This window comes from Mixophyes fleayi, chromosome 12, assembly GCF_038048845.1.
Source record: "Mixophyes fleayi isolate aMixFle1 chromosome 12, aMixFle1.hap1, whole genome shotgun sequence".
Taxonomy (NCBI): domain Eukaryota; kingdom Metazoa; phylum Chordata; class Amphibia; order Anura; family Limnodynastidae; genus Mixophyes; species Mixophyes fleayi.
Genome location: NC_134413.1, coordinates 67,239,269 through 67,736,376, shown reverse-complemented (window position 1 = coordinate 67,736,376; position 497,108 = coordinate 67,239,269). Strand labels below are relative to the sequence as shown.

The window sequence follows — 497,108 nt, the reverse complement described above, 5'->3', positions numbered from 1 at the left end:
AGGATCTGTACTTGGCCCAGTGCGTATCAATAACTTTATTGGTGACATTGGAAATGGAATTAAAGGGAAAGTATGCCGTGTGCAGATGACACAAAGATTTGCAAGAGGGTAGACACACTAGGAGGGGTAAAACAAATGATTGATGACCTAGGTAGACTAGAACAATGGTCAAGAGAGTGACAACTACAGTTTAATGCCAAAAAATGCAAAATCATGCACTTGGGTCTAAAAACCCAAAGGCTAAATATAGTATTAATGGAACTATAATGGAAAATGCTGAGCAGGGAAGGGATCTAGGAGTCACTATTTCAGGTGACTTAAAGGCAGGTAAGTAATGTAACAAAGCAATGAGGAAGGCAAGTCAGATGGTTGGTTGTAAAGGGAGAGGAATCAGTAGCAGAAAGAAAGAAGTAATAATACCACTGTATAGGTCATTGGTACGGCCTCATCTAGAATACTGTGTTCATTTCTGGAGGCCGTATCTCCAGAAGGATATAAATACATTAAAGACTGTACAAAGAAAGGCAACTAAAATGTTGCATGGCCTACATCACAAAACTTACCCGGAAAGACTAAAAGATCTTAATATGTATAGTTTGGAGCAGAGAAGGGAAAGGGGGACATGATAAAAACTTTCAAATATATCAAGGATTATAACAAGGTGCAGGAGGGAAACATTCTTCAAAGGAAGAGAAGTATTAGAACATGAGGACATGTACTGACACTGGAGGGAAGAGAAGTATTAGAACATGAGGACATGCACTGACACTGGGGGAAGTAGGTTCAGAGGAAATTTGAGGAAAACTACTTCACAGAAAGGGTAGTGGATAAGTGGAATTGCTTCCCATCAGAGGTGGTAGAGGCTAATACAGCAGAGCAATTTAAGCATGCTTGGGATAAATATAAGGATATCCTTATAAAGAATAAATGATTAAATAGGGATTGAGGGTACCACAGGTTAATAAAAAAAATGGACAGACTAGATGGGCCAAGCGGTTCTTATCTGCCGTCGAATTCTATATTTCTATGTAAGTGGAGTCCAGAGTGAAAACACCCTTTGTCGCCTCTCTCTCCCAAAAATACTATCTGTACTAGCAGCATCACAGGATATGGATGATGGTGAGAATCTACCATTGTCCTATGGAATCATTTTCCCTCTCTTACTGTAATGCTTAATAATGCTTCAACCTTTTCAAGAATTTTTTTTTTTAATAGCAGAAGTAGATAGAAAGGATTGTATGCTTATGATATAAGGAGAACAATTACTGCTGTCTCCGTGACTAGTTGTGTAAATAAAGATAAAGGAGTAGGGAGGCAAAAATAATAATAAAAATAAAAATAAAAAAGAAGCGCATAATAACTATCACCGTCCAAAACAGTACATAAGATTAAAAAATATTTTTTAATAAAACATTACATAGAAAATCAGCATTCAAAATTTAAAAATGATCATATATCAATCATTCTTAACACCTGAACTATATACTTATAATATGAAATAGATGGTGCACTCATCAATGTCATTAGTAACTCTTGTGCTTATTGTAGCGGTACAATGATCTTATCTATACATGCAATTTAACTGTTGCAATAACTTTTATCAGATTTTTCTCATGAGAGTCTGTAAGATATTATATCACTATTCCGTGGTAGCTTTCACAATATATCAGACTCCTTTCTATTTAATCTGTTTATCTTAAAATTCTTTTTTGTGCCATTGATGGAATTTTGGACAGAGGGTTAAAATTATATTTTTGATTTCGACCCAAAAACTTTTCAATTTTGGGCCAATTATGTTAAAAAAAATCCAAGCCAACCTGTGAATTTTGAAGAATTAGACATAATTGAACAAGTTTCCGGCCTAACACAATGGGTCTCACCTATTGTAGTAATACCTAAATCAAATTAACCAGATGCTATGATAACTGGTGTTGATATGTGACATCCAAATGAACATACAGGTGCATAGTTCTTTTCAAAATTGAAACTTAATAAAGGTTATCACTAGCTAGAGCTTGATGAGGGGTCACATCAAATAATCACATTTTCAACTTGTCGTGGATTATGAAGATACAAATGTCTGTCACATGGAATTTCCTCTCCTGCAGCAGTATTTCAAAATGCAATTTGGCAGGTTTTGTAGTCAGTACAATGAATAGAGCATAAATTGGCCTACATGTAGACATGAAACATTCCTATAAAATATGGATTATTTGGGCCAATACTTCATTGCTACATATTTATTTTTAAGATGATCTCGACATATTTGATGTATCTATTCATCCTAATTCTATAAATATATAGTGGATATCTCATCTTGAATCTGAATTATAACAATGATGCTTTGATGTACATTTTATTAAATCAAATCATGATTACTGGACTTATAATGATCACAGCACTGTCCCTTTTGAAGTCCCCATTTCTTGTCAGCCTTTAGCCTTTTTCTTGACATGTTGATTTAATCATTATGCTGAGGTGACGCAGAGTTTATAGTTAGGGTAGGGCTTCTCCTAGAACAGTTTTAAATTTCAGTGTTAAAGTAAACCGATCAAGTATTTTTGTGTTACATGAAAAAACGGGTTGGGTACAGTTTAACGGCTATGATTATTCCGACAACGAGTATAGCTACAAAATAAATCCAATTTCCAAAATGCCTATACAAATAAAAAGTAGACTTACGATAAAAATGACAATATATATGCCCGACATCTTTCTGTTATATACCGATTGATGTAAATCACGGCACAGTCAATTTACGTCACTTATCACACCTAGAGTGATATCTTGGGATTTAAAGCTGCAATGTCAGGTCCGTGTGTAACATAAAAGTGTTGATGGTGTTTGTAATTTTAACCCTAATCCTAACCCTAACCCTAACTCTACTCCTAATCCTAACCCTAATCCTAACCCTAACCCTAATCCTACCCTACCCCTAACACTAACCCTAACTTTTAAATTAGCTAATTAAGTCGTCCAGGCATTGCCACTTTAAATCCTGAAATATCACTGTAGGTCTGATAAGTGACATAAATTGACAGTACCGTGATGTACATCAAATGGTATATAACAGAAGGATGTCGGGTATGTAGATTGTCATTTTTATGGTAAGTCTGATTTTTATTTCTATAGGCATGGTGGGAATCAGATTTATTTTGCAGATATACTCATTGACAGCATATTGACTGCAGTTAACATGACTACCACCAGTAAAAACAGCCAGTATTTAATTTATGTGCAAAATAATAAACTAATTGCCACCCCTTGCATTGTAACATGGTTTATCCAGGAGAAAATTTACTTCTTTTTTGCTTTACTTTCTGTAATAAATCAGGCCTCTTGTGTCTACACAGAATAATACAGTCACTAAAAATGACCGATTTGCCAGAGAATAACTTTTATGGACCAATATAAATAACATGGCAAACGCATATTAATAGTTTTGGATGAGTATACCCCATATCCATTTTTTTTTAAATAACATCATAAACCTCAGTTGCATCTGTCTTACCAGCACTGAATACAGTTTGTACTACTTATAGAATCCCTGAAAAGATAAAGATGGATAATAAGTCACCATTTCAAGTAGCGACTTCAGCAAATTCTGCAATTTTTGGGAATTCAACCTCAGAGAATACCTCCATTGTGGCCACGGACTAATGGGCTTGATTAACGTTTTATTCACTATTTAGAGAAACAGACAAAGATTTGAAAGTCTCACAAATTCCACTTCAATAGTTGTTAATTCAGTTTCTCAAAAAATATAGGTCAGTGTCATAATCTATGAAAAAAGTTTCTCCTGAGACAATAATGTTCAAAGAAAGTTAATTAGGTCCACGCGTCCGGAAATTAAGTTGATTTCCACAGAAACAGGTACTCAAATTGAAAAACAAACAGGCTCTAAACTTAGCAGAGAGAGGGAACATTTCTGACATACAAGAAGGTTCCTGTAAATCAACCAGTAGTATGTAAAGACATGATTACCTTCCATGAGTCCAAGGATTGTAGAAAAGAGGAAAGGTTGTTACTTGAAATGAGATTCATAATGTGACAACAAATGGTTCACATTTCAAGAAAATAATTGACATTCTAATTGTGGAGGATTTCACCGCACCATCATCAACACCGAGAGACCACAACAATGCCACATGCCCTATAAGGAAGGTATAGAATAAAAGGAGGTCACATTATAAAGCCTCAAGAGAGGTTTATTGAGAAAATATGATGTGTCTGTTGCAAACACTATTGTGTTGTCTGTATTTTGTATAGTTAATGAAAAGAAGAAAGTGAAAGAAAGGTTTTCCGAAATAGACATTGAGGGCGATGTGGAGGGAGCTAAAATAAATCTTTCTTTGGGCATAATCCCAAATATATGAACAAAGAGATAAGACTGGATGTGATTTAATGGATAATGGACATTGGTGTTTTCATGACCAAATAAGGGAAGATGGGGTTTGGAGGCTGGCGGGACTCACTTTCATAGTCAACCAAACCTTAGAGTTAGTGGGAGAGTGCCACTGAAGACACTGATCGAGCTTGGGTGCATATGTGCCCACATGAAATGGGTAATATAAATGTTAAGCAGTTTAAAGATCTGGGGGAGAACTGATTGGTAAGGGGTGAAAGAGATAGAACAACCTAGAAAGTATTTTCATTTTAACTGCATTAATGGACCCTATCCACACGATTAATAGCTTATTCCAGGTAGCTAGATCAGTTGTAATAATTGATATAAGTGCAGGATAGCTTGCTTGGAAAATCTAATTGTAAGTTTTTGTAATATAAACACTAATTTTATGTTATGCCATTTAAAATTGAAATTTAATTCTAAGGGGTTTTTTTTAAGATTAGGGAAAAATTCAATATAAGACTTTGGTTTTATCATGATTCATTTTGTAACCTGACAGTTTACTATTCTGCTCTATCTCCTCAAAGAGATTGTGCAGCGAAGTGAAAGGTTTGGTAAGTGTGAGACAGATGTCCTCTTTATGTAGCGTGATTTTGTCTTCAGAGGTTGTGGAGCTGATGTCTGTGATATTGGTATTAAGTATTACCTTATTGGCTAAGGGTTCAATTATTAAGGGGGATATAAGTGGAAAAAGAGGGCATATTTTCTAGCCACATTTAACATTTTAATGAATGGGAAGGTTTGGTTATCAGCCGAGACAATGGCAGAGGGATTGTGGTAGAGAGCAGACACACCTTTTAGAAAGTTATTATTATTATTATCGTTTATTTGTAAGGCACCACCAGGTTTCCGCAGCGCCATACACAGCACAAACAGTAAACATTACAGGGTAAAGCAGTACAGAACAAAAGCTGAGTAAACCAAGACTCCAGAAACTCCAGACATAGCAATTACAGAGAAGCTGGAGCAGAAGAAATGGTGTAAAGACAGGAGGGAGGAGGGCTCTGCTCGTAAGAGCTTACATCCTAAAGGGAGGGCAAACAGACAGCAGGTACAGAGGGAGTCAGAAGAGGGATCAAGTGCCGGAGGAGCAAGTAGGGCCGGGAGGAGAGAGGTGATGAGAATGAGCATGGAGAGAGGATTAGGTGGAAGGCTGGTAGGCTTTGAGGAAGAGGTGAGTGTTAATTGCCCGTTTGATGGAGCACAAGTTAGGGGACAGTCGGATGGAGAGTGGGAGGTCATTCCAGTGGAGAGAGGCAGTTCGAGAGAAATCTTGGATTCGTGAGTAGGCAGAGGTGATCAAGGTGGAGGAGAGGCGGCGGTCGTTGGCCGAGTGCAGGTAACTGAGAGAAGCACTAAATCTAGGAGGAATGAAACCACCTAGTGATCTGACCATGACTGGGGTGTGATATTAGTTGAGTTTATCTTTTGTATAAGAATTGAAACAAGAATAATATGTGTGTGGGAATAGGTCTGATGCGGGAAGGAGTAACGGGTATAATCCCTAATTGAATAATTAATAACCCGCCAAGTATCATGTATATGATATAGTTTAGGAAGGGCCCTCAGTTTTTTGGAGGCACTATTTAGCATGGGTGGGGAAGACGAAGGCTGCAAAGAAGATCTAACCAGTTTAGGATCATTGACCAAGTTGAAGTTGCCCCCAAAAATTATGTGACCTTTTGCAGCTCTACCTATTTTTATTGGTTCAGGTTAAGGGTTGTACAAACGGACAAGTATGACGAAAACTGAATGCAATGTACCAGTAACTATAAGATACCTGCCTTCCTGATCTGCATCAATGCTCTTATTGAAAAAGGGGACCCGCCAGTATAGAACAATTAGTCTCTCAGGACTTCGATCAGGCGCTAATGAAATGGAAAATAATTATGTTTCTACAAGATAGAGAAATGTGTCATAAGCAGCTCCTATTATCGTATTTTCCTGGATAAAATTCTCAGTTTTCAAAGGCATAGATCAAAAAGCACAAAAAATAAAATAAAAATAGAAATAAAGAAGCGCATAAACAGTATTACCATCCAAAACAGTACATAAGAATAAAAGGTCATTTTATTAAAACATGGCATAGAAAATCTGCATTCAATAGTTCAAAATTATCCTAAATCAATTCTGATCATCTCAACAATATACTTATAATATGAAATAAATACTTCACTCATCAATTTTATTAGTAACTCTTGTGTGGCGGTACAATGATTTAATCTATACATGCAATTTAACTGTTGCAATAACTTTTATCAGATTTTTCTCATGAGAGTCTTTAAGATATTATAATCCTACTCCATGGTAGCTTTCACAATTTATCAGACTCCTTTCTATTAAATCCGCTTATCTTAAAATTATTTTTGTTGCTATTAACAAAATTTTGGACAGAGGGGTACATCTAATTGAATAATGGTTGAAATTACATTTTTGAGTGTGACCTAAAAACTTTTCAATTTTGGGCATTTCCACCAAATATGTAAAAAAAAAAAACGAGCCATCCTGTGAACCTAGAAGAACGATGGTCATTCCAAAGCACATTGTATCATTTCATTTGATTTTTAAACTGAAGTAAAAATCTTGTTCAACAATGGAACGACGTCCTTCCAAACCTGCAGTGTGTATGAACTCGCGACCAATTGCCCTGACAGTGTGGTGATAGTGACTCCAACAGCGATGCCTTTCTGGACGTCTATATTTAAATTTATGATGTTGTCTCTACGCCTCCCACGTGGTGCGGTGTCAAAACGTCTAGCAAGTGGGGATAGTGCTCTTTCAGTGATATCTAGTTAGTGCATCCAAAAAAATATATAGAACATCTTAATCTTCATCTAGTAAATAAAATATTTTAAACTTCTGCAGTACTTATGATTATTTTAACTGTTCCATTACTTTCTCATACATGTGAAACAGCTACATGTAATTTTTCTCCAATTTGTAAACCTTTTTCTTCCCATCATTGATGTTAGCACTCAATTCTTTCAAATATTCGTTCAGCTTTTCCATCTTCTCGGCCCACCTTTTCCATCACTGGAAGTTATAGCAATATTTGTGCTTGGGCCCTCCTTCCAAACTTTTATCATGTAGATGGTATCTACATGAAGAAAGAAAAATTAACATTGTCTTCAACAGTGGGACCACTACCATTTGCTCAGCTTGGACAACTACTTGAAATTATTTTTTTATTTTTTTTATTTTTTGTAAAATAACTTTTTTTTGAAAGCCACTCATGTAGCATACAAAACGAAATCATAACAATAAGAGGAAAACCTTCAAAAAGTCATCACTTTCAATGATAAGAGAACATCATGTAAACTAGTCTATAAAGATTGAATATTACTTAAAAGTCTGGAATAAATAACTCAACTTTGATAACAATTTCTTATCACTCATTAGAGTGAGCCCCAGTGAACTCCAGGTATTGAAAATAATTCAAAGTTGGTTACAGTTAGATATCTACTATCTACCATAAATGCTAAGTGCATGTGGGCATACATAAGTTGGGGTAAAACATAAGGAAAGAGGGAAGAAGATATTAATTTGGTAGGGATAGCTCCGGATCCGAGGCCATAGCAGCTCAATCCTTGGGTTTAACATAGTCAGATCTAAATACATTTAATAGTCAAACAATTTAAGATAAATAGGTTGTATGGACTTATACAGCTCAGAGTCAGTGAAGTTCAACCAACTGCACCATGTAGTACAATAATGATCAATTTTGTCATTTGAGGAGAGAATGATTTCATCCATGCTTCGATAATATTATATTCTTGTGAACATTTCCTTTATCGTTGGAGACTTAGGGATTCCCAGTAAATTGGGATTACAGCTGTGGCAGCACAGTTTAGCTTAATTACAAGAGATTTTTTTATATTGGGAAATTGGGATTTCAGTCTTTTGTAAGAGCCAAGAAGATGGAAAGTCTGGGATTACTCCTCCCAATATAGTTTTAGTGTGAGTAAAAACACTGCTCCAAAAGTCAAGTAATTTAGGACATTCCCACCAGATATGATTAGTTGTACCGATCGCTACACCACACCTCCAACACAAGTTAGGAATCCCAGGATAGAATTGAGCCAAAAGATTTGGACATCGATACCATCTAGTCAAAACTATATTAAATTTCTACAACCAAAACAGTTGTTGAGGATACTTGGGTGGCACAGAAGATATTTGACCAGTCATTTTCCTCAGTCATCCCCTCTAGATTCTCGTTCTTCATAAATTTCAGGGGAGCTTTAAGCAAATTCTCCATTAGCAATTTATAAATCTGGAATAATGAGTGAGAAGGGCATGTAGTGGACTTGAATATAGATTTGAAAAATGTGAGCACCCTACCAACATTCGTACAGGTATCTGCAGACATCAGAAAATGTTTCAATTGGAGATAGCACAAAGTTTGGCAACTGCCACTTAGCTTGAATATTATCAAATGAGGATACACCTGATGAAAACACCAGCTGGCCAGCATGCAGGATCCCCACCTGTTTCCATTGTAGGAAACTTTGCTCTGGGAGCCCCGGAGGGATGTCAGGATTTGCAAACAAAAGTGTCAGGGGCAAGACTGGGGAAGAGGTGAAATCCAACTTCCGCAATCTGCCCCAACTAATCAATGTTGTGCTTATAGTAGGATGTTGTAAGATGGGAAAATTGCGGAGCCAAGGGAATTTTTCAATGGGGAACCGAAGGAATCCGCCCTCAATAGCCATTTTAGTCCATTCTACAATTCTACCAAGCATAATGGCATCACAGTATGTTGTGAAATGGGGGAGTTGGAGTCCTCCCAGATACTTGGGTCTATAGAGAGTATTGTGATGAAAGTGGGGCTTCCCTCCACGCCAAATGAAGTCTTTTATAATTCGGTGTACAGTTGAGAACCAGGACTTTGGAATATGGATGGGCAGAGTTTGAAGAAAGTACAGTATTCATGGAAGAATATTCATTTTAATATTGTTAATCCTCCCATTCACCAATTTCAGAAGAACAAAGATCGGATTAGTAACCACCGCAAGAAGATCATCAGCAAAGAGCCAATTTGTGATATACCTCCCCAACTCCCGAAATATTAGAGTCCTCCAATCAATCCTATCAAAGGCCTTTTTCGGCATCCGTAGAAAGGAGTATGGAGGGAATATTGGAAAGTGAAGCTATATGAATCAAATATATGACTTTTTGGTGGTATTCTCCCGGGCCTCACAACCAGAGACAAACCTGACATGGTCTGAGTGGATCAGATTAGGAAGTGGAGTTTTCAGTCTATTTGCAATCAGTTTTGCATACAACTTCACATCCACTTTAAGTAAAGAGATTGGGCAGTAACAAGGACATAGGGATATGTCCTTCCCCTCTTTAGGTATAACTGTGATAAAAGATTGTTTAGAAAAATGAGTATCCTCTGAAATGGCATTAAAGGCTCGCACCATTAGAGGGACAAGTAAATCCTTAAACGTTTTGTAATATGTGATGGTAAATCCACCCGGACCAGGGCTCTTCCTGTTCGGGGAGGATCTGAAAGCTTCTACTATTTCTTCAGATGAGAAGGGCTGCTCTAAGATAGATCAATCAGCCTCAAAAAGGGTAGAGAATTTAATCTTCGTTAGGTAAGCGGCCATCACATATTGTCTAAGTGTAACCGCCTCCATTGGGAGGTATCGAGAAAGGTTGTATAATTTGGTGCAATAAGAGTTAAAACCAGCCGCAGTGTCAATAATCATACAACTCTCTCTGCCTTGCTCGTCTTTGATAGAACTAATATAAGTCGTAGCTCTTGGAGCCCTCAGTGCTCTGGCAAGGAGTGTGCCTGGTTTATTTCCCCACTGAAAAAACAACGGCTGCGACGATAATCTAATTTAACTCTGTCGTTGTGGGGTGTTTGTTTAAAGCTGTCCTGATCTCTGTCAGTTCTGTCAAGGTGGTCCCGAAGAGGAAGAACTTATGTCTAGTCTCTAAATCTTTACGTTTTTGTAAAAGATTTTCAATATAATCATTTGCATTAAGGAGCCTAACTGAGTCAGCTTGCCCCTGAGGACACATTTGTGAGGCTCCCAAACTGAGACCTTAAGATACCTCTGGAGTGTTATTGAGAGCTATATATTCCTCTATCGTCTCGACCAACTGAGTTTTATAATATGAGTCCTGCAGGAGAAGTTCATTTGGTCTCCAGAAGCAATGCCTAACAGCATGGTTAACTTGAATAGTCAGTGAAACAGGGAAGTGATCTGACCAGGTGGTATTGCCTATTGTAGAATCTAGCACCAGATGAAGGAATAGGCAGGAAATAAATAGTCTAATCTGGAATAAGTTCCGTGTGGATGTGAAAAAAATGTATAGTCACGATCCACCGGATCGTTGAGACGCCTTTGAAATTATTTTATGCTGATGTCCCTCCTGGGTCTGGCCAGGCCTGCTGCCGTGTTGATCCATACCAACTGAAATATAGAAGCCTTTTTTAATAGAACGATAAAGGTCACACCTTACGTTTATTTGCCTTTTTAACAATGTTTAATTACATTCTTTCAGTTCCTCTTTTATTTTTAGAAATTTCTGTGTCACTGCATTATTTTTTTTATAGTCTCTACAGCTTCTGCTTCCATTTGTAATATTTGTGTAGCTACCTAGCACATTTCATTGCGCTGTGTTCTTTCTGTAAATAGATGTCGAAGTTTTACTAATCTATGTCTGATATATTGTGAAAGTTACCATGGAGTAGTGTTATAATATCTTACAGACTCTCATGAGAAAAACCTGATAAGAGTTATTGCAACAGTTAAACTGCTTGTATAGATAAGATCATTGTACCGCAATATTAAGCACAAGAGTTACTAATGAAATTGATGAGTGCACCATCTATTTGATAGTTTTTATGCGCTTATTTTTTTAATTTTATTTAAATTTTTTTGTGCTTTTTGAAATATGTCTTTGAAAATTGAGGATTTTATCCACAAAAATACGATAATAGGAGCTGATAAGGACACATTTCTCTATCTTGTAGAAACGTAATTATTTTCTATTTCACTAGCACCTGATCGAAGTCCTGAGAAACTAATTGTTCTATAATAGCAGGGTCCCCTTTTTCCTATCAGAGCATTCATACAGATCTGGAAGGCAGGTATCTTATAGTTACTGGTTCTTTGCATTTAGTTTTCATCACACTTGTCCGTTTGTACAACCCTTAAACTGAACCAATAAAACAATGGAGAGCTGCAAAATGTCACATAAATCTTTGGGGTAACTTCAACTTGGTCATTGATCCTAAACTGGTTAGTTCTTCCTCACAAACTTCCTCTTCCCCACCCATGCTAAATAGTGCCTCCCAAAAATTGAGTGCCCTTTTCAAACTACATCATTTATATGATACTTGGCGAGCTAGGGATTGTACCCCTCACTCCTTCCCGCATCAGACCTATTCCCGTGTACACATGCTTTTTCTTGATTCAATTATACAGAAAAGAGCACAAGAGTTACTAATGAAATTGATAAATGCACTATCTATTTTATATTATAAGTACATTGTTGAGGTGTTCAGAATGGATTGATACATGATAATTTTGAATTATTGAATGCTGATTTTTTATGCTATGTTTTAATAAAATAACTTTTTATACTCATGTACTGTTTTGGATAGTAGTAATTTTATGCGCTTCTTTTATTAATTTTTTTTTTGTATTTTTAAATTTTGTGCTTTTTGATGTATGACTCTGTTATTAATTAGGATTGCTACTAATTGTTTCTACTGTGAACACATTCTTTTAAAAACTTGTATTTATTTTTATTTACTACACCATAGTTTTCCCTGCAAATAATAGCTTGTATAATTCATCATCATCATCATCATCATTTATTTTATGTAGCATTTGTCTGCTGGTTTTATAATCAAACTTTCATTATCTCTCATTTCATTTAAACCTTGTAATTCTTTCTTTGATAGGTTTTACAAAATATATTGCTTATTATTCAATGATGTTGAATAATCATTGTCCAATTGTTGAACAGTGGCTATAAAATGAAAAAAGTATTATTACCGTTTATATAGCGCCATCAAGTTATGCAATGCTGAACAGAGAACATGAGTCATTTACATTATTCCCTTCAACAGATGAGCTTACAATGTGATTCCCTACCACACACTGAGATGCCAGCAGCCAATTACCCTACCAGTATGTTTTGATACTGTGGGAGGAAGCCATTGTCCCTGGAGGAAACCCACGCAAACACAAGGAGAACATACAAACTTCACATTGATAGGGCTCTGGTTGGACCTCATGACCCCAGCATTGTGGGGTAGTAATGCTAATTACTTTGCCCTCTTGCTGCAGTAAAATTGGCTGGTTGGTTTTTTTTTTTGTTTGTTTAACACAACTTTATTTCTACAAATGTGTGTAGATCTGTATTTGCTCCAAATGTGTCCAAGGACTTATGGAGAGAAATTTTGCAAACCCTTATTCAAAACATTAATGTGGTGCTTTTCAAAGAGAAATAAAAATATCTTCAGGTTTTACTTCCTTATTAGCAATTTAAAAAAAACCTTAATATAATGTTGTCCAATAAATATTAAGTACTATAAGACTCCAATTCAGCAGCTATATCCTTGTATATTTATATTTACTCATCTCCTGAATCTACTCAACTCTATGAATTAAACCTGAAACTTGTTTTTGGTACTAGTTTTGCATAACCACCAAAGCTTTTTTGCATGATGTGGCAGCTACCATTATCCTTTTCAGCATTAGCTCTTGCACCATTCCTAAAATCTCTACCTTTCGATGGAAAAATTCTATATTGATTTTTTGGACTACCCTTATTGTTTCCATTCCCAGAATTGGAATCAATAAGGATAGGACACACTGCCTTGGTCACTCCCTTGACCTTGTCTTCTCCTACCTATGTGGTCACTCTGACTTCTCCATCTCTCCCTTCCCACTATCTGATCATCTCTCCGACTCTCCTCGCCTCCTGCACCCCTCCCCACGCCCAAATCGACTCATTCTAGATGCAACCCCGACGCCCTTGATCTCCTCTCTCCCTTATACACCCAGAAATGCCCCAATCAGGCGGTCTCCCTCTACAACCACACCCTCACCCCTCACCTTCACTCTTGATGTTTGCGCACCTGCCCATTCTCTCCACCTTTGCTGCTCCAAGCCCCAACCGTGGCACTCCAAGTTTACCTGCTTCATCCAAAAATGTTCTCGTATCGCTTAACGCCACTGGAGAATATCTCATTCCCTGGCTGATTTTCTCCACTTCAAGTTAGTTTGTCCTTTCATATTTCAGTTCCATCCTCTCACTTGCTAAACAGTTTTTCTTTAAATCCCTCATCTCCTCACAGTTGTTACAACCAGAGTTGATATCTGAAGCTGTGCTGATCCTAATTAGCGCTAGCAAAGCAAGGGTGCGGAATGTAATGAGTATTCACCAAGAACCGCTGCAAGGCAGGATGGACTTTGCTGCTGAGAACTTTTAGGTCGCTGTCCCCTGTAATGCCTTAGGTGGCAGCACCACGGAGCTGAGGAATGGACGGAAGTAGCCAGAAGAGAACACTGACCCCAGCAGGGTTGAACAGATTCCAGCAGACTGTAGTTGGACAGGCAGGATTTGGTACACGGAAGCTCCAGCAGAGCGTAGTCAGACAGGCATGGTTTGGTACACGGAAGATCCAGCAGAGCGTAGTCAGACAGGCAGGGTTTGGTACACGGAAGATCCAGCAGACCATAGTCAGACAAGCAGGGTTTGGTACACGAAAGATACAACAGAACGTAGTCAGACAAGCAGGGTTTTGTACACAGAAGATCCAGTAGAAGGCACTCACAGGGAGAACAGCGATACAGATACAAGGAACTGCAGGGAGACGCACGGCAACTAAGTTGCTCTGACACACTATCAGTGTCAGAGGGAGGTTTAAGTAGAGGAGTAGATTTGAATTACCAACCCCGACAGTCAGGTCATGTGACCCGCCACCCAGAAGCGACGATCACAACGCTGGCAAAGAGCGGCACTGGAACCCGGAGAGGTGAGTCTCTAACAACAGTCCTCTAACCCGGAGAGGTGAGTCTCTAACAACAGTCCTCTAAACCACGCCGCCTCTTTTCCACCTTCAACACACTCCTGCCCTCCCTTCCCCTCCCCCTCCCATCCTCCCTCACGGCCACTGACCTTTTTCTCCTCTAAAATTGAGGCCATCAGACTTGAATTCTCCTCCTCCATTCACTCTTCCGCCACCCTCCCCCACTCAACCCTCCTCTCCCCACAGCCACCAACTCCTATACTCCTTCCACCCTACCTCGGGTGAGGAAGTCCACTCTCTCATTTCATCTTCCCCCCCTTCAACCTGCCCCCTGGATCCTATCCCTTCTCATCTCTTTCGCTCCCTTTCCCCCACGCCTGCTCCCACCTCGCTCATCTCTTTAATCTGTCCATCTCCACTGGAATCGTCCCCTCTACTTTTAAACATGCTCTCATCTCACCCATTCTAAACAAACCCAATCTTGACCCCACTTCACTCTCTAACTATCGCCCCATTTCTCTTCTCCCCTTTGCCTCCAAAATACTTGAGAGGCTTGTCTGAATCCATCTGACCACTTACCTTTCTGATCACTCCCTCCTTGATCCTCTCCAATCAGGTTTCCGCCCCCTCCACTCCACTGAAACTGCCCTGGCTAAAGTCACCAACGATTTCCTATCGGCTAAAGCCAAGGGCCATTTCTCTCTTTCTCCCTTACTATGTTAACCAATTATTTTTCCGATTACAGAGGAGGCACAGTTAGGAGGGAGAGGTCTTGTAGTCAGCAACTAATGCATATAGTACTATCACTGATTGGCCGAATGTTACTGCCCCCTTCGAAGCACCCTGGTTCTTGGTTACCTTGTGTGGGGACACTTTGACCTGCATTGTAAGGCACGTCATCGTGAGCCCAAAAGGGGAGTAGTCATAATAACGCCAGATTTAGCACCGGCCAATCATAAAGGACTATGTCCCGATTCCAGTGGTAGTGGCTGTGGCCGTACACTGTTTGGTTCAGCTATCAGTTGTTAGCTGAATTGCAATTTGTTCTCGCCGCCACCAAGTTTATATAATAATTAATAAAACTGTGACCTATTTCAGCCAAATCAGAAGTTGTCAGTGTGTTTATTTCATTAGAGGTTAAGAGAATTTTGATGATGACTGTTGAGAGGTTTTGTGCGTGGAAGAAGTGAGTCTGCAGTATGAAGTTTATTAGGCAGCTGTGTCCATGCTGTCTACAGCAAAGCTGTGTATTGTATAGCTGTGTACTGCATAGATGTGTATTGTATAGCTGTGTATTGTATAGCTGTGTATTGTATAGCTGTGTATTGTAAAGATGTATATTGTATAGCTATGTATTGTATAGATGTGTATTGTGTAGCTGTGTACTGTATAGCTGTGTATTGTAAAGATGTATATTGTATTGCTATGTATATTGTATTGCCATAGACCATACATGTATATTGAACATGCTAATTGGTTTTACCTTTATTTCAAGTCTATGTTTCTTGCTAGTGCATCAAATAAACCACTCAGTTTGTATTAATAGCATTAATTTTCTACAATATCCATAACAATGGATGAAGAAAGAAGAAATAGCATAAATTCTTAATCCAGTAAATATTTAACAATTAACCTGGCTACTGCATTCTGACATTGCTTTCTCATATACTTGTAACAATTCCAGGAAATTTTTCTACAGTTTCTTGAATTTTTTTCTTACCATTATTGATGTTCACCCTTAATTCTGTAAATTATTCGCTCAGCTTTTCCATCTTCTCGACCACATGTTGCCATCACTGGAAGGACCACAAATATTACTGCATTTTGCATCCTTTTCTTTCGTCAGATATGACGACGGTTTGTATATGAGGGAAGGAAACACATTTTTATTATCTTGAATGACGAAACACAAGTTCGTTTCTACCAGAGGGCCAACTACCATTTTCTCACCTTGGACACTGCTTGAAATCACTTTATTTTGGGGTCCCTCTTGGGTTTTGTCATGTATGCTGCTGTGCTGGTCCATAGGCGCCATTTTTTTTTATAACGGAACAGGGTGCTCCTTATGTTGTACAAGGATTTATAATTACCATCTTTGCGCTCCACTTTAATTTCTCCAATTTCTAACTCATTTAACCAATTTTGACTACGCAGCACACATCATCGTGCCTTCTTCTTTCTGTAAATAGATGTAAAAGATTTAATAATCATACTAATCGTGTTTTAAACATTTATAATGACCACTTTTAATACTCACTTTAATTTAAATGTTTTTTGGGATTCTCAAAAGTCTCCCCTGTTCTTTATTTTTTAAGTCGGACCAGCGGTTTTGGATTTGGAATTTTGGTCTTTTTTTCCTGAGTTTATCTATGATCTGAGTTAGGAGTTTCTGCCTAATCACTTCTTTTCTGTAATTAACTTTTTTCAGTATTTCCCCATCCACCTCCACTCCTCCATCACTTCTGTCACTCACTTCCACCATCTTCCTCATACCACCACCGCCAGACTGGCTTCTTTCTAATTTTGTAGACGCAGACAATTTTGCATTATGAACAGCTGTGAACCCCTTAATTGGTTTTATTGCATTGCACAGTTTTTATACAATCTGTAAACTTTCTATTTTAATAAAATAATATTTGTTAAAAACACCCATATTTCTTTTACCAATCTTTACATACGGTCCATGCAGAACTTGGACTACTGCATCAGATGTCTCAGTTATGATCAAACCTAGAGCTTGAGGTGAAATTGCTGTTCTGTATTTCAGATCAGCCAGTGTCCTTCCTGTGGCCAAATATTTCAGGGTAACGACCAGTGATTGCTTTGCATACAGTATATGCAGGGCCGCCGAGATTGGGCGGGAGCGGGTACTAATTACCCGGGCACGGGCATGCCAGGTGGCCCGGCCCGGGCCCTCGCGCCGACGTTTTTTTTTTGTTTGTTTGTTTTTTTTCAAAACTATTTTTTTGTTGTTTTTTTTTTTTGTTTTTTTTTTGCGGAAGGGGGGGCTCGGTCGTTGGTGGGGGGAGCAGGGTAGTAAAAAAAAAAATATTCATACTCACGTTATCGCGGCGTCGGCGTCCCTCCTCTCTGCTGCTCTGTGCTCCATTCAGACTGTCTGACTGCCGGTTGTGATGTCATCATGTCATACCCAGCATTCAGTCAGTCTGGAGCAATGGAGCACAGAGCAGCAGAGAAGACCAAGAGAGAAGAAAAGGTAAGTAAAGGGAGGAAAATGGGGGGAGAGGGGGGGCTGTCACAGAGGGGTTAAAAAACAAGGGGGGGCTTGTCATAGGGGGGTTAAAAAACGAGGGGGGGGCCTGTCATAGAGGGATTAAAAAACAAGGGGGGGCCTGTCATAGAGGGGTTAAAAAACAAGGGGGGGGCCTGTCATGGAGGGTTTAAAAAATGAGGGGGGGGGCCTGTTATAGAGGGGTTAAAAAACGAGGGGGGGCCTGTCATAGAGGGGTTAAAAAATGAGGGGGGGCCTGTCATAGAGGGGTTAAAAAAACAAGGGGGGGCTGTCATAGAGGGGTTAAAAAAAGCCTATTGATTTTGATGTGTTAGCCACGCCCCAATGGCGCATTTGCCATGCCCCCAAATGCATGACCACACATCCGAAAAATAGCGGCGGCGCAATTTTTTTTACCATACTCGACTATAAGGGGGCCCCATTAATTTGTTGTACTGGGGCCATGAATTCCTCTTGGCAGCCCTGAGTATATGGGTCTCCTTAAATGTGTGTCCTTCTTCTGGATGAGGGGGGTGTTCAGTTCCTAGAACGTGGGTTTATTCATCCTTAGGAAATTCCTAAAGTCATCGGGATTGTTGTCCCATATCTCCTGTAGCAGGGGCATATGAGAAAATGAGTCTCTTCTCTGGAACCATTCTTTGGTCCAACAAGATTAATTGTTTTTATTTATTACCTTCCAGGTCTGTGCTTGCAGTTTTCTTGCCATAGCAAGTAGTAAAAGACCACAAGCTTGCTGTAGTTCAACAGTATCCATTATATTAAATAAAATTGTTAATATGCAGTTGCGAGTGAACAAACATACACTATACACAAAGATGTGCTATAGAATGAATGACGATGATGTATTTCCTTTTCCTGAGTCTAAGTTTGTGGGAGTTTTTGCTGGTGATGTTAAGCCCGTTTATTTAAATTTATTTGGCATATCGCTGCAGGGAGGCTATATATATCGTTTTAGTGTGTATGGAATCACAATGATTTGCGACAATGTTATGCCTGTCCAAAATCGCTGCCCGGTCGATTGGTCGTGCAAAAATTGTTTAAAACGTGTATAGTGTGTACACATGGGTCGAACGATCGATCGGACCCTCGGTCATAGGTACATTAGTGTTAGATAACATATTGGTCAGAAAATTCTTCATTGTGTACCTAGCCATGATGTGTCTATTGTTACTTCACTAATCTGGTCTGTAGCTGGTTGAAGAGGTGCAGTGGAAATCAAGTGCACCACTTACATTCTCCACTCAGGTTCACTTCGCATATTATACTCTGTCAGGATGAAGGCATAAAATATGATATGATGAAATAGAATATTGAATGTCAAGGCCCAAATAAAATATTACATTGATAAATAGAAGTGAACATGATTATCCCCTCATATAAGTTTGTTTCCTTTTTAAAACATTTGGTCAAGTAGCCTAGTGGGAGGTAATTAAGTTCAGAGGACACTCTGGGAAGAAACTAACTTAAGATATGCAGATAACAGACATCCATTGCTTTTGATCATGTATTCCACTTCCTAATTGACTTCCTTTCAATAGGTATTGTAAACACAAAATAGCCACTAGGTGTGAATCAGGGAGAGCTATATGCCTAGGTGAGAATCTTGGAGACAGAAGGCAAAACCTAAAGGCTCTCTAGGCAGCTATTTAGAAATAGTGACTTCAAAGAAATGTAGTCATATTTCATATTTTAGGAAATCCATGTGCCACTCTGTACTGAGGGGAAAAACCACACAAGGGTTATAAAACATAAATACCAACTATACAGGAAACAGCCAATGTCACACCTATTTCAGAATGATATTGTTGTAATCCCATCATATTTGGTATTTAAATGTGCGGGAAGTTATTACCGGTTTATTGAAGGGAAAGTTATGTCTCAAGGATATATCTGAGAAAAGTTACCAAAGCTATAAACTTTAGGAATTGTTTTGAACAAACCCTATGTGACACCCAGGGGACATTTCCGCCCCCTGCATTAGCATCCACACTGCCATGTGAATGCCGTCCCATTTCATTTTGCTTAAAAACCTGTGTTGTGAAGGGACAAATTGTCAGTTTCTTGGGGATCAATCTAATTGAAGGACTGTCCATCTTTTCTGCCTACCCCCAGGAATACAGATTATTATACGTAAATATGCTCTGTACTTTCATCCCATTTGTTTTTATAACTGTTTGCAATTTTTTATTTGTAGGTCAAATCTTTATCTAATTGTTTTTTATTATCTGTAAGCATTGTACTTTTTATATATTAAATCTAACAATTTAATAGTTCTGTCCTTATTGCTCTTAACGAATCCATTGCCTGTTTAGAAGAGTCAGATTGCTTGGCTGGATTAACTCTTTAGAAACCAGTGTGTGAAAGATTAACTGTTTAGCTACCAGAGTACAGAGCATGCACAATTGGGTGATTAAGTCATAGGTTTGCTACGGGCCTTATACGTAGCTGGTGGCAGTTGCTGAGAGGTGTGAAGCGTGTGTCGGTGTTGGGATAGGGACAGCGAAATCTGTAGCCTGAAAGAGAGCTGAGTGTGAGGTTTAGGCTGGAATCCTGTGTGTGCCCTTACAGTAAGCTTCCAAGTCACAAGTGCGCAGAGGGCGGTTTGTGACAGATAAAGGGGATCAGGAGCGGTTTCCTTTTAAAATAGAGGTGATATATTGTACGACTGTTGGACTATATGAAAAGATATTAAATCAGGGATTAGCTAGAGAGGGGCTTATTCTTGACATACTCCTTCATATTTCTCAAGTCCTCCAAATATTTCTCAAGTCCTTCACATTTTCTTCACATGCAACCTTAAGTTGCATTTCAGATTTGTGGATCATTGATGGTGGACTTCATTGCTTTTGTTGTACGTTTTCCCTGCTGAGAGAATGTTTGTACTCTAAACTACAACAGTCACAGTTAAAGTCTACTTGATTCTGTGCTTGGGAAGGCTGTCCATAAGGGAATTACTGACTTCTAGGTTCAGTCCACTCTTCATCTTGTGGATATTACCACCACCACTAAAATCTGTTCTTTTAGGAGCAAGTTTGCTTCCTCCAACAAGTAACTATTTGGAACCACAATGGCTGGTGGCTATTGCTACCAATTACAGATTTAACAAGAGGATGGGCCCTCTAGTGGTAATGATACTGTATAACAAATAAATAGTACAAGCAGTCTTGTACATGGAGATCAGTTCAGTGGTTTGCAGCCATTGTGATCATGCAGTTAATACCAGTGCAGGATTTCTGGATAGTGGGCACTGGGGAAACCTGCTGAGCAATGGTTAGAACATAGGCCAGAGCCTGATATGCACATAAAGAAGCAGAAAAGAAGATATTAGCATCCTGATTCAATATATAAAATAATAATTCAGCAGCACGCAGGGCCAAACTAGCTTCTTAGGAATCAGACAAACAGAAAACAAACTTTACACTAACGTCTTGCACTCAGATAATGACTGGCAGCTGTTATATTCCAGAGACAGAGTTTGATGTATAGAGGAGGAATAAACAATGAATAAACTGCAGCAGACGTCCGTTATCCAATAAAATATAGCAGTGGTCATGTTCATGACTAAAGAGCAGCAATTAGGAATTGCAGCCAAAGACTGAGACACATAAGATACAGCAAAGTCCGGCACCTAAGTACTGTAAAGTCAGCCGTCTGAATCTCGGCCAATATCAGTTCAAAGCCAAAGTCTGATAATCAGGAGACAGAGAAATAGTAATCAAGGTCACAGCTAAAATCCAGTTTTTGAGCAAGGAATAATCAGTGGTTATATTCACTGCTAGAAAAGCCAGGGTCTGATACACAAGAGATGAAGAAGCAATAGTCAACTTCACAGCCAAGTTGTGGTACACAAATGCAAGGTAGCTCTCTGTCAACCTGTCCCAACCTGGAAGCTAGTGTAGCAAAGGAACAAACCTTCTGGACAGTTTTCTGTAGGAACTGGTTCTAACAGCAACCCTATGTAGTTGTACACACACAAGTGATACTAGTACCATGGTTGGTGGTACCTGTCTCATGCGCCGAACCTGGAGTCCAGTGCTTACTTACCAGATTCGGGGTCTGTCACACTGACATCACTAACCCACCTGATTCGAGTTTGCTGCACTACTTAAGCTGACACAAAGAACAATAGGATGACAGAGAGCAAGGTTGTCTTTGCACCAATGCTCTCTGTGTTTGTTCTTGTGAATTCTACAGTGTTTCTGCAGTAATAAAAAATAGATTTGTGATTGTAAGGTAAGATGTGGATTAATTATTGAGGCGCAATGCTTGTCTTGGTAGAATATATTGTATATATTTTGTATACTGTACACTGTATATTATATAATTGCTTAATATGTCATCAAGTAGTGTTGCATTGCCATACCATCAAAATATTATTTTGGTTGAAGGAACACTTACAAGAATGCGATTGGCTAATAGTTCTCATGTTAGGATATTTAAGTTTGTTTTTGAATTACATGCTTCACCTCTAATGAAACTGCCCAACAAATAGCCAGAGAAACGCATCAGGTAACGCTTACATGTGCAGACTTCCTTATCAATGTTTAGCCCAACATAGAATCCAGGATAACAACAGTCGTTTGGAAACAGCGTGTCTTCAGAAGTTCCATAGGAATTTGAGGAAAGACTGCTTCACAGAAAGAGTAGTGGATAAGTGGAATAGCCTCCCATCAGAGGTGGTGAGGCTAATAGAGTACAGCAGTTTAAACATGCTTGGGATAGATGTGAGGATATCCTTGCAAAGAATAAAGGATGAAATAGGGTTTAAGGTTACCATAGGTTAAAAAATGGGCAGACTAGGTGGCGAAGCGGTTCTTATCTGCAGTGAAATTCTAACTCTAATCTCCAATATACCATTCCAACTACTTACTTTATCTCAGAAGCCCAACACAAATACAATTTAAAATGCGGAAAATATTCTGACCTTTCATCTTCAACATCAGTGATAATAAAAATGGATAAAAGCCAAGAGTGCCAGAATCTCATCTTAAGTATAAGGAGAACATATAGAAGCCTAAGAAAAATGATCCCTTTGTGGTATTCAGTGCCTGAATTCTGAGCCAGGTCCAAGTGTGTGAGAGAAGTCCCTTATTGTAGGAAGCTGTATTCCAAGTATTATATATACCCATATTATATGATGGGTGCGTTAACATTAAACAGAATGTACCTATTATAACATTGGACAGGTCAGGTGACATATTATAGATAATCAAGTAATTTCTACTTACTTCTTTTCCTTTATGCACAATCAAATGTAATTGCATTGAGATCAGTGATCGAAGTGGAAATTTAGAAGTGGCAGTATGAAAATGTAATGGGAATGCAAGTGAATGGCATATGATAATGTTACAATGAAGGCAGTAGGAGAGATGGCGGTATCACATACCACTGTATACACCCCACTTCCACCACTGATTCAGATCTTATCATACCAAAGGGACCCACGTACATTAGCTGTCAGACTAAAAAGTTATCACAAGGTTTTTTTTTGCTATTTTATTGAGAATCACAGGACAAGAATTAAAAACATGAAAATTACATTTAAAAAATTTAGAATTTAAAAAAAGAGAATTTGAAAGCATTACAAAGTTTTACTTTAGGGAGAAATGTTTTATTTGTGGAGTGGGAACCTGCATGTGCCAAAATGTCCTGCAAAATATTTGTGATTGTGTGTGTACACTTGTATCAGGTGTGACTCAGATAATGCAGAGAAAGAACTCCGACAAGAGCAAAGTAATCAAAAAGGCGACATAAGTGGACTGGTCTCGGCAGTCAAGTCGGCTTGATGTACTTCCAGGACAGGTCACATGAGAGGGTAGCTGGCGTCACTCGCAATTCCACAGGCATTGTCTTTATCTCTGGCCATTAGGATGTAGCCTTTATCCCCCCAGTCCTCACCCCAGCTGTGAAGAGAAAGCAGAAACAGTTATATTATGGTCATCAAATAATCATGGTTCATAGATGATGATGATGATACATGGAATCTATTGATAGAATTGCATATTAAACAGGGTGAGAAAAGGAATTAACTCTCCAGATAATAATTTATCTTTAGACCTTTCCTCTCAGACAAGGTAGACCATTCTTACTGTTACAATTCCGGCAGTGTCTGGATATAGCTCTTTCTTGGTTTGTATTGGAACAGGTTGAGTCTTGCATTATTTGGTGTTACGTTTATTTTATATTTTTGACCCATCGATTATTAAAGACAAGCTTTGGAGAGTTTCTTGTCTTGTTCACAGTTACAGAATATAAAGATAATAAGGTAACAGTAAGAAAATGTTTGCTGGAAGAGTGTAGACAACACAGGAGACGAGGAGAGCAGTATAGGGTCAGCAAAATAATGGGTTTGGGGCGACAGTGGTCATAATAATTAATAGTCATTTAGGAATCCCCAAAATGTGGCATAGAAAACCATTTTGTAAAATGTATTTATATTTACGTTTTCTTTCTACTTCCTTTCTAAGCTTTTTTTTAAAATAATTTTTGTAATTATAGGTAACTGCATAAATAACACTGTTGAGGTACAGCAATGGGTCTCTCCGATTGCTGTCATAATCGTTTATTTGTAAAATGCTACAAAACTCTGTAGCACATGTCAGTTGGTATAACAAAGCATACATAAATTGAATCATACATAAATAAATCATGCATAAAAAACAAAACAAATTCATTCAAGGTTGATGGTGCAGACACAAGACACAGGATAGTGTCTTGTAAATTCAGAGTTGACTGATTCTAGTAGTATCTTACTTATCATGTTCTTACCCTTTATTTATGTTGGTGAGCAGATGAGACCAGACCCAGAGATGACTTTCCTGGGTTTCTCCCTTTGCCAGCACTGAAATATTCTAAAGTACCTAGCTTCAATAGTAACTGAAATTAAGTTATCGTTCAGGTACTAGTGGTCTTGTGCAGAGGGACATGGATGAGTCAAGAGACAACTTGAGTCAATTCCTCTTGTAATCCTGAGTATTACAGTTCTGTTATGTTACTAATTACACTAGACTTTAAAGGTATAGACCCCCACAGTTGGGTCCAGTCTCTGTATGTGGTGCAGTTTTGTTCATATAGGTAGTCTCTCCTTGGCTAGTTTGTGTAATCTGATAATATTTTCACTGGGCCATGACCTATATGTACAATTGATGATCTTTGGTAAGGCTAATGTAAAAGTCTTTGTGTGTTGTCAATCATCTTTATGGGTGGTATAAATTATCCCTCTTCTTCAGGTACTAGATCAGTTTCATGTGACACCTCGATCCTGTTGTATCTCTCTGTAGAGGTTCTCTTAACATCTCTCACAGACCCCTGTCAGCTCTCTTTAGTTCTCTCCAGCTAATGTTGTTAGCACACTTTCCTTGTGTCCAGCTAAATGCTGACAGCTCTCTTTATTTCTCTACAGCTGATTCCTGTCAGCTTTTTCTCCATCTTCAACTATAATCTCTGCTCTACTGATTATCAGATGTTGGCAACGCACACAAACTATACAATTTTTTTAACAAAACATTTAAATTGATGATCTGAGATGTCTAGTAGATTAAAGTCAAATACTAATACAATATATACCATTCCTATGTAATTCTATATTTTTCATTCTAACATCCTTATATCACTAAAACATTTTTTTGTCAGTCCACCACACTACAGCAATAATATGAATACTAAAAATAAGAAGAATTCACCAAGATGTACATATGGTGAGTGTGTGAGCAAGTATGAGAGAGTTTATTAAACACTGATCATTATCTGTTCTGCATTTATTCTTAAAAACATTATTCCAATTTATTAGAGATGAGTGAAATTTTCAAAGCTGTTCCAACGAATATTTGCCTAATTCATCGTTTAGACACATTTTTCTGTTGACATCTGGCTTTAAATGATCCACATGGAATCCCCTCTATTATTTTTTGTTCCAACCTGAATTTTCCTAACATTTTTGTTCAACCCAGTTCAGAACAAAGTGACGCTGTCTTCAGCCCAGCTGTATTTATAGCCTATCAATTGCACAGAACACTATATTTCAAATGGTATAAAGGATGCTAATCCACGCAATGGCAAAGCAAATGTCGAACAAGATTGTATCGCTGAAACTTTGTACCTGTGACATATGACCTGTCCGCTGTGAAACTCAAAGAGGGAGATTCAGTTCAGCAATGTGGTACACGGACATCGCGCCGAGCACATTGCTGGCAATTATGGTAGAAATCTCTGCTCATTTTTCCTCAAACCTCTAAGGGGTGCATGCGCGGAGGTTTCTGTTAAATCTATTCTGCAACGTGTCGTGCGAACGTTCCGGAGACACTTCGCGGCTGTTAAATCTCCCCCAATGCGTGCTAATTTTCACTGCAACTTAGCTTATCTCTTCATATTATACATCACTATAAAGTCTTAACAGATGCTTCAATACCTGTTCTTAATAATCCAGTACTTGGATTCGTTTTGTTCTCCATATCCCACAGCCAGGACGGCGTGGTCTAATTCTTCTGTATTACAGTGTTTGTCATAGTATACACCTGAAAAATATACACAATAATGTAACTAGGTAAAACAAAAAAAGAATATATAGAGGGCAGGACTAACCTGGGCTAAGAATCACAAATGACCATGCCCGCTGCCCCTTCAGAAATAAAAACTTAAAGAGGGACAAGAATTCAAAGCAGGTCGGCATACACGGTTGTTCATTAATGTGGCGTAACAATGTTACTCCAGCAGGGCTTCGCAGTGAATCTCTGCACAAGGAAAGAAAGGAGGCGGGAATATATTGATGGTGATGGGGGTGACTTAAAAAAGTGTTTGGAAAGGGTTTGCTGGTTCTATCATCTTAGTCATGTCCATTTTACATCCTTAACAATTACCTTTCAACTTCCAGGGTGTTAAAATAACTTTACGATATTAAAGTGGAGGGTGTGGCTGTCAACAATATCTGTAGATATGAGCCCATTTTAGGAGGTCTAAGACCTAAAGCTGGGTACACACTACAGGGTTTTTGTCCAATAATCGGCTCAACCAGCTGACATACGACCGCTCCTTTGAAAGTCGGGTCAGTGTGTGTAGTGAAACGATGGTCGAAAATATGCCCAAATAGACGATTGTCGCCTCATTTTGTTGGTCGTACCATTGAATATTTTCGTTACAATCTCCTTTCTGTTGTGTAGTGTGTATAAGTTTCCAACCGATCCACGGCAGTGAGTATGAAATTACAATCATTGCCCATGACAACATGGCTGTAAAAAGTCGCTAAAGGGACGTCCGCTCTTCCCTTTATCGTCTAAAACAAGGCTAGTGTGTATGCAGTCCATGGACCGAGCGATCGGACCATCGATCGCATGTAAAATCGCTCGGCATAAAAAGTTGGTGGGAAATTCTGTAGTGTGTACCCAGCTTAATCCACTGAACAAGTACCAGGGCTAGTCTCTACCATTAAATCTCATTACATTCATTTTTTTAAAAAAAAAACACAATACAGCTTTGCACAACTTTATGCGATTAATCTCATGAGAACATGCTTTCCCTGTCCTAGAATGAACTAGAAAGATTTCAAGAATGAGCAATTAATCGCTCATTCCATTTAATCCTATGGAGAAAATCAATCGCCCGAAGCTCATGCAAGACAATTATATTGTGGGATTGCACAACTAAAGGACATTATAACATAACAAAATATCTTGTGTAGCAAATAACTTTGAAAACAAGTGATCTTTGTTGAAAAAATGTATCTCTTAACAGAGATATCTGAGATAACCCAACTAACAGTCACCCGTGTATTCTAGTCCTAAGAGATATTTTCTTTTCTAACAGTCTTGTTAAATGAACTGCTAATGCAAGCACACAATGTCTCACCTAAGGCTGGGTACAAACTACCGTTTTTTCAGCCGATTTACTTGCCAATCACACGACACATGACTGTTCGGCCTGATATCGCACTGGTGTGTACACTCCAATGATTAACGATTATCGTTCCAAAGCACATCGTATCGTTTCATTTGATTTTTTGAATCGGACTAAAAATCTTGTTCAACAATAGATGTTGTTCCCATTCTGCAGTGTGTACACACTCAGGACCGGCAGTGTCCATAGATCTCTATGGAGTGTGCAGAGTCACCATCTTTTCAGCAGATGGTTATAACAGATGAAGAGCACAGATCTGACCATAAATCATGTAAAACCTGTATAGCGTGTGCACATCATCATCAACACCATTTATTTATATAGCGCCAATGATTCCGCAGTGCTGTACAGCTAACTCACTCACATCAGCCCCTGCCCTATTGAAGCTTACAGTCTAAATTCCCTAACATACACACACACAGACAACAGAGAGAGAGAGAGAGAGACTAGGGTCAATTTTGATAGCAGCCAATTAACCTACTAGTATGTTTTTGAAGTGTGGGAGGAAACCGGAGCACCCGGAGGAAACCCACGCAAACACGGGGAGAACATACAAACTCCACACAGATAAGGCCATGGTTAAAATCATCACTGATATGGCAGCGGGAGAAATATTCTGTAGTGTGTACCCAGCCTTACGCTTTAGGGTCTATTGACAACAGCTCCTGCCTGTGTGAATTAGCATAAGGGCTGTTAGAGGTTTGGGACCTAGCAGATTAGTAATACGCTGCATCTTTATGTTCTTAGTGAAGTTCCTCTGTAAACAAATGAGCACTCTGTGCCAATAACAATAATAATAAGATATATTTCTACTGGTCTCCAGTTCTCGAAACCAGTCTTCACTTTGCATGATATTTTAAATATACTAATATAAAATTTTTAATTTAATTACTACTAATATTGTCATGTTGTGCACCTTTAAAAGAAAACCATGTTTTATTGGTCCTCCTCTTTCGTCAGTTGCCTTTGTTTAGACATATATGAAATCTCTTGGTAGTAAGCAGCAACAACCTGTAGGTTATAAACAGTCCTTAATTTGTAGACTAAGTAAAGATGTGATAACCCTATGAATATTCCCTCAGGGTAAATAGTGTGTGCCCCTGCTAAGAGTTGGCACAGTCAGCCCACAGAGAGGAAGCGATTGGATTGATCGTAATAATATCCAATATTCTACAAAATATTAAATGTTGTCTTGATAACAAAAAAAAACCAATAACAGAAATAAACAGTTGCCCTCTAAAATAAAAAATTCTGGCTTGGTCATAACAGGGGAAGCCTCCAGTCGAAGAGTGCTTCATTTTTACACAGTAATGTAATAAAATGTCATATTCACAAGAGATAATAGAGTCTTGACAGTGTTTTTAATAAAGTCACATTTTCTATATCAGATATAAATACAAACACCCCACATATGACACTAACCAATTTATAAAAATCCTATGAGAATCTTCTTTCCTGCAGCGGTCCAAATGGATACAACAAATAAAAAAATCTGAATAGACAGCCACAACTTGACAGAATATAATATAGCATAGACGCTAATGAATTAAGTACTGGAGCGGTCAATATGCAAGTAGCCAATCACTAGATAGCGCTGCTGGTGTCATCTTTCATCAAGTATCTTTACACCAGGCCTCCAGTAACCACAACAGATTTGCCTCCTAAGAAGGGTATCTGAGGATGTGTAAAGTCACAGTCTCCAGGCCTAACGGGCTGCAAGTGTGAGGTTAACACAAATCTAATACAGACACATTTTGCAACACATACGCAGTCTTACCTCCAAGTGCAATTGTGGTTCATTGTGTTCAATAATAATTTTCCTTTAACAACCTTACATTTTGTACATTATAGATACACTGTACAGTTTCAGTGGGATTATTCTTTTATACCTAATATATAAATACGATGGCAGAATACCTGTGGTTAGCGGACAGTATTTATACATACCTGATTTATAAAATCGGAAGGTTTTGAGTCTGGAATTAATCCCCACAGACACGGGCCCGATCGTCCCCACTGCTTTCTGCAATGCTGTCTCGTTGCCTCTTTGCACTTCCTTATATGATTTACATTTGGCTGCTTTCCCATCAGTATCGTACTTACAGGTCTGACCCTATTACAGAACACACATGCATGTTAAATAACAACAAAATCCAGAGCTATTTTGTGTGATATAACCATACAAAATGTACTAAAACTCTACTCTAGCTAATGTCACAGCCACTCTCTAGAACTGTTCCAAAACAGAACAATACCCAAGACTGCAACTTACTAACTTACATTCAATAGCTGCTGAATCTGACTGCTGCCAAACTCTGTTAGAGTCAAGAAGAAAGAAAAAAGTGTGTTTTATATATTAATAAAATTTAAGTTTTAATTCCAGACCATGTGAGTGCCTCGTTGTTTAAACACACTTTTTTCTTTCTTCTTGTCTCTAACATTGATTCTAGTATAGTGTGTGAGTGCACCCTCTAATACAGGTGATATAAAATGTACCCATTATATATTATACATGAGCATTAATGGTGTAAAATAATCATTCCGCTGCCAAACTCTATACACAGCAGGATTAATTGGGCCCTTCAGAGAACTCGAGCAGTTCTCTGAGCTGCTATAGTTAAGTCTGATGCTTTGATGTGATAATATATATATCTGGCTTCAGAATTTACACATTTTAACAAGACATGACCAACTTGTATGAAACATAGATGTTTTTGAGCTCAGTTTTTAGGACAAAGGGGAGAAGCTTGAGGGCAAAGACCATCTCATCAGAACACTGCACCTAATCTACATAAAGATAAGAGCTGTTGAACATTCAGATGTAATGTGCCAAATTTCATCCACTCATATCACTTAGAAAAGTTTATCAGAAGAGGGTATAAAAAATAAATATTGAAAACATATACTGTAAAAAAATACCTGTATTTTTTTTTTGGGGGGGATCTAGTCCCTGGCCCCTTTTTCACTTCTAGCAGTAGTGTACTGGTCTGTGTTGGCAGATAGAGACTGGCAGAAAATATATTTTTGTCAGAACAATGATTGAAACTTATTATGACAGCTTGGTTTTATATATTTGATAAAATGTACTAATATAAACAAATGAACCTGTGGCTGAGGTGGTTACTGAACTACCTAGAGAACTGAAGGCTGTGAATTTGAGTCCTGAACGAGAGGAGCTCACAAAGAAAGAAATAAGATTATTAATTATATTTTTCATGTATATATTTTTTATGATAAATTAAAGATTGAATTTTTAAAGTTAGAAATTGTAATTAGAATAATGAGATGTTTTTCTTGTCATAAATACCACCACAAATCAAAAAAAATAATCTAGGAGGAAACCACACTGCATGTGGAGAAACGCGTAAAGTCCTACTATTTTATTGCAAATATAAGGACCATCATAACACTCTGGCAGAATGACAACTGGAAGAAGTCTGCAAATATCTAAACTGTGGACTTGACTAATCCGACTCTGAAATTGGGAACAAAGACTACTGTGTGTGAGTACAAGAAACCGCAAGGTAATCGGAGGCATACTGCACCCGACGGGGAACTAACCGCCTTCACAGCCTGCCAGGTCCAACGGTCAATTTCTTCCCCGGGAAAGAAAATACTTGTTTCTGGGTACCAGCAGTGGTTTACTTCCCATACAAGGTGGAGACTATATTATCCTCCTTATTTGACTGTGTGTCCACTATCGTTTGGCGCCAGCAAATGTAAATTACATAGATGGAAGCTTCTCACTACAAGTGCACTGTAGGATGAGTTAATAGACTATCAGTAAATCCATATTGGGTCCTTATTAATTGCAATTCTGTTGAATATTTTAATCTTAATCTTATCATTTTTTTATTCTTATTTATTGTCTACAGCCATGCCACCTTAAACAGACCCAATTGTATCTGATCTTGGAAGCTATGCAGGGTTGGGTCTGGGTAGCACCTGGATAGGAGACCACCTGGGAATACTAGGTGCTGTAGGCCAGTGTATATATATATATATATATATATATATATATATATATATATTTATTTATTTATTTTTTATTTATTTTTTTATTATTGGTATAGTTTGTTATATTAACTATGTATTTAATAAAGTGATTTATGTGATGTTATAGATTGTAAGCTTTCGAGCAGGGTTCTCTTACCTCTCTGTCTGTATGTATTACCCAGTATTGTCTTATTAATGTTTGTTCCCAATTGTAAAGCGCTACGGAATTTGCTGGCGCTATATAAATAAATGATGATGATGATGTTATTATTTGGTTCTGTGGTGGTATGAACACTTGGTATGAGATTTTTGCACTTTTCATAGTTGTTGGTTTTCTCTTTTGTAAGTATTTGGGGTTTTATACACAAGAATCCCCTAGTCGAGCAGAAATTATCATCACCAAGTTTATTGATTTTGAACTGTTTTATATATATTTTAAAACTATTATAATAAATTATAAACTATTATAATAAATTATAAATTAATTCCCCCTATTGGGATTCCTCAGTAGCGCCCAATATTATCCATCCTTTTCTATAGGATAAAAAAACTGTTTTAGGCTGGCAGAGAATGCTGCCCGGCCACTCTGATTGTGTTTTAAATGCCCCCGATTGCCCCGTCGTTCTCCCTTCCGCCTTGGATTGCAACTAGTAAAAAAATGGACCAACCAAGCATGGCTGCAAATTATTTGAAAATAAGTCATGGTATTTGAAGCAACGTCCATGGAGGTGGTAGAGTGGTGGATGAGATGGTAGCGAAAATATTCTGAGGGTCTATATATGTTTAGATAGTAAATGTGGTAAATAATATATTGTAAAATGTTATTATATTCACGTATTTTAAAGAAACCCCTGAAGCACTAGGCGAGAGTGTCTATACAGAAAAGAGAGCTAGAGGGGACTGGGGTGTAGAGGGAACTAAGGGGGTGTCTTATATGTAATCTAGCCACAATTCCCAAAAATGTGACCCAGATTGAAACTGGAAAATTTGTTTTAAACAATCATGGATCCACATATAGAGACCTATTAGTCTTCAGGGTCAAGACCGTGCTTCAATTACAATTCACCGTAGCTGTGATAACCAAGAATATGTATCTGTATATTGGGCTGATTAGGCAGAGGAGCAATCTCCTGCTTGGACCATTAGACACACCTTGAGTCTCACAAAATGACTGGAACTTTGTATTTTATTTAGGTCTTATACTACTTAGCCTGTATGGAATTTAGATGGTGTTAAAAGCAACAAACACTAACCATTTCTAAAATCCAGTCATTGGGGGTTGTCTTGTAGGTATTCTGGGGCTCCAAAAAAAAAATCATCCTTCATGGACTAGGTGATTATCCATATATACACAACAACATCTTTAGCACCACAATACTTGTGTTAGAAGAACTTACCTTTCCAACATAAGGATACGCTGCTTCAGAGTCAATGCCTTTATTATCTCGCACATAATCAAATGCGATGGTAATGTAGCCTCCTTTACATCCATTATTCTTCTTGACACAGTCAACCAGGTTCTGAGGGCTAAGTACCACTAGTTCTCCAGTTGTTTTCTTGAGCTGTCCCTCCAGAGCTCCCACAGAACTAAAAGCCCAACAAGACCCACACAAACCCTTAACCGGGAAATCAGGAAAGAAAAGTAATACAGTTGGGTTATTATCCCTGTATGTAATAATAACATTTCAAACTATACGAAGGGTCTGATTTAGAGTTATGAGTAAATCCAGCTAGAAAGTGCATTTTGCTGTTTTGGAAAAACAATATTGTGCTGCAGGAGAGGCAATGCAAAATGTATGGACAGATTTGAAGTTAGGGGTGGGTTATGTCCTTGTTAAACTCTAAATCAGAGGATTAAAACATACATGTATACAAAGCATGAGGATGCATGTGTAAATACCATTTTGCAGATATTGTACATGCCTGTAATCTGCAGACAACAAGTTAGTGTCTACAAATGTCATTTTGTTGAAGTTCATTGGATATTTGCAAGTTCAAAGGCAACCTAATGTACATTTACTACTGCTGAGTGCAAATGAGACACATCTTTTTCTCTCTCTGCATTTAAGTTTGAGTAATGGATGTCCACTGGTCTTCATGTTGCGCTCTCAATATGGACACTGTTCCTCACTATTTATTGGCATCTTATACTGAAGCAGAACATGACTATAGTGCCCATACAACAGATTACTCCCTATATTGACCTTGTGAGAGCTACATTGTGTCATGACCACTCTGGTGGGGACTTTCAGGCGCCGTCCCCGCAGTTCTAGGTGTCAATGACGGATGCCTGTCTGTTCTCAATGACGGCACCCCGCTGCCTAGCAATGGGACGCTCTTCCTGGTTCCGGGTAACTACGCTGCGCACGCATGCGCAAAGCATCGCATAGCGACTAGAGATTCTCTTTACCTACTTTGAGGTCGGTTGCATTTTGACTGCCGAAAACCACAGCACCAATCAAGGAGTACTTCCTTCTATTTAAACCTCCTTCTGGCTGTATCTGGCGCCAGAGTATTTGTTCACCAGCTCCAGCCTTTTGTTCCTGTTTCATCATTGTGTTTTGGCTCTGACCTTTGGCTTGATCTCCGGATTACTCGCTCGTGTTATCCCTGGTACTGTTCCCGTCTATTTGGTTCTGACATGTGGCGTTCCTCTGACCATTGTCTGCATTATCTTTGAGTACTTCACTCCTGTTTGTCTTCTGACCCGGACTGTTTGACTATTCCTGTTTCACACTACCACACTGGTGACTAACGTGAAGAACCGCGACCAGCGCACCTCGCGCAGCCAAGTCCATACCTCCTTGCGGGGGTCCCTGGTGAATAACGGTGGTGCGTTAGACTCGGCACCTCCTTGTTTAGTTGTGTCCCTGCAGTTCCACTGTGACAGAGGCCATGTTGTCCATATTGGACAATTGACCCGATAAAGCCATGCCTATGTCTCCTAAACTGATAATAACCAGATCATGTTTAATAAGAACAAAAAGACTGTTGCTTTACATTGCATGTTGAAAACAGAAACATAGCCAGGAATATTTGAGGTGCAAAGACAATGGAGAAGTGGAGTCAATAAGCAGAGAGCCTAAGAAGGAGGTGCGGAGTGAAGCTGGTAAACAAAAGTTACAGGTAATTAGAACAGAAAGGAAGAGAGCTCTGATCACTAGAGCTCACAATCTAAAGGGAAAGGGGTAGACAAACGGTTGACAAATGCGGGTGAGCCAATGTAAGGGGATGAGTGGGAGAGATGGAGGATGAAAGAGCCTGAGGTATACTACATGGTGACATGGTTAAGTGGAGGACTGGTAGGCTTTTCTAAACAGGCGGGTTTTCAATGACCTTTTGAAGTTAAACAGGTTAGTGGATAGTCTGAGAGAACAAAGGAGATCGTTCCAGTGGTGGGAGCAGCATGGGAGAAATCTTGGAAAAGGCGACGGTCACTGGTCGACCGGAGAGGGCGGGTGGGAGTATGTATGGGAATGAGGTTGGAGATGTAGGGAGCAGTGAAGTTGGAGAGGGTCTTGTACATAAGGGTGAGGTGTTTGAAGAGGATTCTGTAGTGGAAGGGGTGGAAGGGGATGCAATGTAAGGTTTGGCAGAGAGGGGAGGCAGAATGGTGTTATCCTGTGAATTTAATCATGTGACAATACATTTTCTCAAACTTATTGTGACCTTTCAGACTTAATAGTTTCCCAAACTATGTTTCTGCACTTTAGATGCCAAGTCACCACAAGAGAAGAATATCTATTGGAACAGGTCAATCTGCTAAACTCTATTAAATCTAGAATGTTAATATTATTCCTAATATATTTCACCTGAGCTATCAGCAAATCCAGAGGCATCACAAAGCACAACACAGTGATATAAATATACTGTATTTTAAATAAAGTTGCCTTTGCCATATTACCTGGTTCCTGACTGGTGTGACATAGCCTTGTTCCCTATAGTCAATAGAGTCTGGGATAGTAACCTCTTCCTCATCTTCCTGAGACGTGATCCTGGCTCTATCTTGTGTTGGAACTGTGAGTCCAGTCATTGTCCTCACAACTTCTTCACTGGTCTGGAAATTAAAGAAACTGGGGATAAAGCTTGGAGCTGTAACATAACAATTTATAGAGTAGTACTCCATTTATATAAACAGTTCAAAAGAAAATCATGTATCCTACTTTCCACCTGTTAAATGAAAACCTAGGTGTTGCTTAGTGCCTACAATGACATCCATATGTACAGTATGCTCTGGTGCAAATGGGAATAGGATAATTCTGCAAAAATGAAGCCTTTCTAGACTGGGTACACACTACAGAAAATGTCTCCCGATGCGATATCTTTAATGATTTTACCAACGACTGAAAGTCCCGATCAGTGTTAGGAACTCCCAAGTCAGTACAGTGAAACTCGGGAACTACTCAGAAGGCCAGGTGTTCGCTGGAGCCCCTAGTGGTGGGGACAGACTGGGCTGCGGGCCGACCGAGGGTCGAGAAACGTATACTGACTTAAAGGAGTTCCCAGGAGTGGAGTGATTGGTGGACAGTAGTATAAGAAGAATCCTAAGTCAAAAGGTCACAGGCACAGATGCAATATCCAAAGGCAAGCGAAGAGTCAAACTCACAGGCAGAGAAGCAAAATCCGAATTCCAGGCAAAAGGTCAAGGTCAGAAGAGAAGGGTCACAGGTCCAGTAACAAGCAGGGGTCAAAACACGGGTAGTCACATCCAAGGTAGCAGGAACCAAAATGGATAGCACAAGCAGGCAGCAGAACTGAGGACAGAACGCTATAACCGGCAGTGAGGCTGCAGACCTCACTGCCCTAAATACCACAAACCACCAATCAGGGCCTAGCTCTGAGTCTCACACAGCCCCCATGATAATTGCATTAATCAGCCCACAGGCTGTGTTAAATTACGCGCATACGCCCGGCCACTAGTACCGCCGGGACGCAGCACTATATTATCAGCGTCGGACCGTTGCCTTGGCAACGGCCGACCAGGAAGCGGAAGTGACGTCCCGGTCGTCAAGGTGACGGCCGGGACACTAGCAGGACCAGGAGACAAGCCGCGGCGGCTCGTAACAATCAGTATGATGATGATTCATGTGTACACACCTACACAATTTTACACAATTTACCTTCAGATCTGTGCTCTTCATCTGTCATAACTATCTCATGAAAAGATTGTGCCCTGCCCTGGAGGGATCCGAAGATTCTTCTCCTGTGATTTTCTCTCCCCATAGGATAGAATGACCAACGCCCCTGTTGGGGTCAAGCTCACAATTTCAGAGCTTGATAAATAAGCCATTTTGTAATACCCATAGACAACTATGGGGACTGCACTTGGGATTGAAGAAGCTGGGACTGCAGCAGATATCGGAGATCCTCTAACAATAAATAGCCTTTACTTTAAAATGCAGATTTAAACCTCTTCGGAGATTCATAAACAGGACCCTATATCTGTTTGAGATCTCTTTATAAAATACGTTTACCATGAATCAATTGGATTTTTTTGTGACAATGCGCTGCTGTACCCATTTACATATTTCTCCCAAGTGTGCCTTCCTTTAAAACATTTTCAATAATATAAATAAGAATTATAAAAATTTCAGGGGTATAGCCTGTGCAAATTATAATACCTGAAAGGCTGACCTTCCTTTGCCCATAACACTATAGCAGGTATACTCAGAGCATGACTGACATTTCCATTCATTTAAAGATATATAGCAATTATATACAACATTTTGGGGGCAGAAGGGGTGAAAGGGACACATTGTACTTTACCCGTCCCCTCTTTATGACAGTAACTCACCATGTCTCCTAGGTGGTTCATAGCCAAGTCATAGGTGTGCAGCCCCTGGGAATACTCTAGATTATGGGTGGAGATTAATTTGTAGTTTTTTTCCCAAATCAGACGTTTCAAGAGTTCATCATGCTGTGAAAGAGGAGAGAATAGAATTGGATCAAATCATCAGGTCAAATGCTTTCTAGTGTCTGTAAAATATCTGGTAATAAAATAGATGTTCTGCATTTCAGAGGCTACGTATATCTCTGCTGCTCCTGTTTATGTGTCTGCTACACCTCATCCTGACCCTTATGTATACCTCCCTTGCCCTGACCCTTTCAATGTCTGATCCAACCGTGATACACCCATTTCTAGTTATTTTCTTGTAGGCCACACCTCATTGACCAGTGGAAATCAGGAATGTCCTACGAAAATCTGGACTATTGGGAGGTGTGCCTCAGGAAAGTTTATTTCTCAATCTTTGTCACTCCTGGAGCTTATTTAATTATGAACATCTGCTTTACAAATGCTGGACATTTCTGGAATTCCTAAACTCCGAATATCCTTACAGCTGCCACAGTTGTTCAATATGCAGCGTGCAGAGCAGAGAGATTTTCAGATATGATCATAGAGATAAGCATATAACCTCACTTATCTCCTGTCTGTCTCTTCTGTTACATTCCACAGATTGTTGTGAAATTAAATTGTTCCTGTCACCTACACACAGTGGACATTAAGGAGGCATGAGGTCAAATACGTCAGTATTTCTACCGTCGGAAATATGACTACCACCGGGCATGAGGGACAGCCTTTGTGATGTTGCTTGTTCCTAGTGAAAGTGACATGCAGAATATTGGTGGGGCTGACAAATGGTTGCCTCCCAGGTGTAATTTAAGTCTCAATAATTAGTGCAGTCATAACTATGATATAATTATTTGTTAAATCAATTGTACTTTCTTTAAATTACTGTACATATCATAGGCACTGTGATGGGGTGTGCCGAAATGGCGACACATCCAACACCATATGTTATTGATTTATGTTACATTTAACACAACTTATACTAGTTTTTAGTTTATTTTTATTTTTTTGAAACATGTACTTTTTTGTATTTAACAAACTATGTATATATTTTAGAGTTGGGTGACACTGCTTCCTCTAGCAACCAGGGGAATGGTCTCTCCAGTATAGAGGGGACCAAAGTTACTCAGGGACCCAGGCAGATTGTGGTGGTAGGGGATTCAATCATTAGGAAGGTAAATAGGGTAATCTTAACGGGACTGTGCATGCCGAACAATGTGTCCCAGGTGCTCAGGCTCGGCATATTGCGGATCAGGTGGACAGATTGTTAGGAGGGGCTGGGAATGACCCAGCGGTTTTGGTGCATGTTGGCACCAATGACCGAGTTAGAGGAAGAAGGGGTGTCCTAAAGAATGATTTCAAGGACATTGGTCGCAAACTTAAGGCAAGGACATCCAAGGTAGTATTTTTGGACAAACTACCAGTGCCACGCGCTAGTCCAGGGAGGCAGTGTGAGATTAGGGAGGTTAATACGTGGCTGAAAGATTGGTGTAGGAAGGAGGGATTTGGATTCTTAGAGCAGTGGGCTGATTCATCGGTCAGTGGCCATCTTTATTGTCGAGATGGATTGCACCTGAGTGAGGAAGGGGCTGCTGTGCTAGAGGAGAGGATGGTTAGAAGGTTGGAGGAGATTGTAAACTAGGCTTCGGCAGGGCCATCTTTTCCATTGGGCCCGATGGGCAGCTGCCCGGGGGCCCCACGGGCAAGGGGGCCCCATAGGCACGGCTCTTAATGAGAATAAATAATCTTGCAAAAGAAAAAAACCTGAAAAAAAAACCTACAAGGGTCACTGAGCAAGTACATCTATCTATCTCTATCTCTATATATCTATATCTATATCTGTATCTGTATACATCTATATATCTATATCTATATCTAGGGGCCCCAGAGCACTGCTTTGCCCGGGGGCCCATAAAGTTGTTAAGATGGCCCTGGGCTTCGGGGGGGGGGGGGGGCAAGCAACTATTTATTGGATAGACATTGGGAGTAGTAAGGAGGAATTTAACAAGAGTCAAGGGGCTGGATAGGGGGGAAAGGGAAGCATAGCCGATAGGGAGAGGCCCTTTTTAAAGCAAAAAGAAATACCTAAGGGAGGCAATAGACTTAAGTGTATGCTTGCAAATGCAAGAAGCCTGACAGGTAAAATGGGGGAGTTAGAACTGGTAGCAATGAATGAGCAGTATGATTTCTTAAGCTTTGGCCTACTTCTCACTGATATCTACCATCACTTTCACACATTGTCCCAGATATAATTTGATTTGCATTACCTGTGTGTATGTGTTTTTGTTTGTGTTTTTGCATATTTTGTTTTTTCTGTATCATGTTGTGTCATGGGTCACTGTTTTCTGTATATGTCATGTACGGCGCTGCGGACCCTTTGTGGCGCCTTATAAATTAAAGATAATAATAATATTAAATAATAATATGATATTATAGGTTTTACGGAGACCTGGTGGCTATTCTCTCTTCAGAAGGGATAGGGTAAATAAAAGGGGAGGAGGAGTATGTCTTTATATTAAGCCAGAGTTAAAACAAATTTTCAGGAAGTTATTTACGAGAATATTGGTGATAATATAGAGGCATTGTGGGTGGAAATATCCAGTGGAGGAAAAAGTTCAGAGAAGTTGCTGATAGGGATATGCTATAAACCACCAGATATTTACAGCTATATTTACCAACTTCTACAGCAAATTGAAAAGGCTACACAACTAAGTCAAATTTTAATTATGGGAAATTTTAATTATCCGGACTTTGATTGGAGTACTGAGACCTGCGGTACAGCTAGAGGAAATAGGTTTCTGAGCACGTTAAAGACCATTACATGTCCCAAGTAGTAGAGGAACCAACTAGGAACCGGACTATACTGGATCTAGTAATAACAAATAATGTATACGTAATATCAAATATTCAAGTAAGGGAACACTTTGGAAACAGTGATCATAATATGGTCTTATTTGAAATTAGTTTCCAGAAGCAACGGTATAAGGGATCAACTAGGACTTTAAACTTTAGAAAGGCAAATTTTAATATGCTAAAGGAGTCTATAAAGTGCATAGACTGGGACAGTTTTTGAAGGAAAAAATACAGAAGAAATGTGGGCTGTCTTTAAAATGTTGTTGGAAACATACACGTATAAGTTCATTCCTATGGGAAACAAATGTAAAAGAATTAAGTCTAAACCAATGTAGCTAAATAAAAAGGGAAGGGAAGAATGCAAAGGAAGAAGCGTGCATTTAAATTGTTTAAGTCTGAAGGGTCAGAGAAGTCCTTCCTTAAGTACAAGGAATGTAATAAAACATGCAAAAAGGAATTTAGATTGGCTAAATTAGCAAATGAAAAGCAAGATGTAAAAGAAAGTAAGACAAACACCAAAGCGTTTTTAAGTATATAAATGGCAAAAGGATGAAAAAAGATAATATAGGACCCCTAAGAAGTGAGATGGGTGAATTGATAAATGATATTAAGGAAAAATCAGAGGTATTAAACACTTTCTTTTCTTCAGTATTTAATAGAGAGGAACAAATGGTAGGAATAATACATAAAAATGGAAATGAGACCATACCATTAATTAATACTTGGTTGACAGAGGAAGAAGCCCAAAGGCGACTGAAGAATATTAAGATAAATAAAGCTCCAGGTCCAGATGGCATACACCCACGGGTGTATGCCTTATGGAGCTAAACTCAGAAATAGCTAGACCGCTATTCTTAATTTTCATAGATTCATTCTCATCAGGCTAAGTACCAAGGGATTGGCGAATAGCAGATGTGGTGCCGTTGTTTAAAAAGGGGATGAGATCACAACCAGGGAATTATGGACCTGTAAGCAAAACATAAATAGTGGGGAAACTACTGGAAGGTATATTAAGGGATAGTATTCAGGATTACTTGGTGCACAATAAGATTATTAGTGGGAATCAACATGTATTTGTGAGGGATAGGTCATGTCAAGCTAATCTAATTGGTTTCTACGAGGAAGTTAGTGGGAACTTAGACCAGGGCAGCACAGTAGATGTGGTCTACTTAGATTTTGCAAAGGCCTTTGATACAGTGCCACACAAGAGGTTGGTTTACAAAATAAGGGAATTGGGTCTAGGAAACAACATTTGTACTTGGATCGAAAACTGGTTAGAGAATAGGGAACAGAGATTTGTGATAAATGAAACATTTTTTAATTGGTCAAAAGTTTTAAGTGGAGTACCTCAAGGTTCCGTGCTGGGACCACTCCTTTTTAATATATTTATTAATGATGTTGGTGATGAATTAGAGAGTAAAGTGTTAGGAACTCCTTCAGTCAGCACGACAGAACCCGGAATCTGCTCCGATGTCTGGTGTTCACTGGAGCCCCTAGTGGTGGGGACAGACTTGGCTGCAGACAAACGGAGGGTCGTGTAGTGTGCACTGACTGGGGAGAACCCAGAGGCAGCGTGGTAGAACACAGCGATGTGAGGTCCAGGCAAAAGGTCAAGGGCCGGCAGCAGACAGGGATATCAGAAAACAAGCCGTAGTCAGGGGTCACAGGCAATACAACGAAGTCCAAAAACAAGCCAGGGGTCATACACAGGAAATCCAATAATAGAGTAAACACAGGAGCAGGGAAACAGGAACAGGAGCCTAGCTAAACAGGAAGCTATAACTGGCAATGAGGCTCTGTCCTCACTGCCTTAAGTAGCAAGGGGAGCCAATAGGAGTGAGTGCCAGTGAGACCCCTCCCTACTGCACTAATCTCAGAGAATAGGCCATACAGAAATAGGAGAACAGAATAATCAATTCTATCAGAGCCAGGTATGGTAACTTCCTAGCCAAGACTCCAACACAGAATCTATACACAAAAAACAAAACAAGAAGTTACCTTTTTCTGCGCGCATGCGCCCGGGTGTCAGACCGCTGGCCGGGCGCTGCGGCCTCCGGATTACAGCGTCCCGGTTGTTGCCTAGGCAACCGGGACGTCAGAGGCGGAAGTGAGACCCCGGTCGTCATGGAGACGGCCGGGGCGTCTGAGAGAGCCGGAAGCGAGCCGCGGCGGCCCGTCGGGGAGCCGCGGCTCGTAACATAAAGTTTCTATTTTTGCAGATGACACTAAACTCTGTAAGGTAATAAAATCAGAGCAAGATGTAGCTTCTCTACAGATGGACTTAAATAAACTGGAGGATTGGGCAGCCAAATGGAATATGAGGTTTAACATAGATAAATGTAAGGTTATGCATTTAGGGATCAAAAACAAGAATGCAATCTATAAATTAAATGGAATTAATTTAGAAGAATCTATAATGGAAAAAGGATTTGGGAGTGTTCGTAGACAGTAGACTTAGCAATAGTGCTCAATGTCAAGCAGCAGCTGCAAGGGCAAACAAAGTATTGGCATGCATAAAAAGGGGCATAGATGCAAGGGAAGAAAGTGTAATTTTGCCACTGTATAAATCATTGGTAAGACTTCATCTTGAATATGCAGTACAGTTCTGGGCACCACTCTATAAAAAAGATCATTTGGAACTAGAAAGGGTTCAGAGAAGGGTGACAAAATTGATAAAGGGTATGGAGTCATTAAGTTATGAGGAAAGGTTAGCCAGTTTAGGCATGTTTATTTTAGAAAAGAGGCGTCTAAGAGGAGATATGATTACTATGTACAAATACATTAAGGGTCAATACAGAGAACTTTCATGGGAACTTTTTACCCCAAGGACACGCGGTCTCCCCCTAAGGTTAGAGGAGAGCAAATTTCACAACCAGCAAAGGAAGGTGTTCTTTACAGTAAGGGCAGTTAAGATATGGAATTCATTGCCAGGGAAGGTTGTGATGGCAGATTCAATAGATATGTTTAAGAAAGGGTTAGACAAATTTTAAGCGGAAAAGTGTATCCAGGGATACGACCGTTAATTAACTTGAAAGATAGTAGTGGCTATAGGGTAAAAATAGGACTGCAATATTGGGTTTGGGGGGGGATCTTCACAATTGAAACAGATTGGCGGTTGCTTACTCTGAATCAATTTCAAATATAAGTGCAGGATCGCAGGAGATCCAAAATAGGTTGAACTTGATGGACTGGTGTCTTTTTTCAACCTCATCAACTATGTTTTTATGTTACTATGTTATATAATGGTAAGGTTAATGCTGTTTAATTAGATCAAGGGTTGATAGGGCATAAAAAGGATGTCCACTTTTAGACAATCACATTTATTTAGGTAGCACTTCCCATGCATTAGTGGGCCTGGTTGAGAGAGTCACCCCACAACCCCCCACCCCCTGGGTGTTTTATTCTATGCAGCAGCTGATTGGATGGGAGTCACTGATCTCCTGCTACATACAATGAACATGAGAGTCCTAGCTACTTGATTGGCTAGTCCATAATCACTCACAACCATCTTATCTGCAGCAGTTTTGGGGGTAACCCTTACAGCAGCCCTACACTCAATGACTGCCTATATAGCAATTGTTGTCCAAAATTGGCTCACTCAACTAAGGACTCAATCCATGACTGGTGACACAATCACAAATAATTATTTTCAATGGCCAAATCCAGTTAACCCTACTGTGATGCCTCTGGCAAAAGGTGAATCCTGCTTCTGCAATATAATTAATGTGGCTATTGTCCATTTGGTTGCAGTTAAAGACTCAGATCTCTTAAGTTTAATTTTGCCATTTGTAGTTGAAAAATGGCATTTGATTGTCGCTGGTAATGTACTGATACATGACAGATGCATCGCTATGGGCAATCTTCTTATGATGGAGAAATGTTTTCTACTGCTAAATAAGACATTACCTTCCCATTGTATTGCTTCTGATACGTTCTCTTCCATTGCCCCCACTCAGCATTCAGTGTATCATCCCAATCATGATCGGCTTTCACCAGTGGAAGAACAAGGAGCAGGAGGTAGAAAATCATTTTACTGCAGAAAGATAAGAATAATGAGATCTTCGTGAAATTGAAGAATTAATTGAATTGAATTACACATACAGCCATAATTATACATGTATATGAAATACATATATAACAGTTAGTTTTATTTGAGGGGGGGGGGAGCTGCATAATAAGAAATAGAAAAAACCTTTTACTCATGTATATTTCATGCATATACATAAATATGGTTTACATATGTATTTATATATTCATGTACAGGTTTAGAGAAATAGATTCCCCTAAGGATGAAATGAGGTTATCTCATACTTACCAATTTTGTATTCTTTGCCTCTGGGAGACTCAGGATGGGTCTAATTAATAGTATAAATCTAAAGCTGGGTACACACTACAGAAAATGTCTCTTGATGTGATATCTTTAACGAGTTTACCAACTTTTGAAAGTCCCAATCAGCATCCCGATTCATGTGTGCACACTATACACGATTTACCGTCAGATCTGTGCTCTTCATCTGTCATAACCATCGGCTGAAAAGATGGTGACTCTGCACACTCCATAGAGATCTATGGACACTGTCAGTCCCTGAGTGCTTACACACTGCAGGATTGGCACAACATTGGCACAGAAATTTGTAGTCAGTTTGTAAAATCAAATGAAAAAATACGAAGTGATTTGGAACGATAAAACATGATTGTTGGAGTGTACACACTAATGCGATATCGGACCTAACGGTCGTTTATCGCATACTTGGTCTAATAGTTGGTTGAAAAATCTGTAGTGTGTACCCAGCCATATTCATCAAAAACAAAAACGTTACCCTTGCAGCTGACTCCTAGACATTCCCTGCAGATGAGGGGACCAAACACAAAAAACGTGTCTTTATGTTACCTAGTGAATAGAGTGATGTGCTGGTATTAACTTAAATTAGACAATAAGTAATATACCACATGCTTACAAAACACTCTAATCATTTCCCATGGGGAGAATAACAAATACAATGTTTTTTCTTTTTTAGTTAGCTAATTAGGAAGAAGTTAAAGAAAACTACTGTCATGTACTTATCACATAAGTCACTTATGAGACTGTGCTTACTTCAGCTTTGTGTTGAAAATCATCTTTCTCTACATAATGTGCTTCATATGTTATATATTATGTTATATCCATAAAAACACACACAATATATATCTTACCCAGTTTAGTTAGGAGTGAAAACTGAAAAGAATTTCAAGAGGCCCTGCAAGGGATCAGATAGAAAGCAGATTGTACCTAGAGAATGAGAGAACTGATTCCTCTTCTGTCTGTGTCCTCCCTCTAACTGAGCCTGCATCAGCTATAGGTGTTTTATACTAAATATTGTGGGCTGATCCTTTCCAGGACGTCCTATTGGGGAATTCTGGGTGGCCAAAGAAAATAGAAAATTAGTTATAAAGTCACGGAGCAAAAACGTAAAAACAAATACATGTGACTAAAGTAATAGATCAAGGGGGGGCCGTAGATGTACCTTATCTGGATTTTATTAAGGCTTTTGACACTGTCCCACATCGAAGACTGTTAAATAAACTTGAAAGCTTGGGATTGGATTCTAAGATGGTTGAATGGATAAGATCTTGGTTGCAGGATAGTAAACAGAGAGTTATAGTAAATGGAGCATATTCACTGGAAGGAAAGGTTACCAGTGGAGAACCCCAAGGATCTGTACTTGGACCAGTGATTTTTAATATCTGTTGGTGACATTACAAATGGAATTGAAGGGAAAGTATGGTGTTTGCAGATGACACAAAGATATGCAACAGAGTAGATACACCAGTTTAATGCCAAAAAATGCAAAATCATGCACTTGGGTCTCAAAACCCAAAGGCTAAATATATTATTAATGGCACTATAATAAAAACTACTGAGGAGGAAAGGGATCTAGAAGTCACTATTTCAGGTGACATAAAGGCAGGTAAGCAATGTAACAAAGCAATGAGAAAGGCAAGTCAGATGCTTGGTTGCATAGGGAGAGGAATCCGTTGCAGAAAGAAAGAAGTAATAATGGCACAGTATAGGTCATTGGTATGGCCTTATGTAGAATACTGTGTTCAGTTCTGGAGGCCGTATCTCCAGAAGAATGTAAATACATTAGAGACTTGCAAAGAAGGGCAACTATAATGGTGCATGGCCTACAGCACAAAACTTACCCGGAAAGACTAAAAGATCTTAATATGTATAGTTTGGAGCAGAGAAGGGAACGGGGGGACATGATAGAAAGGTTCACATATATCAAGGGTTATAACAAGGTGCAGGAGGGAAACATTCTACAAAGGAAGAGAAGTATTAGAATACGAGGACATGTACTGACACTGGGGGAAGTAGGTTCAGAGGAAATGTGAGGTAATATTACTTCACAGAAAGGGTAGTGGATAAGTGGAATACCCTCTCATCAGAGGTGGTAGAGGCTAATAGAGTAGAACAATTTAAACATGCTTAATGGACAAACTTAATGGACCAAGCGGTTCTTATCTGCCGTCAAATTCTATGTTTCCATGTAAGTGGAGCCCAGGGACGAAAACACCCTTTGTTGTCTCCATCCCAAAAATACAACTATCTGTACTAGCAGCATCACAGGATATAGATGATGATGATGAACTACAATTGTCCTGTGGAATCATTTTCCCTCTCTGGCTGTAATGCTTAATAATGCTTCAACCTTTTCAAGAAATGATTTGCTAATAGCAGAAGTAGATAGAAAGGATTGTATGCTTATGATATAAGGAGAACAATCAGTGTTGTCTGCGTGTACAGTCATGGGAATAAAGATAAAAGAGGCAAAAAGCACAAAAAAATAAAAATAAAAAAAGAAGCGCATAAAAACTATCACCAACCAAAACAGTACATAAGATTAAAAATGTATTTTATTAAAACATGGCATAGAAAATCAGAATTCAATATTTCAAAATTATTATGTATCAATCCATTCTTAACTCCTGAACAATATACTTATAATATGAAATAGATGGTGCACTCATCAATGTCATTAGTAACTCTTGTGCTTAATGTGACAGTACAATGATCTTCTCTATACATGCAATTTACTGTTGCAATAACTCTTAGCAGAATTTTCTCATGAATGTCTGCAAGATATTATAACACCACGAGTAGAAAATATGGATAAAACACAACTTCTAATCTCAAAGAAAAAAGAGGATATAAGCAAGTGCAATAGTGATTTGGCGATTATTTTTGTCACACAGTATAGTACATATTTCATAGATGTAGAGAAAATTACTAGACGCCATTGGCCTATTTTGATCAAAGATCCTGCATTATATGGAATCATTGAGGATCATCCTAACTTTATTTATAGGAGGGCACCAACTTTGAAAAATCATTTAAGTAAAAGTTGCCTCACAAAACCTAGGCAGAAACCAACAAGTCCCAAGGTTTTTATAGATATGGTTCCTGTTTAGTTTGTCAGAGAATAAAGGGGGATGCACTGGGGACATGAGTTTGATTCCCGACCATGGCCTTATCTGTGTGGAGTTTGTATGATCTCCCTGTGTTTGCCTGGGTTTCCTCCAGGTGCTCCGGTTTCCTCCCATACTCCAAAAACATACTAGTTGGTTAATTGGCTGCTATCAAAATTGACCCTAGTCTCTCCATGTCTGTCTGTGTATGTGTTTATGTGTGTGTGTGTCTATATTAGGGAATTTAGACTGTAAGCTCCAATGAGGCAGGGACTGATGTGAATGAGTTCTCTGAACAGCGCTGCGGAATTAGTGGTGCTTTATAAATAAATGATGATGATGTTAATAAGCAAAGCAGAAGAGTTAAAATCTTCTGTAACTGGTTACACTCACAGAATTAAAGATTTCACCCCTTGCAATTCCACCAATTGTGTTTATGTAGTAGAATATGTATGCAATAAGCAGTATATAGTAAGGACCTCCAGAACATGGAGAGAGAGATGGAGTGAACACATTAGAAACATAAGAAAGGGCAGCACGGTGGCTCAGTGGTTAGCACTTCTGCCTCACAGCACTGAGGTCATGAGTTTGATTCCTGACCATGGCCTTATCTGTGTGGAGTTTGTATGTTCTCCCTGTGTTTGCGTGGGTTTCCTCCCACACTCCAAAAACTTACTAGTTTAGTATAGTATTGACCTTAGTCTCTCTCGGTCAGTGTGTGTGTGTGTTAGGGAATTTAGACTGTAAGCTCCAATGGGGCAGGGACTGATGTGAGTGAGTTCTTTGTACAGCGCTGCAGAATTAGTGGCGCTATATAAATACCTAATGATGATGAAAGGGCTATGAATTGCCTTCGTTATCAGCGCATTTTAAAGAATGTCACAATTGTGATGAGAAAGGAATCAAGTTCTTTCGTGGTATACAGAAAATACAAGGTGAATGGAGAAAAACTGATTCTGGCAGAGAATTAGAACAAGCTCATATACCTAAGCTGGTTACTCTAGTTCCGAGAGGTCTCAACAAGGATGTTGAGACCAAAGGGTATATTTACTAAACTGCGGGTTTGAAAAGGTGGAGATGTTGCCTATAGCAACCAATCAGATTCTAGCTGTCATTTTGTAGAATGCACTAAATGAAAGCTAGAATCTGATTGGTTGCCATAGGCAACATCTCCACCTTTCCAAACCGGCAATTTAGTAAATCTAGCCCAAGTGGTTCCTGGTGTCATTTTGTCTTGATCACCTAGGTGTGGTCTATTTGAATTTTTCCATCATCATCATAGTATTATGAGTGTTTGCTGCAATAGATTATTTCTTGGTTGTTCCTTTCACTAGGGGTAACTATTGCACATTTCTTTTACATAGTGAGAGAGATGAAAAGAGTAATATGAGTATGTATTCTTGAGATTTGGCTGGTATAGACCAGCAGTGTGATTCATACACACTGAAATGTGGGATATGAAAGGGTTAAAGAGCAGCCCTGGAGGTGAATAGACAGACAAGTTCAAACCGTGAGTGTGTTGCTGAAATATAAAATGTGTTCCTGTATAATATTTGCTATTATGTATCTGTTGTATTGAATACTTCTTTATTCACAATTGCTTGATTAGAGAGATCCATGTAAGTCAAACATATTTCTGGAAGTATTTTATATCGAGAGCGATAAAAAGAAATAAGGGGATAGATATTCCCGAGATTCGGCTGTTTGTGCTTGAAAGAGATTAGGGGCTAGATTTACTAAACTGCGGGTTTGAAAAAGTGGAGATGTTGCCTATAGCAACCAATTGGATTCTAGCTGTCATTTTGTAGAATGCACTAAATAAATGATAGCTAGAATCTGATTGGTTGCTATAGGCAACATCTCCACTTTTTCAAACCCGCAGTTTAGTAAATATACCTCTAGGTCTGGTCTGTTAAACAATGCGGGCTATGAAAGGGTTAAAGAGTAGCTGTGCAGGTTTATATGTATTTGTTCCTAAAATACAGTGTGTGTATTGTTTGCTGCAATACATCTCCGGGAGGACCTTATTTTTTTAGGGACAAGGAGAAGTTAGAGCACATATATTCCCGAGATTTGGCCGCGCATTTAGAAATAGAATAATGAATATGGTTACGGATCAGCAATATAGTTTGCATACCCTTTATCAGTAGTATGATTTGTATATTTTGGGAAATATAAAAAGATGCGGGATTAAAAGAGGATATTACTGTTAAAGGAAAATTATTGTGCTTTTGTTACAACTGACCGAGGGGAGATTGAAGGAGATCAAACTTACCTATGAGAGTGTAGTAATTTGTAAGCTCTTTTGAATAAGATTATCATCATTGCTATTAGATCTTTTTGATTTTTGGATAATTTATGTTACCTGTTTGACTGTGCCATGCTGGTTTCGGGTTCATCGAGAAATATATATCCATTTAAATGTGAGTAGCGCATTTGTACCAATATGTTATGTAAGGTGATTGTCACACGCTGCTCACCCACGGCTGCCACCCAGTAACCTAAGTATCATTAATTCCTCATTCCCTACTTCTTCCCCGGCTGTCAGGCCAACAATCGGCGCAGGTAATCATCTCACCTGTGTTCACCTGTCCCGTTCATCCATTGGTTACCTCTCGTTTATAAGGCTCCTCCCAGCTCCTCATGGTGCTGGTTCTTCTCATCAGACTCCTGGCCTGGAAGCAGCTCATGCCCTCTGCTGCAATCTCCTACTACCTGCTCCACTCGTTAGTGATAACTACTGCAGATCATCGCTGTCATCTCTACAATCGTGCTGCTGCAATCATCTATTACCTGCCCACTCGTTAGTGGTAACTACTACAGATCATCGCTGTCATCTCTCCAATCGTGCTGCTGCAATCACCTATTACCTGCCCACTCGTTAGTGGTAACTACTGCAGATCATCGCTGTCATCTCTCCAATCGTGCTGCTGCAATCATCTATTACCTGCCCACTCGTTAGTGGTAACTACTGCAGATCATCGCTGTCATCTCTACAATCGTGCTGCTGCAATCATCTATTACCTGCCCACTCGTTAGTGGTAACTACTACAGATCATCGCTGTCATCTCTCCAATCGTGCTGCTGCAATCACCTATTACCTGCCCACTCGTTAGTGGTAACTACTGCAGATCATCGCTGTCATCTCTACAATCGTGCTGCTGCAATCACCTATTACCTGCCCACTCGTTAGTGGTAACTACTGCAGATCATCGCTGTCATCTCTCTGAGCGTGCCATCTCCTTGTTGTGGCTCCTGATTCTGCACTCACCATGTACAGACGGGGGTGCAAGAGGGGGTTGCCCACATTGTATAGACAAGAAAACAGGGATACTCTGCACTCTACAAACACATAATTAATGCTGTACCAAGTACTGTTCTAAATTAAAAACAGGGAATGTTAGTTCCACATATTGCAATATATGTTAAGCTGACCAACTCACGCCAAAGTCTTCCCATTCTGGTCAGTCCTAACATGATCAAATGCTATGCTATTTTATCTGGGCTTAAGGCTTACCTGCACACAGCTTTTAAAGGCAAGTCTTTCCCTAGCACTAGCAGCCAAGGGAGACCTGGGACTCACCTGACACAAGTTGGAATTAATTAATGTAAAGAATGGGGTGCAAGAGTCATGGGACTTACATTGTATAAACAAAAACAGACATAGATCCTCTGCACTCACCATGTACAGACTGGGGTGCAAGAGGGGGTTGCCCACATTGTATAGACAAGAAAACAGGGATACTCTGCACTCTCCAAACACATAAATAATGCTGTACCAAGTACTGTTCTATATTAAAAACAGGGAATGTTAGTTCCACATATTGCAAAAAATGTTTTGTCTGTTGCAAACACTATCACGTTGTATGTATATTGTATAGTTAATGAAAAGAAGAAAGTGAAAGAAGGGTTTTCCGATATAGACATTGAGGGCAATGTGGAGGTAGCTAAAAAAAATCTTTTGTTTGGGCATAATCCCAAATATATGAAGAAAGAGATAAGACTGGATGGGATTTAAAGGAAAAGGGACATTGGTGTTTTGATGCCCAAAAAGGGAGTTTGGAGGCTGGCGGCACTCGCTTTTATAGTCAACCAAACCTTAGAGTTAGTGGGAGAGTGCCACTGAAGACACTGATCGAGCTGTGAGTGGATGGTCTTTGTAATATGCATGATTTATTCTGGGGCGCATATGTGCCCAAATGAAAAGGGTAATATACATTTTAAGAAGTTTAAAGATCTAGGTGGGGGACTGATTGGTAAAGGTTGAAATAGATAAAACAACCTAGGTAGTATAATCATTTTAACTGCATTAATGGACCCTATCCACAAGATTAATAGCTTAGTCCAGGTAGATAGATCAGTTGTAATAATGGATATCAGTGCAGGATAACTTGCTTGGAAAAGTTAATTGTAAATTTTTGTAATATAAACAATAAGGGCCTGATTCATTAAGGAACTTAAATTAAGAAGTTTCTTATTTCAGTCTCCTGGACAAAACCATGTTACAATCCAAGGGGTGCAAATTAGTTTTCTGTTTTGCACATAAGTTAAATACTGATGTGAATGAGTTCTCTTTACAGCACTGCGTAATTAGTGGCGCTATATAAATAACATGATGATGATGATGATACGGACTGTTTTTTTATGTATCACACAAATACTTGATAGCTTATTTATACACTGAAATTTAATGTTGGTATTTGTTTGCTAAATGAAAAAACAGTCAGTATTTAACTTATGTGCAAAACAGAAAACTAATTTTCACCCCTTGCATTGTAACATGGTTTTGTCCAGGAGACTGAAATAAGAAACTTCTTAATTTAAGTTCCTTAATGAATCAGGCCCTAAGTATTTTATGTTCTGAGATTGCCATTTAAAGTTTTGTCTGTAAGCTATATTGTTCTGTTTTGTCTGTTGGCACGCTGGTCGTAAAAAGGACATGTATTGATAATAATATCTGGTATTGAAGGACGAAAAGTATAATGCCATACCAGGGACAGTACACATTAAGCTAATATGTTCATATGTCGCATTCCTCCATGATTGAGTAAACACCTTGGTCTCGTGTTTACCTGGATTAGAAAGGGAGGGGGTCTATCGGTGGGTGTTTACAGGAGAGTTGTGAGTTCTTGGGGTTGAGGTGGATCAAAACGCACCCTGATGTTACTATTGGGCTGGTGTAGTTTTTAGGTGATTAATTGGTCAGGCTACAAATGTTGGTTGAGGTTAGTTGTCTACAGTACCGAATGTTCCCTTGTTCTTCCGAACAAGGTATTGGTCCAGCCCACTCTGCATCGCTTCCAAGTGCGGATGGAGTTGGACATTACCAGGGTGGTATGACAATAGACTACAGAAACCTCTGCACTAGCCATCCAGGTTTGGTGACCACTGCACACAGCTCTTAATATCAAAATCAATATCTAGTCCTCCTGGGGTTACGGTCTTTAGTTCATAAATACACCTTAGCTAGCTCTTCTTTGCTGATCCATTTGATGACGTCCCCACCCCTCCAATTCCTCAGCACTTTTCTTATCGCTAGTAATTTTGATGATGGGGGATCACTGCCATGTGCTATTTTGAAATGCTGTGATACATTATGAGACTCTAGTCCTGTCGTAATTTTTCGTACATGCTCTGCTAATCTTGTATTATTATTATTACCATTTATTTATATAGTGCCACTAATTCTGCAGCGCTATACAGAGAACTCACTCCATCGGAGCTTACAGTCTAAATTCCCTAACACAGATAGACACAGAATAGGGTCAATTTGTTAGCAGCCAATTAACCTACTAGTATGTTTTAGAAGTGTGGTAGGAAACCGGAGTACCCGGAGGAATCCCACGCAAACACAGGGAGAACATACAAACTCCTCACAGATCAGGCCATGGTCGGGAATTGAACTCATGACCCCCGTGCTGTAAGGCAGAAGTGCCTCCACTAAGCCACCAAGCTGCCCGTGTACTTGTACCTAGTGTTCTTGTTGTACGCCCAACATATTGCTGTTGGCACCAGCATTCTAGGAGATATATGACATCTTTTGAGTCACATGATAGAAAGTCTTTAATCTTATATTCCTGTCTTGTCTTTGTAGAATGGAAAGCTAGATTCAGTTTGGTGCTCATATTTTTACACGTGCTGCAGGCAATGCATCTCCCAATGAGCGAAAGAAGCCACGCGGCTTTTCTGCAAATGTGAGTACTCCCTGCCAATACTGTACCAGCCTTAGCCTCACCAGCATTTTATTTCATTCATTGGAAGTTTTTCTAATCTTTTCACATCTAGATCAGAGATTGCCCTCATTAACAAGTGGTTTCTGACTCTCTTCCGTTATTGAAAATATAGTTTCCAAATCAATGGCTTTATCACTTCTAGCCGTGAACACGGCATTTTGTAAAAGGAGCTTAGTGAGATAGGATAATTGATACAAAATCTATGGGACATATATAACACAGTCCGCATTACATCACAAGAAAATCATTAATAAAGTATAATTGTAAAAATGCTGCTGAAAAACAGGTATCCCAATCTGGGAGCCAAGTATAACAATGTGATATTTCAGAACAAAAACACAGAAATAAAGATACTGTAATAAGTTCCAACCTGAATGAGTATACTCAAGTAACAACTACATTGAATTAATATAGTTTGTCAGGCGCCGTCTCCGCACTGGCACTTGGTGCAGGAGACGGTCGCCTGCACCTTCTCGCATTCGCGTCCTGTTGCCTAGCAGCGTGATGCTTTCTCTGCCTTCCTGTCTGCAGTCTGACCGCCAAAATCTCCCTAACCCAATCAGGATGCACCTTATGCATCCTTACTATAAAGCACCCTCTGACACATGTCTAGTGCTATAGTATTGGTTCACTTCTGCTCCACCGTTTCCTGTACTTCTGATCCTGTGTACTTCAGTTCTGACTCGGCTTCCTGTGACTATTTTCCTGTGTTTCGTTTTGGTACCTCGCTGCCCGGCTGGTTTGACTATTTGGCTTGACCTGACTTCTCTCTGGGTCCTCCCTGTGTACTGCACCGCTCGGTTGGCTCTGACCTGGATTGCCTGAATACGCCTGTCTACTACTGTCACTACACCGGTGACTGTCTTGGAGAACCGCGACCTGCGTACCCTCTGCAGCTAAGCCCAAACCCCCTTGCAGGGGTCCCTGGTGAATACCGGCAGTACGTTAGACTCCGCGCCTCCCTGTTCAGTTGTGCCAATACCGGTTAGCGGCCGTCTCTGCAATTCCGTGACATAGTTGTTACTACAGTATACTCAAGTAACAACTATATTGAATTAATAGGTAGTGTAAAAATTGCTACATAAACTATCTTTATTTTTATTAGATAGATGAAGACAATGAAAAAAGGTTACTATTGATTTCTTATAAGTTCACATATAAAATTCCTTATCGGTGCTGAAACTATCTACATTATTCAGATATAGGATGAATGTCCGAATATAAACTAAAATAGTTGATATATTGCAATATTGATAACTGAATACTTCCTAATACTGTCATCCTTTGAACTAAATCTTAGTGGATAAAATGTTATGTTTTTAATAATAATTTGATAGAGATGGATTGTGGTTGGGGAGAGGGGGGGGTTACTCTTTTTTAGGTTGTATTTTGATTAACCCTGTTACACCCACATGTCGGACACATCCAGGTGGGTCTTGTTGTGACACCTTGATTTAATTACCTTACTGTAGCTTTGTTCTTCTTGCCTCTGGCTCTCTCTGTTTTACTTGCCCTCTTATGCTCTTTGCAGAAGCAATTTCTGCTTTGGAAGCCAGTGCTTTGAATTAGTGCCATTAAGGTTCACATCGGGACCTATTATCGACATATATGACATTGACCTAGCACCTAAGTCAAACCCTATAGAAATTATAGTAAATACCCATAGGAAAAAAAAGCTTAATAATTTTTAATGTAAATGTGAAACTCGTCTGACAGGGATATCATTCAGTTTACTGAAACAGAAAATCAGATAAACTTGGCATTGAGGTTCCTGAAGTTTCAACAAATTCAGATTCATATATTATATAGAGGAAACCTTACTCCATGAAGACTGCCTAAATTTAGACTGGAACAGACCCCAAATATGGGGATTCCTGTGGCTCGTTTTGGCAACTCATATGGCAGTGCCCATAAATTAAGCATTTTTTTAGACCAGAGTCATTAAATATATCAGTAAATCTGGGATTAGAGTCCTGTTGTATTCTCCAGGCATCTGTCTCTTTGGCCTGTAATTGAAGGATATGGTAAATAATGTGACTAGACCAGTGGTTCCCAAACTGTGCACCTTGGCTCCCTGGGGTGATCTCACAGGGGTGCCTCGGCCAGGGTCAGTAGTAAGGAAGGTGGGGACTACTTGGTAATTATTTTGGCTTAGGGGTGCCTTGAAAAAATTATGAAGACCCTAAGTGTGCCTTGAACTGAGGAAGTTTGGGATCCACTGGACTAGACAATATCTTATTAATGTGCTTATGGTGGCCAAGGTCTGTATAGCTAGATTGTGGATGACACCCATTGACCTGTCTATCGGGGACTGGATTAACCTAGTTAATACTGTGGTGGGTCACAAATGTTTTGTCTATACCAGCAGAAAATGCCACTTAAAGTATGAAAACCTTTGGAGATGTCGGCTAAACTCCAATTTTGCCTTGCCTTCTATGGCAAGACACTCCATACTGGACTAGACCCCTGGGCACCCTTTCGACGCGCTTGTTATTATTATTATTATTATTAATTTTTATTTATAGGGCGCCACAAGGTGTCCGTGGCGCCGTACAGGGACAAAACGAATTACAATACGAGGTGAGACAGCACAGTACAGTAAACAGTAAGCACAGTAACTCAGTAAGCTCAATGCACAGCTAGAGAGGGCGGGGAAAGGGGGAGGGAGGATCGGCAAACAACGGAGCCCAAGAAGGAGGGCGCGGAAGACAGGGAGACCCCCAGAGGGGACGGGGGGAGGAGGGTTCTCGAGGAGGAGGGCAAAGTAGCTGGAGAGCAGAGTTAGAAGTGGTGGAAACAGGAGGAGAGATGGCCCTGCTCAGAGGAGCGTACTATCTAAGTTATGAATATTGCCGTCTCTTTGTACTGTTCTGCCTGCTCTTCTGACCATATGGGTTTCCAAGTTGCAGTGGATCCAGGGGACTTTCTGGATTTTTCATGCACATTCATTGTTATTATATGTCAATTGGACCTCAAAGCCTCCTTAAATTAGTCAGGTTGCTGCCTGTATCCTGCCCATCTCGGCTCAGGGTGCACTGCCTCTGCTACTCAGTGCGGTTATACTGATATGTTTTTCGGATATAATGTGATGCTTGTTTGTTTGTTGCCAGTTGCTCTTATACACCAAACAAAATAAGGCCAATAAACTAGGAAATTCTAGACAGTAGGAATAGTCAAGTACACAAAAGAGTCATTTGCAAACATTTTACCAAATTTGTTTATGTGTTTTGTGTGTGTATTTATAAAGGTGAGGAGCAGCGTTAGCCTTTTATATATATAAATTGTAGCATATAGTTACATCAAATGCATTTCAGTACAGTTGTCTGTTGTTATAGCTCTTTACTGCCACCTAGTGATTCACCACACACATGTACCATTATCTGTTGTGTTATAGCTCTTTACTGCCACCTAGTGTTTCACCACAAACATATAAAGGTGAGGAGCAGCGTTATCCTTTTATATATATAGATGGTAGCACATAGACATAAAATATTTGCATGGTATGCTGGCTATTGATATTAAATCCACACCTTTTTTGCTATGTGATGACTAAACTGACTCTTTTGATTCTTAGGATATCCAAGTAAAGTTTATATTTTTCTTCCTTTTTATGGATTTCTTTTGTAAAGCATGAAAGCTTTGTTAACCAGCGGCTGAAAGCTGCTAACACTGGCAAAGTCTGTAGCAGCGTAGCTGGGCCTCTCTGCACAGGACAAACTGGCTTCTCCTGTAAAGAATGGAATTTTAAAATGGAGGTAGAATTTACGTTGAGTTTAAACAAGTAAACAAAAAATGCACAAAACTGTACATATCCTTAAGTGGGCAGCACGGTGGCGTAGTGGTTAGCACTTCTGCCTTACAGCACTGGGGTCATGAGTTCAATTCCCGACCATGGCCTTATCTGTGAGGAGTTTGTATGTTCTCTCCGTCATTGCGTGGGTTTCCTCCGGGTGCTCCGGTTTCCCCCCACACTCCAAAAACATACCGGTAGGTTATTTGGCTGCTAACAAATTCTCTCTGTTGGGATGAGATTGTGCTTTAAATACCTGCCAGTATTCTGCCTCCTTCACAGACATATCCCCATCTTAGTGTTTGTAAGCAGCATGCAGGTGATTGTCAGAGGAGATAGAGACTGTACAATGGGAGATATTTCCTTCTATTGTACCTCCTCTACTTCTTCCTCCTCCTGATGAGTACAGGACTGGAGGATTCTGGGAGATAGATCATACTTGCCCACTCTCCCAGAATTCTGGGCAGGTCTCCCAGACTCCCAGGAGAACAAGCTATTCTCCAGTATCCTGTCTGCTGCCTAGTGAAGTGGAGAGGATGGGAGCCTCCATGTCGCAAATTTGGGGTGAATTGTGTCATTTTTGGCCGCCGGCCCCCTTGGCAAAATGACCCTTTGTGTTATTGTCTTGTGGGGACGGGGGGCAATAATAACGCCATTCGATGCGCCCCACCCCCATCAATCCTCACACTTCTCAAGATGTAACAAGTTGGTAAGTATGAGATTGATGCCTGGTCAGTTAAAAGTTTTGTAGGGCAGTGTTTCAAGTGCAGACCCTCTAAACTGACCACTTTCACAGACTACCAAATGTTCAGCTTCTGAACTTCCCACTTGCTTTAGTAGCGCAGTTACCTGCGCTGAATTCAGTACTTGATGTGAAGACTCTTTGATTTAAGCTTACACCAGCTGATGGGACGCATTGGACAAGGTGATGGCATTCCTTGTAAAGTATGGAGTGGGTGCAATGTTGTAAAGCTGTGCAAAAACAAGATTTTCTTTTGCAGAGCGAGATTCATGATAAGATATATAGGGTGTAGAGGGAACAGTCTAAGTGATGTTCCTTGGTGTGTGGAGCCATGTTATCCTTTTAATGTGACACATTTTGCGCCTCTTTTTTGTACTTTGACTGTGAAACGCATTTTGTTGCAAACTCTGAACAACGTGATAAAAAGATTAACACACAAAATTTCCATATCTAATATGTATAAAACATACTTGCTAACTTTCCTCCTCTACCCTCTGTGAGATCCATCGAGGGGTAAGTGAGGAATTGGGAGATGTGGTGCAGTCATTTGTGTCATATTGGCCACGCAATTGCATCAAGTTCCCTATTCCACCCACATCACTAAGAAGTAGGGATGTGCACCGGCGACTTTTGAGGTCTCGTGTTTTGTGTTTTGGATCCGGATTTTCGTTATTTTTGGGGTTCGGATTTGTCTCGCAAAACACTTGACGAAAGGTCTCGGTTCGGATTTAAGGTTTTGGATTCGGATTTTTTTTGAAAAAAACATAAAAAGTTTAAAAATCAAGTTTTTGGGCTTATTTTCACTCCTAGGCTATTATTAACCTCAATAACATTCAATAACAAGCATTTCCACTAATTTACAGTGTATTCTGAACACCTCACAATATAGTTATTAGTCCAAAACGTTGCAACAAGGTATCTTTCTGGACTGCGTAGAGGAGTGGGTCACCACAATATATATTAAAAACCCTGAACTTTTATGATTCGCACCAATAAATGTACCTGGACTGCGTAGAGGAGTGGGTCACCACAATATATATTAAAAACCCTGAACTTTTATGAATCGCACCAATAAATGTACCTGGACTGCGTAGAGGAGTGGGTCACCACAATATATATTAAAAACCCTGAACTTTTATGAATCGCACCAATAAATGTACCTGGACTGCGTAGAGGAGTGGGTCACCACAATATATATTAAAAACCCTGAACTTTTTATGAATCGCACCAATAAATGTACCTGGACTGCGTAGAGGAGTGGGTCACCACAATATATATAATAAGAAAACCATCAACTTGTTTGATTCGCACCAATAAATGTACCTGGACTGCGTAGAGGAGTGGGTCACCACAATATATTAAAAACCCTGAACTTTTATGAATCGCACCAATAAATGTACCTAGACTGCGTAGAGGAGTGGGTCACCACAATATATATTAAAAACCCTGAACTTTTATGATTCGCACCAATAAATGTACCTGGACTGCGTAGAGGAGTGGGTCACCACAATATATATTAAAAACCCTGAACTTTTATGAATCGCACCAATAAATGTACCTGGACTGCGTAGAGGAGTGGGTCACCACAATATATATTAAAAACCCTGAACTTTTATGAATCGCACCAATAAATGTACCTGGACTGCGTAGAGGAGTGGGTCACCACAATATATATTAAAAACCCTGAACTTTTATGAATCGCACCAATAAATGTACCTGGACTGCGTAGAGGAGTGGGTCACCACAATATATATAATAAGAAAACCATCAACTTGTTTGATTCGCACCAATAAATGTACCTGGACTGCGTAGAGGAGTGGGTCACCACAATATATTAAAAACCCTGAACTTTTATGAATCGCACCAATAAATGTACCTGGACTGCGTAGAGGAGTGGGTCACCACAATATATATTAAAAACCCTGAACTTTTATGATTCGCACCAATAAATGTACCTGGACTGCGTAGAGGAGTGGGTCACCACAATATATATTAAAAACCCTGAACTTTTATGAATCGCACCAATAAATGTACCTGGACTGCGTAGAGGAGTGGGTCACCACAATATATATTAAAAACCCTGAACTTTTATGAATCGCACCAATAAATGTACCTGGACTGCGTAGAGGAGTGGGTCACCACAATATATATAATAAGAAAACCATCAACTTGTTTGATTCGCACCAATAAATGTACCTGGACTGCGTAGAGGAGTGGGTCACCACAATATATATTAAAAACCCTGAACTTTTATGAATCGCACCAATAAATGTACCTGGACTGCGTAGAGGAGTGGGTCACCACAATATATTAAAAACCCTGAACTTTTATGAATCGCACCAATAAATGTACCTGGACTGCGTAGAGGAGTGGGTCACCACAATATATATTAAAAACCCTGAACTTTTATGAATCGCACCAATAAATGTACCTGGACTGCGTAGAGGAGTGGGTCACCACAATATATTAAAAACCCTGAACTTTTATGAATCGCACCAATAAATGTACCTGGACTGCGTAGAGGAGTGGGTCACCACAATATATATTAAAAACCCTGAACTTTTATGAATCGCACCAATAAATGTACCTGGACTGCGTAGAGGAGTGGGTCACCACAATATATATAATAAGAAAACCATCAACTTGTTTGATTCGCACCAATAAATGTACCTGGACTGCGTAGAGGAGTGGGTCACCACAATATATTAAAAACCCTGAAATTTTATGAATCGCACCAATAAATGTACCTGGACTGCGTAGAGGAGTGGGTCACCACAATATATATTAAAAACCCTGAACTTTTATGAATCGCACCAATAAATGTACCTGGACTGCGTAGAGGAGTGGGTCACCACAATATATATAATAAGAAAACCATCAACTTGTTTGATTCGCACCAATAAATGTATCTGGACTGCGTAGAGGAGTGGGCACTGGGCACCACAATAAAATATATAAAAAACCTTCAACGGGTCTGCATTACACTACACATACGGCTGCTCCTCCATCCTCTCCATCATATACATGTTGGAGTTTTAGCGTGTGACAACCTCTTGTTTTTGATAATGTCAGTGCATTTTGAATATTTTTCAATTTGCCCCACACCACTGAATGTACTTTATCTATGATACGCATCTATCTATCTTGACTGCGTAGTGTGGTGGCCCCGGTACACAATTTGGTACCGAGGCCACAATATAATTAAAAAACCCTCCACGTGTCAGAATTCCACCAAACAAGTATCTGGACTGCGTAGTGGGGTGGCCCCGGTACCCAATTTGATACCGGGGCCACAATACCTCCTCCAAACATGGTACAGACAATTCGTCATTGAGATCCCATCAAGTATGTTAAAGACAGACAGGGTCCAAGTGTTATTGGTTGACTTTGTAAACCAAAAAACTGTCCCTGTTGCACATAGTCGTGCAATGAAGACTGACTTTTTCATTTAAAGGCACCATCTTTCAAGTGTAGTGTTTGTAAGTCTAAGTCATATTATACTTTTGGTAAAATTGGTTTATTTTGTTCCTCTTTATGGTAATTAGTAATAGAATTAAAGTATTAAATAGAATTAAAGTATGAAATAGAATTAAAGTATTAAATAGAATTAAAGTATGAAATAGAATTAAAGTATTAAATAGAATTAAAGTATGAAATAGAGTGGTATAGAGTTGTAGTGTGGTATAGATAGAGTGGTCCCCACAATATAATAATAAAACCCTCAACTGGTCTGAATTCCACCAAACAAGTATCTGGACTGCGTAGTGTGGTGGCCCCGGTACACAATTTGGTACCGAGGCCACAATATAATTAAAAAATTGGGCATCAACTGTCACCGTTGTTTAATATCTGATACACCTAAATATGGACTGCACAGTGGAGTGGCCCCGGTAGTAAATTTGGTGCCGGGGCCACAATACCTCCTCCAACTTCCAAGTGTAGTGTTTATAAAGACAGACAGCGTCGAAGTGTTATCAGTTGGCTTTCTTAACCCTAAAATTGTCCCTGTTGCAAATATTCGTGCAATGGACAGTTACTTTTTTATTGAAAGACTCAAGCTTTCAAGTGTAGTGTTTATAAAATATAAACAACAATACAGTAGTTTTAGAGCACGTCAAAATCTCTTGTTTTAAATTATGACACGGCATTTTACTTTTGGTTTAATTTCTTGAATTTTTTAAAATTTGGTTTTACTTTTTGAACATGGCAAACGACTGTTGATTGGTCATATAATGCCAAAAAAAGAAGTTCCAAGATGGAATTGTCCTTGGGCCCTCACACCCACCCTTATGTTGTTGAAATAGGACATGCACACTTTAACAAACCAATCATTTCAGCGACAGGGCCTACCAAACAACTTTGGCTGAAATGATTGGTTTGTTTGGGCCCCCACACCAAAAAAGCTATTCATCTCTCCCTGTACAGACTAAACAGGCTCTACTGAGGCAAGATGTCGTCCTCATCCTCAACCTCTGATTCCTCTCCCCCTACAGTGTGTACTTCCTCCTCATCACACATTATCAATTCGTCCCCGCTGGACTCCACAACCACAGGTCCCTCTGTAGTATCTGGAGGGCAGTGCTGTACTTCATTGAGGAATTGATTATTCATTTTTATAAACATCATTTTTTCAACGTTGTGAGGAAGCAACCTCCTTCGCCGCTCACTGACCAGGTTCCCCGCTGCACTAAAAACTCTTTCCGAGTACACACTGGAGGGGGGACAACTCAGGTAAAATAGAGCCAGTTTGTACAGGGGCTTCCAAACTGCCTTTTTTTCCTGCCAGTAACAATATGGACTGTCTGACATGTCTACTTGGATGGTGTCAGCAAAGTAATCATCCACAATTTTTTCTATTGTGACAGCATCCAATGCAGCGAGAGTAGACATGTCTGCAATGGTTGGCAGGTCCTTCAGTCCGGACCAGATGTTATCAGCATCCCCGCCAGTGCCTCTTTTGGGAAAACTGAGCTTTTTCCTCGCAGCCATAGATGTGGAAGAAAATGAGGGTGGAGCTGTTGGCATGTCACGGTCCTCTTCAGAGGACAATCTCCTGACCAGCAGGTCTTTGCACCGCTGTAGACTTGTGGTCCGCCGGAAACAGAGACACAACATACGCTTTAAACCGAGGATCGAGCACGGTGGCCAGAATGTATTCCTCTGACTTTAAAAGAGTGACCACCCTCGGATCCTGGCAAAGCATACGAAGGGCTACATCCACAAGAGCTACATGCTTGGTGTAATCGCAATGGCTTACCAGCTCCTCCCTCACTTTCTCCAGCTGCTTCTGCAACAGCCTGATCAGGGGAATGACCTGACTCAAGCTGGCAGTGTCGGAACTGACTTCTCGTGTGGCAAGTTCAAATGGCTGCAGAACCTTGCACAACACGGAAATCAGTCTCCACTGCGCTTGACTGAGGCGCATCCCCACTCCTTTGCCTATGTCGTAGGTGGCTGTGTAGGCCTGAATGGCCTTTTGCTGCTCCTCCATCCTCTGCAGCATATAGAGGGTGGAGTTCCAGCGCGTCACAACCTCTTGTTTGAGGTGATGGCAGGGCAGGTTCATGCTTTTTTGATGTGCCTCTAGTCTGCGGTAGGCACTGGCTGAATGCCGAAAGTGTCCAGCAATTTTGCGCGCCACCGCAAGCATCTCCTGCACACCCCTGTCACTCTTGAGGTAATGCTGCACCACCAAATTGATGGTGTGGGCAAAACATGGGACGTGCTGGAAATTGCCCATATTTAATGCCCGCACAATGTTACTGGCATTGTCTGACACCACAAATCCCCATGAGAGTCTAAGTGGGGTAAGCCACTGGGAGATAATTTCCCTCATTTTCTCTAATATGTTGTCAGCGTTGTGCCTCTTATTAAAGCCTGTAATACACAATGTTGCCTGCCTTTGCATGAGCAGCCATTTTGTAGATGCTGCTACTGATGCAGCTGTTGCTGTTGCTGCGGAAGGGGATGCATCTACCCAGTGGGCTGTCACAGTCATATAGTCCTTCGTTTGCCCAGAACCACTTGTCCACATGTCCGTGGTTAAGTGGACAGTGGGTACAACCGCATTTTTAAGAGCACTGAGGACACTTGATCGTACTTCTCTGTACATTTTTGGTATCGCCTGCCTAGTGAAGTGGAATCTCGAGGGGATTTGGTACCGGGGACACAATACCTCCATCAACCCTCTAAATCCCACTCCACTGATGGCGGACACCGGGCGCACGTCTAACACCAACATTGCAGTTACAGCCGCAGTTATACGCTTTGCAATAGGGTGACTACTATCGTATTTTGTGGTCATGGCAAACGACTGTTGGACGGTCAATTGTTTTGTGAAAGACTTAGCGGTCTTACGACTTCCCCTCTGGGAAGATGACCGACTAACAGCAGCAACAGCAGCAGTGGCAGTAGTAGGCGTACCGCTGCAGGATTCCTCGGATGAATCCCGTATTGAGGAGGACTCAGTCTGGCTGCTGACTTGGGCTGCAGGACTGAATCTGATGGAGATTGTGGAGGAAGTTGACGAGGAGGGTGTTGCTGGTGTGTATCCAACTGGACCACGGGATTTAGGTGTCCCTGTACCGATGAGGGTCCTAGCCCCAGTTCCTGAACTAACCACTGAACTATGAAGGTTATTCAGGTGACGTATAAGGGAGGATGTTCCTAGGTGGGCAAGATCCTTACCCCTGCTTATTTGAGCTTTACATAAGCTACATATGGCCATACATTGGTTGTCTGGATTTGGATAAAAATAACTCCAGACCGAAGAGGTGCATTTTTTGGTCTTCTGACCAGGCATGACGATGGGCTTTTTCATCCCATGGACATCAGCTGTTTCCCCCCCTGGTGCCTCATTTACAATAACCACATCACCATCCTCATCATCAAGTTCCTCCACAGCGCCAGCTACATCATCAATAGCCTCCTCCCGAGCCACCTCTTCCCGTACAGTGATGGGAAGGTCAGGCTTGACAACCACCAACATCCTTGGACTCGCCTTGAGGATTTGTGATAATTTCTCTTTAGAAGGCAGAGTTGTTTGCTGTTTTGTTGCTGACAGCATAACTCTCTTCAATTTTTTGTAGGGGGGGGGAGAAGGAGGAGGGCTAAGATCCGTGGGTGAAGCTGAACCACTAGTCATGAACACGGGCCAGGGCCTAAGCCGTTCCTTGCCACTCCGTGTCGTAAATGGCATATTGGCAACTTTACGTTTCTCCTCAGATGATTTTAAGTTTCTCTTTTTGCTACTTTTTCTTAACTTGGGCTTTTTGGATTTTACATGCCCGGTACTACGAGATTGGGCATCGGGCTTGGAAGACGACGTTGATGGCATTTCATCGTCTATGTCATGACTAGTGGCAGCAGCTTCAGCATTAGGAGGAAGTGGGTCTTGATCTTTCCCTACTTTATCCTCCAAATTTTTGGTCTCCATTATATGTAGCACAAGATACTGCAGAATGTGTGAACTTGGTAATATTGCAGTACCAATGGACTTATACTGCTGGATTGGTTTTGCAAATTTGGTTATAATTATAATATATTTTATTTTTTTAAAATTTTTTATTTTTTTTTACTTTTTTTTATTTTTTAAAAACTTGGGAATAATGGGGAAATAACTATGCCCTTAGAAGCACAGAGCACAGGACACAGCACCACTGGACTGAACAGGACACGGCACAGGACCCAGCAGCACTACGGACCTCAGCAGGACAGAGCACAGGACACAGCACCACTGGACTGATACTGCAGAATGTGTGAACTTTGTAATATTGCAGTACCAATGGACTTATACTGCTGGATTGGTTTTGCAAATTTGGTTATAATTATTATATATTTTTTTTTTTTTTTAAATTTTTTATTTTTTTTTACTTTTTTTTTATTTTTTAAAAACTTGGGAATAATGGGGAAATAACTATGCCCTTAGAAGCACAGAGCACAGGACACAGCACCACTGGACTGAACAGGACACGGCACAGGACCCAGCAGCACTACGGACCTCAGCAGGACAGAGCACAGGACACAGCACCACTGGACTGATACTGCAGAATGTGTGAACTTTGTAATATTGCAGTACCAATGGACTTATACTGCTGGATTGGTTTTGCAAATTTGGTTATAATTATTATATATTTTTTTTTTTTTTTTTAATTTTTTATTTTTTTTTTACTTTTTTTTTATTTTTTAAAAACTTGGGAATAATGGGGAAATAACTATGCCCTTAGTAGCACAGAGCACAGGACACAGCACCACTGGACTGAACAGGACACGGCACAGGACCCAGCAGCACTACGGAACTCAGCAGGACAGAGCACAGGACACAGCACCACTGGACTGATACTGCAGAATGTGTAAACTTTGTAATATTGCAGTACCACTGGACTTTTACTGCTGAATGTGTGAACTTGGTAATATTGCAGTACCAATGGGCTTATACTGCAGGATTGGTTGTGCAAATTTTGTGGTAATTAAAAAAAATTAAAGTAGTTTTTGGTATTTTTTAAAAAAACTTTTTTTTATTTTTTTAAACACAGGGGAATATTGGGGAAATAACTATGCCCTTAGAAGCACAGAGCACAGGACACAGCACCACTGGACTGAACAGGACACAGCACAGGACCCAGCAGCACCACTGACCTCAGAAGGACAGAGCACAGCACACAGCACCACTGGACTGATACTGCAGAACACAGCACAGCACAGCACAGCACAGCACAGCACAGAACTAAACAGCACAGCACGAGATCTACCAGGACAGAGGACCACCTAACACACCCTCCCTCTACCCTGATCAATGCCCGAGTGAAGATGGCGGCGACTAGCGGGGAATTTATAGGATCCGAGTATCGCGAGATCCAACAACGGGATTATGAGTCAGAGCCTCAGTTTCACATTTGAATTTGGCGCCAATACCCGGATCTGTCTCGGATCCGACTCGGATCCGCAACGTTCGGGTGGGCTCGGATTTCATAAATCCGAGTGCGCTCATCCCTACTAAGAAGTGGGCAGAATGCTCTCCTGGGGGTGCAGGCGAACTACCCAAGTTCAGGAGTCTACCGGACATTCTGGAAGAATAGACAAGTATGGTATAAAACACTTATGGTTACAGAGGGTAGACGTGCAACATGCAAGCATAACAATGTTTACATTCACACAGTATGCTTCTAATTAGTGAAATCCCACAGACACACAAGATATGATGTGACATTTCCATTTTTTAATGCACATTACATTTATGTACGTTAGCCATGAACTGAAATTTCCATTTGCAACGCTTCTCTCTTAAAAGTATCACATAAGAAAACAAAGCAAACATACAGATATATAACCATTGTTGGAAATTAGTCCCTGAAAGATTGTGGCAGTGTTTTCTACTAGCCAAACAAAAACAGGGATTAACAACAAATCAAGGATCCTTACATGGATATATTTTCATGTGAAAGAGCCCTAATAGGCAATTAATGGACTATTGGACTATTCTAGGGGGTGTGATGCTGTGATATCCTGTTTCTAATCAATTGACTGCATTTTAAATGCTGTGCTTTGGCCATGTGATATTTACTCACATTGACCACAAAGTGAACACTCTCACTAAATATCACAAACACAGGTTGAGAGAGATATGAATTATTGGATTTACATGGCAACCTCGTGAAAATCACTTGGGGTAAATTTAACAAGCTGAAAGTTTCTGGTGGGTTTGAAAAGTGGAGATGATGCCTATAGCAACCAATCAGATTCTAGTTATCATTTATTTAGTACATTCTACAAAATGACAGCTAGAATCTGATTGGTTGCAATAGGCAACATCTCCACTTTTTCAAACCCACAGATTAGTAAATATACCCCCAAATGTTACAAAACTTATAGAAGTTATTACTGCAAACAACATTTTGTCCTTGTTTATGGAGTCAGCTATTGGCCATGAAGGTAGGGTAGGAGAGCATCATGATGTGAAGACATGAAACTTTGCAGGAAGGATGCTGCCCTCTTGTATGAAATATGGCTCGGCTGCTCACATGACCGGGAAACTGGCAAGGTTAGCAATGCCACAGGCGTTTTTCCTGTCTCGGGCCAGTAGGACGTAGCCTTTCCTACCCCACTGCTCTCCCCAGCTGAAGGGAAACAAAGCAAAAATGGTTGGTACATCTTAGGAACAGAAGATGTTTATCATGTTTACATGTCTATTGGGTTATCATATATACAGATCGCACATCACACAAATATAATGTTATTTGGCTGCATTTAATGAACTCCATTAGTCATAAAAACAATGTATACTAAACGAACCAACATAGTACTGATACTCTGGTGCTGCATTAGATCCAGGAGTCTGTAAGTAGAATCCTATTGTAAGTTTGTCGATGCAGCTGATTGGACAAGCCACCGGAACTCCATCAACATCCTTCCATCCAGCTTACTACCAAACCTTGCCCACCTGTTAGCCTGAGAGAAGTGTCTAGATCAGAGCCAACAGGGTTCCGTATTGTATCAGGACAACTGCTTGGGTCCTGTGCGTTAGGGCAATGGTCAGCCAATGGAAATACCTCTGAAGTTTAATTCTTCCAGCCAACCTTGCCTGCTGAGCAGTGTATCATGGTATTGAGTGTTAATTATGAAATAATCCATTTAGTAGAATACAATGAAACCTCAATAAATGGAAGTTAAAAAAATTTACATTGAGTGTAGTGTTAAGAACAGTGCCATTTACCTGTTCTTGATGATCCAATGTTTCGTCCCCTTCACATTTCCATAGCCCACAGCCAGGACAGCATGATTGATGCCCTCAGGGTCACAGTTTTTATCATAATAGACTCCTGAGGAGACAACACACATATGGTAGAGTGGATCAGATGCTCACACCGTGCCATCATCCTTAGTGGTAGAATAATCAAACCGTCTAAAAAGGAAAGGTGGAGAATAGACTAGATGAATGATAGCTAGAATCTGATTGGTGGCTACGGCAAAACCTTCGCTTGTCCTGTTTAAAAAGTTTGAACCGCTCCTTTAGTGTTTCTACCTCTGTCACATCCTCCCCTCCACTCCCAGTATCTTTTGGGGTCCCACAAGGCTCTGTTCTTGGCCCTTTACTTTTTCCATCGTACACCTCTTCTCTTTGGGCATTCATTTGCTCATTCTGCCTCCAATACCACCTCTACACTGATGACACCCAAATCTATATCTCATTCCCTGACCTCTCCCCTTCTCTACTATATCGTGTAACCAACTGTATTTTTGGTATCTCCACATGGATGTCCCAACACTAATGCTCAACATGTCCAAAACAGAGCTTATTATGTTCCCTCCTGCCAGAATCACCACCTACCCTCAAATCTCTCTCACTGTCAATAACACCAGTTTCCTCAGTCTCCCAAGCCCGCTGCCTGGGTGTCACACTTGGACTCCGCCCTCTGCTTTATTCCTCAAATCCAGACTCCACCTTAAAAACATTGCCAGAATATGCTCTTTTTTACTCAACATGCTACCAAAACTATTATCCATTCTCTCATCATCTCCTGTCTTGACTATTACAACCTCCTGTTATCTGGCATTTCTGACGCACATATATCCACACTTCAATCCATCCTAAATGCTGCTGAAAGACTGATCTTCCTTTCTCAGCGCTCCACATCTGCTGCACCACTTTGCAAATCCCTACACTGGCTCCCTGGGTCCTCCAGAATCAAATTCAAATTACTCACCCTTACCTACAAAGCCCTCAACTACACCACCCCTGCATACATTTCAAATCTCGTATCAAAACAGTCTCCCTGACGATCTTTTAGAGCTACCTCTGACCTTCGCCTTATCTCGTCTCTGGTAACCTCCTCTCACTCCTGCCTACAAGACTTCTCCCGTGCTGCTCCCCACTTATAGAATTCCCTACCACGCTCAATCAGACTTTCCCACAGCCTTCAAATCTTTAGAAGCTCTTTGAAAACCCATCTCTTTTTAGAGGTGACCTTATACTTGATATCACTATTCACATTGATGCACCCTCACAGAATGTAAGCTCTCTACTGAGTAGGGTCCTCCATATACTTGGTTTTCATGTCTGCATTTGTTTTGTCTACCTTGTATGTCCCTGTTTTATATATGTATGTTTTCCATACTGCACGGCGCTGCAGAGCACTGTGGCCCTGCTCACTAGAGCTTACAATCTAAAGAGACAGGGGCAGACAAACGATTGATACAGGAGGCTATTATTATTGGTTATTAGATCAGTAATTTTTTGTTAATCAAGATTTGGAAAGGGAGCTCTTTGTTCCCTACTGCCCATCTCCCTGAATCCCATCTCCCCAATAGTGCAACGCAGAATGTTCTCTTTAAGAACACATATACTGTTTGGGCAAACATAAACAGGAAATTAAAACTCTCTCAACTTGCCACTAAATATACTAAGTTCTGGGGCAACCCTCTGGTTATTGCAGGTCTGGAGAACAAAAAATGTTTGACCTGGAGAGATAGGCGCTTAGCATGCATCAATGACGTTTTTGATCCAGGATGAACACTCTACTACTTTCAGCAACCAAAAGATAAATCATTCCTGAGTAACTACCAATTTTACAAGTACCTGCAGCTTTGTTACTACATAATGCCAATAACAGAATAAACAATCCTGGCCAACTTCAGATAATTTAGAAAGTTTACTACAGTTCCTTAAGCAATAAATATAGAATTAGACACTTATACAGTGAGCTTCATCAAGGGGAGAGATTTAGGAGTGGTGAAGTGTCTAGTAGATCTTATAAAGGTGCAACCCTAAAACAATTATTACTCTGGATTGATGTTTTTAATGTAACTGTTATTACAAATAATAACTGTAATAAGACATTTCAAAAGAATATTAGAACATCAGGCACCTAGTTCATTTATTTGCTACATTAAAAACTACACCAGAATTCCGCCATAAGATGTGTAAACTCATTCTCAGTCAGAGGAGGCTCTGCCTAGGAACATTCGGCAACTAAGAACTCTGCATAGAGACAACGGAGGAAAGCATTGCTCACCTTTACTGTAGAAGTGGAAGGAGGCCAGGCTGGCATCGATGCTGACGGACACAGGACCAACCTGGGCCACTGCTCTTCTCAGGGCCTTCTCGTCCCCTCTGGGTATCTCTTTGAAACCGTTACAGCCTGCAGCTCTTCCGGATGAGTTGTAGAGACAGCCCTCGTCCTGGTAAGATTAAAATAATAATGGCTTGAAACTGTTGAGATAGATAGATGCTGTCTTCAGTGACTGGGTACCGCATCCGTAGGGCCGTTCGGTCCGTCATCACACCCGACATTCAGTGACAAGCGGCAGGAGAGAGGAGGATGCTGGGTCCCGGGTGCCGCCGGATTGGTAAGTTTTTTTTCTTTTCTCTTTCTGGCCACGGCACCCCTGTGACAGCTCCGTGGCGCCCCTGGGAGCCACGGCACACACTTTGGGAACCGCTGGCTTACACTCTTCTAGTTTTGTGTTTTACTTTTCTCCTAATGTATGTATTCTGTTTTAGTTTTGAAAATGAAAGTGGCAGCGAGAGATTTAAGAATAAGCCCTAGCGAGCAATGTAAGCACACCAGTCCAAATTTATGTGGGCACACAATGTAAACTTGAAGTTCTAATTTGACAAAAATCAACAGCCAGGTGCACATAACTTGTACTGGGAAAGGTGAAATTAGGAAGCAGTCAGCCGTACTAAGCTACAACACAATCCATCATCTTCATCATTTATATAGCGCCACCAATTATGCAGCACTGTACAGAGAATATTTGTCGCTCACATCTCATTGGAGCTTACACTCTAAATTTCCTAAAAATAAAGAGACTAGGGTCAATTTAGCAGCCAATTATCCTACTAGTATAGGTTGGAGCATAGGAAGAAACCCACACAAACACGGGAAGAACATACAAACTCCACACAGATAAGGCCGTGGTTGGGAATCAAACTCATGACCCCAGTGCTGTGAGGCAGAAGTGCTAACCACTGAGCCGCCAAGCTGCCCAAGTCCTGTACAAAATTGTCTCTCACAATGAACAAATTAATTATACCATATTCCTCTTTACATTGACTGAGGTCTAAGCTCAGTAGACCAGTTCAGCTGAAACTCACCTGTCCAATATACGGATAAAAAGCGTCTGAGTCTATCCCTTTATTATCCCTCACGTATCCAAATGCGTTGGTCATGTATCCTCCCTGACATCCGTAGTTATCCAAGTCACAGTCCACAAGGTTCTGGGGACTCAAGGAGACCAGGGTTCCAGTCTTCTTCATGAGTTGACCCTCCAGTGCACCTACTGAACTGAAAGCCCAACATGATCCGCAGGCACCCTGATAGGAAGAGAGAGGTTGTTGTAAAACTAAATGTGAAGTAAACATTCTTACCATGTGAAAGATAAGTCTGTAACACAAATTTCAAGGGCCTGGTTTATATACGGACGTAACACGCATGAAACGAAAATCAAGATGTTCTTAATACGTGCTGTACATAAAATGTTTTTTATGGTCTATACTACTTTAATAGACATGTTCTGTGCTAGCTAGTAGCACACATACGTGTAGTTATTAAAACAATGGCCATGCAGTGTCAATCATCACTATCAGTCTGCATTTACAGCTGCCCTGAAGGGTGAATTGTGAAGAGTTCCATGGTGTCTGGAATCTGTACAAGTCGTTGGCAACATCTAATTGGAGATCTGTCAGGTAACACTGACTTTTGAGTTGGTTTTCACACATATCTCAAGGAGCATGAGTTGAAAAGAATCATAAGTTTCTATGCCAGGACCCGTCTTCTCTGACAGTACCAGGTTTATTATGCAACCAGTAACTGAAATAATAAATTTTCTTTTTCACTAAAGAAAATATACAAAAAAAAAATCCTTATCTGGTCGGCGCAGCTTAGGCTCACTAGTACTAGGCTGACTTCATCAATTTGTACTCAGCACATTTCTAAGTCTGTCTTTGAACTTTTGCTTGTTTATTGACTTCTACCTCTGCCTGCTGACATCGTACTGTATTGACTGATAGTTTTACCCAGCTTGCCTGACTACTCTCACCCTTGTGTTGGCCATTAGCGGAAGCCATTGTGGTCAGCGACTATAGTTGACTATAATTGCTTGGGGGCAACTGTGTGTTGGTGAACATAAAAAAAAAATGGGGGGGTCACTTAATATAAAGACCACAACTAACCTGACTATAGTTGCTGACCTAATGGTGTCACTAGTGGAAATTACAATTGTGGATAATTGTGGACAATTTTACTTATACATGGAGGCAATTCTAGCACCTCTCAACCAATTGCCATTGGCCACTTGCTTCACATGGACCAGTGAGCCAATATTTTGACTGGTCCCGACGTATTCGATTTAACATGTTTTATTTTAATGGAGTTTTCACACATTTTTAATTCCCTTAACTACCCAGTACTGTCAACAATGAAGTTCTCTTGTGTGAAATCTGATTGGATGCCTTGGTGTTCAATTTGTTTACCTGATTTTGGACTGGGGTGACATAACCCTTCTTCCTGTAGTCAATATACTTTGGGATTCGTGCTGTCCAATCCGGCTTGTACGTGTTGTTAGGCAGGTGATGGGACGGTACCTTTAATCCAGTTATCGTCTGAACAATTTCCTCACTGGTCTGTCATTGGAACAAAATGACATGCAGTCCATGTGTAAACAGAAAAAACAGTATTTGGCCTCATATTGGGCCTGAGTCATTAAGGAAAGTAAGGCAAAAATAAAAGGTGTAAATGTTCTCCGGGACAAACCATGTTACAATGCAAGGGGTGCAAATTAGTCTATTATTTTGCACATAAGTTACATACTGGCTGTTTTTTCATCTAGCACACAAATACTTGATAGCTTTATTATTACATTGAAATTTAAGGTTGATCTAGGCCATGTCCTGCCCCAACTATAAATCTGTCCCCACATTGTATATATACCTCCCCCTCCAATACAACATGGTCTTGCCCAGGTGCAAAGTTACTCCTTTTCTATGCTTTGCTCTCCTTAATAATGCAGGACCATTATGTTCATGACTTTGTGCCTAAGACTGTCATTGTATTTTTGTGTGCGTGCATGTAAAGAAAAAGAAATCTTAGGTATTGTAAGTCTTATATAAATATATGCCCTTCCCTCCTAATGGAGACTAACCAAACCTTTTAAAGCAACAAATGAAAATGGAACAAACCTTCCTATTGAACAATAAATACTTTATAGAAAACATGTTTAGAAAAAAAACCAAAAAGCTCAAATTTGTAATTTTCAAATATAAACAATGTATGGAAAATCTACACAGTGTACTCTGCAAAACAAGTCTGCAAAGCTGTCAGCCACTCTGTGTCTGCACAGTTAATAACACAGCTCCCTCTTAACGAAGAACCTAGAAAGTATAGCGGACTTATTTAGTTAAGTATTAAAATCCCAGTTATCTAATGTATGATAATTAGCTCAGAAATGCATAGCCTTTTATATAGATTATAAATATACAGTAGATAGAGAAAATTGTGCAGTGGATTTTTATCATCATCTATTGTTATCAAGTGACTAAAACAGTGCCAGGAATAAATATTTCATTACTTGATTACTTGGACTTTCAGATGACAACAAATTGGGCTTATAAATAATAGCATTCACAATTTTGGTGGCCACAAAACTTCACAGGAACTTTACGTAGAAAGTCATCTGTGCAGGTGAATTGAGGAACACTGTACACTTGTAAAATAAATTTTCACAGGATAAACGCTCCGAACATGAGTTATTGCGCAGTCCATAGCCTCAATGACACAAGGAGTTTACATGTAGCGCATGTGGTATTTAGTCACTGTCTCTCACCATGTCTCCCAGGTGATTCATGGCCAGATCGTACGTGTGTTTCCCCTCCACGTACTCTTTGTTGTGGTTGATGATCATTTTCAGATTTTTCTTCCAGATCTGACTTCTCTTAACCTCATCCAGCTGAGGACAGGAATGAATACAGTAAAGTTATGTGGGTGAGTGGCCCAGTTACATATCAAAACTCACATCCAACATATACCTACACAATCCTTTAGTAGTTATTCTAAACCACTTTTGAAATATTTTTTCTTTAGACAGACATCAAGCTCACCCTAAGTGAAGTACTATATACAATAAGACCCTCATCCCACGAGTATTGATATACATAGAAAGCCCCTCTCCTTAGTCCAAGTGCATTAATATACACAATAAGCCTATAACTATTACTATACACAGCAAGTGCCTCATCCCCTCAAATGTAACATTAAAAAAAAGGAACATTGTTCAGTTAATTTATATACTAGCAAAAGGTGCAAGTTAATGACGGAGGATGGAGGGATTAATAATAAAGGAGTTAGTGTCAGAAGATGACGGGTTAATGAGGGAGGGTTAATAATAATGGAGGGTGAAGGCTCGGAGTTAATGATGATGCAGGAAAGAACGGTTAATGATGACTGAATATGGGGGGTTAATAAGGATGAGGGGGTTAATGATGACTATGTGAATGTGGCTGTTATCTATTATAATTACAATGATAAAAGGAATTTGATGGGGGAAGGGTGATGATGATGAGGGGAACAGGATGGCAATAGTAAAGAAAGGGACATGTTAATATAAGGATTATGAAGAGAGGACAATGACAATGGGATTAAGAAGGGAATTGAGTGGAGAGAGATGGTGTTGGTGGTGGGATGACGATGGTGATAGTGGAGGGATGGAGATGGTGATGGTGGAGGGATGGTGATGGTGGAAGGATGAGGATGGTGATGGTGGAGGGAAGGAGATGGTGATGGGGGAGGTAAGGTGATGGGGGAGAGATGGAGATGGTGATGGTGGAGAGATGGAGATGGTTTTGGTGGAGGGATGAAGATGGTGATGATGGAGGGATGGTGATGGGGGAGGGATGGTGATGGTGGAGGGTTTGTGATGGTGGAGCGATGGAGCTGGTTTTGATGGAGGAATGGAGATGGTGATGGTGATGGTGATGGTGGAGGGATGGAGATGGTTTTGGTGGAGGGATGGAGATGGTGTTGTTGGAGGGATGGAGCTGGTGTTGGTAGAGGGATGGAGTTAGGTGTTGGTGGAGATGGTGATGGTGGAGGGAAGTAGTTGATGTTTGTGGATTGGGAGAGATAGAGTTTTTAGGAGGAGAGAAGGAAAAGGGGAGCCAGTAAGGCAGAAAAGACAAAGGAAGGGGAAAAGGGGGGAGGGAAAAAAGGATGAAACAAAGAGGGGCCAATGGAGATGGAAGGGCCGTGGCGAGGAGGAAAACGTTGAAAAAGGGATAGCAAAGTGGAGAGAAGCCCACAGAAAGGATAAGTTACTTAAATTTCTGCAGTATCACATACACCGTGATCGAAGTGCTTACTTGGCTGTTATACTGTTTCCCATGAGTCTTCTTCCACAGCATCCACTCAGACTCCAGCGTATCATCCTGATACGGGCTGGTCCTCGCCAAAGGAAGCAGAGCAGCCAGGAGACAAAGCCACAACATTGCACTGGAGCTAAATAAAGCAGTTTATATATAATTACAGAATCAGCTACTGTACATGTAGAATATCTGGGATATTGCAATCCACGTTGTAAATTATCGGGATAAGATAAGCCGAAGGAGAATTCTGTAAGCATAAAGGCAGAATACTGTAGCACTCAAAGAAAGGTGACTTGTTATATCCCTTTAGTTTACAGTAGGGAGTGATTTATACTATCTGTAATAATTTACAGTAGTGGGTGAAGCACACATAATAACTCACTGATTATCAGCAATTACAATAGAACACTGTTAATACAGACATTATTTACAGGAATTTGTACATATATATCAACTTCACTTGTGTATTACACGAGGAATGACTTCACCACTCACGATGGTTACGGCTGAGTTGATGGAGGCTCATGAAGGACATTGCTTCACTTCTAATGTGACAACTAATGCAACATTTATTTTTAACATATTTCTGTTACACTGAGGGCAGCCACAAAGGTTTTGTACTTCCTCTGCGCTAAGGGGAGGCCGGTGCTACTGCTAACAACAGATAACTTGCATACCTTAAAGAATAAATAGCACCTTTTCGGTGAACCTTCTTATTCCCCTAAGATTAATGTTGGCAGGGGCAAACGCAGGATTTGTAGAGGGGGGTTTCCATCCCACGCCACCAGTGGGCGTGACCAGCATGCATGGGGGCGTAGCTATAATTTTAGACAGTGCTTGGCTGCTCTCAAACTCTTCCTATCCCCATAATACACATGGGCAATGCTGTCTGCACTACTGATAGGTGCACGCAGCTCTCCCTTTTCAAGCAGAGCTGTGTAAAGCAGGAGCAGGGTCCAGCCACCTCAATTATACAGTTCCCCAGGCTTGAACAGGGGTTTACATGCACTAGGAAACCCCTGCCCCCCTCGGTTTGTCTATGGTTGGTTCCCACATTCGGGACCCCATTGTCTAGAGGTCCCTGAAGATATAGGGCCCTCATAAAGAAGGGCTTAATTTGGAAAAGTCATCAGCAGAGTGCTATGTCGTTTCTGCCTCCTGCCCCAGTTAACACACTGATATGGTCACCAGAGGTCACTACAACAGGGACTTGAAGCAGAACGATTATGGGGACTGGAGGCGGTTCTGCTGAGACTTACGCTTACATCATGTTGAGCTCCCTCCAATCAGTGACCAATGGGCCAGTAAGTGGATGACTTCATACCCCCTGATACCCCCTGAGGAAGACTGCCTAAAAGAGACATTTCCTGTGCCGCTAACTTAAAGCTGCGTTATCACCTAGCCGGAATCCTCCACCATGTCTTTCATAAATCTGGCCATAATTGGTTCTGCGCCTCCGCAGCCATTTAATGATGATCAACAAAATTCATTGGCTGGTACATTATCAGAGAACTGTTAAAGCCCCGTCGATCCGGCTATGTGGGGTGCACCTTAGGAAAAATTATTCCAAGTGGTAATGCAGTTTAAAGGCTCCATGGATAGGAGCAAAATTGACCTAAATAGTAGGTACAGACAGATAATAATATTTTCCCATAACTTACATTTTAGATGAGCTGCTTTCTTGCTAGTTTAGTTCTATCCAGATCTGTATTGCTGACTTGTATGTGACTTTGATCCAACATTTTATATAGTCCTGTATGGGGAAGTTTTCATGGAAAACTTTGATACAGGAGGTCTCGAGATTGCTGACTCATGATAGGAACAAGGGCTGCCTTTTTCAATAGCTCTCTTATTGTTAATATTATTATAATTATTATAGCTGTATTTAGGGTAAAACTAACACATTCTTCCTTTTGTCATTTTCAAATACTTTGTTTAAATAGTTTTTGCCAGTATTAGGTGGATTGTAGCTTTGTGGTTGTCCTAAAACTACAAACATGCTCTGCCAATGTACGGTTGCTTACATTCACGTGCCGCCTTTAATGTGCCATGTGCTTTCATTTTTAAGCTTCGCAAGTGTCAGTGGGTCTCTGTTGCATAGCTTCTAAAATATTAAATGACCAAAGAGACACACCAGGATTTATTATAAAAAAAAACATTTTGCATGTGTTGCAAGGGAGATTACAGGTGACTGGAATCCCCCTCTAAACTAGGGATGAGCGCACTCGGATTTATGAAATCCGAGCCCACCCGAACGTTGCCGATCCGAGTCGGATCCGAGATAGATCCGGGTATTGGCGCCAAATTCAAATCTGAAACTGAGGCTCTGACTCATAATCCCGTTGTCGGATCTCGCGATACTCGGATCCTATAAATTCCCCGCTAGTCGCCGCCATCTTCACTCGGGCATTGATCAGGGTAGAGGGAGGGTGTGTTAGGTGGTCCTCTGTCCTGGTAGATCTCGTGCTGTGCTGTTTAGTTCTGTGCTGTGCTGTGCTGTGCTGTGCTGTGCTGTGCTGTGTTCTGCAGTATCAGTCCAGTGGTGCTGTGTGCTGTGCTCTGTCCTTCTGAGGTCAGTGGTGCTGCTGGGTCCAGTGCTGTGTCCTGTTCAGTCCAGTGGTGCTGTGTCCTGTGCTCTGTGCTTCTAAGGGCATAGTTATTTCCCCAATATTCCCCTGTGTTTAAAAAAATAAAAAAAAGTTATTTAAAAAAATACCAAAAACTAATTTAATTTTTTTTAATTACCACAAAATTTGCACAACCAATCCTGCAGTGTAAGCCCATTGGTACTGCAATATTACCAAGTTCACACATTCAGCAGTATAAGTCCATTGGTACTGCAATATTACAAAGTTTACACATTCTGCAGTATCAGTCCAGTGGTGCTGTGTCCTGTGCTCTGTCCTGCTGAGTTCCGTAGTGCTGCTGGGTCCTGTGCCGTGTCCTGTTCAGTCCAGTGGTGCTGTGTCCTGTGCTCTGTGCTTCTAAGGGCATAGTTATTTCCCCATTATTCCCAAGTTTTTAAAAAATAAAAAAAAAGTAAAAAAAAAATTACAATTAAAAATTAAAAACAATATATATAATTATAACCAAATTTGCAAAACCAATCCAGCAGTATAAGTCCATTGGTACTGCAATATTACAAAGTTCACACATTCTGCAGTATCAGTCCAGTGGTGCTGTGTCCTGTGCTCTGTCCTGCTGAGTTCCGTAGTGCTGCTGGGTCCTGTGCCGTGTCCTGTTCAGTCCAGTGGTGCTGTGTCCTGTGCTCTGTGCTTCTAAGGGCATAGTTATTTCCCCATTATTCCCAAGTTTTTAAAAAATAAAAAAAAAGTAAAAAAAAAATTACAATTAAAAATTAAAAAAAAAATATATATAATTATAACCAAATTTGCAAAACCAATCCAGCAGTATAAGTCCATTGGTACTGCAATATTACAAAGTTCACACATTCTGCAGTATCAGTCCAGTGGTGCTGTGTCCTGTGCTCTGTCCTGCTGAGTTCCGTAGTGCTGCTGGGTCCTGTGCCGTGTCCTGTTCAGTCCAGTGGTGCTGTGTCCTGTGCTCTGTGCTTCTAAGGGCATAGTTATTTCCCCATTATTCCCAAGTTTTTAAAAAATAAAAAAAAAGTAAAAAAAAAAAATTAAAAAAAAAAAAAAAAATATAATAATTATAACCAAATTTGCAAAACCAATCCAGCAGTATAAGTCCATTGGTACTGCAATATTACAAAGTTCACACATTCTGCAGTATCAGTCCAGTGGTGCTGTGTCCTGTGCTCTGTCCTGCTGAGTTCCGTAGTGCTGCTGGGTCCTGTGCCGTGTCCTGTTCAGTCCAGTGGTGCTGTGTCCTGTGCTCTGTGCTTCTAAGGGCATAGTTATTTCCCCACTATTCCCAAGTTTTTTAAAAATAAAAAAAAAGTAAAAAAAAATAAAAAATTTAAAAAAAAAAAAATATATAATAATTATAACCAAATTTGCAAAACCAATCCAGCAGTATAAGTCCATTGGTACTGCAATATTACCAAGTTCACACATTCTGCAGTATCTTGTGCTACATATAATGGAGACCAAAAATTTGGAGGATAAAGTAGGGAAAGATCAAGACCCACTTCCTCCTAATGCTGAAGCTGCTGCCACTAGTCATGACATAGACGATGAAATGCCATCAACGTCGTCTTCCAAGCCCGATGCCCAATCTCGTAGTACCGGGCATGTAAAATCCAAAAAGCCCAAGTTAAGAAAAAGTAGCAAAAAGAGAAACTTAAAATCATCTGAGGAGAAACGTAAAGTTGCCAATATGCCATTTACGACACGGAGTGGCAAGGAACGGCTTAGGCCCTGGCCCGTGTTCATGACTAGTGGTTCAGCTTCACCCACGGATCTTAGCCCTCCTCCTCCTCCCCCCCCTACAAAAAATTGAAGAGAGTTATGCTGTCAGCAACAAAACAGCAAACAACTCTGCCTTCTAAAGAGAAATTATCACAAATCCACAAGGCGAGTCCAAGGATGTTGGTGGTTGTCAAGCCTGACCTTCCCATCACTGTACGGGAAGAGGTGGCTCGGGAGGAGGCTATTGATGATGTAGCTGGCGCTGTGGAGGAACTTGATGATGAGGATGGTGATGTGGTTATTGTAAATGAGGCACCAGGGGGGGAAACAGCTGATGTCCATGGGATGAAAAAGCCCATCGTCATGCCTGGTCAGAAGACCAAAAAATGCACCTCTTCGGTCTGGAGTTATTTTTATCCAAATCCAGACAACCAATGTATGGCCATATGTAGCTTATGTAAAGCTCAAATAAGCAGGGGTAAGGCTCTTGCCCACCTAGGAACATCCTCCCTTATACGTCACCTGAATAACCTTCATAGTTCAGTGGTTAGTTCAGGAACTGGGGCTAGGACCCTCATCGGTACAGGGACACCTAAATCCCGTGGTCCAGTTGGATACACACCAGCAACACCCTCCTCGTCAACTTCCTCCACAATCTCCATCAGATTCAGTCCTGCAGCCCAAGTCAGCAGCCAGACTGAGTCCTCCTCAATACGGGATTCATCCGAGGAATCCTGCAGCGGTACGCCTACTACTGCCACTGCTGCTGTTGCTGCTGTTAGTCGGTCATCTTCCCAGAGGGGAATGTTACGGACTTACCTTATCCCCGCCGCTCCGTCCAGCCGCACTTCCGCATTCAGGACCATGTGACCGCACCCGGAGGCGGTCACATGACCACAACCTAGAGGCGGGGATTTTGAATCCCCTTCTGTATAAAAACCTCACTCTGACACTCGCTGAGTGTCAGAGCAACACTTACCTGTTCCTGGCTCCTGCTCTTCGTGGATTGCAGTGTCTTCCTGTTCCTGTGTCTCCTGTGTGCTGATCTCTGCCTGTTTGACTTCCCTGGCTCTATATTCCCTGTGTACCGACCCGGCTTGCTGACCATTCTCCTATTCTTGTGACCCGTGTACCGAACCTGGCTTGTTGACTCCGAGTTGCCTTCTGATTCTGCCTGACTCCATTCCTGTGTACCGAACCGGCTCGTTGACTCCGCTACCACCGCTTCACTCCGCTGTACTACATCTTGAGGCAAACCTGGGGACCGCGACCTGCGACTCCTGGCAGCGAAGCCCACCCCGCCTTGCGGCGGTTCTTGGTGAACACCGGGGAGATCGTTAGACTCCGCACCTCAGGTAAGCCAGCGCTAATCAAGATTAGTAATATAGTATCCAGAATCTGTTACAGTTTGCTCTGACCATGGATACCACAGCTAAAGATCTGTTGGAGCATTTAGTAGGAAGGATGGATAAACAAGAAGCTAACCAAGAGCAACTTTTAAAATTCCTCAATAGTCTATCCACTCGCTTGGATGTTGTCCAGAACACCCTAGTGGCTGGTGGATCACCTGGGCCGGCAGTGGCCCCTGTACCTCAGGCCGCAGCAGCAGCTTCTTCCTCGCAGCTACGGTTGCCTAACCCACCTAAGTTCGATGGAGACCCTAAAAATTGCAGAGGTTTTTTAAATCAATGCTCCATACAATTCGAGCTTCTACCTGGGAACTTCCCCGCCGAAAAAACGAAAGTGGCCTATGTGATTTCGTTATTGTCCGGTCAAGCTTTAGCATGGGCTTCCCCCTTGTGGGAGAGGGACGACCCCATTCTACATAACTTCAACCTCTTCTTGTCCACCTTCAAGAAAATATTTGATGAGCCAGGAAGGGTGTCCAATGCCGCTTCCGGCTTACTACGTCTCCGCCAGGGAAACCAGTCTGTGGGGCAGTATGCGGTCCTCTTCAGAACCATGGCCTCTGAACTTCGCTGGAACGATGAGGCTCTAGTAGCTACATTCTGGCAGGGCCTTTCAGACCGAATCAAAGACGAGTTGGTATCCCAGGAACTCCCTACGTCTTTGGACGACATTATCTCCCTCTGTGTCAAAGTTGATTTGCGTTTCAAGGAAGGTAATTCTGAGAAGGAACAGTCGCGGCGTAGCATGATTCGCTTGGCCCCCAACTTCCAAACCCCTGTTCTTCCCCCTGAAGAGCCCATGCAACTTGGGAGGACCCGCTTATCAGCCGAAGAGAGGGAGAGGAGATTTCGGAACAAGCTGTGTTTATATTGTGGAGAGAGTGGCCATCTTCTGAGTTCTTGTCCCAAACGCTCGGGAAACGACAGGGCCTAACGAGTTCTGGAGCTGTGTCGTTGGGCCTCTTTTCTCAGTGTCAGTCAGTTCCCAATAGTAATGATTGCCTGTCTATTCCCATTTCCCTTCAGTTAGGACAAAAGACCTTCCCGCAGTCGGCTCTTCTAGATTCCGGAGCCGCAGGAAATTTCATTTCCGCCACAGTAGTTAAACAATTCGCTATTCCCACACAAGCCTTGGAACAACCCATCTCTCTGATGGCCATTGATGGGGGAAGAATCCCTGAGGGGTCCATCCTGGTACGCACTATTCCTCTTCTACTTCAGATAGGAGCACTTCATCGGGAGAAGATTTCTTTTTTAGTAATACAAAGATCTACCAACCCAGTCATCCTAGGACTTCCTTGGTTTCGTGCCCACTCTCCCACCTTGGACTGGAAATCTGGTCACATATTGTCCTGGGGACAGTCCTGCTTCTCTCGCTGCCTACAGAGAGTGGTTCCCCCGAATAGTCCCAGACGTACCCAAGAATTTCCTGTGACTCTCCTGCCTGAGCCATACCAAACCTTCTCTGATGTTTTCTGTCAACAAGAGGCCACTAGACTTCCTCCTCACAGAATCTGGGACTGTGGCATTGATCTGATACCTGGTAAACCCATTCCCAGGGGCCGTGTTTACCCCCTTTCCCTCCCGGAATCTAAGGCTATGGAGGAGTACATCCAAGAAAATCTAAACAGGGGCTTCATCCGCAAGTCTGCCTCCCCAGCTGGGGCTGGCTTCTTCTTCGTAAAAAAGAAAGATGGGGGCCTCCGCCCTTGCATTGATTACAGAGGCCTGAATGCCATTACCGTTAAAAATCGGTATCCACTGCCACTGATTTCTGAACTATTCGACCGGATCAAGGGTGCCACCATCTTTTCTAAACTTGACCTCAGAGGAGCGTATAACCTTATACGCATTAAGGAGGGGGATGAATGGAAGACGGCGTTTAACACCCGAGACGGCCACTTTGAATATCTGGTCATGCCTTTCGGGCTATGCAATGCCCCAGCCATATTTCAGAGCTTTATGAATGAGCTGTTTCAAGACCTCTTGTACCAATCTGTAGTCATCTACTTGGACGACATTCTCATCTTTTCTCATGATCTAGCATCTCATCGTACTCATGTATTGGAGGTCCTCTCTCGTATCCGAAGAAATCAGTTATTTTGCAAATTGGAGAAATGCACCTTCGAGCAGAGACAAATTCCCTTCCTGGGATATATTATTTCGGGCACCGGTCTACAGATGGATCCCACAAAATTGAAAGCCATACTTGACTGGCCCCAACCTTCAGGCCTTAAAGCCACTCAACGCTTCCTAGGATTCTCCAACTATTATCGTCAATTTATCAAGGGGTACTCCTCTCTCGTGGCTCCCATCACAGCATTGACCCGCAAATCTGCTGATGCTGGTATTTGGTCCTCTGAGGCTATCCAAGCCTTTATATTATTAAAGTCTCTCTTTTCATCCGCACCCATTCTTCAACAGCCAGATTGTTCTCGTCCCTTTGTCCTGGAGGTAGACGCCTCTTCTGTTGGCACAGGAGCCGTACTATCACAGCGAGATCCTTCTGGAAAACTTCATCCCTGCGGATTCTTTTCCCGTCGCTTTTTACCTGCTGAGAGGAATTATGGGATTGGCGACAAAGAGCTCCTGGCCATCAAATTGGCTCTCTCCGAATGGAGACATTTACTAGAAGGAGCGCAATTCCCTATCACCATATATACCGACCATAAGAATTTGCTTTACTTACGCACTGCCCGATGTCTAAATCCTCGTCAAGCAAGGTGGTCCTTATTCTTCTCACGCTTTGATTTCAACATCACTTTTCACTCAGGATCTAAGAACACGAAGGCAGACGCCTTATCTCGCTCTTTTGATCCAGCTGACATGGAATCCTCGGAAGATAAGAAACTCATTGTAAATCCATGTCAAGTATTGGCAGCTACACATCTGAAAAAGGGTTGTCCTCCAGGCAAAACATTCATCTTGCCACATCTACGCACCCGGCTCCTTCACTGGGCTCATCACTCACTCTTCTCTGGGCATGCTGGCATTCGCAAGACCTGGGACTTATTGTCCCGAAGCTACTGGTGGCCTTCCTTGCTGGAGGATGTGAAGAGATTTGTTGCTGCTTGTTCCAAATGTGCTCAACACAAGACCTCTAGGAAGAAGCCTTATGGATGCTTGCTCCCATTACCCATTCCTGATTACCCTTGGTCACAGATCTCCATGGATTTTATCACGGACCTTCCCCCTTCCAAATCCTGTACTGTAGTGCTTGTGGTCACGGATCGCTTCTCTAAAACAGCCCACTTTATTGCTCTCAAAGGCCTTCCTTCTTCCTCCTCCTTAGCCGATATTTTTATTAAAGAAATATTTCGCCTCCATGGCTGTCCTCAACATATTGTCTCCGATAGGGGATCACAATTCATATCAAAATTTTGGCGGTCTTTTTGCAATAAATCCGGGATCAAGCTTGACTTCTCTTCCGCATATCATCCCCAGTCCAATGGGGCTACTGAGAGAACCAACCAAGAATTAGAGAAGTTTCTAAGAATATTTATCTCTAGTAACCAAGACAACTGGGTGGACCTTCTCCCTTGGGCCGAGTTCGCCCATAACAACCATTTTCATGAGGCCATCTCTAACTCCCCCTTTTTTGTTCTGTATGGCTGCCATCCTAGACTACCCACCTTCTCTCAAGTCTCATCTTCTGAAGTTCCAGCAGTGGACTCTCTGGTTCGTAACTTCTCTGATATTTGGGAACAAACCAAGACAAACTTAAAACAAGCAACTACTCGTTCCAAAAAATTCTACGATAAAAGGAGAAGAATGACTCCAAGTTTTGCAGTTGGTGACAGGGTATGGCTATCCACCCAGAACATTCGTTTAAAGGTTCCCAGTAAAAAATTTGCTCCCAAGTTTATTGGCCCATTTGCTATATCTGAGATTATTAATCCCGTAGCCTTTAGATTGAGTCTGCCTCCCTCCTTACGCATACCCAATGTCTTCCATGTCTCCTTGTTAAAACCGATGGTAACCAACAGATTCTCCACCTCATCCAGAACTCCTCCTCCTGCTGTGGATCGGGATCAAGTGGAATACGAGATTAAAACTATCCTAGATTCTCGTAAAGTTCAAGGTGCCATACAGTTCTTGGTGGATTGGAAGGGTTACGGCCCTGAGGAGCGCTCATGGGTAAGAGCCATTGACCTACATGCTCCCCGTCTACTTAAATCCTTCCATAAAAAATTTCCTTTGAAACCCTATTAGGTGTTCGGAGTCCACCTTTATGGCAGGGGGTACTGTTACGGACTTACCTTATCCCCGCCGCTCCGTCCAGCCGCACTTCCGCATTCAGGACCATGTGACCGCACCCGGAGGCGGTCACATGACCACAACCTAGAGGCGGGGATTTTGAATCCCCTTCTGTATAAAAACCTCACTCTGACACTCGCTGAGTGTCAGAGCAACACTTACCTGTTCCTGGCTCCTGCTCTTCGTGGATTGCAGTGTCTTCCTGTTCCTGTGTCTCCTGTGTGCTGATCTCTGCCTGTTTGACTTCCCTGGCTCTATATTCCCTGTGTACCGACCCGGCTTGCTGACCATTCTCCTATTCTTGTGACCCGTGTACCGAACCTGGCTTGTTGACTCCGAGTTGCCTTCTGATTCTGCCTGACTCCATTCCTGTGTACCGAACCGGCTCGTTGACTCCGCTACCACCGCTTCACTCCGCTGTACTACATCTTGAGGCGAACCTGGGGACCGCGACCTGCGACTCCTGGCAGCGAAGCCCACCCCGCCTTGCGGCGGTTCTTGGTGAACACCGGGGAGATCGTTAGACTCCGCACCTCAGGTAAGCCAGCGCTAATCAAGATTAGTAATATAGTATCCAGAATCTGTTACAGGGAAGTCGTAAGACCGCTAAGTCTTTCACAAAACAATTGACCGTCCAACAGTCGTTTGCCATGACCACAAAATACGATAGTAGTCACCCTATTGCAAAGCGTATAACTGCGGCTGTAACTGCAATGTTGGTGTTAGACGTGCGCCCGGTGTCCGCCATCAGTGGAGTGGGATTTAGAGGGTTGATGGAGGTATTGTGTCCCCGGTACCAAATCCCGTCGAGATTCCACTTCACTAGGCAGGCGATACCAAAAATGTACAGAGAAGTACGATCAAGTGTCCTCAGTGCTCTAAAAAATGCGGTTGTACCCACTGTCCACTTAACCACGGACATGTGGACAAGTGGTTCTGGGCAAACGAAGGACTATATGACTGTGACAGCCCACTGGGTAGATGCATCCCCTTCCGCAGCAACAGCAACAGCTGCATCAGTAGCAGCAACTACAAAATGGCGGCTCGTGCAAAGGCAGGCAACATTGTGTATTACAGGCTTTAATAAGAGGCACAACGCTGACAACATATTAGAGAAAATGAGGGAAATTATCTCCCAGTGGCTTACCCCACTTAGACTCTCATGGGGATTTGTGGTGTCAGACAATGCCAGTAACATTGTGCGGGCATTAAATATGGGCAATTTCCAGCACGTCCCATGTTTTGCCCACACCATTAATTTGGTGGTGCAGCATTACCTCAAGAGTGACAGGGGTGTGCAGGAGATGCTTGCGGTGGCGCGCAAAATTGCTGGACACTTTCGGCATTCAGCCAGTGCCTACCGCAGACTAGAGGCACATCAAAAAAGCATGAACCTGCCCTGCCATCACCTCAAACAAGAGGTTGTGACGCGCTGGAACTCCACCCTCTATATGCTGCAGAGGATGGAGGAGCAGCAAAAGGCCATTCAGGCCTACACAGCCACCTACGACATAGGCAAAGGAGTGGGGATGCGCCTCAGTCAAGCGCAGTGGAGACTGATTTCCGTGTTGTGCAAGGTTCTGCAGCCATTTGAACTTGCCACACGAGAAGTCAGTTCCGACACTGCCAGCTTGAGTCAGGTCATTCCCCTGATCAGGCTGTTGCAGAAGCAGCTGGAGAAAGTGAGGGAGGAGCTGGTAAGCCATTGCGATTACACCAAGCATGTAGCTCTTGTGGATGTAGCCCTTCGTACGCTTTGCCAGGATCCGAGGGTGGTCACTCTTTTAAAGTCAGAGGAATACATTCTGGCCACCGTGCTCGATCCTCGGTTTAAAGCGTATGTTGTGTCTCTGTTTCCGGCGGACACAAGTCTACAGCGGTGCAAAGACCTGCTGGTCAGGAGATTGTCCTCTGAAGAGGACCGTGACATGCCAACAGCTCCACCCTCATTTTCTTCCACATCTATGGCTGCGAGGAAAAAGCTCAGTTTTCCCAAAAGAGGCACTGGCGGGGATGCTGATAACATCTGGTCCGGATTGAAGGACCTGCCAACCATTGCAGACATGTCTACTCTCGCTGCATTGGATGCTGTCACAATAGAAAAAATTGTGGATGATTACTTTGCTGACACCATCCAAGTAGACATGTCAGACAGTCCATATTGTTACTGGCAGGAAAAAAAGGCAGTTTGGAAGCCCCTGTACAAACTGGCTCTATTTTACCTGAGTTGTCCCCCCTCCAGTGTGTACTCGGAAAGAGTTTTTAGTGCAGCGGGGAACCTGGTCAGTGAGCGGCGAAGGAGGTTGCTTCCTCACAACGTTGAAAAAATGATGTTTATAAAAATGAATAATCAATTCCTCAATGAAGTACAGCACTGCCCTCCAGATACTACAGAGGGACCTGTGGTTGTGGAGTCCAGCGGGGACGAATTGATAATGTGTGATGAGGAGGAAGTACACACTGTAGGGGGAGAGGAATCAGAGGTTGAGGATGAGGACGACATCTTGCCTCAGTAGAGCCTGTTTAGTCTGTACAGGGAGAGATGAATAGCTTTTTTGGTGTGGGGGCCCAAACAAACCAATCATTTCAGCCAAAGTTGTTTGGTAGGCCCTGTCGCTGAAATGATTGGTTTGTTAAAGTGTGCATGTCCACTCCTATTTCAACAACATAAGGGTGGGTGTGAGGGCCCAAGGACAATTCCATCTTGGACCTTTTTTTTTGCATTATATGACCAATCAACAGTCGTTTGCCATGTTCAAAAAGTAAAACCAAATTTAAAAAAATTCAAGAAATTAAACCAAAAGTAAAATGCCGTGTCATAATTTAAAACAAGAGGTATTGACGTGCTCTAAAACTACTGTATTGTTGTTTATATTTTATAAACACTACACTTGAAAGCTTGAGTCTTTCAATAAAAAAGTAACTGTCCATTGCACGAATATTTGCAACAGGGACAATTTTAGGGTTAAGAAAGTCAACTAATAACACTTCGACGCTGTCTGTCTTTATAAACACTACACTTGGAAGTTGGAGGAGGTATTGTGGCCCCGGCACCAAATTTACTACCGGGGCCACTCCACTATGCAGTCCATATTTAGGTGTATCAGATATTAAACAACGGTGACAGTTGATGCCCAATTTTTTAATTATATTGTGGCCTCTGTACCAAATTGTGTACCGGGGCCACCACACTACGCAGTCCAGATACTTGTTTGGTGGAATTCAGACCAGTTGAGGGTTTTATTATTATATTGTGGGGACCACTCTATCTATACCACACTACAACTCTATACCACTCTATTTAATACTTTAATTCTATTTAATACTTTAATTCTATTTCATACTTTAATTCTATTTCATACTTTAATTCTATTTAATACTTTAATTCTATTACTAATTACCATAAAGAGGAACTGCCGCTTCTATTTAATACTTTAATTCTATTAGTAGTTACCATAAAGAGGAACAAAATAAACCAATTTTACCAAAAGTATAATATGACTTAGACTTACAAACACTACACTTGAAAGATGGTGCCTTTAAATGAAAAAGTCAGTCTTCATTGCACGACTATGTGCAACAGGGACAGTTTTTGGGTTTACAAAGTCAACCAATAACACTTCGACCCTGTCTGTCTTTAACATACTTGATGGGATCTCAATGACGAATTGTCTGTACCATGTTTGGAGGAGGTATTGTGGCCCCGGTATCAAATTGGGTACCGGGGCCACCCCACTATGCAGTCCAGATACTTGTTTGGTGGAATTCTGACACGTGGAGGGTTTTTTAATTATATTGTGGCCTCGGTACCAAATTGTGTACCGGGGCCACCACACTACGCAGTCCAGATACTTGTTTGGTGGAATTCAGACCAGTTGAGGGTTTTATTATTATATTGTGGGGACCACTCTATCTATACCACACTACAACTCTATACCACTCTATTTAATACTTTAATTCTATTTAATACTTTAATTCTATTTCATACTTTAATTCTATTTCATACTTTAATTCTATTACTAATTACCATAAAGAGGAACTGCCGCTTCTATTTAATACTTTAATTCTATTAGTAGTTACCATAAAGAGGAACAAAATAAACCAATTTTACCAAAAGTATAATATGACTTAGACTTACAAACACTACACTTGAAAGATGGTGCCTTTAAATGAAAAAGTCAGTCTTCATTGCACGACTATGTGCAACAGGGACAGTTTTTGGGTTTACAAAGTCAACCAATAACACTTCGACCCTGTCTGTCTTTAACATACTTGATGGGATCTCAATGACGAATTGTCTGTACCATGTTTGGAGGAGGTATTGTGGCCCCGGTACCAAATTGGGTACCGGGGCCACTCCACTATGCAGTCCAGATAGAGGTGTATCAGATATTAAACAACGTTGACTGTTGATGCCCAATTTTTTAATTATATTGTGGCCTCGGTACCAAATTGTGTACCGGGGCCACCACACTACGCAGTCCATACCCTTTTTTGGTGGAATTCTGACACGTGGAGGGTTTTTTAATTATATTGTGGCCTCGGTACCAAATTGTGTACCGGGGCCACCACACTACGCAGTCAAGATAGATAGATGCGTATCATAGATAAAGTACATTCAGTGGTGTGGGGCAAATTGAAAAATATTCAAAATGCACTGACATTATCAAAAACAAGAGGTTGTCACACGCTAAAACTCCAACATGTATATGATGGAGAGGATGGAGGAGCAGCCGTATGTGTAGTGTAATGCAGACCTGTTGAAGGTTTTTTATATATTTTATTGTGGTGCCCAGTGCCCACTCCTCTAGGCAGTCCAGGTACATTTATTGGTGCGAATCATAAAAGTTCAGGGTTTTTAATATATATTGTGGTGACCCACTCCTCTACGCAGTCCAGGTACATTTATTGGTGCGATTCATAAAAGTTCAGGGTTTTTAAGATATTGTGGTGACCCACTCCTCTACGCAGTCCAGGTACATTTATTGGTGCGAATCATAAAAGTTCAGGGTTTTTAATATATCTTGTGGTGACCCACTCCTCTACGCAGTCCAGGTACATTTATTGGTGCGATTCATAAAAGTTCTGGGTTTTTAAGATATTGTGGTGACCCACTCCTCTACGCAGTCCAGGTACATTTATTGGTGCGAATCATAAAAGTTCAGGGTTTTTAATATATCTTGTGGTGACCCACTCCTCTAGGCAGTCCAGGTACATTTATTGGTGCGAATCATAAAAGTTCAGGGTTTTTAATATATCTTGTGGTGACCCACTCCTCTACGCAGTCCAGGTACATTTATTGGTGCGATTCATAAAAGTTCTGGGTTTTTAAGATATTGTGGTGACCCACTCCTCTACGCAGTCCAGGTACATTTATTGGTGCGAATCATAAAAGTTCAGGGTTTTTAATATATATTGTGGTGACCCACTCCTCTACGCAGTCCAGGTACATTTATTGGTGCGATTCATAAAAGTTCAGGGTTTTTAATATATATTGTGGTGACCCACTCCTCTACGCAGTCCAGGTACATTTATTGGTGCGATTCATAAAAGTTCAGGGTTTTTAAGATATTGTGGTGACCCACTCCTCTACGCAGTCCAGGTACATTTATTGGTGCGAATCATAAAAGTTCAGGGTTTTTAATATATCTTGTGGTGACCCACTCCTCTACGCAGTCCAGGTACATTTATTGGTGCGATTCATAAAAGTTCTGGGTTTTTAAGATATTGTGGTGACCCACTCCTCTACGCAGTCCAGGTACATTTATTGGTGCGAATCATAAAAGTTCAGGGTTTTTAATATATATTGTGGTGACCCACTCCTCTACGCAGTCCAGGTACATTTATTGGTGCGATTCATAAAAGTTCAGGGTTTTTAAGATATTGTGGTGACCCACTCCTCTACGCAGTCCAGGTACATTTATTGGTGCGATTCATAAAAGTTCAGGGTTTTTAAGATATTGTGGTGACCCACTCCTCTACGCAGTCCAGGTACATTTATTGGTGCGAATCATAAAAGTTCAGGGTTTTTAATATATATTGTGGTGACCCACTCCTCTACGCAGTCCAGGTACATTTATTGGTGCGATTCATAAAAGTTCAGGGTTTTTAAGATATTGTGGTGACCCACTCCTCTACGCAGTCCAGGTACATTTATTGGTGCGAATCATAAAAGGTCAGGGTTTTTAATATATATTGTGGTGACCCACTCCTCTACGCAGTCCAGGTACATTTATTGGTGCGATTCATAAAAGTTCAGGGTTTTTAATATATATTGTGGTGACCCACTCCTCTACGCAGTCCAGGTACATTTATTGGTGCGATTCATAAAAGTTCAGGGTTTTTAAGATATTGTGGTGACCCACTCCTCTACGCAGTCCAGGTACATTTATTGGTGCGAATCATAAAAGTTCAGGGTTTTTAATATATATTGTGGTGACCCACTCCTCTACGCAGTCCAGGTACATTTATTGGTGCGATTCATAAAAGTTCAGGGTTTTTAATATATATTGTGGTGACCCACTCCTCTACGCAGTCCAGGTACATTTATTGGTGCGATTCATAAAAGTTCAGGGTTTTTAATATATTGTGGTGACCCACTCCTCTACGCAGTCCAGGTACATTTATTGGTGCGAATCATAAAAGTTCAGGGTTTTTAATATATATTGTGGTGACCCACTCCTCTACGCAGTCCATGTACATTTATTGGTGCGATTCATAAAAGTTCAGGGTTTTTAATATATATTGTGGTGACCCACTCCTCTACGCAGTCCAGAAAGATACCTTGTTGCAACGTTTTGGACTAATAACTATATTGTGAGGTATTCAGAATACACTGTAAATTAGTGGAAATGCTTGTTATTGAATGTTATTGAGGTTAATAATAGCCTAGGAGTGAAAATAAGCCCAAAAACTTGATTTTTAAACTTTTTATGTTTTTTTCAAAAAAAATCCGAATCCAAAACCTTAAATCCGAACCGAGACCTTTCGTCAAGTGTTTTGCGAGACAAATCCGAACCCCAAAAATAACGAAAATCCGGATCCAAAACACAAAACACGAGACCTCAAAAGTCGCCGGTGCACATCCCTACTCTAAACCCGTCTTGCTATTGAAAATATGAAGAAAAGCTATTGCACTACTATTTCTAGTACTCCACAAGCATTCTAACATGTATACAAACTGCAAGACAGTGTGGTTCATAGAGATGAGGAAGTTGCAGCTAAGAGTTGCGCCAACCTAGTTTTGCAGCTCAACATGTTGTTCGGCAGATTTGGGCAAAATTTTCAAGTGTTCCGTAATGGCAGAATGAATTGACTGCCTTCATCCCAGCTTTATTGATAAACTATCAATTTTACAAAGTGCAAATTTATAAATACAGTGCAGAATTGCATTGCTCTGAAAAGTGAAGCCAAAGCAAATTTTATTGTTTGGATAGAAGGTCACATCTCCATTAATAAGCGCCTTTGGATTTCAGCATCATCTCAAATGATACCTGTGGCTGGATCACTTAGAAATCACTTATTGCGTAAAATTATTTAAATTAGTGGTGAAGCGCGGCGCTGTATGTCACTGTAAATGTACTGATTTTTGTATTGGATATGTATTGATTTCTGTGACAGTATGACATGTTGGAGGAAATTTGTTTTTATAACTTTTATAAAGGAAGTCCCATGCTAATTAGACCTTTTCAACATGGCCTTATCTGTGTGGAGTTTGCATGTTCTCCCCGTGTTTGTGTGGGTTTCCTCCGGGTGCTCTGGTTTCCTCCCACACTCCAAAAACATACTAGTAGGTTAATTGGCTGCTATCAAAATTGACCCTAGTCTGTGTGTCTGTCTGTCTGAGTGTGTATGTTAGGAAATTTAGACTGTAATCTCCAATGGGGCAGGGACTGATGTGAATGAGTTCTCTGTACAGCGCTGCAGAATTAGTGGCGCTATATAAATAAATGATGATGATGATGAGTGACCAACACATATTTTTGGCTTGAATGTACATGAGGGGGTTGCTAGCCTTTAATCCTGTGTCTTGGAGAGATAAGAAACCTATCTGAATAATGTAACAGCAAGTAACTTAGGAAATCACTGGTGTGAATTTTGTTAAGCTTAAATTGCAAGTTTAGAGAACATATTACATCCTGATGATAAACATTGAATGTAATATCTCAAACTTTGTGGTGTCAGGTAGAAAAGGGGGCTGGTTTACCCTCTGCCAACATGTGTGTCAGAAACAGTATATAAAGCTGTAATATTCCATCTGAACTTTTGGAGATCACTAGTACCTCTATCTAGTGTGCCAAGGAACTTGTCAGGACCCTTGAGCAATAAACGTCACTGCTTGAAGACTCTGCCTGACGCCTATTGCCTGCTGTATCCTGTGACCAACAGATAAGAGCTCACACTCTAATCCGTTCCCTGATTGTCCTGTGTTGAACCCAGCATCTCTGTTTCAACACTCTGCCTGCTACCCAGCAGTCCTGATCAATAGTCTGGAGGTACCATCCAACCCACAGCAAAGAGGTGCTGTAGCAGCTATACTGGTTACCCAGAAGTAAGTGGTTTTAGGAGCTGTGAAGGAGCCTAGTGGTGGCAACGAGATTCTCATACAACTATTGTGCAGTTGGCATTCGCGTCTGGTGGCAAGGTGACACCAGTAGGAGAGGTTAGTAACAGTTGGTTACGGATGGTGAGAAAGAAACCCAGATAAACATTTACCCCCACAGACCGAGGGGCAAGGTATGCCCATCCGGTCACAATACCCAAATTAATTTATCTTCTCTGGATCTCTCACCACCAGTGTTGGCCTGAATTACTGAGTGTCTTTCTGTCATTTCATCTTGGCTGTCCTCTTACCACTTCAAACTCAATAAATCCAAAACTGAGCTAATAATATTCCCACTAGTAGAAGCAGCTAAGTGTCATTCTTGACCCAGAACAGCCCTTTGTTACTCACATTAATTCACTCGCTCATTATTTTCTGCATTGACTAGTACAGTCACTGCCCTTCCTCTAACTAGACACTCACCACTACAATCTATTTTGCACGCAGCGGCTGATAGACTGATTTTCCTTGCAAAATATTCCTCAACAACTGTTCCTCTTTGTCACTCCATATATTGGTTGCCTGTATTCTACCAAATCAAACATAAAATACTTCTAACCTACAAAACCACTAGCAAAACTGCACCAACATGCATCCCTTCCTTTGTCTCAAAATATCTCCAACTTGACCCCTCCACTCTGTGCCGCTCATCCACACTTATTACCGGCTACCAATCCGGATTACAGGACTTTTTTCGGGGGTCCCTCGTACTTTCCCCTAGCCTCCAAATTTTCAACACTTGCCTGAAATCTTATCTCTTCAGGCAAGCTTATAAAATTCTCGAAACCATCTTCTTAACCTCCCTAAGCTATTATACCCAATTACCTCTACTAGGGCCGGTGTTGACATCACCTCTAGCACACAGTGTTGGAGTTTGCACATTGTTCAGAGTGGGGTCTCGGATGTTAAGGGGGCAAGCGTCCGCATAAAAAATAAAATAAGAAAATGTCAGTGCAGACTGGCTGGTAGGGTGCCCCTGTAAGAGCGGTGCCCTTCTACCATGGCTATTAGGCTTAACATTTTCCACTGTCCTTGATCTCCACTCTACTCAGATTACTCAAACTTACATTTATTCTTGTCCCACATTCAAAAACCCTCTGACTGTCTCTTCCTTTTAAACTCTGGTTTTATCCCCTTATTTTAATATAATATTTACATTCATTCTGACTAAGTGCTTTTTCCTTTGTTATCTGGCTGAACCAATATGCAATACGTGGCACTTAACCTCATGTATCAAACTCCTATTTCCCTATAGATTTTAAGCTTGCGAGCAGGGCCCTCCTACTGCTTTGTCTGGCTATAAATACTTAGGGTTATATTTACTAAAGTGCGGGTTTCAAAAAGTGGAGATGTTGCCTATAGCAACCAATCAGATTCTAACTTTCATTCATTTAGTGCATTCTACAAAATGACAGCTAGAATCTGATTGGTTGCTTTTGTAAAGACAAAGTTGAAATTCCACCTGCCAAATCCTTGAACTTGTGTCCGATTTAGCTTGATTAGTGTTGTCCCCTATTCAATTTTTACCCAGTCCTGTTTTGCATTTTCTCCTATTTCCCTTTATAAACAAAAGAGATACAACATCATTGATCCATTCAGGCCACATCCAGTATCCTGCTGCTAAGCACCTGGAGGAAACCCACGCAAACACGGGGAGAACATACAAACTCCACCCTGGTTGTGAATCAAACTCATGACTCCAGCGCTGTGAGAAGGAAGTGTCTAACCACTGAGCCACGTTCTGTATGTATCTATGAAGTGCGTTGTGTCTGGTCCTACATCAGTATTGCCCTTTGTGGGGCTCAACAATAAGCCAAAATGAGAAGGCATGCAAATGAATTAACTCATACTTGCCAACTCTCCCGGAATGTCCGGGAGACTCCCGAAATTCGGTTCAGTCTCCCGGGCTCCCGGGCTCGTTGGCATTTCTCCCGCATCCTGGATTTCACCGAGAATCGCGTCAAATGACGCGATTCTCGGTGATTGACGCCATTTTGGAGGGCGGGAGGGGGCGGAACGAGGCCAATTGCGTCATTTTGGCCCCGCCCCCCGCGACGTAAATTACGTTTTCGCGGGGGGCGGGACCAAAATGACACGTTTGGTCTCGTCCCGCCCCCTCCTGCCCTCCAGTCACGCCCCCTCTCCTGGAAACTTGTTTCCGAGAGTTGGCAAGTATGAATTAACTACTGTGACTCCATATATGGTAGGCTACCAGGCTAGGTACACTAAGCGTGTACAATGTTAATAAAATACCATACAGTAAAACACTCCATGTGATTTGGTGTTTACCTTCTGATGTTGGTAGTGGGGTGGTTGCCAGCAGAGAGGATGCCAGGGAAGATGGTGCCATGAGACATGGAGAAGGTCCAAGGCAGAGAATGTCAGAGAACAGTGTATCAGTGGATAAGACAGGGTGCCAGCAGAATGATGCCAGGGGACAAGTAGAGGGTCCCAGGGGTGTGGCCACCAGGGGATGAGACACAGGACAGAATACCACAGGACGAGACAGGATGCCAGGAGACAGGTAAGGTTGTCAGGGGACGGGTGGAACGGTGGAGCCAGTGGAACAGACTTGATGCCAGGAGAGGGACGGGTGCAAGGGCATAGGAAACTGTTCCCAAGGGATATGGTTCCAGGGGAGAGAAGATAGTTTGCCAAAGGGCAGGATCCCAGGGGAGGGAACAGAGGGAAGGGAGTCAGGGGACAGGATGTGTCTCCTATAATGGCAAAGTGCTTCTGGTTTCTATGTAAAAATATGATTCAGTGGTGGACAGGGGCTAGCTAAAGTGCTAGCGGAGGTTGCTAAAGACCCCTAAATTCTGTGGGGGACCCTGACCAGCAGCAGAATTCATTTTTTTTACGTTTTAAACCAAAAAAAGAAAATACCTAATTATAATATATGTTTAAATAAAAAATGGGATGTAATATTAATATGCCATAAACTTAAATGACTTTACAACACAAAGTAAATCAATAATAAAGAAGTTGATAAAGATTAAGGAAACCCCAAACGTTTAATTGATCCTTCTATTGTGTAATGCCAATTGTAAACTAAGAATCTGAAAGAGAATAGCAGGAAGCTCTCCTATTACTTTGCATTTACTGGAGCGAAGTTTGTAGATCATGTGACTTCATCAACAGTGTATCACATGACCAGAATGTGTAATCTGCCGCTTGGTTTGGAACAACATCTGTTTTCCATTGTGGAAATCACATGATTTCCTGTCAGCAGACACCAACCTGGATATAGCAATAAATAACTATGACACATGTTATTCTAAACAAAAACAAAAATCCAGAAAGAAAATTAAATATGTTAAGCCTTCTATATAAGGTTTCTCAAACAGAATATTTCCAAGCTCTGTTGTGTATGTTCTACACTTTCATGTAGTATATCAAGCATAAAATGTTCAGAGCTAACACCTTTTATCATTGCACTTATACCTTAATGATTGAACACTTAATACCTTCTTATCTAAAATAACGACACGGACACCAGATATAAGTTTGGCAAGAAAAGGGCGTATTTATTTAGTGGAGGAATTTTATTTTAAAACTCTGAATGGTGACGAGAGCGAAGCAGTCAGCGAACGACTAAACTTTAAACCAATACAGCGTAAGGTGAAACTCAATACCGCTGTACCAAGACTTTACGGATCCCAAGTCTTTACGATTGGTCGGTACTAAACTTGGCGTCATCGTGACTGCCCCCTTCTGGACTCACATTGTCGCATGCGACAGGATATCCTCCGCCCCAGAGGCCAAGAGTCAGGTTACTGCAAAAGGGGCAGTGACGTGCGGCCAATTAAACGGTAGTACCTTCGATTAGTCGCTGACTGCATTGCTCTCCTACCCACTGCGCCTTGTCATAAGACAAGGACCTAAATTTAATATAACCAGCTTATGCCGGGCGGAAGGTATCTGACATCCAGGGACTAAGAGAGCCAGCCCACAGCTCCAAGCTAATTTATGTCCTCTTGGAAAACCACTCCCCCCGGGAGTGATAGGCTGGCTGCCACAAAATGTTTAACCCCTAATGTCAGTGCAGATGAAGTATAGCACGAAATTTTAATTGCCCTCAGCTTAGGGCTTCACTTAAACGAGTTACTATATGAGAGACGCTCATTTATCAGAGTCCCTCTAGTATGTGCATCAATTCAATGGTATTTTGCTAAAGGTAGGGGGTGGCCTACCGCTTCGGAAGCACAAGCTATGCCCCTGGTTGCATGACTATGCCCTTTGTGATGTGGGCATGTCTCTTACTCGATGCGCCATGCCAACTTTCAAAGGAAGTGTGGCCGTGTCTCGCTTTAGAATTCTTAAATATTAAGAGGTATGGAATATGCATTCTGCATGCATGCAGTTTTTACAATAGAAGTGTCACGGGCACTAGGAGTCTTTGCCCAGGATATCACCAGATGATGTTCTTACCAGAGTAATATAGCTGGTACTATGGTCCTCTGGTAGCAGGGTAACAACGGAACAGGAGAATCAGCAGATGGTGAGAGAATGCTCAAGGAAAGTCTATGACTAGCAGCAACTGGTAATGACTTAGATGTATGTACACAAGGAACCAGATGGACAAGTAAACGTAAGGAGAGTCAGTGGTCTGCGTACAGCAAGTTGTACCACTGCTATAGTGAGGAGCAGGGCCGGACTGGCCATCGGGCACTTCTGGCAAATGCCAGAAGGGCCGATGGCTAGTTGGGCCGGTCCAGCGGGGCAGGATGTCCGTCCGAGCAGCGCAGCTCACTGCGCGCTGATCGGCGGACAGTGTCAATGTGAAGTGCGGCCATGTGATTTTGGCAATTGTGTGTGTATCAGTACATTGTGTGGAGTCTGGATATATATATATATATATATATATATATATATATATATATATATATATATATTAATATTAGTGTGTGTGTGTGTGTGTGTGGCCATGTATATATTAGTGTGTGTGTGTGTATGTGTGTGTGGGGGGCCATGTATATATTAGTGTGTGTGTGTGTATGTGTGTGTGGGGGGCCATGTATATATTAGTGTGTGTGTGTGTGTGGGGCCATGTATATATTAGTGCAGTATTTTAATATAATATGTGAGGGAAGGGAGGATCTTAATATAGTGTGGGAGGTAGGCTATTTAATGGTGGAGTGTAGGTGGGGGCTAATTATTTAAGGTGCCTTTAATTTCATGCTCGGGTGGTTTAGGGCTATCAATTGAATATGGTGCTGATTTTGGGGTGGAGGACTATTTATTAAATGTGAATATTAATTATTTATTGCTGGCGATGGTTGTGGAAAATGGCTATATTTAAACTTTAATGCTATTTAATTTATTGCTTGGACTGTCTGCAAGGAGGGAAATATGTTTTGAGTAAATGGGTATATTGTTAATTTAATGTTGGGGCTGGTTGAAGGGAAATAGGTCTACTTGTTAAATGTGAATATTATTATTGTGGGGACTGGAGGGAGGCCTAATTATAAAACGTGAGTTGGAGTTTTCTAAATCTCATGTACCCCATTTTTTTCAGAATTGGGCATCCAATATTCCAGGATAAAGACAAGAAAGAACTGAGCTAAAGAAACCAGCTGCTACAAGAGGTGAAAGTGACCAAGACAGGTAGGAGAGAGCAGTACAGTCTGCCAACTGTCCTGAATCTGGTGGGGCAGTCCTGAATTTGGGTGACTGTCTCACTTAGTCAGGATTTGGTTTGACTGCAAGCACAGTTGGGAGGTATGTCCCGCTTCACACTGTACTGCTTGTGAAGGCAAAGCTGTGTGCTTCTAACAGTAGTGCACACAGTATTGCCTGTGTATTTTTCTAAAATGATAACCATGTTACATAATAGGGGCCCTGCTGTCTTAAATACCTCAGGCCCCCTTAGCCTTAATGCAGCATGTTAGGGGGAAGGGAACCGATAGCTGCTCTCAGTTCCCGGACAGGACACAGCCTGCAGAGGAAGCCGAGGAGCTCCAAGTATCACAAGATTAGGTAATCTCGTGAGACAAAGAGCTTCGCTGCTCACTCTACTGGAAGTTCCCACCCTTATGGATGTCAGCAGCACCAGAAGCATCCCCAGTGGGCTGGGGATGGCGTGATGTGGCTGGGAGGGAGTGATAAATGTAATGTTTTATTATAATATATGTATCAATGCCACATGTTGGCCACACCCACAAAACAATGTGGTCACGCCCTTTTCGGCGCCGTCGCTGCGCGGCGTCAAACTGTTTCTTTTATGCTGGTACTGAGGTGGGCCTGTGTACTTTAAATGCCAGGGCTGATTTTTAGTCCCAGTCCGGCCCTGGTGAGGAGGAATGTCCAGGAGTAGAGAGGAGGTAGTGAAAGTCAGTGGTCTGCATATAGCAAGTGGTACCACTGTCTATAGTGAAGGAATGGATTCCAGGTGCAAGTAGGTAACGGGGAAGTCAGTGGTCTGCGTACAGCAAGTTGTACCACTGCTTATGTGAGAGGATACTTGAAACAGGTGTCAATGGGAAACAGGAGTCAGTGGTCTGCGTGCAGCAAGTTGTACCACTGCTATATATATGTGAGGAGGGACACGAGGAGATAAATGGAATGCAGAGGATACACGGGGCACACGGAACTTGATCCCACGATAATAACCACAATGCAATAATAACTGACAAGCGCTGCTTTGAAGTATACAAAGTCACTATAGAGATCCAGGTAATAGGAAACAAAGTCAATAGTAACAATAGCTTCAGTAGATGGAAGACTCCGGAGATGAAGACAACACAGTCCAGACGGATATGCAATACAATAGCAAAGTCAATGGAAAGTATGCATACCGCGGTTCAGGAGAGCAGGCTGTCAAGGAGACGTGCAGGGATACCTGAACGGCTGAACGCCGGCAGGAGGAGAGACCACTGGAAGATGGAAGCGGTAATCAGGTTGGTGCAGCGCACGGAAGGTAACCGGTAATCAACGGAGCAATACTCAGGAAGCAGTAGTAAGTAAAACTGGAAACATGATGAACACGGGAGAGTTGAGGCTGGCTGATATCCGGCAGTAGTAGCGGAGGCAACGGAGGGAAGGCACGCTGAACACGGGAGAGTAGAGGTGGTCTGGAATCCGCCAGAAGTAACGGAGGCAGCGGAGAGCAGACACGCTGAACACAGGAGAGTAGAGACGGTCTGGAATCCGGCAGTAGTAACGGAGGCAGCGGAGAGCAGACACGCTGAACACAGGAGAGTTGAGGCGGACAGGAATCCGGCAGTAGTAGCAGATAGGAATCAGCTGAGTGCAGACACGATGAACACAGGAGAGTTGAAGTGGTCTGGAAACCACAAACGAAGTAAACAGGGATCAGCTGGAGCTGAATACACGAGGAAACACAGGAACACCTTCAGAGGCTCATGGGGAATGAGACTCTAAGATCAGGCAACCAGGTACTGATCACAGGTGGTTTAAATAGGAAGGGTTGCCTGATCATCCAATCAATTAAAAGCAACAGGTACTGAAGGTTTCATAAGGGCTGCACATGCGCAGACCCTCAGAATGGCGGATGGCCACGGTTCCTGAACACAGGAGAAATGGCACTCACAGTCCGGTGAGTGACAAGAAGCATGTGACATATATCCTGAAGCCCGCCAAGGCAACCAATCAGCAATTACCATCCTTCAATCTAATGCATGTTAGACAATCATCACCATCCTTTATTTATATAGCGCCACTATTTCCGCAGCGATGTACAGAGAACTCACTCACATCAGTCCCTGCCCGATTTCTACCTTACAGTCTAAATTATAGTCTAAATTCCCGCTATATAAATGTTGGTGATGATGATGATCATATATATATTTTAACGGTAGCACAGGCAAAATAACTATACACACAGGTAGATAAAACAGACTAAGAAATTTACACAGTAAATAAATGAGACCATATATTTGTACATGTGTTTACAATTTATGTTGTGTACACTTGTAAATAGGAATAAATCGATGACATATAGAGCGTTTATTATTGATTCGCTAAGACACTACAGGGCACTGTATTTCCACGTGTACACAACAGAGCACATAGGAGACAACCTCATAGATTTAAAGATGCACGCCCACAAAGGCGTCACTGTTAGAGGAACTATCGGAACAATTCTTTTACAGACGGTCGTGAGTACATACACAAGTTTCCATAATTGATAGTGATTTTTAGTCCGTTTATAAAACCAAATCAAATGATACGATGTGCCTTGGTATGATAAAACATGATCGTGGGAGCGTACACACTGTTGCGATATTGGACCTAACAGTCATTTATTGTGGCATAGGCAAACCGAGGGGGGGGGGGGGGTTCCTAGTGCCTGGAAACTCCCCTCCAAGCCTGGGGCACTGTATAATTGAGGCGACTGGACTCTGCCCCTGCTTCACACAGCTCTGCTTGAAAAGGGAGAGACCTAACAGTAGTGCACGCAGCATTGCCCATGTATATTATGGGGATAGGAAGAGTTAAAGAGCAGCCAAGCACTGTCGCTGAATTGTCAGATTTGTTTGTTATAACCTGGAACACTTGTTTAAAATACAGTAAAATATTTGCTGATTTGTTATTACAGTAAGCATGTCCCATGTAAAATAGTATGCTACATACATAGTAACATAGTTGATGAGGTTGAAAAAAGACACCAGTCCATCAAGTTCAACCTATTTTGGATCTCCTGCGATCCCTCACTTATATTTGAAATTGATCCAGAGTAAGCCACCGCCAATCTGCTTCAAATATGAAAATCCCCCCAGACCCAATATTGCAGTCCTATTTTTACCCTATATCCACTACTATCCTTCATTTTAATTAATGGTCGTATCCCTGGATACAATTTTTCCCCCAAAAATTTGTCTAACCCTTTCTTAAACATATCTATTGAATCTGCCATCACAACCGTCCCTGGCAATGAATTCCATATCTTGACTGCCCTTACTGTAAAGAACCCCTTCCTTTGCTGGTTGTGAAATTTCCTCTCCTCTAACCTTAGGGGGTGACCGCGTGTCCTGTGTATAGTCCTTGGGTTAAAAAGTTCCCATGAAAGTTCTCTGTATCGACCCTTAATGCATTTGTACATAGTAATCATATTTCCTCTTTGCGCCTCTTTTCTAAAGTAAACATGCCTAATCTGGCTAACCTTTCCTCATAACTAAATGACTCCATACCCTTTATCAATTTTTTCGCCCTTCTCTGAACCCTTTCTAGTTCCAAACTATCTATTTTATAGAGTGGTACCCAGAACTGTACTGCATATTCAAGATGAAGTCTTACCAACGATTTATACAGTGGCAAAATTACACTTTCTTCCCTTGCATCTATGCCCCTTTTTATGCATGCCAATACTTTGTTTGCCCTTGCAGCTGCTGCTGGACATTGAGCACTATTGCTAAGGCTACTGTCTACGAGCACTCACAAATCCTTTTCCATTATAGATTCTCCTAAATTAATTCCATTTAATGTATAGATTGCGTTCTTGTTTTTGATCCCTAAATGCATAACCTTACATTTATCTATGTTAAACCTCATATTCCATTTGGCCGCCCAATCCTCCAGTTTATTTAAGTCCCTCTGTAGAGAAGCTACATCTTGCTCTGATTTTAATACCTTACAGAGTTTAGTGTCATCTGCAAAAATAGAATCTTTACTCTCTAAACCATCACCAAGGTCATTAATAAATATATTAAAAAGGAGTGGTCCCAGCACGGAACCTTGAGGTACTCCACTTAAGACTTTTGACCAATTAAAAAATGTTCCATTTATCACAACTCTCTGTTCCCTATTCTCTAACCAGTTTTCGATTCAAGTACAAATGTTGATTCCTGGACCCAGTTCCCTTATTTTGTAAACCAACCTCTTGTGTGGCACTGTATCAAAGGCCTTTGCAAAATCTAAGTAGACCACATCTATTGTCCTGCCCTGGTCTAAGTTCCCACCAACTTCCTCGTAGAAACTAATTAGATTAGTTTGACATGACCTATCCCTCACAAATCCATGCTGATTCACACTAATAATCTTATTGCGCACCAAATAATCATAAATACTATCCCTTAATATACCTTCCAGTAGTTCCCCACTATTGATGTCAGGCTAGACCTGTGTCTATGCTGTGAGTTGTAGGTCTACAATGGCTGAAGAGGCATATGTTGTCTAATCTGGCAATGCATTTGTAACTTTACTTAATCTCAAATGGACATTTTGCTTGCTCTTTTGGGGATTCATCTATTCTGTCCAGTTTGGCGACATTCTCTTTGCTGCAGTTGAACATAGTAGTGCTGAAATTGTAAATACATCAGCTGTGTTTACCGCCATGTGCTTATCTCAATATTTGCATATAACTAAAAAACCTATTTTCACAATGATCTTATTTTAGTGATTCTATGGTGTACCGATACTGATCCTTCTCCATTTTTTATCTGCACCACCTACTCCCCTACCTCCCTCTTCCCTTCCCCCACAAGGCTCCGTCCTCAGCCCCCTGCTGTCGTCACTCTACACCTCCTCTCTTGGGGAGTTAATTAGCTTCTATGGTGCCAACTATACGCCAGTGATACCCATCTCTTCCTGTCCTCCACGGATCTCTAACCCCCATCCCTCCTCAGTTGGATTTCCAATGGTCTATCCACCATCTTCTATTAGATATCATAATGCATTCTCAAGCTAAATATGGCTAAATCCAAACTCATTGTCTTCCCTCCTTAGTGAGTCAAAACCTCTCAACATTGCCAATACTATCTCCAGGGGTGTGGTGTGTGTGCTGGGCCGGGGAGTAGGGGTACACATGCCCCCCGGGCCGGACAGAAAAGTCTATTTTTGGCTGTTAATAGTGTGTGTGCGTTGCTATGTTAATAGTGTGTGAATAAGGGCCACTATGTTAATACAATGTGCGTGAGTGGGGACCACAATGTTAATACAGTGTGCGTGAGTGGGGACCACTATGTTAATACAGTGTGCGTGAGTGGGGACCACTATGTTAATACAATGTGCGTGAGTGGGGACCACTATGTTAATACAATGTGCGTGAGTGGGGACCACAATGTTAATACAGTGTGCGTGAGTGGGGGCCACTATGTTAATATATTGTGTTTATGAGTGGGGATAACTATGTTATTATAGTGTATGAGGGAAGGGGGAGGCGTCCTTAATATAGTGTGGGAGGTTATTTCATGGTGAAGTGCATGTGGGGGGGGTAATTATTTAATGGATGCTATTTTATTTGTGGGGCTATTTAATTTAAAATAGTCTTAGGGTAGCTCTAATTTAAGGTAAGCGTTCCATCTCAGATAATGAGGGACAAAGTACACATGAAGCCTCTATAAACAGAACTTTTTGACTCTGCCAAGGCGTAACTCATTTTTGCCATCAATGTGAAGAGAAGTTAACAAAAAGGAGGAGGAAACACCTCTCATTTTTAAGTAACAATTTTTTTTTTTTGCCAAGGCAAGACATTCTTGCAAATTTACAAGCAAAAATATACAAACACAGTGCGCCTGACGGTAGCGCAGCCTTTTATACTGCTATTTCGGGTGTAATCGTGCAATCGCGTCATTAAGCCCTGCCAACCCCATATTCAACGCCGTGAATTTCGCCTTTTTTTCCATAGTACGGGGTGGGGCTATGGTGGCGCCACGGCATCACTATGCCCCCATACACTTGTCACATGACCTGTCCTCCATTGATCTCCCGGAGGACAGGTTTTAAAAGTTGGCAAGTATGTTATAAGTGGATCAAAATGGTGAAGTATATCTGAGGAAATGACTTTGAAGCTTTATTCCTGGTGAGAAGGAAAAGTCACAATCAACCTGGATGATGCTTGCAAAGTCCACTGCACCTCACTTCTTTTAAATACGTGGGATACAGTACTTTGTGGTGGAGAAACTCAGTGGTAACACCATTTAAACAACTAGACTCCTAATGTTGGGTCCCCTTTCCCACATTTGCCAACCTTGGAGAGTGGGATGCGGTGAATCTCGTCATTTTGGCCCTGCCCCCGCGACAAAATGCTGTTTTTGTCACAGCGGGCGGGGCCAACATGAAGCGATTCACTGCGAATTACGTCATTTTCACAGCAAGTTGCGGTGTGCGGGGTACTTGACTGCTCTCCCGGGAGTCTGGGAGACCTAGCCGAATTTCAGGAGTCTCCCGGTATGTCCTTTCCTGGTGTGCCCAATGCAGTTTTATTTAAGGTAAATATTTTTATTTTGCAAGCCTTCCTTTTATTACTAGGGATTGAGAAACCGTAACAGCCGTTATCTGATAATATCCCATGCTCAACACGCTTATTGTCGGCACACGTCTACCAGATATATAGGGATCTACAGACTTCAACCGTAAAGCACTAAACAAAGGGAATATTTCAAATCTACTAAACACCCAGCTTACATATAATAAGTTTGTTGTACTTAGCGCAAATCACCTTGGAAGCTGCAGGTTTGAAAAAGTGGAGATGTTGCCTATAGCAACCAGTCAGATTCTAGTTATTTTTTATTTAGTACATTCTACAAAATGACAGCTAGAATCTGATTGGTTCCATCGTGTCTCTGTACTGGCTCAATCTTCCTAGTAGTCAGGGGGAGACCGCAGCCAGCCGGCCAAACAGGAAGAGACTGGGGCTTGTGCTAACAGCGGCTCCCGGATAAGGCACAATGCTGCACTGGTGCAGATCCTGGGTCTCTGATCTGTGCAGCCAATCAGGTGACCCTTCTCTGGGAGCAATCATTGGAGAAGTTTGGAAACGGCAAGGAAGTGCAAGAAGCGCTCGCGACGTTCTCTTGCAGCTGTGTTCTCCACTATTGCCAAAATACAAAATTATTTGTAAAATATAAAAAAAAAAAAAAAAAGTGTCCTACTTCTAGGTGCTAAAATGAAAACCGATTGATCTCCATAAAGGGGGCATAGAGGGGGAGGAGCAGGCCAGACAACTCTTTAGTTACAGTAGCTCCTTACTATCAGCACAGCACCCTCTATACCCCATGGTAAGCAGCATCTCCCAATTGGCACGACAGAGAAATTCCTTTTAGGAGTGTAGATCGTATGTGGTGGCCATTCCCACGACCATGTGATCTACGCGCTTCCTGTGCTGTGTGAGGTGTCTCATTGGCAGTCGTTTCAATGCCACAGCATAAGGCCACAGAGGGCAGGCTTACTATACTGCCCCTTTTTCCTGTCTCTTGCAGGATTATTGTGCCCTATTTCCCCCTTTGTTCCCGAAATCAAGCATTCTGAAAACCTCCTCCTTGCCCCTGAGCACCCCTGATTTATTCAGATTAGTGTTTCCCAAACCCAGTCCTCAGGGACCTCCACCAGTGCAGGTTTCCCAGGTCACAAGTCAAATAATTATACCATCTGTGGATCGGTCAGTCATTAATGAATACACATGTGCTCCAGCCAGGAGATATGGAAAACATGCAGAAGGGTCCCTGACGACAGGGTCTGAGAAACTGATTTACCTGGTGTCCTCTATGCCCCATGATTTCTTCCTTAGAAAATTGCTTGCTCCTCACTTTTGATCCTGGCCCATAGTTGGCAGACAAACATATCCATTGTTAGAAGATGCTTCTGGTACTATAGTGAGAATGAATGGATCAGACAATAACTGCGGTGTCATTGTTCTGTGTTCAAGCCCAAAAAAAGAGCTTAATAAAAGAAAAAAAGGCAGCACGTCAGCTGAGTAGGGAATCCATCATTATATTTTATGGTGTGTATAGAGCAGGCTGAGGGTCTGTGGGGACGTGCTGGAGCTGCCATTAATCACTCTCTAAGTTTTCAATCTGCAGGCTGCAGTCCTAGCACTTGAAAAATGAAATCCATAGAATATACATAATAGTATGTAAATAATTTCTTATACATGTTTTGACTTTTTCGTTTATAACAAAATGGAGAACATTTGCTTTCGCTATGGTGTGTAAAAAAGCTAATATCCAAACCTCGTATCTCCGCAGTTATGCAATTTGTCTTGTTTCATAATCTAATGTGTACACACAAAGGTGCTGTAACCATGGCAACCAAACGTTTACTTCCATTTTCTAAAAAAAATATAAGAAAAATGACACCATCCGATTGGGTGCTCAGGACCATGTTATTGAATAAGCCCTATGATTATGTATTATATATGAGAACATACTGAATACTAGATTGGTTTCGGTGTTCTGTCTCATCCATTTCACCACCATCTGAATTCAAGTCTGCTTTACTTATTCATTTAAGACATCCCCGTCTTCGCTTGCCCCCAATAAAAGGGCCTGACGGGCAACTGCCGCTCCCATGCTGTCTGGCCGGGGAGAGGTGCCGATGTGACATCAAGGCGACAAGTGGGCACTGACCCAACTTGGCAGCACAACTGCAAGTATCCCGAGACCTCTGATGCTTTGAGTCCTGCATCAGTCATTCCTGTGGACCACTATGACTGGGGGTTGGCCTGGTGGTCAGCAGTGGAGTGGGAGGTGCAAAGTGCACACAGCTGTTATATACAAAGGATAGATACCTTAAGGTGCTTGATATGGCCAAGGACCCTGTTCACAATTTGCAAGAGGTCTGCCACCTCTAAACTAAGGTAAATAAGAAAATATGCAATCGTGAAAGTTATCACAAAACAGCTGTAAGCATAGATAATCTACCACTATTAAGTTGATAAAAAAATAGAAATAACAAATATAAAAAAGCACTTTAACTTTAACAAATTACGAGATATTGAATACGGTATAAAGTGCAACACAATGTGAAAAAGTCCCATGAAAAAATAATGCTAAAACTGGACTCAAGAATCCTTATCATAAATCAAGGAATCGGTCCATCACTGAGAGCCGCACAGTACATGGGTCATCATCATCTATTTATATAGCGCCACTAATTCTGCAGCACTGTACAGAGAACTCATTCACATCAGTCCCTGCCCCATTGGAGCTTACAATCTAAATCCCCTAATTTACACACACACACAAACCGAGAGAGACTAAGGGCAATTTAATAGCAGCCAATTAACCTACCTGTATGTTTTTGAAGTGTGGGAAGAAACCGGAGCTCCCGGAGGAAACCAACGCAAACACGGGAACATACAAACTCCACACAGATAAGATGGATCACAAAGTATCCAGTCTCCCAAGTATCAGACTGGATACCTTGTGACCCATGTACTGTGTAATTATATACTCCAGCAGGACATTCTACAGGAATTTGGTAATACACCAGCATCCTTTGAGTCCAAAGCGGCCTTTATCTTATATCATGTTGGGCCAGCGGACTCAGAATATCTGGATCACTGTTGTGACTGTATTATTTGGGACAATGATTCTATATTCAAGTATATATCCATTACAGACTAAATTATCTTGCACCATGCGGATTATCTGAGAGGTGTGCGCTCGTCTAGACTAATTATTTTTATATATTGGAATCAGTGATTTATAAATTGGACTCGGTGATGGACCGATGCCTTGATTTATTATATGAATTTGTAAATCCAGTTTTATCATTATTTTTTCATGGGACTTTTTCACATGCACTTTATACAGTATTCAATATCATGTTATTTGTTTAAAGTATCGATTTTTTTTATATTCGTTATGTATATTGTTTTTTTTATCAGCCAATAAATAGTGGTAAATTGTCTATGCTTACAGCTGTTTTGTGGTCACTGTTTCATGGTTGAGTATTTTCCTATGATAGATGGTCTGTAGGCTTCCATTAGACTGGTAGAGTATACAATCATGTGGGTACTTCTATTGACTCAAAGGATAACAGGGAATAGTGGAAGTAAAGTCTGCAAACATATTTTCTAGACTTTAAAAACTCCCAAAAGATTTTTACAATGCTTGTTGGTAATTGTTTAATCAAATATGGACATATCCATTTATAACCATTTGGAAAAAGATATTTTGGATTTGTTAAGAGTCCTAATTATTTGACAAACCTTTGTCTAGTTTGATCCTGTGGACCATGGGGAGGGGTCATAGGATGGGTGGAAGTGAAAGCAAAAACAAATGGCCTAGATAACATGGAAACGGGTAACAGAGCGGCTTATAGAAGTGTGAAAACGTGAAGGTGCATATGATATGGCCTCCTCATTGACTAAACATAAGATGGGCAGAACGAGCCGCTATAACACTGGTTTTGCTAGTTTGCTCCTGATGTATGTTTCAGTCATCCATAGGCGTTTCTCTTACTGTGGCCAACATCTATCCATAGAACACCGAGTAGGACCCCCCGGAGTGTTGGTGTTCCGGCTGCAGGACAACCACCAGTCCATAAATATACAGAGCCTTTACAGTCTTTATTGCTTGTGATGTAGTGCTAGAGCAACAACCGACACCAACACCACCTTTAAAGGGAATGTCAACACCACCTTACGTTCTGCTCCTCATGTAGTAAAGAGGTGGATACCACCTGAAGTCATGGACTGGGTGGCTTCTAAGAACGTCACCACGGCAGTTTACAGAATAGGAAGCTGCATTTGCCAAATGCTTTCACTTCATCATCTATTTATATAGCGCCACTAATTCCTCAGCGCTGTACAGAAAACTCACTCACATCAGTCCCTGCCCCATTAGAGATTACAATCCAAATCCCCTAACATACTCACACACAGACAGAGAGAGACTAAGAGCAATTTAATAGCAGCCAATTAACCTACCAGTATGCTTTTGGAGTGTGGGAGGAAACCAGAGCACCCGGAGGAAACCCACGCAAACACGGGGAGAACATACAAACTCCACACAGATAAGGCCATGGTCGGGAATCGTACTCATGACCCCAGTGCTGAGAGACAGAAGTGCTAACCACTGAGCCACGTGCTAACCACTTCCTCATTCATTGTCAGGTTTAGTGAACCGGCATCGAGACCCCCGACGCTGTACACTGAAGAGGCTGCCTTCTTATAAGTGGTACCGCTGGATATACTCTGTGATAATACATACAAGGGCAGGGGGGGGGGATGGTCTAAAAGTATACAACCCCTTTAAAAAGATGCTAGATCATTTTATTATAAAATTATATATTGCAATGGGTACTTTAATTCCTTGAAATCTGAGTGAAATTGCAGCTAGTACATATCTGTAAAAACAAACAGAAGTAAACGGACATTTTCCAGGAACAAGTAAAAATTCTCATAAAATTATATTATTTCATATAGTATACACATAAAACACTTTGCACCATAAAATGTTTTTAAGTAGGGGAGAGGCAGGAAGAAAGAAAAAAAAAAAAAAGTGTGTAACATAATAAAAGACATACAATCTGCATTAATCCTGACAACAGCACAGGATTATCAACTTCCATTTCACAAATAATATAGCATGTCATTTATACAGGTCAAATGCTGGATGTCTTATTATTCGAACGATCGATCGATGGACAAGTGAGAAATGTCCGCCGACCTGTAAAGAGTTCTGACAGAAAACAGATCTACACCGGCATGTGTTAATGCACAACATAACTGTCCCAAAGCTTGAAAACTACACTTGTATTCCATTCATATAAGAGCTATGTTCTTCCAATGGTAAACTCGATTTTACCTCAGATTTAACCAAAATTGCTGAGAACATCCCAAAATTATTATGAAGATTGAAGTTATATACATATTATAAAACTCCAAGAACACTGCCTATAACTAAAGTTTGAAGTTATATCCGTATTACGTTATAAAACTCCAAGAACGACTGCGGGGTGATCGTCTCTAGGAAGTGTTTAGGAGGCCATTGTGAGGTCTATAAAAACAAGGCGGCCATCTTGCAATTCCTAAAAGGTCGAATCCCAGATTTTTAAATAATCTAGCAAGAAAAGGACCTGCATCTTTATCAAATTAAAAATGGGCAATTATAACAGGACCCCCTGTTTTTCTTATAAGGGGGTGTTTATATAGCCTGACTGGGGTAATGTAAGATTGGGTAAATGATTGTCTTCACCTATGCTGTGTTCTCCACGCGGGTTTGGAGATCATGAGGATTGTCAAGAAATCTTGGATACAAATCATCAATATTTTCTTTGCTGGATGAATAATTCGGTACAAAAACAATGAAATATTCACTTGTTTTAAGGCAAAGCATTATTAAAATAATAAGCAGAATATGATGGACATCTTAAGTGTCTCGCCTGTGTAGAGTAATTACCGAAGCATGATTAGATAATTGTAAAGATATCGCCAAGTCTTTACTGGAGAGAACGCAAACTTCTGAGGATTCATTTCCTGTCCTGACATTATAAAAAGGCACCAACTATATTTGTGATTATCCTACGCAAAAAGTTATCCCTGATAGAGCCTAAAATGATACCTTTTAGGGTCGTTTTATAGTCAATATAAAAAGAGTGAAATGTTTTTTTGGGGTGACTTCATAATTCACGTGTGCTTTTTTTGTCATCTGATCGATGGAATTTTTGGTTGAGGGAGGCAGATTTCTCTAGAGGAAAAAAATAAAAAAGGGGGAATCAATTGGTGGCACAATGTGGGGTTTAAAGCTGGTGAGGTCTGGAGAGTCTACGCGGTCACGTCTCTCCTTGGTTCTCAAAGAAGGCAGTTCTATGGTGTCCCTGTGATGGGTCCTCCCATCTTCTGGAGTCAATGTCCTTCTCATTTCTTCCACTGCCCTTACCACAAATGGTTTTCTCGTCTCCACTGCCCTTGGGGGAGATTAAGAGAAGTGAATGAGCTAGGGGAGGAGCCGAGATCATGCTCATTTCTAGACATCTAGATTCCATGTTGTGCGCTGCCACCACCATTTTTACTCGGCAAAAGACTGGAACATGGCGAGGTCGGTATACTCTTCATTGTTGTAGCTCGAGGTCTGCTCTCCCAGCATGGACAGCATGTCCTAGGGAGAGACAACAAACATTCGTCAACGCAAAGACGTTTTCTCACGGAATCAATGTCAACTGTTGTAATACAGGAACAAATTCAGCAATTACGAAAAATGCTGCTAATCCCGACATAATTGTGAAATACAAACCAGGGGGAGAAGATAAAATATGAAAAAAAAACCTGTAATAGTCAGAGTAATCCAGCAAATAAATGATACTGGACCAGTATATAACCGGTTGGCTGTTTTATACAACCAGTTTAGAGGGTTCACCGAAAATACTTTAATCCAGAACTTGTTCTTGTCTACTTTTTAGTTTTGCCAAGTTTTTCTGGTGCTACGTTAGAATTGCTCCTAAATATCCCAAATTCAGTTTAAAGGACTGTTATATTGGCCACAAAATGCAGCGTGGAAGTATCTAAAAAGATTATGGATGTTGAAAAGGACGGTGGATAAATCCAGTCAATGTCTGCACCCCCCCTTCCCCGACCATTTATAAACGCACTCAATTCTACTCCACAAGTACATACTGTACATTTAGGGCTATAGTTCTTCGACTGCACTGATTGTATGATAGGAGAGAATCATAGATAAGTGTAGTTTTTTTTTTTACATGTTCTTTACTGTATTATCTTGAGAATTCTATGAGAAACAAATATATATTGTGTACATATTATTACTATATATTTACATATCATTATTTATATAGCGCCACTAATTCCGCAGCGCTGTACAGAGAACTCGCTCACATCAGTCCCTGCCCCATTGGAGCTTACAGTCTAAATCCCCTAATATATACAGACAGACTAGCGTCAATTTAATAGCAGCCAGTTAACCTACTAGTATGTTTTTGGAGCATGAGAAGAAACCGGAGCACCCACGCAAACACGGGGAGAACATACAAACTCCACACAGATAAGGCCATGGTCGGGAATTGAACTCATGACCACATCATACACTGCGGTATCATTGGGAACACAGTAATAAAACAGACAGACAAATAGGTGAGAGAGCCCTGCTTGAAGCTTACAAACTGTAGACATAAGAGAACAGGAAACATTTAGATGTTCTTATGAAGCAGCGACTTACCGGAAACACCTCTGACTGACCAGCTTGTGGCTGGACATGTGTGTCTGCAGCGCCCTGGCTGTGATGCGGATTCTGCCACTGTGGCCACACACCTACTGCCTCCGCTGTCCGCGTCTGGAATGGAACGCGCGGCTGTCCTACTTCAGTGGCTGCAAAGACACGTCCAGGAATGTCAATACAGAGACAGACTTGCTTTGTTTCTTTGTATGTAGCAAGAATGTTACAGAAGGGGCTGGCAGTATGTCCCTAAACTCTATCTGGCACTCTGATATATAGAATTTATGCAGAAGTTGTTGAGGATTTAGGCAATGGCCTACACTAATCATCTGTCCCCTCATTCTAGAGGCTAAAGTCTCCTAACCTTTGTGGGTTAACAAATGGCTGCACAGCTAAACTTCTATCTCCGTCTCTTAAACAAGCTCTCCCCAGAAATATTGTAACTCAACCTATAAGTCATACGGCAAACAATCAAAATGCACTAAATCCAGCCTGCAAAATCTGTAGGACAATAAAAGCATAAGAAGCAATTTTTACCGAAGCTGTTGGTCCTGCCGGTCAGATTGGGGTAAGGGGCACCGGCGGGAGAAGAGGTGGAACTCTGGGAGGACAGTGGACTGAAGTTGGTGGGTGTTGTCTGGAAGTTGCCCATTCCGAACGGAGGAGACTGGGTCTTTGCCGCCTGCCAAAAAACAGATTGGTACTTGAGAAGGTGGTGACTACACTCACACGTCTAGTACAGGCCTTCTTACATGGTTTCAATACTCCATATTATAAAATATACATGTGTATAGATCTACGTTTTGCCAGAATATTCTGTATATAGCTTTAATTAACGATCTATTGAAAAGATCAATGACACATTTACTGCTGTAACTAAAATACAAAGTTCTCCCACTCAAACACGGGAAGAACATACAAACTCCTCACAGATAAGTCCATGGTCAGGAATTGAATTCATGACCCCAGTGCTGTAAGGCAGAAGTGCTACCTACCAAGCCACCGCGTGCTGCCCAATTAGTTAATTACTAGTGCTGCCCTTTAAACAGTTTTTAAATTGGAAGCTTTATTGTCCATTCTCTCTGGATGACAAAGACACTCTTTGAGAAGTTTGAGAAGATAGTGGGTCTTTCAGAGGAATTCTGGGGCACTAACAGATATGGGCTCAGACACCAGTCAAACCCACCTTAAAAATGACAGGTAGCATCGGATCGGTTGCTATGTTGCGACTTTGTTTTCTGCACGACAATTTTTTTAAAAAAACATCCCATCTTGAATTTAATGTCAGTTTATTGTTGTCGCTCAATGTCTTTACGATAAGATTATTAAAGTACATACCTGAGCTGTGAAGGATGGACGTGTGCCGGAGCTCCAGTTGGTTCCGGTGACTTGAGTAGGGCTGGTGTGCCGAGATATCTGGGCCAAGATCTGCCCTGCAGAAACAGGCTGCTGGATAATGTTGGCTGGAGACACCATCCCACCGCTCCTGGAATAGACATAAAACGAATGTTACACTTTTACACTGCCCCCTGGTGGACATCAAAAGGTCTAGCTTTACATCGTAAAAACTAGGCAAAAGCTACACCAGGACAAATCGGACATCTGTGCACCTCCAAAACGTTCATTAATGTGCAGCATGTTTACTTCCATGCTGTAAGACAGTCTGATAATGTATGACGACGACGCATGTTAAGATCCAGAGAATTCTCTGCAATCAAATGATTTTATATTTTCAGTATCGCCCGCCTAGTTGCACATCCAAAAAACACAGCATGAGCAGGTGCTGGGTCCCATTCGCTTACCTGAAACTGTCCACTTGACGGGGGGCAGGGGTGAAGGTGCTGGCTTGTTGGAAGAGCTGCTGGCTGCCCGGGACTCCGCTGGGAATAAGTGCTTTGCTCTGGTCTGGTATGAGAGGGAAACAGGTGTGAGTTCAGGGAACACAGGTCTGGGCCAATCAAAACACAACACTCACGTAAGGCAAGACTGGCCAGAAGCAGTACACCGCTCATTAAGGGGCCCTCAATCAAACAAGAACATGCTGGTGCACAGGGGGGAAAAAAAAGGTAGTGCTTTGTTTCCTAAACTACAACAAAAAAAAAATTACAGCATCTGATTGGTTGCTACTGGCAATACCACCTTTTACCTTTGCGCCAAGGAAATCATTTCATAATGCTTTATGGCGGCCTACCCAATGGAATACGGACGTTATCAGCGGATTACAGACAGGAAAACGAACGCCCTGAGGGTATACAGTGCGGCTCCGACTCAATTCTGAATGCAGGATATTGTACTCTAACACTGACCCACCTGAATTAATGCCACTGTAGATCTCCTCAAACCTGGTATCTCTCTCCTGTCCGTAGAGGCTTTCTGGCTTGTCCCGGGATTTGCTGTGATTGGGAACTGCTGCAGCCACTGACTGAACGGGGACCTGTCCGTGGTACACAGAAAAGAACCGCTAGTTTTTGGTGGGTTTTTTAAGTGTGGACCAAACATCACAATACAAGGAGAATGTACAAAGTCCAGGACATCTTAACTGTTCCTTGCACAGCAAGTGGTGACATTTCTGAACATACTGTTGTAAGACAGAGTCAAACGCGTTGTTGATTGCAGAGGAACCCTGAAATAACGGTTTCCTATAAAGCTACGTTTGAAACCCCCATCTTTACCAGTCAGTACGATAGGATCACTAATCTGTGCTGTTTGGAGACCCAGCGCCTTCCATTACCCAACTCTCAGTTTGTAACTTTCCGCTTCCCTCCACATCGTGACAATGCCCCAGTCACGTACGCTGGTTCTAGAAAGTTGGTGAACCCTTTAGAAATTTCTGAATAAATGTGACCTTAACTGTGTTCAGATCTTCGTCTAAGTAAAATAACCAAAATAAATCAAATAATTTGCAAAATTATAAACTTTTTCATTCATTTATTGAGCAAAATGATTCAACATTAAAAATCTCCAGGGTTCACCAAACTTTCTAACATGACTGTATAGCCCTGGCTTCACTAACATAGTCATGAGTGAAAAAGACCATCAGCCGCATCTCCTGAAACACTCTGTGCTGACGTGCAGTCTGACGATTGGCTTCTAAACTGGAAGAACAGGAGAGACTGAATACAATATGGCGCTCTCAGCCTAGACAAAACCGTGCCTTTAAATTTATTACTTAGAATGTATGTAGTATAGTAGTTTTAAAAGTCTGACCCAAGAGCTTTTTATACCACTTTTCATTTTACTCCACTTTTGAAAACATGGTCCTTAAATCACTATGTCTCAAAAACTGCTGACAACTATTTTCTAACCTCTTCTATGCGCATACTGAACAGTTAGTTATAATACGGGTTAGCTGCCTGCCTTCGTGAACTACAACTGAAATAAAAATGGCAACTTGGGTATAGACTACAGTGACATCAAGAAACAAGTGGCAGAAAGTTTTTCATAACCATTATAAATGGTTTAAGACCCTACGGTAACAGTGGCTCAGTGGTTAGCACTTCTGTCTCACAGTGCTGGGGTTTTGAGTTCAATTCCCGACCATGGCCATATCGGTGTGGAGTTTTTATGTTTTCCCCGTGTTTGCATGGGTTTCCTCCGGGTGCTCTGGTTTCCTCCCACACTCCAAAAAGATACTGGTAGGTTAATTGGCTGCTATCAAAAATGAACCCTAGTGTGTGTGTGTGTATTAGGTAATTTAGACTGTAAGCCCCAATGGGGCAGGGACTGATGTAAATGAGTTCTCTGTACAGCGCTGCGGAATCAGTGGTGCTATATAAATAAACGATGATGAAACTGGTTCGGTCTGCAATAAATTCTAATTTGCCTCCCATTTTCCCTCATGTTGGATCAGCGCACGCTAAAACTAAAGAAGTCGCCTTCACAGACGCCAATTTGTCTTCAGAATACAATAAAAGTGATCCCTCGAGTATTCAAATAGGATACAAGACAGACCAGTAACACTCGGCTGCCACAAGTTAGCCGACAGACATTAAATGTTATTAGCAGGTTTGTCCTATAGAGGGCGACTGACCTGTGCATGGTTGTACGTGGCTAAATTATCTCTGCTGGGTACAACATCCAGTTCTGTTGGTGGAGGGGGCTGCTGCCTGTACAGAAGATAAAGAATCATTAGGACGCAACATTTTTCTGACATCGCAACACTTTAACACTAGGTGGCAGCAGAGAGCAAAGTTTACTTTAGCCCTTTTTGATGCCAGTGATCTGTGTCAAACATGCAAAGTTAATTCAACCAATAAAATACCCCTTGCAGACTCTTTGGTCTTAAAATGTTGTTCTGTTGCCTGTAGCTACAAATGTGTGAAGTCATTTTGCTGCTAGAAGCAGGACAACAAAAAGCAACTATTACTTACAACTAAAAGACAATGTTGCCAACTCCAACATGTTTTGCATATTAGCAATTTTTTTAGAAGTTTGCTGGACAACACAGACACTTATTTTTAGGCAATATAAATAAACACGAAAACATGAAATTGTAAGAAACTTAAAGGGGCTGGAAAACCCAGTTGTGTGGTGCCTAGGATGTGCAGATGAGTAAAGTGTGTATTGTGTAATGTGACTGATCACTAGACGTTGTCACTGCCCCACACAACAAGTCACATTACAACACACCTGGCAGTCAGCTGACCGGGGCCCATCTCCAGAGTGTGTGCGATACTCTGGCCTAGCGGCGGCCTCTGCATAGAGCTGGTCAAGGCTGGTCGAGACTCTTGGTTGGAGTTCCTATAGAAGGGAGAAGATATGAATTACAGGCAACACACAAACAATTAACTTTCGTATCTTTACTGCAGCAGTGGTCTCTCCCCTTGGACCTCGTTCACCTGTGCTGGAAAGGGGAGGAGGCCACTAAATGAAATGATGTCTCCACAATGGAAGATCTGATTGGCAGAGCAGGCCACAAAGTTGGCCAAACTAATGACACTGGCAAGCTGAACGACAGGCCTGAATATACGCTCCCCTGCGGCAAGCTCTGCAAATCAGGTCCTCGTTGCTGGCATAGTAGGAAGCAGCAGGAGAGGGTCTCCTACCTTTCAAGTAAGGAGGGTGGACTTTAATTTTTAACACCAATTTTTAGAAAGCTGAATCATCCATTAAAGTGGGCAGGAATTTGCTTTAGTTCAGTATTTGTAAAGTGTTTTTAAGAGAAAATAAAGCTCTGTAGCAGAAGTCTCTGTGTACGAGTTTCCTCGGTTCTGGTGCCTTACACAGGTAACATGAATCAAGTCACTAAAGAGAGAGATTAGCGAGAGGAACGCGGTTTCGGCAGAGCAGCGCTACGTACTTCACGTTGGTGTTGGTGCAGATGATGTACTCAATCTCGTCAGAGTATGGGTTCTGGAAGGTGAAGGAGCTGGTCCTCATCACCAGCCACTCACGGCTTTTGGACTGGAAGCGGAACATAACGGACAACACCTGACCTTTTAATTTCACCACCTGGAGGGAAGAAGGTTGTGTGATCACACCGTCTCCTCGTCGCTAGTAGTATAACAATCCACAGACAAGTAGATGCCTTTGACAGCTAAATACTCAGACAAAACATGACTATTGTCCCAGTGCGCACATATGTATGTGTATTTATATATAAACTATTCATTAGTTAGTCCAAAACAGATTTTTTTTTTTCAGCGTAAGCTACTGTGGTTCTTTAAGTGCTTAAGCCTGTAAGTCTTGTACAGGATACCTGATAAAGGTCCCCTTAGAACACCCATTTAAATTTAAACAGCATCAGAAGGTATCTAGCTAGGCTATACAACCTCCCCTCTGCCTATGGGTAGGCTGTAAGACTCCACCCCCCCCCCCCCCTTCCGCCTGTGCACAGGCTGTAAGACTCCACCCCCCCCCCCCCTTCCGCCTGTGCACAGGCTGTAAGACTCCACTCCCCCCCCTTCCGCCTGTGCACAGGCTGTAAGACTCCACCCCCTCTTCCACCTGTGCACAGGCTGTAGAATTGTGTGTTGTACATTAAAGTATTCACATGCTGCGTAAATCTCACACCCTGCAGAACTGCAGATAGCTGAAAACTAATAACTCCAATTGCATCTACTATGAATTGCTCTCGGCAGCATCCATTAATAGGACTCTCTCCCCCACAGGAGTGCACAGGAGAATCTGCCTCTCTACGGAATACATAGTACATTTGCAAATATTTGACCAGGTCTGTAAACCTATATAGTTTATGTATGTCTATAAATATTCAGGTTACCTGCTGAAAACTGTCTCTTAGAAGCTGCTGGTCTTCAGGATGGGCAAAGTCCACAATATCCTTTCCTAAGAGATCCTAAATGGGCAGAACAACAATTTTAAACCTGGTAACAATTCTGTAACCACCAAGACAGGGGGCAGCAAACTGCAACATTAACCTGAGACAGGTCTGATTCTCTCCTACATAAACTCTGCATTCCAGAAAATGAAATGTACAATTGGAGCAGAGTGGGATTCAGGGATTCAAAAAGGAAGGGATCTTACCATGGCAACGGTATTATATAGGATTTTTTATATTTATTTAACCACTAAGGTTTTAATCTGGCATCAAACGTTAGGGGACCTAGCAAGTTTTCTGCATACTTGTCTACTCTCCCGGAACGTCCGGGAGACTCCTGAAGTCCGGGTAGGTCTCCTGGACTCCCAAGAGGCCAGGAAAGTCTCCCGCATACTGCCCCAGACGGGCCTCAATGACGAGATTCATGGCAAATTGCCAATTTTGCCGCGTGGGACGTGGCCAACATAACGCAATTCGCCATGTCCTGCTCCCTTCTATTCTCCCACCACACCCCTCTATTGTACCTCATGCATTAAGTCTGGTGTGCCAAACCACGCATCACAGAGACCAGCGCACTACAGCCACACATCCGCTTCGTACTCACCTGCGGCTGGTAGCCCACGGTGGCGGCACACCGGTGGTCCACAAATGTAAACATGCCGTTCACGCTGTGCCGAGAGATGAATTCTATTGGCTGGCAGATACTGTTCAGGTCTGTGCAGTTTGGGGAGCTGGTCACCTTAAATAAGAGTAATAATGTCATATCTTATGCGAGAGTGGACATCTACTCCTAGAGATGCTCACACAACATTTAGATTGTGCTAGATACCTCCATACACTCTGCAAATCTACTCCAAACACACATCAGTCGATACAACAGTCTATGTCCCCCAATGTCACAACCTAAAGCCGATAGGGTTTTTTTTTTAAAAGCACTGCAAAAAAAACACACTCACAACTTACTTGTAACCTGCCAATGGCCACTAGACAGAACTTGCTGCTTTGTCCGGCGTCCTGGTCATCATCTGGTAAAGTGACACCTGAAAGAGGAACTTAACTCAATAACCTGGATCGTTTAACATTATAGGGTCCAAGCCACTATAGCAGCAATATCATTCAATGCTTCGGTGATGTCAATGGTTCCTGGTGAATTGATAGGCTGCCTTCTAAAGAAAATGGGTGCATGTAACTGAAAGGTGTGTGCTTCACTGTCTAATTACCACAGAAGGACAAACAGGGGAGGGGACGAAAGTCTTCATGTACAGTTCTATTCAGTTCCATTTCTGAATAGAACTGTACATGAACTGTAGAACAGAACTGTACATGGAATGGAAATGTTCCATTTCCATTCCATTATCCATTTGCAGATGAACAAAGTCCTTCTTGAATCTGTCCAGTGTACTATTGGTCCCATCCCTTTGCTGAAAGCGGACACATTTAATAAGGAAGCAGTAGGTGGAGCTTTTCTAACACTAACTGGACTCTGGAGATGGAAGAAGGTTCATAGATGCATACAAGTGGTTCGCAGACTGCCTAGATAACAATTGCTGTGTACAAATTCAAACATGTATAGTCAGTGGTGCTGCCGGCAGTTTAACTGGAAGATATGAGTTTTGCAATAAGTCGGCAGCCTTTTAATCACAAACTACCGACAATGGGTTGTTGATTCTGCCATATACGATGAGAGGAAACATTAAGTACTCTATGACCCGGATGCTTCAATTGTTAAAACTCAGATTTTTGGATTTAGCGGTGCTTTAAGACTCACCTGCGGGTGGCCATGCTTTGATGTAGCCCGTGCAGTGTACAACCACAAACTGTGGCTCCCCGTCTTTAGGGTGACCTAGGCCATTCCTACAAAGCAACATGAACAAGAAGGTAAGACACAAAAAGCGGCATCAACTCCCCCGATGCGGCTGGGTTTAGAGAGACTACTGGCGGAGTCAAGACGGAAGACAGAGATGTCCTACAAGGATGGACTTACCTGCATCTGTTCCTCATGAAGCTGAGTCTGTTCATGGAAGCCGGGTCCACAGCTGTGTTCCCGCACCTGAAGGAAATAATACAGCTCAACAATGACCTCAATTACGATCTAACTCATCACCTAAAGCCCACCCTTAATAGTTATACAGAGGTTAGGTCTCTTTACCTCATTCTACAGATGAATGACCTCCGGGACCCCATGCACATTCTCATGGAAGACTGTTGCCCCTCTTTCTTCACTGTGCCCGTTTTCAAATCTAGGATACGACCTGCAGGTCAGGGGAAAGCAGTGTTACAGCGAGTCTAGGAAATACGGTGGTCCACACGACTACGGGAGGTCCGGATCTCACCGGTCATGGCGTTCTCAGCTGTAGAAAGCTGCTCCCGAAGCTTGTCCACATCATCTGGATGAACCTGGTCGTACAACGTAGTCCCAAACCACTCGGACTGTGGCTGGTTGAGGACAGGAGTCACCGAGTCGGACACATACACGATTCTCCCCGTCTCACAGGACACCACAAACAAAAAACCATCAGCCGCCTCCAAAATCAGGTGCTTCAGCTCCTGCGCAAAATAATCAGCTCAAATTAACACATTTCCCAATGCAGTCTATGTAACATAACTAAACACTCACACAATATCTGATAAAATGGGGTTTGGAGAAAAATTTTGGGACGGTAACATGCATCGTAATTGACTATTTTATGTATACTAAACAGGACACAACCTAAAGAAGATAACAAAATTAGACATTACATTGTAGAGCTCTACAAATTGTGGCTCAGTGGTTAGCACTCCTGCCTCACAGCACTGGGGTCATGAGTTTGATTCCCGACCATGGCCTTATCTGTGTGGAGTGTGTATGTTCTCCCTGTGTTTGTGTGGGTTTCCTCCGGGTGCTCCGGTTTCCGTCCCACACTCCAAAAACATACTGGTAGGTTAATTGGCTGCTACTAAATTGCCCTTAGTCTCTCTCTGTCTGTGTGTATGTTAGGGAATTTAGACTGTAAGCTCCAATGGGGCAGGGACTGATGTGAGTGAGGTCTCTGTACAGCGCTGCAGAATTAGTGGCGCTATATAAATAAATAGATGATGATGAGAAATTAATAACAGAGTAGCTTCCGCATTGTTCACTGATTGATAATGGGAATAGGTAAGCGGTTTGACTTTAGAGTCCTAACTTTGGCTAAACGTTGGTGGTAAAACATTTTTTTAGGGGGGGATACAAAAAAAAAAAAAAAAAAATGCCCATTAATTCTACAAAATTAGATTGTGGCCTATTTTATGGGTCATCATTACCTACATGGGACAAAACTATATAGAAGCAACATCTATTTATTGGTTAGACCAAAAGCAAGAATAATGGATTAAAAAACAAAAACACACACACACTTAAATAGCACTTCTTTAAAAAACAATGAATAAAATAAGGAAGGGTTTTTTTTATTTTATAAATGTCCCCCAGTGATTTTATTCTGTGTCATCCACTTTCAAAAAGGGCCACGCATTACCCATAATTTCAAGAATGTAAAATACAAAACAAAAAACAGAGAGCAGGAAGCAACCTTGGCACGTCCATATCACTCATCACAAAACGTTCCTACACGCCCTCACTTGCACCACAATAGTCCAACGTGCCTTCAGGCCTCCACTTAACACGAAATGCACCAACAAGCTATCAGATTGCGCATGTAACTTCAAAACACCCCCACATGCCACTCAAACCTCCCCCCCAAGCTCCCCTTACATCACCCCCCCCCCCCACACACACAATCACATCTCCAGACGAAGGAGCGCGCGCGCGCACTGCAGGTCATGTGATGTGGAAGTCGCCGCTCCCTTTCAGTTTTCTGGTAAGGGCCCACGGGTCGTAGCCCACCGCTAGTTTAGACTGTAAATCAAATTGGTAACTAACAGGACACAAATTGCCGCAGCCAGAGGTCTGCTTGTAGTTTAATAGTGTTTATAAGGAAAATGTGGCCATTTAATTCCTAAATCGCTTGTAAACATTGTGCATATTCCTCCGCTCACCACCACTAAATGGTAACCGCCAAGTGACATGTAAAGGCAGAGTGTGTATGTTATCTACAGATAGAAATCACTTATTGTGTAAGTGGAGGAAGGAATTTATTGATGTGTCAGCATTGACCAAGACTCTGTGAGAGTTAACATGAGATAACAGAGACAGACAACATTATATGTGACCCCCACTTACCAGCAGTAATAGATAAATCAGCTTTCACAATATATAGAGAGCGAGCAGTTCTATGGGTTTATAGGCGGAACAAATATTCAGAAGGAAAGAGCTCGTCGTGGATGTTGATTTAAATTTAAAAAAAATGGCTGCGTCCACGGTGCGTAGGGAAAGGTGCACACAAAAAAGCCCTTTACTTCTGTGAAAATAATGGTTTAATGTACTAGGGTGGGGTCCTGTATATTATTAAAGTACAAGCGTGAGTGTCGAGGCAATTGGAACAAGACAAGGACATTCAGAAAAGGGAATAATTTTAATATTTTAAACAGATAGAAACATGTGCAAAATTACTAGAGATGCTCAGGCTCGGTTCCTCGAGAACCGAACACACCCGAACTTAGGGGAACCGAGTACCGAGCCGAGCCAGCTCGGTACGGTCGTGCGCCCTTGGAATCGAAAATGAGGCAAAACGTCATTGTTAGGTCGTCAGATCTCGCGAGTTTTGAATTCCTTTTTAAGATCCAAAAGAACGGTGAGTGGACCCCCATTTTTCTTTTCTGCCACTGCTGTGTGCCAATGTGTCCTAGATGTGGTAGGAACTGCCGTGTGTTTGTGCCATTGCTCTGTCGCTTACCATCCAGCCAGGTCGCTGCAGTATTTGTCCGAAAGTGTATGAAAATAATATTGTGATCTGTGAGGTGGTCAAAATTGACTGCAAATTACTTGAAATTACTGTTATTGAGGTTAATAATAATGTAGGAACAAAAAAAAAAAAAAGGAGCAAAAATATGTGATTTTAGAATATTTGGGGATTTTTCCTAAAAAATCCAAAACCAGAACACACGAGGGCGGTTTTGCCAAAAACAAAACATGAAGCTAATCCAGATCCAAAACCAAAACCAGTTCACGGGGGTCAGTGAGCATCTCAAAGAATTACACTTAAACTTCCCCCCACCCAGGGACATTGCCGTATTAAACATCTACAATTAAAGAAGTAGGTACGACTTTATTCTGTTTGCTAGACTGCATTTACGGAACAAAAGTGTTGTGTTCCTGACGGGCGTGTGAACAGGCTTCACCTGCAGAGCTGTGATTCGGGGCTATGTATCCACTAAAACATTCCAGCATCATTTTTTAAAACCCTGTCTGGGATTTACAAAGTCCCTCTCACAAATAACTCTTAGGTACCCAAGTAGTATTTACTGCACCCCTAACTCTTAAATATACCTGGTCTGTCAAGAATGACGGCTTGTAGGTGCCATCTGTGGGCGTGTTTCCTGTGCCCCGCAAGGACTTCATATGAGACACTGCCATGCGCAGAATGGTGAGCTTGTCGGGCTTGCGAGCCAGGGCGCTGCAGGTGGGCACCATATCGGACAGCTCTGTGATGTAAGCCGTCATTTTGTTCCTCCTCCTCCGTTCGATCTCGCTGTGATTCTCCCTGTGGCACAATCCAAAACAAAAAACCCCCATAAATGACAGGTAGATAAACAAAACAAGGATAATACGTGAGGAGACCGTACCAAGGTGCCAGCCATGGTTACAAGGGTTAAATACTAGGCCTCAACACACCATTAGTCAGATAGAAAACAGTCGGTCTGGGCAAACATGGCTTCTCGTCAACTCTGTGGGTAGAGCTCTGTGAGAAACCCCATGGCAACTGACTAATGTACAACAATCCAAAGCCCCATCTTAGAGTTTTTCGCAGTGGAGGCAGCCATTTTGGATCCGGAACAAATATTCAGAAAAATGCAGCCTGCGACCACCAAATGGCTGCCTCCGCGGTGTACAGATGAGTACATTTTACAGAGAAAATAAACAAAAACAAATGAAAAGCAGATTGCAATTGATACAACAACATACAGGAGCTGGCAATAGACACCAGTTGTAGCAGCCAGTGAAGCTGCTAACTGGGCAGTTTGTCTACCCAGTGACTCAATCACAGGATCCATTGACAATCTAAAAGACAGAGACGGGTCACACAAGGCCACCAAAAGACCGTCTACACAGTCTGCCAGAGTTCACCTCCCAAAAGTTGAGCATGCAAGAAAATTATCTGACTAGACCAGTGTTGGCTAACCTGTGACAGTCCAGGTGTTGTAAACAAGTCCCAGCATACCCTTCCAGCAATAAGCTGCTATATATTGGCAAGGCATGATGGGACTTGTAGTTTCACAGGTTAGCCAACACTGGACTAGACCATTTTTGGCTAAGCCAATAGTCCTGGGGCCCCACAGCGATATCAGGACAACCTGCCTATATGAAATATAAAATGAATGTATACGTTTGTAAATCATAGCTCTATATCTCACTGCGGCTGTATAATTATACCTACAATGTGTCATCGAAAGCTGTGTAGGTTGTAATGCATCGTAGGGCAACACATTACTGAATACAAACCTTTAATAAAGAAATACAAGAGAAAGTCATCAGGTCAGAATTGAAGTACGAGACTCGGATCTAAAACGTGCCGTGGGTTTAATGTGGAGAGAACCGCTTCTGCTACATTTCATCTAACGAGATAAGACACGGCGCTGTGTGTGATGAATAGCTGCAAGCACAGGAGCGGAGAGCCACATGTCTGACAAAACCTGCTGACTCTGCGCTTTCTGCAGGGAGGATGAGGCTGACAGTTCTCAGGGCAATCAGCAGGACATTCACAACTCCATCATTCCCACTATACCTTAACCGTAGGACACAGTCACTGTGCAATCATTTCCATTTGGTTTGCGTTCAGTTATAGAACCTTTCAATCGGCCGCTGCTGGGAAACCACATCTCCCAGTGCGCTCCCCTGTTGACTACTAGAACCAACGCTGGTCAGCAGTACGTATGAATGTAAAATAAACAGATGGCTAGAACACGTATGCATTGGACAGAGCCATACTTCTTTTAGTATGTGCGATCAGTCCTTATAATGTTGTGCCGTCATGTACGCATCTTCAAGTCGGTCTAGCCTCAAGATAGATATTTAAAGTTATTTAAAAGACACCAACTTCAAACATTTTCTATGCCTAGCACACATTTTAAGGCTATTCCAAAACAAACTTACTACTGGACCGATTAGAGAAGTTCTTCTTCCTTGGCCACTTGAAACATTGAGAGTTTCATATTTTAATGTGGGAAGCACATACAAGTGATGCAAACAATTATGTGGTTTTTAGCCTATCATCATCACCATTTATATCATTTCTTATTATCACTCACATCAGTCCCTGCCCCATTGGAGCTTACAATCTAAATTACCTAACACACACACACACACACACACAGAAACAGACAGAAACAGACAGAAACAGACAGAAACAGACAGAAACAGACAGAAACAGACAGACTAGGGTCAATTTGTTAGCAGCCAATTAACCTACCAGTATGTTTTTGGAGTGTGGGAGGAAACCAGAGCACCCGGAGGAAACCCACGCAAACACGGGGAGAACATACAAACGCCACACAGATAAGGCCATGGTTGGGAATTGAACTCATGACCCCAGTGCTGTGAGGCAGAAGTGCTAACCACTGAGCCACTGTGCTTTCCACGCCAACAGATCTGTAATACCACTTTCATACTGCCGCCCCGGCAATATCCCGGGTTGTTAACCCGGGATATTGCCGGGGCACAGGGCAGTATAGATAACAAGATTCCCGGGTCGGGCGGGTTCATACTGCACCTGTCCGACCCGGGTTTTAGAAAAAAAAAAAAAAAAAAAAGTGTTGAAAAAGATTTTAATAAAAAAAAAAGAAATACATAACAAATGTTTACTTAACTTATTTTCAGCCAGCGGTGTCTCCGGTGCGTTGCCGGCTGTCAGGGGGACCTCTGGGTACTAAAATTACGTCATTTCTAGTCCATTAGACAGCCGGCAACGCACCGGAGACACCACTGGCTGAAAATAAGTTAAGTAAACATTTGTTATGTATTTTTTATTAATTAAAATCTTTTTTTTTTTACTTCACAATTTTTTTTTTTTTTACAGTATGAATGGTGAGACCCGGGAATTACACGTGTTGCACCATTCATAGTGCAGGCTAGCGGGGTCCAACACGGGAATTACCCCTCGCAAAATCCCGGGTCTAAGTCCCGGGATTTTGTGATTGGACTATTCATACTGCACCAAGACCCCGGTTTTTCAGCGTGCCTCTGCAAAAACCCGGGTTTTTGGTGCAGTATGAATGGGGTATAAGTGTACACCCAATTACTATGCAATAGTAAATGTAAGGTAAACAATGTGATCATCTTACAGACAGAGTAATAGACTGTTACATTGCAGGGAACCACATCTACATTTGAACCAGCATAGTTATCATCCCCCACTTATAATGTCAGCTCTCTAATGAGCAGGGTCATTTATACCCTTTGTTTTCATGTCTGCGTTTATTTTATCATCCTTGTCTGTCACTGTTTTATGTATGTCCCTGTTTTCCCTACTGTACGGGGCTGTGGAGCACTGCGGTGCCTTACAAATCTACGATAATAATAATAATAATAGTATAATCCACAAGCTCTTTTAAATCTCACTAAAGCTTAGAAACGGCAAATGACTCCCTCCGGGTATACAAACATAAGCGTTAAAGCTCTAGGAGACACCTGAGACCTACACACAGTAGGGGCAGCCATTTTGAGAATGCAGTCTATCAATACAACCATTAACTGCGTGTGCGCATTACCTTATACTGCACAGTTTGTTATATATATATATATATATATATATATATATATATATATATATATATATATATATATATATTTATTATTATTATTATTATTATCATTTATTTGTTAGGCGCCACAAGATTTCCGCAGCGCCGTACACAGTACAAACAGTAGACTGTACAGGGCGAAACAGTACAGAACAATAAACAAAAATACCAATACTTCAGAACTTCAGGCAGGAGGGAAGAGGTCCCTGCTCATGTGAGCTTACATCCTACAGGAGGGTAGACAGAATCAGGCACAAGGGGAGCCAGAAGGGAGAGTAAGTGGTGGAGATGAGGGGTTAAGTGGATGGTTGGTAGGCTATGCGGAAGAGGTGAGTTTTCAGTGCACGTTTGAAGCAGCACAGAGTAGGAGAGAGACGGATGGAACGAGGGAGGTCGTTCCAGTGAAGTGGGGCTGCACGGGAAAAGTCTTGGATTCTGGAGTGGGAAGAAGTGATAAGAGTGGAGGAGAGGCGGCGATCATTGGCTGAGCGCAGGGAGCGGGCCGGAGTGTGTATGGAAAGGAGGTTAGAGATGTAGGGGGCAGTAGAGTGGGAGAAAGCCTTGTAAGTGGTGGTGAGGAGCTTCAAGAGGATTCTATAGGGGAAGGGAAGCCAGTGTAGGACGAGGCAGAGGAGCGGCGCGAGAGGAAGATGAGTCTTGCAGCCGCGTTGAGTATAGAGCGGAGGGGAGAGAGATGGGAGTGGGGGAGGCCAGTGAGGAGAAGGTTGCAATAATCCAGGCGGGAGATAATGAGTGCGTGGATGATAGTTTTGGTGGCATCCTGAGAGAGGAAGGGACGGATGCGGGCGATGTTGCATAGTTGGAAGCGACAGGACTGGGCAAGGGAATGAATGTGGGGGGCAAAAGAGAGAGAGAAGTCTAGGGTGACACCCAGGCAGCGGATTTGGGTGACAGAGGAGATGGTGGTGTTGTTGACGACAATAGAGAGGTCATGGTGGGATGGGAGTCTGGGCGGAGGAAAGACAAGGATAGAGAGATATATATATATGCGGGACAGGAAGAAAGTTGGAAGCGGAGGCTTGTCATGCCTCTACCTTGCCAGTTTTTCCTTATCCGCTAAATTCTGCTCATCGTCTGACCTGGAAACAAAACGAAGCAACCAGCTCAGGTGAGGGGAGATCTAGGAGCAGGGAACCAGAAGCCTGTTTACCTCACACTTAGCAGTAGGACACTATTAACATATTTCTATGTGTTGAAAGCTTAAAAAAAAGTATATATAAAAAAAAAAAAAAAGTATGTCAAGGTTGAATGTTTTTTCTTTTTCAATGAGACCTAATCACTGTGCAAATCATCATTCACTGAAAATAGATAACAACTGTATCACACTTAGATCCCTTTAAAAATACAAACTATGCACAAATTTGTCCATTTAACTTAGAACTCAAGATAAATTTATAACACAGGCGTACTTTTAAAAGCCGTTATGTGGTGGATAAATAAAAAAGGCAGACAGAAGTCCATCAGAAAACTGCCCCAGAGGTAAGACACTAAAACCTCTACCGCTGCCGTTATTCAAAGTGTTACCAGGTAAACCCAGAGATATGTTGCAAATAAAAAGGGTCCAGGAGCAGTGGTTCCCAAAGCTCAGTTGGGTCCACCCTCCGTAATTTTTTCAAGGCACCCCCTAAGCCAAAATTACTACCAAGGAGTCCCCCCGCCTTGGTTACCAAAGGCCCTGATCGCGGTACCAGAGATCGCAGAGGTACCCCAGGGAGCCGTGGCGCCGATAGTGACATGAAAGGAGAACTTTAATAATCTACCTCAATGGGCCAGGTGCAGAGTTGAATGTGCACCCATTTCCATAGCATAATTTTTCGAGATACAAAAATGGCCAAAAAAACCCCTAAAAGAGGCATGACGGGGGAGGGAAAAGCCGAGATGTGTGTGTTGGAGGAGATGCGAGCCGATAGAGGCCTGAATGGCGGTACGCCTTTTAAAGCCATATTATATACACCAGCCTAAGGCTGGTACACATACATGCTGATGGTAGTAGTGATAACTGTCAGCACTAACCGCTTCTGATCGGCTGATTGCGAACTCACCTCTGAAATGCTGGGCGCATTTTGAGATGTGTACAACTATTGGGTGAAATATGCTAGTTAAGCCTACGCATTTTTGGGCCATCAACTCTACCCATGTTGCGTTTAAATCTGCCTCAGGCCCATTGTCATTACAAACCTCTAGTATGTAAAACTTTACATACCTTGACAGATTGTGGTGTTTTTTTAAATGATGTTTGCATCTTCTGCATAGCTGTCAGTATGGTACGATTCTCTGTTATCAGCCATTCTCTGACAAAGGGGGCCAACTGCAGTGTCCTTCACTGGTATTACTTGTAGGAAAGTACCTCCTTCCCCAACTATGTCTCAGATACCTTCAAATGGCGTTTGTATGTTCTCCCCATGTTCACATGGGTTTCCTCCCACACTCCAAAAACATACTGGTACGTTAATTGGCTGCTATTAAATTGACCCAGTGTGTGTGTGTGTGTGTGTGGAATTAGTGGCGTTATATAAATAAATGATGATGATGAGGAGGAGGAGGAGGAGGAGGAGGAGGATGATGATCATTATCAACACGACACTTCCCATATTAACCTTAAGGATCTCTGTGCTTTCCACAATTGTCTACAAGTAACAGGCAGTGTAAGCGCCCTGTTTGCGTCACACCAGGACAGATACGCAGATTCATGTGTTGTGTGACGGGAACTTGGTGCTTTCCCTGCATTGACTAAATATTAGTGCTCACACAGCGATATTAGCTTCCATGTTCATGAAAGAGTTAATAAGTCATATTATCATACCAGCAGAGGAAAAGACTGGGTCTCAGCCTTTGCAGAGTCTTGATGTAAGAGTTGACACATGCGCTTCATTCCATACGAATTAATAAGCCACTTAACTAGGAACTGTAAACAAACGTCTTACAAAACTGAGCGGTCAGTAGCGTTTGGTTGACCCCACATGCAGGACTCCAGATATTTCACAACGTCATAGCTGAATAAAGATGTGCACATTACATATGCAACAGATTAGACTGGCCAGCTATGTGCGTCAGCTGCGACCAGAGCAGAAATACCAAATATCTCTCCAACCACAAACAGCCATCGCGGGAGAGTCCTCAGGCAAGAGACAGTCTGCACTCCGCGCTACAGACCAACTTCTAGGACACTGGCCCATCGCCAAGCAACCAATCAGGTTATTGCAGATTGGTGAACTCTTTCCACCAGGATAAAAAAAAACAATACATAAAACACTACGGGCCTCATTCATTAAGGAAAGTTAAGCAAAAAATTGAGTAAGTTTTTTTACTCAAGTTTTCTGGACAAAACCATGTTACAATGCAAGGGGTGCAAATTAGTTTATTATTTTGCACATAAGTTAAATACTGACCGTTTTGTCATGTAGCACACAAATACTTGATAGATTTGTACACTGAAATGTAAAGTTGATCTAGGACATGTCCTACCCCAAATATAAATCTGCCATCACATTTTAAATTGACCTCCCCTCTAATGCAACATGGTTTAGCTTTACTTACTTTTGCTTAACTCTCCTTAATGAATCAGGCCCTACATCACTACTAACTGCTTGTACATACACTGCACTATACATACTAGTCTTATAGTAGTATCACAGCTGCTTAGACGTGTTGTAATACAGACACTGAAGATCTTTCACTGCTGGAGAGCTTGGGGAAAAAAGCAGCCACCCTTATTAGCACCGAGTGCATTAAACACATTTGTGTTTCTAGCCTGAGGGCGGGGGGATGACATAAAGGCTGTGTTCTGTGTGGCTATTGTGTGCCATGGATGCTTTCATGGAAACTCCAAGTAGAGTCACTTTGCCTATATCCTGGGGGAAAGCGGGCAGATAATCCACTGTATACAAAACAGATCCTGTAATCAAGGGACTGGACTATCCAGCTGCCCGCCTGCCAAAATCTCATTGTTAGATTTCATATTTCTGGGTGGTGGTGCAGGGACCTCCTTGTCAGCACTAGCAGCACAAACACAAATTCGTCACCTGACATGTTAAAAAAAACAACAACTCTGTTTCTTTGGATATTGTCCCTTTGCACAAGACAAAATGTACATTAAAGCCACACGAACAATGGGTGCAGTAAGCATCAAAGCAAAAACAAAAAAAAGCAGTCAGTCTGTAGCAAATACTGCTCATTATCAAATGCAATTACCTCTGACAAGTCTCATTAACCTTTTTATATAGCACCAACATATAATGTAGCACTTTACAATCAGAGAATGTTCATTCACAACAGGCCCTACCCCAGAGGAGCTTACAATCTAATTTACCACCCACAGACAGACAAACGCACTGAGGACAATTTAGTTGGAGCCACGTAACCCCCTGGCACGTTTTTGGACTGTGGGAGGGGATCCAGGTAAACACCTGGGGGTATATTTACTAAACCCCGGGTTTGAACGAGTGAAGATGTTGCCTATAGCAACCAATCAGATTCTAGCTGTCATTTTGTAGAATGTACTAAATAAATGATAACTAGAATCTGATTGGTCGCTATAGGCAACATCTCCACTTTTACACGCCTCTATATCTGTGTTATGTACTATGATATGCAGAAAGCAAGCAAAATTCCACGAGAAGAGAGATCCTCTGCGCCAAGTGTATATTTTATATACTATCTAACATGTAAGCCTCAATTAAACTAATATGTTACTTCATTAAACAGAGCTGTTTTTACAAAGAGGAAACACCAAGACAACCCAATCCATCCTTTCTACAAGATACCCACAGACCTGCAGGATTGGCTACTAATAAATTGACCCTAGTGTCTGTCTGTGTGTGTGTATGTAAGGGAATGTAGACTGTAAGCCCCAATGGGGCAGGGACTGATGTGGGCGAGTTCTCTGTACAGCGCTGCGGAATTAGTGGCGCTATATAAATAGATGATGATGGTTACGCCCTTTAATTCCTTTCCGCTACGCATCTTTTGGAAATCAGATAGCGGAGATGGCTTGACATTACCTTTTACTCTCTTTTTTTAACATATACCCCCATGTGGTGGCAATTGTTTACCTCTAACCCTAAATTGTGGTTGTGTATACTAAATACCCCCTAGCATGTGTAAATTTCTACAACTACCTCCTAATGTGAGTATATGGATATACTAAGCCCCTCCTTGTGCATTTTAAGGGGCGAATTCAATTCCCCGCGTTGTTCTACAATAATTTTACAGTGGATTCTTGCTCGCGGCTCACACAGCTGGTGGCCCGCGTTGTTCTTTAGGGGAACTGGATCTGCCACTGGCTGACTTCCAATACCCAGACTAACTTACAGTAGGATGCATTAATCCTCATTATTAAGAAATCCTGTGTATTATAAACACCAAAGTGACATCATTACTCTGCTATTATACCGATATTATTCACAGACGTTTTTACATGTATTAGCATGATTTGTGGATTGGAAGATACATCTACCTATTCAATACACTCTCCTCCGAACCCAGACTCTACAGCCCTATCTAGTCCGACAAGCTGCTATTGAATATACGTGGGAGAGCCGTGAAGACCTCCCTGGCTCAGTGGTTACAGGTGCACAAAACACTGCAACGTACCTTGCAAACCTCTCCTTGTCATTAGGGAGCTGGTCATCGTCACACCTGTAATTCACAAGGAAAACAAACTAATCAGGGAGATTAAATACACTGCCTCAGATTTCCAGACCTACTCCTCCTGTCCTTGTCAAAACAAACCAGCATTTGTCACGCACGCTGCCCTGCAGCAACGAACGTCCTCAGTTTTGGTGATCAGACAGTAATAACGTACAGTCTTCGGCAAACGCAACGTGACACTAAACACAGCTCAAAGCTTCGGAGTAAAAGGCTGTGTAGCAATAGATTTAGTGAACCACTAAGTCCCACGCTGCGTTGACCTCATAATCTATTAATTATCCAAAGACTATTTCAGTAGTCAACTTATGACAAAATCATGGCTTATAGCAAATATGTCGCCTAACATCATTGCAGGGTGCAAAGTTGGTATAGATTTGTAAAACAGATATTGGTTAGCGATTCTAAACAATTAACTTCACTTCTCTGCCTATTTTGATTTACTAATGAGTGTGAGCTGAATATTTAGACCAATTACATCACACCCAAACTCACCGCACCCCAAACGGTTATATTGGGAGAGGATTAACATGCATGAATTACAGTACAAATATAACGGCTTGTGATTGGTCTGTCCATCCATAAACCCACCCCCTCCCTTATGCCGTCATTTTCGGTTGGACAACAGATTTTATTTTGCCGGTTCTGTCTTCACTACAGCCTTTTTCCCCTGGCGCTGGCTGGGATCGAGAGGGCTGCCTGGGAACCTTGCATAGCCAGCCAAGGTTTACCAAACGTATAGTTTTTTTAAATAAGTCCTATTTCACTGGCTTCCTGCAGTAAGAACAGGCAACATTCTCCGACTGATAGACCTGAAGACCTACACTCTGAAGTCTACAGTGACTGGGGATCTCTCTGAAGGGGTCTGTGGAAGGTACCATAGTCAAACAAAAAGGGGCTATCAAAATGTGACAAACTTACCTGAGAAATTTATTGCCAGAGTCGTCATCGTCGTCAAAATCCAACCTAAAAACAAACAAAAAAAACATTCCATTAATAAAGCGGAAGACTGTTCAAAGAAACAATATTACCACCTGTAGTCCAACAATCTAACCAGGAAGCTGAACACTGTAATCTTCTACAACAACTCACTACTCTAAGCTGGGGCTGGTTTCTGTTTGTATCAATGATGAACAACAAGGATCCACTATCTTCACTACAGTCGTGCACATCAGTTGCATATTAAAATTAAACTAAACAACTATGTCAACATGTTGGAGAAGGTAAACTGCATCATGTCACGTTTCCTTCAAAAGCTAGCAGAGCTGTTTATTTGGAAACCACAGATGACAATCACCGCACACTGCCAAATTTCTGTGAAAGTCCCTCTCACACATTACCGGCAGGGTATGACGCATCACGTTTTTCCTTATATACAGCATAGTATCGGCTATTTGAAGAAACAACGTTGTGGCAGTAACCGATCAGCCAAAAGTAGAGGTTGTAGAACATTTTTGAGACAAAATAAAAATCACTTTTATTCATTTCATGTATTTGTCTTTGGAGTTTTTAAATAAAGCTTCGATTTCCTATCATTATAATTGCATAGTAGAGTTCTCTGCAGCTACAGTACAATATTATCCGTCAGCGTATAAAGAGCTTACCCTGCGTGCCGCTTATTGGCTCTCTGTACCACGGAGCCTCCGGCCTGTGTACTTGAACCCGGATTTCCTGAGGACGCGGCGACTCCTAGAGCTGGGACATCTGCCGCCATCTCTATAGCAGAAAGGGGACAAAAGACAAATAGAATAAGGAACTTAATGTTCTGTACTTTTTAAGCCGACAACTGGAATAAGTTTGAAAGTAAACAGCATTTATTAGAGAGAAGTCAATGAAGCCGATTGGGCCGTCATGGCCTGACAATACCCTGAGCCACATGAGTCCGGGAAAAGGGACCTTTACAGCTGTACTTGTGAAGGGGGGACGTGTTCATGAATAAATACTACATTTGGGTGAAGAGCTCGTCAAAAAGGATCAAGACCAGCAATCAATGTAAAATGAAATGTCACGTTAGCGTTTTTCTGTTGAATATGAAATAATGATGTGCAGACCGAGGGGTATATTTACTAAACTGCGGGATTAAAACAGTAGAGATGTTGTCTATAGCAACCAATCAGATTCCAGCTGTCATTTTGTAGAATGCTCTAAATAAATGACAGCTAGAATCTGATTGGTTGCTATAGGCAACATCTCCACTTTTTCAAACCCGCAGTTTAGTAAATTTACCCCTAGTGTGTCTATACCAGAGCCTTGCACAACAGTCGTATCCGGCGATCTAACACGCTCCATTCACTCAAGGGGCCCGCTGTAGACTGAGCTCTAGGCAACACTTTTGGGAAATTAGGAATAATAATGCTACAAATGCACCACAATCTCCTCCCCCCTACAGTGTTGCACAGCCTGGTTTGCACACGAGGCTATGAGACAAACCACAGAGCCCCCCGGAAAAACTGCTGTAGTGAGCATCCCCTGGGGCACCATGGAGGGGGAGAGAGCACAGTAGTGGTGATCTAGCGTTAAGTAGCAGCCAATTAACCTACCAGTATGTTTTTGGAGTGTGGGAGGAAACCGGAGCACCAGGAGGAAACCCACGCAAACACGGGGAGAACATACAAACTCCACACAGATAAGGCCATGGTCGGGAATTGAACTCATGACCCCTGTGCTGTGAGGCAGAAGTTCTAACCACTGAGCCACCGTGCTGCCCATTAAACAGACTAACTCCACAATCCTGCAGCTCTGATCATACACCTTTACCAGAACTCTCCTGAGCTTCAAATTGTCTGGAGTGGGAAATGTTTATAGCTTGTTTTGCAGTTTTGGTCTATAGCTCTATTGCCTTGTTTATAGCTCTAGTGCCGTGTATACTGGGGTGATCGTAGGGGTACTCAGAGTAAGTAGCTCTTGGGGATGTGGCGGACAGGGGGGGGTTAAATTGCCCTGTTTGAAGCTTTGGGTTTGAAGCTTTGCAGAAAATCTGCTAATTGGTATTTATGCTTGCTTGTCTATAGAACTAAAATGTACGGCTGATGGGTGAAGTAGCGGTGCAAGCTTTAACGTAATTATAGATATAAATTTGGTTAGATTCCCTTTAAGGGATTGGATGTGGTGAAAAACTGCAAAACAAGCTATAAACATTTCCCACTCCAGAAGAGCCACCAGACTGGCCGTTATCGTGTATACTGTCTCGCCTGTTCTCTCCCCCCCTATCTTATCTCCTCACAGGTTGCGCCACGGAAGAAACAAGGAAACAACCAACAAAAACCGGAACTGGAACATCCGTCACGGCAGCACCAACCCTCAAAACAGAGCGCAGACGTCCCAGTTAAGCCCTCCCAAAAGGGTCTCTACCACCCACTTCACAACCTGCTTTTTTTTAAGATACTTGCAGGTGTCTTTAACCCTTCAAATAGTGATAAACCAAACCTGAATCCCCCAAACTTACTGACGTTTATATTGAAGTAAAAGCACTTCCCGACGATAAAAGAAAAAAACCAAAAAAACACTATCAACAAAATCTGTCTTAAACGCCCTTCTTTAGTAGAATTATTTTTGTTTATTTTTTATAATGACAAAGTAAAACCTGTGATGTGTTGTCACATGAGATTGGGTTTATCAATTTTAGGATTTGGTGAGGGTGAGATGATTTCTAATTATATCCAGATATGTAAAAACCCAGATGTGAAAGGGGGTATATTTTCTTTTTTCACATTAGCCGTGGCAATGCCACGTCTCCTTACTGTTCATTCCTCATCTCCAGGTACTCTCCCAAAGGGAAACTCCAATGCTTTGTTCTCCTACTCCGATTACCTCTAATCACTCACGCCTTGTCTGTTTGTTCCTTTTAGGATAACCCCTCCCTTTCATGCACCTGATATAGCCTATAAATTGATTTGAGCAACTTCCATTTTCTTTATTTGTCTGAGAGGCATGTTGGTGTCAGTAGCTGAGGGGGAGTGCTGACATTGGATTGCTGTTTGGAGGCTTCTGGGGTACCTCTTTGGTAAGTTAGCGCTCAATTTAAAAACACATATGTATGGCCCAAATATATGGAACTCTCATTGTTTAGAGTAGGACAACCCTATTAGCAAAATCACTGTGGAGAGGCGGGTGGCTTCAACATACATTTGCAAATGTGTGCAACTAAGACTTTTGCAATTTTTATCTACAGTAGAAATAGCAGATCTGTTGCTGGCTATAGCAGTGTGCTGGGGGTATTTGTCTGTGTTTGTTCCTTTTAGGATAACCCCACCCTTTCATGCACCTGATATAGCCTATAAATTGATTTGAGCAACTTCCATTTTCTTTATATATAGAAAGCAGCAAATGATAGGATATGCCCTAAATAAAATACACAAAACTTTGTTTTTAACCTGCTAACAACCAAGACTTCCACTGCCCAAGTGGGCAGTTCCAACAGACAAAGCGTGTGACCTTCCCTGCAATGGGCCTGGTTTGGGCACATTAGGGACGTGGGCAAGGATGTCCCAATTTTGTCATCTGGACTGCTGGCAGCTATTATCCACTTTGTCAACGTTTACCAAATGCACCATAAATAATAAACATATATTTCTTATTCTCCTGACTTCATATATTAAGATTTCTTTAGCAACTATTTCAAAATGAAAAGAAAGTTGCAGTCAAATGCAGTAAACGTGACATTATAGGTCAGATGGGTGCTGGCTGGGCTGGGGGCTACATTCCCCCCTTTGCCAGTCCCATATTGGGCCAATTTGGGCTGGGTCACTGGAGTACCTGCATTTTTTTTCCTTTAAAATGTTCCTAATAGTCTGCTGAGCTGAGTCCCGCCCCCCTGGGCTAAAATTTAGCAGACAGACCATGGTGGGAGGTATTGCCACTCAGTATTACTCAAAAACACACATATAGGTTGTCTGCTAAGCAGTAGCAGCAGCAATGGACAGTGATGTGGAAATACATTTATATTGCACAAACTGGTTTCCTTATTGCAGACAATGTCATCATATCCTGGTATTCCAGCAGCCTTCACACCCTTGTAGCTGTCTTATGAGAATAAACCTCACAAAAGTGAAACAACACAATCACACTTCTTAGGCTGTGCACACACTACAGGGTTTTCTGCCAATCAGGCGATAAACGATCGTTCAGCCTGATATCGCATTAGTGTGTACGCTCCAACGATGAACGACTATCGTTCCAAAGCTCATCGTATCGTTTCATTTGATTCCATAAATAATCTCGTTCAACGATGGAACGATAACGTTCCAGTCCTGCAGTGTGTATGCACTCAGGACCGGCAGTGTCCATAGATCTGATTTAAACACAATCAGAGCGGCCGGGCAGCACACTCCCCCTGCCTATCTCTGCCGAACGGACCTGCACATAGTATGCAGTCGCCAGCAGCAAGCCCCTGCAATCTCCGCACACTCTTATACAGTGGCAGCGGCGGGATCCGAGGGGGTGGTTTAGCGATTGCAGGAGCTTATACATGGGGAAATACGGTATACTATATAGGGCTGCCGAGACATGCAAAGATGCATTTATATGGGATGATACAGAGCGGGACGTACGCCAGTTTGCATTGCGTGAATTCACTCTGCGCATGCCCAGAAAGTGGGCGCACACGTATGTATCATCCTGCACTTACGCCCGACATGACTGGGGGGGGGGGGGGGGGGGGAGAGGGAAGATGCCCTCTAATGTTGACCGAGTGCAGTAAAGGTGTGATTACTCATGCAGACCAGTAGGGGGGCATATCCTTTGCACCTACTACAGGTCAGATGCAAATAGACGCGGATGATGACTTATTGCCAACCAGAAGCGTATGCTGCTGAACTATACAAATACTGGGCAGCTTTTTAATTAAAACTTCGATTCACTCCCAAATCTAAAATCAGTCGCATTTTGAAATGAACCCCCCCCCCCCCCCCCCCCCCCTCACACACACACACACACCTGCAGTGAATCATGCGGATATCCAAGGTACAAAATTGCACCTTCTATCTGGATTTACTCCAAACTCTAAATCAGGTCCTTAGCGCCCTGAACCACTTAGGGAAGATAAAACAATCTGCAGGTCAATGCCAATGTTTTAACTCTAATTGAAAGCATCTCTTGTTTACAGATCTCATCCCTAGGACAGGAAAATGGTCATGTTAACAGAATTGTCCATTTCCTGACTCCTCTCCCTTAATTTTACCCCCATGGAGAAATTTTTGTTGCTCCTCCAGGAAAACGCCATTAGTCGGGTGCCGTATTGTGTGTGGCTACAGGCAAAAGAGAGGGCGATTGGGGACGGGAGATCGGAATGGACTACAAGCCTATTTGCTACGTAGGGGGTAGGTACAAATTAAACCTTTAAAGAGGAGATAATCTACTCAACTGTGGTCATGACGACCAAACTAGAGAACGTTCCCATCGACATAGAAACATAGTATTTGACGGCAAATAAGAACCACTTGGCCCATGTAGTTTGTCAATTTTTTAACCTATGGTGACCTCAAACCCTATTTGATCTTTAGTTATTTGTAAGGATATCCTTATGTCTATCCCAAGCATGTTTAATTGCTCTACTGTATTAGCCTCTACCACCTCTGATGGGAGGCTATTCCACTTATCCACTACCCTTTCTGTGAAGGAACGTTTCCTCTGAACCTACTTCCCCCCAGTGTCAGTACATGTCCTCGTGTTCTAATACGTCTTTTCCTTTGTAGAATGTTTCCCTCCTGTACCTTGTTTAAACCCTTGATCTATTCAAAATAAAAACCTTGATACATGATATAAACCCATTCCCTGCAATTCTTCCACTGACTCTGATTAGCAAGATATACAACTTACATATGTGACAATTTAAACAGATCACTCGCTCTGTGACCAAAGAAACGATGGTCCAGTCTGATCACAATCTCATCCCGCTGGACAGAAAAATACTGATCGTAACAGTCTGTATGTGACATCACATGAAGGACTAGCTAGTGCCCGGGTTTAATGAGCACCATCATTAATGAACACTCAGCCTGTTAATGTAAATCTAAAGGTCAAACAGAGAAAATCATTTTAATATCTCTTAATAAATATTAAAAAAAACAACTGTTTTTTACTTTGCTATTTCTCTGCAATGATCCCTATGCTTGCCGAAAAACGCTCTCTATTCAAGCTATATATATGCTGCATGGGAGAAGGAAACAAACTGGAAGTAAACAAAATAAATCCGAATGCAAAAATCTGCAGATATTTACTTATAATGACTTGCATAATTAATCACAGCCAACTAAATACCAAATAGCAATTTTGATGATATCTATGTTACTAAACACTAATAGTTTGGGTGTAGCGCTCCATTGAATCTCCTTTATGGCTGGAAAACGTTCTGTGCGTGACAGCAGAATGGAACAATTGGAAGGGAATGTTACAGAGACAATGAACTGATCCTGTCCGTTCAGGTGTTAAATGATTCAATGACAGATGATTTAAAAGCCGCATGTACGACGTACACAGTCTAAGAACCAAAACCAGAGGTTGCGCGAGGACGTGGATTAACTAGACTCCACAACAAAGCACTTCCTCACAATAAAGGAGACATCTTGCATTCATTTCCCAATTTCCTTGTTAAGACGGCCCATCAGCCCGTAGCATACTATAGTAAAAGCTATTTAACGGCCCCTGAGAGTGTTGCAAGGCTCACGCAACGCAGACCTGCTCATATTTTCCCATTGAATCCAGTTTTCCTCTCTCCACCAGCTGACACAATACATCCGTCTTCTTCATTAAAGAAACTTCTAACATCTTGACTGTCAAAATGCAGCGCTGGTGCACCAGAGCAATATGGACAGTTGTGTTTACAGGAATGAAAAATGTATAATAAAGAAGTTATGAGATTTCTTATTGCCAAAGTCCAAAGTTGATGTGCTCAACATATGTGCACATGCTTGCTGTAATCATGCAGATCTGTCTGGACTTTTCAGTATGTTACCGTTAAACAAAATCACCAAAAATAATGATTACATTCATGTTAGTTTCCAGGCACACCTGTAAACATTTAAGATCATGATTGGTTGTGTGTGGATTACACTATACCCCCAACATGACCTGACCACTGGACATGATCATAATACAATTCTATTACACTCTATACAGACATAGGACACTACACCCCCAACATGACCTGACCACTGGACATGATCATAATACAATTCTATTACACTCTATACAGACATAGGACACTACACCCCCAACATGACCTGACCACTGGACATGATCATAATACAATTTCACTCTATACACACAAAGGATACTACACCTACCCAACATGACCATTAGACAAACCATAATATTATTTGCAAACTCAAGATTTACAACTAAAATTTTCAGTACGAAAAAAGACTGCACAGAGCGCCTGTTCCATTTGAGCCTATGTGCAAAGTTAAAACACCAATAAAATATAAAAAAAAAAAACTTATTCTAGTGCTGGGGTAGGTTAGTTTTCAGGGAAAACTTTGCACCACAGCAAACAGTCATGGCTGCTGGTCACGTTAATATATTATCCACGTGAATCTGGAGGTGCATATGTATATAGAATGCGACAGCCACGTCCTTTAATCTTACTAATAAAAAATGTTTTGTTTTAGTTGAACGATCTGCGCACAGATACACATCCCTCTTGGCTCTCAATGGTAAAGCAACAGAAAATATTCAATGACAAGATACATTCTTTAAACCAGAGGTTCTTAAAGTGTTCCTGTTTCCTACACATATTAGAAGCATGCCGATTCATGTGTACACACCTACACGATTTACCTTCAAATCTGTGCTCTTTATCTGTCTGTGCACTCTATGGAGATCTGCCTAAACTGCTGGTCGAGAGTGTGTACACACTTCCACGTTTGCCCGACATCGAAGACAGGTTACCTGTTTTTTACATGGTACATAAGCCCCAAAGTACTCTCCATCTGTAAAAACTGTAAGTGCACAGATCTCTATTTTTAGCTATGTTTTCACACTTGTTCTATTGGTGGACCTGGTGATTCCCCTTCCAGATACCCTGCATGCAGAACAAGGGGACAAGTTACTCAGAGAGGAGAAGGAACTGTCACAGTGCCCAGGTTCTGCACAATTCCACTCTTCATCCAAAACAGGGGAGCAAGTTACCTAAAGAGGCGGAGGGACTGCCACAGTGCCCAACGTCTGCTTGATTTAGCCCAATTGCAAGTGCATACACTTTATGATTGTATAGATCTTAATGCATTTGATCTAATGTGGCTTTCTTTGGTGATTTTCTCATAGTGCCTATGCCTCCATTTTGATACGACAACCATGTGGTGTTGATCCTTCGTCTATTTGGGACAAAGCAGGTGGAATTCTGTATTTGTTATTTATCAATTTGACATTGTTGTATAGTTTGCAATAATTAAATGTATTTCAATCTCAGTATTGTCTTGTTATACAACATTTACTATAATATATATATATTTGCGTTGTCACCCATCCCCTATAAATTGTGAATGTGATTTGTTTTTAGGCGCAATCCACAGTACCCCAACAACACATAACACTTATAACAGTAGGTAGCATTTTAGAAGTATACCCCCCCCCCCATCCCATCATATCAGACTCTGAATTTGATGTGTACAACTTTGCATTTATAAATTATAAATGATAAAGATTAGAAAGGAAGATTGGATACAAGAATTGCATTCAGCATATAGTAAATAAGAAGATATTGCGCAAGGGGAGCTTTTTCAGGAACAACCCTTTAAATGCCGGGACAGTCCCTAGAAAGTAAGGACAGCTGGCAGTTATAGGGTGTACACACGCTTTATACCCCGCTGTAAAGTTATACAGAGCACTAGGGGGGGGGTGTTACACACTATACCTTAGTAGCCCCAGCTCTGGCCTCCCCGCTGGGCTTACCTGGATGAGCCGCCGCCGCTGCCATCCCCGCTCCTCTATCCGCCTACCAGTCAGTGCCGCGCTCCCTCCTCCCGGTGCCCGGTAACAAGATGGCCGCAGCGGTCACACCTTATCTTTTTTTTTTTTTTCTTATCTCACTCCCTAACTAAACGGGAATATGGAACGCGAAACTCAACCTATCTTGCCAGTGTGTGGGCAGGACCTGTGAAAATGATAGACAACGCGTCCAGCCAATAGGAGTCATTTTGCAGGCGCCTAGAACCATCGGGACGAGACTAACAGGTTAGGTTGCATCGTGACGCGGAGAGCTATTGCGTAAGAGCGCTCGGATTCGTGAGTGAACGGCGAAATCGGGCGCAGAGATTGGTTGCTGCCAGGATCAGGTTCTGATTGGACGTTTGGTTAGAGGAGGCTGGGTCTATGTTGTGTGGAGAGAGAGAGCTGTCAATCTATATAGTATGAGTAGCTTGGTGTCTGTGGCTCTACAGCAGTGTTGTCTAACCTGTGCCTATAAGTCCCAGCATTCCCTTCTAGCAACAATATAGAAGCATTCCCTTCTATATATATATATATATATATATTGGCAAAGCATGCTGGGACTTGTAGTTTCACAACACCTGGAGTGTCACAGGTTAGCCAACACTGATCTACAGGCTCTCACTGCCAGTGCCCACTGGGGCTCTCACTGCCAGCCTTAATACAGCTGTACAAACCATAGGTTGCCTGATACTTGTCAGGGATACATTATTCTCAGTGATAGTTCCAGGTTTTTAAGATTTGTCCCTAACAATATCCCTACTTCCCAATACTAACTAAATGCACAATACAATTTCCATTACTTTACATATTGGACACAATTCTTTGTTTTTACTTTCTAGGCTTTAAATTAATATTTAATTAAGTGGAGTTTAAATTGCTAAATAATAACAATAAATTCATGTTCAATAAACATGGCATTTGGCAAAATAAGAAGGTTCAACCAAATGCAGCCAAACACGACGTGTTTGATCTGTTGGCATAGCGGTCAATTGTCCCTGGAAATTATGTTAATACGTTGGCATCTATGTGATCTACCCTTCATGTTATGTAATATGATACCAGCATTATTAAATATATAATTTTGTTGTCACCTTTTATGTATTTTACTTGTTTTCTTACCCATACAATCCGTTTTTGGAATGTTCTGTTGTTCATGAATATAAATAATTGAAAGGAACTAATCGTTAGTTAGGTATGTTATCTATTACAGTGTATGTAACGGTTTATCTATCCATTGTCAGTTTACAATGGATGCCTTGGGACTGATTCAATAATTGATGTTGAGGCTTTGTATACATTGGCATTTAAGATCTGCCTGAGGTTTGTAGTTTTTACTTTATTTTGTGAACTCAGCTTGAATGGCTATAAACATAGCAGTCATTGATCCTTAGAGTAGACACTGACACCACAAGGTTCGACTGTAATGTCAAATAATACCAAATCTGGTGTATTAGCTAACAGGCAGGTGATGTCTAGTATTAGAGTACCCTCCGCTTTAATCCTCCTCTGGTTGAAAACAACAATGGGGCTCATTTAGAGGGGAACGTATATGTGCTCAAAACATAATGAAAAGACGCTTGAAAGAAAAGTGTATTTACTGTACATGCATATGTGCAGTCACCACATCTCAAGATGCATCCAGCTCAAAAGCGTTAGCACTTACGCCAGGAGTATATCAGGCCTACAAGTGTGTTTACTTACACCCCACTATAGCTTAGAGATAGCATAGAGACATTTGGCTTGACAGTGTTAGTAGTGAATGCTAAAGTTGCTTACCTTCTCAGCCCGACTCCCCGCACCGTTTCAGTCTAGGAAGAAACCACAGCATGGAACAGAGTCTAAGGAAGGGGGTGTACGAGATGACGGCCAGGAGTAGAAACCCTGCACTCTACCCTTATCGCCAACACCTCAATTTGTTCTGGGCCTGGGCGGGAGACTATGGATATTTGGGACAGAGAAGTATCCACACTTGCAAACTCTCCAGGAATGTCCGGGAGACTCCCGAATTTCGGGTAGATCTCCTGGACTCCTGGGAGAGCAGGCAAATATCCCGCAAACGGCCTCTTGCTGTCAAAATGACGCGATTCACCGCCCCCGCCCCTCCCCTCCAACCACCGCCCCCCTCCCCCCCCCCCCAGAAAAAACTCAAAAAAGGTTGGCAAGTATGGAAGTATTTTGCCAGACTATATACCGATGAGGGCCCCCGCCAAGAGAGAGAGACAAAACGGAAAGATGATACTCACGGGTGACCACCGCCTCTTCTTGATAATTGTGTGTCCTCTTGATTATTGATTAACTTGCCAATATGCCATTTACGACAGGGAGTGGCAAGGAACGGCTTAGGCCCTGGCCCGTGTTCATGACTAGTGGTTCAGCTTCACACAACGATCTAAGCCCTCCTACTCCCCCCCCCTCTAGAAAATTTAAGAGAGTTAAGCTGTCATCAAAAACACAGCAAACAACTCTGCCTTCTAAAGAGATGGCTTCACAAATCCCCAAGGAGAGTCCAAGGGTGTTGGTGGTTGCGATGCCTGACCCTCCCATCACTGTACGGGAAGAGGTGGCTCCTTCCACCATTTGCAGCACGCCCTCTGCATATGCTGGAAGGATCACCCACAGTGCAGTTCCAGATGTTGATAATGAAGGTGTCAATGTTGTACACCAGGAGGAGAATATTGATGTAGCTGGCGCTGAGGAGGAAGTTGACGAGGAGGATGCTGATGTGGTTTTCTTAAATGAGGCACCAGGGGGGGGAAACAGTTGTTGTCCATGGGATGAAAAAGCCCATCGTCATGCCTGGGCAGAAGACCAATAAATCCACCTCTTCGGTCTGGAATTATTTCTATCCCAATCCGGACAACAAATGTATGGCCATATGTAGCTTATGTAAAGCTGCAATAAGCAGGGGTAAGGATCTTGGCCACCTAGGGACATCCTCCCTTATACGTCACCTGAAGACCCTTCATAATTCTGTGTTTAGTTCAGGAACTGTGGCTAGGACCGTCAGCAGTCCAGGGACACCTAAATCCCTTGGTCCTGTTGTATCCACACCAGCAACACCTCTCCTCGTCAATTTCCTCCTCGATCGGGATCGGAGGGAGTCCTGCAGGCCATGTCACCGGCATGACTGAGTCCTCTTCAATCCGGGATTCTTCCGGAGGATCCTGCAGCGCTACGCCTACTACTGCCGCTGCTGCTGTTGCTGCTGGGAGTCGGTCATCTTCCCAGAGGGGAAGTAGTAAGACCGCTACATCTTTCACTAAGCAATTGACCGTACAACAGTCGTTTGCCATGAGGACAAACTATGACAGCAGTCATCTTATGGCAAAGCGGATAACTGCGGCCTTGTGATGTTATTGCATTAGATATGCTTAATGTTTGTAGACACTCCCTTATATGTTTAAGCTTGAATCTTTAGTGATGGTCCCTAAGACCATGGGGAATGCTGGGAAGTGGGTGTGGCCAGTGTGCAATGGACCCAGAGTCTGCAAATGGCTGAATAAAGAGCTCAGCAGTGCCCACCCATGCTTCAGTGTCCTGATGAACTGATTTACAAGTATATTAACAAAACATGGTGTCAGAAGAAGTTTTAACTGGACTGCTAGAGCTCAGAGTGTGAAAGGATCCTGCAGAAGTCTGTAAAGCTGTGACACGCAGTGTCTGAATATCTGCCTTGTGCTCTGGTCACATCAAACAGGGAGTAACTATGGATAGGCTGTCTCCTCCAGCAGGCATGCTCATGTCTGGCAACTTGTCTGAAAACTGGAAAAGATTTAAACAAAGGTTTAATATATATCTTGCTGCATGTGGAGCTGATGCAATGGAGGATAAAACAAAGTCATCCATCTTCCTCTATGTGATAGGAGAGGATGTCCTGGACATTTATAACAGTTTTCAGTTTGCTGAAGGGCAGAATATGGTGCTATCTTCTATAATGCAAAAGTTTGAAGATTACTTTGTGCCAAGGAAAAATGTGACATATGAAAGATATAAGTTTTTCACCTGTGATCAGAAGTCTGGAGAAGGATTTGATCAGTATGTTACAGAACTGCAATCACTCAGCAAAACCTGTGAGTTTGGTGATTTAAAGGACTCACTGATTAGAGATCGTATTGTCTGTGGAATACCTGATAATGGACTCAGAGAAAGATTGCTGAGAGAGCAAGACCTAGAACTAGACAAGGCAATGACTATGTGCAGATCTGCAGAAATGACCAGACTGCAAGCCAAACAGTTACACAAGGAATCTGATACTACTGTACATGTGGTGAAGAAAACAGAGCCAAGCAAACCACCATTCTCTAAAATGAAGCAGTCTAAAATGCAATCTAATAGGAAAATCTGCAGTAGATGTGGACAAACTCACAATCCTAAAATGTGCCCTGCTTATGGTAAAACCTGCATGAAATGTGGTGGACTTAATCACTTTGCCAAATGCTGTAGAACCAATAGTGAAACAAACAAAGTGCATGCCGTTGAACAAGCTACGTCTGAAGATTTTTTTGTGAATTGTATTGAACTTTGCAGTACAGACAAGAAAGAATGGATTGTTCCTTTAACAGTGAACGAGATTGTCATTCCCTTTAAGCTTGATACTGGTGCGCAGGTGAATTTGATATCGTTTCAAGACTATAAGACTTTTAGTGTAAAACCTAAAATTCATCCAGCCAATGTGAAAGTTACAGGCTACACTGGGGAGGAAATTCCTGTGAAAGGTACATGCCTAGTGACCCTGAGCTACAAAGGACAAAAGTTCAAAACATCTCTACTGATTGTGGATAAAGATGTACAACCGATTCTAGGATTAAGTTCATGTGAGAAGCTTAACTTGATAAAGAAAGTTTTCATGGTGACATCACAAGTAGAAGATGAATGCAAATCAGTGTTTACAGAATACAGAGACATGTTTGAAGGTTTAGGTTGTCTGCCTGGCGAGCATAAGATAAATCTAGACACGCAAGTTCCTCCAGTGATACACCCCTGTAAAAAAGTGCCATTTGCGCTGAGAGAAAAACTAAAACAGGAGTTAAACCGCATGGAAGCTTTGGGTGTGATACAGAAAGTTGATGAGCCTACTGAATGGGTGAGCTCCTTAGTAATTGTTGAAAAGAAAAATGGACAACTCAGAATATGTCTGGATCCAAGAGATTTAAATAAGGCTATTAAAAGAGAACATTTCAAACTACCAACCAGAGATGAAATCATGTCACAGTTTGCGGGAGCAAAATGGTTCAGTAAATTGGATGCATCTTCAGGATTCTGGCAAATGAAGCTAGATGAAGCCAGCTCAATGCTGTGTACATTTAATACCCCAGAAGGTCGATACAGATTCCTTCGACTACCATATGGGATATTGTCTGCTCCAGAAGTATATCACAAAAGGATACACATGATTTTTGAACATATTCCAGGTGTTGAAACAATGATGGAAGACATTATTGTCTGGGGATCTACAAAAGAAGAACATGATTCTAGACTGAGACAAGTAATGGAACTTCTCAAGAAGGTGAATCTAAAGCTGAACAAGGACAAATGTGAATTTGGTGTGAAAACACTTACCTTTATGGGTGACGTGGTCTCGGAGGAAGGTGTGAAGCCTGACCCGAGGAAAATATCAGCCATAATAAACATGGAACGTCCTAACAACAAAGACGACGTGAGAAGATTCCTAGGAATGATTACTTACTTAGGAAAGTTTATTTCTCAACTCTCCGAACAAACAGCACCTCTAAGATGGTTGTTGGACAAAAATAATGAGTGGATGTGGTCACATGAACAAGAAGAAAGTTGGCAAAACTTGAAATGGACCATCACAGAGCAACCGGTACTAAGATTCTTTGATCCTACAAAAAGTATAAGAATTTCAGCAGATGCCTCGCAATTTGGCCTAGGCTCAGTGTTGTTACAAGAACATGAGGATACATGGCAACCGGTAATCTATGCATCAAGAGCATTGACAAGTGCTGAAACAAGATATGCTCGGATAGAAAAAGAACTTCTAGCAATCACATATGCATGTGAGCGATTTCATCAATTTGTGTATGGTCAAGCGTTTACAGTGGAAACTGACCACAAGCCATTGGTAGCTATCATGGCTAAATCGTTACATGACTGTCCCATGAGAATTCAACAAATGCTTATAAGACTACAGAAATATGATGTCCAATTGCTGTACTGTCCTGGTAAATACATGTACATTGCTGACACACTTTCCCGTGCTGTGAACAAAAGTGAAGGTTCCGAAAGTCTGATGGATAAAGAGATAGACGCATATGTTAATTTGATTGTAGCTTCTCTACCTGTGTCTCTTGCAAGACAAGAACAGATAAGAAAAGAAACAGAGACAGACATCACAATGAAAGTGTTACAAGACATCATTCTGAAAGGATGGCCAGCAGAAAAAAATGCGTGCCCACTGTCTATTCATGATTATTGGATGTACCGCACTGACCTTACGGTTGTCAATGGTATTATTTACAAAGGCAATAGAATTATTATACCTGCACGACTAAGAAAAATTATGCTGTGCAAGATACATGAAGGCCACTTAGGAGAAGAGAAATGTAAACGGAGGGCGCGTGAAGTGATGTATTGGCCAAGAATAAACCAGGACATAGCACAGACAACAGCTACATGTGAACTGTGTCTTACGTACAGACCAAAGCAACAAGTCGAGCCGCTGAGTCCTCATGCAGTGCCAGAGAGACCATACCAGAAGGTAGGTGCAGATTTGTTTGATTGTATTGGAAAAACGCACATTGTCGTGACTGATTATTATTCTAATTACCCTGAGGTGCAGACTCTACTTACAACTACTAGTAAAGCCGTAATCAGTTGCATGAAGTCAATCTTTGCAAGGCATGGTGTTCCTATGGAAGTGTTCACTGACAATGGACCTCAGTTTTCCAGCGCTGAATTTAGACAGTTTGCTGAAGAGTGGGAATTTGTCCATGCAACATCGAGTCCCCACTATCCACAGTCAAATGGGTTGGTGGAAAGTTCAGTAAAAACTGTAAAGAGTCTAATGAAAAAAGCACAAGACGGCAAAGAAGATTTCTACAAAAGTCTTTTAATCTACCGCAGTACACCTCTACAGAATGGACTCTCTCCTGCACAAATGCTGATGGGAAGGAGGATTAGAGCAAATCTTCCGATAAGTGATGAACTGCTTAATACGCATAACTCAGCATTGGTGAGACTGAGTAAGGTACGTCAACAGGAGAAACAGAAACTGTGCCATGATAGGCGAGCAAAAAGCTTATCTGATCTAAGATCAGGTGACCAAGTCCGTCTCCGAGATCATGAGAAAGGCATTTGGATGCAGAAAGGTATTGTGCAAGCACAAGTAGCACCAAGATCTTATATTGTACGTACAGATCGTGGAACAGAAGTAAGAAGAAATCGGGTCGATTTAAGATCTCAACCCAACCATAGTGATGGCAACACGACTGAAGAATACCCTTCATCTGACATGTATGATGGACTTGATAATGGTGAACAAACCATGATGGAAGAAAGGTCCAACATGGTTGACGATACACAGACTTTGTGTGAAAGACCCATAAGAGAAATACGCAGACCTGAGAGACAAATTGTTATACTGAAGAATACAGGGCTTATCTTTAAAGAAAAGAAGATGTGATGTTATTGCATTAGATATGCTTAATGTTTGTAGACACTCCCTTATGTGTTTAAGCTTGAATCTTTAGTGATGGTCCCTAAGACCATGGGGAATGCTGGGAAGTGGGTGTGGCCAATGTGCAATGGACCCAGAGTCTGCAAATGGCTGAATAAAGAGCTCAGCAGTGCCCACCCATGCTTCAGTGTCCTGATGAACTGATTTACAAGTATATTAACAAAACAGGCCTTGACAGCTATGTTGGTGTTAGACGTGCGTCCGGTGTCCGCCATCAGTGGAGTGGGATTTAGACGGTTGATGGAGGTATTGTGTCCCCGGTACCAAATCCCGTCTAGATTCCACGTCACTAGGCAGGCGATACCCGGGATGTACAGAGAAGTACGAAAAAATGTCTCAGTGCTCTGAAAAATGCGGTTGTACCCACTGTCCACTTAACCACGGACATGTGGACAAGTGGTTCAGGGCAAACTAAGGAATATATGACTGTGACAGCCCACTTGGTAGATGCATCGCCTTCCGCAGCAACAGCAGCAGCAGCATCAGTAGCAGCATCTCCGAAACGCCTGCTCGTTCCAAGGCAGGCAACGTTGTGTATCACCGGTTTCAGTAAGAGGCACAACGCCGACAACCTCTTAGAGAAACTGAGGGAAATCATCTCGCAGTGGCTTACCCCACTTAGACTCTCCTGGGGATTTGTGGTGTCAGACAACGCCAGTAACATTGTGCGGACATTACATATGGGCAATTTCCAGCATGTGCCATGTTTTGCTCACACAATAAATTTGGTGGTGCAGCATTATCTTAAAAGTGACAGGGGTGTGCAGGATATGCTTGCGGTGGCCCGCAAAATTGCGGGACACTTTCGCCATTCTGCCACTGCCTACTGAAGACTGGAGCACCATCAAAAACGCCTGAACCTGCCCTGCCATCACCTCAAACAAGAGGTTGTGACGCGCTGGAACTCCACCCTCTATATGCTGCAGAGGATGGAGAAGCAGCAAAAGGCCATTCAAGCCTTCACAGCCACCTACGACATAGGCAAAGCAGTGGGGATGCGCCTCAGTCAAGCGCAGTGGAGACTGATTTCCGTGTTGTGCAAGGTTCTCCAGCCGTTTGAACTTGCCACACGAGAAGTCAGTTCCGACACTGCCAGCTTGAGTCAGGTCATTCCCCTGATCAGGCTGTTGCAGAAGCAGCTGGAGAAAGTGAGGGAGGAGCTGGTAAAGCATTGCGATTCCACAAAGCATGTAGCTCTTGTGGATGAAGCCCTTCGTATGCTTTGCCAGGATCCGAGGGTGGTCACTCTTTTAAAGTCAGAGGAATACATTCTGGCCACCGTGCTCGATCCTCGGTTTAAAGCGTATGTTGTGTCTCTGTTTCCGCCGGACACAAGTCTACAGCGGTGCAAAGACCTGCTGATCAGGAGATTGTCATCTGAAGAGGACCGTGACATGGCAACAGCTCCTCCTTCATTTTCTTCCACACCTGTGGCTGCGAGGAAACAGCTGAGATTTCCTAAACGACCCGCTGGCGGGGATGCAGAACAGGCAGGAGCGAATTTTAACATCTGGTCCGGACTGAAGGACCTGCCAACGATTGCTGACATGTCTACTGTCGCTGCATTGGATGCTGTCACCATTGAAAAAATGGTGGAGGATTACTTTGGTGACAGCATCCAAGTAGACATGTCAGACAGTCCTTTCTTGTACTGGCAGGAAAAAAAGGCAGTTTGGAAGCCCCTGTACAAACTGGCTCTATTTTACCTGAGTTGTCCCCCCTCCAGTGTGTACTCCGAAAGAGTTTTTAGTGCAGCGGGCAACCTGGTCAGTGAGCGGCGAAGGAGGTTGCTTCCGCAAAATGTGGAGAAGATGATGTTCATCAAAATTAATTATCAATTCTTCAATGAAGACCAGCAATGGCCTCCAGAGACTACAGAGGGACCTGTGATTGTGGAGTCCAGCGGGGACGAATTGATAATGTGTGAGGATGAGGGAGTACACACTGAAGGGGGCGAGGATTCAGAGGATGAGGATGAGGACGACATCTTGCCTCAGTAGAGCCAGTTTACTTTGTACAGGGAGACATGAATTGCTTTTTTTGTGTGGGGGCCCAAACAAACCAATCATTTCAGCCACAGTAGTTTGGTAGGCCCTGTCGCTGAAATGATTGGTTTGTTAAAGTGTGCATGTTCTTTTTCCGCAACATAAGGGTGGGTGGGAGGTCCAAGGACAATTCCATCTTGCACCTCTTTTTTTTTCTTTGCCAGCTCGTTTTGTGGGGGTCCAAACGAACCAATCATTTCAGCCACAGTTTTGTAGGCCCTGTCGCTGAAATGATTGGTTTGTTAAAGTGCGCATGTCCTATTTCCCCAACATAAGGGTGGGTGGGAGGGGCCAAGGACAATTCCATCTTGCACCTCTTTTTTTGGCAATATGTCCTCTTTGGGGCCTAGTTTTTCAAACTGCCATCCTGTCTGCCACTGCAGTGCCACTCCTAGATGGGCCACGTGTTTGTGCCGCCCACTTGTGTCGCTTAGCTTAGTCATCCAGCTACCTCGGTGCAACCTTTTGGCCTAAAAACAATATTGTGAGGTGTGAGGTGTTCAGAATAGACTGGAAATGAGTGGAAATGAATGTTATTGAGGTTAATAATAGTGTAGCAGTGGAAAAAAAAACAAAAATCTGGATTTTAGCAGTTTTTATCCTTTTTAAAAAAAAAATCAGAACCCAAAACCTTGAGGGGGTGTTTTGGCAAAACCCATTAGAACCCAAAACCTGAAGGTAATCAGAACCCAAAACCCAAAACACGAAAAGTGGCCGGTGCACATCCCTATTTTAAACCTTTTGTTTTCTGTTCCAGAGTGAATGGTTAGTTAATGCCAGAGAACTATGAAGAGAAAGGGAGACGGGCATTGAAGTCTAAAGCCCATGGTTCACAGCTTGGTAAAGGATTTAGAGGAGTTATGTAGGTAGGTGGTTATGAACCCCATTCGGTAGGTATGCCAGATTCTATTGAGAATAGTTTGCCTGCAGGAGCAGTAAGCTCTTTCCAGGGGCAGTAGCCTGCTTCCAGTCTGCCACCAGCTGACACGTTGCTATTGGTATAATATCCATATATTAATAGCATAAGTACGACTTCTAAGAGTGACTTATTTCTGTGATGCCATAATCCTGTTCAGCTGCTCGAATTGTGTTTTAACACAGTCAGCGCAGCCGAGCAGCATTATCTGCCTGCCTGTCAGCCGCCGAGAATATAAATATAGTGAGCTACCGTTGGAAGCCCACTGCTTCTGTCAGCAAAGAAGGGGAATCGCCCACCCTAAAAATAAATTCTAGGTCAGGCCCTGGCACATCATATAGCAAATTAAAGGTCTTGGTCTGTAGATTTGCAGAAAAATATTGCATTGTTGCGCAGTCATTTTTCAAAGCGTCCACCCGCCATTTCCAACCATGCATTACCATTGTCCTCTGGAAAATGTGATAGTTGGCAATACACCTGTGCACCTGCTGGTTGCTCTGGAAACTGTGACAGTTAGTAAACTCTCCCTGTGCATCTGCTGGGTGACCTGGAACATGTGACCTGCTGAATGGTCTGTAGACTGTGACAAATATTTGCAGCCCTGTTGGGTGACTTGGAGCATGTGACCTGTTTGGGTGGTCTGGAAACTGTGACAGTTATTTGCAGCCACATTTATCAGCGCGTCTTGCGGGGACGTCAATCACAGACTGTTGCCCTATTTCAATATTCACTTATTCCCGCTTTGTTTACAAAAAACAAGAGGCCTTCTTCAAGGATGTTGATGTGGTGGAACCCTTAGAGGTCACCCAGAATGTGCAGTTGAAAAACAGAAGCATCTGTCAAAATTAAAGTTGACCATGCCCAGCAATGTAACATTGATGAAAGAACTTATACATATAATGTAGTGTATAAAGAAATTCTTTAGTTCCTTTAATAAAGAGATATATTATATAGTTATTTATTCATTATACTCCATTGTTAACATAGCTATATGTACTGTACTGTATAAAAAAAGTTATTGAATACTGTTAATAAAGTAGTTTAATCATTCAATTTAATTTAAGGCAGATTTCCCTAGTGTTATATTAATTTGTTCTGATGGTAAGAAGCAGATGGAACCCTGAGTCGGAGGAGTAAGAACCTGGGAGAGAGGGGGACATCTAACTGTAATACTCTCAGGACCGGTGCTAGGGTTCTAGGCGCCCTAGGCAAAAATTCAACGCCCCCCCCCCCCCCTGCCCCGCCGCCCCCGCCGAAAACACTAAATAAATAAATAAATAAATAATTAGATTTTATTTACCTCGCTCTTTTTTCTCCTGAAGCCTCATCAGTAGATGCAGGGGGGCTTTTTCAAACCTCTTCTCTTTTCTTCTCTTTTCTTCACTTCTCTTCTTTTCTTTTCTTTCTTTCCTATGGCTGCTCCTCGCCATCTTCACACAGGAGGCGGAGCGATGCATGCTGGGAGGGGAAGGGAGGGGGAAAGAACTTTATTCACACTGTCTGTCACTACACAGCACAGCACAGCACAGGCGCCGCCGGGTAAAGACTTGTCACCTGATCACTGATGTCAGTGATCAGGTGAGCGATGCGCCGGGCAGCCCGGGCGCATCGAAATTAATTGCAAGTGGCGGCGGAAGTTGAAAAAACAGCGGCGGCACCCCGCCGCCGCTGCACCTCTCTCCCGCTTCCCTCTGCTGACTAGATTTTCAAATCTAGTCAGCGGCAGCGGCGCCCTGCAGGTCCCGGCGCCCTAGAAAACTGCCTAAGGTTGCCTAATGGGAGCGCCGGGCCTGAATACTGTATTTATAAAATTTGGAATATCTCTCCGGAGCTTAAGGTAATGTCACTGTAAGTAGCTTGTAGGCATTCTGTTTTATTCTTACACATATAGAGTTGGATGCTGTATTCTTCCCAGACCTCATTGTCCAGAGTCTCCCCAGGTCTGTCTTCCAGGCCACCTCACGTGAATCTCTTGGAGACTTAGCTTCTCCCAAATAGTTAGGAGTTTGTAGCCCCTTATTGTGCTATGGAAGTGCCTAGATCCTGTCAATCAAGATTGTGGCAGCAAACAACAGACCAGCTCCGTTTTCAATACAGTGGAGAACCTTTGCAGACGAGTTTGCCTTCTCTTCCAGACAAGGTGCAATGTGTGTGCAATCTTCTTTGTTGATAAGGTCATCTCCATTTGGGTTGGAATCCCAACAGTGCCATCAATTGAGTATTTTTATTTTCACAAACTGAATTCCACCAGGAATTCCGTATTATATATTCGAGTGGACATAATATAATATATGTAATATTCATCATCATCAACATTTATTTATATAGCACCAGCAGATTCTGCAGCGCTTTAATGTTAATATTTATGTGGCTGCCATTTTGGACCAATGTTATACCCTGCAGATCACAGGTATATTACTGCATGCACTCATTCAGGAAACCACTTCTCCCAGAGTGCCTCTGGGAAGTTCATTACAAATGGTGTTGGCCATTTTGGGGTAGACAAACTGCAAACTAGAGCTTAGACTGCACGCTAGAGCCCCAGACTGCCCTAGAAGTATGCAAGAAAAAGTATAACTGCAACAAGTTGCAAAAAGCCAAATGAAAATGGGCATTTGGCACCAGAATGTACTAGAAGGCTCCAGGTAAAAAAGGGAGGAGCGTAAAAAACGGACTGCTTGAGGCTACTGTGTGATTGCTGCGAGTTGTGCTGTGTTACTGCTGCCTGGGATAATGAAGGATCTTCCCACAGGGAGTCACGGAATGCTGCTGCTGGACTATTGCTTTGAGGAATATTTCCAGCTAAAGTTACAGCTTTGATTGGGAGAAAGAGAGCCATATTTGGAGTAATGGATAAGACCCAGCCCTTACACTGCCCATCCTATGCCAGCAGGACTCAAATGAGGACAGATAAATTTATGGGTTTTAAAGGAAATGCAACACATAGGAAAAAAAAAACAGCCGAGCAAACATGAAAAAAAATCTACTGTATATAAAGTTTATCTGCAAGAGGTGTGCTAGGGACATAGAGAGAATAATTTGTCTGTACTTCATCAGACAATGGTTGCTTAGGAGAAAACTGCAAATTTTTTAACTCTACAGTTGCCGGTAGAGATTTGTTTATTCCACTAGACGGATTACTAAGTGAAAATTGTGTTCCTTACACTGGAAATCATTTATTGTGCAGAATTACTGTTTCTTACACTGTGCTCAGGAGACACGTATGCTTCAAATTGATTAGTGATTTAATTTTTACAAGTTATTATGATTCATGTGTCTAACTGAAACTTTGCTTTAACCTTCTTTTGTCTACCTTGTATGTCCCTGTATTATGTATGTACTGTTTTTCCTACTGTATGGCGCTGTGGAGCACTGTGGCGCCTTACAAATTTATGGTAATAAAAATAATAATAACCTGCAGATTATACATTTACCCCTGGGGCTTCTGTCTATTGTAAAGTGACCCTAGTCTACAGTTATTTCTTTTAAAACATCCACACTGATCAAATTGGATTAACCCTTGTTGCTTCCCTACTGATTTTTGTGTGATGAGTGTAATCTGTATAATTGCACTACAAGTCTATTGTGATTGACTTGTTTAGATAATCTGCTGCAGCAGCATTCGCATTATTGTTTAATTAACCATTTAGCAACCTGTTATCTATCAAAGGTATTTATCCAATGAAACCCATTTCACTGAAGCACTAGTGCATGACTTCCCAGTGAGATACATTTATTCAGTGACCTATGTGGTGTCGTGCATTAGTCCTGTGTCTCTTCATTCCAACACTACCAGGGCAAACTTTGCCTCTCTACCATTCCATCGGGCCTGTATAATCCTTTCTACAATACTTCTGAGGTGCCAACCATCTGCCCTGTAACACCACTAATCCACCTTTCTATCCATGACTGTTTCTAATTAGCACTGTTACCGTATGTAGACCCTACCAGCATTATTTGTCTGTGGAGGCAAATCACTGCAGAGCTTTTACTAAATCTCCGCTCAAATGAGTGCGATTTTTGCACCATGTTGGCCAGCAGTGTGTGCAGTCGGACATCAAGTCGATGTCCGTCGGCGCCACACGGCCAATTGCACCCCCTGCCTCTTAGAGTATTTAGTATATCTAGCTGTCTATCTCATACCTATCCAACAATCCATCTCACATCTGTTCACATCTATAAAGGTATGATATAAAGAAACCATGGGACAGTATTATTTTCTGATATCATAAAATCATCAGCTAATAAGGCTATATTCTAGATTATTGTGCCCTTGTAGTATAACATTTACATGCTACATGAAATGTATTATTTCCGACCATACAGTAGGCCTCTTTAAATGAATCTAGTATGGGTTCTTTAAGCCAAAAAGCTTGAGACTTGTGGGTTTCCAGATAAGGGTTTTTCCCCATCATTTGGAGCACCATACATAATATATAACTATATACTTTACATCTAGAAATTCTCCATCTTTCCCAACACTGCATCCCCTCCTCATTGCATCATTTAGCAGTGCTTCTCACAGTGACGGTAGGAGGAAACCATAGTCATGTCCGTGTATGACATCATAGAGCAGCAACAATAATTTACTCTTTTCCTTTCAGGTATTAGCATCACCATGTGGATAAGATAGTGATACTACTATATATATATATACATATATATATATATATATATATATATATATATATATATATATATATATATATATATAAAAAAGGTGAGTTCTGATGTCACGGCTTAAATGTTCACAAGCAGACTTCTGTATCATAAGCTGTACCGTGTCCCTTGCTGTAAATGATTGAGTCTATTAGAAATCACCTTGGATTTCTACAACCTGTAAAGAAGCACTCGGCCTACAGCGTTGTGACTTTTTATATAGTCACAGACCCCCGAGTGACTTCTAATACCCACCACACACACATTTTCATTGTAAAATAAAACAAACAAAAAAAAAATAATGTATACTATGCTCCTTTTTATTCTGCAATCATATCCTTGTAAATAACCCCCCCTGGCCCTCCCTGAGTTTAAAACTATCCAATTAGGTTAATTGCTGCTTGTGTAATGAAAAACGACCCATTGTCATCTGTATGCCGTTTAGGAAGCAGGATGTGGGACAGATTTACTACGGTACATATAGTATCTCCCTCCTTGTCCTGGATAGCCTGCAGTATAGGATTCTCTTGTAACCCTACTCTGGTGCATTCCCACCTAAAAGATTCATGAAATGGTCCGGCTAAGACAGTCTGCATCACAAGCAGCACCGGCGAGCACTGCAGAATAAGCACAGTCAGGATATCCCCCTCTGTTCATGGAAATTAGTCACACAAACTGCAGGCACAAATGACAGGATTAACAGGTAAAAATCTTCTTTTTTTATATATATATATATTGTTCAGACTAATCCAATTCTGTAAAGTCACTGTACCATGGCACTGTCACACACACCATAAATTTCTGCACTGCTTTGCTCATCTGCATGTACAAACTAAGCACTTCATTAAGAGTCACAAACAGGATACACATCATAAACCAACACAAAAATAATTGAAAGCAAAATAAACTTTCTACTAACGCATTGTCTCTTAAAAGAATCTAGTAATTATATCTATATATCCAAATGTGCTTTGTAAGAAATCCTCGTGTTTGATTATTTGGAAGTGTAGATTTATTTTAGACAGATTTTTGTGAAATATTTCACTTTGCTCGAAACCTCATCGCCTTACATAGGTAATGTTTAATTACCTTGCCGATTAAGAACGCCTAATTAGTGCTGTAGTTGCTGTGTGCAACTACGCATAATTTTATGAGATTTTGCATGCTGCAAAATTATATCTATAGTTATGCAATCTAATGGTTTTTGTTATCTGGATGCTAGAATTTAACTATATTTTTACCCACGGGCTTTGTTATTTTCTAAGATGTGTTGCTCTTGTGTATGCCTATAGGGGTATACAAGCCATCCAACTTTGGAATACAATGCAATTCAAAATGAATTGAAATGTTTTCTTATGATAAAATGTTTTTGTTTGGTTACATTATTTTTTTAAAAAAAAAGTTATTTTGCAGGAATACCAGTCTATTGTACATATTATACAACAATTCTCAACTTCCTACTAGAAAGAGAAAATCTGACACATTTATTAGTTAAGTATTGATGATTAGAACAAAGAAAACGAGATAAAATGACAGTGTCTAGCACAGTACAATAGAACACAATATTAAGGATTAATTATCGTCATAATGTACTCATAATAATAAAAATTATCCCCAAATTTGGCATTAGATCCTTTTATTTAAGTATGTGTTTTTTTTGTGTTTTGTTTTTTTTAACATACATGTTCTATTAGATTTTTCAATAGCAGTGGTAATGAGGGAGTGAGGGGCATGGGTACTGAAGAGAGAAAAAGGGAAGGGGATCCAGTCTGACTTGGACAATAATACATAAGACTTAAGGAGACATAACAAGATTATACTTTACTGTATACAAATAATTAAACTAGAGAATATTAAAACAATTTGAAGAGGAATTCAATCTGAAGGACAGAGATGACAGAGGGAGGGTCCCAGGGGACTGAGGGAAGACACTGGACCAAAGACTTGAGGAGGACATGTGATATGGAGGCTGATCTTTACACAGAGGGAGATGACCTATTATCATAGTGTGCGGTCCAGGCAAACCAAGTACTGGAAACTTTAATGGGGTGATCGTGCATTATACTGGTGATGTGCTCCAGTTTGTGTATCTACCAGGTTTGGTTGACGAACACTTGTACATTGGGAGGGTCCTCTTTTTCCCAGTTAAGGGCTTTGAGCCACCTAGCTGCCATGAGAATATGTCCTTAGCAATTCCCTTGTGAATTTGAGACTAGTCCTCTAGGCTCAGGGTTTCGTTCATGTCTTCCTCCATGAAGCTTCTTGGGTCGTTGACCGTGTTGAGCAAAATGAGAATTGAAAGTAGAGATAAAGCCTCTGTAGGTAGACTTGCTCAGGCAAATGTCGTCTAGCACGGATGGGAGATGGAGACTGCTGCTTAATTTTCTTATTGTAGGCTTGGCAGGTATTGGTAAAATACATTCGTTGGTAACCGAAAGCGATTGTTAAGTTTAGAGAATTCAGGGAAGAAATTCAGGGCCACTATGTCATGGAAAAATTTGGTCCAGAGTATGAAAAATTAAGATCATGGAGTATATTTATTAAACCGCGGGTTTGAAAAAGTGGAGATGTTGCCTATAGCAACCAATCAGATTCTAGTTCTCATTTATTTAGTACATTCTACTAAATGACAGCTTGAATTTGATTAGCTGCATCTCCACTTTTTCAAACCCATAGTTTAGTAAATCTAGCAACTAGTCCTGGGGAAAATTCAGGTTTGTTCCTAAGGGCAGTGACAGATCCAGAGGGGGGCAATTGGGGCAATCTAGCAGGGGGTGGTCTGCCTGCCACCTCACACACTATATGCATGTGCCTGTTGGCTGAGAGGCAGACAGAGGATTCTGCACGGCGGCTCTGATTGTGTTTTAAACACAAATAAAGTGACCAGGCAGTAGACTCTACTTGCCTTCCAGTCGGCGGTTGTTGTCAACGTCCAGATCCACGTGGAGTTGGGCATACGTCCAATTTGTTATTTAATAAACTACTGTACTGTGCGTGTGCACCAAAGATGCATTCTGCATACATCTGTATGCAGATACAGCCGCATCTTATATACCGATCCTTACACTTAGAGAATCAGGAAAGGTAATTGGCAACCAAGTACAGTAAGAGCATGCGTTATGTAATTGCAATTAAATCAGCGGTGGACACACCCGCAGTTATGCCTGTCAACACAGGGATATCTCTTGATGATCATCAGCATGGACCCTTGCAGTATTGTGACCGGATGGGCTTACTTTGCCAGCCGGTCTGCGGGGGGAAGTGGAGAAGGCGTGTTACCCAGTTTATCTGGATTGCTTTCTCACCGTCCGCAATCAACTGGTAGTGACCACTGATACTGGTGTCACCTTGCCACCAGACACTCGCCAACTTGCAAATGCAAACTGCGCAATAGTCGTAGTAAGATTTGGCTATCGCCACCAAGCTCCTTCACAGGCACCTGGAAACGGTTACTACTGGGTAGCTGGTATAGCTGCTGCAGAGCCTCTTTGCTATGGGCTGGCTGGCACCTCCTGATTACTTACGATGGATCATGGCTGATGACGATGACTGGCATCTCCAGTATGCAGCCGCATCAAGATATACTTAGGACCTGATTTGTTAAGGCGCGTAAATGGCGATTTTGTGCGTATAATCCTCACAATTACTCTGCACCTGGCCAAAACCAGACAATATGCCACAGATCGCAGCCATGTTCAATTCATCTTTGAGCGCAAAGCACACTTACTACAGCCTATGATTTCAGGGAGTGAAAAAGGCGGGGAAGGGGGGTTTGCCCGTATTCACGCATTTTATTTGTACTTTTTGGATGCAATGTGTCAAACTCTACATGGGGTGCTGAATGAGCGGGCGCTTGATGACACAATCTTCAGCATGATATGCCGTGCACCGCCCACTTGCAAATAGCGCCCTCAAGCCACGCCCACATCTTCCTTTCATACCTCCACCCTGAAAGAAACTACTTGACAGGTAGTTAAAAGTTCTGAAAAACTTATATGTACTGTACATCTAAAAAGCAGAAGTGTCACTTTGAAAAGATCTGGCAAATTTCCTAGAAAGGCCTGTCAAATATCTGTAATGGGATCTGTGGCAAAAGTATATAGAGAGAGACAACTTTAGTATATTTGGCAACTGTCCCTATCTCCCGGGGACAGCCCAAAGTTTTGTCCTTCGAAATATCCCTATATTTCCGTTCTGACCAACTACACAGTACAATTCTTTTTATTTTGTACATTTGATGCAATTCTCAGTATCTGTACTTGTTCCCTGTGCTTTATAAGTTTATAGTTGTTGCCGGGTAGTGTTTAAAATACAATTTCTGGTGTTTGTGGTTTTCTGGGCATTGTAGTTCCCCTACGTTCACATAGACAGCTCCAAACGTGATATGCTTAGGTGCATTTGCCCAGTAGCAAAACTTCCCTGCAGATTATATTGTGGCATTGTCAACTAAGCTTTATACTAAATTCCGTTTAGTTTGTAGTCCTTTGAGGCAGCTATATAAACGTTATGGTCAAACTAAATTCAATGTGTATAATCACAATTATAAATTCTTTTCATGTGTCAGTTTCCATTATGTTCTATCATCTTTTTAGTTTGTTGCTTGGAAATATTGTTTAGGTGGTTTGGCCGTCGCTTGTCCTTTCAGCTGTTCCAGGACTAGCTTTCATTTCTACATGAAAAAATCGATTGCACCTTTTTGTGCAACTTGGGCCTGAGTCATTAAGGAAAGTAAGGCTAAAAAGGAAGTAAGTTTTCTTCTGGACAAAACCATGTTACAATGCAAGGGGTGCAAATTAGTTTATTATTTTGCACATAAGATAAATACTGGTTGTTTTGTCATGTAGCACATAAATACTTGATAGCTTTATTTGTACACTGACATTTAAAGTTGGTCTAGAACATGTCATACCCAGGGCCGCCGAGAGGGGGGGGGGCGGGTACTAATTACCCGGGCCTGGGCATGTCAGGGGGCCTGGCCCGGGCCCTAGTGCCAAGAGAGAACAAAAGGTAAGTGAAGGGAGGAAAACGGGGGGGGGGGGGGGGAAGGGACAGAGGGGTTAAAAAACGAGGGGGGGCTCAGTTGGGTTAAAAAATGAGGGGGGCTCAGAAGGGTTAAAAAACAAGGGTGGGCTCAGATGGGTTAAAAAACGAGGGGGGCTCAGATGGGTTAAAAAATGAGGGGGGCTCAGAGGGGTTAAAAAATTAGGGGGGCTCAGAGGGGTTAAAAAACGAGGGGGGGCTCAGATGGGTTAAAAAACGAGGGGGGGCTCAGAGGGGTTAAAAAACGAGGGGGGCACAGAGGGGTTAAAAAACGAGGGACAAGCAGCATGGCACAGGGGGTTAAAGAAAAGAGGGACAAGCAGCATGGCACAGGGGGTTAAAGAAAGGAGGGACAAGCAGCATGGCACAGGGGGTTAAAGAAAGGAGGGACAAGCAGCATGGCACAGAGGGTTAAAGAAAGGAGGGACAAGCAGCATGGCACAGGGGGTTAAAGAAAGGAGGGACAAGCAGCATGGCACAGGGCGTTAAAGAAAAGAGGGACAAGCAGCATGGCACAGGGCGTTAAAGAAAAGAGGGACAAGCAGCATGGCACAGGGGGATGATGAAAGGAGGGGGCAAAGGCAGCATGGCACAGAGGGATGAAGAAAGGGGCAAAGGCAGCATGGAGGGCGCAGTGTGATCATAAGGGGGCATAGCGTGGTGATGATAAAGGGGCACAGTAATGTGTGTGTGATGGCACAGAGCTTTTGGCAATGTAGTGTGTGTGAGGTAGATGGTGGCTAATTAATGGCTGCTATTTTGTTTGCGGGGTAATGGGAATACTATTTTAATGTTGGGGCTGGAGGAAGGCCTAATTATTAATCATTGATTGCTATTGATTTAACGGTGGGGCTGGCTGTAATTTTCTAAATGTAGCCATTTTATTTTCCAAATAGGTCCTCCAACATACCAGGATCCAGACAAGCCGCAACTAAAGAAACCAGCAGCCACAGGTGGTAAAAGTGAGAAGAACAGGTAGGACAGAGCAGCATAGTGTGTGAAATGTTGTGATTCTAGTAGGGACAATGCCAATCTTTGGTGAGTGTTTGGTGAGCCCAGTGGGTGCAGGCCAAGACTAAACTCTTTGTGTACACACTGCAGTCTTCCTATACTACACAAGGGTGCTAGATGTCCTGAAAGTCAGGAGTGCTTGGACAAATGTCACGCTCCGGGGAATTCAGGACCTAGTGATTTTGTTGTGCTAGCCACACCCCAATGGAGCATTGCCACGCCCCCAATTGTGTGACCACACCCCTGATTTTTTTTTGCTTACTCAACTATAAGGGGGGGCCCCATCAATTTGTTGTACCGGGGCCCTGAATTCCTCTTGGCAGCCCTGGTCATACCCCAACTATAAATCTGCTATCACATTTTAAATTTACCACCCCCTCCAATGCAATATGGTTTTGCCAAGGTGCAAAGTTACTCATTTTTTTTGCTTTACTTTCCTTAATGAATCAGGCCCCTTGTGTCAGTCATAAGAAAAAATATTGCTTGATTTTTTTAATGACTAGAACTTTTGCATATAATTTAGCATATGATTATGTGTAACTACATAGTTAAAGTATTTTTATTATTTTTATCTGTAGGATGAGCATCACGACTCGTGTTTTTCTTTCCATGGCACATGATAGCCATTGATCTGTGTTCAATTTGCCTACATATTTTAGTATCAAAATTGGACAGATCTGGTCATCAGCCAAGATAATTTCCAGGGAGGAAAGATTAAAATGCATATGGAGTACCTTGTGCCAGGCAGCATCCCCAGGGGGTGGCAGTGGGGGTGTCTGTTACTCTACCATTTTTAACGGCTACCCTATGTCTCTTGCATTTGTGTAAGAATGGACATGACCTGGCAAAATGTAATGTTTTGTTTATTTTTAAACCGAGGGACAATTAATTGCGCGTGTGGTGGTAGCGGTGGCCAGGCGATGGGGACAAGCGAGTATCACCTCGATTGGCATTTGGGCAAGGAATTGGCGATTTTCATAAGCCTTCAGTAAATATCATCATATGGGGCCACACAGTGGCCTAGTGGTTAGCGCTTCTGCCTCACATCACTGGGGTCATGAGTTCAATTCCCAACCATGGCCTTATCTGTGTGGAGTTTGTATGTTCTCTCTGTGTTTGCGTGGGTTTCCTCCGGGTGCTCGGGTTTCCTCCCACACTCCAAAAACATACTGGTAGGTTAATTGGCTGCTATTAAAATCGACCCTAGTCTCTGTGTGTGTGTGTGTGTGTGTGTGTGTGTGTGTGTGTGTATATGTTAGGGAATTTAGACTGTAAGCTCCAATGGGGCAGGGACCGATGTGAGTGAGTTCTCTGTACAACGCTGCGGAATTAGTGGCGCTATATAAATAAATGATGATGATGATATGTGTTACTGGATAATCCCTTTATTGGCCAATAGTTGTGATGTAGTATATTTTAAAAGCCGATTGCATACACACTTATTGCATATTTACCCCCATCCCCCGAATGTCCGGGAGACTCCTGAAATCCGGGTAGGTCTCTCGCACTCTCGGGAGAGTAGGGCATTCTCTCGTATCTGCCCACTAATAAGTGTCATATACATAAAGCATTGTCTTGATAGTGTTATTAATACATGTTAAAGTAACATTTTCCACATGGAATATAATTAAATACAAACGCAAATACAATGTAAAATAAGATGAACATAAACATCTGTTGTTTTCCCCTTTAAAAATGAAGGGGGGATTCTTCTTTCCTGCAGTATCCAAATGGAAACACCAATTAAGTTAATGATTTAAGTACTACCAGCTGAATGAGTCAATATGCAATCAGACAATCAGAAGCGGGTCGATATTGCTCGATATCCACAAGAGATATGCCAGCTAAAAGGCTTATCCTCAGATGCTTCCATGTTTAATTGTTACAATTATGTAAACTTGCTCTTACTGTAATCGCCCTTCGCTTGCCCACCATTGTCCACCCCCTTTCGCCCCCTCTCCGAGCTTAGAGAGACACAAAAACATACCAGAAAGTGTCTATATAAAAGTCTGCACAAGAATTTTTGCTGCACATGCTCAGTACAGAGGTCTGTATATTATGCAAAAACAAAAAACATAAAAAAACAACTACATACATAAATGCATACAACTCTAAATGAACGCCTTATTGACATTGCCTATTATTGTGTTGGGTGAAGAGACTAAAACTAATTGGCATCTATAACAGGCCTGGCCAACCTGTGGCTCTCCAGGTGTTGTAAAACTACAAGCCCCAGCATGCTTTGCCAGTCGATAGCCAGCTAATAGCCAGCAGGGTATGCTGGGACTTGTAGTTTCACAACACCTGGAGAGCCACAGATTGGCCAGGCCAGTCCAGGCCTAATCTATAAAGTAATGAATTAATGGGGCAGCACAGTGGCTCAGTGGTTAGCACTTCTGCCTCACAGCGCTGGGGTCATGAGTTCAATTCCCAACCATGGCCTTATCTGTGTGGAGTTTGTATGTTCTCCCTGTGTTTGCGTGGGTTTCTTCCGGGTGCTCCGGTTTCCCCCCACACTCCAAAAACCTACTGGTAGGTTAATTGGCTGCTATCAAAATTGACCCTAGTCTCTCTCTGTCCGTCTGTCTGTCTGTGTGTGTGTGTATGTTAGGGAATTTAGACTGTGAGCTCCAATGGGGCAGGGACTGATGTGAGTGAGTTCTCTGTACAGCGCTGCGGAATTAGTGGCGCTATATAAATAAATGGTGATGATGATGATGATAAATGTACAAAAAAACAAACAAACTCTGAACTATTTTCTCCTTGGTTGTCAGAGTGTAATCTTCTGTTTAAAAACATTCCTGGCTTCCTTCTGTGGTTTTTTTTTTCTGATAAAGCTTTAATATCATTTTGGCATATCTCAGCATTGTACAATCAGGGAACTTTATTCAGAAACATCATCTCCGGCTCCACTGGAGCTTGCAATCTAATTTCCCTATCCCAGACGTACAAACACACACATACCAGGGCTAGTTTTGCCATTGGCCAATTAACCTACCAGTATGTCTTCGGTCATGCAAGCCACAAGGAAAAACCATATCCCATACTTGCCAACTCTCCCTGAATGTCAGGGAGACTCCCTGAACTAGGGGTGATCTCCCTCACTCCCTGAAGAGTCTGGCATTCTCCCTGATACTGAGCCAGTACAAGACGTGGTTGGCTTCGCCATCTGTGACATGATGACACAGTTCAGAAATTGTGTCCTATGTCCATGTATTGATTCCTATGGAGGTGGCCATTTTCATGGAGACCAAGATTTAATCAAAGACTGACAGGTAAGACAACATGACTTCAGTAATGGAGACAGAAATGTAAAAGACACTTCAGTCTCTAGAGATTCATTAGCTGCTTTTCTTTAACGCATAGTTGCCTACTCTTCCGGAATGTCCGGGAGACTCCCACATTTCTGGGAGACCTCCAGGGCTCCCGGGAGAGCAGGGCAACCTCCCGGTTCTCGCCCCCACAATAGAAAAGTGGCAAGAGCTTAATGACGCAAATATTGCGTCATGTTAGCCACGCCCCCTGCTGTAATTGGCCAAAATTGTGACAATCGTTTAGGGGGCGGGGGCAAAATGATGTGATTCACCAAGCCCCGCCCCTGCACACCCACCTCCCCCGGGATCTCCCTGAAACCGAAGAGGAAAAGGTGGCAAGTATGCCATACACATACGGTCTGAGTCATGAAGACACGCATACTGAGCACACTGCGCGTTTATTTTAAACCGCGCGTAAATCGGCTCAGCGCACTCCGGAAGTCAACAAGGAACGGATCTAAAGATACGTGTGGTGATGACTACAAGTGTAGGTTCACTCTGCCCTACTAGACCAGACACTGCAGGATACGTACAATACCTAGGTGTCACTTAAAATCTAAAAAGAACGCACAGAAAAAACTATTAAGCAATTAATAGCACTTGTTAATATTATAGTCATTTATGATTATACATGGAACTTTAAAAAAATTGGGGTTTTTTTTCCTGCATGGAAAAACATTAGTCTGTCCTTACTGTACATAACAGACATTTTTACAGTTGCTCCTAATTGCAAACACATGTTGTAGCATTCATACGATACTGACATCACTAGTAATCAGGACTTAGACTAGCCCTGTAGCTGGTGCAAGAGATATGGCAGAAAAACAAGCACCTTTGAGACGCCCAGAGCAGGGCCATCTTAACAACATTATGGGCCCCCGGACAAAGCAGTGCACCGGGGCCCCTAGATATAGATATAGATATAGATATATAGATGTATACAGATACAGATATAGATATAGATATATAGAGATAAAGATAGATAGATGTACTTGCTCAGTGACCCTTGTAGGTTTTTTTGCAGGTTTTTTTCTTTTGCATGATTATTTATTCTCATTAAGAGCTGTGCCTATGGGGCCCCCTTGCCCGTGGGGCCCCCGGGCAGCTGCCCATCGTGCCCAATGGAAAAGATGGCCCTGGCCCAGAGTTTTATTCGGACGTGGCTGCGTGTGCTCGATCTTGGCACGCCCTTACTGTAAATTGCATTTTATTTTGGGAGCGTGGTTGTGTTTTCTTTTTTATATTTCGGACCTGAGTCTTAACAAAGGGCATATGTTTTCCTATGCCTATTGTCGCTGTGTAATGGCAAGGTGGAGATGTCTATGTAATGATTCAGTTCGGGTTAGGGGGGGCCCCCACATTTAAATTTTGCACTGGGGCCAAGGTATTCCACTGAGCATAACAGACATGCATCCTCAATAGCCTATAATCACATCAAACAACGCTGCAAAGGCTGCATATTTCCTGCCAAATCCTCTAGAATCATGTGTCTGTCTAGTGTGTTTGCTGCAAGGGCACCTTATAATAGGATTCTGCAGTCCTGAACCGTGAAGGTCATTAGAAGATCAGCTCTCAGATTCTGTGCCAGTAAAGGTTATTAATCTGACTGCTGTCTCCTTTATCTTAGTGAGAGTTGCCTAGTGATGTCTATACACAGGACAGAACTCATACAACATGAAGACTTAACAGCACAGCTGGGAACTTCCTCAATAAGCTGGGCATGCCATAATGATAAATATGAGACCTTCAACAGAAATAATGATCTTAAGAAAAATTGATATATACTTAAGATAAGAATTATTATTATTATTATTATTATTATTATTATTATCTTGTATTTATTAGGCTGCACAAATGGTCTGCAGCAATTCATAATAATATCATCATCACCATCAACATTTATTTATTTAGAGCCAGCAAATTCCGTAGCGCTTTACAATTTAGATATAATATGACTGAATTAAATATATACAGGTAAATTAAACATTTTGTGGGGCTTATTACATTCCAACAGTTGGGTGGACGGCACCAGGACAAGGGGCGCGTCCACTTCATGATGGGGCGCGATCATGTCATGACATGGGTGTGGCCACACCCAGAACCATGCCTAGCGCTTTTAAAGCGCCAGGCTGCCAAGTTCTCCCCTCCCCTCCAAACAATTTTCCTGCCTTGTGCACCCGTGCACACGGCTCCCGTTCCCCATTGCTCTGCCATACAGAGAATACTTCCCAACTTTCTCACCATCATAGCTCTCACATCAGGACTGTCCCACCTATATCAGGACGGTTAGGAGGTATGTTATTAGTTTGAAAACAAACATAATAAGGGATTTAACAATTGACAACAATTATAACTTTAGAACTAACAAATTATGCTAAAATAGAATTAAAACATTATTTATTTAATGCCTAATGTATAGTTTTACTATGCGTTTACTACATGTACATTCTCCAACTGTAATATAAAGCAATTTAGAGGTAGATTTATCAAACATTCTAAAAAAGAAAGTGCAGCTGTTGCCCATAGCAACCAGCTTCTAGCTATCATTTATCTAGTATATTCTAGAAAATGAAAGCGAGAATTTGATTGGTTGCTAAGAGCAACACCTCCACTTTACTTTTTAGATTGTTTGATAAATCTACCCCTTAGGCTGTTGTCCTGGCAAGTGTTAGTGAGGGCAATTCTATATGGATTTGACACCAATAAGTTGGACTAATACAGTGAGATAAGATCGCATCATACGCTGCTGGTATAGTCACCTCGGGTAATGCTATTATACTCCCGTTATAATCAATATGGCGGCAATGTTGGTAAAATTCCCATGTCAATACTGGTAGAATACTTACTACAGGGGCACTACTATATTCGTAATTATGGAAGGACCACTTATATACCCAACTTGGAGGGCAGTGCTGGTATTATTAATATGTTTGCAATATTGGCATAATCATGTGTGGTATCAAAATGGAGGGATAGGCGGTAGGAGAAAACATTCAAGATCTATAAAATTCTAAAGTATATGTATTTCATCATCATTAGCTATTTATATAGCGCCACTAATTCCGCAGCGCTGTACAGAGAACTCACTCACATCAGTAGCTGCCCCATTGGAGCTTACAGTCTAAATTTCCTAACACACACACAGATTAAGGTCAATTTAATAGCAGCCAATTAACCAACCAGTATGTTTTTTGGAGTGTGGGAGGATACCAGAGCACCTGGAAGAAACATACGCAAACACGGGGAGAACATACAAACTACACACAGATAAGGCCATGGTCAGAAATCAAACTCATGACCCCAGTGCTGTGAAGCAGAAGTGCTAACCCCATATCTAATTGTGCAAATGTAACGCCTGCGGGAAACGACAGACGCGCACAGATGACCTACCTTGTTCACGATTGGGCCACCCACCGTCCACACGGACCAACCAGAACGGCTTCCAACACCACCGCAGTCTAGGGAGGAAATCAGATAGATTACTGGAAGGCAGGGGTACAGTTGGAAAGAGAGGGAGTGTACGAGGTGACGGCCAGGAGTAGAGACTCTTCACTCTTAGAGCTAGATTTACTAAGCTGCGGGTTTGAAAAAGTGGGGATGTTGCCTATAGCAACTAATCAGATTTAAGCTTTCATTTATTTAGTACCTTCTACAAAATGATAGCTAGAATCTGATTGGTTGCTATAGGCAACATCCCCACTTTTTCAAACCCGCAGCTTAGTAAATCTAGCCCCTAGTCTTAGCTCTGACAAGAGCTCCCTGTCGCTGCCACTGTTATCTTCTTCCCTCTTCTTCTTCCCTCTTTTCAGATGTCCCACGATGTCATCCTCTTCTACCGCCGCTGAACTTCTTTTCTTCATCCTGCAGCTTCTTTTCTTCTCTTGATCACAGCATCTTCTTTCCAGCAATCTTCTCAGCTTGACCCGGCGTATTCTTTCGGCTGGTATTTTCAACTTGCCTTTCGCCGGCGAGCGCTTGATGTCCCCTGCCATCCTCTCCCTTCTGCTCCGTCGTTGGACTATATACAATTGTGCCGGTCACAGTCATACGGTGATGCTGGCTCGCTGTGGTGCCAAAAATTTGAACGATCGGAGGTGAGCCCTGATTGCCTCACATTACTGGCCTCCAATTGGCTGACAGCGAATCACTGCTGATTAGTCGTTGCCAGTGCTGGGATCTGGAATGGAAAAGAAGAGAGACCTAACTGCACTGGATCCAAGGCTGGGTATGTCCAATCTTCTTTTCTTCTTGTCTCTTCCTGTGTTCGTCCTCTTCACGGGCTCCACAGCCAGGCACCCTCTCACACAAAATCAAGGAGACTCTGGGCACTTTGACAGTCCCCTTGCTGCTTCAGATAACTTTTCCCCTTCTCCGTAACGCAGGTGTCCTAAGGCAAGCTCATGGAGGACAGAAACCTCCCATGGAGCAGAATGGCAATGATTCTGAATGGAATCACCAGGACCAGCAATAGGTCAAGTGAGAAAACACATAGGGGTCTATTTATCAAGACGCCTTTTTAATGAAGACTTTCTATTGTTGGTTACCTTAGCTATAGGATATCTTCCATAAAAATGTCACAGGGGCAGCTGAGCAGTGCTCAGTTCCCCGGTGACACTGGCCAACACCGGTAAGAATAGACTTAAAGCTCACCAAGCCAATCTGCACATCCATACAGGAACTGGTACTGGATTACCAGATTTACTTATGATTGTACAAACTACCTAAAACTGAATTTTCAGTTTGGGGTGGAATTATGATTTAAAGTCTATGTTCTATTTCAGGACATCTAGGTCTGGAGTCTGCTGCACATCTGTAACTTCTAGTGTGTAGAATGTTAGAGGATACGCTGTCTCATCTACTCTGCAGAGCCCCTGCTGAGAACACATCAGAACAATGACAGAATGTCAGAGGTCAGACACTGCATTGCTAACATACTTCCAAGCACAATGACACTCTGCCCGATGCCAGTGAATTGTACACATACCACAAAGACTTCCACGATTAATTGTCTGGCCCTAGCAATGTGTTATGGCAGGACATCAGTCAAATGTGTGCTCACTATTTACATGCTAAATATTGTCTCATCCACAATAAATGTACTTTCCACTTGTGTGTGGGACATTCAATCGTCATTCTGGGCCAGCTGCTGGTCAGTGGAATGTGTGGACCAGGGGACCTATTAGTGGTGAATTTCTGATTGTAAACTTGCAGGCAAGGCCTTCTTACCTCTCTGTCTGTATTACCCAGTATTGTTTTATTACTGTGTTTGCTCCCAATTGTAGAGCGCTGTGGAATTTTCTGGCTCTATATAAATAACTTGATGATATTAATGATGGTAGGATCGGGTTACTTAGTACATACATGCCAACTCTCCCGGAAAGTCCGGGAGACTCCGGAAATTCGGGTCAGTCTCCCGGGCAAGCTGGCAATTCTCCCGCATCCCAATCTCACTGAGAATCGCGTCATTTGACGCGATTCTGTGAATCACGCCATTTTGGAGGGCGGGAGGGGGCGGGACGAGGCCAATCGCGTCATTTTGGCCCCGCCCCCCACAACGTGAATTATGTTTTCGCGGGGCGAGGCCAAAATGACTCGATTGGCCTCGTCCCGCCCCCTCCCGCCCTCCAGTCACGCCCCCTCTCCCGGAGACAAGTTTCCGGGAGTTGGTAAGTATGACTTAGTATCTAAATGACTTTAAAGGGGGTTTCCGCCTTCTGACAATTGGATTCTTGCATTACATCTTGCAGCTTTTTTTAATACATAACATGAGTCTGTCCTTTTACTTCTGTGTTTTTCACCAAGGCCAATGTATGACCTAGGTAATTTTGTTGCCCTTGGATGTGACACAGAAGTGTTCAGTGAATATAGATGTACGCAATGCACAAAGCAGAGCTGATCTGTGTCATATCAAGGGCAACAAACATAAACATTTGCCTGGAAAATATAAATGGTTAAATAGGTAATAGGTATAAATGGTAATAGGTTTACAGTGGCGATTTTCTGGGAGGAATTCAATTCCCCCCAGAATACTGCCATGGTAAACCTATTACCGTTAATATGGTACTTTTAACACAGAGCCGCGAGCAGAATGCCAGCGTTGAAATTACCGTATCAGCAGTAGTTACGTGCACTATTACTGTAATATTGGTAATAGTGCAGTAAATGAGCCGCAAGAAGAAATCTGTGTTAAAAGTATCGTATTAATGGTTATAGGTTTACAGCGCTGGTATTCTGGGGGGAATTCAATTCCCCTTAGAATACTGCCGCGGTAAACCTATTACCATTAATAAGGTACTTTTAACATAGATTTCTGCTCGAAAGCCGTCGTTGAAATGACCATATTAATAGTAATTTCGCGCACTTTTATCATAATATTGGTAATAGTGTGCAGGCTACGCTTCTTTTTACAGTAACGCGGCCATTTGAATTTCCCTAAGTATAGCATAATTTTATCTTTCGAGGTGAACGCCACTGAAGATTTTTTTTGCTTAAGTTAAGTCACTATTGATATGTTCCTTACAGAATCATATGATGCTAATTATGTAACATTACTGATGACTGGAATTAACCGTGAAGTACATTGCTATGCTTTCCTGTCTCTTTCAGGTATTTGCCCCTTGAAGCAGGTGAGAAGAAGACACGGGACTTCACGATGGATGATCCCACCTTATTACCCCTTGTGGATGTGGATAAAGGATTTGCCATTGCCTTGTTCCTGCTCCTGTGCGTATTCCTGGCCATGATGATCGTGCGTTGCGCCAGACTCATAATGGATCCCTACAAGGATATCCCAAATTCCATGTGGGAGGACCAATAGGAAGTTCTTGCCAGACCAAGGAGTATTCTTGGGACATTAATTCCAGCCCTGTGCTTGTAAGGCCCTGGAATAAAGGGGGCTACCGAGGCAGCAGGTAAAATGGCTCATGTCAGGCAGAACAATATTGTAGAAAATAGAAACCACTGCCAATACCTGGAAGAAACTGTGAAGGATTGTGGGAAAAGAAACCGCCATATCAGCATTTGCTTGACACAATTACTTTCTTTAAATTCATTAGCTAAATGAGCTGGTTTCCAATGCACGTTTGTTGACATCCATCTCCAAGAAAATCACAGTTTCTGTCAAGCAGTTAATTTAGCACTGCTGCACCCGATATAAGAAACCAATATGATTCTCCTGCCTGCAAATGGTTTAACCGCTTCCGATAACAAGTAGCTTAAGAGATGTCCATTTTACAACTAAACGTTATCAGGGTTATTTTTACCATATAGGACAACTGAGAACATTTTTCTTCAAGTAGTTTCCAAATTACACATATATATCTATACATTAGCCTTATTGAGACCTACACCAATGTAATACACAAGTGATGGTTATAGGTGGATAAACTTCTGTAAATAATCTGTATAAACAGTTCCGATGTCATCGCTTTTAATTAATGAGTTCCGATGCCATCATGTCAGTGTTCATTAGGAAACGTTTGTATTATAACAAATAACAGATTCTCTACTGTAATTCATTACATGCATTACAAAGGACCTCAGATTTCCATGACCTCTATAAAAGCTTTATGTGATTACAAAACTACTCAGTGTCTTATAATATCCTTATATTTCATAGTAGGGGGGTAGATGAGCCCATATATAACCATAAGTGCTTTATCACATATTTTCTTCCAACCTATTTGTTTATAAAGAGAAACATTTATTTTATTGAGGGATTTTTATTTACAGTCAAGATGCTTAAATTTGGTCTATTACAAGCAGGATGGTCCAATTGGTGTCCCGCAGGCCCGTTGGATTAAATCATTTTTTGATCAGTATCTGTCCTGAGAACATCGGGTTAGAGCAGAAATGCTAAGCCAGCACTGCATTCAGTGTACTATTGTGCTTTCATTTCTGAAGGGAAAAATCACCTTTCTTTCCATTGGTAAATATCCTGAGGTCTCCCACTGACTGATCCCATTGTTTCAAAAAACATCATACCGATTATTTAAGAAGCGTTTGGGTGCATTGCATTTTTCCGAACGCATCTTGTTCCAGTCATGGGGAAACCTTCAATGGCCTCTAATAACCACAAAATTTTAGTAACATGCTCATGTCAAACATATTGGCGTTTGACATGCCTTCTTACGTGCAAAAAGAGGCCAGGGAGTATAGTTACTAAACTGCGGGTTTGAAAAAGTGGAGATGCTGCCTATAGCAACCAATCAGATTCTAGTTATCATTTATTTAGTACATTCTACAAAATGACAGCTAGAATCTGATTGGTTGCTATAGGCAACATCTCCACTTTTTCAAACCCGCAGCTTAGTAAATATACCCCCAGGAGTAGGAGGCCTGATCCTAGCATAAAGAGGTCATTACTTCTACAATAAGGAGGTCATTACTGCTAGAATAAGGAGGTCATTACTAGAATAAGGAGGTCATTACTTCTAGAATAAGGAGGTCATTACTAGAATAAGGAGGTCATTACTTTTATAATATGGAGGTCATTCATCCTAGCATAAAGAGGTCATTACTAGAATAAGGTGGTAATTACTGCTAGAATAAGGAGGTTGTTACTTCTAGAATAAGGTGGTCATTACGCATATAATAAGGAGCTCATTATTTCTAGAATAAAGAGGTAACTACTACTAGAATTAGGAGGTCATTATTTCTAGAATAAGGAGGTCATTACTGCTAGAATAAGGAGGTCATTACTGCTAGAATAAGGAGGTCATCGCTTCTAGATTAAGGAGGTCATTACTCGTATAATAAGGAGCTCATTACTTCTAGAACAAGGTGCTCATGGCTTCTAGAATAAGGAGGTCATTACCCCTAGAATGAGGATGTTATTACCGCTAGAATAAAGAGGTCATTAGAGAATTTCCTATAGTGAACCTAAAATTGAAATGAACCACCCTGATACCAAAATTAATCTAAAGCATTCCAATTTAATCTAAGACCCAATTCAGTTTAAATTTAAAGGGGGGACCACCCTTCAGAGAATTCTATTCTTCTGGCAGATTTGTTTATTTTCGCTGCCATTAAATACAATAAGATTTGCTGTGCAGATTCAACTATATCCAATGCACATACCTGAACTTACCTGTAGTCTGATCCAAAGGTAACAAAAAATATACAAATTTGCCTGGAATTTAATTATAATACAAGAGTTAGGAATAATTGGAATTTACCTTACACTCCTGAAGTCTTCCTTGTTGAATGTTCCAGATTCCTGAAATAATCAATTGTTCCCAACCCATCTAGTGGTGTAACATCCCGTCTTCCATCCCGGTTTCTAAATGTTCTCAACTCTGCAATCTGTGTGTACTCAGCCCTTACACTAAAACTAACATATGGAAGCTGACAATTAGCAAATATAATGTTATTGACTAATCAGGATCCAGACCCGGGGGAGAAGAGTTACTAAACTGCGGGTTTGAAAAAGTGGAGATGTTGCCTATAGCAACCGATCAGACTCTAGCTGTCATTTTGTAGCATGCACTAAATAAATGATAGCTAGAATCTGATTGGTTGCTATAGGCAACATCTCCACTTTTTCAAACCCGCCGTTTAGCTCCTTATTTCTGAGCACAATTCAAGCAGAGCTATAACTGATAGCAACCAATGAGAAATTAGCTTTGATCTGCCTGGTGCAGCAAATAATGCAAGCAAATAACTAATTGGTTGCAGCTCATATGTCATTTTCATTGACCTCAGATTCTCATGAATTCACTCCTGTTACAGCAGAGAATGTAATTGGAAACATCAACAGCCATGTAAAACCTCTATAACCTGACTCAAGAGCACAAGACGCAGTACAGCATCTACAAGAGGCCGTTATGGGTTTAACTGCTATTCCGTAAAGACCTTTGGAAGAAGCCTCAATATGTACTATAAAACAAGGGGTAAAAGTCAAATTTGAAATTGATTGTAGAAATGATCCGTTTGTTTTATTAAATAATTTAACCTTTCAATTGATGTTATAGAAGTTTCAAGCACTGTGAAGATAGGGGGTGCATTACTTTTTCATACCTGCAAATGTTTTAGTATGGCGAGATGGCTGTTAAAGAGTGGTGAGCATTCATCACTTTAAATCGGATGCAAAAAGTGTGAGACAGGAGGACCAATCAGAAGGTACACTGTCCACGACTGGAGCCTACCATTGGTGCTACCGCTCATCCCCCACAACCTTCCAAAGCAACACACTGCCCCAGTTTTCAGACGGGCATGTGAGACAGAGTCTCGGGAAAGACAGCTGCATGGAGCAGCGGGCTTAGGGGAGGGCATGGGGTCATAATGCTTAGGTGGTAGTGGAACTGTCACCAACACATAATGGAGACAGTCATTCATGAATATGCAGTCTATCAGTTGCCTAGGAACTAGAGATATATGGTACAACATTTGTAGTAAATTCATACCTTCCAACTTTGCCAGTCTTTGAATGGATGATGGGATGGTGTCCATGCCATGATAGGAGTATGGATGGGCACAACAAGGGCATGGGTATGCAGAGCAGCAGTGAACGGGACATACCTTCCAATTTTCTGACCTGCGAGATAAAGGCGTGTGGGACAGAAACCCGAAATCGGGACTGTCCCGGCTAAATTAGGACATTTGGAAGCTATGGTGAACTGGTAGCCTGCATGCTCATGAATTGCTTCAGCACACACAACATCTGCCTCTACTGTAGGAAACGCGATTTAATATCAGTATGTAGCGAGATTTATGAATGACCTAACTGCAATTTTTAACCAGGGAAAACTCAATCGAGAGATAGGTACTTTAGATTGGATTCCACCAACGTTTCCTTTTCCAGACACAAATTGTAAATGCTATAACTTGAGAATTTAGATAACTATGCATTAAATTGTTGGTCATTATGTACATAATAAGATATGGATAAAAGCACAAAATAGATTTCTATGGCATTAATTTGTTACTGTATTCATTTTTCTGTGAACAGGCTGTACCTAAAACATGTATACAAATTATTTATACTGGGTATTTAAAAATAAATGCATTCTGAAATACTGTTGGTTCATCTTTCTATTTCACTAGATACTATAAGCTCTTATTTGTTTCAAAATACCCCTCCTCCTCCTAGATAGAGGGGCATCTACCCTCATTGCAGCTGTACTGAAGAGCTGATAAAGAGAAAGGGCCTACAGCAAAAATACTAGTACTTGCTTCTCCCTTCCCATAATTACTATGTGGTGGTTCTCTTCTCCCAGCTATGAGATAAGGCAACAAAAACCCAAAAGTATGTTGCTGCTGGTTATGAAGCCGATTTCCTGCACTACTCCTGCAGACAGTGCTTCTTCTACTACTATTACACATTAACCTATATGTCCTTGTAACTGGCACTAAGTGCACATTTCCCAACAGAAATAAAGACCAAGGGGTAAATGTATCAAGCTGCGGGTTTGAAAAAGTGGAGATGTTGACTAAAGCAACCAATCAGAATCTAGCTATCATTTTGTAGAATGTACTAAATAAATGATAACTATAATCTGATTGGTTGCTATAGCCAACATCTCAAGTTTTCAAACCCGCCGGAAACTCGCAGCTTGATAAATTTACCCCCAAGACACATAACTATGCACTAATCTGCATATATGTTTTTTACCCTTGGGTAGTTTATTGGAGTTTTACAAAATGTAGCTATGGGGTCCACAAAGGTCTAGTTACGCATCTGCATGAAGCTGACATGTTGTAATATTGCTTCATCTTCCTATCCAGGGGCGGGCTGGCATATTTAGGCCAGTGCAACATTCGGCTTAGCAGCCTATTAAATACAGGTAGCCCAATGACTCAGCCCAAGTAGCCCAGTATGGGACTGGTCTGGGGGGCAAATGTCCCACCTGGCTTTTTCAGATGTAAGTGGAGGCGGTGGTGAAACTAGGAGCCAGGACCACAATATATCCCAGAGCTGTTGGGTCTATAGATATGCTTCTACTGTACTGTATTACCTGTGGTATAATAGTGGGGAAAAATATAGACATGTTCGTTAAATACCCCGTAGCCCTGTCTTAAATTTCAAACTTGAGCAGAGGGTAGAAAAATTGTGCACTTCATATGTGTTCTGTTGTGTGTTTTTTAATATTTTGTCTATATATTGTCCATCTGGCAAAGGATCTTAAGAAAAAGCCTATCAGGCCAGGTAGAAGTCCAGAGTGGCAAACGCAGAATTTAAGTAGGGGGTTTCCAAATGCTTGGTTTTCTGAAAAACTGCTTGGTTTTCTGGAGATCACTCTGTCATGCTGATTGAGTTAGAATAACAGACTGGAAGCTTTAAAAGGACGGTGGTGCTTGACATCATTGTTCTTCATCTGTTAATCATAGTTAACTGCAAGGAAACACGTGCAGTCATCATTGCTTTGCACAAAAAGGCTTCACAGGCAAGGATATTGCTGCTAGTAAGATTGCACCTAAATCAACCAATTATCGGATCATCAAGAACTTCAAGGAGAGAAGTTCAATAGTTGTGATGAAGGCTTCAAGGCAAGGGCGCACCCAGGGGGGGATTCCTAGTTCCCAGAAACTCCTGTCCTCCCTGGGGTGCCAGACGTTTGCAGTGACAGGCCCCTGGATTGCTTCCCCTGCTGTGTGTATACAGCACTCTCTGACCTGCAGTCTGGCCTCATCCCTTCCTCCCACCCGGCCGGCATGTGTGTGATGCAGGAGGCAGAAGAAGGGAAGAGAGTCTGTGTGTTTGATCCTGTGTGTGTTTGTGTGAGTCTGTGTATGTGACAGTTTGCATGTCTGTGTGTTTGACCCTGTGTGTTTGTGTATGTGTGACTCTGTGCTTATCTCTGTATGTGAAAATTTACATGTCTGTGTGTTTGACACTGTGTGTGTATGTGTGACTGTACTATGTCTGTGTGTTTGTGTATGTGTGACTCTGTGCTTGTCCATCTCCTTAGCAGTCAGTGAGTATGTTAGCAGAATGCCTGGAGACATCCTTATCTTGGTACTGGTACAAAACTCCCTCAACTTTTCCGACGCATCTTCAAGTCATAGTTGTGATTACTTTATGATACAGCAATCAACTGCACAAATCCATTTTCACAGCCTAACAAAATTCAAAGTGGCAACAAATGAAAGGAGGAAATTACTTCCAGGTATGGCTAATTGTAGCAGTTATATTATAGGAGCCAGCATTAGAATTTGTAATCTCTGTGCCAGGTGGGCTAAATATTAAAGTTAGAGATAGTAACAGCAAGGTGAGGAGCAATAATATAAAATATTTGGTAATATTGGCAAACTCCATAGCATAGTCCAGCTAAGAGATGGCTTAAGTCCTTTCTACATTTGCAATTTCAGGTACTCTCAAGCGGCATAAAGCCAAATACATTAGCACCATTGCATGTTTCCATAAACTGTACATAACACTGATATTTCATATTAACAAAGGGTTGTCCTACCCTGATATGATACCCTACATATAAATGACTTACTGCCACTGGCTCACTGGTGACTAGTCTGGCCCTCTACTACTATTTATCAACTCAATGACCTTCGACAAAACTAACTGCTAATTTTTTGTGTTCTTTTTGCATCAGCTAAATGACTAACCATGTAGCTGCCAGGCTAATCCCTCTGCTTCTCTAAAAGTTAATCCACTGTTCCATATTTCACTCCTGAAACTCATTACCCCCAGCCTTTTCTGAAGTCAAATTGCCCCAATTGTAGCTGATTTTCTTGAATTCGAAGGACAAAGACACACTGGTCTTCAGTGTCTGGTCTATTGGTTGGGCTGTGGACCAAAAGAAAACTCCAGAATGTTGGAGTTGTCCATGAATTCGTTGTATACCCTTCCAGACTTGGAGCTGTCCATTTTGTTGCGTTTACAGAAGCCATTTCAACTTCTGCGTTAGATCATCCTTTTCTGGAAAACCTTATTCTTAAACAAATTACTTTCATGCAAGAGGCTTTGACGTTCCATGGCAACCCCTTCATCATTACCTATATAGCATCACTACTTCTGAAGACAACAAGAGGTTGACTTTCAGAAGACAGGAGGTAAAGTCTACAGCTAGAAAAGGTTGGTTACCACAGGCTCTTGTTCTCAGAATATTGAGCTCCTGACTAACATGACCGTGCATCTGACTCTGCCTGTTTACTCGAGTTTGCCCTTCTCTCCAATTCATTGACCTGGGTTGGGTAAGGCCTGGTGGTACACACTACAGGGTTTTCAGATGATTATCGGGCCAATCACATGATAAACGGCCGTTCGGCCGGATATCACATTAGTGTTTTTGCTCCAACTATGAACGATTATCGCTCCAAAGCACATCGTATTGTATCATTTGATTTTTAAACCGGACTAAAAATCTCATTCAATGATGGAACAATGTTGTTCCAATCCTGCAGTGTGTGTGCACTCAGGACCGGCAGTGTCCATAGATCTCTATGGAGTGTGCAGAGTCACGATCTCTTCAGCCAACGGTTATGACAGATGAAGGGCACAGATCTGACGGTAAATAGTGTAAAACGTGTATAGTGTGTACACATGAATTGGCTGCTGATCGGGACTTTTTTTTTCCAGCCGTTGGTAAAATCATTATAGATAGTGCAACAGGAGAAATGTAATGTAGTGTGTACCCAGCCTAATTCTGTATTCTATTTTGTGTTTTGCACACGTTCAGGATCTAGGGCCTGATTCATTAAGGATCTTAACTTGAGAAACTTCTTATTTCAGTCTCCTGGACAAAACCATGTTACAATGCAAGGGGTGCAAATTAGTATTCTGTTTTGCACATAAGTTAAATACTGACTGTTTTTTCATGTAGCACACAAATATCAACTTTACATTTCAGTGTACAAATAAGCTATCAAGTATTTGTGTGCTACATGAAAAACACATCGGTTGAAAACCACTAGTAAAATTTTGTTTGGCAAGACGATTTTTATGGGGTGATCATAGACATCCAATCTCTTTTCATTTATTGAGCTCACTTAAGGAATAGTAGCGTCCAAAATATTTATATGGAATAATAATTAAAAGGCAAACAAATGTTGTCATGATTGTAGCCGTAATTATAAAAATAATATGTTAATGTTTTCATGGTCTACCATAATACACTGTCTGTGCCACGGTCTATATAAGACTAGGATGGTTATGTCACGGGCACTAGGAGTCTTTACCCAGGGATCACCAGGTGATAGGCTTACCAGAGCAGTATAGGTGGTAATATGGTACTCTGGTAGCAGGGTGATCACGGAACAGGAAATAGCAGATGATGAGATGCTCAGGAAAGTCTATGACTAGCAGCACTGGCAATATGGAGGTAGTAATACACGAGGAACTGTATGGACAAAGGACACGTGAAGGTAGTCAGTGGTCTGCGGTAGCAAGTTGTACCACTGCTATAGTGAGGAGGAATGTCCAACAGAAACGAGGAGGTGATGAGGATCAGCGGTCTGCGGATAGCAAGTTGTACCGCTGTCTGAGTGAAGGAATGGAATCCAAGTGGAGGTATCCAGGGAGTCAGTGGTCTGCGTTAGCAAGTTGTACCACTGCTATGTGAGAGGATACTGGAGCAGGTGAAACTGGAAACAGGGGTCAGTGGTCTGCCACTAGCAAGTTGTACCACTGAATATATATGTGAGGAGGTGCACGGGGAGAGACTGCAACACAATATATACACGGGCACCTTGACTTTGATCCACAGTAATATGCACAATATAAATGTATAAATGACTGAACAACACTGCCAATATAGAAAGTCTCTTGAAGTAATCCAGCATGAGATAACACAGTCAATGATGGCAATAGACTCAGCGGATAGTACACTCCAGAGGAGAACCAACACAGTCCAGCAAGGTATGCAATACACAGCACAGTCAATGGGAAGTATGCATACCGTGGTTCAGGAGAAGGCAGTCAGACAGAAGTGCAGAGATACCTGAACGGCAGGAGGCCGGCAGGATGCAAAGTCCCTGGATGGGTGAAGCGGTGGTCTAGCAGGTGCAGCGCACAGGTAGGTAGACCAGCAGGGAACCCAGGAAGGCGTGGAGAGCGGATCAGCAGTAGATGGATGCGTAGCACTGAGAAGTAACAGCAGCGGGTCTCTGCGGGAACACGGAGGTAGCCAATAGCAACCAGCAGGTGCAGTAACGATGGGACACCAGAGCAGAGTTGAACTGGAACAGTTGATCACGGAGAGTAGCGGGTAGCAATAGTGGCAGCAGACTCAAGGAAACACGGGAGAGTTGACAAGGACTGAAGACTGAAGCGCACAGAGGCGGCGGATAGGAATCAGCTAAACAGTCACGATGAAACACAGACGGGTTGCAGGTTGAAGACTGTAGTGCACGGAGGCAGCGGATAGGAATCAGCTAGCAGTCACGATGATGAAACACAGACGAGTTGCAGGTTGAAGCCTGTAGTGCACGGAGGCAGCGGATAGGAATCAGCTGGCAGTCACAATCATGAACAGGTGAGTGGATGTGAATGAAAGACTGTAGTGCACGGAGGCAGCGGATAGGCATCAGCTAACAGTCCCAATGATACAAGGTAGAGTTGAAGTGGTTAGAAGACTGTAGTGCACGGAGGCAGCGGATAGGAATCAGCTCACAGTCACGATGATACAGTAGATGGTAGAAGTGGTATGGGAACCACAGTAGTAGAAGTGGTTTGGAAACCACAGAGGTAGAAGTGGTTTGGAAACCACAGGAATCAGCTGGGCTGAATAAACGAGGAAACACAGGAACACCTTCAGAGACTCATGGGGAATGAGACTCCAAGATCAGGCAACGTGGTGTTGACCACAGGTGCTTAATATAGGGAGGTTGCCTGATCTGCCAATAGAGTTAAAGGGACATACACTGAAGTATAGGAAAGGGCTGCGCATGCGCAGACCCTCAGGATGGAGGACGGCCACGGTTCCTAAATGTCCGGGAAGAAGCACTCACAGTCCGGTGAGTGACAGTACCCCCCCTTTTAAAGGTGGGCACAGAACGCCTGGAACCGGGCTTGTCCGGATTTTTGGAATAAAACTTCTTCAGAAGGGCAGGAGCATTAAGATCTTCAGCTTTGATCCATGAACGCTCTTCAGGACCAAAGCCCTTCCAATGAACGAGGAAACGGAGGACTCCTCGCGAAATTTTTGCATCCAATACCTCAGTAATCTCGAAATCCTCCTCCTGATGAACTTGAACTGGCTGCGGTGCTGAGGGAGGAGTCGAGAAACGGTTGATGATGAGAGGTTTGAGCAAGGACACATGGAAGGCATTGGAAATCCGAAGATTCTTAGGAAGAAGAAGTTTAACACATACTGGATTGATAACTTGAATGATCCTATATGGACCAATAAAACGAGGGGCTAATTTCATAGATGGAACCTTCAAACGAATATTTTTGGTAGATAACCAGACACGATCTCCAATTTTTAGTGGTGGAATAGCCCGCCTCTTCTTATCTGCGAAAGACTTATATTTATTAGATGTCTTCTTTAAACAGGTTTTGACCTGAGACCAGATATTTTTGAAGGTTTGACAAGCAGTCTCCACAGCAGGAACTTGGGTGGGCGGGAGGGCAGGAAATTCCGGAAAAGACGGATGGTGACCGTAGACCACAAAGAATGGAGTTTTGGATGATGACTCATGGTACATGTTGTTATGGGCGAATTCAGCCCAAGGGAGCAATTCTACCCAGTTGTCTTGGTTGGCTGAAGAGAACATCCTAATAAAAGTCTCAAGATCTTGATTGACTCGTTCCGTTTGTCCGTTAGATTGCGGATGGTAAGACGATGAGAGTGCTAATCGTATGCCCAAGGTTTTACAAAGGGCCCGCCAGAATCTGGAAACGAATTGTACTCCTCTATCCGACACAATCTCAGACGGACATCCATGGATGCGGAAGATTTCTTTAATGAAATGTTCAGCCAGAGTAGACGAGGAAGGTAAACCGGACAGAGGGACGAAATGGGCCATCTTCGAAAATCTGTCTACCACTACCCAAATAGTATTGTGATTCTTACTTGGTGGCAAATCAGTAACGAAATCCATACTAATATGGGTCCAAGGCTTGGACGGAATGGGTAGTGGTCGCAGCAACCCTGCTGGAGTTCTGCGGGAGGATTTGAACTGAGAACATAAATCACAGGAAGCAATAAACTCTTTGACGTCTCTCCTCATTGAAGGCCACCAGTAACTACGAGAGAGAATCTCAAAGGTCTTGTGTTCACCGGCGTGTCCAGAAAAACGAGAGGCATGGAACCACGAAAGGATTTTCCTCCTCAGAGTAGGAGGCACAAGGGTCTTCCCAAATGGTAGCATTTTGGTGGATGAAGCAGCCAGAGAAATACATTTGGGGTCTAGAATAGCATGGTTGGGAACCTCTTCTACATCAGAGGACGTCACAAAAGCTCGAGATAGAGCGTCAGCTTTCTTGTTCTTAGCGGCTGGTTTGAAGGTTATAATTAATTCAAAACGGGAAAAGAAAAGAGACCATCTTGCTTGACGAGGGTTCAAGCATTGAGCAGATTGCAAATATGACAAGTTCTTATGATCCGTGAAGATCGTCACCGGATGGCGAGCTCCTTCCAACAAGTATCTCCATTCCTCTAATGCAGCTTTGATGGCCAGCAACTCCTTGTCCCCGATAGTATAATTTTTCTCTGCGGGCAGAAGACCCCGAGAGTAGAAGGCACAAGGATGTAATTTTTGTTGCTCCGAGCGTTGGGAGAGAATAGCTCCTAAGCCCACATTAGAGGCATCTACTTCTAGGAAGAAGGGGAGTGTCACATCAGGCTGTCGCAGAATGGGAGCAGACGAGAAGGCCTCTTTGAGGATTTGAAAGGCTTGGAGAGCCTCAGATGACCATTGCTTAGTATTAGCCCCTTTCCGAGTTAGGGCCACAATGGGAGATGCAATGGATGAAAAGTCTTGAATGAAGCGTCTATAGTAATTGGCAAAACCTAAAAAACGCTGGATGGCACGAAGAGTAGTTGGCTGAGGCCAATGTAGTACAGCATTTACTTTGTCTGGATCCATCTTCAGGCCAACTCCGGAAACTATATACCCCAAGAATGGAATCTGGGGTAACTCGAATGAACATTTTTCCAATTTACAGAACAACGAGTTTTTCCGTAGTCTGGAGAGGACCTCTGCCACATGTTGGTGATGAGAAGGCAGGTCCTGTGAGAAGATCAATATGTCGTCAAGGTAGACAACGACACATACATATAATAAGTCCCGAAAGATCTCATTGATGAAACCCTGGAAAACAGCGGGGGCATTACACAGCCCGAAGGGCATTACTAAATATTCGTAATGCCCATCTCTGGTGTTAAACGCGGTCTTCCATTCGTCACCGGAACGGATTCTAATTAAATTGTAGGCACCACGAAGATCCAACTTAGTAAATATCCGAGCTCCCTTGATGCGATCAAATAGCTCAGTGATCAGCGGAATGGGATACCGATTCTTGATAGTAATGGCGTTGAGTCCACGAAAATCTATACAAGGGCGTAATGATCCATCCTTCTTTTTGACGAAGAAGAACCCAGCTCCAGCGGGAGAGGTGGAAGGTCGAATGAACCCACGCTGGAGATTCTCCTGTATGTACTCAGATGTGGCTTGAGTTTCAGGTAACGAGAGAGGATAGACCCGACCCCTGGGAGGAGTCTTGCCAGGTAGAAGGTCGATCGGACAATCCCAAGAACGATGAGGAGGAAGACGTTCAGACTGAGCTTTATCAAACACATCGGCAAATGAAGCATACTGAGGAGGGAGTCCCGGGGAGGAAGATGAGATGGAAGATCGCTGTACTTTAAGAGGAATAACTTGAGAGAGACAACGATGGTGACATTCAGACCCCCAAGACGTAACTTGAGGGGTGCGCCAGTCAATCTGGGGAGAGTGACACTGAAGCCATGGAAGGCCTAAGACAATCGGACTTGTCGTAACTGGAAGAATCAAAAACGAAATTTCCTCATGGTGTAGTACACCAATCTGAAGGGTTACTGGAGACGTACTCTGGGTGATGAGACCATTGATGAGGCGTGATCCATCTATAGCCGTCACAGTAATGGGTGTTTTTAAAGTGATCACTGGTAGGGACCATTGATTCACTAGTGATTTAGAAATGAAATTTCCTGCCGCTCCGGAATCAATCAATGCCTGTGACTCAAAGGATTTGGTAGCAAAGAAAATCGTAACATCAAAAGCGCAGACTTTAGATTTCATAGACAATGGAGAGGACTCCAGGGACCCTAACTTCACCTCTCCAGAACTAGTTAGGGCCTGGCATTTCCCGATCTCTTAGGGCAAGAGCTGAGCATATGCGTGGAATCAGCACAATAGATACAGAGTCTATTCTTTACTCTTCGTTTCCTTTCCTCTGAAGATAATTTGGAACGTCCTTGTCACTCACCGGACCGTGAGTGCCTCTTCCCGGACATTTAGGAACCGTGGCCGTCCACCTTCCTGAGGGTCTGCGCATGCGCAGCCCTTTTCTATACTTCAGTGTATACCCCTTTAACTTAATTGGCAGATCAGGCAACCTCCCTATATTAAGCACCTGTGGTCACTACCACGTTGCCTGATCTTGGAGTCTCATTCCTCATGAGTCTCTGAAGGTGTTCCTGTATTCTTGTGTATTCAGTGCTGCTGATTCCTGTGGTTTCCAAACCACTTCTACTACTGTGGTTCCATACCACTTCTACCATCAACTGTATCATCATGACTGTTTGCTGATTCCTATCCGCTGCCTCCGTGCACTACAGTCTTCTACACCACTTCAACGTTATTTTATATCAATGTGACTGTTTACTCATTGCTATCCGCTGCCTCCGTGCACTCCAGCTTTTACCTCACTCACCTGCTTCTCATCAAGTCTGTTTGCTGATTTCTATCCGCTGCCTCCGTGCACTACAGTCTCCTGCTTGCAACTCGCCTGTGTTCAACATCGTGACTGCCAGCTGACTACTATCCGCTGCCTCTGTGCACTACAGTCTCCTGCTTGCAACTCGCCTGTGTTCAACATCGTGACTGCCAGCTGACTACTATCCGCTGCCTCTGTGCACTACAGTCTCCTGCTTGCAACTCGCCTGTGTTCAACATCGTGACTGCCAGCTGATTACTATCCGCTGCCTCCGTGCACTACACTCTCATCTCATCTTTGCTGTGACTTCCTCGAGACTGCCGCTTTTCATTACCATCTGCTACACTTCGTGATCTACAGCTCCTGCCCTGCGCTGCACTCCTGTTTCCCATCGCTGTTGGTTCCTGTGGTTGCTACTGGTTACCTCCGTGTGCCGCTGAGTCCTGCCGCTGTGGTCAGCGCTATCGTCCATCTCCTGCTGATCCACTCTCCACGCCTTCACGTGTTCCACTGGCCTCTACCCTCCTGTCAGCATTGGATTTGTATCTCTTCTACTACCCTCTGCTGGATCATCTCCATTCTCCTGGGTTTCCTATGAGTCCAGTTCCACGTGTTGCTGACTCCTGTGGATTCGTGTCCCTGTCGGTCTACTCACCTGTGCGCTGCACCTGCTAGACCGCTGCTTCTCCTATCCAGGGACTTCCTATCCAGTCGGTCTCCAGCCGCTCAGGTACCGCTGCAATCCCATCTGACTGCTACTGCTGAACCACGGTATGCATACTTCTCATTGACTGTGCTGTGTATTGCATATCTTGCTGGACTGTGTTTGGTTCTCTCTGGAGTCTGCTATCCGCTGAGTCTATTGCCATCATTGACTGTGTTATCATTGTGCTTGACTATTTCAAGAGACTTTCTAGATTGCAGACCTAATCAGTCATTTACATATATATATATCTATATTGTGCATATTACTGTGGATCGTGTATAAGGTGCCTGTGTATATCCTGTGTTGCAGTCTTCCCCCGTGCACCTCCTCACATATATATTCAGTGGTACAACTTGCTGATGTCAGACCACTGATCCCTGTTTCCGGTATCACCTGTTCCATTATCCTCTCACATAGCAGTGGTACAACTTGCTACCGCAGACCACTGACTACCTGGATACCTCCACTTGGATTCCATTCCTTCACTCAGACAACGGTACAACTTGCTACCCGCAGACCGCTGACTCTCATCACCTCCTTGTTTCTGTTGGACATTCCTCCTCACTATAGCAGTGGTACAACTTGCTATCGCAGACCACTGACTACCTTCACGTGTCCTTGTCCATACAGTTCCTTGTGTATCTTTACCTCATTATTACCAGTGTTGCTAGTCATAGACTTTCCTGAGCATCTCATCGGCCATCATTTCATGTTCCGTGATCACCCAGCTACCAGAGTACCCTATTACCATCTACATTGCTCTGGTAAGCCTACCATCTGGTGATCCCTGGGTAAAGACTCCTAGTGCCCGTGACAGTAAGATCAGGCCATGACAGACCCAGATGTGGAACCTACCGCCAAAGAGATGCTGCAACATCTGGTTAGCCGTGTGGAGCAACAGGATGCCCGCCAACAGCTGTTACTTCAGTGTTATCAGTCATTAACCTCCCAAGGAACATCTGGACAGACTGTGACAGCTACTACTGAAGCTCCTGTGCTTTCCTCCGTTTCCCCATTGCCATCCCAGGTGTCTATAGCTTCCACGCTTCACCTGCCTACTCCGTCAAAGTACGATGGAGACCCCAAAACTTGTAGGGGTTTCCTTAACCAATGTTCAGTCCATTTTGAGCTCCAACCTCAAAATTTTTCTACCCATCGTTCCAGAGTGGCCTATCTTATCTCTTTGTTTTCAGGACAAGCCCTGGCTTGGGCCTCCCCTCTGTGGGAGAGGAACGATCCAATATTACAAGATAGTGCCAAATTCATTTCTACATTCCGAAGTGTGTTCGATGAACCAGGTCGTGTGACCTCCGCTGCTTCCAGCATCCTCCGTCTGCGACAAGGATCTCATACTGTAGGCCAGTACGTCATTCAATTTAGGATCTTAGCCTCTGAACTTCAGTGGAACACTGAAGCCTTAGTTGCCGCCTTCTGGCAGGGGCTTTCCAATAAAATTAAAGATGCACTGACTACCCAAGAGCTTCCTTCGTCACTTGAAGATTTGATCTCTCTATGCCATCGTGTTGATATGAGATTTCGTGAAAGAGAGGCTGAGAAAACGACTTCTGCTAAAGCACCTTTTCGCTCTAACCCTCAATTTCGTCCAGTGTCACCCGCTGTGATTCCCATGGAGATTGGACGTTCCAAGTTATCTTCTGAGGAGAGGAAACGAAGAGTCAAGAATAGACTCTGTATCTATTGTGCTGATTCCACTCATGTCCTCAGCTCCTGCCCTAAGAGATCGGGAAATGCCAGGCCCTAACTAGTTCTGGAGAGGTGAAGTTAGGGTCCCTGGAGTCCTCTCCATCGTCTATGAAATCTAAAGTCTGCGCTTTTGATGTGACTATTTCCTTTGCTACCAAGACCTTTGAGTCACAGGCATTGATTGATTCCGGAGCAGCAGGAAATTTTATTTCCAAATCGTTAGTTAATCAATGGTCTCTACCAATGATTACCTTAAAAACTCCCATTACTGTGACGGCTATCGATGGATCACGTCTCATCAACGGTCTCATCACCCAGAGTACGTCTCCAGTAACCCTTCAGATTGGTGCTCTGCATCATGAAGAGATATCGTTTTTAATTCTTCCTGTTACGACAAGTCCGATTGTCCTAGGCCTTCCATGGCTTCAGTGTCACTCTCCCCAGATTGACTGGCGCACCCCTCAAGTCACGTCTTGGGGGCCTGAATGTCACCATCATTGCCTTTCCCAAGTCATTCCTCTCAAGGTACAGCAAGCTTCCATTTCAGCTATTTCACCGGGACTCCCTCCTCAATATGCTTCATTTACCGATGTTTTTGATAAAGCTCAGTCTGAACGTCTTCCTCCTCATCGTTCTTGGGATTGTCCGATTGATCTTCTTCCTGGCAAGACTCCTCCCAGAGGCCGGGTCTATCCACTCTCGTTACCTGAAACTCAAGCTACATCTGAATATATACGGGAGAACCTCCAGCGTGGGTTCATTCGACCTTCCACCTCGCCCGCTGGAGCTGGGTTCTTCTTTGTCAAAAAGAAGGATGGATCATTACGCCCTTGTATAGATTTTCGTGGACTCAATGCCATTACTATCAAGAACCGGTATCCCATTCCGTTGATCACTGAGCTATTTGACCGCATTAAGGGAGCCCGTATTTTTACTAAGTTGGATCTTCGTGGTGCTTACAATTTAATCAGAATCCGTTCCGGTGACGAATGGAAGACGGCGTTTAACACCAGAGACGGGCATTACGAATATCTGGTAATGCCTTTCGGGCTATGTAATGCCCCCGCTGTTTTTCAGGGCTTCATCAATGAGATTTTTCGGGACTTATTATATGTATGTGTCGTCGTCTACCTGGACGACATATTGATTTTTTCACAGGACCTGCCTTCTCACCACCAACATGTGGCAGAAGTCCTCTCCAGGCTACGGAAAAATTCATTGTTCTGTAAATTAGAAAAATGTTCATTCGAATTACCCCAGATTCCATTCTTGGGGTATATTGTTTCCGGAGTTGGTCTGAAGATGGATCCTGACAAAGTAAATGCTGTACTACATTGGCCCCAGCCAACTACTCTTCGTGCCATCCAGCGTTTTTTAGGTTTTGCCAATTACTATAGACGCTTCATTCAAGACTTTTCTTCCATTGCATCTCCTATTGTGGCCCTGACTCGTAAAGGGGCTAATCCTAAGCAATGGTCTACTGAGGCTATTCAAGCCTTTCAAACATTAAAAGAGTCCTTCTCTTCGGCTCCAATCCTTCGTCAGCCTGATGTGACACTCCCTTTTTTCCTAGAAGTAGATGCCTCTAATGTGGGCTTAGGAGCTATTCTCTCCCAACGCTCGGAACAGCAAAAATTCCACCCTTGTGCCTTCTATTCTCGGGGTCTCCTACCCGCAGAGAAGAATTATACCATCGGAGACAAGGAATTACTGGCTATCAAAGCCGCATTAGAGGAATGGAGATACTTGTTGGAGGGAGCTCGCCATCCGGTGACGATCTTCACGGATCATAAGAACTTGTCATATCTCCAGTCTGCCCAATGCTTGAACCCTCGTCAAGCAAGATGGTCTCTTTTCTTTTCCCGTTTTGAATTAATAATTACCTTCAAACCAGCTGCCAAGAACAAAAAAGCTGATGCCTTATCTAGAGCCTTTGCTACGTCCTCTGATATAGAAGAGGTTTCCAACCATACCATTCTAGACCCCAAATGTATCTCACTGGCTGCTTCATCCACCAAAACGCTACCATTTGGGAAGACCCTCGTGCCTCCTACTCTAAGGAGGAAAATCCTTTCGTGGTTCCATGCCTCTCGTTTTTCTGGACACGCCGGTGAACACAAGACTTTTGAGATCCTCTCTCGAAGTTACTGGTGGCCTTCAATGAGGAGAGACGTCAAAGAGTTCATTGCTTCCTGTGAATTATGTTCGCAATTCAAATCCTCCCGCAGAACCCCAGCAGGGTTGCTGCGACCACTACCCATTCCGTCCAAACCATGGACCCATATTAGTATGGATTTCGTTACTGACTTACCACCTAGTAAGAACCATAACACTATTTGGGTGGTAGTGGACAGATTTTCGAAGATGGCTCATTTCATCCCTCTGTCTGGTTTGCCTTCCTCGTCTATCCTGGCTGAACATTTCATTAAAGAGATCTTCCGTATCCATGGATGTCCATCTGAGATTGTGTCTGATAGAGGAGTACAATTCGTGTCCAGATTCTGGCGAGCCCTTTGTAAAACCTTGGGCATACGATTAGCACTCTCATCTTCTTACCATCCACAATCCAATGGACAAACCGAACGTGTCAATCAAGATCTTGAGACTTTTATAAGGATATTTTCATCAGCCAATCAAGACAACTGGGTAGAGTTACTCCCTTGGGCTGAGTTCGCCCATAACAACATGTACCATGAGTCATCATCCAAAACTCCATTCTTTGTGGTCTACGGTCACCATCCGTCTTTTCCGGAATTTCCTGCCCTCCCGCCCACCCAAGTTCCTGCGGTGGAGACTGTTTGTCAGACCTTTAAAAATATCTGGTCTCAGGTTAGAACCTGTTTGAAGAAGACATCTGTCAAATATAAATCTTTCGCTGATAAGAAGAGGCGGGCTATTCCACCACTAAAAATTGGAGATCGTGTCTGGTTATCCACAAAAAATATTCGTTTGAAGGTTCCATCCATGAAATTCGCCCCTCGTTTTATTGGTCCATATAGGATCATTCAAGTTATCAATCCAGTATGTGTGAAACTCCTTCTTCCTAAGAGTCTTCGGATTTCTAATGCCTTCCATGTATCTTTGCTCAAACCTCTTATTATCAACCGTTTTTCAACTCCTCCCTCAGCTCCGCAGCCAGTTCAAGTTCATCAGGAGGAGGATTTTGAGATTACCGAGGTACTAGATGCAAAAATTTCGAGAGGAGTCCTCCACTTCCTCGTTCATTGGAAGGGCTTTGGTCCTGAGGAGCGCTCTTGGATCAAAGCTGAAGATCTTAATGCTCCTGCCCTTTTGAAGAAGTTTTACTCCAAAAATCCGGACAAGCCCGGTTCCAGGCGTTCTGTGCCCACCTTTAAAAGGGGGGGTACTGTCACTCACCGGACCGTGAGTGCCTCTTCCCGGACATTTAGGAACCGTGGCCGTCCACCTTCCTGAGGGTCTGCGCATGCGCAGCCCTTTTCTATACTTCAGTGTATACCCCTTTAACTTAATTGGCAGATCAGGCAACCTCCCTATATTAAGCACCTGTGGTCACTACCACGTTGCCTGATCTTGGAGTCTCATTCCTCATGAGTCTCTGAAGGTGTTCCTGTATTCTTGTGTATTCAGTGCTGCTGATTCCTGTGGTTTCCAAACCACTTCTACTACTGTGGTTCCATACCACTTCTACCATCAACTGTATCATCATGACTGTTTGCTGATTCCTATCCGCTGCCTCCGTGCACTACAGTCTTCTACACCACTTCAACGTTATTTTATATCAATGTGACTGTTTACTCATTGCTATCCGCTGCCTCCGTGCACTCCAGCTTTTACCTCACTCACCTGCTTCTCATCAAGTCTGTTTGCTGATTTCTATCCGCTGCCTCCGTGCACTACAGTCTCCTGCTTGCAACTCGCCTGTGTTCAACATCGTGACTGCCAGCTGACTACTATCCGCTGCCTCTGTGCACTACAGTCTCCTGCTTGCAACTCGCCTGTGTTCAACATCGTGACTGCCAGCTGACTACTATCCGCTGCCTCTGTGCACTACAGTCTCCTGCTTGCAACTCGCCTGTGTTCAACATCGTGACTGCCAGCTGATTACTATCCGCTGCCTCCGTGCACTACACTCTCATCTCATCTTTGCTGTGACTTCCTCGAGACTGCCGCTTTTCATTACCATCTGCTACACTTCGTGATCTACAGCTCCTGCCCTGCGCTGCACTCCTGTTTCCCATCGCTGTTGGTTCCTGTGGTTGCTACTGGTTACCTCCGTGTGCCGCTGAGTCCTGCCGCTGTGGTCAGCGCTATCGTCCATCTCCTGCTGATCCACTCTCCACGCCTTCACGTGTTCCACTGGCCTCTACCCTCCTGTCAGCATTGGATTTGTATCTCTTCTACTACCCTCTGCTGGATCATCTCCATTCTCCTGGGTTTCCTATGAGTCCAGTTCCACGTGTTGCTGACTCCTGTGGATTCGTGTCCCTGTCGGTCTACTCACCTGTGCGCTGCACCTGCTAGACCGCTGCTTCTCCTATCCAGGGACTTCCTATCCAGTCGGTCTCCAGCCGCTCAGGTACCGCTGCAATCCCATCTGACTGCTACTGCTGAACCACGGTATGCATACTTCTCATTGACTGTGCTGTGTATTGCATATCTTGCTGGACTGTGTTTGGTTCTCTCTGGAGTCTGCTATCCGCTGAGTCTATTGCCATCATTGACTGTGTTATCATTGTGCTTGACTATTTCAAGAGACTTTCTAGATTGCAGACCTAATCAGTCATTTACATATATATATATCTATATTGTGCATATTACTGTGGATCGTGTATAAGGTGCCTGTGTATATCCTGTGTTGCAGTCTTCCCCCGTGCACCTCCTCACATATATATTCAGTGGTACAACTTGCTGATGTCAGACCACTGATCCCTGTTTCCGGTATCACCTGTTCCATTATCCTCTCACATAGCAGTGGTACAACTTGCTACCGCAGACCACTGACTACCTGGATACCTCCACTTGGATTCCATTCCTTCACTCAGACAACGGTACAACTTGCTACCCGCAGACCGCTGACTCTCATCACCTCCTTGTTTCTGTTGGACATTCCTCCTCACTATAGCAGTGGTACAACTTGCTATCGCAGACCACTGACTACCTTCACGTGTCCTTGTCCATACAGTTCCTTGTGTATCTTTACCTCATTATTACCAGTGTTGCTAGTCATAGACTTTCCTGAGCATCTCATCGGCCATCATTTCATGTTCCGTGATCACCCAGCTACCAGAGTACCCTATTACCATCTACATTGCTCTGGTAAGCCTACCATCTGGTGATCCCTGGGTAAAGACTCCTAGTGCCCGTGACAGTCCTATCTCCATGGGAATCACAGAGGATGGAGCTGGACGAAATTGAGGGTTTAAACGAAGAGGTGCTTTGACAGCTGTTGTTTTCTCAGACTCTCTTTCACGAAATCTCATATCTACACGATGGCAAAGAGAGATCAAATCTTCTAGTGACGAAGGAAGCTCTTGGGTAGTCAGTGCATCTTTAATTTTATCGGAGAGCCCCTGCCAGAAGGCGGCAACTAATGCTTCAGTGTTCCACTGAAGTTCAGAGGCTAAGATCCTAAATTGAATGACATACTGTCCTACTGTATGGGAGCCTTGTCGCAAACGAAGAATGCTGGAAGCAGCGGAGGTCACACGACCTGGTTCATCGAACACACTTCGGAACGTGGAAATGAATTTGGCACTATCTTGTAGAATTGGATCGTTTCTTTCCCACAGGGGGAGGCCCAAGCCAGGGCTTGTCCCGAAAACAATGAGATAAGATAGGCCACTCTGGAACGATGGGTAGAAAAATTTTGAGGTTGGAGTTCAAAATGGACTGAACATTGGTTAAGGAAACCTCTACAAGTTTTGGGGTCCCCGTCATATTTTGACGGAGTAGGCAGGTGAAGCGTAGGAGCTGTAGACACCTGGGATGGCACTGGGGAAACGGAGGAAAGCACAGGAGCTTCAATATTAGCTGTAACAGTCTGTCCAGATGTTCCTTGGGAGGTTAATGATTGGTAACATTGAAGTAACAGCTGTTGGCGAGCATCCTGTTGCTCCACACGGCTGACCAGATGCTGCAGCATCTCTTTAGCGGTAGGTTCCGTATCTGGGTCTGTCATGGCCTGATCTTACTGTCACGGGCACTAGGAGTCTTTACCCAGGGATCACCAGGTGATAGGCTTACCAGAGCAGTATAGGTGGTAATATGGTACTCTGGTAGCAGGGTGATCACGGAACAGGAAATAGCAGATGATGAGATGCTCAGGAAAGTCTATGACTAGCAGCACTGGCAATATGGAGGTAGTAATACACGAGGAACTGTATGGACAAAGGACACGTGAAGGTAGTCAGTGGTCTGCGGTAGCAAGTTGTACCACTGCTATAGTGAGGAGGAATGTCCAACAGAAACGAGGAGGTGATGAGGATCAGCGGTCTGCGGATAGCAAGTTGTACCGCTGTCTGAGTGAAGGAATGGAATCCAAGTGGAGGTATCCAGGGAGTCAGTGGTCTGCGTTAGCAAGTTGTACCACTGCTATGTGAGAGGATACTGGAGCAGGTGAAACTGGAAACAGGGGTCAGTGGTCTGCCACTAGCAAGTTGTACCACTGAATATATATGTGAGGAGGTGCACGGGGAGAGACTGCAACACAATATATACACGGGCACCTTGACTTTGATCCACAGTAATATGCACAATATAAATGTATAAATGACTGAACAACACTGCCAATATAGAAAGTCTCTTGAAGTAATCCAGCATGAGATAACACAGTCAATGATGGCAATAGACTCAGCGGATAGTACACTCCAGAGGAGAACCAACACAGTCCAGCAAGGTATGCAATACACAGCACAGTCAATGGGAAGTATGCATACCGTGGTTCAGGAGAAGGCAGTCAGACAGAAGTGCAGAGATACCTGAACGGCAGGAGGCCGGCAGGATGCAAAGTCCCTGGATGGGTGAAGCGGTGGTCTAGCAGGTGCAGCGCACAGGTAGGTAGACCAGCAGGGAACCCAGGAAGGCGTGGAGAGCGGATCAGCAGTAGATGGATGCGTAGCACTGAGAAGTAACAGCAGCGGGTCTCTGCGGGAACACGGAGGTAGCCAATAGCAACCAGCAGGTGCAGTAACGATGGGACACCAGAGCAGAGTTGAACTGGAACAGTTGATCACGGAGAGTAGCGGGTAGCAATAGTGGCAGCAGACTCAAGGAAACACGGGAGAGTTGACAAGGACTGAAGACTGAAGCGCACAGAGGCGGCGGATAGGAATCAGCTAAACAGTCACGATGAAACACAGACGGGTTGCAGGTTGAAGACTGTAGTGCACGGAGGCAGCGGATAGGAATCAGCTAGCAGTCACGATGATGAAACACAGACGAGTTGCAGGTTGAAGCCTGTAGTGCACGGAGGCAGCGGATAGGAATCAGCTGGCAGTCACAATCATGAACAGGTGAGTGGATGTGAATGAAAGACTGTAGTGCACGGAGGCAGCGGATAGGCATCAGCTAACAGTCCCAATGATACAAGGTAGAGTTGAAGTGGTTAGAAGACTGTAGTGCACGGAGGCAGCGGATAGGAATCAGCTCACAGTCACGATGATACAGTAGATGGTAGAAGTGGTATGGGAACCACAGTAGTAGAAGTGGTTTGGAAACCACAGAGGTAGAAGTGGTTTGGAAACCACAGGAATCAGCTGGGCTGAATAAACGAGGAAACACAGGAACACCTTCAGAGACTCATGGGGAATGAGACTCCAAGATCAGGCAACGTGGTGTTGACCACAGGTGCTTAATATAGGGAGGTTGCCTGATCTGCCAATAGAGTTAAAGGGACATACACTGAAGTATAGGAAAGGGCTGCGCATGCGCAGACCCTCAGGATGGAGGACGGCCACGGTTCCTAAATGTCCGGGAAGAAGCACTCACAGTCCGGTGAGTGACAGGTTACTTGCTGACATTGGCTCAACCTAGCAGAGAGTTGCGGAGTCTAACGCGCCTCTGGTGTTCGCCAGAGACTCTTGCAGGTGAGTTTGGGTTTCACTGCGAGAGACGTTCAGGTCGCGGTCCTCAAAGAGAGTTATCAGCGAAGCAACTAGAAGGTATAAGATGGTCAGGCGATCTGGGTTGAAACTGTGCGAACAGTACACAAGGGTGATCCAACAGAGAGGTCAGGCAAGCCGAATCATATCCCTGCAGATGTGAAAATACAGAAGGGGAATCCGAAAGAGCAGCCAAAGTCAGACAGGGGATCAAATAACCAAGCCAATAGGGATTACCAGGAAAGACGTCAGGAGGAAACCAAGGTCGTAAACAGTAATCAGACTGGATGCTGAGAAGCAATACTAGGGAGCGCTGGAGCAAAGTGACCCATGACCCATTACTCTGGCACCCTAACCTGCCAGAGCTGCCTATAAATAGAGACATAGGGGCTGCGTAATTACCGGTGACGATGACTTACACAGCCGCTGTAGAGATGTGCCCGGTGCCCGTGAAGAGGGCGAAGACTTCCGGCGTCGCTGCGCCCCTGGAGGGGCTGAAGATGTTTCTGTTCCCTGTGCCCAGCAAAAGGGTGAAGAAAGAAGAAGGAGGTTACTCACCCGTCCATCGATCCAGCGGTATCGTGGCTTCTTTCCTGCAGGTCCCGTCCGCGGAGGAAGGATGAGCCAATCAGTACTCATCTTTCCCCACTGGCCAATCAGCGGCCGGATACGCAAGCCAATCGCGGCTTGCACCCGGCCATTTAAAAGATTGGCGCCGACGCGAGCCATTCAGCGCTCGCGCCGGCTAATGACGTCACGCCGGCGACTATATAAGTCGCCGGGTGGCGCCATTTTGGCAGAAAGAGTCCGGCGGTGGAGAGACAAGGACGTCGTGGGACGTCCAGAGCGGCGAGTCAAGAATAGAAGCCGGCGGAGCGGAGATCTTCGGCGGGGAGCCCTTGTAAGGGCTGAGAGCGCCCCCGCCTCCAAAGAAGACAGAAGTCCCGCGCCGAACCGGAGAAGAGGCGCCGCAGGCTGGAGGGTGTGGAAGACCCGGAGAAAGAAGGCAGAAGACGGCGTGGCAAGTTGAGATTCCTGCGCAGAGCAGGTAAGTAGTCTCAACGTTAAATTCGGGCACTAGGCCCGGGGCCACGGACGGGCACAAGGCCCGTGGGGACGGAAAATTAAGGGCGCAAGGCCCAGGGACTTGGGCACTAGGCCCCATGAGTTAGTGGGCCAGTAGGCCACAATACTTTTGATAAAGGGGACAAGCCCCTGTTAGTTAGTTAGGCAGGGGGCGTGAGAGCCCCAGGTGCAAGGGCACAAGGCCCTTAGGTAGTTAGTGGCCTAGAGGCCATAGGAAGGCCACAGGGCCTGTGTAGGGGGCTGGTAGCCCGTAGGCTATAAAGGGCACAAGGCCCTCAGCTAGATAGGAAGGCCACAGGCCTCAGTAGGCAGGGGCTAGTGCCCCTAGGTAGCAGGGCACAAGGCCCTAGTTAGTGGGCTCAGAGCCCAGAGTTAGAGAGGGTTCTGAGGCCCATTAATCAGAGCACAAGGCTCTGTGTGCAACTGGGCAAGAGGCCCATGGTGTGAAGGGCAGACGGCCCTGGTGGTGTGGTAGAGGTGTGAGAGCCTCGTGAGTGTAGGCGCGGTCCTGTGTAAGGTGAGCACACAGAGTTAGGAGGTACAGTAGAGCGGAGGCTCCTGTGGGTGCTGTAGCAACCGGCTGGTTGGCTAGCAGCGGTGTGCTCTGGTAAGTAGCGTGCAAAGTACTGTATACTGCATTTATTTTGTCTGTGCGGCGAGTATTGTTTGTATTACGGTATTTTGGGGTGTGCTACATAACTGTGTTCAGGGGCAAGACGTCAGGCCCCCATTAAAGGTAGGCTCTTGTTCCTGTGGTTTCCTGTGCTAACCCGTGCTGTGGGGACAAGTGTAGTTACCAGCATACACATAGTCAGGGGAGAACACACGTAGTTTTCCTGTCCCTTAGGTCCCACTGGTACCCAGAGGGGGTGGCTAAGTGAGTTGGTGGCAGTGCAGCACACCTTAAGGCAGTTCCAGGGGCGGCCCGTGGTTCTGGTTGAGGGTCCCCAAGGCCGGTTCCGTGCAGGTGGACCTGTGGCTCCGGACGTAAGGACACGTGTGAGATACCCGAGTACAGGCAGTCGGGCGGTTCAGTTTCGATCGGCTGTTCCGTGCGGCAGTCGGCCCGCGGGTTAGTGGGCTGTTCCACTGAGCCTTAGCCGGGCTTGAAGCAACCGGTCCTTAGGGTCTGTGGGTGACCCCATAGCAAGAAGGCAGCTTCTTGGTACGACCTGGGTGAGGGGGTTAGGAACCGCCCTCCGGTTTAGTCCGTGAACACCGGCTGGTGTTCCCCGTAGTGGTAAGTGAGCAGTTCCGTTAGTGCACCACACCTAGTTAGTCATAGTTGTTTGACTTAGTTGCGTTGCCGACCATAAGAGTGTTGTTAGGGTCGGGTCGCTGTTGCAGTCAGTTTAGTTTTGTGGGTGCCATCTTAGTCTTACTGAGAGTGAAGAGGGAGGCGGTGTGTTCTTGTCATCCGCAGGTGTCGGGAAGGTGCAGGAGAACAGGATCGTAAGTGAGAGTGTCCCGGTGAGTATCACGCTCGATTCCCCTTTCGGTTCGGCCCTCACCGGCAGGTGTGCCAGGTACTTGAGGCGAGACCAGTCCTTGTCTCAAGTGCCTGTAGTCCCCCGTGCCTTGGCAAGAGCAAAGTGAGGAGGCGGCAAGTGAGCTTGGACTGACCGTGTCCTCGTTCTTTGCCGTATTCTCGGACAGCCCTTACCTGGTAGGCACGGCCGTAATCTTTGTCTCTTTCTTAGAGGGACGTGGTTGGAGGTGACAAGGGTTGCGGCTGCGGATCTGCTGGGATCAGATCGCAGCTGGGATATCGGAGGCGGACTGGAGGTGACCATCGTTTATAAGGTAAGTTATTTTGTGTTGCGCCTGTCCTGTTTCCCCGTTGCCCTGCCGGGGATAGTGCGTCTGGTTGCCAGGCATCCAGACGCGACCGCTTCATCCGAGTTAGGCATCCGTCCCTGTGCAGAAGCAGAAACACAGCAAAGGCACCAGACAGTTTGAGCATCATTTATCCTATAACTAAATCAAGAGCATGATTTACTACACATAGGTCAATGTGTCAGTACTGCGACATGCTAAGATAAAGTGCATTCTGCATGCAACAAGTTTTTTTCTTTACAAAATTGCTGGCTCCTAACTAGCCACTGTCACTGCTGTTTTCAATACAAAGTTCCCAATTTGGGGACTCGAATAGCAGATGGAAGGATTTATAATAAACAGCACTTGCTATAGCTAAGCTCCAATCTGGCCGACTGTGACTTTTGGTTTGGGATAAATGGACGATGGAACTAAAATTCGGAAAAAATGGAATCATTTAGCAGAAGAGGTAAACCAACATGGAGCCTGACGTTAGAGAGGGTTGACCAAATAATTCCACGAAACAGCCCATTTGCATATTATCACATGACGTGTGTGAGACGCTCCTTACCTGGGAGATGATCTTTAGTTCACATATACCCAAAACACTCCAAAACCAATTCTTGGATCAGTCCCCTAGTAAGGCCGATACTGCATTAGTTTGTACATTGAAACAATGAACGACTAACGTTCCAAAGCACATCATATCGTTTCATTTGATTTTTAAACTGAACTAATAATGTCATTCGGTCATGAAACAACCTCCTTCCAATCCTGCAGTGTGTACGCACTCACAATCAGGATCTCCATAGAGTCATGGGGGAAAATTTATCAGGCTGCGGGTTTCAAAAAGTGGAGATGTTGCCTATAGCAACCAATCAGATTCTAGCTGTCATTGTGCAGAATGTACTAAATAAATGATAACTAGAATCTAATTGGTTGCTGTAGGCAACATCTCCACTTTTTTAAACCCACAGCCTGATAAATTTACCTCATGATATTTTCAGCCAATGGTTATGACAGATGAAGAGCACAGATCTGAAGGTAAAACGTGTATAGTGTATACACATGAATCGGCTTTTTTTTTTTTTTCAGTCGTTCGTAAAATCTTTATAGATAACACATTGGTCGAAAATTTTTGTAGTGTGTACCCAGCTTTAATTTAGCATAATCTTCACTCTGAGGGGGAGCTAAAGGTTGAAAATAATACATGATAGGATCTGCTCCCTTGAAATTAAATGAACAGTTACTCACCTTTGCTGACATTTTTTTCTTTAGAACATAATAACCTTATGAAGCCAGATTTAGAGTTGCACGTAAGTGCATTTGTGTGATGCAAAGCTGCACTTTGGTACAAAATTGATATACTGTGCATTTGCATAATTTGTGTTCACATTTACAATTGTATGTATTTAGCACTTGAGGCCCCTTGCACTTGGAAAGGCAAATCAGTGATTTTCACATACAAGTGTAGTACAATAATGGTGTGCAGACAAGTTATTATTCTTCTTTATTTATAAGGCGCCATAAATTGTCTGCAGCGCAGTACAGATTACAAATATAGACCATACAAGGTATGCCAGCAAAGAACAGTAAACAAAAATGAGTACCACTAAGGGGTATATTTACTTAAATGTGGGTTTGAAAAAGTGGAGATGTTGCCTATAGCAACCAATCAGATTCTAGCTGTCATTTTGTAGAGTGCACTAAATAAATGACAGCTAGAATCTGATTGGTTGCTATAGGCAACATCTCCACTTTTTCAAACCTGCAGTTTAGTAAATCTATCCCTAAAACTCCAAACGCCCCAAGCATAGTTAGTATCAGAGTAGCTGGAGCAGAAGTAATAGGTAGTGAGACAGGAGGGAAGAGGACCCTGCTCGCAAGAGCTTACAACCTAAAGGGAGGGCAAACAGCCAGCAGACACAAGGGGGAGTCAGTGGAGGGGGTCAGAGCAAGAGGAGCGCAGTGAGGGAGAGAGGATGAGAGAGGGTGAGGTAATGAAGCATAGGGAGATGGTTAGCTGGATGGCTGGTAGGCTTTTAAGAATAGGTAAATTTTCACAGCCTGTTTGAAATTGCTCAGATTAGGGGAGAGTCTGATAGAACAAGGGAGGTCAACTCAGTGGATCGGGGCAGCCTGGGAGAAGTCTTGGATTCGGGAGTAGGATGTGCTGATCAGAGGGGATGAGAGGAGATGGTCATTCACTGAATGCAGGTGTCAGGTTGAGAGCATAAATCTGATAGGCTGAAATAGAATATTGGATGTCAGGACCCAAAATAAATCTTTGCATGAATACCTAAATTAACCTGATCTTCAATTCAGATAAATGTGTGACCAACTAAGCCCACTAGGAGGTAATTGAATTAGGTAAACCCTTTGTGCAGAGACCAGCTTAAGATATGCAGATCACAGACATCCATTGTATTTGATCCTGTATTTCCCTAGCTAATTGACTTCCTTTCAATAGGGTTATAAACACAAACTAACCCCTAGGTGTAAATTGGAGAGCCAGACGCCTAGGTGAGGATCTTGGAGACTCTTGTATAAAACCTCTATGGTCTTTATGCCGGTATATAGAAATGTGCACTTGAAAGGAAATTAATTCATTTTTCATATTTTGGGAAATTTGGATGCCACTCTGTATTGAGGGGCCAAAACCACACAAGGGTCTTGAAACATAGATACCCACTACACAGGGAACAGCCATAGGCACATGTATTTCAGGATGAGATTGGATATTGTTGTAATTCCATTATGTTTGGTATTTAAATGTGCGGGAGAATATGACTGGTTTATTGAGGGGGGTGTTATTTCTCTGAGATATATCTGTGAGGAATTACCAACAGGTCAAAACTTAGGAATAGTTTGACCAAACCTGAGGTAACACCCAGGGGACATTTCCGCCCCCCGCATTAGCATTCACACTGCCCCCAAGAATGCCGTCCCATTTGAGTTTGCTTAAAAATCTGTGTTCTGAGGGGAAAAACTGTCAGACTTTTGGGGATCAATCTAATTGAAGGACTGTCCATCATTTCTGCCTGCCCCAGCCATACAGATTATTATATGTAAGTAATGCTCTGTACGTTATCTCTTTTATTTTAAACTGTTTTTGCTTGTTATGTCAAATTTATTATTTGTTTATTCATTATTTTTCTTTTTATCTGAATGCCCTGTACCTTTTGTATATTAAATCTAAAATTTAATAAATTGTGTCCTTGATACTCTAAATAATCCATAGCCTTTGTAGAGGAGATTGCTCGTCCAGGTTAACCCTTGGAATGCCAGTGTGTGATTTGTTGATACATTTGATTAACAAGCTGTGTGTGCTTGTATGTACATTTGTGTAACAGTCTGGAGGTGTGAAGAGTTAACCCTGTGTGTGCTGTTGTGGGTCTTTTTAGTTTGTGGATAACTAGAAGCCTGTGTGCCAGTGCGGGACAGTATATTGGGGTCCTATTGCCTGTACCCAATAGGTGGTGGCTAGACCTGAAGTGTCTGGGGGGGGGGGGGGTGAGAGCGCTGTGTTTGAGGGCGATTCCATAGGTCTAAGAACCTGTGTGATAGGTGAGAGAGACTGCGGGCTGAAATCGTGTGTGACCTCATACAGCAAACACCCCAACGTCACGGCAGCTGGGAGCGCGTTCGTGACAAATTGGTGGCAGCGGTGGGATTCGAACCCACGCCCCCCGAATCATCCTGACAGCAGGCGACGGGATGGAGTGTGAATAGAGAGGAGGTTGGAGATATATGGGGCAGTGGAGTAGGAGAGAGCCTTGTAGGTGAGGGTGAGGGGTTTGTAGAGGAAGGGGAGCCAGAAGAACGGAGTGACAGAAAGATAGGTCTAGCAGCCGCATTAAGTGGTCTGTGGTAGGATTTATCAACACCGGACGACTAAAAAATACCGGTACTGTCAGAGCGACAAGCTCAAAATATGGACTTACCATATTGCAGACAGTCAGTTTCTGGCAGGTTTATTTACCTCCGGAGCTAAAATGTAAGATTTACAAATATCTACAGGAAGAAACGATGTCACTTGTAGTGGCTCTAGTGAAAACGGCGCTTTTAAAGCGGCAAAGGCCGGACCCACCACCTGGATTACATTAGTCGTTCTAAACTGTGTCGGTATAGTATCGATAAAATTGCTACCACCGGCATTAAGTATAGATCGAAGGGGAGACGAAGGTTACAATAGTCCAATAGTCAAGATGGGAAATGATTAGTGAATGGATGATAGTTTTGGTGGCTCCCTGGGATAGGAAGAGCCGGATGTGATCAATATTACGTAGATGGATGCGGCAGGATTGAGCAATAGATTAAATGTGTGGGGGGCTTGCTGCCGACAGCTGCACACTGTGCAGGTCCGTTCAGCAGGGGCAGTGTGCTGCCCGGCTGCTCTGATTGTGTTTTAAACACAATCAGAGCAGCGGGACAGCACACTTTCACTGTTGAACGGACCTGCACACACTGTGCAGCTGCCGGCAGCCTTAGACCACAAAAAGGGGGCGGGGCCTAAATCCCCCCACCCCCTAAAATCGCCCCGGGTAGGGCAAATGTCTGGGTCCGCCCCTGCTGCAAGTTAGTGATATAGTTGCAAAATAGACTCTAATGGTCTATAACATTTAATTTTAAAATGAGATGTTATACAATGGTAGACTATTCCTTTAAAATATTTACTTCCTATATTCAAACCCCATATGCCTATAGACTGCAGAATATGCGGATGTAGTTTTTAATACAATCTGCTATTTTACTTTGACTACAGTACCCACCATTTCAACATGCTATCAGACCTCGGTTAGATGTCCCTGCAGTCAGGTGAAGCCTTCACTTTGTCTGAAAAACCTACTAACACTTTTTAGAGAAGTTGCCAGTTATCTGCTCGGACTCATCACCTGCGGCACCTGGCTCTTATCACCTTAGATCCACTTCAAGCCTTCTAATGGATCCAAAATTCAATAAACAATCTGGCTGCTCTACATCTGCCTACCAGGCGCCACAAGTCTGGAACAATCTATGGTAAATCTGCCTCCAGCCTGAGATATTTTAAAACATCTGTCATTTCATATTATACGCATGGGTTTAATTGTAGAGCGTAATTGTTTTTTCTGTATCCGGAGACACTGTAAATAATGTACCCAGGACATACTTGAGGTGACTCTCAATATACTTTTCCTGGAAAAACATTTAAATATGTAAAAGGACTATGGTTATATAGTAACATTTAATATGGTGTTCTGAGTGTCATTTTCTGACACATATTAGTGTACTGTTTGGGGGCGTTCTTGTGTAATACAGTAGGGGCATATAAATTGTCATTTGTACACACAATATAGCCACACAGTAATTATTATACTGGAGAACCAATAACTGTAAGGTCATTTTCAGTATGAGTTGTCCCCGGGGGCAAATGCAGGATTTGTAGAGGGGGGTTTCCACACCACGCCACCAGTGGGCGTGACCAGCATGCATGGGGGCGTGGCTATAGTATTAGACAGTGCTTGGCTGCTCTCCAACTCTTCCTATCCCTATAATATACATGGGCAATGCTGCATGCACTACTGTTAGGTGCACACAGCTCTCCCTTTTCAAGCAGAGCCGTGTGAAGCGGGGGCAGTGTTCAGCTACCTCAATTATACAGTGCCCCAGGCTTGGAGGGGGGGTTTCCAGGCACTGGACCCTCCCTCGGTTTGCCTATGGCCCCCTCCCTTATCTGCCACACTAAGTGGCTCTAGAATTTAGGGTAACTACAGAAATCTATTTCTTGATACCATGGCTACATGGATCTTATGTTTGGATTATTTATTATTGTAGGAATGCTGCCATACCTTAGTTGGGGCTGGGTATAGAGGTGGAGTTTGGGAGGATTGTTTATTTCCGAGTATATATTTTGCACGTCTTGTGTATTGTTACTGTTTCCCTTTTGCAATGTCCATATCAGACATGTGGCGGTCTGGGCACTGAGGAAACTGGGCTGGCATGCATGTTAATAATAGGGATCTCCCGATAATCCATACTTGCCAACTCTCCTCAGTGGCGCATGCAGGGGGGGGTTTCTGAGTCTCTAGAAACCCCCCCCCCTGCGCTAACTAAGTGGCCACTGTTCTATACAGCAGCCGCGGCGCTGTATTGTATACAGCACCGCCACAGACGCTTCTTAGACAGCGCCGTGGCTGCTGTTTAGGACAGTGCTGACGAAACGGAGCAGCTCTCTCTGGGTTTTTTTTTTTTTGGGTCGGAGGGGAGAAACCCCCCCCCCCCCCCCCCCCCGACAATCCTCCGTGCGCCCCTGCTCCTGGAATGTCCAGGAGACTCCCAAAATTCGGGTCAGTTTCACGGACTCCCGGGAGAGCAGGCAAGTCTCCCGTATCCCGCAACTGCCTAGCCTAAATGACGTGAGTCATTTATTGCGTCATTATTGCGTTTGGGCAGTGAATTGCATCATTGTGGCCCCGTCCCCCACGACAAACCGGCATTTACATCGAAATGTCGCATTTGGCCGCGCCCCGCCCCCTCCCTCAAGTCATGCCTCTCTGCCGGATTACACTTGCCGAAAGTAGGCAAGAATGGGATAAGCCTCTATTATGTCACACTCTAATTCTATGATGTCTGGGGATAATATGTGCACATGTCACGTGTTTAAATAATACAATAAAAAGGTCCCTTTTCCTCAAACAGATTCAAACACTCTCCATTAAAAGGAAGCATGAGAGGCTACCACCAGCGCGGGGATAGTAGTGATCTCTAAATCGGATCGGAACCCTACAGATTCTGGCAGTTATAGACCAATCTCGCTCTTACTTGACTGCCTTAAAACTCTTTGCGAAAATACATGCCACTAAACTCGGTAGGGTTCTGCCTTCGCTGGTCCACCTGGACCAAGTGGGATTTGCGCCCAATAGACAGGTCTCAGATAACACCAGAAGACTTATTGATTGAATGCATTCTGTTTCCCGTTCAGCTCTCCCTGCTCAGTCGCCGAAAAAGGCGATTGACAGAGTGGCCTGGCTGTTCATGCAGCGCACCTTAGTGAACATGGGGATTCAGGGAGCCTTCTGCAGAGGTATCGCGGCTCTGTACCATAATCCCTCAGCTGCAATCCTGGCAAACGGATTCACCTCGGCTCCATTCACCACCTATAATGGCACCCATCAGGGCTGCTCACTATCTCCCCTGCTCTTCGCCCTAATTACGGAGCCTTTATCAGCTCGCATTAGGCTGAATCCAGATATCACGGGAATCAAAACAGCTACTCGCAACCATAAAATTGCACTATACGCAGATGACATCATCTTAACCGTCACGAACCCCCACATTACCTTACCAAACCTTTTCCAAGAAATCCAAAAATATAGTGAATTGTCTAATTAAAAGATAAAGACCGATAAATCAGAAATTCTGGGCCCTAAACGTACCTCCCTCTCTCATACAGACTCTTAAGGAAAATTACTCTTTTCGATGGCAACATCGGAAACTTAAATACCTAGGAATATACCTCACTAAGACTACCCTCAGCTACACGCAGTCAACATCCCCCGCCTCATAGACTCTATCAAACAGGATTTAACCCACTGGACCAGGCACCACATCTCTTGGTTTGGGCGCATAGCCAGTGTTAAGATGAATATCCAACCGAGACTACTATGTATCTGGCAGACCCTTCCCATCCATGTCCTTGCTCATGTCCTGAGGAATCTGCAGCAATCGCTAACAAAGTTTATTTGGGTAGCGCGAAAGCCCAGAATACGCATGCGGACTCCAGACATCGGGAGGACTGGAAGTCCCTCACTTGCGGAAATTTTATGTGACTACTCACCTTTCTCAATGTGTGGCTTGGAACTCCCCAACACAGCAAAGAGGGTGGACACATATTGAATGATACTTATTGGCGTACTACTCCCCATATTCCCTCCTATGGACACCCCAAAACCAGAGGCCTAAAGCAGTCAACCACATTCCCACAGTCAAATTCTCCCTCTTCATATTGGACGTAGCCACATTCACCTAACAATTGCGCTCCGGTTACACATTGCTCGCCCCACTCTAGAACTCATCTGTGTTCCCCTCAGGACTAGAGCACCAACTTTTTCCGTTACTGGACACAACACACCCTGCTCTTTGCCAGAGACCTGGCCCCCATGCGAGTATTCCTCACTTTCACAGCCCTCTGCAATACACGGCAACAAACAGGTATTTCACCAATACCTTCAACTCCGACCCTACTTTACCTCTCTCAAACTCCCCATTTCACAGAAACTATTCTGTGAAATGTTCTCCGCTGGAGACACCCTGCTGCCGGTTCCTTTTTAACCAAGGACCTTATTTCCACCATATATCAGGTTTTGCTCCAACAAAATCAATCCCCAAAGGACCCCAATGAATTGGCGTGGAAGGGGGACGCGGAAGAGGTACTGGACCCGAAAGAATGGACCAAACTTAGGCTTAATCTGACTAAAACGTCAATATCAGTTTGAATTAAAGAGAACGCTCACAAGACTTTTGACAGATGGTAATGGGTCCCCTCCTGCATTCGTTCCGTTTTCCCCAATTTTTCGAATCTCTGTTGGCGGGCCTGTGGTCAGTGAGGCACCCTGCTGCACATATGGTGGACTTGCCCGAAAATACGCCTTTACTGGCAGGAAATCCACTGGCTCATGTTAACTATCACTCAAGTCAGCAGGCTGCCCTACACACTGTTGCCCAGGCCTATCCTTGATACCCCTTGCCGCTCACACCTTTTTCTCCCCCTGCCCCCCAGTCATCCACCCATTTTTACGTCTTTCCCCTAAAACCTTTTGCATAAAGCTATCCCTTGGTACACATTGGTTCCTCTCTTTTGTATAGACTCTGCTTATGTCTGGTTATACTGTCTTGTTGATAACCACTGTACCTGAACACCTGTTGATATATATTTGACTTTCATCTTTGTACCTCAAAATAAATCAATAAAAAAGTTTATTTAAAAAAACAAAAAACAAACAAACCATGAGTAGGTTGGTTAGATCATTGTTTACATTCATCAAGGTCAAGAGATGAATCAGTTTTAATACAGAATGTCACAAATCACCCTACAAGTTGAGTTATTAGAACCTGTTGTTGACGAGAACTTCACCTATAGCAACCCCCTTTCCCATAGAACCAGGGGCCTGATTCATTAAGGATCTTAACTTAAGAAACTTCTTATTTAAGTCTCCTGGACAAAACCATGTTACAATGCAAGGGGTGCAAATTAGGTTTCTGTTTTGCACATAAGTTAAATACTGATTGTTTTTCCATGTAGCACACAAATACTTGATAGCTTATTTGTAGACTGAAATTTAAAGTTGATATTTGTGTGTTACATGAAAGAACAATCAGTATTTAATTTATGTGCAAAACAGAATACTAATTTGCACCCCTTGCATTGTAACATGGTTTTGTCCAGGAGACTTAAAAAAGAAATTTCTTAAGTTAAGATCCTTAATGAATCAGGCCCCAGATATGTTCACTGGTACTCGGTTGTCCCCAGGACTCGAGTAGTGATAACTCAACTTTGGGAGGTAGGCACCACAGAGGACTTGACAGTGGGATGCTGAGCAGGGATACTCCTGGACCAGATAAAGCAGGAACACTGAGTTAGCAAGAGGATGCAGTACCAACCTCCACCAGTATAACAGATTGGCAGTGTGAAGAGGATGGTGTAGTACCAGCTGTGGTCTGTGTGAGATGGAGCTAGAGAGCAGCACAGTAACAGGGAAAATGCTGGAGCAAGACTGAGCAGTAAAACTGTACTGCAACAAAACACTGCTGACACAGGCGAGTTTGATGGAGTGAATAGCTGCCACCACAATCCTGCAGCAGGGAGGAGATATCTCAGATGTAAAGGCAAAGTCGGAATCCAGGCAGAGGTCAGGGCCACAAGCAAACAGACAAGTTCAGCATTCAGGCAGAGGTCAGGGTCACGATCAAAAAAGCAAGGTCGGCATCCAGGCAGAAATTAGAAGCTGGCAGATTATCATCACCATTTATTTTGCAGCGCTGTACAGAGAACTCGTTCACATCAGTCCCTGCCCCATTGGAGCTTACAGTCTAAATTTCCTAACAAACACACTCAGACAGACAGAGACACAGAGACTAGGGTCAATTTGATAGCAGCCAATTAACCTACTAGCATGTTATTGGAGTGTGGGAGGAAACCGGAGCACCCGGAGGAAACCCACGCAAACACGGGGAGAACATACAAACTCCACACAGATAAGCCCATGGTCGGGAATTGAACTCATGACCACTGTGAGGCAGAAGTGCTAACCACTAAGCCAACCGTGCTATTCACAGAACCAGGCGCACGGAGAAGCAAGTGTGTGAACGCTTTAACCAGCAAAGGGACAGTGAAGCTGACGGGTATTTAAACCAGTAGTAGCCAATCAGGGCAGGTGTCAGATAGAGCTGCAGGTGAGAGGAGTTCAGGTGATGACACCCAAGCTGAAAACAACACTGCAGCAGCCAAAAAGAAAACAACAGTTACCTGCTGTACCTGCACACGCTGGAATAGGTTCAGGCTGGACCGTTTTGTTTTCAGTTGTGTGTGGCTATATTCTTCTCCACTGGTGCTGGTACATACTAGCAATGTAGCATACTTGCCAACCTTTGAATAGTGAGTTCTGGGAGATCCCGGGCAGGAGGCGCGGTTGGAGGGCGGTGCGCGGTCAATCACATCATTTTGGCCACGAATCGCGTCATTTTGGCGAGTAAATTGCAGTATGCGGGCTACTTGCCTGCTCTCCCGGGAGACTCCCGAAATCTAGGTAGGTCTCCCGGACAATCCGGGAGAGTTGGCAAATATGCGATGTAGATTCCACTCCCACCCTCCATACTAGTTCTGTCCTGAAAGAGAGTAGTACTTAAGTGTCCCAGGATGCTGCCAAGGACTGTGGAATGGATATATCTCTGGGAGATGATGTGACATTTTGGGTTGAGCCCTTACTTCGTTAGCTGAATTAGATTGGTATAGATTGGTATAGTCTGCCCCTGCTGCAAGGGCCTGTGTGAATATATATGTTTCTTGCAGCTTTCAATTAGGTAAAGGTACGCAGCACGGTGCCCACTGTCCTCTCCATTGTTTGGTTTGTCCATTGAGCTGCTGGCTTGACTCGTTAGCAAAAATAGGTATATTTTGAAATTTTTCCTAGGGCACCGAGAACCCTAGCACCGGCCCTGGAAGTACATGTCCCTTTGCGGGGATCCCTGGTGAAGTCCCGATGTCAGTCTTAGGGGCATATTCAATTCTTCCGATTCCCCGCTGCGTTAAAACTACTACAGTTATTACGGTAATAGTAAGCTGAATTTCAGTTCGCGGCTCAGGGAGCTGCGAGCTGAAATCCAGCGAGAAAACTACCATAATAACGGTTTTTAATGTAATAACGGTAATAGTCCGCGCGCCACGAAATTTTCGGCGTTTCCGCCGACAATTGAATATGCCCCTTAGGGCTAGATTTACTAAAATGTGGGTTTGAAAAAGTGGATATGTTGCCTATAGCAACCAATCAGATTCTAGATATCATTTATTTAGTACATTCTATAAAATGACTAGAATCTGGTTGTTATAGGCAACATCTCCACTTTTTCAAACCTGCAGTTTAGTAAATACACTCCTTAGACTTTGCGCTCATGCATAGTGAAGCATACCTCTCTACAGTACCAATTTTGGCAGGTCATTCCAATTAGCGTGCTGCAAAAGGGACAGGTCATTACCAAGATGTATGCACTTGAGGGCGGCATTTGGGCAGAACATGGCGGGGGTTATTTTGTCCCAATGTCCTAAGGAGGTGAATCCCAAACTTTTTCAGTTCAAGGCACCCTTAGGGTCTCCATAATTATTTCAAGGCAGCCCTAAGTCAAAATAATTAACAAGTAGTCCCCAACTTGCTTACCACCCTTGTGAGATCGCAGAGGCAGGGCCGTCTTTCCCATTGGGCACAATGGGCAGGTGCCTGGGGGCCCTGCAGCCCAGGGGGGACCGTCGGAGGCAGCAAAAAAAAAACACTACTTACCTTGCGGTCAGCTGGCGATCTGGCTCCCTCCATGGTCTCCTCCTCCGTGCGGCGCTCGCAGTGCATGTCGGGCGTGACGTCATCATGCCCGCCCAACATCCATTGCAGAGCGCGACGGAGGAGGAGACCATGGAGGGAGCCTGATCGCCAGCTGACCGCAAGGTAAGTAGTCTTTTTTTTTTTTTTTTTCAGGTTTTTTTTTTTTTGCTGCCTCCGACGGGCCCCCCCCTGGGCTGCAGGGCCCATATATATATATATATATAATCTTTTTTTTTTATTTATATAGGGGCTCCGGTGCACTGCTGTGCCCGGGGGCCCAAGATGTTCTTAAGAGGGCCCTGCACAGAGGCACCCCAGGAAGCCTATGGCACACAGTTTGGGAACCACTGTCCTAAAGGAGCCTCACTGCACATGCGCAAACTTCTGTTCTGGTAGGGCGGGGGGGGGGTTCGTCTGCCCCGACTAGTACTAATCGCATGTGTAGGATGTAATTCTGAATATCTGTATGAGATTTATAGGAGGAAGCAATATATAAACCCCTCCTGTCTTTACCAAGAACAGTTTCTCCTTTTGATCCATATGCCCATTATAAAAGACATGAACTTAAATACATTTACATTGCACTGTGTTTCCTTACATGCTCAATGTACTAGCTGTCACCCCAACTGTCAATCATTCCTGTTGCCCCGCCCAAAACCAAGCGTCACTCTACTTCAATTTACCGGGCAGCCCCGCCCCATGCTGTATCATTTACATAACTCCGCCTCCCCTCAGACTGCCGAATCCTTTCATCTGTCTCTCAAACCCATCCCGTTTCCCAGAGCCTATCCTCGCCACGCCCACCCCTTATAATCCCGCCCTCCCCTAGGCGCGGAGTTTCTCACTGGCTCCTCCCACTCTACCAGGCGCCGAGCCCGCGCGCTGACCAGACGCAGCCGTGACGTCACTTCCGTCGGCAAACTGAGGCGGTTTGGTTTCGGTGCGAGACTTCCGACCCGTCACCCCGGCAACCGTCAGAAGAATCGGAAGTACCGGGAACATTTCTTCATTAGTCGGTACAGTGACCTCCCCTGGTATAGAGACACGTGCGCGCAGACTTCTTATTGTCTGATCGCCTGGTGGGGTTTTATTACCATCTGTGGTCCTATCACACCTATATAATTACAGCACATGGCTTATGTACAGATATATATATATATATATATATATATATATATATATATATATATATATATATATATACATATGTATATATATATATTCAGTATGTTATAGTGCACCTGCATATAAATGTATTAAACGTACAAAGTACATAAGTATAGGTGGCTTAACAGTTGTCTGATAGCCCAGGAGTAAGTAGTGGTAGCAGCAGCTGCTCAGTGTCTTGTTTCTGTGTGAGTTCCCTGTTCATTCATCCATTAGAATCTGATCCACCTGCCAGGGTTAATACAGGACACAAGATAGAAATCTCTGCTGATTTTTCAGGTGCAAGGAAAAATGAGCAGAGATTTCTGTCAAATCTCCGCCGTGAAGTGTCTCACGGATGTTCCGGAGACACTTTGGGCTAGATTTACTAAGCTGCGGGTTTGAAAAAGTGGGGATGTTGCCTATAGCAACCATTCAGATTCTAGCTGTCATTTTGTAGAAAGTGCTAAATAAATGACAGCTAGAATCTGATTGGTTGCTATAGGCAACATCCCCACTTTTTCAAACCCACAGCTAAGTAAATCTAGCCCTTTGTGGCTAATTAAATTCCCCCCTTAGGCTCATTCAAAGATTTGTACAGTATACATATAATGTGCATGTTTTGTGATAAAATACATTTTTGCTTAGGGATAATGTGTAGTTAAATTTTTCCTCCACTGTGAGATGCAGCAGCCTATCACTTATACCCCATTCAGTTTCAATGGGTCTCAGGGCATCTACCCGAGGCATTACTCAGGAATTAGACCCTGGTCTTTTGGAGGGTTATTCCCGGGTCTGACCGGTGAGACCCGAGTTGAAAAACCTGGGTTTCACCGAACATTATTGTAAGGTTAAAAAAAAATAAAAAAAAAATCATCATCACAAGAGAAGCCAATCAGAGCTCTTCTTGTGATTTTGCCATGGAGACCCGGGCAGACCCGTGTTCAGTGTGAACACGGTCTACCCTGGTATTTCCCTGGGTGTCCTCTGGCAATATCCCAGGTTCATATACCTGGGATATTGCCGGGGTGGCAATCTGAAAGTGGTATTAGTGAGCATTGATGTCTGATGGTAACTGGGGGCAGGGCAGGGCCAAATTGTCGCGAGTCGCGAAGCCCCTGCCCCTTCCACACCTTTTCCTATACCCCTCTTCAGTGATCTCCCGGAGGGAGCCAGCCAAAAGTCTGCAAGCATGTGGTAACCGTGCATTGCATTGCATTGGATAGGAAATAGACTCCCTGTTGTATGGTGTGTAGGAAAAATGAAACTTAAGTATATGAATAGTAAATAAAACACAAATACAATAACCTTTGGTACACTTGCCATTAATTTATTGCGGTTCCCACTAAACCACCATTATTACTTGCCTACTCTAGGAAACTTGTTTCTGGGAGAGGGGGCGTGACTGGGGGGCGGGGTGTTGACCCCGTCCCCGCGAAAACGTAATTTACGTCGCGAGGGGTGGGGCCAAAATGACGCAATTGGCCTCCTCCCGCCCTCCAAAATGGCGTGATTCACAGAGAATTGCGTCAAATGACGCGATTCTCTGATTTCCTGGATGCGGGAGAAATGCCAGCTCTCGCGGGAGCCCGGGAGACTGACCCGAATTTAGGGAATCTCCCGGACTTTCCGGGAGAGTTGGCATGTATGCCACTATTTGTGGTAATATTTTGTCTATATACAAGAAACAAGTCCCTCCCCCATGTTCTTGGTATACTCTCTTTTGAATATACATTCTGTGATATAGTTCGTATGTGAAGCACAGATATGCTTGTACATCATCCAGCTCATTTAGTAGTGACAGTTTTATTGTATGTTTACACTATATATAATTCCTGGCCATCTGTGGTCTGTTTCAAAGCTCTGCAGGGGACTGACTATACAGTTCCTACAATTTGAATGATGCAATTGATGAGATCTTGGTGTTGAACCTCATCTGCGTGACTTCTTAATCTTCGCAGCGAGCCTGTTACCCCCACACATCCATTTTGTGGGCAGAACTAGTTTTAAACCTGATGTGAGTGGGTTCTCTGTGCAGCACTGCGGAATTAGTGGCGCTATATAAATAAATGGTGATGATGATGATGATGAAGCCTGTTGATTTGCTAGGAAAACACTGAAGCACCGCCTGAATAATATTCGTCTGGTACTGGTTTCTAGTGAGCGCAAGGACTACTTTCTCAAGAATATTAAAACCACAAAACTGATGCCTTCACTCTGTATAGGTCCACTTTTAGGCAGGTTTGGACAGAATAATGTAGAATTCAGGAGCACATCAGACAAATCTAGAAGCCTGAAGTATCTCTTAAAGGGCAGGAAGATGCGCTTCAGTGACCTTAACAAAAGGAAATTATTCTCTCTCTTTCATCCAGTTTCGGGGACTCTTTGAGCTTCAGTGTCCTTAACAGAAATTCCTCCAAAAAGTTTGGTGCCAGAAATTATTCTTTCTTTTTAATTCAGTTTGAGGGACTCTGCTACCCTGGCTTGTATGAGGGGACTCAGGAGTTGCAACCCCTGTAGCTCCTCAGTGTTCTGTAAGTGCCCATAGGAGTTGGGCTAAATGTTGGCTGCTCTGCGGCTATTTCTGTAGGTAGGTTTTATTTTCTTTGTTTTATAAATTTATTAGTGGTTTGTTATGTGCGCAATGTTTTAGGTACACAGTGCTGACAGGTGTAGTCTGCTGAGGGAATTTAATCCCCACAAACAGGCTTAGTAGATGTACAGTAATTAAATTTTGCTGTGCCTGTTTCCTATAGTCACCGTGGCTATCACCACTGTAAACTATTATTATTAAGCTCACAAACCGGTGCTGCCATTGTTGGAATAGAGCGCCGCAATGTCAAAACGAGCAGCCATCCTTGCGGTCATACCAAGTCCCCCTCTCAAAATAGTAGTGGCGGACTCTGAAAAAAATCAGTGCCACGGTAGGACAAGACGGGCGCTAAGGAGACTAGGAGGAGCCATGTTGTGGGTTTAAAATTAGTAAGCCATCGCAGACCACATGCCAGGACAGGGCCGGATTAAGGGGGGGGCACAGGGGGCACGTGCTCCGGGCCCCCCCCCCCCTCTCAGGGGGGCCCCCCTCTCTCAGGGACCAGGTGTGCCTCTTTTTGCTGCCCCCAAATGTCGGAATACAGGGGGCAGCACAGGGTTCCGAGTTTAAGTGCTCTATCGGCACTATCAGCACAAGCATGCTTTTGCTTTTTTTTTTTTTTTTGTCTTGTGGGCTTCCGTAGCTGCCGTGTAGATGACGGTTGCGACTAAATCCCCTTCACCGTAGGTACCCGGTACCCACACTGATTGGGAAATAGCACACTCAGTGTGAGCCAGCTAAATCCCCTTCACCAAAGGTACCTTTTGGCCCCCTGCTGGCCGGGTCATGAATTGGAAGAGGATTTAGCCTGCTCAGTGTGAGCCAGCTAAACCCCCTTCACCGAAGGTACCTTTTTGGTCCCCTGCAGGCCAGGTCATGAATGGGAAGGGGATTTAGCCAGCTCAGAGTGAGCCAGCTAAATCCCCTTCACCGAAAGTACCTGGTACATTGACTGTATGGGAAATAGGATTTAGCCAGCTCTTAGCCACTCTTATATTACTGAGGTTGTTTTTGGTGATGGTAGTATCAGTACTAAATAACATGAAAATGGATAGTATAATATGTGAATTTTGTCTTGAATTTGTTTCCAGGTCACCTAAAAAAATAATAATATTTGTTTAGCCATTTATTTTTTAAAGATAAAATGTACTTATTGGGACAACCTTTTAAGAGTTAATTTCTCTTGTGGTTACTCATAAATGATCCGTATGGATGTGTAGAGATTTAAAAACAGGATCATTTTAGAGTGAGAAATAGAGAAACTGAAGATACAGGGTCATAAATTGGAAGTAACAGCAAGAAATGCAAACTGAAAGGTCAACTCAAAGTAAAGGATAATGTGTAGATATTAGCCCATGAGAAAAGTTATTTGCAATTATTATTCTATGCTTGAACCTTAATGCACATTAGCATGCATTAGAGATATATATGAAGAGCCCCCTCTCCCTCTCTATTCACAGAACTTGTTTTCACCAGCAGACAATTATAGTTGCCAACTGTATGGTGTTACTTAGTACTCTCTGGGGCATATTCAATTCAGTCTGGAGCATGCAGATTTGCTTACAGAAGTTGACTATTATACTTGTATGCTTTGTAGTGTATAAATTAGGTTATGTTTTAATCATACTTGCCCACTCCCCCGGATTGTCCGGGAGACTCCCTAATTCTGCACAGATCTCCCGCAGTAACTTGTTGGTTTTCCCGCATCCTGGCACATCTCAGTGAAGTGGTCAGGATGGGGTACTCCATGACGTGAGTCACAGCAAACTGGGTAATGTGGGCTTTGCCACCTGGGTCATATTAACACTGCTGCATAAATGTATAATTAAGGGCGGTATCAAAATGACACGATCCCCTGCCTCCCCCTCCAAGATATGTTCAGATTTTAGTGTTAACATTTTTAGTTAAAAAGTACTTGGATATACCCATGATGTATATTTTACTCAAGGGGTACTTATGTGGCATTATTAAACACAATGGGTCTGGTGACTCCCCAGTCATTGTCTCATGTACTAGGATACCTCTTCTCTATCCTAATCCTACTGGAACCATACTCAAGAAGGGCACTGGGAGTAGGTATGGCAATTATAACAAGAGCGCAGAATGGTGAACAATGTAAGTAAGGCAGACAAGAGGAGGAATGATTCTGAGGATGCCCTATCACAGTAAAATCTTTGATATATATATATCATTGGGCTGCTTGTCTGTCCAGTTATGCATTCAGACACCCCTGCACCGATTGGAATGAAACCAATGCGAGATGGTCCAGTTGGATCCTGTCCAGGTTTTAGGGAGATTAGGGTCCCAGTAGAACCTCCCGTTGGTGTACGCTGGGCAGAACTTTGACCTGGCGAGCCTGTCCTGGTCCTTCCACTAGATGGATTTCAATGACAATAAATATAAAAGCAAAAAGGACACTGGGCAGCCACCTAATGGGTGTGCTGGAAGACCTGCTAAGCTTCTAATTATTTTGAAAAGGTTGACAGTTACATCCAACTCATTGATAACTTAATAGCTTGAAGATTTAAACCCAGGCAATGACTGGTACTTCAGCTAGTAATTAATAAAACAGGATCTTTATTCTTAAGATTATTTGCATAATTGTTTTTCTTTCAATGCCACAGCTTTTGTCTCTCAGCACTTATTGCGGCGGGTACAGCGTGCAATGAAAATTAGAGTGCACCACATTTGTGCACGGCAAATTTAGAATCAGACACACACCTAACTTAAAATTACCTGGACTGAATAAAGATGTAGTTAGTGGCACACTGTCCAATTAAACACCTGTGGGATTACGATGGATCAGTTGCAAATTGCATTACAAGTAACTTCTTGCTGATATAGGTGGAAAATTAAGTTTATTATGCAGGGATCCTTCTTATAATCAGACGTGGTGTAATAGACTTCGTGCTAGATGCATCTTTTTCTAAAATTTGGACATATTTTAATCATAACAAGTGTGAATATGTAATAATTGTCAGGCTAAAAGTAATGTAGGCATTCAATAAAAAATTCTAATATGTGGCAGATGGTTCTCATAATATATTGGTAAATTATGTCATTACTTTTTTCCCCAAAAGATAAGAGAATAGATAGAAATATATATTATTTGTTTTACAATCCTTGGTTCAGCAGGTATACTTTATGCATTTATCTAATATTTGACATGCTTGTAGGACACAAGAGGAAAGTGTGAAGATCTCTTCCACACGGGTCACATATAGACATGTAACAAATATCTAACATACAGGGGGAGGAGGCGTTGGGTTGAAACTTATCTTCCAGGTCTGGTGGCTTGTAAACAAAAGAAAATGTGCTACATAAAAAGCAGTGTGTATGTCCAAGTTGTGGGTAGTGGTCCTACGTGTGTAACTTACTGTACATTGTGAATTATTGTGCACCATTTTCACAGAGAGGCTTATGGCATGGTATCAGCACTAAATAGGTTATTGAAATAATTAGATCACACACAGTGCAAGACAATGGGGTATATTTACTAAACTGCAGGTTTGAAAAAGTGGAGGTGTTACCTATAGCAACCAATGATTTTTTAGCTGTCATTTTGTAGAATGCACTAAATAAATGATAACTAGAATCTGATTGGTTGCTATAGACAACATCTCCACTCTTACAAAGCCGCAGTTTAATAAATATACCCCATGAGTGTGCTCGTCCGGTCAGCTGCCTGGATCAGTCACCCCCTCCTGGGTCCTCCATTGCTGGGAGGAGAACCTTGGTCGGCATAGCAATTACAGGTAAAGTACAGACTTGATATACTAAACATTAAGATGTTTTTGAGAAACTTTAGCAAGCAAAGAAAATAAAGATGTAGTCATTTTAATGGTGAAATAAATAACTAGTTTATTACAAATATACAAAAAAGCTGCTTTCAGTAGGTTTTGTTTACATCACATTATGTATTTCTTACGAAGTATTCAAATATACAGTATATTACAACGTTCAGCTGTCTGTAATATGTAAAAGCAGACACACAAATGTCTGATAACGTCCATTTACAATATCGGGTAATATATTCCACTTGCTGGTCCTCATCATACCAAGCTACAACATAATGATCACTCTTCGCGGTAATTTCATCAGGCATTGTCAGGTGGATAATAACATGAAGTTCGAGAGTAGAAATAAAATAATAATTTGTCTCTATTAGGTTTATTGCTTTCTCCTTCGTTAATATCGCTTGATGAACGGACACTTTAAAAAAGAAAACTCATAACAGTCCGCTCCAGAACGTGTCCTTTTCCCCTCTGGAGCACAGCTCTGGGAGAAGCAAGTCCCAAGCACTATTGGAACTGTTCGTTAAACCGGTGAGTTTTCAGCATGATCCTACAGTTAGAGACAATACTTGATAGACAGAGATTCTGTTGAAGATTTCCAGGGGCAGCATTCAAGAAGGGTCGTAGTCCTGAGAGCGGAGGTAACCTGGAAGAAGCAAATAAAAAAAGCGTCAGCGTGACCAGAGGGTTGTTATGTACAGAGACTGTGATAATAGATGTAACAAGTGGAAATGGATATGACGGCACTAAATACTTTTGTAGTGAAAATATAACTAAAATGGAAGACAGGATGATTTCAGTAGGACGACAGTAATTGATGATGGAGAGTAGAGAGGTTATTCCTGCAGCAACTATTTGATTGGATTGTAGGGGATCAAGATATCATTACAGCAACATGGAGGTTGCAGCGGTCTGGGGAGTATATAACAAAAATTGCTTTGTAGTACCAGGAAAAATGTTTTATTTTTGCAATAGTAATCAGGGAAATAAAACATAGAAGAAATTATAGGATTTTTATACATAGTCCACTGGGAAACATTGGGATATAGTGTAGGGACCAGGCATACGGACACTATTTAAGCACCTCCCTCCAGAAATGCATTGGTAGCTGTTCAAAAGGACGCACCCTCCACCAGTCCAGTGCCTAGTGGGGGCTTACATATACCCAGTATTGCCCACCTGACCCAGGCCCCTTAAGGAAACATGAAGCCTGCCCCAACTAAGAGGTATCCATTCCTGTGTTCCACATCATCTTGCTAAACCTATCTTCCAGCACTGTGGTGGGAAAAGTTAACACTCACAGTCTTGCTGTCCTACAGAGCACTGTGAAGCAGTGACTGTCATTCCAGAAATCACTGCCTGGGAACCCCTGTAGCGATTATGGCCATGTCCTGCAGAGGAATCCAGCACTGAGTGGGGGCATTAGCGTAAACACCGCGTCGTTACCTCCGTTCTTCCGCTCAGAGCATTAAACAATCATCCGCGCTGTGACACTGAAGTCGCTGACTTTGGAGACCACCCCAACAATAAAAAATATGGCCTGCCACGCTGGGCAATTAATGCAAAGTGAGGGCCTAACAGGAGAGGGGTATAGAGCAGGAGCACTGTCAGTGAACTTCCAGAATGTCTTATATTGCCCTTTCGCCTGGTCCCTACACTATTCTCCAATGGTTCCTGGTGTCCCACAATGAATGCCTGAAATATAGCAAAATTTAAAAGTTATGGATAAGTGAGAAGGCAGAAGTATGACACCTAATAAAGTGCTTAGAAAACTGGATGTATTGTTATTTTTGTGAGAAAATTGATAAGTCTTTTATGTACGGTGTTGTGAGAAAATCAATTATACTCATGGGGGTAAATGTATCAATGTCCGGATTCTTCAACTCCGGCGAGATCGGCGTCTTCAGCGCTTAAATTTAAAGCGGCACTGCCTTGTAAAGGCAGTGCCGCTTTAAATTTAAGCGCTGAAGACGCCGATCTCGCCGGAGTTGAAGAATCCGGACATTGATACATTTACCCCATGGCCTGTAATGATAATATCATCTGAGCAAAATGTGACTAAATACAGTATTTTTTAAAAAACAAAACCACAACATCTATGGCAATAACGGTCTCTGTATTATTATCACATTTGCTGGTAAGGCTGTACTCCTCTTTCAAATAAAAGATGCCTCTTCTCATTTTGAATTAAGAGAGGTGTCAAGATTGAGGCAGCGGGGCATGTGAGGTAAAAGCTGGTGGGCGACAGTGAGACACGATTGTGGGCACAGGGCCTGTGAGGGAAAAGATAATGAGCACCATGGGGAATATCAGAGAAAAGATGGAGAGTGTTGTCATGTGTAACGCCCTGCAGCGTCACACATGCACCCATCTCTGCCCTGCACCGTCACACATGCACCCATCTCTGCCCTGCACCGTCACACATGCACCCATCTCTGCCCTGCACCGTCACACATGCACCCATCTCTGCCCTGCACCGTCACACATGCACCCATCTCTGCCCTGCACCGTCACACATGCACCCATCTCTGCCCTGCACCGTCACACATGCACCCATCTCTGCCCTGCACCGTCACACATGCACCCATCTCTGCCCTGCACCGTCACACATGCACCCATCTCTGCCCTGCACCGTCACACATGCACCCATCTCTGCCCTGCACCGTCACACATGCACCCATCTCTGCCCTGCACCGTCACACATGCACCCATCTCTGCCCTGCACCGTCACACATGCACCCATCTCTGCCCTGCACCGTCACACATGCACCCATCTCTGCCCTGCACCGTCACACATGCACCCATCTCTGCCCTGCACCGTCACACATGCACCCATCTCTGCCCTGCACCGTCACACATGCACCCATCTCTGCCCTGCACCGTCACACATGCACCCATCTCTGCCCTGCACCGTCACACATGCACCCATCTCTGCCCTGCACCGTCACACATGCACCCATCTCTGCCCTGCACCGTCACACATGCACCCATCTCTGCCCTGCACCGTCACACATGCACCCATCTCTGCCCTGCACCGTCACACATGCACCCATCTCTGCCCTGCACCGTCACACATGCACCCATCTCTGCCCTGCACCGTCACACATGCACCCATCTCTGCCCTGCACCGTCACACATGCACCCATCTCTGCCCTGCACCGTCACACATGCACCCATCTCTGCCCTGCACCGTCACACATGCACCCATCTCTGCCCTGCACCGTCACACATGCACCCATCTCTGCCCTGCACCGTCACACATGCACCCATCTCTGCCCTGCACCGTCACACATGCACCCATCTCTGCCCTGCACCGTCACACATGCACCCATCTCTGCCCTGCACCGTCACACATGCACCCATCTCTGCCCTGCACCGTCACACATGCACCCATCTCTGCCCTGCACCGTCACATGCACCCATCTCTGCCCTGCATCCGTCACACTTGCCCCCCCCGTGCCAGCGCTACAACCGTCACACTTGCCCCCCCCGTGCCAGCGCTACAACCGTCACACTTGCCCCCCCCCGTGCCAGCGCTACAACCGTCACACATGCCCCTCCCCGTGCCAGCGCTACAACCGTCACACATGCCCCTCCCCGTGCCAGCGCTACAACCGTCACACATGCCCCCCCCGTGCCAGCGCTACAACCAGCACACATGCCCCCCCGTGCCAGCGCTACAACCATCACACATGCCCCCCCCGTGCCAGCGCTACATCCATCACACATGCCCCCCCCCCCCCCCCGTGCCAGCGCTACAACCATCACACATGCCCCCCCCCCCCCCCCCCCCCCCGTGCCAGCGCTACAACCATCACACACTCACACACACTTGCTCCCCTTCTACTTACCTTTTTCTACACGAATGCAGCCAGGAACTGAAAGAAATGATGGAGCTCCTGCACCGAGTACCATAGACTTTCAGCAGCCGCCTAACACTATGTACCATGTGACCGCTGCGATCACATGACCCTGTGACGTCATATTGACGTGCCAGGGTACCTACACTGAAGGGGATTCAGCCGCTACCCGCTACCTGTAGATGACAGTTTGAGGAGGAGCAGAGAAGAGCTGCCCTGCCTGTCAGGCACAAGGTAAGTTAAGATCTGGGGGGGATGTGTTTGTGAGAATGAATAAAGTATATAAATATAGTGTGTGTGTGTGTGTCTGTTAAGTTATTAGCCTGTATAACTAGGTATTATAATGTTGCTGTGCAACTGTCATGTAATATAGTAAATTTTTTACCCAACACCTGTTTTATTAAGGTACTACTGATATGATATATATAAACTAGCAAGCTAAAAAAAAAATCTATATGCAGACATTAATTTAAATATAAAACCCAGTACCAGGGAAACATCCCTATATTGAAAACAGATGGTTTAAACATGCAAGCCATTACCTGTGCAGAATTATTTTATGGATAATGGAAGACTTTAGCTCCCAGTCAACTGCAGTTGACAACAGTAATATATATATATATATATATTAGTGTGTGTGATGTGTGTGTGTGTGTATATATATATATATATATAATTTACACACACACACACACACACACACACACACACACACACGTTAACCCGTGCATGATACTCATGCATTCTAGTCAAATCAAGCTACTTAAGGTGTTAAAAAGGTTCTTATCATGCATTTGGGCCATAGCCCAGGCCTCAACCACCAACCACTCCCCACTGTCACCCCCGGCAACCACCAACCACTCCCCACTGTCACTTCTCCTTCAAGAAATATATATATATTTTTTTTAAATCTTTATAAACACTTTTAACAATTAGCAAATTAAATTAAAAAATTAAAAACATCTCATCTTAGTATACCAAATTTCAGCCCTTTCTGAATTTTTTTTCTCCACACACACTAAGAATTTAGTAGGTCAGTGTATAACTCCGCCCAGCAGGTGGCGCCGCAGCTTGTTTTTTTTTTTTGTTTTTTTACACACAGACAGACTAACACACGCCACTAGACATTTATATTATATATATATATATATATATATATATATATATATATATTGTATGTGTGTATATATATATATATATATATATATATATATATATATATATGTATGTGTATATATATGTGTGTGTGTGCGCAGTATGTTAATATATGTAAGGGAAGGGGGGTTCTTAATATAGTGTGGGAGGTAGGCTATTTAATGGTGGAGTGCAGGTGTGGGCTAATTATTTAATGAGTGCTATTTTTTTGTGGGGTGATGGTGGGGCAATTTAATTTAATATTGGGTCCTATTAATTTAAGATGAGATGGTTTGGGGCTATTAATTGAATGTGGGACTGATTTTGGGGAGGAGGGCTATTTATTAATTGTAATTGTAAATATGAATTATTTAATGCCGGTGATAGTTGTGGAAAATGGTTATATTAAACGTAAATGCTATTTAATTTATTGCCAGGCTGTTTAGTGGGGAGCGAAATAAGTTTATTAAATGTCTGCACTATTCATTTAATGTTGGGGCTGCTTGGGGAAAACAGTTCCATTATTAAATGTGAATATTATTAATTTTATTTAATTTCAAGTTTGGGGATGGTTGCAGGGAGGGAGGCCTAATTATTAAAGGGGGTGCTATTGATTTATTAACATTTTTCAAAATAGGGCCCCAACATCCCAGAATCTACACAAGCAGCAACTGAGCTTAAGACCCCAGCAGCCACAGGTGGTGAAAAGTGAGAAGAGCAGGTAGGAGAGAGCAGGACCATCTGCCAACTGTCCTCGGTATAGTGGGACAGTCCAGAATGTGGGTGACTGTCCCACTTAGTCAGAATTTGGTCTGACTACAAGGACAGTTGGGAGGTATGTCCTACTTCACACTGTTATGCTGTGATGGCAGATGCAACTAACAGTAGTTCACACAGCATTGCCTGTTTATTTGTCTAAAATGAAGACCATATTACACAATGGGGGGCCCCCCCGTCTTAAGTGCCCTGGGCCCCCCAGAACCTTAATCCAGCTCTGTGCCAGGACACCCCTACTCATCAGTAGACTTGGTACATTCCTAAGGCAGGAAACAAGCTGCTGTGTCAGCAGTTCCCTCCTGAGGTGATTATTAAGGAAAATATTCTGCTGTTGTCCTTACTGACAGGATTCTCCCCTCCTGACTGTACTTCAGCTATCCTGGAGGGATAAGTACAGTGTTGAATTCTGGTATGACTGTCTACTGGCGTAAACTGTATTTATATCACTGTATATATTCGTATATCAAACAGTATTACACATAGGTTTATATAGCTTGACAGATGTAATGACTATTACACACATATAGTGGTTGCTCCCCCTTTGCAGATTGGTTTGTTCCTTTTGGATCCAATTCAGGAGAAGTGACAGCTGAATAAAAACTCCTGAGTGGTTTTACCTCACAGACACTGCTACTGATCACAAGTATACTGTGTGTGACTGACAGGCTGCTCTCTGTCTGCTGCTACTAATCAGCAGTATACTGTGTGTGACTGACAGGCTGCTCTCTGTCTGCTGCTACTGATCACAAGTATACTGTGTGTGACTGACAGGCTGCTCTCTGTCTGCTGCTACTAATCAGCAGTATACTGTGTGTGACTGACAGGCTGCTCTCTGTCTGCTGCTACTGATCACAAGTATACTGTGTGTGACTGACAGGCTGCTCTCTGTCTGCTGCTACTAATCAGCAGTATACTGTGTGTGACTGACAGGCTGCTCTCTGTCTGCTGCTACTAATCAGCAGTATACTGTGTGGGACTGAGAAGCTGCTCTCTGCTGCTACTGATCAGTAGTATACTGTGTGTGACTGACAGGCTGCTCTCCATCATCATCATTTATTTATATAGCGCCAACATATTCCGTAGCGCTTTACAATTGGGGACAAACATAATAAACTAATAAACAAACTGGGTAAAACAGACAAAGGGACAATGGGAGATTGACACATGAGGTTAAGTCTACAGTTTGCATTTTGGCCCAGCCAGACTGCAAAGGTAAAAGTGACTCATAAACTAAATGAACCCGTCGCACAACAATGTTGGTCAGGGGGCAGCCGTTCCGCGTGAAACTGTGTAACAGGCTAAAGGTAGCGAGGTTAAGAGGGTGGCCGAGGAATATTATAAGCTTGTCTGAAGAGGTAGGTTTTCAGAGAACGCTTGAAAGTTTGTAGACCAGAGGAGAGTCTTACTGTGCGAGGGAGAGAATTCCATAGAGTGGGTGCAGCCCGAAAAAAGTCCTGTAACCGGGAATGGGAGGATGTAATGAGGGTGGATGAGAGACGCAGAACGGAGTTGCCGAGTTGGGAGATATTTTGAGACAAGAGAGGAGATGTATGTTGGTGCAGCTTTGTTGATGGCCTTGTAGGTTAGTAAAAGTATTTTATATTGGATTCGGTACAAAACAGGCAGCCAGTGTAGAGACATACAGAGTGATTCAACAGAGGAAGAACGATTTGCAAGGAAAATCAGTCTTGCCGCAGCGTGCAAAATAGATTGTAGAGGTTTGAGTCTGTTTTTTGGAAGACCAGTAAGGAGGGAATTGCACATCAGTCCCTGCCCCATTGGAGCTTACAGTCTAAATTCTCTAACACACACACACAGACGAAGTTAGACTAAGATCAATTTAACAGCAACCAATCAACCTACTAGTATGTTTTTGAAATCTGGGAGCAAGCTGGAGCACCTGAAGGAAACCTACGCAACCACGGGGAGAACGTATAAACTCCACACAGATAAGGCCATCTACTACTACTACTACTGATCACCAATGTACTGTGTGTGACTAATAGGCTGCTCTCTATCTGCAGATACTCTGCACTGGTCAACCATTTTCTTACACATATCTCTGCAAATAGATATCTGTAGAATTATTTTTACATACTTTTACCAATTCCTTCACAGTCTTACTGTTGAAATTCTTCCTATTGTGAGGATTATTCTGTTATATACAGTACATTAGCACAAAATTGTGTTGGGGAGTAAAACTGTGGGTTTATCCCTGTAGAGTTGTGAGAGATATATATACATATATAGATATATAGATAGATATATATATATATATATATATATATATATATATATATATATATATATATATATATATATATATATATATATATAATTTATACACACACACACACACACACACACACACACATTTACATCTATGTAATAAAATGAATACCATAAAAAAAATTAAGTGTAGTGTGACTGCAACTATTGAAATAGAGTTGCAGGTTACCTATGTGGATTCTGCTGGAGTGGGTGTGTCATGGGCCCCCCTCAGATAGGGGATCATCGTAAGCGACTGCATTAGGACAGTCGGCAGCGCTAGTTCAGTTGCTCGCTTTTTCTGCAGATATAACCCGCAGAGGATACGATTATCACTCCGGCTCAAAATATATCAGTGCAGACTGCTTCCCTTACGACATCTTTAAAGGTTGCAGGGGAAGGTTCTTCTGTCCTCCCAGCTCCTCTTGGTTTCGAAAGGTCAAATCTAGGCGTAAGCTTCTTGGTCCACTTCTTTGGTACAGGGCCTTGAAAAATTAAGTCGAGAACTTGGGCTTCCTGGTAATGGCATAGATGTGCTCATCCTCTTAGCGGTCTCTGATTCAGAGGCTTAGTGAAAGATGCAGAAGAGGCGTGTAGTTTGTTCCCTCTTTCTGAAGAGCTGACAAATGTCATTGATTCAGCAGGGAAACAACCAGACAGAAAATTAATTGTACCACGTAGGTTTCCTATCCTCTTTCCACTTCAGCTGGATGAGATGGCCCAGTTGAACAGGTACATAAGGTGGCTCCACCTGTAGCGAGGTTGGCACACCATACCTGTTCTTCCTCTACTTGGCCTGACTACTAGTGAAGATGGCACTGACCATAAAGTGGAAAGTTCTTTGAAGACCATGCTTAGACCCTTGCTTTCTTCTGCTTTGGTGGCTAGAGAGATGGAGACCTGGGCAGATCATCTTGCTGATGGTCTACAGGATTCTGATTTACCTTCTCTGGCACTACATCTGTAAGAAGCATCAGGATAGCTATATGAGGCAGCTCAGAATTGCATATCGCTACAGCAGCCAGGTGCCCAGGTTCTTGTCCAGGACCAGAGACCCCTTGGCATGCGCAGTGGATGTTCTGATCCGTAAAAGACATCAGACGTGGCGGAATTTCAGTGGTCCTGATTGGCGACGTCGAGTCTGTTGTGTGGACATACTAGACATGACAGTCGGCAAAGAGTGACTGCTTCCACATCAAGACAGTCTACTGCTTCGGGGCTGTTTCGGCACCATGAACCCCAGGGTTGTTGATGCCACGTTGAAGGCCAATAAACCAGTCTCTGCCCTAAATTATCATAGTGTGACGGACCAACGTCAGTTGGTGCGAACACATGATTTGTCATATGCCGGCCGTTGACTCTTCAGGTTCTTAGCTGTTTTGCAGGATGATTTGGAGATGGCCCTTCGGCTTAGTTCCCTGAAGGTGCAGGTATCCACCCCTCAATATATTTTGAAAGGGCTAACCGGTATATCGGAGGACTTTCCTTCAACACATCCAGCCTCCTTATGTACCACCTAAGGCACCTTGGGACTTGAAATTGGTGCTTGGAGCCCTTAAATCATCCCCCTTTGAACCTTTGAAGTTGACTGAACTCAAATTCCTAACTTGGAAGGTGGTTTTTCTCCTTGCCATCGCTTCTGCAAGGAGAGTTTTTGAACATGGGCCTCTCTCTTGTCGTTCACCATTATCTGGTATTTTATACAGACAGACCTGTATGATACCTACCTTCCAACAAAAACTGGTCTGGTTTTCATATTAATCAAGAGATTGCGGTCCTGGTCTTCCAGGATGTGGCTGCCTCTTTGAATCAGGGATCCTTAACTTCATTGGATGTTATCTGTGTTGCATTAATGTGAAACATTAATATAGGCTTACAGGAGTGACGAAATCCCAGGAATCAGCTAGCCATTTTATTGATGTCCTTGGATGAACAAGCTTCCTGGCTCCTTAGCATAATCTTGTTGGTTTCAGTGACTGGTCCCCCACTCTAATTGGAATATTAAAAGCACAGATATTTATATAAACATATACATAGGACAATGTGCCGCAATTAAGGGGGCCTCTAATAGCTTGGTGTCTAACTCAAGCATCGAGACTAACCATGATGGCCACCATTTGGAGGAGTTGGGGTAATTTGGTAAACTATTCTCCCTTTGTTTAGTATAGATGCAGACCCGTGTGACTGCTCTTACTAGTTAGAGTTTAGATGGTCATACTGTAGCTGGTCCTGCCACTTGACCAGACCACTAAGCAGTCCGATCTCTGTCAGATTTGTCTGTACATATACATATATAAATGAGGACAAATCCGAAGGATCCAGCCATACGGCTCCCAGGCTGACATTTCGGATCCGATGAGGTCTGACAGTTACCACCTACTTGGTTGGATGTGGTTATCTTCTGACTGAATTTACCATCCATCCTGACCAAGATTTTATCTCTTCCGATAACATGTTCTTCGGTATTGGTGGTGTTTTAGTGCTTAGATACGCCGCATTTATGCTTTGTTTGCCCGATCCACTGGCTCTCATGAAGCTTCAAACAGGCAACAGGTTAATTTATGCCCTTCCCATTCGTATTCAGTGGGAAATACACAACAACACCACATACAAAGAATCATAGTTATGTAAATGCAGAATTTTATGTTCATTTAGGAACTCTTCCCAACACTAGAGTTTCAATTTTGGGTGGTTTTCTTTATTAATGTTAAAAACCCCTTTTAAGCATTTATCATTGGTATCTGCTATCAGTTTGCTCAAAACTAGTGACGTTGTTAACGCAATGACTGATTAATATTCTTGAGTCCTGTGTATGAGGTACTTCTGCCTACTGAATTAATGGGGTACATTCCTATGAATATTCCGATACAAAATGCCGACTCCACTGCGTGTAGTGATAGGACCACTAAACCCCCAAGATGTAAACTTTCAGAAGCAAACCATGGAGGTAAACTAAATATCGTTCATTACATTGCAGTATCTCCTCCTCCACCCATTACAGGCAGCTGAAGCTGCTCCTTCATATTTAGGACATTGTCCTTATGGGGGTTCACCGTCCCTGTCTAAGTGTGAGAATTTACCAATACACACTGTACAATTCAGCAAAGCTAGTCAGTCACTAGCAGCTAGCTTCTTGTTTAGTGACTGAAGGTATGGTGGACATATCTAGTATAAACAGAGTTTTCATGTATATTATTCAGCTCCATAATATGCAGATATAGATATACATGCTCACTTCCTAGTGAAGTGGGCAGATTTGAAACCTCCATGATGCGATTCCCCTGAGATCGCATAATTTTGGGCAGCCCCCCCATGGTAAAATGATGCGTCTGTGTCATTGCGTCACGGGTGGGGCAGGCCAAAATGATGTTATTTGTCTAGCTCCGCCCCAACACGTTCACCTCCCACCCGGATCTCTCGAAAACCAACTTTAAAAAGTTGGTAAGTATGATATTTATGTTGATTAGTGGCTTTACTTAGATTTTAAATTAAATAGCTAAGTTACATTCTAAGTCTGCTGTGACAGGATGGACCGCCTATGCCACTTTGCCTGTTGTTGCTGGGAACCAGCTGGGCTTACTTTGCCACCGTTCCCTTTCGTTATCCCAAATGCGCCCTCTTGCCGCAGTAGGAGGGACTTACAAAGGCTGCCTCCACTGGACTCCTATACCAGCATCCAGAACCGGGTTTCTTCTGGATAACTGACGCTGCAAGTGTACCCCGCTACTGGTGTACCTGGACTGGTACTCCTGAGCTCTTACTATGGGTCAGGGGTGCTATGGATGGATCCCTCTGGCCAAGACTGCAGGGTAGCAGGCAGAGTGTTGGTACCGGAATAGACGTGTACAACCTCAGAAACAGCCAGAGAACGGGATTAGATTTAGGGTCTAATTTGCAGGTCACAGGAATACAGCAATATTGAAGATGTTTTCAAGCAGGTCTTTGAAGCAAGTGATGTTTATTTGCTCTCGCACTGGATGAAGGTACCAGTGCTAAGGTCAGATGAAATCAGAAGAACAAGTTTTCAATACAAGCCAGTGCCTTTTATACAGTTTAGGCACAGGCTATTTTTAGAAACAGGATGTAATGTGTTTACACAAACATGGATTTACATGCATTGCAAAGCCAACAATATTTATCTGTGAAATTCTAGAAACGCTGTGATATCCTGCATCACATGCTGTTTACAATGTTCAGAAAGGTTTTAACACTATGAAAAAAGGCAACACAGTAACGATTCCCTGCTGGGCCTCCCCATATGCCTAATTGGAGGTTTCCACTAGCAACCTTACAAAACCCCAAACAATGACACTTCCATACAAAACACATCCCAATACGCAAAATACCTACATCCACAAGAGCTCATTGTATCAAATATATACATCAGAAATAAGGCATTTGCTTAAGAAAGGTTTAAACAGAAAAATAAATTTTCTACCCTGGTCTCAGAAATAACGATTTCCTATCTCAAAATATACACAATATCAAAAACAAGTGCATGTGCAATTATATAAATAAGCGCCCTGCGCTATTTCCTTTAAATACATTTATACCAGAAGTTATTTATCAGGGATCCAGTCACATCTGCAAAAAGCAATAGTGCAATATTTATTTTTCCATCAAAGTTTCTATCTTTATTTTGTGTCCATTTATGTATTGACTAGGGTCAATTTGTTAGCAGCCAATTTACCTACTAGTGTGTTTTTGGAGTGTGGGAGGAAACCAGAGCACCCGTAGGAAACCCACGCAAACACGGGGAGAACATATAAACTCTACACAGATAAGGCCATGGTCGGGAATCAAACTCATGACCCCAGTGCTGTACGGCAGAAGTGCTAACCACTTAGTCACCTAGGCACATACAATCACAGAATTGCAAACCTGTCAATGTACAGTAACTCCTATGCTAAAGTTGGCGATCTGATTGAACTATCACAAGTATTGTAGGCATAGTATGTAACGTGTATTCTTAAAAGAGCTAGAATGAATTCCACTTCACGGAGAGGTTCAAAGGAGAAATAGTTATCCGGAATTCAGTAGAGACCTAAGGTGCCAGGAGACCAGCAGACACATACCCGTTATAGGAGGTTCTTGTAAGAATACTCTACTTTCATACCCGAGCGTTTGACAAAAAAACATTCCCTAAGCTGTTCCCTCAAGGGAATAGACAATGTATTGATATAGCTTTCCCAGTCCTCAAAGAGTTTCCGGGTGACTCTTTCTGGAGGGATGCCTCCTGCCAATCCATCCGCCGAATTTGAAAGCATCTTTTCCTTACACAGATCAAGTGTGCGGGGGGAGAACTCTGGATCCACACTTCATATCATCATTAGTAATTTCTTGCTTCCTGCAGAAGCTCTTGTGTCTGAAGGCATAATGCCCAAGATCGCCCATTCGGGTTTAATGATAAATAGTTAACTCATCCATGGCGAATCTCCACACGCGGGTCCAGAAGCCTTTAATGACAGGACAGGCCCAAGGGCAGTGGTACAGATCTGTCTGGTTCACCACACTTGGGGCAAGCTGCCTGTTTTTAAGAACTGAATCATTGCCGTTTTGACTTATGAGAATGAAATGGAAAAGCCCCTCCCCTGTGTTACAGACATTTTTCAGAAGAAGCTGTATATGATTTGGACTTTTATGCTGGTCGTTTAATATATTTAACGAGCTTGAGTGGAGGGTATATTGGTGAAGTAGCAGTAGAGCGGATTGTATCAAGATTAGTCTACATGACATTGGGTCTCCCCCTCTTTTTTCCCCATTGTGGTAGACCCAAAAAGGCTGAAAAGATGATAAATCGGGTATACTGCATTATGTTGTCCACCCCTGGTCTAGTATCATTATCCCAAAACTAGTGATGTATTTCAGGAGCCCTGGACCTAACAACATGAAGACCACATACCTTCACCTACTTCTATAGTAGTTATTTCTCTGGGTTTTGCCTATGTAACTTATTCGTGGTTGTCTTTACTTGTAGCCATGGAAGAGCCGGAGATGACGGAACTGGAGAATATGGTGGTGGAGGAGCTGGGTATTTCCATGCAAGAACTTCGCGAGTTTATAGACCAAGAGGTGGAGAAGAATCCGTTTGTGAAGCAGCGGAAAGCTCAGTTATTGGAACTGGAGAATTTGGTGAAGCAGAAGGAAGAAGAGGTGGCCCATGTGGACAATTTGTGTGACAACGCTGCAAGGTAAAGGTCATCTGTTCTCCAGACTGTACTATAGTTGGGACTGTTCTGAGTAATAGTTGCTGTGGCCCATTAGTAGAAGGGCAGAGAGCTGTGATTAGATTATTTGGTCACTATTTATAAACACGGTTTCTAATATAAAAGCAGAAAAATGTGTGATAATGATTTGCAAGTTGGAGGAAATGATCATCAATGGTGAAGTTGCTTTATTTAATAACTACTGAGCTGACCTTAAATCTTTACTAGTAGATGGAAGACGCAAGTCCATCCGGGCTCATGCTTATGGGGGGTGGTAAGTTTCCACGAGTACACCTGGAGGTACTGACAGCGCAGTCCTCATAGTGATCAATGTGTCACTGAATTGAGGCACATCTACGATACAGTCTTCTCTCGGTAAATACAGTGCAATGCAAAATATAACAACTTTTCTTTTACATTTAATTGACTAGAGCAACAGATGTCACCAGCTGAGGTCTATCTGCTTAGAGATACAGTAGATATTTACATGTATTTAAAATTTTAACAAGACAGAGAACAGAAAAACATATTTTCATTAGTCTTCCTTAAAGTATTTATTATTATTATTATTATCGTTTATTTATAAGGCCCCACAAGGTTTCCGCAGCGCCGAACCCATTACAAACAATGGACAGTACAGGGAATAACAGTACAAAACAATAAACGAGTAGTACCAAGACTTCAGAGGCTCCAGGCAAGGCAAATGTATGGAGGTTGGAGCAGAAGAGAAGGTAGCGAGACAGGAGGGAGGAGGTCCCTGCTCATACGAGCTTACATCCTATAGGGAGGGTAGACAGACGACAGGCACAGAGGATGTCGGAGGAGGGGAGCTCCCCTCTACTGAGGAGGAGTGAAGTGAGGAGAGTGAGCATGGAGAGAGGGTTAGGTGGAAGGCTGGTAGGCAATGCGGTAGAGATGAGTTTTGAGTGCCCGTTTGAAGGAGCACAGGTTAGGGGACAAACGGACGGAGCGTGGGAGGTCATTCCAGTGCAGGGGGGCAGCTCGGGAGAAGTCTTGAGTTCTGGAGTGGGATGAGGTGATCAGAGGGGAGGAGAGGCGACAGTCATTGGCCGAAAGCAGGGACCGGGCGGGAGTGTGGATGGAGAGGAGATTGGAGATGTAAGGGGCAGTGGAGTGGGAGAGAGCCTTGTATGTGAGTGTAAGAAGTTTAAAAAGGATTCTGTCTTACATCTTGTCCATTTTTTACATATGTTTACATAGACAAGAATTACATTGGCTTTAAAAGTTTTATGCTATATGTCTGTAATTGTAATGTTTTATGTACAGATGGTGCATAATGAACTATTACATTACGGTGCTTTATTAATAGTGAATGATGAGGAGTATGGGACAACAAAGGGATTATCCTTTGTGTAAACAGCATCTTAATAATATTTAGCTTGCAGTTTAAACTGGAGCATGTCACAGTTACCACGAAAGCAGAAGATCTGACAACAACATCGTAGTGGTTGTCATGTAAGCCTCACAAGTTGTCATATTGATCTGCTAGTTTATTGGACAATGATGGTGCCAGGGCTTTTAGACATTGAGACTATTTGTGTTTCAGGTCTATTGATCATTGTGAGTTGCTGGTGAAATCACTATATAGTGAGATGGGCATCACATACAAGGAGAGCAGCTCAGAGGACGAGGCGTCTTCCAAGCCGATGGAAGTCATTGAGATACAGGATGAGGACGATGATGATGTTATCAGTGTGGGATCAGGTAAGTGGTGTTATCGCACCATAGATTTCCTTTAAAAGGTCAGAGAAAAACTTTCTCCATCTACTATAGCCCCCATGCATCTCCAGTGTTAAGCTTGGTTAGCACAGTAACGCCTGTATAACTAGGACCTGCCACAGAAAACACCAGGGTGGGGTGGCCGGTTTCTCCTGGGTCAGAGCTTCTCCAAAACGGGGAGGTCTTGTGGAGTGTCATGGGCGCCCATGGTTCATTGATGCATGTGGGAAGTGAAGGCTAGCCTGTCCGGTACGATACCTTCCTAAACATCGTTGCAGGTCAAGTGCACCCCTTCTTGACAACGGTATTCCCTGATGGCAGTGGCCTCTTTCAGCAGGATAGTACGCCCTGCCACACTGCAAAAATTGTTCAGCAACGTCTTGGTGCCTGATACCACAGGACACTTTCAGAGATATTGTGCCTTGACGTGTCGGAGATGATTTGGCAGCACGAGGGGGACCTACACAGTATTAGCCAGGTGATCTTAGTGTTGTGTATATATCATGATTGTGTGTATGTTTGCTTTGCATATCATTATTAACATTTATTTAGATAGTGCCAGCAAATTCCCTAGTGCTTTACAATTAGAAACAAACACAGTAATAAAACAATACTGGGTAATACAGACAGACAGAGAGGTAAGTGGGTCCTGCTCACAGGCGTACAATCTATAGGACAATGGGAGTTTGATACATGAGGGTAAGTGCTACATATTGCATATTGGTCCAGCCAGATTGCAAAGGGAAAAGGTACTGAGCGAGCTGTATGATCCAGTCACACAGCAGTGTTGGTCAGGGGGTCAGAGGGTTGTTGTCTTGTAAAGGGTGGTAATAGGGTAACCTAGTGAGGTTAAGGGGGTGGTTGAGGAATATTGCAAGCCTGCCCTAAGAAGGGCAAAATTATTTTCTACGGCAAAGTTGTCTATAGCAAAAACTTGGATGGGTATGAAGGGACCAAATTTTCTAGGTTTAAGTTTGTAAACGAAACTTTTGGCCTAAAAAAATACATGCATATTTGTCCATTAGCTATGAAGTAAAACTTATTCAAATGTGATCTAAATGGTTAAACTCAAAGTATGCTGTCGGAGGTGTTACTGCTAGCGCTCCCTGTGGCAATGGATGCCTCCTCCCTCTCCCCTCCCTTTGTGAGTAACTCAGTTGTATTGTTGGTAATACATTGTTTATTGTATTGTTTATAACAAATAGGTTGCATCAAAATGTTTTATATAATAGACATTTAATTAAAAATAAACCGAAGCGTGAGATGGTACAGATGTGAACCCTGTTATGTCCAAGTGATTGTTCCTGAACCTTTTTTATGCTTTCCCCTCTCCCCTCCTCCCTAGTATTCTGCACTTGTCCCAAATTTGTCAGAGGATGGCATTTGTCATAAGGCCATCCATCAGAGGTTCGGGCCAGGGGACAGTGTGATGGACCATCTGTTTAAGCCCACTGAAGACTGTTCTATTGATAATGCATTTCAATAGCAGTATAGATTTGTAGTATAGATTTGTACACTTGGGAACATGAGTGTAGTGGAGGCAGGATAAGTGCTGGTGGAGGGAGATTCAGTTGTTGATGGTTAGGGTAGTCTTTCATCAGTGCTGTGAATGCTGACCAATTTGCAGTTTGCCTGGTGTTTAGTTTCGGCCTATAGTGGATCAAGTTTATAGACTATTTGAAGGGCCCGAAGAGGACCCTGTAGTCTTGGCACACATTGGTACCTGTGACAAAGTTACAAATAGGTGGATGATCTCCAAGAACACTTTTATGAAATTAGGCTGAAAATTTCAAGCAATGTCCTCCAAAGCAGTATTTTCTGATATACCACTTCTGCCACATGCAACAGCTGAATGCCAAGTGAGCTTAGGGAGCTAAATAAGCAGAACTAGGCTAGAATTCCTCTCCGCTACAGTCTTTACAGTAGAGACGGGCTCCACTTCTTCAATAGGGATGGTGAAGCTGTAATGGGGGGAGGAGGTGGTTAGAAGAGGCTATAAGGAGATGAGTAAAATTAAAAGTAACAGCAAAAATATCAAATGTATTTTAAGGAATGCTAGGAGTCTTCCAAGCAAAATAGTTCAAATGTTGTTGGAAGAGAATATATCGTGTAGGGGGCATCACCAAGACTTGGCTGATGAAAGTTACGGCTTGATAGGGAAGATGAGAAGTTTAAGAACTGTTTCAGATTATCTATGAAAATGATGACTATGTATAGTCCTTATGGGTAGATAGATAAACACGGGGAAAATACAACTAAAGCACTGATTGGACGACTTTATAAGCCACCTAGCATAAATAGCACTGATGTTCAATTGTTGTTACAAAGAGAAAGGACAGCAGAAAAAGTGGCCATCCTCATGGGTAATTTTAATTATCTAGATAAATAATTTATATCGGCTAAGTTTCTTTACAGCTCCATTGTGCTCCAAATTGTAACCTTTGACCTGTTTATAAGGAGAACTGCATGATCTTAAAAGGAAAACAATGAAGACTGTTGAGTGAACTTTGTGTAGGACGATTCTTTGTTGGGAACTAGAACAAGCGTACTCCTAACTAAAATCATAGAGGGAGATTCAATTCTAAAAAAATATCAGCAAGAGGTGTCTCCAGAACGGCTATGAGACACCTTGCGCGGATTTTTTTTTTTGCTTGCGCCCCTTAGAGCTGTGAGCAAAAATGAGCGGATATTTTTTCCGTGAAAACGTTCCTTAGCACATCATCGCGGACAATTGAACTCTCCCCCCCCCCCCCCCCATAGAGACCAAATGGGACATTTTTAAAAATATTTTGAAATAAATACTGTTGCAAGTACGCACCGTAGCGGTTACACCTAGATAGATAAAGCACCAGGGGGAGTCAACCTACCTATGCATCAGGAAATAAGTTCTGCAATTTATAGACCATTATTTGTTATATTTGTGGACTCGTATAATCGCAGCATTGATGGAAAGCAGACGCGGTATCAATCGTTTAGTGGTACAGAATTGTATTTAGGAAATTATAGATCTGTGAGCCTGACTTTTGTTGTGGATACGTGATTTGTAGGGTATCTGTTGAATGCAATTCTACAGTATATCAGAATATAATTTGATAAGTCAGCACGGTGGTGCTACCGTTCCACATAGTCTATTCCATCTTATTAGCAGGTAGAGTTTTACTGTTAGAATTCTCTAAGCACTTTTAGGATAGTTCTTATTACTATGTGCTCAATCCTAAATATATAACAGAGTTGGAATATTGCTGTTTGGGGCTTCTAGCCAGGGCCTCCGTTCGGTTCTCCCTTTTCTCAACCTGCACTGGCGGAACCCGCTTGTTCGTTTTTGCTAGGGAAGCGCTTAGACCGCTTAAATAGGTTCCTGGATTCCCCTAAAAGGCAAAGGGGTGAGCCACCTAGGGCTAATCGGCCACAATCCTCTCACCCATTGCTTCCCTGTCCGATTCAGAGGGTTCCTCTGAGGAGGAAGGAGAAGTGGTGGGGAAGACTCCACCCAGTTAGGAGGTGACAGTGACTGGGATGCAGATATAAAGAACCAGGATATTCAGGATCTGGACATGGAGGTCAGACAGTCACTGGATTTGGTTGAGACTGAGGATCAAGGATTCTCAGATCAAGGGATATTTAAAAGAAAATGTATGAAGAACTCTCGCATATCGCAGAAGTGGGAAACAGGTGCCCAGATTGGACACTACAGTAGCTATACTGGCCCATCAGACCACTTTGCAGGTACCCAGTTCGGCGGTCCTCCAGAACCCCACAGATAGAAAGATTGAGAGTTTCCTCAATGTTGAGCTTCACCTGGGCTGTCTGTCACATTACCTGACCATCAGGTCAGTAAGGCGTGCAGGCTCTGTGCGCAGCCTTCGACTTTTAAAGAGCATACGGTGTAATACAGCAGCTGCTGCTTTACAAACGGCAACACATGCCTGGGTTCGGTCTCTCTCCAATACAGTGACTGAACTTGCTCAGTTGGTGCTGTCACAGGCTGCGGTCGCTCCATCTTCTGATTCTGCTTGCACTGTAGCAACTGACATGGGTTCTAGTTCGCTAAGTCAAGGTTTTACTGTTTCTCCCTGGCGGAGTCTGTACAGCCTGCTTGGGTACAGGGAGTTGCATACTTTGTACAGGGTTTGGTTTAAGTTTCTTCCTCTTAGAGAGTATGTTACAATCTGCGCCACTGTCTTGCACACATAAGCGTAGGAGGATGGCGCCACAACTTCAGGAAAATAAGCCAGATTTGACTGTAGTTCCCAGAATGAAGGTAATTCAGCGGTGAATTCTGACATGGATGCTCCTTCGGTTGTGGAGGAGATTCATTCGGTTCGCAGAGTGTGGAGGAATTAATACAAGCTGTGTGTCAGGTACTTTCCTTTCCTAAGTAAGAGGTTTCTCATGTTACCAGGCTGGGTATACACTACAGAATTTTTTTGACCAATGTGTAAGTCTTGATCAGCATGCCGATTCCTGTGTTAGCATCCGGTTACTATTTAAGTGACATTGACTCCTACCCCGTGGATATGCCTTGAGAAAGGCTCTAGACGAGCCGAAACGCGTTGGCTGAGGGGAGAAGCGTGACGTCAGACGCTAGAAGCCGGGGATCTGTTCCTTTATCGGAGCTTGGTGTGTTATTTCTGGCAGAACGGAGATCGTTGGCGAGAATCACCCGGGACACTGCTCGCTATTTCTTTCTATCTAAGACACGTCTCTTGCCCTTCTGAGGACGGTAAGGGTCCACCTTTTCCCTACCTTCAGGTTTTCGTCTGACGCTGTGTTTTTTGTTTTATTGATGTTTGTGAATAAATTTTTATATACGTTTTTACACTATGGAGCGTCTTTTCTTCTTTTGGATTCCTTTATGATCGAGTGGAATTCCATGTTAGAAGATTGACTTTTATAAGGAGCGACATCTGTATTACAGGCTTGATTATTTATGCCATTTGGTGAGTGCGCACCCCTTAGGGGTTAAGTTTAACCCTTTACTACACATGGTGTTCCTGTCTTTTTACAAGTGCACGGATATTATAGGGGCCTTCCTCTGTTGTTTTGATATATCTGCATATTGCACTATGTTTTGGTTTTCCTCTTCTTTTTTATGATTGATCTACGAGGAATTATGAAGTTATTGGGACTCTTTCAGAAGACTCCTCTTTTTCCGATTGGAATGGAGGACTTTTGAACTTTCTGACCATCATTTACCGAATGTTTCTTGTTCCTGTATTTGTTTGTTTTTTATATCTCTTGATTGGCGCTTGTCTGCAATCTTGCTGTTTGTTTGTATACATTGCATAGGGTTTGGTGTTATCTATTGTTTACTACAAGCTGCCTCTCAGATTGCTACATTTGTTGCGCCTTGGACTTTGTCACTAAAAGAAGATCAAACAAAAAACAAAAGATGACTGAGTCTCCAAAGGTGCTTTAGACGACATATCCAAGTAGTAATCCAGACTCTACAGTTTCACGGTTGCATTCTCAACTTCAAAAAGTCCAAGTTGCTACCATCTCAGCAAATGATCTTTTTGAGTATTTTTATTTCACATCCGTCAAAACGGGTGTTCTTACCAACCAAGACAGGATTCTAGCCTTGTAGAACAGGGTAAGATCTTGGTTGGCGGCAAGGTAGCCTTTGGTACATTTCGCCATGAGCATTTTTGGCAACATGGTATCGACTTTCTAGCCGATCCACTTTGCTCAGTGTCACGCACGACAGTCCCAGTTGAATCTTCTGTTGCAATGCAACAAATAGCATCTGAATCTGGCGGCCCAGGTATTTTACCTGCCTCCGCAGACCAGTTAGTTGCTTCTTTGGTGGTTACATAAACAGATTCTCGCCAGGTGACGCAATATATCAATTTAAAATTGGACTTTAATCACAAAGGATGCCAGCCTTCGAGATTAGAGGCCTTCTGTCTTCATGCTCGGTTTCAAGGTTTTTGTACTCAAAAGGAATCCAAGCTTCCAATCAGTGATTTTGAACTGTGAGCAGTCTTCATGCTCTTATAAGCACACAACACTTGCTGCAGGGAAGGCCAGTGAAGATTGAGGTATGCCACGAACGTGGCATGGTCTGACTGAATCATCAGAGCGGTACCAAAAGTCCCTTGGCCATGCGGAAATTGTCCCTGCATCCTAAGGTGTTTTGTCAGTTGGCGGAATGGTGGCGTCACCCGAATGTCGACATGGTGGCATCTCGGATGAACCACAAGGTTCTCCTCTTCTGCTCCTATCCAAGAGATCCTATGGCTGTTGCAGTAGACACCATGTCTGTCCCTTGGAGGTATTGCTTAGTGTACCTTTTTCCACCGTAGCCATGCTTCCAAGGGTGTTAAAGGTAAAGAGAGAGGGTGTTCCATTTCTTCTGATAGCGCCGGATTGGCCGCATAGGGCCTGGTACAGCGACGAGCTCGGACCGGGCGGTTGCCGTTACGCCCAGATCTATTAACTCAAGATCCCTTTTGTCATTTATGTTTACAACGTCTGGCTTTAATGGTGTGACTGAAGCTATGATCCTAAGCGCTAAGGTGTTTCCGAACTTGTGGTGCAAACCATGCTTTGTGCTCGGAAACCAGCCTCTGCAAAGATTTCTCATCGAGTCTGGAAATCTTTTATTGACTGGTGTAAAAAGAAGGGATATCCTACTTCTTCTTTTTGCTTGGCCAGGTTACTTAGGTTCTTGCAGGACGGGTTGGATGCAGGTTTGCGCCTTAGAAAAAGCTTACCTTAAAGAGAACTGTCTTCTTTCAAAGAAAACTTGCTGTCATTCCTTATGTGCACACTTTCATTCAGGGCGTTCTCCATGTACAAACTCCATATGTTCTTCAGGTACCACCATGGGATTTGAATTTGGTGTTGAATGCTTAACAGCATCCGCCTTTTGAACCTTAGAAATTTGAATTCCACTGTATTCAATCCTAGAAAACGGTTGTGCCCATTTCTACGGCACGCACAGTTTTCAGAGCTTGCTGCTTTATCTTACAAGTCTCCTCTTCTTGTTTTTCATAAAAACAGAGCAGTTCTTCGAAATAGGACCTCTTTCCGTCCTACGGTTGAGTCTGGTTTTTATCTAAATCAACACATTGTCATTCCAGTCCTGATTGATTTTATGTATTCAGTTTAACGATATTTCCATTGGTTTTCTCAATGTTGTCTGAGTCTTCTGATATTATGTGCAGAGGTCTCAGAAGATGCGCAAGACTGACGATCTTTTGAGTCTCTATCATGCTCACAATAGAGGCTGGCTAGCTTCTAAAGTAATTATTACTAGGTGGATTACGGCTGTTATTCGTCAAGCTTATAGTAAGGCTGGGGAGCCTGTCCCAGATAAACTATGCAAGCACTCTACCGGTTCTGTAAGTGCTTCCTGGGCGGCCCGCTATGGTGCTTCCAGAGAACAGCTGTGTAAAGCGGCCACGTGGTAGCCTGTACACACATTCACTAACTTTTGCAAGTTTAATGTGTTTGCATCCAAGAATGCAAGTTTTAGAAGAAGGTGTTTCGTGCCATTTCTTCTGAGCGTTCCCTTCCGTAGGGCAGCTTTGAGATGTCCCCGGTGTCCCCCAAAGGAAGACAGAGAAAATGGGATTTTTTTATACTTACGTAAAATCCATTTCTCTTAGTCCATTGGGGGACACCGGGCGCCCACCCTTAACGCTCTAATTTCTCCTTCTTTTGGACATGTCTTGTTGTGAAGAGAATGTTGGTTTGTTAGTTTCTCTTTTCTTGTTTTTCCTCTATCTCCGCTTTCTGTGGGCTTGGTTAAACATAGACTGAGGCTTTGCCGGAGGTGGGGTATAGAGGGGGAGGAGCTAGGGCTTAGTTAAACAGAAGTTTAAAGTGCCAGTTCGCCCTGTCCCTACTCTATACCCCCAATGTCCCCGGTGTCCCCCAATGGACTAAGAGAAACGGATTTTACGTAAGTATAAAAATCCCATTTTTTTAGACCCATGTTTTTTTCAGCATGGTTCGCAAGAGCTATGGAATCTTGGGCTGACTAGTTGGCAGCCGGGCTACAAGATTCAGATAGCGTTGCACTTGAAGGAAGCTGTTTACTATATATTTGAAGCCGCCCAAAATGCGGTGTCTTATTTCTTCTGCTGTTTCAGGAGAACTCTCTGGTTTCGTTCTTGGGACGCGGACATGGAAAAGTCTCTAGAGACACTACCTTATTCCGGGTCTGTTCTATTTGGACCAGAATTGGATACCATGATTAGTCAGGTCACTGGGGGAAGGAGTTTGTTCCTTCCAGTGAATATTCCCAGAGTGTGGACTCTGAGAGTTGGCTCTTTCCGGCAGTCCTTTTGTGGGAACCCACTTCAGGGGAAACTCGCTGAATAAAGGCAGACCTCTGGTGTCCAAAGAGCAGGACCATAGAGGCAGAGGTCCCACTTCAACAGGCGTCTGTCATCCAAGAGTTCGGATAAACAGCATGAAGGGTGCCCCTCCCGGATCCTAGCAGCGCGGGAGTAGGGGGTCGCCTTCTACTGTTCCGAGATCAGTGGGCAGCGTCCTCCAGGGACCCTTGGATCCTGGGGATCATGACCAGGGGGTATGTCATAGATTTGGCAGGACCCGCTCCTCATCGGTTCTTTGCTACCTCTTTACTGCTGAATTGGGAGAAAAGGCAGCCGATGCTTCAGTCAGTCGCTTTTCTTCTTTCAGCCGTTGTGGTATGCAAGGTTCCAGAGTCTCAAAGGGGCCAGGGATTTTATTGAAATCTTTTCTTGGTTCCCAAACAGGATGGGTCTTTTCGGCCTATCCTGAATGTCAAGAGACTGAATCAGTACCTCAGAGTGGACAAGTTCCAGATGGAATCAGTCTGCTCAGTAATAAACGGTCTGGAATCCTGGGAGTTTATGGCGTTGATAGATACCAGGGACGCTTATTTACATGTCCCTATCTTGGAGGGACATCAACCCCTTCTTCGGTTTGCGGTGGGAAGCACTCATTTTCAGTTCAGAGCGTTGCCGTTCGGTCTGTCAACCGCTCCGAGAGTTTTTATAAAAATTGTGGTGGTGATGGCTGTTCTCATGGGAATAAGGAATGATGTTTACTTGGACGACCTGCTTCTCAAGGCCTCGTCAAGCGGCAGGCTGGAGCAGCATCTATTTCTGACCATTCAAATTCTGGAGAGGCACGGATGGATAATCAATTATCCCAAGTCTCAGTCGGTTCGTTGCCAAAGAATGATTTCCTTGGGTCTCCTGATAGACACCATTCATCAGAAGGTTTTCCTTCCGGTACCCAAGGCCCACTCCTTACGGGAGGCGATAAGGACAATGCTTCAACACTTTTGTCCTTCCATGCGCCTAGACATGAGGACAAGAGTCCTGGGACTCATGGTGTCAACCTTTGAAACCATTCCATATCATCAGTTTCATTCTGGTGCCTTCCAGTGGAACCTTCTTCGGCAGTGGTCAGGGTCCCCTCTCCATCTCGAATCACAAAGGATAAGACGGTCTCCAGAGATCTGCCTTTCCCTTTGTTGGATGGCTGGATCAGACACCACTAACAATGAGTCACTCCTTCGTCCATAGGTTTTGGACCTTGGTAACAACGGATGCCAGCCTTCAGGGTTTGGGAGCGGTGGTTCTACATCTGCGTCTTCAAGGTCTTTGGACGTGCAGGGGCACTTTGCTGCTGATCAACATTCTTGGACTGAAGGCGATGCTCCTGGCCCTTCAGGGGGTGCAAACATTACTTCAGGGAAGGCCAGTGCATCTTCAATCTGACAATGCACTGTCTGTGGCATACGTAAATCGGGAGGAACAAGAAGTGTGGGAGCTATGATGATAACAAACCAGATCTTTGCTTGGGTGTAGAACTTCGTTTCTCTGATGTCAGCAGTGTTTATCCCAGAAGTTGACAACTTTGAAGCGGATTGTCTCATTCAGACACAGGATGCTTCTGGGACAGTGGTTTCTGCAACCGCAGGTGTTTCAGGATCTGATTCAGAAGTGGGGCAGGCCAGATTTGGGCTCCAGGTACAACAGACAGGTATCGAGGGTTTTTTTTCAAGAACCAGGGACCCGCTGGCCTTAGCGGTGGAAGTGTTGACAATGAGCTTGGGTTTTCATCTGGGTTATCTATTTACACTGATCCCAATGATTCCAAGAGTCCTCAGACAAGTTCATCTAGGAGGACTTCCAGTCATTCTAGTGACACCAAATTGGCCCAGCTGAGTTTGGTATGCAACATTCTTCAGATGGCGGCCGGGATGGGCCCTGCCCCTTCGACCTGACCTGCTCAGGCAGGGTCCATTTCTTCATCCAAACTTGCCTCATCTAGCTTTAGTGGCTTGGCTGTTGAAGCCGGCCTCTGGCGATCCAAGGATTTCTCTCGCGGAGAAGTGGAGACGTTGATGTGGTCACGGAAGCCATCTTCAGCATGGATCTACCATGTGGTTTGGCAAGCTTATGTTTGCTGGTGTGAGAGTCGCTTGCTCAGGGCAGAATCTTTCAAGCTTTCTCTTTTTCATGTGTTCCTGAAAACCGGTTTGGAACAGGACTAAGATTGAGTTTACTGAAGGTTCAGTTATCTGCTCTCTGTGTTTTTCCAGTGTAAACTAGCTACTTTACTTGATGTTCGTACTTTTCTCCAGGCAGTATTGAGGGTTCAACCTTCTTATGTCTCACCTTTGGCTCCCTGGGACCTCAGTCTGGTTCTAGATGTTTTGCTGAATCCTCCTTTTGAACCACTTGGTTCAGCAGAACTATGCCTTTTGACGTGGAAGTTGGTTTTTCTGCTGGCCGTTGTGTCGGAGCTTGGAGCCTTCTCATGCAGATCACTGTACTTGGTGTTCCATGAAGATTGGGCGGTCCTTAGAATGGGCCCTTCCTTTCTTCCTAAGGTGGTTCCAGCCTTCAGGGAAGGGGTGTCCTCAGGGGAACTTCCTCCTCAGCTTCCTTGAATGTAATTAGAGTTCTACGAATCTATTTGGCTAGAACTTCGTCTTGTAGAAGGATGGATTCCCTTTTTGTCCTCTATGACTGTCAGAAAAGGGGCTGGCCAGCCACCAAGCAAGCTATTGCTCATTGGATTAGGGCTATGATAAAACACTCTTATGTGAGTTCGAACCATCCTGTGCCAGGAAGGATCGCTGCTCACTCCACTCGTTCAATGGGGGTCCTCTTAGGCCGCGCGCCATGGCGCTTCTGCGTATCAGCTTTGCCAGGTGGCTACCTGGTCCTCAGTTCATACATTTACCAAGTTCTAGCAATTTGATGTTTTTGCGTCTTCTGATGCAGGGTTTGGCCGCAGTGTCTTGAGGGCCGGGCTAAGAGAGCGGTCCCTCGCTTAGGGGGCAGCTTTAGAAAGTCCCCATGGTAGCAATGTCCCCCAGAGTGGATGAGTGAGAAAAGATTTATGTAATTACGTTAAATCTCTTTCTCTGAATCCATCTGGGGGACACTGCATTCCTTCCCTTCTGCTCTTCCTTGGGGCTTTAGTAGTTTACTAATGCTTGTAGGGGTTTGCAAAGGGAAGGAGTCGGCAGCAGTTTTAGTTTGTACACTATTTAAGTGCCAACTCCATGCACCCTCATAAAACCCCATAGTAGCAGTATCCCCCAGATGGATTCAGAGAAAAAGATTTAACGCAAGTACATAAATCTTCTTATTCCTATTACCAGTGGTGTCACAACAGCATATAAAAAGTTAGTACACTCAAAATAATAATTTACACACCTTTTGACTGATGCATGTCACTCGATGGGAGACTTATAAAATACCTACACTGGCGAGATATCCTGGCAGACTAAGGATAATAAGTGTCAAAAAAAGTTTTTTTGTTTTTTTAATACACATTAGTAAATGTAATCTTTTGATTCTTTTCAGGTGAAGCTGTTGGTAAGACTCCTAAAGAAAAACATCTAGTGAGTATCGAATAAATTTATCCAGTGTATATTAACAAATTTCTTAGCTGCGGATATGGACTTATGCTACATGTCGGCGGGTTGTGTTATAAACCTCAAAAAACAAGTCAACAGTGCGTTCCATGAGCTTACACATTATAGCTACAATGATTGCTGCAATTGGACATTTGAAATTGTATATATATTTGTTGCACTTGGGTGTTTTACTGTTGGTAATAAACATAACATTCTGTTGATCCAGCAATTGGTAGTCGTATTGCCATTATAGAGTAAGGAAGAATGGGACTTTTTTACAACCTAGATATCTGTTGTGTTTTGCATGTACTTATGATATTGTATCATGCATCACATACTGTATGCTGAAAGCAGCAAAATTCTAATTTAGCATCTACTGGTTTGACTGCCTTACATCTGGTTGTGTTTTCTGACAGATACCAGTGGGGTCAGTAAAAAGTACACATCCCTGCTCCTTTCATCTTCTCATTGATCATTTTTTTTGTAACCCTTTATTTAGTTGTATTTCCTATATCCATCAAAAAGGAGAAAACAGAAGCCAGTGAACTCAAACAGAACAAGAAATATGGGGTACAGACCATATTGGATATATAACACTTGTACACAGTTCTGACATAAATGTTCCAGGGGTAACACTATCTAGGAGTATACACAAATGTGAAAGCATTTAAGGGTGGGATGCTGCCCCATAGGGGAAATTTGTGCATGAAATTCAGATCTTGGGGGAAAAAAAGTAGCGTATTTTTCAGTTGGACTGTTAGAGACCCTATTACTCTGATAAAAGTAATCCTATTAGCTTTTGTATAGCACGGGACATGGAGCAGCCGTGAGTGCATCACTTACCAATCTTTGCACAGGCTTGAAGTCTTGGGATGAGTTTACCCAAACCAGAAATAAGGTGTCTGACATTAATATAAGTTGTGTGGTAAAGATGCAGATTGTATGCCCTTAATCCTCTCCCTAGTGAGGATATGGAAAATGGGAATACCGCCTAAGGTGTAAGCTCCCATAGCTCACCACTCTTAAACCACCACCATTCCGTTTCCGAACACTGATTCCTCGGTTAGCACAGAGAATTGAAGCGACTCTTAAAACCAGGCAGGGACCTCCCTTAGACCCAGTTAGGTTCGGCTTGGGTCAGTAAGGCGACGGAGAGGTGGCTTGAGCCGTTGAGCATTACAATTCGCACAGTTTCTTTGAGGGCACTTCAAATGGAACTGATTTCAAAGTGGAACAAGTCACCATCTCTTGACCAGACAGACGCTCAGACTGTCTTCACAGTTGCATTTGCACAGTTGCATTTGCACAGTTGCAGTTGCATTTGCACAGTTGCAGTTGCACAGTTGAACTTTGGTGACAATGGATTCCAGTATCTGCAGATGAGGGGCGATGTGCTTCGCCTCCGGATCCTGAGCCTTTAGATTCAGGGAGAGTCCAAGCTTCTAATAAATGTGCTGGGACTCTGGTCAGTCTGAAATGCTCCATCGCACTACAGTTAGTCAATGCCACGGCTGTGCCTCGCCTAAATCAACAGGGGGATACCAAGAGTACCATGGCCATGAAAGACACCAGCAGGGTTATGCAATGGATGGAGCAAAATTGGCCACCTTTGCGGCTCTTTTCATCCATGGGATAGTAAACTGGGAAGCAGAGTTTCTCTGCAGACAGACTCTTCAATCCAGGGATGGTCCTTTCATCCAGAGGTCTTCCAACACGTGGGACAGGTGGGGCAATCAAATGTCAACATAATGGCATCTTGATTGAACTACAAGATAGAGAGCTTCTGTTCCAGAACAAAGGATCCAAAGACGTTTCTGTTCCTTGAACGTTCCATCTGAACTGCCTGTTCCCATCAGTAACGATGCTTCTGAGGGATGCTCAAAAAGGTTTAAAGCATCGGACTGGCCCAAAATGACTTGGTACAGAGCCTTTCCAGGAATTGCCACAGGGTTTGAAAGATCTACATCTCCTAGTGTTGAATCAAAGGGTTTTCCTTCCTAATCTTTTTGCTTGAATCGGTTATTGATGTTCTGAGCTAGTGGTTTAAAAACTCAGCTCTTTGAAGGTTCGTCTCTCAGCCCTCTCGGTTTTCTTTAAAAGATAACTGGCTCTTTTGCCAGAAGTGCAAACTTTTTTGCAGAAAGTGATGCATGTGCATTCTATATATCCCCCAATAGCTCATTGTGATCTCTGTCTAGTTACCTCCTTTTAAACCAGTGGATTCTCTGCAAGACTTACCTTTCTGTTGGTGATCTTCACAGTGAAGAGTTTTGCAGTTGAATGTGCTGTCTTGTAGATCTGTTATCCATTTTTCAGGAGGACAGCTCTGTGCTTAGGACTAAACCTTCCATTCAGCCCAAGGTGATCTCCAAGTATCATCTAAATTAGGACATTGTGATTCTGGCCTTAGACTGTGAGAAGTCTCCAGAGGGAGCGGGCTCTCTTTGGTCTCTGGGTGTTTTAAGACATCAAGAGCCTTTATCCATAGGGCCTGGGAATTGCCCAGGATGGTTGACCTGTCTGTGATTTACGATGTCAACAAGAGAAGTTGGGACAGTGTCTAAACAGACCATTGCAAGGTGTATTACTTTAGTAATTTACCAGGCTTGCAATGAGGCAGGATAGCCTGTCCCTGAAAATGTGAGGGCACATGTCACTAGATTGGTTGATGAAAAAGGATACCACTGCACCAGGTGATCGCTTTAACAGAATCCAGATAATTTTAACAGTTATTAGTTACTGATATCGTGTTACTACTGGATGGTGCACTCACACACAAACATTCTGGTATCAAAGGGAAAAAAAGGGGGAAATGTGCTTATAGAGGCACTCTGCGATCTTTTTTATTGATAAAATATCCAATTCTTTATTAATATTATTTAAAATAAGATCCCTCTAATTGTAAATAGCGAAATATAAAAACAACAAAGTGAAACAAATGTGAATTAAAATAGCAAAAATAATTTGCTATGCCCCGCTACTTTGTATATCAATTGTTATGTATATCAATTATTCCTACTGTCCAATCTATAATATGATACTATACTCCTTTCTCATACTGACTTTGTTAGTGATTTGTTTACATAATTGATGGAATAATCCTGCTGTTAATAGTATCACTGTGATTGATAACTTCAGTTCATAGGTTACTCTAAATAGTAATTGGTAACCCTACATATAGACTTAATGAGATTAATCGTTGGCAATAAATTAATAGTTGCTTGGTTTAATTATACCTTAACCAAGTAATCTTGTATAATCACTTAATTTGCCAGTGGTAAAATACCTAATGTGATATTGTAACAGCTGTTGTGTCTTAGTCCTGTCTTTAATAAGATCTCACACACACACACGCTATTGTATCTCACTGTTGAGGATTGATCTAAATGTAGCTAATAATATACTGCTAGGCTGTCATAAGATTAATCCCCCGTAATAGTGGATCACATATAAAGATTAAGCTAGTCAGCTACGTTGGGATTCTTATTGTTAAATGCTGAAGGCTGCTGCCAGACCCCGACCACACATTGTCACGATCTCACACGCACACCATGCATACAGCCTATTAGAGTATGAACGCTATCTATAATCTCTTATTAATAGAGAGGAGTAAGGACATTCAGTAGCGAGGCTAGATTGGTTGATGCCTCTTGGGAGGAATAGGGCCTCCACTGAGGAGATGTGTCGGGTGGTCACCTGCTCTTTGGTCCACAACATCAAGGAGTTCTAAAGACTCAGTACTTTTGCTTCCAAATATGCCAGTTTTGGATAGAAGTCGCTGTGCACTGCAACTTGTGAGCGTACCCTTCCTCAGGAAGGTACGTTTCCAGTGTTCCCCCATGGATAAAGTAAAAAAAATATTAAAAATGGGATTATTGTATTTGCATTAAATCCTTTTCTCTGAATCTAGTGGGGGGGGGGGGGTCACTGGACGCCCTCCATTTACACTCTTTGTTTTTTCACCGTTACCTGTGTTCTGTCCTTTGTTACAAAAATAATGAGATTCTGCAGGCAGCCAATGGGGTATAGAAGGGGCGGAGCTTGGATTTATATGGTAGTACATTTAGAGATCTTCCTAGCAATCTCCCATATGTTTTGCCTTTATGGTTATAGGTATGGTAAGAATTCTAACACTAAACTCTTCCTCCTGTATAACCATGATGTAGGGAAAGTGGCTGTTACATGAGTGAGGAAAGTATGTAATATAGTAATGAGTTCACTCCTGTTTGGGCAGGAGCCCCGAGACCGAAGAACTGAAACTTTGCTCCAGGTCATAGAATGCTTTTAGTTTATGGGACCAAGATTTAAGGAACAGTTCTTTTTAAATGTTTAGTAAATGTCTGAATTTTTTTTTAAACTGGTTTTTGTTCCTCAACTTTATAGTTAAAAGAAGCAATGGCTGCCATGAAGAGATGCAAACAAGACATGCAGACGTTTGTAGATGCAATCAATAGAAACTCAGGTATAAACTGCAATTATTTCCACTCCTTCACAGACCAGGGGCTAAATGTATCATTCTGTGATTCTAGCAACTCGTCGATATTCGGCCAAGTTTTGCCTTTAAACACATTGCTGTTGTAAATTTGCCCGGCAAAGTTGCAGAATAATACATTTACCCCAGGTTTCTACTGTTATGTTATTGTGCAATTTTATTTCGCTGTCATTTAAGGTAGCCGCTTGGATCACCATGTTTTCTCCTTCATCCGGTCTGGGGGACACTGCTTACCATGGGTTGTGGAGGGGAGCTTGGGAGTTGGCACCTAACTAGTTAATTTAGTACTGCTGGCAAACCCCTCCCCTCTACAAACCCACTGCCTCTTCCTGTCCAGTTTTTTTTAGGTGCCCTGGAGTTGGGCAGCCTTATTTTTTACTGCTTAGTTTAATGTTAAAAAGTAAAGGAAAAAAATAAATTTTTAACTTTTTTAGGTGGCAGCGCTGGAGTGTGTTCTAATATAGAGAACACACTCACAGCTTGGCAGCGCAGGCATTCCCCTGTCAGCAGAGAGCCAGCGGTTCTCACTGACAGGGGCTGAAGACAAGGTGCCTGATTGAAGGGAGTGACAAGCGGTCTCATGGACCGCTGCACTCCCATAGCCTCCCCGATAACCAGCGCTGCCATTACAGGCATAGAGCGCTGGTTATCGGGTAATGAAGATGGCGGCGGCCATCTTGGATTTCGGCAGAAGCGCCGAGGAGAAGGGGCTAAACCAAGATTCCCCCCTCAGCATAGGAGGGGGGCGTCGGATACCTTCCGCTGCGGAGACCTCTGTCCTAGAGGTCTCCTTCACTCTGCCACTATTATGAGAGTTCTTTTAGAAGAAAGAAGAAGAAGACATGAGAAAAAGAACTACAGGAAGGGGGAGCTAATACATAGAGTTCCCCCCTTCCTTCAGAGAGAGAGATGGTCCTTCCCAGGTCTTTTGGCGCCAGCACAAGCCCGGGAAAAGGAACAGAGCTGAGGAGAAAGCACAGACTGCTGTCAGATCTGCTCCCCAGGGTGGCCTTTGGCTAAGTATCACCTTTATTTACACACATATCTGATGTGGTTATACTGGGCTAACAGGTTCACTATTATAGCCTCCTACTAGCCATTGATATTTATGGTGTTTACTATTTCAAGTACAACTTTTAGAATATATCAGTTGTTTACTTGGTATTGCTCTGTTTTTCATTGCTTATTTTACTCTCTCTATCTGTATATTCAGCTAGATTTTTTATTACTCTGTGTGCTTGGTGTGCCTTCCTTTATAAATATGACAGATAAGGGAAAGGGCCCTATGCCAAAATATTTCACATGTTCAAAATGTAATGTTAAATTACCTAGTGCTCAAAGGGACCCGTTGGCGCTCTGCACGACATGCGAAACAGAGGCTTCCACTGCACAGAAACCGCAGGTTTCAGACCCACCATCAGTGGAACCGGCCTGGGTTACCTCCCTTACGCAGTCGGTTAGCTCTTTAGCTCAAATGGTCCTTCAGTCTAACCAGTTGCTAACTACTGTGGCAACTTCTGTGGCTAGTAATGCAGGTTTACAGTCAGACCCCCCGGCTTCCTCAGGTTCTAGTGCTTTGAGTTTGCCGGGACCATCCTCATTACAGACTGACCCAGCCCTGGTTGCTACAGAACCGGCATGGTCCACAGCTTTTACCAGAGGGCTGAATAAGCTTAACCAGCTACTTGACCCCTCTAGTACCCCGCCTGCTAAAAGAAAGAGGCCTAAATATGTTAATCCCCTATTGACCCTTTCAGATTCTGAGGAGGAGTCTAAAGAAGAAGGGGAAATTTATTCAGACACTGACCAAGGTCATTCCTCTGAGCAGGGAGAAGTGTCTAAGGGCCAATTTGTAAACGATTTGGTTTTAGCGGTAAGACAGGCGTTGGATCTCCCGGAACCGGAAGATGTAACCCCCAGAGACAGAAGTCTCTTTAAAAAGGCCAAGAGGAAGGCCAGCCGTTTTCCTCCCTCCGCGGAACTTAGAGATATCGCTGAAGGGGCATGGAAACATCCCGATAAAAGATTTTCTATCCCCAAGAGGTTCTCTTCCCTGTATCCCTTACAGGAAGAAGAAGTGGCTCGCTGGGAAAGTATTCCCAAGGTGGACATTCCCATTGCTCGCTTAGCAAAACATACTTTACTCCCAGCCCCGGGTTCAGCGTCCCTGCCGGACGCCAATGACCGCAAGGTTGAATCACAGCTCAAATCCATATTTGCGGCTGCGTGTTCTGCCTTTAGACCCACATTTGCCTCGGCCTGGGTGGCTAGAGCCATGGAGGCATGGGCAGACCAGCTAGCTGAGGCCTTACAGGACTCCGAATTTCTTCCCCTAGCCTTACACCTAAAGGAGGCTTCGGGGTATATTTATGAAGCAGCCCAGAACTCAGCGGCAGTCTCCTCTTCCATTCAGGCGGCCTCCATTTCAGCCAGAAGGACGCTTTGGTTGAAATCCTGGGAAGGTGATGCGGAATCGAAAATGTCCGTTGAAATTATCCCCTTCTCGGCTGCAGGTTTGTTCGGCCCGGAATTAGATACCCTTATTTCCCAGGCCACGGGGGGCAAGAGCACGTCCTTGCCAGTCTATGCTAGCAGGAGCCGCGCCCCGAGGGGTAGCTCCTTTCGTCAGCCCTTTCGTGGGGCCTCTCCCCATAGGGGACAGCCCTTTAGAGGCAGGCAATCCAATTCCAGAGGCTCCTCTACCAGAGGGAGGTCCTCGTTTGCATCCAAACGCCAGGCCCCTAAATCTCAGGAGAAGCCTGCGTCCTGACGACCACCCTGTATTGCAGGGGGTGCCTGTGGGGGGACGTCTGTCTCTGTTTTACGAACAGTGGGCATCGTCTTCCCAAGATCCTTGGATTCGGGGAATTATTTCAGAAGGGTACAAAATAGACCTTTCAGGCCCGGCTCCACGCCGTTACTTCCAGGCCCCTCTTTCCCGAAATCCAGTAAAAAGACAGGCTATACAGGATTGTGTAGCTTCTCTTCTAGCTCAGAGGGTCATCGTCAAGGTTCCAGATTGCCAGATAGGAACAGGGTTTTATTCCAACCTATTCCTAGTCCCGAAGCCGGACGGCTCCTTTCGCCCTATTTTAAATCTAAAGGGCCTCAATGTTCACTTAAGGGTGGACAAGTTTCGGATGGAATCTCTAAGGTCTGTGATAAACGGCCTAGAGAAAGATCAGTTCATAGCGTCCATAGATATAAAGGACGCGTATCTCCATATTCCCATTTGGATCCACCATCAGTCCCTTCTCAGATTTTCGGTGGGATCAGTTCACTATCAGTTTCGGGCCCTCCCCTTTGGCCTATCAACAGCGCCAAGGGTCTTCACAAAGATTATGTCAGTGATGGCAGCATGTCTTCACCTGCAGGGTGTTCAGGTCGTTCCTTATTTGGACGACCTGCTAATCAAGGCTTCCTCAGAGAGTTGCCTAAGCTATCACCTATCCCTCACCCAAGCGGTTCTCGAGGGCCACGGATGGCTGATAAATTTAAGGAAATCCCAGTTGGTTCCGTGTCAGCGCATGGTGTTCCTGGGACTCATCATGGACACCAGCAAACAAAGGATATTTCTCCCAGTAGAGAAGATCACCTCTATTCAGAAGGTAACCTCCCAGGTTCTGTCTTCTCCCAGACCCTCAATGCTCTTGTGCATGAGGCTACTGGGAAAGATGGTGGCCTCCTTCGAGACCATTTCCTCATTCTCATTCTCGATGTTTCCAGTGGGACCTATTGTCGAAGTGGTCAGGTTCACACCTACGCCTAGATCTTCAAAAGATTTCTCTATCCAAGAGGGCGAGAACATCTCTTCAGTGGTGGATGTGCCAGGATCACTTGAATGTGGGCAGATCCTTCGCACCTTGGTCGTGGATCATAGCCAAGACCGACGCCAGCCTCAAAGGTTGGGGAGCGGTGGTCCTGCACCTCCGGCTCCAGGGATGTTGGTCGGTTCAGGAGTCGGCTCTCCCAATAAATGTATTGGAATTGAAGGCCATTCTTCTAGCCCTTCAGGGAGCACAATCCCTTCTTCAGGGCCACCCAGTCCGTATCCAGTCCGACAATGCCACGGCCGTGGCATATGTCAACAGACAAGGAGGAACCAGGAGCGCAGCGGCGATGGATATCGCAGCCCAAATATTGGTTTGGGCAGAGCTATATGTTCCGGCAATATCAGCAGTTTTCATTCTAGGAATAGAAAACTGGGAGGCGGACTATCTAAGTCGAAACCAGATGATGCCGGGGGAGTGGTCACTTCACCCGGAAGTCTTCCAATCTCTGGTTCACAGGTGGGGTCTTCCAGACATAGACCTCATGGCTTCCAGACACAACAAAAAGGTCCACAGGTTCTGCGCAAGGGTAAGAGATCCCCTAGCGGCGGCAGTGGACGTCCTGACGATGTCATGGGAATTCAGGATGGGATATCTGTTCCCTTCGATCCACATGCTTCCTCGCCTCCTCAGACGAGTTCGACAGGGTTCCCTACCAGTAATTCTGGTAGCCCCCTTCTGGACACGGCGTGTGTGGTTCGCAGAAATAATATCTATGGCGGAAGGTCCGAGATTCCACCTTCCGTATCGTCACGACCTTCTTCTTCAAGGTCCATTCCATCACCAGAATTTACATCAGCTCAATTTAACGGCATGGCTGTTGAAGCCTTTGGAGGGCTAGAGGGTTTTCTTCCAGTGTAATTCAGACGTTGATGCGAGCTAGGAAACCAGTGTCATCTCGCATCTATCACCGGATTTGGAAGGCATATATTAGATGGTGTGAAAGTAGGACATACCACTCGTCCTCCTTTCGCCTCCCTCGCTTGTTAGCTTTCCTTCAGCATGGCTTAGAAGCAGGCCTTAGATTAGACTCCTTAAAGGTTCAGGTTTCAGCCCTTTCGATATTTTTCCATAGGAAGTTGGCTGACTTACCAGACATTAGGACTTTTTTTCCAAGGAGTTCTCCATATACAGCCTCCTTATGTCCCTCCTACAGCTCCATGGGATCTCAATCTGGTTCTGGACATGCTCAAGGGACCCCCCTTCGAGCCTTTGAACAAGGCGGATTTGAAGTGTTTGACCTGGAAGGTCCTTTTTCTTCTGGCTATTGCCTCTGCTCGCAGAGTTTCTGAATTAGGAGCCCTGTCCTGTCGGGAACCTTATTTGGTGTTCCACGAGGACAGAGCAGTGTTAAGAACCCTTCCTTCCTTTGTGCCAAAGGTAGTTTCGGCTTTTCATCTAAACCAGGAAATAATTGTTCCGGTTTTCTCATCCACTTCTCATACGGATCAGCAATCGATGAAAAAGTTGGATGTGGTTAGAGCTCTCCGCATTTATGTTAAAAGAACTTCCCAGATTAGACGAACTGACTCACTGTTTGTTCTTTATGACGCTAATAAGAGGGGCTGGCCAGCCTCAAAACAATCCATTGCCAGATGGATTACGTCTACCATCAGGCAAGCTTATATTAATGCTTACCGCGCTGTGCCGGAGAGACTTACGGCCCATTCCACCAGATCGGTGGGGGCCTCGTGGGCAGCAAGGAATGGAGCTTCTGCGGACCAGCTTTGCAGGGCAGCCACCTGGTCCTCTGTCCACACCTTTACCAAATTTTACCAGTTTAATATATTTGCCTCTGCGGATGCAAATTTTGCTCGTAGTGCTTTACGAGCAGGGCTTTCAGAGTAGTCCCACCCTTAGGGGGCTGCTTTAGAACGTCCCCATGGTAAGCAGTGTCCCCCAGACCGGATGAAGGAGAAAAGAGGATTTATGTACTTACGTTAAATCCGTTTCTCTGATTCCGTCTGGGGGACACTGCGATCCCTCCCTTCTGTTTTCTTCTGTGTGTTCTTGTGTGACTGCCCTTTTTTATCTTGGGCTTGTTAAAACTAACTGGACAGGAAGAGGCAGGGGGTTTGTAGAGGGGAGGGGTTTGCCAGCAGTACTAAATTAACTAGTTAGGTGCCAACTCCCAAGCTCCCCTCCACAACCCATGGTAAGCAGTGTCCCCCAGACGGAATCAGAGAAACGGATTTAACGTAAGTACATAAATCCTCTTTTTATTGTGTATTTTGCTATTGCTTCTGCCCAATATCTTATAGCTGTAAAACTGTTTAACTGGTGTTTACATCAGTAGTGATGTATTGCAGAGGGGGCAAGACCTGGTGCACAGTGGGAACTATAGGCTGTTGGTGTCCTGAAGGGGACCACAGGCTGGTGTATTTGCTCACCATTTAAGCAAGTATAGCCTATGACAGGGTTTCCCAAACCCAGTCCTCAGGGCTCCCCAACAGTGCAGGTTTTCCATATCTCCTTGTTGGAGCACAGGTGTATTCATTACTGACTGACACATTGTAACAGATCCACAGGTGGTCCTAATTATGTCACATGTGATCCGGTAAACCTGCACTGTTGGGGAGCCCTGAGGACTGGGTTTGGGAAATCCTGGCCTATGACATTGTCCTGTCAGTTTGGCCTGTCATTGTTCATTACAAAACTGGTGGGTCTTACCTTGTGGTTCTGGCTCCTAATTTATTGATGCATATATCCAGGTCTTGGTGAAGGGTAAAGACAAACATGGTAGGTAGGCTGTGATATTTAGTTTGTTTTCGAGATGGGCCACAGATCCGAAATTCCTCTCATCCGTCTTCGCCCACAAGTTCTGTGACTGGATCCAACTTGGTCGGCACTGACACCAATGACATGAATAAAGACGGAGACCTTGTTGTGGGCATGCGTATCCTGGGAAAGAAGAGGACCAAGACGTGGCACAAAGGGAGTCTGATCGCCATCCAGCTGGTTGGTAAGTTCTAGAGATGGGAAGACTTGGGGGTTTACTGGAATAGACTCCCAAGAATAGGGGGCGGCTGCTGGTGTGAACCAAAATATTGGCCCTGTTCTAATACCAGTAATGACGGTGTAAATTTTCCCATGATGAAGTACAAGTTTTATGAGGTTACTCCTGAGTTGTTCTTTCTTTCTTTTGCTTAAACCGTGTTTATTGTAGGGGACACTGCGACCATGGGGTATAGTAGGCAGACTTAAACTTTTTAGTGTATTGCACCATCTCTATATAGTCCCTCATATCTGGAGCTAACCTCGGTTTTATAACAAAGCCCAACAAAAAATGAGGGCTTAACTTAACAGAAATACCTGAATGTAATCCCATGCAACCAAACAGAGCAAAGGGAAGGGATATACACCGACCATGGGGACATCCCAAATTTGAAACAGATGTGTGTAAAGTTTGAAACTGTTAGTGGTCGTTGAGTATATCAAATCGAAGTAGACACTGATGCCGTTCCCATATAGGAGTGTGTAGATAAGCATCTTTTACTCTCCTTTTTCCATGCCGGCCGATCAACTCCATCTTGAAACTCAAGACCCAAACTTATTTGTTGAGGTTCGTGAGATTCAAGAGGATGAAACGTACCGTCCGGTTTTGGTAGCCAGAAAGAGGTTTGCTTAAGACCCCAAACCTCTTTCTTGAGGTGGAACCAGAACAACCACCCCAATTGTTTAGTCCTTAGAGACCCGGAGCACTGCTGCTCCCTGCATTTGTAGAGCAGTGGCTTTAGATAAGCAGACAGGAGTATCTACTCTTGGAGAATTCCCCCATCTAACACTCTTCTGATGGTAAAGGGATTTAAACTTCCCCGACATGTAGAATTATTTTTATCAGATTTTAGGCAAGCTTCAATCTTAAAGACCTGGGGGAGATGGTGGAAAACAAGTTTTCTGCTTTCTTAGACTTACATTTGGCACAAATATAATGTTGCACAGACTTTCCAGACTTTTTTTTTTTTTTTTTTTTTTAAATGATTTTAGAGAAAGATAGCAAGCAAAAAAACCCCCCCAAAAATGGAAACCACCAATTAGGAGGTGATAATATTGCGGTAACCACTGATTGCTGTACATAATATAGACAAACAGGTCACTTAATTTGAAATATACATTCCTTGTACAAATATAACAGGACAGTGAAAAAATATCAAACAGAAACAGCGTTACAGCCTATTTTGTTACTGTTCAAATACTAACAGATGGGGGAACCAGCAGGAGTGGACAAATCAAAAGCAGTTTCTAAAAACCGGGTCTCTGCTGAGGAAGCCCGCCTTTATTTAAACAACAGGGGAGGAGATCATCCCGCCACCCCAAAGTCTCCTCCCCCTGACAGCGCTTCACCATGAAAACTGGTGCATTGTAAGGAATAAGACAAGCTCTAGTATACATTGTTTTTGATGTTACAAGTATACTGTATAAAAGCTTTAATATGGTCACTGAGCTCATTGACTTGCAGTAATCTTATAATTTACAGTACTGATCCATTATCACATATTATCTTACATATTGTGATTTATTCTTTACATTGCAGCAGCATGTTCTGTAGGAATGTACAATCAGGGTAACAGATGAATAATACAGTGACAAACGATGAAGAGAGTTCTTCTCGCTAGAGTTTACTGTCAATGAATTCATTTGATGCAATTTGTTTCTCAAATTGTTATCAATGGAATAAATATGTTGTGTTTTATGTTGTACTTGGGTGTGTTCCCCCCTATTATCTGGTTACGTGCTGTAATCTATTCTTCTTAGGGCCAGGTAAAAAATACAAAGTGAAGTTTGACAACAAAGGGAAGAGCCTGCTGTCTGGGAACCACATCGCATATGACTACCACCCGGCACCAGAAAAGCTGTTTGTAGGCAGCAGGGTGGTGGCCAGGTACAAGGATGGGAATCAAGTCTGGCTGTATGCTGGAATTGTGGCTGAGCCTCCCAGCAACAAGAATAAAATGAGGTAATGTACTTTAAATTCTTTCCATGCTTGTAAGTAACTCTCGTTCTTTTTTTCCTTTCTGGAATTAAGATATAGAACGATATAAATACAAAGCATTGAACTTATTGTACATGTGTTCTTTGCACTTTAACACGCAAGATTGTTGACATGGAACCATTACTAGGGTTTGTCACAGCAGCGGTTATTTCATATAGTGATGACTACAGTCACTCCCAGAGATGAGCACTCTACTGCTCTTCAGTGTTGTCATATTGGGAAGGATTCAGGAAAATATTTTCTACGTCCACAGATAAGTAATAATTGACACATTGCAGGTGAAACACTTTGTGCATAAATAGTATGTAACTGTAATGGTTGAACTGTTGAGAGACAGGGTTGGCCCTTGTGGCCATCCCTACTGCTGAGCTTCGGCATCTGTGGTCAGGCCAAGGGCGGGCGTTGACTTGTACACGGTTAATATGTCGACTACTGTTTCTTAGATTTCTGATATTCTTTGATGACGGCTACGCTTCATACGTCGCCCAATCAGAACTGTACCCTGTCTGCAGACCACGTGAGTTTTACGATCTTTCTGGTTACACCTTACACTGGACATAACACATCACAGCTAGAGATGGTTATCAAAGGTAAAATAGATGTTAGTAGCCAGGCCATTTTAGAGTCATGTAATCTCCTCTCTCCACCTTAAATATGAGCTCCATGTTAATAATGTTTAATCTCCTTAATGCCATAGCTTGATCTACTTTTGTTTCCTTGCATCATTTCTTAACTGCATTGCCCTGAATATTTTTATCCCGGCAGTCATGTGGTAGGTTAGTGAGTGCTCCTAAACTCTTGGCTGGTCAGTAATAGTGACTAAAAGAGGAAGTACCAGACAACCTCCCCTTTCAGTCAACATAAGACTATTAACCAGAGGACAGTACAAGTTAACTAGTTGATACAGCAAATTCACAATCATTTCAAGACAGTAGGACTTTTTTTAAAATTATAATTATATTAGTATTTTATTGTATTGCTAAGACATCCATGATGGAGGTCTCTATGGAACGTAGACTGTGTTCCCCTTGCAGTCAGACAACCTGCATGGGGCAGTTGCAGGAAGGTGTATTTTTTAGTATCCATGTTAGACTGATTATGAACTGCTCACGGTGGGTTATTGCTAATGCTTGCATGCAATGGTCACAAGTATTTTTTTCCACCTTACTCTCAGTCGGCAAAACCTGGCAGGACATTGAAGATGTTCCCTGTCGAGACTTCGTTGAGGAGTATGTCACGGCCTACCCCAACCGGCCAATGGTTCTGCTCAAAAGCGGTCAGCTGATCAAGACAGAGTGGGAGGGCACCTGGTGGAAGTCCAAGGTGGAAGAAGTAGACGGGAGCCTGGTGAAGATTTTATTCTTGGTAAGATCATTCTTTTATTAGCTTATCATGAAGAGGTCTCAGATCTGGGTGCATGTATCTTATGTCCTTATTTTTAATTTTTGCATGGCCATTAAGGGTCACTAACTGAGGCCATACCCCTGCTACTAGTGGAAAGTCCTGAATAGTCAGCACTTCACGAGTGCTAATATAAAGATATTAATGTATTATGTTTAACTATTTTTCTCTTTCATCCAGTCTGGGGGACACTGCTTACCATGGGTTGTGGAGGGGAGCTCGGGGAGTTGGCACCTAGCTAGTTAACTTTAGCACTGCTGACAGAACCCTCCCCTCTACAATCCTCCTGTCAGTTTTTTCTAGGTGCCCAAAGGAGTTGTTTAGAAACAGCTAGTGATTTATTTTAATTTATTTTTAATAACTTTAATTTTGCTTTTATTTTTAGACATAGAGTTAGATTAGGGCAGAGCTGGGAGTGTGTTCTATATATAGAGAACACACTCACAGAAACTGGGCAGCGGTGACCGGACTCTGTCAGAGAGAGCAAACTGCTCTCAATGGCAGAGCATTAGCGGTCACAGTACATAGTGATAAGCGGTCTCCCGGACCGCTGTCACTCTTGGAGGCTCCAACGATAACCGGCGCTGCCATTATAGGCATAGAGCGCCGCTTATCGCATTACCTCGCCGGCGGCCATGATGACGCCATCGGTCCGTGGAGGTGCACAGAAGGAGGAGGAGAGTCGGGGGCCATACCAATATCCCCCCTCAGGAAAATAGGAGGGGGCATCGGGGTATTCAACGCTGCAGGAGACCTCTTCAAGGGGTCTCCATAACTCTGCCAGAAATAAGGATAAGTTCCTTTTTTTATAAAAAAAAAAAAAAAAAAGAGGAGAGACAGAGAGCTGCAGAGGGGGGAACTATCACAGAGCTCCCCTGCTCTGCAGCACAAGTGGTACAGTCCGGACTTCTGGCGCCAAGAGAAGCCCGGGAAGGAACTTATCTTGGAGGGAGCAGGCACCAGGACACTGCTGTTGGACTTCTCCCCTGAGTGGCGCTTTTGGCGAAGTACCAAAACCTTTCTTTAACCATTTACAAACTGTATTTTGTGGTTACAAGAGGGAGGCTAGTAAGGATTATTGTATTTTCTTACTTGCACATATATCTTTTTATCTGTTACACACATACAAATACAGCTTTTATTACACATTAGTCTGTTACTTGTTGTATACTCTATCTCTCTCAAAATTATCTAAGTGTGTTTGGTGTGATTTCCCTTTTAAAATGTCAGAAAAGGGAAAAGGCTCTATGGCTAAATATTTTACATGTTCCAGATGTAAAGTTAAATTACCATGTGGGCAGAAAGACCCGTTGGCAGTCTGCGAAGGAGATGTCCCCTCTGCGCAAACCCAGCTCCTTCCAGCCCCACTGACGGAGGAACCAACCTGGGTGGCTTCCCTGACACAGTCTGTTTCCTCTTTAGCACAGATGATCTCCCAATCTACTCAATTGTTATCTAGTGTGGCAGCCTCTGTGACTAATAATGTTATTACACCTGTGGGGCTCCCTGCTGCCACGGTTTCTACTGAAACGGCTATAGCTGGACCTTCCTCTTTGCTTACGGACCAGCCACCTGTATCCACAGAACCGGCATGGTCCTCAGCATTTATAAAGGGTTTGGACAGACTTAACCAGTTACTTGAATCCCCAAACCTGCCCCCAGCTAAAATAAAGCGGCTTAGATCCGCTAATCCTCTCATGGTCCTTTCAGATTCGGAGGGATTTTCAGAAGAGGAAAGAGAATCAAATTTGGATTCTGACCAGGTTCAATCGTTGGAATAGGAAGAAAACACTAAATATCAGTTTATTGATGATTTGGTTTTAGCGGTGAGGCAGGCGTTGGACCTGCCAGAAATGGAGGATCCTAGTCCTAGAGACAGAAGTCTCTTTAAGAAGGCCAAAAGGAAGATTATTCGATTTCCCCCTTCTGTAGAACTCAGAGATATTGCAGAGGGAGCCTGGAAACAGCCTGATAAAAAGTTCTCTGTTCCAAAGAGGTTCTCTTCCCTGTATCCATTACAAGAGTAGGACGTGGCTCGCTGGGAGGAAATTCCGAAAGTAGATACTCCAGTAGCCCGTTTGGCCCGACACACTCTCCTTCCAGCCCCGGGCTCAGCAACTCTGCAAGATACCACTGACCGCAGAGTGGAATCTCAATTAAAATCTATATTTGTAGCAGTGGGTTCTTCCTTTAGACCAACTTTTGCTTCAGCTTGGGTTGCTAAAGCCATGGAAGCATGGGCACAGCAACTGGCAGAGTCCTTACAGGATTCAGAATTGATCACCCTAGCTTTACATTTAAAAGAGGCATCAGGGTACATTTATGAGGCGGCTCAGAGCACAGCATCTGTGTCCTCTATTCAGGCTGCGTCCGTTTCAGCTAGAAGAACGTTATGGCTGAAATCCTGGGAAGGGGATTCAGAATCAAAGAAATCTATGGAATCCATTCCTTTTACAGCAGCAGGTCTGTTTGGCGCGGAATTAGATAATAGGATTTCCCAGGCAACGGGGGGCAAAAGCACCTCTTTGCCGGTCCTCTCCGGTAGAGGCCGGGCCCCACGGTTTAGCTCCTTTCGTCAGTCCTTTCGGGGAACCTCCTTGCCCAGGGGACAGTTGTTTAAAGGTAGACAACCGAATTCTCGAGGCTCGTCTGTCAGAGGCAGGTCCTCGTTTGCAGCTAGGCGCCAGGCCTCCAAGACTCAAGAGAAGCCTGCGTCCTGACTGCCACTCTATTCTCCAAGAGATGGCGCCGGTGGGGGGACGTCTGTCTCTTTTTCAGGAACAGTGGGCAGCGTCATCCCAAGACCCTTGGATTCGGGGCATTATTTCAAGAGGGTACATGATAGATCTGCTGGGGCCGATACCACAGCGCTTCTTTGTAACCCCGCTATCCCGAGATCCACAAAGAAGACAGGCAATGCAGGCCTTTGTCGCCTCTCTTCTTTCGCAAAGAGTCATTTGCAGGGTCCTAGACAACCAGAAAAGGAAGGGATTTTATTCGAATCTTTTTCTGGTCAAGAAGCCGGACTGGTCCTTTCGACCCATTTTAAACCTAAAGAGGCTCAATGGGCACTTACGAGTGGACAAATTTCGTATGGAGTCCCTGAGGTCGGTGATAAACGGCCTAGAGAAGGATCAGTTTATTGCGTCCATAGACATAAAGGACGCATACCTCCACGTTCCCATTTGGAGCGATCATCAGTCTCTCCTGGGGTTCACAGTGGAGAACTCCCACTATCCGTTTCGGGCTCTTCCCTTCGGCCTCTCCACAGCTCCAAGGGTCTTCACGAAGATCTTGTCGGTGATGGCAGCGTGTCTTAACCTAAAGGGAGTTCAGGTCGTTCCTTATTTAGACGATCTACTCATCAAATCCTCCTCAGAGATTTGCTTACGTCAGCACTTATCACTCACCATAGCGGTTCTCGAGAGCCATGGGTGGCTGATAAACTTAAAGAAATCCCAGGTGGTTCCGTGCCAACGCATGGTCTTCCTAGGACTCATCATGGATACCAGTCAGCAGAAGGTGTTCCTGCCTACGGAGAAGATCAGTTCAATCCGAACTATAACATCTCAGGTCTTGTCCTCTCATAATCCCTCAATTCATTTGTGCATGCGGCTGCTTGGGAAGATGGTGGCCTCCTTCGAAACGATCCCCTTCGGTCGGGCTCATTCTCGATGCTTCCAGTGGGATCTGTTAACAAAATGTTCAGGATCCCACCTACGCTTGGATCTCCAGAGGATCTCGCTGTCTCCGGGGGCGAGAGAATCACTCCAGTGGTGGCTGAATCAGGATCACATGTCGGTGGGCAGGTCTTTCGCTCCATGGTCATGGATCATAGCCACAACAGACGCCAGCCTGAGAGGTTGCGGGGCGGTAATCCTGCACCTCCGGCTCCAGGGACTTTGGTCTGTTCAGGAATCAGCCTTATCAATCAACACGTTGGAATTGAAGGCAATTCTTTTAGCTCTTCAGGGGGCCAAGACCCTCCTTCAGGGCCACCCAGTCAGAGTTCAGTCCGACAATGCCACGGCTGTGGCATATGTCAACAGGCAGGGAGGAACCAGGAGTCAGATTTTTGCTTGGGCAGAACAGTATGTTCCAGCAATCTCGGCAGTGTTCATTCCGGGAATAAAGAATTGGGAAGTCGAAATCTAATGATGGCGGGGGAGTGGTCACTCCATCCTGAAGTATTTCAGTCTCTAGTTCAGAGGTGGGGTCTTCCGGATATAGATCTCATGGCCTCAAGACACAACAAAAAAGTTCACAGGTTTTGCGCAAGGGCAAGAGACCCATTAGCGGTAGCGGTGGACGTGATGACCATGTTATGGGAATTCAGGTTGGGATACTGGTTTCCCCCGATTCCCATGCTTCCTCGCGTACTCGGGCGAGTGAGGCAAGGCGGTCTGCCAGTAATTCTAATGGCTCCCTCATGGCCGCGTCGAGTGTGGTACGCGGACAAGGATATCGTCTTCCGTCACGAGACGACCTTCTTCTTCAAGGTCCCTGTCATCACCAGAATTTACCTCAGCTCAGTTTAACGGCATGGCTGTTGAAGCCAGCCTGTGGAGGGCTAGGGGTTTCTTCCCCAGTGTAGTGAACACTATGCTGCGAGCTCGAAAGCTGGTTTCGGCTCGCATCTATCATCGTATTTGGCGAGCCTATATCAGATGGTGCGAAAATAAGTACTGTCACACGTCTTCTTTTCGCCTCCCTCGCTTATTGGCCTTTCTTCAGGATGGGCTGGAAGCAGGGCTCTGTTTAGGTTCCTTAAGAGTTCAGGTATCTGCACCTTCAGTTTTCTTTCACCTGAAGTTAGTGGATTTGCCAGACGTCAAGACTTTTTTCTTCAGGGAGTCTTACATATTCCGCCTCCCTATGTTCCGCCTACAGCACCATGGGATCTTAACCTGGTACTGGATATGCTTAAAGGGTCTCCCTTTGAGCCTTTACTTGTGGCAGATTTTAGGTGTTTGACCTGGAAGGTCGTCTTTCTTTTGGCAATTGCATCGGCACGTAGGGTGTCTGAATTGGGAGCTCTGTCTTGCCGGGAACCATATCTGTTTTTCCACGAGGACAGAGCGGTATTGAGAACACTCCCTTCCTTTGTTCCAAAAGTAGTGTCCGCTTTCCATTTGAACCAGGAAATTGTAGTTCCGGTCTTTTTTCATCTACTTCTCATTCTGATCAACAATCTATGGAAAAGTTAGATGTGGTTAGGGCTCTCCGTATTTATGTCAAAAGAACTTCTCAGATTAGACGTACAGACTCTCTGTTTGTTCTTTATGATTCTAACAAAAGAGGCTGGCCAGCCTCAAAACAGTCCATTGCGAGATGGATTACGGAAACCATTAAGCAGGCTTACATAAGGGTTAACTGTCCTGTGCCGGAAAGATTTACTGCCCATTCCACCAGATCGGTAGGGGCGTCATGGGCAGCGAGAAATGGGGTTTTTGCCGACCAGCTTTGCAGGGCAGCCACCTGGTCTTCTGTCCACACATTTACCAAATTCTATCAATTTAATGTATTCGCATCCGCGGATGCAAATTTCGCTCGTAGTGCCCTGCGAGTGTGGTTTTCAGAGCGGTCCCACCCTTAGGGGGCTGCTTTAGAACGTCCCCATGGTAAGCAGTGTCCCCCAGACTGGATGAAAGAGAAAAGAGGATTTATGTACTTACGCTAAATCCGTTTCTCTGATTCCGTCTGGGGGACACTGCGATCCCTCCCTTCTGCTTTTCCTATGTATGCTCTTGGTTGATTGACCTTTCTCCTTGGGGCTTTTTAATTAACTGACAGGAAGAGGCAGGAGGATTGTAGAGGGGAGGGGTCTGTCAGCAGTGCTAAAATTTAACTAGCTAGGTGCCAACTCCCGAGCTCCCCTCCACAACCCATGGTAAGCAGTGTTGCCCAGACGGAATCAGAGAAACGCATTTAACGTAAGTACATAAATCCTCTTTTTTAGGCAAAAAGTTGCAAAGAGCCACAGAACCTCAATAAATGCATAATCTTAGGCTGTAGGGGAAAAGGTGGTCTATAGAGGTTTATATGATTGGGAAACAGACCACGGACCTCCTAAAAATAAATAGCATATTGAAAAAGGTGCTTTATTTTTATTGCATTGTTCATGCTAATTGACATGTCATTCGTCTACAGTTTTAGACTAATAGAGATTACAGAACAGCAAATGGTAAAATATATTTTTGTTAATAGGTAGTGCCCTAACTCTTAGAGGGTAACTGTACCACAATTAGTCTGTCCCCAACTGGCTTCAGATAGGTTTATTATTATGTACAAATATCCCATTCTGTGAAAAATATCTTTGCTTCTCTTCTTGTAGAGCAGTGTTGGCTAACCTGTGACACTCCAGGTGTTGTGAAACTACAAGTCCCAGCATACCCTTCCAGCAATAAGCTTGGCAAGGCATGCTGGGACTTGTAGTTTCACAACACCTGGAGTGTCACGGGTTAGCCAACACTGTTGTAGAGCATAAAATTATATGTAGAAGTGGACAGGGGGAGAGCGATCATTAAGATTTGATCGTTTGTGCCATGTCATGAACACACAGGTTTGAGTGCATTACTGTAATCTGCATTTTTCAGGATGACAAGCGTTGTGAGTGGATCTATCGAGGGTCCACCCGTTTAGAGCCCATGTTCAGCATGAAGACTTCCACAGCTTCCACCCAAGAGAAGAAGCAAGCAGGACAGCAGCGAACGCGCCCTAATGTGGGTGAGTCTTTCCCAGGAGATATTCATAAGAACTCTTTAGAAGACCTTACATCTACTAGGAGGTAGAAACAATAACCTGTACCTTTCTGTATAATTACAGGTGCAGTGCGGAGTAAAGGGCCAGTAGTACAGTACACACACGACCTAACCGGGAACGAATCTCCATTTAAACCAACAGCGCCAACTTCTCCTCAGTCAATCCCGTCACCACAACTTATCGACACAGAGTAAGTCTGTTTGCTCTCCATGAAACTAAATCTACCCAATTCTACAGGAACACCACAGATGTATGCCAAAGCTTAGACATGTATTGAATGACACACAAACAAACTCAAGGTACAATCTGAAATTTCTACTCTGTTTAATGGCCAGTTGTTGAATGTAAAAGATTGAAAAGAAATCCAATTGTGGTAAGTGTAAAAGTTTAGGTACCTTTCCAGTAGAAGGGGTAGCTGACACCGTTTCCACAAAAATAATCTGCATTGAAGATTTGTCAGAAGGAACTTCTCCTTCAACTTCTTCTTAATAATGTCTGAGATATATGAAAGAATACATTTTCTTTTGTTCCAAATTGCTGTGGACTGATGAAACAAATTTGAAACTTTTTGTCCAATACCACAATATGTGAATGTGGAGAAAAACTGGTGAAGCATTTTAGGAAAAGTGTTTTCTGGAATGTTGGGGAATTTAGACAGTAAGCCCCAATGGGACTGATGTGAGTGAGTTCTCTGTAAAGCGCTGCGGAATTAGTGACGCTATATAAATAAATGGTGATGATGGTTGTTTGGCAGCCAGAGGTACAGGATGTATAGTCCAGGTAGCAGGAAGAATGGATTTATCAAAATGTCAACAAATCCTGGAGGCTAATGAGACTCAGTTAAAAATACCCCTGACTCTGGCAAAAGCTCAATCATGAAGTATATGCCACCAAGTGGGGGAAAAAAAATCTAAAAGCACGAATAGAAAGGCTCTTGGCCATCCTCAACAAGCATTTGGAAGTTGTGATTTCTGGCAAAAAGTTGTAACTTTAACACATGACAATTTTAACCCCCACCCCCCCAGTCTTTTGAATTTAGAAAATATTAATTGTGCATTGAAATGTGAATAAATATATCCTATCTCAATGAAAAGAGGTAAACCAGACTTCTGCAGGTACAAGCTGAGAGCTTGTGTGAAACAAGGGGTGCATACATTTTGGATACAACTGTGTGTTCTTATGAGTGTTTTTGAGACCTTTTCCCAAAAACAAATAGATGAACAAATGCTCTGGATGGGGCTATGGATACTCCATACCACGAGAAAGTTGGAACCAGAGACACTACAGTAAAAAATGTTTTAAATATACATTAACTTTTATTTCTTTACCCCTAAAACTGTTCGTTCCTTGGCAGGAACTTTGGTCAGGGACAGATGCATGAAACAGTCTGTGCTGTCCAGAATAAAAATGAAAGTTCATTACCGACATTTGAATTGTCGACCTAGTGTTGTCGACTTTCTGAATATCGATCAAATGAATGTTAATTAATTAGCTGTCGACCACTTACCAGATTTTTTTTATTTTACCATTTTCCAGCCGTGTCCTTTCTCTCCATTGCCCTGTCCTATGATGACCCACACAAAAATTGATTGATTTTTTTTGTTTAGTCTTTTTTTTTTTTTTCTTTTTTTAATTTTACTAGAAATTTAGGATTTTTTTAATTAATGATAACTTTAACTACTTTTTATTATTATCCTTTGAATAGTGCTGTAGATATAATTTATGATGCTCAAGGTCCCGACTATAGATCGGTGAAACAAGGAGCAGGCTGGGCAGTGGGGTATCTGCCATATGCTCCCAGACCAGTCCCTCAGTGGGCTAGCTTGGGCTGAGTCACTGCCACCTGCATTGTTGAATTGAGTCTTACCCCCCAGGCTAAAATCTTCCAGCCCTCCCCTGGCTGGAACCCTCTTTAAGTACAGTGAGGGTTGGGTGGAAGGGAGGTTGAAGACAGTGCGCTATGTCTGCCAGCGTTTGGGGCCTCCGACCTGGCAGAACCTACCTGGGCTTTGACCAAATCTCTGGCTGAGTTTGCTCAGTTTGAACCTTGTCCAGGGTGCAGAATGAATATAATATTCCCTCTGGGTCTCTGGAAACCCTTACCCAGGCTTTCCGCCCTGATGATTTGGTGAGGGCTGTCGTACCATCGACATCCAGGACACAGAGGATCCTCTGCGTTATTCTTGTTCAAAAGAAAAGAAAAAATAGTGTTTATTTTCAATCCTCTCGGCAGTTAAATGATGTGTTGGTTGAGGCACCTGACGGCACAGATCTTTTATCCATTTTCAGTTCAAGGTAAGTAAAAGTGGGAATCTTCAACTAAAGTGGATTTCCCTATCGCTAGGTTGTCAAAGACCACAACTAATCCTATTCTGAATGTGGCCTTGCTGAATTACTGTTCAGACAGAAAATACAAAGCAATTTTAAATTGATTCTTGCTGTTGATGCCGCTCTTAAATCCATTCTGGCTTCAGTCTGGCTTAATAAAGCTGTCATTAAATGTGCTGAGCAGTTTTCTGATGGTCTTCCCAAACCCAGGGCAGCTCTGATGACCTTAGAGAATCATGTAAGGGAAGCATCTGAATATTTAGGCGAGGCAGCCTTGGATGCTGGTCTAATGTGAGCTAGTATCTTTGCTTTAGTTGTGGCAGCTAGGCGGACTCTTTGGCTCAAAATATGGGAGACTGATCCAGAATCCAAAAGAAATCTGCATTCACTTCTGTGTTCAAGTGACATGTTCTTCAGTCCTGAGTTGGAAAAATTACCAACCAGGCCACGTGGGGAAGGAGCTCTTTCCTCCACATTAATGCACCTAAACCTAAGGTGAATAGGTTTCAGTCCTTTCAACCTTCAGGGAGAACAAAAGAGGCTTATCCTAGAGGACAGTTCTCAGATCCCCATAGAGGACAGCAAATGGGAAGACAGGACTAGTCTACTAAGAGACCAACCGTGAAACAATCTGAGAAGCAGTCATCATTAGCACCCTTTGCCCACTAGGCTGGTGGGTGCTGTTCTGTTTATGGATCAGTAGTTCAAGACCACTCGGGATTCCTGTTTCGTTCAAGATGGAGTTACTGTGGTCTGTGATAAACAGCATGGAGGAAAAGGAGATTCTCATATGCATGGACATCAAGGACACTTAATAACAAGTACCGGTCTGGGAGGGACCCCGGTGTCTCCTCACATTTGTCCGATCTCGGCATTACCACTTCCGGGCCTTTCCCTTTGGCTTAGCAACCACACCAAGAATTTTTACAAAAATTATAGTGGCAATGCCAGCTCTGTTGAGAATCAGAGGAATAAATATCATTGCATATTTGGATGACTTTCTTATCAAAGCAGTTTATTTTGCAGTTCTCCAGGATCACACTGCAATGATGATTCGGATTTTAGAATTCCATGGGTGGCTCTTAAATTAACAAAAAACCAGTCTGGCTCCGGTCTAGTGAATGATTTTCCTAGGGCTTCTATATGGCACTGTTCAGCAAAGCGTATAGTAGTACTTGGCAGAGGGCAAGAAACTATTAAGATTTCTGTTCACTGACGGACTGCTCTCGATTTGACTGGACATGAGATTCTTGGGAAAAATGGTGTCAACATTCAGGGCAGTTCATTTCCATTAGTGCCACTCATGGAAGTTTCAAATAGAACTACTGACTCTCATCTGGCCAGGTCATAAAGTTTCCTCAAAGAAGCGTTTAGCTCTTCTTTGTTGGCTCAGCAAGGTCATCCTCTTCAGGAGTCAACTGTTCCTGATCTTTTGTACAGTTGTCACAATAAAGCGGTTGACTCTTAGGAAGGTTATTGCCTCTCTTCTTTCTTCAGGGGTGATCATCCCCGTCTCAGAGCTAGATAGCCAGTGTCCGTACATAACTATCATAGGGTTTGGAAGACTTATGTGGTTTGGTGCAAACGCAGAGGTTTTCACACTTCTTCCTGTAGGCTTTTGTGGCTCATTTCTTTTCTCCAAGACGGACTGGATAGTGTACTGAAACTTTTTGCCATTAAAGTTAAGATTTCGGCCTTGTACATGTATTTCCAGAGGAAAATAGGCTCAGGTCCCAGAGATCCAGAATTTTTTACAAGGGGTTTTTGCATATCTAACCTCCCTTATGTCCCTCCCATGGCCCCATGGGATCTTAATTGGGTTCTGTCAGCTCTTCAACTTTTTCCGTTTGAGCTTTTGGAGCCATCATTCACAACAGGGTCTAGTTCTTCAGATGACCAGGATCAACATTGACGTGGTCAGAGGTCTGAGACAGGACCTCAGGAGTTTGTAAGTCTGATTCCCTGCTAGTTCTCTGCGATGCACATTAGTGTGGTTGGCCAGAGTTTAAGCAGAACATAGCCAGGTTGATCAGGTACGCCATCCAACAGGCCTATTCTAATTCCGGTGAGCCTTTTTCTCACTCCACTAGGTCGGTGGGTGGCTCTTGTGTCATGGGGCTTTGGTGAAACGGCTATGTTCAGACGTTCTCCATAATTTACTGATTTCATGTTTGTGCGTTCAGAGATGCTAGCTTTGAATGATGAGTTTTCCGTTCTGCTGTGTGTGTGTGTGTGTGTGTGTGTGTGTATCCTTCCATAGGGTCAGCTTTGGAACGTCCCCAATGTAACAATATGCCACAGATAGGGTATATGAAGAAAGAGGATTTTTGTACTTGCCGTTAAATCCATCTCTCCTAATTTTTCTGGGGGACACTACGCTCCCACTCTTTATGCTCAGTGTTTAGTTTAGTATGTTGTTTGAACTGTATATTTGGTTATTTTTCTTGTAAGTTGTAAACTGAGGAATACTGGGGGAGGGGCTTCAGTCTTCAAAAGAGGTAACTCTTAAGTGCCCAGCTCCTGCACCCTCACAACAACCCCATGTAGCAGTGTCCCCCAGATGGATTAGGACAGGGTTTTCGCAAATCCAGTCCTCATGGCCCTCTAACAGTGCAAGTTTTCCATATCTCCTTGCTGAAGCACAGGTGTATTTATTACTCACTGTCTCTGCCATCATATGTTTGCCCATGGTGCCTCCTTGTCTATGAAGGCCACCACCATCCAATTATTTAAAAAGGTCTTTATATGTTTGAGTTGCAATTAAGACATAAAGTGTTTTATTGCACGCCACACTGCTCTTGCTTCCAGAATGTTTGCTCATCATCTTATTTCCTTTTGATTCCATACAATCTGTATTACTTCTCTGTTCAGATGAGCTCCCCACAGCCCTGATTTTCCGTGGGACTGCGGTGGTATAGAAGGGACGAATTTCAGACTTTAGAGCAAATTTAAAAGGCCCAAACTCCAGGGTAGGAAAGTATAGAAATGCAATTTTTTACCTTTTTATATCCTTATCCTGCATGATTAAAATCCGATTAGATTGGATTAGATCTGGCAGATGACAACTTTTATATGACCTGAAGTTGTGTTGTTTATTTCAGTTGTGTTGGCATATCAATTAAAGGTCTGGCCTTTCGTCTTTTGGACTAAACTGGGATCATCACGTGAGACTAGAATTAGGCTGCTATTAGTCAAGTTAAAATTGCTTTCTCTCACGTTGCGCTGGGGAAACACAGTACAAGGTATATATGTAGAGCGCAGCGGACTCCTTGTGGCACCGTATAAATAAAAGATATAAAAACAGAAAAAAAAACAGATATATAAATAGAAATAAAAACGGCTCATCCTACAAGATGTAGGACGCTAATAGTTCAAGCACTTTTTTAATTTTATTATTTTATTTTTTTTATAAACACGGGTTATTTATCACACTTTTACTACCATTAAAAAGATCATTGTAGGGCATTCCCAATGTGTTAACCTCCAGTAAATGCAAAAAATAGAGCAAGGTGTGTTCTGAACAAAACATTAATGCACTGTGAGCATGCCAATGTATATGGTGTGACCAGATAATAATAGTTTCCAGTGTCACACTCATTTTACTAGCTTTACAAATGCTAAATAAATACTCCAGTGGTTATGAGCACTTATACCTCTGCAGCATGCTACACAGTAACAACTAGAAACATTTGCTGTTGGTGCCAGTTAAACATGACTGGTTGGTACTACTCTCTTGCTGTGTCCTTGTATGTAAAGGGGGAGATGCTCTGCACAGGGATTAGAAGAAAACATCCACATGCAATGTATGTCAAGATATAAATCTATAGCGTGTAGCTTGTGGGGGTGCTGGTCCTGTTATATTTGGACAGAACGAATAATGAACAGAGGTTCATGTTAGAAGGACAAATTAGCACTCCTTATGTTAATTAAAATATAACTTTTAATGATTATTGTTTAATAATGACATCCTCCCGGAAAACAAGGTGAAATATATTAAAATAACTTACAAATACACACATACACACGTGTGATAAAAACAAAAACACCAACTGATAGGGATCTATTATATAAGGAAATAGTCTGGTGGATACAAAGAGTATCTTCTATAAAACCTTTTTTAGCAAACCATTTACTGGTAAGTGGTGGTTGGTAAGAAGACAAAAATGATATGAAGAATAATTGAGAACCGTGTCTCTTATTGTGTTGGTGTTACAAGCCTTCTAGTCACCACTGTAACAAATGTAGCAGGCAGATAACGGAGTAAGGTACTGGATCTTAGTGTTTTTGTTTTTATCACACGTGTGTATGTGTGTATTTGTAAGTTATTTTAATATATTTCACCTTGTTTTCCGGGAGGATGTCATTATTAAACAATAATCATTAAAAGTTATATTTTAATTAACATAAGGAGTGCTAATTTGTCCTTCTAACATGAACCTCTGTTCATTATTCGTTCTGTGTCCTTGTATGACAAGTCATCAGATCCACAGGGCAAGACCTTTTTGTGTTTTTACTGCTGTTGCTCACCAGCTACATTTGAGTATTGCTTCACAAAGATAGTTACAATGTGTGCTAAGTTTTACAAAAATGCAGATAAGAGTATGCATTGAGCGGACTGTAATATATGAATTCTGTCTGTCCCTTGTTTGCAGCTCAGACAGCCAGCAGGCACAGTCCAAGAAGCAAGTGGCAAAGAAAAGTACTTCATTCCGCCCTGGATCTGTGGGTTCCGGCCAGTCATCGCCAACACCCAGCGAGCAGCCACCTGGTTTACGTCCTATACTGCCAAACCAGCCGAACCAGACTCTCCAGCCTATTCAAACTATTCAAGGGATCCAGAGCATACAGACTATTCAGACAATACACACCATTCAACCCAATTTTAGTATTCAAGCCATACAAGTAACACAACCAAATAGGTGAGTCTCTGCTGTCTACAATGGCTGGTATGGACATTACCCAGAGCCAAATCATTGATTATTGAAATAATCCCTTCTGGAGAGAGGAGAGATATTCATAATAGAGGGGTTACATATAACGCTGATGTTAAAGTGCATGTCCGCTCTCAATTAACTTTACATCCCCCACCCCTCCCATCAAAATAGTTTATTCCTCTGAATGCCCCTCAGTCTTCCAGCTAAGACATTTCTACCGACCCCACCTGCAGTATAAGGGTCCATTTTGTGGGTTCAACTAAAAGTTCTTCATAGCAGCCCAACACTAGGTATAGGGAGGCTGAGGGAGCAATCCCTATGTACTGGACCCTGGTGGGAGGTGATTTCCCTGATGTGGCTTCCCAGTTAGACAAGCTTAACAGAAGGGACACAGTGGGCATCAACTCCTTCTCCTCCCTGTCTCCCCTCTCGGCTGCATAGTGATGAGGTTATTGGGGTGCTGTTTTCTGTGGACTTTTCTCTATCATCTGTTTTTTTGCACCACCACATACTCCTGGATTGTGCAACTGTTTCTGTCCTCTCTTTTTTTTTTTCTATGTCTGTGAAGGGATGTGTGTCCAGGGCCAAGCATGGAGGTGGGAAAGAATTTTGCTTGCAGCAGATGTCACTTCAAATTGTCTTGCACCCAGTCTGGGCAGGATGCCCTGTGCACAGTATGTGAGGTGGAAGACCATCGGTTGCGTTCTCCTGTCGCAGGTCCTAAGGAGTAGGAACAATTCCTGCTCTGCCCCTCCCGTGGCACCTCCCCTGATCCTCTCTCTCTGGGCACTTCAGCTTACATGATGAGGTGGCTTGAGTTCAGGGCTCAGTGTTAAGGTATCTTCATGCTTGGAAAGGATTCTGACACCTACAGACTATGAAATCTTCAGCTTCCCGTGGGTTCTGCTGTCTCTGGAATAGTCTGATTATCAATTTCGTCCACAGGAGAAAAGGGAATTGGCGGAAGGCTCTTATCTTGAGGTTTCCTTGTGTCCTGAGGATTCATTTAGAAAACGGAGTGTATGATTTAGTGTTTACCGTTAGATAGAAACTAGAGATTAAAGACAGATAGGAATCGGAGATTCCAGTCAGTTAAGTGTTCAGAAGTAAAAAAAAATCAGATTGTTTCTTTTCCCTCATCCACTCCGTTGAAGGACCTACTTAGCGAGGTGTGGGGTACACCTGACCATAGATTTCAGGTGTTGCACAGATTGGAGTTTCTCTATGCTCTCCCCAACGTGGATTTTAGAAAATTGGGATCCCCTCTCAGGGTGTATGCTCCCGTAACTCATCTGTCCAAAACCCCCACTGTTCCTGTTTGAAACACTGTTACATTATTGGATAGCATGGATGGGAAAATTGGATCCACCCTTTATACCGTTTACTCAGTGGATGGGGCCTCTCTTCAGTTTCAGGCTTAGCAGTTATGCCATGACGTGCCCTGTGGCTTCGGACCTGGAAAGCGTATGCAAAGTCTAAGCGTTCCCTGGAGTCTTTTCCATACTCTGGAGAGGTCCTGTTCAGTCTCAAGCTGAATGAAATAATTTATCAGGTAACATGAGAGTTCTTTTCTCCCTTGGGTTGTAGGGCCAAACACTTCAACCAGGTTTGTCTGTTCGCTACCTGGGACTGGACATTAGTGACAACCGATGTCAGTCTTTGAAGATGTGGGGCTGTTGTACTGCAGCACAGGTTCCAGTGTCTTTGAACTCTGGAGGAGTCTAAGTTTCCAATAAATGTGCTGGTACTCAGGACAGCAGTTCTTCTGAGAAAGGGTCATATCCTTTAAATAAATTTATACCATAAGTTACTTATAAGTGATCCAGTCACAACTTTAAATAATATTAAGGACCAAATTGAGCTCCCATGTAAGTTTGTACATCAAGTAAAGTAGCCAAACTAAGTTGGAAGAAAATAGAAAGCGCCGAAACCTAAACCTTTAGTGAGCTGAGCCTAAGCCCTGCATCCAAACCCTCTTGAAGAAAAGCCAAGAATTGAGACAATCTGAAAGACTTAGGGCTAGATTTACTAAACTGCGGGTTTGAAAAAGTGGAGATGTTGGCTATAGCAACCAATCAGATTCTAGCTGTCATTTATTAAGCGCATTCTACAAAATGACAGATAGAATCTGATTGGTTGCTATAGGCAACATCTCCACTTTTTCAAACCCGCAGTTTAGTAAATCTACCCCTTAGGGTTAAATGATTTTCGCTTACACCATTTTGCATAGATCTTCCACACACTATGATGCATCTTAGCCGAAACTGGTTTTCTAGCCCTCATAAGGTTCTCCACTACTCTAGAAGAGAGCCCCTTAGATCTCCAGAGTCTGGCCTCAACAGCCACGCCATTAAAGCCAACCGAGGTAGGTCCGGATGATGGAAGAGTCCATGCCTGAGAAGGTCTGAGAGGAAGAGCACATCCTGGACCCTCCGCCAGCAGTAAGATGTTGGCGAACCAACCTTCTGGGGCAATTCGGTGCCACCAGGATTGCTGGACGATCTCTCATCCTTACTCACCTGAGACCTGTGGAATCATTGGAATTGGCGGAAAGAGATATCCCAACTGGAAATCCCAGCGCATGGACATTACATTCAACGCAAGCACCAGAGGATCCCTGGTTCTTTCACAGAATCTTGGAACCTTGTGAATGTGTCTTGACGCCATCAGATCCAGTTATGAAAGGCCCCACCTTTGGACCAATTCCTGAAAACCCTGAGGGTGCAGGGACCATTCTCCTGGGCGGGTTGCAATGCCTGCTGAGGTAATCTGCTTCCCAGTTGTCCACTCCGGGATTGAAAGAAGCAGAGATTGCTGGGGCAAAGGCCCAAGATAGAATCGGCTCAGTCGCCTGCATGGCCCCTGAACTTCTTGTTCCTCCCTGACAATTTATATATGCCACTGCTGTTGCCTTGTCGGATTGGAGACGGACTGGTTTTCCTTGAAGAAGGGATTGTGTTCCCTGGAGAGCTAACATCATGGCTCTCAACTCTAGAATGTTGATCGGCAGGAGGGCTTCCCTGTCTGTCCAAAATCCCTAAAGCCGGAGATGTAAAACAACCGCTCCCCAGACTGGCATCCATTGTTACTAGAATCCAGCTTCACAGGGCAATCTGTCAATCATTAGATACTCCTGCACAAGCCACCAATCCAGAGAGACTTTCTGGATAGTCTGATCCACTGGGTTTCCAGATGGAGAGGGGATCCACCACTTTGACTTGAAAAACACGTGAGGGGAAACAACAGAAGGGAAGGGTCTCGAATGTTGACACCATCAGACCCAGGACCCTCGTGCCCACATGCATGGAAGGACATGGGTGATCCAGAAGCAAGCGAACAGAGGTTTGGATCAAACCTTCGGTTCTGGAGAAAAATCCTTCTGAAGGGTTGTGTCCATCAAAGCCTAGAAAAATCATCATTTGTGAGGGATCCAATTGGGATTTTGGATAATTGATTATCCAACCGTGCTGTTTCAGAAACCGAATAGTCAGATGCTGGGACAGGAGAGGTCCCGAAGTGGCCTTGATGAGTAAGTTGTACAGGTACAGACTATATTTACCCCCTGGGCATGCAAACCTGCCACCATTGCTGCCATATTTTTTGTGAATACCCTTGGTGCAGTGGCATGACCGAAGGGGAGCACTCGAAACTGAAAATTGGAGCTGTCCATCGTGAAGTGAAGGAGAGATTGGTTTGCTCCCAAACAGGCACATGAAGGTAAGCGTCCCATATGTCTATAGACACCAGAAATTGCTTTGGTTCTAACCCATTGATCACTGAGCTGACTGATTTCATGTGGAATTTGTCCACTCGTAGATGTTGATTGAGGCCCTTGAGGTTCAGTATCAGCCGAAATGAACTGTCCTGTTTGGCCACCAAAAATAGGTTTGAATAGAACCTCCGGTCTTTCTGAGCTTCCGGGACTCTGCAAATACCACAGCCGAAAGAAGAGAAACGACCGACTGAAGCATTGCACGTCTTTTGACTAAGTCGCGAGGTAAAGGGGTTTGAAGGAACCGCTGAGGATCGGGTCCCATAATGTCTACAATGTAACCTCTGGAAATGATTCCCAAGATCCAAATACCTCTGTTGGACTGATCTCTGAACAACTATAGGCGAGCCCGCACCCCGCAGCCGCGAGGAGAGGGAGAGACCCATCATGCGGGAGTCTCTTCTGAAGTCTTGGAGATGGGATGTTTCTTGGAAAAGGAACCTCTGGCTTTCTGAGACTGACCCCTAGTTGCAAGCGGCCTGCCTCTAATGGAGGACTGGCCCCTAGAGCTTCCATGAAAGCACTGCCGAAAGGACCCAAACCTCAGAATCCTAGGTTTAGGAGGGTTCACAGGCAGGAAGGTACTCTTGCCTCTAGTCTTCTGACTGATCATATTATGCAGTATAAGACCAAAAAGCACTGATCCGGAGAAGGGTAAGGCTTCTAAAGATTTTTTAGATTCACCATCAGCATCCCAGGAACGAAGCCAAAGTATTCTCCTAGTCATCACTGCAGACATGGATACAGAAGAGGAAATTGAAGTCACATCCTGAGCTGCCTCCTAAAGATAACCAGAAGCCTCCTTAAGGTGAAGAGCCAAAGGGAGTAATTTGGAATTCTGTAATCCCACTGCTAATTGTTCTTCCCAAGATTCCATAGCTCTGGTCACCCAAGCGGACTAAAACAAAGGTTTAAAACCTGTGCCGCACTGCAAGGTAAATGCTCTTCCGAAACCCTTCTATTTTGCGATCCGATGGGTCCTGAAGAACCCCCGAGCTAGGAACCTTATAAAATAATAAAATCTAAATAAGCAGCAGTACTGAAATAGCCCAGGTCCTTGGGCACTTAAGCAAAACTGAGGTCCTAGGGGGTGCAGAGGGGAGAAGTCAGCAGCAGGTTTAGTGGATGAAAGAGAAAAAGTAAAGAGAAGAGGGTGTCTTGGTGATCCTCATAGCACCAGACTGGCCCAAAAGGTTTTGGTGCACTGACATCCTAAGCAGTACTGAGGGCATGGTATGCCGTCTGCCTCTAAGACCAGACCTGTTAAGTTAGGGACCCTTTTTGCACCAGAGTTTCCTTGTATGGCTTTAAAAAGGTGTGGCTGTTTATGCCATGATTCTTAGAGTGAAATTTTTTTCTGACAGTGTGGTCCTCACCATGCTAAAGGCTCAGAAGCCTGTGTTAGCCAGGGATTACCACAGGGTTTGGACGATTTACATCTCCTGGTGTGAATTGAAGTGGTTTTCTTCCTCTTCTTTCTGGTTAGACAGGTTAATGCTGTTCCTGCAGGACTGTGTAGACGGGGGCTTAAAACTCAGCACCTTGAAAGTTCAAGTCTCAGACCTCCCTGTTTTCTTTCAGAGAAAACTGGTTCTTTTGCGTGAAGTGCAGACCCTCTTGCAGTATGTAATACATGTTCAGTCTCCCTAACACCCCCCCCCCCTTCCCATTGCTCTATGTTTTTTCAATTTGGTGCTGACCGCATTGCAATACCCCCTTTTCAAACTAATGGATTCGGTAGAGTTAAAATTCCTTACCTGTAAGACTTCTTTTGTGTTGACTATCTTCACAGCTTGGAGAGTTTCGGAGCCGGTGGCTCTGTGTTGTGTAGGTCTCTCTTTCTCATCTTCCATGAGACAAGGCTGTACTTAAGACCAAACCTTCTTTTCAGACCAAGGTAGTCTCCCAAGTTCCATCTGAATCAAGATATTGTGATTCCAGCCTTAGACCTGGATGGGTCTTCAGAGGAAGAGGGCTGTCTTCACTCTCTGGACCTGGTTAGGACTTCAGAAACAGGTAATTATGTAGGACGGACTACCTGTTCGCATTTTACGGTGTTCACAAGAGTGACTGGCCAGCTAGGTGGCCAGTTTCTAGGTCTAAGTAATCCGGCTAGACCATTGCTAGGAGGATTACTTTGGTTATTCATTAGGCTTACATTGGAGAAGGTCAGCCTGTCCCTGGAAATGTGAGTAAACATTCCACTCGATTGGTGGGTGTTTCTCGATGGTGCTGGATTTCCGCTGAGCAAGTGTGCCTGGTTTTAGGTGCAAACTTTCAGAAAGTTCTATAGATTGAATAGTTTACATCTTCAGATGTCCGTTTTAGACTTAAGGTGGTGCGCTCTGCGACTTCTGAGTGTACCCCCCTTTAGTGACATCTGTGGGTTAACCCTGGTGTTCCAGTGTCCCCATGGACTAATGAGTAAATGGGACACTGGATGCCCTCCCTTTTACACTATTTGTTCTGGTTCTTTGTCTTTTTACTGTTATCCTTGTTAGGATTCTTGAATAGCCCTGTTGTCCTTTGGGGCTTTGTTAGAAAAATATTGAAGTTCCAGAGGCAGCCAATAGTGTATATAGGCTGAGAAGCTTGAGGTTTTGCTGGTAAATTTAAAGTGCCCAAGCTTATATTACTCAGTGTTCAAGCGTCCCTCACTGGATAAATAGATAGGTATAGAGATAGGTATAGATAGGTATAGATATGAGAGAGGGGGGTGGACAAAAAAAATCAAGTTGATTCTTATTCTCCCTTTCTGTGGCTGGGGTGTTCTTAACATCTTACAATATAACATTAGTAATCATTTACATGACTCCTAATTTGCTTTTCTGTACAGGTTTGTGACTACTGCTCAACAGCTGCAGCTCATTCCTCCTAATCAGATGCCGGTTGAGAATAGTTACAAGGCCCCTATGGAGAAGCTCTTCTACCTACCTCACATCTGTAGCCGCTCCTGTTTGTCCTGTATCCATTCTGTTTCACACCGGGGCAAAAACCCTCTGCTGGTTCCTCTACTTTACGACTTCAGGCGTATGACGGCGCGGAGGCGTGTGAACCGCAAGATGGGATTCCACGTCATCTATAAGACTCCGTGTGGACTCAGCCTGCGCAGCATGCCGGAGATGGAACGTTTCCTCTTTGAGACAAAATGTGACATGTTGTTTTTAGAGATGTTTTGCTTAGACCCCTATGTGCTTGTTGACCGAAAATTTCAGCCACAGAAACCTTTTTACTACATCCCAGATATTACATACGGCAAGGAGGATGTACAGCTCTCCTGCGTGAATGAGATAGACAGGACACCTCCTCCACAAGTGGATTACAGCAAGGAGAGAGTTCCAGGCAGAGGGGTTTTTATTAACACCGACTTGGACTTCTTGGTTGGATGTGACTGCACTGATGGATGTCGAGACAGGTAAGAGCCAGTGATTACATATTGAGCATTTTAAGTCTTGAAGAAGCTTGTTCCACATGGGTCTCTCCAGCTCTTGTTGAAAGTACATCTTCCAGAATGCATTTGCCCTTCTTTTAAAAAGGTCAACAATCTAACCAACTGGAATTCTGTCATTCAGGAGCATGTCAAGAAGCATAGGTTATGGATCATCTTTGGTTGATAACATGACCTAATAATGTGGATAGAGCTGTCTGCTCCCCCTCCCCCCAATCTTAAAGAGCAGATAAACACTTGGGGGAGAGAGAGGGAAAGCCAACAATTGAAAAGCTATCTTATAACAGCAGATTAGCAGAGCAGTTATAAGACATATTTCTTATAAGCCTGACTGATACATAATCGTTTATCAGCTTAGTCCATAATTTGGTGGTGGACAGGCTAGGGTCCCTTCATTTTGAAAGCAGTGACCTTTCTATAATAATAACAATAGGAGATGTATCGGGGTGTTCTGAGCTTTGGTAGGGACTGTATCATCCACTAGACCTAATTCCAACATGTGACCAATAAGTGTGGTGACTAGGGTAAGCCCACATGTGGAAAAAGGTGCCTTGGTGCGAGCATTGCATGAATTATCAGTCTTTATATAGCGCCATCATATTACACAGTGCTGTGCAGAGATTGCTTAATCATTCATATCAGTCCCTGCCCCAGCGGTTGTTAATCCACTGTCCTGCCCTTTTTCCGATGCTCTGAATCTGAGGGACTCATAGCATTGAGTGTATGAGGAGGGGGGGTGCAGTGAGTCAGCAGTACCGTACAGTCCTATGACAGTGAGACATCTCACTGTTAATCTTTAATTAATTCACTGGTAATTAATTTGTGTGCTGGTGTACATGTTTTCATGGTCATATTCATAGAAGAAGTAGGCCCTGCCACCACCCATTGGCCTTTTTCTAAATGAGTAAGTGCTTCAATGAATCCAGAATCTCTACTTCAAAAGTGATCGTGGACTTCTTTTAAAGCTGCCAGTGGGCCGAAACTATTTGTGCTGCAATGATGTTGTTTTCTCTCATCACCTTGGACGTATGACATGTGCCATATATTGCATTACTGGCAATGTTTCACAGGGGAAGCTTCAAGCTGTCCTAAAAACCATGTCTGAGTGTAAACCACCCCATCCAACCCAGTCTCAATGTGGGAGTCCCTTGTCCCTTTCCAAGTGGACACTTCAGCTGCATAGGGTGAGGAGGAGATGGTTTCCCCTCTGTTTTCAGACATGACCACAGTGCATAGGCTTCTCAGGAGTTACAGAATGTTGTATGGTCGGCCCCCAGATTATAGCTACTAGGAAAGCAAGATACAAGAGGGGCAGGCTGGGCATAAGTATCCAGGGTGTGTGTTTTGAATTCTCCCACCTGAACAGTTGAGGACCTATTAAGTTGAAGTGTCCTTCAAGCACCCCTCGAACAAGGGAATGGAAGGGTTTTTGGAGAGTCTCCTTCTCCTCACCCCACAACAAGACCATCCTTCGTCACCACCTTGTTGGCAAAGGCAAGTGGATGGAACCGCTCAGTTGAATTACAAAACAGCATTTCCAGGTCAGAACTAATGCAGTGGATCTACATCATGGACGCCTTATCCTATGTAATGGAAGCAGCCTAGGATCTCCCAAGGCTCGGGAATTGATCCAGCTACAAAGTGGTGGTGCGCATAATTCACTATCTTAAATCCTGGTTGGCAGACCATACACCCAAAATGCCTGCCCTTTCCTTTTCAGTAAAGTCTCTGTTCGAGATGCAACTGGAAGATCATCAATGACACCTCGGTAGGAAAGAGTAACTTACTTCTGCACAGTAGACCTATTTGATCCAGCTTTCACCATAGCAATTCCTTTTCTTCAGGAAATAATCCTGGAACCAAAACCAAGTACTAATTCCAAACCACCTAAAAAAAACATCTTGCTTATTGGTAGGAATATAATTGTACTGATAAAGTACAGTGGTGTTCAGTACAAATATCACGGTACCTTTGTGGAAATACTGTGCTTTGTTGAATGTACATATAAAGTAATGGCAGAAATAACAGAAGCAATGTATCAGGAAGTATTCAAATAATAAGCTTTATGGTACAGTAGTTATAGCATTAATATACAACAAGACATCTGTGCATGCAAGATATAAATCTGTATTAAACTGTCTTGCCTATCGGAAGAACAATAATTGTACTGATAGAAAATAGTGAGGTTAGGTGCACATATCACAGTACCATAGACAGTAAGCATGCAGGAATACTGTTCTAGGCTCAATGTACATATAAAGCAATCAGGGTAAATACAATAAGATATGACAGAATAACATCAGCAAGGTATCGGACAGTATATGATATACAGTGCTAGTACAGGTTTTGAATATTCTAGGCTTTAGTATCTTGAAAGCATTATGTACATCAATATTTGTCCCCAGAAGTGTCAAATCCCGAAAAATAAGCTAATCTCTGTAGGAATCATAAAACAGTCATCTGCTGGCATCCATGACTGTCCTTCACCGTGTATGTCTCCCACTTTTGTGACTGCATGGCCTCTCTTGTGTCAGCTCAGAGTAGATTTGCCAGGAACCATAAGTAATTGCATTATCCTCACTGATGGACATAAAACCACATGAATCGCTTGTTCCCCATGCTGTCAGAAGTTGTGGCGGCAGCTACTGCCACGGAGATCACCAGTGGAGGAACAGAGATGGCAACATCATTGGCAGTTGAACTCACTGGGTCCAGCAGCTGAACTGGCATTCCAGTATATCGTCAAACAACCCTGTACGTGATTTGATGCTTCTTCTTGGTTCTACTATGAAAAATCCCTTTGCCTTCACATTTTTATTTGTGAGAAGATTATTATATGGGAGTTAGGGCTCATAGCAGCCATCTCTAACCGCCATCCATATGCCACTGACTCAGTTTTGGTTAATTGGGGATCATGTCTCCTATTCTTTTGGAGGAGTGAATAAAGGATATGGTTTGCCCTTTTTGTGTTTCATTCAAGAGCAAAAGATTTTCCTTTACCTGTATTTACTCACTGAGGAGATTGTGGTGGCTAAGAGCATGCCCCACAGTGTTCATATTTAAACCTAACAGGCATGTTCAACGTTAGGAGCCAGCAATTTTGTTGTGAACAATTTGCAAGTTTTGCACGTACATGTTTTGGCCGGCTGGGAGGTTTCGCATCAGTTCCTCCTGTGCCCTGCTGATCACAGGACAGTGGCCTCTTGCCATTCACACAGCCCCAGCCTCCACTGTGCCTCCCACCATCACACCAGCCCCAGTTGTTGGATGAGAGGTATGTAAGTAAAACAGCAAAGCAGTCAACTAGGTAGTTATCTTGAGTTTCCTAATTTTGATTTCACTCAGTATACTTAATGGAGCATCATAACTGCCTACAAATCTTTTTTTTTTTTTTTTTTTTGGGCTTTTTACCTTATGTTGTTTTTGATTTCTATGTGTTTGAAATTGTCAATCTGCAATGTTTGACATTTGTGCGTATACAAAGATCTAATCGGTCCAGGATTAAGATATTTTAATACGATCTAAACCATTTTGTTGATTTGGGCAGCACGGTGGCTTAGTGGTTAGCATTTCTGCCTCACAGCACTGGGGTCATGAGTTTGATTCCCGACCATGGCCTTATCTGTGTGGAGTTTGTATGTCCTCCCTGTGTTTGCGTGGGTTTCCTCCGGGTGCTCCGGTTTCCTCCCACACTCCAAAAACATACAGGTAGGTTAATTGGCTGCTATCAAAATTGACACTAGTCTCTCCCTCTCTCTCTGTCTGTCTGTGTGTTAGTGTGTGTCTATATTAGGGAATTTAGACTGTGAGCTCCAATGGGGCAGGGACTGATGTGAATGAGTTCTCTGTACAGCGCTGCAGAATAAGTGGCGCTATATAAATAAATGATGATGATGATAATTTAATAGCCTATAATTTGATATACCACATGACTATGTTTGAGAAAGTTAACATTTACATTTCCCAAAAACCATATGTGTTAAAACTAAAAAAAATAAAGACCTGAAATAGGATGGTAGAGAGAGAGGTGTAGGTGTGCAAAATTAACAACATGACATTACAGGATTTAGAAACATGAGCTGGTAATACAGTAAAGTTGATTAGAGGATAACTTGATATGCAGTAAAATTAAATGGCATAGATGTAGACTGAAGAACAACATGATGGGATGTGGTGTATAGTAAAGCTAATCATAGAGAGCATAGCATCACAGAGTGTGGTAAGGGGAAGATGTGTGCATTAATGTAGGGTAGTGTCCAATATCGTAGAGTATCCTGGGGGTCCAGATGGCCATTCTACATTCCTTTGACCAGAGAGAGAGTGAGTGGTGTTTTACCTATCCTGGATTGTACTTTTCTCTATTAGTGACGTGTGCTCTCTGTTTGATTGTGCATTTCTCTATTAGTGATGTGCTCTCTGTTTGGCTCTGCAGAAAATGTTTTAAAGGGCCACAAAACCTAAAATACGAATTTCATTATATAAAAGAGCTACTGAGAACATTCACAAATTTTTATATGTAATATCCAAATATGATGATTGTTTTGGTTTTCAGGTCCAAATGTGCTTGTCACCAATTGACGATTGATGCCACTCGCTGCACACCTGGAGCACAAGTTAACACATCAGCAGGTTACACACACAAGCGGCTGGAGGAATGTCTTCCCACTGGGTAAGGATACACTATGATACTGACTGCTCCTGTCAGTCCGTGTGGGGCATATGTATGTAGGCAAGTTTGAGGGCACGCACATTTGTCCGATTCAAGCTCTGGGCATCTCTCGGGTACGTGTGTTTAGCCGTGTCACTTACACCATCGACAGGTGTAAGTGCCGACTGATAGTGATAACGATTGCGTATGCATGCCAGAATGTGTTTGTAATTAAGAGCAACTGTAAAAATGTGTTCATATACTGTAGGCATTACTAATAAATGTATTTCATGTTTTATTTGAAAAAAAAAACACTTTTTTTCCAATATTTTTTTATTAATGTTTATATTATTAAAAGGTATTTTTTAGAATTTAAATTTCAAGCAATTTTCAAGTTTAAAAAACACAAGTTGCGTTCACTTTGCGTTTCTTTATGAATCAGGCCCTATGTGTTTCTGTGGAAAAGGTGATATAAATCTAGACATTGGTCAGGCAGTATAGTGATTGAATATTTCTGTCTTCTATCACAGGGTATACGAATGCAACAAGAGATGTAAATGCAATATCAATATGTGTAATAATCGGCTAGTACAGCATGGTCTCCAAGTGCGTCTCCAGCTCTTCAAGACCCAGAACAAGGGGTGGGGGATTCGCTGTCTTGACGACATAGCAAAGGGCTCCTTTGTCTGTATATATGCAGGTAAGACTGATGCGCTCAGGATAGATCTGTGGAATGATCCTGTATTTATATTTTGTACCCATAAGTTAGTTTCCTTGTCTTTGAAGGGACACAAGCTCTATATGTTATTTTTATTTTATAGTTGTATAATGTAAATAGTAAGGGATGATTGTATAAAGCGATTATTTGTATAAGATTTTGTCTAGTTTCAATAGTGTTGCTAGTAAGAATGGGTACACACTACAGAAAATTTCCCCTGATGCGATATTAACAATTTTACCAATGACTGAAAGTCCCGATCAGCAGCCGATTCATGTGTACTCAAAATACATGCTTTACAAGATTTACCTTCAGATCCATGCTCTTCATCTCTCATAACCATCATGACTCTGCACACTCCATAGCGATCTATGGACACTGCTGGTCGTGACTGAGCACACACTTCAGAGTTTGACCGACATTGTTCCATCGATTTTAGAGATTGTTAGCTCGTTTATAAAATCAAATCAAACGATACAATGTGCCTTGAAATGATAAAACATGAACGTTGCAGTGTAGAGGGCATAGAAAATAACTGTTTTCTTTTCTCCGTCCCCCCAACTACTAGAAATTTGGAATGGATCCAGACTTAAGCCTGATAACATATTTGAGATCCCCAGACAGTACTGACTTTACTACGCTTTTCCAGATTCGGAGGTGGGGTAATGGGAGACTCATCCGAGTATTGATGCACCCATTGTACATTTGGCAAAGTCTACTGTTTTTCCATTGCCAATTGCGGCCAGTCTAAAAGATAGTACTGACAAAAAGTGTGAAGGGATTTTAAAATCAATTTATTTAGGGTCTAGGGCGACGGTTCCCAAACTGTGCGCCGTGGCTCCCTGGGGTGCCGCGGCGCTGTCACAGGGGTGCCGCGATCGCCCTAGAAAGAAAAAAGAAAAAGCGCTGGATCCTCCTCCTCACTGACTGCCGGGCGTGACGTCATCTTGTCCGGCAGCCTCAGTGAGGAGCAGCAGCAGAGAAGACTTCAGGGAAGAAGGTAAGTAAAGGAAGTGAAGGGGGCACTGAGAGACGCTGAAGGGGGCACTGAGAGACGCTGAAGGGGGCACTGAGAGACGCTGAAGGGGGGACAGAGAGGGGCTGAAGGGGGGACAGAGAGGGGCTGAAGGGAGAGGGATAGAGAGACACAGTTTGTGAGATGGCGAAGAGGGGGACACGGGGTGATATGATAAAGGGGCACAATGTGATGGTGAAGGGGTCTAATTACATCTTACGTCATTTTGACCCAACTACTTAAAAATTATTTTTGCTTAGGGGTGCCTTGGAAAAATTATGGTGACCCTAAGGGTGCCTCGAGCTGAGAAAGTTTGGGAACCACTGGTCTAGGGTGTCCCTGTGCCCGGCTATGGTGGCGGCTTGGGTTGTTCAGGCTGTTGAAAAATGGGCTACTGCTCTTCATGAAGGCATTCAGTCGGACATGGCATATTAAAGATACTGTAGAGTTCTTAGGGGATGCTGTTCTGTATGGGAGACGAGGCTTGTCGGAAAACCTCTTGGTCACAATGTGCTCCTAGCTGCCACTGCTAAGATCTTGGGAGGCAGATGCTGATTCCAAGAGAGCTTTGGAGTCCATAACATACAATTGAGCAGCTTTTTTATTTTTTTTGATCCACCCGTGAGCAAATTTATCGCACAGGCCACAGGTGGGTCTGGAGAGAGTTTCCTTCTTCCAGTGGCTGCATTTAAAGTAAAAGGGAAGTGTTTCCGCACCTTTCGGTTTGTCGGTTGCTCCAATGGTGCCTCTTCCAGAAACCAGGCATCTGTTGCAAGTAGTGGGGGCAAAGCGGTAGACAGCCTTGGACAGGACGTCATCCTGCAACAAAGCCAGCAGACAGACAGCTTGACTTTGTGCTTCCCTCGCGGGATGCTCTGGTGATGGGAGCGCGCCTACTGCTCTTTCAGGAGCGGTGGGTCTGTTCCACCACAGACACCTGGGTAAAAGGGATAGTGTCCAGGGGCTATGTTCTGGACCTAGTGGGGGCACTTCCACGGAATATTATGGTTACAACCCTACCCAGGGAGTCAGTCAGACGAGAGGCTCTCCATGGAGCAGTATAATCACTTCCAGATTCCGGAGTGGTTTTTCCGGTCCCGCTAGGACAGAGAGGTCAGGGTTTCTACTCATCTTTTTCTCATGCAAAATCAGGATCGGTCCTTCAGGTCTATTCTAAACCGGAAGACCCTCAATACCCACTTGTGGGTACCCAGTTTTCGTATGCAATTCATTCAGTCTGTGATAAATTCCATAAACACATGCGAGTACTTGGCCTCCTTGGATATCAAGGATGCTTATCTACACATACCGATATGGGCAGGTCACCAGAATCTTCTGCGGTTTGCGGTGGGTCAGGACCATTTTCAGTTCAGTACCCTCCCCTTCGGTCTGGCCACTGCAACCCAAGTATTCACAAAGGTGATGGCTGTAATGGCAGCTCAGTTGCGTCTACAAGGGGTGACCATTTTACCTTACCTGGACGATCTCCTGCTAAAAGCGGAGTCTGTATCTCATCTCCAGTCACATCTGCGCCTGACCAGGGACATCGTGCAGGCTCACGGATGGGTGATCTACTTAAAAAAATTTAGTCTGATACCTACCCAGCATATGGTGTTCCTGGGATTGTCAGAGTTTTTCTGCCACCAGACAAAGGTACAAAAGCTTCGGCGTCAAGTGAGAAACCCGCTGTCTCTCAAGAGCATCTTGGTAGTTCTGTGTATGAAGTTATGGGTCGCATGGTGTCCGCGTTCTACTCATTTCAGTTTGTTTGCTTCTATTCGCGCAAGTTCCAACAGGAAATCCTGGCAAAGCGGTCCAGATTGGATCCTCGTTTGGAAGTACAGGTATTCAGGTTGTCTGATAACACTACTGTCTCTCCTCATTGGGTGAGGAAGGACAACCTCATTTAACGGCGTCTCATCTCGGTTTGGAACTAGACCATCGTGACCACGGATCCTAGCCTGTTGGGCTGTGGTGCAGTAACTCTTCATCTCGGCTTACAGGGAACTTGGACGCCATGGAAAGCAAGGTTACCCATAAATATCCTCAAACTGAGGGCAGTATTCATCTTCCTACTTCAGGCACCTTCAAAATCAGAATCCAATCGGACAATGGTCCGGCGGAGGCATACATCAGTCATCAAGAAAGAACAAATAGTTCTCTTGTCATGAGAGAAGTATCAAAAATTGTGAAATGGACGATATTCATTCTGGGGGCGGAAAATTGGGAGGCTGACTACTTAAGTCTGTATGCCCTTCACCCAAGGGAATGGTCTCTCCATCCGGAGGTGTTCGTACAAGTAGTCCATCCATGGGGTCAGCCAGAGATAACAATGATGGCCCTCCGGCAAAACCGGAAGATTGAAAGTACTGTGCCAGGACAAGGGACCCTCAGGCGTTCTCAGTGGAAGCCATGACGGTTTACTGGAACTACAGCTTAGTGTACCTATTCCCTCCACTTCCGATGCTACCTCGGATCTAAAAAAAAGTAAGGTGTGAAAGAGTTCCAGTAATTCTGCTGGCGCCCGACTGGCCGAGAAGAGCGTGGTACACAGATCTTCTCGGTATGTCCGTGGATCCACCTTGGCGTCTTCCTCTCAAGGAGGATCTTCTTAGCTAAGGACCATTCTTCCATCAAGACCTAGCTTGCTTTGGCTTTGACGGCTTGGAGGTTGAATCTCTGATTTTAGGGAATAAAAGCTTCTTGGAGAGTGTTGTCAAAACTATGATACAACAGCTACCATCGTGTTTGGAGGTTCTACATCGGCTCGTGTGAGAAGCACAAGGCGTTCACCTCTTCCTTTCAGTTGGCCAGTGCGTTGGCGTTCCTTCAGGATGGGCTGGACAAGGGATTGTGGCTGGCGTTCCTTAAGGTTCAGGTTTCAGCATTGTCTGTGTATTTCCAGAAACGGTTGGCTCTGTTACTGGATGTGCACACTTTTCTGTCATGGGTGCTTCATGTCCAGCAACCCGTTATTCTGTGGCTCCGTGGTACCTTTAATTTGGTCATTTTGGCACTTCAGAAGTCATCTTTTAAACCTTTTAGTGTCTGTTTCTTTCTTGGAAGGTGACCTGTTTGCTGGCCAGTTCTTCGGCTAGGCCTGTTTCGGAGTTGGCGACTCTTTTCTGTCGCCCCCTCCCCTTATGACTTTTTATGATGACCATGCGGTCCTCAGGACTAAGTCTTCTTTTCCACTGAAGGTGGTTTCAAGGTTCCACCTAAATCAAAATATTGTTCTCCCAGTGTTCCCCCTGGATTCGGGGGCTATCAGTCAGGACTCAGTCTCGTTAAATGTGGTTAGAGCCTTGAGAATGCATGTGGACTGTACGGCTTATGTTCAGAAGACTGACAGTCTTTTAGTGTTGTTGTATGTAGAGATGAGCGGGCTCGGATATCTGAAATCCGAGCCCACCCGAACGTTGCCGAGCCGGATCAGAGACAGATCCGGGTATTCCCGCCAATTGCAAAGCTGAAACCGAGGCTCTGAGTCATAATCCCACTGTCGGATCTCACGATACTTGTATTCTATAAATTCCCTGCTAGCCGCCGCCATCTTCACTCGGGCATTGATCAGGGTAGAGGGAGGTTGTGTTAGGTGGTCCTCTGTCCTGCTATATCTCGTGCTGTGCTGTGCTCAGTCCAGTGGTGCTGTGTCCTGTGCTGTGTCCTTCTGAGTTCAGTGGTGCTGCTGGGTCCTGTGCTGTGTCCTTCTGAGTTCAGTGGTGCTGCTGGGTCCTGTGCTGTGTCCTTCCAAGGGCATTGTTATTTCCCCATTATTCCCAAGTTATAAAAAATTTAAAAAATAATTATAAAAAAAATAAATTAAAAATGATTATAAAAAAAGTAAATAAAAAAAAAATATCCAAAAACAATCCTGCAGTATAAGTCCATTGGTACTGCTATATTACAAAGTTCACTGATTCAGCAGTATAAGTCCAGTTGGACTAAAAACAATATTGTGAGGTGTTCAGAATAGACTGGGAATTAGTGGTAATGATTGTTATTGACTGTTATTGAGGTTAATAATAGCGTAGGAGTGAAAATAAACCAAAAAACTTGATTTTAACACTTTTTTTTTTTTTTTCAAAATAAATCCGAACCCAAAACCTCAAGCAAATCCGAATCCAAAACACGAGACACCAAAAGTGGCCGGTGCACATCCCTAGTTGTATGACAATCGTAAGAGTGGCAAACGGTCGCCAGATTGATCACTGCTACTATACAGACTTATATTTCTGCGGATCCTCAGTTCCTGAAGGTCTTACTGCTCATTGCACGAGGTCGATTAGCACCTCCTGGGCAGCGAGGCATGGGGTCTCAGTTGAGTAGTTGTGTAGGGCCGCTACCTGGTTTTCTGTTCACATGTTCACCAGGTTTTACGGTTTCCTTTTCTTTGCTTCCAAAGATGCCAGTTTTGTCCGTAAGCTTTATGTGCCACTCGAAGTGAGCATAGGCACCCATAGGGACAGCTTTGAATGTTCTCAAGATGAGCAGTGTCCCCCAACCATTGTGAAAGAGAAAATTAGATTTTTATACTTACCGTAAAATCTTTCTCTGAACACGAGTTGGGGGACACTGCGCTCCCACCCTTTTATGGTTCTGACAAGGGGCAGGCTAGATAAGTGGGTTTTTTTTTCTTATTGCCATTACTCCCACAGTGCCCTCTATAAGGTGAACAGTGTCCCCCAACTTGTGTTCAGAGAGAGATTGTACGGTAAGTACAAAAATCTTATCACTTACTATATCTTTCTTGTCCGTCTTATTGAAGACTGATAATTCTCTCACAATGCAGTATCTTGTGAGCGGCTTTGTGTCAATGGTGATGTATAATTACTTTGGGATGGGATATGACATTACTGTGGCCTTGGCCTAGAGTGGGCCTGAACCTGTGACAGAGCAGTAGAGGCACACACAGAGATAACATAAGCTGGGTCTAAAATATAGATTTCTCTGTGCTAGACACATTTAATCAATCAACATTTCTATGGTTTCAGTACAGGCTGAAACGGATTGCCTTGTCGTTCCATGGCTGTCCTCCAGCTGGTTATTACCAGAACACAACCACTATGATTTGTTCACATTGTCCTGAAACAAATTCTGCTTTATCAAATATTGTGATGTTACATTGGTGATTGGGCTATGACTGCCTTTACTTCCACATTGATAAGACTCAGAAATTATATAATTGGCATGAAAGTTTTTTGTATTGCAAATAGCTTCTCAAGAATGTAGCTTATAATGTGTTTGAATTGAAATTGCCTAATTTAAACTGCATATTTCCCCATAAGAACTGTTGTTTACGTCGCTTTCTGTTAAAAAACCGAGGGCTTGCTTCAGATGTAGGATATACTCTAGTAAACATTTACCTCTTCCAACTGTTGTCGATTTACAGCTCTAAGTATGTGACTGTCCTATTTGATATAGAAGTTTTATTAACAACTGAAGAGACATATAGGGGGATACTTGCTTTAGGTCTTGTGTGGTTTGGTTGCTGCTTGTGTTCACTCACTTTCTTGATCTTTGCTTGCTCACAGGTAAGATTCTGACAGATGACTTTGCAGACAAGGAGGGGCTGGAGATGGGTGATGAATACTTTGCTAATTTGGACCACATTGAAAGCGTGGAGAATTACAAAGAGGGTTACGAAAGTGATGTCAAGTCGTCTTCTGACAGCAGCGGCGTAGACCTCAAGGAAGACCGAGAAGGAAACTCCGGTAGTGATGAACAAGAAGAGTCCAATGGTGAAAGTTCAGATGACAACTTTGGAAAGAACAAGGACATTACAAACAGCTCTGTGTGGCGGAGCTATGCTACACGGCGGCAAACCAGGGGTCAGAAAGAGAATGGAACCTCAGAGACTGCCTCTAAGGACTCTGCCTTAGCCCGGCAGATTAGCCAAGAAGAGCACACGGACTGCAAACTCCCTGAGGAGACCTCCAAAAACAAGGTGGCTTCATGGCTGAGCTCCAACACAATGACTGACACATTTATGGACTCTGATAGCAGGTCATCGCTTAAGATGGGAGACATGACGGATGCAGAGAAACAGCCAAAAAAGGAACATGGAAAGGTGAGGAGGATCTCCTGATGTGTGTGTGGGGGGGATTATAGGGAAAGTATCACTATTTTAAGGCATACATTTTATCAATACCCTGATTGTTGGCACATTCATAACAGGTACTGTAATTTAGCACCTTTCTGTCATGGTCAGCATTAACCTTTTTAGCAATTTGTACTACAGTTGACCTTTTGTAGAATTGGACAAGAGGAGCTAGCCTGCGCTCTCCACATGCATCAATGAGCGTTGTGCCACCGCTGGAAGTACTAACCACTTCATACCAGGAACACCCCAAAAGATCTGCCATTTTGGAGATGCTCTGACCCAGTCGTCTAGTCATCATTATTTGGTCCTTGTCAAAGTCGCTCGGATCCTTACACTTGCCAATTTCAAGAACTGACTGTTCACGTGCTGCCTAATATATCCCACCACTTGATAGGTGTAACAAGATGATTATTATTATAATCATAGATTTGTAAGGCGCCACGGTGCTCCGCAGCGTTGTACAGTAGGGTAAACAGGACATGCATAAAACAGGGACATACAAAGTAGACAAAAATGCAGACATGAAAACAAAGGGTATGAAGGACCCTGCTCATTAGAGAGCTTACATTCTAAGTGGAAGAGGGCACAGCTGAAACAAGAGGAGTAAATGTGGCTTAGAGTGGAAATTGGGACAATTGTGAGGGTGCGTTAGTGTGAGTAGTATTATCGGGGATAAGGTCACCTCTAAAAAAGAGATGGGTTTTCAAAGAGCGTCTAAAGATTTGAAGGCTGTGGATAATACTAATTGAGCATGGTAGAGAATTCCATAAGTGGGGAGAAGTCTTGTAGGCGGGAGTGAGAGATGGTTACCAAAGACGAGACAAGGTGCAGGTCAGAGGTAGATCTAAGAGGGCAAGAGGGAGAGTATTTTGATATGAGATTTGGGATGTATGCAGGGGTAGTGTTGTTTAGGGCTTTGTAGGTAAGGGTGAGTAATTTGAATTGGCTTTTGGAAGATACAGTGAAGGAATGTGCAATGTGGTGCAGCAGATGTGGAGCGGTGAGAGCGGAAGATCAGTCTTCCAGCAGCATTTAGGATGGATTGAAGTGTGGATATATGGGTGTCAGGGATTCCAGATATCAAGAGGTTGCAAAAGTCAAGACGGGAGATGATGTGAATGAATAGATAAGGGTTTTGGTAGCATGTTGGTTAAAACAAGGGCGTACTCTATTAATGTTTTTAAGGTGGAGATGACAGGACTGGGAGACAGTCTGGATGTGAGGAATAAAGCAGAGAGGCCGGAGACTAGTGTGACACCCAGGTAGCGGGCTTGGGAGACTGAGGAAATTGTGGTGTTATTGTCAGTGAGGGAGATTTGAGGGCAGGTGGTGACTTTGGCAGAAGAGAAGATAATGAGCTCTGTTTTGGATATGTTGAGCTTTAGGTAGCGTTGGGATATCTATGTGGGGATAGCAGAAAGACTGTTGGTTAAATGAGAGAGTGCAGATGGATAGAGGTCAGAGCAGGAGATATAGATTTGGGTGTCATCAGCGTAGAGGTGGTACTGGAGGCCGAATTAGTGCGCCAAGAGAAGAGGTGTAAAATTGAAAAACTAAAGGGCCACGAATAGTGCCTAATGGGGCCCCAATAGATAGTATGAGTGGAGGGGAGGATGTACCAGAGATAGAAACTGTAAAGAAGTGGTTCGATAAATAGGAAGTGAACCAGGAAAGAACTGTGTCACGAAGGTCAATGGAATGAATGGTGTGTAGGAGAAGAGGGTGATCAACAGTGCCAAAAGCAGCAGAGAGGTCCAGGAGAATGAGTATGGAGAAATGACCCTTAGACTTTGCAGTAAGTACATCGTTGATCACTTTTGTGATATCAGTTTCAGTGGAATGTTGGCTGCGGAACTGATTGCAGAGAGTCGAGAGTGGAATGAGAGGATAGAAAGACAGGCATTTCTACACTAATCGCTCAAGTAATTTGGAGGCAAAGAGGAGGAGAGAAATGGGGCAGTAGTTGGAGAGTGAGGATGGATCAAGAGATTTCTTTACTGTAGTGTGGACTTTAAAGGAAGGGAATGAGAGGGAGGGTTTAGAGAGTATGCCTTGGAAGGTGCAACTTGAAGAAAGTAGAATGCCTACTCAACCACCTTGTCTGTTTCCGGGTCTGGGAGTGTGGCTGAGGGAGAGTCCCCCATAGGAGAGAGCTGCAGGGGATGTAGTGTCAGAGGAGGTGAGCCAAGTTTCTGTATTGGCCAGGAGGTTGAAGGATTTAGAAATGAATAGATCATGGATGGATGTAAGTTTGTTACAATCTTATTTGGCGTTCCATAGTGCACAGGAGAAGGGAGGAGAGGGTAGTGGAGATATGTGGATAAGGTTAGTGGGATTACAAGTATGGGATGGATGGAAAGGTTTGGAGTGGAGCCAGGAGAGGAAGCAGATAGTGGGGATTGTACGGGGTCCAGGGTTAGGTGAAATGTCACCAGCAGCCATGAGAAGAAGGGTTAGGGTTAGGTGAGGAGGATTTGTGGGTGTGGGGTTTATTTCTGTTTATGTAGGCGGGTACAGGAAACAAAACAGTTCATATGTACAGACTAGCAATCTTTGTTGTGTCTGAATTGTATTGTAACCTGAGAGAACAGCTCAGTAGCTGCTGAACCTGGGTACCCACTGCTTGGTGCTACAATGGCCTCCCTGTGTGATTGTAGCATTGGAAATCACAGTGTCCGCCATTAATACTCTCCTTCATAGACCAAGCAAGTGCTGTTATTGTCAACCCTTTAGTTCCACACATACCAGCGTCTGCTCTTTCCTTCCTCGTGCAAACTCTATAATAAATCTGCTTCTACCTACACTGATTGAGCAGCCGAATCTCTGAGATTTCACCATACAAGTGTATGGCCAAATATTTAGTATCCTGTGCTTGGAATAAATAAATGGATAAGACTGGTGTATGCTATGAATTAAAATGGCCTAGATGACTGTTAAAAATCATAGCATGTATGAGCTCCTTCAAAACTGAAACCACTGTGTACCCCGAAACACATGCCATATCTAGTGGCTGTATCTCTCTATTTATACCAATTACTGCTCTTACTGCGGATAAGCCTTACGTTGTTATGGTATATTTTCCTGTGATCAGACAATGGGAGTTTCAATGCATTTAACTTTGTCTTGTATTCTATACTCTGCTTTACACTTTAATGATTTCCTGACTTTCTGCTGCCTTGCAGGAGACTGATCAAACCGGCAAATTTCCTGGGTACGTACAGTTTACTGCACACTTTATTCAAACACACTGTAAATTCCTCTGTTATAAATGTCTGCCAGCATTATGTTGTAACTCTATTGCTTTGGTCCATAGACTTGGTGAGAGCCACAGACTGTACGGTTATAATCCTTCCCCAGCTATACCTCACGGTGTAAGGAGACCGATCAGCAAAACCGCCATGCACCAGATGAGACGCCAGTCCAACGCACAGACTAGTGATGTAAGCAGGAGATATTACCTTCATTTACAGAGCGTGTAACTGTAAATCTCTTCACTTGTCCTACATTGCAGGGATCATATGCAGGGGTGAACTTAATGATTCTCCCTCCCTTCTAGTTCTTACCATAAACTAATGTAAGCATTTCTGTTAGTCTATTGTACACTGTAGAGCAGGGGTGTCCAACCTTTTAGCTTCCCTGGGCCGCACATAAGATACACTAACAATAACGATAGCTGATCATCCAAAAAACCATAGAAAACATAGTTAATAAATATATATATATATATATGAAGAAAAGTGATATATGTATATATATATATATATATATCACATCCCTCTATACTTACCTTTCAATCGCCCTGTTCAAAAAAATCCTCTCTAGTTATTATACTATAATCACTTTTTGTATTGTGTCGATGCAATATCAATAAAGTGCATTTAAGCCAGGCATTGTATATCAGGGTGCCCTGACCAGGCCTGCAGTACCTGACATATACATCACTGTGACCCCAAATTGTGACCTGTTTTGATAATTACACCACTATGTTAGTTAAGGGATAACAACTTCTAATGGGCCAAAGAGAATAATATATAATGCCCCATTAGTATTACAATTAGAAGTATGTAGCAGGGAGATAAGGTCCATGATGCTCCAGGACCAGGTGACTTTTATTCACTTGTCAGCGTCCCTTGAAATAATAAAAAAAATCCCCCTTAACTTACCTTTTAATCGGCTTGTTCTCCTGTCCTCTTCTCCTCTTTTCTGAAATTCTGTGCTGCTGATTGTTCTTCTCGCGCGGGTGACTTCTCTGTGCTGCGCTCCGCAATGGATGTTGGGCGTGATGACATCACGCCCGTCATTCACTGCGAGCACCGCACGGAGCAGGAGACAAGGGAGGGAGCCGGAGTACCAGCTGACGTGACCGCAAGGTAAGTATTTTCTTTTCTTTTTTTTTGCAGGATTTTTTTTTCCCATTAATAATAGTGCTGCCCCTTGCCACAACCAAAACTCCTTCTGGGCCACATTTACAGGCGGGATGGGCCGCATGCGGCCCGCGGGCTGCGGGTTGGACAACCCTGCTGTAGAGCATACCATTGTTTCTTTAATCATCAGGTCTATCACCATAATAAGAATCACTATGAAAATAACCATGTTTTCATCCCAACAATTTGCTTCCCCTCCAAAGATGGCTACTTCCGTTTACTTTTTATTACACACCCACCCAGTATACTTGCCACTACTCATTAAGCACTATGCAAAGTACTTTGTGTGTTTTGTGACATGATGACATGTCTAATGCGTGTTTAGCCAATGGACTTTATGTAGCTTATATGAGTCCTTGGTGCGGCCAGCCCTAAACCACTTCCTTATAATTATTTATTGGTCACTTTCGGAGGAAACAGAACACCCATCCTGTGCTCTGTGGCATTGCCCCAACTGTTTAGAGGTTCGAGGGTAATTTATGACCATAATTTGCATATTTTTGGTCTGCTAAAGAACATACAAACCATGGGAATATTATCTGTATGCGTTTTACTCTGTTGTTGGGCAGTCCGGCCTTAGTAACAGATAAGGACATACATTTTAATCAGACTCTTATTCTATTGTTTTTGTTTTATTTTTGTATTTAATGTAATATTAAGAGATGACTATATAAATATTATTACTATACTTTACCTGTTTCTTTGATGCTAGTAAGTCTGCTTACCTTTCAGTACAGCTGCCTTTGTTTCTCTTCTCTTCCCCTTCCTGTAATTTTTATTAAGTTGTGATGATGCTCTCACTATACAATAGGCTGAGTGTTGTCTTAGGGGTTGGAGTCTGACATCATTATGGACGTGAACGAGTCCGTAAAGGGCCTGAAGTTGCTTATAGAGGAATGACATGTAAACTGTGTCCAGTACATACTTTCCTGTGTACTAGGCACAATTATGTAAAGACCAGTTTTGAGGTTACTGCACATTTTAAAGTGTCGTGATCCAGGTAGCTGTTTGTTATATGTTATCTGACCTTATGTTTTGTGCACATAATTGTTCCTGTGGACACTGTGATATTTGTGCTCTCCAGCAGGTCCTGACATTATCCAGCAGCTCAGATTGTGAGGTGGCAAATGGGGCCGACAGCAAGAAACCAGCTGGCCAAATTAACGCTAACGACAGTGATGACATCCAGACCATTTCATCTGGATCTGATGTAGAAGAGGACAAGAAGAACGTAACCTCCGCCACAGGTAGGGACATGAGACAACCTGTCAGTGTACCCATTAAACTTGATGGTTGTGCTGTACATAGCATAGACACCTCCTCAGGATTAGTCTGGTAAGTTTAACCAATTTTTTTTTTAAATCACTTCTAAGAAGACAACTGAGAATGAGATAAACATTGTGTGTAAATATCTAAGCTGTGTTGTCCTGTTTGGCCCAGGCCCTGTAAAGAGACAAGTGGCTGTAAAATCCACCCGCGGTTTTGCCTTGAAATCCACTTACGGCATTACGGTTAAGCCCAATATGCCGTCTGCTGACAAAGGTGATGGAGGACTTGGACGGAGGGAAACACGTCAGTTTTATGATGGAGAGGAATCCTGTTACATAATCGACGCCAAGTTGGAAGGAAACTTGGGACGATACTTGAATGTAAGAAGTGGATAAACCATACAAACATCATGATAGCTTTTTGATGATGATATCACTACTGTAGGCGTGCGGCATATAGTGACATGTAAGGCATTAATCATACTGGAGAAATCGATGATAAACACCTTAAAAATATATAGCTATGTTTCACAGTATGTACTATATTGCCTTTCCTTGTATCTCAGAATAATTCTGTTCACTCACTTCATACTGCCATATTTACATGAATACCTGTTCCGAAGTCATTTGAGTGTTGAAAAATGCTGAAGCATTATCATACTGGAAACAATGGGGTATAGAGGCTGCACTGGAGCTTGGGTAGTTTATATCTGGCTCCAAAAGTTCAAGCTCCTCCCCACTATAACCTGCCGGGACCTTCAGGTTTTTTTTTAAAACTGCCCATCGGAGCTGGACGCTATTTTTTTATTTTACTGATTTCCACTCCTATATCTTATTTGGTCCTAAGCTGAGATTATGCCCCTGACCACAGCAGGAAGCAATTCCTTTCTACCCATTAATGTCCCCACACATATAAAGTTCTAGGTTTTGCTCCTTTCATTCCTCTGGGAAAACAAGCAGTCAGATCTGCAGAGGAAAACTTCCGCTCCGTGTGGAGGTCAGCAGAAAGGAAAAACAGGCTTCGGTAGCTAAGCTTTTAGTTCCCAAGCCTTCATGCAAACAGTCAACATGATGGGCAGACTTCCCACCCAGGATCTCCCATTGTTGGAGACCTTCTACTTCCTTCCAGCAGTGGTCCGATTCCACCGCATACGCCTGGGTGAGAGGAATCATAAGTCGTGGGTGCATCATAGATCTCCTGTAGTCCATAGCCAGATGCACCACAGGCATTCCTGAACTCAAACCAGAGCCTTTTTTCCTTTAGAGGAAGCCGTTCAGACCTTGATCTCTTCAGAGGTATTTATTCCAGTCCTAGAAAAGTGGACAAGTTCAAAATGGAGTCTGTGAGGTCTGTTATCAATGGCATTAGAGCAGGACGAGTTCATGGTGTCCATGGACTTCATGGATTCATACTTGCATGTTCCAATCTGGGAGGGATAACTGCCTTCTCAGCTTTGCCATTCAGTCATATCATTTTCAATTAAGGCCTCTAGCTTTCAGTCTGGCGTCAGCAGCGTGGGTGTTCACGAAGATCATGGCCACGATGGCTGTCCTTCTGATATCCAAGGTACTGACTGTCATTCCTTACTTGGACAATGGGCTGATCAAGGCGCGCTACCTGGCCTTTTTGCAGGCGCATTTTATGGAGATGGCTCAGTCCTTACAATCTCATGGTTGGAGCATTAACTACAAGAATATCCAACCTGGCACCTTCACCAGTGGATGGTCTTCCTGGGGCTGCTATTTAACACTGGTCCGCAGAAGGTGCTTCTGCTAGAGTACAAGATCCTTTCTCTACAGGGATTTGCCCTATTAACTCGCAGACTGGCACTGTTCCACTCCAGAGAATTCCAGCTAATTTCTAAATGGAACAAGTCTCACCATCATCTGACCAACCAGTTCATCAGACTTTCACCAAAAGTGTGGCAGTCTTTCCTCTGGTGGTTGAGGGTAGACAACCTCAGCAGGTGGCAGCTCTTCACTATTTGGTATTGGACACTGGTGACAGAGGACACCAGTCTTCACGGCTGTGGGGCTGTAACTCATCAGTTTCGCCTTCTGGGTCTTTGGACTCCAGAGGAATCAAAGCTCCCAATAAATGTGTTGGAACTCAGGATGGTTTTCAGCAGTCTAGCAATGGGCACCAGTTTTTGAAAGGAAGGGTCGTAAAGGTCCAATCAGACAATGCCACGGCAGTGGCAAACCTCAGTCATCAGTGGGGCACCAAGAGGACCCTATATGGTATCTTAGAACTTTCATCTGATTTACCTGTTCCCTCTGGTAGGTTTGGTTCCGTAAGTACTCAAGAATTAAAAAAGAGAGTGCGTTCAGGTGATTCTGGTGGCACTGTGCTGGCTGAGGATTTAGTGGTACATGGACAATCTTGGCATGGCAGAGTGCCTATGTTGGCGTTTGTCACCAAGATATGTTAAGTCAGGGGCCATTTCATCACCAAAGTTTAGCACGGCTGACTTTAACAGCATGGCTGTTGAAGCCATGATTCTTAGATCTAAGGACTTCTCTGACAGCGTGGTTCAGCCAGGAATTATCACAGGATGTGGAAGACTTGCATCTCCTGGTGTTTTTTGCGTTTTCCTACCTCATCTTTGCAGTTGACTTGTTTATTGCCATTCTTGCAGAAGGGTCTGGATGGGGGTTGAGACTTGGCTCCTTGAAGGTTCAGATTTCAGCTCTTTCAGTTTCAGTGGAAATTTGCATTTTTACAGAAGTGCAGATTTTTTTAGAGGGAATGATGCATGTGCAGCCTCCATACATCCACCCCATTAACTCATTGGGATTTCAACCTAGTGCTGATAGCCTTACTGCAAACTTCCTTCGAAACCTTGGATTTGATGGACTTAGTCTTCCAGATAAAGAACTTTATCCTTCTGTTGGCTATCTCCACAGCTCGGAGAGTTTTGGAGCTAGGGGCTCTGTTTTGTATTGCTAGGTGGATTGTTGTTGGGTGCGGGGAGGGGCGACACATGGCCTCGGCTGAGAAGTTTTACAGATTCAATGGTTTTGCATTTAAAGATGCCAGCTTTGGACATAAGGTGCTGTACATCTTTATTTCTGATTATACCCTCCCATAGGGCAGCTTTGGGACATCCCCAGTGTTTCCATAGTCCCCCACATGAATGAAAGGGAGAACAGGAGTTTTATACTTGTGTTAATCGTTTTGTCTGAATATTTTGGTGGTCACTGTTCTCCTTGTTAATGTTCTGTTTTCCTGTTGAGCTTCTTTCTTCTCGTTTGATTTCTCCTGGTTCTGTCCTTGGACTTTGTTAAAATCTAATACTGATAGTCCTGGCAGTCAATGAGTGTATAGAGGGTGATGAGCTTGAAAGTTTTGGAGCCAAATTTAGTGTACCCAAACTCCAATATACGTCAGTGCTTCCATTGTCCCCAGATTGATTTTTTCCTGAAGTGTGTGCAGCAGGGAAGACACATTGTAGTCTCCCATCATTCTTCAAGGTCTCCTCTATGTAAGCGAAGAAAAAGTCAAAGCAATAACATTAACCAATAATATCTTACCCTTCTTTCTGTGATTTCATCAATACTATATCATATGTTTGGTTAGAACAAGTAGCTAATTACATTTTAGGGTTAAAAATGCTGCAGCTCTATTTAAATATAATGTAACCTTCAGCAGAAACAGTTGTTGGTCTGGGCAGTGAAGTACAACATACCTTTTGGTGATACTGTTAGTGTTCTGGTGCTGTGCACATCTGTAGTCAGTAGACTCATCCCTCTCTCTATATCCTATTACAGCACAGCTGCAGTCCTAACCTGTTTGTTCAGAATGTATTTGTGGATACACATGATCTGCGCTTCCCCTGGGTGGCTTTCTTCACCAGCAAGTAAGTGCCTAACATTCTGCTTAGTCACTGTGCACCATATGAATGATCAGACTTCGCTCCTCTGTATATTATGATGACTCACTGTGTCTCCTAATGCCCTCTGCTCCATATATCCAAGGATGTTACCGTAGGACCAACAGAGAGGAAGACAACAATAGTGTAATATTGCCTTTTTTTTTTTTTTTTTTTTTTTTTTTTTTTTTTAAATACCCCCTGCACAAATCACACTTATAAAGTGTATTCATTCCGGAAAATCTCCTTTCGCAGCACGATTCCAAAATCAGCCTGTGAAACTCCATTGTAGGCACCACCTTTCTGTGATAAACACTCCTATCTTTCCCTGGTGATAAATATATAATGTAAATGTACGTACCAACAAGTATATTATAAGATACAGATCTCCTCTCTAAAGAAGTTTGGCGTTTAAAGAGCTTCTGCTAATGTGCTCTGCTGCACATTAGCGTGAACTCGAAAAACAAATATATAGAAAATAAATGGAATTCCTGTGTACACACAACCGTTGTATTTTAACTTTTTACATTTTGGTCTCTTAGGCGGATACGAGCCGGAACAGAGCTGACCTGGGATTATAATTATGAAGTGGGAAGCGTGGAGGGCAAAAAGCTGCTGTGCTGCTGCGGATCCACAGAATGCAGGGGCCGCCTCCTGTAACCCCACCTGACGCTGAAAATGTCTTTTTGTAGAGGGAGAATAGTTTATTTTGTAGTTAAATGTTATATTTGTTTTGTTTTTTGTTTTTGTTCCTTTGTTCAAATAAAAAAGCAAATGTGTAATATGTCCTGTCCTGGATTAAGCAGGTTAAGCCGTCTGTGAGTTATGTGTGAAGATCAGCGGGATGAGCAGATGTTTGATGCAGCACAGATTGGTTTAAATGTAGTCTCAGAACAAAACTGAAATCTTGGAGACTAAAGTGATGTCATAGATGGATGTTCAGCCTATAAAATGGCAGCTTTCACTTATCTCAGTATGCAGCCTATCTCTTCACTACTAATGTCTTACAGACGTGATGTCACTTTCTTTCTATAGTCACTGCGAGGAGCACTGCTAATCCATTTAATACAGAGAGGAATGTTGAGGACAATGTTGTATAGTGTAAGCTCGGTGAACAAAGTTATGAAAATATCCCTAATCCAGAAAAGTGTAAGTCAGAAGCATTGTTTATAATAGATTCCACACCTGGAGAATATTCTATCTGCACAAGAAATGTTGACTTTACTTACTGTTATCTGTCCTGTCCTTATTGTTTTATTATCTTTATCTTATAAGGTACATAATTACATAACAAACAAAAGTACTAGTTACATACATAACAAATAAGAACATGTAAGCATTTCTCATTTTCATTAATTGGCTTTGGACAATGGGACAGAAGTAGAATTTCTTTATGGATATAAAATGTGGATACTACCTTAGGCAAGAAGGCCAAACTTGTCTGTAGCACTACTTTATTGGTGTACATGTTCAGAAATGGCTCCTGGCAACGTAAAGCCTTAAATTCTCCCAATCTTCTAGCAGTCGTGTTTGTCAGTAATAATACTATCTGGAGTCTGAGCCATTTAAGTGTTCAAATGGTTCTTCCAAAATAAGATTAAAATCCCTAAGTGCCATAAAAGATTTAATGCAAGGACAATATTTTCTGTCTGCTTGAAAGAATCTTCCTACTCGGCCATCTGATGCCAGTCATGTGTCCAGGAACACTCTAACTGCTGAGACCTGTACCTTCAATGCAGTGTTAGATAGATAGTTGAATAATATATATATATCTGGCATTGCCCTGGTTTAAATCTCCAAATTATTACATTATCAATGAGCTGGATGTCACTGTCAACATTTTGAAAATAGTTAGCATCTTAGCAGCTCTTCCAACACACCCATGAGGCGGCTGTCCAGTGTCGTTTTTGTTTTCATATTAAATGTCATCTAAATCCATCCAGTGGGAGGCCCAGAACAGGCTCTCTGGGTCAAAGTTCTGCCCAGTGTACACCAACAGGAGTTCCGACTGGAACCTCAACCCCCTTATATTTCAATATAAGACATTATGGTGAAATATGTTCTCCAAGTGATTGACCCGAAGTTTTGCCTGTTTAGAGAGGAAGGTCCTGTACGCCCGTACCTGAATCCTTACAGATGTGTACAGAGTCACTGGAAACTGAACGTTTGTTCAGGAATGCGCGTATCAGCGCTCCGCATTTCGCCGCTGTGGGCTTCGTCAGGGATTGTACGAAATGAGTAGATTAGTCTGTATGGTCCTCCATTATAAAGGGTGTGTCAATTACATCAGGATGTATCGATTGGTTTTTCTAGGTGATTGACACCAGGGGGGGACCAAGGAGGGTGGTCCTCTGTCTTTTAATAATAGTGCACAACGTTGACTGATACTTCTCCATAGTAAACAGAGTTCAAATGAATGGATGTTGATACTAGATTTCCTTATACAATGTCCTTACACCCTTTGCTGAATCACTCCATCACTTGTATGTGGACAATATTGTAGATATTTGGTTACAGAATAAAATGTGTAAAGGGTGAAAGGTCCTTATTAGATTCCTTTCAGTGGTGTATTGCATAGGTTATATAGGCAGTAATTTGATAATATAGTTTGGAAACCATTACGTAATACTGTAAGAAAAAAACATAATACACTGTACCCAGTCTTAGGTTTCTGGTAAAGGTAAGGAAGATCTTTACATCCAATGGATTGAATATATCTGCAAACAATCCTGGTATATATTATTAAAAACTCAGAATGAATGGGTGTTAGAGGTAAATTCCTTGCAATGTTCAATACTTGAATACTATTACATTATGTAAATACTCATAGGAAAATAGATGGATACGAGTTTCGATTTACATTTCTACTTCAGGGTGATACATATAGTGGAATAACACGTTTAATGGAGAATAAAATCAGATAGAAATTTGGCCATGTTTTCATCTTAAAGGAAACAATTGATGCTAAAGTCTATGTTAAGACCTTGTGGTGACAAAGTTTTAAGGTTGTACATCCACCTTGTCTCAACCTGTGATATGCGTCTGGTAAAATCACCTCCCCGCCATTGATTATTGACCTTACAGATCCCTAGGAAATGTAGTTTGGAGGGATCATGTTGGTGATGTGTTAGAAAATGCTCTGGAACACTATGGGTTGTGAGTTGGTTTCTTATGTTTCGCAGATGTTCAGCAACCCTAGTTGAAAGTCTTCTAATAGTTCTGCCCACGTACTGATATCCACATGGACATTGTAGAAGGTATATAACACCCACTGTGTCGCAGGTGATTTTCTCCTTAATTTTAAAACTTTCCCCAGTAGTGTGTGAATTACAGGAGGTAATGGGTTTGGTGTCTCTAGTTCCACTAGTTTTACAAGCTAGGCATTGATTGTAGTAGTAAAACCCTGGTGTATTCTCATTCAGCCATGTAGTGCCTTTGTTTGAGCTTTGATTTGGTGGGATGGTGCTTTGGACCAAGTTATTCTTTAAATTAACTGCTCGTTTGTACACAAAGTTCGGCCTCAAAGGAAGGATTTTTTTGAGATCACTGTCACCCAAAAGGATGTGCCAGTGTTTCCTAATGATTTGTTCGAACTTCTTGTGGTCCCTGTTGTATCTTGAAATAAAGGGAAGGACCACTGTATTCTGGTCAGGGTCCTTCACTTGGTGTTGTTTTTGTTTGAGAAGAAGGTCCCTATCCATTTCCCTTAAGGTCTGAATAGGCACCTTCTATGTCTTTTTTTGTTTTCATTTGGTTTTCCAAGAACCTATTTTTAAGAATGCCAGCTTGATCATTATAATAGGCAAGGTCAGAGCAATTCCGCCTAAGACGAGTAAACTGGCCCTTTGGTATGTTCTTCAGCCAGTTATTATGATGGCTGCTGGTGGTGGGTATGAAAGAATTGCAATCAACTTTTCTCTTTCATCCAGTCTGGTGGACACTGCTTACCATGTGTTGTGGAGGGGAGCACGGGGAGTTGGCACCTAGCTAGTTAACTTTAGCACTGCTGACAGACCCCTCCCCTCTACAATCCCCCCGCCTCTTCCTCCTCAGTTTTTTTTAGATGCCCATGGAGTTGGGCAGTGTTTTAGCTTACTGCATATTTTTTTTTTATTTTTTTTTTACTTTACTTTATTTTATTTATTTATTCATTTTACAGGAGGCAGAGCTGGAGTGTGTTCTATTATGGAGAACACACTCACAGTAGAGCAGCGCAGGCACTACCCTGTCAGATGAGAGCTAGAGGCTCTCACTGACAGGGAGAGAAGAATAGGGTGCCTGGATTGTGAGTGACAAGCGGTCTATCCGGACCGCTGTCACTCCTGGAGCCTCCCCAATAACCGGCGCTGCCACTGCAGGCATAGAGCGCTGGTTATCGGAGATTACAGATGCCGGTGGCCATTTTGGATCCGCGGAGGACAGAGGAGAAACAATGAAGGGGGCCATACCAAGATCCCCCCTCATACATAGGAGGGGGCATCGGGTACTAAGCGCTGCGGAGTCCTCCACTCTGGAGGTCTCCACTACTCTGCCACATATCTATTTTTATATTTTACCTATCGTGAGGAAAAGAGAGACTGCATATTAGAGAGAGGGGAGCTAAAACATATAGAGCTCCCCTGCTCCCCTGAGAGAAGTGGACTAGCCCGGTCTGGTGCCAAGCAGAAGCCCGGGAAAAGGACTCAGACCAGAGGGAGCAGGCACCAGAACACTGCTGATGAACTTCTCCCCTGTTTGGCCTATGGGCTAAGTATCTGACTCTCTTATATACACAGTTTTATTGATTTTTTAGCTGTATACAAAGTGGGCTAGTAGAGGTTATATTGTAGTTCTTCTACCTGCCAGGATATTATATTGTGTTTTAATGTAGTACAAGTTCAACTTTTATACAAGATTAGTTGATTACTTGTTTCTCACTCTATTCTCTCTACAGTGTCTCTCTCTCCTCCTCTATAACAGCTACATTTTCAATTTAAGTCTGTGGGTTTGGTGTGCCTTCCTTTATAAAATGACAGATATAAAGGATAGGGCCCTATAGCAAAATATTTCACATGCTCAAAATGTAATGTTAAACTACCATGTGGGCAGAAAGACCCGTTGGCCCTCTGCTCTGTTTGCGAAGCAGGGGTCCCCTCTGCGCAAACCCAGCATATTACAGCCCCACTGACGGCGGAACCGGCCTGGGTGACCTCCCTGACACAGTCGGTTTCCTCCTTAGCACAGATGGTTTTACAATCAAATCAGTTGCTATCTAGTGTGGCAGCCTCCGTGGTTAATAATGCAAATTCTCCTGTGGGCCTCCCGGCTACCTCAGGTTCTGTGGGAACGTCTATTCCAGGACCTTCCTCAGTGATTACAGACCAGGCCCCCTGTTACCACAGAACCAGCATGGTCCGCAGCATTTATTAAGGGTTTGGATAAACTAAACCAGTTACTTGAATCCCCAAACATCCCGCCTGCAAAAAGGAAGCGGCCTAGATCCTCTAATACCCTTATGGTCCTTTCAGACTCAGGGGTTTTCAGAAGAGGAGGGGGAAATAAATTCTGATCCTGACCAGGTTCAACCTTTGGAACAGGAAGAAAACACTAAAAGCCAAATTATTGAGGATTTGGTTTTAGCAGTAAGAGAGGCTTTGGACCTCCCAGAACCGGAGGATCCTACTCCTAGAGACAGAAGTCTCTTTAAGAAGGCAAAAAGGAAGACTCCGTTTTCCATCTTCTGTAGAACTTAAAGATATTGCAGAGGGAGCCTGGAAACAGCCTGATAGAAAGTTCTCTGTTCCCAGAAGGTTCTCTTCCCTGTATCCATTGCAGGAGGAAGATGAGGCTCGCTGGGAGAGTATTCCAAAAGTGGATATTCCAATAGCCCGTTTGGCAAAACATACTTTATTACCTGCCCCAGGTTCAGCAACTCTGCAGGATCCCAATGATCGCAGAGTGTAATCCCAGCTGAAATCTATATTTGCGGCTGCGGTTTCTTCATTTAGACCCACATTTGCTTCAGCTTCGGTTGCTAGAGCCATGGAAGCATGGGCAGACCAACTGGCAGAGGCCAGGACTCTAAGTTACTTCCCCTGGCTTTGCATTTGAAAGAGGCATCGGGGTACCTTTTATGAAGCGGCCAAGAACACAGCGTCTGTATCCTCCTCTATTCAAGCTGCATCTATTTGAGCAAGAAGGACGTTATGGCTGAAATCCTGGGAAGGAGATGCGGAATCAAAAAAGTCTGTTGAGACCATTCCCTTTTCAGCAGCAGGTTTGTTCGGCCCGGAATTGGATACTATGATCTCACAGGCAACAGGTGGCAAAAGCACTTCCTTGCTGGTATTCTCTAGTAGGGGCCGGAACCCTCGAGTCAGCTCCTTTCGTCAGCCCTTTCGGGGGACCTCCTTGCCTAGAGGACAATCCTTTAGGGGTAGACAATCGAATGCTCGAGGCTCCTCCGTCAGGGGAAGATCCTCGTTTGCAGCTAGGCGCCAGGCCTCCAAGACCCAGGAGAAGCATGCGTCTTGATGACCACTCTATTCGGCAGGAGGGGGCGCCAGTGGGGGGGACGTCTGTCTTTGTTTCAGGAACAGTGGGCAGCGTCCTCTCAAGATCCGTGGATTCGGGGCATTATATCAAAAGGGTACATGATAGACCTGCTGGGCCCAGCACCACATCGTTTCTTCGTAACTCCACTACCCCGAGATCCAGCAAGAAGACAGGCGATACAGGATTGTGTCGCCTCTCTTCTCTTGCAAAGAGTCATCTGCAGGGTCCCAGATGACCAGAAGGGACAAGGGTGTTATTCAAATCTGTTTCTGGTCAAGAAGCCGGACAGCTCCTTTCGACCCATCCTAAACCTAAAGAACCTCAATGTGCACTTACGGGTGGACAAATTTCGGATGGAATCCCTGAGGTCGGTGATAAACGGTTTAGAGAAGGATCAGTTTATGGCGTCCATAGACATAAAAGACGCATACCTCCACGTTCCCATTTGGAGCGACCATCAGTCTCTCCTAAGATTCACAGTAGGGTCCTCCCACTATCCGTTTCGGGCTCTCCCCTTCGGCCTCTCCACAACGCCGAGGGTTTTCACGAAGATCATGTCCGTTATCGCAGCGTGTCTTCACCTACAAGGAGTTCAGGTCGTACCTTATTTGGACGATCTGCTCATCAAATCTTCCCCAGCCCCTCAATACACTTGTGCATGCGGCTGCTGGGAAAGATGGTGGCCTCCTTCGCGACCATCCCCTTTCGGTCAAGCTCATTCTCGATGTTTTCAGTGGGATCTGCTGACGAAATGGTCAGGATTCAACCTACACTTGGATCTCCAGAGGACCTCTCAGTCTCCAAGGGCGAAAGAATCGCTCCAGTGGTGGCTGATTCAAGAACACTTGGCGGTGGGCAGATCCTTTGCTCCATGGTCATGGATCATAGCCACAACAGATGCCAGCCTGAGAGGTTGGGGGGCGGTAGTCCTGCACCTCAGGCTCCAAGGGCTCTGGTCACTACAGGAATTATCCCTATCAATCAACACGTTGGAGTTGAAGGCAATTCTTTTAGCTCTTCGGGGGGCCCAGACTCTCCTTCAGGGCCACCCAGTCAGAGTTCAATCCGACAATGCCACGGCCGTGGCATATGTCAACAGACAAGGAGGAACCAGGAGTGCAGCCGCAATGCAGGTTGCAGCTCAGATATTCCTTTGGGCAGAACAGTACGTTCCAGCATTATCAGCGGTGTTTATTCCAGGAATAAAAAATTGGGAGGCAGATTACCTCAGTCGCAATGCAATGATGCCAGGGGAGTGGTCCCTCCACCCGGAAGTATTTCAGTCTCTAGTTCAGAGGTGGGGTCTTCCAGATGTAGATCTCATGGCCTCCAGACACAACAGGAAAGTTCCCAGGTTTTGCGCAAGGGCAAGAGATCCCTTAGCAATAGCGGTGGATGTGATGTCGAAGTCATGGGAATTCAGGCTGGGTTATCTATTTCCCCCGATTCCCATGCTTCCCAGAGTACTCAGACGAGTGAGGCAAGGCAGCCGGCCGGTGATTCTAATAGCTCCCTCATGGCCACGTCGAGTGTGGTACGCAGACATAATATCCATGGCGGTGGGCCAAGGATATCGTCTACCGACACGAGACGATCGTCTTCTACAAGGTCCTTTTCGTCACCAGAATTTACCTCAGCTCAGTTTAACAGCATGGCTGTTGAAGCCAGCCTCTGGAGAGCTAGGAGTTTTTCATCCAGTGTAGTGAACACTATGATGAGAGCTCGAAAGACAGTTTCGGCTCGCATTTATCAACGCATCTGGAAAGCTTATATCAGATGGTGTGAAAATAGGACATGTCACACATCATCCTTTCGTCTCCCTCGCTTATTGGCTTTTCTTCAGGATGGCCTGGAAGCAGGGCTTTGTTTAGGATCCCTAAAAGTTCAGGTATCGGCACTTTCAGTCTTTTTTCACCTGAAATTAGCTGATTTGCCAGGTTTTAAGACTTTTCTTCAGGGGGTCTTACATATTTAGCCTCCTTATGTTCCACCTACAGCACCATGGGATCTTAACCTGGTACTGGATATGCTTAAAAGGCCTCCTTTTGAGCCTTTACTGGAGGCAGATTTTAGGTGTTTGCATCGGCAATCATCTGTCTTGCCGGGAACCATATCTGGTTTTTCATGAGGACAGAGCGTTTTTGGAGAACGATTCCCTCCTTTGTTCCAAAGGTGGTGTCACCCTTCCATTTAAACCAGGAAATTGTAGTTCCTGTTTTTTTCATCTACTTCTCAGGCTGATCTACAGTCTATGAAAAAGTTAGATGTGGTTAGAACTCTCCGCATTTATGTTAAAAGAACTTCGCAGATTAGACGAACAGACTCTCTGTGTGTTCTTTATGATTCTAACAAAAGAGGCTGGCCAGCCTCAAGAGTCCATTGCGAGGTGGAAGATCCGTTATTTGTAAAGCACTCCTGCAATGGATTCATTATATTAAATAACTGTAATTATCAGCATCATGTTTGAATTGTGTATATGTCTAATCGTCAGTCTAATAACAAGAATTAATAGAGGTAGTATATAAATGTTGTATTATTTATGTAGTGCGATCTCATACATTTTATTAACTTAACTACATTTGAATTGGTAACTGATAAACAAAGCGTCTGACTATCTGCATTAAATAATTGATGAGAACATTGTTTTTATGTATATAATTACATTTAGCATTGTAATATTTAAAATTGTTTATGCTGGTCATCTTAGAGATACCAATTTATATTTAATTCTAGATTTCTATACTGCCACTGTGTATATATACACAGTGGCGGTATATAAACTTTACAATAGCAAATTGGGGGGGTAAGGCTTAGGACACGAAGAGCGTGTCATCGTGGCCCCACCCCCTGCTGTAATTGGCCAGAAACAGTGATTGATGGTTTGGGGGTGGGGCCAAATAATGTTACCTGTTGGGCCCTGCCCCCAACAGCCCACCTCCCCCCTGATCTCCCAGAGTAGTGCTTACCAATGTAGGCAAGTATGCAATAGAAGAAGGAAAACATATTAGTTTAATGTAATAAACATTAAAAAGATCAATACCTGACTGTGTCTGGGCTTCCAGGTGATTTAACTTTGGAAATTAGGATTTCTTTTTCTACCATGATTGTGCAGTACATCCTGAAAGAAAAATACATATAACTATAATACTTATTAAGAAGTAAAGTAAATACCAGCAGTGTCGGACTGGCCTGGCGGGGTCCCGGGGTAATACCCGGTAGGCTCAACTGTTCGATGACTCCACCCCCTTTTGCTAGGGGATGGGGGGCAGAATGCGATCACCAGGGCCCCCACGGAGAGGTAAGTGTAGGAGTAGCCTGTGCTGTCGGTGAAGCAGAGGAGCTTCCTGCTCAGGCAGGAACTCCTCACTGTCTCCCACAGCCCCCTCTGCTATGCTCTGATTGGCTGACACAGTCACTCAGCCAATAAGAGAAGACACGCCCCCTACCCACACTGTCATGGAGGAAGCAAAGCAGGAAAGGTAAGATGTGTGTACATGTATGTATGAGAGACAATGTGTGTATGTATGTATGAGAGAGAATGTGTGTCAGTGTGTATGATAAATGTATTAGTGTGTGTGTATGTATTTATGCATGAGAGAATGTGTGTCAGTGTGTATGTATGTGTGTATGAAAGAGAATGTGTGTCTGTGGGTTTCGACAAATTAATTTGTGTGTGTTGGAAAAACCCAAGAATGTAATTTTCAGCATTCATTGACCGCATATAGATAATTTATGCAAACTGCTGTGCCACTATGTTTCATAGGGATTGTATCTTTTATTAAACTGCCATGTATTTGTGCCGCTTCTCTGTCACTAATTTTATGCAGCCTTTGGCAAAAATTGGTGAGAATTTGAACAGTTGTGAAAAGATCATTAGATAATAAACTAAATGAATGTTAATGGTAGAAATAGTAATGTAGTAGCAAAAACAGCTCAAAATCACATACATTTTCACAATTTTTAATTTAATTAACATCCAATACCAGAACCTTTCAGGATATGTGGGCAGAACTAGAACAAAAACAAAGAAGTTTTAGAACCAAAATACAGGAGTCTGTGCACATCTCTAATTAATATAGAGTATTTCATGTGAATACACATAAGTGTATATGTCAGGTCTGCAGTGCTTCGATGGTCTCTGAAAATTTCCAGGGGCGGTGGCTGGCGAGTGGTACCTGAAGAGTTAGGTACTTTCTTTTGAGGTTAGTAGAAGAGTTGGTGTTTGACAGTCCTTTGGGGTAGGCTGTTAACCTGGTGCTTCTGCCAGTGTGGCCTCACGGCCACATACTGATCCGCGAAGTGGGCCGCTTTTTCCAGGGTTGCTGGGCTACGGTCCAATACCCACTCCTTCACCTCCGTTGCGCACCGGCGGTGAAACTGCTCTCTGCAAATTAAGTCCACTAATTCTTCCCAGGACTTGGCATCAGATCCATTAATCCATCTTATTGCAAACTGCTGCAACTGGTTGGGAAATTCCTCATGGCTGATATGGGTGCTTTTAGCCAAGTCCCGAAACTTCTGCCGGTAAGTCTCCGGGGTAATAACATAGCACTTAAGGAGGGCCCATTTTACCACGTCATAGTCCGCACAGTCCTCTGGGGCCACTCCATGATAAGCTTCCACTGCACGACCTTGTAGCGTGGGAACCAGATACCTTACCCACTCCTGTTTGGGCAAGTCATGGAGGCAACAAGACATTTCAAACACCTGCATATGTCCATCAATATCTCCAACAGTGTCATCAAAGTTGGTAAAGTGAAGAGATCCCAATCTGGGAGTAGCAGATGACGGTTCACAGGCTGCTGCAGGAGGCGGTGTCCACCGATTGCCCCACAACTGAATGATATGCAACCGCTCCACCTCAGTTGTTTTGTCTCCCAGGGACCCCAGCTGTTGCATTAGGTCAAAAAAGTTACAATCATCACGCTGTTGAAGTTGCATCACTGGTTCACTCTGTGGGAGGTGACTGTTGCTGGAAACAGGTGCTGTGTTCTGTGATGTTACTGCAGGTACCTCTAGATGTGAAGTTAATGTCTCCTCCAGGTCACTGTCAGCTTTCTCATCTGCTGACCCGTACTGCGCATTCCAGAATCTCGGCGCCTTTTTCATTTTGCTTCTTGTCACTGTGTAAGGAATTTCTAGCTTCTTTGTTTGGCACAGCATCTCAAGGTCTGCCTTGGACATTTTATTCTATTTCGACATCCTGTGCGTTCTCGTGGCTGCAGTTATTCCTCCCCTGAATAACTCTGCTCTCCTGACTGATGCGTGAAAAGCCACCAGTGGTTATCCCACCGTTTGCCACCAAAAATCTGCTAGAAAACATCATCTCAGCACAGCTCGGGGACAGACCCTGCCCAACCACCAGATTCAATATTCACTTTTACCAACAAAGCCTCGTCCCCAAAACCCTGAACCACACCCAGCGCAATTCAAACGACTGCAAAAAATCTCATCATTGACGGATGTGCCCTGCAGGAATGACAGGTGCTGAATAAATTGAATTTTTCCAGCCGCCTTCTTGAGAACCACCCCCACGGGGAACCTACAAAGTTCTGAAAAGGTAGCACCTGAAAAGGACCACACATATGTCCCAATGCAATCTCCTTGTGAAATTTGGCCACCAGAACCCCGGGGAACATAAGCACAAATTTCAAACTCTTAATAGCAGAGTTCCATACGGACCCCACAATTGGTAGCCAAAATCCATGCAAAACTCAGCCTCTGATTTGCGCATGTAGATTTTTTGGTGCATGATTTGTGAGGACGCAAACTGACCACATTAACTGGGGACCCGGCTTTCCAAAGCATTTTGGGCGGGGCGGGCTTCTATACCCACTCCGTCTAGCAGATTCGTCACAGGACTGGACTGCGTGACCACCCCTGCAGTGCAGGCATGTGTGCAATAATTTATATGCCGCCCCTCACAAGCTACACAAATTATTGAAGGTGTAACACCGGCCTCCTTTAGGAAAGGGATACTAGGCCTCCCTTGCCACGGAGGCCTGTTTCCAGAAGTGGGGACCCCCCAACTGTCCTGGGGGAGCTTCAGCTAAATTTCCACATCCTCCACAAGCATAATGCTCAGGTGAACATCATGTTTGGTCTGGAACTCCTCATCATAGGCCAGCCAAGTGCCGGGCCTGGATGTCATGCAGCATGTGCATGTACTTGAGCATGTCTATCCACTCCTGGAGAATGGTTTTAAGGTAACATGTCCTGAAAAGGTGTGCACCATTCAGTCACTTATGGTAGGTTTCGTAGCTGGCTTCACCACTGTCCTCTCTAGCTAGAGCCCGAGCTTCGACTTTATTGGCCCCCTCAGTAATGACAAACATACTGGGCCTTATAGATCTTGTCGTGCAGAGAAGCCCAAACCCCAATATAGATTGAAATACTTGCGAAGAGCACCTTCTCAGACCCTGTGATATGCGAGCACCGCCGCACGAGACTGCTGCATGAGGGGTGCTTGCACAAACTCTTCACCAACTTACTGGGGCAGGCCCCGGAACCGGAAGACGCGGGGAAATTATCGGGTAAGGAAAACCATATCATAGCTCCCTTCTGTCAGTGTCACTGTCACCCTGCAGAAGGAGAGTCAGACTCATAGCTCCCTTCTGTCAGTGTCACTGTGTCACCCTGCAGGAGGAGGGTCAGACTCATAGCTCCCTTCTGTCAGTGTCACTGTGTCACCCTGCAGGAGGAGGGTCAGACTCATAGCTCCCTTCTGTCAGTGTCACTCTGCAAGAGGAGGGTCAGACTCGTAGCTCCCTTATGTCAGTGTGTCAACCTGCAGAAGGAGGGTCAGACTCATAGCTCCCTTCTGTCAGTGTCACTGTGTCACCCTGCAGGAGGAGGGTCAGACTCATAGCTCACTTCTGTCTGTGTCACTCTGCAGGGGATGGGGCATTCTCTTACCTGTGATGTACAGGACGCTGCTCTGGCTACTATACATTTGCGCTATGGTGATATGTGACAGACTCTGAGACACTTTGCGCATGGCTAGTTGTACGGTGTAAGATGTTGACTGGTGAAGATGTATCTCATTTATCACCATACTGTAAACTTTTCCCCCTTCTAGAAAGACAAAAATAAATGATTAATGTCCTGATCTCTTAATATTTCTCTGTGCTGGTGGCAGGGATGATTCATCTCCTTCCCCTTATCTATGCTGCCACTTCCTTTCAGCAGAACATGCACAATGTTATCCTCCCCAACATGTGACACTAGAATATATTTTATGGAGGACAGTATGGAACGTGAGCAATTCAGGTGTTCTCCGCCTGCTCCCAAATGTCTAGACTGTGTGACTAACAATATCTTCTCCATCCTTTCCCTCATAATATATCTGTGCCGAATGGACTCCCTCTGCCACCCTGTCAGTTACCAGTATGTAGGGAGTTTTTCTGTCAGCCAGCAATTAGTTGTCACTGGCGACTCCCTCTGGTACCACTTGGCAACCATCCTCTGTCTGTGAGGGTCACCTGACCCTAACTGTGCAAGAGTATCGCTGCCACCACCATCCTCTGTCTGTGAGGGTCACCTGACCCTAGCTGTGCAAGAGTATCGATGCCACCACCAGCCTCTGTCTCTGAGGGTCACCTGACCCTAGCTGTGCAAGAGTATCGATGCCACCACCAGCCTCTGTCTCTGAGGGTCACCTGACCCTAGCTGTGCAAGAGTATCGATGCCACCACCAGCCTCTGTCTCTGAGGGTCACCTGACCCTAGCTGTGCAAGAGTATCGCTGCCACCACCAGCCTCTGTCTGTGAGGGTCACCTGACCCTAGCTGAGTGAGAATATCGCTGCCACTACTAGGCTCCTTTGCGGACACCAGGATCTGCTTACACTTCTAGCTTGTTTGCAGACCTGCTGCAGCACCTCTTTGCTGGCCACTCCGGCTCTATCCTTCTGACCTTACTTTGTACGAGGATAGCTGGGCAGCAGGCTGAGCATTAAGATAGGAAGATAGGAAGCTGGGCTCAAAGTAGGATGATGTTAATTGCTTAGTATCTCTTACACAACGCTGTGAGGTAGTTGTGTTACACAGAGGTTTCAAACTCGGACATTATACCTTACTGCACCCCATGGGTTTAAAAATGTAGGGTCCGATTCAGAATGGGACGCAAAATGGGAGTAATCTACTTGTGCATTTCCTGAGCTGTGCGCATCTCGAGAGGCGTCCGCCTCTGCACCAACAGTATATGTGCCTTGTTTATGACAGGTCATTATGAGCATGTACCTGCACCTGCTATAAGTCTGTTGCAAACTGAAGCCTCCTTACAGGTGAATGTATACTACAAGTCTACAGAAGCCACATTTGCGTGAACACGCCTTTAACGTACTGGCCCTCCATTTGCACGTCCCTCATTCCCTGTCCCTCTTCCCCAGGCGCAGGTAGGTGTAAGTGCCAGAAACATACAAGTGTGCATAGGAGCATATGCGTACAAGCACATTCTGGTCATGTGGAAACCAATTGCACACAAGACACGCTACCTGAACTGGCATACATCCCACTCTACATCAGCTCCTTAATGTACATTTCATACATTCTGTATCACATACATTATGCTTATTGCACCACATAGGTTTTATTATTGAATGTATATCATAATAGGATTGAATATCCTGTCCTCTCAGTGCAGTATTAGGGTATTTCTAATGAATACTGAGATGCATAGACCACCACTTTATTGTATTCTAATCCAGGCTGATCATTCACTTACATATACTTCTATGGAAGGTGCTGTTTCCCCACGTGTCCACATGGAGCCATATCCAGGAGTGGCTCAGCCCTCTCTCTGCCCTGGCACTACTAAGTCTGGGCTGGGAGATAGTGGGGCTGATGCTGAGTTGGATGTACATGCCTCTCTGTGCAGTAAAGTACCAGATGGCAAAAACATGCTCTTACTGTACTCTGTCGGTGTTTGCACATCTCTTCCGTCACCAGTTCTGCCTCTCCAAGCGATAGCATGCACCAGTACCATATCTACATACGGATATAGGTATACATTTTTTTCATTCACTTGCTCAGTGCAAATATCCGTAATTCACTCCAAGCAAAAGAGCATGTGACGCGATGGGTCTGACAGCCATCATTTTCCCCATCTGTCATTTTAAACACTTAGAATGAAAGTTGCTTGTGCTTAGGTGAACATTGGGTTGCATTAATTTATTAACCTCATTTGTTACATAATCTAAGTGTGTATAAAAACCTATGAGATGGACTTAAGTTGACCATATTATTCTTAAATAAAGCCAGGTGGGTTACATGTATTCATCTGAACATTATATCGGATTACAACATGGTGGATGTACTGTTTCCTGACTAAGGCATCCCCCCCCTCTTACAGACAGGAAGCTGAGATTAGCTGGAGCCCCTCTGACATCACCAATGACTGGAAGGGGTTAAAACAGGGAGGCTCTCTTACTTAACCAGGAATAAGTCAATCAGCAACTGGTTGGAGCAGCTATTGTTTCCCCTGGATCTGTTTCAGACTCCTAGTCTCCAAAACAGCAGGAGGGAAAGCCATGAGGGAAGGACAGCTCTCCACTCCCATCTCCACCCCCCTAATACCTGCCAGCCAATCCCAGTATCTGTGACCTGTGGATAACCCTGCAGGGAGGGATTCCACACATGGGAAATGTCCCTTTAAGAAGGCCTGCAGGAGAGATTTCTGGGTGTGGGATTTTTGCTTCTAGAAGCTACTGGCGTTGGAGTTTTGACTGCTGCCCGTGTGCTGAGGAGGAATTTACCTGGAAGTATTGTGGCTATTGGATTACAAGCTTTTCCTGGACTTGCAGACTTGTCTGCTCTGCCTGGCTTATTCTATTAATCACGGACATCATCCTTCCCCTATAACTTGGACTGGTAAAGAAAACCTATTTTCGTTATAAACAATTTGGGGTTATTGAACACTGGGGTGTTACTGGGTGATGGTTGAAGTTTGGTGAACACTGGGTGTTGTTTGAATTATGGTTTGATATATATATAAGCTATTGTTTGCAGTTAGCTGTAATAAAGATACCGTTGTATCCACACCTTTTCTTTGCCTGTGTGATCCTGAACCCCTTGATACCAGGACTTTCTTCTGGGTTCCTACCCTAACATCCTGGTATCATCACAAATGGTGGCAGCAGTGGGATCACACAGTCCTGATGTTCAGGTAGAGTGCAGGGGGTGGTATCGTGATACACCCAAGGCTCTGCAAAGTAAAGGTGCAATAGCTTACCAACACCACCTTCAATTTATAACTCAGTAGTTAACCAGTTGCTATAATGTCCAGATTGCCAAAGACAGTTGCAAGTGCCAAAAGCAAGAGGCAAGGGAAGATGCTGCCTAAGTGCCAATTTGATAAGGGGAGGCAAACCCCGCCAGTGGAGAACGGAAGATGGAACCGTGTCTCAAGGAGGGGAAATCACAGTGAGGTGACCCCTGGAAGTAAAATGGATGTGAGCTCTGGAAAGAGGAGAGCAGATCACAGCCCATTGTTGCAAAAGTTCCCAAAGGAAGGGATGATACAGTCCAGTACAACCAGGAGAAAGGTGTACTGGGATGAAGGACTGTGGGAGTGTCTGCAGGATGGGGATATGGATGTGTTGCACCACCCCACCACAATGCAGCACATTTTTGATTATTGGGATGAGGAGTGCCCAAAGATTATTACATGGAAAGGAGCCAGTCTACAGGAGAAATTGGAGAACCTGTTGGATTTGTTCCTAATGTTGAAAGAGGAAGCAAGTGCTTGGAAATTTCGGGATGAACCAGGATGGGATGATTTTACAAATGAAGTTATTTGTACTATGCAGGATCTGGCCAGGGGAAAACCTAGTTACAACCATAATCAGCAGTACCTGTATGATATGTGCTTGGCAACCAAGATAGATGGAAGCAAGGACCAAAATAGGCTGCTGGAACCTAGAGAGATGTTTGAGGAGCCCCCCACAAATTTAATCCTTGAATCATCCCCATTAGAGGATTACACAGACCCACTGGAAACAATGAGCATGGAGGAATTGATTGTAGAATGTCAGATTAGAGGTGTACCGTACCTGTACTGCACGCATAAGGATATCCTCCAACGTCTTTTAAAGGATCAGGAGAATCCCAGCAATGCCTTTAGTGTCTATAGGAAATGGATACTGACTTTAGGTCCCCACATACCCCTTTGGGAACAAATGCAATGTCTGCAACAGAGTTTTGAAGAAGCAGAGGACCAGGTATTGCTACAAGGACTCACTGACACTGAAATGTGGCAGGATCAGTGTTATCGAATAAATACTGAGAAACGCCAATTACAATCTCTTTTGTCACATACTAAAAAAGGTGTTTCTCAGTCTGGTAATCAGGGGGAGGCCAACCAAAGAACAGAAACATTGAGGGGTATTAGTCCAAAGCCACACGAGAATTTGTGCTACCTGTTTCCTTTTGCTGATTTAGAGGACAGTGATTTTATGCTGCGTGATCAATGGTACTCCCAAGACAGCACCCTTGGGACAAGCACTTATCGAGAAATGTTTTTGCCCTCCAGTTTAAGGAAGAGTATCATAACCTACAACTGCTCTTCTGCTCCCGCTGACCACCGTAACCAACAGGGGGAGGTCAATCCCACCGGATTATACACAGCTGCCCAAGCTACCATCTTGGGGGAGGCTGGAGAAGAACTGTTTGGTGAGGATGTTGTACCTCTGAGTAATCAGAAAGGACTGGGAGAGATCCTCCTATTTGGTGACTTGGATGGAAAAGAACTACCATGTAAGTACCAGTACCATGTAGCATCTTGTGATAATCTGCCAGAGCTACTGGCACCTGAGACTGTGTATGAGTCAGCCCAGAATTGCAGAAAAGGCCAGTTATTCACCCCTGTTGTGTCTGAAAACGTGTTACCCATTGAAGTAATGCAGGATAGCACATGTGTGCTCTCCAATGCAAATGATGTGCAACTGTACCCGTGTCTGACAGAAAAGAAAGATAAGCCTGCTCAACATATGATCTCAGCAGAAATCATTATTACAGATTATATGACAGAATTAAAAGGAGAGGAAAAAGGAATTGTTATGCCAGGGGTCAAAAGGGAGAACACAAAGAGTGACAATCAGTTAGTCCCTACAACAAAGGACAATGGGACGGAAATAGAAGTGATAATTGGAAGTGGCCCTGTTAAGGATTCTGGAGAGTCACATTCCTCTCCTTTAGAAGACCTCACAGTTCTGAAAATTACCCTGAGTGGAACAGAATGGGGTGTCCTTACAGGAACTGTGCAAAAGGTGTCTGAACATGATCAGGGAACTGGACTCCTGGATTACCACCCAGGAGATTTTCCTTCTCCAGGAAAGCACATTAACAGAACTGTAAGTACTTCTTCAAAGATAATTAACACTGCTGACATACAAGGGAAGGCTGAAGAGGTAAATGGAGAAAACAGTAATATGCTTGGCTTAGTACTTCTGAAACATCAATTGAGCCCTATTAATCTCCAAACTACAGACTCGCAGGAGATCAGAATGTCACAGGCTAAAAATAAAAGTGGCAAAAAGCCACCCAGGAAAAGTTCTGTTAAAACCTGCTTATCCTGTCCTTTGTCCAGTAAACAGAAAGGAAGCAGGAAAAAGAAGTGGGGATCCCAGCTGTTACAAGTCAATTTAGCTGGACACTCCAGGTTATTACCCCTGTGCAACCCAATCATGGAAAATGACTCCAGTGACCCAATACAGGAGTTTGCTGGAAGTACCTGGGATAACAAGGATGCAGTTACAGATCCAACATCTTCATTGGATATCGTGGATCCTCAAACTGAACCTACTCTTTTGCAGCTTTCACTTATGGAAGTGGGGGAGGAGGGAGATACTCACTACCCTGATGCGCCAGAGGCGAAGGTGTTAGTGCCCACTGTGGAGATTGATGTGGGGGAGGGGGGAACTTTGCGAAAAGATGGATACATGCAGCTGGATGGGAATAAAGCGGTAAACTCCAAGTGGTATTATCAAACTTATTTGGATGCTTTAATATTCTGCCTATTCTATGTGGGTGGGAGATTGCATCACCCCGGGAGGAAGACTGAACTAAAATTATGGGAGAGTGCGAGAACTTTGAGAGATTGTGGATTGTTAAATAAACGCCCACCAGATCCAGGGATATGTCCACCCCAGGAGATTGGTCAAAATGGACAATGGACAGAGGCACCCCAAAACCCACCTGGCCGAGGCATCCCTCCTGGTCCCGCTAAAGAGACCAGTCCCTCTGCCCCGATTTAAGAAGGGGGAGGTATATGTGACGCGATGGGTCTGACAGCCATCATTTTCCCCATCTGTCATTTTAAACACTTAGAATGAAAGTTGCTTGTGCTTAGGTGAACATTGGGTTGCATTAATTTATTAACCTCATTTGTTACATAATCTAAGTGTGTATAAAAACCTATGAGATGGACTTAAGTTGACCATATTATTCTTAAATAAAGCCAGGTGGGTTACATGTATTCATCTGAACATTATATCGGATTACAACATGGTGGATGTACTGTTTCCTGACTAAGGCATCCCCCCCCTCTTACAGACAGGAAGCTGAGATTAGCTGGAGCCCCTCTGACATCACCAATGACTGGAAGGGGTTAAAACAGGGAGGCTCTCTTACTTAACCAGGAATAAGTCAATCAGCAACTGGTTGGAGCAGCTATTGTTTCCCCTGGATCTGTTTCAGACTCCTAGTCTCCAAAACAGCAGGAGGGAAAGCCATGAGGGAAGGACAGCTCTCCACTCCCATCTCCACCCCCCTAATACCTGCCAGCCAATCCCAGTATCTGTGACCTGTGGATAACCCTGCAGGGAGGGATTCCACACATGGGAAATGTTGTCCCTTTAAGAAGGCCTGCAGGAGAGATTTCTGGGTGTGGGATTTTTGCTTCTAGAAGCTACTGGCGTTGGAGTTTTGACTGCTGCCCGTGTGCTGAGGAGGAATTTACCTGGAAGTATTGTGGCTATTGGATTACAAGCTTTTCCTGGACTTGCAGACTTGTCTGCTCTGCCTGGCTTATTCTATTAATCACGGACATCATCCTTCCCCTATAACTTGGACTGGTAAAGAAAACCTATTTTCGTTATAAACAATTTGGGGTTATTGAACACTGGGGTGTTACTGGGTGATGGTTGAAGTTTGGTGAACACTGGGTGTTGTTTGAATTATGGTTTGATATATATATAAGCTATTGTTTGCAGTTAGCTGTAATAAAGATACCGTTGTATCCACACCTTTTCTTTGCCTGTGTGATCCTGAACCCCTTGATACCAGGACTTTCTTCTGGGTTCCTACCCTAACATCCTGGTATCATCACAGAGCACATGACCAACTGTAATGAGACTCTAAATCTTTAATTTCCCATTGAGATGGACCTCCTGGACTTGAACCTGGAGCTAGAATCCATGTATCAAGTCCCAGGGCAGACTAGTCTCCAGGAGGCTGGAAGTCAAAGTCATATCTCACTGTTGCTGCCACCGCCGGAGCTCTCAGATCTCCGGTGTGGTGCTTTGCTTTCCAGGATCAATGGAATCCAGCTGGGGCTACTAGAAAAGGCTCCAGTGTGGTCGGGAGCCCTCTGGAGCTATCGCCTGTCAATCCCTGTACTTTGAATGGAGAAGGCAGCAGACCACCATCAGGAAATCCCCATTGGACCACTAGGATAAGTACTTTTCTTTTTTAAATACATTCTTAAACATATTGTATATACATGAATATAAATCAATTTCTTGCAGACAATAAAAACAATTCCTCCAGCATATGAACTGATAGGGTGGGGGGCAGTCTCGTACAAGCCACAATATATATTACCTGTCAGTAGCAATAGCTGCCTCTCTGTTTCTGTCCCAAGTAGGACAATCTGTTTGAACCTCATGGTTGGGTGGAAGGTCATCTTGAAAACATTCTGCCCAGTAGACTGTATGTAGACCTCCAAACAGTCACATTGTTCTTGTCACTCATCGGACTGTGAGTGCCATTTCCCGTGTGTTCAGGAACCGTGGCCGTCCGCCATCCTGAGGGTCTGCGCATGTGCAGGCCTTATCAAACCTTCAGTACCTGTTGCTTTTAATTGATTGGATGATCAGGCAACCCTCCCTATTTAAACCACCTGTGATCATTACCTGGTTGCCTGATCTTGGAGTCTCATTCCCCATGAGCCTCTGAAGGTGTTCCTGTGTTCCTCGTGTATTCAGCTCCTGCTGATTCCTGTTTACTGCTATTGTGGTTTCCAGAGCACTTCAACTCTCCTGTGTTCATCCTGCCTGCACTCAGCTGATTCCTACCCGCTGCCTCCGTTACTACTACAGGGTTCCAGACCGCCTCTACTCTCCCGTGTTTAGCGTGCCTTCTCTCCGCTGCCTCCACCACTACTACTGGATACCAGACAGCCTCAACTCTCCCGTGTTCTTCATGTTTCCAGTTTCACTTACTACTGCTTCCTGAGTATTGCTTCGTTGATTCTGGATTACCTGCCGTGCGCTGCACCAACCTGATTACCGCTTCCACCCTCCAGTGGTCTCTCCTCCTGCCGGCCTTCAGCCGTTCAGGTATCCCTGCACGTCTCTCTGACAGCCTGCTCTCCTGAACCGCGGTATGCATACTTTCCATTGACTTTGCTTTTGTATTGCATATCCATCTGGACTGAGTTGTGTTCTCCTCCGGAGCCTCCTATCCACTGAAGCTATTGTTACCATTGACTTTGTTTCCTATTGCCTGGATAGCTATTGTGACTTTGTATACTTCAAGCAGTGCTTGTCAGTTATCGTTGTATTGTGGATATCATCGTGGGATCAAGTTCTGTGTGCCCCGTGTATACTCTGCTTTACATTCATCTCCTCGTGCCCCTCCTCACATATATATATCAGTGGTACAACTTGCTGACGCAGACCACTGACTCCTGTTCCCTGTGACACCAGTTTCAAGTATCCTCTCACATAAGCAGTGGTACAACTTGCTATCTGCAGACCACTGACTTCCCCGTTACCTACTTTCACCTGGACTCCATTCCTTCATTATAGACAGCGGTACAACTTGCTATATGCAGACCGCTGACTCTCACTACCTCCTCGCTACTCCTGGACATTCCTCCTCACTATAGCAGTGGTACAACTTGCTATACGCAGACCACTGACTCTCCTCACGTTTCCTTGTCCATCTGGTTCCTCGTGTACATTCATCTACTCATTACCAGTTGCTGCTAGTCATAGACTTTCCTCGAGCATTCTCTCACCATCTGCTGTTTCTCCTGTTCCGTTGTCACCCTGCTACCAGAGAACCATAGTACCAGCTATATTACTCTGGTAAGTCCATCATCTGGTGATATCCTGGGCAAAGACTCCTAGTGCCCGTGACAGTTCTGAGCCTTGGCTAGTGTTGGGCAATCCTCCTGCCTCTCGTGATGCAAGTACGTAGAGATACTTGCAGTATACGACATCACTGGAGAACTGCAGGAATTGGGAACAGAACATGAACAGGAGAAAGTGGACTTGTAATTGTAACAGAGATAGAAAGGGCACAGGCAGTCATTGGGCAATGGGTGGGTGGTGGAATAGTAGGGCATGAATATTAATGTCAACTTTTAAACTATTGTTAGTGGTGAGGGTTATCATAAGTCATTAGGTGCCTCAACAAAGGGTGTCAAATTGTCACAGGCTGAGTGAGGTCAGAGGTCAAAGTCACAATACAAGCCAAGGTCAGGGTCACTAGTTGGCAAGTATAACCAGAAAGTGGGCCAAGAAAATAAAGGATAAGGATTGAATACTGCAAGAAATACATGCAAGTTCAATGTCTTTCATCGTGGCTTCCATTCAAAATAATTTTGAGACCAGATATGATAGTATCCACAGCACCAACCCCAGAAGAAATACACACACTGGCAGTAGGACTTTAGAACGGGTGCAAGAGACTATAAAATTCTGCATTTTATTTGTAGATTCGTGAACATGACTTTTTTTTACTGAAACTCAGTTCAGTTCTCTCGATGTGCAGAGATAATGCTTAAGAACCTGTTGACCTGCTCCATTTGTCCATAAAAACTGGGGGTGTTACACAGAAGTAAAATACAGTATTATCTCCAACTGTGTACAGAGCCCCTTCCACAATGTAGAAATAAATTGCACTCCCTAATCAGATACAATATGGAGGGTTAGACTATGTAAGTGAAAGATATCTTTCACAAAAAGTTGTTTGAGAAGAGATAAACTTAGTAACCCCTTGATGGAAATAAAGCGACATTTAAGAAAATCGATCTACCATAACCCAGATGACTAAAATCCTTTAAAAAGTGGAATAAGGGTGATACAATCCATGGATATGTGGGTTCAGGTATTTGTGGAACAGGTAGTAGAAGAAAATGGACAGCAATTACCTTATTAAGGAACTTTATGGGACAGGGTGAAACAAAAATTGTTTACATCCTGCTTTAAAATGAGCCATCGATGAGCTCTGGTGGGAGGTCCCAGTGTTTTCTTGATACCCAAATGCTAATGAAGTTTTGAAGCACAATATGGGAAGGTTCGATGACATAATAGGGTCACTGCAGACAACCTTGACTCAAGGGATGAAGGGAATAGCTTCAGCTCTAACATTTTTGGTAATTGGACATTAAGCGAGAATTAAATGGTAACAAAAAAAGAAGAGTGGCTGGCATACCATATATTTCATCTCTGATATAAGACTGCCCCTGCTTTAATCAAAGATACATTTACCTCCACAAAGTAAGGTGCTATAGGCAACATCTCCACTTTTCAAACCCACTGAAAAACTCTCAGCTTGATACCTTTACTCTCATGTTTTTTAGCCAGACACAAGAGTTTCCCCCTCCTTGGTGTGGGCCGTGATAAGACTGATAATTGAAGAATAGTTTTTGATAAATTTGCGAAGTGTTGTGTGGCTTTAAGGCAAATTTCTTGTGGCCAATTCAGAATAAAAGATTCCTTTTCTGGATCAATTGCAGTATTGTGGCACCCTGAAAATAAAGAATGACTACTCTAGAGAATAGATCGAAGTGTCATATATGCAAATGATGAAAAATTGTCAAAAATACTCCTAATCTTGTTAATGAATTGCTGAAACACAGCCGAAGCATTTCAAAGCCTGAAATGGGTTCACGTTTCACCTGTTGCAAATGGTCTTCCGCTAGGTTTCTTTGTTAATGTGGAAGAAACTTTAGGTTTTCTGTAACTAAAAAGCTATTATGGCTCAGAAATTGGAACAACCAGGTCCTTTCAACAAGAAATTAAGTAGTGAATCAAAATTGGTTCACTTCCTCTTTGCAATACATCTCATCATCATCAGAATTTATTTATATAGCGCCAGCATATTCCGTTGTGCTTTAGAATTGGGAACATACACAGTAATAAAACAATACTGGGTAATACAGACATAGAGGTTAGAAGGTCCTGCTCACAAACTTAATCTCATGTTTGTTTGCAAACTCTGTACATACTTGTCATGAAGTGGGGATTTCTTGGCTCCAATACAACAATTCATCCATTCTGGAATGTAATGGAAGCGTCACTTTGCATGATCTCTCCCTTGTCAACTCCTTCGCCCCTCTCCTTACCACCCTTACTTTATGGTCTTTTCATCACTCTTTCCATTGTACAAACTTTAAAAAACTACATTTTATAAACGTATCCTCTCCAAGGAGGTTCTTAGGTTGGATCATACTTGCCAACTCTCCCGGAATGTCCGGGAGACTCCCGCATTTTGCAAGAGTCTCCCAGGCTCCCGGGCGAGTGTGGCAATCTCCCGGATCTGAATAATTCTGCCCACTTCCTAGTGAAGTGGGCAGAATTAAGTCCCAAACGCCGCGATTCCCGGTGAATCGCTGTGTTTGGCCCCACTGTCAAATGAGGCATTTTGCGTCATCACGTCATGGGGGCGGGTCCAAAATGACGCTATTTTTGGAGCCCCGCCCCCCCGTTACGCCCACCTCCTCCACAGGCTCCCGGATTTGACCAACAGAAAGTTGGTAAGTATGGGTTGGATTTTATCTGTGGGTTTCTCTTAAATAATCACAACATTTATGTTGTCTATGACGTTATCATCTCAGTGGATGTTCAGTAATGTTTATGTGTATTAATATTATTGTGATAATAAATAAAGAGTTTTTCAAAAATATACTGCGGCTCTTTAAGTACAATCAAAAAAATTCCAAGATGAGTGGTAGAGGGTAGCGGATGCTGTGGTATGGTAATTTTGTCAGCCTTCTGTAATCGATATAGGATTTTCAAGAAAGGTCCTTTCATGTGCAAAAGAAAACCCAGCTTTGGTAGAAGTAGTTTTCTGAATTTGAATCCCCTTTCCAAATATTCCTTGATGTATTCGGACATGGCCTTTGTTACAGGTATGGACAGAGGACTGCGCCATGAGTATACAGAAGGACAAGACAGGAATCATAGTCAATATGAAGGTCAAGTTCAGGGCAGAGAGAAATGGTTTAGAATCAGTAGAACAGCCTTGTGTCAGCGTCACAAGTAAACAAGCAGGGCCCAGAATAAGTTGGGTCAGTAACTGTAAGTTTGTCAAAATAATGTTCAGCTCCACAAACGCCAACAAAACCTCTTGCTAAGGAACCAGATAAAAAACTGAGCAGGTTTAAATAGAGAAGTGAGTGACATCAGCCCACTCCAATGCATACTCCCACAGCAAAAGGAACATCTAAAGGACATAATCTCTAAACTAGGTACACATTTAGGCACGTGTCTAAAACAAGGTCTGCTCGAAAAGGGGAAAATATAGGGTCAAAGTGCCTGAGACAGTGGGAATGCAATGACAGGTTTGTTATAGTATCCCCACATTTACGGGAAGCCACGGGGTGTCCTCTGTTAGGATTGAGAGGGTGATTTAAAATACATTTAACGTTATTTTGATAAGAAATTTAATTAGAAGTTGATTTGGCGTATTTGACTGTTGGCACTTTCGAAGAAACAGGAAATGCAGTGAAGAAAGGAAATTTGCCGGATGAGTCATAAAAGTGGTTATTGTTGGCAAACTCAGGCCAAGGAAGTAAACTGCTCCAATCATCCTGATATTGGAAATATAGGACCTCAAATAAAACTCCATAGAGTAGCTGTCTCTCTCATTCTGAATGAAAAAATTAATTGTGACTTTCTAGAAGAAAACTCTTTAGTACTTGGCCCATTATTGTGCCCCACAATCCGAGGTGATTTCCTGTGGGAGTAAACGAAAACATTTTTTGATTAAGATATCAGGAAGATAGGAAGTAGAAGGAAAGCCTTCCAGAGGGATGTAATGGGACATTTTGGGAAAATTGTACCTAAAAGATACTATTCACAGAGTATTAAACTCAAACTGAAACATCACAGCCTGACTGGACCTACCTGAAAGTGGCGACCAGGGCTTCAGCGTTCAACCCAAGTACTGAGGCCAAGGGATGAAATCGTAAAGCATACTGTTCCACTGACGATGCCCACTGTAGCAAGGTGGCATGGTATTACAGTAGGTTAAGACTGGTTGAACAAGTGTAGGTACAAAAGATTCAGGAACAGAATTAGGATGACACACAAATGCTTGAAGCAAGCAATGCCTGAATGGTTCTAAGCATACCGTCCCAGAGCTCTCTACTGAGATCGTAGGGACCTGCACCCCAGTCACCCTACTCCAGGATGAACAGCAGGTGAATCTTCACGTGCAGCTCCAGATGTAGCAGAGTTTCCCCCATAGCAAGATGTTCCGCTGAAGATGCAAGGTTTAAAGCAGGAATCACAAATGAGCTGGTAAAAAACAACACTAACACCAGGCAGTAGAGCCACCAAGACAAATGGAAATCCTGCCCTGTAGGATTATCCCAAGTTCACTCTGGATGTAATGGTTATGAAATCTTTACTAGATGGAGATGGGAGGGGAGAGCCGTCATCTCCTCATTGTTTCCCTCCTGCTAGTTTGGAGCCCAGGAGTTTGGCGTAGTACAAGGGAGAACAATAGTTGCTCAAGCTAGGTGTTGATAGATTTAATCCGGTTTAAGTAAGAGAGTGTTCCTGTTTTAACCCCTTCCAAGATTTTTTGATAAAGAATGGTCTTTCGATGGTCCAGATTTCCTGTTCCTACTGTGGGGGATAGGAAATAGAAAAGCAACCACTTTGTAATCCACAGAGATACAGTTAACCCATCTGGCCTTATTTAAGAACTTGATGGGTATCAGTCCAGTTCGCAGTCCAGATGTATGAAAACAAACATGGCATATTTTAGTCCATAAATGAATCAATCTCCATATCAATATATGTAATCAGCAGCATGATCTTTATAGTGCTGTTTGGACAGATGACTTATGGTCTTCCCTCACACAAGCTTTGAGAGATATCACGGCAGCACACGGGTCTGAAGATAATCTGCATCAGGAGTTACCATGAAAATGCCAGTGACTGGGTGCGGTGTATGTGTGGGAAGTCAGTGACAATGTTCGGAGGTGCAGGAACACAGAGGCTCAGTATCACAAAGGGAAAACAGGGATAGTGCAATAACATTTTCCAGGACTTGGTCTTATGTCTTTGACGCTCTGACACAGTTCTACAAAGCGGCAGGATCTTTTAAACTGCACGCAGACGTGGCTGTAGTCGCAGGTTAACAGAGCACTGCGGAGGAAGAAGAGTGTTCCCGCGTAGTCCAGAACAAACACGTTGTTCTTAGTGACCAAGAAGCGTTGAAAGCCATTGGAGATGACAGGAGCTACGAAGGTGTTACCGTACACACGCTGCCAGCGTGCAAATGCGTGGAAATACATGCCCTTCGTGTCTGAAGAAGTCAAAACCAGAAGGTGGTTAGGTGGAGAGAGCAGGGTGACAAAAAATTAAGAAAAGTAAGGAACAAGTAAGCAAAATATCATATTATTTTGTTGCCCTAATCAAAACACTTTTAGTAACTGATTTTCACACCGATTTCTTACTTTACCCAGACTTTGCCAGTACTGCTTTCATAGTTCATGACTTTTACTGCCTGATAATAAACCCAATATTTCCTCGCCCCTTGCCTGTCTCCCATGTCTTTGCCCCATCTCACAGTTTAAGATGGTGGATCTCTTCCAGTCGTTGGCTTCTTTCATGCGAGGACAGATCTTCTCACATAAGTTCCTCCAGATTCTTTGGCCATTACACAACTGGTGTAGGTACCAACATGTCTCTCCTAATAACATGACATCCCTAACCGATAGGTAGGAAACTATTTTCTCCAACTGAGGGGGAGAGAAAAAGACAAACGATGGGAAAATGCAGTGAGAAAATGTGTGGGCACTGGATTGGGTAACTAGAGGTGAGGAAGATAAAGTATGAAAATCAATCACATTAACAATGAAAAAAGAGATTATAGTAATATATGGCAGAGGAAAGTAATGAATGTTGGATGGCAGAGTGTATTATTTGTGATTAGATGTGTTGGAACTAAGGATGAGCGGGCTCGGATTCCGCTAATCCGAGCCCACCCGAACAGTGCGGATCCGACGGGATCCGAGCACTGTTCGGGTATTTCCGGCGCCAAAAAAATGAAACTGAGGCTCTGACGTCCAAGTCTCACGTTGGATCTCGCGAGACTCAGATTGCATAAATTCCCCGCTAGCGGCCGCCATTTTCATTTGGGCTGTGATCAGGGTAGAGGGAGGTTGTAGGGTAGTGGTACTCCTGCGTGATCAGTCCAGTTGTGCTTTATGCTTGTGTCCAGTGCTCTGTCCTTGCTGAGTCCATAGTAATTGTAAAACTCCAAAAATTTAAAGAAAAAAAAATATTAAAAAATAATTTAAAAAGTATAAAAAAATTCTAGAGCAATATATTATTGCAGTCCTGAAATATTAGTACTGCAATACCTATGTTCACTGTTTAAGCAGTCCAAAAAATAGGAACTGCAATCTATATTTCTACGTTCACTGTTTCTGCAGTCCCAAAAAATAGGAACTCAGCGGTCTGGGTGAGTATAATGCAGATGGACAAATGCTGCTTCTAGGCGTTTAGAGCAGTACCTTTGACAACCTTCATTATGTTTAATTAGCTACCAAAGCATTGCTATTTGTTTGATAGCTTGATAGCCCATTCATACTGTATGTTTTTAGTTACTTAACTTGGTGCTGAAGAGGGTTTACAAACATTTTTAGAGAGTGGGTTTTGGATGTTAGAAGTAGAGATGCCAAACTGTCATCGCGTGTTTTCGTTTTGGTTTTGTTTTGCTATTTTGATTAAAAATCAATGTTTTTGGGCCTAAAATAACCAAATTTAGTGCTCCACCTGTTTCTTGGATAAGTAATGTAGTTGTAAAGCTAATAAATTATCCAAAAAACAGTTCATTTCCTGGTAGGCCTTCATTAATTCGACACACAAACCAGATTGTCTTCCTCTCCATCTATGAATATTAACAATGCAGCCATCGTCTTTGGATGTATATTACACCCTACACTTAAATATGTAAAGAAATGGACAAAGGCAGTTTGGTTTCTGTCTCTCTAGCCCCCCCTCCACTTGTATATAATACCAAAAAATTCAAACCAGCCCAGATGTCAAACCCTTGTGGTCTGCCACCTGCGTCAACTCTGCTTGTGTTTGGACAGTGCAAATTGGTGCCAGAACCTCACGTGCCAGAACTGCTGCCACTGGCGCCACCCTGCTGCCACTGGCGCAGGACTTACACAATCAACCGCATCCTCATCATTTCCCCTCGTCGGCTACCCAAATCTCCCCCTCATCCTCTTCTAATTCCAAAGTGTCATCCTTACTTGGTGTATCACCGGCTACACTTGGGCTGTTCAGGCACACATCAGCAGAACTGCTGAAAGGGTCCCTCTTTATGGGTACACTAACAGAATGCTCACGATTAGACATCCCACTGTTGGATGGACTCTCCACAGGGATTGGTGTCATTTCTGATTCAGAGCAAACATTATCCTCTAATGCCTTACTGTTATCTTGCAGGTCGGCTCTGACGCGTAACAGTAGTTGTGCACCACTTGTAGGCTCGGTAACATTTTTTGATCTGCACTAATAGACAAAGGTGAAGGCCTCATTCTCTCTTTGCCACTGCATGTGTAGAATGGCATGTTGGAAATTTTTTTTCATCAGCACTTACTTTTCCTCAGTTACACTTCTTTTTCACTTCAACACAGTAAATTTTTTATTTTTTCATTCCTACCAGCTTTACTTTACATGTCACCAAATATATCCAACAAATTTAGGTCATGTGCCATCCCATATGCCCACAAGCTTTTCTCTCATGTGCCATCCCATATGCCCACAAGCTTTTCTTTCATGTGCCATCCCATATGCCCACAAGCTTTTCTCTCATGTGCCATCCCATATGCCCACAAGCTTTTCTCTCATGTGCCATCCCATATGCCCACAAGCTTTTCTCTCATGTGTTAGCCTGTAAGCCCACAACCATATCTTATGTGCTACACTGAGTGGTGCAGCATGTATGTATGTATGTATGTATGTATGTATGCGTGGTCTGGCAGGCAGCGGTGAGGTGCAGCATGTATGTGTGGTCTGGCAGGCAGCGGTGAGGTGCAGCATGTATGCGTGGTCTGCCAGGCAGCGGTGAGGTGCAGCATATATGCGTGGTCTGCCAGGCAGCGGTGAGGTGCAGCATGTATGCGTGGTCTGGCAGGCAGCGGTGAGGTGCAGCATGTATGCGTGGTCTGGCAGGCAGCGGTGAGGTGCAGCATGTATGCGTGCTCTGGCAGGCAGCGGTGAGGTGCAGCATGTATGCATGGTCTGGTAGGCAGCGGTGAGGTGCAGCATGTATGCATGGTCTGGCAGGCAGCGGTGAGGTGCAGCATGTATGCATGGTCTGGCAGGCAGCGGTGAGGTGCAGCATGTATGCATGGTCTGGCAGGCAGCGGTGAGGTGCAGCATGTATGCATGGTCTGGCAGGCAGCGGTGAGGTGCAGCATGTATGCATGATCTGGCAGGCAGCGGTGAGGTGCAGCATGTATGTGTGGTCTGGCAGGCAGCGGTGAGGTGCAGCATGTATGCGTGGTCTGGCAGGCAGCGGTGAGGTGCAGCATGTATGCGTGGTCTGGCAGGCAGCGGTGAGGTGCAGCATGTATGCGTGGTCTGGCAGGCAGCGGTGAGGTGCAGCATGTATGCGTGGTCTGGTAGGCAGCGGTGAGGTGTAGCATGTATGCGTGGTCTGGCAGGCAGCGGTGAGGTGCAGCATGTATGCGTGGTCTGGCAGGCAGCGGTGAGGTGCAGCATGTATGCGTGGTCTGGCAGGCAGCGGTGAGGTGCAGCATGTATGCGTGGTCTGGCAGGCAGCGGTGAGGTGCAGCATGTATGTGTGGTCTGGCAGGCAGCGGTGAGGTGCAGCATGTATGTGTGGTCTGGTAGGCAGCGGTGAGGTGCAGCATGTATGTGTGGTCTGGTAGGCAGCGGTGAGGTGCAGCATGTATGCATGGTCTGGCAGGCAGCGGTAAGGTGCAGCATGTATGCGTGGTCTGGCAGGCAGCGGTGAGGTGCAGCATGTATGTGTGGTCTGGCAGGCAGCGGTGAGGTGCAGCATGTATGTGTGGTCTGGCAGGCAGCGGTGAGGTGCAGCATGTATGCGTGGTCTGGCAGGCAGCGGTGAGGTGCAGCATGTATGTGTGGTCTGGCAAGCAGCGGTGGCGGGCAGTATGCGTGGTCTGGCAAGCAGCGGTGGCGGGCAGTATGCGTGGTCTGGCAGGCAACGGTGGCGGGCAGTATGTATGCGTGGTCTGGCAAGCAGCGGTGAAGTGCAGCATGTATGTGTGGTCTGGCAGGCAGCGGTGAGGTGCAGCATGTATGCGTGGTCTGGCAGGCAGCGGTGAGGTGCAGCATGTATGCGTGGTCTGGCAGGCAGCGGTGAGGTGCAGCATGTATGTGTGGTCTGGCAGGCAGCGGTGGCGGGCAGTATGCGTGGTCTGGCAGGCAGCGGTGGCGGGCAGTATGTATGTATAGTCTAAAAGGCAGTGGTAGTTTGCAGTATGCATGTATCTTCTTGCAGGCAGTGGTGGCGTGCAGTATGTATGCATGCCCTGGCAGGCAGTAGTGGCATGCAGCATGTATGTATGTATATTCTGACAGGCAGTGGTAGCATGCAGTATGCATGTATCTTCTTGCAGGCAGTGGTGGCGTACAGTATGTATATATGTTCTGGCAGGCAGTGATGGGGTGCAGCATTTATGTATCTATTGTAGTATAATCAGGGGAACAGGTATCATCTGGGTGAACAGCAGCAGTAAGACACACGAGTCCAGGAGTTTCTGAATAACAGCCACAGCCAGTTTATTCACCAGCTTGAAAATAGGAACAAAACACAAATAAAATCCTAGCCGTCTGGCTTCTAGCTAATACATTTATGGAGGCCCTCTCTCATGTGTAGGATGTCCCACACATTCACCAAACCACATGTAACTGTTGCTCCCTGCAACAGAGTGTCTCGGGAGGCACTCACCTCTCCCAGGTCTGAGACACTGGCTGCATATCCCAGCTGCCTTATTACAAGCACCTCACAGGTGCATCCCTTGATCAGTCTGTTAGAGACTGATAGAACAGAAGACCCGGACTGGGCCTTATGTATACAATGCTGGAAGCCTGGGACACATACCACTGTATCTAGGCTCCTTCCAGTGACTCTGTCACATATCCTCCCCCCTTTGTTTCAACCTACAGGTGGAACCCTAAATCCTCTAATTTTTCCCATAAACGTTTTAGCTTTATGCTGCAAACTGAGTGCAAAGGTATTGGTTACAGATCTTTTCCAACCCAAAGGAACACCGGTTAGTGGGGAAACTGGGGTAGTTGCCATTGGACTTTTAGACTGAGTTCTGGAAACCTGGCATTCACACTCAGGGCAGGATGACCACCAATCAAAGACATCTTTTCTAACGCCTGGCCAGAAGAACTTCTGTAAAACTTTATCTAGGGTTTTTCCTACCCCCTGATGCTTGTCGAACCATGAGTCCAGTCCTATAATGCTCTTCTATATAGTTTAGGGACTACCAACTGCTCCAAAATGTCTTTTACTCGTTTAAACGAATGACACAATAACCCCTGGGTTACCGTCATGTGGGGGTACGGCAATCTATTAGCAGGTTCTACTGGCTTCGTATTAATAATTCTCACACTTTCTCTGGCCCTTGCCAGGGTGGGATCTTTTAACTGCTTTAAGGCAAAACATTTTTCCTTACATTAATCCCAGGTACACAATCAACAGGTTCAACCAAATTTCCCCCTTTAGTAGGAGGTACAAAATCCTGTACACTACTGCTGCCCTTGTCATTTCCTGACTTACTAACCATATTGGATAGAGGGAACACATTTGACTTGGGGAACACTCCTGCTACCACTGTATAAGTCATATCCCGTGGGGCTGGTCTATTTATTTTTGCAACCAAGTGGGTCTCCCATAGCTTCCAGAAGGGGGAAAAGTCTCTCCCCAATATTGCATCAAATTTCAAACCAGGAACTAGACCGACAGTGACTACCCCTAAACCATACTGTGTTTTTATGTTTACTTCCGTGGTAACAGAATGCCGTGTATCCCCGTGTATACATGTTACCCCAACATTTCCCTTTTTACATTTTAAGGGGCTCACTAACTCTGCTTTCACAAGGGAAATTGTACTGCCAGAATCTAGCAGAGCCTTTATCTTTTTACCTTCTATGGTGACTTCACACATCAATTTGTCAGCCTGTTTGTCTAGCTGGGCATTTAAAGACATTCTAAGAGGTACATAAGCATTATTACATTGCATAGATTCAAAGGTACGGGAAAAATAAGCAGCAATATGGCCTAAGCCACCACATCTGAAACAGGTAATTACATTTCTGTCATATCTCTTATGAGGCCGGAACCTTCTTGGCATAACTGGCCAATCTCCAGGTTCTGAGCCTACAGTCTCTATACATTTCAGTTCATTCAACCGCCCAGCACCCTTTTCCCCTGAACAGTCCTACCAGAATCCACTGGAGATCGCCGTTTCTGAACTAGAGGCTGGCGGGGTGTATTCTTCACTTCTTTTGTTGCTACATACTTGGTCTGTACCACTTCCAATGGAGCCATAGACAAGGACAGGAACTCAGCTTCCTGGCATGGCTGACTTTGCAACTCCTTTAACTGTTGCTGAGGAAAGTCAGTAGTAATCGCGGTCTGTTGTACCTTTTGAAACATATTATTAATTTCCTGAATGTTTGTAACTGGAGGATCCGGTAAAACCTTGGACAATCCTGGTTTATTTAGCTGCTTTACTTTTCCTGAAACCAAAGTGGAAGGTGTCTCAAAGCCACTGGAAAACCTCTCCCAGTTATCCTTAACAATTTGTATTCTGCTGACATTGTCTTGAATAAATTTAGTAGCGTACCGTAGTTCTTTTTGAACTGTGGACAATTCTGCTAGAATTTTTGGGGTTTGCTCCCGTTGACCTTTGTCTCTCTTTCCTTTTCCACTTATTGACTGCAAGTGCAGATATCTCTATTTCAGCTTGGTCATGGGAATTTCTTAACTCTTGTACTTCTGTTTCAGAAGCTCGCTCTTTCTTCACATCTTTTTTAAGAAACTTCTTTTCCATTGTTTCAACAGCCTTTTGGAAATCATCCATGCTTGCCAACCTTTCCTTCCAATTGCTGCTGTCCAGCTGCTGCTTTTTCTTCACAGGCCTCAGGCGAGAGCTCCTGTTCAATAACCTCTTTGACTTCTGCTGCCTTCTTGCCCTTTGCAGCTCCTCCAGCAGAGGCGGATGCTTTGGCCTTTTTGGCAGGCCCTCCAGCCTTGGCAGCAAGTGGCTTTTTGGGTGCCATGCCAGGTTTGGCTGCATCCTTTTCACTGGCTGCACTCTGAGGGGGTCCTGTCTTCCCTGGACCTGTAGCAGGTGCTTTGGTTTCTTTCTTTTCGCCAGGTTTGGAGTAAGATTGTTGTAACAGTAACATATTTGCTTCAGGCTTCTGTTTCTTAGCTTGAAGTTGCGTTATTTCACCATCCACTTTGTCACTCTGATAATTGTCATGTGTCGTTATAGGCTCTTGCTTTATCTGTTCTTTGAATTTCTGCAGCCCTGACACTTTTTCCTCATGTTCTTTCCGCGTCACATAGTCCGAACACATCTGTTCTCTCAAGTCCTACAACTCTGATTTTAGAGCCATCTCCCTGTCCAACCGAGCTTGCAGGGCTGCTTGCTTAGTAACCTCTCTCTGCAGCTCTGTCCGTATCTTAGTCAGGTCTTTTGTCTCACGCTCCAGTTGCTTCCTGATCACGGCTAGCTCAGCTTTACGGAGACATAACTGAACCAGGCAGAAGCTTTAACACCATTCATACATTTTGAGAAATTAGAATCCTTGATAAGTTTACGAATTTGAGGGCCATCAAAGATTCCAGCTTTTAGTTTTTCCATACTTTGTACAGTGAATGATCTACAAATGTATTTAAAGCAATCACCATCTTTGTACAAGGCCTTAACAAAGGATTTCATTAGTCCCTGCTTTGAATTCAGCAACAACAAAATACCCTAAATTCATTCAAATATCTTTAGCATTTTTTTTTGGTTGGGCTGTGTAATCAACACCTTATTACAGGCCAGAAAGAAGAATTCTTCAGATGCTATCTATCACAGGATCTGAAAGAAGTTTGTCTCCTGGTGTGGCTTCAAATTGAATCTAATAGCAGTCACTAGTCCACAGATCCTGGACTTTATACAAGATGGGCTCAGCAAAGGTCTTGCAGAATCCACTCTCAAGGTACATGTGTCAGCATTGAGCATATTATTGGACACCAAGTTAGCCTCACAAATTATGGAGATGTACCAGTTACTAGTTGAAAGATATGGGATCCTGAAGTGGATATCATGGCGTCTGGTACAGACAAATATTTCCCTTCTTGACCTGGTGGAACTGAAGAATTTGTATGAGACTGTATAAATGTTTGAAGACTGTAGGATTACTAATTCCACACTGGTAGATGGAACTTTGCAGATAACAAAAAGGTTTGTTTTGGAGTACTTATAAAATTCTATTTCTTACCCATTTTTTATTACCCATTTTTTATTTTACAATATTCAGAAAACACTGATCTGTGAAGTCGGCACATATATCTGCATAATGTGCTATTCTGCTCACTATTGGTATCACTGGGGACTGATTCTGGTAATGGTCATTGCTAAATTCTCTGATTTGACTTGCCTTCTTTGTTCTCGAAGGTACTTAAGGATTGTGTAGAAGAGGTCTGTGCATTTTACTTTCCAGAATGACTTCCTGGCTAATAACTCCTCACATCTCTAATGTGCTGATGAGCCAAGGAATAATAGTTAGACTTTCTATCTTGTGGCAAGCGGTTAGACCCAAAAGACCTCTGTATATCAATGTCAAATTTATCTCCATAGAGCAGGGATCCTGCATATTGTAGGCTGGTGAGGCTGGTCAGGAGCGCAGCCAGAGGGTTCTTTTAACCACTGTAGTTGAGGCCATTGTTCTAGTTGAGATAATAATGGTATTCAGAGTTGCTTCACATAAATATTCTATGCCCTTTTGTATAATCTCAATTATTTTCAACATATGCTATCTATTATCTTTTTCTTGGACATCTGTATAAAGTGTCTCACCCCATAATGTAAGCTCTCTTGCCACTGAGGGTATAGCCACTCTAGACTTCAGTTCAATTTCAGAAGAAACATGCGCCTTCTTAACAAAACTCTCCATTTTCCAATCCATGAGATTTTTAAGATAACCCCCACCCTCAAAAGGAATTGTAGTTCTAGAATACAGAAATGTCACTGAAGCATCAACTTTACAGTACATCCATAGAAGATCTGTGGTTAGTTCTCCAAGATGTTTGGAACAACCTCCCTGCTGAGTTGCTTCAAACCTGTGTGCAAGTGTACCTAGAAGAACTGATGCTGTTCTGAACACAAAGGGTGGTCACACCAAATACTGATTTGATTTAGATTTCTCTTCTGTTAATTCACTTTGCATTTTGAAAATTAATAAAAATAAACTATTAACACTTCCATTTTTGAGAGCATTCTTACTTTGCAGCATTTTTTCCATACCTACCTAAAACTTTAGCAGGTCTTGGCAGTTAGGGTGTTCCTGGACATACGGTTGGCATCAGATGACCTAGTGGGAAGATTCTTTCAAGCAGCCAAAAATGTTGTCCTTGCCTCAAAGCTTTTGTGACACCTTGGTATCTTAATCTTGTTTTGGAGGAATCATTTGAACACTTCAATGGCTTCAACTCAAGATAGTATTCTCACTGAAAATCACAACTGTTATTAGATTGGGAGAATTTAAGGATTTACATTGTAAGGAGCTATTTCTGAACATGTCCACCATTAAAGTAGTGCTACAGACAAGTTTTGGTTTCTTCCCTGAGGTAGTATCCACATTTCATATCTATGAAGAAACTGTACTTCTGTCCCATTGTCCAAAGCCAACTAACAATAATGAAAAAAGCTTATATACTCTAGACATGATCAGCGAAACTTCTGTGCAACTCTAGAGACCAAAGGATTTCAGAAAGACTGATCAAATCTTTGTACGTTCCAAGGGTCCACATCAAGGGCAGACTCCATCTAAACATAATTTGTAAGGTGGGTTCAAGACGTCATTTCAGTCATATGAGGAATAGACGTGAGGTTTCAAAAATATTAATACGCATTCCATAGAGGCGGTGGCAAGCTCCTGGGCACACAGGGTTCAGGCTTCAGTAAACAATCTTTACATAGCAGGAAGCTGGTCATCGCTTTATATCTTCTCCAGACATTACTTTATATACCATGGAGTCTGAGGAGGAAATAACCAAATTATACTCACCAATAATTCATTTCCTTGAAGAACTCCATAGCTCCCGTAGCCATTATGCTCCATTTACTATCATATATCAAATTTAGTAACATAGTAACATAGTTGATGAGGTTGAAAAAAGACACCAGTCCATCAAGTTCAACCTATTTTGGATCTCCTGCGATCCGGCACTTATATTTGAAATTCATCCAGAGTAAGCAACCGCCAATCTGTTTCAATTGTGAAAATCCCCCCAGACTCAATATTGCAGTCCTATTTTTCCCTATATCCACTACTATCCTACATTTTAATTAACGGTCGTATCCCTGGATACACCTTTCTGCTAAAAATTTGTCTAACCCTTTCTTAAACATATCTATTGAATCTGCCATTACAACCTTCCCTGGCAATGAATTGCATATCTTGACTGCCCTTACTGTAAAGAACCCCTTCCTTTGCTGGTTGTGAAATTTCCTCTCCTCTAACCTTAGGGAGTGACCACGTGTCCTGTGTATAGTCCTTGGGGTAAAAAGTTCCCATGAGAGTTCTCTGTATTGACCCCTAATGTATTTGTACATAGTAATCATATCTCCCCTTAGACGCCTCTTTTCTAAAGTAAACATGCCTAAACTGGCTAACCTTTCCTCATAACTTAATGACTCCATGCCCTTTATAAATTTTGTCGCCCTTCTCTGAACCCTTTCTAGTTCCAAATTATCTTTTTTATAGAGTGGTGCCCAGAACTGTACTGCATATTCAAGATGAGGTCTTACCAACGATTTATACAGTGGCAAAATTACACTGTCTTCCCTTGCATCTATGCCCCTTTTTATGGATACCAATACTTTGTTTGCCCTTGCAGTTGCTGCTTGACATTGAGCACTATTGCTAAGTCTACTGTCTACGAGCACTCCCAAATCCTTTTCCATTATAGATTCTCCTAAATTAATTCCATTTAATTTATAGATTGCGTTCTTGTTTTTGATCCCTGAATGCATAACCTTACATTTATCTGTGTTAAACCTCATATTCCATTTGGCCGCCCAATCCTCCAGTTTATTTAAGTCCCTCTGTAGAGAAGCTACATCTTGCTCTGATTTTATTACCTTACAGAGTTTAGTGTCATCTGCAAAAATAGAAACTTTACTCTCTAAACCATCACCAAGGTCATTAATGAATATATTAAAAAGGAGTGGCCCCAGCACGGAACCTTGAGGTACTCCACTTAAGACTTTTGACCAATTAGAAAATGTTCCATTTATCACAACTCTCTGTTCCCTATTCTCTAACCAGTTTTCGATCCAAGTACAAATGTTGATTCCTAGACCCAGTTCCCTAATTTTGTAAACCAACCTCTTGTGTGGCACTGTATCAAAGGCCTTTAAAGAGTTTTTTTTCCCTTTTTCAGTTTTTAGGAATACAATATAATCACATTACATATATGAAACCAGTGCTTTTGTTTGCTATGTAATTATGTACATGGAAAGATAAAGATATTTAAAAAAATAAGGAGAGGACAGATACAAGTAAGTAAAGCCAACATTCCTTGAGCAAATAGATAGAATATTCTACAGTTGTTGAATCTACTAATCACAATGTTTCTGACATACACTTTTCTGGATTAGGGATATTTTTGTAACTTTGTACTCAGAGCATAAAATATACAATATTGTCCCTAACATTTCTCTCTGTATTAAACTTATTAGCAGTGCTCCTCACAGTGACTATAGAAGAAAGTGTCACCACACCTGTAAGACATTAGTAGTGAATAGGCTGAACATCCCTGAATTCTGAGGGATGTTCAGCCTATAAAATGGCAGCTTTCATTTCTATCTATGACATCACTTTAGTCTCCAAGATTTCAGTTTTGGTCTGAGACTGCATATAAACCAATCTGTGCTGCAACAAATATCTGCTTATCCCTCTAATCTTCACACATAGCTCACAACATGGTTTAACATGCCTAATCCAGGACAGGACATATTAAACTTTTTTTTTTTTATTATTTGAACAAGGGAACATAAATAAAAACAAACAACAAATATAACATTTAACTACAAAATAAAAACTATGAGGTGAAACTATTCTCCTCCCGCTACAAAGGACATTTTCAGCGTCAGGTGGGGTTACAGGAGGCGGCCCCTGCATTCTGTGGATCCGCAGCAGCACAGCAGCCTTTTACCCTCCACGCTTCCTACTTTATAATTATAATCCCAGGTCAGCTCTGTTCCAGCTCGTATCCTCCTAAGAGACCAAAATATAAAAAGGTAAAATACAACGATTGTGTGTACACAAGAATTCCACTTGTTTTACATGGATGACTTTATATAAAATACAAGGTTTCTAGACCCGGGGCAGTGGTTACTATGCCTGTCTATAGAGCATGTGTCATCTTTTGTAAAGTATAGCTCTGATCCCATTAGATTCATGTGTAATGAAAAAAAGCCAATGTCTCTCCAACTGGCAGCAGCTAAAGAATCTTCCTGCAAATAGATCATAGCCCAAGATCCCAGGTAAACTTGTATATTTTACACACATACATATCACCAAAACCTTGTATACAATACTGTTATAACAAATATCGAATATATATGTGATATATATATATATATATATGTGGTATCTGACACCAAGACATCGCTCGCTGCAGTTTCTTTAAGTCCTGTAAGTTGTGAGGTGGGTCCTCTGACTTGTTCTACAGCACATCCCACAGATGCTCCATTGGATTAAGATTTGGGGAACTTGGAAGCAAAATTAACACCTGGAATTTATTGCCATGTTCCTCAAATCATTCCTGAACACTTTTTGCAGTGTGCAGTAGAGATAAGCGGGCTTGGATTCTCTCAATCCAAACACCCCCGAACAGTGCCGATCCGAGCCTAATCCGAGCACTGTTCGGGTATTGCCACCAATCGCAAAACTGAAAACGAGGCTTAACGTCATAATCCCGGCATCAGATCTCGCGAGATCCGGATCAATATTAGTCCCCGCTGCCCGCCGCCATCTTCACTCGGGCATTGGAGCTTGGATTGAAAACAGCTTTCAGATTTTTGCCTTGAAAAAGCCAAGAAGCGTTAGCGTTTTGTTTCACCTATCCTCATTGCCTCTTATTTCAATCAAGAATCGCTCCCCAGTTTTTACTAAGTAGGGTATTTCACATAACCCCAGCGATTATTGTTACTCAGTTTCCTCCAATAAGTCCATTGGTACTGCTATATAACAAAGTTCACTGATCCTGCAGTATAAGTCCAGTGGTACTGCTATATAACAAAGTTCACTGATCCTGCAGTATAAGTCCAGTGGTACTGCTATATAACAAAGTTCACTGATCCTGCAGTATAAGTCCATTGGTACTGCTATATAACAAAGTTCACTGATCCTGCAGTATAAGTCCATTGGTACTGCTATATAACAAAGTTCACTGATCCTGCAGTATAAGTCCATTGGTACTGCTATATAACAAAGTTCACTGATCCTGCAGTATAAGTCCAGTGCTACTGCTATATAGCAAAGTTCACTGATCCTGCAGTATAAGTCCAGTGGTACTGCTATATAACAAAGTTCACTGATCCTGCAGTATAAGTCCATTGGTACTGCTATATAACAAAGTTCACTGATCCTGCAGTATAAGTCCATTGGTGCTGCTATATAACAAAGTTCACTGATCCTGCAGTATAAGTCCAGTGGTACTGCTATATAGCAAAGTTTACTGATCCTGCAGTATAAGTCCAGTGGTACTGCTAGTCTGCTATATAACAAAGTTCACTGATCCTGCAGTATAAGTCCATTGGTACTGCTATATAACAAAGTTCACTGATCCTGCTGTATAAGTCAATTGGTACTGCTATATAACAAAGTTCACTGATCCTGCAGTATAAGTGATTGGAACTGCTATATAACAAAGTTCACTGATCCTGCAGTATAAGTCCATTGGTACTGCTATATAACAAAGTTCACTGATCCTGCAGTATAAGTCCAGTGGTTCTGCTATATAACAAAGTTCACTGATCCTGCAGTATAAGTCCAGTGGTACTGCTATATAACAAAGTTCACTGATCCTGCAGTATAAGTCCAGTGGTACTGCTATATAACAAAGTTCACTGATCCTGCAGTATAAGTCCATTGGTACTGCTATATAACAAAGTTCACTGATCCTGCAGTATAAGTCCAGTGCTACTGCTATATAGCAAAGTTCACTGATCCTGCAGTATAAGTCCAGTGGTACTGCTATATAACAAAGTTCACTGATCCTGCAGTATAAGTCCATTGGTACTGCTATATAACAAAGTTCACTGATCCTGCAGTATAAGTCCATTGGTGCTGCTATATAACAAAGTTCACTGATCCTGCAGTATAAGTCCAGTGGTACTGCTATATAGCAAAGTTTACTGATCCTGCAGTATAAGTCCAGTGGTACTGCTAGTCTGCTATATAACAAAGTTCACTGATCCTGCAGTATAAGTCCATTGGTACTGCTATATAACAAAGTTCACTGATCCTGCTGTATAAGTCAATTGGTACTGCTATATAACAAAGTTCACTGATCCTGCAGTATAAGTCCATTGGTACTGCTATATAACAAAGTTCACTGATCCTGCAGTATAAGTGATTGGAACTGCTATATAACAAAGTTCACTGATCCTGCAGTATAAGTCCATTGGTACTGCTATATAACAAAGTTCACTGATCCTGCAGTATAAGTCCAGTGCTACTGCTATATAGCAAAGTTCACTGATCCTGCAGTATAAGTCCAGTGGTACTGCTATATAACAAAGTTCACTGATCCTGCAGTATAAGTCCATTGGTGCTGCTATATAACAAAGTTCACTGATCCTGCAGTATAAGTCCAGTGGTACTGCTATATAGCAAAGTTTACTGATCCTGCAGTATAAGTCCAGTTGTACTGCTAGTCTGCTATATAACAAAGTTCACTGATCCTGCAGTATAAGTCCATTGGTACTGCTATATAACAAAGTTCACTGATCCTGCTGTATAAGTCAATTGGTACTGCTATATAACAAAGTTCACTGATCCTGCAGTATAAGTCCATTGGTACTGCTATATAACAAAGTTCACTGATCCTGCAGTATAAGTGATTGGAACTGCTATATAACAAAGTTCACTGATCCTGCAGTATAAGTCCAGTGGTACTGCTATATAACAAAGTTCACTGATCCTGCAGTATAAGTCCAGTGGTACTGCTATATAACAAAGTTCACTGATCCTGCAGTATAAGTCCATTGGTACTGCTATATAACAAAGTTCACTGATCCTGCAGTATAAGTCCATTGGTACTGCTATATAACAAAGTTCACTGATCCTGCAGTATAAGTCCATTGGTACTGCTATATAACAAAGTTCACTGATCCTGCAGTATAAGTCCAGTGCTACTGCTATATAGCAAAGTTCACTGATCCTGCAGTATAAGTCCAGTGGTACTGCTATATAACAAAGTTCACTGATCCTGCAGTATAAGTCCATTGGTACTGCTATATAACAAAGTTCACTGATCCTGCAGTATAAGTCCATTGGTGCTGCTATATAACAAAGTTCACTGATCCTGCAGTATAAGTCCAGTGGTACTGCTATATAGCAAAGTTTACTGATCCTGCAGTATAAGTCCAGTGGTACTGCTAGTCTGCTATATAACAAAGTTCACTGATCCTGCAGTATAAGTCCATTGGTACTGCTATATAACAAAGTTCACTGATCCTGCTGTATAAGTCAATTGGTACTGCTATATAACAAAGTTCACTGATCCTGCAGTATAAGTGATTGGAACTGCTATATAACAAAGTTCACTGATCCTGCAGTATAAGTCCATTGGTACTGCTATATAACAAAGTTCACTGATCCTGCAGTATAAGTCCAGTGGTTCTGCTATATAACAAAGTTCACTGATCCTGCAGTATAAGTCCAGTGGTACTGCTATATAACAAAGTTCACTGATCCTGCAGTATAAGTCCAGTGGTACTGCTATATAACAAAGTTCACTGATCCTGCAGTATAAGTCCATTGGTACTGCTATATAACAAAGTTCACTGATCCTGCAGTATAAGTCCAGTGCTACTGCTATATAGCAAAGTTCACTGATCCTGCAGTATAAGTCCAGTGGTACTGCTATATAACAAAGTTCACTGATCCTGCAGTATAAGTCCATTGGTACTGCTATATAACAAAGTTCACTGATCCTGCAGTATAAGTCCATTGGTGCTGCTATATAACAAAGTTCACTGATCCTGCAGTATAAGTCCAGTGGTACTGCTATATAGCAAAGTTTACTGATCCTGCAGTATAAGTCCAGTGGTACTGCTAGTCTGCTATATAACAAAGTTCACTGATCCTGCAGTATAAGTCCATTGGTACTGCTATATAACAAAGTTCACTGATCCTGCTGTATAAGTCAATTGGTACTGCTATATAACAAAGTTCACTGATCCTGCAGTATAAGTCCATTGGTACTGCTATATAACAAAGTTCACTGATCCTGCAGTATAAGTGATTGGAACTGCTATATAACAAAGTTCACTGATCCTGCAGTATAAGTCCATTGGTACTGCTATATAACAAAGTTCACTGATCCTGCAGTATAAGTCCAGTGCTACTGCTATATAGCAAAGTTCACTGATCCTGCAGTATAAGTCCAGTGGTACTGCTATATAACAAAGTTCACTGATCCTGCAGTATAAGTCCATTGGTGCTGCTATATAACAAAGTTCACTGATCCTGCAGTATAAGTCCAGTGGTACTGCTATATAGCAAAGTTTACTGATCCTGCAGTATAAGTCCAGTTGTACTGCTAGTCTGCTATATAACAAAGTTCACTGATCCTGCAGTATAAGTCCATTGGTACTGCTATATAACAAAGTTCACTGATCCTGCTGTATAAGTCAATTGGTACTGCTATATAACAAAGTTCACTGATCCTGCAGTATAAGTCCATTGGTACTGCTATATAACAAAGTTCACTGATCCTGCAGTATAAGTGATTGGAACTGCTATATAACAAAGTTCACTGATCCTGCAGTATAAGTCCAGTGGTTCTGCTATATAACAAAGTTCACTGATCCTGCAGTATAAGTCCAGTGGTACTGCTATATAACAAAGTTCACTGATCCTGCAGTATAAGTCCATTGGTACTGCTATATAACAAAGTTCACTGATCCTGCAGTATAAGTCCAGTGGTTCTGCTATATAACAAAGTTCACTGATCCTGCAGTATAAGTCCATTGGTACTGCTATATAACAAAGTTCACTGATCCTGCAGTATAAGTCCATTGGTACTGCTATATAACAAAGTTCACTGATCCTGCAGTATAAGTCCAGTGGTACTGCTATATAACTCCAGTCCAGTGGTACTGTCCTGTGCCGCATATAATTTTTAAAGCTTTTGCCGGGTGTGTGTGGTTTAGGGGTACGCTCTCTTGTGCTGCATATAATGGAGTACAAAAATTTGGAGGATAAAGTAGGGAAAGATCAAGAACCACTTCCTCCTAATGCTGAAGCTGCTGCCACTAGTCATGACATAGACGATGAAATGCCATCAACGTCGTCTGCCAACATAGGTAAACCGAGAGGGGGTTTCCTAGTGCCTGGAAACCCCCATCCAAGCCTCGGGCACTGTATAATTGAGGTGGCTGGACCCTGCTCCAGCCTTCACACAGCTCTGCTTGAAAAGGGAGAGCTGCGTGCAGCTAACAGTAGTGCACACAGCATTGCCCATGTATATTATGGTGATAGGAAGAGTTGGAGAGCAGCCAAACACTGTCTAAAATTATAGCCATGCCCCCATGAATGCTGGTCATGCCCACTGGCGGCGTGGTGTGGAAACCCCCCTCTACAAATCCTGCGTTTGCCCCTGTGCCAAGGCCGATGCCCAATATCATAGTAGAGGGCATGTAAAATCCAAAAAGCCAAAGGTCACTAAAATGATGAAAAAAAAGAAATTAAAATCATCTGAGAAACGTAAATTTGCCAATATGCCATTTACAACACAGAGTGGCAAGGAACGGCTTAGGCCCTGGCCCGTGTTCATGACTAGTGGTTCAGCTTCACACAACGATCAAAGCCCTCCTCCTTCCCCCCCTCTAAAATTTTTAAGAGAGTTAAGCTGTCATCAACAACACAGCAAACAACTCTGCCTTCTAAAGACATGGCTTCACAAATCCCCAAGGCGAGTCCAAGGGTGTTGGTGGTTGCAAAGACTGACCTTCCCATCACTGTATGGGAAGAGGTGGCTCCTTCCACCATTTGCAGCATTCTCTCTGCATATGCTGGAAGGATCACCCACAGTGCAGTTACAGTTTTGGATATTGAAGGTGTCAATGTTGTACACCAGGAGGAGGATATTGATGTAGCTGGCGCTGAGGAGGGACTTGACGAGGAGGATGCTGATGTGGTTTTCTTAAATGAGGCACCTGGGGGGGAAACAGTTGTTGTCCATGGGATGAAAAAGTCCATCGTCATGCCTGGCCAGAAGACCAATAAATCCACCTCTTCGGTCTGGAATTATTTCTATCCCAATCCGGACAACAAATGTATGGCCATATGTAGCTTATGTAAAGCTGCAATAAGCAGGGGTAAGGATCTTGGCCACCTAGGGACATCCTCCCTTATACGTCACCTGAAGAACCTTCATAAATCTGTGTTTAGTTCAGGAACTGTGGCTAGGACCGTCAGCAGTCCAGGGACACCTAAACCCCTTGGTGCCGTTGTATCCACACCAGCAACACCCTCCTCGTCAATTTCCTCCTCAATCTGTATGGGAGATAGTCCTGCAGGCAATGTCACCAGCATGACTGAGTCCTCTTCAATCCGGGATTCTTCCGGAGGATACTGCAGCGGTACGCCTACTACTGCCGCTGCTGCTGTTGCTGCTGGGAGTCGGTCATCTTCCCAGAGGGGAAGTCGTAAGACCGCTACGTCTTTCACTAAGCAATTGACCGTACAACAGTCGTTTGCCATGAGCATGAAGTACAACAGCAGTCATCCTATGGCAAAGCGGATAATTGCAGCCTTGACAGCTATGTTGGTGTTAGACGTGCGTCCGGTGTCCACCATCAGTGGAGTGGGATTTAGACGGTTGATGGAGGTATTGTGTCCCCGGTACCAAATCCCGTCTAGATTCCACTTCACTAGGCAGGCAATACCCGGGATGTACAGAGAAGTACGAAAAAGTGTCCTCAGTGCTCTGAAAAATGCGGTTGTACCCACTGTCCACTTAACCACGGACATGTGGACAAGTGGTTGAGGGCAAACTAAGGACTATATGACTGTGACAGCCCACTGGGTAGATGCATCGCCTTCCGCAGCAACAGCAGCAGCAGCATCAGTAGCAGCATCTCCGAAACGCCTGCTCGTTCCAAGGCAGGCAACGTTGTGTATCACCGATTTCAGTAAGAGGCACAACGCTGACAACCTCTTAGAGAAACTGAGGGAAATCATCTTGCAGTGGCTTACTCCACTTACACTCTCCTGGGGATTTGTGGTGTCGGACAACGCCAGTAACATTGTGCGGGCATTACATATGGGCAATTTCCAGCACGTGCCATGTTTTGCCCACACAATAAATTTGGTGGTGCAGCATTATCTGAAAAGTGACAGGGGTGTGCAGGATATGCTTGCAGTGGCCTGCAAAATTGCGGGACACTTTTGCCATTCTGCCACTGCCTACCGAAGACTGGAGCACCAGCAAAAAAGCCTGAACCTGCCCTGCCATCACCTCAAACAAGAGGTTGTGACGCGCTGGAACTCCACCCTCTATATGCTGCAGAGGATGGAGGAGCAGCAAAAGGCCATTAAAGCCTACACAGCCACCTATGACATAGGCAAAAGAGTGGGGATGCACCTGAGTCAAGCACAGTGGAGACTGATTTCCATGTTGTGCAAGGTTCTCCAGCCATTTGAACTTGCCACACGAGAAGCCAGTTCCGACACTGCCAGCTTGAGTCAGGTGATTCCCCTGATCAGGCTGTTGCAGAAGCAGCTGGAGACAGTGAGGGAGGAGCTGGTAAAGCATTGCGATTCCACAAAGAATGTAGCTCTTGTGGATGAAGCTCTTCGTACGCTTTGCCAGGATCCGAGGGTGGTCAGTCTTTTAAAGTCAGAGGAATACATTCGGGCCACCATGCTCGATTTTCGGTTTAAAGCGTATGTTGTGTCTCTGCACCGGTAGACTTGTGTCCGCCGGAAACGAAGACCTGCTGATCAGGAGATTGTCATCTGAAGAGGACCGTGACATGGCAACAGCTCCTCCTTCATTTTCTTCCACACCTGTGGCTGCGAGGAAACAGCTGAGATTTCCTAAACGACCCGCTGGCGAGGATGCAGAGAACATCTGGTCCGGACTGAAGGACCTGCCAACGATTGCTGACATGTCTACTGTCGCTGCATTGGATGCTGTCACCATTGAAAAAATGGTGGAGGATTACTTTGCTGACACCATCCAAGTAGACATGTCAGACAGTCCTTACTTGTACTGGCAGGAAAAAAAGGCAGTTTGGAAGCCCCTGTACAAACTGGCTCTATTTTACCTGAGTTGTCCCCCCTCCAGTGTGTACTCCGAAAGAGTTTTTAGTGCAGCGGGGAACCTGGTCAGTGAGCGGCAAAGGAGGTTGCTTCCGAAAAATGTGGAGAAGATGATGTTCATCAAAATGAATTATCAATTCTTCAATGAAGACCAGCACTGCCCTCCAGAGACTACAGAGGGACCTGTGATTGTGGAGTACAGCGGGGACGAATTGATAATGTGTGAGGATGAGGAAGTACACACTGAAGGGGGCGAGGAATCAGAGGATGAGGATGAGGACGACATCTTGCCTCAGTAGAGCCAGTTTACTTTGTACAGGGAGAGATGAATAGCTTTTTTTGGTGTGGGGGCCCAAACAAACCAATCATTTCAGCCACAGTAGTTTGGTAGGCCCTGTCGCTGAAATGATTGGTTTGTTAAAGTGTGCATGTCCTTTTTCTGCAACATAAGGGTGGGTGGGAGGGCCAAGGACAATTCCATCTTGCACCTCTTTTTTTTCTTTGCCAGCTCGTTTTGTGGGGGTCCAAACAAACCAATCATTTCAGCCACAGTTTTGCAGGCCCTGTCGCTGAAATGATTCGTTTGTTAAAGTGTGCATGTCCTATTTCACCAACATAAGGGTGGGTGGGAGGGCCCAAGGACAATTCTATCTTGCACCTCTTTTTTTTGGCATTATGTGTTTTTTGGGGCCTAGCTTTTGAAACTGCCATCCTGTCTGCCACTGCAGTGCCACTCCTAGATGGGCCACAAGTTTGTGCCGCCCACTTGTGTCGCTTAGCTTAGTCATCCAGCTACCTCGGTGCAACCTTTTGGCCTAAAAACAATATTGTGAGGTGTGAGGTGTTCAGAATAGACTGGAAATGAGTGGAAATGAATGTTATTGAGGTTAATAATAGCGTAGGAGTGAAATAAAACCCCCCATAAAACCAAAAATCTGGATTTTAGCCGTTTTTATGCTTTTTAAAAAAAAATCAGAATTCAAAACCCAAAACCTTGAGGGGGGTGTTTTGGCAAAACACATTAGAACCCAAAACCAGAAGGTAATCAGAACCCAAAACACAAAACACGAAAAGGGGCCGGTGCACATCCCTAGTGTGCAGGGTGTATTATCCTGCTGAAACAGGCTACTGCCATCAGGGAATACCATTGGCATGAAGGAGTTTACTTGATCTTTAGCTAGGTGATACGTGTCAAGGTAACATCAACATGGACCCAAGGTTTCCCAGCAGAACATTGCCCAGAGCATCACACTGCCTCCGCCAGCTTGTCTTTTTCCCATAGTGCATCCTGGTGTAATCTCTTTCCCAGGTAAACGACGCACATGCACCCAACTGTCTACATGATGTAAAAGAAAACATGATTCATCAGACCAGGCCACCTTTTTCCATTAGTCCATGGTCCAGTACTGGCGCTCATGTGTCCATTGTAGGCATTTCATCGGTGGGCAAGGGCAGCATGGTTATTCTGAGCAGTCTGCGGCTACACAGCCCCATATGCAGCAAGCTGCAATGCACGTTTCAATTATAGCCAGTATTAACTTTTTCATCAATTTGTGCTCTTCTGTGGGATTGGACTAACAGACTAGCATTCACTCCTCACGTGCATCAATTAGCCTTGGGCACCCATGACGTCGTCGTCAAGAGGAAAAAGCAACTGGCGCTGAAATTCTACTAGTCTGTATAATCACTAGAAATATTTAGCAATATTGTTCTACCAATGAACCAATGTAATCTTTATTACCTCGAATTCTCTTTAAAAAAACACACTCCCTTATAACAGCGTGGCTTCTCCCTTTCAGTCTTCTCCATAAAAGGAAGGGATGAAACACGTTGGCAACACATTTTTTTAACTCTATGCTTCTATTGGACACTGTATAGATTACAGACAGGGAAATATCTGTAAATCCTGTGATCACACAAGTCTATGTTTTAAGTTTTCTTGATGTACGTGCAATATTTTTATACTTTGATTAAATAAATAAAAAATTAGGGTTATCACACTTTGCTGTTTATCTATATATTTGTTTTCAAGTTCACAATAATGTGCAGCAGAGGACATTAAAGAAGTTTGAAGTTTAAAGAGCTTGTGCTAGAGAGGAGATCTGCATCTTATGATAGAATTGTAGGTACATAGGCAATTTATACATTTATTATCGGTGAATTACACAAAGATTGGAGTGTTTTTTTCACAGAAAGGTGGTGTCTACAATGGAGTTTCAGATTTTGGAAACTTGCTGCAAAAGGAAATTTTCCGGTATTAATACGCTTTATAAGTGTGGTTTGTGCAGGGTGTATTTAAAATAAAAAGAAAAAAAGGCAATATTGCACTATTGTTGTCTTCCTCACTTTTGGTTCTACGGGGTAACATCCTTGGAAATATGGAGCAGAGGACATTAGAAGACACAGTGAGTCATCATTATATACAGAGGAGCGAAGTCTGATCATTCATACAGTACACAGTTTTTATTGATCTGATTAAGGCTATAAAAAAGTGGTAGTGTTGCACTATATACACACACACACACACACTTACACACACAAACATATTGTTTCCTAAAGTAGTAAAATTAGCAAAGTAAGGTAACACCCCTGCGGAGACAAGCAGACATTCTACTTCTAATATTAAAGTGGCTCTTTAAGCAGAATATTAGGCACTTACTTGCTGGTGAAGAAAGCCACCCAGGGGAAGCGCAGATCATGTGTATCCACAAACACATTCTGAACAAACAGGTTAGGACTGCAGCTGTGCTGTAATAGGATATAGAGAGGGGTGAGTTTACTGACTACAGATGTGCACAGCACCAGAACACTAACAGTATCACCAAAGGCTCTTTTTTACTTCAGTGACCAGACCAACAACTGTTTCTGTTGAAAGTTACATTATTTTTCAATAGAGCTGCAGCATTAATTTACCCTAAAATATAGTTAGCTACTTGTCCTAACCAAAAAATATGATATAGCATTGGTGAAAGCATAGGACGAGAAAGAAGGGTAAGACGTTATTGCTTTGACTTTTTCTTCACTTGCATAAGGGAGGCCTTGAAGAATGATGGGAGACTACAATGTGTCTTCCCTATTGCACACACTTCAGGAAAAAGTCAATCTGGGGACAATGGAAGTACCAGAAGCCAGGAGAAATCAGACAAGAGAGGAGAGAAACCCAACAAGAAAATAGAACATTAACAAGGATAACAGGAAAGAACAAAAAACAGAGTGTAAATGGTGGGTGTCCAGTGGCCACCATAGTATTCAGAGAAGAGGGTTAACACAAGAATAAAAATCCTGTTTTTTCTTTCATTCATGTGGGGGACTATGGAAACACTGGGGATGTCCCAAAGCTGCCCTATGGGAGGGTATACTCAGAAATAAAGGTGTACAGCATCTTACATCCAAAGCTGGCATCTTTGCATACATAAACGATGAATCTGTAAAGCTTGTGAACATTGTACCAGGAGGCCGTCCAACACAGCTGTTCAGCTGAGGCAATGTGCCACCCCCCCCAGGAGGCAACCAGTGATCTGGTCAAATGTCTTAACGCAGCAATCCACCTAGCAATGGTATGCTGGGATGCTGGCCAACCTCTCTTCTGGACAGCATAGAGCAGGCCTGTCCAACTTGCAGCCCTCCAGATGTTGTGAAACTACAAGTCCTAGCATGCACTTCAAGCTATCAACAGGTTGTCTACTGGTAAAGCATGCTGGGGCTTGTAGTTTCACAACATCTGGAGGGTCGCAGGTTGGACAGACCTGGCATAGAGGATCAAAGCTTCATCTTCCCTGCACACTTGATGGGTCCAATGAACACAGGTCCTCAAGACCCTGATTATGTCCAGTGGAGGGAATTCAATTTGCTGCGTTACTGCTGAAAGTAATGCGGCCTGCACACTATTACTGTATTAGTGGTAATTTTAACCCTGATTTCTGCTTGCAGCTCCCTTAGCAGTGAGCAAAATCAGCTTTAAAAATGTTATGTCCGTTTAGTCGTTATTAATAAAAATTGTCCGCTGCGATCAATGTGGTTCCAACGCACAAAGAGATTTAATAGCAAGATGCAACAAATAAATATTCGATAAAATAAAGTACAGCCGATACATACGCAAGCTCTCTGGATCCATAATACAGTCATTCAATCTTGAAGTCTGTGGTCAAAGTAAACTGTATGGTGGTCCCAGTGCCTGGTTTACATACACTTTGTGATACTTAAAAAACAGTAGTAATGTCATGGCATGTTTCCATTGGTTCAGGATTCAGGACAGTCCAGTATAATGCAGGTCATAGGTCAGTTCAAACGATGCTCTCCAAGGGGGGGGGGTCAACTCTCCAACAGCTGCCTATGTGTTTTCCCTCTGAAAAGCTGGTTCAAACTGGTCTATTAGCATTATAAACACAGTATCATTTTGACCATTTATCCTTTATCATCCATAACTTGCTTACGCAAGGTGCGATCGCTTAGTCGATAGTAGCGGATGTCTGATGGTGAAAAGTGGATTAGAATGACACTAAGAGGTAAATGTATCAAGCTGAGAGTTTTCCGGTGGGTTTGAAAAGTGGAGATGTTGCCTATAGCAACCAATCAGATTCTAGCTATCATTTTGTAGAATGTACTAAATAAATAATATCTAGAATCTGATTGGCTTTTCAAACCCGCTGGAAAACTCTCAGCTTGATACATTTAGCCCTAAACATGATATGTTTCCTGTATCCTGAACCTTAGATATCAACAAAGTGGTTTTAACATTATTATATTAAACTATTAATAAATCTATTACATTAGATTATTAAAGATGGTATGTTATAAAAGACGGTGTGTTGGAACTTTATTACAAATGAATGTGTGAGTGTAAGTGTATGCAAAAGTGTTTGCACGTGGTATTGATAAATACGTCCTTCCATGCCGTAGCGTGCTATTCGCATATTTTCTGATAAAGTCAATTATATTGATGGTTATTAATTTGAAACGACTTCATCCAATTATTCGACTTCTACAAAAATTACCATACTAACAGTAATAGAGTGCACTATTACCACAGTAACAGTAATAGGGCACAACCCATGTTACTTCCGGCAATAAAGTGGCCAATTGAATTCCCCCCAGAGAGTGAAGAGAGTACTTTTCTTCCGGAGACATCCAACAGTCTGAGCTGAGAATCACAATGTCCTTGTCACTCACCAGACTGTGAGTGCTTCTTCCCGTGTGTTTAGGAACATCTACCATCCTGAGGGTCTGCGCGTGTGCAGCCCTTTCAAACCTTCAGTACATGTACCTTTTAGTTAATTGGCTGATCAGGCAACACTCCCTATTTAAAGCACCTGCTGTCTATACCTCGTTGCCTGATCTTGGAGTCTCATTCCCCATGAGCCTCTGAAGGTGTTCCTGTGTTTCCTCGTGTATTCAGCCCAGCTGATTCCTGTGGTTTCCAGACCACTTCAACTCTCCTGTGGTTTCCAGACTACTTCAACTCTCCTGTGGTTTCCAGACCACTCCAAACTCTCCTGTGTTTCATCGTGACTGCACCAGCTGATTCTTATTCGCTGCCTCCGTGCACTACAGTTATCAGCTCACTTCAAACTCTCCTGTGTTTCATCGTGACTGCTCCAGCTGATTCCTATCCGCTGCCTCCGTGCACTACAGTTATCAGCTCACTTCAACTCTCCCGTGTTTCATCGAGTCTGCACTAGCTGATTCCGATCCGCTGCCTCCGTGCTCAACAGTTCCAGCTCACCTCAACTCTCCCGTGTTTCATCGTGACTGCACCAGCTGATTCCGATCCGCTGTCTCCGTGCTCAACAGTTCCAGCTCACCTCAACTCTCCCGTGTTTCATCGTGACTGCACCTGCTGATTCCTATCCGCTACCTCCGGGTATCTGCAGTGTCCTGCTTGCTGCTACCCCTCAGTTCTACTCGTGTCTGCAGCCAGCTGATCCGCTCTCCGTGCTTCTACAGTGTTCCTGCCTGTGTCAACTCGCCTGTCTGCATTGGATCAACGCTCCGCTGCTGTCTTCTCTGCCATACCACTTCTACTCTTCAGTGATCTCCAGGTGTCCAGCTCTATATACTACGGCTTCCTGAGTATTATTTCCATCGTTGCTGGTCTACCTACCTGTGCGCTGCACCTACTTGGTTACCGCTTCCATTTGCCTGGGACTTCGTCTCCTGCCGGCCTCCTGCCGCTCAGGTATCCCTGCACTCCTTTCTGACAGCCTGCTCTTCTGAACCACGGTATGCATACTTATCATTGACTGTGCTGGTGTATTGCATACCTTGCTGGACTGAGTTGTTCTTCTCTGGAGTTGCCTATCCATTGAGACTATTGCCATCATTTGACTGTGTTACCTTGTAGTCTGGATAGTGCCTGTGACTTTGTATATTTGTGCTGTGCTGCTCAGTTATTATTACTTTGTGCTTATCATCGTGGGATCAAGTTCAGTGTGCCCGTGTATACTCTGCATTACATTTATCTCCCCGTGCTCCTCCTCACATATATATTTCAGTGGTACAACTTGCTAGAGGCAGACCACTGATTCCCGTTTCCTGTGTCACCTGTTTCCAGTATCCTTCCACATAGCAGTGGTACAACTTGCTAACGCAGACCACTGACTTCCCGGATACCTCCACCTGGATTCCGTTCCCTCACCTAGACAGCGGTACAACTTGCTAAACGCAGACCGCTGACTCTCATCACCTCCTCGTTACTTCTGGACATTCCTCCTCACTACAGCAGTGGTACAACTTGCCATCCGCAGACCACTGACTACCCTCACGTTTCCTTGTCCATCCAGTTCCTCGTGTACTATTACCTATATATTACCAGTGCTGCTAGTCATAGACTTTCCACAAGCATTCTCTACCATCTGCTGTCTCCTGTTCCGTGATCACCCCGCTACCAGAGTACCATATTACCATCTATACTGCTCTGGTAAGTCCATCACCTGGTGATTCCTGGGTAAAGACTCCTAGTGCCCGTGACAGTAAGATCAGGCCATGACAGACCCAGATTCGGAACCTACAGCTAAAGAGATGCTGCAGCATCTGGTTACCCGTGTGGAGCAACAGGATGCTCGCCAACAGCTGTTACTACAATGTTACCAGGCATTAGCCTCCCAAGGGACATCTGGACAGAATACTACAGCTAATGTTGAAGCTCCTGTGCTTTCCTCCGTTTCCCCAGTGCCATCCCAGGTGTCTACGGCTTCCACGCTTCACCTGCCTACTCCGTCCAACTATGATGGAGACCCCAAAACTTGTAGGGGTTTTCTCAACCAATGCTCAGTTCATTTTGAGCTCCAACCTCAAAATAGTGGCCTATCTTATTTCATTGTTTTCTGGACAAGCTCTGGCATGGGCTTCCCCTCTGTGGGAGAGGAACGATCCAGTATTACAGGATAGTGCCAAATTTATTTCTATGTTCCGAAGTGTATTCGATGAACCAGGTCGTTTAATCTCCGCTGCTTCCAGCATTCTCCGTTTACGTCAGGGTTCTCGTACAGTAGGCCAGTACGTCATTCAATTTAGGATATTAGCCTCTGAACTTCAGTGGAACACTGAAGCGTTAATTGCCGCCTTCTGGCAGGGGCTCTCCGATAAAATTAAAGATGCACTGACTACCCAAGAGCTACCTACGTCATTAGAAGATTTGATTTCCCTCTGCCATCGTGTAGACATGAGGTTTCGTGAAAGGGAATCTGAAAAAACAACTTCAGTTAAAGCACCTCTTCGCTCAACCTCTCAATTTCGTCCAGTTTCATCTCCTGTGATCCCCATGGAGATAGGACGTTCCAAATTAACTTCTGAGGAGAGGAACCGAAGAGTAAAGAATAGACTTTGTATCTATTGTGCTGATTCCACACATATGCTGAATTCATGCCCTAAGAAATCGGGAAATGCCAGGCCCTAACTAGTTCTGGAGAGGTGAAGTTAGGGTCCCTGGAGTCCTCTCCATGTTCTACGAAATTAAAAGTCTGCGCTTTTGATGTTACGATTTCTTTTGCTACCAAATCCTTTGAGTCTCAAGCACTTATTGATTCTGGAGCAGCGGGAAATTTCATTTCTAAATCCCTAGTGAATCAATGGTCCCTACCAGTGATTACTCTGAAGACACCGATTACTGTGACTGCTATCGACGGATCACGTCTTATCAATGGTCTCATCACCCAGAGTACGTCTCCAGTAATGCTTCAGATTGGTGTTCTACACCAAGAAGAAATTTCGTTTTTAATTCTTCCTGTTACTACAAGTCCGATTGTTTTAGGCCTTCCATGGCTTCAATGTCATTCTCCCCAGATTGACTGGCGCACTCCTCAAGTTACGTCTTGGGGAGCTGAATGTCATCATCGTTGTCTCTCCCAAGTCATTCCTCTTAAAATACAGCAATCTTCCATTTCACCTTCCTCACCGGGACTTCCTCCTCAGTATGCTTCATTTGCCGATGTTTTTGATAAAACTCAGTCTGAACGTCTTCCTCCTCATCGTTCATGGGATTGTCCGATCGATCTTCTACCTGGCAAGACTCCTCCTAGGGGTCGTGTGTATCCACTTTCGTTACCTGAAACTCAAGCTACATCTGAATACATCCAAGAGAATCTCCAGCGAGGATTTATTCGACCTTCCACTTCTCGCGCTGGAGCCGGGTTCTTCTTTATAAAAAAGAAGGATGGATCACTACGCCCCTGCATAGATTTTCGTGGACTTAACGCCATTACTATTAAAAATCGGTATGCCATTCCTCTGATTACTGAGTTATTTGATCGCATTAAGGGAGCTCGGATCTTTACCAAGTTGGATCTTCGTGGTGCCTATAATTTAATTAGAATCCGGTCCGGTGACGAATGGAAGACAGCTTTCAACACCAGAGATGGGCATTATGAATATTTAGTAATGCCTTTCGGGTTATGTAATGCCCCCGCTGTTTTCCAAGGCTTCATTAATGAGATCTTTCGGGACTTGTTATATGTATGTGTCGTTGTCTACCTGGACGACATATTGATCTTCTCACAGGACCTGCTGTCTCATCACCAACATGTGGCAGAAGTTCTTTCCAGACTCCGGAAAAATTCATTATTCTGCAAACTAGAAAAATGTTCATTCGAGTTGCCCCAGATTCCATTTTTGGGTTATATTGTCTCCGGAGTTGGCCTGCAAATGGATCCAGAAAAGGTGAATGCTGTGTTACATTGGCCTCAGCCAACTACTCTTCGTGCCATTCAGCGTTTTTTAGGTTTTGCCAATTACTATAGACGCTTCATTCAAGACTTCTCTTCAATTGCATCTCCTATCGTGGACCTGACTCGTAAAGGGGCCAATACTAAGCAATGGTCATCTGAGGCTCTCCAAGCCTTTCAATTTCTTAAAGAGTCCTTCTCCTCTGCTCCCATTCTTCGACAGCCTGATGTGACGCTTCCCTTCTTCCTAGAAGTAGATGCCTCTAATGTTGGCTTAGGAGCCATTCTCTCCCAAGGATCGGAGCAACAAAAATTCCATCCTTGTGCCTTTTACTCTCGGGGTCTCCTGCCTGCGGAGAGGAATTACACCATTGGGGACAAGGAGTTGCTGGCTATTAAAGTAGCATTAGAGGAGTGGAGATACTTGTTGGAGGGAGCTCGTCATCCTGTGACAATTTTCACGGATCATAAGAACTTGTCATATCTACAGTCTGCCCAATGCTTGAATCCTCGTCAAGCAAGATGGTCTCTTTTCTTTTCTCGTTTTGAATTAATCATAACCTTCAAACCAGCTGCAAAGTACAAGAAAGCTGACGCTCTATCCCGAGCCTTTGTGACGTCCTCTGACGTTGAAGAGGTTTCCAACCACTCTATACTAGACCCCAAATGTATTTCGCTGGCTGCTTCTTCCACTAAAGTGCTACCATTTGGGAAGACCCTCGTGCCTCCTACTTTTAGTAGGAAAATCCTTTTGTGGTTCCACTCTTCTCGTTTTTTTGGACACGCTGGTGAACACAAGACCTTTGAGATTCTCTCTCGAAGTTACTGGTGGCCTTCTATGAGGAGAGACGTCAAAGAGTTTGTAGCTGCTTGTGAATTGTGTTCTCAGTTTAAGACCTCCCGCAGAACTCCAGCGGGTTTGCTTCAATCACTACCCATTCCGTAAAAGCCCTGGACCCATATTAGTATGGACTTTGTTACTGATCTTCCTCCTAGTAAAAACTGTAATACTATTTGGGTAGTGGTGGACAGATTTTCAAAGATGGCGCATTTCGTCCCTATGTCTGGTTTGCCTTCCTCTTCTACTCTGGCTGAGCATTTCGTCAAAGAAATCTTTCGTATTCATGGATGTCCGTCTGAGATTGTGTCAGATAGAGGAGTACAATTTGTTTCCAGATTCTGACGGGCCCTTTGTAAGACCTTGGGCATACGATTAGCACTCTCATCTTCCTACCATCCTCAATCAAACGGACAAACTGAAAGGGTCAATCAAGATCTTGAGACCTTTATAAGGATGTTCTCATCAGCCAATCAAGACAACTGGGTAGAATTGCTTCCTTGGGCTGAATTCGCTCATAACAACATGTACCATGAGTCATCTTCCAAAACTCCATTCTTTGTGGTTTACGGTCACCATCCGTCTTTTCTGGAATTTCCTGCCCTCCCTCCCATCCAAGTTCCTGCTGTAGAGACTGTTTGTCAGACCTTCAAAAATATTTGGTCTCAGGTCAAAACCTGTTTAAAGAAGACATCTGTCAAATATGTCTTTTGCAGATTAGGTGTAACATGGGTCTACTTTGACCTAATATGAAGGTTTAGACCTAACAACAGCCCTGTTTTCATGAAAGATAAGATATGAAGACATATAAAACAGAGCCCCCAGCTCCGAAACTCTCCTAGCTGCGGACATTGCCAAAAAAAGATAGTCTTCCAGGTAAGGAACTTTAACTCCATTGAATCCAAGGGTTCGAAGAGAGGTTGCTGTATAGCTATCAGCACTAGGTTGACATCCCAAGGAGTTTATGGGGTGGATGTATGAAGGCTGCACATGCATCATTTCTTTTAAGAAAATCTGCACTTCCGTAAAAATCCAAGTTTCCACTGAAAGAAAACTGAGAGGGCTGAAACCTAAACCTTCAAGGAGCCAAGTCTCAAACCCCATCCAGACCCTTCTGACAGAATGGCAATAAACAGGTCAACTGCAAAGATGAGGTAGGAAACCCCTTCCTTTCACACCAGGAGATGCAAGTCTTCCACATCTTGTGATGATTTGTGGCTGAAACCTGCTTTTTTAGCCTGAGCATGGTCTGAACCACGCTGTCAGATAAGTCCTTAGCTCTAAGAATCATGGCTTCAACCGCCATGCTGTTAAAGTTAGCCGAATTAGATTTAGCGATGAAAAGGTCCCTGACTTAACATATCTTGAAGGCAAACACCAGCATAGGCTCTCTGCCATGCAGAGAATGTCCATGTACCACAACTTTCTTGAGCTTGTCGACCTGAAGCTGGAGGTTCATGGATTTCAGGTTCAGAATGGATTAAAAAAATCCGTCCAGAGTCTGAACCAAGAAGAAATTTGAGTACAAACCCATTTACTTCTACTTTTCTGGGACTGGAACAAATACTCCTGAAGTGATCAAGGACTGAAAGGCTTCCTCTAAAGGAAAACGCACAGTTTTGTATTCAGGAATGCCAGTGGTGATGTTGGGGACTTCAGGAGATCTATGATGCACACATGAATTATGAATCCTCTCACCCAGGCGTTTGACATAGAATCGAACGACCAGAAGAGAAGTAGAAGGTCTCCAACCATGGGAAATCCTGGGTGGGCAGTCTGCCCATCTTGTTAACTGTTTGCCTGAAGGTTTTGGAGCTAGACGCTTAGCTGTCCAAGCCTGTTTTCCTCTGCAGCTCTGACTGCTTGTTTTCCCTGAGAAATGATAGGAGCAAAACATAAGCCATTAGGTGTGGGGACTTTAATGGGTGGAAAATAATTATTTCCCGCTGTGGCCAGGGGAATAATCTTATCCAGTTCAGAACCAAACAAAATATCCCTAGAGAAAGGCAGGAACTTTTGGACTTTATGTCTGCCTCCTGGCGTGCAGAGACTGCTGAGGCTGAAATCCTAGCCCAACAAGGGAGAGGGATGCCACTAACCTTCAAGCTGAACCTCTGGTGCAAATTCCGGCACCTGACAAAGCTGGAGATATGAGGATCCCGATCACTTCCCTCTGCAGGAGGAACCGTGTCCCCCCAGAGACATACTTGTGCCAGATGTGGTACTGCCTCAGCCACCTTCAGGCATCCAGCAACCTCCATGACTGGGGAGATGCAATTAGGAGTGGTAGAAGACAGTAAAATAAAAAAATGAAAGAATTAAATAAAGATTTGTACAATGGCACCCATAGAAAAGTTTCTCCAGCTCTGATGGCCACATTAAAAAAACTGAAGTTACTGGCAGGTTATGGTGGGGAAGAAGCTTGGACTTTTAGAGCCAGACATAAAATGCACAAGCTCAAGTGCTGCCTCTATACCCAGTGTTTCCAGTGTCCCTAACATGTAAGAAGAACACGCATAGGCATGATAATGCTTCAGCTTTTTCAACACTCCAATGATAAAGAACAAGGAACAGACATTCATTTAAATATGACAGTGTGAAGTGAGCGAATAGAATTATTTTGATATACAAAGAAAGACAATATAGTACATACTGTAAAACATAGCAATATATTTTTAGGGTGCTTATCATATCGATTTCTCCAGTATGATTAATGCCTTACATGTCACTATATGCCACATGCCTACTATAGTGATATCATCATCAAAAAAGCTATTATGATGTTTCTATGGCTTATCCACTTCTTACATTCAAGTATCGTCCCAAGTTTCCTTCCAACTTGGCGTCGATTATGTAACAGGATTCCTCTCCATCATAAAACTGACGTGTAGTCCTCTGTCCAAGTCCTGCATCACCTTTGTCAGCAGACGGCATAGTAGGCTTAAGACGGTAAGTGGATTTCAAGGGAAAATCGTGGGTGGATTTTACAGCCACTTGTCTCTTTACAGGGCCTGGCCAAACAGGACAACACAGCTTAGATTTTTACACACTGTTTATCTCATTCAAACAACTTGTAAGTGACAATGATTTCAAGAAAATTGGTTAACCTTATCAGGCTAATCCTGAGGAGGTGTCTATGCTATGTACAGCACAACCATCAAGTTTAATGGGTACACTGACAGGTTGCCTCATGTCCCTACCTGTGGCGGAGGTTACGCTCTTCTTGTCCTCTTCTACATCAGATCCAGATGAAATGGTCTGGATGTCATCACTGTCGTTAGCGTTAATTTGGCCTGCTGGTTTCTTGCTGTCGGCCCCATTTTCCACCTCACAATCTGAGCTGCTGGATAATGTCAGGACCTGACGGAGAGCACAAATATCACAGTGTCCACAGGAACAATTATGTGCACAAAACATAAGGTCAGATAACATATAACAAACAGCTACCTGGATCACGACACTTTAAAAAGGTGCAGTAACCTCAAAACTGGTCTTTACATAACTGTGCCTAGTACACAGGAAAGTATGTACTGGACACAGTTTATATGTCATTCTTCTATAAGCTACTTCAGGCCATTTACGGACTCGTTCACGCCCATAATGATGTAATGCTCCAACCCCTAAGACAACACACACCATGCTAAACCTCAGTTTATTGTATAATGAGAGCATCATCCCACCTTAAAAAAAATTACAGGAAGGGGAAGAGGAGAAAGACAATGGCAGCTGTACAGAAAAAACAATAGAATGAGAGTCCATTTAAAATGTATGCCCCTATCTGTTACTTAGGCCAAACTGCCCAACAACAGAGTAAAACACGCATACAGATAATATTACCATGGATTGTAAGTTCTTTAGCAGATCGAATATAACAGTTACTAAACATCAATGCAAATTATGGCCATAAATTATCCTCAAATCTCTAAGCAGCTGGGGCAATGCCACAGAACACAGGATTGGTGTTTTGTTTCCTCCCAAAGTGAAAAATAAATAGTTATAAGGGAGAGACTTAGAGCTGGCCACACTAAGGATTCCAATAGGCTACATATAGTCCATTGACTAAACTCCCATTAGACATGTCATCATGACACAAAACACTAGTACTTTGCATAGTGCTTAAGGGGCAGTGGTAAATATACAGGGTGGGTGTGTAATTGGGGTAAACGGAAGTAGCCATCTTTGGAGGGGAAGCAAAATGTTGGATGAAAACATGGTCAATTTCATACTGATTCCTATTATGGTGATAGACCTGATGATTAAAGAAACAATGGTATGCTCTACAGCAGGGGCGCACGGAGGATTGTCGGGGGGTTTGCCCCCTGACCCAAAAAAAAGCAAAAAACAACCCGAGAGAGAGCATCATCAGCTCTGTCCTATACAGCAGCCGCGGCGCTGTATAGCACAGTGGCCACTTAGTTAGCGCAGGGGGGGTTTCTAGAGACTCAGAAACCCCCCCTGCGTGCGCCACTGTACAGTGTACAATAGACTAATAGAAATGCTTACATTAGATTTTGGTAAGAACTAGAAGGGAGGGAGAATCATTAAGTTCACCCCTGTATATGATCCCTGCAATGTAGGACAAGTGAAGAGATTTACAGTTACACGCTCTGTAAATGAAGGTAATATCTCCTGCTTACATCACTAGTCTGTGCGTTGGACTGGCGTCTCATCTGGTGCATGGCGGTTTTGCTGAACGGTCTTTTTACACCGTGAGGTAGAACTGGGGAAGGGTTATAACTATAGACTCTGCGACAGTTTCCAAGTCTAGGGACCAAAGCAATAGAGTTACAACATAATGCTGGCAGACATTTATAACAGAGGAATTTCCAGTGTGGTTGAATAAAGTGTGCAGTAAACTGTACGTACCCAGGAAATTTGCCGGCTTCATCAGTCTCCTGCAAGGCAGCAAAAAGTCAGGAAATCATTAAAGTGTAAAGCACAGAGTATGGAATACAAGACAAAGTTAAATGCATTGAAACTCCTGTTGTCTGATCACACGAATGTAAGGCTTATCCGCAGTAAGAGCAGTAACAGTTATAAAACTGAGTGTTAAGAAATTATATCTCTATATCTACATACCACACACACCAATCAGCCAGAACATTAAAACTACTGAAGTGAATAACATTGATTATCTTGTTACAATGGCACCTGTCAAGGCAGCTAGTGAACAGCCAGTTCTTGAAGTTGATGTGTTGGAAGTAGGGTAACTGGGCAAGTGTAAGGATCTGAGTGACTTTGACAAAGGCCAAATTGTAATGGCTAAATGACTGCACCAGAGCATCGCCAAAACGGCTGGTCTTGCGGGGTGTTACCAGTATTGCGGGGTGCCAGTATGAAGTGGTCAGAACCTACCAAAAGTGGTCAAAGGAAGGACAAACGGTAAACCGGCGACAGGTTCATGGGCGCCCAACACTCATTGATGCGCAAAAGGGAGAGAAGACTAACCTGTCTGGACCAAGCCCACAGAAGAGCTACTGTAGCACAACTTAAAAAAGTTAATGCTGGCTAAGACAAAAAGGTGCTAAATTGCACCTGTGATGAATGTGTCAACAATCAGGATACTGATATGCCTTAAAATAGTGATACTTTTCCTATAATCCCTCCCCCCCCCACACACACACACATGCCAGGATGACATCAACCATGTCTCCCATTTTAAGTGATGACCTGCTATCAGAGTCTATGAAAGTGTCAAGCATGGTACTGGAGCTTAGCTACGAAGCCACCTTATGTTTGGAGGTCTCCTCAGGGAGAATGCAGCCCGTGTGCTCTTCTTGGCTAGTCTGCCGGGCTAAAGCAGGGTTCTTAGAAGCAGTCTCTGAGGTTCCATATTCTTTCTGGCCCCTGGTTTGCCGATGTGTGTCATTGCTCCACCACACAGAGCTGGATGTAATGTCCTCACTCTTACATAGTTGATGAGGTTGAAAAAAGACCAGTCCATCAAGTTCAACCTATTTTGGATCTCCTGCGATCCGGCACTTATATTTGAAATTGATCCAGAGTAAGCAACCGCCAATCTGTTTCAATTGTAAAAATGCCCCCAGACTCAATATTGCAGTCCTATTTTTACCCTATTTCCACTACTATCCTACATTTTAATTAAGGGTCGTATCCCTGGATACACCTTTTTCGCTAAAAATTTGTCTAACCCTTTCTTAAACATATCTATTGAATCTGCCATTACAACCTTCCCTGGCAATGAATTCCATATCTTGACTGCCCTTACTGTAAAGAACCCCTTCCTTTGCTGGTTGTGAAATTTCCTCTCCTTTCACCTTAGAGGGTGACCACGTGTCCTTTGTATAGTCCTTGGGGCAAAAAGTTTCCATGAAAGTTCTCTGTATTGACCCCTAATGTATTTGTACATAGTAATCATATCTCCCCTTAGACGCCTCTTTTCTAAAGTAAAAATACCTAAACTGGCTAACCTTTCCTCATAACTTAATGACTCCATACCCTTTATCAATTTTGTCGTCCTTCTCTGAACCCTTTCTAGTTCCAAATTATCTTTTTTATAGAGTGGTGCCCAGAACTGTACTGCATATTCAAGATGAGGTCTTACCAACGATTTATACAGTGGCAAAATTACACTGTCTTCTCTTGCATCTATGCCCCTTTTTATGGATGCCAATACTTTGTTTGCCCTTGCAGCTGCTGCTTGACATTGAGCACTATTGCTAAGTCTACTGTCTACGAGCACTCCCAAATCCTTTTCCATTATAGATTCTCCTAAATTAATTCCATTTAATTTATAGATTGCGTTCTTGTTTTTGATCCCTGAATGCATAACCTTACATTTATCTGTGTTGAACCTCATATTACATTTGGCCGCCCAATCCTCCAGTTTATTTAAGTCCCTCTGTAGAGAAGCTACATCTTGCTCTGATTTTATTACCTTACAGAGTTTAGTGTCATCTGCAAAAATAGAAACTTTACTCTCTAAACCATCACCAAGGTCATTAATGAATATATTAAAAAGGAGTGGTCCCAGCACTGAACCTTGAGGTACTCCACTTAAGACTTTTGACCAATTAGAAAATGTTCCATTTATCACAACTCTCTGTTCCCTATTCTCTAACCAGTTTTCGATCCAAGTACAAATGTTGATTCCTGGACCCAGTTCCCTAATTTTGTAAACCAACCTCTTGTGTGGCACTGTATCAAAGGCCTTTGCAAAATCTAAGTAGACCACATCTACTGTCCTGCCCTGGTCTAAGTTCCCACTAACTTCCTCGTAGAAACTAATTAGATTAGTTTGACATGACCTATCCCTCACAAATCCATGTTGATTCCCACTAATAATTTTATGGCGTACCAAGTTATCCTGAATAGTTACATAGTTGCCAAAGTTGTCATCTGAACTTTCATCATTGGACTCTTCTTGTTCATCCCTTCCAGCGTTTTCTTCTCTATCTTCCTTGAGGTCTACACTCCTGCTGACGGAAGACGACTTGACATCACTTTCGTAACCCTCTTTGTAATTCTCCACGCTTTCAATGTAGTCCAAATTAGCAAAGTATTCATCATCCATCTGAAGACCTACCTTGTCGGCAAAGTCATCTGTCAGGATCTTACCTTTGAGGAAGCAAAGATCAAGAAAGTGAGTGGACACAAGCAGCAACCAAACCACACAAGACCTAAAGCAAGTAGCCATCACATCACTTTTCAGTTGTTAATAAATCAACTATCCCAAACAGGACGGTCGCATACTGAGAGTCGACAACAGCTGGAAGAGGTAAAGGTTTACTAGGGTATAGTATGCAGCTGTGACAAGTACTTCATATATTAACAGAAAGTGATGTACACAGCAGTCGTTATGGGGAAACATGCAGTTGAAATAGGTAATTTCACTTCAAACACATTATAAGCTACTTTCCGAGAAGCTACTTCCAATACAAAAACTTTTCATGCATATTATATACTAAATATATAATCTCTGAGTCTTATCAACAAGGAAGTAAAGGTAGTCCAAGTCCAATCACCAATGTAACATGATAATATTTGGCAAAAGAGGATTTTTTACTTACCGTAAAATCCATTTCTCTTAACCCATTTGGAGGACACTGCAAACTATGAGGTATAGAGGGAGTTGTGCGCAGAGTATAGCACTTAATTCTCACAGACTTGTCTGGTCTGCTCCCTTCCCCTCTATGCCCCCTGGACAGAGACATGTCATTTATTTTTACTAACAAAGCCCTACTGGTTGGACTAAAGTCACATTCAACATAACATACCATATCATCATGCCCAATCTGGAGCCAACAGAATTACCAGTACCCCTTCCCGCTTTACCGTTTTTAGCACCCGAGGTATCATGGGAATCGGTGGAAAGAAATACACCAGTCAGAACTGAACCATCCTTCAGGTCCCCCTTGGTGATTGAAGTATGCCACTGCCATGGTGTTGTCGGATTGAGCTTGTTCCGCAGCAGACTCTGTGTCTAGACCAGGGCTTTGAATACAGCGCTTAACTCGAACACTTTGATGGGTAGTCCAGACTCCTCTTGTGTCTAAACCCCCTGGAGAAGCAGGTTGAGCGTAATTTATTTATAGGGTGCCACAAAATAACGCCTTACAGAAACAGATATTGGACCATATAGAGTAAAACAGTACTGAACATTAAACAAAAAATACCAGGAATTCAAATGTCCAAATATAGCTTGCACAGTGAAGTTGGAGCAGAAGAATAGGTCGAGAGACAAGAGGGAAGAGGGCCCTGTTCGCAAGAGCTTATATCCTAAAGGGAGGACAGACAGGAGGCACAAAGGGAGTCAAGCGCAAGAGTAGCGAATAGGGAGGATGAGAGAGGGTGAGGTAGTCAAGCATGGAGAGAAGGTTAGGTGGATACCTGGTAGGCTTTGAGGAACGGATACGTTTTAAGGGCCCATTTGAAGGAGCACAAATTAGTGGACAGTTAGATAAAAAGTAGGAGGTCATTCCAAAGGAGAGGGGCTGCCCGGGAGAAATTTTGGATTCTAGAATGGGATGAAGTGATCAGGGTGGAGGAGAGACGACGATCATTGGCCGATCGCAGGGAAGTGTATAGAGTGTGAATGGAGAGGAGGTTATAGATGTATGGGTCAGTAGAGTGGTAGAGTGCCTTGTAGATGAGGAGTTTGAAAAGGATTCTGATGGGGAAGGGGAGCCTGTGTAGGAAGAGGCAGAGAGGGGAGACTGGAGAGGAGCGAGGGAGAGGGAGATGTGTCTAGCAGCCACGTTAAATGTAAACCTAAGGGAAGTGAGCTGGGAGAGGGGGAGGTCGGTCTGGAGAGGGTTACAGTAGTCAATACGGGAAATGATGAGTGCATGGATGATGGTTTTGGTATTATCATGGGTTAGAAGGGCCGGATGCGTGCTATGCAGAGCCGGATTTACACCTCATGGGGCCCTAGGCAAGATATCAGTTTGCCCCCCCTTCAAACACACAGTGGCCCCTCACACACACACATTGGCCCCTCACACACACATAATACACACACACACACACACACACACATAATACACGCACGCAGTGGCCCCTCTCACACACACACACACAGTGGCCCCTCACACACACACACACATTATACACGGACGCAGTGGCCCCTCTCACACACACACACATAATACATGCACGCAGTGGCCCCTCACATACACACACACATAATACAGGGACGCAGTGGCCCCTCACACACACACACACACACACACACATAATACACGGACGCAGTGGCCCCTCACACACACACACATAATACATGAACGCAGTGGCCCCTCACACACACACACACATAATACACGGACGCAGTGGCCCCTCTCACACACACATAATACACGGACGCAGAGGCCCCTCACACACACACACATAATACACACACACACACATAATACACACACATATAATATATACACACACACACACACACACAAAATACTACCCCACCCTTCCCCCAACTTACCTTTTTCCATCTAGGAGCTGTGGAGTCTTCATCCCCTTCACATATGGGACGGCACCCGTCATGTGGTGCACGTCCCATGTGACACACAGCAGGCCACCCACACAGAGGAGGGAGGGAGGAGACCAGCCACCACACTAGCATGTGGCCCCTCCCCCGATTCGTGGGGGGGGGGTGCCGCGAGTCGGGGGAGGGTCTGATTTTTTTTTAAAAAAAATTGCTCCTGTCCCCCCCAGCTGTACCCCCCCAAGAGCCGCTAGGCCCTAGGCAGGTGCCTAGGTTGCCTAGTGGTAAATCCGGCCCTGTCGCTAAGTTGCAGAATTGGAAGCGACAGGATTGGGCGAGATATTGAATGTGGGGGTTAAAAAAGAGGGAGGAATCGAGAGTGACGCTCAGGCAGTGGAGATGGTGAACAGATGAGATGAGGGTGTAGTTGACAGTGATAGAGAGATCAAGATGGGATGAAGATCTAGAAGGAGGGAAGATGAGTTCAGCTTTGGCAATGGTAATTTTGAGAAAATGTGAAGACATCCAAGAGGAGATGGCGGAAAAGCAGTCAGATACACGAGAGAGAAAGGGGGGGGGTTCGGAGAAGAGATGTGAAGTTGAATGTTATCGGCGTACAGGTGATATTGGAGACCGAAGGAAGTGATGAGATCACTCAGGGAGGTAATGTACAGCTAAAAGATTAGAGGGCCAAGAACTGAGCCCTGAGGAACTCCTCCAGGAAGGGCGGTGGGGGGGATGAACCAGAAATGGATACAGAAAAGGTGTGGTTAGCAAGGTATGAGAAATCCATGCGAGGACAGAACCACAGAGACTGAGAGAGAGACAGGTTTACAACAGGAGGGGGTGGTCAACGGTGCAGCAGGCTGCGGAGAGGTCCAGGAGGATGAGCAAGGAGAAGTGACCCTTAGGTTTAGCTGAGAGAAGGTCACTAGTAACTTTGGCCAGGGCTGTTTCAGTGGAGTGGAGGAGGCGGAAGCTGGAATGGAGAGGGTCAAGGAGAGCATTATAGTTCAGCCCCAAACCAGGGAAGACCCAGACTTAGATTCTTCGTCTGCAGCCACCACAATCGGGAGTCATGGATCTCCTGCAACAGCCGGAAGTCCTGTTTTGCCAGCTGAGGGTTTGACCTAGACCATCTTGCCAGTATCTCGAGTTGGAAAGGTCATGAGTGGAAACGAGAAAACTGCACCGCTTTGAAACAAGATACCATTCGGCCCATCAGCTTCATGCACTGAAGAATGGACACCTACCTGAGGGCTAATAAGACTTTCACTTGTATTTGAATAACTAGGACCTTGTCCTGTGGCAAAAACACCCTCTGATACCTGCTGTCGAACAGGAAACCCAATTACACCATATTCTGTGTAGGTGTAAGGCTGGATTTCTTGTTTATGACCCAGCCATGTGACTGCAGCAACTCTGCTATCAGTTGTAAGTGGGATAAAAGGAGAGAAGCAGAATTCGCCTTTACCCCTTTGTGATGTAGAAGTGCAGGCATGAACGCTATCACCTTCTTGAACATCCGTAGTGCTGTGGCCAGACCAAAAGGAAGAGCCCTAAATTGGAAATGGCTCGATCCCACAGCGAACCTGAGGAGGCTATGGTGGCCTTCCCATATTGGAATGTGAAGATATGTATCCTGGATGTCCAAGGATGCTAGGGATTTGTTCTGCCCCATGGAATTGATCACTGAGCAAACGGACGCCATCCTGAAAGTGGGAGCCTGCAAGAGAAAATTGAGTGACTTCAAATTCAGGAAGGGACGAAAGGACTTATCCGGTTTCTGGACCAAGAAGAGATTCGAGTAGTAGCCTAAGCCTCTTTGCTTCCACAGGACAGAAACAATCACATCTTAGGACAACAGGGATTGAATGACCTCCTGAAGAGCCACTTTCCTGGCTTCATCGTGAGGAAGGAGAGTGGAAAGAAAATGTTGTGGGGGTGCCTTTAAGAGGTCCAAGATATGCCCCTTACCCAGATGTATGATTAAGAACTGATCCACTAATCCCAAAAGAGCAAGGGCCGAACCCCCACCACCACATTTCCGGGCAGGGGAAGAAGGAAGTCATGCGGGTTTCTTGTCTGCTGGCTTGGGACCAGGGTGTCTACCTGTCTAAATCTGCTTTCCTCTCTAAGGCGCTCCCTGCAGGGAAAGGGATTGACCTCTCGAGGAAGCCCTCCTTACTTTCCCAGCAAACCAAAAGGACCAAAATCTTCCACCCTTCTATGTAAGGTTAGTGATGGAAGAGAAAGGAACACTTACCTCTCTCAGGCCCATGCAGCTGCTGATACAGGGCGGAGCGAAGCACCTGAAGCAAGATAAATGGATTTTAGAATCCTCTCATACATCCTATCCGTGCAGTCCTTTAGGGTAGCAGCACTCAGGAGAGGGATGCTAGTGGATCTTGCCAGATGTGCTACAGGCTAAGAGTATAGCCATAGGAAGAGTAATACTGTAAGACAGTTTTACATTACCATACAGCAGAAAGCAATCATTTTCCCAGGAAAACAAGTTTAAAAGACCAGGCAAAATATAAGGTAAGGGAGCAGTGAGGTAAATGGCGGGCTATGACATAGGTAGAACCCTGTCAAAGGGAAGGTGTTATTCCTGAGAGAAAAAGAACTCCCTCCTGTACCCTCCTTAACATGGCTGCCTAATGAATTGTATATACTCTGGTGGGAACTGTAAGTTCCTCAGCACCCTACCAGGCTTACTCCCTGGTTACTTCTGTGTCCTCTTGCATGCAGCCCCGTCTCAGCTTGTCATAGGGGAGACTTGGGATGCTGCCACAGCTCCTGACGCAGTCCCACTGTCCTGGGCAGCTTCTGGGTCCCTGGATGTCATCTCTGGTGTCCAGTTGACCCTTTACCGGGAGCCCCAACAAGACAAGTCTGCGAGAATTAAGTGTCATACTCCCCGCACAGCGCCCCTTTATACCCCTTTGTTAGCAGTGTTCCCCAAATGGATGTGCCAGAGAAAGCAGAGATTTTTTTTCAGGACACTGCAAGAAAATCATAATGGAAGTGTTATGATAGTAAGCAGCTAGAGGACAGCTATGGAAAGACATGGCAATCCATTTCAGCCTGTACTGAAACGTTTGAAATGTTGATTGATTAAATGTGTCCTGCACAGAGAAATCTATATTTTAGACACCGTTTATGTCATCTCTGTGTTCCTCTACTGCGCTGTCACAGGTTCAGGTCCACTCTAGGCCTAGCCCACAAAAATGTCATATCCCATCCCAATGTTATCACACATCACTTTTGACAGAAAGCCACTCACAAGTTACTGCAGTGTGAGAGAATTATCAGTCCTGAAAAAGATTGACAGGAGAGATATTGTAAGTGATAACATGATTATGGGATCAGTATAGACAAATAACGGCATCTAACGGAATCTCCACTGAATGGTGAACTCTGCAAGTAGACTTATGCTAGGTACACACTACAAGTTTTTCACTCCATTATTGTGCCAATCACACGATAGATGTCCATTAGGTCCGATATTTCTTTAGGTTGTACACTGCAACGATCATGTTTTATCGTTCCAATGCACATCGTATCGTTGGAATTGCATTTTTTTTTTAATCAAATATTTTTATTAAGATTTTAATAAAAACAGTACAAAAAAAAAGAAATACATAACATAGTTCCAAAGAGAGTTACATTTCACATTAATATAGAAAACATATGAACAACTTCAAATATCACATTTACTAGTAGCATACAAACATGGCACATGACTGGTTGTAGAAAATGACAGTTTATTAGATTGTATACAGGTCCCCAAACTCCTTTCATAAAGGGTAGATAGCAATATTAGTTACAGCCAGAAGGATAAATCTGTGAGGTGAGTCAGCTAGTGATGTCTAAAGTGCTTAGGGATTCAGATGGAGCAATCCCCAGAACCGACCAAGGATTAAGTAATATTCAGATAGGGTCAAAGTCCGCAGACAGAGAACGAATCGCATACCTTGACTTCACCCATCTCGACTATACTTTGCAATATTTTTGCACTGTGCCTCGGGAGTGATAAGTGAATCACTCATAACCCACAGCTATATTAACAAGGGCCTCCCAGGCACCGAAGTTCGGCCCCTTTCGTTCCATTCACACTCTAGCAATTGCAACCTTAGCTAGGGCGGAAAAAATTAAGGACATCTGGTCGTGGACCTCCCAAGCAGCAAATCAACCCTAAAAACCAAATATGCAGGTCTTAGGGTACAATAGTGGAATATCGATAATTGTGTCTTGAATACACTTCACCACCTGCGACCAAAAGTCTTCTACCACAGGACAGCCCCAAAGTAGGTGCCAGAAAGTAGCGGAGGAACCTCTGCATTTTGGACAGTTAGAGTCGGATCGGGCACCCATCTAGAACAACCTGTGGGGAGAGTAATAAACTCTATGTAAAATATACAGCTGAACCTGCCTATACCTGGTACAGGAGGTGGCCTCACTAGCACTGTCAAGCAAGCAGATCCTGTCCTCGCAGATCGTCAGTCAATTGTCACAGGTCCAGTTAACAACCTTGTCGCAATCGAGCCAGGTCATCAGGAGAGTATGGAGAGTACATTGGCACATAACAATGAGATGCTCTTTGTGGAACCCACTCCTTTAAGAAGTATGCAAAGAGGGTTCTGAGTAGAGATGGTCACTGACCCCCGTGTTTTGGTTTTGGATTCGGTTTTGGATCTGGATTACCGTCGTGTTTTGGTTTTGGTTTTGCAAAACCGCCATTGCGTGTTTTGGTTTTGGTTTTGGTTTTGTTTGGTTTTGTTTTGCTATTTTTTGGGAAAATCCATGTTTTTGGGCCTAAATTAACCCAATTTAGTGCTCCAACTGTTTTAGAGACAAGTAATCTAATTGTTGAGGTAATAAATCATCCAAAAAAACAGTTTAATTCTTCGTTGGTAGGCCTTCATTTATTGTACACACAAAACAGATTGTCTTTCTCTCCATCTATGCATATTGGCAATGCAGCCATCGTCTTTGGATGTATATTACACCCTACACTTATAGTTAAATATGTAAAGAAATGGAAAAAGACAGTTTGCTTTCTGTCTCTATAGGCCCCCCTCCACTTTTTTTTAAAAAAAAAAAATTCAGCCATTATAGACTGTACAATATTAATTGACATGGAGAAAGCCAGTTTGGTTTCTGTCTCTCTAGGCTCCCCTCCACTTGTATAAAATACTAATAAATTCAGCCGTTATATACTGTACAATATAAATTGAAATGGACAAAGGCAGTTTGGTATCTGTCTGCATCAGATCCTCTCTCCACTAGGAGTAAAATAGAAAACTATTCAGCCGTTATATAATCTAGAATATAAATAGAAATTGAGAAAGGCAATTTGGTATCTGTTTGCATCATAATCATCAACATCATCATTAGCGCCCTTGTCGCCTACACAAATCTCCCCCTCATCCTCTTCTAATTCCAAAGTGGCATCCTCAATTTGGGTATCACCGGCTACACTCGGGCTATTAAGGCACACATCAGAAGAATGCTCACGATTAGACATCCTACTGTTGGATGGACTCTCCACAGGGATTGTTGTCATTTGTGAATCAGAGCAAATATTCTCCTGTAATGCCTCACTGTTATCTTGCAGCTCGGCTTTGACGCGTAACAGTAGTTGTGCACCAATTGTAGGCTGGGTAAATTTTTGGGATCTGCCACTAATAGCCAAAGGTGAAGGCCTCATTCTCTCTTTGCCACTGCGTGTGTAGAATGGCATGCTTGCAATTTTTTTTTTATCGTCACTTAACTTTTGCTCAGTTACACTTCTTTTTCGCTTCAATACAGTAAATTTTTTTGGGGTTTTTGTTTTTTGCACTAATTTGAAAACACTCTGTTGTTTGACATCGCCTTGGCCAGATGACGTACTGGGAACACTAACATCAGGACTGGTGACAGAACCTGGTTGCTCATTCAGATCATATGTGGACTGCTTTGAATCCATTCTGAGCGCAAACCACTGGGGAGTGCTAAAAATTATTTGGTAGATACTGCTGACAGATATGACTTTTGACAGCCAGAAATATTAATGCACAATTAGGGAGGACACCCCAAAAGCACTGAGGAGTGCTAAAAATTATTTAGTAGATACTGCTGACAGATATGACTTTTGACAGCCAGAAATATTAATGCACAATTAGGGAGGACACCCCAAAAGCACTGAGGAGTGCTAAAAATTATTTAGTAGATACTGTTGACAGATATGACTTTTGACAGCCAGAAATATTAATGCACAATTAGGGAGGACACCCCAAAAGCACTGAGGAGTGCTAAAAATTATTTAGTAGATACTGCTGACAGATATGACTTTTGACAGCCAGAAATATTAATGCACAATTAGGGAGGACACCCCAAAAGCACTGAGGAGTGCTAAAAATTATTTAGTAGATACTGCTGACAGATATGACTTTTGACAGCCAGAAATATTAATGCACAATTAGGGAGGACACCCCAAAAGCACTGAGGAGTGCTAAAAATTATTTAGTAGATACTGCTGACAGATATTACTTTTGACAGCCAGAAATATTAATGCACAATTAGGGAGGACACCCCAAAAGCACTGAGGAGTGCTAAAAATTATTTAGTAGATACTGCTGACAGATATGACTTTTGACAGCCAGAAATATTTATGCACAATTAGGGAGGACACCCCAAAAGCACTGATGAGTGCTAAAAATTATTTAGTAGATACTGCTGACAGATATGACTTTTGACAGCCAGAAATATTAATGCACAATTAGGGAGGACACCCCAAAAGCACTGAGGAGTGCTAAAAATTATTTAGTAGATACTGCTGACAGATATTACTTTTGACAGCCAGAAATATTAATGCACAATTAGGGAGGACACCCCAAAAGCACTGAGGAGTGCTAAAAATTATTTAGTAGATACTGCTGACAGATATGACTTTTGACAGCCAGAAATATTTATGCACAATTAGGGAGGACACCCCAAAAGCACTGAGGAGTGCTAAAAATTATTTAGTAGATACTGCTGACAGATATGACTTTTGACAGCCAGAAATATTAATGCACAATTAGGGAGGACACCCCAAAAGCACTGAGGAGTGCTAAAAATTATTTAGTAGATACTGCTGACAGATATTACTTTTGACAGCCAGAAATATTAATGCACAATTAGGGAGGACACCCCAAAAGCACTGAGGAGTGCTAAAAATTATTTAGTAGATACTGCTGACAGATATGACTTTTGACAGCCAGAAATATTTATGCACAATTAGGGAGGACACCCCAAAAGCACTGAGGAGTGCTAAAAATTATTTAGTAGATACTGCTGACAGATATGACTTTTGACAGACAGAAATATTAATGCACAATTAGGGAAGACACCCCAAAAGCACTGAGGAGTGCTAAAAATTATTTAGTAGATACTGCTGACAGATATTACTTTTGACAGCCAGAAATATTAATGCACAATTAGGGAGGACACCCCAAAAGCAATGAGGAGTGCTAAAAATTATTTAGTTGATACTGCTGACAGATATGACTTTTGACAGCCAGAAATATTAATGCACAATTAGGGAGGACACCCCAAAAGCACTGCGGAGTGCTAAAAATTATTTAGTAGATACTGCTGACAGATATGACTTTTGACAGCCAGAAATATTTATGCACAATTATGGGGGACACCCCAAAAGCGCTGGGGAGTGCCAAATATGAAGAAAAAATAATAAACCTCTATCCTCCTCTCTGCACTAGCGATTTTGGTTAGAGCAATTGCAAGAACAATATTGTATTCTCTGTCCCTGCTCTAATTAGCCTATGACTACACCCTGCTCTCTCCCTCTGTCAAATGGCGATGGATTGCTGTGGAGGCGTGTATTTATAAAGTTGAAGTATCGCGAGAACCGAGCCCCGAGATCCGACGACGTCACAATGACGTTCGGCCTCGATTTGGATTCGGAATGGGCGGGAGAGTACCGAGCTGCTCAGCTCGGTACTCGAATACCCAAAGTTCGGGTGGGTTCGGTTCTCGGAGAACCGGACCGCCCATCTCTAGTTCTGAGCCATTTGATTTCATTTTATAAATGGACTAACAATCACTAAAAGCGATGGAATGATGTCGGGCAAACTATGTGTGTGTATGAACTCACGATCAGCAGTGTAGGCAGATCTCTATGGAGTATGTAAAGTCATGATTTTTTAAGCAGATGATTATGAGAGATAAAGAGCACAGATCTGAATGTAAATCTTGTAAAATGTGTATATGTGTACACATGAATCGGCATGTTGATCGGGACTTTCAGTCATTGGTAAAATTGTTACCAATATCGCAACAGTTGAATTTTTTGCGTAGGGTGTGCCCAGCCTTACTAGCAACACTATAGAAACTAGACAAAGTCTTATACAAAGAATCGCTTTATACAATCATCCCTTATACAATAAAAAAAACATAGCGTTTGTGTCCCTTTAAAGACAAGGAAACTAACTTATGGATACAAAAAGTAAATACAGGATCATGCTGCAGACCTGTCCTGAGCGCATTAGTCTTACCTACATATATACAGACGAAAGAGCCCTTTGCTATGTCGTCAAGACAGCGAATCCCCCACCCCTTGTTCTGGGTCTTGAAGAGCTGGAGACGCACTTGGAGACCATGCTGTACTAGCCGATTAGTACACATATTGATATTGCATTTACATCTCTTGTTGCATTCGTATACCCTGTGATAGAAGACAGAAACACTCAATTGTAGTATTCAATACTGTCCGACAATTGTCTGGATTTGCATCACTTTTCACAGAAACACATACGGCCTGATTCATTAAGGAATGCAAATTGTGAGTTTTTAAATTGGAAATTGCATGTAAGTATTCCCGTATTCACGCAGATCAAGAAACATTTCTAGTTGAATACGGATAAAAGTACACTCTGCCTATACAACACTTTATGTATGCAGACAGATACAACACTGCAGGTTACACGCAATGCTATTGTATATATAAAGTCCCATCAGAACGCAGAGATAAAAAAATACATTACAATACCTGTTAATAATATAATCATTAATAAAATACATTGAAAAAAACGTTTTTTGCTTTTTTTTAAACATGAAATACATTTCTACAGTTGCTCATAATTACAAACACATGTTCTGGCATTTATACGTGACCGTTATCACTATCACTTGGCACTTACACCTGACCTGTAGCTGGTGCAAGTGATACAGCTAAAATCCATGTACCTGAGAGATGGCCAGAGCTTGAATCAGACGGATGTGCATGGGCTCAACCTTGGCACAGCATTACTGTACATTGCCTATGTGCATACACCCCTTCCCTCCCCTGTTCCCCCCTTGAAATCGCAGGCAGTCGCAAGTGTCATTTGTGTTGGAAGATGAAATGCACCTGTACTCATTGCTGTGTAATCCATTTCAGGGCATGCGCAGAACAATTTTACACAAAATACGGCACGTATCAGAATTTGCGATCCTTAATGAATCAGGCCCATATTGTATATTAAGCTGTAATACAGCAGGGAATCTGTGTCTACTGCAACTGTACAGTACACAACAGCAATGAAAAACACACACTAAAAGCAGTTACAACAATTCGTACTGCTGGGATGCCGGCCTTTCTTGCAAGAGTTGCTGTGTTTATGGATATCACAAAATAATTTTCTCATGCATCTTATCTGGGGGAAACTGCTACCATAGGGTTGTACGATGGTGCATGGAGTTGGCACCTAAATAGTGAACTAACTAAACTTGCTCTGCAAGCCCTGCTAGCCTCAGTTTTGTTTAAGTGCCCAAGGAGTTTGACTGTTTGGTACTGCAGCACTTGCTGTTTAGTTAGTTAGTTTTTTTGTATTATTATTTTTTTAAGTTTTATTTATTTCATACTATTATAGAAGGGTATGGGTGCTGCTGACAGCACACATACTCATAGACTCCAGACAGATACATTTTTCGTTGCTACAGCACTGACGAACCCCATTGAGGATATCAATACAACAGGCAGTGACAGCGCTTACTTAAGCAGCTGTTTGTCCCTGATATTAGACAGAGAGTGCAACGACTCAGTCAGGAGGGCGGCAATACAAATGGAAGATACCAAGTCCCCCACTGAGGCAGAGGGGGGACTTGGGTCTTACTTTAGCCTGTGTAAGGAGGAGCACAATGATTACCTGGGGCTAACACATACCAGGTCAGCATTGGCATTGTCAGGCACCGCGGGTGTCCTTCATTAAGGAGGTTCCATTCAGCAGCTAACAAGTTGAGCAGTTTTGGTGTGGAGAGTGAACTGGAAGACTCCCCCCACAGACTTGGCATGGTCCAGAGCGGTAACATACACAGCACACATTGGGAGAGAAGAACTTTGGTGAAGCATCATGGAAAAAACTAGGGAGAATACACTGTTGCTGGCTTGCTCCCATCACCCTAATTTTCTCCCCCCTGCATATTGAAGCTTTATAAAGCTACGCACCCAATGTGGGAACGTTTGACATTATTCTCAGACTAGATCCATACTGCAGATATGAAATAGTCTGTGTAAGGTGTTTCTTCACATAGAATATAGCTTATAAGATTCTATATGCACACTAAGTATATGTTCATATTTTGTTAATGCTCTGGGTTACATTCTATAACACATATTATAGCTGAGACACTGTATGTTACTGTTTTGGGGCATTATGCCAGAGTCAAAACAAGTACTATATACTGTCAAGGTTGTTCTGTGGTGTGATTGCCTGTTTCCTCCTTATTTCACTGTATTACCTTGTCAGCACAAGTCTACTATGTCTGACAAAGGGAAAGGTGCAAGGAAAAGAGGGTATATGTAGAGGCACTCCGGGGTATAAGATTAAAATAGTATTTTATTAGTATACATTAAAAATATTGATTCATACAATTAGCGAAATATAAATAAAAAATGTGCAAAGTGAAAATAAAATGCAGATCTAGCTGCAAATCGCTGTGTTCTCACGTTATTTCTTTATATTGAATAATTAGTCTTAAGATAGTATTCTAAATAAGATATTATTCTGCTGATTTTATGTAACTGTTAGATAACTTGTTTACCAATAGTGTTAGTATAATGGTGATATTGGTGATATGGTAATATTACTAACACTATACCATTATACTAACACTATTGGTAAACAAGTTATCTTTTTATTTTCACTTTGCACATTTTTTATTTATATTTCGCTAGTTGTATGAATCAATATTTTTAATGTATACTAATAAAATACTATTTTAATCTTATACCCCGGAGTGCCTCTACATATACCCTCTTTTCCTTGCCTCTTATTCATATATACTGGTATAAGGGAGCACCCTCCAGACATGATAAGCAATTAATTCTGGAAATATATTATTAATGACATAGGGGTTAAGTACTACTTGTTTGTTTTTAATAACTCACTTAGTGCGGTCATCTCTATCTCTAGTACTCAAAGGGAAAGGTGCACAGGTGAAATTGTATAAATGTTTAGCCAAATTACCTGTGGGACAAAAGGACCAGTGGGCTGTCGGAGCACCGTGTGAAGCGGGTGCTCAGGTCGAGCAGGTACAGGGCAGTACTTCATGGACAATGGAAGAACCGGTGTGAATATCCTCACTAGCACAATCAGTAACTATGCTTACACAGCTATTTAACCACCAAGCAGAGAGCCAAGTCACTTCTGTGTCATCTATGGCAGGTTCCATATCAACAGCCTCTTCTGAGGTAGTTGTGACACTAGCTTCAGATGCGGGTGGGACTCTATAACACAGATCCTCTCTCCCTCTTCCCAGGTTATCCAGGAATAACCGGCATGGTCCTCCTCCTTGTAAAAATGTCTAGACTGGTTAAATCGGTCTCTAACATCCCTAGACACCTAGCCCCCAGAGCCAAGCATCACTGATGGTTAGACCCTCTTCTTTCTATCTCAGACTCAGATAAGTCTTTAGAAGAGGATGGAGAACTAATGGAGGACTCTGACTCTACCTCAGTGGCAGAATGGGATGACAATGCCAAGAATCAGGGTGTTCAGGACTTGGTACTGGCAGTCCGTCAAGCCCTGGACGTAGAACTAGAGGATCAGGGTTACTCAGAACAATGTCTATTCAAACCTAAGAAACTCAAAGCTGTATGTTTTCCATTGTTGTCGGTACTAACAGACATAGTTGAATCTGCTTGGAAACAACTGCATATGAAATTTTCGGGACAAGAAGTCGTATGCTGGGAGCAAGTACCCAGTGTGGACACAACTGTGGCTTGTTTGGCTTGCCATACCATGTTGCCGGTACCTGGTTCGGCGGCTCTTCAGGATCCCATGGACTAAAAGACAGAGGGGTTTCTGAAAGCTATTCTCCTTGCAGCTGGTACTTCATTCACACACATGTTTTCATCTGTATGGGTCGCAGGAGCCATGGAAACCTGGGCTGACCATCTGGCAGCAGGATTGCAGGACAGCAAATTACTTCCCCTAGCTCTGTACTTGAAGAAAGTTTCAGGTTACCTATATGAGGCAGTTCAGAATGCAGCCTCTATTTCATCTTCATTGTCCACATCAGCGTTGGCTGTGAGGATGACCCTCTGGATGCAGCTGTAGAATTCAAAAAGACCCTAGAGGCTTTACCCTTTTCTGGCTCGGTCCTTTTTGGTCCAGAATTGGACAACATGATATGTCAGTCTACCGGAGGTAAGTGCACCTTCCCTCCTTTTAACAGCTTTAAGAGTTAATGTTCCCAGACCTAGGACTCCCAGGTTTGGGTCTTTTCGTCAGTCCTTTCAGGGGAACTCATCTTCCAAGGGTCAGCCCTTGAATAGGCGCAGACGTCTTCCATCCAGTAGAACCTCTGCCTATTCCAAGAGACGTTTGGTTTCCAAAACCCCGGATAAACCGACAGCATGACGGGACACTCCCTCTCCGCGGAGGGGGTAGGGGGTCACCTGCAATTATTTCAGGAGCAGAGGGCGGCGTCCTCTCAAGACAATTGGATCTTGCGGATCATGTTGAGAGGATGCATCATAGAGCTGGTAAGACCGGCTCCTCATTGGTTCTTTGTCACCTCTTTGTAGCAGGATCTGGTGAAAAGAACGACGATGCTTTACTCAGTCGCTTCACTTCTTTCTGAGTTTTATGCGAGGTCCCAGAGGCACAGAAAAGCATGGGATTCCCCAAGACCTATCCTGAATCTCAAGGGCCTCAACCAACATCTTCGAGTGGACAGGTTCCGGATGGAATCGGTTCGCTCTGTGATTGGATTGGAACCTCAGGAGTTTCTGGCATATCAGGGATGCATACCTCCATTTTCCCATTTGGGAGGTTCATTAGTCTCTCCTTTGTTTTGTTAGGATTCCTCATGGACACTAGCCAACAGAGGATTTTCCTTCTGAAGACCAAGGCCCGTTCACTACGAACCTCGTTCAAGAGAATTCTCACTCACACACTCCTAGGCATGAAGCTTCTGGGACACATGGTGTTGACTTTTGAAACGCTTCTCTACGGATGATTTCATTCCAGAACTTTCCAGTGGGATCCCCTCAGACACTGGTCAGGATACCCTTTCCATCTCGACAAGCAACAGATTCAGCTTTCCTCAGAAACTCGAATCTCCCTATGTTAGAGGCTGGATCAGAGCAACTTTACGATAGGTTGGTCATTTGTCCCATGGTCATGGACCCTGGTCATCACAGATGCCAGTCTTTAGGGCTGGGGGGCAGTGATAATCCAGCTGCGGCTGCAGGGTCTTTGGTCCAGCAGGGAAGCCTTCCGGCTAATCAATTTACTGGAGCTGAAGGCCATGTTCATGGCTCTTCTGGGGGTACAATCAGACAATGCCAGGGGTGTGACGTATATACACCACCAGGATGGAACAAAAAGTGTCCGCGCCAGGTAAGTGCCGACTCAGATTTTGTCGTAAGCAGAAACATTCATTCCAGCGATTTCAACAGTATTCATCCCAGGAGTAGAAAACTGGGAGGCGGATTATTACAGCAGGCATACTATCCTTCCAGAAGAGTGGTCACTACTTCATCAAGTTTTTAAAGATCTAGTCCAGAGATAGAGACTCTCAGATCTAGACCTAATGGAAACACGACACAACCGCAAGGTTCCCTTGATGATTGCGGTAGACGTCATGACAATGAGATGGGAATTTCGGTTGGGGCACCTTTTTCCACCGATTCCGATGATCCTGTGCATTCTCAGGCACTCATACATGGGAGGTTGTACTGTGATTCCAATAGCGCCAAACTGTCCCAAGCAGGTTTGGTACGCCAACATTCTTCTCATATTGGAGAGTCCAGGATGGGCTCTTCCTCTCCGAGCGTACCTTCTCAAACAAGGGGCGTTTCTTCATCAGGACTTACCTTGGCTGGTTATAATGGAATGGCTGTTGAAGCCAACTTCTGGCAGTCCAAGGGATTTTCCTCCAGAATAGTCGATACTTTAATGCGGGCCCGGAAACCGGTTTCGGTTCGTCTATATCACATAGTGTGGCGGGCTTATATCAAGTGGTGTGAGCGTCGTGATTGCAACCCAGTATTCGTCAAGATGTCTTGGTTTCTTGTACTTCTGCAGGATGATTTGGAGGCTGGACTTCGACTTAGCTCCCTGAAGGTGCAGCTTTCAGCTCTGTTAATTTTCTTCCAACATCGTCTGGCAACGGGGTGAACTTTTCTTCAAATGGTGTTACATCTTCAACCTCCTTATGTCCCACCTTTGGCTCCCTAAGACCTTAAACTAGTGCTTGATCTTCTACAACAGGTGTTGGCAACCTTTTTCTGTCAGTGTGCCGGCTAAAACCTTGCCAAGCCCAGTTATACCATATATATATATATATATATATATATATATATATATACACATACACACACACACACATGTACATACACACACATTTACTTATTTATTTATTAGATTATTCAAAGGATAGAGCAGTGGTTCCAAAACTTTTGCAGTTCGCGGCACCCTTAGAGTCTCCAAATTTTTCCAAGGCACCCCTCCAAACTAATTATTGAGCAGTCCTGTTTTAGAAGTAGTTGGGTCAAAAAAATGTAATAAGTATTTAGGTCAGGACAGAAATACTTATTTAGTTGTATGCAAAAATGCCCCCTCTGAATCCAGACACTCTGCCCTCAGGCACTCTGCCCCCTCTGCATCCAGACACACTGCCCCCTCTGCATCCAGACACACTGCCCCTCTGCATCCAGACACACTGCCCTCTCTCACACTGCCCCCTCTGCCCTCTGTCACACTGTCCCCCCTCCTCTGCTTTCTGTCATGCTGTCCCCACTCCTCTGCCCTCTCTCACAATGTCCCCCCCTCCTCTGCACTGTCACGCTGTCCCCCTCCTCTGCACTGTCACGCAGTCCCCCCCTCTGCCCTCTGTCACGCTGTCCCCCCCTCTGCCCTCTGTCACGCTGTCCCCCCCTCTGCCCTCTGTCACGCTGTCCCCCCTTCTGCCCTCTGTCACGCTGTCCCTGTCCTCTGCCCTCTGTCACGCTGTCCCCGTCCTCTGCCCTCTGTCACACTGTGTCCCCCTCCACTGCCCCTCTCACGCTGTGTCCCCCTCCACTGCCCCTCTCACGTTGTGTCCCCCTCCACTGCCCCTCTCACGCTGTATCCCCCTCCACTGCCCCTCTCACGCTGTATCCCCCTCCACTGCCCCTGTCACGCTGTGTCCCCCTCCACTGCCCCTGTCATGCTGTGTCCCCCTCCACTGCCCCTCTCATGATGTCACCCTCCTCTGCCCCGCTGTCACCCTCCTCTGCCCCGCTGTCACACTCCTCTGCCCAGCTGTCACACTCCTGCCCCTCTGTCTGCCCGCTGTCACACTCCTGCCCCGCTGTCTGCCTGCTGTCACACTCCTGCCCCTCTGTGTGCCCGCTGTCACACTCCTGCCCCTCTGTCTGCCCACTGCACACTCCTGCCCCTCTGTCTGCCCGCTGTCACACTCCTGCCCCTCTGTCTGCCCACTGTCACACTCCTGCCCCTCTGTCTGCCCGCTGTCACACTCCTGCCCCTCTGTCTGCCCGCTGTCACACTCCTGCCCCACTGTCTGCCCGCTGTCACACTCCTGCCCCTCTGTCTGCCCGCTGTTACACTCCTGCCCCTCTGTCTGCTCTGCTGTCACAGTCCTGCCCCTCTGTCTGCCCCGCTGTCTGCCCGCCGTCACACTCCTGCCCCTCTGTCTGCCCGCTGTCACACTCCTGCCCCTCTGTCTGCTCCGCTGTCTGCCCGCTGTCACACTCCTGCCCCTCTGTCTGCCCGCTGTCGCACTCCTGCCCCTATGTCTGCCCGCTGTCACACTCCTGCCCCTCTGTCTGCCTGCTGTCGCACTCCTGCCACTCTGTCTGGCCACTGTCACACTCCTGCCCCTCTGTCTGCCCGCTGTCGCACTCCCTCTCACTCCTCTGCCGCGAGCCAGCCATAGAAAAAACCAAAGAGCACATAAACTTACCAATCAGCGCAGCGCCGGGACCCAGCAGACTCCTCTCTCCCGCAGCTGTCACTGACGTCACTGACACTGACGTCGATATTCAGTGACAGCTGCGGGAGAGAGGAGTCTGCTGGGTCCCGGCGCCGCGCTGATTGGTAACTTTATGTGCTCTTTGGTTTTTTCTATGGCTGGCTCGCGGCACCCCAGTGACAGCGCGGGGAGCCGCGGCGCACACTTTGGGAACCGCCGGGATAGAGCATTTACAAAAAAAAAAGTATTTCATCGCCATCCAGAGATGGCAAAAAAAAAGGTACAGGTATTTTGTGCTAAATACGCTCCCCTGTGCAAAAACATTCTTGCATCCTGTAGGGGTTACCTCCAACAATAGCAGTATTATACCCAGAGGAAACCCTCTGACTTAAAAGCACACATGGGCAAAGGGGACAGAGGCACACATGAGGTGGGGTGGCAGAGGCACACATGGGGCAGGTGGGGCAGAGGCACACATGGGGCAGGGCGGCAGAGGCACACATGGGGCAGGGCGGCAGAGGCACACATGGGCAAAGGGGACAGAGGAACACATGAGGAGGGGGCAGAGGCACACATGGGGCAGGGGTGTACATGGGGTAGGGGGGGCAGAGGCACACATGGGGCAGGGGGGGCAGAGGCCCACATGGGGCAGGGGGGCAGAGCCACACATGGAGCAGGGGGGCAGAGGCACACATGAGCAAAGGAGACAGAGGCACACATGAGGAGGGGGGGCAGAATGCCACATGGGGCAGGGGGACAGAGGCACACATGGGGCAGTGGGGGCAGAGCACACATGGGTGCCAGAGACATATATTGGAGGGAAAATAGAAACAGGAAAAGGCAGGGTTGCAATGCAGACGGAAGATTTAACTTACTAGGATCAGGCACCTCTTTTACAGTGCACTGCGAGAGAGGCACTCACCAATAATGAGTCTGAAGGGAGGAAAAGAGGGGAAAAAGAGGTAGGAAGCAGGCACAGCGGGACGATATATGTTGCGCTGCTGTACATGTATAAATGACAGCATGCGCTACAGTCCAACGGAAAGAGCCTGTTCCCCCAGAGAGCCCAGCAGCGGAAGCTCAGGGCTCAGGAAAACAGCATCTCCCCCTGATGTCTGGATGTGACCTGGGGGTCGGCCTGCTAGTGAAAACAGCGTGCTGGGGGTTGCCAACCCCTGTTCTATAAGGTTCTCTCTTTGAACCTCTTGGTTCTACAGAACTACGTCTAATGACATAGAAGGCAGAATTTCTATTGGCCACAGTGTTGGAATGCCAGGTGTCAGAGCTTGGGGTATGGCATTGTAGGGCTCCAAAACTGGTGTTTCACGAGGATAGAGCAGTCCTTAATACTGTTCCTTCATTTCTACCGAAAGTGGTCTTGGGGTTCCACATTAATCTGGATATTGTGGTCCCTTGTTTTTGGGAAGGGGAGTCTTCATTGATGCTTTCCCCTTTGGCTTCCCTGGATGTGGTCAGGGCCTTGCGCATTTATGCAGCTAGAACTTCGTCTTGTCGAAAGACTGATTCTCTCTTTGTGTTGTACGATTCTCATAAAAGGGGCTGGCCGGCCACCAAGCAGGCTATAGCTTATTGGATCAAATCTAAGATTAGGCAGGCTTATGTGAGCTCAAACTAGTCTGTGCAAGATAGGCTCATGGCCCACTCCACCCATTCAGTGGGGGCTTCCTGTACCACACGTTATGCGGTGTCCGCACATCAGCTTTGCCGGGTGGCTACCTGGTCCTCTGTCCACACCTACACCAGATTTTACCAATTCAATGTGTTTGCTTCCTTGGACGCCAGTTTTGGACGGAGTGTTGTGCATGCCGGGCTATCAGAGTGGTCCCTCCCTTAGAGTGGCTGCTTTAGAATGTCCCCATGCTAGCAGTGTCCCCCAGATAAGATGAATGAAAAAAGAGGATTTTTGTACTTACGTTAAATCTCTTTCTGTGAATCCATCGGGGGGGCAAGACGACGACACTGCGTTCCCTCCCTTCTGCTCGTCTGCTGTTTGGTCTTGCTGTTTATTTCCCTTCCTTGGGCTTTAGTATTACACTAAGGCTAGCAGGGATTGCAAAGGGGAGGAGTAAGCTTAGTTAGTTGGCAAAGTGTCAACTCCATGCACCCTCAGCTGGGTGACATTGCTACAATGTGGTTGTATGACAACCACATTGTAGCAATGTCACCCAGCTGGATTCAGAGAAAGAGATTTAACATAATTACAAAAATCCTGTTATTGGCAACAACAGATTGTGTCACTCAATTTCATTTCAGTCAGCACTGACAGTTTTACAGATAATCGCTGAAAACTGATTTTCCATGCATAATGGATAAATGTCAACAAACATAAGCAATCTTTATGAAACCACGGTTGGAGAGAGACATATAAAGGGAGTAGCCACACGGACTGACAGGAGCAGTCAGAATCCTAGTGTATCCTTACCCAGTGGGAAGACATTCCTCCAGCCGCTTGTGTGTGTAACCTGCTGCTGTGTTAACTTGTGCTCCAGGTGTGCAGCGAGTGGCATCAATCGTCAATTGGTGACAAGCACATTTGGACCTTAAAAACAAAACAATCATCATATTTGGATATTACATATACATATTTGTGAATGTTATTAGTAACTCTTTTATGTAACGCAATTTGTATTTTAGGTTTCGTGGTCTTTTAAAACATTTTTGCAGAAACGCTCAGGAGACACACATCTCTAAAAGAGAAATGTACAATCCAGGATAGGTAAAACACCACTCACCCTCTCTCTGGTCAAGGGAATGTAGATTGGCCATCTGGACCCCCAGGACACTCTACAATATTGGACACCATATTCTGTTCTCATCTCCCTCTGTGAGGCTATGTTCTCTATGATACCAGAACTCATCATTCTATTCTTCGGTCTACATCTACACCATTTTAATGATGAATTGAAAATTGTATCAGTTGATGTGTAATGACCCAAAGTCAGGATTCATTGACTGCTTAACTCACATTTCTCCGATCCAAAGACCTACCTCCTACCCCCTCTCACTTAGTGATCTCACCATCCCTATCGACAACTCCTTTGGCTCTGCCACCACAAAACGTCTGTTGCTTACTTCCTACTCTTGTCCTACTCACTGTGATGAAGAAATAACACCCCATCTGACATCTCCTTACCCAAAATTAATATAATGTGTAATGGAGATTCAATACGATCCATACTTAGTACTATACCTGGCAATATACAAAGAAGAGAGATTCAAAGTCGTGATTTTGATAGGGTACTAAAGATACAAGCCACAATTGGTTAGCCAGTATTACTGACTGGGAGGAAAGGGGAAGAGATAACCCATATGAAGTTTCAAACTAGCATGGATAACCTGTGTGAGATCTGTCAAATCATTAGATGGATCCATAACACTACTCTTAGTAAGTCAGCCATTAAAGGTTTTTATGTTTGATATGCTAGGCGATTCCTATCTTGAAGAGAGCAAAACTGGTACACTGTAGTCTTAATAATTCAACTGCAATGCAGTGGACTGTCTTAATGTTATAATAATTGACATAATAACATATTTTCAATTAAGAACTGTTAGGGAGCATGGTTTAAGAAGCATTCAAACAAGAAAGACATTAAGGGCTAGATTTACTAAGCTGCGGGTTTGAAAAAGTGGGGATGTTGCCTATAGCAACCAATCAGATTCTAGCTTTCATTTTGTAGAAGGTACTAAAAATAAATGAAAGCTAGAATCTGATTGGTTGCTACTTGCTATAGGCAACATCCCCACTTTTTCAAACCCGCAGCTTAGTAAATCTAGCCCTAAGCCTTTGTGATCACTACATTTTAAGAAACCATAAACTGCAAATCACCCCAAAAATGTGAGAGCTCCAAGTACTTTAGCACAGTGAGTTATAACATTATGTATGGAAAGGCCTCCAAAAATGGGGTGGTCTGGGATGGTGCAGTCTGATGGTGGAAGGCACAGGGGAGGGTGGGGCTGTGTGAATGACTGGGTACAGATGTGAATGGGGCATTATGAATGGCAAGGGGCCGCTGTCCTGTGAACAACAGGGCACATGAGGAACCAATACTGTGCACCCATCCCCCCAAAAAAATGTAAGTAAGTGCAAAGCTTGCAATTTATTGACAACAAAATTGCTGGCTCCTAAAGTTGAACATGCCTGTTAGGTTTAAATATGAACACTGTGGGGCATGCTCTTAGCCACCACAATCTCCTCAGTGAGGATTACAGGTAAATGAAGATTTTTCTCTCTTGAGCAAACATGAAAACGGTAATACATATTCTTTATTCACTCCTCAAAAACATTATGAGACATGAACCATAATTAACCAAAATTTACTTCATGTGACAATAACCAGAGTGTCAATGGCATATGGATGGCAGTTAGACATGGCTGTTATGAGCCCTAACTCACAAATATAAAATAATTAAAAATGTGTGAAGGCAAAGGGACATTTCATAGTAGAACCAAGAAGAAGCATGAAATCATTGACAGGGTTGTTTGACGATATACTGGAATGCCAGTTCAGCAGCTGGACCCAATGAGCTCAACTGGCAATGCTGTTGCCATCTCTGTTCCTCCACTGGTGATCTCCGTGGCCTACTTGGTGGCTGCATCTGCCGCCACAACCTCTGACAACATGGAGAACAAGTGATTCATGTGGTTTTATGCCCAGCAGTGAGGATAATGCAATTACTTATGGTTCCTGGCAAATCTACTCTGAGCTGACACAAGAGAGACCATGCAGTACAAAAGTGAAAGACTTCTACAGAACTAGAATGGGGGTAAGGCTCAGCTAATATAAACTGTGAAGGACAGTCATGGTTGCAAGCAGATGACTTATTTACGATTTCTACAAAGACTAGTTTATTTTTCATATCTCCATCTTCCATTGTCTCTACTCATTCAAAAAGTGTACTTTACCACCAGTAGCTGCACAGAAATACCAGTTGCTGATGGCTACATTGCTATGGGTGACAAATAATGTTTCTGCCTTACAGTAGCCATACACACTTTCCCCACCACCAGATACACTTGTTATTCTGCATTCTGCTACATTATGTATCAATTATTTCCTAGGGGAGAGATTAACTGTTGGAGCAAGCGAATCATGTGCTGAGAATGCTACACTAGTTGTGGTACCAAATAAAAAAGGAGACACCAAAGCCTTCGGTGGCACCAGAGCCGTAACTTAGAATTCTAGTGCCCTGGGCGAGAAAGACAAATGCCGCCCCCCTAGCCCTCAATTTTAACCAAATTAACCTAAAATATTCCTAAATTGCGCCCCCCTTCAGCGTTGCGCACTGGGCGGTCGCCCCTGTCGCACAGCCCTAGTTACGGCCCTGGGTGGCACCAGCCTCTTGATCGTGCAACCAATGGGCTACCAGCGTTCCAGATGATCAGGTCGAAATATGACCCTTATAACGGACCAAAACTACTCAATTTTTAATTGCTTGTTAAGATTTTAGAGTAATCACTGGGTGGAATAAACTGTCCTTCTTGGGCACCAAAAAGAGAGAAAAAGAAGAAACAATTTTTGTTATTGTTTTGTAAACTTGGTCTTTAGAAATGAATACAGGACAGGAACAGACAGTTCACCAGGATTACTGGAAACTATATACTGTACCATCTGCAAATAATGCAGAGCAGCCTGGGGTTGGGCACACAGTGATACCAGACATCAACATAGATAAGCAGGCAAACGCCTCCTCTCTCTGAGCCCATAGAGCTCAGCCACTAATCAGGAGGACTTACCTGTGTCTAGGGATTTTGTGTTTGTTCTAGGATGGCAATGCCTCCTTCAAGGAGGTGATTTGGGATAATTACTTTTTTTTTGCTTCCAGGATTATTTTCTGAAGAAAAGGAACTGCGGTGGAGAAAGCCGGATCATATGGGTCTCCTGTGCAGAAGGAAGTTACTCTTTCCTACTGTGCTGTTGTACCTAACTTTCCTAGTAGCTACAATCTTAGGGCCGACCAAACAGCATTCTGTAACTCCTGAGAAGCACATGCATTGTGGTCGTGTCTGAATTACAAATGTTGTAGAGTCCACAGGGATAACCATCTCCTCCTCACCTTAAGCAGCTGAAGTGTCCATTTGTAAAGGGACAAGGGACTCCCACGTTGGCAATGGGTTGGTGGAAGGGGCAATTGATACCCCCTGACATGGTTTCCAAGGCAGCTGCAGCTACCCCTTTAAAACAGTTCCAGTAATGCAATACATGGCACGCCGAGGCCATCATTCCAAGGTGGTCCGAAAAAACAACGTCATTGCAGCACAACTAGTTTTGACCCACTGGTAACTTTAACTGAAGTCCACAATCACTTTTGAAGATTCTGGATTCGTTAAAGCACTTAGTCATTTAGAAAAAGGCCAATGGGTAGTGACAGGGCCTACTTCTTCTATGTATAGGGCCATGATAACGTGAACACCAGCACACAAATTAATTACCCTATCAGAAAATGTTGTGTCCTATTTCACCTTTCTGGGGGAAGGCTAACAGTTGTCTTTTTCTACATATTATGGTCTCTAATCACCACTAATTTGTTGAAAAAGAAGTATGTGTTACCTAAACCATATGTTCTTTTCTTTCATCCAATTGCATCATGTCTTTCATGCTTAACTTCCGCTGCCCATAATTAAACTAACCATAACATGGCTCTAACTTGAGTCTGGAGCACGTTGAAAATCTACTTACCTCAATTGATAGATCAATCTTTTTGTTCCATATAGGTCACTTTGTTGTTGGACTAGATGGGAGTCTGACCTTTCCAATTAAGGATTAACAGTGTTATGTCCGGTCATGGGGCTGTATGGTATGGTACACCTCAGACTCACTACACCCCCCCTCAGGGGCGGATTGGCAATGTAACCTACCGGGAAAAACCCTGGGAGGCCGACGACCTCAGGAGGCCGACTAGTGTCTTTTTAAAAAAAAAAATTATGTGTAGCGCCCCCCCCCCCCCCCCGAACAGCAGGGGAGGGGGAAAGGCAGTGTGGTACTAGGTAGCTGGCCCCTCCTCCGGAACCAGCCACCTACCTTAATGTGGCCGCGGAGAATGGTCTCTCCCCTCTCCCCCCCTCTGTGGCTGCAGTCTCCTACACAGGTCACAGGGAACGTGTCACATGACAGCTGCCGTCCCATGTGTGCAGTGGGGGGAGTCTGCAGAAGGAACAAGGTAAGTGTATGTCTGCTAAAGTGTATGTCTCTGCTATAAAGTGTGTGTGTGTATGTGTATGTGTATGTGTATGTGTCTCTCTCTCTCTGCTAAAGTGTGTGTCACTGCTCAAGTGTGTGTGTCTCTGCTATAAAGTGTGTATGTGTCTCTCTGCTAAAGTGTGTGTGTGTGTGTTACTGCTAAAGTGTGTGTGTCTCTGCTATAAAGTGTGTATGTGTCTCTCTCTCTCTCTGCTAAAGTGTATGTCACTGCTAAAGTGTGTGTGTCACTGCTAAAGTGTGTGTCTCTCTGCTAAAGTGTGTGTGTGTGTGTGTGTGTGTATGTGTATCACTGCTAAAGTGTGTGTGTGTCACTCTGCTAAAGTGTGTGTGTGTGTGTGTGTGTGTGGGCTACTAAAGAGTATGTAGGAGAGGAGGGGGGCTACTAAAGGGTGTTTAGGATAGGTGTTGGGGCTACTAAAGGGTGTGTAGGATAGGAGTGAGGGCTGCTACAGGGTATGTAGGATAGGAGGGGGGGGGCTACTAAAGGGTGTGTAGGATAGGAGGGGGGCTACTAAAGGGTGTTTAGGATAGGAGTGGGGGCTGCTAAAGGTTGGAATGGGAGGGTCTTAATATATGTGTGATTAGAGGGAAGGGAGGGGGCTGTCTTAATAGTTCATGGGTGGGAGATAGGGTATTAATTTAATGGCGGAGTTTATGTTGGGTCTAATTATTTAATGGGTGCTAATATTTGTGGGGTGATGGTGGGGCAATTTAATTTATTGGTGGGATAATTTCATTTAATACTGGGCCTATTAAATTAATATGGAGTGAAGGGACCTTTAATTTAATGCTGGGATGGTTTGGGGCTATTAGTTGAATGTAGGGCTGAGTTTGGGAAGGAGAGCTATTTATTATTTAAATGTGAATGTTAATTATGTAATGCCGTGATGTTTTTGGAAAATGGTTATATTAAATGTAAATGCTATTAATTTATTGCTGGGGCTGTTTGGAGGGAGGGAAACAGGCCTAATTATTAAATGTGGGTGCTATTGATTAAATGCCAGGGATGGTTGGAGTTTTCTAAATTCGTGTACCCATTTTTTTTTTCCATGTAGGGCCGCCAACATTCCAGAATCCAGACAAGCAGCAAATGATCCAACAGCCACAGGTGGTGACAGTGACAAGAACAGGTAGGAGAGAGGAGGACAGTCTGCCAACTGTCCTGAATCTGGTGGGACAGTCCACAATTTCGGTGACCGTCTCGCTTAGGATTTGGTCCTACTGAAAGGACAGTTGGGAGGTATGCCCCGCTTCACACTGTACTACTTGTGAAGGCAGAGCTGCGTGTACCTAACAGTAGTGCACACAGTTTTGCCTGTTTATTTGTCATATATAATAACCCCCCCTGTCTTAAGTGCCCCGGGCCCCTCAGAGCCTTATTCCAGCTCTAGCGATACTTTAGTGGTTCTCGCCTTGATTCCATTGCCTCCTTCTACCTTGCATTGGTCCCATTCTTAGATCACTTTGCTGAACATATGGCCAGCCCCCATTGTACTGACAATATAATTAATCCTGCCTCCTTTAAACTTACTATATCACCAGCAAACCCTTGGAATAGCTCTCCCCTTCACTTATGCCATTGTCTGCCAACCCTCCCTGCACTGTTATTAAATCAAAACACCACCAATCACAGGGCACATTTAGGGCTCATACATAATTGTTACCAAAGAAGTGTTTTCTTGCAGATGCTTGAAGCATTTTACTTTTCTGGTGATCGCACTTGATAGCCATTTATTATAAGGATTATTTTTGATGCATTTTTTGAAACACACAGTACACATTTTTAGTCTGGTAGTTACAGCTCATGATGTCAGGGAAAGATGCAACAGTGCGGTGCAGTGCTCATATGCTGCTCTGGCAGACTGAAATAGGATTCTGCCAACATGTTTCGTAATAGTTAAACTTATTAAACAAAGTCAGATATGTTTCTATGAAGGGAATTTTGGAAGAATGTGTTAGTAGGCAACTAAAGAAGTTTGAGCACAGGGGCATAAATCAGTCTCAGATAATGTAAAAGATTTCATGTATTTTTATAGCACAGGACTGGCAGCTCTTTCCCTGCTTTGCTTTAGAAATGACCCACTGTGTCTTAAGTCATCACATATAGGTTTTCCTAAATGTTACTACAACCGAAGTCTAGTAGTTTTAAATCCCGCCTACTTTTGTGTTGGCCCCACCCACAGTTGATTTGGACCCGCCCACATGAGGGCACTTCAAGAATTTTTTCCAGGGCAACTTTAAGTTCCCAATCCGCCCCTGCCCCCCCTCACAGACTCAATGCTAGGAATTCCTCAGATTCAGAGCTTCGGAGGAAGGGCAGCACAGTGGTTAGCATTGTGGATTTACAGTGTCACGATTCAAATACAAAGTGCAGCTCAGGAGCCAGGAATGAGGTGAAAATACACAAAGTTTATTGCTGGAATAACAATCTGATGTTGTAATACTGAATATACAGGAAAATGCAGGAATAAATATCGGGTAGATGGCTGATGTAGGAAAGTGGTAATATGGAGAGCTCCCAGATAGCAGGTAAGCAGATATATGGAGAGATCCAGGCAGCATGAAACCACAAGCACAGCAGAGGGTAGGAACAACAGGATGGGACAACAATAACCAGCAATGAATGCTGGGAGAGACAAGTATAAGAAGGACACATCCAGGTGCAAGGAATAATTAGTGAACAGGAAGGTTAACTCCTAAAGCACAAGAGGCAGGCACGATTGCAGCATCTCTGGTGATCAGAGGTACTGCTGCTAACACATAAAATGAACACAAATACTGCACAGTGCAAAACAAACAGGTACTGCAGGATGCAAGCAGCATTCAAAAGGGAGATGATGCAAAGCAGACGGAGGCAGACCGTGACATACAGCGCTGGGACCATGGGTTCTATTACAACTAGGACACTAATAGTATGAAGCTTATGCAGTCTCTCTGTGTTTGTGTGGGTTTACTCCAGGTGCTCTGGTTTCCTCCCCACAAACCAAAAACATACTAGAAGGTAGATTGTAATCTCCTCTGGGGCATGGACAGTTATAAATGCTTAAACAATCTCTGTGCAGCACAGTGTAATATGTTGATGCTAGACAAAGACTGGTAATTTATGTAATGCTCACCAAATTGTGTTTTTCAACATGTGGGCTTACCCTGGTCTCCAGACCTTTTTGTTCACATATGAAGAATATTGAAATCAGGTCTAGTGGATGATATAGCTCCTACCAGAGCTTAGAACACCCTGATACATCTACTTCTTTATTATGGTAGGAGGTCACTGCTTTCAAAACGAAGGGACCATAGCCTGTCCACCACCAAATTATGGACTAAACTTATAAACGATTATGTATCACTTTAATTATGTTCTCTGGGCAGTCCCTATTAACATAGTGAAAGTTTTGTACCGTAAAATCTGTTTCTCTTAACACAGTTGGGGGACACTGCTCACTATGGGGTATAGAGGGCGCTGTGTGGAGTTAGGTACTAAAAGATTTGTCTAGACTGCTCCCCTCTATGCCCCCCCCTGAATGGACTTCTCAGTCATTTAACTTTCAAAGCCTCAAAGAGGGCGAATCTATATTCAACAGAACATACAACAGAGCCGTCAGAAAAAAAGGGATGGAAGCGCAGTGTCCCCCAACTGTGTAAGAAAAACAGATTTTACGGTAAGTGCAAAAATCTCATTTTCCCTTACACAAACAGTTTTGGGATACTGCTCACCATGGGGAAATTCCAAAGCTGCCCTTATGGGTGGGAACACTGAGACTAAGATGCTCTTAAAACTTTACGGTCAAAACTTGCGTCTTTAGAAGCAAAGTCGTGAAAATAGTAGAATCTAAGGGTGTGCATCGGGCACTTTTAGTGTTTTGGGTTTTGGGTTCTGATTAGCTTGAGGTTTTGGGTTCTGATTTGTTTTGCCAAAACACCTGACGAAAGGTTTTGGTTCTGATTTAGGGTTTTGGGTTCTGATTTATTTTTAAAAAAGCATAAAAAGTGCTAAAATCTAGTTTTTTGTTTGTTTTTCACTCCTACGCTATTATTAACCTCAATAACATTCAATAACAATCATTTCCACTAATTTCCAGTCTATTCTGAACACCTCACAATATTGTTTTAAGTCCAAAACGTTGCACCGAGGTAGCTTTCTGGACTGCGTAGTGGAGTGGGCCCAGTACCCAATTTGGTACCGGGGCCACAATACCTCCGCCTTCAAATGGTCTCAATTCCACTGCACAGCTGCCTGCTCCTACATCCTCTGCAGCATATACAGGGTGTAGTTCGAGCGTGTCAATACCTCTTGTTTTAGACGATGACAGGTCATTTTGATTAATTTTGGATTTGGCAGCAACAGTCAACGTTTTTTAATATCTGATACGCCTCTATCTGGACTGCGTACCCAATTTGGTACCGGGGCCACAATGCCTCCTCCAACCATGGTACAGACCATTCATCATTGAGATCCCATCAAGTATGTTAAAGACAGACAGGGTCGAAGTTTTATTTGTTGACTTTGGAAACAAAATAACTGTCCCTGTTGCAAATCGTCGTGCAATGAAGAGTGACTTTTTCATTTAAAGGCTCAAGCTTTCAAGTGTAGTGTTTATAAGTTATAAACACTACAGTAGTTCTAGCATGTCAATACCTCTTGTTTTCAACGACCATGGTACAGAGCATTCATCATTGAGATCCCATCAAGTATGTTAAAGACAGAGATAGACAATTACTAATTGTAGTGAACTTTTGCTTTTTGGATTTTACATGCCCTCTACTAGGAGATTGGGCATCGGCTTTGGCAGACGACGTTGATGGCATTTCATCGTCTATGTCATGACTAGTGGCAGCAGCTTCAGCATTAGGAGGAAGTGGGTCTTGGTCTTTCCCTACTTTATCCCCCAAATTTCGGTACTCCATTATATACAGCACACGTTGTATTACAGTACTATTTTTTTAAATACTGCAAGAACAGTGGACAATTTTTAATAGATTGCAGTATTAATGTTAATTGGCTGCAATAATTTTTTTTAGACTTTTTAGAATATTTTTTTATATTTTTTTAAAAGGATTTTTGTCGAATTATAATTTTTTTGGAAGATTTTTTAATACTTTTAAAATAAAGATGCACTTAGCAAAACAAAGCACAGGACAAAAGCACCGCTGGACTCAGCAAGGACAGAGCACTGGACTGATGCACCACTGGACTCAGCAAGGACAGAGCACTGGACTGATGCACCACTGGACTCAGCAAGGACACAGCACTGGACTGATGCACCACTGGACTCAGCAAGGACACAGCACTGGACTGATGCACCACTGGACTCAGCAAGGACAGAGCACTGGACTGATGCACCACTGGACTCAGCAAGGACAGAGCACTGGACTGATGCACCACTGGACTCAGCAAGGACGGAGCACTGGACTGATGCACCACTGGACTCAGCAAGGACACAGCACTGGACTGATGCACCACTGGACTCAGCAAGGACAGAGCACTGGACTGATGCACCACTGGACTCAGCAAGGACAGAGCACTGGACTGATGCACCACTGGACTCAGCAAGGACGGAGCACTGGACTGATGCACCACTGGACTCAGCAAGGAAACAGCACTGGACTGATGCACCACTGGACTCAGCAAGGACTTTTTTGGGGTTTTTTTTATATTAATTTAAAAGGATTTTGGTAGAATTTTTCTTTTTTTTTCTTTTTATGGAAGTATTTTTAATACATTTGAAAGAAATATGCACTTTGCAGAACAAAGCACAGGACAAAATGTACCGCTGGACTCAGCAAGGACAGAGCACTGGACTGATGCACCACAGGACTCAGCAAGGACAGAGCACTGGACTGATGCACCACTGGACTCAGCAAGGAGGGAGCACTGGACTGATGCACCACTGGACTCAGCAAGGACAGAGCACTGGACTGATGCACCACTGGACTCAGCAAGGACAGAGCACTGGACTGATGCACCACTGGACTCAGCAAGGACAGAGCACTGGACTGATGCACCACTGGACTCAGCAAGGACGGAGCACTGGACTGATGCACCACTGGACTCAGCAAGGACAGAGCACTGGACTGATGCACCACTGGACTCAGCAAGGACAGAGCACTGGACTGATGCACCACTGGACTCAGCAAGGACAGAGCACTGGACTGATGCACCACTGGACTCAGCAAGGACAGAGCACTGGACTGATGCACCACTGGACTCAGCAAGGACACAGCACTGGACTGATGCACCACTGGACTCAGCAAGGACAGAGCACTGGACTGATGCACCACTGGACTCAGAAAGGACGGAGCACTGGACTGATGCACCACTGGACTCAGCAAGGACTTTTTTGATTTTTTTAATATTAATTTAATGTTGATGTAAATGCGCTATCACCTTCGTGAACACCCGTGGCACTGTTGCCAGACCAAAGGGTAGAGCCCTGCACTGGAAGAGGGCCTCGTCCACTGCAAACCTGAGGAGACTGTGGTGGCCCATCCATATGGGTATAGGAAGAAAAGCATCTGACAGGATCCTGAATAACACTAACATTTCCTCTTTTAAAGCGACTATGCCAGGAATGGGCGCCCTACCCTAATATTAACACTAACCCTAATCCTAACCCTAATCCTATCCCTAATGCTAACTGTAACGTTAACCCTAACACTTAGTTTTTATTATTGAGGCGGCGGGTCATGGCATTGCAGCTTTAAAACAGGAAATGTTAGTGTCGCTATTGTAACTGACGTCAATTCCAAGTGCAGGCATTTTCCATGGTCGGAAATCCTCTGTGTCTATTCGTTGGTAAATCTATATTTTTTTAATGTTGCTCTCATTGTTTTTGCTATTTTTAAGTAGGTATAGTCAGTGTCGGTGTAATTTATTTTGAAATATTGACTACCACCGATCTATACACCTATAGATTACAAAGACAATGAGAATTTGCAAAATTTTCAATCAGCATGAATACAGATACAGACACACACATGCAGAATAGAAAAGTCCCCACCCCCCAGGTAATGTGAACAGGCACCGCAGAGGCTGAGGGAGCAGTGAGAAAACGGCAGGCGTTACACTGAGGGAAAAGCTTGGGAAGAGGGGTGCTGTCACCTCCCTTAAGATGCACCTTCTCCTCTTGTCCAATCTGTCAAAATGGTGTCCTGTAATTCTGTAACTGGTAGGAGCTGCGATTGACACAGCTACTTACCAGACAGTATGTCCCTGCTACCTGTCATTCCATGCTGTTTGCCTCCTCACGCCTGCTGCTGTGCTGAGACAGGGGTGGGCAGGGACCGCCAGCAGCTTCATCTCAGCCCTGCCGGGGGAGACTGGAGCTGCTTCCGTGGCTACCAGTGTGGCCCACTGATGCTGCCCTGGTCCTTGGTCACTGATATAAGTGACCAAACGACCCTTTTACTGGAAGCCCAATATAGAGATCGGCGAAGGGGCGGATGTAAGCACCATTGACGCTCTCCCTGCTGCTGCAAACATAAAAACATAGTGCAATCTAAATGCTCTGCAGCACCGCTGTCTTAATGAATGTATCTCTTTTTTTATATGGTGCCCTTTTCCCTTAATAATAATGCTTAAGTTCATGTAGTAAAATCAACAAAAAGTGTTCACTGCTTATATGATGACCTTGCCACCATTTTATTTTAACCTATCATGATGAGATCGTTATAATGCCTGCTTCTAAAGTAGACCTCAGTCATGAAACTATGTACAAAACATACAATTTTCCTTAAGGCTGTGTCTGAAAATAGATGTTGCAAGAATCAATCCAATTGTATAAGCTACAGTGAATATGGTGGAATTGAACAAATGATTCTTCTTTAAATATTAGAAGAGTTAAATAAAAAAAAATCTCTCCAAGACAAAGTTACGCATCTCCTGTTTGTTCACACATGGAGGTAGAGCTACACTATCTAAGAAGCATTAAGTCACTATGTTACATTGCTCTATGGTGGATTCACTTTTGTGTTAAATGAAGGAATCTCTGATCATTCAACATTCTATAGAAAGATAAGAAATTCCTCAGCGGTAAGGTGATGTAGTGTCAAAGTGGTTTATTCAGTGACAGATAAAATTGACAGTTCTGGTCAGAACACGAAATACAAAAACAAATCAGACAACAACTGTTTGGAAGAGTGTGTGAATGTTACACACTCCACAATCTATGTGGGAGGGAAGTGATCCCAAAAGCATGTAGGTAAAGTCATGTGTAGTATGAAACGAGTTGGACAGGAACGATAGGAGCCCAAATTGCAAGGTGAATGTCCCATAGGCTCAGAGAAAGTCCAACGGGCAGAGGACTGGCTTGTGAGCCTGAGGTGAGCCTAGCGAGAAGTCTAGACTTGCAGACTGTATTAGTCTGGCAGGGAGTCTCTGTACCTACTCAGCAGGATACAGTTTGTAGAGTTAAAATGCAGAGCAGGGAAGTTTTTCCCAAATAACACACCTGGGATAAACCTTTATTTCAAACCAAATAAAGACACGGACACAAAATTAAAGTTGGAATGAATGACGGTATTTATTTATTTTTAAACTAATAGGACTGTAAGGCGGACGAGAGCAGGGCAGTCAGGAACGCAAAACCAATACGGTGGAAAGGTCAGACCATAATACCACCAACCCAGGATCATACCTTATCTATTGGCCGGTGCTAAGATCAAGTCCAACGGCAAGACTACACCCCCAATAAACTCCGCCAGTATAAACCATACAAAACTGGCCCAAAGGTCCTACTAACAAAACGGACCAACCATGGTATGACACCATAACCGCAGGGGGGTAGTAACCTATGACAAGATCAACCAAGCACCATATGCACAGTTACAGACTGCACTGTTCTCCTACCCTCAACAACTACATTCAAAGTTATGTAACCAATTGTAGGGAGGGCGGGCGGAATCCGGAAGCAGGAAGGGCAGAAGCCTCTGCACACTGACTTATAACTGTGTATAAGTCCCAACCCCTTCCTGCACTCATTGGCTGAAACTTACAGGAATCCACAGCTAATAGGTTCTTTGGTAAGTCACTCACCCGCATGATTTTAACTGCGTTTAGTCTGAGGGACACACTTCTCATTTGTACATACACAGCAAGGGAGAGTTTGTGGAGTCCAGGCAACAAGCTACGTTGAAGATGGACTTCACATTTATGTTGAACTTCTCACAATCAGGTTCCTTACCTCCTCTCTGTGGAGCGCTTCTTTGATGGTGCGTGCATGCGCAGAGTGGTGCCGGCGTCCCAGCTGTTTGGTCTCTCTCCTCTCCTCTCTCCGGGTCCCGTGCTGACTTGGCAGGCCTGCGTTTTGGCAGCGGAAGCTGCGAAAGTGGATATGGAATACCTTTGCAAGGTCTACAGAGCAGAATGTAGCGTGTTGAAAATAAAGGATTAGAAAGACAATGTTGATGGATGTGAAGGCAATAAACCAACGCGTTTCCCCCGCACTCGGCGGACTTCATCAGGGATGTGGGTGGGTTTAACAGATGTTCCTTAGAGGATCGGTGTCAATGGTGACCAATCGCCATCAAAGTGAAATGTTGATTGGCAGTTGTTACAGACTTCATAAATTTACGGTTCACAGCACATTGTGAATGAGCACGTACTTAATAAACAAGGACATACACTGTAACACAGATGTAGATAAGCACAGAATGTTTTGAACAATAAAAATACTGGACATGGGTGAAATATGCATAGGGGTGTTTGTAGATGTTCTTAGCATAGCAGATTATTGTAGAGGGTAATCAATCACCATCAGAATGGAATTATAAATGACAGATGTTACAGATTTCAACAATGTGTACTCGATAGACATAGAAGTGTACTGAAAAACAAACACATTGGTGTGTGATAAAGGACCTCCTAGTAGAATGTAAGTTCATGCAGTGTGTATCTGGGCAGAGGTACTGTATTAGGGGGGGGAGGGAGTCACTGGCTGTATGGGGCCAAAAGGATCACTTATTGTCTATAAAGGTGCCTAGATCAAAGTCTATGTTTAGGCCTTTGGGGTGGAGAGTATGTAAATCATAGATCCACCTTGCTTCCTCCCTGGATATGTTTTTAATATAGTCCCCTCCCCTCCATTACTTATTGACCTTTTTAATGCCGATAAATTTCAGGGATGTGGGGTCATGGTTGTGATGACTGGCAAAGTGTGCTGAAACACTGTGTTTCTAGCTGTTTTTTTTATATTTCTGACATGCTCGGACATTCTCACTTGTAGGCTTCTGATAGTTTGGCCTACATATTGGAGTCCATTCTATATAGGACTTTACCTATATGCTTTTGGGATCATTTCCTTCCAACATAGATTCTGGAGTGTGTAAAATTCATACACTCATCAAAACAGTTGTTGTCTGATTTGTTTTTGTATTTTGTGTTCTGGCCAGAAATGTCAATTTTATCTGTCACTGAATAAACCACTTTGAAACTACATCACATTAGTGCCCAGGAATTTCTCATCTTTCTATTGTTTGTAGGGACAGGGGTCTCCCTATTTCCCTCTGGCAGCTTTCACCATCATACCAGGAGCACTGCACCCTATTCCATACTTCTATTCAACATTCTATGTTGCTCTCATTTTACACAACACTGCCAACAATAACAAACTAACAGCAGAATAGAAGATGACCGTTACATCAATAAAAAATTGTGATTCCACCAATATGTACTAAGGATGAGAGGGCTCGGATTCCACTAATCCGAGCCCACCCGAACAGTGCGGATCCGACGGGATCCGAGCACTGTTCGGGTACTTCCGGCCGCCAAAGGAATCCGAAACGAGGCTATGACATCTAAGTCTCGCGTCGGATCTCGCGATACCCGGATGTCATAAATACTCACCTTGCGGCCGCCATCTTCATTTCGCCTGACATCAGGGAAGAGGGAGGGTGTGTAGGGTAGTGGTGCTCCTGCGTGATCAGTGCTCTGTCCTTGCTGAGTCCAGTGGTGCTTTATGCCTGTGTCCAGTGCTCTGTCCTTGCTGAGTCCAGTGGTGCTTTTGTCCTGTGCTCTGTCCTGCTGAGTCCAGTGGTGCTTTGGCCAGTGTCTGTCCTGCTGAGTCCAGTGGTGCTTTGGCCAGTGTCTGTCCTGCTGAGTCCAGTGTTGCTTTAGTCCTGTGCTTTGTTGTGCTAAGTCCATACAAATTATTAAAATCTCTTAAAAATGACTAAAAAAAAATTATTTTAAAAATTATACAAAATTTATAAAAAAAATAATATTTAAGCAGTTCTAAAGAATAGGTACTGCAATCTATATTACATTTACTACGTTAATTGTTTAAGCAGTTACAGAGAATAGGTACTGCAATCTATATTACATTTAATACGTTCAATTTTTAAGCAGTTCCAGATAATAGGTACTGCAATCTATATTACATTTACTACGTTCATTCTTTAAGCAGTTCCAGAGAATAGGTACTGCAATCTATATTACATTTACTACGTTCATTATTTAAGCAGTTCCAGAGAATAGGTACTGTAATCTATATTACATTTAATACGTTCAATTTTTAAGCAGTGCAAGAGAATATGTACTGCAATCTATATTACAAGAGAAAGTGAGGGAGGAGCTGGTAAACCATTGCGATTCCACCAAGCATGTAGCTCTTGTGGATGAAGCCCTTCGTACGCTTTGCCAGGATCCGAGGGTGGTCACTCTTTTAAAGTCAGAGGAATACATTCTGGCCACCGTGCTCGATCCTCGGTTTAAAGAGTATGTTGTGTCTCTGTTTCCGGCGGACACAAGTCTACAGAGGTGCAAAGACCTGCTGGTCAGGATATTGTCCTCTGAAGAGGACCGTGACATGCCAACAGCTCCACCTTCATTTTCTTCCACACCTAAGGCTGCGAGGAAAAAGCTCAGTTTTCCTAAAAGACCCACTAGCGGGGATGCAGACAACATCTGGTCCGGACTGAAGGACCTGCCAACCATTGCAGACATGTCTACTGTCGCTGCATTGGATGCTGTCACAATAGAAAAAATGGTGGAGGATTATTTTTCTGACACCATACAAATAGACATGTCAGACAGTCCATATTGTTACTGGCAGGAAAAAAAGGCAGTTTGGAAGCCCCTGTACAAACTGGCTCTATTTTACCTGAGTTGTCCCCCCTCCAGTGTATACTCCGAAAGAGTTTTTAGTGCAGCGGGGAACCTGGTCAGTGAGCGGCGAAAGAGGTTGCTTCCGCAGAACGTTGAAAAAATGATGTTCATAAAAATGAATTATCAATTCCTCAATCAAATACAGCACTGGCCTCCAGATCCTACAGAGGGACCTGTGGTTGTGGAGTCCAGCGGGGATGAATTGATAATGTGTGAGGATGAGGAAGTACACACTGAAGGGGGAGAGGAATCAGAGGATGAGGATGAGGACGACATCTTGCCTCAGTAGAGCCTGTTTAGTTTGTACAGGGAGAGATTGAATAGCTTTTTTGGTGTGGGGGCCCAAACAAACCAATCATTTCAGCCACAGTTGTTTGGTAGGCCCTGTCGCTGAAATTATTGGTTTGTTAAAGTGCGCATGTCCTATTTCAACAACATAAGGGTGGGTGGGAGGGCCCAAGGACAATTCCATCTTGCAAACCTTTTTTTGGCATTATGTGACCGTCCAACAGTTGTTTGCCATGAGCACAAAGTATGACAGTAGTCATCCTATGGCAAAGCGGATAACTGCGGCCTTAACAGCTATGTTGGTGTTAGACGTGCGTCCGGTGTCCGCCATCAGTGGAGTGGGATTTAGACGGTTGATGGCTTACCCCACTTAGACTCTCCTGGGGATTTGTGGTGTCAGACAACGCCAGTAACATTGTGCGGGCATTACATACGGGCAATTTCCTTTGTGGCTCCATTATCCCAATTAAAAGGATTTTTACCTGTTGGTGTAATGATGTTATAAACACTACACTTGAAAGCTTGAGCCTTTAAATGAAAAAGTCACTCTTCATTGCACGAAGATTTGCAACAGGGACAGTTTTTTTGTTCCCAATGTCAACAAATAACACTTCGACGCTGTCTGCCTTTGACATACTTGATGGGATCTCAATGATGAATGCTCTGTACCATGGTCGCCGAAAACAAGAGGTAGTGACACGCTCAAACTACACCCTCAGTCTATATGCTGCAGAGGATGTAGGAGCAGCCATATGTGCAGTGGAATTTAGACCAGTTGGAGGAGGTATTGTGGCCCCGATACCAAATTGGGTACCGGGGCCACTCCACTACGCAGGCCAGAAAGCTACCTCGGTGCAACATTTTGGACTAAAAACAATATTGTGAGGTGTCAGGTGTTCAGAATAGACTGGAAATTAGTGGAAATGATTGTTATTGAATGTTATTGAGGTTAATAATAGCGTAGGAGTGGAAAAAAACTGGATTTTAGTGCTTTTTATGCTTTTTTAAATATAAATCAAAACCCAAAACCCGAAATCAGAACCAAAACCTTTCGGCAGGTGTTTTGGCAAAACAAATCAGAACCCAAAACCTCAAGCTAATCAGAACCCAAAACCCTAAAAGTGCCCGGTGCACACCCTTAATATGTACGTGTAGAAGCATACAGCGTATTTGTTACTCAGACTATGGTTTCTACATTACCAAACAAATATCAACTTATTCTAAAATCATGTATTCAAAACTGATTTTCTAAAAAGGTATGGAACATACTGCATGCTGGGACAGATTAGTATAATATAAGAATTCAGCTATTGTAGGCATATCAGTTTGAGCATTTATCTTCTCTTTAAGATTGGGGGGAGGGAGAGCAGACAGCTCTGTCCACATTATTAGGTCATGTTCTCAACCAATGATGATCCACAACCTATGCTTCTTGAAATGCTGCTGAATTACATTAACCTGAATTCCAGTTGGTTAGATGGTTGACCTTTTTAAAAGAAGGGTAAATGCATTCTGGAAGTTGTACTTTCAACAAGAGCTGGAGAGCCCCATGTGGCACAAGCTTCTTCAAGACTTAAAATGTAATCACTGCCTCCTACCTGTCTCGGCATCCATCAGTGCAGTCACATCCAACCAAGAAGTCCAAGTCGGTGTTAATAAAAACCCCTCTGCCTGGAACTCTCTCCTTGCTGTAATCCACTTGTGGAGGAGGTGTCCTGTCTATCTCATTTACGCAGGAGACCTGTACATCCTCCTTGCCGTATGTTATATCTGGGATGTAGTAAAAAGGTTTCTGTGGCTGGAATTTTAGGTCAAGAAGCACATAGGGGTCTAAGCAAAACATCTCTAAAAACAAGTCACAGTTTGTCTCAAAGAGGAAACGTTCTATCTCCGGCATGCTGCGCAGGCTGAGTCCACAGGGAGTCTTATAGATGACGTGGAATCCCATCTTGCGGTTCACAAATCGTCGTGCTTTCATACGCCTGAAGTCGAAAAGTAGAGGGACTAGCAGAGGATTCTTGCCCCGGTGTTGAATGGCACGGATATGGGATAAACAGGAGTGGCTACAGATGTGAGGTAGGTAGAAGAGCTTCTCCATAGGGGCCTTGTAACTATTCTCATCCGGGATCTGATTAGTAGGAATGAGGTGCAACTGTTGAGCAGTAGTCACAAACCTGTACAGAAAAGGGAAATAAGGAGTCATGTAACAGACTATTAATCTTATTTTGCAAGATGATAATAACACCCCAGCCACAGAAAGGGCAAATAAAGATCGATTTGATCTATTTCTTTGCTTCATCCCCCCCCCTCTCTCTCTCTCTCTCTCTCTCTCTCTTTATATATATATATATATATATATATATATATATATATATATATATATATATATATATATATATATATAATCTACTATATAAATGCCTAGTGGCATGTGTGAAAAAAAAAAACCAAGCTGCAGCGCCACCTGCTGGGCAGAGTTATACACTGACCTATATATTTCTTGAAGGAGAAGTGACAGTTGGGAGTGGTTGGTGGTTGCCGGGGGTGACAGTGGGGAGTTTTTAACACCTTAAGTAGCTTGATGAAGGATGTGGCGATGAAGATGAAGGATGAGGTGATGGAGAGATGAGGTGGTGACATGTGGACAAAACCACGTTAAAAAAGGGCGCTTGCGTCGGGAAGTAACGCTCTTCCCCTGAGGAGGCCTGGGCTAGGCCCAAATGCATGACAAGAACCTTTTTAACACCTTAAGTAGCTTGATTTGACTAGAATGCATAAGTATCATGCATGGGTTAACTTCTATATATATATATATATATCTAATATATAAATGTCTAGTGGCGTGTGTTAGTCTGTCTGTCTGTCTGTGTGTGGAAAAAATAAAACCAAGCTGCAGCGCCACCTGCTGGGCAGAGTTATATACTGACCTACTAAATTCTTAGTGTGTGTGGAAAAAAAAATTCAGAAAGGGCTGAAATTTGGTATACTAAGATGTTTTAAATTTGTTAATTTAATTTGTTAATTGTTAAAAGTGTTTATAAAGATTTAAAAATAATATATATATATTTTTTGAAGGATAAGTGACAGTTGGGAGTGGTTGGTGGTTGCCGGGGGTGACAGTGGGGAGTGGTTGGTGGTTTAGGCCTGGGCTATGGCCCAAATGCAAGAACCTTTTTAACACCTTAAGTAGTTTGATTTGACTAGAATGCATAAGTATCATGCACGGGTTAACTGACCTACTAAATTGTTAGTGTGTGTGTGGAAAAAAAAGCTCAAAAAGGGCTGAAATTTGGTATACTGACATTATTGACGAGTTGAGGGGTCAAACTCATTTTCGTGAGGTAATTTTACCTCATGAACACACATGTGTACAGTGGCGGATCCAGGGGGGTGCGATCAGGGCAATCGGCTGCACAGTATGTGCAGGTCCGTTTGGCAGTGACAGTGTGCTGCCCGGCTGCTCTGATTGTGTTTTAAACACAATCAGAGCAGCCGGGCAGCACACTGTCCCTGCCTGTCACTGCCGAGCGGACCTGCACATACTGTGCAGCCTCCGGCAGCCTCAGAAGTTGGGAAGGGGGCGGGGCCTAAATCGCCCCGCCCTAACATCCACCCGGGGAACAAACATTTTCTAGATCTGCTCCTGCATGTGTAGCGGCGTGTGTTAGTGTGTGTGTGTCTGTGGAAAAAACTATTTTCTCAGAAAGGGCTCATCCGAATGACCTGAAATTTGGTATACTGACATTATTTTACAAAAAAATGCATGAGTATCATGCACGGGTTAACTTGTGTATATATATACATATATATATATATATACATATATAAACCGTATATATGTGTGTGTGTGTGTGTGGGTCACTTGAACACTGAATATAGAGTGTGGTGACAGGAGCATGGGCACTTTAAATTTACCAGCAAAAACTTGGGCCTCTCCCATACGTATACCCCACTGGCAGCCCCAAAGGTCAGAACAACAGGGAAAAGAGAGAACAGTGGTTGAGGAAGTCTCCGTTGAGATGAGACGTGTTGGGCCTCTGTTTTTTTACTCTTATCGGCATTCTTACATAGGAAGTGGAGCGCTTTGCGTTCCACTGTCGTACGCAGTCTGACCGCAGACTTTATCCTGCACGATACTGTGCACTGCGACTACCCTGTTTGGTCTGGATTTCTATCCCGAGAGAGGACACTTGCCACTGGAATAATTTCTGTGTCTAGGAACTTTCTCACGCGTGCATCTCCATCTTTTAGCGTGAGTTTCTCGGTTTGTGATTTGCATTTATTTCTAATAATTTGAGTCATTTTATATCTATATGTTTGTAGTCTTTGGTTGGCATGGCCAAGTTGTTTTATTGACTATTAAATTTAATTTTTTTGCTTGTTATTTAATACTTCCATCTCCCGTTAATTGCACTGATTGTGAGACAGTTCCTTCATTTCTACCACATGTTCTACCTCATGCCATTATTAGTTTCTACTTATTTGCCAAACAACCTGTACACTTGTTGATCGCTACCTTTCCCCCACCCTCCCCCTGTCCATTTTTTCCGAGGTTGTACAATTTAGAACTGTGGACATATTGAGACATCTTGGATTGCCATATATCATCGCTATTGGACTCCAGTTTCAAGAGTTATCTCTATAGACTTATATGAACCATCAGCTTAGTTACACTTACAGATATTCTTGTGTTGTCTCTTATATTGTGTAGATTATTTTATATTGGTACACCACCCAGGTTGATTTATGCTCATTATCTGTTCAGTATTTTTGCTTATTATTAGTGTATTACTGATTTGTCTTAATTCTATTCTGCTCTCTATACCTTGTGAGCGCAGTTGGGACTTTTTATTTTATATATATATATATATATATATATATATACACACACACACATATGTATATATATATATATATATATATATATTTATATATATATATATTATATATATATTTATATATATATATATATACACACATATATATATATATATATATATATATATATATATATATATATAAAAACCGTATATATATATATATATATATATATATATATATATGTGTGTGTGTGTGAGTTTGTGTGTGTGTGTGGGGGGGACACTTGAACACTGAGTATAAAGTGTGGTGACAGAAGCATGGGCACTTTAAATTTACCAGCAAAAACTTGGGCCTCTCCCATATATATACCCCACTGGCAGCCCCAAAGGTCAGAACAACAGGGAAAAGAGAGAACAGTGCTATTCAAGAATACTAACAAAGATAACAGTAAATATACAAAGAACCAGAACTCATAAATCTATGGGGGACATTGGAACACTGGGGTTAACCCAAAGCTGTCGCTAAAGGAAGATACACTCAGAAGTCGCAGTGTGCACCAAGTCTAAAACTATCATCTTTGGATGCAAATGTATTCAATCTATACAAATTTCTGAAAGTCTGCACCTAAAACCAGGCACATCTACTCAGCGGAAATCCAGCGCCACCAAGAAACACCATCCAATCTAGTGTAATGTGCACTCACATTTACAGGGACATAATGACCTGCTCCAATGTAAGTTTATTGAATAACCAAGGTAATCCACCTAGCAATGGTCTAGGTAGATTACCTAGACCTAGAGGCTGGCCACCTAGCTGGTCAACCTCCCTTGTGAACATCGTAAAAGACCAACAGGATGTCCATCCTGCATAATTTCCTGTTTCTAAAGTCCTCACCATGTCCAGAGAGCGAAAAGAGCCCTCTTCCTCTGAAGACCTATCCATGGCTAAGGATTGAATCACAATATCTTGATTCAGATGGAACTTGGAGACTGCCTTGGGCTGAAAGGAAGGTTTGGTACTAAGCACAGCCTGGTCCTCATGGAAGATGAGATAAAGAGAACTACAACATAGAGCTCCCAGCTCCAAAACTCTCCAAACTGTGGAGATAGCCAACACAAAAGTCTTACAGGTACGGAATTTTAACATCACTGAATCCATTGGTTTGAAAGGAGAATGCTGGATGGCCATCAGCACCAAACTGAGATCCCATGGAGCAATTGGGGGGATTTATGAAGACTGCACATGCATTGCATCTTCCAAGTGGGTATGCACTTCAGGTAAAAGAGACAGTTTTCTCCAAAAGAAAACAGAGAGGTCTGAGACTTTAATCTTCAAGGAGCTGAGTTTTAAACCCCCATCTAGACAGTTATGCAGGATCGCCATTAACAGGTCCTACCAGAAAGAAAAGCAAGAAAACTGCTTCATTTCAAACCAGTGGGTAAATGTATCAAGCTGCGATTTTTTCAGCAATTTCAAATTGCTGCAAATCGCTCAAGATCACTGGTAATTTTATTTGCAAAGACACCATGGGGTAAATGTATTAACCTCCGGTTCCTTCAACCCACGCGAGTTTGACGTCTTCGGCACTTAAGTTTAAACCGGCGCTGCCTTGTAAAGGGAAACTTCGCTTTACAAGGCAGCGCCGCTTTAAATTTAAGCGCCGAAGACGTCGAACTCGCGGGGGTTGAAGAAACCGGAGGTTAATACATTTACCCCCATATGTATTAACCTGAAATTTTGACATTCCAAAATTTGTGTCAATTTTAAAACACCTATCACACCAGTGATTTAGTCAAAGTCACCGGGTAGAAATCATGATTACCCTCATAATAAAAAACTTGTATTGTGTCTCCTGTTATGTTATCCTTGGCCAGCAGTGGAAAGGTGATGTGTTTGCTAATTTTGCCTCTCCAAAGCAGTTGTTGTAAATGGTGATTTTCACATCAATCTCGGGCGAGTTTGCAAAATTGCAGCTTCATACAAATGGTGACTTGTATTGCTAGAGTGTCAAAACGTCGGGACTGCGACTTGTAGCGATTCTGGGAATGGCAATTTTGAAAAAAATCACTTTTCAGGCGATTTTCTATCAACCCGTACTTCCATACTTCGGTGAGTTTAAACTCGCCCAAGAAAATCGCTGAAAATGCCAAATCACAGCTTGATACATATATCCACAAGAGATGTAAATCTTCCAAACCCTGTGGTAATTCCTGGCTAACACAGGCTTCCGAGCCTTTAGCATGTTCAGGGCCACACTGTCAGAAAAACCTCTCACTCTAAAAATAATGGCATCAACAACCACACCCTTTAAAGCCAGATGAGGTAAACTCTGGTGCAGAAAGGGTCCCTTGCTTGAAAGGTCCTGTTTTAGAGGGAGACGGCATGCCATGCCCTCTGTGCTGCTTAGTATGTCAGTGCACCAAAACCTTCTGGGCCAATCTGGTGCTACGAGGATCACCTAGACATCCTCATTTCTTCACTTTTTGTCGTGCCGGTGGAAACAATCTTTACTGGAGGGAACAGACATGGTTCTCTCCATATCGATTCCTACCGAGATGCCATAATTTTGACCCTGATCTGACCATCAGCTGTTGAAATACTTCTGAGGGAAAGATCCATTTCCTTGGAGGAAAAGCCTGCCTGCTGAGGAAGTCGGCTTCCCAGTTCTCTACACCAGTCATGAACACTCCTGCAATAGACAGAACCTTCTGTTCATCCCAACACAAAAAAATCTGGTGGTCTCTCTCATGACAGGGGACTCTTAGTGTTCCCCTGGTGATTTAGGCAAGCTTTTGTCGTGATATTATCTGATTGAATCTTGATGGCCATTTCTCAGAAGAACTGCTACTCTGAGTATCAGAACATTTCATGGAAGCTTAGACTCTTCCAGCGTCCAAAGACCCTGGAACCTGTGCTGCAGTACAACAGCCCCTCCTTCTCGAAGACTGACATCAGTTGTTCACTTATGTCCAGTCCCAGGTGGCGAACTGGCAAACCTGGTTGAGGAACTTAGCCCTAAAACAAGAGAGAAAGGAACGCTTTCTCCTGTTGCCTGGGAAATGATTTCTTTCAGCTCGAGACTGAACAGGACTTCTCCACAGTATGGAAGAGACTCCAGGGTCCTCTAGACTTTGCAAACACTTCTTAGGTCCGAAGCCATAGGGCGTGTCATGCCACTACTGCAGAGCCTGAAATTCTAGCCAAATGAGTCCCATATCGATGTTGGCTTCCCCAAGATAAGCCCCACAGATATGCTCCACAAGGCTAAGCAAATCTGATTTTGGTCTTTTAGATTTCAGACCTTACGCCAACTGTTCCGACCACCTCTTCTTTACCTCTTTCCTGACACAAACTGATGCTAAGCTGAGGCAAAGGGAGGCCCCCTCCACCGAGTAAATGGTCTTAAGGGTGGATCTAATTTTCATATCCATACTATCCCATAAAGTAACAATGTTCAGAACAGGAATAGTGCCCGCTTGTACAGAAAAACTACGGGAGCATCTACCCTAGGAGTGTATTCCAATTTTCCAATATTCTCGTTAGGGAGAGGATAGAAGTACTGCAATCTGACAGACACCTGAAATCTACGGTCAGGTCTAGCCCACACCTCGCTAAGCAGGTCCTCCAATTGAGTGGATAAGGGCAAGAGAGCTGTCTGATTCTTTTTCCTGTTGAACAGTTAACTGTCCGGAATCTCCAATTCTTATCAGTCTTTAATCTCTAGTGTCTGTCTGACAATACACACTAAATCATTCACTTCCTGTTTTCTGTATGAATCCTAGCAGGACACAAGGAAACCTCAGGGTAAAAGCCTTCAGCCACTTCCCTTTTGTCCTGTGGAGAAATTCACAATCAGACCATTCCAGAGACAGGAGAACTCCGGAAAGCTAAAGCTGGTCTGTAAGTATCGGGTGCCAGAATCCTTTCCAAGAAAGAAGATACCTGAACAATGAGCCTGCATGACCCTGAGCCCAAGCCAAATCATCATGTAACCTGATTGTTCCTGGGAAAAAGGATCAGGGGAGGTGCCACGGGAGGGACAGAGGAGGAATCGTTCCTGCTCACTAGAACGTGCAGCACAGGTGGGAGTAACAGGAGAACACAGCAGATGGTCCTCCATCTCACATGCTGTACACAGTTGGTGCAAGTCTATTTGTAGAGACATCTGGAACAAGCAAAACTCTTTCCCACTGTCCCACCTCCATTTTTGAATCGAGATGTATAACCCATAGAAAAAGAGAGGACAGAAACATTTCCACAATCCAGGTGGATGTGGTGCTGCAAAATACACAGGCCAGAGGATAGAGAAAAGCCACAGAAACCAGCACCCCATTAACCTCACCAACATTTCCATGCAGCTGAGAGGGCAGACGGAGGAAAATAATTTGATGCCCACTGTATGCCTTCTGTTGGGTTGTCTAACTGGAAAGTCACACCAGGGAGATCACCTCCCCCCAGGCCCTAATACATAGGGATAGGCCCCTCAGCCTCTCTCTACTTAGTGAGCGGTCACTATGAAGAACTTGACTCACCCCGGTTTTAGAGATGTTTATATGGAGAAAAAGGTGTGTCTTAGAATTGAAGCAATACAGTATATATAATTCAATAATCAATGTTTTGACTTTGAGATTGGGTAATCTCCATACCACCCATTATAGACAGCAAAGACTCACCTATTAGTTTGTGCTACTTCTATGGCTTGGATAGTATGATTGGGTTGCATGGTGTGTATTTGCCGAATAGTCTGTATCGTCTGGATTCCTTGGATAGTTTGAATAGGCTGGAGAGTCTGGATCGGCTGGTTTGGCAGTATAGGACGTAAACCAGGTGGTTGCTTGCTGGGTGTTAGCGATGACTGGCCAGAACCCACAGATCCAGGGCGGAATGATGTACTTTTCTTTGCCACTTGCTTCTTGGACTGTGCCTGCTTGCTGTCTGAGCTGTAACTGAGGGACAGACAGGATTCATAAATTACAATCTGCTCAATGCAAACTCTTATATGCATTTTCGTAAAACTTAGCACACATTGTAACTATCTTTGTGAAGCAATACTCAAATGTAGCTGGTGAGCAACAGTAGTAAAAACACAAAAAGCTCTTGCCCTGTGGATTTGATGACTTACTGCGTACTGCATCTTGCAGGATGACTATTATCTTGTATTTATAAGGTGCCACAAGGAGTCCGCAGCGCGGTACATATATACCTTTCACTGTGTTCCCCAGCGCAACATGAGAGAAAGCAAATTTAACTTGACTACTAGCAGCCTAATTCTAGTCTCACGTGATGATCCCACTTCAGTCTAAAAGATTAACGACCAGACCTTTATTCAATATGCCAACACAAGTGAAATAAATAAAACAGGTTCAGTCATTTAAAAGTTTTGTCCTCTGTCAGATTACAACTGGATTTTAATCATACAGGATAAGGATATAAATGAGTAAAAAATTGGATTTCTATACTTTCATACGCTGGAGTTTGGGCACTTTAAATTTACACTAAAATCTGAATTCTTCCCTTCTACACCCCTGCAGCAGCCTGGAAAATCAGTGCTGTGGGGAGCTCATCTAAATACAGAAGTAATACAGATTGTATGGAATCAAAAGGAAATAAGATGAGGACTGGATTTGGGAAACCCTGTCCTAATCCATCTGGGGGACACTGCTATATTGGAGTTGTGGTGAAGGTGAAGGAGCTGGGCACTTACGAGTTAATTCTTTTGAAGACTGAAGCCCCCCCCCCCCCTCTCCCAACCCCAGTGTTCTGCAGTTTACAATTTGCCAAGCCCCAAGGAAAGGATAGTACAAGAATAATAACCAAACATACAGTCAAAACAACATACAAAACTGAACACAGAGCATAAATGTTTGGGAGAGCAGTGTCCCCCAGATTGATTAGGATAAATGGATTTACAAAAATCATTTTTTCTCCTAAATCCTATCTGGTGTACACTGCTTCATTAGAGGTGTTCAAAAGCTGTCCCCAAGGGAGGGTCCTGATCTTGTCCTCTGGAAGCAAGACCTTCTGCTTCCCTGTGTCGAAGATTAGAACCAAAACACGATCCTATAACTCAGAACCAGATTGAATTTTTTAAAATTTAAAATCCACCTAGGCAATTCCAAAACTTGACAAGTGCTCTTGAGGTGAATCTACAACAAATGGGCTGACACTGCCTTGAGGAGAAGATTGTCTAGGTAAGGCACAACGGTAATGCCCTGAGATCACAACAGGGCTTCCATCACTGACATGACCTTTGTGATTCTCAGTAGATTGTCGTGTCCTTCCCAGATCAAAATATAGAGATACGCATTCTTGATGTCGATGGATGCTAGAAATTCGTTGGACCCAATGCCATGGATGTTGCACCAAGCAACTCCATCTTGAACCTGTCCACTCAAAGCCCGATGAGCCAAAACAATCTGTATTGTTTTTGCACCAGGAAAATGTTTGAAAAAAAACCCAGCGTCTTCTCCTGTCCCAGGACGGGGATTATTATCCGTGAAGAAACAAAAAAGGTGATAGCTTTACTGAGTGCCAACCAGTTTACATTTTCCCTGGTAGACTGGTGGAAAAAAAACTCTTTGGTTGATGTCCCTGAAGATCCAGGATGAAACCTCTCTCTATGATACCTGTGACTCACTTTTCTGAGGAATAGGTTCTCCACACATTGCAGTACAATAAAAGACGGACTCCCACCCCAGTCTGAACTAGGTGGGAGGAAAGACCGTCATGTAGCCTGCTTGTCAGAGGGCTTAGTAGCTGGTCGTCTGGCCACCCAGGTCTTTCTACCCCTTTGCTGTCCTCCATGTTCTAGAAGGGAGTGACCCCTGGAAGAAGAGGACTTTGATAAAAAGATGCCCGAAAAGAACAGAGAGCTCAGTCCCTTGGACTTAGAAAGGTTGACCGAGATAAAGGGACTCTTTCCTCAGTAGCCTGACACATCATTCTGTCCAGCTCAGGACCAAACAGAACTGAACAGCCATATGGAAGGGCTCCAAAAAATTTCCAGGACCACAGTCAAAGAGCCCATCTGGTCACTACAGCTAAAGCAGACATCCTAGAGTTGGTAGATGCTGCATCAAGAGCTGCATCACAGAGGTATTCGGATGCTTCTCTGAGATGCTCTGTCAACAGGAGCAATTCTGACTTAGAACGGTCAAACCGCAGTCCTTTCAAAAGATGATTTAACCATTGTTCCATGGACTTGGAAATACATGTGGACACCATCAAGGAGGGGGGCACCCATAGCCACATAGATGGACTTTAAGAAGTTTCCATATTTCCTGTCTGTGCTAGTGATGGGTAGTTCACGAATGATTAGTTCAAATGAACTAATCTTCAAAGTGAACTAAATCCTTTAGTTCACAGCTCTGACAAAGATTAGTTCACCAGGAACTAAAACAAGTGGGAGGAGTTAGAGATAAAGCAGAGCAGCTCCAGCAGCCTCACTCACTGTCTGTAACAGATTCTGGATACTTCTACTACTGATCTTGATTAGCGCTGGCTTACCTTAGGTGCGGAGTCTAACGATCTCCCCGGTGTTCACCAATAACCGCCGCAAGGCGGGGTGGGCTTCGCTGCCAGGAGCCGCAGGTCGCGGTCCTCAGGTTCGCCCCAAGATGTAGTACAGCGGAGTGGAGCGGAGGTTGCGGAGTCAGACAAGCCGGTTCGGTACACAGGAATGGAGTCAGGCAGAATCAGGAGGCAACTCGGAGTCAACAAGCCAGGTTCTGTACACGGGTCACAAGAACAGAGGAATGGTCAGCAAGCCGGGTCGGTACACAGGGATAGGAGAGCCAGAGGAGTCAAACAGGCAGAGATCAGCACACAGGAAGACACAGGAGACTGGAAGACACAGCAATCCACGAAGCACAGGAGCCAGGAACAGGTAATTGTTGCTCTGACACTCAGCGAGTGTCAGAGTGAGGTTTTTATCCTGACAGGGATTCAAAATCCCCGCCTCTAGGTTGAGGTCATGTGACCGCCTCCGGGTGCGGTCACGTGGTCTGGGATGCGGAAGTGCGGCTTCCGGAGCGGCGGGGTAAGTCCGTTACACTGTCTCATTCACACTGGCTCTTTTGTTTCTATTCAGCTCTCTCATTTAATACTCATGAGTCAGTACCTCTAAACTACCAAAGGTGGCACTGCTGTGCTCAGACATTGTGTGAGACTCTGGAGCTGATCACTGACTGAGTCATGAGTCATTCTCCTGGCTGGAGTTCATTAGTTCATCTAGTTCATTTCACTCAGTGACTCATACAAGTCATTCCACTCTTTCGAATCTTTCCACTCTTTCGAATCTTTTCAATCATTTAGTTCATTTAGCTCATGAGTCACAGGATACATTCCCTTCCCTGTCAGCTCAAGACACACTGCACTGCTGAGTGCTGCATGTTATATACTGTAGTTCTGTTTACTGCACCATATATACAGGGGAGATGTATTAAACCTTCAAGAGAGATAAAGTGGAAGCGTTGCCCATAGCAACCAATCAGTTTCTGTAATTTTATAGACTCTGCTAGATAAATGACAGAAGCTGATTAGTCATAATTTCCAACATTATGTTGGTTACGTCTGGGAGTTCCTGGAGCGGGGTATTGGCGTAGGGGTGGGGCTTCATGAATTGCGCCATTTTGGCCTCACCCCCAGTGACGTGATGCCTATTTGGGGTCTTTTTACAGCTGTAAAAATTCCCCCCTAAGGTTTGATACATCTCCCCTATGTCCTGATTGCACTGATCTCAATTTTAAAAGCAAAAAAGTGACACTTTATAATACTCTGAATTTGGGTCTTTTTCATTTGCATATTATGGAAATAAAAAATAATAATGAAAATGTAATTAACTTTGCAGAGCTCAACATGTCACTACTAGTTTTTGTATAAGTGATTGCCCTTTTTAAAATATTAAAAAAATGATCTGACATATTAAACTTATCTGATCATTTTAACAGGACTATAACTCATCTAATGAGATGTAGTATATATGCCTACAGTATGTGTAATAGACTAGATCTATGTCTCCAATCACTTCTCTCAGCAGTGTTCCAGAGCCAGTGATCGAACTGAACTAACTGAGCTAAATGAACTAAATGAACTACTGAGTGAAATGAGTGAAATGAACTACTGAGTGAAATGAGTGAAATGAACTACTGAGTGAAATGAGTGAAATGAACTACTGAGTGAAATGAACTACTGAGTCAAATGAGTGAAATGAACTACTGAGTCAAATGAGTGAAATGAACTACTGAGTCAAATGAGTGAAATGAACTACTGAGTCAAATGAGTGAAATGAACTACTGAGTCAAATGAACTACTGAGTCAAATGAGTGAAATGAACTACTGAGTCAAATGAACTACTGAGTGAAATGAACTACTGAGTGAAATGAGTGAAATGAACTACTGAGTGAAATGAGTGAAATGAACTACTGAGTCAAATGAGTGAAATTAACTAATCTTTTGAACTAATCTTTTGTGTGAACTAGATCAGAATGAACTAATCTTCAAAATGAACTAGATTTCCCATCACTATCTCACGCTGCCACGGGATCTCCTCTGCTTTTTATTGTGTCTATGTTATAATAAAGCTTTGTATGGACCAAGCCTCTTTTTGAGATTGGACATGTGATGTCCGAATACCGGACGTGTGGAGGATGTGCTGGACACGCCGAGAGGCGATTGCGGCACTATATAAGGAAGTACTTTTATTGATGAACTTTAGGAGCCTTGATAAAGACCCTCGGTTTGGGGAGAAACGCGTTGGGTAACTGTGGGATTTGACGACTGAACGGAGGAAACGGTAGTGAAGAAAAATTCGTTGTTTCATACCATCCCATTATACTACTTTTCTGGTATCCATGATGGAAGATTGAAGATAAAATCCTGTATAGTGGTGGAAGTCACTTTGAGTGGGACTTTTCATTGACATATTATGTTATGTTTTTTCTGTTTATTAGACCATAGAGTCCTTTCTAGGGTTTCTGTGCTACATCTAGCTACACCCGTTGAAGAACACATTAGAATTGTGGTTTTTCCTGTTGTGCTAAGAAGGGAGCGCAAGTGTATGTATGAACCTTTTGTATACATATTTATATTTGAATATTGGTGGATATTCTATCCTCATATACAGCTGCATACCTTAGTGGAGCGCCCTAACAGAATTTTATTGATTTGTATCATGAGATATAAGTTGCTATATGGCACAGAGTAAGAGCCAATCTTTATTGGTTGCTGACAAAGTCAAAGAAGTCTCTTTATCTATCACCAATTACAGGGGTAATAGATTATTTTATCTTATGTGCACCAACAAGTTCTACAATCAGAGACTGTCATATCTAATACCTGCTTTTCTCTTTTTGCATATTTAAACTCTGAATTTTATTACTGCTTGTTCCTCCATTACCTTTTGAGTTATGCATAATTTGATTTATGCTTATCTACTATTGTATTTTAATAAAATGTTTTAATAGATTATTGTATTGGTGGTATATAATTGCCGAAGAGAAAATATCTTTTGTGCTTCTATTTTTTAGTTTATTAATTTCTCCAATAAGATTGATCACACAACAGTCTTTATGCGACGCTGCATAAATCCTTCTCCCCGTGAATATAATGGTGGCTGCATATTATTATAAAGTTTACATTTTTGTTTGATATAAATCAGCGCCCAGGAATATCCTCCTATGTGTGGATATAGTATTTATGCTCCAGTTTAAACTGCAAGCTAAATACTATTAAGATGCTGTTTACACAAAGGGTAATCTCTTCGTTGTCCCAACCTCCTCATCATTCAGTAAAGCACCGTAATGCAATTGTTCATGATGCACCATCTGTACATAAAACATTACAATTACAGACATACAACATAAAACCTTTGAAGCAAATGTAATTCTTGCACTATGTGTAAACATAATATTTAAAACATGGATAAGGGAGATTATAATGAAAATATGTTTTTCTGCCCTCTGTCCTGTTAATATTTTAAATACATGTAAATGTCCACTGTATCTCTAAGCAGATAGACCTCAGCTGGTAACATCTGTTGCTCTAGTCAATTAAATGTAAAAGGACAGTTGTTATATTTTGCATTGCACTGTATTTACCGAGAGAAGAACGTATCGCAGATGTGCCTCAATTCAGTGACACATTGATCACTATGAGGACTGTGTTGTCAGTACCTCCATGTATACTCATGGTAACTTACCACCACCCATAAGTATGAGCCTCAGCAGAATTGTTACAGGCTCTCTGAGCTATATACAGCACTATCAGATAATAAGACAGCTACCTATTGTATTGCAGCACAGAGAAAAGTGACAAGACATTGATAGCGGGAAGACAAAAGTTACATTGGCATTGCTTTATGATGCAGGACAATTTATTCTAATAACAAGACATTGACATGTAGACTTCTGTGCACATTAACAGAACTCTGGAGGTAGAACAACTGGGAACCACACTTTCTAAATAATAGCACCACCCATCTATGCAAATGAACAATGAAAGATTCAGTGGGCTGAGTTGTCTAATAGCAAATGTTTATCCTGGAACACCAGGATTTACTTGAAATTCTGCTTGACAGTTCTATGCTGCAGAGTACCGTATAAACAGCAAATTAGAATCAAGGCACCAAGAGTTTACCTTGCAGTGTTGCCACACAAATTGCCCACGTGGGCCACCTCTTCCTCTTTCTGCTTCACCAAATGCTCCAGTTCCAATAGCTGAGCTTTCTGTTGTATCACAAACTCATTCTTCTCCACCTCCCTGTCTATAAACTTGGGCAGTTCTTGCATGGAAATACCCAACTTCTCCACCACCATATTCTCCAGTTCCATCTTCTCCGGCTCTTCCATGGCTACAAGAAAACAAGACAACCACGAGTAAGTTACACAGGCAATACCCACAGCAATAACTACGATAGAAGTAGGTGAAAGAATGTGGTCTTCATGTTGTTAGGGCCATGGCTCCTGAAATACATCACTGATTTTGGGACAATGATACTAGACCAGGGGTGGAGAAAATAATGCAGTATACCCTATTAATCCTCTAATCAGCCTAGTCCTAGCCACATAAAACTTCTTCAGTAAAATTTTTGTAGCACAGTGGAGGGGGTTTTCCATTTCACATTCATATGACAAAATGGCAAGGGTTCAGCTCTTAAAAACACACAGGTTTTCTAGCTGAATAAGTGCAACAGTCGGTCCCTTTCACTAGAAAGTATAGTAAAGGACCCTGGGCTTAGGGATTATACGCACAGATAAAGTAAAAAAAAACTGTCCAAAAGCTATCAATGATGCTGTATGTTCAAAGCTAACAATCAGCTACCAATGGCGAAGAAAGGAGGATTTTTATACTAAGGATAAATCCTTTTCTATAAATCCATCTAGGGGACACCTCTACCATGAGGTTGTATGGGTGGAGCTAGGAGTTGGCACTTAAACAGTTAATTATTTGTTTAACTTACAGACAGAGTCTTGCGAATATCGAAGTTCGTTTCACATATGCAAAGGGTACAAACAGCATCCAAGGATTCCTCGGATTGGAAGCCCGAAGATCCATCCTGCACCAGGAAAACCAGAACATTGATCTCCTGATTCAGGTGAAACCTAGATGAAACCACCTTAGGTCGAAAAGAAGGAACCGCCTAAAGAACAGCCCTATCATGCGAGAAAGGGCTCCAAGTTCTGTCACTCTACGTGCAGACTGGTGGTCAGTGGTCTAACAAACACTGTGTCACTCACCGGACTGTGAGTGCTACTTCTCGTGTGTTTAGGAACCGTGGCTGTCCACCATCCTGAGGGTCTGCGCATGTGCAGCCTATTCAAACCTTCAGTACATGTTCCTTTTAGTTAATTGGCTGATCAGGCAACACTCCCTATTTAAAGCACCTGAGGTCAATACCTCGTCGCCTGATCTTGGAGTCTCATTCCCCATGAGCCTCTGAAGGTGTTCCTGTGTTTCCTCGTGTGTTCAGCTCCTGCTGATTCCTGTTGTTCGTTTGTGGTTTCCAGACCACTTCAACTCTCCTGTGTTTCATCGTGACTGCACCAGCTGATTCCTATCCGCTGCCTCTGTGCTACTACAGTTTCCAGTCCACTTCAACTCTCCTGTGTTTCATCGTGACTGCACCAGCTGATTCCTATCCGCTGCCTCTGTGCTACTACAGTTTCCAGTCCACTTCAACTCTCCTGTGTTTCATCGTGACTGCACCAGCTGATTCCTATCCGCTGCCTCCGTGTATCTACAGTATCCTGCTCACCTCAACTCTCCCATGTTTCATCGTGACTGCACCAGCTGATTCCTATCCGCTGCCTCTGTGTTCTACAGTATCCTGCTCACCTCAACTCTCCCGTGTTTCATCGTGACTGCTCCAGCTGATTCCTATCTGCTGCCTCCGTGTATCTGCAGTACCCTGCTCATCGCAACCCTCCAGTACTCCTCGTGTCTGCAGCCAGCTGATCCGCTCTCCGTGCTTCTACAGTGTCTCCGCTTGTGTCAACTCGCCTGTCTGCATTGGATCAACGCTCCGCTGCTTCCATCTCGTCTAGACCATCTCTACTCTTCAGCGTTCTCCAGGTGTCCAGTTCGATATACTACTGCTTCCTGAGTATTGTTTCCATCCCTGCTGGTCTACCTACCTGTGCGCTGCACCTACTTGATTACCGCTTCTACCCTCCTGGGACTTCGTATCCTGCCGGCCTCCAGCCGTTCAGGTATCCCTGCACTTCTGTCTGACAGCCTGCTCTCCTGAACCACGGTATGCATACTTCTCATTGACTGTGCTGGTGTATTGCATATCTTGCTGGACTGAGTTGTTCTCCTCTGGAGTTTCCTATCCGCTGAGACTATTGCCATCATTTGACTGTGTTACCTTTTGCCTGGATAGTTCTTGTGACTTTGTATTATTGTGCAGTGCTGTTCAGTTATTACTATTTGTGCATATCATCGTGGGATCAAGTTCAGTGTGCCCGTGTATACTCTGCATTGCATTTATCTCCCCGTGCTCTTCCTCACATATATATACTCAGTGGTACAACTTGCTAGAGGCAGACCACTGTTCCCTGTTTCCTGAGTCACCTGTTTCCAGTATCCTTTCACATAGCAGTGGTACAACTTGCTAACGCAGACCACTGACTTCCCGGATACCTTCACCTGGATTCCATTCCCTCACCTAAACAGCGGTACCACTTGCTATACGCAGACCGCTGACTCTCATCACCTCCTCGTTATTTCTGGACATTCCTCCTCACTATAGCAGTGGTACAACTTGCTACCGCAGACCACTGACTACCCTCACGTTTCCTTGTCCATCCAGTTCCTCGTATCAATTATCTATATATTACCAGTGCTGCTAGTCATAGACTTTCCACGAGCATTCTCTTACCATCTGCTGTCTCCTGTTCCGTGATCACCCCGCTACCAGAGTATCATATTACCACCTATACTGCTCTGGTAAGTCCATCATCTGGTGATACCTGGGTAAAGACTCCTAGTGCCCGTGACACACTGCTAGTTTTAGTGCTCATATAGTGCCTGTTCTAAAAGGAAAAAGAATGATGATTGGATCACTATTAAATAACCTTTGGTAAAAATTTAGTTAAAGCAAATAGCGCAGGGCACTTATTTATGTAATTGCAGTATTTTTGATATTGTGTATATTGTGATATAGAAAATCGATATTTCTGAGACCAGGGGAAGAAATTTGTCTCTTGTTTAACCTTGCTGTAGGATATGCTATTTATGATGTATATATATACAATGATACAATGAGCCTTTGTTTACAACGCCTCTTGTGTATTGTGATGTGGGAAACTAGCTTGTTTTTGGTTTTTGTTGTTCTGTGTGAATATGTATTCCGAACGATCTGATGAAAGGCCACATGTTAATTAGATCTTTTGATGTGGGAAGGTCCAACATTGAAGGCAGGAACTTTTAATTAAGACTGGCTTCTGGATTCTCTGCATCTGAAAACCAGGTGTAGGACATCACAGTGTTCTAGAATTTCACAGATAAATGTTAATATAGTTAGCTTTGCAATGCATGTAAATTTATGTATTGCTAAGCAGGGTTACATCCTGATTTTAAAAATAGACTATTTCTGAACTGTATAAAAGATGAGTTGTGTGAGCATGTAAGTGTTCTTCTGAGTTCAACATCTGACTTGATCACTGATACCTCTTATCAGTGAGAGCAAATAAACCATCTTGCTTCAAAGACCTGCTTGGAAACATCTTCAATATTGCTGTTTTCCTGTGATCTACAGATTAAACCCTAAAATCTTATCTGTTCTGCGGCTGCCTCTGCGGTTTGGACCCAAGCTTTTCCAGTACGAACGCTCTGCCTGCTACCTGCAGCTCTGGTATGTGTGACAGGCCAGGGAGGATCCATCCACAGCAACCCGGATCCATAGTAAGAGCTCCAGAGTTACCAGCCCAAGTACAGGAGTAAATAAAAACATAATATTGACCCACGGTGCTATGAATCACAGTAACAAGATGGAAGTAAGGGGAAGTAAAATACCAGAATATGCAATGTAGTAATAAAAACAACAGTAGGCACTCTAAAAATAACCAGAAGGGTTTATTTTGAACTCCATGTCAGAAAAGGGTAAATGGATCCCAGATGCTAAATGTAAAGGGTCAAATTAAAGTGAAAATAAAATTAAAATAAAATTAAAAATAAAAAATAAAAATATATATATAATATATAATATATATATATATATATATATATATATATATATATATATATATATATATATATATGTATATATATATATATATATATATATATATATTATGTACATATATAGGTCCACATATATGTGTGTAATAGATATGTCCACCATACCTTCACTCGCTAAACAAGAAGCTAGTGACTGATTAGCAGACTTGCTTTTCAGAATTGTACAGTGTGTATTGGCAAATTCTCACACTTAGGGCTAGATTTACTATCAGGCGTGTTTGTAAATCCGCCGACTTTCGGCGGATTTGGCGGCGGTTTAGCCATCGCCGGATTTACTAAGGCTAAACCCGCCGTCCAAACGGGCAAAAATGATGTTTCCAAACCCGCCTCTGTATACATCGCCATGACGGTTTCAACAATGTTCAACATACAAACAGCCGGATTTACTATTAGGGGGTTTATAAAGCCGCCGGAAAACCGCCATTCAAAAGACCAAAATGAAAGCGCTGCTTGTGAGCGGCGTGATGGTTCAAACAGTGTGCTGTTTCAGGTATTTTGCCAATCAGACCATAAGAGAAAGGCCTATTTCATGTCCAATGATTGCTCCATTAGGACTGTGTATAGAAAATGGGCAAAGTGTCATGAAATTTCAGGCTACTGTTTTTTTTTTTTCCATTATTTTTTCACCCAGTATGATTGCATAGTAAAATCTCATTTCACCTTTCCTTTTCTAGTTGTTTTGTACTTTCCAAAAAACCACTAGAATACTGTTGCCTCAAAGAAACTAGGATGGGAATTGTTGCATTACATAGTTAACCCTTATTTTAATGCTAATGCAATCCACATGTGAAAAATGTTTTTTCTGCCTGAAGCAATCACAGACAATCACCGTCTATTGCCCAGCAGTTAATCATGATGCTTACAAAAAGGGCCCCTCATTATTTGGCAGGTGTGGGTTTGTTGGAGAATGGCTTTTGCAGGTAATGTGGTGCATTCTTGCCAGTGTATGTTTGCAGCTTTTTACCTGATGGAGGCAGAAAGGCGCCAGGAGGAGGAGGATGAACAGCAGTTGGCATCTGTTCTGCGGAGCCTGCAAAGACCCCGCACTCCACGTGCATTTTCAGTGCGTTTGAATCTGGAGTCTTTGGCTGATGTGGAGGTAGTACAAATGTTTCGCCTCAATCGTACTAACCTCATGGCACTGTATGAGCAAGTGAAGGATGATTTGGAGCCTACAACCAGCCGCTCTAATGCAGTGTCAGGACTACACAAACTACTGTGTGCAGTTCACTTTTTGGCAACAGGTTCCTTTCAATCTGTGTCCTCCAGAGTGATTGGCATAACGCAGCCGACATTTTCAAGGCATTTTGGACAGGTTTTAGGTGCCCTTAAAAGAGTGTGCCCTAGCTATATCAGCTTCCCCAGCCAGGAGTCACAGTGGCATGAGCTCAAGGGAGCTTTCTATAGGGTCGCAGGTATCCCTAATGTAATGGGTGCAATAGATTGCACTCATATTGCCCTGAGACCACCTCACCACAGGGCAGAGGTTTTTGTTAATCGCCATCATTACCACTCCCTGAATGTGCAGGTTGTCTGCGATGCTAACCAGCGTATATTGAGTGTTGTTGCAGGCTATCCTGGGTCATGTCATGATGCCTTTATCCTGAGACAGTCTACCCTTTATGCCAAATTTGAAAGTGGTGAAATGCCGGAGGGATGGCTTTTGGGTATGTACTTTGCATGTTTTATATATCCCTTATCCTTGCTCAAATGGACTCACATATGCTAACTGCTGTACAACATGCTCAAAGTAAATGGGAGCTAACATTTTACTTTTATTGCAGGAGATTCAGGATATGGGTGTCGCTCCTGGCTCATGACTCCTCTGCTGCATCCTCAGACTCCTGCACAGCACCAATACAATGAGGCACACATAACCACTAGAGGTATCATAGAACGTACGTTTGGACTCTTGAAAACCAGGTTCAGGTGCCTTGATAAATCTGGTGGGGTGCTTATGTATGCACCTGAAAAGGTATCTGAGATTGTCCTGGCTTGCTGTCTGCTGCATAACCTGGCTTTACATCAACTTACCCCACCGATTATTGCAGTAGACAGTGAAGAAGAAGGGGTACGTGTCACATCTGGTGATGTGCAGAGCACAGAGGGCGGAAGGGAGATTAGAGACCGTCTAATTACAAACTACTTTACGTGTAAGTACATAGTATGAAAAACATTTTTTGCTCAAAAATGTGTTTTATGTGAGTGCAATTTTAGTATTTTATTGTAAATTTTTTGTACATTGGAACCTTTAAAAACAGGATAGTGTGTACTCCTCATGTGGTAAATATGAACATCCCTGGAATGTGACAGTCAGAGGTCAATGTTTACATGAAATTAGTGCATAGTTGTTAAAAAATCAGAATACTCTTGTTTAATGTGCAGAAAAGAAAGACTGACACAATAGAAATTTAACTGCATTTATTGCAGAACACAATAAATAAAAACGTATAATCGTTATAGAAACTTGACAAAACATTAATAAATAACAAACATTGTGCTAGCGATGTCTTTTTGCAGGCATATCGCTATGCTTGGTGCCACTCTCTCCCCTCCCTCGCCCACCCCTGGTGCGAGCACCTCTCCTTGGAGGAGTACTCTGTAGAGATGTGGTAGGCGTGCTAGCGGCACTGGTGGAGGCCGATGAAAAAGGGGCCGGCAAGCGGGCAATCAGTTCCTGCTGGAGTTGGCCTGCCAGCCGGATAACGTTGGCATTCCCCTCGCGAATGGAGGAATGCATGGCGTCCACAGACCCAGACATTTGGGCCAGCTGCACATTTGTCTGCTCCAAAGCGCTCGCCAGCCGGTTTATTGCAGCAGGGATTTGGCTCGTGGAGCGGTGTATTCGCCTCAACTGGGCCGCAATTTGTGACATGTGCCCAGTTTGCCTGTCCATGAATAATGTCTGTTGCTGCTGGAATGCGCCAATAGACAGCGCCATTTCTCTGGCTGGGTCCATAGGTGCAGGTGCAGGTTGCTGGTGTGATGGTTCAGCAGGGCCAGGTGAAACTTCCTGGAGGCCAGACACAGGGGCATCCACTGTTACCAGGGTGATGGTTGTTAGATCCTCTGGCTCAGGGGACATTTCCAGGGACTCCGCCTGAGGTGGCTGGTATGAAGAGGGCCCTGTGTATGAAAAATGACGGTAAGTATATAGTATATAATATGTTTGTATATTGCATTCTGAACACTGGATAGGAAAGAATAATCTTTAGCAACTACAGATTCTTTCACAATGTTTGCATTCCTGATTTCTAGTCCTATGCTACCTGCTTACGGATGCACTTATTATCCTTTTAATACCCATTATCATTAGGACTGTGTAGTACATGCTGGGTTATTTTGACTAAAGTGCATGCTATCAAAAGTGGAGATGTTGCCTATAGCAACCAATCAGATTTTAGCTGTCATTTTGTTGAATGCAATAAATAAAGTAAAGGTATATTCTGATGGGTTTCTATAGGCAACATATCAGTTGAGTAAAATGTAGCCCTAACTTCTCATTGCAAACAATAAAAAGAAAAAAAAAAACAACATTGACAGCAACATTTGCACAGAAAATCAAGTAACTCCATTATTTCTCTCCTAAACAGAAATCACGCACCTGCTTGCTCGTCTGTGCCCGAATCTCTCGCTGAAGGTGGAGGTGTAGGTCTGGCACTGGGACTGAACTGCGGTCCTGGCGATTCTGGATATATTAGAAAAAGCATACAATGTATTTCCAGAAAAAAAAAATAATCAAAATATACTGTTTATTGCACAAATGTGTTTACAATTTTTTTTTTTTTCTATGAGAAAAAAAAACCTTTACAAACTATTAGAGGCAAATATACACTTTGAAAAAGAAAACAAAAAATAAAAAAAAAAACGTTTGCAAAGAGAAAAGCAGTTTTAAAAAGAGAAAAGCAGTTTTAAAAAGAGAAAAGCAGTTTTAAAAAGAGAAAAGCAGTTTTAAAAAGAGAAAAGCAGTTTTAAAAAGAGAAAAGCAGTTAAAATACTGTTAGGGTAAAAAAAACAAATAACTCACCAACTACTTGGCCAAAAGAGGGCGAGTCGGTGTCCTGGACATTTATGCCCTCTACAATCTCTGCCGGCATTATCTGGCGCAGCTCCTCCTCGTACGTGGTGTACTCCATACGAAGTGGGGGGCCACCACCCGTGCGCCTTGTGGACCTCCTTTCCTGGGCCATTTTTTCCTTCAACCTCCTCTTAATGTCCGAAAATCTCTTGCGGCAGTGCGCCACTGTCCTCTTTAGTGGGCCCACCGCGTTAACAGCGTCGCACACTCTCCCCCACAATTGGTGGCGCCGCCTTAGCGGAGTCCGGGCTGCCAGGTTCCCCAAGATCACCTCGTAGCAGGGAATGATATTGTGCACCAACACACAATTCTCATCATGTGAGAAGCGCACATTCCTCCCTGTCTTGGTCTTCCTGCTCTGTCCTGTCTCCTCAACCTCTCCCTCTCCCTCCTCTGACCCCTCAACCTCCATCTCCCTCTCCTCAGCCTCTGCTCCCCTCCTATCTCTGGACATTTTTACCCAGAAGACAGAAAAACACAAAACACTGAAGGACTTACAAACACAAAGAACAAACTACACTACCTACAGACACACTCTCCACACAGTCACACACAAGTAACACAGACAGAGGACAAGTCAAATACAAAAAATACAAGACAGAAAATAAATGAGAAAATAAATGTACAAAACAGGAAAAAACCACAGGACTACTCACACTTCAATCAGATATCGCTCCACCAATCCACCAAACACCAACTCTCAGCAAACCACTATCCTCCAAACTCCTCTCACAAAACTCCTCTAAACCCTATCAGAGAAAAAAGTGTCAGGCCAGTGGTTTATATAGGGCTTGTGATGTCAAATCTCCTGAGTTTGAAAATAGCCAATAGTAACAGGCCAGGAGACAGGTGTAATTTTCAAAAAAACCGCCTTTACACAAAAGCGCCGTCATTTAAAGCAAAAGCGCCATGTTCTATTCAAAGCCGCCGGCGGCTTTGAGCATTACATCCCGCCGTTACATCGCCGGCGGCTTCAAATTGAAGCTGAAATGCGCCCATTAGTAAATCCGGCTGTTTGCAATGCAAACACGCCGGAAAACCGCCGCGATGCATGGCGGTTTGAAGCCGCCATGCATCACGCCTGATAGTAAATCTAGCCCTTAGACGGGGACGGTCAACCCCCATAAGGACAATGTACTAAATATGCAGGAGCAGCTTCAGCTGCCTGTAATGAGTGAGGAGGAGATACATTACTTTTTAAGAGAGCCGCAATGTAATGTAGAATATATTTTACCTCCATGGTTTGCTTCTGAAAGTTTACATTTTGGGGTTAGTGGTCCTGTCACTAGACACAGTGGAGTCAGCCATTTTGTGTCTGAATAGTCATTGGAATGTACCCCATTAATTCAGTAGGAAAAAGTACCTCATAAATAGGACTCATTGCACCAACAAAATCTCTAGTTTCGAACAAATTGATAGGCTGCAGGTGTGTAGCTGCCAGGTCTACCCATAACCAGTAGATATCATTGATAAATGCTTAAAAGGGATTTTTAACATTAAACTCTAGTGTTGGGAGGAGTTCCTAAATGTACATTAAATTATGTGTTTGAAAACTATGATGCTTTGTATGTGGTGTTGTGTATTTCCCATTAAATATAAATGGGAAGTACTAATGGGTAGGGGCATAAATTACCATTAAGTTTCAGTGGATCAGGCAAACAGAGCATTCCTGAGCCCCAAAACACCACCAATCCCGAGGAACATCTGATGAGGAGAAAAAGCTATTGGTCAGGACGGACAGTAAATTCAGACAGAAGATAACCACATCCGACCATGTAGGTGGTTACCACCAAACCTCAACGGATCCGAAAGGTCAGCCTGGGAGACGTGTGGGTGGATCTTTCGGATTTCCCTTATATGCGTATGATCCGCTAGAGTATGACCATCTAACCCTAAATAGTAAAAGCAGTCACACGAGTCTGCATCTATATTAAACAAAGGGAGAATAATTTACCAGTTAACCCCAACTCCTCCAAATGGTGACCATCATGGTTAGTCTCAATGCTTGAGTTAGGTAGCAGCCTATTAAGAGCCCCCCTAGTTCCGGCAGACTGTCCTATGTATATGATGACAAACCTATATTAAGATCTCTGCTTTTAATATTTCTATTAGAGTGGGGGACCAGTCACTGAAACTCGCAGGATATTTTAAGGAGCCAGGAAGCTTGCACATCCCAGGATATCAATAAAGATTACAGAGAAGTACAGTGCCTCAGTGCAGGCATAATGGCTACCTGACTCTCCATTCCTGTATTCTCTCTTGCGCTCATTTATGAATGAGCGCCAGAGAGAATGCAGCATATGAGTTCACTAGAAACCAGCACCTAATGCCTATTAATCCGGCAGTGGCTTAATGTTGTCACATTGCCAACATTAATTCTTTAGGCATATTTGCTATCTGCCTCCTGGAATCTCTCCATTCTTGTACTGGAGATATTTCTATATTATTGATTGACCAATAAGTATCTGATGGATGGATATCTGCCAGTCTCAAAAGCACCTTAAAAATAGAGTAGAACAACAATACTTTTTTTAGTAGTATGTAAATTAAGTTTGAAGTTATCTGAGTTAAATAAACCTGTGTAGCCAACCACAGCATTAAATCTACACCAATCTGTAGCCCATCATTTAGAACTCAAGCAAACTGTAGCCAGGGCATTAGAAGTATAAAGACTGTAATCAAGCAGGGCATTAGAACATATTACAAGCTAGACCACCCTGTAGCCACAAAATTCGGACATCACTTGAGCAATAAAAGACCCAACTGCAATAGAATGAAGTACATGTGTGAAACGTGCCTGTATATGAAACAATGCTGCCTCATTTCCTTAGCTTTTATCATGCACAGTATGGTATGATCTACTTTGAGATAATAAAATTGGGCTCGGCGAAACGTGTCATTTGCCCCCCCGACCCTCCCAAACTGACAACACCTGTTCTAACCTATCACAGCAGGGGGCGGGGCCACGATAATGCACGGATCATGAACTATGCCCCACCACTTAAGTAAATAAATAACCATATGCAAGGGGAGATGTATCGAACCTTCAAGAGAGATAACGTGGAAAAGTTTTTTTTTCTAATTACTGTAATTTTAAAAGAAAAAGAAAAAAAAAGTGACACTTTATAATACTGTGAATTTGGGGCTCTCATTTGCTTATTATGGAAATAAAAAATAATAATGAAAATATAATTAACTTTGCAGACCTCGACATGTCACTACTAGTTTATTGTATAAGTGATTGCCCTTTTAAAACTATTACAAAATGATCAGACATATTAAACTTATCTGATCATTTGAACAGGACTAGAACCCAACCAATGAGGTAGTAGTAGACATGCCTACTGTATGTGTAATAGACTAGGCCCTAGTCTATTACTCCCTAGTGACTAAGGGGTAGGGATGAGCGGGCTCGGATTTCCCTAATCCGAACACCCCCAAACAGTGCCGATCTGAGCACTGTTCGGGGATTCCCGCCAGACGCAAAACTCAGAACGAGGGAAAGCATCATCATCCCGCCGTCAGATCTCGCGAGATCCGGATTAATATTATTCCCCGCTTCCAACAGGTCAGTGTATACAAGTAGCACACGAATTTGCGCCTCTGCGCATGCTCATTGCCCATGGCAACATCGGGAGACGCAGATACACATCTGCATAGAGAGGAGGGGCGGCCGGCCGGGAGTTACTCCTCATTACACCACAGGGACCCAGGACAACTGTACCGCAGCATGTGGAGACCTGAACACCGGACCAGGGTTACTCTGGAAATACACTCCGGAAATAGGTCAGTCAATCCTGCTGTTTTCGGGTACCGTTGTTTGGCAGCCACCGCTTCTGTGTATGAAGTCACTTTTCACTCTGACCACACACAGCGGTTTTGGCTATTGGACTCTATACAGCGTGTCTTTGTATTTGGGCTACTGTTTATTCAGCTTTTATGATCTTGGTATATTTCAACCCTTATCCGGACATATAGACTCTTGGAAATCTGGCATTTGTGCATTTTGGACTTATGGTCATACGGAGTAACTAGTGTTTAAGACGAGCTTTTCAGCTGCAGCTGTTTCAGTGTTTATACAGCATATCTTCCAGGGCTCAGTCTCTGTTATATACAATCAACACCAATTGCATTTCCTCTATCTACATTTGTGTTAACTTGCAATATCATATAATATAACATTTTCCTGCAGTAATAAAACTAATTAAAGCAGGCATCCATCCTCTCACTACTCTTTAATGAATTATAATGAGATCATTAATCTAGTCACTTTCTTGTACTGAGACTATTGGCTGGAGGTCTGCTCAGACTTGTCAGCACTCCACTCAGCCTTTCGAAATTGGCAATTATTAAAAGCTGTAGCTTTTTGCTTTTTGTTAGTCAATGCTCTTGCTACTGTATTAACCGAAAAGAGAAACATCACTATAAGTTGAGTTTCCGAAAGTCTTATTTTTCCGAGACTGTGGTGCAGTGGTCCTTGTCCGTGTTGCATGATTAGTACTATGTTCCCTCACTATACTTAAATCACAAATGTATGTAATTAAAAGGAACAATCATTACCTAGATAGCTACGGAAAATACTTGTTTATTACTTGCCATAAAAAGGAATGTTTTCTGTTTATATGTCAGTAGTTGTGCACATTATTGAGTGCTTCTTTAAGTATGTCAAGATTTTGAGGGTTAAAAACAGGTAAATTAAATAGTTTTATCTGTTCTTTAAATAATCCTAAATACTTTCTCTAAATAATCTTGTTATGTTAACATGTTAAGGATGTTAAAAGCGTTCTGTAGCATACAAGGCTCCTAACAATGTGGCTTATTGTTGCAACGGGGGGGTCCAAACGAACCAATCATTTCAGCCACAGTTTTGCAGACCCTGTCACTGAAATGATTGGTTTGTTAAAGTGCGCATGTCCTATTTCCCCAACATACGGGTGGGTGGGAGGGCCCAAGGACAATTCCATCTTGCACCTCTTTTTTTGGCATTATGTGCTCTTTGGGGCCTAGCTTTTCAAACTGCCATCCTGTCTGCCACTGCAGTGCCACTCCTAGATGGGCCACGTGTTTGTGCCGCCCACTTGTGTCGCTTTGCTTAGACATCCAGATACCTCAGCGCAACCTTTTGGACTAAAAACAATATTGGTGTGAGGTGTGAGGTGTTCACAATAGACTGGAAATTAGTGGAAATGAATGTTATTGAGGTTAATAATAGTGTAGGAGTGAAAAAAAAAACGAAATATGGATTTTAGCACTTTTTATGCTTTTTAAAAAAAAAAAATCAGAACCCAAAACCCAAAATCAGAACCAAAACCTTTCGTGGGGTGTTTTGGCAAAACAAATCAGAACCCAAAACCTCAAGCTAATCAGAACCCAAAACCCAAAACCCCAAAAGTGCCCGGTGCACACCCTTACTAAGGGGTATATTTACTAAACTGCGGGTTTAAAAAAGTGGAGATGTTGCCTATAGCAACCAGTCAGATTGTAGTTATCATTTATTTAGTACAATCTGCAAAATGACAGCTAGAATGTGATTGGTTGCTATAGGCAACATCTCCACTTTTTCAAACCCGCAGTTTAGTACATATACCCCTAGATCTATGTTTCCATGTTTCCAATCAATTCTCTCAGCAGTGTTCCAGATCCAATAAACAAACTGAACTAAATGAACTAATTGAACAAATCTTTCAAGCGAATCAGATCAAAATGAACTAATCTCCAACATAAACTAGATTTCACATTATTACTTCTCCTGAATTGGCTCCAAAGGAACATACCAATTTGTGAAGGGGGGGCAACCCTACATGAAAATGACAAACTGCTCCTTAGTTAATTTTATCTTGTTGTTTTTTAACCACTATATGAGAGTCATTTGCAATGCAGGCAAGTATGCATTATATCTGTCACGTTATAAAATATGTGTGTTATGCTATTTGATATATAAATATACAGAGATATAAATACAGTTTATACCAGTAGACAGTCATACCAGAATTCAACACTGTACTAATCCCTCCAGGATAGCTGAAGTACAGTCAGGAGGGGAGAATCCTGTCAGTAAGGACAACAGCAGAATACTCTCCTTAATAATCACCTCAGGAGGGAACTGCTGACACTGTAGCCTTAGGAATGTACCAAGTCCACTGATGAGTAGGGGTGTCCTGGCACAGTGTCAGACTGGGGCATGAAGGGCCCACCAGGGGACTCCCAAGCTAATGGAAAACCAGAGGGGGTGTGGCCAACCATCAAAGAGGCGTGGCCAGTCACTAGAGGGGGAGTGGTCAGCCCACGAAGGACAGCTAGCACCATAGTGTAGTACAGTGGCGGATCTAGAGAATACTGCTACCCGGGGCGATGTATGGGGGGGGGGATTTAGGCCCCACCCCCTTTTTTGCCATCTGAGGCTGCCGGCGGCTGCATACTATGTGCAGGTCCGTTCAGCAGTGACAGGCAGGGACAGTGTGCTGCCCGGATGCTCTGATTGTGTTTAAAACACAATCAGAGCGGCCGGGCAGCACGCTGGCCCTGCCTGTCACTGCTGAATGGACCTGCACATAATGTGTAGCCGCCGGCAGCAAGCCCCTGCTAGGGGGGGGGGGGGATGATCTCCACTGGTGTAGTATATAAAGAATGCAGTGTGTATATAAAGAATACACAGTCTTCACCTGCCCCTTAAATTGGGCAGAACAGTCACCAAAAATCGGGATTATCTTACCTGTTCTTGTCACTTTCACCACCTGTGGCTGCTGGTTATTTAGTTGTGCTTGTCTGGATAATGGATTGTTGGGGGTCCTATATGGAAAAAAAAAAAATGGGTACATTTAGAAAATTCCAACCAGCCCCAGCATTAAATCAATGTAATTAATACATAGGCCTTCCTCCAGCCGCAACATTAAAGTAATAGTATTCCCATTTAATAAATAAACCTAATTCCTTCCCTCCTAAAGCCCAAGCAATAAATTAATAGCATTTATGTATATTAAATATACTTATTTCCCGCAACAGTCACAGCGATTAAATAATTCATATTCACATTTAATAAATAGACCTCATGCTCCCAAACTCAGCCCCACATTCAATTAATAGTGCCCAAACCACCCCATCTTAAATTAATTGTCCCCACTATAAAATTAAATTGCCCCACCATCACCCCAAAAACAAAATAGCACCCATTAGTTAGCCACCACCTACCAGACACACATTACATTGCCACAAGCCTGCTGTGCCATCACACACACATTACTGTGCCCCTTCATCACCATGCTGTGCCTCCTTATGATCACACTGCGCCCTCCATGCTGCTTTTGCTTCCCCCTTCTCTGGGCCCCCCTTTATCACACTGTGCCATGCTGCTTTTGCTCCCCCCCCTTCTCTGGGCACCCCTTAATCACCCTCTGCCATGCTGCTTTGGTCCCCCTTCACACTCTGCCATGCTGCTTTGGTCCCCCTTCACTGTCTGCCATGCTGCCTTTGCCCCTTCTCATTCTCTGCCATGCTGCCTTTGCCCCTTCTCACTCTCTGCCATGCTGCCTCTAATCCCCCTTCTGTTCTTGCACTTACCTTTTCTGTCTGCTTCTTTCTTCTCTTCTTCTGTCTTCTCTCTTCTTGCCAACTCCTCTCTGCACCGCTCCTCACTGACCTGTTGGGCATGATGATGTCACGCCCGACATTCAGTGCAAACGGAGCAGAGAAGAGTCGGGGAACGCCGCGGACACGTGAGTATTTTTTTTAAATTATCTTAATTTATTTTTAAAGTTACCCGCTACCCCCACCAACAAAGAGGGGAGCAATTAGGGTCAGGGTCTACCGGAGGATAGCCCGGCCCCCCTCCCCCGGTGGCCCAGTCCAACCCTGTCCTCACATGCGGTCTGCGATGACTTACTATTTTTAAACCCACAACATCGCTCCTCCTTGTCTCCATAGCGCCCATTTTATCCTTCCGTGGCACTGATTTTTCTGAATCCCCCTTTGCTATTTTGAGAGGGTTACTTGGTATGCCCAGAGAAATGTCTGCTCCTTTTGATATCACGACGCTCTATGCCACCAACGTCAGCGCCGGTTAGTAAGCTTAATAATAATAATTTATAACGGTGATAGCCACTGTGACTATAGGAAACAGGCACAGCAATATTTACTTACTGTACATCTACTAAGACTGTCTGTGGGGATTAGTTTCCCTAAGCAGACTACACCTCTCAGCACTGTGTAACTGAAACACAGTACACATTACAAATCACTAATAAATGAATAAAATAAAACAAAAGAAATTAAAACCTACCTACAGAAATAGCTGCAGAGCAGCTAACATTAAGCCCAACTCCTATAGGCACTTACAGAACACTGAGGAGCTACAGGGGTTGCAGAGTGGAGGAGCTTCTGTCAACAGTTACATTAACTGTGTAATTAAGTAAGTGCCAACTCCTGTGTCCCCTCATACAAGCCATGGTAGCATGTGACTGCTGCAGCCACGTGACCTGGTGATGTCACAGTGACACTGAAAGTACCTGAGCTGGGGAGGATCTGGCCACTAACGCAGGCCTGGTCAAATTGTGGCTCTCCATGTATAGTGTTGTGAAAGTCCTAGAATAACCTGATAGCTATGGGCTGGCATTTCAGTGTTGGATGTAATTGTCAGTATCTGCTCTTTTTCCTTGGGGGAGATTGAATTGTCCGTGTAAAATTTTGTTAACGCCGCGTTAATATTTAAATAGACAACCACGAGGGTCTTTTCAATAAATCGCGACCATTTCTTCATTCCGCAGAGTTAAAAAAAATAGAATTCGATTTGACTTAAAGTAACGCCAGCCTGCGAGTTATTCATTCATCAAAGCACATTTTAGGGGAGTGGAGAGTTTAACGCGGCCATCAGTAAGATATAAAAAAAAAATCGCAGCAGCAAACTGTCATTTGCTGAATGCTGTCAGCTCCTGTTGGCTCATAATTAAATTTGTGGCTGTGAGTACTTCTACTTGGCAATTTTTGCAGTTATGTCTTCTACATTACATTACACTCACATAATTACTAATACTATAAAATGCTTAACGGTTGATAACCATAGACCTTTAGGGCTAGATTTACTAAGCTGCGGGTTTGAAAAAGTGGGGATGTTGCCTATAGCAACCAATCAGATTCTAGCTGTCATTTTGTAGAAGGTACTAAATAAATGAAAGCTAGAATCTGATTGGTTGCTATAGGCAACATCCCCACTTTTTCAAACCCGCAGCTTAGTAAATCTAGCCCTTAGTCTTAACCTTAACACTCAGTTATGTAATAAAGACACCACACTGATTTGTTGGCAATTAGCTCTTCTTTATTGAAATAAGCGCTCTCTGGTACAGTGGCTGGAGAACACTGTTTTCGGTCTTGTCTTTACCCTAAGCGCACTTGTGGCAATGTAATGGGTGTGTGTGATGGCAAAGGGGGTTTGCAGCAATGTAAAGTGGGTGTAAAGTAGGTGTTGGCTAATTAATGGGTGCTATTTTGTTTGTGGGGTGATGGTGGGGCAATTTCATTTAACAGTGAGTTATGGATGTGCAGGCTTGATTGGTAAGTCTCACTAAGTAAAATTTGATACCTGCAATTTAATTTACATAAATGACATGTAAACAAACTTGCAGCTATGAAAAGTTGTGCAGGTAAAGGGGGACAAACAATAGATAAGGGGTATGTGTGTGTATCTCTCTCTCTCTCTCTCTCTCATATATATATATACACATAAAAAACAAAACAGAGGGGAATGGTGCCTATTTAGGGAGTATATTCCCAAAAATCAAGGTGTGTGCATATGCGTGCCACATGTAAACTTGAAAACGTGCTCATCAATACAAGAAGCCTGGGTCACTTCACTGTTATCATATAGATCCACTCCAGTCTTGTATACTCATATGAAAAGAAGAGAGAACCAAATAGCGCAATAACGTCAAACAAGTAGGACCAATATAAACCCAGCCACCTGGAATTATGTGTACCAGAAATATGATAAAAAGTGCTAAAATGCACAGTGTGGAAGTTCTTAGTGTTTACCATAATACCCTACATAAAACCAATGAAGACACGGACACCAGATTAACGTTGGAATAAAATATTATTTATTAAATGACTAATATTAAAACTAAAGGGGCTGAAAGGCGGACGAGAGCAGGGCAGTCAGCAAACACAAAACCAATAACGGTGGAAAGGTCAGACCATTGTACCACCAACCCAGGATCATACCTTATCTATTGGCCGGTGCGAAATATCTGTCCAACGGCAAGACTACACCCCTCTTTTAACCGCCAGTAAAACCTTAAACATACTGGCCAAGAGTCCCATTCACTGGACCCAACACACGTGATGACAACACAATCCAAAGGGGGAGTAGTGACCTATGACGAGATAACCCAAGCACCATATGCAAACTTACTGACTGCACTGCTCTCCCACCTAAAAGAAACCAAATATAACATCCCAATAATTGCCGGGTGGGCGGGAGGAATCCGGAAGCAGAGAGGGGGAAATGGTGGAGAACTTTCACCTATATAAAACCAGACCACCCCCCTCCTCTGCCTTATTGGTTAACAGATAGAAGCAGCCCATAGGCTAAACACCTAATCACTCACCCACTGGATTTTAACTGCGTTTAGGCTGATGGCCACACTTCCCTTAGCTGTGAAGTTGCTTTATGTGGCTGGAGCTCTCCCTAGTTCAATTCACTCCATGGACAGGTTCAACAATAAATATAATAAAAGGTCTCATATAGTGTAGTATGTTCAAAATATAGTAAAATTTATTAACAAAATATAATACACATTCACAATCGAACAATATAACAGAGCTTATCTGTATTCCAAGTGCAATCCTCATCTCCACTTCAGTGGGATCAGAAGTCATAGGATTCGAATGGTGGTGAACTGGAAACTGGAAAGGTACCCGTCTATACTCTTGCCTCAACGAGTTTCATCTTATAAAAGACTTCATCAGGAGAATGTGTAGTCTGTCTATCTTTTCAGTTATTTATAGCGATGGATGCCGCCATTTTGGGCACTGCGCAGAACTTTCTGCGCATGTGTAGTTTGTGTATTGCCGCATATGTCGATTCGGCGGTAATAGAGTCTTGCTTATGGGGCGATTACAATTCACTTAATGGTATTAGCACTAAAGAAAAGAGATTAACCAACTATTTCTCCTAGTATATACAAATTATTACTTCTTATGTCCAATGGTCATCTTTGTATAGGGCATACAATATTAAGAACAATAGAAGTCTGCCATTGTTAAAATGGGAATGTATATATCAATGTATATTACTATGTGGTTATCCTAGTTAGTAGAAAACACTAATAGATCTCATGACAAAATAGACCAGTATCATAGATATCACAATAAGGAAATGTTAATGGCAATTACAGAATGTAATCATATAATCTACACAGCTATACAAGGGAAACAAGTAAACAATTAATATGAATATATCCAAAGCTATAATACATATTATTAGTAGTAGAATCCATAATTCATATCTCATTTATAGGGATGGCAGCATAAATCAAACAAGTAAGTAACATGTTATTACACAAATTTAAACAATATATAATAATAGAACAGAAGTGTAAATATAATGTAAGGACATACATCTCTAAAAAATATATATAAAAAAAATATATATATATATTTAAAAGGTTATGCCAACATTGGAGATATATTAAAACAAAAAAATACTATAATCTCCATCTCAGCTAGCAATTTAAAATACATAATAAAAGAGACCATAATATTAATAACAATCTAAGAACAATATTTGATACCACCCATTTATATCATAAGGTTATATCAATAATGAATCCCCAATAAGCTGAGACATGTGCGTAATTGGTGTCCTTCTTTAAAATTGCTGATAAGACCATATATAATGATAGAGGCTGTAATATAAATGCTAGAGAATAAGATCACAAAAGGGAGCTATCTCATAACCTTCATTAAAGCCTGAATGGGCAAGGGTATTAAATTGAAAAATCCAAAACATCTCTCTCTTAGATAATTTAGTTTGGATGTCTCCCCCTCTGGGTCCCATATACACATGTTCAATCCCCTCGAAGATAATGGGCTAGATTTACTAAGCAGCGGGTTTGAAAAAGTGGGGATGTTGCCTATAGCAACCAATCAGATTCTAGCTTTCATTTATTTAGTACATTCTATAAAATGAAAGCTAGAATCTGATTGGTTGCTATAGGCAACATCCCCACTTTTTCAAACCCGCAGCTTAGTAAATCTAGCCCAATATGACTAGGGTCCGAGTTATGTTTATGCATGAAATGCTTCGAGACAGAGTGGCTTTCCACTTTATTCTTAATATTTCGAACATGTTCCTGTATTCTCAGTTTCAGAGGTCTCTAAGTTTCCCCCACATATTAACGCCCATATGAACATTCTAATAGGTAGATCACTGAGGGTGTTTGACAGTTCATACATTGTTTGATATTATATTTGACACTGTTATCAAAATTGTAAAAAAAACTTTTTATCTGGACTTGCATATTTGCAGATATTGCAGTGATTACACCTAATGGAACCGCTGAAATCAAGAAATGTGTAATTGGTATAACTACATATTTATGGTAACATACTGGGAGCCAGGATGTCTTTGAGATTTCTATTTTTTCGGAATACAATATCTGGTTTATCAGGTAAAATATTCACTAATATGGGATCCATTTTCAGGATGTTTAGTGATTGTGGACCTAATTCTATGCTCACAACAGTTATAATTTGTGATAAAGGCAACACTGTATTTTCTCTTTTCCTTTTCTTTATATTTCAAGAGGTCTAATCTGTTAACCCCATCAATCTTCATTATAGCATCCAATATCAAATTGTCGGGATATCCTCAATTTCAGAAGTGTTGGGCATACATGGATACTTGTTCCTTGCACTACTACAGTTCCTCTTAACCCTTTAGAATTGTGAGTAGGGGATGTTAGTTTTCCATCTCCTAACATGTCCACTTTCATAATGAATCAATACTGTTGGGATCATGATTAGCTGTAAATTTTAATTTGTAATCATTATTACTAATATAGGATAGAAATTCTTTAATTGAATCTATATTTCCTCCCCATACCATCAGTATGTCAATTAAATATCTCTTGTACATTTTATGTACAAGAGATACAATATGTTTAGAGAAGGGGTTAGGTTTAAAAATACATTTCCGTTCCCAACTTCCCATCGCAAGATTCGCGAAAATGGTCATCATAGCTGTTCCACATAGCTGAAGATAAAAGGTGTCTAAAAATATTAAATAAATTTTCCTGTGCAGACCGGCAGTAGTATAATGACAATCACATCATGTGTAGCCAGGGATCAGCCATGAGAGCATCACGTGTTGTACAGTAAGGGCAGGAAACTCTCTGAGGTCTCCCCTAACATCAGCCGTCATACATTTAGTAAATCCTGGATCTATTAGCATGATCTCAATGTTATCAGGCAGTGGAGATCAGACATAGTTCTCCCCTTCTGCTGCATCTCAGTGACAAGTGAAAGTTCCTAATTATAAAGAATTTCCATTTATCGGTGAGGAAGAGCTGATAGTGAATGCTGTGGCCAAGAGCTGACATCAGTCATTCCTCCGCACATTAGATGAGTTGTGGGTTGACATAAACAACTACGTTCCTGGTAAGGGGGACACATATACCACGTAGAACAGTCATATTTAGTTTATGTAAAGTTGTCTTTCTTTATAAATATGTTACAGACAAATATAAAATGGTGTGAAGAATATATCTAAGAATAGATTTGTCAAAACACAACAAATTGAGACACTAAATCAAAAGGAAAAATATCACATGATTAAAAGAGGAGCTGTCAAAATAACTGGGACCTTGGTTAACTTTCTTTTGATGAGACCTGGAAAACATGGACTGTACTTAGGGCAGGTAAGAACAGCATTGTACTGGGCCTCACTGGTAATCTCCCACAACATTACAATGGGAATTCATGTAGAGTAAAGATCATACTTGCCAACTCTCCCGGAATGTCCGGGAGACTGCCGCATTTTGCGAGAGTCTCCCGGACTCCCAGGCGAGTGTGGCAATCTCCCGAATTCTGCCCACTTCACTAGGAAGTGCCCAACTTCCTAGTGAAGTGGGCAGAATTAGGCCTGACGTCACAGGGGGTGGGGCCAAAATGACGCGATTTTGGTCGTCCCACCCCCCTCACGCCCCCCTCCACTGGCTGGCTCCCGGAAGGGAGCTGAAGAAAGTCGGCAAGTATTGTAAAGATGGATGTACAATAACATGTTACTAATAAAATCATAATAATACATCTATCTCTCCGTGGCATCCTAAAATAAAAAAATAAATATTTAAGTTGTGTAGATCAGAGTAATGTCCTAAGTACTGGTCACAATATACCTTGCACAGGGATCTTATCAAGAACAGGGTAAAACATAAAACCTCTACTAAGGAAAAAAATTTATTTTATTTTTTAGAATTAAATCTATTTAAAGTGACATAAGTCTACTCAGTGTTGCCTCCAGGTGGGGCGTGCCGATGACATTCAAGAAGACTGGTCAACAAGATTAGTCTCCGCATCAATAATTAACCCCCAACATTACAAATCAACCCCCTTATAAGCATTAACTCCCATGTCATCCCCATAATTAATGAACCCCTTACTTATAATGAGACTAATCCTTTAGTCTCATTATAATCACCCCTTCATAATCATTAACTCCCTTATCCCCATAATTAACCCTAACATCATTAAATAATCCCATTTATATTCATTAAACCCTTTAGCCATTACCTCCCTCAGCCTCATCACAAGGCCCCCCTATTCATCATCATCATCATCATCATCATCACCATTTATTTATATAGCGCCATTGATTCCGCAGCGCTGTACAGAGACCTCATTCACCCCTCACTCTCATAATTATCTCCTAATCATTATGCCTAACCCCCCCCCCCCCCCTGGATCCGCCACTGGTCACATGTCAGATCCCCTCTGTGTGCTTTCTCCCCCACAGCACACCCTGCAGGCCAGAGGTTATACAGCTGCCTGGAAGCTGGGGAGAGGTTGGGGCATTGCTCTTCATTCCTGTTGCGCTCCATGCCCCATGCAAGTTTTGATGTTTGACCACCAGATAGCAATATACCTCCGCAGTTATTGCAAAGGACAATATATAGTTTGTCCAGTAGATGGCAGAACACACACACTTGCATAACCACTTATTTTTTTTAATTATTTTTTTATGTAATTAATATTTGTAACATCACAACCCATCTACATATATAAACAATTACATTTATAAAATCACTTAACAGAGAAAACATCAAAGTTCAATTTATATGACAGATGAGTGCTTATAATGAGTCAAAATGGGACAGCTATTTCAGACAATAAGTTTTGATTTTTGACCACTGGCAATATACCTCTGCATAGTTTTTGGAAAGGGCAATTTATAGTTTGACCAGTAGATGACAGAACACACACATTTGCTTAACTACTTATTTTCATTTTTGTATGTAATTAATAGAGATGGGTGGGCTCGGTTTCTTGAAAACCGAACCCACCCAAACTTCGGGGTTCTGAGTACACAGCCGAGTCGGCTCGGTACTTTCACGCTAATTCGGATTCCAAAATGAGGCAAAACGTCATTGTGACGTCGTTGGATCTCGGATCTCGCGATTTTCTGAATCTATAAATACCACCCTCCTCGGTGATCTAGCGCCATTTGAGAGAGGGATACAGAAGGGGTAGAATAGAGTGGCAAAGAGAAGAGCTCCATTGCTGAAATACTAATCTACAAGTCCTTGCAGGCTTTTTTTTCTGAATTTGCACTAATATGTGTAGGGTCTAATATACACCCAAAGAGAAGAGCTGCGTTGGTCATTTTTCTTAATATACAAGTCCCTGCAGGCTTTTTTTCTTAATTTGCACTAATAAGTGTACGGTGTTATCAAAATGGATTCACAGCAGTACACAGAAAAGCAGGAGCAACAAGCAGCTGCTTTCACCAGTCTTGATGATAGTTATCCCTGTACGTGGTAAAGCCTATGTAAAAGTACATAGTCTTTTTAAGACAGGGAAAAAACAAACAAAAAAACACCTTTAACCGTGTTGAAGAAAAAAAGAGCTGTAATCCAGGAAAAGTTAACTGCCGATAAAAAAACAATTGCCAACATGTCATTCTACACACGCAGTGGCAAAGAAAGAATGAGGCCTTCGCCTTTCTCTATGAGTGCCAGATCTAAAATTGCTACCGAGGCTTCTTCTTGTAAGGTCACTCGTGGCCAAGCAAGATAAAGTAATTCGGAGTCCAAAAGTGGTGCACAAATCCTGTTACGTGTAAAAGCTGATCTGAAAGAAAACAGTAAGGCATTAGAGGAAAAGGTATGCTCAGATTCAGAAATTACACCAATCCCTGAGGAGAGTCCATCCACAAGTGCTATGTGTAATCGTGACCATTCTGATAGTGTACCCATAAAGATGGCCCCTTTCAGCATTTCTGCTGATGTGTGCCTGAACAGTCCGAGTGTAGCCGGTGATACACCAATTGAGGAGGCCACTTTGGAATTGGAACAGGATGAGGGGGGTATTTGTGTAGCCGACGAGGGCACTAATGAGGATGTTGATGAGGATGATGTTTGTGTAAGTCCTGCACCAGTGGAAGCAGTTCTGGCACGTGATAAGAAGAACGCCATTGTCATGCCTGGACATAAGACAAAAAAAGCCACTTCTTATGTGTGGAATTATTTCCACCCAAATCCTGACAACAGTGGTCTAGCCATTTGTAGTGTATGTAAAGCCACAGTCAGTCAAGGGAGGAGGAACCTTAACCATCTAGGAACCTCATCCATGTCGCGCCATTTGACGCGAGTTCATGACAAGCTGTTGGGAAAATCTGAAAGTTATGGTAAAAAAAATAACAAGCTCTCCATCATCAGCTAGGACCCTTCTCTCACCTACATCCCGGTGCCTGCAATCTACACCAACAACGCCGTCCTCATCAATATCCTTAGTAGCGATCAGAGTTAGTCCTGCATCCAAATTGGTAAGGCTAGATGACTCCTGCACTATCTTTGATTCCTCTGAAGAATTCTTGAGCGTTAGTCCCACTGCTGCTGCTGGGAGTGAATCTTCCTCCCATAAGCAGCTCAAGAAGAAGACCACCAGCACTATACAATTAACTCTGAAACAATCTTTTGCTAGAGGAAGCAAGTATGTCAGCAGTCGCCCAGTCGCAAAGCGAATGGAGACTATCTCTACCCCAAGGATACCAGGTGGAGCTGAACTAGCCCCGAAACAAGGTAATACTACCAACTACCATTTACTGTGTGTCTAACACTGGTGTACGGACCTTCAACGGAGCTCAATCAATCTAGACACAAGGTTTATTATACAATTGTGTCCTCAACAGTATGTAAAGACCCGTTCCCTATAAAATGCATATGGTTAATGTCTTTTTCTTCACGCACCTTACCAACCTTCGTATGCTATAAGTGTAACTTAACTAAACCAACATAAAGACACAGACACATATCAGCTTGATTGGCAAAAGGTTGCAGTTTTATGAAATAACCCATTGAATAAGAATCCAGAATGGTGGTGGCGAGAGCAAAATGCAGTCAGCTAGCAACCAATCTTTTAACCAAATAGTACAATGCCAAGATGGCATTAAACCAACCAAGGAATAATCCCTTAACATTGGCCGGTGTTAAAACAGGCGTCAGCGTGACTGCTCCCTTCTAGGCTCAACATGGGCGGCCACACGCAGCACGCCCAGGGATCCTCCACTCAGAAGGATCAAGAGTGATGTTACTTTGAAAGAGGCAGTGACGTGCGGCCAACTAGCATAACACCGGTGTGACTAGTCGCTGACTGCACTGCTCTCCTACCCACAGCTGGCACCCTTTTATGGGTTCCCAGCCCACCACCACGAGATCCTACCCACGCCCCTAATTGCTCATAAATATCACTAATGAACAGCCCCAAAGCCTTTCTATTCAAGTGAACCCCATCCGGCCAGTATAAGTGGGTTTTGTCCTCCTTAATGGAAGGGTGAAAAATATCAATACCACCTAACTCCCTAATCACCCGCCTCGTGACACTATTGATTTCTCTTAGTAACTTGGTTAAGATAGATGGACATATAGGAAATCTCCATAAAAGACAAGGGACCATATTAGACCAACATAGACTTACAGTTGGCCATCGTGCGTGTATCGCACGCAAATCCTCTCTGATGCTGATGATGAGAGCCAATGATTTGGTATTACCCACATCATTGCCTCCCAGATGTAAAACTAAGATGTCAGGAGGTTGCGATTTTAAAAATTCCTCCTCCATCCAGGGCAAAAGGGATGGCCAACATAGACCCCTCTTCCCCATCCATTTTATATCTACCGGGCATGGGAAATGTGACCGGTCACTTGACAACTAATGCTTGGACGCCCAATAAACAAAAGAATGACCCAAAATCCAAATCTGTATCTTCTGGCCTGTGAACCGAAGATACAAAATTTGATCAACTTTAGAATTAAAATGTACCCAAGCTTCTGTTCATTAACCCAACCAAGCAAACATCAAATAAGGGAAGACTAAAAGTTCACCACCTGCGACAACTAATGCGCCACTGCATACCTCTGTCCAATAACCCAAAATCCCCCTTTGAAACACAAACCACCGAGCGTTTCAATAAATGCATGAACTGCACCTACCTTTCAATAACTGAATGCAATCAACCAATAATGTTTAATCCCATTGCTGGCATTGAGGGAAAGGGCAAACCAACCTATAAAGGTTTATTCATGATCCGGTATTAGTGACACTAGCAACCAGTGTGTTACAGTGCTATGAATATTGGGCCAGATAAATGGGGCTATCTCGCCAAAAGGTGTAAGTGAGGGGTTGTGGTGGGGGGGGGGGGGGATTGGAAACATCTACAAATTTAAAACTTAGAACCAAGAGCAAAATAAACCTATCAAGTCAAAACAGAGAAGCATATTACCTCCATTTGAAGCTTATAAACTAATGACTAGCAGTGTTCCAACCTGTAAGGTTTATTTAATAAGGGACTAGTAACCAACCATATCCTGGCTTAACTGATGCCGTACCAACTTAAAATGTTAGCCACGGCTACACGAATAATGAACAGAAACACCAACCACGTATGGTTTATCTAGAAAACAGCATTAAAGGAACCAACCACTTATGGTTTAACAGCAAGACTTAAGGTACCAACCTACTATGGTTTAACACCCATAATGAGGAGTAGAAACTAGAATACCAAGCTGAACAGGTTTAACCAAAGCAAGGGAAGGGGAAGGAGCGGTATCCCATCAACACCCCGGAGGCTCACCACTAATCAGGCCTGTATCCGTGGGCAAAAGATGGAAAAATCCCTTCACGCCTCCGCTAACACGACAAGCAGCTTTCACCTTGAATTACCGAAGGGGTGGGGGGGGGGTAGGAGGGGAAGAATAGAAAGAGAAGGAGGGAGAACAGAGGAGGAAGTGATGAGAGGGAGGAAGGGATTGAAAGATAAGAAATGAAGAAAACATACTTAAATAATTAAGGCCTAATATAGTAGCAGCCCCGATACAAAATGAATGTGTCCCGTAGAACTTTGGGTCCAAACCAATCTTTTGCACTGCGTTTTTAAAGATAGCGCTAAACTGGAATTTTGACAGAGGAGACCCATCGACATGCACTAATCATGGCTCACTATCTCTGGGACAAACCTCCGCCAATTTTGCACACAGCACCATTGGACATATGGACCCGAGTTCATGTTATGCCTCAAACCTGTGCCCCCCAGTTTTATTTCAGTTATGTCCCCAATTCATGTTAAGCCTCGTAGTTGTGCCCCCAGTTCCATCTATGCCTAATAGTTGTGCCCCCAGTTCCTCCTATGCTTAATAGTTGTGCACCCAGTTCCTTATATGCATAATAGTTGTGCCCCCAGTTTCCTATATGCATAATAGTTGTGCCCCCAGTTCCTTATATGCATAATAGTTGTGCACCCAGTTCCCTATATACATAATAGTTGTGCCCCCAGATTCCTATATACATAATAGTTGTGCCCCCAGTTCCTTCAATGGATAATAGTTGTGCCTCCAGTTCCTTATATACATAATAGTTGTGCCCCCAGTTCCCTATATACATAATAGTTGTGCCCCCAGTTCCCTATATACATAAAACTTGTGCCCCCAGTTCCCTATATACATAATAGTTGTGCCCCCAGTTCCTTATATGCATTATAGTTTTGCCCACAGTTCCCTATATACATAATAGTTGTGCCCCCAGTTCCCTATATACATAAAACTTGTGCCCCCAGTTCCCTGTATACATAATAGTTGTGCATTCAGTTCCTTATATGCATAATAGTTGTGCCCCCAGTGTCCTATATGCTATCCTATCATCACAACAGCATTGGTATAACATGTGATAACCCATACTTGCCAACCCTCCCTGAATGCTGGGGAGACTCCCTGAAATAGGGGTGATCTCCCTCACTCCCTGCAGAGTTTGGCATTCTCCCTGATACTGAGCCAGTACAAGACGTGGTTGGCTTCACCATCTGTGGCATGATGACACAGTTCAGAAATTGTGTCCTATGTCCATGTATTGATGCCTATGGAGGTGGCCATTCATGGAGACCAAGCTTTAATCAAAGACTGACAGCTAAGACAACATGTCTTCAGTAATGGAGACAGAAAAGTAAAAGACACTTCAGTCTCTAGAGATGCATTAGCTGCATTTCTTTAACGCATAGTTGCCTACTCTCCCGGAATGTCCGGGAGACTCCCGCATTTCTGGGAGGCTCCCGGGAGAGCAGAGAAACTCTCTGTTCTCGCCCCCACAGTAGATAAGTGGTGGTTCTTAATGATGCAAATATTGCGTCATCTTAGCCGAAATTGGCCAAAATTGTGACTATCGTTTAGGGGGGAGGACCAAAATTATGTGATTTCTTAAGCCCCGCCCCCGCACGCCCACCTTCCTCTTGATCTCCCTGAAGCCAACGAGGAAAAGTTGGCAAGTATGTGATAACCCTATCAGCAATAATATTCACCGGTTTGATTGGGGAAGCCTGTTTAACAAATATTGCATTCCTTGTATGGTGGCGGAACTTGTTCTTTTATCATCATCTCATTATGGCATTAACAGATCAAAACCATTACAACTTGCTTTATTCGGAAAGCAAACATTTAAAAAAAAAATGTTTTAAAACAATTCTATTTAAATATCTATATCAAAGTGCCTCACACGCACATCTGAATAGACCAAAGCAGCGAAGTTGTACAACTCTAACCACTCAGCGCCAGTATAACCAAGGCAGCTGCGCAAAACCACCCATTATTTTCTTGTTACATTGCATTGATAACTGATTTTTTATCACTGCCATAAGGGGCTCTCAATAAGAAATAGGCCTCTAAAAGTTTTTTCTGAACAGATTAAGCTTCATTTAAAAATAAAAATCCAATTAAGGGTGTGACGGGATGGACCTCCTATGCCACCCTGTGGTGCTACTGGCGACCAGCTGGGTTTGCCTTGCCACCGTCCCCTTTCTTTATCCCAATTGCACACCTCTAAATACAGTAGGAGCAGCCTGCTGCCACCATTCGGCTCCTTTACCAGTGCCTAGAACCACTTCCTTCTGGGTAACTCTCACTGCTAGTGTACCCCCTTGCTGGGCATCTGGTCTGGTACACCTAACCTGTTCCTTCAGATCATGGTTGCTGTGGATGATTCCCTCTGGCCTATCACACTGGCTGGAGCTGCAGGGTTGAGTGTTGTTATGCGATGGTCTAACCTGTCGATCACAGGAATTACAGCAGGTAAGTAGTAATTAAAGCACAACCTTGAAACAGTAATGTTTTATTAGCCCAAGAAGTCCTTACAAGGACAGTTACACACTAGTGTGTGGTACTAGCGATTTCCAGAAGTTACAGGTGGAATAATACATTTAATGGTAAAACAGGGCTCTTTTTCTACAGTTTTGCAGCTCTAACCTGGCAGGATGGGCTTAGCATAGTATAATATTACTATATACATATATATATATATATATATATATATATATATATATATATATATATATATATATATATATATATATATATATATATTACATAGTATAAATAGAAACAGACAAAATACAAAAAAAAATAAAAAAATGTAGAAATATAAAAAAATAATAAATAATTTAATACAAACAATAAGTTATATCCCTAAATAATCATACATATAATATATGGATTATTTTCATCACATTTATATCACAGTTAATAAAAAATACACATAATAGAAGTAGATAATTATGTACATTTTTTTTCTTTTTTTATTTATTTATTAATATTTATATAGAGAGAAATATGTAAATAAGTGTTAAATAAGTATAATAAACAATGTAACAAAAATATAGAAAAATAAAAAAACTAAAGTTGGTAAATATAAATAATAACAAAAACATGAACGATTCGCAATGAATATGTAATAATTAATATAAAAATATGACAATTAGGGATCTCTTACTGTATCTATATATACACATGTGTATATTGGATACTTATTAAATGTTATAAGATCATAATTCTCTAAAAGTGAATACATGGTGAGCTTTATGCATTTATACTATTTTAAAAGAATGTTAATATGAAAACTCAAATGTCTGTATTACACAAGATGATAAAGGGATATAAGGAAGTAATTTTTACACTCTTAATTAATATGATTAATACATGTATTGTACTTACAAAGTGGAACAATATCTATATTTGTAATTAGTTTGTGTACTATACTGGCAAGATATTTCGCATCACATAGTCCAGTAAAGAGATCCACTATTGCTTAGTACAAACGTCACTATAATAGAAACATACTGATTGGTCGTGAGCGGTATAAAACTGATTCTTTCCTAGCAGTCCAGTAATTCCCATGATTAAGCCTCAGGGCGAAAAGTACGTTGGGACGAGGTCACGCTAAGTGACGTCAGACCCGGAAGTAGGGAGCTGATCTCGGCTTTTGACCGCTAGATTAAGTTTGCCTCAAGCAGATACCTTTGACTGCAGTGTAATATTCAATTTAATACTACACATTAGCGTCTCAGTACCAACTATCTTTCTATCCACTTAGGCAGCATACTGTTCACTGAGGAACGCTCCATACATCATAGCGCTGCATAGATAGAGAGGTTTCAGAGAGGAGCTCCGCCTTAGTACTCATACAATTAATTTAAATATAAGCGGAGTGTAGTTACCTATTAAGGTACAGATTAGGTACAACTAGGGTGCCTTGGCCAGGGCCAGTGGTAAGCAAGGCGGGGGACTACTTGGTAATTATTTTGGCTTAGGGGTGCCTTGAAAAAAATTATGGAGGCCCTAAGGGTGCCTTGAAGTAAAAACGTTTGGGATCCACTGAGCTATGTAATCTGTATTCGAAATAAGTGCAACATCGTTTGTGCATAATACACTTATGAAAGGGCACTAAAAGGGGATATTTCGAATCCTATCAATATGCAAACTATATTCTAGTGACCACTTGTAAGCAGCCTTCTATTTGTCTATGCAATTTTTCATCTAGGATAAAGGTTATTTAAACCTGCTCACATATTTATTATTATTATTATTATTATTATTATTATTATTAATATTTATTTATAAGGCGCCACAAGGCATCCGCAGTGGTACAGAGACAATCAAAATTACAATACAATGGCAGACAGCACAGTACAGTAAACACAGCAACTCAGTAAGCTCAATGCACAGCTAGAGAGGGCGGGGAAGGGGGAGGGAGGATCCGCAAACGACGGGGCCCAAGAAGGAGGGCGCGGAAGACAGGGAGACCCCCAGGGGGGAGGAGGGAGCGAGAGTGGACGTGGGGTGGAGGACCCTCGAGGAGGAGGGCTAAGTAGCTGGAGAGCAGAGTTAGAAGTGGTGGAAACAGGAGGAGAGATGGCCCTGCTCAGAGGAGCGTACAATCTAAGGGGAGGGGTGGACAGACAGAGAGACGCAGGGGAGAGAGGGAGAGTAGGGGGACAGAGGCAGAAGATAAGGTAGGAAGTTAAGTGGGAGACAGAAAGGCTTTAAGAAAAAGGTGGGTTTTTAGGGCCCGTTTGAAACTGGACAGATTAGGGGAAGTTCTGATGGAGAAAGGGAGCTTGTTCCAGTGGAGGGGGGCAGCGCGGGCGAAGTCTGGAATACGCGCATGGGAGGAGGTTATAAGGGGGGAAGAGAGGCGACGGTCAGAGGCAGAACGGAGAGGGCGGGATGGAGCATGAATAGAGAGGAGGGTGGAGATGTAGGGCGCAGTGGAGTTGGCGTTCCCTATTTAAAAGGGAATTATCACTAGCTTATCCAGGCTTGAGTCATTATATATGCTAGGTCAGCCCCACTACCGGGTTATCTTATTTTTAAATTCTTTTCTTATTCAACACTTAATTTTTAATATTTCGCTCTCTCTTCATCTTGGTTGTTTATTCATTTAATTATTTTTAATGAATACTAATAAAGTTTATTGTATTAATGTAACCAATTGTTCATACGTGGGGGTAAATGTATCAATGTCCGGATTTTTCAACTCCGGCGAGATCGGCGTCTTCAGCGCTTAAATTTAAAGCGGCGCTGCCTTGTAAAGGGAAACTTCCCTTCACAAGGCAGCGCCGCTTTAAATTTAAGCGCTGAAGACGCCGATCTCGCCGGAGTTGAAGAATCCGGACATTGATACATTTACCCCCTGGAGTGCTTTGTTGGTCAAATTTTTCTTCTTTTGGATTTGTATACAAGATTATATCACAGTTACAATACAGATTGTGCGGGACAGTAGGTACTCTGCGTCGTACTCCATACTTAGCCGAGTCACGCCCCCTGGACCAGGAATTACTTCCTAGGAGAGGAAGGGTGGATTTCAGAAATTTTACAGAGGAGGCAGGACTAGGCGAGGGACTGTATAATAAGAGTAAAACTGAGGACCTAGTAAAGGCAATGGGTATGGGGGACAGGAGAGAGAATTGCCATAAGGAAAATATTGGGAGGGTCAGGAACATTGGCAGGAGGAAAGAATATGAACAGGGATTTGGAGATGTTAAGTTTGTGGAAGAGTTGTGACATTAAGGTAGTGACAGCAGGTAGACACATGGGATAGGGAGGAGGGAGGAAGGTCGGGGAGCCTGCGGAGTTCTTATTTATTTCCATGGATCGAATCCTTTCCATTCATATCAGATTTAGAATTTTTATAATGATATTTTTTGGCCGACATTGATCAAATACTGAACATTTATCTGAACTGACATTCAACTCGGGGACTTCAACATCCCCATCGACAACTGCTCAGACCCTGCCACTATCAGACTTCTCTCCCTCTCCTCCTCCCTTGGTCTCACCCAGTGGACCTCCTCCCCCACCCACCATCTTGGTCACTCCATCGACCTTGTCTTCTCGCATCTCTGCGATCTCTCCATCTCTCCCTACCCACTCTCCGACCACCATCTCCTCTCTTTCACTCTGTCTTCCTCCCCTGCTCCCCCCCGCCTAAAGCCACCCTCACCAGACGCAACCTTGATGCAATCGACCCCATCTACTTCTCCTCCACTCTTGATTCTCTCCTCTCTCCCCTTCCCTCCCTGACTTGCCCTGACCAGGCATCCTGTCTCTACAACCACTCCCTCACTACTGCCCTTGACGCTGTCGCCCCTGCCTCTCCCATCCGCCGATGCTGTCTCATCCCCCAACCATGGCACTCCAAACGCACCCGCTTCCTTAAAAAGTGCTCTCGCACTGCAGAACGCCTCTGGAGGAAATCTCGCTCCCTGGCTGACTTCCTTCACTTTAAATTTATCCTCTCCTCATTCTGCTCTGCCCTCTCCCTGGCTAAACAAACCTTCTTTAAATCCCTCATTTCCCTTCAGTCCTCTAATCCCCGTCGTCTCTTCGCCACCTTTAACTCCCTCCTTTCTCCCCCCCCTCCCTCCGGTCCCTCTCTCCCTCTCAGCTGATGACTTCGCCACTTTTTTCTCCTCCAAAATTGAAGCCATCAGACTCAACATCTCCTCCTCCAACCCCTCTCCCGCTGCCATTACTGCTTCACCTCCCTCTAGCAAACAACTCTGGAGCTCCTTCAGCCCCACAACAGGCGATGAAGTTCGCTCCCTCATTCCTTACTCTCCTCCCTCCACTTGTCCTCTTGATCCAATCCCCTCTAACCTCCTTCGCTCTCTCTCTCCTACTGCCTGCTCCTACCTGGCACACCTCTTCAACCTATCACTCTCCTCTGGTGTTGTACCCTCCTCATTCAAACACGCTCTCCTCTCTCCTATTCTCAAAAAACCCAACCTCGACCCCTCCTCCGTCGCCAATTATCGTCCTATCTCTCTTCTCCCCTATGCCTCCAAACTTCTTGAGCGGTTAGTCTGCTGTCATCTCACCAGATACCTCTCAGACAACTCCCTCCTCGACCCTTTCCAATCTGGTTACCGCCCCCTCCACTCCACTGAAACTGCCCTGGCTGAAGTCACCAATGACCTCCTATCAGCCAAATCCAGGGGTCATTTCTCCTTACTTATCCTCCTTGACGTCTCCGCAGCCTTTGACACCGTGGACTACCCCCTCCTTCTGCAAACTCTTCTCTCTCTAGGCCTCTCTGGTTCTGTCCATGCCTGGTTCTGCTCTTACCTTGCTAACCGCACCTTCTCTGTCTCCACGTCCGGCTCTTCCACCGCCCCCACGCCCCTCCAAGTAGGAGTCCCCCAGGGCTCTGTTCTCGGCCCCCTTCTCTTTTCGCTCTACACTTCCTCCCTTGGTGCGCTCATCTCCTCCTTTGGTCTTCAGTATCACCTTTATGCTGACGACATTCAACTCTCCTGCCCAACTGCTCTGATTGACACAATCAGAGCAGCCGGGCAGGACTCTCTCCCTAACTCTCTCTGCTGAACGGATCTGCACATAGTGTGCAGCCGTCAGCAGCCTTAGGTGTCAAAAAGGGTGCGGGGCTAAATCACCCCCCCTAAATCGCCCCCGGTACAATTAACTTCTGGATCCGCCCCTGCACTCAAATACCTTCAGTTTGCACTGAGTCACACCAAGGCACATTCTTCATGCTAAACTTGCACTTTGATGTGAAATGGGTCTCACCCTATAATCTTCATGGGTCCTGTTCGGCAGAGAAGATTATATACAGACACACCTAGAGGACTGAAATATACTTCCTACACAAAGAAAAAAACTGTAACTACACAATTCTCAAGCACAGTGGGCAACGTTCCAATGAGTTTCTTCAGTTGAGGTCCCACACTTGGCCTGTGAGAACACTTCTTACACTCATCATATATAAGAACTCCTCAATTCATAAATATTCTACAAATTCTTAACTCAATGTGAATATGGACAGTCAGGACAAACAAAGGTCATATGTAGGTAGTTCTGGCACGTAGATGGAATCACAGGTCAGCTGCTTGATTTAAAACCCTAAACGTGGATTTTAAAAGGTCCTTTACCTCCAACTCTACTTAATCTTCTTCTCTTGGCATGTACATCCCACTTCTTGTGACACAACTTATCTGTGGAAATAATCAAGATTCTTCTATAAAGGAAGAACAAGCAATCACGTTAATTTAATAATCAGATACGTACCAGGGAGAGCTTTCACAGTAGTATCAATTCACCATGCAGGTTACAGGACACTGTCCCCCTCCTAACATTCTTTTACAATTATTTAAAGCTTGAAAACAAAATGACAGTTGTTGTCAGCGATTGTCCTTAACAATGCATATCTGTGTGTGTCTAGCAAAATGAAAAAATGAGGTATTGGTTCATATTTTGATCAAAACGTTTAAGCCTGCATCCCAGCCTTAAATAGGCTTGATGGACAGCTGCTATGACAATAAGGCAATATTTTGAAATAAAACCGGAAGAAAAAACAAGCCTGTGCTCGGTATATCCCATATTGTATGTGGTACCAGTTGTGTGGCCATATAAATGCCCAAATATGTATACAAAACGAGAAAAAGCTGCATATCTGTGTGTCTTGCTAGATACACACAGATTTGCTGTGTTAAGGACAAGCGCTGACAATTGTCTTTCCTTATTGTACATGGTCTACATCAATCCCCTTCACTTCACTGTCACAACTCTCAAACGCAGGATATCTAGAGGGGTGTTTTCTAATGTTTGAATGCGGGCATGGCCAGCCCATTCTGGGGTTGCGACTGGCACTTAACTAATCCTAGTCCTACGACAGCCTGCGCCATTCCCCTTTGTAATGACGCATGTAACTAGCTACACACAGATATGCAGCGTGAAGGATAAGTGCTGCCAACTGTTTTTTTTTTGTTCTGTATACATATATGGGCATTTATATTGCCACGCAGCTGGTACCATATATAATATGGGATATACCGAGCGTGGCCTTGTTTTTTCATCTGGTCATGTACAATAAGGGTATGGTGAGGTCATCCTAATGCAGATGCGGCAGATGCTAGTCCTGGCTTCTCGCACGTGCGCTTGGTAACCAGCTAGGGGGCAGGTGTAAGTGCCGACTGATAGAGATAACTGACACGGCATAGTATTACATATTACACGTATGTGTGCCACTAGATAGCACAGAACATGTGTGTGTGTGTGTGTGTGTGTGTGTGTGTGTGTGTGTGTATAGGTAAGACAGATGTTAAAAAAGCATTTTGCGTACAGTACACATTAAAAGCATCTTTATTGATGTTTTTAATGTTAAAAAAATAATTGAATCCATATTTTTATTAATGATCATTTCTAATATAAACTATTTTTGTGTTCTGATGAGTCCTTTTAGTGCACATAGGTTTGTGCGTACACGACAGCCTGTTCGGTCTGTCTACATACGGCAAGTAACGTCCAGATTCAGATCATATCTTGAGATATGCTTAGATTGAAAACAGTTGGAACTATGTTCTTTATAATAAGGCAACTTGCGTGCAGATGCATATTTATGGGCACTAGTTCTGAGGGGTTGTGGGCGAATGAATGAGTTCTACTAAGTATGGTGGCTCAGTGGTTAGCACTTCTACCTCACATCACTGGGGTCATGGGTTCGATTCCCAACATGGCCTTATCTGTGTGAAGTTTCTATGCTATGCCCGTGTTTACGTGGGTTTCCTCCGGGTGCTCCGGTTTCCTCCCGCACTCCAAAAACATACTGGTAGGTTAATTGGCTGCTAACAATTTACAAATTGACCTTAGTCTCTCCCAGTCTGTGTGTGTGTATGTATGTTAGGGAATTTAGATTGTAAGCTCCAATGGGCAGGGACTGATGTGAGTTCTCTCTACAGCGCTGCGGAATTAGCGGCGTTACATAAATAGCTGCTGATAAAGTATAATAAAAGACAATTATGTCCAAATAATGTAAGGTATGATGCAATTATAGTGCCTAACAATTTTTCCCTTTTTCAAGTTGATCTAGGACATGTCCTACCCCAACTATAAATCTGTCCTCACATTTTAAATTTACCTCCCCCCCTCCAATGCAACATGGTTTTGCCCAGGTGCAAAGTTACTCCTTTTATATGCTTTGCTCTCCTTAATGACTCAAGCCCCAAGTGTTAATTAGAAATTCAAATTATGTTGCCTCCCTCTGCACCCTTTCATCAGACAAAACTATTCCAGCACACTATCAGGTCCCATAGCAGTGTCATTGTTGTGCCCTTGAACCCAAAGTGAACTAATGCATCGGGTGTGCTATAACTCTGCTCTCAGTATAAACTGGATTATCCAGTTTGCACCTCTGACACAAAATCCCCTACCTGCTGTAAACAGATATATCAATTCTGGTGAAAGTGTATTGCTATTTTTTTTTCCCAGTCAAACAAGGACAGAACTGCCTATGCCAATGTCGCAGAGAGCAGTCTCCACCCTTCCTTCTATTTTCTGGATGTAAAGATTGTCGGCTGCATTTGCTCTTATGTACTGTGTCCTTTAGTGCTGCGTGTTATTGAAAACCATGAACTCACTCCTGCTTGTGTTCTGGGTGCTCCTGGATCTCGTGACTCCAGGTGAGTGACTGCAAATGTCTATGGAGTTGGATATTGTAAAATGCCAATTGTTTGGAGAAGTGCTGGACAGAGTAGAAGTCTCCGTTAGATCAAGTGCTGATTAAAATAAATAAAGGCTGAAATTGCACCTACTGTCTTTGTGATTTAAGGCTTAGTGCAATCAATGCATCCATATAGGAGAATAATAAGTGAGCTGATAGATCAAATGCAAGTTAGAATTTAACAGATAAATACAAATAAACAATAATAACCATGCTTACCAACCTTTGGTAAGTTAATTCCAGTACATCCCAGGCAGGGGGGTGTGGATGGAGGGGGCGGGAGGGGCGGGGACAAACACAACATTTTGTCGCGGGGGCGGGGCCAAAATGACGCGATTCACCGCAAATCGCGTAATTTTGAGGACCAAGATGCTATATCCGGGATATTTGCCTGCTCTCCCAGGAGCCCGGGAGACCTACCCGAATTTTGGGAGTCTCTCGGACATTCCGTGGAGTTGGCAAGTATGATAATAACTACAAATTACACTTACAATTTCTCTCTGTACTTAATGATACATTTCGACAATCACCGACTTGCAGGACTTGGAAGAATCATCCAGATGTATGTATGTATATATATATATATATATATATATATATTGGATCTGGATTACCTTTGTGTTTTGGTTTTGGTTTGGGCAAAACCACCCTCATTTTGGTTTTGGATCTGTATTTTTTAGAAAAATTGCTAAAGTATTCAAAAATCACATAATTTTGCTCTTTTTTTGTTCCTACATTATTATTAACCTCAATAACAATCATTTCAAGTCATTTGCAGTCAATTTTGACCACCTCACAGGTGACAATATTATTTTCATACACTTTGGGACAAATACTGCAGCGACCTGGCTGGATGGTAAGCGACAGAGCAATGACACAAACACACGGCAGTTCCTAGCACATCTAGGACACATTGGCACACAGCAGTGGCAGAACAGAAAAATGGTGCAAGATGGAATTGTCCTCGGATCGTGAAACCAGTTATGGTTCATTTGAACGCTTCACCCGTTCCTTGGGTAACTGGGTTAATTCTACAGCTAATACATGGCAACGGGCACTGACCCCTCCCCTGGATGCGTGCTTTTATCAGACCCAGACCAATCCAGGGTGCCAGACAATGCACTAAAAAGAGCCATTGTAATTCCCAGCGAAAAGCAAATTCATCACTGAGCTTCAAATCAGCCGTAATTCCCACAAAATTATAATGTAATTAGGTACCATTGGTGTAAAGTACAGATTGCAAACATTTGATGAAACAGCAGCAAAGTGGAAGGTAATACATATACACGTCTATTTAGACATCCCTGATTACATTACTTCTGCAAGCAACGTTGTTCTTTATTAATAAAACTGTTGTCCTTTTGTTATTCAGTCGCGGCGGCCGTGGGCACCGCCGCGACTCACTGTGTCTCCTCCCTACGTCCCTGCCGCCGCTATGACGACCGGGATGTCACTTCCGTAAAAATTCGGCCCAACCGTTGCCAGGGCAACGGCCGTACGCCGAAAACTGTCTCTGGGTGCATGCGCGGACAGGTATCACAGCATGTGGGCTGATTAAGTGCCTCTTGATATGTACAGCCTGTATGCTAATTAATCTATTGGTGTATTAGGCAGGGGCTGTGAGTAATTTCAGAACTAGGGTCTGATTGGCTAGCAGTAGTATATAAGGCAGTGAGGACTGAGCCTCACTGCCGGTTATAGCTTGCTGTTCCAGTTTGCTGACTTGCTCCTGGTTCCTGTTACTGTCCTGTGGATACTCTGGTTTGGATCTCCCATGTTTGAACCCCTGCTTGGATTTTGACTCTGTTTTCTTGTGACCCTGACCTTTCTGGCTTGTACTTTGGACCCTGCTACTTTGCCCGTGACCCCGACCTCTGGCGTCTTATCTGACTATCCTGCTTGCCTGTGACCCTTGACCTTGGCTATCATTTGACTGCCCACTGCTTTCTACCAGTCTCCTGGACTGCCGCTGTGGTCCTACATTACCAACCCACATTACATCTGGAGTTAAGTCCTGGGGGCATCTGAGTACCGGTGAGCGCATCTAGCTTAAAGGGAAAGGCGGCTGCTAAAGGTGAAGACCTCCGTCATCTAGTTCTGTGGTTTGGTTATCGGGGCCAGCAGCCTAACACCTTTATACTGTTCAAAAAAAATTAAAATAATCCTCCACCATTCTTTGGATGTTGGTAGTTACAGGTCTTTTTTTCTTGACCAAGGTGAAAGGTGTTTTTTTACATTTTTGTTTCCCCGACTTAAAAACACTATGCATTTCAACGTAGGCTTTAGCAGATGACATAAAGGGATTACTATCATCATGACTGGTGCCCTGATCTTCTGTGTACTGCTGTGAATCCATTTTGATAACACAGTACATTGTGACTGCAGATTAAGAACAACACTGCCAGCCCTATTATTTGTGTTTCAGCAATGACAATTAGCAATGGAGCAATGGAGCTCTCCTCTTTGTGTTTTATCAATATAACACAGTACAATATGACTGCAGATTTAGAAGACCAAGCTTGCCAGCCCTAGTATTTGTATTTCAGCAATGAAAATTAGCAATGGAGCTCTCCTCTTTGTGTGTAACCTATATAACACAGTTGTCACGGTTCGGTATTCTGGATCCACCCAACAGATGTTACCCCTAGCAGGGTGCGGAGTCTAACGGGCGAATGGTTTTCACCAGCGGTCACTGCAAGATGACTTGGGTTTAGCGGCGTTTGCCCGCAGGTCGCGGTCCCTACCAGGTGTATTGGGCAGAGTCCTGGGGGAGTGATAGTGACTGGTGTAAAGTAAGCACACTGGCAATGTCAGTTCTATACCCTGACAGCAGATAGACAACAGATAGACAACAGATGCAGGATAAAAGTACAATCAGCGATTTAATGATGGTTGAAAGATCAACAGGAGAGTCTCAGTGTATTGATACAAGGAACGTAGAAACAGGATGAGCAGTACCACCAGCAATATAGTATGAATGAATACAATAGGGATATAACTGATATATTAAAATATGGCAGTAGCATGAACAGTCCAGCAAAAGAGTAGATATGGAAAAATGCAGCAGGTATACGGAACCACAATAAGGCAGCACCACATCAGAGACACAGGTAACAGTCCAGGCAGCAATGAAGATAAGAACAAGCAGCTTAGATGATATGACCTGTAATGTCACTAAGCCACAAAGGCAAATGCGGAGTAGATGAACATAAGTGATGCAGTCCGGAGCGATATCACAATAAGGTCAAATGTAACTTGAGCAGCACGACCCGTGTAACAGCAGCACGATGAAGACCAATGTAGCTTAAGTGATCCAGCCCGTGGAACAGCAATACAACAGAGGCAGGTGCAGCTTGAGTAGTATAGCCCGTGGAACAGCAACACAGCGGAGACAGGTGCAGCTTGAGCGGTATAGCCCGTGGAACAGCAACACAGCAACACAGCGGAGACAGGTGCAGCTTGAGCGGTATAGCCTGTGAAACAGCAACACAGCGGAGACAGGTGCAGAGGAAAGGGAGGAAGTGCCTTTTCAAGTTTAGAGCCAAAACCGGGAACCAATAGGAATCTTCCCAGCAACAGACAGGTACTCAGTCTGCACATGTGCAGATCAAGACTAAGGGTTTGAGATCTGCTAATGAGGCACAGGTGAGTGTCTTAGTCTTTGTCTATGGAAGCCGAATAAGCGCCGTGTGACAACCATACAATTTGACTGCAAATTTATAAGACAATCCTGCCAGTCCTAGTATTTGTGTTTCAGCAATGACAATTAGCAATGGAGCAATAGAGCTCTCCTCTTTGGGTGTTACCTATTGTGGCAGGAGCCCGCTACTGCAGAAGCACACGCGTACAACTTCTTCCTTTTTATGGTTCTTTATTGTCAGGATGGTAATAAATGTTTTGACACCGTATACTTTCACAGCAATTATGGAGACCCTAAACCCTTGCTATACATAGACCAGCTCTCTCTCAAGACTAGCCAGCTACCCCAGCATTAGTCTTCCTGAACAATGACACAAGCAGGGTTTTATACCTGACACTCCTCCCACAGGCCTAGCTTGATGGACAGGTGACACACCCACCTTCTCTTTAAAAGGAAACGCCCATCCCTGGCTCTGGTTAGACTATCAGACCCACCCTGTCTGTTTGCTGAGAGGATGCAGCTTTTAAATCATGTAAGTAAACCAATTTTAAACTACACATATGTTTTTACCTGGTTTAATCTCCACCTAGGTACATAACTGTGCCAATGTTTTACTCTACTTCCCTGCTTTACCTGCATATTGCCAGCTAAATGCCTCCTTTTGTTACACTATATAACACTGTAAACTATGGGACTGCAGATTTAGATGCAATGGAGCTCTCCTGAATGTCACTGTAGACTTTGAAGAACACTGCTACCCCCTCCTCTTTCTATTCTACCTATGACATACATATATATACATATCCTATATCATATATATATATATATAATATATCTAGATATATCATACACACTCACATATATATATATATATATATATATATATATATATATATATATATATATATATAAATATCCCTCTTAGATCTACCTCTGACCTGCGTCTTGTCTCTGCTGGTAACTACCTCTCACTCCCGCCTACAAGACTTCTCCCGTGCTGCTCCCCACTTATGGAATTCCCTACCACACTCAATCAGACATTCCCACAGCCTCAAACCTTTAGACGCTCATTGAAAACCCATCTTTTATAGGGCTGACCTTATCCCCGATAACACTATTCACACTAATGCACCCTCATAACTGTCCCAGTCTCCACATTTGCTCCTCTTGTCTCAGATGTGCCCTCTCTCACTTATAATGTGAGCTCTCTAATGAGCAGGGTCCTTCATACCCTTTGCTTTAAGGTCTACCTTTATTCTGTCTACCTTCTATGTCCCCGTTTTGTAATAATAATACATACATACATCAGTGCTGCTTTGTCTGAGTAAGGAGGAAAATTGTATCCCTAACATACTTTGGGAACAGAGGGTTGCAGAGGGAAAACAACAGATAGTGAAAGAACCGAGTTGATCCATGGCTTTTCTACATCCATAACAAATGAAGGATAAATGCAGCTAAAATGACTATTATTATAAATGTTTGCGTTTGTCTTACTTATACAAATCAAATTGTTTTGTTTTTTTTGTGTTAAATCTTTAAACTCATTGGAGGAATGGTGAAAAAATTTAATAAAACACTATGTGCAGCAGCGTGTGCCTGGGACCACCTGTGTATATTAACATCAGTGGGGGTGGGTTATAATAAGGATAGGTGCAGGATCTGGAACGTGAGAGGGTCCATAGCTGTCCTATCTGTCTACAGTGCTGCAAATGTGTTATTCTTACTTGCCGACTTTCTGACTCTGTCCTTCGGGAGGACAGGTCATGGGACAGGGATAGGAGGGGGCGTGGTGAAGTCTTTGCGTCACCATAGTTCCGCCCCCCACTATAAAAATTCACGGCATTATATAGCGGGGTTTATTACTTGAATAAGCCCCGCCCCGATACTCAATGCCGTGAATATTGGCATCAGATCCAGGAGGTTTGCCTATTTTTTCGGGAGTCCGGCAGGACTCCCTGAATTTCGGGAGCCTCCTGGAGAGGGAGACTAAGCAAATATGGTGTTATTGCAGAAACCTTTATACGTGCAAAAGAGGAAAGTTTGAGTGGTTGCATCACTGTATCCTGCCCCCAGTGGTTGCAGCACTGTATGCTGCCCCCAGTGGCTGGAGGAATTGCAGCCTCTTCTGGGGTCGGAGGTGAGAGAATCTTGGCAATTTTGTAAAACGTATTAAAAGTTACGGTATTTATATAGCACCTAAATATTTTGCAGTGCTAGACAGAGAATATTTATTCATCAGTCCTTGGCCCATTGGAGCTTGCAAACTACATTCTCTATCACACAGACACGCACTAGGGTTAATTTAGTCTAAAGCCAATTAACCGACCAGTATGTTTTTGGAGTGTGGGAGGAAAACCACACAGACACGGGGAAAACATACTCTCCACAAAGATATGGCCCCGCAATGCCGTCTTAGAAGAGCAGAACGTGAGCTTACTTTCCGACTCTCCTGGAATGTCTGGGAGACTCCTGAAATCCCATTAGGTCTCCCGGACTCCCGGGAGAATAGACCATCCTCCCACATGTGCACACTTCCTAATAAAGTGGGCAGAATTAGAGCCGCAATGACGCGATTCTCAGGGGATTACATCATTCGCGGCATTACATCATAGGGCGGGGTCAAATTGACACGATTTTCCACGCCCCATCCCCTCCGCCCATATCCCCCTCCTTCTCACCGGGAATTCCCAGAGAGAAAACATTAATAAGATGGCAAGCATGTGTGTGAGAATGCGCAGTCTGTCACATGCGCAGTTATGCCCAAAAGTATTTTCACTGCACATGCGCCGACAGCTGCTCATGCCTAGGAGAGCAGAGTGGTGGCTGCTTCTGGGCAGGCGTGGTTTGGGGGCTGGTTATGCCATGTTTCACCTGTGCCCTGCTGCCTTATGCTTGCAGAGCTTAGCCGTTTCACCTAGTCATTGGCTGAACTGTATGGCTGTGGGTAACAAGATGGCACAGTAAGCTATAAGGGGTATTTTTACTACGCAGCGCCGATTCCTGGCACTTTGAAGTCATTTTTGAAAACGGCACTTTTATTAAAGACAAAGCCCATCGGGTTCTGATTATGAACCTGGAAAAAGTGTCTCAAAACACTATGGGGTATATTTACTAAACTGCGGGTTTGAAAAAGTGGAGATGTTGCCTATAGCAACCAATCAGATTCTAGCTGTTATTTTGTAGAATGTACTAAATAAATGAAAACTAGAATCTGATTGGTTGCTATAGGCAACATCTCCACTTTATCAAACCTGCAGTTTAGGAGATATACCCATATGTGTCTGTAGACCCAAAGTAATATTGCGGTTTTGTTCTCTAAAATGTACTTTTAGAGAACTGGTGGTTCTTCCTATATGCTGAAGCCCATATGGGTATTGCAACATAGAAACTACAAAAATAGATTCACAATTAATAAATTGTTTTAATGGAGAGCTGCTTGACAACTTCTTCCATGTTGAAATTCCTGTGACCTACAGATTAGACCCAACTCTAATCTGTTTCCAGATGTTCTGAGGTTTGGACCCAGCTTTCCAGTACCACCGCTCTGCCCGCTACCCAGCTGCTCTGGCCAGTGTTTAACTAGTTACAGATAATAATACATTGGTGTTGTAGAATACATTCACAAGCGATATATAGGAGTTACATACAAGTCTTAATGAACTTAACTAACTGGTAGGTACTACCTACAATTTATCTATAGTAAATTGAAATGAAATATGACCATAGATGCACGGTTTTGTTTAAACACTTTTTTAATGCTTGTTCTTTTAGGTCACACTGTGAAATGTTTTGAATGCTATAACGTAACTTCAACATATTGCACAGGCCAAACTACGGATTGTGGCTCTAGTATCTGCATGTCTGGTCTCATCTCAGTTGGTAAGTAATCTGCACAGTAGTCATTATAAGGAATATACTCTATGCTCTAATCCCAATATAGATGCTGTAAGGCATTCTGGTTGTTTAAAAAAGAAAGCTGTCTCCTGTACCGCACTTTGAAGAGAAGAATGAAAAAGTCAATGCAAACTTCCCTTGTATTTTGTACCATTGTGGTTGATTGTAACAGTTACAAATTATGAATGTCTTGTCTTTGTTGGGGAACAAGGGTCCGTTGCTACAGGGCCCAGAAGTGAGGAGGGCCTGACTGTGACAGGTCACCCTCCCAAGGCCGTTCCGCTCTTCTCCAAATTGGGCTTTGAACAGAGTGGGGGCTTCGCACACAGACACACAGACACACAGACACACAGACACACAGACACACAGACACACAGACACACAGACACACAGACTCACACTCACTCACACACACACTCACACTCACACTCACACTCACACTCACACTCACACTCACACACACACACACACACACACACACATACACAATACCAATATACACATAAGAGGGAGATAAATATTCAGCAGACATTCTAAAATTGAAAGAAATGTCTGATATCAGAGTATTGCCGCGGAAAGAAATAAATCCTTTCCTAAATTTTTAAGGAAGAACTCCTGTTCATGTTTGTTTTAAAAATTACCCCCTATTTCCAATTAATAAAATTCCGGGGTCCCAAGTCTTGAATGAATGTACAAAAGAATTGGGCACCAAGTAATTTAGTGTACTTTCCATTCTTCATTAGTCATTGATAGAAGAGAAGTAGCTCATAGGGAGATTCTAAATGGCCTCACTAATGAAACTATCTCGTCAAACAGGCTTTAGCCATTGAACACTGGAGAATGTGGTAATTCAGAACTGCTACACATACTATTCTTGAAATAGGAAGCCTCACACCTGGCAATCCCAACTGGAGATCGCTGTTAAAATAAAAATGGGTTCCATCTATAGGCTGTATTTAAGTTTTATTTTCCAAAACTTAACCAAATGGCAGATTGTAAGGCATACAAAACAATCGTAGTGAGAAAATAATACATGATATATGAAAATTGAAGATATTCAAATTAGTGGAAAAATAAATTTGTAGACCTCAGAACTTACCGCTAAAACATCCAAAACATTTGGTTTAATATTTTAGAATAGAGTGGGAAGTAGGGAGGAGGGGTGAGGTACCATCCATGATAAACTTTGTAAGCGTTCTCTTTGATTATAATGGAAATCGAACCCATGTCTGCTCCTGGGGAATAATATAGCATCGAGTGCAATATTATATATAGAAGAAATCGTACCTCTTTGAAGGGGCGAGGACATACACAAAGTTCAAATGAAAAGGCGGTTGTGAGGGAGGACCCGTCTGTCCGCAGAGACCCCACAAACTTACGTAGCTGAAAGTATTCAGAAAAGTTCCGGGTTGAGGTCAGGAATTTTGTTTTACAGATCAACCAAGGATAGGAAAGTTCCCTGATGCAGGAGGTCACCAACAAACCGTGCTCCCACCTGAATCCAATCTTGAGAGAAGGCAGTAGAGAGATCCACGGGGAAATTAGGGTTATCCTAAAGAGGTGAGATTTAGAGGGAGGATATCCAAGTGGGGCTTGCAGGTCTCCCAGATTTTTGCCAAAATATTCATGGTTGGAGAACATTTAATGAGGGTCGATCTAGACTGCTTAGAGTGGGATGTTAGAGCCGTTGACCATGACTCTTCTAGAGAGATGGGAATAAAAGGCCTTGAAGCTAGTGCGAAAGCTTCTGGAGATGCCAAAGCTTGCTAAGGTTTGTGACATGAAGGTCAGGGATGTTCCACTGAAAGCCTTCTTAGCATCTAAAGGAAGAATAATATCTGGGATCTACTTGGTGATAAGGATATGAATCGGGTCAATTGCCCTCCTCATGTTTTTCCCTGCCTGTTGGCTCGGGACACAACCTACTTGGTCATAATCGACCAGGGATGTTGGGAGTACTGAACTCTTTGCTAGAATTTTAGCAAACAAATTTACATCATTAGTCAGAAGTGAGTTGGGGCGGTAATTAGAGCAGTTGTAGATATCTTTGCCCTCTTTGTGAATTACTGTGATCCTAGCCTTCAAGAACTCTTTAGACCAAGATTTCCCACTGAGGATAGACTTGAAGAGATTGTTTAGACAGGAATGCAAAATATTTGCAACATTTTTATAGTAAGCAGCTCTCAAGCCATCAGCCCCTAAGCCCTTTCCAGTATGTTGGCACTTCACAATCTGCTCGATATCCTCTATTGTGATGTCAGCCCTGAGCTGCCTTGCCACACATGGGGACGATTTGGAAAGTTAAGCACCAGCAAGGAATTCAGTTATCAGCTGTCTCTGCTTCTGCTTAGCCAAAGCACCAGAGGGCTGAGGCAGGTTATAAAGGTGTGTATAATAGTTTTGGAGTTCATTGGAAGGGGGTCAACAAAGTAAGATTGGTATAAAGCTTGAGGTTGTTATATTCAATTGATATGCTTAAGAAAGGGTTAGACAAATATTTAGCGAAGAATGGTATCTAGGGTTATAACCGTTAATTAAAATAAAGGTTAGTAGTGTGTCCATGGAGAAACAATATTGGGTCAGGAGGGATTTTTGAAACAGATTGGCGCTTGCTTAATCAGGATTAATTTCCAATATAAGAAAGGGATGGCAGTAGATCCAAAATAAGTTGAACTGAATGGACTGGTTTCTTTTTTCAACCTCATTAACTATATTAACACAGTCATTGCCAAAAGTTTTGAGAATGACACAAATATTGGTTTTCACAAAGTTTGCTGCTTCAGTGTTTTTAGAGCTTTTTGTCAGATGTTGCTATGGTATACTGAAGCAAAATTATAAGCATTTCATAAGTGTCAAAGACTTTTATTGACAATTACATTAAGTTTATGCAAAGAGTCAATATTTGCAGTGTTGACCCTTCTTTTTGAAGACCTCTGCAATGTGCCCTGGCATGCTGTCAAGTCATCTTCTGGGCCACATACTGACTGATGGCCGCCCATTCTTACCTAATCAATGCTTGGAGTTTGTCAGAATTTGTGGGTTTTTGCTTGTCCACCCGCCTCTTGAGGATTGACCACAAGTTCTTAATCTGAGGAGTTCCCTGGCCATGGACCTAAAATTTCAATATTTTGATCCCCGAGCCACTTAGCTATCACTTTTGCCTTATGACAAGGTGTTCCATCCACCATGATTGTAAAATTCTCCTCACTATTTGGTCAATGTGGGTGCCTACGGAGGACACTTCACATTTAAGAGTGTGGAGGGCATGTTGGACCTTGGCATGAATCGAGGAACAGATCATCTCTTGAATCAGGGAGAGAAAGTTTTTTGGTGACAGATGCCGACTCAACATTACCAGACTCAGAGTCTATGGGAGATTGAGGCGAGTCTGGTCTTTCAGATCTGATGGTAGAGGAAAATGTTTTATGGTGCCAGTGTGGAATTCCCTTGGTGTGAGACTTTTTGCTTTTCGCAATAGTTGATAGTGGAATAATCAATAATTGGGGAAACTATTGAAAGGTAGGCGAGTGCTTTGTAGTATTTTAAGCAGAAAAAGTGATCAGTAAAGGAAACTTCAGAATGTTCTCTCAAAGAACCCCCCCCCACACACACACTCGGTTGACCCTTAGGGTCTGTTAGAACATAGGGAAAGATTGTATGTTTAAGGAATGTAGGGAGTGCCAAGTGCAGGGGCACTTTGAAGAAATAAATGAATAACTAAGAGTCTTGATATTCAGGTTACTGATGTGTGAGACAATAGTGTGCATAAAATGACAACAGGATGGCAGCATTTCCTCATCCAGAAACTGTTAAAGTAATAGTTTAATACAGGCACTATGTAGGTACAGTTGAATATCTCAAAGTGGCCTCGAATGGTAAGTTTCAGATCTTGCTAGAATGTAAAGTTCAAAAGCATTCCAGGGACTGAACTAGGCTGATGAGGATAACAATCTGGGCCTCCTATAGCATGAAGCATAATTGTACTATATGAGCTTCTAAAATTGTAAGGGAGCTTACCCAGCTTACCCAGTCCAGGTAATATATGAAATGGTAAGCCTACCCTTTAGTGCTCTGCCGCCTGAAAACCAAAGTGGAGGGTGGAGTGTTGCCCTGATTATTATGGCAAGCAGGTATTAGGCATCAGCATGAGGGTGCTGCTATCCGAGTTGAGGGGAGAGTAGCACACAAGATTTTTCACTATAGAAAAATAACCAGGGATCAGAGAATTCTGTTCTCAATCAGAGAGCCTATATGCTTATAAGGGTGATTAGTGGCAATAGTAGCTTTCTGTTTTGATAGGAATCTTGCTTAGGAGATGCCACTACAGTGACTAGTCACCACCCAGGTGTATCTAAGCACAGGACAGGGAGTGCAATTACAGTATTGCAATTACTCTCATAATCTCAATTATGCTAGTTGATGAGAGTGAGGTTTCGGATCGAGGCGCTATAAGCGTCCTCTTCGCTGGTCTCACAGGAGGTCTCATGGAACCTGTTGGGTTAGGCAGTGGAGGAACGCTTAGCATTAGACGTGTGATGAGGTCCTCCTGCATGCTGAATGGCTTTCAGGTGGCAGGGCTACAGCGCTTGCCACCGTGTAGATGACCACTGTCATCTACACAGTTGCTCTTGATTAAGGTCAGCAAGTTGTGGCCAAAGGAAGCAGAGGGCAGCTGGCTTGGGATCAGAAGGGATGGTGTGAGGGAGGCAGTTTTGCACCAAATCAGTGCTCCAGGGAGAGAGCTAAGATATTCCTGCTTCTGGGACTTCCCTGCAGATAACAGTCTTGACAGATAGCTGAAGTTCTAGCAAAATGGCACACTGACACTGGGGTCCTAGAAAAGTGGCTCAATGACATTTGGGAAACTAGGACAATGGTTCACTGACACTTGTGGTTCCAGAACATTGGCAGACTGATTGAGATGCCAGCACAATGGTACTCTGACATTTCGGGTCCCAGTCCAACACTACACTGACACTTGAGGTACCAGCACAATGGGACATTGACACTTGGGATCCAAGCACAATGGCACACTGCCACTTGATGCCATCACAATGGCACACTGACACTTTTTAGATTAATAGTTAGGCGCTCATTGGCTAATAGTAATATTTTTGCATATACGTCCCAAGGTGCTCGTGTAATTTTAATGTCAATTTAAGCTAACATTTGGTATTCCTACCTAATTAGAATTAGCAATCTTATAGTTTTAACGATCTTTATTTAGCGTAACTATCTTATATGTACAATCCCATCAAATGTACAATACAAATACCTTTTATATCATAAACCACACGAACCACATAAATCCATAAAATTACTTAATAATCTTAAAAACATACATAAACAATATAACAAATTGGATTGTGCTTAAAAGGTAATCTTAGTTCATGTTGACCATGTCTAGAATAAAAGAAAGTCCAGCCAAATGTCAATGAGCGCCTATTAATCTAAACTATTGACTCTGAGGGAGGGATACGGTGGCTCAGTGGTTAGCACTTCTGCCTCACAGTGCTGGAGGTCATGAGTTCAATTCCCGAACATGCCATTATCTGTGTGGAGTTTGTATGTTCTCCCCGTGTTTGCGTGGGTTTCCTCCGGGTGCTCCGGTTTCCTCCCACACTCCAGAAAACATACTAGTAGGTTAATTGGCTGCTATTAAAATTGACCCTAGTCTGTGTGTCCTTCTGTGTGTGTGTGTGTGTAGGGAATTTAGACTGTAAGCCCCAATGGGGCAGGGATTGATGTGATTGCGTTCTCTGTACAGCGCTGCGGAATCAGTGGCGCTATATAAATAAATGGTGATGATGATGATGATGATAGCCTTAGTTAGTGCAGCTCTTGCAGCATTGGGAGTAGAGCGCAACCCTATTCTCTTGTTTGCACACTGACACTTGTAATCCCAGCCTAACACAACACTGACACTATGGGTGGCGCACTGACACTTGGGGTCCCAGAACAATGGCACACTGACACTTGGGGTCCCAGAACAATGGCACACTGACACCTGGGGTCCCTAGACACTGTCACGATGTAACTTTGGCTGCCAGCTGAAAAGAGATTGAGAACTACTGATCTAGACTTAGAGCACTAGATATAATCAAACTTTCAGTGTCTTTCAAAAGTTAAAAGCTACACAGTGCCGGCACAACCACTAAGGCAGCCATGTAGTGTGTCAAGGTTTAGGGGGCACCTAAAATACTGAATGAGTGACTGAGCCCTGGGAATTTAAAGTAGGCATTTTGTCTCCCCCCTCTACCTAGCCCTTCACTGGCTCCCCTTCCCCTACAGAATCCTGTTCAAGCTCCTCACACTCACATACAAGGCCCTCGCCAACTCCAATGCTCCCTACATCTCCAACCTCATCTTTATTCACGCTCCATCCCGCCGTCTCCGATCCGCCACGACCGTCCCCTCTATTCCCGTCTGATTACCTCCTCTCACGCGCATACCCAAGACTTCTCCTGCGCTACCCCCCTCCACTGGAACAAGCTCCCTCCCTCCATCAGAACATCCCCATAATCTGTCCAGTTTCAAATGGGCTTTAAAAACCCACCTTTTTCTCAAAGCCTTTCAGTCTCCCACTTAACTTTCTACCTTATCTTCTGCCTCTCCCCGTTCTTACCCCTTCCCTGAATCTGCCTCCGTTCCCCCTTCTCTCCCTCTCATTCCCGTGTCTCTCTGTCTGTCTACCCCTCCTCTTAGATTGTACGCTCCCTTGAGCAGGACCATCTCTCCTCCTGTTTCCACCACTTCTAACTCTGCTCTCCAGCTACCTAGCCCTCCTCCTCGAGGACCCTCTGCCCTCCGACCCCTCTTGCTCTCTCCTCACCCCTCTCTGGGGGTCTCCCTGTCATCCGCGCCCTCCCTCTTGGGCTCCGTCGTATGCGGATCTCCCCCCCCTCTCTAGCTGTGCTTCGAGCTTACTGAGTTACTGTGCTTATTGTTTACCGTACCGTGCCGTCTCACCTGATATTGTAATCGTTTGTCCCTGTACTGTGCTACGGACACCTAGTGGCGCCCTATAAATAAATAATAATAATCAAAGCACACCCTTAAATATCCTATATGATTTAACATATCACTTTCTGACCACTTATAGAAGTTAAAATCCATATGATTACAATAATGTATTGACTTATAAATGCCATTCTGTAGGGTATTTAGTGAAAGATGACAGAGGGCATGTCCAGGTCAATAATTAGTCACCTGATGGTAGACCTCCTTGTAATTGTATAGTGTGGTTATTTTAATACGACTATATCACACTCCATAGCTATGTGGTATACTTCTGTTCTGTCATTCTTATTCTTGTTGCTCTACTGTGTCTTGGATCACTTATGTAAATCCGAATTATGATGAATGTTCTTGTATTTGTGTAACCACAGATGACTACACACTATTTGGCAGAGGATGTGCGCCAAACGCATCATCTTGTGGAGTATCTGGGAGTGTGACCTCAACGCAACGGGCTCAGCTAGCCACGTCCTGCTGTAACAGCGACAACTGTGATCCGCCACCGCTCCAATGTATGTAAGCTCGTTTTTACTTTATCTGTCGTTAGACAGGGTTGAATCTATAGCATAATAGTAAACTTGGTGCATCAAAAGCTTTCCAAGTGTCTTTCATACAAATTAATGTTACACGATGCATCATTTTTTCCAAAAAACCCAACGTGTTCTTTTAATTTCTTTGTTTCATATACATATCATATATTTCATTGAACTATATCTCTCCACTGTATTATATTGCATTGTACTAAAGCCTACAGGAAAAATTATTAAAATTGCATTTTAGACCTATCATAGGTTTGTGCATTTCGCTGTGAGTTCTGTCATGTGTTGGATCCGGAGTCCAACAGTTACTTACCGGGTCCAATGTTCAGAGTGCTGCCTTGGATCTCCTTTCCGCTCCCAGCGCAGGCTCCATCACCGCAGCTCCACTATGTACTGCTTATGTTCCTGACTGTTGCTGCGCTGGCTTTTTTCTGGCACTTTTTACTGTTATCCAATTTGACACTCCGCAGTCCGTACATGTACCAGTCCCGGCTACGTTGACCAGTCTCTTTGTCTGTCTAATACCAGCTAGTCATCCTTGAAAGCAGGACAGAGGTCCTCGCCCGGCGAACCCACCAGCAGCAAAGACCAAACTCACTTGCAGGGGTCCCGGGGGAGAAACCGGTGCTTTGTTAGATGCCGCGACTTTATCACTGCCAGCGCTAATCCAGAGTGGCAAAAAGAAAATCCACCAAATCCGCTAGAATTGTGACAAATTCTGAGTTTCCGCTGCTGAAAGTGACCCAGCATTCCAATTTTGGTACTTCAGGCAATATTCCCTTAGGAGGGCAATATTCCCTTTGCCCTGTGCTTGAATGCTGCCTACTGTTCTGACAAGATCAGACGGCATTAACAGCAGCCAGTCAATGCAGTGTTTGCCCAATCTGTGCATAAGATGACTGGATAAGGGCACAGACGCCAGACATACACAGATCACACAATGATATTTTAGTGCCAAGTCACTTGCCCTGAGGTCCCCACTAATTTTAATCTGGCCATGGCCCTGTGTCTTATGTACACCCCCCCCCCCTATAACTTGCCTTCCATTTTGTCTATATTACCCTTCCTCCCAGTCTTATTGATGTATTAGCTTTTGTTTCGTCTAAGCCCCCTCTCTTTCACTGTGTCTCATCTGTGCCCCTCATCTGTGCCCCATATTGTATTTCCATTCCCACCACTGACCCCTGCTCTGCTCTTCTAAGCATAATGGGGTACGTCTGCGCATGCGCTTGCTCAGAACAGAAGATGGGGGGCCAATGTAGTTCATGAACAGTCATCATCTCCACCACCATTGCCGTCACACATCCTGCAATCGCTATTTCATCCCTACTTTTGACATTTGATAAAATGTATATTAACTGGCCAATAATTTTTTTTTTAATTCAAGTGCCATCCACTGACACACTGAAGAATGGAGTGACCTGTCCGACTTGCGCTTCTTCAAATATAGAGACCTGCAAAGTTGAGTGCACGGGCAATGAGAAAAGATGTGTCAACGTTGGAATTACAACATGTAAGTAAAATGCAACTATTAAATTGTTCTAGCAAAATTGAGGTTTTTATGTGTTTTTTTTCTGCAGTAAAAAGAAGCCCTTTGGGCCCTATGCATTATGGCGCGTAAATGACGAGTTTGTGCGGGTAATCCGCGAATCACTCTGCGCATGCCCAGAACTAGACAATACACCACAGAACACAGCCACGTTCATTTAATCTTCGAGTGCAAAGGGCAATCACAGATCTAGGGGTAAATGTATGAACATGCGGGTTCTTCAACACCCGCGTGTTCAGAGTGTTCGGCGATTAAATTTCAAGCGGAGCTGCATTGTAAAGGGAAACTTCCCTTTACAATGCAGCGCCTCTTGAAATTTAATGAAGGCCAAAGGAGTGTAGGATTTAGCCAAGAGAGGTAGTGTGGAAAGAGAAGATTTGAGGGTGGAAAACAGATCCTTGAGGCACTCTGATCAAGAGAGGGAGGTGAGAAGAGTTAGAGTGAGAAGTGGAGACAGTGAAGGACAGACCAGAAAGGTATGAGGCATGGGAGCGGTGAGTGTGAACGATGGAGAGAATAATTATGGTCAGACTGGAAGAGCCACTGAATGCAGAATAATGAAATACCAACTGGTTTTAGCACCACTGAACTAGGAGGTGCGGAATCTAACGTCGCAATCCACCTAGACAGTTATCAGAGTGGTGATAGAATAGTCAGGACGGTCTGGGTCAAGCAAAACGGAGACAGGCAATACGAAAGGGAGAATCCAATGCAAGGTCAGACAGGCCAAGGTCAAGGGTCACGAGAAATCCAGAGAATAGCCAGAAAGCCGGAGTCAATAACGAAAGCAGCGGACACGAACAGGAGAGGAGTCAGAGGGAGTTGGGTCAAAACCAAATAAGCACAGGAACAATGGTAAACACTGGAGAACAGGGTTCTAATGGTGCCAGAATTGGATTTAAATAGAGGCTTCATCAGATTGATTGGTTGAGGACAGAGGTGGGCAAAGGCACTGACGACCGAACAGGAAAGCATCCCGGGGACGGCGCCTGACAGATAAGAAGTGTCGAAGCCAGCTGAAAGGTTGAGTGTGAGGAGGTAGATTTGGCCATTAGACTTAGCTAGTTGTCACGGGCACTAGGAGTCTTTGCCCAGGATATCACCAGATGATGTTCTTACCAGAGTAATATAGCTGGTACTATGGTCCTCTGGTAGCAGGGTGACAACGGAACAGGAGAATCAGCAGATGGTGAGAGAATGCTCAAGGAAAGTCTATGACTAGCAGCAACTGGTAATGACTTAGATGTATGAACACGAGGAACCAGATGGACAAGTAAACGTGAGGAGAGTCAGTGGTCTGCGTACAGCAAGTTGTACCACTGCTCTAGTGAGGAGGAATGTCCAGGAGTAGAGAGGAGGTAGTGAAAGTCAGTGGTCTGCGTATAGCAAGTTGTACCACTGTCTATAGTGAAGGAATGGGTTCCAGGTGCAAGTAGGTAACGGGGAAGTCAGTGGTCTGCGTACAGCAAGTTGTACCACTGCTTATGTGAGAGGATACTTGAACCTGGTGCCAATGGGAAACAGGAGTCAGTGGTCTGCGTTCAGCAAGTTGTACCACTGCTATATATATGTGAGGAGGGGCACGAGGAGATGAATGGAATACAAAGGATACACGGGCGGCACACGGAACTTGATCCCACGATGATAACCACAATACAATAATAACTGACAAGCGCTGCTTGAAGTATACAAAGTCACTATAGAGATCCAGGTAATAGGAAACAAAGTCAATAGTAACAATAGCTTCAGTAGATGGAAGACTCCGGAGATGACCACAACACAGTCCAGACGGATATGCAATACAATAGCAAAGTCAATGGAAAGTATGCATACCGCGGTTCAGGAGAGCAGGCTGTCAAGGAGAAGTGCAGGGATACCTGAACGGCTGAACGCCGGCAGGAGGAGAGACCACTGGAGGATGGAAGCGGTAATCAGGTTGGTGCAGCGCACGAAAGGTAACCGGTAATCAAAGGAGCAATACTCAGGAAGCAGTAGTAAGTAAAACTGGAAACATGATGAACACGGGAGAGTTGAGGCTGTCTGGAATCCGGCAGTAGTAGCAGAGGCAGCGGAGGGGAGACACGCTGAACACAGGAGAGTAGAGGCGGTCTGGAATCCGGCAGTAGTAGCGAAGGCAGCGGAGGGGAGACACGCTGAACACAGGAGAGTAGAGACGGTCTGGAATCCGGCAGCAGTAGCAGATAGGAATCAGTGGAGAGCTGACACGATGAACACAGGAGAGTTGAGACGGTCTAGAACCCGGCAGTAGTAACGGAGGCAGCGGAGAGCAGACACGCTGAACACAGGAGAGTTGAGGCGGTCTGGAATCCGGCAGCAGTAGCAGATAGGAATCAGCTGAGTGCAGACACGCTGAACACAGGAGAGTGAAGTGCTCTGAAAACCACAATCGTAGTAGACAGGAATCAGCTGGAGCTGAATACACGAGGAAACACAGGAACACCTTCAGAGGCTCATGGGGAATGAGACTCCAAGATCAGGCAACTAGGTAATGATCACAGGTGGTTTAAATAGGGAGGGTTGCCTGATCATCCAATTAATTAAAAGCAACAGGTACTGAAGGTTTTATAAGGGCTGCACATGCGCAGACCCTCAGGATGGCGGACGGCCACGGTTCCTGAACACAGGAGAAATGGCACTCACAGTCCGGTGAGTGACACTAGTATTAGTTCATCTGTCACTTTAGTGAGGGCAGTTTCTGTGGAATCAAGAGGGTGGAAGCCAGACTGCAAAGGGTCAAGAAGAGAGCAGGAAGAGAGTAATTGGGATAGAGAGCATCCTAGTGACCCCCATATAATAGAGATAGGATCCAAGAGTCCTCCATACAATACAGAGACCATCCTAGGGACCGTCATACAATACAGAGAACATACTAGTGAGCGCTGACATTGGAGTGCTATTTGGAGGCTTTTGGGGTACCTCTTTGGTAAGTTAGCTCTCAATTTAAAGACACATATGTATGGTCCAAATATATGGGACTCTCATTGTTTAGAATTAGGACCACCCTATTAGCAAAAGCACCGTGGAGAGGTGGGTGGCTTTAACATACATTTGAAAATGTGTGCAACTAAGACTTTTGCATTTTTATCTACAGTAGAAATAGCAGATCTGTTGCTGGCTATAGCAGTGAACGGGGGGATCTCTGTGTGTTTTGTTCCTTTTAGGATAACCCCACCCTTTCACACACCTGCTATAGCCTATAAATTGATTGAGCAACTTTCATTTCTTTAATTAACATACTAGTGATGCATACTCAATACAGAGAAAAGATCCCTCCCTTTTTAGATACTTTGCCTCCCCTCAACCAGCCCCCCACAATGGGACACATTGTGCACTATCATGACCCCCTCCATATTGGCTCTCTTCCAAATCATGATCCTGTATTGGTTCTCCCCAAATCAAGTCACCACTCCCATATTGATCTCCCCCCATATCATGCACCCCCTGTTCTGAGTCAACCCCATATAATGCCCCCCTGTATTAATCCTTCCCATATCATGCATGCAACTAACCCCGCAAAGAAAGATTTCTCTCTCATACCTGTGCACTTTTTGTAGACTCTCAGGGTGGCTCCTGCAGAGTTAGGTCTGATCTCTGTTGTAGTCTCGCGAGATGAAACTTTCCTCGACTCACTCGCGAGACTATAAATTCCATGGCGTCCACTGAGAGACAGTGCGGCAACAAATCAGAATGCAGGTGTCTGAGTGACTCAATATTCAATGGTAATGTACTGTTGGAACATTAAGAGAAGCTTTAGTAGAACACGAAGATCATTATAATACAGAGACTCCATGTAGAAGTTGACTGTGGGTGGTGAGATGATTACGTGTCCATTCAAGATGATAAAATAACTTTTATGACTGTCATTGGCTATGCACTGCTGGGGCTGCACTTTTTAAGCAAGGGACGGCCCTATCAGTCTTGCAGCCCAGCCCTTGAGGAAAAAATGAAATACATTATTTAATTAATCATTAAAAAAAATGCAGAAGAAAAAAATAATTACTCAAGCATTACATCATGTGGTCCACCAGCCTACCTGAAAAACTCTCAGTAAGGTCCATGGTCAATGTGCCCCTACCAATATGGTTCTTCAAGGAAGTGGCAGATGTTATAAGTACTATAAAAACTGCACATAAGGAATATAGACAGACCAATCAAGGGAGGATACAAAAGCATATACAGCTAGTTTAAAAGGCTAAACAAACGATAAATAATGCAAAGGGAAGAATAGACTGTTCAGTCAATGAAAAAGGGTGATAAACTTTTTTTTTTGTGCTGACTACCTGCAGTAGTTGGTTACATACTCTCTCTAGTAGACACTATACTTACGATGGGAGACCGTTTTGTGCAATGCACATATGGGACCTGATTCATTGCTAAACGCATCTTGAATGTAAGTTGCAATTTTAAAAAGATTATGTATCTTGAGTGTAGTTCTGACCAAGCGTATCTCAAGATATTGTTTATGTTTTGAATCTGGGGAGAAGTATGCTCAAGTTACATGATCATTTTAAAATTGCAAATAACGTGCATGTGGCATTCGACAAGTACTAAACAATACTTGTCATCAGGGCCGGACTGGCCATCTGGCACTTCTGGCAAATGCCAGAAGGGCCGATGACAGTGTGGGCCGGTCCGGCTCCCTGCGATACCCCGATTTTTTTTTGGTGTGTAGCCGTCATGACGTGTGACGTCATGACGGCTCTGTGCGCCGGCCCGGCACCCGCGTAGCGCTAGCTGCAGTGGAGGCAGCTGTCAGTGCTGAGGTAAGTGTAGAGAATATGTGTGCAGGGAGGGGGGGGAGAGAAACGGAATATGTGTGCAGGGAGGGGGGGAGACAAACGGAATATGTGTGCAGGGAGGGGGGGGGAGACAAACGGAATATGTGTGCAGGGAGGGGGGGGGAGACAAACGAAATATGTGGGCAGGGAGGGGGGGGGAGACAAACGGAATATGTGTGCAGGGAGGGGGGGCGACAAACGCAATATGTGTGCAGGGAGGGGGGGCGACAAACGCAATATGTGTGCAGGGAGGGGGGGGGGGGCGACAAACGCAATATGTGTGCAGGGAGGGGGGGCGACAAACGCAATATGTGTGCAGGGAGGGGGGGGGCGACAAACGCAATATGTGTGCAGGGAGGGGGGGGCGACAAACGCAATATGTGTGCAGGGAGGGGGGGCAACAAATGCAATATGTGTGCAGGGAGGGGGGGCGACAAACGCAGTATGTGTGCAGGGAGGGGGGGCAACAAATGCAATATGTGTGCAGGGAGGGGGGGCGACAAACGCAATATGTGTGCAGGGAGGGGGGCGACAAACGCAATATGTGTGCAGGGAGGGGGGGCGACAAACGCAATATGTGTGCAGGGAGGGGGGGATGGTGAAAATGACTGCAGGGGGAAGAGGGGGTGATTGAAAATGTCTGCGGGGGGGGGGCCAATGGCTGTAGGAGGGGGAAAATAAAAATGGCCAATGTGTGTGGGGGACAGTATATGACTATAATGTGTGTGGGGGACAGTTTATGACTATAATGTGTGCTATTAAGTGAATGTGGGCTGTTTGGGGAAAATTAGGTCTAATTATTAAATGTGATTATTTAATGCCTGGGATGTTTGTGGGAAATGGTTATTTTTATTAAACATAAATGCTATTTAATTTCTTGCTGAGGCTGTTTGGAGGGAGGAAATAGATTTATTTATTAAATTGGAATACTATTATTTTAATGTTGGGGCTGGAGTGAGGCCTAATTTTATAATGCGGGTGCTATATTGAGTTAACACTGGTGCTATTTGGAGTTTTCTAACTTTCATGTACCCATTTTTTGTTTCCAAATAGGGCCCCCAACATTCCAGGATCCAGACAAGCAGCAACTGATCTAAAGACACCAGCAGCCACAAGTGGTGACAATGACAAGACAGGTAAGAGAGAGCAGGACAGTCTGCCAACTGTCCTGAATTTGGTGGGTGACTGTCCCGCTTAGTCAGGATTTGGTCTGACTGCAAGGACAGTTGGGAGGTATGTCCTACTTCACATTGTACTGCTTGCGAAGGCAGAACTGTGTACACCTAACAGTAGTGCTCACAGTATTGCCTATGTATTTGTTGAAAATGTGTCTAATAACAATATTACATCATAGGAGCCCCCTGTCTTAAGTGCCTAGGGCCCCCTGAGACTAAGTCCAGCTCTGGTTAGCAGGAGGGAGCGGATAGCTACTCCCAGTTCCCGGACAGGACACAGCCTGCAGAGCAAGCCGAGAAGCTCTAAGTCTCATGAGATTTATTAATCTTGTGAGACTAAGAGTTTCTCTGCTCACTCTACAGGACGTTCCCACTCTGATGGATGTCAGCAGCATCAGAAGCATAGATAAGTACAGCGGACTGGGGGTGTTGTAATGTGCTTCTGGGGTGGAGGGGTGGCATGATAGGGAGGGCCTGATAAATGTAATGTTTTATTATAATGTATGTAATGTATGTATCAATGCCCCATGTTGACCACGCCCCGAACATAATGTGGCCACGCCCTTAGCGGCACCCAGTTTTTTCATGCTCATCAACAGAGATGGGCCTGTATGCTTGAAATGCCAGGGCTGATTTTTAGTTCCAGTCCGGCCCTGCTTGCCATACACCTATAACAGCCGCCTTTCCCTTAGAGCTTGATGTGCTCACCGGTACTCAGATGCCCCCAGGACTTAGCTCCAGGTGTAGTGTGGATTGGTAATGCAGGGCCACGGCGTCAGACCAGGAGGCTGGGTAGAAAGCAACAGATAGTCAAATGGTAGCCGAGGTCAAGGGTCACTGGCAAGCAGGCAAAGTCCAAAGTCCAGGCAGGAGTCATACTCAGAGAATCCAACAGAGTACCCACAGGACAGGGTACAACAAACAGGAGCAGGTCAGCAAGACTGGGTCAGAAGTGCTATAACCGGCAGGTAGGCTAAGCCCTCCCTGCCTTAAATACACAGAGCAACCAATCAGGGCTCAGCGCTGTAACAATACACATGCCAGGACTAATTAAACAAGGCCACATTAATCAGCCCACAGGCTGAGGAGATATCAGCGCCTGCGCCCGGCTGTCCTATTTGCCGGGGCGCGCTGTGCAGGGAATCGGCAGAAGTGACGTCCTAGTCGCCAAGTAGATGGCTGGGACGCTCAGCGGGGTAATAGACAAGTGAGCTGCGGTGCCCGTGGCCGTGACAGCTCCTAACACAAATAGAATAAATCATTTTTGGAATTGTTTTTTACATTACATAAATAAAGATGCTTTCAATGTGTACTGTACATTCAATGAGTTTCAGTATTTTTCTTAGTTGCGGTTGTTCTACGATAGCTAATGGCACACATACATGTCATTTTTAATTCAAAGTTTATGCCAAAAGTCAAGCCGTGTCGGTACACAGGAAGACAGTATAGTGACAGCAGGGCTCCAATAAATTAATTCAGAAAGCAGAATCCAAAAGTCAGCACGCAGAAGTCAGAACAAGGATCAGTACACAGCGAGTTAAGTAAATAATATAACAGATTCAAGGAGCAATTAAGAGTTTAACACAATTAGCTTTACGATGAAAAGGAGCGCCTCTTGTAGTGCTTGTCAGGCTCAGCTTAATGAAATCAGCATATTCAGAAACCAGTTCTGGAAATCTGCACATGCGCAGAACCGATGAGGCAGGTTGCCAAGCAATCCGTATTGTTGACCCGAGTTAGCGAGCAGGCCCAGCAAAGATCTGGGACCTATATAAGTGGGCAGGTAGTGAGTAATGGCTTGTCGTAATAAATACCCTACGCAATCGGATGTAAGTCCAAACATGAATCAGGGCCATGGTTTCTAAAATAAACACAATAAGGTATTGTTCAGGGGCCTCACAAGTGGTCCTTGGTTTGAGAGGGAGACCGCACATTACATTCCAGGAGATCTATCAGATCGCATTATGAGACCAGATTCCCAGCATGAAGTGTTCACACAAACAGAAGGGTGACTTATAGGTGGCTTGTGGAGACATCACCGCCAAGCCCCCGATCAACCTGTTACATAAACTGTATGATGGCTCTGTGCTCGCTCTGTGATATTGATCATTAGGTAGAGGACAAAAGAGAAGATCCTACTCTTGTCAGTGGATCATGTGACCCCCTTGAGAGGTCTGTTGCCTATCACTGCATTAGGTACACTCTGATGGAGAATGTATCTAAACAACTATTGCAACTAGTTATAGAGTAGAATTCGGAAAAACATGTCAGCTTTAGTTCAAGAAAGTAAACATAACAAGGGCATATAGTTTAATCCACTATTTAGCCTATATTTTTTTTAATTAATTGTGCTTAGGTCATACATATGAACTTCTCTAATTTCATATTGGTGCTACACACAGTTTAAACATCTCTCTAAGGGCCTGATTCATTAAGGATCTTAACTTAAGAAACTTCTTATTTCAGTCTCCTGGACAAAACAATGTTACAATGCAAGGGGTGCAAATTAGTATTCTATTTTGCACATTAGTTAAATACTGACTGTTTTTTTCATGTAGCACACAAATATCAACTTTAAATTTCAGTGTACAAATAAGCTATCAAGTATTTGTGTGCTGCATGAAAAAACAGTCAGTATTTAACTGATGTGCAAAACAGAATACTAATTTGCACCCCTTGCATTGTAACATGGTTTTGTCCAGGAGACTGAAATAAGAAGTTTCTTAAGTTAAGATCCTTAATGAATCAGGCTCCAAGTTTCTGCCCTTGTCAAAGTTGATGTAATTAATGTGTCTTATTTGAACTGTTCCCTTCCACATGCAATGATTTAGCAGGACTGACCACCAGTTTTCATCTTGGAGGAGAGTGGGAAGCTGCTCACAGATAGGCCAATAAAATATAAACTTTTACTGCAACAATAGAGCAAAGCTGACGATGGTAAGGAAAGTCTGGGAAAATTAAACTTCATTCTAATGTGATTCCTTTATGCATCACCCTCATGTACAATCGTCTAACTGTAAATATGTTGTGTCCTACAGATATAAATCAATTGTTCATTGTTTACTCTGCTTTATTTCAGCTGGAGCAAGTGTTGGTGCAAGACTCCGTGGCTGTGCTACCAATTCAGTCTGCGATTTTGGAAATCATACATTTGACATTGCCGGTGTGGTCTACACTTTGGGAATTGTGTGTAACGACACTCCAACGGTTCACCTTCAGCCCTGTTTCTTATTTATGGCCTTTGTACTTGCCTCCTACGTGATAAATATAACATTTTAAGGGGTCACTGTTTGAATTCCATGGAGACTGCTGATCTTTCAGTGCTAACTTAAAGTTGATGAATTTATCCATTTTAAATAAAAAAATGTTTCCTTAAATGTAATGAATAGAGTCAGTTTGTCTCTAATGCAGATTCCCAGCTGATTTCGTACATATGCTTTCAGATTTAAAGGTCCTGGTACAGTAAAATGTTCATACTAGGATTTTAAATCTGGCAATGTTCGGATGATACAGAGGGAGGATTCGGTCAATGCTGCTGTCATTGGTCATCCAGGCTGAAGAACTGAAAACTCTTTGGTCCAGGGCCGGATTTACCGCTAGGCAACCTAGGCACCTGCCTAGGGCCTAGCGGCTCTCTGGGGGCCCAGATGGGGGGGGACAAGGGAGGGGGGAAAAAAATCGTCCCCTCCCCCGATAGCTCTAACACCAGCCCCTCCCCCGATTCACGCCCCCCTCCCCCCGCAGCTTGCGGGGGGCGCGAATCGGGGGAGGGGCTGGTGTTAGAGCTAGGGGTAGAGGCTGTAGTGGCTAAATCCCCTTCAGCCTAGGTACCTTGGCACGTCAATATGACATCACAGGGTCATGTGATCGCAGCGGTCGCATGGTGCACTGTGTTAGGCGGGCTGCTTGAAGTCTATGGCAGTTGTGCAGGAGCTCCCATCATTTCTGTTCCTGTAAAAAAAAAAAAAGGTAAGAACAAGAAGGTGTGTGTGTGGCTGCGTTTAGCTGCAGGGCACAGTGGGGGGGCATGTGTGTGTGAAGCTGCAGGGCACAGGGGGGGGCATGTGTGTGTGAAGCTGCAGGGCACAGGGGGGGGCATGTGTGTGTGAAGCTGCAGGGCACAGGTGGGGTTATGTGTGTGAAGCTGCAGGGCACAGGGGTGGGGGGCATGTGTGTGTGAAGCTGCAGGGCACAGGGGGGGGGGGCATGTGTGTGTGAAGCTGCAGGGCACAGGGGTGGGGGACATGTGTGTGAAGCTGCAGGGCACAGGGGGGGGGCATGTGTGTGTGAAGCTGCAGGGCACGGGGGGGGCATGTGTGTGTGTAGCTGCAGGGCACGGGGGGGCATGTGTGTGTGAAGCTGCAGGGCACAGGGGGGGGCATGTGTGTGTGATGCTGCAGGGCACAAGGGGGGGGCATGTGTGTGTAAGGTCCCTATCGGAGATGTGCCTCACAGGGCGACTAACTCCTAATACCTCCGAATTTACCACGATCCGCGTGGATGACTGGATCCTACCTCGGTCCCGGATTGGGTTTTCTCCGGACGCCCGCAAGTAACACCTAAGAGGGAAAAACACAGTTAAACCGAGTCTACCAAGTAAGGGCTGTCCGAGACTACGGCAAAGAACAAGGGCACAGTCAGTCCAAG

The 497,108-nt window shown here is 43.2% G+C and overlaps 8 protein-coding genes and 1 pseudogene across 20 annotated transcripts; 4 read left to right on the top strand and 5 right to left on the bottom strand.

Annotated features, from left to right (window-relative positions):
• Positions 1–23,164: 23,164 nt before the first annotated feature.
• LOC142109032 (cathepsin K-like) lies at positions 23,165–45,552 on the bottom strand. 3 transcript variants are annotated; one of them, XM_075193030.1, is made up of 8 exons: positions 45,446–45,552; positions 44,159–44,285; positions 37,346–37,468; positions 35,456–35,608; positions 32,949–33,167; positions 29,503–29,668; positions 26,075–26,180; positions 23,165–23,570 (listed from the first exon to the last, which is right to left on the bottom strand). In XM_075193030.1, the coding sequence occupies exons 2-8, from the start codon at positions 44,279–44,281 to the stop codon at positions 23,471–23,473; spliced, it is 990 nt and encodes a 329-aa protein (XP_075049131.1). In that variant the 5' UTR covers positions 44,282–44,285; positions 45,446–45,552; the 3' UTR covers positions 23,165–23,470. The 3 variants fall into 3 exon arrangements, with proteins under 3 accessions (XP_075049131.1, XP_075049132.1, XP_075049134.1); XM_075193031.1 differs by having other exon boundaries at positions 45,522–45,552; XM_075193033.1 differs by lacking the exon at positions 26,075–26,180.
• Positions 31,423–31,541, top strand: LOC142109455 (5S ribosomal RNA; annotated as a pseudogene).
• A 22,142-nt stretch (positions 45,553–67,694) lies between the features above and the next one.
• On the bottom strand, positions 67,695–78,531 carry LOC142108901 (cathepsin K-like). The gene is made up of 8 exons (XM_075192869.1): positions 78,483–78,531; positions 76,819–76,954; positions 75,288–75,410; positions 73,939–74,088; positions 72,562–72,780; positions 71,477–71,642; positions 69,178–69,283; positions 67,695–68,581 (listed from the first exon to the last, which is right to left on the bottom strand). Exons 2-8 carry the CDS (start codon positions 76,942–76,944, stop codon positions 68,482–68,484), a joined length of 990 nt encoding a protein of 329 aa, XP_075048970.1. The 5' UTR covers positions 76,945–76,954; positions 78,483–78,531; the 3' UTR covers positions 67,695–68,481.
• A 33,964-nt stretch (positions 78,532–112,495) lies between these two features.
• Positions 112,496–146,190, bottom strand: ARNT (aryl hydrocarbon receptor nuclear translocator). The gene is made up of 21 exons (XM_075192780.1): positions 145,983–146,190; positions 137,699–137,810; positions 137,016–137,060; positions 136,041–136,085; positions 126,958–127,171; positions 123,887–124,100; positions 123,703–123,805; positions 123,538–123,603; positions 123,322–123,407; positions 122,517–122,593; positions 122,158–122,292; positions 121,497–121,571; positions 120,576–120,727; positions 119,906–120,016; positions 119,307–119,382; positions 117,587–117,710; positions 117,079–117,181; positions 116,615–116,762; positions 115,814–115,958; positions 115,280–115,428; positions 112,496–114,205 (listed from the first exon to the last, which is right to left on the bottom strand). The coding sequence occupies exons 1-21, from the start codon at positions 146,005–146,007 to the stop codon at positions 114,116–114,118; spliced, it is 2,295 nt and encodes a 764-aa protein (XP_075048881.1). The 5' UTR covers positions 146,008–146,190; the 3' UTR covers positions 112,496–114,115.
• A 15,608-nt stretch (positions 146,191–161,798) lies between these two features.
• On the top strand, positions 161,799–178,900 carry LOC142109088 (cortexin domain-containing 1 protein-like). Its single transcript, XM_075193123.1, has 2 exons — positions 161,799–162,040; positions 177,309–178,900. Exon 2 carries the CDS (start codon positions 177,355–177,357, stop codon positions 177,517–177,519), a length of 165 nt encoding a protein of 54 aa, XP_075049224.1. The 5' UTR covers positions 161,799–162,040; positions 177,309–177,354; the 3' UTR covers positions 177,520–178,900.
• Positions 178,901–217,848: 38,948 nt separating this feature from the next.
• On the top strand, positions 217,849–311,166 carry LOC142108810 (histone-lysine N-methyltransferase SETDB1-like). Of its 7 annotated transcripts, none has more exons than XM_075192692.1 (22): positions 217,850–217,993; positions 238,527–238,740; positions 240,323–240,480; positions 252,324–252,361; positions 256,760–256,838; positions 263,472–263,660; positions 265,454–265,655; positions 266,135–266,208; positions 266,866–267,056; positions 273,689–273,818; positions 273,918–274,044; positions 280,835–281,101; positions 287,725–288,303; positions 292,889–293,005; positions 293,515–293,684; positions 300,252–300,787; positions 304,003–304,031; positions 304,134–304,260; positions 306,332–306,491; positions 306,685–306,893; positions 310,284–310,372; positions 310,927–311,166. In XM_075192692.1, exons 2-22 carry the CDS (start codon positions 238,529–238,531, stop codon positions 311,042–311,044), a joined length of 3,801 nt encoding a protein of 1,266 aa, XP_075048793.1. In that variant the 5' UTR covers positions 217,850–217,993; positions 238,527–238,528; the 3' UTR covers positions 311,045–311,166. The 7 variants fall into 7 exon arrangements, 6 of the variants coding, with proteins under 6 accessions (XP_075048793.1, XP_075048791.1, XP_075048794.1 ...); XM_075192690.1 differs by having other exon boundaries at positions 263,460–263,660; XM_075192691.1 differs by lacking the exon at positions 217,850–217,993 and adding an exon at positions 230,622–230,690 and having other exon boundaries at positions 263,460–263,660.
• A 6,376-nt stretch (positions 311,167–317,542) lies between these two features.
• LOC142108354 (F-box only protein 24-like) lies at positions 317,543–345,296 on the bottom strand. The gene is made up of 6 exons (XM_075191982.1): positions 345,160–345,296; positions 338,949–339,137; positions 338,427–338,684; positions 331,737–331,874; positions 323,834–323,992; positions 317,543–317,658 (listed from the first exon to the last, which is right to left on the bottom strand). The coding sequence occupies exons 1-6, from the start codon at positions 345,218–345,220 to the stop codon at positions 317,543–317,545; spliced, it is 921 nt and encodes a 306-aa protein (XP_075048083.1). The 5' UTR covers positions 345,221–345,296.
• A 4,943-nt stretch (positions 345,297–350,239) lies between these two features.
• On the bottom strand, positions 350,240–446,014 carry LOC142109304 (histone-lysine N-methyltransferase SETDB1-like). Of its 5 annotated transcripts, none has more exons than XM_075193436.1 (13): positions 445,802–446,014; positions 431,634–431,847; positions 424,673–424,945; positions 416,777–417,352; positions 398,014–398,130; positions 387,662–387,831; positions 376,497–376,756; positions 374,045–374,073; positions 373,816–373,942; positions 372,379–372,538; positions 371,987–372,189; positions 361,842–361,930; positions 350,240–350,899 (listed from the first exon to the last, which is right to left on the bottom strand). In XM_075193436.1, exons 2-13 carry the CDS (start codon positions 431,843–431,845, stop codon positions 350,782–350,784), a joined length of 2,334 nt encoding a protein of 777 aa, XP_075049537.1. In that variant the 5' UTR covers positions 431,846–431,847; positions 445,802–446,014; the 3' UTR covers positions 350,240–350,781. The 5 variants fall into 5 exon arrangements, 4 of the variants coding, with proteins under 4 accessions (XP_075049537.1, XP_075049535.1, XP_075049536.1 ...); XM_075193434.1 differs by lacking the exon at positions 445,802–446,014 and adding an exon at positions 441,611–441,687; XR_012680329.1 differs by lacking the exons at positions 350,240–350,899; positions 361,842–361,930; positions 445,802–446,014 and adding exons at positions 370,948–371,050; positions 371,278–371,441; positions 441,611–441,687.
• Positions 446,015–469,518: 23,504 nt separating this feature from the next.
• On the top strand, positions 469,519–495,843 carry LOC142108500 (phospholipase A2 inhibitor and Ly6/PLAUR domain-containing protein-like). Its single transcript, XM_075192194.1, has 5 exons — positions 469,519–469,807; positions 477,260–477,367; positions 484,771–484,911; positions 486,326–486,451; positions 495,541–495,843. Exons 1-5 carry the CDS (start codon positions 469,756–469,758, stop codon positions 495,738–495,740), a joined length of 627 nt encoding a protein of 208 aa, XP_075048295.1. The 5' UTR covers positions 469,519–469,755; the 3' UTR covers positions 495,741–495,843.
• The last annotated feature ends 1,265 nt before the right edge of the window (positions 495,844–497,108 follow it).

Coding starts and splice junctions, on each gene's coding strand:
- LOC142109032 (XM_075193030.1), bottom strand. CDS start 44,281: ATGATTTTCTACCTCCTGCTCCTTGTTCTTCCACTGGTGAAAGCCGAT. Junction 35,609..37,345: donor TGAACCACCTAGGAGACATG/GTGAGTTACTGT, acceptor TTTAATTTCCAG/ACCAGTGAAGAAGTTGTGAG. Junction 23,571..26,074: donor TACTGGATTATTAAGAACAG/GTATTGAAGCAT, acceptor TTCTCTTCACAG/CTGGGGTGAGGACTGGGGGG.
- LOC142108901 (XM_075192869.1), bottom strand. CDS start 76,944: ATGTTGTGGCTTTGTCTCCTGGCTGCTCTGCTTCCTTTGGCGAGGACC. Junction 74,089..75,287: donor TGAATCACCTGGGAGACATG/GTGAGAGACAGT, acceptor TTCCAATGACAG/ACCAGTGAGGAAATTGTTCA. Junction 68,582..69,177: donor CATTGGATCATCAAGAACAG/GTAAATGGCACT, acceptor GTTTCCCTTCAG/CTGGGGAGAGCAGTGGGGTA.
- ARNT (XM_075192780.1), bottom strand. CDS start 146,007: ATGGCAGCGGCGGCGGCTCATCCAG. Junction 124,101..126,957: donor CGTCATTCTTGACAGACCAG/GTATATTTAAGA, acceptor TATTTTGCGCAG/GAGCTGAAGCACCTGATTTT. Junction 115,959..116,614: donor GTCCATCCTTCACAGCTCAG/GTATGTACTTTA, acceptor GTTTTTTGGCAG/GCGGCAAAGACCCAGTCTCC.
- LOC142109088 (XM_075193123.1), top strand. CDS start 177,355: ATGGATGATCCCACCTTATTACCCCTTGTGGATGTGGATAAAGGATTT.
- LOC142108810 (XM_075192690.1), top strand. CDS start 238,529: ATGGAAGAGCCGGAGATGACGGAACTGGAGAATATGGTGGTGGAGGAG. Junction 252,362..256,759: donor CTCCTAAAGAAAAACATCTA/GTGAGTATCGAA, acceptor TCAACTTTATAG/TTAAAAGAAGCAATGGCTGC. Junction 306,492..306,684: donor GAACGTAACCTCCGCCACAG/GTAGGGACATGA, acceptor TGTTTGGCCCAG/GCCCTGTAAAGAGACAAGTG.
- LOC142108354 (XM_075191982.1), bottom strand. CDS start 345,220: ATGTCAGCAGAATACAAATTGTTAAGGATAACTGGGAGAGGTTTTCCA. Junction 338,685..338,948: donor GAGATCCACCATCTTAAACT/GTGAGATGGGGC, acceptor TGACTTCTTCAG/ACACGAAGGGCATGTATTTC. Junction 323,993..331,736: donor GCAGCTATTGCTACTGACAG/GTAATATATATT, acceptor TTGTCTTTCTAG/AAGGGGGAAAAGTTTACAGT.
- LOC142109304 (XM_075193436.1), bottom strand. CDS start 431,845: ATGGAAGAGCCGGAGAAGATGGAACTGGAGAATATGGTGGTGGAGAAG. Junction 417,353..424,672: donor GAAGTAGCACAAACTAATAG/GTGAGTCTTTGC, acceptor TTTTCTGTACAG/GTTTGTGACTACTGCTCAAC. Junction 398,131..416,776: donor ACTGATGGATGCCGAGACAG/GTAGGAGGCAGT, acceptor TTTGTTTTTAAG/GTCCAAATGTGCTTGTCACC.
- LOC142108500 (XM_075192194.1), top strand. CDS start 469,756: ATGAACTCACTCCTGCTTGTGTTCTGGGTGCTCCTGGATCTCGTGACT. Junction 469,808..477,259: donor CCTGGATCTCGTGACTCCAG/GTGAGTGACTGC, acceptor TTGTTCTTTTAG/GTCACACTGTGAAATGTTTT. Junction 477,368..484,770: donor GTCTGGTCTCATCTCAGTTG/GTAAGTAATCTG, acceptor GTGTAACCACAG/ATGACTACACACTATTTGGC.